This window comes from Miniopterus schreibersii, assembly GCF_964146895.1.
Source record: "Miniopterus schreibersii genome assembly, chromosome: 3".
NCBI classification, from domain to species: Eukaryota; Metazoa; Chordata; class Mammalia; order Chiroptera; family Miniopteridae; genus Miniopterus; species Miniopterus schreibersii.
In genome coordinates, this window is record NC_138103.1 from 5,802,841 (window position 1) to 6,349,609 (window position 546,769).

Consider the following 546,769-nt stretch of genomic DNA (forward strand, 5'->3'; position numbering starts at 1 on the left):
TCACACAACCTTGATGTTGGTAGGTCCTCTTTCCAATAATTTTCTAGCACATTCCCAAAAACATATTATGGATTGTTACAAGCTTGTTTTCTAACTATAACGGTTAGAAATTTCTTTTGTTAATGCTCAGCATTTCCAATGACCAGGCTGTCAACTTAAACATGTTTAGAGATAAAATGGAGAAGGTCAAGAGGGTGGGCACTCACTTTACAACCACATGTCCTAGGTACTCCTGTGGTCATTCATTTATTTGACTAATATGAATTGAAATTACTCTGTGTCAGGATCTATTATAGGAACAGTGATTTAGTGAAAAAGACAAGGCCTCTGCCCTTGGGACACTTACATTGTAGCGGCAGAGGCAACACACGAAGAAGTAAATAAGATAATTTCAGGAAGTGATAAGTGCTAGTAAATAAATAATAGTTAATGACTGGGGTCAGGAAGAAACAACAGGAGATAAGTCGGGCAGGGATGGTCTTTTTGAGAAGGTGGCAACAGAACTTGATCCCAAATTAAAAGGAGACAGTCATATAAAGAGCATTCCAGGCTAAGGGACCAGGAAGGACAAAGGCCTTGCTTGAGTGCTCCTGGAACAAACAGACGACTAGCATTGCTGAAGCACCGTGACCCAGGGGAGAATGCTGTAGAACAAGGCAGAGGGGGGCAGGCAGGAGCAAAAGTCATGTAGAGATGTGTGGGGCCTGGTGAGAAATAGTGGGAAGCCATGTGAGAACATTAAGTCAGAAACTGATGTTGTCCTCTTATCTCACAACTATCACAACAACCCCTGAAGGGAATGCTATTATCTTCATTTTTCAGATGAGAAATCTGAGTCTCAGGAGGATTAAGTTAAGCTTCCTCAAGGTAACAGTGAGTAACTTATGAGTTGGTATTTAAGCCCAGTCCCATCTGGTTCCATGAGCCACTTCATGAGGACACTCTGACATCTTTTCATTGACATCCCATACTCTCTCTCCTGAATTAGCAACTTGTTCCTATTAGCCTTTTCATCAAGCAAGGTTGATATTTAGGCTAAAGACATACTGTAGTTTCATTAATGAGGAGTCAGAAATTATCAGGTCATAATATCATATGGTTCTATTTCATGACCCAATTCATGTGTCTGATAAAATCTGGCAGAGTCGAGTATCAGCCCCACAAGATAGTAGATGAAATAATATAGGCTCTACTGGTGGTTGAGGCACTAAAAAGATACATACTTTTAAAAACTTTCCTTCAAAACCCTCACTAATATTTTCTATGTGATTGTTTTGCAAATACTTTTACACACAGATTTCAACTCTTGGTCCTTCTCAAGCTTAGGCGCTGGCACTTTAAAACAGTTGCCTTGCTTCTGTCCATGGTTCTGAAATCATTTGGGAACAACTTTGATTTGAGCAAGGAAAGCAATATATATTAAGAAAATTCTATGGAAGGAAACCCAAAATGGCAACTGAGTAGGTGGAAGTAACTCTCACCTCCTCCCAGGACCAAGTCAAAATTACGACTAAATTATACCAATCAACCTGAATAACCAACTAAAGACTAGCTGGACAGAAGTCTTATAGCCAAGGATTTATAGAAGAAGCCACCTCATGACTGGTAAAAAGGGTGGTGATGCAAAACAGGGTGGCCACACACCCACGTGTGGCAGGAGGGATATCTCAGCTGCATAGGTCCCACCTGACGAACATGTGGACTCAGCCTCATTCCGAGCTCCCCAGCCAAAAGCACCAAAGCCAGAAAAGGAGACCACATAACATCTGGCTGTGAAACTCAGCAGGGATTCTGTTTGCGAGGGAGAGACAGGAGTCTTCTAGAGATCCAGGCACCCTCTTAAAGGGCCAATGCACAAAATCTCATTCAGGGACACTCACCCGGGGCTCCAGCCAGATGGTGGCTCAAAGGGGACTGGAGTTATACAGGGAGAGACTGAGTGGTGTGGCTTCGGAAAGAGACCTGAAGGGACAGCTCCCAATATCCCTTGCCGAGTTTCTCTCCCACACTGCCCCCAGACACCATCTTTCCCGGGTCAAGCACTCCCCTCTATAAGGCATCAACCTGGAACAATACATTAACCCACCTTCCCAAATCCCAGTGGCTGCACCTGCTGAACATGCAACCTGTGGAAAAATCAGCTAGCTGTGTCCAGCCTGGGCCTGTAGTGTAGTGGAAGGCTCTCAGTATGTCCAGGCAGACTCAGTGGGTGTCAGAGACACACAAGGTAAGACTGAGTTGTGTGGTTTTGGGGCAAAGGCCATTGTCCCCATGTATCCTGACCAGTGCCACCATTCCTGTGCAGAGCACTCCCTTTTCACACACCCAAACCTTAACCTGTTTTAACCCGATAAATACTATTGGCCTCACCCTGATGACTCCCTGGGACCCTGCCTGTAAAGGTCCTCAGGTCCCAGGTGGGTGGTGGCTGGTCTTGGAGTACCCTGACACTTCCGTTAAGTGGCCTCATACCCAGCACTAGCACAAAGTTTGAATCTTTATCAACTTGGTGAACACAACTCGCCCTTACCTAATGACTTACTGAGAACCTACCTCATGCAACTCATGTACCACCAGAGCTCTTTTGGTAAAGGAGCCTAACAGACAGACAGCAGGTGGAGGTGGCTCTCTGGCTGTCTTGGTCCCTTGGATGACCTACCCCCAGATGGTGGAATCTGGCCTTGATATGCAGCTTGGTCCCTGCCAAATACACCTAGATCCAACAGGGTCAGCTACCAACCAAGGATCACATTGTAGCTACTAACAGGTAGCTCAGTGTTGGTCACAGGCAGCGTTTGACATTGCCCTAAACTGGAGTCCCTCCCAAGAGGCTCCAGAAGCAACACACCTGGTGACATGCTTCAGACCATATCAGATCATGAACCAATTAGATCCACAAGCTGAACATTCAAAGGGAGATCTTGGCAGGCACCAGACCCTGCTGAGGTGAATTCCACTTCATGGAGTCAGCTCCCATACAACAGCTCATACACTGTGGTTGGTTAATCTTCACAATAAGCTAGCCTGAGGGTCAATCCCATCCACAAATGGGTCAACAGCAATCAAGACTCAACAATATGAGAGCTCATATAACCCACAAAAGGGACATTCCTGGAGCCCATAGCTCAGGTGATCAGTAAGAATGAGCCACACTGAGCCCCAAAGGACACCTGCAACATAAGGCCACCATATCAAACCGGGAGATATTGCAGGTTTACTTAATACACAAAAACAAGTAAAGAGAGGTAATCAAAATGGGGAGATAAACATGCCCTTAATTAAAGAATAGGAAAAATCCCCAGAAAAAGAACTAAATGAAATGGAGGCGAGCAATCTACCAGATAAAAATTTAAAAACAATGGTTATAAGGATGCTCAAGAAACTTAGGGAAAGAATGAATTAACTCAGTGAGAACTTAAACAAAGAGATAATAAGCATAAAATGATATAGAAACCATTAAGAAAAATCAGTTAGAAATGAAGAATACATGATAAGGAATCAACAAGTTAGATGAAGCAGAGGACTGAATCAGCAATTTGGAAGACAAGGTAGCAGAAAACATCCAACTAGAGCAAAAACAACAACAAAAAAATAGGGTTTTTTTAAAAAAATTAGGATAGTTTACGAGATCTCTGGGACAACATCAAGTGTAACAACATCCATGTCATAGGAGTACAAAAAAGAGAAGAGAGAGAGCAAGGCATTGGAAACTGATTTGAAGAAATAACGACTGAAAACTTCCCTAACCTAGTGAAAGAAAAAACACAAAAGCCCTGGAAACAGAGTCCTAGACAAGGAACCCAAAGAGCCCCACACCAGGACACATCATAATTAAAATGGCAAAGGTTAAAAACAAAGATAGAATCATAAAACATTTCAAGAGAAATACAGTTATCCACAAGGGAGCTCCCAAAAGACTGTCAATGATTTCGCAACAGAAATATTTCAGGCGAGAAGGGATTGGCATAAAATATTCAAAGTGATGAAAAGTGAGACCTACAATCAGGACTATTCTACCAATCAAGGCTATCATTTTAAATTAAAGGAGAAATAAAGAGCTTCCCAGACAAGAAAAAGCTAAAGGAGTCTGTTACTACCAAACCAGTATTACAAGAAATGTTAAAGGGCCTTCTTTAAAAATAAAGGAGAAAAAAACCCACAGAGGAACATACTTCAAAGAATAAAATGGCAATAAATACAGGCCTATCAATAATCACTTCAAATGTAAGCAGATTAAATACTCCAATCAAAAAACAAAGGGTAGCCAAATGGATAAGAAAACATTACCTATATATATGCTGTCTACATGAGACCTACCTCGGACTGAAAGATACACACAGACTAAAAGAAAAGAGATAGATAAAGATATTTCATGCAAAGGGAAAGAAAAAAAGCTGGGGTAACAATACTTACATCTGACAAAATAGACTAAAACAAAAGTTATACCAAGTGACAAAGAAGGACACTACATAATGATAAAGGAAGCAATCAAACAAGAGGATATAACACTTGTAAAACTTTGGCACCAAACATAGGAGCACCTAAACATGTAAACCAAATCTTGATGGACATAGAGGGAGAGATCAACAGCAATACAGTCATAGGAGGGGATTTTAACACCCTATTGACATCAATGAATAGACCTTCCAGACAAAAACTGAAAAGGCAATAGCAACCTTAAAAGACATACTGGACCAGATGGATTTAATTGATATCTTAAGAGCATTTCATGCCAAAGTAGCAAAATAAACTTTTTTTCAAGTGCACATGGAACATTTTCTGGGATAGACCACATGTTATAACACAAAACAAGTCTAATTAAATTTTTTTAAATTTAAATCACATCAAGCATCTTCTATGACCATAATGGTATTAAACTAGAAATCAATCACAAGAAAAAAAACTAAAAAACACACAAAGGTATGAAGGTTCAATAACATGTTACTAAATAATCAATAAGTTAACAATGAGATCAAGGAAGAAATCAAAGGATACCTTGAGACAAATGAAAATGAGAACACAACTCAAAATGTATGTGACACAGGGAAAGCAGTCCTAAGAGGGGAATTCATAGCATTACAGGCCTATCTCAAGAAACAAGAAAAATCTCACATAAACAATCTAATTTTACACTTAAAGGAACTTGAAAAAGAACAACAACAAAAAATCCCAAAGTGAGCGAAAAAAGGAAATAATAAAGATCGGAGCTGAAATATACAAAATAGAGTCTGAAAAAGAATACCAAGGATCAATGAAACCAAGAGCTGGTTCTTTGAAAAGATGAACAAGATTGACAAACCTTTAATCAGATTCATCAAGAAACTAGAGAGAGAGGATCCAAATCAATAAAATCAGAAATGAAAGAGAAGTAACAGCTGACTCACAGAAATGCAAGGGATGGTAAGAAAAGATTACAAACAACTATATGCCAACAAACTGGACAATCTCGATGAAATGGATAAATGCCTAGAAACATAAAATCTTCCAAACCTGAATAGACAGATTACAACTAGTGCAACTGAATCAGTAATCACAAACTCCCCACAAACAAAATTCCTGTATTAGATATCTTCACGGTACCATTGGACCAAATATTCAGAGAAGAACTAACACCTATCCTTCTCAAACTATTTCAAAGAATTTAAGAGGAGGGGAGCCTTCCAAGCTCTTTATTACAAAGCCAGCATTATACTGATTCCAAAACCAGATAAAGACACTACAAAGAAAATTTAGGGTAATGTCCTCAATGAACATAGATGCTAAAATTTTCAACAAAATATTAGAAAACCAATCCAGCAATACATTAAAAAGATCATACACCATGGTCAAGTGGGATCTATTCTGGGGGTGCAAGATTGGTACAATATCCACAAGTCAATAAACATGATACACCACATAAAGAAAATGAAAGGTAGAAACCACATAATTATATCAATAGATGCAGAGAAAGCATTTGAAAAAATTCAGCACCCATTTATGATAGAAATTCTCAACAAAGTAGAAATAGAGGGAACATACCTCAAAGTATAAAGGCCATATATGACAAATCTACAGCCAGCATCATACTCAATGGGCAAAAGCTATAAGTGTTTCCCTTAACATTGGGAACAATACAGGGATGGCACTTTCACCACTCGTATTCAACATAGTACTAGAAGTTCTAGCCACAGCAATAAGATAAGAAGAAGAAATAAAAGGCATCCAAATTAGAAAGGAAGAAGTAAAACTGTTATTATTTGCAGATGGCATGATACTGTATATAGAATATAGAACCCTAAAGATTCCACCAAAAAACTACTAGAACTGATAGATGAATTCAGTAAAATAGCAGGATAGAAAATAAATATCCAGAAATCAGTTGGATTTTCATTCACTAATAATGAACTATGAGAAAAGGAAACTAAGGAAACAATCCCATTTACAATTGTGTCAAAAAATAATAATAAAACCCCTAGGAATAAATTTAACCAAGGATATAAAAGACCTGTACTTGAAAAATTACATGACATTGAAGAAAGAAATTGAAGAAAATACAAATAAATGGAAGAATATACCATACTCATGGAGAGAAAGAATTAAGATAATTAAAATGTCTATAGTACCCAAGCAATCTATAGATCAATGCAATTCTTATCAAAATACCAATGGTGTATTTCACAGAACTAAAACAAAAAATTCAAAAAATTTATATGGAACCACAAAAGACCCCAAATAGCCACGGCAATCTTGAGAGGGGAAAAACACAGTTGGGGGTATCATGCTACCTCATGTCAAACTATACTACAAGGCTATAGTAAGGATTTAGGAAAAACAAAAACAAAAAATAGACACATAGATCAATGGAAAAAAATAAGGAGCCCAGAAATAAATCCACACCTATATTATCAATTAAAATTTGACAAAGGAGGCAGGAATATACAATGGGGTAAAAGCAATCTGTTTGATAAATGGTGCTGAGAAAATTGGACAGATACATGCTAAGAAATGAAACTTGACCACCTTCTTCACCATATACAAGAATAAATGTAGAGAAAAAAGAATAAAATCAAAATGGATTAAAGACTTAAATATAAGACTCAAAACTATAATGCTCCTAGAAAAAACATAGTAAAATCTCTGACATTTCTCTTACCAATATTTTTCTTCTGTATCTCCTTGGGCTAGTGAAACAAAAGAAAATATAAACAAATGGGACTACATCAAACTAAAAAGATTTTGCACAGCAAAGTAAACTGTCAACAAAATGAAAAGACAACCTATTGAATGGGAGACCATATGCACCAATGATACACCCAATAAGGAGTTACTATCCAAAATTTATAAAGAACTCAAAAACTCAACAAACAATCCAATGAAAAAAGTGGGCAGAGGACCTGAATAGACACTTCTCCAAAAAGGACATACAGATGGCCAATAGGCATATGAAAAGATGCTCAATGTCACTAATCATCAAAGAAATTCTAATTAAAACCACAGTGAGGGTTTTTGGACCCTGTTTGCAAAAGAAACTATCAAATAAAGACTGAAAGCTCTGAGCACTAAAGCTGCAAAGCACAGAGCTCAGGTCCAAGAACAAAGAAGGACTGAGCCACAAGCTCCAGAAGCAGCAAGAAATCCAAACCCATGGTTCAGTAGGGTTCCACTGCTAGAATGCACAGAAAGAAATGAAGCAAAGAGCCAGAACATAACCAGAAAAATAAGAGCCCTGAGTACCCATCCAGCTTTCTGAGCCAGTGCTTCCAAAAGTAGTAGCCTTGTTACTACTAAAAGAACTTCTCCAAGGGCAGAAGATTCTATCTCATAAAAAGCTGGACACCCCTAAAGGAGGAAGACTGGCTCCATCTTGCTAAGCTCATTTCCACAGAGTGAAAGTCAATCCCACCCACAAGCATGCCAACAGCAATCAGCTCCCAATTACATCAAAAGGGTTCACATAACCCACACAAGGGGCATTACTAGAGCATTCAGCTCAAGAGTTCAAGGAGACTTTACCACTGTGTCCCACAAGAAGTACAACATCTGCATCATAGGGGTAGCAGAAGGAGAAGAAAGAAAGCAAAGGATAGAGAGCCTGTTTGAAGAAATAATTACAGAAAACTTTCCTAACGTGGTGAAAGAAAAAGCTACACAAGTTCAGGAAGCACAGAGAGACCAAATCAAGATGAACCTCAAGAGACCCACACCAAGATGCATCATAATTACAATGGCAAATGTTACGGACAAAGAGAGAATATTAAGGGCTGCAAAAGAGAGAGAGAATCAATGAACAACAATGGAGAACCCCACAAAGCTGTCAGCAGGTTTCTCAACAGAAACACTTCAGACCAGACGAGACTGATATGAAGCTTTCAAACTAATGAAAAGCAAGAACCTACGAACAAGACTGCTCTATCCAGCAAGGCTAGCATTTAAAATTTAAGGCAAAATAAAGAGCTTCCCAGACAAAAGAAGGCTAAAGGGGTTCAGTACCACCAAACCAGCATTGCAAGAAATGCTAAAAGGATTGTTTTCAGAATAAGAAGAACTATAAACAAAAAGGTACATTGGCATAAAGGGAAAAAATGGTATTAAATAAGTATATATCAGTAATAACCTTAAATGTAAATGCTTTAAATGCTCCAATCAAAGGACATAAGGCAGCTGAATGGATAAGAAAGCATGACCCATATATATGCTGTCTTCAAGAGACCCACCTCAGAACATGAGATTCACACAGGCCAAAAGTGAAGGGATGGAAAAATTCCATGCAAATGGAAACAAAAAAAAGAAGCTGGAGTAGCAATACTTATTTCTGACAAAATAGACCTCAAAATAAAGATCATAACAAGAGACAAAGATGGTCACTACATAATACTAAAGGGATCAATCCAACAGGAGGAAATAACCCTTATCAACATATATGCACCTAATATAGGAGCACCTAAATATATTTTAAAATTCTTGGTGGACTTTAAGGGTGAAATCAACAGCAATACAATCATAGTAGGGAATTTTAACACCACACTGTTATCATTGGATAGATCAACCAGACAAAAAAAATCATTAAGGAAACAGAGACCTTAAATGACACACTAGATCTAATGGATTTAATTGACATTTACAGAACATTTCACGCCAATGTTGAAGAGTATACATTCTTCTCAAATGCACATGGAACATTCTCAATGATGGACCACATGTTAGAACACAAAACAAGTCTCTACAACTTCAAAAAGATTAAAATCATATCAAGCATCTTCTTGTATCACAATGGCATGAAACTAGAAATCACCACCATTTAAAAAACTCAAAAACATTCAAGCACATGGAGGCTAAATAGCATGTTATTAAACAATGAACGGGTTACCAATGAAATCAAAGAAAAAATAAAAAACTTCCTGGAAACAAATGAAAATAAACACACAACAACCTAAAATCTATGGGACACAGCAAAAGCAGTCCTGAGAGGAAAGTTCATAGCACTACAGGCCTACCTCAAAAAACAAGAAAGAGCTCTAATAAACTATCTAATGCTACAACTAAAAAAATTAGAAAGAGAACAGTAAGAAAAGCCCAGAGGAAGTAGGAGGAAAGAAATAATAAAGATCAGAGCAGAAATTAATAACATAGAGACTAAAAAAAAATACAAAAGATCAATGAAACCAAGATCTGGTTCTTTGAAAAGACAAATAAAGTTGATGAACCTTTAGCCAGACTCACCAAGAAACAAAGAGGGAGGGCCTAAATAAATAAAATCAGAAATGAAAGAGGCCATACAACAACTGACAGCACAGAAATACAAAGAATCATAAGAAAATACTATGATGCCTGGCCGGCATGGCTCAGCCTTTGAGCATCGATCTAGGATCCAGGAGATCGTGGTTCGATTCCTGGTCAGGGCACGTGCACAAATTACAGGCCTGATCCCCAGTGAGGGGTGTGCAGGAGGCAGCCGATCAATGACTGTCTCATCATTGATATTTCTATCTCTCTCTCCCTCTCCCTTCCTCTCTCAAAAATCAATAAAGACATATTTAAAAAAAAAAGAAAGAAAAAGAAAGAAAGAAAGAAAGAAAGAAAGAAAGAAAGAAAGAAAGAAAGAAAGAAAGAAAGAAAGAGAGAAAGGAAAAGGGAAGGGAAGGGAAGGGAAGGGAAGGGAAGGGAAGGGAAGGGAAGGGAAGGGAAGGGAAGGGAAGGGAAGGGAAGGGAAGGGAAGGGAAGGGAAGGGAAGGGAAGGGAAGGGAAGGGAAGAGAAGAGAAGAGAAGAGAAGAGAAGAGAAGAGAAGAGAAGAGAAGAGAAGAGAAGAGAAGAAGAAAAGGAAAGGAAAAGGAAAAGGAAAAGGAAAAGGAAAAGGAAAAGGAAAGGGAAGGGAAGGGAAGGGAAGGGAAGGGAAGGGAAGGGAAGGGAAGGGAAGGGAAGGGAAGAGAAGAGAAGAGAAGAGAAGAGAAGAGAAGAGAAGAGAAGAGAAGAGAAGAGAAGAGAAGAGAAGAGAAGAGAAGAGAAGAGAAGAGAAGAGAAGAGAAGAGAGAAGAGAGAGAGAAGAGAAGAGAAGAGAAGAGAAGAGAAGAGAAGAGAAGAGAAGAGAAGAGAAGAGAAGAGAAGAGAAGAGAAGAGAAGAGAAGAGAAGAGAAGAGAAAAGAAAAGAAAAGAAAAGAAAAGAAAAGAAAAGAAAAGAAAAGAAAAGAAAAGAAAAGACTTCGAGCAACTGTATGCCAACAAACTGGACTACCTGGGTAAAATTCCTAGAAACACAATCTTCCAAAACTCAATCAGGAAGAATCAGAAAACCTGAATAGGCCGATAACAAGTAATGAAATTGAAGCAGTCATCAAAAAACTCCGAGTAAATAAATGTCCAGGACCAGATGGATTTACAGGCGAGTTTTACCAAACATTCAAGAAGAATTAACACCTATTCTCCTCAAACTATTCCAGAAAATTCGAGAGGAGGGAAGACTCCCAAGCTCTTTTTATGAAGCCAGCATTATCCTAATCCCCAAACCAGATAAAAACACTACAAAGAAAGAAAATTACAGGCCAATATCCCTGGTGAACATAGACACTAAAATTCTCAACAAAATATTAGCAAATTGGATCCAGCAATACATTAATTAATAATGAAATCATTAAAAAATAATGAAATCTTATCATTTGTGACAGCATGGATGGACCTAGAGGTATTATGCTAAGTAAAATAAGTCAGACGAAAAAAGACAAATATATAATTTCGCTTATATGTGGAATCTAAATAATAAAACAAACAAAACAGAAACAGACTCATAGAGAATGAACAGACTGATAGTTGCCAGAGGGGAGGGAGTTTGGGGGGGTTGGGTGAAAAAGGTGAAGCGATTAAGAAGTACAAACTGGTAGTTACAAAATAGTCATGGGGATGTAAAGTACAGCATAGGGAATATAGTCAATATTGTAATAACTACTTACGGTGCCAGAGGGGTACTTGAAATATTGAGGGGATCACTTAGTAAATTATATGATTTTCTAACCACTATGCTGTACAGCTGAAACTAATACAAAATAATATTAAATGTAAACTCTAATTGAAAATAAAATTTAAATTAAAAAAGAAAGGAAAGTTTATATATAAAGATACAAATTTGCCCCTCCACACCCCTCCCCCCATAAAAAAGGAGTTGGAAGAGCTTTATTTACACAATGAAACTATTTGACCCATCAGAAGTACACACATGTTTTCATGTCTGAAAGTCGCTGACTGGTCAGGAGGTAATTCGTATCTGCACTTACATTAATATGAGTAATTTTAAAGACCTTGCTGACTGGTCACGATGGAAAAGTAGTCGGGCACACCAGTGAGTTCTGGTTCGAAATAGCCAGTCAGCAAGGTTTTAAGATAGGATTTCTTAGAGGAACAAGTTCCACTAGCACCTTGCTCCTCGATCCATGGCCCACCAATCAGAGCAGCATCCCCTGGGCATCCCCCGGGGCCCTGTGAGGAATGCAGAGTCCCAGGCTCCACCCAGCCAGAATCTGGATGGTTAGCAGGTGCCCAGGAGGCCACGCACACAGCTCGGTGAGAGGAGCACTGCTGCTCTTCACACAGTGGCCTCTACACCCCTGGGACACTTTGCAGAACCCCTGCCCCTGACATGAACTCCAGACTGCTGCGTTTCCTAAAGCTCCTCAGATGATTCCAGTGGCAGCCAAGGTGGAAAACCATGGTTTTTGTTTTGGGGGTTTTTTTTTGAAGAAAACTTTATATCACTACCATAAATGGTAAACCAGCACCACCTGCCATAAATAGGTAGAAACCATTTAAAAAGACCAAAGGTTGTCAGTAATTCTTACCACATGTGGTTGTCTGAAACGGAGATCTAGTTGTCCCCCCTTGTCCAGGCTGTTTCCCGCAGTCTCAGTTACAGTCAACAGCACTCCAAAGACACTAACTGGAAAATTCCAGAAATAAACAATTCATAAGTTTGAAACTACGTGCCATTCTAGAAGTGTGAAATCTCACACCGCCCTGTTCCTTCCCACCAGGACTTGAATCATCCCTTCCTCCAGGGTCCCCAGGTTGTAGACTCCCTCCCCCCCTTAGTCCGCATTAGCTGTCTTGGTTATCAGGCCAAAGTTCAGGTCACCTTATTTTACTTGGCCCCAAAGCACAAGAGTGGTGATGCTGGCAATTCAGACAAGCCACGGAGAAGCCGTCAAGTGAAAGGGTGTGGGTGCATAGGAAAAACATGCACATGCAGAGCTCAATCCAGTCCACAGTTTCAGGCATCCACTGGGGGTCTCGGAGCAGATCCCCAGTGGATCCAGAGGGACCACTGTGTTCTCACTCTCTCTGTTTAAAGACAACAAACAACAAAAGCTAGGTGTCAAGGGCCTACTGCCAGCATACTGAGATCTTCTCCTTAACCTAGTCAGACAGACTGACAGCAAATTAGAAAGGGAATGCTTTTTCTTCATGACGAGCTCCACTGCCACCCCTTTGTGTTACAAACACTATACTTTGGGAAACTGATTTATTCAACAAGGACGTGTCTTCATTTCAGTTATTCCCCACCTTTGCTGCTCTTGAGTCTCACCTACAGTATTTTTATTTTTATTTTTTTAAATATGTCTTAATTGATTTCAGAGAGAGGAAGGGAAAGAGAGAGAAACATGAGTGATGAAAGAGTCATTGATCGGCTGCCTCCTGCACGCCCCTGACTGGGGGTCAAGCCGGCAACCTGGGCATGTGCCCTGACCAGGAATCGAATCTCGATCTCCTGGATCCTAAGTCAATGCTCAAAGGCTGAGCTATGCTGGCCGGGCTCACCTGCAGTATTTTTAAAACCCATGTTCAGACTCCGCCCCCAGATGAATTAAATCAGAAGCTCTGGGAATGGTCTTAGGCATCAGAATATTCTAAACACATTTCCAGGTGACTCTGACACACAGCCAGGACTGAGAACCATTTGTCTACTTGGTAATGCGTGGTTGGCTGTAAGACCTAGGTAATTATAATACTGCTTACCCAAAGAATCTGTCTTTGGGCCATTTCACTAATTCGAACTTGATGTCATCGGTTGGGTTTCACAGTGTGTGTTCTTCTCGCTGTTGAGGATTAAGGGGGTGGCAAAGCATTCCCAGATATCTCCTCCTGAGTTTGGAACCAGTTGAAAATAGACCGAAGAAACAGATGAGTGGAGATCAGTGTTCAGCTCTATCACTGGAGGGGCGGGTTGGAGAACCATGGTTGAACGCAGGGCCAATGGTCTTGCCACCCAAACAGTTTAGATCTTAACTCAAGAACCCATGAGACAGTCTGAGGCTGCATAAAACAATTACCTAGACTGCTGCAAGAGGAATTTCTGCCCCTCAAGTACAGCCCTGAGTGAGGAAAATCGGAGAGGAGCCTCCTGCCACAGCTGTTAGGCTTCCTGTACGAAAGATGGGGCACAGGAAACATTCCTCCCTCCTCGGTGCAGACTAGCTTGAGAAGTTGAGAGGGAAAGAGGCTTAGCTCCATATATTGTGTTTCTTCTCCCAATTCCACAGATCAGTGAGTGCCTCCCTTCTCCGTCGAGGATGAAGTGAAAGAAGCTGAAGAAGTTTCCTTCCCAAACTACTGAAAGTTCCAGAGTCCCTAAACGATGGGCTAAGGTAGAGCTTTCAGAAAAAGGAAAGGGTTCCTCTTACACTCGCCTCCTCGTGACTTGGGGAATTTTACAAATGTGTCTCAGGGGATTCCACAGCCCATAAGAAGATAGTCAGGTGGGCTGTACTGTTAAATACTCAGAGAAAGTCAAGGAAAGATCCCTCCGATCTTCCCGGGGCCTTGTCCGCACGTTAAGGCTACTGGGTGCCTCCAAAAGCATATTTCTGTCTTCAAGGTCAGAGATTCTCAGCCAGCACACAGTTCTCTAAAACTCTGAAATAAAACATAATTTTAATTCACTTTGATTAAAATAAGGATGCCAAACAGCACTTGTAGGAGTGAGCAAAAGTGGTGCCAAAATCAGATACCTTTGCAGCAGTACAACTCCCAGAGGCAGGCTTCTGGTGTACAAGGATGTGGGTCATGCTGATCTGGGTTCGAATCCTGACTTCACCACATTGGACACATTACTGCTGGTCTCTGAGCTACTGTTACATCATCTATAAAACAGAAATAACAATAGTACTGACTTAAAAAAGGGGTTGTGGGAATTATTTATAATATCGTAAAGTGCCTTGAACACAATTATATTATTAATAAATTATATTATTAGTTCCCTGTGATAGGGACAGGAATTCTCTGAGAAACTGAGTCATCTCTGACATGGCGAGGACCTTCCCAGGAAGAAAGGGTTTAACTATGTCATGTTCCAGCTCTCTCTCTTTTCCAAAGTAGAGAAAGCATATCATTCATTGCAGTCATCCTGCGACCGTCCCTGAAGAAGACAGCACATCAAGGACTTGGAAGACTGGAGGCAGTCCATCAGTCACTCCAGACTCCATTTCAATACCATGAAATGTGGCCTCCAGTCTTACCCTAAGTTTTTCTCTCAAACAGTTTGCACCCGCTGCTACTCTCTGAAGCTAAACTTCAGCCTTCAGGGCGGTGTGATGGCAGCTACACAAAGGTCCCTGGCCCACCTCATTAGGGTGCTACCACTGGCTCCAGTGATGAGAAGAGTGGAAACAGTTCCGCTGGAAGGTCAATACAGGTGACCTGTCCCCACAATGTCAAGCATGCCCCTAGGGCTCTGAGAGAGGATACAAATATTCCTCAGCTGGACAAGGGCTGCTTGGTGTTGTAAATTAATCTTGTAAATATATGATTTCTAAGAGGGTTTAAAGAAATGACTCCCTGTTGCTAGATGTGTGTGCCTCTTAGTGTATCTGAGTGCAGGGCCATGGAGATGTGCTCTGACATCACTGTCCCAGTGAGGTCTGCAAGGAAAAGGCCACAATCCCGAGGGGAAAGGACAGGCTCTTCCCCAAGAGTAAGACCATCGTAGCATCTGTCAGCTGCGGGGGGAGCAGGTCGTCACACAGGGAAAATGCAATGGGCATGGAAACGTAGGAGACACAGCTCAGCTTCTCTTTGTCTTGACTTGGAGAGTCTGTATGTCTACAGTAGTTTTCCTGGGGAGAAGATGCTAAAGGTGGGGCTTGAGCCCAGAAGAGAAAGGACTGGGATGGGCCATTTTTCCTGAGACCCCATTAATGAGACAGGTCTACCGGGAGAGGCAGCTCAGCTTCAAGTTTGACCATTTCCTTGAGGTTGTCTTTGCTGGTGGCCTGCTATAGTCCCAGACCTTTAGCAAAGTCCTGTTTAAATATTTCCTCTTGTCTCAGCTGAACTGAAATGTTAAGCAGGCGTGCATCCCCAACTAAGGCCAGCACAGCCACAGAAATGCGAACCCCCTCCCAAAGAGGAAATAAGGTCAGACCAAGTGATGAGAGGGACCCTACCTGGGGAAGCAGGAGTATCTTTGGGGGACTAACGTCTCCCTTTGGTTATGCTGCCAGGGTTATAACAGGATCTAACCGATGCCACATTATCGTACAGTCCAGAAAAAGCTAAAAAGTGTAATAATCCAAATATGCCCCTGCCTCAGCATCCTGTGGACACACACAGAGCTGCATTAAAAATGTCCTGTTAGCCTGGCCGGCATGGCTCAGTGGTTGAGTGTCAGCCTAGGATCCAGGAGATCACGGTTCGATTCCCGGTCAGGGCACATGCCTGAGTTGCGGGCTCAGTCCCCAGGGAAGGGCATGCAGGAGGCAGCCGATCAATGACTCTCTCATCACTGATGTTTCTCTCTCTCCCTCTCCCTTCCTCTCTCTGAAATCAATAATATATTTAAAAAAAAAAAAAAAAAAAAGCTGTCCTGTTAACCATAATGTCCCCAGATGTTTATATTTTGCCTCTGTGTGTTCAGCAGTTCCCCACTTCCACGTCTCTGGGAGTCCCTGCAGTCACCACACATGTTCTCGGTCTCCACAGGGTGCCCTCCCCTTTCTTCCTCTTGGGTCCCAGGTCCTCCTTGTTGATGTCTCCCAATCATGGAGAACTTCAGAGGATCTCACTGTTGTCACTATTGATAGAGGCCACCATAAAAGGCCAAGAAGAGCGGAACAACAAGATGGCGCGTAGGTCACAGCTGCACCCTCTCCTCCCGCAACATCAAAATTACAACTAAAATACAGAACCACCATCACTCAGAGCCTCCTGAGATCTGGCTGCACAGAAGCCTCACAACCAGGGCGCTGAAGAAGCCCCAAGACCGGTAGGAGGGGCGGAGATGCGAGTGGATCGGGGCTGACTCACAAAGACGTGCTGGGGGCCACACCTGGTGCCCTGGTTGAAACCAGGGAGGGAATCTCAGCGGCGGAGGTTTCCCGGAGGAGCGAGGGGTCCCAGCCCCACAGCAGGCCCCCAGCCCAGGGCTCCAGGCCGGGAAGAGACGTCCCCACAACTCCGGGCTGTGAAACCAGCGGGGACTGTCCCTGAGGGTCGCGGAGGCTGCGGGAGCCCCAGCAGCTCCTCTAAAGGGCCCGGCACGGACTCACTCGGACGCTCCCTCTGAGCCCAGCGCCGGGAGCAGCCTGAAAGGACCCGGGACACTCGGGGAGGAACTGACCTGCCTGAGATCCGGGCGAGAGCTGGAGGGCGGCTTCCTCCAGGGCAGAAGGGCTGGCGGAGGCCATGGCTCCTGTGGCGAGTCCTCCCCACACAGCCGGCAGGCAGGCGCCATGTTTGAATCGCCAGCACCTGACTCTCACCTTTGGCCCCGCCCCCTGATTCCCGGAGGCCCCGCCCCTCCCCACCTGCAGCTCATCCAGGCCATTTCCAGGGGCTTTTCTGTGCAAGTGGCCTCTCGAGCCTCATGCTTAGGACTTTCCTAAAATCTCTCAAACAAGCAGCAGCAGGCCCCATACGGCTTGATAAGTGGTCCCAGGCCTGGCACTAGCGGCAGCTGCATTGGCTCAGAGCTTGGCCTCTCCTGGGCACCTCCAAGCCCAGCACAAGGAGCAGCCAACTGCGGTTTGCTGTGTAGCTCATGCTGGGTGGCCCTGGGCAAGGCACTGGCAGAGGCTGACTTTGCACCTCCCAGGAGGCTCCAGAGACAGTGCACCTGGTGATCAGACTCGACCACGCTGGATTACAACCCTACCACATCCACGAGGGACACACTTAAGGGGCGCACTTGGTGAACACCAAAGCTCCACTGAAGTAAATTCTGCTCCATAGGGGTGTCTCCAACACAGCAGCTCTCTGGCTGTAGTTGCAGCTGGTCCTCACAGCTGATTGATCTGGGGGTCAGTTCCTCCAAGGGACGCCAACAGCAACCAAGGCTCAACTACAGCAGGACAGTGCACAAAGCCCACACAGGGGAGCACCTGGAAGGCCCAGCTCAGGTGACTGGGAGGCTGAGCCACTGGACCCTACAGGACACCTACTACACAAAGCCACTCTACAAATTCCAGGAGACACAGCAGCTCTACCTAATACATAGAAACAAACACCGGGAAGCAGCCAAAATGTGGAGGCAAAGAAACATGTCACAAAGGAAAGAACAGAAGAAATCTCTAGAAGAGGAACTAAATGAAATAGATCCAAGAAGCTAACAGATAGAGAGTTCAGAATTTTGGTTATAAGAATGTTTAAGCAGATGGTTAGGGAAATAACTGAGAAAATCGATGACATAATAAAGTACCAATTTGAAATGAAGGCTACAGGAACTGAAATGAAGAATAATTTACAGGGGATCAACAGCAGAGTAGAGGACGCTGAGAATCAAATCGGCAATTTGGAACATGAGGAAACAAAAAACACCCAACCAGAAGAGCAAAAAGAAAAAAGAATCCAGAAATATGAAGACAGTATAAGGAGCCTCTGGGACAACTTCAAGAGGCCCAACATTTGTATTATTGGGGTGCCAGAAGGGGAAGAAAGAGACCGAGGAATTGAAAACCTATTCGAAAAAATAATTACAGAAAACTTCCCCTACCTGGGGAAAGAAATTGACTTACCAGTCCAGGAAGCACAGAGGGTCCCAAACAAGAGGAACACAAAGAGGCCCACAGCAAGACACATTATAATTAAAATGCCAAAGGTTAAAGACAAAGAGAGAATCTTAAAAGAAGCAAGAGAAAAGCAGTTGGTTACCTACAAGAGAGCACCCATACGACTGTCAGCTGATTTCTCAACAGAAACTTTGCAGGCCAGAAGGGAGTGGCAAGAAATATTCAAAGTGATGAAAAACATGGAACTACAACCAAGATTTCTCTACCCAGCAAAGCTCTCATTTAGAAATGAAGGTCAAATAAAGAGCTTCTCAGACAAGGAAAAGCTAAAGGAGTTCATCACCACCAGACCAGCACTACAGGAAATGTTGAATGGTCTTCTTTAACAAGAAGCTAATGAACAAAAGAATCTGATGAACTAAATAGATCCAGAGACATTGACACATGTAACAGACGATCATATTTCAGGGGAAAGAGGGAAGGAGGGTGGAGGGTGGGAAGAAATTAACCAAAGAAGTTATATGTATAACCCATGGACACAGTTAATAACGGGGTGAAGGCCTGTGAAGGGGGGGTAGGGAAGTGGAGGGGATCAATTGGGGGTGGAATGGCATACCTGTAATACTCTCGACAATAAAGATAAATTTAAAAAAAAAAAAAAAAGGCCAAGAAGCAGCTAGAGCAGAGCCACATTCCAAGGAGGGGCAGGAAGTGGCCCCTCTTCTAGGTCCAGTCCCTTTAGCACACATTTTGGGGGGGGGGGGGGATGGAAGAAGTTTCTGACTATGAGCCGGCAGTTCTCAGAAGAGGAGACCTAGATGGCTAATAAAAATGAAAGCGTGCCCTTGGTCACTAAAAATTAGGAATGTGAACATTAAAACATCAGCAATGTTTACACCTATCAGGTTGATAATAGCTAAAAGAATTTAAGTGTTTGGAAGATATGGAAAATACAAGGGCCTTGGTGAGAGTGAAAATGGATATAGACACTTTGAAGATACACTGGGCAACATATAGAAATATTGGGGGTGCATTACCTTACAACCAAACAAGTCTACTTCCAGGAGAACCCTTTAGGAAGAAAATCTCACACCTGTGCTCAAAGAATGAGCAACCTTTCACTGTCCGGTTCCCTCCCCCTCTACTCTCCCCAGCTTCTAAGTGATCTTTAGCTTTCTCCCCTAGTTGGGGGACTGGGGATGGGATAAAGCTAGAGAATCCAATTTGGGGGCCCACCAAGGCCCTCTCAAAAGAATCTAACTTTAGAATATAAGCCGTTTTTTGTGAGTCCCCGAAGCAGAGGGAAATTGGTTATGCCGCTAGGATTATAAAAGGATCTAACTGATCCCTTTTCCCTCTGCTTTGGGGACTCACAAAAAAACGTGAGACATAAAGACTGTAGCTTTGACCGTCTATGCCATCTCACGTTGGCTAATCACAGCATCCAGAATGTGTTATTTGGGTGTATGTGTTTCCTCCAGGTAAAAAGCATGACTAAATGAATGCTGTGGAGGGAAAGGTGTGCTCGAGGTGTGGACAGGTAGTGTAAGGCACCGTGTTTTCACTTGGACATTGTGCCGCATGGCTGTGCGGTGACAATCATGCTGAGTAGAGATGTGCTGTTACGAAATGTCATCATCGTCACCCAGCTTTGCTCATTGGAACCCACGCTGCTCTGATAAGACAATGCCTCAGTTCATCAAGATCCTTTAACACAGGCAAAAATCTAAGAGTTGCATGGGTCAAATTTCCCACTGTACTGTAAATATAGTACAGACCTTGAAGCATCAAGCTAAGGTTAGTTCTGGCCCATGGCCACCATTTCTATTTAGGTGATAGTTCTAAACAGGACAAATCTGAAGCAGCCATTGTCAATTCTTCACCTGGAAATGTGCATTGGTTTTCCTCCAGCATGGGGGTCAGAAGACTTTTTCTGCAAAGGGCCAGATGATAAATAATTTTGATTTTAGGACTATACCATCTCTGTCATAATTAATCAGCTCTGTCATTGTAGTGTAAGAGCAGCCAGAGACAATTCATAAGTGGATGGGCATGGCTGTGTTCCAATAAAACTTTATTTGCAAAAACAAGCAGAGGCCACATTTGGGTCATGGGCTGTAGTTTGCCAAACCCTTCCTCTAGAAGATTGAACTGTTAGTCAAAGATAAATCATCACCCTCAAAATACATAGGGGATGTTTTGCCAGAGAATCTTGTTTCCTGGGAGTCTTGTTTATTGCCCAACAAATTGTACATTTATGGGAAACAGCTTTTGAGATATTGTGGTAAATGCTGGTGGGAGGGATCCAATACAGTACAGATGGTGAAATGCTGGAAAGATGAGAGATAAACGATAGAGCAAAGGCCCTGAGGTCACAGAGAACTGGTAAGATGCCTCTTGGACCATGAGAAAGGGCGGGAGGAGAGGCTGGGCAGGGAAAGGGGCCTCCCCTTCGACTGATGGCTTCCACGACCACCTGGTAAGAGGACGGTAGGCGCTGGGCAGCGTGAGGATGGAGAAGGTCTGAAATTGCCATTACGTGCAACGGACGCGAAAGCTAAGCAAGAGCACGCAAGGCCTGGAGTCCGGCCACGTAAAGGCCCTAATTAACTCATTTTAAAAATGAAACAACGCCACCGGCCTCACCAGGCAGTGGTGAGGGTTTAAACAGCTAGTCCATCTAGGTATTCGAGAATCCTGAAATGTCCGAGCAAGAAGGGACCTTAGGGATCCTGGGGCTTCCCAAAATGAGGGTGATCATCACTGATGAGAGTGGAGACTGGTTTCACGTGGTGCTCAGACATGACACTAAGCAATTTTAACTCATATAGTGGGACAGCACTTTTCTTCCCTGTTCTCTGTCTACCTTTCTAATCCCCTCACCTAGAAAGCCTTCACTGGGTGCTGGCATGTCTACACCACCTCTCTAAAATGTGCCATTTTCCTCTTTAACAAACAACGCTGGGTCCCGGACTCAGAGCTTCAACAGTATCTGAGTAGAACTTAACTTTGTGGGTTTGTTTTTGTCTTATTTCCATGAGTGTCTCCTATTTATAGCAATTGATTGTTTCCATGTCTTGATCACTGTGAGTAATGCTGCAATGAACTTAGGGGTGCATATATCTTTGCAAATTAGTTTCCAAATTTTTCGGGTAGATCCTAGAAGAGCAGTTGCTGGGTCATATGGTAACTCTTTTCTTTTTTTCCCTGTGTTTTTGGTTTTGGTGGGGGTTTTTTATTTATCTTTATTGTTGAAAGTATTACAGATGCCCTCTTTTCCCCCCCTCATTGACCCCTCCTCCCACTCCCGTCCCCTCCCCAGGCCTTCCCCACTCTGCTGACTGTGTCCATGGGTTTTGCATATATGCATATAAGTTCTTTGGTTAATCTCTTCTCACCCCCACCCCCTTCCCTCTGAGAATCGTCAGTCTGTTGTATGCTTCCATGTTTTTGGATTTTGTCAGTTTATTTTGAGTAACTCTGTTCTTAATTTTTGAGGAACATTTATACTGTTTTCCATAGTGTCTGGACCAGTTCACATTCCCACCAGCAGTGATTGAGGGTTTCTTTTCTCCACAACCTCTTCAACACTTGTTATTACCTGTCTTGTTGATAAGAGCCACTCTGACAGGTGTGATTGTGGTATTTCGTTGTAGTTTTGATTTGCATTTCCCTAATAGTGAAGTTGAGCATCTCTTCATATATCTGTGGGCCATCTGTATTTCTTGGGAGAGGTGTCTGTCCAAGTCGTCTGTCCATTTTTTAATTGGATTGTTTGTTTGTTTGGTATTGAGTTGTCTGGGTTCTTTCTGTAGTTTATATATTAGCCCCCCTGTTGCAGTTGTTTGAAAATGTAAGATGAATCATTTAAAGAAAAAAATTAAGTAAGTTTTCAGGTAATACACAGATATGGCAAACTAATGCAGGCGTTGTGAGCGTCAGACATCACTGAGGGGGAGTGACGCCAGAGAAGGAAGGAATTTCTCCCAGATTGCACAGCACGCTGCCAGCTGAGCTGGAACTGGACACCGGGCCTCCCCATTCCCAGTGTTTAATCTCACGAAAAGGTCCCACCATTCACATTGTGTAGCCCAAAGTTGAAACCCCATCACTGACCCTGTTTCTTCCTTTGCGAAGGTGCACCTTGCTAGGACGTGGTCAGCGGTCAGCACGGTGAGGGTAGGAGCCTGTCCACCAGCTCTGGCCTTTCATGCAGGCAAGTGGAGGGGGCCCTGGTGTGCCTGAGAAAGGAGCCAGTCACGGTCCAGGGCTGAGGGAACTATGTGCCTCCTCTATCCCCAAAGCTCTTGAAGAATCAGGACGCTCTGGCAGCCACTGGTGCTGATGAGAAAATGTAAGGGAGTCTGGGGGGAATGCTAAAGGTAGGCAGGGGCAATGGAACTTGCTTAGGTGATAGGGGTTTCTGGAGGCCAAGGAGCTGAGCCCACACAGGACTCAAGGGTAGAGCCTGCACTAGGCTAGTGTCCCAAATAGAAATTGCTGTCACTGGGCAATTACTCTGTCCCCACGTCCTGGCACATGGTAGACACTCAGTGAAAATCTGTTAACTGTCTAATGAAGGTGAACTCCCTTGAGCAGGAGAGAGAGAAAAGGTGGGGGGAGGGAGGAAGGGAGGGAAACACAGAGGGGAGAAGGGGGAAGGAAGACAGAAGCTCATCTCCATGAGGGGAGGACTGTGTTAACGTCTTTTCCAAAATTTCTCCAACTGGTAAGACAGTACATGACACAGGGATGGCTCTCAATGGATACCTTTTCAATAAATGAATGAATAGAAAGATGAGAGGCATTTATAAATAACCACAATATAATTTAGAAGTGGGAATACTCAAAATCATTCTAATAGATAGCATTTGTTGAGAATCTCCTATAAGGACTCAATAGATACTAATAATGTTAGCTTTTGCTATGATCACTAGTCTTGCTGAGCATCAGGCATCAGAGCTTTATGTAGATTAATGAATGTAACCCTCAATCTCCCTCCAAGCAGGACCTCTCAGCAACCTCATTTACAAGTAAGATAACTGAAATTCAGAGAGGCCAAGAATCTTGCTCAAAATCACACAGCTAATAAAGAGAACAGTGGAGCCAAGACCCTAGTCCAGGTCTATGTGTCCCCAAAGCCTGGGGTCTGTCCCTTGTATGACTATGATTAACAATATGACACCCAAGCAGCTGGGTTGACTTGGCAGGTATTTGGGGAGATTCAATCAGACACAGAAAGTGGAAAGGGGAGGAGACCACCGTCAGAGACATTACTAGGATTCCCCAAGATTTGGGCTCTCCTCTCTTTCTGGGCAGATACCCTCTTAAGATGAGGCGCAGACATATAACTTTCTTCGGCCAATGGGATGTGAGCTCCAGTGACATAAATCTGTTTTTGGCATTTAAGGTTCACTGCGTGATTGTCTTGAAGACTCACCAAGTGCTCTCTTTCCCTGCCAAGCCATTGTTGAAAGATTCAGGGCCAAGCCTATGCAGGGAGGTCAGTCACCCAAACCCACAGTGAATTTTAAATGAGTGACAATAAAGTATCTTTGCCTACCGTGAGTAATAGTCGCAAGGGCACCAATAAAAAGTGAAATGCAGGGAACAGTGCTGGCATAGAAGAATCTATTGGATGTCAAGTCAGAGAGGTTTTCAGTCTGCTTAAAAATCGACCAGCAATATCAACCCCATTGAAAAGGTAAAGTGGTGGGTAAGTGGGGTCTGGTCAACCTGGGTGTCACTCCTGTCTCGGGCGAGCACCAGCTGGTAGACTCTGCTTCTCTGAGTCTGTTTTCTCATCTGTAACACGGGATTGAGTAACCTCATAGCACGGTTAGGAGTTTTAAATGACACATAAAATACAAGGTAAGTCCTCCAGAAAAGTAACCATTGTTACTAAAAGAAGAGGCAGAAATCACTGGCAGGAATGCAAAGCACTAGTTTCCCTCTCCCCAACGTGAATCCCGCAGGAGTGAACCGCAGACACGCATGCACACACACGCACTCACACGCACGCACAGACATCGCGGTCCCTGCGCTCGGCCTTTGATTCCTCTCCGAGGCAGGAATGGAAAGGAAGCCTGCCAGCCACGGGCCTAATTGCATTACCTCCCTGCGCGGGGCTCTGGCGCAGAGCACCTGCCGCCCCGCGCTACGTGCCGGCCAGGCTGTCTGCAGGCGCCAGTGGCACAGGAAGCTGCAAACGCGGGGCTCTGGGGCCTGAGACACGGCCAGGCTTGGCAGGCCCCTGGGTGACCCTCGCAACGCTGCCCCTCCCAGGGAAGGAGCTTCCTGCACAAGGCTGGAGGCAGTCTGGAATTTTGTAATTAATCCCCTTTTCAAGGGTCCCCAGGGACTGTAGGTGGGGAAAGAAGGGTCCAGACATTTTCCTGATGCCCTGGGAGGCAGAATACATAGATAGCCCAGTGTTGAGAGCAGAGGATTCTGAAAAGCAGAAACCAGGCTCAAAGTCACAGCTCACTAGCTGTGAGAACCGGTTTCCTAAGTTGTAAAACTCAAGGTGGTAGCATTTGGGGAACTGGACAGTTTGATGTGTCTAGAGCGCTCAGCCACTACCTGGCACACAGTAGATACCTGGTAAGCTGTAGCCCCCATAATTAAAAATATTTGTTTATTCACTAGGCAAACATTTACTGAGCTCTTAACATGTGTCATGATAGCTCCAGCTTAGAAGACATGGGTAAACCACTTAGACTAAGTCTCTGCCCTCACAGAGCCTATATTCTAGTGGGGAGAAAGTAAGCATGCAAACCAGTTAGATAAATGTAGCACAGGACAAGTACTCTGAAGGAAATGACACAGGATCACATGATAGAAAAGGAGCTGGGAGTGGAGAGCCCCACATTAGCCAAGCTGGTCAGGGAAATATTCTCTAAGGGACTTAAAGGAAAACATGTGGCAACTATGAGAAGACGAAAGTTAGTGTGTTCCACGCAGAGGGAACAGCAAGTGCAAAGGCCCTGAGGTAGCCTCTCAGTCATTGTGTATAGAGGTGACAAGGAATGTCTCATAAACCACAGCAACCACCGTTCATCAAGGTTCAAAAGAACTGTGTTCAATATAGAAAGTTTTCAGATGTCCAAGGTTCTGAAGCCCAGAGCAGAGGGGGAAGATCAGCACTAAATGTTCCATAGAAGATGTTTTGAGACTGCTCCTGTGGACCCTGAGAAAGAGGGCACCTACTACTTCTGTGGACCCCAAGAAAGAAGACACCTACTATGAAGGGCTCCTGGTGGCTGAGCTCAATTTTTAAAAACAGAACCTAGCAGCCCTAGCCAATTTTGTTCAGTGGTTAGTGTCAGCCCGCGTCCTGGGTTCAATTCTAGCTGAGCGCACATACCTTGGTTTCAGGCTGGATTCCCAGCCCTGGTGGGGGTGTATGCAGTAGGCAACCGATCAATGTGTCTCTCTCACACTGATCTCTCTCTCCCTCTCCCCCTCTCCTCTTTCTGAAAATCAGTGGAAAAAATATCCTCAGGTGAGGATTTAAAAAAATAATAATAAAATAAAAGCAGAACCGAGCAGCCATTACTACACAGAGGATCTCACACAATTGCATTTCTCTTCATTAGGAACAAGCCTGCACAGAACCACTTGCATCTGCACTGAACTGCCAGCCTCCAGGGTGTTCCTGCCTCTGAGCCGGTCCTTCCAGAGGAGCTCCTGGAGTCCTATTCCAACCAATAGGACTGAGGCTTTCCCCATCCAATCAGAGCTGCACAGCTATATCCCCCCCCCCATCAACTTCACCAACCAATCAAAGCAGCTCCATTCTGACCAATCAGAACAGTATGTTTTGGACCAATCAAACTGCAAGGATTTTGAATCCTCATTTGCATGAGGACTGACTCATCAGGGACCAAGGGGGACTTCTGTCTACATAAGCCAGCTCCCCTCCGGCTCTGGGAGAGCTCTTGCCCTTTCCACTGAAGACAGAAGGTTGCATTTCCCTGGCTGAGCTAAAGCACTGAGCTGAAGCACTGAAGATGTCTCACTGGAGAGGAGCAGAGCAGATGGATGTCTCACCAGAGCAGAGCAGAGAGACCTGTGGTCTCGCTGCAGAGGGGCCAGGCCCGAGGGCTGCCTCACAGTCATGCTGTTTTCCCAGCCCTGCTGTATGACAGTTGAGCTGTCCCACAGCTGTGCTATATCACAGTTGAGCTGTTTGCACTGAATAAAGTTTCCTTCTTTGCCACACCCCAAACTGGAGATTGCCGATGGCCTTGAATTGAGGCCAATGACCATCAGTTGACACTTCACTCACTCTACAAATATTTACTGAGTGTCCTCCATGAACCAGGCAGTAGGCTGAATACTAGGAGATACCAATATCAGTTGAAATGGCTGTTGCCTTCTATGCCTGTGACATCCCTGTGCCTCAAGCTCCACACCCAGGGTCTGGAAGACATAAAGTGCTCAGCAAACATTTGTTGACAGAGACAACAAGAAGAATGATATTTGTTAAGGTCCCATCCTGCCCTTCTACACCATTAACATATTAACTCATTTAATCCTCACAACTCTTGCCTTAAGTATTAAAAGAAAAAGTGAAGATCAGAGTGATCAAGTAACTTGCCCAGGATCACACAGCTAAGAAGTGGCAGAGCCTGGATTCAAACATTGACAGCCTGGCTCTACAGTTCATACTCTTCACCACCAGCAGGGTGACCAACCTTCCTGGTTTGCAGGGAGCTGTCCCGCTTTTAGTGCTGAAAGTCCCGTGTCCTTGGAAACCCCTTAGATCTGAGCAAACCAGGACAGTTGGCCATTCTATCCAGGACTGTCTTTTTAACCAGGTACATTTTCATGAAATAAAGTAAATTTCTATATGATGAAGTAAGTACGACAATAAATGTGGGCAGACCTACAGACTAGCAAAGAGAAGGAGCCAGTAACTCTATCTGGACAGAAAAGAGGGCACCCAAGATGGGTTTGAAGGGTGAACAGAAGTTTCCTGTTGGATAAGATATGGGGTGGCTTTATGGGAAGAGAAGGAAAGTCAGCGAAATAGTGTCAGCAGAAATCTTAAACTAGTAGAGATTATTGAAGCAAATTTTAAGAAGGAAAAGAGTCAGAAAATAACCATCAAAGAGATCTGAGGCTTAGATTCCTCTATAGTCAGTAAGGGGCCCTAAAGGACTTGAAGTCGGAGAAGGGTGCAGTGAGGTTTGCATTTTACAAGGGCCGCCTGGGCAGCTCTGTGGAGGAGGGCCTGGAGGACTACGGGGTTACTTTGCGTAGAGGCCACTGGTGATGGCCGGGACTTTAGCCGTGGCTCTGAGCTAGGGGAGAATTTCAGTGCTGCCTCCATCACTGCTTGGACAGGAATCAAAACCCCTAGTAGTGGCCCAAAGGTAAAGGAAATATTTAGAAACAAGGACCCTGGAGTCATGGGAGTGGATATTCTGGCTGATGTCCAGCTTGCTCCAGTCAGTTGCACCTTCTCTAGATTTGAAGGGCAGCCACCATTCACTCAAACCAGCTTACTTTATTCACTCAGTCCCTCATTCATTCATTCATTTAATGAATAGCACCTCCTCTTCACTGGGCATGGTACTAGCAGATGCTCATTAAATTTAACACCTGAGCCTGGCTGGGCATGGCTCAGCAGTTGAGCGTCAACATAGGATCCAGAAGATCAGGGTTTGATTCCTGGTCAGGGCATATGCCCGAGTTGTGGGCTCGATCAATGACTCTGTCATCATTGATGTTTCTGTCTCTCTCCCTCTCCTGTCCTCTCTCTGAAATCAATAAAGATATATTTAAAAAGAAAAAATCTTTAAAAAAATTTATCACCTGAGCACTTGACCACAGTGTGAGATCTCAGAGGTCAGGGACCATGGTCTACTCATCGCTGGACCCCAGCACCTAGCACAGTGCCTGGCTTGTATCAGGTGTTAAATTAGCTTTTGTGCTTTATCCAGCAAGGCTATCATATAAATTTGAAGGTGAAATAAAAAGCTTCCGAGACAAAAAAAAGGCTAAAGAAGTTCAGTACCACTAAACCAGCATTGCAAGAAATGCTAAAAGGACTGCTCTAAGAAAAAGAAGGAGTAGTGAGAGAAAGGTACATCAGCATAGAGGGGGGAAATGGCATTAAATAAGTTTATATCAATAGTAACCTTAAATGTAAACAGAATAAATGGTCCAATGAAAAGACATAGGGTAGCTGAATGGATAAGAAAACAGGACCCAAATATATGCTGTCTACAAGAGACCCTTGAGAGCAAAAGACTCACACAGGCTAAAAGTGAAGGGATGGAGTAAAATATTCCATGCAAATGGAAAGGAAAAGAAAGCTGGAGTAGCAATTCTTATTTCTGACAAAACAGACTTCAAAATAAAGACCATAACGAGAGACAAAAATGGTCACTACATAATACTACAGGGATCAATCCAACACGAGGAAATAACCCTTATAAACATTTATGCACCCAATACAGGAACACCTAAATATATAAAAAATTTCTTGGAGGACTTTAAAGGGGAGATTAACAGCAACACAATCATAGTGGGGGACTTTAACACCCCACTGTCAGCATTGGACAGATCATCAAGACAAAAAATCAACAGGGAGATGCAGACCTTAAATGAATCACTAGACCTAATGGATTTAATTGACATTTATAGAACATTTCACCCCAAAGCAGCAGAATACACATTCTTCTCAACTGCACATGGAACATTCTCAAAAATAGACCACATGTTAGGGCACAAGGCAAGTCTCTACAAATATAAGAAGATTGAAATCATATCAAGCATCTTCTCGGATCACAATGCCATGAAACTAGAAATCAACCACTATAAAAAAACTCAAAAATATTCAAACACATGGAGGCTAAATAGCATGTTATTAAACAATGAATGGGTTACCAAGGAGATCAAGGAAGAAATCAAACACGTCATGGAAAGTAATGAAAATGAACAGAAAACAACCCAAAACCTATGGGACACAGCGAAAGCAGTCCTGAGAGGAAAATTCATAGCATTACAGACCTATTTCAAGAAACAAGAAAAAGATCTAATGAACCATCTAACACAACAACTAAAAGAACTAGAATGAGAACAGCAAGAAAAGCCCCAAGGAAGTAGAAGGAAGGAAATAATAAAAGTCAGAGCAGAGATTAATGACATAGAGACTAAAAAAAAATACAAAAAATCAATGAAACCAAGAGATGGTTCTTTGAAAAGGTAAATAAGATTGATGCACCTTTAGCCAGACTCACTAAGAAACAAAGAGAGAGGACCCAAATAAATAAAATCAGAAATGAAAGAGGCGATATAACAACTGACCCAACAGAAATAAAAAGGATTGTAAGAAAATATTATGAGCAACTACATGCCAACAAATTGAACAACATGGGGGAAATGGACAAATTCCTAGAAGCATACAACCTTCCAAAGCTTAATCAAGAAGAGGCAGAAAACCTGAATAGGCCGATAACATCTAATGAAATTGAAGCAGTAATCAAAAAACTCCCAGCAAACAAAAGTCCTGGACCAGATGGATTTACAGGCGAGTTTTACCAAGCATTCAAAGAAGAATTAACACTTATTCTATTCAAACTATTCCAGAAAATTCAAGAGGAGGGAAAACTCCCAAACTCTTTTTATGAGGCCAGCACCACCCTAATCCCAAAACCAGATAAAGATACTACCAAGAAAGAAAATTATAGGCTAATATCCCTGCGGAACATAGACACTAAAATCCTCACTAAAATACTAGCAAACCGGATCCAGCAATACATTAAAAAGATCATACATCATGACCAAGTGGGATTTATTCTGGGGATGCAAGGCTAGTACAACGTCCGCAAATCAATAAATGTGATACATCACATAAACAAAACAAAGGACAAAAATCATATGATCATATCAATAGACGCAGAAAAAGCATCCAACAAAGTCCAGCACCTATTTCCAATAAAAACTCTCAGCAAAGTGGGAATAGAGGGATCATACCTCAACATAATAAAGGCCATATATGACAGACCTACAGCCAACATCATACTCAATGGGAAAAAACTAAAACCATTTCCATTAAAAGCAGGAACAAGACAGGGGTGTCCACTTTCACCCTCTTATTCAACATAGTACTGGAAGTCCTAGCCACAGCCATCAGACAGGAAGAAAACATAAAAGGTATCCAAATTGGAAAGGAGGAAGTAAAACTGTCATTATTTGCAGATGACATGATATTTATTATACATAGAAAACCCTAAAGACTCCATCAAAGAACTACTAGATTTGATAAACGAATTTGGCAAGGTAGCTGGATACAAAATCAACATCCGGAAATCAATGGCATTCTTATACACCAACGATGAACTTTCAGAGAGAGAAACTAAAAAAGCAATACCATTTACCATCACAACTAAAACAATAAGATACCTAGGAATAAACTTATCCAAGGACGTAAAAGACCTGTACTCGGAAAACTACGTGATACTGAAAAAAGAAATAGAGGAAGATTTAAATAAGTGGAAGAATATACCATGCTCATGGACTGGAAGAATTAATATCATTAAAATGTCCATACTACCCAAAGCAATTTATAAATTTAATGCAATTCCTATTAAAATACCAACATCATATTTCACAGACCTAGAACAAACATTTCGAAAATTTATATGGAACCAAAAAAGACCCCGAATAGCTGCAGCCATCTTGAGAAAAAAGAACAAAGTGGGAGGGATCACATTACCGGACTTCAAACTGTATTACAAAGCCATTGTAATCAAAACGGCCTGGTACTGGTACAACAACAGGCATATAGATCAATGGAACAGAACAGAGACCCCAGAAATAGACCCACACCATTATGGTCAGTTAATATTTGACAAAGGAGGCAAGAACGTCCAATGGAATAAAGACAGTCTCTTCAATAAGTGGTGCTGGGAAAATTGGACAGATACATGCAAAAGAATGAAACTCGACCACCAACTTTCACCATACACAAAAATAAACTCAAAATGGATAAAAGACTTAAATGTAAGTCACGAAACCATAAAAATCCTGGAAGAAAACATAGGCAGTAAAGTCACAGACATCCCACATAGTGGACTTTTCACTGATACAACTCCTAGGGCAAGAGAAACAAAAGAAAAAATAAACATCTGGGAGTACATCAAACTAAAAAGCTTCTGCACAGCAAAAGAAAACAGCCTCAAAATACAAAGGAACCCCACGGTCTGCGAAAACATATTTGCCAAGGATGAATCTGATAAGGGGCTAATTTCCAAAGTGTACAAAGAACTCATAGTACTCAGCAAGAGGAAGACAAACCACCCAATTAAGAAATGGGCAAAGGACCTGAATGGACATTTCTCCAAAGAGGACATACGGATGGCCAAGAGACACATGAGAAAGTGCTCAACGTGGCTAATCATCAGAGAGATGCAAATTAAACCCACAATGAAGTATCACCTCACCCCTGTCAGAATGGCTCCATCAACAAATCAACAAACAACATGTGCTGGCGAGGGTGTGGAGAAAGGAGAACCCTAGTACACTGCTGGGGGGAATGCAGACTGGGGCAGCCACTATGGAAAACAGTATGGAGTTTCCTCAAAAAATTAGAAATGGAGTTGTCTTTTGACCCAGTGATTCCACTCCTAGGAATGTATCCTAAGAATCCTGAAACATTCATCAGAAAGGATATATGCTCCCTGATGTTCATAGCAGCGCAGTTTACAATAGTCAAGATCTGGAAACAGCCCAAGTGCCCATCAGTAGCTGAGTGGATAAAAAGCTGTGGGACATTTACACCATGGAATACTACGCAGCTGTAAAGAAGAATCTCGTACCCTTTGGGACAGTGTGGATGGACCTGGAGAATATTATGCTGAGTGAAATAAGCCAGGCAGAGAAAGAAAAATATCACATGATCTCGCTTATATGTGGAATCTAAAGAACTTAATAAATTGATGAACAGAACAGATTCAATGACATGGAGGCATAGATGAGACTGACGAATATCAGAGGAATGGAGGAGGGTGGGTGGGTGGAGGGGGAGAGAGTCACCAAAGAATTTATATGCATCTATGCACAACCCAAGGACATGGACAATGGTGGGGAGAGGGGCTGGGGAGGGGGAAGGGATGGGGTGGAACGGGTCATTGGGGAGAAAAAGGGACATCTGTAATATTTTAAACAAAAATAAAATTTTAAAAATAAAAATAAATTAGCTTTTGTTTGAATGCTGGTGAGTGAACGCCATGAGGAAAATCATTCCATTTGATGTTTCAAGATTTATCTATGTAAGGATGTTCATTGCAGGTTTTATTTGGAAAGTAAAACACTAAAAACCACTGAAAGCCTAGCAATAAATTCTGGTACCTCTTTACTATAGAATACTTTGCAGTGATTAAAAACAATGAGGTCACCCCATCTGTGATGATGTAGAAAAATATCCAGGACATATTCTGTGAAAAAAAAGCAAGCTTATGTCAGCAGGTATAGTAGGATGCCATTCGCACGTGTGCGCTTATGTGTGTATGTGCATTTAAAAGACATTTATGAGCAGAAAGTGATTTGAAGGCCATATGATAAACTGTGAACAGTGCTTATCTATGGAAGAAGAGAGGAAAAATTAAGTACTTTTTTGTTTATTTATATATTTTTTCACATATTTATTAAGATATAATTGGCATGTAACGTGGTATAAGCTTAGCTGATTTGATACATTTATCTATTGCAATATGACCACCACCAGAGCATTAGCTAACCTCTGTCGTGTCAGATAATTATCATTTCTTTTGTGATGAGAAGGGTTAAGATCTGGTCTCTCGGCCACTCTGAAGTCTATAGTACAGTGTCGTTGACTCTGGTCACCATGCTGGGCATTGGTATTCGATCGCCAGGACTTATCTTCTAATTCCAAGTTTGTGCCCTTAAACGCCATCTCCCCCGGTACCCCTGTCCTCGCCAAGGAGTGGCCTTCGGAGCTAACCCCCAGCGTTTGTCCTGCGAGTCGAGGGGTTTGGAGGTTGCAGGGTGGAAAGGCAGAGGACTGGAGAGAAGGCAGGGAGGGAGCAAAGGAGGCAGGTGGGAGACAAGCCCCCTGCTGGGAAGCAGGCGCGGTGGGCAAAGCCACAGAGCAGCGAATGGTTTCCTGGGGGCTGCTCACAGTGTGAGCTGCCTCCCCTCACCCGTGAAATCTTCAGAAAGAATGACACGGCTATTCAGGCGGTGAGGGGTTGAGTCTGTGCGGGGGCGCGAAGCGCAGAGGCCCTGGGCCGCCCAGCAGGCCTGCGCCGCTGCTTCCCAAGCCGGGCCAAGGTGTTCACTGGCTGGCCCAGAGCAAGCATCAAGTAAGGGGAGGAAAGGCGGAGAGAGAAGGACAGGAGCAGGCAGACAGACAGAAAGACAGGCAGGGGATGGAGGCCAAGGGGGAGCATCTGCGGCGTGACTTGTATGGGGGTGCAGAGCAAGGGAAACCTCAAAAGTGACCTGGGCATGAAGACTCCTTCAAAGCGGAACAGCCTGTCTTGTGCCCCCTGAATTTCATCCCAGGGCCCAGCACAAGGCCTAACCCAGAGCGGATAGTCGGTGTTCACTTGAATTGTTTTTAAAAGGCTTGGCTACCCATTTACAAGAACATATATAAACAAAGGGGTGTAAATTAGACGTTGGAAATGCTGCCTCTCGAGCTGGAGAAGATGGAATAAAGGAGAATTAATTAGCAATAAAACAAAGGGTGCCTTTGTCCAGGTAGATGACAGTGATCTGCAAGGAGAGAGGGAGGACAAGTAACGACCCTTGGCCCCTGGGATCCAGAAAGAACCAAGGGAGGGAGGGAGGAAAGAGAAACAAAAGGGAAACAGAAGGAAGGCTGGCTGCTGGTGGGTGAGTGATAAATCCCACCAAAAAGGCCCACTGGCCGCAGGCGGGTGGGGGCTGAGAAAGTTCCTCAGATTCTTAATGAAGGATGAAGAGCTGCTGAGGGCAGGGGCAGTGGGCACCGGCTGCCTCGGTGAAGACAGCTGGCATCCAGGGGACAAGGCAGAGAGAGCCTTGTCCTCGAAAACCTTTCATGCCTTTTGAAGTTTGAACCTCATGGAAATGTTGACTATTCAGACATAAAAATACACATTTTTTAAACGGTTGGTCAGGTTAACAATCGGTAGGGAAGAGGGCGTCCGAGCATATAACCCCCCTTGCAGACACTCGGGTCCTATGTCACTCCCCAGTGCAGACAGGACAGCCTGTGTTCGCCTCCTCCCAGGCCCAGCGGGGATCCGCTGAGGGTCCGGCCCACTGCCGGCACCTGCCTAAGGGCCGCTGCGAGCCATCCCGGCTGAACGCTGCCCAGCCGTCAGCTGTGATGAGAAAGGTTGTGCGTGCCCACCGCACAGCCCTGTGTGGTGCCACTCTCCCCACCCACAACCCAGCCTTCTCCAGGGTATAAGCGTTTTATCATATTCAAAATTCAAAACAGCCTTCAGCAAGAGCCATTTTTCCTTTCATCCAAGACGGAGTTTAAGAACATTGTTTGCTCATCGGTTTTCAAAAGTGCGGAGGAAGCAAGCAAGGCCTCCTCCCCGTGAGCTCCCCTTCCCTCTGCCCGGCACTTAAGTCCCCCACCCGGCTAATGATCCCTCGAACCCTCGCCACAAGTGAATTGACTATGCCCACAACAGCCAGCAATCACCCGATGCTTTGGTTGCCTCCTTCGGGAGCTCGATTTGTGGAGTGTGTTCAGGCGAAGGGAGCTGGCAGCCTCCTGACGGCTCAGGATGTAAGGTTATTATTGGGGTGGGGGGGTCAGGCAACAGCTGCTTCTCCGAAGGCAAACAGGCAGACAGCACACTGTCCTCCTGCCCTGCATCTGCCTCCAGCGTAAAAGCCTCCCGGACCAGGTCCAGCCTGATCCCTAATATGTCCCCAAGAAGACTCCTCTTCCTTATAAATCTGTCCTGGACCCTGGTGTCACATTAGAGAACCACTGTTCACTGGTAGCCATCAACCACAGGGCCAGGCCCAAACCTTGGCCAAAGGCTCACAAGGGGCTAATTCTGCTCTCCCTGCCCATTTACCCCCGCACCGAATCAGTTTCAGGTCCACACCTTCTCTTGCCTCCTGGCCTTTGCACATGCTGGTCCCTCTCCCAAGAATATCCTTCCACGAGAGAAGGTTGGTTAAAGAAACTCTAGTCCACTCTTACGACAGAATATCATGAAGCCATTAAATATGACGAGAGAGAAATATAGGTGCCATGGAAAATGTTACCATATATTGAAAAACCCCCGTTATGAAATCCTAACAGCAGCTCCTATTTATTGAGGATTTACTCTGCACTCCTGTTCTAAGCACTTCACATGTACTAACTGGCTGAATCCTCAAAACAACCTTAGAAAGAGGAAATTCTGATCACCTACCACTTTCCAGGTGGGGAAACTGAGGCTCAGAGAAGTTACATAGTGTGTCTAAGCTTCCAAGCCCAGGCAGTGGCAGAGCTCACGTTTGAACTCAGGCCACTTGTCTCTAGTGTCTATCCTCTTAACCCCGACACAGTACTGTATCAAACAGAAAGAGTTTGTGACCCTGATTTTGTAAAAGCAAAAGCAAAGAGTATCACATGCAGACAGAGGGAGAGAGGTCTAAAGCCTCTCCTTGATCGGCGCCAAAATGTTCGCTGCGGCTGTCTACTGCTCCATCCGTCACTGGATGCGGGCCACCATGTAAAGGGTGTGCCATCAGATGAGGTGGCTCTCTGCAGACAAGGCAATCATTGAAAGCACCCGACAGCTGAAGGTTTGCTACCGGCAGCACACCCGACATCTGGGCAGCTAGTGCTTCCTCCCGGGGCATCTGAGGGTGCAGCACACCCCCCCACAGGTGATTTTCTCTCTTCCGTTTATCTGCAGGTTCTATGATTGGTGCCTATCACTTGTGCAGCAAGGGGAAAACTACTAAACTGTGCTCAGTTGTAGTAACAGAAAGTCATAAAAGAGTGGCTTAATCCTTTAGGGGAATATATCTTTCCCATATAAACGAAGTTCATGCAATCAGCGTCCTGCTTTCATTCACTCTTTCCATGCCTATTATCGCCTCCTGCCTGCATGCTGACTGCGGCAGTGCCAGCCATCACGCCACAGAGAGGAGGGAGGGAAGAGCAAAAGGAGGCCTCCCATCCGAGTCAGCCCATTGACAGATTTTTTTGCAGAAATTCCTCCTAATGATGTCTGGTTACATGCCACTGGCTACCTTTATCTGCAGAGGAGACTGGAAAACGTGGTCCTGTAGTTGCCCTCAGAGTTGGTTCTGATAATGGACATTGGATAAGCGGCTAGAGCCTCTGCCATGACTGACTTAGTGTGGGTTCCCCTGCAAGCAGGTCCTGACTCAAGGATGTATTCAACCCCAGGAAATACCGGGGGGGGGGGGGGGGGGGGCGTGAAAGGGGAGGTAAGATGTCCAATAAAGGGTGAATTATTAATTAAGTTACCACTGTGGACACCAGGAGCTTAATCCCATCGGGAAAATTCTAAGAAGCCATGGAAAACACTTTCCTGAATTACCCCCCAAGGCACAGGGGCACTGGCACATTTATACCCAGATCCAGTAAGTTCAGTGGAAGATACCAGGGTCGGGCATTAACTCCCTAGCACTTCAAGGTGGCACGACAGTGATAAACTGGGCCCCAACTTTTTTAAAAAGTGTGGGCAGTTGGTAGCCTGGCCGCTGTACCCTGGAGTGGCAAAGTCAGATGAAATGCACCGCAGACGACTCACTGTTCAGTAACTGTCCTTGCTGTTATGTACAGAGTTTTGCAAACTGCCTGTTTCTTTTATGAGAAGAGATTCAATGCCGGTATGTAGCAACCCTCCAGGCTCCTGCGCATTCCACCGGCGGGGCCACAGTCTTTGAGATGTGTGTGCAACACTCACACACCCACACCCACACCCACACACGCTCACACATGCCGTTCCCGCTCCCTGCCTCCTCTCCTCGCCCTTTGTAAAAGCAAAACCTTCATACCTCTTTGTCAGCATCACTAACCCAGTGGAGTCCTCGCAGACCCGCAGCCACTTGCTCCCACGCCCCCTCGTCTTCTGCTATCGTAGGTGGCGCTGGCTGCCCCTCCAGAGTCCAAACCCCTCATTTGCACCTTCCTAACAACCTGACCCATCAAGCATTCCCGCCCCCCCAAATGTGGGAGGGCAACGGGAATCCATCCCCAGGTTCAGGTGGTAAATCCTGTAGCCTTAACCCACTGGAGTAAGGCACAGCGCTGGAAATCCTCACTTTAAAAACATGTCCCTGGTTATTCTGAGTCAGGAAGGCCATGGATCACCTTTGCAGAAAAGTGGCTTTAAAAGCACAGGTTTTGAGAGCCGACAGATCTAGATTTAAACCTCAGCTTGACCTTTACTTACTGTGGGGCCTTGGATTGTCAACAAGGCGTCAGAGTCCCAGTGCCCTTGTTTGTACAATAGAACTAATTGCATCTTCCCTCTCAAAGGAGTGTTTTGGGGAATAGTCAAGATAATTGATTTAAAGGGCTTGGCACAAAGCCTGACATACAGTAGAACTCGGTAAATATTTGATAGAATTATGACAATCGTGTTCCCTGATGAAAGGCGAAGCCAGAGTCTCTGTTGCCCAGTGTCCAGGCTGGCTCAAAAAGTAGGGGCTTCCCCATTGTTCAGCGAGCAAGCCCTCCCTTCCCCGCCTTTCACTCAGGCCGGGAGGCAGAGCAATGGTAAGGTGATAAGAGCCCGCCTCCCGCTGGCCCAGTGTTCCTTCTAGACATCTCCCCGCCCTCCCCATGGCTCCCTTCCCCTCCCCTCCCCTCTTCCTCCCTCTCCTTCTCTGTTCCCTTCCTCCTGGCTCCTAGCTCTCCCCATAAAGGGGCCTCAAGTCCTAGACCAAAGGAGGGGTACAGAGAAGGCCGATTAGGTCCTCACGTCCAAGCTATGCTCTTCACTGCCTTAGCCGGCAGCAGGCTTACTCAAAACGTCTGTCCCACAGACACCCCGACTGGGGCCAGGGATGGAGCCGGCAACCAAGGTACGTGCCCTTGGCCAGAATCGAACCCAGGACCCTTCAGTTCATGGGGTGACTCTCTAACCACTGAGCCAAACTGGGTAGGGCTATAAAAATAAATTTTTAAAACAGATTTCCTTTCATAAAACATCCTATGTGTGCTTGAATTACTTTTCTCTGTCAATTCTTAATCAAGTGGGTTTATGCGCAAACTTAACAGAGAACAACCATCAGACACCCTGAAGGAGAGTCTCAGCTCAGCCCTTAACTATTAATAACGATTTTCAAGAAGCCTTCAAAGGCACGTAATACATGTTTATAAACAGCACCGCTGCTCGACCAGCTCCTGTGAAGACAGCAGTTGCATCCATGGAGTGCAGGCTATGTGCGAAAAAAGCTGAGTGACACTTTCCATACATTCATGATCGCGTTTAGTCGTCACAGCAACCCCATTTTCAGACGAGAAGACTGAGGGTTCCGGGAGGTAACCAAAGGCAGTGCCCAAAGTTCTCTCCTCACCACACCAGGATGCCTCTTGGTAACCTGCCCATGTATCTGAGAATATGTTAAGCCAAACCTCAGGACTGAGTGGCCTGTTTTAATGCTTAAACTCGGAGACTGACTCCCAGGTTCAAATCTCGGCACTTCTCTCGCAGGCTGTGAGATCCTAGGCACTCTGAATGACACCCTGGTATTTACACCCTTGTGTCAACGCCTGCCTCTGAGTGTGCATGGGACCTATGACCTGCTTCTAATTAATGTAAAAGGGATGGGATGCCACTTCTATGAGCAGGTTACAAAAGACTGTGACTCCTATTTTGCTAGTAGACTCTCTATTCCTTCCCCAGCTCGCATATTTGGATAAGGCAAGCTGCCACGTTGGAGAGGCCCGTGTGGAAACAGACGAAAGGACCTGAGACCCTCACTCCATCAGTCATGAGGAATTAACACCTGCCAACAGCCATGTGAGTTTGAAAGCAGTCCTTCCCCAGTTGAGCCTTGAGAAGGCCAAAGCCCCCAATGACACCTTGATTGCAGCCTAGGAGAGACCCTGAGCCCCAGGACCCAGCTGAGCTCCACCTGAATTCCTGACCCAGTGAAACTATGAGATAATAAATGTGTGTTCTTCTAAGTCGCTAAGTTTTGTGTAGTTTATTAAGCAGCAATAGATAACCTAAGGCGCCATTCAACCATTGATTCATTCAAATATGCACTGAGCCACTGCGACACGCCAGACACAGTGCGGGGACTGGGGGTACAGTAGGAACCAAGGCATGCTCTGTACCCGCAGGTGGCTCAGGCTAGGGCAGGGTCAGACATGCATGTAAATGAGAGCAAGGTGCAGAGCCCACAGAAGCATGCCCAACCCATGCTAACAGATGCAGGGCCAGTAAGCATGGCAACATCCTTCCTCAAAATGTAAATCCTGTTTGAGAATATTCATTTTTAATTAACATTTAAAGATAAATTTTAGTTTGTAATAAAGAAGAAGGGAAAACCCTAAATGTGTCCATCAACAGGGGAATGGCAAAAAAAGACAACCAAAGGCAACTAGATTTGCTATCCATGAAGCCAATGAAGTGCTCAGCAGCCATTAAAAATAATAATATAGCCCAGCCGGCATGGTTCAGTGGCTGACTGCCGACCTAGGATCCAGGAGATCAAGGTTTGATTCCCAGTCACGGCACATGCTTGGGTTGCAGGCTCGATCCCCAGTGGGGGTGTGCAGGAGGTAGCTGATCAATGACTCTCTCATCTATCTCTCTCTCCCTCTCCTTTCCTCTCTGAAATCAATAAAGATATATTGGGGGGAAAAATAATAATAATATAAGTCTATATCTATTGACATGTCAAAAATTCCAAGACCCATTGCCTGTTGATATTTTATTAAAAGTAGAATCAGTTATAACTATTTGAGATATCATTTATGTTTAAAAAATAATCTACTCTGCACACACATACACATGGCACACACACATGGTATTTATCTTCAAAGGATATATAAACATATATGTAGTTAACAATACAACATAATGGTAAAGGGCTAAACTCTGTAATCTGACTTCTGGGATTCACCTTTCAGTAATGTCCTCTGCTGGTTGTCCGACCTTGAGAACATTTCTGAAACCCTTTGAACCTAAGTTTCCTCACCTGTAAAATGGGAATTGTAAAGTAAGGATGGAAATGATATTAACATCGTAGGGTTGTTGTGAGGATGAAACCAGCTAATGAGGCTGGTACATAGCCAATGCTCAACAGGTATTCACTATTACCAATGCTAATACAGTGGTTATTACTGCTATTACTATTATTGGTCTGGAAATATACACACAAAACTAAAACAAATGATTACCGGGAGAAGGGTACTAGGTTAGGAATGGACAAAGGGGTTTTTAGATCTATCTGAAACGGCCGATCAGTGACTCTCACATCATGATGTTTCTATCTCTCTCTCCCTCTCCTTTCCTCCCTCTGAAATCAATAAAGATATATTTAAAAAAATAATATTAAATAAATAAATAAATAAAACTATCTGTAGTTTTCTTTTTAATTTATTTATTGTTGACAGTATTACAGATGTCACCCATTTCCCCCCTTGCCCCCCTTCCACCCAACCTCCACCCCACCCCAGGCATTCTCCACACTATTGTCAGTGTCCATGGGCTATGCATATATGCATACACATTCCTTGGGTAATCTCTCCCTGCCCCCTCCACCCCTCTGAGATTTGTCAGTCTGTTCCAAGTATCCATGCCGATGGACCTATTTTGTACATCAGTTTATTTTGTTCATTTATTCCACATATAAGTTAGATAATGTGATATTTGTCTTTCTCTGACTGGCTTATTTCGCTTAGCATTATACTCTCCAGGTCCCTCCATGCTGTCCCAAAGGGTAAGAGATCCTTTTTTACAGCTACATAGTGTTCCGTTGTGGGAATGTCCCACAGCTTTTTATCCACTCATCTGATGGGCACTTGGGCTGTTTCCAGATCCTCGCTATTGTAAACTGCGCTGCTATGAACATAGGGGCGCATATATTCTTTCTGATTGGTGTTTGGGTTTCTTAGGATATATTCCCAGAAGTGGGATCACTGGGTCAAAAGGCAGTTCCATTTTCAATTTTTTGAGGAAACTCCATAGTTTTTTCCACAGTGGCTGCCCCAGTCTACATTCCCACCAGCAGTGCACTAGGGCTCCCCTTTCTCCACACCCTCGCCAGCACTTGTTATTTCTTGATTTGTTGATGGTAGTCATTCTGGCGTGTGTGAAGGGGTACCTCATTGTAGTTTTAATTTGTATCTCCCTGATGATGAATGACCTTAACCATTTTTTCATATGTGTTTTGGCCATCTGTATGTCCTTTTTGGAGAAGTGTCTATTTAGGTCCTTTGCCCACTTTTTAATTGAATTGTTTGTCTTCCTGGTGTTGAGTTGTATGACCTCTTTATATATTTTAGAAATTAACTCCTTATCAGATATGTCATTGGTGAATATGTTCTCTCTTACAGTGGGTCCCCTTCTCATTTTGATGCTGGTTTCTTTTGCTGTGCAGAAGCTTTATAGTTTGATGTAGGCCCATTTGTTTATTTTCTTCCTTTGTTTTTCTTGCCCTAGGAAATGTATTGGTGAAAATCTTGCTACATAATATGTCTGAGATTTTACTACCTATGTTTTCTTCTAGGCTTTTACGGTATTGTGACTTGTATTTAAGTCTTTTGTCTATTTTGAGTTTATTCTTGTGTATGGTATAAGCTGGTGGTCTAGTTCATTTTTTTGCATGTACCTGTCCAATTTTCCCAGCACCATTTATTGAAGAGACTGTCTTTACTCCATTGTATGCTCTTGCCTCCTTTGTCAAATATTAATTGACCATAATAACATGGGTCAATTTCTGGGGTCTCTGTTCTGTTCCATTGGTCTATATGCCTGTTCCTGTGCCAGTACCAGGCTGTTTTGATTACAATAGCTTTGAAGTATAGTTTTGATATCTGGTATTGTGATCCCTCAACTTTGTTCTTCTTTCTCAAGATTGCTGCTGCTATTTGGGGTCTTTTTTGGTTCATTATAAATGTTTGGAACATTTGTTCTAGATCTGTGAAATATGCCATTGTTATTTTAATAGGGATTATGTTGTATCTATAGATGCTTTGGGTAGTATGGACATTTTAATCATGTTAATTCTTCCAATCAGTGACCATGGTATATGCATCCACTTGTTTATATCTTCCTCTATTTCTTTTTTCAATGTCCTATAGTTTTCCAAGTACAGGTATTTTACCTCTTTGGTTAAGTTTATTGCCAGGTATCTTATTTTTTGTTGCAATGGTAAATGGGATTTTTTTTAGTTTCTCTGTTGAGAGTTCATTATTGGTGTATAAAAATGCCATTGATTTCTGGATGTTAATTTTGTATCCTGCTACTTTGCCAAATTTATTTATTAAATCTAGTAGTTTTTTGGTAGAGCATTTAGGGTTTTCTTTGTACAATATCCTGTCATTTGCATATAATGACAATTTTACTTCCTTCTTTCCAACTTGGATGGCTTTCATGTCTTCTTCTTTTCTGATCACTGTGGCTAACAGTGGTGAAAGCAGACATCCCTGCCTTATTCCTGATTTTAAGGGAAACACTTTCAATTTTTGCCCCTTGAGGATTATGTTGGCTATAGATTTGTCATATGTGGCCTTTATTATGTTGAGGTATGATGCCTCTATTCTCACTTTGCTGAGAGTTTTTATCATAAATGAGTGCTGGATTTTGTCAATTGCTTTTTCTGCATCTGTTGATATGATCATGTGATTTTTAGCCTTCATTTTGTTTATGTGACGTATCAGGTTTATTGATTAGCAATTGAACCAACCTTGCATGCCTGGAATAAATCCCACTTGGTCATGGTGTCTGATCCTTTTAATATATTGCTGGATCTGATTTGCTAATACTTTGTTGAAGATTTTAGCATCTCTGTTCATCAGGGATACTGGCCTGTAATTCTCTTTCTGTGTAGTGTCTTTATCTGGTTTCAGAATTAGGATAATGCTGGCCTCATTAAAAGAGATTGGAAGTCTTCCTTTCTCTTGAATTTTTTGGAATAGTCTGAGAAGGATAGGTGTTATTTTTTCTTTGAATGTTTGGTAAAATTTGCCTGTGATGTCATCTGGTCCAGGACTTTTGTTTGCTGGGAGTTTTTTTTATTACTGCTTCAATTTTATTAGTTGTTATTGGCCTACTCAGGTTTTCTGATTCTTCCTGGTTGAGTTTTGGAAGGTTGTATTTTTCTAGGAATTTGCCCATTTTGCCCAGGTTGTTCAGTTTGTTGGCATACAGTTGTTCATGGTATTTTCTTACAATCCTCTGTATTTCTGTAATGTCAGATGTTACTTTACCTCTTTCATTTCTGATTTTTTTATTTGGGTCCTCTCTCTTTGCTTCTTGATGAGCCTGGCTAAAGGTTTATCTGTCTTGTTTATCTTTTCAAAGAACCAGCTCTTGGTTTCATTGATCTTTTGTATTGTGGTGTGTTTTTTAAGACTATGTGACTTATTTCCATTGTGATCTTTATTATTTCCTTTCTTCTACTTACTCTGAGCTTTTCTTGTTGTTCTCTTTCTTATTCTTTTACTTGTAGAGTTATATTGTTTGTCTGAGCTTCTTCTTGTTTCTTGAGGTTGGTCTGTAATGCTATGAACTCTCCTACCAGGACTGTCTCACTGTGTCACATAGATTTTGAGTTATTGTGTGTTCATTTTCGTTTGTTTCCAGATAGTTTTTATTTCTTCCTTGATCTCATTGGTAATCCATTTATTGTTTAATCATATAAATTAATGTGTTTGAATGTTTTTGAGTTTTTATTGTAGTTGATTTCTAGTTTTAAGCCATTGTAATCTGAAAAGAGGTTTGATATCATTTTAATCTTGTTGAATTTGTTAATACTTATTTTGTGTCTTAACATGTGGTTTGTCTTTGACAGTGTTCCATGTGCAGTTGAGAAGAATGCTTTGGGAAAAAATGTTCTATAAATATCAATTAAATCCATCTGATATAGTATATCCTTTAAGGTCATTGTTTCCACGTTGATTTTTCATCTGGAAGATCTATCGAGTAAAGTCAGTGGAGTGTTAAGTGTCCCTACTATGAGTGTATTGCTGTTGACCTCTCCCTTTAAGTCTTCCAAGAGGTTTTTTTATATATTTAGGTGCTCCTATGTTGGGTGCCTGTATGTTTATAAAGGTTATATTTTCTTGTTGGATTGATCTCTTTAGTATTATGTAGTGACCTTCTATGTCTCCTGTTAAGGCCTTTGTTTTGAAGTCTATTTTGTCAGAAATAAGTATTCTACTCCAGCTTATTTTTTATTTCCATTTGCATGGAATATTTTTTCTCATCTCTTCACTTTCAGCCTCTGTGAATCTTTTATTCTGAGGTGGGTCACTTGCAGACAGCATATATATGGGCCATGTCTTCTTATCCATTCAGCTACCCTATGTCTTTTGATTGGAGCATTTAATCCATTTATGTTTAAGGTTATTATTGATAGGTACTTAGTTATTGCCAATTTTTTCTTTTTACTGATGTTCCCCTCTCTCTTAATTTCTTCTTCTTCTCGAAGAGGTCCCTTTAACATTTCTTGCAATGCTGGTTTGGTGATAATGTATTCCTTTAGACTTTTTTTTTTTTCCTGGGAAGCTCTTTATTTCACCTTCAATTTTTAAATGATAGCCTTGCTGGATAGAGTAGTCTTGGATTCATGCCCTTGCTTTTCATTACTTCGAATACTTCATTCCAATCCCTTCTGATGCTGTTTGTCTGCCATTTCTGGGCCTCCCTGGAGGTACTTTGGTGCTAGCCACTGTCAGAAGCTGTCCACGTTTGGCTCTCAGCAACCTTTTTGAAACTTCAAGTGATCCACCGTTTGTGGCTGCCTCCACAGGGCTTTACTGTGTGTGGGAGGGGTCAAGCTGTGCTCTAAGGCCAGCTGGTTAGCAGCAAGGGGTCCAGGGACAGGTCAGCAAATGTTCCAAGGCTCCTTGGGCTTTGCCTCCACCTGCCTTCACCTGCCCACCAGCTGTCAGACTTAGTCACCGAAAAAGCTGTCTCTGAATGGGATTTTGGTAGAGTTGGGCGTATGAGACTTCTGGGTATCTTGTGAAGGGGAGGTGCTGTTTAGATTTCAGGGAAGATTGTGGATGTGTTCCCCCATCCCAGGGCCACTCTTCTGAGACTGTTCCAGAATATTTCACTGACCTCTGCAGGGCGGAGCCCCTTGTATGCAGTCCCCTGGGGTCTGCTGGAAGCCAGGAGTTTCTATCGGCTCTCCTGTGAGGGGGAAGCACCAGTCAAGTTCCCAGAACAGTGAGGGAGATGGCCACACCCCAAAGCCAGTCACTGAGGTCCCTTAGTCTGTTCAAACTCATAGGCTTGGCTTCTGCTGCTGTCTCCTCAGCAGGGTTGAAGATGCAGAGTGGGGCAAGTGTGATTCCTAAGGGTGGGGCAAGCTGTATCCCTGAGGGTGAATTATTTGCCTTTTTCCAAGCTATTGCTGCTGGGAACAGCCTGTGACTCTCAGGAAAAATTGCCACTGTGGTATCTACGTCGGGCAGGGGGTAGAGATGACCGATCACAGGTCTCCCGGCCGCCAGTTTTCCACATTTCCCCCCAGTGCTTCCTACTCCAGCCTTTCCCCAGGCAACTCCAGTCTGCACTACCCTCCCTCCATCAAAGCCTCAGGTGAGTGGGTACAAACAAAAATCCTGTGCCCCTCTCATGACTCTGCCCTTCCTACCTGTCTCCAGGTGGTTTCTGCCTTCCCTGTAAAAGTCTCCTCTTCAGCTAGTCCTCAGTTGGTAATCTTGTGTGAATGTTCCCCAATTTAGTTTTATTTCCTGTCTGGCCCTGGGAGGGGGTGCAAGAAAGATCAACTTACTCCACCATTATCTTGAAAACTTCTATCAGCCTATCTGTAATTTTTTACAAGAACAACGTTTTAAGCATTGCATAACTAACAATCACCATTAATAAATAGTCCAATAGGTATGGTGAAGGAGTGCAGATGCCCAGGTATTGTGCAGCACAAATCAGAAAGTAGTCTGCTCTCTCCAAATGCTGGGATGGTGTCAAGGTAGGCTGTATGGAAAATCCTACTTACTCAAGTCACCCGCCCGACACACACTAATATTTACTCCACATACAAGATTTCTCCTCTGTCAGCTTTGTCTGAAGAAGCAGGCAAGGAAGCCCCCTAAGTCCCCTACGAATTGATGAAGTTCCTCCCTAGAGTCTGGAGAAGGGACTCAGGGGCTGTTTCCAAAGTTCCCCAGGAACCCACTAGGATGGTGGGGCCAGTTGCCAGCCTGGCATGGCTGGGTCTTTCAGGACACCTAGTGAGCTCTTCCAGCCTCACTGAGCCATCCATTAATGAACTCATAATGAGCTGTCTTCTGATTCAAGCCTGCTGCTGCTGATTGCTGCTGAGGTGAAGGGGTTTGACTGGTAATGGTGATAGATGACTGCCTCCCTCCGCTTACCCTCCCTTGCCTGCCTTGATCTGCCAGCTTGCTGGGCTGGCAGCGGCTGCCAACCCACTGGAGGCCTTCTGAATAGAAACTAAATACCCCAACACCTTGGGATCAAACCACAATTGGGATCTCATTAATTCCACATCTTAACCAACTGGGCTAAATGCCTACTGTGAACAAGCATCTCCTTCCAAAGCAATAAATTCACCCAGAGGAAGCAATTAACTGGACCAATAAAGGTAGGAGAAGGCAGAGAGGAAACACTTATCAACAGTCTCCTTATCACTTGCCTATTTCTCTTCCCATTTATTTTCCCTAATTGTCTTTTTAAAAATCTTTTTTAAATTTTTATGACCCAAGTCTTATAATGTCTTCAGTATTGTTATTGACCATTTTCCTGATGAGAAAACTAAGGCTCAGAGAGGTTTGGGGACTTTCTCAATACGGCACAGCTAAGAAGCTAATGAATTTAGTCCCTGTCACATTATGTCCATTTTACAGATGAGAAAACTGAGGTTTGGGAGATTAGGTGGCTTTCCCAGGGAGGGGCATGTGACAAAACATGGTGTGGTCATTATTTCTGAAGTGAAATGCTGAGGTCTTTTCTCTGATGTGATGCCCAGAGACAGGAGTAGCATCTCAGCCTCTTCATCACTCACGTGGAGGCTGGATCAGACCTTTCCTGATCCCCTATATTGCACTACTTCTTGAAAGCTGGTCCTGGGTTCATCCATAATAAAATCAAACTGGGACTTGATTAAATATGTTAAAATGCATATTCCTGAGCCCTGCCCTGGTCTTTGAATCAAATGCTCTCATCAAAAGATGAGAAGTGTGCATGTTTAAAGAAATACCCAGAAGAGTCTTATGCACACTGGAGCTTGAGATCCACATTACAGCGTCCCTCTCTGATGCCACATCTTGATCTGTGAAGGACAAGGCAGCTTTTGAAAGAGGCCTAATTTATATTAGTGAACCAACTGTTAAATCCATCATCATTTTACATTTATGAAGTTCATTTTTGTCCCCTTAATCACAGCTCCAAAGCTGGCAGCCGCAAGTCGTTGGCTGGTCGCTTAGCCTTCCTACCCCCACTCCTCACTCAAGGTTTTGAAAAGAATCTGGTCAGGGCCCTAAGGCAGCAGTTTTCAACCTGTGTCCTACAAGAATTTTTAAAAGATGCAATACCCAACTATTTAGTCAAGGGCACTGACCTCTTTTCCCTTAGATTGTCAAATCAATGACAGCAGCCAACACAACAGCAGCCATCTAGTGTGACTCAATAAAAATTATGCCTATTTTTTGTCAGGTTAGCAAAAAGTAAAATATATTTTTTTGTGTCCTAGAATTTTAGTAATTAGTACATGTGTGCCATAGATGAAAAAAGTTGAAAATCACTGCCATAAAGACAGAGTTCTCTGGGTTCAGATCCCACCCCCCAGTCTCCAGCCATGCCGCTGACACATTCAAGATCTCAGTTTCTTCATCTGCCAAATGGATAACAATAGTTCATGCCTCACAGGTACTGAGAGTATTAAACATGCTCATTGAAGAGAAGCTCATGGAAGAGAGTCTGGCGTAGAGTAATTTGTAACTCCGTAAAGGTTAGCCATCAGTATTAAAATGTAGATTTCTTGTTTTTCCCATGGCAACACTTAGCTGGATCCACGTGGTGTCTGCACACTTAGGACTGGGGGTGCTATCCCTCGACATACAGCGCTTAATCGTCAGCCATCCCTCACGGGGCTCCTCCTGCTGGCCTGCAGGCCTCTGCACTGGGGACACTGAGGGCGTCACTAAAAGCACATGTCCATCACGCTCCTCTCCAGGAACCAGGGTTCCCAGCACCCTCCTCCCATAGCACCAGCCCAAGCCACACCCAGCAGGGGCTGCCCCAGGACTCAGCACCCACGATCCTGGGGATGGACCTGGAACAAGATGCTCTTTCAAGCCCTTCAAGCTGAGCCTGTGCTTTCCTGCCCCCATGGTCCCCCCTCTCCTTCTGTAGCTCAGTTCTAGCAGGACTATTGCAGGTACTCAGTGACAACACACCACCCTGGATTCAGGTAACTATAATCTGAGCGACAGGTCCAGAGTGATCCTAACAAGATCTCCTCCCCTGGCTAACTCACCCTCTCCCCTAGTTTCAGCTTAAAGGTCACTTCCTCTGGGATGTCTTTTTGGCCTGAGGAGACTGACTTAGCTGCTCTCCTCCACCCCCATGTGCTCCCGGTCGCCTGGACTTCCTGCTCTCCCAACACTTATCACATTTGGGTTTGTCTCTTCCCTTATAAACTAGGAGACCCACGAGGCTGGAGTCTGCACGTTCACCCTTGAATCCTCAGTACCTAACAAAATATTTAGCACATATTTGGTGCTCAATAAATGTTTGTTGAACGTGTGACTGAAAACAGGGATTTTGTTGCAATTCAGAAGAGGGCCAAGAATTTTGCCAATAAAAGGAGACAGACAGAATAAGCATTTATTGAGATCCTACTATATATGAAACTTCACAGTCACCTTGTGAAGCAGACATTACAAGCCCTTTTACAATTAAGAAATCTGAGGTTCAGGAAGGTTAAATGATTGGTTCAAGGCTATTGAACCAGAGCAAGGGTCAGCAAAGTTTTTCCATAAAGGGCAAGTTCATGGATATTTTAGGGTCATGGCCATAGAGTCTCTGTTGCAACCACTCAACTCTGCAGTTATAGCACAAAAAACTACAATATGTAAATAAATGGGCTTGACCATGTCCCAATACAATTTTATCTACAAAATAGGCAATGGGCAGGGTTTCACCCATGGGCTGTAGCTTGTGAACCCCTGAGCTATGTAGGCATTTATCTAAGGAAGATTTGAACTCATGTTTGTCCAGTATATACTCAAACCTGCCACATAAAAAGTTGGACAAAGACAGGAGTAGCAGACATGGTAAAGCCTCAAGAAGAGATGTCTGTTTTGGGGAAAATCAGAAAAAATTTAGTCAATCTAATCATTGTAGTTTATGTCATTTACTCCTCAAGTAAACATTTATTGAGCATCTACTGTGTCCGGGGCCTCTGCTAAGTATTCAGGGGATCCAGGCATGAATAAGGCCAGTCCCTGGCCTCTCTTAACCTAAAGAGCAGTAAGTGAAATGGTACGTGTGCACTTCATTTCAGTCATTAAATATTTATTGAGCACCTACTATGTCCTGGGGGTGAGACAACAGCAGTGAACAAATCAGGGCTTAGTCTCCTGCTTTTAGGCAACTTGCAGCCCAGCTGCAGCAGGAACATGAAATAATAATCACAGATAAATATTTAATTACAAATTGAGATAAATGCCACAGAGGAAAAGAACATGATGCTGTAAGAGAGAAAAACAAGAGGAAACACATTTAGGTTGGGGGACAGTGAAGAACTCTCTGGAAGATGGTAAGTGCCCCAAAACTGAGACAGCAAATGGCAGAGGCAGTTTGGAGGAGGGGTTGGGAGAGGCTTCTGGAAGCCGTGACATTTGAACTCTGCCTGGAAGGATGAGTGAACTTGGCAGTGCAGGAACCAGGCTGCCCTGCACAAGCTCAGGGTATAACTTCATGCAGACGCAGGGGGAGTGGCACCCGTGGCTGCGCAGGTGCACAACTGCACGTCGCAAACCTGGGCTGGAATGGGGAGGAAAAGCATCCCTGACAGCAGGAGCAGGGAGCAAGGAGATGGCCAGGGGCCCCTTAATTTCACCAGGACCCCTGGCAAATTGTCCTGGCTTAAATGCTTCATGTTCATGTTCGGTCTCCTCCCCCTCCCCTGGGCTGCGCTTGTGCAGGGTGGGGATTTCTCGGGTCCCCTCAGCAGCTGTGATGAATGTCCTCTCATTGCCTGCATTGATTCCCCCTGGTGAGGCCCTTGCCTGATACCTCACCAACCCTCCTTCTGGCTCTAGTGTGTTAAGTGAGTCCTCAGCCCCATACTTATTATTCCAGCTTAATGAGCTGGCAGCCAAAGCTTGCTGATATAAAATTCATATTTATTGAATTTGATTGTCCCTGCGCTTGCTCCTGCATGTCTAACCTGCTTGTCCTAGTGGCTGGGACCACTCTGGATTACTGTGTTACAGTTTTATTGATGGGCAGCCCAGCTGATCATTTCTTTAGACAAGAAGTAGCCACCAATCTTTGTTATTTAGGTACAGGGCAGTTTTCAGCCTGACAATTCTCGAAGCTGCATAGGGGAAGGTTAAGCAGGGGTCCGTATTAACATGCTTGCCACAACCAGGGGGTACGGCAAATGAGGAAATTTGGGAACAAGAGAGAATGGTGGATTCAAAAATGCAGTCACCACCTAAAGGAGATGGCCCTACTAAGTTCCCATTCATTGTTGTCATGTGCAAATGGGAGCCCAGTGTTACCAGAGCTTCAATTTTCCAGAAACTTGGAAAAGGGGGATATGTGTGTGTGTGAAATCTCTCAATTTTAATACCTGCAATTAATCTTTAAGAATGTTTTTAACACCATGCAAGGCAAACAAATTACGTCTAGAGGTCTAATCTAACTCTTGGGCTACCAGTTTGCAATTTCTGAGCTAAAGGAAGCTGAAAGTCTGAAAATAAGACAGCTTCCCCTTGTAGAAACCACAGGTCCTTTGACCTGAAAGAAACCAGCTTTTCCTATGCAGTAGGACTTAGCAGTCAAGAGAACAGGCCTTGAAGTCAAACATACCCGAATTCAATGCAAGGTCCACTCCTGCATGACCTTGAGCATGTCCTTCACTTTGCTGAGCCTCAGACCCCTTACCTATAACTGAGAGAAGCCCACCTGCTTTGCAGGGTTGCCTCATGGAATTAAGATAGCCATCACCATGAAGTTAGGCATCACTGTGTGACTTGCTTTGACCAATGAAACATGAGCACAACGACGTGTCCTGTTTCAAGACAGAAACTTTTAAGAGCCAATGCACAATTAGCTGTGTGCCTTTTCCTATATTGTGAGCATACGCCAAGTCTGGAGCCTCCATCATCTTGTGTCCTTCATTAACAATAAGGGGCAGACTCCCCACTGACCCTCAGTAGGCACATAGCATGAGTCAAAAATAAGTTTTTTGTAGAGCTATTGAGTACTTGAGGGGTTTCGTTACTGCAGCAAAACCTACCTTATCCTGATTAGTATAGATTTCATTAAGTTGTTATAAGAGTTAAATTAAGTAATAGATACACGTAAAACAGTGCCTAGAACATGGTAAGCCCTTGTATTAATCAGTTTTGTTATACATCAAATAACCCCAAAATTTCAGTGGCTTACAACCACAAGAGTTTACTTCCTGGACTCATAATAAAGAATAGCCTCCATCTGGGATAAGCCCTGAGATGTGCCATTCTTGTGGCATAGGGAAAAGAACAAGAGAGTGGGCAGAAACAGGCAAGAGCTTTAAACTTTTGTCCCCCATCCATCACATCCATCCCATCCTACCACATGCCATTGGCCAAAGCAAGTCACATGCCAGGCTCAATGTCAACAATGGAGGAATCATGTGCCAATGGGCAGGAATCCTGCTACTGGGAAGCAAATGATTGAGAAAAATTAGAAAATCTCACACAGCTTTCAGTAAAAGCTAACTCTAAGCTTTTCATACATGGCAAAAGGAGCCAGCATGAAGAGATTTTAGGGGCAAAGATATATGGAAGGATGGAAAGGATGACTTGGGGTCTGTCTCCTACTCAGCTCCTTGGAGATCAGAGCTTTGGAGGGAGCAGCCAAAGGAACCAGTGTCCAATTGGGTCTCAGGTGCAGATACTCAAGCACAGTTGTAGGTCCAGAGGACTAAATATGACCCACAAAGGGAGGAAACAAGGTGGCGGCATAAGTAACTGCTGCATTCTCCACCTCCCACAACCACGTCAAAATTACAACTAAAATACAGAACCACCATCATAAGAGCCTCCTGAGATCTGGCTGAACAGAAGCCCTACGACCAGGGAGCTGAAGGAGCACTGAGACCGGGAGGAGGGGCGGAGATGCGGGCGGATGGGGCTGAATCCGGGAGACGCGGCCGCGGGCCCACACCCGGTGCTGCGGGGTAAACCCGGGAGGGAATCTCAGCGGCGGAGGTTTCCCGGAGGAGAGAGGGGTCCCAGCCCCACAGCAGGCCCCCAACCCAGGGCTCCAGGGCCGGGAAGAGACGTCCCCACACCTTCGGGCTGTGAAACCAGCGGGGACTGTCCCTGAGGGTCGCAGAGGCTGCGGGAGCCCCAGCAGCTCCTCTAAAGGGCCCGGCACGGACTCACTCGGACGCTCCCTCTGAGCCCAGCGCCGGGAGCAGCCTGAAAGGACCCGGGACACTCGGGGAGGAACTAACCTGCCTGAGATCCGGGCGACAGGTGGAGGGCGGCTTCCTCCCGGGCAGAAGGGCTGGCGGAGGCCGTGGCTCCTGTGGCGAGTCCTCCCCGCACACAGCCCGCAGGCAGGCGCCATGTTTGAGTCGCCAGCACCTGACTCACGCCTCTGGCCCCGCCCCGTGACTCCCGGAGGCCCCGCCCCTCCCCGCCTGCAGCTCATCCAGGCCATTTCCAGGGGCTTTTCTGTGCAAGTGGCCTCTCCAGCCTCATGCTTAGGACTTTCCTAAAATCTCTCAAACAAGCAGCAGCTGCCCCATACGGCTTGATAAGTGGTCCCAGGCCTGGCACTAGTGGCAGCCTGCATTGGCTCATAGCTTGGCCTCTCCTGGGCACCTCCAAGCCCAGCACAAGTAGCAGCCAACTACGGTTTGCTGGGTAGCTCATGCTGGGTGGCCCTGGGCAAGGCACAGGCACAGGCTGACTTTGCACCTCCTGGGAGGCCCCAGCGACAGTGCACTTGTGATCAGCCTCGACCACGCTGGATTACAATCTCCAGCACAGCAGCTCTTTGGCTGTAGTTGCAGCTGGTCCTCACAGCCGATTGGCCTGGGGGTAAATTCCTCCCAGTGACTCCAACAGCATCCAAGGCTCAACTACAAGAGGTCAGAGCACTCAGCCCACACAGGGGAGCACCTAGAAGGCTCAGCTCAGGTGACTGGGAGGCTGAGCCACTAGACCCTACAGGACACCTACTACACAAAGCCACTCTACAAATTCCAGGAGACACAGCAGCTCTACCTAATACATAGAAACAAACACCTGGAAGCAGCCAAAATGCAGAGGCAAAGAAACATGTCAGAAAGGAAAGAACAGAAGAAATCTCTGGAAGAGGAACTAAATGAAATAAAACCAAGCAAGCTAACAGATAGAGAGTTCAGAATAATGGTTATAAGGATACTCAAGGATATTAGTAACAGTATTAGGAAAACAAGTAAGACCATTGATCACATAATAAAGTACCAATCAGAAATGAAGGCTACACAAACTGAAATGAAGAATAAGTTACAGGGAATCAAGAGCAGAGTACAGGACACTGAGAACCAAATCAGCAATTTGGAACATGAGGAAACAAAATACAGCCAACCAGAAGAGCAAAAAGAAAAAAGAATCCAGAAATATGAAGATAGTATAAGGAGCCTCTGGGACAACTTCAAGAGGCCCAACATTTGTATTATTGGGATGCCAGGAGGAGAGGAAAGAGAGCAAGAAATTGAAAACCTATTTGAAAAAATAATTACAGAAAACTTCCCCTACCTGGGGAAAGAAATAGACTTACAAGTCCAGGAAGCACAGAGCGTCTCAAACAAGAGGAACCCAAAGAGGCCCACAGCGTCTCAAACAAGAGGAACCCAAAGAGGCCCACAGCAAGACACATCATAATTAAAATGCCAAAGGTTAAAGACAAAGAGAGGATCTTAAAAGCAGCAAGAGAAAAGCAGTTAGTTACCTACAAGGGGGCTCCCATACAACTGTCAGCTGATTTCTCAATAGAAACCTTGCAGGCCAGCCCAGCTGGGCGTGGCTCAGTGGTTGAGGGTCAACCTAGGATCCAGGTGATCAGGGTTCGATTCCTGGTCAGGGCACATGCCTGAGTTGTGGGCTGCAGCCGATCAATGGTTCTCTCATCATTGATGTTTCTATCTCTCTCTCTCCCTCTCCCTTCCTCTTTCTGAAATCAATAAAGATATATTTTAAAAAAAGAAAGAAAGAAACCTTGCAGGCCAGAAGGGAGTCGCAAGAAATATTCAAAGTGATGAAAAACATGGAACTACAACCAAGATTGCTCTACCCAGCAAAGCTATCATTTAGAGCTGAAGGTCAGATAAAGAGCTTCTCAGACAAGGAAAAGCTAAAGGAGTTCATCACCACCAGACCAGCACTACAGGAAAAGTTGAAGGGTCTTCTTTAAGAAGAAGCTAATGAACAAAAGAATCTGACAAACTAAATAGATCCAGAGACATTGATGCATGCAACAGACGATCATATTTTAGAGAGAAGAGGGAAGGGGGGTGGAGGGCGGGAAAATATTAACCAAAGAAGTTATATGCATATATGCATAACCCATGGACCCAGACAATAACAGGGTAAAGGCCTGGAGAGGGGGTGGGAGGAAGGGGAGGGGGTCAATTGGGGGGGGGGGAAATGGGACACCTGTAATACTTTCAACAATAAAGATAAGTTAAAGGAAAAAAAAAATTGAAAAAGATAGAAGTAAGTGGAAGCATATACCGTGTTCATGGATAGGAAGAATTGACATCATTAAAAATGTCCATACTACCCAAAGCAATGTAGAGATTCAACACAATTCCTATCAAGATACCATTGGCATATTTCACAGATCTAGTACAAATATTCCAAAAATTTATATGGAACCACATATAAATAGCCAAAGCAATCTTGAGAAAGAACAAAGTTGGAGGAATCATGCTCCCTGACATTTACCTATACTACAAAGCCATAGTAATCAAAACAGCATGGTACTGGCATAAAAACAGACATATAGATCAATGAAACAGAATGCAATGCGCATAAATAAACCCATGCCTATATGGTCAGTTAATATATGACAAAGGAGGCAAGAACAAGCAATGAGGTAAAGAAAATTGAACAAATACATGCAAAACATAAATAAATAAAATCTTCTTCTGCCAAACATAAGAATAAACTCAAAACTGATTAAAGATTTAAATGCTAAGCATAAAAATCATAAAAGAAAACATAGGCCCTGCCTTTTTAACAAGATCACGGGATACACGGATGCTCAGTAAAGTTTGATAAGCTCTGCCACAGGTACAAAGAAGCACTTGCAGGGATGCCTGAGAAAGGGGACAGTCCAAGCTCAGCCAGAAATGCAGAGAGCAAGAGGGGTGAGGAGGAGCTCCATCCCCTCCACAGGCCTCCTTCCCCTCAGGACCTGACTTCTGTCAGCCTCCTCCTGTTCCTGCCCAGCACTAGGAAAGGTGCTTGTGACTAATAGAGTCTTGGCAGGCCGGCCATCAGCGCTGCTTGGCAACAGAGCTCACCTCCCCACAATGTTTAGCTTGGCTGTTTGGAGCTCATTGGCCTCCAACAGAAATCTAGTGGTGCCGCTGAGCGCTGCTGGGAGTGAAGGGCATCCCTCCAGAGCAGAGGGAGCCAGAGGAGGGAGCCGGCGCACGGGCGGGGAGCCACAGCACCTTAGAGCAAACTGTTCTGGCAGCAGCTGTTTCATTTGGGAGCTAATGAGACTCCGGGAAAACCTGCCGAGGCATGCCAGATACTTGTTTGCATGTGCAGCTGATACAGCCTTGGCCAAATTGGACAGCAATGCAAAAATGTCCGTCATTTTCTGTCCAATTTTGCAGCTCCGCCTTGTGTTTCAGGAGGATTAAAACCATGTCCATCCTCAGTTCCACAAAGACTCAGGGGAGACAGGCACCTTACATCAATTTTGGGTATTCCTAAAGATCATTTGTCCAGACGCCTTACTGACTCACCACCAAGCCCTGACCTTCCCTCTTCCAAATTATTTGGCTCCATGCTTTGTTTTGTAGCAATACATATCTCTTGGCAGCTTGTATAACATTTAAAAGCCACAAACCCAGGTGAAAAAAATATAATATTTCTTCTTTCCTTAAAACTGAATTTTACTTTTTCTGGATCCCCTACTCTGGCTGCTGTAAACCTAGTCCTGTTCATTTGAGTATAAACTTGGACAATTCAGGAAATGCTCAGCAAATTCAAAGTTTCAGTGGTTTTTTTATGATCTATTCCTTCCTGTGTTCTCCAGGTTTCATCTACTTTCTGGGAGGCTTCCATAGCATAGCGCCATGGCATTGGTGGAGGAACTCTCTGACTCTTGGTTATCCCTTTGGTATCTAGTGAGGAACATGTTGTTTTGTCTTTTTTTTTTTTTTTAATCCTCACCTGAGGACATGTTTATTGATTTTGGGGTGGGGGGGAGAAGCATTGGTGTGAGAGAGAAACATTGATTGGTTGCCTCCTGCACATGTGCCAACTGGGAGTAGGGACCAAACCTGCAACCTAGGCAGGTGCCCTGACTGGGAATTGAACCAGGACTTTTCCCTCTGTGATGCTCCTATGGACTGAGCCACATCCACCAGGGCTTTTGTCTTGTCTTTAATCAACATTATACTTTTTGTTGACATCAATGGCCACCCCCTCATCCACATTGTAAGACTCAGTGCTCTAACCATGGTGCCCTTGGATGACCTTAGGTGCAGAGTTGTGCATTCTCTTCTCCCTCAGAGATGCTGGGGATGTTGAGAACTAGTGAGCCTGCCCCTGAACAATCTGCTCAAACAGCACTCACAGCCACATCTTATTCATAATTCCAAGTCTGGTGGTGTAGGAGCTTCTGTGAAGCTGAAGGTCCTCTCTGCTCTTGGGCCCCTAAAACTATGGAGAGTTTATTCAATTCCTTGCCCCTTGAGACCCAGCTTGAGACAACGCACCCTCTAAAAAATACTTGTAACAGATTGGCTTTGTCAAAGATGGTGGCAACAGCCCGGCCGGGCATGGCTCAGTGGTTGAGTGTTGACCTAGGATCCAGGCGATCGGGGTTCGATTCCCGGTCAGGGCACATGCCCGGGTTGCAGGCTCAGTCAATGACTCTCTCATCATTGATGTTTCTATCTCTCTCTCTCCCTCTCCTTTCCTCTCTCTGAAATCAATAAAGATATATTAAAAAAAAAAAAAAGATGGTGGCAACAGTGTCTCTCATCCCACATCCCTTCTTACAGTGTGTCCATGACAACTTATCCATTGGGTAGTGGGGTCCATGTCCCCTTCCCTTGAACCTGAGCAGAACTTTATGATTGCCCCAACCAATCAAGTAATTCAGAAGAGATATTATGTAACTTTCAAGGTTAGATCATTTAAGGGCCATGCATTTCCACCTTCCCACCTTGGGACACATGCTCTTGGAACCCAGACTCCATGCTACAAAAAAGTCCAAGTATCCCATGGATGGAGGGACTCATGGAGGGACTCAACAGCCAGCACCAACTTGTTTTGCAGCAAGCTATTGGTGGAAACACACACACAAGCAATAAGAGTAGCGCTGCTTTTGTTATATGTTTATTTTAGGTCTTATGTGTTATTTGGTATGATTTGATAGATTAATTTTTGAGTCTTGGAATGCTCAAAACTTTTTTTATATTAATTAATGGTGATTGCAGCTTCACTTTATGCCATTTTAGCTTCCAAAAGTTTTCACAGGGACACTCTATATACTTGGTAGTTTTTGGCCCACACTGTTGCTGTTGAGATGTCCATTGTCCAAGCCAGTTAGCAAAGATATTTTTGAAGGTCTACATGGTAAATATTTTTGACTTTGCATACCACATTATTTCTGTCCCAACTATTCATTTCTGCCTTTGTATTGGAAAAGTAATGTGGACCCCAAGAGAGAAATTCATTTGATGTGAACCCTGAGAAAGAATCTAACTGCTGAGGTGGACTCTCCATGGTCAATGAAGGACTCAAATTTTATAAATAATGATAGTGTAGCAGTTATCTGCTGGCAGTGGTTTTTTGCATAAAGAATCTCTGACTGAACTCTCAGCCTCCATACTATGCCCTGATCCTTTATGCCAGCTGAGTCAACTATTATAAAGGAACTTCTGGTTTTGTCTTCAACCAATAGACTGAGATCCTCCCTATTCAATTGGAACTGATTCATAACAACCAAACATCATGTGCAATACCCACCAGTCAGAACTGTGCAATTCAGTTCAATCAGAACCCCATGAATTTGGGTACCTCCTTTATATAAAACGAACTTCATTAAGAACCTAGTGGGAAACTTCTGTATAAAAAAATGGTCTCCCTGCCCACATAATAATTAAAATGCCAAAGGCTAAAAACAAAGAGAGAATCTTAAAAGCAGTAAGAGAAAAGCAGTTAGTCACTTACCAGGGAGCTCCTATAAGACTGTTAGCTGGTTCCTCAATAGAAATATTTCAGATCAGAAGGGATTGGCACCAAATATTCAAAGTGATAAAAAGCAAGGACTTACAGCCAAGATTACCCTGCAAAGCTGTCATTTAGAATCAAAGGACAGATAAACAGCTTCCCAGACAAGAAAACGCTAAAGGAGTTTGCCGGTATTACAAGAAATATTAAAGGGACTTCATTAGGAAGAAGAAGAAGAAAGACCAAAAATATAAACAATAAAAGGGCAATGACTACATACCTAGCGACAATTACTTTAAATGTATATGAGTTAAATGCTCCAATCAAAAGACAGGATGGCTGAATGGATAAGAAAATAAGACCCATACATATGCTGCCTGCAAAAGACTCACTTCAGATCCAAAAATACACAGACTTAAGTAAACGGATGGAAAAGATATTTCATGTAAATAGAAACAAAATAAAACCTGGGGTAACAATATTATATCAGACAAAATAGACTTTAAAACAAGAACTGTAAAAGAGACAAAGAAGGACATTTCATAATGATAAAGGGATCAATCAACAAGAGGATATAACCCTTGCAAACACTTATGCACTCAACATAGGAGCACCTAAAGACATATAGAAAGCAAATATTGATGAGCATAAAGGGAGAGGTTGACAGTAGTACAGTCATAGTAGGGGACTTTACCACCTCATTGATATCATTGGATAGATCATCCAGATAGAAAAAGAAAAGAAAAAAAAAGAAAACAATGAAAGAGAAGCCTTAAATGATACATTAGATCAGATGAATTTAATTAATATTTTTAGAACATTTCACCCTAAAGCAATAGAATATACATTCCTTTCAAGCACACATGAAAGATTTTCCAGAATAGGCCACATGTTAGGGCACAGAACGAGTCTGAATAAATTAAAGAAGATTAAAGTCATATCAAGCATCTTCTCTGACCACAATGGTATAAAACAAGAAATCAATTATAAGAAGGAAACTGAAACACACACAAACACATGGAGGCTAAATAGCATGTTACTAAACAATGACTGTATTAACAATGAGATAAAAAAAGAAAATCAAATATATCTTGAGACAAATGAAAATAAAAACACAACCACCCTAAAAAATCTGTGGAACACAGACAAAGCCGTTCTAAAAGGGAAATTCATAGCAATACAAGTGTACCTCAAGAAACAAGAAAAATCTCAAATAAATTATCTATAAATTACACCTAAAGAAACTAGAAAGAAAAGAACAAACAAAACCCAAAGTGAGTAGAAGGGAGGAAATAATAAAAACGAGAGCAAAAATAAACAAAATAGTCTCTTTTCCATATCCAAGTTACATTGAAGTTATTCCCTGGTTGATGGTCTGTCTCATCTTGCAACATTGGTTTGAGCCCTAGGTCCAGCTCTTAGCTTCACCACACACTTTGCCAAGCAAGGTATTTTCCTCTCTAGACAAGCTGCTGTCGTCTCTTACTTGGGCTACTGTAGCAGCCTCTTTATCAGAAGTCTCTCTGCCTTCACTCTTGCCCTCCCTTCTCCAAATAACAACCAGGGTAGTCCTTTGGAAAGCAAAATTACATGGTTAAAAACTTCCAGGGACTTTCTACTGCAATTAGTATAAAATTAAACATTTACCATGGTCCATGGGTCCCTAGATTATCTGTATCCTGACCACATCTCTTGCCACACTCATTGTTTTTGTTCTTTATTATGCCAAGTTAGTCCCCACTTTAAGGCCTTTTTATGAGTCAGGCTTGGTCCCAAAACTTACTTGACTCCCATGGGACACCTTTGCCACAGTAAATTCTCCTATGTTTCTGTTGGCTAATGGTCTCTGTATTAACTTATTTTGCCCTGAGGACCCTGGAGTTCCCACTGGAAGACAGTGTCCTTGGGAATGGACATAAATCCATGGCCCAAATCCACTACTTTCTCTGACTCTTCTGAATATATCCATCAAAATATGTGTGATGTGTGTCAAAACTTTGGGCACCACTCAGGAGGAGAGAAGGCACGAAATTGGACGATGGGGACAAGGGGCAGCACTAAATCAAAGATGAAATTACAGGTGCTGTCCACAGAGTTCCTTCTCCTGTGCTCCAGGAGAGGTCTATTAGCTCATCCTGCCAAGCTTTGTATTTGTACCACCTGGGCACAAATATTTTCTAGGCAGAGGACTGAGTGGAGAGAGGGAAAGAGAGAGGGACAGAGAGAGAGTCCCCTGCAATAAAAATTTAGGGAATGCACTACTATTTGACCTTCTGCCCTTTGGATAACCTCTACTGCTCCAATCTGTAAGCTGGATGGAAATGGCATTGATTGCTGTCTGCCCAGTCCCTTCTCTTCTTTCAGAAACAACAAACTAATCTTTTGAGAAAACTCTCCTCCCTGCTGTTAAAAGCTAGACAACAGGCCCCAAATGGAGTCACTGATGCTAAGCCCCACATTACCAAAACTAGACTTAACTACAGTTTGGCTCTCCCAGAAATGGAATCTTGATCAGCGCTAGTTAGGTCATCTGCCTGATAGACCCCTGCCATCCCCTAAAGGAAAGTGACCTTGTAGTTCCAACCTGCTTTTTTGCTGGGTATAATAACTTCCTTGTTCCCACTTCCTTCTGTTTATAACAGTCTTTCATTATGTACAGCTCCTTGGAGCTCCTTTCTTTCATTTTTTTTAATCTTCACCTGAAGACACCCTCTCCATTGCTTTTCAGATAGAGTGGAAGGGGGTGGGGAAGAAACACTGATGTAAGAGAGGCACATCAATTGGCCACCTCCCGCACCCACCCTGACCGGGGCCGGGGATCCAGCTTGCACCTGAGGTATGCCCGGAATCGAACCTGGGACCCCCAGTCCGCGGGCCAACGCTCCAACCACTGAGCCAAACTGGCCAAGGCTGGAGCTTCTTTCTATCTGCTACACTGGATGCTGACTGATTCATGAATTGTTGAGCAACTCCAATAAGAGCTTTAAAATGTACTCAGTTAAATTTTTTTAACACCATAAAACTCATTCCTTTCATGAGAATGTAAAATAGTGGTCTCCAACCATTTTTATTGCATTTCTCATTAATAAACTGTTTTTGAGCACGCACCCCCATACATACACACATGTACATATAGATTACATCCATGTCCTATTATGTAGATATATAAGATGATATATGGGGCGGGGGGAAGGTAAAGATGAAATGAAGACTAAAGAGAAAGAGAAGTCTAGTTTTCCTTCCCATACTCCAAGGGATGTCTCTACTTAGAAGTCCATTGCTCTAAACAATAAAAGTCTCCCCCAAAATTTTGAATATAAGTCATTTATGCAAAACAATATTTCTCAAGGTAATTTGTAATCACCTGGCCCCAAAATAAACAACCTATACAAATCAGTGTCCCCTTAAATCTCTAACCCCTAATAAACTACTTATGCAAACCAGTGGGTTCTTAAAGATCCCACAGTTTAGCAGCTACAGTTCCCTAAGTGTGGTCCAGGGACCAGCAACATGGCATCAGCCAGGAGCACATTGGAAATGCAGACTCTCAGGCCTCACCTCAGACCTACTGGATCAGCGTCTGCATGTGGACTAGATCCCAGGTGAGTCCTCCCAAGCACTGACCTGAAGCACTGTTTGCCCCAATTCTCCACGTTTTGAATCACCTGTGGTATATGAACAAATTGACATCTTCCACTCCCACTCCACACGTCCTGAAACAGAACCTCTGTGGCAGGGCCTGGGGATCTGTATTTTTATAAGGGGAAGCTAATGCTCACATCAGGCAAGTTGGGAACTGTTGCCTAAGGGGTTCTAGACAAAGTCTCTTCTTTTTTTAGAATGAAGATTCTGAATCGGAAGGTGCACAGGAGAAAGTATCGAGCCAGGCAGGCAATAACCACCGTCCTACCTGTGCGCTCACCTGGCGAAGTTCACGGCCAGCAGGTGGGAGAGGATGGCATGGCCCGGGGCCCCTCTACCCTGGGCATCCACTGCAGGCAGGGCGAGCGAGGCTTCCTTCCACTGCCTTTCCTCCCAAAGGCAGAAACAAGGGTTGCTTTTCCTGCCATCACTGATTAATAGAACTTAAAATAGATATGACATGGGTTTTATGTAAAGCATCTATCTTATCTTAAATGTAATAAAATCACAAATAGGGGCTTGAAAGGAAAATTGAATACATTATTCACAAGGGAAGTTCCAGCTTTAGAAGTGTGAGCTGGGGTCTACCATTTAATGGGCTGGATTGGTGAGCCTGTTCTATCTGCTCTAATTGGATACATCTTATCTCCCTTGGACACACTGTTATTTAGACCAAAACATTTTAAGTGAATAAAGTAAAATTCAAGCAAGCTACTGTATGAAATACTGCCCAACTGCTGCTGCACCAAAGAACTTCAAGATTCCAACTGGGGAGCTTTGGGGGACAGGGGCTGTTTCCTCTGAGTAATTTCCTTGCCTAGTTCATTGTCTCAATTTTACCATTCAGCAGCACCCCCATTTTGCAGAAAAGACAAAGTGAGGGTAGGTTAACCATCTGGCAATTCTTATAGCCACCATTTACTGAGGGCCTACTATGTGCAAAAAAGGCATTGTGGTAAGTATTGCATGAAGAAGGCACTGTTATTACCACCACTATCGCCATGTTAACCTCTGAGGCTCAGAGAGGTTAAGCAACTTGCCCAAGGTCATGCAGCTGTAAGTGGTAGAGCCAGAACGGAAACCCATATTTGCCGATCCCAAAGCTTGGGTATTTAACCTCTGTTATGCTGCTTCCTTGGTCCCAAACTCGCACACCTGGAAATGCCAAGGGCTGTGCTCATGTGAAGACAGATATCTGGAAGCCCTCCCTTCAGTCAGTAAAGATGTACTGAGTGTTTACTATGTTCTGTGCACAAGGCCAACTTCTGGGTACCACAGCCTCCACCCTCAGTGCTCATGGGGTCAGAGGGGAGATATGTAAGCACGTAAGTAAGTGATAGGCGTAGGCACCTTATGAATAAATTAGACGTTGAGGCACATACAAAAATAAAAGAAAGCAAGCAGACAGCTCTCTCTGGGCTGAAGGGATGAGACAGCTTCATGAGGAGATGATGCCCTTAAAGGACTCAGAACAGTCCCCCAAGATGTGCCACTTTGGCATGTGGTTTATTTTGAGCTGAAGCAATCTCTCCCTGAAAGGATTCAAATTAAGGGCTTTGCCCACAATCAGAGTTATCACCAGAAATAACTTTTTATGACCCAACTACAGGGCAGGGCAAACATAATTACTGAACATCTGCTCTTCTATTATCCTGAGAATGACCCTCCTCCCCTCTGAAGCCGCAGGCGCCTCATTCCCAGCTCAGAATGTCGTGTATACCTCAGTTCCCCTTCTGTCTCTGAGCCTCTCCTGTATGTGGAGTTTGACTCTCATTTATGGAGGGTTTCCATATATATGTATATGTATATATGTATATGTGTGTATATATATATATATAATATTAAATTTGGTTATTTTCTCTTGTTAATCTGTCTCATATAGATTTAATTATCAGGCCAGCCAGAAGAATCTTGAGGGTTGAGGAAAGTTTCATCCTTCCCCACACCTGAAAGGTGAGGAAGTGAGTGCTGGGTACAGCACAGATTCCATTTGTGACCACCTTGGCCAAAATCTGGGCCTCACAAGGGTTCAAGAATCTCTTTGTGCTTCAGTGTCTGGGTGGGAGAAGCAGCACTGAGCATGGCAGATAACACACGGCAGAGGGTATGTATTGTTTGGTCTCCCCCAGAACTCTGTCTTCTCCTGATAATTGGTTCTTCTCCAGCTCTGTGTGGAGAAGAGCTGTCAAGGTTTTCTTTGACCTCGAGCCACATTGATTGGTTCTAGGATGGGAACTTAACCCAGGCTGGATCAATCAGAGGCCAAGATTTTTTTATATGCACCCAAAGAGGGCAGCAGATGGCCTCTAGCTGGCCGGTGCAACCATGATTTTTAAAAGTCAATACATGCGGCCACCGTGTTTCCTACCGCACGCAGTAACCTCATCTATCAGGAGAGAACAAACTGAACAACTGAAGAGGGACAGAAACAGTAGACTAGTGACCTGCTCGCAGTGGTTCCTGAGGCCCAGCGCCCTCACACCCTCCCTGTGGCTGTTCAACTCTTACTTGAATGATGTGTGCCAGGAAACCCCCCATTGGCCTAGGCAACTTTGAGTTGGATTTCTGTCACTTCCAACCAAGCCAGTATATCTGTGCTTATAAGTGTCCAAAAGAAAAACAATTAGAACCAATTCTGGTTTCTTCTATTCCCTCTAGATTCGACTCTGCTCTAAACTGTCTGTGGAGCACCTAGCGTGTGTCAGACCCGTCTGTAACTAGGGAGGGGACTGAGATTTGCTCCAGGGCACTGAAATTTAGATTTGAATATGATTGGATTAAGGCCTTGCAAAAAATGGGTGAAGCTCTCAAATTTTGAAAAAAAGAGAATGCTTTATGATGGTACTGTCAGTCAAATGTGAAGTAAAGGATGTCATGTTTTGCTGTCACTTAATTTTGGTGGAAAAATATGTGCCAAAAAAGAGACTCATTTTTGTTCATCTTAAGATTTAGTGCAGAGTTGCTAGTATAACTGAAATTACATTAAATGCATCCAACGTAATATAAAATTTAGCTTTTCCAATTTTTAACTCCCTCTTTCCCTTTTTCCCTTTGTTTTCCCCCCCACTGTCTACAATGAAATCTGGGTTCCCTTCTTAAAGAGTTTCACTTTTCATGGGCTGACCCTAGCATAAATTCTCTTTGGATAACAAGGACCTCCTGCAGTTAAAATAAGCAGCTACCAGATGCTGCGTGATGGGGACATTTTGCACTGTTTCCTCAGGATAACAGATGTCAAGCCTCAGCCAGTACTAATGGGTCCTGGGATCCAGAGTCTCCGCCTTCATGGGACTCTCAGTCTGGCTGGAAGACCCAACCCCTCCCAGTCACACCACTCCTTCTGTGCCCAAAGCTAGTGAAAGAGAGATTCTCCCGGACTCCCGCTGTGCCATTCATTCTTTTCTGCCCTCCCCTGTCAGTCCCCACACCTAGCAGATGCCCTAGCAGATGCCCTCCATGGGGAGGCATTTGCAACACGGATACCTTCCTCTAGAGCAGGAATCTGCAAACGTTTTCTGTAAAGGGCCAGGCAGTAAATATTTTAGGTTTTGCAGGCCATAGAGTTTGCTGCTACTGCTCAACTCTGCTGTTCCAGCAGAAGGCAGCCATACACAGACAAGACATAAATAAGTCGGTGTGGCTATATGCCAATAAAACTTTACTTACAAAAACAGATGTCAGGCCAGATTTGGCCCTTGGGCCATAGGTTGCTGGCCTTTGTTCTAGGGTATTTTAGGGAGCAGGGATGTGCTGGTCCTAGGCCTGTTGGTGGCAGACACTCTCCTCCCCCCCCCCCCCCTTCTCCCAGCCCAGCTGTCTCCTCACAGCCTCCACTTGGCTCTCCAGCTCTTCCTCCTCAGGTGTTACCAACCCCCTGTGTATAGACATTCCCTCAATTTTAAAAACTTCCTTTTTTATTCTTTTTTTTCCTGATTGGACCCTGGCTGACCCAGGAGGCAATGAGTATGCTTTTGCTTTTCAAAAGCAAACGGCTCTGAGAAACAGCTGGCTGGGCCTGTGCGGGTTTTGAAGACAATCTTTTCTCCTGGCTCTGCTGGAAATAATGAGTTTAGCGGAGAAAGCGCTTTGTGTGGAGAGTGAACCTGTCAGCAATGCTTGTCCTGAGCTGATGGATGGAGTGTGCGTGGAAAGCTGCACCATTCGCCTGCGTAGAAGTGAAACCGGACACAGTGGGTCCAGGCCACCTGTTGCTATTTCAGGCAATTAAGCAGAGACAAGTTTGAATCAAATATGAGCATTTATTCCATTATTGCTGGCAAAATAAGAGAGCAGTGGGATTTGTCCACATAAAATCTGCTCTGCCCTTCTCTTATTACCTGGCTGGTTATATATGGCTGCATGCAAGGGGAAAGGGTTGGAGGTGGGAGGCTAGCTGCACGGTCTGTGGTCCCTGTGTCTTCTTCCAGGATCTTGAAGTCCAATAACAAGATAGTTAATTTTAAATGGTGTTAAAACCCAGTTCTGCCAGTTTCTAGGACCTGAGGATGGTCAGCATTCCTGAGGCAAACTCCTGTGGGGGGGTCAGGCTCCAGGCACAGCAACCAAATCAAAGCTCATCCTGTCCTTTGTTGTTCTCAAAATGCATTTTCTTTTCTGAGCAATGGACCCATCCAGGCCCCAAGGGGTCTCATCTTTTTACAGCTCTGTTTCTCTTCTTGCGGCACATCCTCCAGTTTCCCAGGGTCTGTAGGAAAACCTCTTATCTATAGTTAGTAAGGTGAATAGTCATTAGACAACTATGGTCCTAGTCCTAATATGTGCCCTCTCCCCTTTCACAGTCACAGTCAGAGCATGTTCAACTTCTCTGCCCCTAATAGAAGGGACGCAGATAGGGGGCTGGGGAAGGAAGAGGACTGCACAGGTGAGGGCATTCTGCCACAGGAGACTGAGCAGATGTCCCACTGCAGCCAGCACTGTGGAGCAGCTGGCCAGCCAGACAGGTGGACATCCAAGGGCCCAGGGCTGGAAGGGTAGTTCTCTCATGCAAGCTCAAGTAGAATATAGACTGAGAAAATCCACTGGATTTCCAGGACTGAAGTCAAATTTACCAAGAGTGTGGCATTTCCATTGTAGGAGGGAAGTGTATTAGTTATCTATTGCCATAAAAATCACCATAAAACTTAGCAACTTAAAACATCATATACTTCTTATCTCAGTTTCTGAGGGTCACGAATCTGGGCATAGCTTAAGGGCTCCTCTGCCCAGCATCTCTCACAAGCTGTAATTGAGGTGTCAGTCAGGCTGGGGTCACATCTGAAGACTCAACTGGGGAATGATCCGCTTCCAACCTCACTTGGTGTTGGCAGGACCAGTTATTTGAAAGGTTATTGGACTGAGGGCCTCAGTCCCTTGCTGGGGGTGGCAGGAGGCCTCTTTCAATCCCTTGCCACAGGGCCCTCCATGAGGCTTCTTCTTCATCAAAGCCAAGCCAGCTGAGGAGGCAACAGAGAGTCAGCTACCCACACAGAAGTCACAGTGTAATCACAGAGCTGCCCTCCCCTCAATGTGGCCATGTTCTATTGGCCAGTAGCAAGGTGCTCAGTGGGAGGCGCTTACACAGGGCATGCACCCCAGGAGGTGGGGCTCAGTGGGGCTCTCACAGAGGCTGCCTGCTCCAGAGAACAAGACTAAAGCAAAAAAATTAAGTAAACTAGACTGTATACTAGGTATAGTTGATATATTGGAAAATATAGCAAGGAATAGAGATGGGCAATATGGGGACATAATAGTCAGCACAGACCCTGCTGAGAAGGCAGCGTTTCAGTACGGAGTGGAAGGAGGCGAAGGCATGAACCTGCAGAAATCTGGGGACAGAGCCTTCCAAGAAGAGGGAACGGCAAATGCAAAGGCCTAGGGGTGGGGTCAGATTGGAGTGTTGAGGACCAGCAAGGACGGTAGACTGGAGGGAGGAAAGGGTGACCAGGAATGGATGATTCCAGAGAGGCAAAAGGAGATCGAATCATGCAGGTCCTGCGGGTGACGTGGGAGCTGATCAGGTTTTGAGTAGAGGAGTGAGCAGGCACTCGATGAGGCACCAGGCACGGGGAACCTGGATTCTCCCGCTCCACCATGCCCCTACTCCTGCCGGGAAGGACGGCAGGAATGCTGGCCAAGGCCCAGCCAGCCAGCTAGGACAGGGCCAACAGGAGTGCGTGCAGGACCAGGCATGTCCAGGGGTGGCCTGTGTTGCCTCGGCAACAGGGCTTCCAAAAACCTCCCACGGACTTCCTGAGGGGGCAGCAGGCCTGGCTCATTTCCTGTAGCCCAGCAGAGTGAGGACATAAGGAAATCAATTTATTGGCAGAAACAGTTCTTGCGGCTCCAGCTCTTATCCCCCCTAGAGTTCCACTCTATGTAGAGCTCCCAGGTCTCAGGCGGAGTGGGCTGGTGAGCATTCCTCTTGGCGAGAATGGGCCTCTTTCTGACACTTTGTGGAGCAAAGAGCCAAAGCCATGTGGTGACGGCTCTGAGTTCCAATCCATCTCTGCCACCTGCTAGCTATGTGCCCCAGGCCAGTCACTTAACCTCTCTGAGCTCCATGCTCCTCTCAGTCCAGCATTTGCCAGGGTTAAAGGAGCCAATGTATGTTTCTTGCCCACCACCCTGTGTGCCCAGATCCTGGCCCCTCCACCTTCCCTTTCCTTTTTCCTGAATCATCTCCCTGCTATCCTTCAAATCTTTGCTCCAATGCCATCTCCACAGTGAGGCTCTCCCTGCTCACCTTACTGTAAACTACAACATCTGGAATATCCAAAGAACCTATCGAATGTGGAAACGGGGCTCCACTTCATTAGTGATTAGGGAAATGCAATCACAACCACAGGGCGCACTGCCCCTTTGCAACCAAGCTTTTCAAATACAGGAATCTACCATATTTCCATTTTCTCCCTCTCGCTCGCTCCTCAGCCCCCTGCAATCTGCTGCATCACTAAGGCAGACCTTCATGAAGGTCGCCAATGACCTCAAGGTTGTCCAGAGAGGCAGACTGGAACCCAGTTTAAACCCTGCCTTTTCCGTATCCTGTGCAGTAGAGTGAGATATAAACACTACAAATGCTTCTCAAAGAACCTCTCCCCATGGCTAAAGTGAAGGCCATAAGCAAGTTCATTTGGGACCCTCCAAACTACCCCCTGGTTGTACTCACACACACACACACACACACACACACACACACGCATGCATGCACACATGCACAGCTCTGCATGAAGCCAGACATTTCCCGGCAGGTGAGATGCCCCAGACGTCCTCAGGTGGGCTCACCTCAGGCTGAGCTTAATAAGTCGCCACTGCGGCTGTCTGGCTGGATTTCTGTCAGGCAGCTCCCGGTGATCGCTTTCAGACCACAAGACAGCTACTGCAATGTTCCCAGCCAGCCCCTCCCGGATCTCACCCCCAGGCCCCACTTCCCCACTGTGTATCCATCTCAAATCCCCACTCAGCTCTTACCCCAGTTTCTCATGGTGGACTAAACACACCCTCACATTGATCCCAGAGCTGAGGGCAAACTTTTATTCAAGTTACACCCAGCAGGCCCAGGATGGGTGCTGGGCCTCCAGAAATGGGTCAGACACTGTCTCGGCACCTCAGTCTCTCTACAGGGAACTGGGCTAAAGGTAACATCTCCCTCATGGGGTCACAGTGAAGATTAAATTAGATAATGCATTTAGCAAAGGCCCTGCATGTAGTAGGTGCTCAATAAATTGAAGCTCTCTGGTGCATACCCTGGGAACAGACGGGTTTGCATCATTTATACTTTTCATAAGGTACCGACTGAGGTTAAACACACACATGGGCGGCATGGCTGGTGCTGCAGCTGTGGGACTTTGGCAAACCCCAGTGCCTCTGGAGGAAGAGCTCTTGCCAGGTTAAATGCAATAATACATACCAGATGCATCATCATTGTTTTATTGCTATTGCCACGACTTTCAACTAATTTTTATTAAGCACTGTTCCCAGCACTGCTCCAAGCACTTTATATATATTAAACCACTTAATCTTCAAACAACCCTGAGATGAGTATTATTATTATTTCATTTTTTATTATAATCTTCCTCATTTACAAATACTATAATGAGAGCACACAGGTAACTTGTCTGTGGTATCTCAGAGAACGGGACAGCACTGGAATTTGAACCCAGGCAGTCTGGCTCCCAAACTGTTTTTTAATTGCCATGCTCAGCTCTTATTATTTGTATACACCCTGCCTACCTCATTAGGTTGGGCAACAATCAAATAGGACATAGTAAAGACCGAGATCACATGGATATTCCATTGAAAAACTGAAAAGTCAGTATTTCAGGCAAACCTCGTATACAATCCAAAATTCACCCTTGTGTCACCCACGCCTTGTGAGCGTGGTTCTGAGTGCCACTGTGTCCCAGCCAGTTTCACTCCAGCATCCAAACAGAATGCCCACCCTCCCGTCAAACACCCTAAGGAGCGCCTGCTTGGGGCATGTTTTGCTGGGTGATGCTGGGGCCAAGCTGGTGTGGTTTCATTCCCATCAAGAGAGATGGGTGTGTGACGGGCTCCAGCGTCCTGTGCTGGTCACGGCAGTACCAGCTGACCCTCCCGCAGTCCCCCATGAGTCAAGCACCGCTGTGTGTTCTGCAACAGCCCAGGAGGTAGACACTGGTGTAATCACTCTCATCTTACAGATGTGGAGACTGAGGCACAGAGTGTCAAGCACTTGCCTGACATCACCCAGCTGGGCGCCCTGGCTCCAGGGGCCACGTGCCACCTCTTCAAGGAGCCCGGGCTAAAGAGTGATCACGACTCCCGGCCCTCCCCCACGGCCCCAGCCAGCTTTCTCAGGACCCAGCTGCCTCTGGAGAGCCTGTTGTTCTCTGGGAAGAACAGTCTCGTTGAATCCTCTCTGAAAGCTAATTCGGCCATTTACTCTCAATTTGTAACGGATGCTGTCGTCTCTCAGACTTCAAAGAAGATGAATGCATGGGTCAAATTGAATTAAAAAATTTAATTGAATAAGACAGAACCAGACAGCTTGATGGAAGACTTTGACCTGAAAAAGGGAGAGGAGGAAACGAGTGCTCCTAAGGCTGGGGTGTGATGGGGAGCTGTCTGGACCTCGTCTGGTCTCTTCCCTTCTGCAGAAAAACCAGTTATGCCAATTAAGGGTGAGACTGCTCTGGGCTGGTGTGGGGAAGGCTGTTCCCAGGCATTTACCAGATGACCATGTCCCAAAACAGCCTGGCAGCCTGCCCACCTTCCTACTCATCTCTGCCTCCCAACTCTGAGCCCCTGCAAGTCAGGGACTTTGTCTCAAACCTCACATGACCCCTGTGTCCTGGCCCCAAGAGGGGCCCTACAAAAGAGATATTGAGAGAGTCAGAGAGAGAAACATTAAGCCAGTGGCTCACAGGGAGATCTGGCCCACAGATTTGTTTAATGTGCACAATGGTTTGTTTGTTTTCTAATTAGGAGATTTCCCATTTTAAAATCCATATTTGCAGCTCCTCTTTAAACATTGCTACTCAGAATGAGGCCCCAGAGCAGCGGCATGGGCGCCCACCGGGAGCTAGTCAGCAATGCGCAGTCTCAGGTCCCATTCCGAACGCTCCAGATCAGAAGTCACACTCCGTCCTTCAAGCTGGAGAAGGACCTGCTCTAACACAGTGGTTCTCACCCCTCGCTGTGCATCAGGATAACCTGACGAGCTTTGAAAATATCCAGGTAGGTGGACCACGCCCCATCCCTTCCCTTCGGAATCTCTGAGGGTGGGACCCAGGCATCAGCCTCTTTTCAGGCTCCCAGGGGATTCCAGTGGGGGCTCAAAGTCCAGAAGCAGTGGGTTAAAATCAGCAGATCTGGCAACACTGGGTTTCCAGTCTCCACGTGGCATAAAGAGACTGGGTTTCAGGAGCTACTCTGTTCTTCAGCCCCCCCTGGCCCCGTCCTGCATTTCCATAACCTGCCAGGAGCCACATGCCTGTGGTCTCTGACTCATTTATATGCTTGAGGTCCCTGAATCTCTTCTGCTCCCTCTCCCTTCTTTCCCCATCTCCCCCTCTTTTAAAAAAGGTCCTGCCTGGCCGGGCGTGGCTCAGTGGTTAAGCATCGACCTAGGATCCAGGCAATCAGGGTTCGATTCCCGGTCAGGGCACATGCCAGGGTTGCGGGCTGCAGCCGATCAATGACTCTCTCATCATTGATGTTTCTATCTCTCCCTCTCCCTCTCCTTTCCTCTCTCTGAAATCAATAAAGATATATTTTTTAAAAATAAAATAAAATAAAATAAATAAAATAAAAAAGGTCCTTATCAAGGAGCAGCCAAGCAGTTTCTAATAAAGAAAATGACCCAAAATCTGCCCCAGCTCTTCCACTCCTCGGTTTACATCCAGCAGACACAGACTCACATGCCCATGGGAAGACTTGTACGAGACACAGCTGCTTTATCCCTAACGGCCCAAACCGGAGACAACCCAGCCGACCACCAGCAGGGGAAAGAACAGGCGAAGGTAAAGCCGTTCGATGGGGTGCATCTCAGGAATAAAGGGAACAAACTACTGATCCACCCAAAACGTGGACGAATCTCAAAGACCGTGGCGGGGGGGCAGACACAGAAGTATAACTGGTATAAGATCTCATTTACATGAAATTCTTTTAAAACTTGAAATAAAAATACAGTGTTAGACATCAAGATAGTGGTTGCCTCTGCCGTGGGAGGGGAAGCGGCTGGAAAGAATCGTGAGGGAACTTTGTGGAGTGATGTGAACGTTCTATGTCTTGTTCTGGGTGACGGCTACATGGGTGTGTACGTTTGTCAGGACTCAGCACACTGCGCTCATAAGATCTGTGCATTTTACTGTGTAAATTTTACCTCAATAAAATTTTACCCACTAATATAAAAAAAAAGAGGCAGTAAAGCCCTGGCCGGTGTGGCTCGGTGTTAGAGCGTCGGCCTGCACGCCGAAGGGTCTCAGGTTTGATTCCCGGGCAAAGGCATGTACCTGGGTTGCAGGTTCCAACCCTGGCCCAGGTCGGGACGTGTGCGGGAGGCAACCAATCGATGTGTCTCTCTCGCATCGATGTTTCTCTCTCTCCCTCTCCCCCTCCCTCCCACTCTAAAAATCAATGGAAAAAATATCGTCAGCTGAGGATGGGCAAAAGTAAATAAACAATAAATAAAAATTGGTCAGGAGGCATGTGGGGGGTGGAACGTGTGTGGCCTTAGGAATCTGAGTCCTGACTTCCAGTGTGAGGCACGGCGAGAAGCGGGGCAAGGAGCCAGGACTGTCACATGGGCGCTGTCTCAGTGGTAAACGACTGCTCCTCTGCCCGGCTTCTTCCCCCTCGGCTGACTCTGGCTGAAGAGAAATGGAAGCCAAATGTCCGCTCTCCCAGCCCCCTTTCAGCTAGGTGTGGCCACGTGGCCAACCACCGTGGTGTGTAGGTGGACATCGGGGAAGATTTTGCGTTTCTGATTAAGAATAAATACATAAAAGGGACAGCTGTAGCTGGTCCCACCCTTCTCCCCTCTTTCCTCCTTTTCGAATTGAAAACGGGGCTGATGCCTGCAGGAGGGGCAGCCCTATTTTGACTGCAGGGCAACAGCAGTTAGGAAAAAAAACAAGGGAACTCCGAGGTCCTGACCCTGAGGCAACTCTGCCCTCCTCGCAGCAGAAAGCATCTCTAACTACCCACGACCAAGGACTCCAGGACAGGGACCTGGGGAAACCTTTGTGAACCCACAAAACTCCAGGTCAGACACATATTAGGTGCTTAGTACACATAAGTTCCCTCCTCCCAACTCCCCTTTCAGAAACCTGCACTGTTTGTCAGTAAAAGCAGCACAATGACTTGAGGTGAAATGTTCCCCCCAATTACTAACCAGGTAATACTGGCCTGTGTGGCAGCCAGACAATGCCCCCCCAAAGATGTCCACATCCTAGTCCCCAGAATCTGTAAATATGTCATGTGGATTGCAGATGGAATCAAGGTTGCGGAACAGCTGCCGGAGGTGAGATGATCCTGGATTACATGGCTGTGCCCGCTGTAACCACAATGGTCCTTAAATGTGAAAGAGAAAGCAGGAGGCAGAAAGTAAGTGTCAGAGGAATTCAGTGCAAGAGAGTCAGCCGGGCATTGCTGGTTTGAAGATGGGAGGACTCACCAGCCAGGAAATGCGGGAAGCCCAGAGGCTGGAAAAGACCAGAGAACAGACTCTCCAGAGCCTCTGCACCCCTGGATCTCAGCTCAGCGAGGCCCACTTGGGACTCCTGACCTCCAGAAGTGTAAGAGAATAAATTTGTGTTGTTTTATGCCCTTCCGTTTGTGGACATTTGTTACAGCAGCCACAGCGTGACTGGGAAGAGAAGTGAACCAGCGACCTCTGCTCCCACCAGGATGAAAGAGCTTCAAAGCTTCCAGCCAGAAAAATATTCTACGCTTTTATCTTGCTGGGGGCGTCTGCATAGGTCAACGTGTGTAATTTTCTTTACTATACATGTATAATACATCAATTAAAAAGTCAAAAAGCCAGGCAATTCCCCCTAAATCCAGCCAATGTACCATCAGCCGCCTGGAGGGGGCGGCACTGCTTAGAGCAGAGGATGGCCAAGCTTCACCATTAGCAGGCAGGTACCGGGACAGAAGCCAGCTCAGTTACGAAGCCTCCGCCCTTTGACTCTCCTCCCCATATGCCAGTCACTCTTGCTTTCATACCACTCCCTCTAACGCCTTTCCCCAAGCATGTTGCCACTACTACCTAGGATGATCACTCAGCTCCATCTGCCCAATAAAATCTTCATTTGCACTTGTCCCAGCATAATTATTAACATCAAATCCCAGTTTGGAAGAGAATCATATAGCCACCTACCTTGCACAAATTGCTGAAAAGGTGGCATTTGGGGAGAACGCACCGAGGGGAAGAAATCACTGCCCCTATTATACCCCGTCCCAGTGCTTCTGAGTTACGGCAGAAAGAGTGGGCCTAGAAATCTCACTCATAGCTTGGGGCTGGCCAAGGTCACGCCCTGTGTCCCGGTGACAGCTCTGGCCTCCTCAGTACAAGGCTGAGCTCAGAGAGGCCCGGACTGTGGATCTGTAAAGCCTCACCCAAGTCCTGCCCCTGGCCCAAGCCAAACTACCCACTCCACCATCCCTGGGCAAAATCACGTACTTAAAAGCAACGTGTGGGACCCAGTCCAGGTAATTAACAACATGTTCTATGTCATAAACCAGCCCCACTCCCCAGATCTTTCCCCAACCTTGGGACTTAGATAAAAGGCAGACAGGTTTGGTTTCCACTTCTCTTGGGTCTGAACTTTTTTTCTCAAGCTGGCTAAATGACATCTGCCTTTTTAGGAGAACACACGAAACAGTAGCATCTCTGCGAAAGTCATTTTGCTGGAGGGGTCTGGCGAACGGGGCCCAAGGCTGCCCAATGAGGGCAGTGGTGTGAGGCTGCTTAGACTCTGGTCTGTGGCTCAGCCACCTCCTGAAGACACAGACACACGATAGAGCCCCATTGGGCTCAGCTGACAGCCAGCATCAACAACCAAACACATGGGTAGATGAGTCTTCAGATGATTTTAGTCCCCAGCCTAAAAATATTCCAGCTGAGGACACAGACATTAGAGAGCAAGGACAATCCATCTTACTGTGGCCTGTCTGAAGTCCTGGCCTACAGAAACTGTGAGAGATGGACTGGATGGAAGGAGGTGAAGGGATTAGCCAAAGAACAGATATGCATAACCCAGAGACACAGACAACTGTGGTGAGGGCCAGAGGGGGAGGGAGGAGAGGGGGGAAGGGAGATGGGCAAAGGGGGGGGTAGGAAATGGGGACATCTGTGATAGTGTAAACAATAAAAATAAAGTTAAAAAAAGAAATTTTAAAAATATATATTATTGTTATTTAAGCCAATGTTTTCCAAGGTAATTCGTTACACAGCAGTTGATAACTAATAAAGAAAGAACCTAAAAGATGATTTCAATTCTGTAAAATCTTATGGAAGGACTGGGATTGGTACTGTTTGAGGGGCAATCATTGAATCCAAGAGAAAGTTACCCTCTGACTGGCCCAGCCCATGGCCAAAATGAGACAGCATGGTGGACAACTCCACTATCAAGGGAAGGAGGGGCAGGGGAGTCCTCCCAAGAAAATGGGGGCAATCCCGGCTGGGCGTGGCTCAGCGGTTGAGCCTCGACCTAGGATCCAGGAGATAGCGGTTCCATTCCCAGTCAGGGCACACTCCCGGGTTGCAGGCTCGATCCCTGGTGGGGTTGTGCAGCCGATCAATGACGACTCTCTCATCATTGATGTTTCTATCTCTCTCTCCCTCTCCTTTCCACTCTCTGAAATCAATAAAGACATATTTAAAAAAAAAAAAGGCAATAATGGGGGTAGACAAGAGCAATGCCAAATACAGTGACCTCATTGCTAAGCTGTCTCCCACTCCGGTGTTTCCTGCTCCTGTTATCTGTAGAGCTGTCTTCTGCTGATCGTCAGAACTGTTAACTCCTTACTATTAAATATATCTCCACTGTTGATGCCAATGTCACTGCCAAGGTCAGCTTCATTGCCATTGAAGCTGGAGCTCTTGACCCACTTGATGCCTTGAACTATGTTTTTACCTTTTTATGGCCATTTTATTTTACTCCTGGCCTTAGGAATCAAGTATTATTCTGAGTGGAATGCATGACTGACCCCGGGCTGTACCACAGAACCACTCAAAGGTAGAGATTCAAAGCACAGGATTTGATGTGCCATTGCTGGCTTGAAGATAGAGGGGACCAAGGAATGCAGGTAGTGGCTAGAAGCTGAAAGTGGCCCCCAGACGACAGCCACTGGAAATGGAGACGTTGGTGCTACAACTGCAAGGAACTAAACACTGCCAACAACAAGATGAGCTCAGAAGTGGATTTTTCCCCAGAGCCTCGCTATGAGACCTCAGCCATACCCTGAGCAAAAGGCGGCTAATCTCCAGGACTGTGAGCTGGCAAATAGGTGGAATCTTTGTCATCATGTTGTTCTTCATTGTGGTAAAACATGCAGAACACAAAAGTTACCATTTCAAACATTTTTAAGTGCCCAGTTTAGTGGCATTACGTAATTCACAGTTACACAACCATCACACCCATCCATCTCCAGAATCTTCTCATCGCCCCAAACTGCAACTCTGCCCATTAAATAATCAATCCTCCCGGCAACCAATATTCTACGGTCTGTCTCTATGAATGTGACCATTCTAGGTACCTCGTACAAGTGGGGTCATACAGCATTTGTCCTTCTGTGACTGGCTTATTTCACTTGGCATGTTTTTGAGCTTGATCCATGTGGTATTATGAGTCAGAATTTTCTTCATTTTTAAGGCTGATGAATATTCCATTGCATAGATATACAACATATTTTTTATTCATTCATCAATTGAGTCAGCAACTTGGGTTGCTTCTACCTTTTGGCTATTATGAATAATGCTGCTATAAAAATGTGTGTGTGTGTGTGTGCACGTGTTATATGCCACTGAGCTGGCTTCAACTCCTGGTGACCCTGTGAATGAGCGATGGACACAATATCCTGTCTTATGGAGTCAATCAATATCATATTTGGTCTTCCTCTTTTCTTGTAGCCTTCTATTTTTTCCAGCACTATTGTCTTTTCCGAAGAGCCCTGCCTTCTGATGATGTGCCCGAAGTAGGACAGCTTCAGGTTTGTCTTTTTTGCTTCCGGCACTATTTCAGGTTTAATTTGCTCTGGGGCCCACCCGTTCATCTTTCTGGTGTCCAGGGTATCCCTAGAGGTCTCCTCAACACCCCATTTCAAATGAACCCATTTTTTTCTATCACCCTTCTTCACTGGCCCACTTTTATATCCGTACATAGTAATTGGGGTTATGAGCATGTGGATGACCTTGGCCTTGGTCTCTAATGACACATCTTTGCTCTCAGTGGTCTTTCCTAATTCTCCCGTTGCTGCCCTTCTGAGTCTCTGTGTTCTCTTGATTTCTTGTCTTCAGCATCCACTTTAATTGATGACTAAACCAAGGTAAGCAAAATCTTTAATTTCACTGTCTTCATCACCCATGCTAAAGTTGTGTATTTCTTCTCTTATCATGATTTTTTTGTTCTGATACTCAAGTTGTCACTTTCTTCTTTAACTTTAATCAGAAGTTGTTTCAAATCTTTGCTACTTTCTTCCAGTAGGATGGGGTTGTCTGTATATCTTCTTGTTGATATTTCTTCACCAATTTCACTCTTCCTTCCTCTGAGTCTAGCCCAGTTTTTCATATAATATGTTCTACTACAAATTAAACAAATAGGTGTACAAATATCTTTTCAAGTCCTTATTTTCAATCATTTGGGGTCTATACCCAGAAGTAGAATTGCTTGGTCATATGGTAATTCTATGTTTAATTTTTTGATGAACCAATATACTGTTTTATATAATAGCTAAGTAGATATTGTTTTAAACTGCTAAGTTTATGCTAATTTGTTACTCAGCAATAGAAAATTAATGCACTTGAGTACTCTCAGTCCTAGAGACAGTAACTGCTCCTTATATCTGTTATTCCCACATTGTTCAGAGTTTCCTTTACCTCTCTTAGTAGGTAATCCCCTCTACTAGTTAATAATTCTTGATAGGGTTTTACCTTTTCAAATTCCTGGTGTAGTTTGGGTCCCCTGAACGGTCCCTAATGGATAGAATCTTTAATAAACATTATGTCCTACATGAAAGTTAACCTGGAAAAATAGTTACACAGTCAGCCCCTGACAAATAGCAGACTCAGTGACATCTACTCATTTTCAGTTGTAAGCTCATAACAGTTTGAATTTCTTTGGGTTTGTTTTGGATGCAATTTGTATCTCTAAGTTTTGTGATATTACATATTCCTGCATTTAAATGGTATATTGGAAATAAATGATGATAGCACAGTAATCTCAAGAAAAGGAAAGGAAACTTGAGTTTTGTCATTTCTGTCATTCTTTTTGACTACTTGGAGTTTTTATTTGTGTTTAAAATTAAAAAGAGTGAAAAGGTATGAATTACATGGTAAATTTTGGGGTAGATCCAAATTTTGATTCACATATTAAATATCTTACTTAATTTAAATAATATGTTTAAAATAGAACTTCATATTTCTTTTTAAATTGTTTATTTTAAATCTAAGTATTAATTTAAAAAATAATGATTATTACTAATTATTCAATGATCCATCCTGAAAATATTTTTGTTGTACAAAGGAGGGAGATATTAAAAAATAACCTACCCTGGGTGTAAAATATTGGGTGCACTACTGGGAAGTATACTCAGTAATAGTAACATTAGATTTATACTCATAGTATTGCTATAAATATTACTTTGTCTTTATTTATTTTATTAAAGCAATTTGAGAGTCCTCTGGTCACGACGGTGAGTGGGTAAATGCTGTGCTCGCCTCCTTCCATGATCACATCAAAATTACAACTAAATTACAGAGCAACCACCATTCCGAACTGCCTGACGTCTAGCTGAATAGAAATCCTGCAACCAAGGATACAGAGAAGAAGCCAGGTGTTGAGACTGGTAGGAGGGGCAGAGACCCAAAAAAACCTGGCCTCACACTCACATGTGGAGGTTAAATATCAGGAGGGACACCTCGGTTACGGAGGTCTTCCCTGAGAATCGAGGGTCCCCTCCCCACACCAGGCCCCTCAGTCCAGGATTCCAGTGCCAGGAAGAGGAGTCCTCATAACCTCTAGATGTGAAAACCAGCGGGGACTGAGGCTGAGGGAGAGGAAAGGTTGCTGGAGCCCCAGGAGTTCCTCTAAAAGGGCCAGCACAGACTTATTTAAACTCACTGGCTCTGAGTGCAAGTGCTGAGGCAGCAGCTCAAAAGGCACCCGGGACATTTATGGAGGAGCTGAACCATGCAGCTCCAGGGCAAGGGCTAGAGAGGCAGCTTTCTCCCAGAGAGACGCGCTGGCTGAGGCCATTTTTTCTTTGCTGAGCCCTTCTCCACTGAGGGCCATACCTGAGTCTCCATTCGCCTGGCTAACACCATTTGCCCAGCCTGGTGATTCCCTGAGACCCCACCCCACTCAACTTGTGGGCCCACCCAACCTGCTTCCAGTGCCTTTTCCCTACTAATGGTCTGTCTTGGTGCATGCTATGGACTTTCTTAAATTCTTTCGAAGGTTTACAAAACCAAACAAGCAGCATCTGGCCTTGACATGCTCTGCACCTCTTGCTAAGTGGCCTCAGGTACAGCACTAGTAGCAGCTGATCTTGGTTCACAACTTGGCCTCTCCTGATTACCTCCAAGCTGAGCATATGTAGCAGCCATCTGCGTATCACTTTGTATCTCATGCTGGGTGACCCTGGGCAGGGCACAGGTGGTAGCTGACCTTGGCCTGCACCTCCTGGGAGTCCCCAGGGCCAGAGCAACTAGTGGCAGCCTCAGGCCATGCTGAAACACCACCCAACTCCCTCCATGAGGAGCAGATTCGTTAGGCAGCAGAGCCCCACTGAAGCAAGTCCTGCTCCATGGGGTCAGCCCCTGCATAGCAGCCCATCTGCCATAATCATAGCCAGTCCTTTTAGCCAATCATCTTGGAGGTCAACCCCTCCCACTGAAGTGCCAGCAGTAATCAAGGCTAAAATAAAACAGGAGGGTACACACAGCCCACATAGATGATGCACCTGAAGCACTCAGCTCAGGTGACTGGGGAGGATGTGCCACTGGGACCTACAGGACACTACTACATAAGGTCACTCTGCCAAGCTGGGATATAGCTCTACCTAATACATAGAAACAAACATAGGGAGGCAGCCAAAATAAGGAGGCAAAGAAATACGTCCCAAATAAAAGAAGAGAAATATCCAGAAAAAAAACTAAATAAAACAGAGGCAAGCAAACCACCAGATACAGAGTTCAAAACAAAGGTTATAAGGATGCTCAGGGAACTTAGTGAGAACTTCAACAGCATGAAAAAGGACATAGAAATCATTTTAAAAAGAGTCAGAAAGGGATGCAATAACTGAAATGAAGAATGCACCAGTAGGAATCAACAGAAAATTAGGTGAAACAGAGGACTGAACCAGCAACTTGGAAGACAAGGTAGCTGCAAAAAAAAAAAAATTTTAAATGAGGAGAGTTTAAAGGCCCTCTGGGACAACATCAATCTTAACAATATCCATATCATAGGGGTACCAGATGGAGAAGAGAGAGAGCAAGGAATTAAGAACATATTTGAAGAAATAATTACTGAAAACTTCTCTACCCTGGTGACGGAAAAAGACATACAAGTCTGAAAAGCACAGTGAGTCTCAAACAAGGTGAACCCAAAGAGGCCCACACTAAGACACATCATAATTAAAATAGCAAAAGTTAAAGGCAAAAGGGAGAATCTCAAAGTAGCAAAAGAGAGACAGTTAGTTACCTACAAGGGAGCTCCCATAAGATTGTCAGATGATTTCTTAACAGAAAACTTGCAGGCCAGAAGGGAGTGGCAAGAAATATTCAAAGTAATGAAATGCAAGGACCTACAACCAAGATTGCTCTACCCAGCAAAGCTATCATTTAAAATTGAAGGCCAGATAAAGAGCTTCCCAGACAAGAAAAAGCTAAAGGAGTTCATCACACCAAACCAGTTTTACAAGAAATGTTAAAGGGTCTTCTTGAAGAAGATGAAGAGAGGAAGGAGGAAGAGGAGGAGGCCAGTTCCGGTGTGGCTCAGTGGTTGAACTTCAACCTATGAACCAGGAGGTCATGGCTCGATTCCTGGTCAGGGCACATGCCCAGGTTGTGGGCTCAATCCCCAGTAAGGGGCGTGCAGAAGGCAGCCGAACAATGACTCTCTAATAATTGATATTTCTATCTCTCTCTCTCTCCCTCTCCCTTCCTCTCTCTGAAATTAAAAAAAAAAAAAGCATATTTTTTTTAAAAAGAACAAGAACAAGAAGAATATGAATAATAAAATGGTAATAACTACATATCTATTAACAATTATTTTAAATGAAAATGGCTTAAGTGCTCCAATCAAAACACATAAGGTAACTGAAAGGGTAAGAAAACAAGATCCTTACACATGCTGTCTACAAGAGACTCCCTTCAGATAGGATGACACACACAGACTAAAAGTAAAGGGATGGAAAAAATATTTCATGAAAACAAAACAAAAAAGCTGGAGTGGCAATACTTACACTATCCAAAATAGACTTTAAAAACAAAGTCTATAACAAGAGACAAAGCAATTCCACTTCTGTGTATGTTTCTGGGGGGGGAAAACCCCACTAAATTGAAAAATAATGCACCCACATGTTCATCGCAACATTACTTAAAATAACCAATACATGGAAGCAACCTAAGTGTTCATCAATAGACGAATGGATAAAGAAGTGGTGCATATATATGATGGAATATGACTCAGCCATAAAGGGGAATGAAATCTTGCCATCTGCAATAACATAGGTGGACTTGGAGGGTACTGTGCTGAGTGAAATAAGTCAGACAGAGAATAGCAAATGTCATATGATTTCACTTATATGTGGAATCTAAAAAACAAAATATATGAACAAGTAGAACAGAAACAGACTCATAGATACAGAGGACATTTTGATGGTTGCCAGATGGGAAGGTGGTTAGAGGATGGGTGAAAAAGATGAAGGGATTAAAAAGTACAAATTACTAGTTACAGAAGAGTCACAGGGATGTGAAGTACAGCACAGGGAATACAGTCAATAATATTGTAATAACTATGTTTGGTGTCAGATGGGTACTAAACTTATTGGGGGATCACATCGTAAGTTATATAAATGTCTAATCACTGGGTTGTACACCTAGAACTAATATAATATTGTACATCAAGTGTAATTGAAAAACTTAAAAATAATTTAAAAAATAAAAATAAGGCAATTTTGAATCAAGTAGCACAAAGAAATACAGAATAGGTCAAATTCTGCCTTCTAAATTTCTTTATCTAATCTTCTCCCAACCTTAATTTTCTCCCACCTTTCTTTACAGATACTTTGTTTCAAGCTTTGCTCTTAAGACAAAACAGCAATACTGGAATTTTAAGTTTCCTAAACCTTCCTCTTCTTGGCTACTTCTTCTAAAATAAAATTGTGGAAATGCTGAATTCCCCCAAAGAGAAAGAGATGGGGAAAATAGAGGGTCACTTTCCTTCATGCAGTTTCTGGCCATGGTCCCTTTGACCTGTGGGCTTGCCCCTCCGGGTCCCATCCTCCAAGATCTTCATGCCTCTCTGAAGACCCAGCTGTTTGTCAGCCTCATGTCCTATGGAGCCATGAACCCCAGAGCATGGGCACAGGGGCACTGAATCCCAAACCAAGTGCCCATGTATTGACTGACTACCATGGCAACAAGAACTGAGCCACGTTAGACTTTGAGCTGCTTCATGTACAAGCCCCACTGGGCTTCACAAGGGAGAGAGTTATCGATTCCCTGCATAACTCTCCTCCTCCATGCCACTCCTGCATATTTACACCACAGCAACACTGAGCAGAAAAGGCCTCTCGATCATCGATGCCCCTGATTGATAATGGTGGAAACCAGTCAGCATCAGGGTGCCCTCTACAAGTGCCCTGACCCACTACGCTAGAGTCCCCAGGGCTGGGGGCTGCACTCATGTATTTCAAAGATGTCCCACCAGGTGATCTTCACACACAGCCCCAGTTAAGAGCCACTGCTGTATAGAACATGATCAGAGTTTACAGAGAAAATACCAGTGGACTTCAGACACAATATGCTAACCTCATCCAAATACAGGGACCACCACAACTGATAATATTTTCACCTGTCAGATTGCCAAAGATAAAAATGTTTGATTACTATAGACAAACAGTTCACCCCCCTTGTTTATAAAATGTTTCTACAAAAGACCAATAATCAGATCCAGTAGAAAAAGGGCAGAGAAGATGAAGAGAGAGTTGACCAAAAAGACAATACAAGTGATTTTTAAACACATGAAAAGATGATCACTTAACTCATAATAATAAAATCTAATGAAATAATGTATGTAAAAGTTTGGTAAATACATGATAAGGTCATGGGTGAACAGGCTGGTGAGAGGCAGACTGGTACTGCCCCATGCAGGCAGTATCAATGAAAATTACAAGCATTTTTCATCATTGAGCCATCAATTCCACTCCTAGGAATTTAACCAACTGATATAATTGCACATGTGTGAGAATATTACGAACAGTGATATTCATTTGCAGCACTGTCTGTAGCAACAAAAGATCTGAAATCACCCATGTCCCAACAGGAGACTACTTAAATCAATTATAGTACAGCCACTCAATGAAATACTCTACTAGACAACCATTACATATAATAAGGGGTCAGATCAAGTAACAATCCCAAGACATTTTGTTAAATGAAAAAATTTTTACAAGGTGTAAATCAGTGTGTGTTAATCACACTGATTTTCAGTAATGATCATTTAATTACCAGTAATAATCATTATTTTCTCAACTCATACTTTGGGTTTAACATAAATAATTAACTATTTAAAAAGAATAAATTTCTATTTTATTTTTTTAATCTATGTTATTGAAAGTATTACAAATGTCCCTCTCTTTTTCCCCCCTTTGTTCCCTTCCACCCAGATCTCACCTCATACCAGGCCTTCACCACCCTAGTGTCTGTGGGTAATGCATTTATGCGTATCAGTTCTTTGGTTAATTTCTTCCCCCCCACACACACACCCCAAATCCCTCTTCCCTCTGAGATTCGTCAGTCTGTTCCATGCTTCTATGCCTCTGGTTCTATTTTATTCATCAGTTTATTTTGTTCATTAGACTAATTGTTCATTTATTTTGACTTTTAGATTCAATTGTTGATAGATATGTATTTGTTGGCATTTTATTGTTCATCTTTTTTATCTCTCTTCCTCTTCCTCTTCTTCTTCTTCTTCTTCTTCCTCCTCCTCCTCCTCCTTAGTCTTCTTCTTCTTCAGAAGACCCTTCAACATTTCATGTAGTACTGGTCTGGGGATGATGACCTCCTTTAGCTTTTTCTTTTCTGTGAAGTTCTTTATCTGACCTTCGATTCTAAATGACAGCTTTGCTGGGTAGAGCAATCTTGGTTTTAGGTTCTTGCTTTTTATCACTTTGACTATTTCTTGCCACTCCCTTTTGGCCTGCAAGGTTTCTGTTGAGAAATCAGCTGACAGTCTTATGAGAGCCCCCTTGTAGGTAACTAATTGCTTTTCTCTTTCTGTTTTTAAGATTCTCTCTTTGTCTTTAACCTTTGGCATTTTAGTTATGATGTGTCTTGCTGTGGGCCTCTTTGGGTTCCTCTTGTTTGGGACTCTGTGTTTACTGGACTTATATGTCTATTTCTTTCATCAGGTTAGAGAAGTTTTCTGTCATTATTTTTTCAAATAGGTTTTCAATTTCTTCCTCCCTCTCTTCTCCTTCTGGCATCACCATGATCCAAATGTTGGTACACTTAAATTGTCCCAGAGGCTCCTCACACTATCTTCATATTTTGGGGCTCTTTTTTCTTTTTGCCGTTCTGACTGGGTGTTTCTTACTTCCTTATATTCCAAATCCCTGATTTAACTCTCAGCATCCTTTGCTCTATTGTTGATTCCCTGTAAATTATTCTTCATTTAAGTTAGTGTAGCCTTCATTTCTGACTGGTCCTTTTTTTATGTCATTGATGTTCTCACTAAGTTTCTTGAAGTTCTCACTAAGTTTCTTAAAGTTCTCATTAAGTTCCTTGAGCATCCTTATAACCATTGTTTTGAACTCTGTATCTGGTAGTTTGCTTGCTTCCGTTGCATTTAATTCTTTTGCTGGAGATTTCTTCTGTTCTTTCATTTGCAACATGTGTCTTTGTCTCCATATTTTGGTTACTTTCCTATGTTTGTTTCTGTGTATTAGGTAGAGCTGCTATGTCTCCTGGAATTGGTAGCATGGCCTTGTGTAGTAGGTGTCCTATACGGCCCAGTGGCTCAGCCTCCCCAGTCACCTCAGCTGGGCACTCTAGGTGCTCCCCTGTGTGGGTTGTGTGCACTGTCATGTTGCAGTTGAGATTTGATTGCTGTTGGTGTCCCTGGGAGAGATTGACACCCCCCCCAGGCCAATCAGCTGTGTGAATCAGCTGTGACTACACTGAAAGAGCTGCTGTGCAGGAGACACCCCTATGGAGCAGAACTTGCTTCACTAGGGCTTTGGTGTTCTTCGAGTCTTCCCCTTGAGTGTGTCACTCATGGATGTGGTAGTATTATAACTTGATGTGGTCTGAAGCTGACCACCAGGTGCACTGGTTCTGGGACCTCTTGGGAGGTACAAAGTCAACTACTGCCTGAGCCCTGCCTGGGCCACCAGGCATGAGCTACAGAGCAATCTGCAGATGGCTGCTACTTGTGTTGAGCTTGGAGGTACCCAGAAGAGGCCAAGCTATAAACCAAGGCAGGCTGCTGCCAGTGCCAGGCCTGGGGCCACTTATTGAGAGGTATGGGGCAAACTGAGGTCAGGTACTGCTTGTTTGAGAGATTTTAGGAAAGTCTGAAGCCTGGGCTAGTACAGGTCATTCATATGGAAAAGCCACTGCAAATTGCTTGGGTGGGGCTACAAACTGGGTGGGGAAGTGCCTCAGGGAATCACCAGGGCCAGGCAAACTGTGTGGGTCAGGTTGATGGAGAATCAGATATGGTGACTGCCTGTTGGCACCGTGGCAGGGAAGTCTCAGCAAAGGAACAATGACCTCTGCCATCACTTTTGTCTGGGCGGAAGCTGCTCCCCAGTTCTTGCCAAGATGCCAGACAATTTAGTTCCTCCCCATATGTCCCCGAATTCTTTCAAGCTGCTGCCCCAGGGCCGGAACTCAGAGGGAATAAGTCTAAGTAAGTCCATGTGCCAGCCCTTTAAGAGGAATTCCTGGGATGCCAGCAACCCTCAGTGTCACTCAACCACAATCCCTCTGGTTTTTACAGCCCAAAGTTAAGGAAACTTCTCTTCCAGGCACCAGAACCCTGGACTGAGGCTCTGGTGTGGGGCTGGCACTCCTTGCTCCTCATGGGATACCTCTTCAGCCACGATGTATCTCCCAATTTAAAAAAAATGCCACACATGGGTGTCAGACCAGCCCGTTTCATGTCTCTACCCTCCCTACCAGCCTCAGTGTGGCTTCTTCAGTTCTCTAGTTGTAGGGTTTTCATTCAGCCAGATTTCAGGTGGTTCTGAATGATGGTTGTTCTGTGGTTTAGTTGTAATTTCTATGTGGTTGTGGGAGGAGGCAAGTACAGCATTTACCGAGGCCACCATCTTGACTGGACTGCCAATAAATTTCTACTTTAAAAATATTTTTTTGTATACATATATATGTATACTTTATTATACAACTAACTCTGGAAAGATACACACACACACACACAAACTAGTTACAAGGCAGAATATCTGAATAGACAGGTTTCCAAAGAGGACACACAGGTGGTCAACAGGTACATGAAAATGTCCTCAACATCACTGACCATCAGGGGAGATACAAATCAAAACCACAATGAGATACCACCTTGTAGTTGACAGAATGGCTATTAAAAAATATAAGAGATTACAAGTGTTGGCAAGAATGTGGAGAAAGGGGAACCTCATGCACTGTCAACAAGATTGTAAATTGGAGCAGCCACTATGGAGAATAGTATGAGGTTCTTCAAAAAATAAGAACAGAACTACCATATGATCCAGCAATTCCACTTCTGGGAATATATACAAAGAAAATGAAAACACTAACAAAAAAATATGCACCTCTATGTTCATTGCAGCCTTATTTATAAGAGCCAAGATATGGAAACAACCTAAGTGTCCACTGATAGATGAATGTATAAAAGAGATGTGGCATATCTATACAGCAGAATATTATTCAGTCATAAAAAGAAGGAAATCTTGACATTTGCTACAACATGGGTGGAACTTGAAGACATTATGCTAAGTGAAATATGTCAGACAGAGAAAGACAAATACCATATGATCTCACTTAAATGTTCCAAAGATGCAAAAATAAATAAGTGAGGGGGATATAATGTACAAGATGGTGACTATAGTTAATAACACTGTATTGTATACTTGAAAGGTGCTAAGGGAATATATCTTAAAAGTTCTCATCACAAGAAAAAATTTGTAACTGCGTATGGTGACCAACATTAATTAGACTTATTGTGGTGATTATTTTGCAGTGATAATCATGTGTCAAATTATTATGTTGTATACCTGAAACTAATATAATGTTATATGTTAATTATACATGAATAAAACAGAAGGATTATAAGCATAACTGGAGCAACATATTAGTATTGGAAGCAAGATGATTAATTTTCAGATTGTACAGGAATGGGGTGTGGCCACCACGTAAAAGAAAATGCTTCCCCAGCAAGCCACAGTGAAGGAGATGCTAAGATCAAACACAGGACCTCACACACGCTAAGCATGGGCCCAACCACTGAACTACATCCCCACTTTGTATAATGCTAGCTTTCTAAACTACCTTCATGAAATAAGAGAGAAATGTACTTCTTAAAAAAGCAGGTTAAATGGCAGTCATTTTTTAAAATTGCTGGTGGGGGAAGGGGGTAGTAGGTGTTTAGAGGGAGGTCCTGGGAGTTAGGAATGAAAGGCAATTTGCTTTTCTCCCTATGCTTTTGTATTATGTGAGTCTTTTATCATGCAGGCATTGCTTATTAAAACAAATATGTAAAATAAAATGAACTTGAAAATAAAGGTTAAACAAAACCCCTTTTCTGCAACAATGGCCCCACTTTGCAGATGAAAAACTGAGACCAAGTAAAAGAAGGGTTTCTTCTGTCAGCAAAGCCTTCACTACCCCAAGCAGTGAGACCACATCCTTCTGACTCCCAGAATTCTTAGTTCTTCCCCGGGCTAGGGCACTGAACATGCCCCGTCGTCAGCATTTCCATGTCTTATCTCTATCCTCTCAGTACCCAGCTCAGGGTATCCATTATTTTTGTTCATCCATTCATCCTGAAACCAATATTTCTTGAGGACTGACCATGGTCCCTGCACTATACACTAATAAACCTCATGATCAAGGTCCCTCCTGACCTTGTAAACAGGGCTGCCATGTGCACTACACAATTTCAGGAATTGCCATTCACATACACTTTTATTTCGCGGACACCCTCTGCATTTGCACAGGACACAGCCTATCTAACTATACCCAGCGGTCCCGCTCATGTCCAATAGTCCAGTGGATAAGATAAATTGAATAAAGCTGCATATACTTCTCTTCTTCAAATCAGGACAATGAAGGGAAAAGCAGGTGTTATGAAAGAAAACAAAAGGAGGGAACTAGTTTGAGTTTCACATAAGTCATTCCGAGAAAGTGATTTTTAAATTAAGAAATTATATTAGTTAAAAATTTTATTTAGTTGCTAGTAACAGAGCTTTAACAGAACAGCTTCTTTTTTCTTTCATCCCACAAGAAGTCAGAGGTAGGCAACCCAGGATTGATTCGGGGGTCCATCCGTAATCAGGAGCCCAGCTCCATTCTGTCTTTCTACTCCACATTCCTTAGCAGGTGAATTCTGTTTTCAAGGTCACCTCCTGGTCCAGAATGATTGCTAGAGCTCCAGCCACTACGTCTGCATCCTAGACAACAGGGCAGGGCAAGGACAGAGAAAGAAGGGGACATGTCCTCACCCGTTCAGGAGCTCGCTGTCTTACAAAATATTCTACTTCCATCTCATTGGCCAGAAATTGGTCACGTAAACAAACCATGCTGCAAGAGAGGCTGGGAAATGTAGTGTCTACGGTGGCACCCAGAGTTGTTACCAAAAGGGGGGAAGCAGAGACCAGCCTCTGCTATGGGTGGGAGACTAACAGGAGTTAACTAAGTGAAAGAGTTGGCAGCCGGAGCAGGTTCCAGGCAGAGGGAACAGCAAGTACAAAGGCCCCGAGAAGAGAGGGAGGTTGGTGTGTTCTCAGACGTAAAAGGAGGCCCGGGTGGCTGCAGCACAGAGAAAGGAGCCGTGGAGCCAGGAGGAGGAGCGGGGCCCATGCCCCTTACGCACACCCGCAAACCCAGCTGCCTGCCTTCCGCTCTGGTCAAAGCCTTGGAGTCAAGCAGACCCACGTGCATATTCCACCTTTCCTGACAGCCCTCGGGTAAGTCTTTTTAACTTGTCTGAGCCTCCATTTCCTTACCTGTAAAGTGGGAATTAAATGGGAATGACCTATAGATTTATTATGCGGATTAAACGAGATAGTGCATGTAAGACAGTCAGTAGGACACTTACCACATATTAGGATGCATTATTATTTATTAATTATGCCCTTGACCAAAAAGACTCACACGATTGTGACACAGTCAACAATCGGGGTTTTATCCCCAGCTTTGAACAAATCACCTGGTACATAGCAGTGCTCAAAAAATGGCAGCAGTCCCTATTGTGACCGTGGCCACAGGCAGCAGACAGCTAGCAGCCGCTTTCTTGAGTCTTTCTCCCACGCCGCCAACCACAGGTCTACCCAGTCTTTGAATTACTGCAACCTAGAGATGAGGGCCCTTCCCGGGGTGGGAAGAGCCACGGCAGGGAGCAGAAAGCCCCCCGGGGCTTGGCGGGAGCCCCAGTCTATTTTGCTCAGGCTCTAAGAGCGAATCTGCTCAGCCCCAGTGCAGAAATGCTTGCGGCATTGAACTTGAATGAAACCCGCACTTAAACCCCAGGAACCACCGCGGCTTATATGCCCATTGATTTTCTAAGCCGACTTTCACTGTTCCTCTTCCCAGCGAGGGTTGTATATGTTTTGGGGCTGTGTTCCTTTCATAAATAAGTAAATATGTAGGTAAATAATAATAAGAGCTGATATTTGTTAAGTGCTTGGCACGATAGCAGGGATGTAGCTGGAGGGCTTTGCCTCCATGATTTTATTCCACCAGCAGCACAACCCCAGGAGGCCGGCACTGTAATGTTTCCCACTCAGCAGAAGAGGAGACCAAGGCTCGGAGAGGTGAGGTCACTTGCCCAAAAAGGAGCAGAGTAGATGCCATGATCAACAGCCTGACAGCTCCCCAAAAAGCTAAACACGGAATTGCCATCGGATCCAGCAACTCCACTCCTAGGTGTAAACCCAACAGGAATGAAGACATTTGTTTACGCAAAAGCATGGACATAAGTGTTCACAGCAGTACTAGTCCCAACAGTCAAAAAGTGGGAAAAACCCAAATGTCCATCAACAGACGAACGGACAAACAAAATGTGGCACATCCACACAAAGAATGCCGTACTGATACTCTTGGCAACGGAAATGGTCTTTCACGAGTGAAAGGAGGCACTCCAGGGACCCACGCACGGGAGGGGAGGCTTGGTAAGGGTTTACTGTGGTGCCAGATGCAAAATCAGCGGAGTGCTCCTGGGTTCCCAGTGTCCTGTCTCCACTTGTGCTACCTTGGGAGAAGTTCAGCCTTGTGTTCATCAGGCCCAGGAACGGGGCCAGTGTCCAAACACTTTGTGCCACTGGTTCCGTCCCTGTCTCGGCATCGGCCAGCCTCGCCTGTGCCACGCTGGCACTGCGTTGCACTTGGAGCCCACGCAGCTCCCTGGCCGCACGCTGTTAGACAGGCATGCTGGCTACGAAGGGAGGAAATGCGCAGGGGTGTTGCCGGGCAAGAGAGCTCCTTTGTTAGGCTGGGGTTATACTCTCAGGCTTGGGAAGGACCAGGCACCCTTTCAAACTAACCGACCAACTTCCCAAGCTTGCAGGGCTGGCGCTGGATCTCATCCCTAACCGGTCCATGTCCTAAATCTTCGGGGGTTCTGTGTCCCTTACCCAACCCGATCCTTTCCCCAGCGAGGCTCTGCCCCTGATGGTCGTCGCCACCCTGGCTCCCACTGCACAAGCCTCACAGTGGAAGCACCTCCCCCCCACCCCCAGCCACCTTGGCCTCTACTGCCCCTGTGCCCAGCAGGGAATGTCTCCCGCTGTTTTCACTCCCCTCCCAACATGCCCTCTTTGAGCCATTAGACATCAAGGGCAGAAAACGCCCTGGGGAGTGTGCGAAACTGTAATCTCCTAGTGAAGCTCGTCTGTGCTCCCTAGTTTATGATACTTAATAATGTCTGATTCCTTTATTAATATCTTGCTACCTATGCTAGCAGTACCTGCTACAGTATGGACACACCTTAAAGATGTGCTCAGTGAAAGAAGCAAAGCACAAAAGGCCTCATATTGTCTGGTCCCATTGGCATGAAATACCCGGATCAGGCAAATCCTTCAAGACAGAGAGCAGACTGGTGGTGGCCAAGGGCTGGGGGATAGAAGGGAATGGAGGGTGACTGCAAATGGAGACAGGGTTTCTTTGGGGGGATGGTAAAAATATTCTGAAATTAGATAGTGATGACGGTTGCCCAGCTCTATAAATATACACTGAATGGTTTAAAATCATGAATTATATGCTAAATGGATTATATCTAAATTTTTTTTTAAAGAGAGGCAGAGTGGGGATTTGACATCAAGCCTCTCTGATCCAAAGCCTTGATGACCACATTCTGAGCAGCTCACGTGGACACAGGCCCAAACTCTACTTGGCTTCCTACATGCCTTCCTTCCTTCAGTCCCCATGAATTCAGCTCTGCAGTCAAGGCCAAGCAGATGGTTTAAAATTGCCAGTAGTCCTTCATTTCTGCTGACTGCCCTGAGCCTGGTCTGGCTCCCTTAAAGGCCTGGGACCCAGAGCACCATTACACAGATGCTGCCTTAAGCAATACTTTATCGCATTCGGGAGCAACTGGGGCTGAGAAAATCTTAACTGCCAGAATGAGGCCACCTCACCCATTAATACCAATCAGCCAATTCCAGAAAAAACAGGCGAGATGGGTGGTGGTCATGAATCTTGTTTAATCATACATTCAACAAATACTTGGCCTGATCACCCAGGCTGTATCTTCACTAATATAAAATAATTTGCATTTCTCCTGTGAATCTCCCCAATTGCCATCCCATCCCTGCCCAAAGAAGACTCTGAGCAAAAGGCAACATGGTCAGGCTTTAAGGCTTAAGATTCTGAGGGTCAGAGCCTGGCCCTGGCACTTACCAATAACGTGGCCTCAGGTGGGTTCCTGCATTTCTCCAAGGCTCAGTTTCCCCACCTGTCAAATGGGCTAATAACTTTCACCTCTTTCATAGTTACGCTGGAATTAGGAGATGCTGTATCCAAACATTCCAGCTTGGAGTGGGGGCTCAGTGCATGGTAGCTATTACTATTAACTGCATTGTTAGATGACCTGGATCATTTCTTCATTATTTCCCCCAGCCACTGAAGTGTGGGGGATGGCAGCAGCCACATAGCCAGAGAATGCTTCTCAATCCTGTGCAGGGATCAGGTGGCGAAGCACTCAGGGAAAGTGGCCCATCTCCAGGAGATCCTCCCAGGCTAAGAGGTCACAACCTTTCTGACCCGATAGCTCCTTTTTTATAACAAAAATGTTTGTAATGCCCCATTACTCCCCTGAAGGGAAACTCAGGGATACTACACACATAATTTTTTTAAATCAATATAGGGGCAGCTATAACAAAAATATATAAGTGCTCAGACACACTACCCAGAAGACATCAGGAAGATGCAGACAGACGCTTATAGCCAGACTTTAAAGCGCCATAAAACCACAAACACCGACTGCCTGATGGTCCCTAAATGCCACTGAGCAGGCTGCCACCAGTGATGTGAGTTTCTAAAAGAGAGAGAGAGAAACTCTTGCTAACTTTCTCAATAAAGCAAAATACAGTCTTCTTTGACTGTAGCTAACAATTGCATATTTGAAAGTTGCTAAGAGAGGCTTCGAACATTCTCACCACACACACACACACACACACACACACACAACTATGTGAGCTGATGGATGTCTTAACTAATCTTATCGTAACCATCTTGCAATATACACACATCAAATCATCACATTGCACGCCTTAAATTTACACAATGTTATATGTCAATTATATCTCAACAAAGGCAAGGGGAAATTGTGTAGAGGGAGAATTGGGGTGGGTTTGACAAGATTTTTAAGTTAAAATGTGAGAAATCTCTGTTGAGAAATAGATGAAACGAGACGCCATATGTCGATAACCATTAAAACTGGGCAATGGGCCCAGCCAGGCGTGGCTCAGCAGTTGAGCATCGGCCTAGGATCCAGGCAATCAGGGTTCGATTCCCTGTCAGGGCACATGCCCCAGTTGTGGGCTGCAGCAGATCAATGACTCTCTCATCATTGATGTTTCTATCTTTCTCTCTCCTTCTCCCTTCCTCTTTCTGAAATCAATAAAGATATATTTTTTAAAAAAACACCAAAAAAAAAACTGGGCAATGGGTGTACTACACATACACAGACCGCATCTGATTGTGGGAGTTATCATAATAAAAAGGTAAAAAATAAATGAAATTATTCAAAATTGTTGTTGTTTAAATAAAGGGGGGGGGGGGTTGGTTCACATTTCTCCTGGAGCCAGCGCACAATTCTTGTTATGTTTCTTTGGAAGAATTAAAGACTATCTGTGAGGGGTGGTAGTCAGACTCTGCACTACACAGTGAGTCCCTGCAGATTTTATCATCCTGAGAGCACAGATTAGGGTACTGGAATATTAGTGGAGTTGGGAGACATCACAGCACAGTGGCTTTGACATCCAAAAGTCCAGGCTCTGATATTTATTGGGTGTGCAACTTCAGGCAAGTTACTAATCTCTCTGAGCCTCAGTCAGCACTGCTGTAAAATGGGTTTAACAATAGGGTACCCCTCTTGGATGACTGTAAGAAACAAATGAAATAATGTATGTACTCAAGAAATAGCAGCTACTATGGTTATTTTATCGTTACTTCCAGTCTAAAGCCTGGATTCTCAGCCTTCCCTCGCTCACCCAGGGAAATGACTAGGTGTTCTCAAGCTTTTAATCTAACTATGTTTGAACCTTCCCACCTCCATTCTGACTTTAGCTACCTTCCTCTCCCCACTGCATCCCAGTTTTGAAATGCAGTGAGCATTTATAACATCCTAAAGACTGGGCTGGACTCTCCGCCTGGATTATCTCATTTAATCCATGATATTATTGGATCCATTTTACACAGGAGGGAACTGAGGCTCAGAGAGGTTAAGATCATACACCTAGGAAGTGGGCTCTGATATCAGGTGTACCTGATTCCTGAAAGTTGGAGTTCATTTTAAAAGTTCTCCAAACATAGGTATTGAGGGGGTCAGAATAAATATTTCACCCTACACTTGGTCTCTAGACAGAAGTACCATGCAATTGTTTATTCCCATTTTACAGATGAGAAAGCTGAGTCCCAAGGTCTACCCCAGCAGCAGAGATAGACCTCCATTCTGATTCCACTTCTCAGGCGCTGGATGTGAAGTCACATTTCTGGACTCTCAACCCCAGTGCTCATTCCACTCCTCTCCCGACTCCACCCTCCCACCCCACCACCACAGACTCTATCTGGGTCCCAGGCCTGGGGAAGCAGGTGGAGGGGCATCCTGGGAGAGGAATCAGTAGGTGCAGTTCTGGCACCCTTCATCTGTGTCACCTTGACCAGTCACTTCCCATCTCTGAGCCCCAAGTTCCTCATCTCATCCCAAACTACATCTGTGGTCATCTCAACAGCCCCCAGGGAGAGTCCCCTCCCTTCTCACACCCTGAACCACCCCATTCCTCATCCTCAGGAGGCAGAAGTGGAGAAGCAAAGAGCCATACAATACAAAACCTGCCCTTTGAAGCCAAAGTTGCTGTCCTTTCAAGGACAGAGAAACAGACCCGCATTAGCTTACAGCCGGAGCACTCCAGGGCTGCGGAGAAAAAGCTGTGGGAAGCACTGCCTTCCTGTGGCCAGCTGGCTCCACTGCAGGCCACCTCCATGGGGCACAGAGGCCATGGATTCAAAAGGCAGAGCGGAAGGACAGTTGGCCTTTGGGGATGGAAAATCCAACCAGGCCTTGGAGGACAACATGGCTACTGGGAAGTGCAGAGACTGTTCTGCCTGGAACACTTTTCCCCAGATAGCTCCTTGGCTCCCTTTCTTTTTATAAGCTCTTTCTACCCTCCCAAGTCTGGGCTCACCTGTGTCCTTTCTCATGGCCCTATTTAAAGCGCAAGACCAGCACTCCCCGCCCCTGTGCTCTCTGTTGCAGCCCGGGGTGCCCGTCTCCTCTAAGGAAACCTTAGACCACAGGTCTTTGCCCATCACCTCTACCCTGACTAGAATGTTCGTTCTAAAAGGACTGGAATTATTTTAAATAATTTTTATTTTTCAATTACAGTTGACATATAGTATTATATTAGTTTAAGGTGTACAACATAGTGATTAGACATTTATATAACTTATGAAATGATCCCCCCAATAATTCTAGTACCCGCCTAGCACCATACATAGTTAGCACAATGTTATTGACTCTGTTCCCTGTGCTGTACTTTACATTCCCACGACTGTTCCCGTAATTGCCAATTTGTGCTCCTCAGTCCCTTCACGTTTTCCCTCAAGCCCCAACCCCCCTCCCATCTGCAACCATTAGTTTGTTCTCTGTGCCTATGAATCTGTTTCTGTTTTGATTGTTTATTTTGGTTTTTAGATTCCGCATATAAGTGAAATCATGTAGTATTCGTCTTTCTCTGCCTGACTTATTTCACTCAGCATAATAGCCTCCAGGTCCATCCGTGCTGTTGCAGATGGCAAGGTTTCATTCTTTTTTATGGCTCAGTCATATTCCACTGTATACATGCACCACTCCTTTATCCACTCATCCATTGATGGACACAGGTGGCTTCCATGTTTCGGCTGTTGTAAATAATGCCGCAATGCATATACCTTTTTGATTTTGTGTTTCGGGTTCCTTTGAATAAATACCCAGCAGTAGAATTGCTATGTCCTTTCTCTCTTGTTATACCTTTGTTTTGAAGCCTATTTTGTCTGATATAAGAATTTTATAAGCACTTTTGTTTTGTTTTGGATCCATTTTCATGAAATCTCTTTTTCCATTTCTTTACTTTCACTCTGTGTGTGTCTTTTGATCTGAAGTCTCTTGTACACAGCATATGTACAGATCTTGTTTTGTTATACATTCAGCCACCGTATGTCTTTTGATTAGGGCACTTAACCATTTGCATTTAAAGGAATTGCTTTTTTTTTGTTTTTCTTTTTAGTTTTGTTTTTTAATGTATCTTTATTGATTTCAGAGAGAGGAAAGGAGAGGGAGAGAGAGAGATAGAAACATCAATGATGAGAGAGTCACTGATCGAGCCCACAACCCGGGTATGTGCCCTGACCGGGAATCAAACCCTGATCGCCTGGATCCTAGGTCGACGCTCAACCGCTGAGCCATGCCCCGCCGGGCTAAAGGAATTGCTGATATGTATTTATTGACATTTTATTGTTCGTATTTTAAATTTTTTTTCTTCTTCAAGAAGACCCTTTAACATTTCATATAATACTGGTTTGGTGGTAATTAACTCCTTTCACTTTTTCTTGTCTGGGAAGCTCTTTATCTGCCCTTCAACTCTAAACGATAGCTTTGCTGGGTAGAGTAATCTTGGATCTGGTCCTTGCTTTTTATCACTTTGAATATTTCATGCCAATCCCTTCTGGTCTAAAATATTTCTGTTGAAGAATCAGATTTCAGTCTTATGGGAATTCCCTTGTAGAGAACTAATTGTTTTTTCTTGTACTGCTTTTAAGATTCTCTAGTTGTCTTTAGCCTTTGGCATTTTAATTATGATGTATCTTGGTGTGGGCCTCTTTGGGTTCATCTTGTTTGGGACTTTCTGTGCTTCCTGGACTTGTGTGTCTATGTCCTTCACCAGGTTAGGGAAGTTTTCAGTCATTATTTCTTCAAATAGGTTTTCAATCTGTTGCTCTCTCGCTTCTCCTTTCAGCACTCCTATGATGCAAATGTTGGTATACTTGATGTTGTCCATGAGGCCCCTTAAATTATCCTCACTTTTTTGTATTTTTTTCTTTTTGCTGTCCTAATTGGGTGTTTTCTGCTTCCTTATCTTCCAAATTGCTGATTTGGTCCTCTGTTCCAACTACTCTACTCTTCCATCTACTCTACTCTTCCATCTACTCATCTATTCCCTGTAGTGTAGCCTTCATTTTAGTTAGTGTGTTCTTCATTTCAGACTGGTTCTTTTTTGTTTTCAGTCTCCATTTTCATGTTCCTGTCTCTTTGTTAAAGTTCTCACTGAGATCATTGAGCATCCTTATAGTCAGTATTTTGAATTTTGCATCTGGTATATTGTTTGTCTCCATTTTATTTTATGCTTTTTCTGGAGTTTTATTGTGTTCTCTCATTTGGGACATATTTCTTTGTCTCCTCATTTTAGTTGCTTCCCTGTGTTTGTTTCTGTGTATTAGGTAGAGCTGCCATGTCTCCTGGTCTTGGTAGAGTGGCCTGATCTAGTACGTGTTCTGTAGGGCTCAGTGGCACAGCCTCCCTGGTGACCAGAGCTGGACACTCCAACTGGGATCTCTGTGTGGGCTGTGTGCACCCTTCTGTTGTCGTTGACCCTTGATTTCTGTTGACATGTGGATGGGAAGGATTGACCTCCAGGCCAATTGGCTACAAGAGCCAGCCATGATTACAGCAAAGGAGCTGCTGTTCAGGGACCGACCCCATGGAGCAGGACTTGCTTCAGTGGGGCTCTGGTGCCTGATGAGTCTACCGCTTGAGTGTGTTGCTCTTGAAGGTTGTTGGGTGGTGTTTCAGCGTGCTCTGAAACTTTCCACCAAGTACACTGGCTCTGGGCCTCCCAGGAGGTACAGGCCAAGGTCAGCCACTGCCTGTGCCCTGCTCAGGGCCACTGGGCATGAGCTACAGAGTAATCTGCAGGTGGCAGCTAAATGTGCTTGGCTTGGAGGTGCCTGGGAGAGGCCAAGCTGTGAACCAAGGACAGTTGTTTCTAGTGCTGACCTGAGGCCACTTAATAAGAGGTACAGAACATGCCAAGGCCAGATGCTGCTTATTTGGGGTTTGTGAACATTTGCGAGATATTAAGAAAGTCTAAAGCATGAGCCAAAGCAGGCCATTTGTATGGAAAAGCCAGTGGAAATGGCTTCAGTGTACCCACAAGTTAGGTGGGTTGGTGTCTCAGGGTATCACCAGAGTGGGATAAACAGTGTTAGCCAGGTTGATGGAGACTCAGATATGGTTCCCGCCTGCTGGCTCTGTGGGGGAAGGGCTCATAAAAGGGACAATTTCCTCTGTCGGCACTTCTATTTGGGAGAAAGCTGCCCCTCCAGCTCTCACCCTGATGCCAAACAATTCAGTTCCTCCCTGTATGTCTCTGGTGCCTTTCAAGCTGCTGTCCCAGTGCTAGAGCTCAGAAGGAGTCTGGGTAAGTCCATGCATGGGCTCTTTAAAAGGAATTCCTGGGACTCTAGCAGCCTCTGTCTCCCTCAGCCTCAATCCCCACTGTTTTTCACAGCCAGAAGTTATGAAGACTTCTCTTCCTAGCACTGGGACCCTGAACTGGGGAGCCTGACATGAGGTTGGGACCCCCTTGCTGCTCAGAGGGGACCTCCACAGCTGAGATATCTCTTCCAGTTTTGAACAACCACATGTGTGGGGAGCCAGCCTGTTCTGCATCTCCACCCCTCCTGCCCGTTTTGGCGTGGCTTCTTCTTTATGTCCTTAGTTATAGGACTTCTGTTCAGCTAGTCTTCAGGCAGTTCTCAATGATGGTTGCTCTCTAGTTTGTTATTTTGAAACGGTTATGGGAGAAGGCAAGTATAGCACTTACCTAGGCTACGACCTTTACCAGAAGCCTAACAGAACAGGGATTTTTGTGTTTTGCTCACTGCTGTGTCCCCAGCATCTGGGACAGTGACTGGCCCATATCACATTTATTTATTGAATAAATGAATGAATTAACTGGATCAGTGGCTTAAACAAGCTGCTAAGTGTCCCTGGTGCTCAATTTTTCAGTGTCCCTTCCTAGGCTGCCTCATATGATTTCGATGAAGGTCAAAGGGCCTCATAATCAATGGGCTCTGTAATGGGTTGAATATGTGTCCCCCTAAAATGTGTACCCTGTTGGAACCTTAGAATGGGATCTTATTTGTAGATGTAATTTGATAAAATGAGGTCCTACCGGATTAGGGTGGGCCCTAAGTTCAATGACTGGTATCTTTCTAAGACAAGGAAAGGACAGAGAGACACACAGGCACACAGGGAGAAGGTTCTGTGAAGGAGGCAGAGAGTGGAGTTATGCTGCCACAAATCAAGGAACGCCTATGACCACCAGCAGCTGGAAAAGGCAAGAAAAAGCTTAGAGGGCGTAAGGCCCTGATGACACTGTGATTTTGAATTTCTAACCTCCAGGACTGTGTGAGAATACACTTCTGCAGCTTTAAGCCATCTTCTCCGTGGCACTGTGACCACAGTCATATGGATTCCTGGTTAACATATTGGAACATGTGAAGCAGATGTCTGTGGTTAAATTACTTCAGCTGAAGTCCAACTTCCCTACTAGAAAAACATCCACATAGAGAGAAGCCACCTTGGACTTGCCAGCCTGGCTGATGCCACTTGGAGCAGACAAGCCCTGTCCAGCCCTATACAAGCCAGTGGCTGTTACTTTAAATCACTGCTTTGGAGTAATTACGCTGCATGAACTGCTCAGACCCCAAACAAACTTAGCCACAAGCCTGCTCTGGTTTGTTTACAATGTTGTTCACACAACACTGTTTAATAATAAATAGGTTTATCTTGGTTCTTTGTGGAATACGACCAAGAGTGAATGAATAACTGAATGAATTAATACACAATCAAATATATGAGCACACATTGTAAATAATATTACTCATCCTCAGATGATAGATGTTCTCACACACCTTTAGTGCTGTCCCATGTCTGGTCTCACATACCAAGGATCCTGCAGCCTCAGAGGCACCCTGGGCAGTGCTGAGACTGTCAACTCCAAAAGCTGTCAAGGGGGTAACCAAGATGTAACTAGAAGGTACACTCACCTCCTCCCAGGACCAAACTGGAATTACAACTAAATTATAGATCACCCTGAATAACCAACTGAAGACAAGCTGAAGAGAAGTCTTATAACAAAGGATTTATAGAAGAAGCCACATTGAGATTGGTAGGAAGGGTGGAGATGCAAAAAAGGCTGACCCCACACCCACAGGTGGTAACCAAAATTCCAGAAATATGTCTCAGCTGAAGGGGTTTTCCCAGAGAAGTCTCAACCCCCAGACAAGCTTTCCAGTCAGAGCAGCGGAGGCAGGAAGAGGCACCCACATAACATCTGGCTGTGAAAATCAGCAAGGTTTTTGTCCACCAGAGAGAGACAGGAGTCTGAGAGAGACACAGGCACCCTCTTAAAGGGCCAATGCACAAAAATCTCATTTTCAGCCACTCACCTTGCACTCTGGAGGAGGGAGGACAGAGCAAACTAAAGTCACATAAGGAGACACTGGGGTTTGTGGCTCTGGGGAGAGAGCTGAAGGATGGCCACCAGGATCCTTGAGCTGAGTTCTTCTCCCACACTGCAGATGCCCTCTTTCTTGGGTGTAGAGGTCTGGGAGGACTCAAAAGGTATCAGTGCCTAAGTTATGTGGATTGGGGCAGGAGCCATTTCCCTCACTTTCCTGTGAACCTGACTGGTGCCTCCCTTTCATGGGAGATCCAATAGCCTTACCCTCCTGACTTCTGGTAGCTCCACCCTGCCAAGGGCTGGGCAGAATCCAAGACAGGCTGAGTTGTGTGGCTCTGGAGCAAGAGTCACTCCCCTCACCTTCCCCCCTCAGGGGAGATCCATTAACCCTACCCTCCTGACTCCCAGTGGCCCTGTCCTGCTGAGATCGGGCTCTGGGAAGAATCTGAGACAGGCTGAGGTGTGTGGCCCTATGACAAGAGATATTTTTCCCTCGTAAGCCCAACCAGTACAGAGCCATCCCTTCAAATGGCCAAGTCTTAGTCTGTTTGGACCTGATACATTCTACTGGCTTTACCCTGACCACTCCCTGAAACTGTGTCCCACCATAAAGGTGTGTTAACACCTAGTAGGTGGCAGCTAGACTTGTTATACCCTGGGACATTTGCTGAAGGGCCTCAGACCCAGCACTGGCACCAAGATTGAAACTGTATCAATCTGGTGAACACCACTCACCACTACCTGGTGACTCACTGAGAACCTACCTCATGCAATTCAAGTGCTGCCAGAAGCTCTTTCAGTGACTGAGCCTAGAAGATAGCAGGCAATCAGAAGCAGGTGAAAGGAGATCTTAGGGTGCCTTGAAACTTTTGCTGCCCTGCCCTGGGGCCCAATGCTGGTTAAAGCCAGTTTTGGTGCATAGCTTGGTCCTTCCCATACAAACTCAAGCCCAGCAGGGCCAGCCACAAGCTGTGGATTGCTTTGTAGCTCCAAACAGGTTGCCCAAGGCCACTCACAGGCAGCATCTGACAATGGCGTGCACCAGAGTCCCTTTCAAGAGGCCCCAAAATCAATACACCCAAAGGCCAGCCTCAGGCAACATTAGAGCAGGTTTCATTTCGCTCCCTTTGGCACATCCAAAGGGAGATCTCAGTAGGTACCAAACCATGCTGAGGGAAATTCTGCTGCATGTGGCCAGCCCCTGCATAGCAGCTTGTACACTGTGGTCAAGGTTGATCCTCACAGTCAGCTAGCTTGAGGGATGACTCCACTCACAAATGGGTCATTAGCAATCAAGACTCAATTACGCCCAGCTGGTGTGGTTCAGTGGTTGAACATCTACCCATGAACCAGGAGGTCATGGTTTGATTCCTGGTCAGGGCACATGCTTGCCTGTGCATACAGACTTGATCCTCAGTAGGGTGAGTACAGGAGGCAGCCAACTGATGATTCTCTCATCATTGATGTTTCTATCTCTCTCTCTCCCTTCCTCTCTCTGAAATCAATTAAAAAAACTTTTTTTTAAAGTGTTTCTCATTTAAAAAAAAAAAAAAAGGCTCAATTACAATAGGAGGGCCCACATAATGCACCCAAGGAACATTTTTGGAACACCCAGCTCAGGTGATCAAGGAGACTGTGCCACTGGGTCCCACAGGACACCTACTGCATAAGACCACACTACTAAGACTGGGAGTCATAGCAGATCTACCTAATACATAGAAACAAACACAAAGAAGTATCCAAAATGAGGAGAGAAAGAAACTTGCCCCAAATAAAAAGCAGGAGAAATCTCCAGAGAAACAGTTATCAATTTATCAGATATAGAATTCAAAAAAGTGGTTATAAGGATGATCAAGTAACAGTGTTCAGAACTACAACAGCATGAAAAAGGACATAGAAACCATAAAAAAGAACCAGTCAGAAATGAAGAATACAATATCTGAAATGAAGAATATACTGGAAGGAATTAAGAGTAGGCTGGATGAAGCAGAAGATCATATCAGTGATTTGGATAAAAAGGTAGAAAAAAAAACCCAATCAGAGTAGCAAAACAAAAATTAAAAAAAAACTTTTTTTAGGGAGGATAGTTTAAGGAACCTTTGAGAAAACATAAAAAATAGCATCCACATCATAGGGATATCAGAATGAGAAAAGATGGAGCAAGGGATTGGAACATATTTAAATAAATAACGACCAAAAATGTCCCTAACCAGGAGAAGGAAAAAGACACAAAAATACAGGAAACATAGAGCATTCCAAACAAGATGAACCCAAAGAAGCCCACACCAAGACGCACTGTATTTAAAATGGCAAAGGTTAAAGAAAAAGGGAGAATCATAGAAGCAGCAAGAGAAAGACAGTTAGTTACCTGCAAGGGAGCTCCCAAAAGACTGACAGCTCATGTCTCAACACAAACATTTCAGGCCAGAAGGGATTGGCATGAAATATTCAAAGTGAAGAAAAGTGAGACTATTCAACCCACAAGGTTATCATTTAAAACCAGGTTATTGCCCGGCCGGGCGTGGCTCAGCAGTTGAGCGTCGACCTAGGATCCAGGCGATCGGGGTTCGATTCCTGGTCAGGGCACATGCCTGGGTTGTGGGCTTGATCAATGACTCTCTCACTATTGATGTTTCTATCTCTCTCTCTCCCTCGCCTTTCCTCTCTCTGAAATCAATAAAGATATATTTAAAAAAAAAAAAAAAGTTAAAAAAAAATAAAATCAGGTTATCATTTAAATAAGAAATAAAGAGCTTCCCAGACAAGAAAAAGCTAAAGGAGTCTGTTACCACCAAACCAGTATTACACTAAATGTAAAAGGGAATTCTTTAAAAAGAAGGAGGTGAAAAAAACAGAGAAACATAGTTAAAAAAAAATAAAATGCCAATAAAAACTTACCTATCTATAATCACTTAAAATGTAAACAGATTAAAAGCTCCAATCAAAAAAATATAGGGTAGTCAAATGGATAAGAGAACATTACCCATATATATGCTGTCTACATGAGACTTACCTATCGATAATCACTTAAAATGTAAACAAGTTAAAAGCTCCAATCAAAAAAACATAGGGTAGTCAAATGGATAAGAGAACATTACCCATATATATGCTGTCTACATGAGACCCACCTTGGACTGAAAGATACACACAGACTAAAAGTAAAGGGATGGAAAAAGATATTTCATGCAAAGGGAAAGAAAAAAAGCTGGGGTAACAATACTTACATCTGACAAAATAGACTTTAAGACAAAAATTAAACCAAGTGACAGAGAAGGACACTACATAATGATAAAGGGAGCAATCAAACAAGAGGGTATAACACTTGTAAACACTTACGCACCAAACATAGGAGCATGTAAATATGTAAACCAAATCTTGATGGAAATAGAGGGAGAGATCAACAGCAATACAGTCATAGGAGGGGATTTTAACACTCTACTGACATCAATGGATAGACCTTCCAGACAAAAACTCAACAACACAACAGCAACCTTAAAAGACATACTGGACCAGATTGATTTAATTGATATCTTAAGAGCATTTCATGCCAAAGTAGCAAAATAAACTTTTTTTCAAGTGCACATGGAACATTTTCTGGGATAGACCACATGTTATGACACAAAACAAGTCTAATTAAATTTTTTAAAATTTAAATCACATCAAGCACCTTCTATGACCGTAATGGTATTAAACTAGAAATCAATCACAAGAAAAAAACTAAAAAACACACAAAGGTATAGAGGCTCAATAACATGTTACTAAATAATCAATAAGTTAACAATAAGATCAAGGAAGAAATCAAAGGATACCTTGAAACAAATGAAAATGAGAACACAACTCAAAATGTATGTGACATAGGGAAAGCAGTCCTAAGAGGGGAATTCATAGCATTACAGGCCTATCTCAAGAAACAAGAAAAATCTCACATAAACAATCTAATTTTACACTTAAAGGAACTTGAAAAAGAACAACAACAAAAAAATCCCAAAGTAAGCAGAAGAAAGGAAATAATAAAAATCAGAGCTGAAATATACAAAATAGAGTCTAAAAAAAAATACCAAGGATCAATGAAACCAAGAGCTGGTTCTTTGAAAAGATGAACAAGTTTGACGAACCTTTAACCAGACTCATCAAGAAACTAGAGAGAGAGAGGATCCAAATCAATAAAATCAGAAATGAAAGAGAAGTAACAACTGACTCACAGAAATGCAAGGGATGGTAAGGAAATATTACAAACAACTATGTGCCAACAAACTGGACAGTCTGGATGAAATGGATAAATCCCTAGAAACATACTATCTTCCAAAACTGAATCAGAGAACCTGAATAAACAGATTACAACTAGTGCAACTGAAGCAGTAATCACAAACTCTCCACAAACAAAAGCCCTATACCTGATGGCTTCACAGGTGAATTGGACCAAACATTCAGAGAACTAACACTTATCCTTCTCAAACTATTTCAAAGAATTTAAGGGGAAGGAAGACTTCCAGGCTCTTTTTACAAGGCCAGCATTCTACTGATTCCAACACCAGATAAAGACACTACAAAGAAAGAAAATTATAGGCCAATATCACTGATGAACAAAGATCCTAAAATTCTCAACAAAATATTAGCAAATCACATCCAGCAATACATTAAAAAGATCATACACCATAGTCAAGTGAGATTTATTTTGGGGATGCAAGATTGGTACAATGTCCACAAATCAATAAATGTGATGCACCGCCCAAACAAAATAAAAAATAAAAACCACATAATTATATCAGTAGATACACAAAAGGCATTTGAAAAAAATCCAGCACCCATTTATGATAAAAACTCTCAGCAAACTGAGAATAGAAGGAACATATCTCAAAATAATAAACACCATATATGACAAACCCACAGCCAACATCATACTCAATGGGCAAAAAATATAAGTATTTCCCTTAAGGTCGGGAAAAGAACAGAGATGTATGCTTTCACCACTTATATTCAACATAGTACTGGAAGTTCCAGCCACAGCAATCAGACAAGAAGAAGAAACAAAAGGCATCCAAATTAGGAAGGAAGTAAAACTGTTATTATTTGCAGATGACATGATACTGTATATAGAGAACCCTAAAGATTCCACCAAAAAATTACTAGAACTGATCAATGAATTTAATAAAGCAGCAAGATAGAAAATAAATATCCAGAAATTAGTTGTATTTTTATTCACTAATAATGAACTATGAGAAAGGAAAACTAAGAAAACAATACCTTTTACAATTGCATGAAGGAGGGGACGTCAGAGGAATGGCACGGTGAGAGATCCCTTTGTAGTTTCAATAAGTTGAACAGCTATAACTCAACAAAGGATCCCCTGCTCAATATACAGGCATGACTGAGAATCCATGCATTGAAACATCTAAAGTGGGCAAGTGACAACAAATGGGGGAGGCAGATAGGGAGAAGGGCTGAGACGAGCCACACAGCCCTGCAGTGGGAGCTCTCAGCGGGACTGTGCCTGGAGATGGCAGGAATCTGGTTGTGACCAATGCTAGCTTCAGCCGAGAGGAGCAGAGAGATCTTGTGGACATTCCCATAGAAGTGAACAGCTTGAGCTGCAGCAGAGCCCAGAGACAGGGGCAAGTGCACAGCATGGGGGTGCAGCAAAGGCTGTCAGGCAGCTGGCATTCTTGACTGAGAAACAAAGTCATGGAGTCCTGTCACACATAGCCTTTCATAGCTTGTCTCCCTTTGCCCTTGGTATCAGGTTGCAGAGCACATCATCTGCAAACTGAGAATTATTACTAGAGAATCACTATTTTCCCTGAGCAAAGGGTGTACTCTATGATTGGTCTTGGGTTGGGGTGCAGGGAGGAACCCAGCGATGTCCAAGTTTTTGCCATTACCAGGAGGGCAAAACAAAGAAGGCAGCAAAGTCTCCCCAGCCCAAACAACCCCTAACATTAAAGCTACATTGACAGCAGCCAGAGACACTGCAGAGGTCAGCACTGGGATTTTACACAGCTAAAAAACTTGTGATTCAGCCCCACCAACTGGAAAATAATAGACAGATGTCTTTGTATTAATCTGCTAGAGAACTGTCACTCATATATAGATGCCTACACAAAGAAGGAATCCATCAAATACCATGAATAACCAAGGTAGCAAGGCAGCTCAGAAAGAAAATAAAAAGTCTCCAGAAAACAAACTTAAAGGCATGGAAATATGTGACACAAATGACAAGAGAATTCAAGATTGCAGTTCTGTAAATACTCAACATAAGCGAGAAAATGCAGATAGGAAATTTATTGTGTTAAGAAAACAAATTAACAAGTCCTGGTCTGTTTTGCTAGGTGGTTAGAGCGTTGGCCTGTGGACCAGAGGGTTAAGGGTGCAATTCCGGGTCAGGGGCACAGGCCTTGGTTGCATGTTTGATTCCCAGCCCCTGTTGGGGCCTGTGCTGAAGGCAACCAATCAATGTGTCTTTTTCATGTTGATGTTTCTCTCTCTCCTTCCCTTCCACTCTCTCTATAAAAATCAATGGAAAAAATATCCTTGGGTGAGGAGAAAAAGAGAGAGAGAAGGAAGGGAGGGAGGGAGGGAGGGAGGGAGGGAGGGAGGAAGGAGGAAGGAAGGAAGGAAGGAAGGAAGGAAGGAAGGAAGGAAGGAAGGAAGGAAGGAAGGAAGGAAGGAAGGAAGGAGAGAGGGGGGAGAGAGAGGGAGAGAGAAAGAAAGGAAAGAAAGAAAGAAAGAAAGAAAGAAAGAAAGAAAGAAAGAAAGAAAGAAAGAAAGAAAGAAAGAAAGGGAAAGAAGGAAGAGAAGGAAGGAAGGGGAGGGAGGGAGGGAAGGAGGGACCAAATTAACAAACAAAATGAATATTTTATCAAGGAGACTGAAACACTAAAAAAGAACCAAACAGAAATTCTGGAGATGAACTCAATAAAAGAGATCGGGAATGAACTAGCAAGCATAGAAAATAGAGCAGAGCATATGGAGGGAAGAAATTAGTTATATCCAAGATAGAAATCTAGAAATGATGCAGAGAGAAAAAGAGAGATACTTGAGCATAAAAAATGAAAGAACTCTACAAAAACTATCTGACTCCATCAGAATGAGCACTATCAGAATAATAGTCACACCAGAAGAAGAAGAGAGAAAGGAACAGAGAGCCTATTCAAACAAATACTTCATGAGAACTTCCAAACCTATGAAACGATCTAGTCCTTGAATCCAAGAAGCAAGAAGAACACCTAGTTACCTCAATCCAAAGAGGCTTTCTCCAAGGCACATTGTATTAAAAGGGTCAAAAATTAATGACAAAGAAAGAATTCACAAGGCAGCCAGGAAAAGAAGAAAGTAACCTGTATAGAAAAGCCCAGTAGGTTATCATCAGACTTCTCCCCTAGAAACTCTACAAGCCAGAAAAGGGTGGAACCAAATATTCAAACTACTGAAAAAGATAAAAATACCAGCCAAGAATAGTATATCCAGCAAAGTTATCCTTTAACTATGAATGAGAAATTAAGACGTTTCTGGACATACAGAAGCTAAGAGAATTCATCACCAGAAGACCTCCATGGCAGGAAATACTCAAAGGGGTTATTTTACCTGAAACAAAGAACAAAGGCCACATCACTATAAGTAAGAACACCAAAAACTTAGGACATAAACAGGGATAATTTGTGACAACACAAACATAAAAGGGGAAGGGGAAAGGATCTAAACTGGCAAATGAGGATGGAAATAAGATGCATTCAAAAGAAAAAGGACTACTGTATATATGAAACTTTCTTTGTCATAAACTTAATAGTAACCATACCGGGGGAGGGGGGGGAGACTAACACTGAGACACACAGGTTTAAAAAAGAGGAAACAAGAGGAAAGAAGTATGGAACACCACCAAACAAAAACAACAGGCAGAAACACAAGCGAAAAGAACCAATGGAAGCACAGAGCTACCAGAACACAAAAGATAAAATGGCTATTAAAAAATTCCTCATACATCAATAAATGCCCTAAATGTAAATAAACTCAATTCACCAATAAAGAGGCACAGAGTAGAAGATTGGATCAAAAAACAAAACCCAACCATATCTGCCGTCAGGAGACACGTCTAAGCTGCAAAGACAAAGTTAGACTCAAGTGAAAGGGTGGAAAATGATTCTCCAAGCAAATAACATCCACAGAAAAGCAGGTGTAGCCATACTTATATCTGACAAAATAGGTTTCATGATAACAAAGGTAACAAGAGACAAAGATGGACATTCTATAATGATAAAGGGGACACTACATCAAGAAAACATAACACTCCTTAATATAATATTCCAATCAGGGAGCACCAAGATATATAAAGCAACTACTCACAGAACTGACAAAACCACAATCAACTTTGAGAACTTAATACTCGATTGACAGCTCTAGGCAGATCATCCAAACAGAAAATCAACAAAGAAATGTTGGCCTTAAATGACACATTAGACCAAATGGACATAATTGACATTTACCAAGCCTTTCATCCCAGAACATCAGACTACACATTCTTCCACGGTGCTCATGGAACATTCCTAAGGATAGCCTATATGTTAGGTCACAGAACTAGCCTCAACAAATTCAAAATTGGAATCATACCAAGCATATTCTCTGACCATTATGCTTATAATTAGTAATCAACTGCAAAAAGACCCAAAAATATGTGGAGATTAAACAAAATACTACTAAAAATTGACTGGGTCAAAGAAAAAATAAAAGATGAGATCAAAAGATATATAAAGAGAAATGAGAATGACAATACAGCATATCAAAACTTCTCAGATGCAGTGGAAGCAGTAATAAGAGAGAAGTTTATATCATTACAAGTCTATCTCAAGAAACAAGAGAAACCCCAAGTAAACAACCTAACATTACATCTTAAAGAACTAGAAAAAAAAAAAAGAACAGAAGCAACAAAAAGTCATCAGAAGAAAGAAAATAATAAAAATTAGAGCAGAATAAAATGAAATAGAAAACAAAGACTATACAAAAAATTAATACAACAAACAGCTGTTTCTTTGAAAAGATTAATAAAATTGGCAAACTCCTCACTAGACTCACTAAGGAAAAAAGAGAAAAGACAAAATCAGAAATGAAAGAGAAGCCACCACACACTTCACAGATATACAAAGGATTATACTAGAATACCATGAAAGACTCTATGCCACCAACTTCAATAACCTAGAAGAAATGGGTAAGTTCCTAGAAATATACAGCCCTCCTAGGCTGAATCATGAACAATTCAAAAATCTAAAAAGACCAATCAGAAATTGAGGAAATTAAAACCACTATCAAAAAAACTCCCCAAAAGATAAAAGTCCAGGACCAGATTGAATTCAACCAAACATTCAAAGATTTAAAACCTATCCTTCTCAAACTCTTCCAAAATATTGAAGAAAAGACAGTACTTCCTAACACATTTTATGAGGCCAACATAACCCTGATACCAAAACCTGACAAGGACAACACACACAAAAAAAACTACAGACCAATATCTTTGATGAATACAGATGCAAAAATTCTAAATAAAATACTAGCAAATCAAATACAACAATACATTAAAAAAATAATACATCACAATCAAGTGGGGTTCGTTCCAGGGGCACAAAAAAATGGTTCAATATAAGCAAATCGATCAATTCAATACACCACATTAACAAAATAAAAGATAAAATTCATATGATCTTATCAATAGATGCAAAAAAAACCAAAAAACCTTCAATAAGATACAACATCCATTTATAATTAAAACACTCAATAAAAAGGTATAGAAGGAAAGTGCCCCAACATAATAAAGGCCATGTATGATAAACCCTCAGCCAGTATCATACTCAATGCTGAAAAAATTAAAACTTTTTTGTGGAGACGAGGGTGCCCACTCTCATCACTCTTATTCAACATAGTTCTGGAAGTCCTAGCGAGAGCAATCAGGCAAGAGAAAGAAATAAAAGGCATCCAAGTTAGGAATAAAGAAGTAAAAGTGTTATGTTTTGCAGATGAGATGATTCTGTATATAGAAATCCCTAAAGACTCCACCAAAAAAACTATTAGAAACAATAAACAAATATAGTAAAGTTGCAGGATACAAAATCAATGTACAAAAATTCACTGCTTCCCTATATACTAACAATGAAACTTCAGAGAAAGAAATGAAAAAAAAAAATTCTTTAGGAATGAGCTTAACAGAGGTGAAGGACCTATACACAGAAAACTACAAAGCATTGAAAAAGACACAACGGAAATGGAAAGATATTCTATGTTCATGGATTGGAAGAATCAAGGTAGTTAAAATGGTCATATTACCCAAAGCAATATGCAGATTTAATGCAATCCCCATAAAACCCCAATAGCATTTCTTAAAGAAATAGAAAAAAGTCATCAGATTTATATGGAACTACAAAATACCCTGATTAGCCAAAGCAATCCTGAGGGGGGAAAAAGAGTGAAGCAGAGGTATCACACTCCCTGACTTCAAATTATACTACAGAGCTATGACAATCAAAACAGCATGGTATTAGCAGAAAAACAGACACACAGACCAATGAAACAGAATTGAGAGCCCAGAGATAAAACCACATATATATGGGCAAATAATTTTTGACAAAGGAGCCAAAAACTTACAATGGAAAAAAGAAAGCTTCTCCAATAAGTGGTGCTGGGAAAATTGGAAAGCCACATGCAAAAGAATGAAACTAGATTACAGTTGGTCCCCATGTACAAAATTAATTCAAAATGGATCAAAGACCGAAATATAAGATCTGAAACAATAAAGTACATAGGTACTAAACTTATGGACATTGAGAACATGTTGTAGAGAACATTTTATTAATTTGACTCTAAAGGCAAAGGAAGTAAAGACAAAAATAAATAAATGGTACTATATCAAACTAAAAAGCTTCTGCACAGCAAAAATAAATAAATATCCAACAACAACACAAAAAGGCAACCGAGCAACTGGGAGATGATATTTGCAAACAACAGCTCTGACAAGGGGTTAATATCCAAAATATATAAAGAACTCATACAACTCAACACCAAACAAACAATCCAATTAAAAAATGGGCAGAGGACCTGAAGAGGCACCTATCCCAAGAAGACATACAAATGGCCCAGCCGGGAGTGGCTCAGCTGTTGAGTGTCAACCTAGGATCCAGGCGATCGGGGTTCGATTCCCAGTCAGGGCACATGCCCGGGTTGCGGGCTCCATCCCCAGTCGGGGGCATGCAGGAGGCAGCCGATCAATGACTCTCTCATCATTGATGTTTCTATCTCTCTCTCTCCCTCTAGTTTCCTCTCTCTGAAATCAATAAAGATATATTTTTTAAAAAAACAACGAAGAAGACATACAAATGGCCATCAGATATATAAAAAGATGTTCAACTTCAATAGCTATTAGGGAAATGCAAATCAAAACTATAATGAGATACCACCTCACACAGGTTAGACTGGCTATTATCAACAATTGCTGGAGAGGTTGTAGAGAAAAAGGAACCCTCATTCACTGCTGGTGGGAATGCAAACTGGTACAGCTGCTATGAAAAACAGTATGGAAGTTCCTCAAAAAATTAAGAATAGAGTTACCGTATGATCCAGCAATCCCTCTCCTGGGTATCTACCCGAAAAATTCAAAAACATTTATTTGCAAAGATATACGTACCCTTACATTGCAGCATTGCAACATTATTCACAGTGGCCAAAACATGGAAACCACCAAAGTATTCTGTGATAGGGGACTGGATAAAGAAGATGTGGTACATGTACACAATTAAATACTACTCAGCCATAAGAAGAGATGAAATGCTGCCATTTTCAACAACATGGATGGACTTTGAGAATATTATGCTAAACAAAACAAGTTAGAAAAAAACCAAGCAACATATTATTTCACTCATGTGTAATATAAAATTGAAACTCATGGACACAAACAGCAGTGTGGTGGTTGCCAGGGGGAAAGGGATGGGGGGAAAGGGGGTCCTAATATATGGTGATGAGAGAAGATTTGACTTTGGATGGTGGGCACACAATGCAATATACAGATCAAGTATCATAGAAACCTACATGATCCTATTAACTGATGTCACCACAATAAATTTAATTTGTAAAAAATTGCATCATTTTTTTTAAAAAAATACCTAGGAATAAATTTAACCAAGAATGTAAAAAAACTTGCACTCAGAAAATTGTAAGACACTGAAGAAAGAAACGGAAGGAGGTACGAATAAGTGGAAGCATATACCGTGTTCATGGATAGGAAGAATTAACATCATCAAAAAGTCCATACCACCCAAAGCAATGTAGAGATTCAGTGCAATTCCTATCAAGATAGTAATGGCATACTTCACAGAACTGGAACAAATAATCCAAAAGTGTGTATAGAACCACAGAAGACTGAACAACCAAAGCAATCTTTTTCTTTTTTCTTTCTTTCTTTCTTTATTGATCTTAGAGAAAGGAAGGGAAGGAGAGAGAGAGGAAGAGAGAGAGTGGAGAGAGAGAGAGAAAGAGAGAAAGAGAGAGAGAAAGAAAGAGAGAAAGAGAGAGAGAGAGAGAAAGAGAGAGAGGAAGGAAGGAAGGAAGGAAGGAAGGAAGGAAGGAAGGAAGGAAGGAAGGAAGGAAGGAAGGAAGGAAGGAAGGAAGGAAGGAAGGAAGGAAGGAAGGAAGAAAGGGAAACATCAATTGGTTGTCTCCCACACATGCTTCTACTAGGTATTGAATCCATAATCTGGGTAGGTTCCCTGACTGGGAATCGAACCTGCCACCTCCTGGTGTAGGGAATGATGCTCCAACCAACTGAGCCACACTGGCCAGGGCAGCCACGGCAATCTTGAAGAAGAAGAACAAAGTTGGAGGAATCATGCTACCTGATATCAAGCTATACTACAAGGCCATAGTCATCAAAACTGCATGGTATGGGCATAAAAACAGACATATAGATCAATGGAACAGACTAGAGAGCCCAGAAATAAATCCAAGCCTTTATAGTCAATTAATATTTGACAAAGGAGGAAAGAACACACAACGAGGTAAACATAGTCTATTCAATAAATGATGTTGGGAAAATTGGACAGATACATGCAAAAAAAATGAAACTAGACTGCCTTCTTATGCCATACACAAGAATAAACTCAAAATGGATTAAAGACTTAAATGTTAGGCTCGAAACCATAAAAATCATAGAAGAAAACACAGGCAGTAAAACCTCGGACATTTCTCATACCAATATTTTTTCTCATACATCTCCTAGAGCAAGGGAAACTAAAGAAAAAAATAAATAAACAAATGGGACTACATCAAACTGAAAAGTTTTTGCACAGCAAAGGAAACCATCAACAAAATTAAAAGATAACTCACTGAATGGGAGAATATATTCATCAATGATACATCTGATAAGGATTTAATATCTAAAATTTATAAATAACTCATACAATTCAACACCAAAAAAGCAAACAATCCAATTTAAAAATGGGCAAAGAACCTGAATAGACATTTTTCCAAAGAGGACACATAGATGGCCAACAGACATATGAAAAGATGCTCAAAGTCACTAATCAGAGATATGCAAATTGAAGCCACAATGAGATATCACCTCACACCTGTCAGAATGGCTGCCATCAATAAGTAAATAAATAAGCAAGCAAGTGTGGGCAAGGATGCGGAGAACAGGGAACCCTCGCACACTGTTGGTGCAGCCACTGTGGAAAACAGTATGGAGTTTCCTCAAAAAATTAAAAATGGAACTGCCTTATCACCCAGCAATTCCTCATCCGGGAATATATCCGAAGAAACCCAAAACACTAATTCGAAAGAATATATGCGCCCCTATGTTCGTTGCAGGGTCATTTACAGTAGCCAAGATTTGGAAGCAGGCCAAGTGCCCATCAGTAGGTGAGTGGGTAAAAAGCTGTGGGACATTTACACCGTGGAGTACTATTCGGCCATAAAAAAGAAAGAAATCTTACCCTTTGGGACAGTACAGATGAGTATTATGCTCAGTGAAATATGCCAGGCAGAGAAAGACAAGTACCATATGATTTCACTTGTATGTGGAATCTAATGAACAAAATAAACTAACAAACAAAATAGATTAACAAATATAGAGAACAGACTGACTGCTATCAGAGGGGAGGGGGGTTGGGGGCTGGGTGAAAAAGACAAAGGGATTAAGCACAAAAAATCCACTCACAAACACAGACACAGTATGGTGATTACTAGAGGGAAAGGGGTCGGGGAGGTAGAAGAGGGGATAGGGGGATAAATGCTGGTGGAAGGAGACTCGACTTGGGGTGGTGAACACACAATACAGTGTACAGATGAGGTGTTAGAGAATGGTACACATGAAACCTATATAATTTTATTAAGCAATGTCACCCCCAACACATACATACATACATACATACATACAATGTCTGAAAAAAATAAAAAGAAAACGTGGAACAAAACCTAAAAAATAAAATAAATTTAACAAAAAGCTGTCGGGGTACCATGATTTCTCCCACTAGATCCCATCTCATCTACCAACTTATGGCAACAACCAAAGCATGGGACAAGCCAAAAACACCATCAGAATAAAAATTTAAAAAAAACAAAAAACGAGATGTCTGGCAGATACAAATGTAATAAGACAAAGAGAGATGTCTCTGCCAAGTGGGAGTCGTAGGAAAAGGCGTTGAAGAGAAAGGAGAAAGAGCCTCATTCAAGCTCACCTCTGAAGGAGAACCTGACAGTGGAGCAGAACCACCGTCTGATCTAGACAGGAGTTGCAAACTCAAGTGCCTCCAAGGCCATAGGGGGTGGCCATGGGGACACAGGCTGGTTGGGGACTTTGGGGCTGGAGTGGGCACCAGCTCTATGCGACAGGGTAGCCATCACTACTCAGCTGCAGCTCTGGGCTCTGAGGGTGCTCGGGTCTTGACTCTCAGAGAAGAAATTTCTCCACCAGGGAACACAGCAAATATCCCATCGCAAGCTACAGGGGACACAGCAAATATCCCATCACAAGCTACAGGGGACACAGCAAATATCCCATCGCAAGCTACAGGGGACACAGCAAATATCCCATCGCAAGCTACAGGGGACACAGCAAATATCCCATCGCAAGCTACAGGGGACACAGCAAATATCCCATCGCAAGCTGCAGCTGCCTCTGGTCTGTTTGGACTCCTTGTAGTGAGAGATGAGCAAGCAGAGAAAAAAGCCCCAGTGCTAGCAAGAAAAACTGCCTCCGGCCAGCAGGGGGAGACAGGGCTGCTTTCCCTCAGAGGAGTGGGGTGAAGATGCCAGGCACTCATGATCACGCAGGGCACCTCTTACCTGTTGTTAATGGAGTCTTAGTTCAGTTACTATAACGGCGTACCATAGACTGGGTGGCTGACAAGCAACAAAAATTTATTTCTCACAGTTCTGGAGCCTGGAAGTTCAAGATCAGGGCACCAGCAGGCAGAGGGAAGGTCTGGTGAGAGCCCTCTTCCAGGCTGCAGACTGCAGACTTCCCTCTGTGCTCTCCCGTGGAGGAAAGAGGGAGCTCTGTGGGGTCTCTTTTATTAGGGTGATTATCTCATTTACAAGGGCTCCACCCTCCTGAACGCATCACCTTCCAAAGGCCCCACCCCCATCACATGGGGGTTAGGATTTCCACATAGGAATTTGGGAGGAGGCAAACATTCAGCCCTTTGCACATGGGAATGGTCAAGTGCAGCAGCCACAGCATGAGTAGGGGATGGTGACCAGGGGCTCAGACCCTTGAGGATGAAGGTCTTGGGCAGCCCCAGGTAAACACTGAAAATATTACAGTAAAAACTATTACCAAAAAAATGCATAAGTCCCCGGTGCCTTCTTACTGAGTCGGCATGCACATCCGGAACACGGACCAGGTGCCTGGAAATTTCCAGACCTGTGCACTCTAGTCCTGGAGCAGGAGAGGGCTCTGCATCACTCACAGTTCTTGTTTGCAAGACACAGAAATGGTTCTAGTTAATTAAGCAGTAAAGGCAAAAAGTAAAGAGATATTGGGGAGTTCTGGAATCGTCTGTACCCAGTGGGGCCAGGAGAGGAGAAGCTGGAGTCCACCAGGGCAGGGGCACGGGGATGGTGACAGACCAGAGAAAGCCCCACCCTTGGCTTGCTCTGGTTTTCTCCTGTGAGGCAGCCGCCTGGGCTGACAATGACACATTTCCTCTGTTCTGTTTCTCTTTCTCCTCCCTAAATTCCTGGTTTCTTCCTTTGCCCTGACTCACATCACCATCCTTGTCTGCTTCCCCATTACATAACTGTCCCTTATCCCAGGGGCCCTTATGTAACTCAGGTCACCTCAGGTTCCCGTCCCCACCTCGCAGCTCCCACCTCAGCCTTGAGTGTCTGATACAACCTTTCACAGTTGACTAGGCCAACCCCTCAGCAAGGACCATGAAAAAAGGGAGAAGTTGGGTAGGGGGGAGAAGGGGGGAGCGGGAGAGGGAGGAGGGGGGAGGAAGGGGGAGAGGAGGCCATTTCCAACCCCAGTCACTGGGCTAGACAAGGCTCCCCTGGCAGGAAGGACCTCTGGCGGAGCCTCTTCTGAGCAGGAAGCCCTGACCATGGTCTGCTGGTCTTCTGATAATTTCCCTGTCTGTGCCTCCACTTCCACTTCTGTAAAATAGGGGTGAATACATCTGCACCCCCATGTTCTCTGCAGTTTCCACACAACAGCCGAGACATGGAAACAACCTAGGTGTCCACTGACAGGTGAGTGGGTAACAAAAGCGTGGCGCATTTGCACAGTGGAATATTACTCAGCCATGAAAAAGAAGGAAAGCCTGTCACTTCCAACAACATGGACTGACCCGGAGGACATTGTGCCAAGTGAAGTAAGTTAGACAAGGAAAATCAAATACTGTATAATCTCCCTTATAGGTGGAATCTAAAAAAGTCAAACTCATAGAAACAGGGAGTACAACAGTGGTTGCCAGGGGCTGGGGGCGTGGGGGAGTGGGAAGATGTTGGTCAAAGGATGGGAACTTCCACTTAAAAGATGAATAAGTCCTGGGTATCTAATGGTGACTAGAGTTAATGATATTGTTTGTATGCTTGAAATTTGCTGAGAATAGATCCTAAGTGGTTTGACCACAAGAAATAATAATAATATGCAAAGTGATAGATGTTTTAATCAGCTTGATTGTGGTAATCACTTCACAGTGTATTCCTATATCAAATCATCACTTTGTACACCTTAAATATATACAATTTTCATTTGCCATTTATACTTCAAAAAAGATGAAAAATTTTTTTAAATAAAACAAAATGGGGATATAGTACACCTCATAGGATTGTCACAGAGATTAGAAAAGTAAATTTATATATATATTCACTCATATGTACATAGTGTTTAGAATAGTGCCTGGCACGAGGAATACTACAGAACTATTTGCTCTTCTTTTTGGAGAGATGGTTCCAGATAAATGTGCCTTGATCAGTGGTTCTCAAACTTTATAGTCTTGGAACCCCTTTTAAAATTGCTAGAAGACCTCAGAGAACTTTTGTTTAAGTGGGTTATACCTACCAACAGTTATCATATTTTAAATTAAAGCCAAGGAATTTTTTTAAATATTCATTCATCTAAACATAACAATAATAGTCAACTCATTACCTATTAACATAAAGTCTTTTTATGAAAAATAACTGTATTTTCCGGAACAAAAAGCACTTGGTGGGAAGCACAGTGACCGGGTGCCTTTCTGGAAATCTCTGTACTGTCTGATTTAGCGGACGGCAGCCGCTCCCAGCCTGTGTTGCTGCCACATCTCAGATCTGCTAGAAGACTCTACCACACACTCTCGAGAGAATGACAGTGAAGGGGCAGCTAAGATCTTAGAACTATCGTGAAAGGAGTTTTGATCTTGCAGACCCCACATTCCAACCTGTTGTTGAAAAATATAACTTTCCTCCCACCTTCTGGGGAGGCTGGTCATCAAATTAACGTGAGACAGATTAACAGGAGAAAATATCCAAAGTTTATTCCAGGGGCACATGAGGGGTGCGCAGTGAGGCCCGAGGAGGCACTGCACTGCTGAGGCTCACAGGCCATCCTGAAGCTAAGGAGAAGGGGGGAGGGGGGTTGTGGTTTGGGACTTCAAAGGGCAGGAAGGCAATTCATGTGGAGATGGAAAAGCAGATGTTTGGTGAATGAATGCTTGCTGGCCTTCTTTCACTATGGACAGAGAGGACTGAACACACGGGCCTTGCTAGGTTCCTCCCTGTCCCACTAGTTCCTATGAACATGCAGTTACTGTGATGATGGCCCCCTTCCTGGAGCAGGTCCTCTATCTAAATTCCTTTAGTCAGGTAAAGGGCCAAAGTTTCTTCCTGAGTCTTTTTTTCCTTAGTCACCAGCTTAAAACCAATATCCCAAAAGGCATATTTTAGGGGTGGGAAAACTTTCATCCCCCTCATGTGCTAACACAGTTCCCTATTGTTTAGACCATTTTTTGCCGTGTTACTTGAATGTTTCCTAACTGACAGCTCTGGGGCACTGGAAGAGAGTCCCTACGGTGGCTTCACAAGAGACCACAGGGGCCATGATGAGGCTACTGCAAGCAGTTTTGTGAACCACAGACAAGGACCTACAGGAGCCAGCAGAAGAAAGGAAGAGCAGGTGGCTGCCACATGGTAATCGCAGCTGACACTGCAGTGTTTGTGGAAAGCAATGAGGCACCCTGTTGGGGACTCTGGAATTAACTGAGCGCACTTTGCAGGAGTCGTTGAATCTTCTAACACATAATGGGCAGCACAAGTTACAGACTAAGGGCATTAAATGAAGGAAAGAGTGTGGCGATCGATCAGTGATGTCTGCCACAGGCACAAAATAATAGTGGTAGCAATAGTGTATCCTATATTTTCTGACTCCTGGCATTCACCCCAAGGATGTGTCCAGAGATGCCACTGTCCTGAAGTGTCCCCCATTCTCTCTGCAGAGGGAAAGTCAAGGGCTGGCATCTCTGGGGAACCCAAGCCCCCTTTCAACCTTGCCAAGCAAGGGCTGCAAGGGCTCCATTAAGTAGGAGGCCCTCCCACAAGGCCCTGTGCTATCCACATCTTACTCTCTAGTGAAACAGTCTGCCTCTGACCTGGAGCTCACTGAGAGAAGGGTCTACCTCCTGTCCGTCTATGAACCGCAATGGGATCAAGTGCACACCCAAGGAAAGTGTTAGTGACACCATCAGGGTCGGGTTGATATTCAGGTAGTTGCCTGCCTCAGGCAATTGGAAGGGTACTGAAAATATCATCCTATCAGGTGCCTGAATCCCCCCACCATTCGAATTCACTCCTCTGTGAAATTAAGTTGATGTTTCCAGAAATGTTACCTGTGAGGCAGTGGGATGAAGTAGGAAGAGCCCAGGGGGCTAGGTTTACATCCTGCCCTGCTGTTTACCAGCTGTGAGGCTCTGGAGAAGTCATTCAGCCTTACCAAGCCTCAGTCTGTCATAGCAAGATATGGACACCTACTGGGAAGGTTTGTAGTTAAAGCAAGATGATCCATGAAAATGGGCTTTGGAGACTCTGGAATCCTGAGTGACACATTCATTTGGGAGACGATCTACTTAGCAAAGAAAATAGGATCCTTTTTATGGATTTGGATACTAAATAGATATACTTTAAAGGGGAAAGCAAGGCTGTAATTTAATTATTCATTTAGTCAACAAATATCTGATGAGCCACGCCCCATGCTGGCCTTGGGATACAAGGATGAACAACAGACATGGTTTCTGTTCTCGTTGAGCTTAGAGCTTCGTTCTCCATACAGTAGCCACTAGCCACATGAGGCTATTTAAATTTAAATTAATTAAAAGTAAATAAAACTGAAAGTTCAGTTCCGCAGTCAGACTAGTCACATATACAGTGCTCAATAGCGACATGCAGCTAGTGGCTACGGGACAGGAGAGCGCAGATACGGGACATTTCCTGCACTGTAGAAAGTTCTCATGGGGCAGCGCTGAGACAGTCTAGCTGGGGAGCCGGAGCTGAACAGAGTCGGACAAGCACGTAATTACACTCGTCGGAGGGAAGCCATGGGCAGTGCCCTCTCCATCTCCCAGTGAGGAACAGAACCAGGGAAACCTCTGTTTTTCATTCCCCCAAAGTGGATGGAGCATTTGAGAGCCTGACATGGCTCCCGGCACCAACTAGGGCTCTTCTTTCCAAGGCTAGAGACTGAAAGATCCCTCTAGGGACACGAGGCTCATCTGTGACAACGTCTGACCTTGCAGCAAGTGACACTAGTTTAGCCAGTGGTTGAGAGAAATAGTCTCGGTTGGATCTTAGCTCTGCCAACTGTATGATCGTGAGCCAGTAATTAATCCCTCTTGGCCTCAGTGTCTCCATCTGTAACATGAGGTGAATAACAGTATGTGGCCTCGGGCATTGCTGGGCGTAGTAGATACTTTAAAGAAGAGAAAACAGAGCTGTGCCTGACACACAGCAAACAGTGCGTAAGTGATGATGATGATGATGACAATGAAGATCCATGGGCCCTTGAACATTTGGGGGGATGCACCTGTCACTCAATGTCCTCCTCTGTTTTCACTCTTTGCTTCCCACAGTATCATCCCTCAAAGCTAAACCGGAGGGGAAACAAGATGGCGCGTAGGTCACAGCTGCACCCGCCGCCTCCCGCAACCGCATCGAAATCACAACTAAAACACAGAACCACCATTACTCAGAGCCTCCTGAAATCCCGCTGAACAAAAGCCCCACAACCAGGGAACTGAAGAATCACTGAGACCGGTAGGAGGGGCAGAGACGCGGGCGGATGGGGCTGGATCCCGGAGACGCAGCTGCGGGCCCACACCCGGTGCTGCGGGTTAAACCCGGGAGGGAATCTCGGGGTGGAGGTTTCGCAGAGGAGTGATGGGTCCCAGCCCCACATCAAGCCCCCAGCCCAGGGCTCCAGGGCCCGGAAGAGACGTCCCCACAGCTTCAGGCTGTGAAACCCGCGGGGACTGTCACCGAGGGTCATGGAGGCTGCGGGACCCCAGCAGCTCCTCTAAAGGGCCCGGCACGGACTCACTCGGACGCTCCCTCTGAGCCCAGCGCCGGGAGCAGCCTGAAAGGACCCGGGACACTCGGGAGGAACCAACCTGCCTGAGATCCGGGCGAGAGGCGGGGGGGCGGCTTCCTCCCGGGCAGAAGGGCTGGCGGAAGCCATGGCTCCTTGGCGAGTCCTCCCTGCACACAGCCGGCAGGCAGGCGCCATGTTTGAGTCGCCAGCACCTGACTCCCACCGTTGGCCCCGCCCCGTGGTTCCCGGAGGCCCCGCCCCGCCCGGCCTGCAGCTCCTCCAGGCCATTTCCAGGGGCTTTTCAGTGCAAGTAGCCTCTTGAGCCTCATGCTTAGGAATTTCCTAAAATCTCTCAAACAAGCAGCAGCGGGCCCCATATGGCTTGATAAGTGGCCCCGGGCCTGGCACTAGCGGCAGCTACATTGGCTTATAGCTTGGCCTCTCCTGGGCACCGCCAAGCCCAGCACAAGTAGCAGCCAACTACGGTTTGCTGAATAGCTCATGCTGGGGGGCCCTGGGCAAGGCACTGGCAGAGGCCGACTTTGCACCTCCCAGGAGGCCCCAGAGACAGTGCACCTGGTGGTCGGACTCAACCACGCTGGATTACAACCCTACCACATCCACGAGTGACACACTCAAGGGGCGCACCTGGTGAACATCAAAGCCCCACTAAAATAAATCCTGCTCCATAGGGGTGTCTCCAGCACAGCAGCTCTTTGGCTGTAGTTGCAGCTGGTCCTCACAGCCAATTGGCAAAGGGGGTCAATTCCTCCCAGTGACACCAACAACATCCAAGGCTCAACTACAACAGGACAGTGCACACAACCCACACAGGGGAGCACCTAGAAGGCCCAGCTCAGGTGACTGGGGAGGCTGAGCCACTGGACCCTGCAGGACACCTACTACACAAAGCCACTCTACAAATTCCAGGAGACACAGCAGTTCTACCTACTACATAGAAACAAACACCTGGAAGCTGCCAAAATGTGGAGGCAAAGAAACATGTCACAAAGGAAAGAACAGAAGAAATCTCTAGAAGAGGAACTAAATGAAATAGATCCAAGCAAGCTAACAGATACAGAGCTCAGAATTTTGGCTATAAGGATGTTCAAGGATATTAGTAAGAGTATGACGAAAATAATTGAGAAAGTCGATGACATAATAAAGTACCAATTTGAAATGAAGGCTACAGGAACTGAAATGAAGAATAATTTACAGGGAATCAACAGTAGAGTAGAGGACGCTGAGAATCAAATCAGTAATTTGGATCATGAGGAAACAAAAAACACCCAACCAGAAGAGCAAAAAGAAAAAAGAATCCAGAAATATGAAGATAGTATAAGGAGCCTCTGGGACAACTTCAAGAGGCCCAACTTTCATATTATTGGGGTGCCAGAAGGGGAAGAGAGAGACCAAGAAATTGAAAACCTATTTGAAAAAATAATGACAGAAAACTTCCCCTACTGGGGAAAGAAATCAACTTACAAGTCAAGGCAGCACTTGTCCCAAACAAGAGGAACACAAAGAGGCCCACAGCAAGACACATCATAATTAAAATGCCAAAGGTTAAAGACAAAGAGAGGATCTTAAAAGCAGCAAGAGAAAAGCAGTTAGTTACTTATAAGGGAGCACCCATACGACTGTCAGCTGATTTCTCAACAGAAACTTTGCAGGCCAGAAGGGAGTGGCAAGAAATATTCAAAGTGATGAAAAACATGGAACTACAACCAAGATTGCTCTACCCAGCAAAGCTATCATTTAGAGCTGAAGGTCAGATAAAGAGCTTCTCAGACAAGGAAAAGCTAATGGAGGGTGGGAAGAGATTAACCAAAGAAGTTATATGCATATATGCATAACCCATGGACCCAGTCAATAACGGGGTGAAGGCCTGGGGAGGGGGTGGGAGCTAAGTGGAGGGTGTCAATTAGGGGGGGAAATGGGACACCTGTAATAGTCTCAACAATAAAGATAAATTTAAAAAAAAAAAAAAAAGGAAGGAAAAGCTAAACTGGGCATCAGAATTCCTCTGTATAATTAGCCAGGAAAGGGAATATAAGTATAACCATAATGTTAATCAACTCACAGGAAGGGCTTCCACCCGCCAGGCTCTACTTGAAGCACTTTGTACTGCGCGCTTCGCCTTCACAACAGCCCCACAGGCATGAGCTACTAAAATGCTCTCCCTTTTGCATGTGAAGAAATTGAAGCTTAGACGGCAAACTTGCCCAGGTTTACCCTGAAGGCAAAGAAAAGAGTCTTGGGCCCTGGCTGCATGGGTCAGTTGGTTGGCGTGTCTTCCGGAGAGGGTTCCATCGGGCCGGGGAACATGCAAGAGGCAACCAGTGAATATAAATGAGTGGAACAGAAAATGATGCCTTTCTCTCAAATCAATTTTTAAAATTAAACAAAAGAACAAAAAAAAGCCCTGGTAGGGTAGCTCAGTTGGTTAGAGCATCATCTTGATACACCAAGGTTGCAGTTCGATCCCCAGTCGGGGCACAGACAAGAAGCAACCAATGAATGCATGGATAAGTGGAAGACAAACCTGTCTCTCTCTGAAATCAGTAAATAAAAAGAAAAGGGCCTCCGTGTCAGTTCCACTAGGTACCACCAGGTGGAAGTGCCCGTCCACTCTCCAGTTCCGCAGCCCAGCGGGAACCCTGAGGAGCGTCTGCCCCCAGATATTTAACGGTAGGCACTGTTCTAGGCGCAGAGGATACGTCGGCAAATAAAACAGGATAATTTTTCTGCCCTTTCCTTTCATTAGTCCTTAAAAATAATAAAAGATATTCGTGGGGATGCGTCCGTGGCCTGAGCAGCAGAAAACCAGCTTGGCTGGGGGTAGTCTCCGGAACAAGTTGAGGAAATGTCCGTCGTCCCCAAAAGTCAGGGCAGGCAACTGTCCCCGGAATGCAGTGTTACTCTGCCACCTTCCTGTCCCCCATCCCTGGCCCCAGCCGCAGGGAGGTGGGGAGCAGGGGTCATCTCCCTGTCCTGTCTTGTAAGGCCTGGATGGGAGGGGGTGAGGGGGTCTCACCCTGAGAAGTTGGAGTCGTGGGGTCCTCGGGCCCTGGGTTTTTAAGGGGAGACCTGAGGAGTCAGCTCCGCAGGTCACCGGGGGAGCCAGCCCCGTGGGGGCAGCACGTGGAGCGCAGCCTCCCAGGCGCAGTGGAGCAGTGCCCACCTCGGACGGCGCGGTGGACCGACGGCGCGGTGGACCGACGGCGCGGTGGACGGACGGCGCGGTGGACCGACGGCGCGGTGGACCGACGGCGCGGTGGACGGACGGCGCGGTGGACTGTGCCGAGGCCGCCCCGACCCCTCCTTCTCGCTGCCCCTCCGCCGCTTCTAGGCGAGTTTCCCGGCTGTGCCCGGGGCGCCTGCGGACCCTGAAGCGGGGGCCCAGGGCCGCGGAGCGTGGGCCCACCCCCGGAGAGCGTGGACGTGTGGACGTGGGGGACGTGTGCGGCGTCCTTGGTGGCATCCTGTGTATGGGCCCACGCGAGAGGCGCACCGCGAGGACGTGCGCGTGTGTTTGGTGGCGGGGCCTCGGGCGCTGAGCCCGCGCACGCGGAGACGGGGACACGTGGCGGGGGCGGGGGGGGGGGCAGGGTGCTCGCCGAGGCGGAAAAGGGCTGTGTTCCGACCTGCGTAGAGCCAAGCCGCGCGGGTGCGCCTGGCGGTGGACAGGGCGACGGCGCGTCCCGGACCCGGTGCCGGGGCGTGGTAGGAAAGTGACTGTTTGGGGACCCACGTTGGAGAGAGCCCTGGGCGGCAAAGGCCCTGCCCTGGGACCCCGGTTGGACTGTCCCTCCGTGCGTGTTCCTGGGACAGGATCGACTGGGAACTTGTCTGGCGCGTACGGACTGCTTACGGCGCACTGTGGAAGCGGGGGTAGGTCCCCGAATTTGGGACAAAGAAGGGGGTCACCTCCGTGCTGCGCCAGGGACCCAGGAGCTCGCGCCGGCGGGTGTGCGTTGCGGGCGCGGGGTCCGGGGCGCGGCGGTTAGCGGGGAGGGGCGGGGCCGGGTGGCCGCGCTCGGGGCGGGGCCTGGGGGCGGGGCCTGCGGGGGGCCTGCGGGGGCGGGGCCTGGGCGCGGGGCTGGCGGGGGCGGGGCCGGCGGCCGCTGCAGCGCGCGCGGGCCAGGGGGCGCCCCGCGCGGCCGAGGTCCGCGAGGGAGATGCAGTCGGGCCGGGCCGGGCGCGCGCGGGGCGGGCGCGGGGGCCGCGCTGCGGGGATGTGACTCGGGCCGAGGGCCAGCGGGAGCGTCGGCGCTGCGGGGCCGCGGGGGTCGGTGAGTGCGAGCCGCGCCGATGGGGTGCAAGGCGCTGCGGGGACTCCGGAAACTTTTCCCGCGTGGGATGGCGAGGATTAGGGGGTTTGCTGCTTGTGTTTTCTCACCCCCGCGAGGGGTTAGTCTGAGGCGGAGGACGGGCGACCCGGGCGCGGGGAATCACGGCGAGGCGGGAGCGGAGCCGCGGGGGCGGGAGGGGGAGGGGGAGGGGGGCCCGGGGCCGGGGCGCTGTGTCCCCGGGCCAGGCGGGGACCCAAGCCTCCGAGGAGAGTCCGGGGGCGACCGCCGCTAAAGGGCGGCGGGGGGCAGGTAAGGAGCCCGCCGTGCCCGAGTGACTCGTCGCGTGAGGGGAGCGCGGGCAGGCGTGGGGGCTGCGCAGCCACCCCGGGGGGCTGACCCCCGGCCCGGCCGACGGAGCGGGGCGCGAGGGCCGGGCTTTGGGGGTGAGCTGTCGCACCTGCCGCAGGGCCGGGGGCCGGGCTCGCCGCCGGCCGCGCTGCGCACCAGGGACCAGGAGCGGTCACTGCGGACGGAGAGGGGAGCTGCGACCTGGGGCTGGGGGACCGGTGGGGGCGGCCGCGTACAATGGCGGGGCTGGCGTCTCTGTGCCGGCCAGGCCGGGAGTGAGGACTCGTCTGCTGCCGCGTCCCCTCTCCTTGGGGGACACGGCTCCCATCCCTGCGCCCCTGCGCCCCTGGGCCCCTGCCTCCCGCACGCGCCTCGGCCGGGGGGAGCTGGTTAACCAGCGGGGGGGGGCACCGACCTTGCCGCAGAGGACCGGCCCGCGCCCTCACAGCACACTCCCGGCCCTGGCCTGTCACACTCAGCCCCCCCCCGACACTGCCCCCCTTCGCTGAGGGGCGGCTCCTGGAGGCTCGGACAAAGGCCCCTGAAGTGGCGGGCAGCGGCGTCCCCTCGGGGGCCCGGGCCCACGCGCCGCAGCCGCGCCAGGTTGGGGGGGCACCTGAGCAGAGTCCGAGAGGAACTGGGGGGTCCTCGCCAAGACTAGAGAAGTTGGGAGCGGGGGAACTTGGCACAAAGGCCTCGGAAGTTCAGCCAAGGAGCCTCGATGTAGAAATTTACTGGGGGCGGGGGCTTTGGTAGGATCCAGGCTCTGAGCAGGCAAATGAATGTGAAGTGGACGTTCCCCGCTTTCAGCCTGAAAGGGGTCAGCTCAGTTGGGGAGGGAAGAAGATGGAAGGGGGACGGAGCTGCCGTTTGGGGCACAGTCCGCGAGACAAGCGGCCTTGTTGGAAAGAGAAGCTCAAAATCCTCATTGATTAGGTCGTTATCTCAATAAGCCTGCCGGCTGCAGAGCTGGTCCGGGACACTGCGGGACACAACACCAACAAGCCCCTGCTCGGGGTGCGGGGAGGTGGGCGAACAACACGAAGCAAGTAAACATATAGTAGATACAACTTCAGCTGGGGTAAGGGCTACGGGGAAATAAAGCAGGGTGCTGTAAAAAAAAAAAAAGTGGCAAAGGCTGTGTTTGTAAGGAAGACTGCTCTGGGGAGTGACATTTTAGTCCAACCCTGCAAGATGGGGGGGGGGGGGGGAGCGCACCACGGTGAGATCCTGGGGAGAGAGCACTGCCAATGCAAAGGCTTGGAGATGGGATTGAAGTTAGAGAAACTGAACAAAGGCCATTGTGGCTGGAGCTCACAGGCAGATGTGTGTGTGTGTGTGTGTGTGTGTGTGGCAGGGGTGGCAGGACTGGATTGGGGGGACCAGCCAGACCGCGATCTGTTGGACGGTGAAAAGAGTTTGGGTTTTATTCTCCTTGGGCCAGTGACCCCTCAGAGAGTTTTGAGTGGGGAGCCAGGGGATCTGATTTTTAAAAGCTCCTGTAACCTCAACAAGGACACAGAAAGCGGCTTCTCTTTCATCCTGCCTCTGGATCCTAGGATCCTTGTCCAGCCCGCCAGCCTGTGGGAGCCGCTTTGATCCTGGCCAGCTCTACGAGTGCACTCAAGGAGTGGCTTGGGTTTTTAAATCCACTCCCCACCTTTAAGCAGTTCTTGACCACCCTAAGGAGCTCCTACCCAGAGCCCACGGCCCCATAAACACTTCCACGCAGAGCTTCCTAAGGGTTCTGAGTTGGTCACATTTTCTTCTCAGAATTACTGCCCATGAGGAACCATCCAGCCCTGCTGAGCAGCCGAGGATGCAATTTGCATTTAAATGATTGCTTTTATTTACAGGATCAGAGCTGCTTTGCATATTCATGTGCAAAGAGCTTGTGTTCTGGCAACCCTATTTACTGACCTTTGAGGATTATTAAATTTGAGTGCCCCCAAACTGTCTGGTGGTCTGGGCAGCATTGGGAAATGAAGATTATAAAATAGTTTAACTTGGAAAAGATAACAGAGGGCGAGATTGTGGCTCTAGGGAAGAGTGAGTGTAGTGCTGGGGTGCTTGGGAGACTGGCTCCACAGCCTCCTCTTGGGCCCCTGCCAGACATGGGGGTGGTCAAACCAGGGGTGCAGTAGAAAGGCCTTGAGGTCAGGATTCCAGCTTGACTTGTAAATTCCACTAAGTTTCTGGCCAGGCTGCCTCGTCTACCTTCATTTTACCAGTGGAACTATGGGAACCATGATTGTCTTTTTAATATGCAGGAACCCCCTACTCCCTGTGTGCCAGGCACCTTACTGGGTACTTTTCATGTACTTGTCACACCAGCCTTGTGAAGGCAGTGCTATGGTTATCTTCATTTTACAGACAGAGGTTAAGTGGTGCCCCGTGTCACACAGCTCTGTCTGGCTTCCCTCCCATTCCCGAGGAGATGGATGGGAGTGTTAACTCTCTGCCAGCTATTCTCCGGGTATAGAGCCCCTTCTCACCTGCTATTTTTTTCTTTCCTTCGCATGTTCCAATGTCTCCCCTCATCTTTAAAGAAGGTGGGTTTAAGATGCCTCTGATCTGCTGGGCACTGGGGACACTAGGGTAGAGTATGAGTCGCCCCCTGGAGCCCTACTGGGAGCCCCCAAGATGAGGCTGGTCGGAATGATGTGTTCCAGAGCAGTTTTGTAGACCTTGTATCTCCTTTCACATGAGTGGGTAGGAACATGGGAAGCTGGTCACAGAGAATGGCTCATGCCTTGTCTGGGTGTCCTTGCTCTGACTCATCAGAGACACCCAGTTTTAGGGACACCCTTGGGTCCTCCAACCTGGGTTCCTGTCAGGAAAATCACCCTCACAGTGAGGTTCCCACTCAGGAGAGTTTGGGGATTCCCAGAGCAGATCACCCCCAAAGTTATCTCCCTTCACACCACCTCAGGGATCTCTCTGCTTGGTGTGTGATGGGGGAGGCTGGAAACCAGTGGCAGACAAACCCCTGGGCGAGCTGCACTTCTAACTCTATCCCCATGGCAGCCACCCCTCCTGAAGAAATAGCCAGAAAAGTTCACAGCCCCACACCAGGGAGCATTTGCCAGTCGTTTCTATTTATTTAACAGACACTTTATATAAATGCTTACCCTACGTTAGCTACTGTTCTAGACCCTAATTATTATTTTTAATCCTCATAACGGCCCTAGTCGATGGGCATTATTATCACCTCCATTTTGCAGATGAAGAAACAAAGGCAAGAAAGGTTAAATCAGCTGCTCAGGGTCACGGGGCTGCTGGCGAGCGGCAGGAGTGGGACTTGAAACCAGAAGGTCTCACTCAGAAGTTCTTGGTGCCCATGCATGTGGCCTTCAGCAGGAAGCAGTGTCCTTGCACAAGGACTCCCGCCGGCAGTCTTTCCAGCGCCGGCGGCCGCTCTCAGGGATATGGAGCTTGCTGCTCCGTCACCTGCTGGCAGCTCCGGCCCCTCTTCAGTGGGGGGGGAGTAATGCAGTGTATTTAAAAGCATCTGAGTGCTGAATGAGTCATTTCTGGGAGCCTGGCTGGCAGCGTAGGTAATTAGTATTGTGAACAGTCTCGCACATCCTTCCCATGAACTCAGTCTTGTCTTTGAGGAGCTGCAGGCTTCCATCCCACAAGTTTGTTGCTATTTATTCATCCCATCCCAGTGAGCCTTCCCTGGTGGCTGACTCGAGACCTCTACTCGGTGTTGTTCAGCTTGGGGTTCTTGGAGAGCTGCTCAACCTGCGGTGGGGGGAGCACCAGGTGGCCAGTGCAGCAAGATGGCTTTCCTGGCAGCGGGCGCCACCTGCCTGGTGTCAGGTGGGTGTCCTGGCACCCCTGCTCATGCGTCCGTGCCCCAGCATCTGTACACCCTTGGGGATTGTCGATAGGGGGTGCTGGGCCCCGTCCCTGGGAGTCTGCATTCTCACAAGTTCCTGGGTGGTGTTGCTGCTGTTGCCCATCCGAGGGTGAAACTGACTTAAACCCCTCAGACCCTCAGTACCCTCATCTGTGAGATGGCAGCGAGAACATCTGCCCGCTGGTGAGTGAGGGTTGGAGACCATATTCAGCAATTCATTCAGCAGCAGGTTGCAAGCCTCGCCGGGGTGCCAGGCACTGGGGAATCTGTGCAGAACACGACCGACAAGGGCCTGGAGATGATGGTAGGAGAACAGACCCAAAGAGTAATAAAATAAAGTAACTGAAAATTGTGGTACATGAGACAAAGATCAGAAAGTACGGACACGGAGCCTAGTGGGGGTGGGGAGAAACTAATTCAGAGAGGCTGGCCAGGAAAGGGCTCGCCAGGTGACATTTTTGCAGCCCCGGTCTGTAGTAAGAGCCCAGCGACAATAGTACAATTGTTTATCTCTTGGCTCCGCTGCTTTCTAGCTGTGTGAACTTGGACAAGCCAGCTGACCTCCCTGTTTTATTTCCTGCAGTATGGAGATGGAACAGTACTTGCTGTTCACAGTGTCCTTGTACAGATTATAAAGGTGTTAACATGTGACTTGCATAGAAAAGTGCCAGGAGCATAGTAGGGGTGATGAGTTAACAGTTACTGTCACTGTCCCTGCAGCAGGAATAGAAAACTCTGCGGGGCAATTCTGAATCCCCCAGAAATCCTAAGCAAGCTGAATTCAGCTTCACCCTGTGAGGCTGTCTGTAGCCTTCCTTCTGACTGTCCTTTAGTGTGGAGTTGCTGTCACCTCATGGGCCTCCTTGGCAGTGATAAAGACCCACTTGAGACAGGTGGACCCTACTAAAGCCCCTGGCTAGCTAGAAGTTGGGTATGGAGGACTTCCTGAAGGAAGGGGGCCACATGATGTTGGAGGAATAAAAGAGCTTCTCTGTTGGCAAGTAACACAAATCCAGTCCAAACTGGCTTAATCCATAAAAGGGAAGTTAATTGGCTGCTAGAACTGCAAATACCAGGGTACCTGGCTTCACTCACAGTTGAATCCAGCCATTCAATGTATTAGGGCTCCATTCTATCATTTGGCCATTTCCTTTGGGTCAGCCTTACTCTGCTGGGACAGGTTCTCTTCCTATGGTGATAAATAGTAAATTAAGTCCTCTCCAGCTCCGGGCCTATATCCTTTTAGCTTAGAAAACCTCTTTCCAGTTATTCCCAGCAAATGTCCTAAGGCTGATTATCATGGACCTGGTGGGGCTATGTGCCTGTCCAGGAATCAATCGGTGTGACCAAAGGGTGGGATAAATGTTCTGATTGGCCAGGCCTGGGTCAGGTGCTCAGAGCTGGGTCAGGTGGCCCTCTGAAGGAAAATCCTGAGCTCTTCAGAAATGAGAGAAATGGACGCTGGGAAACAGCTGTCCTGAAAAGAGAGGGTTCCACCCTCAGGAATGAAAGCAGAAGTCAAGGGTGTGTCCATTTACTATGCTAAAAAGGAGCGGGAGCTAGAGACCAGGACCGCGCCAGAGCGCTGCTCGAGTGTAGAAGCTTGGTCACCGTCTTGGTTTTGACACCATCCCTATTGGTTTCTTCTTGTGGTCGGAAGGCCAATCAGGGGCTGGGGAAACCAAGTTCTAATTTGTAGCCAGGCCTAGAGAGAGGAGATGTCCCCAAGAGAGTAAGTGAGGCAGCTAAGGAAGGCCAAGCTCTTGAAAGGAAGGGACACGAGATGCAGGGCTGAGGCTGACAGGCATTTTCCCCATCAACTCTGACCTCAAGTGGCCTCAGACTTTCTCAACCTTGGAACTTTTTACATTTGGGGCTGGATAATTATTTGTTTAGGGGGCGGGGTGGGGGCATCTTGTGCATTGTAGGATGTTCAGCAGCATCCCTGGCACTAGATGCCAGTTGCACCACCTTCCCCAGTTGTGACAACCAAAAATGTCCCTAGACATGGCCAAATGTTCCCTGGCTTAGGAGGTAAGTGGGGAGGGTTGGGGGTCAAGTCTCCAGAAGTACATTCCTACCCCTCATCTTCCAGCCATGCTGATGATGAATCTGGCTGCCCTGAGACCTAGAGAGGTTCTGTGGGACGTGTCCTGTTGTTACTTACTGAGAAGTCTCTTAATTGCCTTTGCCATTGATGCGATGTCTGGGGGAACTCCACTGTAGGGCCCCTCCATCCTGTTGGGAGGCAGATGGCATTTAGTTCCGACATATCCAGTTCTTAAATTTTCATTCCCAGCATGCTTACAGGACCTTGTGATAATCAGCTCTGTCCAGGACAATATTTTTCCAAAGGGGTACTGGGGATGTGCCATTGGGTATCCAACATGCATTACGTCAATAACCGATTCAGCATGTCAAGAGTTACGTATTTCAGTGGGTTGTTTTCTTTTAGATGAGTTGATTTCAAGGACTCAGTAAGTCAGTTAAGTAAATAACTACACAGGCAGTGGGTAGACAAGGCCTAAGTAGCTGAGGTGGCACTCCAGTGACTGACGTGGCAGGGCCACAAATAGTGGCTGGACGATGGGCCAGACTGCCAATGTCTGGGGTGCATCCTCACCACTAATTTGCTTGAGTGGGATGCTGTGTAAGGACACCTCTTCCCAGACGCCCTCCCTTGCTAGCCGGCTTCCTCTCATCTACAGGCCCAGGTGACCGTCCCTGCAGCACCAGGCTCCTCAGTCGGCAGCATCAATAATTTATCTGTCAGTGGTCTCACGGCCAAGGCAGGATCGGAGCTGTTCACAGGATCCTGTAAAGGATCAGAGAGAGGTGGTCAATACCACATTTACTTAGGGAAGCCCCAGGGACCCGCTGGAGGTGGCTGGTTACAACCCCCACATGCGGATGGAGCTACAGCTGTGAGCTGCTGGAGATGCTTGGAAAAGGGGATAGGAGCAGAAGGTGGGGCTTCCTTCAAACTCTCGGAGCTGTGGCGGTGGCTAGAGGAAGGGGTCCTGGTGACTGCGGTTTTTACTAAGCATCCACTTTGTGCCAGCTCTGTGCTAGTGCTTGAGTCTTCACCAGTGGCACTTACCCTGGGATTTCGCCCCCTAGGGGTCACTGGGCAGTGTCTAAAGATCTTTCGGGTTCTCACACTTTGGGGAGGTGGGTTGCTTTGAGCATCTAGTGGATGAAGGCCAGTGATGGTGCTACACATCCTGCAGTGCCCAGGACAGCCCCACAGCAATGACTGATCAGGCACTAAATGTCAGTGGTTTCAAGGTTGAGAAACCCTGACTATATTGATGAACAAGACAGACAGCTCGCCAAGGAGAAAGACACGAAGGGCAGACAGGAGAGAGGGAGAGTAGAAACAAAGTAAACAGGCACAAAGATGACTAAGAAATAGAGAGAGGCTCTGATGAAGAGGAATGGGGTGTGACCTTGCCCAGGGCTGAGTGGGTGATGTCAGAGCTGAGACCAACGGGGAAGATCCGTTTTCCTCGCTAGGGCTCAGAGGAGCATCCCTAGCAGAAGGAGCAGAAAGGTGGGGAGAGGCGGGTAAAGGCCTTCGTCAAGGCTGCTGTGTGGACTCCAGCTTGCATGGGGACTAGAGAGCGCGCCAGGGAGCATCCCACAGGCACCCCTGGGAGAGGGAGGCTGGCGTGGAGTAAGGATGGACGCTTGGGAAATCTTTGGAGGGGGATGAGATGTGTGAGAACCCAGGGTGGAAGCCAGTGCATTGGGTGCGTGGTACTGCACTGGGAATGCTGGCAGGCTTCTAGGAGCTGGGTTGAGTGACCTTGGGCTGGTGCCCTCACTTCCTGGAGGCTGTTTGGTCACCAGCCTAAGGACTGGATGTGTTGAGTGCCTGGCAGAGGCAGAGTCTGCGCTAAGTGTCAGCTGCGACCACGAGAGGCTGAATGGCGAGGCAGGCCGTTCTCCCGGCGCCGCCCGGGCATGGCCATGGCCCGTGACTCTCTCTTTAAAGTTTCATTTTACTCCCTTCTTTTTGGAGGTCAGACAGGGCCTCAAAGTCAGAGAATGCGAAGGGTACTCAGAGAAAGTGAGTCTTCTCTCAGCCTCTCCTCCAGCCACCAGTGACGATGAGTCATGGCTGTTCCCTGGGCCGGGCCAAAGGTGCAGATGGAGCCAGACTCCATCCACCCCCCACCGCCAGGGCCCCGCCGGCTGCGTGCCTATAAGGGGGGCCTTCTCCTGAGTGTCCAGAGGCACGCTGTGGGCGAGCAGGTTTGGAAGGAGGTGGAGGCAGGAGAGTGGGAGGCTTATGATGAATTGATCTTTTTTCCCCACCCCACCCCCAACTTCTCCGGGCCTGCTCCGCGCCAGAGAGGAAGATGGGGACCCAGCGAGCGCTCGCCTTCCTCCTGCTCTTCCTGGTCGCCTCGGGGGCCTCCGAGAACTCCAGCACGTCCCGGGGCTGCGGGCTGGACCTCCTCCCGCAGTACGTGTCCCTGTGCGACCTGGACACCATCTGGGGCATCGTGGTGGAGGCGGTGGCCGGCGCGGGCGCCCTGATCACGCTGCTCCTGATGCTCATCCTGCTGGTGCGGCTGCCGTTCATCAAGGACAAGGAGAAGAAGGACCCGGTGGGCCTGCACTTCCTCTTCCTGCTGGGGACGCTGGGCCTGTTCGGGCTGACCTTCGCCTTCATCATCCGCGAGGACGAGGCGCTGTGCGCGGTGCGCCGCTTCCTGTGGGGCGTGCTCTTCGCGCTCTGCTTCGCCTGCCTGCTGAGCCAGGCGTGGCGCGTGCGGCGGCTGGTGCGGCGCGGCAAGGGCCCGTCGGGCCGGCAGCTGGTGGGCCTGGCGCTGTGCCTGATGCTCGTGCAGGTCATCATCGCGGCGGAGTGGCTGGTGCTCACGGTGCTGCGGGACGCCAGGCCGGCCTGCGCCTACGAGCCCATGGACTTCGCCATGGCGCTCATCTACGACATGGTGCTGCTGGCGGCCGCGCTGGGGCTGGCGCTCTTCACGCTGTGCGGCAAGTTCCAGAAGTGGAAGCAGAACGGCGCCTGCCTGCTGGTCACCGCCTTCCTGTCCGTGCTCATCTGGGTGGCCTGGATGACCATGTACCTCTTCGGCAACGCCGAGCTGCGGCGGGGGGACGCCTGGGGCGACCCCACCTTGGCCATCGCGCTCGTGGCCAGCGGCTGGGTCTTCGTCATCTTCCACGCCATCCCCGAGATCCACTGCACCATCCTGCCGGCCCCGCAGGACAGCGCGCCCAACTACTTCGACACGCCGCAGCCGAGGATGCGGGAGACGGCCTTCGAGGAGGACCTGCAGCTGCCGCGCACCTACATGGAAAACAAAGCCTTCTCCATGGACGAGCACAACGCAGGTAGGCGGGCGGGGCGCTTGTCCCCCGAGGACTCTCTTCCAGCGGCGGGGAGAGGTGGTCCCGGGCAACCCTGGCAGAGCAGGGCCCACAGATGTCGACCCTGTGTGGAAAGTGGCCCAGAGATGGGTTACTTATTTTTATTTTTTTAAACCTCACCGGAGGATATTTTTTCCATTGCTTTTCAGACAGAGTGGAAGGGAGGGAGAGAGAGAGAAAGAGAGAGAAACGTTGATGTGAGAGACACACATGGATTGGTTGCCTTCCTCAGGGGCTCTGACCAGGGCCAGGGACTGAGCCTGCAACCTCCTGCGTGTCCCTGGCTGGAATCGAACCCAGGACCCTTTAATCCAAGGGCCGACCCTCTAACCACTGAGCCAAACCGACTAGGGCGAGATGGATTTCTATTTAGAATTTTTTCCTATAAATTGCCAAGTAATTTAATGTAAAAATTCAGGTTTCTGTCTTTGAAAAGTTGGATCTGGCAGTGCCCGGCCACCCTCCCAGCTAGTAGCAGTAGCGACTGTCTGGAGCTGGCTGGAAGGCCCTACCTCTTACCCCTTAGTTGGGGATCCACTTTCTGTGTAACCGCACTCCCCGCTCCCTGTTTTCCCTGACCCAGCCACTCTGGCGTGGTAACATGAGTTAAACTGTCTGGCTCCCCGGAAGGATTTGCAACTGCAGCCTTTGTGCAGGATCATGAGGGGCCATGCTTGTGTCCCCTCCCCGACCTCTGGCACCAAGAGTATATGAATTTGAGCTCTCAAGTCAGATGTCTGGGTTCACTGCCGCTGCCAAAAGTTGGATCTGGCAATGCCCAACTTCTAGATATGTGGCTTTCAGTAGTTTCTTTCATCTGTTAAAAAAAAAAAGAAAAGAAAAAAAAAAGAATGTACCTCATGGAGCTGTAGTGAGAAATTACATGCTGAGTGTAACATCCTGAGTGCGTCCCACGGTACTTGGCATGTTGGATGTGCGTCTTGGTTGGGTTCTCCTAAAAGCAGAACCTGAGACCAGGTGCAGGTGCTGCCTTGGGAGGTCAGGATGGGGATTATCTCTGAGAGCCCAGAGGGCCCTTCAGGCGATAGGATGAACAGAAAGGCTAGTAGTCTGGCCAGTTCCCAGTGTCCTGGGGGAGCCACCTGTTCCTTGGCTCCTCCTGGAACAGGTTCTTCCTCATGGACTCCCCTGGGACCTCAGTGGTAATGGCATTGCCTGAAATGGGTGTAAATTTTTTTCATTTATTGGGGATTGGTCTGTCACTCTGTCAGGTTCTCAAAGCTCTGTTACCCCCAGAAAGTTAGAACTTGAGGGTCCAGTTTCCTTGCAGTGAAATGGGGGTGCTAGAACTATCCAAGTATTAGGGTCTTCAAAAGTAAGGATGGCTAGCCTTTACTGCATGCCTCTCATGGACCAGGTACCATTCTGTGCATTTTAACAGCTAATCTCATATAATGCCTACAGTAACCCAATGAGGTCCGTTTTGCAGATAGGAAACTGAGGCAGAGCCTGGGTGTGAACCCAGGCAGGCTGGCTCCAGAGCCCACACACTTGAACACTCTGCCACAGAATTATTCTTCTCAAAGCACATTGGTGTCCCTCACGTCACTGATGTGTCAGGACAGCTCTGTGTATTGAGAAGACAGGGGTTATCAATCCCATATTACAGAGCAGGAAACTGAGGCATCTGGTTCAACTCAAGGCTGTAAGTGCACAGCAGAGCCGGGAGAGGGAAAGTTGGTTTTCTGGCTCGCATTACATGCATCCTTTCCTGTGAAAATGCAACCAATATGTCATATCCGCAGAAGATCCAGAGGTCAAGGGGAACTGGGACCCAGGTCCGTACCAGCAGTGTTCAGGGGGTAATGGGGTTCCAGAGGTGACTCCACCCACATCTGTTTCACACCCTGACATGTATCAAAGCCAAGTAACTTGTCTTTTAGTCCCCTCCCTTTTCCAAAACAGAAATAGCTTTATTATTCCTTTCTGATGACAAAAGATCAAGAATAATCCTGTGGGAGATTCAGTAAATAGAAATAATAAAAATTGCTCAAAATACCCTTGCCCAAAGGCAGCTACTGCAGGTTGCTCCCATCTTGCCAGACGTCTCTAGATGAGTGCATACACACAGTCTCTCTCCCTCCCTCTCCCCTCTCCCTCTCTCACAACCACACCACACACACACACACACACACACACACACACACACACACACGACAATCCCATAGCGCCCTTCTTAACTTAGCTGCACATCAGAATCACTTGAGCAGCTTAAAAAATTGCCAGTGCCTGCCCCTTATTCTGCGTAATGTCTGGTTTTGGGTAGTAAGCTCTCCGAGTGACTCTAAGGCGTGAGCAGGTTGAAACACTGGGTGCTGAGCAGTGTGCTTGCTTCGGTGAGTGTCCTGGCTGGGCCGGGGCCTTTGCAGGTCAGTGGCCGCAGAGCCACATGTTCTCGAGATGCAGAGCTTTCCATTAGGCACCATAATTCAGTTTTCTGACCTTCGGCGGGCAAATATTCCACTTGTTTCTAGCTTTCTTTAGAAAGTTATGTTGCAGTGAACATTTCTGCATTTTTTCCACATTTTTAAAAGTTTTCATTTGCAGTTGACATAGTTTCAGGTGTATAACCCAGTGATTAGACATTTATGTAACTAATGAAGTGATCCCCCGATAAGTCCAGACCCACCTGGCACATACATAGTTATCACAATATTATTGACTACATTCCCTGTGCTGCACTTTACATCCCCGTGACTGTTACGTAACTGCCAATTTGTACTTTTTAATCCCATCCCCTTTTTCATCCAGCCCCCCGACCCCCTCCCATCTGGCAGCCCTCAGTTTGTTGCAGTCAACATTGTTATCCATTCACCTGTGTACCCTTGATCAACTAACTCTCTGCAAATAAATAAATAAATTCCTAGGCTGCATGCATCTAAAAGTGCACCGAAGAATCTGCACCTTTAAAGCTTGCTATATTCTGCCAACAGCCCCCCAGAATGGTGGGCTTTAATCATCGTATGAGAGCCTCGCATCTTCACCAGCCTTGGCTGTTGTCAGACTTTCTTTTAATAGCTCCATTTTGCAGCATCCCAAATGTGATCCCACCAAAATCTGCATAGGACCAGGCAGGGCGGGCTCCAGGCAAAGCCATTTCCCTCAGGACGCTCTCAGAGGCTAAGGTGGCATCCTGAATGGGGACTGCCTTGTTCCAGAATCCCCAGCTTCACCAGCTGGGAACGCCTGGGCACACTCCCTTGCCACAGCGAGAAGAGCTGTTGTCATCTGGTGCCGACCTCAGCCAGCTTATATTTTAGGGAACCAGACCCCACAAAGGGCCCTGACCAGGAGCTACGGTGGCCCTGTTTTTCTTGCATTTTAACCAGCCAGCCTTTTAGGCTTCTCCCTTGAAAGTGAGCCTGGGCTCCTTCAGAGGTGGGAAGGGCATCTCCAGGTGGCCGGTGGCTCAGCCATACCCCAGCAGCCTCTGCTTCTTTATTTCCTTCCCCAGAGTGAGGGCCCTGATATACACTTCACCAGCCTGCTGCTTATTAATAAGCATCAATAAGGCATGAGGTATGTGAGTAAAAAGATTAAAATACACTGAAGGATGTAGCACCTCATATCACATCTCAGAAAGTGTTAACAAGGCGCCCTAAATGTTCACCTTTACAAGCAGCAGGAAAGAAAAAGAGTTCTTTCTTCTGTTAGGGGATTTGGACTCTCAAATCTCTTTAAGGCCAAGAGCTATTTAAACTCTGACCCATAACTTCCCAGTGGCAGGCCCTGAGTTGGCTCTGGGGCCAGGGCCAAATCTAGCCTCACTCCCACAGGGGAAGGCTGGCATTCAACTTATGATCTTTGATTCCTGTGGGGACCCTCTTATGGGTGAGCCTGCTTGGCCTTTCAGAGTTGACCCAGGTCAGAGTGGGTGTTAACTGGGATTCTTGAGGTTGGAAGTAATGAAAATCTGATTTGAATCAGCTTAAGCAAAGCAAAACAGCAGCAGCAGCAACAAAACTAATGGACTGGGGATGAAGCTTCAGGAATGGTTCGATCTGGGCAGCTCAAGTTGACAAGATTTGGTCTCTCTCCATCTCTTAACTCTTTGAGCATCTTGGCAGCCCACAGCTCTAGGCTTGCACTGAGTCCCAGTAGAGAAGAGGAACATTTCCCAGGAGGCTTGAGCAGAAATCCCAGAATTAGCTCTGATTGGACCTGATGGCCCTTCCCTGAACCCATCAGCCGTGGCTGGGGAGATGTGATGCCCTGATTGGCCAGGCCTCAATCACATGCCCATGCGAGGGGGGAGAAGGCAGCTGTAGCCAACGCTCGGGGACCTAGCATGTGGGGGGGATGGTTACCAGAGGAGAGCACAAATAGCCCTACAGAGAGGGACCCTTGGGTAAAGCACCCCAGCCCCCGCAGTGCAGCGAAGGAGAATGTGCTGGAGCCAGATCCCGCCTGGCTGGCTGTGTGCGCTGTAGGGGAAGCTGTGCTGTTTGGTCTTACCTCCCTCCAAGCAGGCCAGGCTCGGAACTGAGACTGGTAGGAGTCCGCGGCGGTGCCCTCTGCCCGCTGCTGTGCGCTGGCTTCCCCTTCACCTCCCAGGGAGGGCATCTCCTTGCTCAGCACACGCCTAAGAGGCTGCTGAAGGCTTGGAGATGCTAAAGTAAAAGAGGTTTTCGTAAGAACGTCTTGGAACATGCGTTCCCTACCCTGCCTCAGTTTCTTTGATCCAATCTGGGCTGAGCTGCCCCTAATGTCACTTGAATTCAAGTTGCTTCTAATTAACTAAGTGTGGTGGTTAAAAACAGTATCTGGCCCAGCCGGGCGTGGCTCAGCGGTTGAGCATCGACCTAGGATCCTGGAGATCAGGGTTCGATTCCCGGTCAGGGCACATGCCCGGGCTGCAGGCTCGATCCCCAATGACTCTCTCGTCATTGGTGGTTCTCTGTCTCTCCCTCCCTCTCCTTTCCTCTCTCTGAAATCAATAAAGATATATTTTTTTTAAAAAGTACAGTATTTGGAGCCACTATAGTGTGATAGTTATGAACACACATTCTCTACTTGAGTTTGAATGCTGGTTCTATCACTTACCAGCTGTGTGACCTTGGGCAAGTTACTTAATCTCCCTGTGTCCCACGCAAAGTGGAAATAATAAAAGTACCTATTGTGCTATGAAAATTAAATGAGTTAATATATATAAAGTATTTTTCTCAGTGCTGGTTCCTGGTTGGCATTCTGTTAAGGTTAACTATATACCAAGGTGATTTTGGTACCTGCCCCAAGGAATTTGTAAAGATCTCAAGCTCTCTTGCTACTTTTTAGTCAGAAAGATGACTCCCTTCAGGGAGAAGACAGGAGAGGCCTCTCTTAGCAAAGCAATCTTAGTGCCTTCAATGAAAATGAAGATGCCATCACACCATTGAGATGGACTTTTGTTTTGATTTTTAAATACTACTACTCTCTCCACCACTTTTTAATAGACAGTTTTTTTAGAGCAGTTTTAGGTTTACAGAAAAATTAAGCAGGAAATACAGAAAGTTCCCACAAGCCCCTCCCCTGGTTTCCCTGTTATGAACATCTTGCATTTGTTACATTAGTGTTGCAATATTGATACATTATTATTAACCAATGTCCATTATTTACTTTTTAGACATCACTCTTTGCACAGTTCTATGGCTTTGGGCAAATGTATAATGTCTTCTGTCCACCATTATAGTAATCGTGTAGAATAGTTTCAGTGCCTAAAAATGCCCTGCGCTCCACCAAGTTCATCACCAGCTTCCAACCCCTAGCAAACACAAATTCTTTTACTGTCTCTCTAGTTTTGCCTTTTCCAGAATATTATAGTTGGAATCATACAGTATGTAGCTTTTACAGACTGGCTTCTTTCACTTAGCAATATGCATTTAAGTTTCTTCCATGTCTTTTAGTGTAATTAGGTTTTTCTTTATTAAAAAGGGTGGGGGGGTCTCTAAAAGTGCACAGCAAATAAGAAACACGGTTTGTTTACCCACCTTTCAGAGGTAAAACATGCCTGCATATTTTCCTCTCTCTGCTTCAGATTTCCGTTTCTTTCCTATTTAGAAATAACCCTCCCTTTCTGGTTGGAGTCTGTGCTCTTCCAGTCACTTTCCCATGAAGACGACCTCTGTCATGTACCTTGATTTGACGTCCATGCTCTTTCCTACCTGTGTGTGTAAAGCAACAGTGAGCAGTGTTGACAGTGCAGTGTTGGACTTGACATGAATGGCATTCTGCAGCGAGGAGGTCTTTTGTCAGAGGAGACCTTCCGGGGAATGCAGAGGTGCTTCCTTGTCACCTGTGGACTGCAGGGGCTGGGGAGGGAGGGGTGGAGGCCCAGCCTTGTCCCCCTCCAGCAGCCTGGATTCTGCAGACTTCCCAACCCCACTGAGATGGGTTAGGCTCCAAGAGAGCCAGAGAACAAAGCCCCTTTGTGACTTTTGTTTGGAATCAGGCTTGTGACAAAGGGAAGGAGGGAGGGGGAATGTGTGCCCAGAGCGTGGTGTTGATGCAGGAGAAGAAAACAAAGTTGTCTCTCTCTCTTTTTTTTTTTTTTTGGTGTTTCTGTGTTGCTCTTCCCTCCCGCCCTCAGCTCTCCGGACAGCAGGGTTCCGCAATGGCAGTTTGGGAAACAGGCCCAGCGCTCCTTTCAGAAGCAACGTGTATCAGCCAACTGAGATGGCCGTTGTGCTGAACGGCGGGACTGTAAGTATCAAGAGGTGATGTTTGGGCCAGAAACCTAAGAGCAGTCAGTGTGTGTGTGTCATGGGGGGGGGGGGGGGGGGGCGGGAGGGGGGGCGGGAGGGGGGGGTCAGCTTCAACGGGGGCACACTGCTCTGCAGAGGCTGCTGACGGGCCTGCAAGGACAGTGGCTCAAGTAGACGCCCGCAGTAGAGTGCATGCCAGGCTTCCATTTTTCTTCTGCCCCCTTTTCCACACGCACATCCACCCACACCTAGTGCACCACCTGTAGGTTCTTTTGCAAGGCTCCCTGTTTCTTGGGGCTCTTGTACCCAGTGAATTCTCGGGTTTCATTATGCAGAAGGTACCCCACTCTCCCTGGGAAGTCACTGAAGAAAAGCCCAGAATTATGAAACCCTGGTGGATTTTGCTGACATCCAACCTAGTTAGGTCCTTTTTAATACTCCCTCTGTCTCTGTGCCCCGGCCGGGTACCCGGTTGCCCCACTCACACTCCCTAAGAATTGTCTTGAGAAACTAAAGTAATTATATTTCTCTCCCATGGACACAAAAGCAGGGTTACTAGCTGATGCCAAACAGACCTTCAGCAGAATCGTCACTGTGTATGTTTTGCCTGCGTGAATGACATCATTCTGCTTCTCCAGCGATCCAAAGCTGCACTCATTCCCACATTTAATTTCCCAACACAGCTCCGCGCTTCTCTCCGAGCAGCGCGTGGGCCAGTTTACACGTGTAAACTGGGTTTCCATTCTTTCTGTCATGTGCCAAGTCCATTGCTCGGCCTGAGCTGCTTTTGTTTCTGATGTGAGTCAGGGATGGTCTTTGATCTCTAGCGGGAACTGGGGTTTTCCTGGCCTTGTGAATGCTCTGTCAGGCATTGGTCTGCGTGGGCTTGGAACAGGCTCAAAGACAAAGAGACGCACAGATTTGCATTCTGCGGCCCCTGCCGTCCGTCGGACTGTCTCATCGTTGGGTCCAAGAGAAGCCTAACTCAGGCATTTGCCTGCATTATAATTAATGTGGTTAGAAAGTGGCCCCTGTGGTCACTCTTTTAAGCCCTCCTGGTCCCTTCAAGACAAAAACATCCTGGACTTAGAAAGTGAAGTGGGTTTCTGGGTAAGGAAGCATTTGGGGTGCATGGTCCCTGAAAAAGGGAGGTGGGCTTCCCGAGAATGGAGTGGCAGCTTCTCCCAGGAGCCCCGGCCCTACGAAAAGGCCAGGCACTGATCTTTGGCAGGTCGTTAGCACGTCGGTTCTGATGTTGACTTTGCACAGCAGAGTTCTTAGTGTGTTATCCTTGTTTCCAGATCCCAACTGCTCCACCAAGTTACACTGGAAGACACCTCTGGTGAAAGACTAAAAGATCCAGAGAACTCTTACCGATTTTATTTCCTGGCTGTCTTTCTTGAGGGAGAAATCAGTAACAGTAGCCGAACAAGGCCACCTCACAGCCAGGAGATTTGGAAATCCTAGACGAGGGGATTTTGTATAAATGTGAACACTGCTGACCTGAAAAGCTAACACCGACTGCCCTCCCTGCTCCACGCACGCACGCACACGCGGGCGCGCACACACGCACAGTACCAAACCAACCTCAGTCCCCCAAAACTAGAGCAAAGCTAATTGCAAATAGTGTTAGGCTCACTCGGAACACGGCCAGGAAGACTGTTGCACCCTCGGAGGGTAGAGCAGAACCACGTTCCCAGCCGGTGTGCCGGGCTGCTGTGGTTGAACGTGGAGGTGCCCACGCCCCATAGCATCGCCCTCCTCAGGCCCCAGGCCTCTTGGAGATGACTGTTGCCTTGAGGGGGACCCCGGGGGGCTCTTCCTCCTGCCTGCACATTTCACAGGGGTCAGGAGGTTGTGGGTGTGATTCCAAGGAGAGGCCCAATTGAATCATGGGGTGAGCTTTCCAACCAGTAGCGGCGGAGGGATGCCCTCCTGTGCCAAAGAGGAGGTGCTGTCTGGGAGTTGAAGTGACCATCACATTTAGAAAGTGGTGACCAACCACTGTTCCTTCTACGGGCCTGTGAACTAGTGTCTATGGCAGGAAGTCAGGCCGGTTCCTGCCCTGGTGTTGCCATAGCAACACTCCGGCTTGGGGTAGCAGTGTCTTCCCTTGGTCATCTCCCTCCGAGCCCTCTCCCAGTTTCATCCCCACTCATTTCAAAGGCTCACATGGGGCCCCCAGCCCAAAGGCCCCGGGTTGGCAGGCGCCTGCGCAGGTCCCAGATGGGGCACACACAGGGCAGGCCTGGTGCCCCCAGGATGGAGGGCGCTGCTGCCCAGCGTGCAGTGAGTTCTTGGGCTTTAACGCTGATGTCGTGACGTTCTGGGGCTTTCTTGCTGCGTTTAGAGGGAGTGGGATACATTTTTGACCTGGTGTTTTTCCTGCAAGTTCCATGAGAATGGTTTGACCCTTCCAAGCCCATTGTGCCGCCATGGTTTCCATCTGTGCTCAGCCAGTCATTCCTCGGTTCTTTGGCATCTCCGCCGGCTCGCCCGCGCCTTTTCTGCACTGCTTGGCCAGCGTAGTCCCTGCCGAGTGGAAGCGGGGCCCCCCCGGCAGCGTGGCCTGCACAGGGAGGGCGGGGCCGTCTGCATACACTCGAATCACTATACGCTTTTTTCTATGAAACCCACAAGCCTTTAACCTTTTACAGAAAACGAGAAGGGTTAGTGTTTGGTGAGGGGGAGCTGACCTCTTCATAAGCCAATGTGTCCGAGCTGAGTATGTTTAATAAACCTTCTGACTTTTCTCGAGGCCTAGTCTCTGCTGTGTCCTGTCCTCGCCCGCCCACCCCACCCTTGCAGAGCACTGGGGTAACCAGGCCACCGGCCAGCCCCGTGTGGCCCTCCTTCTGGTTTTCCGTCCTGCTAGCTCATTTCTCGTCACCACGCATGGGGAAGGGGAGCATGGCAGCGGGGTGCCGCCTGCCCTGCCCAGAGCACGCGCCTGCTTCTAGAAGACCTAGGCCCAGGCCTCTGTGACAGGAGCGTCAGCGGGTGCACTGAAACTTGGGGTGGGAGGGAAAGAAGTCAGCGCCTGGGTGGGGGTGGAGGCAGTTGCATGCAGACCCAGAATTCTCAAAACATAAAAATCTTCGAACACCCGTGTCCAGGCCGGTGAGAACGGACTGCATTACACATTCTTGTGCCAGGAAATGGTCGCTCACCCCCGATCCCTGGAGTCCTTCGGAGCTCCCTGATCCCATCTGTGACTTGGTCTGCAAGAGCTCCTTGCAGAAGAGAGTAATTCACACCACCATTGTCTAGGTTCCTGGTGGCCCGGGCATGTGGGGTGCGCTCACATCCACGGCTGCGGGGGAACGTAGCCTTTCGCCACCACAAACGTGGAACCAGCTTCGTGTCACGGGGAGCCTCGCGTAATGAGACCTTTTTTCTTCCTTTTCTTCTTAAACATCTGATATTTATTGTGCTCTGGGTTTTGTTTTATTTTGGCTCTAAGATCGAGAGTGGGCTGAATGCCCTCCCGCTGGGAGCGGAGCTGGGGAGTGAAGGGAGAGCGCAGAGAACTGTTATTTTTCTAACGATTCACCAGAAGGGTACAAAGAGACATCTTTGCCAACAGACTGGCAGCCAACTGCCCCCACAGAAGAAAGTTTAAATACAAAATTAAATGGCACCTCTGTTTAAGATCTGTTTATGTCAAGGAGCCTTGCTGGGGAAGATGATCTGGAAGGGGAGCGTCTGTGATAAAAATACCTAATTGTAAGCACAAACCTTGCCATGTCCGCTTATTAAAACCACCCTGGGACTATAACAGCCACTCTTGCCTCCCCCTTCATGGAAAATGGTGATTATATGCTCGGTTTCTCCACTGGAGATGGGGGGGCGGGCAGACTGGAGAACTGGCAGGCAAGTTGGGAAGCTGCGTGTGTCCCCAGGGTCTCAGGTTCTATGGTTGAAAGCTGGGTGCCAGTGCTTCCAGCACCGACTCCCTCGGGGACACTGGACAGCATCCACGTAGGATGGTCTCCCAGGCTGGCCAACGCTGAGTTGAACCCCAAGCTGAAAGGGAGCATTGTGGCTTTTATAGTGCAATGATGCAGTGATTATACCAGCTCACAGGCGTTCTCAGTGGGTGCTTTTTATTAACTGAAAAGAACTATGGCTCATTTTTGACAGGTAATATGTATTTGTTAAATGTATTGATGTGTGTTTTATAATGTGCCTTCATCCTGCCCTGGCTGTCGCACACTTATAAGAAAAAACCATTAAAGAAATTTCAAGACAACCAATGCATACTAAACATGACTGTATGTAAATACTACAAATTGAAAAGGTTGTAAAGCATCGGCAGATGGATTTTATTTTCAAAATGCTGTTCTTAACACAAAAATAAAGGCTTTACTATTTACTTAAGATGTGTGGTAGCTTGTCCAACAACCCAGTACAACCCACAAGGCTACGTCTGTGGCTCTTTGAATGGGAAAATCTTGGTTAACGGTAAACCACAGACCAAATGAGGGTAATAGGTCAGCTTGCCCGTGAAAAGAGGACCTTGCTATATTTGGGGGCCTGACAACGTTTGTCGTTGTTGTCTGGGTTTAAGTGTCTCATCTTGTTGGGTGAGCTGTAAAAGTTAAGGGCCGGCCTCCTTTGGGAATGATCGCAGGCCATGTCTTTTTTATGACGAGTGTTCACCAGACCAACTTAAAACCCACTGCAGGGGCTGGGCTTAAATTTAAATATGGCTCTTTGCAGGGGTGGCCAAAAGTGGGAAACTGGCAACCGGGACGAACGGTATCTCTTGTAACTAGTTCGTTGCGCATTTTGGTGGCGGTCGGTGGTGAACTCCCGAAGCACGAAGCAAGGTGCGGATGAGAAGGTAAAACGGGCAGGGCAGAGTTAGGGCTAGTGGAGTAGGAACTATGTGCACTAGAGATTTTGCAACAAACGTGGAAAAGATTCTGTATTCTAGTCGTTAAACCAAACCTAGTCTTGGAAGAAGTGACGATCAGGAAGCAGAGCTTGGGCATGTTGCTTGAACTGGGTCGCTGGGCTCAGGAGAGACGAGTCCAACAGCGGTCACGGTGCCGGAGCCACGGCGGCCTCCTGCCCCTGCTCCTGCTCCTCCATTTTGCTTTTCACTGCGAAGGAACGAGAGGGGGTCAGGACTGGCTGCACGCTGCAGACGTGTCACTGGAAACAAGGACTGCGACGTATGGGAGAGGCCGGAGTACCAAACCCACAGGCTGCCGCGTTCTGTCCCCGCGGGCAGCCCCGGGAGCTGCGGACCCTCGCCTCGTGTTCAAGGCCCTGCTTAGTTCAGTTCAGAAGGTCCCAGTGTCCTCCGCAGATGGGGGAACTGAAGGAAGGAAGCTTTCCTGAAGACGGCAGATTCCAGGCCTCAACCCTGACGTCACCACTCACTGTTGCTCCCACCCACCCAAAATTAAAAACTCAGGGTAGCACTGGGGTGGATACAAGGTCAGAAGAGAATCTCTTCTAGTCTTCCATGGCCTGGACGAGAATGTGATCCTGGTGATTTCCTGAGTCAGCCAAACAGGAAAGTGAGCTGAACTCAGCGTGGCACTAGATTGTCCCTCCCCCCAAACCATGGCAACCCTGTCTCCTGGGTGGGGGGAGGGGCCTTTCGGAAAGACCTTCGTTTTTAAGGTCTCTGCTTCCAGCGTCCTGGTGCCTGCCCAGATGTTGGTGCCTGGAGGGTTATTCTAAGCCAGGTCCTGGCTCCGGCTTTTTGTGGAGAGCAACGTGGAGCAGAGAGGGTGTTGGGGTTTCTACCATGCAGGGCAGAGGGTTCCGTCGAGCTGCTCTCTTAGTCCTGGTCCTGGCCTCCCAGTGACTAAGGGCACACACTGGCCAGACCCAAGCCCAAGGTGAGGTGGACACATCCCATGCAGTGTGGCCAATTCCCGGTGGAGGTGGGCTGAGGGCTTTCAGCACAGCCTAGCCCAGCAGCTTCCAACTCAGGCTACACAACGACCGCCCAAGGGTTCTCAGACTCGGTTTACCCAAAGAAAGTCGATCTTCAGCGTCTAAGTGTGGACTTGCAATCGCAGGGTTTATGTCGGTCCCCTCCCCTACTCCCCATCCTGGCACTGCCCAGTGTGTAAAAAATCCCCAGGTGCCAAACAAGGAATTTGAAATGGCATCTGCCAGTCTCCTCTGTTTAATAATTATCAAAATGCCCGGCCAGGTGTGGCTCAGCGGTTGAGCGTTGACCTGGGATCCAGGCGATCGGGGTTCGATTCCCGGTCAGGGCACATGCCCAGGTTGCGGGCTCTATCAATGACTCATCATTGATGTTTCTATCTCTCTCTCTCCCTCTCCTTTCCTCTCTCTGAAATCAATAAAGATATATTTTAAAAATAATAATAATTATCAAAATGTATAATGTATTTACTTAGCTACTAATAATTGTATTAATAACTCAAACCAGAAACATATTTTTAATGCTTGGAGCCTGTGGTCACAGGAACGTTTAACCATTTTTTCAATGTGCACACGTTTTTTGTGCCACATATATGGAAGCCATATGGGCAATCACAATGGAGACCCTATTGATTATGACAGTTAATGGTGCTTCACAGGCCAGATGCACCACACACAGCTGGCGCTCTCTCAGCACCTCGCTGATCATGATGTCATTTGGGATGTGAATGTTTAGCAACTGACTGAGGTGGCCCAGTTCTGGTCTGCAGCATTTGCCAGTGACCAGCCTGATGGCATGACACAGAGCTAGGGAGAGGCACGCACAGCTGCTCTGGGCCCCACAGGACAGTGTGCAGGGAACCGCAGGTGCGAGCTGGCTTTCCAGGTGTGGCTGGGGGACCAGTAATGTTTGCATCACTGGGAACCTGTTAGAAATGCAAATCTGGGGCCTCATTCCAGACCCGCAAAATCAAGCTGCCAGGGAGCCCAGCAGAGCACAGCTATGTGTTTAGCACACCCTCCAGGTGATTCTGATGGGTGCTAGTTAAAGTTTGAGACCCCTGACTACTGGTTCTCTACCCTGGCTGCATTTAAGAATCACCTGGGCAGCTTCTGAAGCCTAGTGGTGCCTGGGTCTCGCCCCAGACATTCTGATGTAATGGGTCTGGGGCCGGGGCATCAGTATTTATTCAAAGCTCTCCTGTTGCTAACCTCAGCCAGGGTTGAGAAACCCAAACTGTGGTTGGAGTCCCTTTAAAGAAATATGACCCTAAAGACCCTCAGCAGTTCAGAGCGGCATCAGTGTTCAGAACTTAAGACACCTGAATGACATTCTCTCTGGCCTACAACTGACGGACAGACACACAGTACTACTGTGGAGGGAAGGACTGGGCTCCGGGAGGAACTCCCAGCCCTTGGGTTTTCTAGTCCCTCAACCCTGCCTGAAGGAAGAATTCACCCAAATGTCTTTGTCCCAGAATTTTCACCAATTCCTATCCATACCCTGTAACCTCCTACCCAACCCCTACACTCTGACCCTGCCCAAGAAAAGCCCTTACCTCCTTCAGATCACAAAAGTTTGGAGGGAGGAGAATGGAAAGGGATGCTGGGGCCTCCTTCCAACTAGAGTCGACATACTGTCTAGAGCTGGTGGGCTCCAATGTGGAGCGTGCGGAACCTCTGTGTGCAGCCTCACCCGGGGGCCTGCACGCTCCCAGTGCCTGGCCCACCTTGGCCAACCACATCAGGACCTCAGGCTGGGGACTGTCCCTTGCCGCAGCCATGCTGGAAAGCTGGCATCCAGTGAAACGGAGCATGCCCGCTCTTACGATGCGGATCCCACGCCCGTGCCCGTGCCCTGGAAAAACCCTGCGCGCGTGCCGGGAGGGGGGGTTAGGGCGTCCGTGACAGCGGAAAACGGAAACCACCCAGACGGCCATCGACAGCTGGCTGATAGCCCCGCGGGGGCCGCAGCTACACGGCAGCTTGAATCTGTTCGCCGAGGTAGAAGGAAAGGGGCGAGTGGGGACGGTGCCTGCTGGGTGGCTCTGTTCATGGCAAATCTAGCCGCTGAGGGACGCATCTAAAGACGAAAAGGACCATTCTCACAAAAGTTAGGGTACGTGGCTCCATGGGGACGGGGAGCTTTAAAAGTGAGGACGGCACTCTCCTTCCGTCACTGGGACGGTGGTCACGCAAGTGCGTTATAATGATTGTGCTTTATAGTCACTACTGTACGTATAGTTAACAGCCTCCCCCCGAAAAAAGATAAAGAAAGAAATATGGTCGTAGACTGGAAATGACGAAGTCCGTAAGACAGGAGTGGCGAGAGCACTTTAACTGCTTAGGGAGGGTGGGGACGGTGGGGAATGAGTTCCTCAGCAGTAGCCCTACGAGCTGACCCCGCCCTTACCCACAGGAGGAGCCTCCCGGACACGCAGCTCAGTTCCGGGTGACTGTCCTCGGAGATGATGCTCACTCCTCTTTCATCCTATATATCTTTTTTTTAAATCCTCACCTGAGGATGTTTTTTCCCACTGCTTTTTCAGAGAGAGGGAGAGAGAGAAACATCCATGTGAGAGAGACACACTGATTGGCCGCCTCCCGCACGCACCATGACAGGGGCCCAGGGATCGAGCCTGCAACCCAGGTACTTGCCCTTGACTGGAATCGAACCCAGGACCCTTCAGTCTGCGGGCCAACGCTCTAACCACTGGCCACACTGGCCAGGGCCTATGTATCTTTTTAACCATGGGAACCACGGTGCAGGGATTACTTGGCTAAAAATTTAAAGAACGATGAAGTCTCTCCTTAGCGGTTTTCCTCCTGGTCTTGGCAGAGCACAGCCCTGCCCAGGTAGGTACTCAGGACAGGAGGGGGGCAGGAGGCGCAGCAGGCAGGAGGACTGAGCTTCCACCTCACTCAGAGCCACCACTGTGGTTGGCTCCCAGCACCTCCAGGCAGCAGCGGCCTGCCCTGCGCTGTCCTTGTCCCCTTGGCAGGCTGGTGCACAGCCAGTTCCAGAAGGGCTGGGAGAGTGGAAAAATCTGCGGAGATGGACCACCCCTTCAGGTCAATAAAGGCAGTGTGACAAGAAAGGCCCTGCATACATGTCTGGCGTGGCTCAGCGGTTGAGCGTCGGCCCAGGACCCAGGAGATCGCAGTTCAATTCCCGGTCAGGGCACATGCCCGGGGTTGCGGGCTTGATTCCCAGTCGGGGGCGTGCAGGAGGCAGCCGATCCATGACTCTCTCATCATTGATGTTTCTATCTATCTCTATCTCTCTCTGCCTCTCTCTGAAACCAATAAAGACAAGAAAGAAAGAAGAGAGAGAGAGAGAGAGAGAGAGAGAGAGAGAGAGAGAGAGAGAGAGAGAGAGAAGAGAGAGAAAGAAAAAGAAAGAAAAGAAAGAAAAAAGAAAGAAAGAAAGGAAAGAAAGAGAAAGAAGAAGGAAGGAAGGAAGGAAGGAAGGAAGGAAGGAAGGAAGGAAGGAAGGAAGGAAGGAAGGAAGGAAGAAAGAAAGAAAGAAAGAAAGAAAGAAAGAAAGAAAGAAAGAAAGAAAGAAAAGAAAAGAAAGAGAGGGCCCTGTGTACTAATGATTCTCCTTCGACCTGGTCACCCTCACCCTCTCCTATTCCAGGCAGTGATGCAGCAAGAACTCCGGGCAGTTAGAGGGGCTGCCTGAGGCTGGAGATGTGGGGGGAAAATCCATTCATTTGGTGTTGCCCCGACATGGCCTTAGCATAAAGGATCAGGCACAGATAACAATTCCTGGGCTCCCACCCAGACCTTCAGAACCAGAATCTGCAGGAGAGAGGCTGAGGATCAGCATCCCCTGCCCCCTCACCTCTCTGCTTTGAGTGATCCTTTAGATGTGACAGGTTTGGGAAGGAGCTCTGGGTCATTCCGCCTTCACTCAGCGCCTGTTCCCTGCGGGCCCAGGTCTGAGAATGGCCCCGCATCCTGAGGGTGCTGGGAGCAGCAAAGAAGACCAGGCATGCAAAGTGCTCGCTCTGGGCCTGATCCAGCGCTCAGCACTCAGCACACATCAGCTGTCATTGTTTTTAGGGCACAGTCTGACCTCAGGGAACACTCAGTCTAGGGGGAGGCAGGGAAATAAACGGAGTTATAAGAACCACAAGATGCTCACACCAGAGAGAAGTTGCTTCAGTAAATGTTCATCCATCACATGGCTATGGAAGCAAAACAGTGCTGGGTCCTGAGTTACAAAGAGGGGACAACTTCACACTCTCAACACAGCAACTTTATATAAGAAGCCTTAAAATATTAATTCTTTAATCCAATTAGCACCCAGTTTCTGGGATTGTGGGTACATAATAAGACCAAACACTTCTATGGTATTTACTGAGCCCTCTACACCTATGAAGTGATAGTGAGGCAGGTGCTGTCACTTGCCCCAGTCTTCCAGGTGAGGAGACTGGGGCACACACAGGCCATGAAACTTGTCTGAGATCACACTGTGGGCTGTCTAGCTCCTGCACTCGTGCTCTCAACCTTTACAGGGTCACAATCTCACAATTAGCTCTTCCCTTGGAGCTGAAGAATTCTGTAATCAAAGATACGACAGCAATGCCTGCAGACAAAGATGCATCATTTACCGCACCACATACACAGTCTGGGAATGACCTACATGTCCAATAAGAGGGGAATGGTTAGGTATCTGATCATCTGGTGCAGCCATTAAAAATGAGATGCTTTTGCAAAGTTTGAAGGAAAAGGGAGAAATGTCAAGGGGAAAATACAGTGGGGCACATTTCCTGCACATCTTAATGATGTATGTTTGAAAATTGAAATTTGCATCTAAAAGTTAATGTCTCCAGGGGATGCGCAGACAGTGCAGGGGGTCGAGGCTTCTGTCTGTTGGTATTGGAAGCCAATCATGATGATGTCTCTGAAGGCAAGGTAGAAACCAGATCTGTCACTAGGTCATATCTGCCCCTTTCTTTCCCTCTTGCCTTTCTGGAAAAAAAAAAAGATTTTTTTCGAGTACAAGTGACTCCTATATTACATTAATTCCTGGGTGAGATCTTCCTGCATCTCAACTGTGTTTACAAAAACAAGCAAACAAAAGCTAAACAGATAACATGACTGACAGGAAATGGGTGAATTGTTTTTTCCCAAATGTCTACAATATGCATGTATTTCTATACAATTGAGAAAAACTTTCTTTCTGAAAGAATTATCAGAAAATACATCAGACAGAAGAAAAAAAGCCTGTCAGGGAATCAACACCTGCACATCATTACTGCAATTGTTAGGGGTAGGAATATTGATCATGCTCTGCTAAAAATGATTTTAGCTATAGTTATAAGAAATATTAATCATGCTCTGTTAACAGTGATTGTTCTGTTCTGATTAGAGAAAGCACATTCTAACCTGGCTGAGAGATCTACCCAAAAGTGAAATAGCTTTAGTAGGGGTGCTCATTCCAAAAACATTAATGAAATGTTTGCAGGGAAAAGTTTCTAGAGAATTGCTAGAAGAATGTTTCCCCCTCGGCTTGCTAATAGAAGGGTAGTCTGTGAAATCAAGCACGCCCAGTATTCAAATCCTGACTCTACAACTTAGTACAGTAGCTAGCTGACCCCTACCTCCAGCCTCAATTTCCTCATTTGAACTGTAAGTATAATAACTGGACCTCACAGAGTCCTTATGAAGATCAAAGGAGAGAATGTATTTAAAATGCCTGGTGCAGGGAGTAACATGCTACAGGTGCTCAACAACTGTGACTTCTTCCCCCAAGAGGACAGTAGAAATATAAGCTGAAATGCTGCTAAAGAGGTCTCTCAGCATCTCCTAAAATGTGTAACATCACTCTTCTGAAAGTCATCTATCTTGCAAGCTTAGCTATATAAAATGCAGCCAAGAACTTGAAAGCAAGCAGAAGCAGCCAATGTACATTTTCCAGAATGTGTGCCCAAAACATGATGTTTTAGTCCTGGAAGAGCCTCTGAGACCTCTCTCAGAGCATGTGTGCTCATTCCCTTGTGGACAAAAAGGTACCACGTGCTAACCTGACAAGCTCAGGGAAGGCGTGCATGGGGGCCTTGCAAACTCAGGGACCTAAAATAACCACCAAAGAAGGTCTGAAATTAAAACCTATTAACAAAAGCAGTTTACGGTGGGTAGTCATGTCCTAGGCTAGATTCTTCCCTAACAAAGGTTAATCTTGACCTCAACTAAGCCTGTTTATTGTCCTTTGCATCTATGATAACACTCCTTTGGAATGTCAGGGTAACTCCCCTTTTTCCAGATCCCACAGGCCACAACCAGTGAGCCAGGCGAGACCATAAATCCTCTCACTGTTATTGTCATCCTGTTAATTGCTGACTTAACTATCCTGCACCCACCTATGTAAAAAAGTGTGTCTATCATTTTACTTTTTATTCAATCACAGAGGTTTCCCTGCTTTGCTTTCTTCTGTCTCCCTAATCTATCATCAGTGAATTTCATGGAACCCACTTACATCTTCTCTTCTGATTGTAATGGATAAAATAAGGCGCAAAACTGCCATTCTCCAGAGCATTTTCTCAGTCCGCTGAGATTCTGCTTCCCGGCAGTTGTGGACAGTTTGGCTCAAATAAACTCACAAAAATTCTTCACAGGTTTGAATGTTTTTTACATTGACACTTTAAACATCATTCTGGCAAGCTGATATCCCAAGAACATAACTGAGTTTAGGAATGAAACGGTGTCCTGACGGCTAATAAGCACATAGAAACCGGTGCAACATTAGTCACCAAGGAATTTAAAGCCACCAGGAGAGCTGCTACCCACCCGCAAGCATGGTTCAAATGAAAAAGGCTCTCGTACCAAGCGACCAAGCGACAGCGAGGATGCAGAGAAACTGGGCGCTCATGCTTCGCTAGTGGGGATTTGAAATAATGCAGCCACTTCAGAAAATGATTTGGCAGTATCCTCTAGAATTAAACATACGCATATTCTCAGGCCCGTCAGTTCCACTCCTGGGTCATCTGCAACTGAAGTATTTACATCCACCAAAGAAATGCACAAGAATATTCATAATGGCACCATTTTTCAGAACGGCCCAACCTGGATAACACCCCTGAGCCCACCAGGAAATGAGTGGATATACAAATCGTGACAACAGTCATACAGCAGCCGTGAAGCAGCAGCTGCTGCCCCCGATGGTGCGCCGGCCGCCCAGGCATAAACCACCTTCGCAACAGCCGCCCGAAGGGGCCCACACTGCGTTTCCACCGCACGAGCTTGAGCATCAGCAAAACTATTCTATGGTGACAGAAGTCAGAACAGTTTGCCTTGGGGTCAGGGCTGCCGATGGGCTGCGGCAGGAGGGCCTGCTGGGTGCTGGATGCTTTCTTACCTGGACCCAGGTGGAGGTGACGTGGGAGGAACAGAGAGTTCACTGAGCTGTACACTATGACCAGCGCACGCGACTGTATGCGGGTTTCACCTCGACAACAAAAACACAATAATGAAATGAAATGAAATGAAATGAAATGAAATGAAATGAAATGAAATGAAATGAAATGATGAAATGAAATAGGAGAGTGGGGAGAAAGAGAGCAAGTACCAGACTCTGAGGACCTTTACTTCAGATCCAGGGCAGTCTTAGGCACCTCGGCCGTCCCCGAGGGCACCACGCACGCTGGTCAGAGAATCAGAATTTACTAAATGCTGGATATTACGCTCACTTATCTCATTTCATTCCCCCAGCCACTCTGGAGGTACATGCTATTATTTCCATTTTATTAGCAAGGAAATTAAGGCTCAGGGATGCTAAGCAACTTGCCAAAGGTCACAGAGCTAAGTACATGCCATGCCAGGCTTCTAGGCCTGGTCTGTCAAAGTCCAAATCCATGGTCTTAACCTCACCTCATACTAACGCAGAGGCTAAGAGCCAGCCCCTGGGTAAAACCCACAGTGGTCCGATGGAGCTGGTCATGGTCCACACTCTCCAATTAGGAAGACAGGGAGTGTACAATATATAGCACCAAGATTTTCTTTTCTGTTCTACTAGACTTTTAAAATAAGATTATTTTTCCATTATAAAAGCAATTTTAATCATCATAGAACATTTGGAGAATACAAAAAGAAATTTTTTTTTTAAATCTCCATGTTCTCCCACTGGAAGGAGAAATCATGGAGATTTCCTTTCTTAAAATAAATAAATGTATGTTCACATCTGAGGGTAAATGTCAGTGATCTGGTAAGTTAACCTCCCTTTCTGGAGAGAGCCAGATGTTGGGTTGCTGTGCTATTTTGAGCAGAGTTGAGCCTACTTAGAAGCCATAGTCATTGGGACAAATTTGAGTCTTGAATGTGCAGTAATTATAGCTTTCTGTTGACTTCTAAACAATGTTACTAAAGTCAACTGGCGAAGTCTCCTTGAAGGCAGTGTTTTAAATGAGACCATTTGGTGCGGGAAGTGACATCTGTTACATTGAGACAGAATCACAGGACTTACCAAGTTTTGAAGCTGAAAAGAATCATGATTCCTAGAAAGAAAGACAGTTAAAAAAGGCTTGTTTTTTTTTATAGATAAGGAAAACTGAAGGGGAAGGAAGGCACCTAAGTAAAGCCAGCAGCAGGGCCACTGAGCAGAGTTTACCTGCTGAGAGCAATCTGGCTTTGAATCCCACCATTATTTGCCATCTGGGGGACTTGAGCAAGTCTCTCGACCTTCTGAAGCCTCAGTCTCCTCATCCATAAAATGGGGATAGCAAGACCTTCCTCTCAGCAAAGTGCAAGGATGAAATGAGATGGCACCAGTTGCCTGGAACATACAATAATTTCTTAATTATACAAGTAGCATGGTGACCAGAAAAACTGGGAAGAGGCTATTTTTAAACAAATATTTTAACAAATTTTCTACAAATCATGCAGGCAAGCTTTAAGTGCTATGCATATGTGTTTACACTAGTTTGTTCTTTCTACACCTCAGTTTATGGGGTGGCTCCAAATGGCAGCTGGCCGAATTGCACCAAGACTGGAGTTTCGGCACAGCAGCTCAAACGGCCACCATCCACTAGGCTGTCCTTCCAAATTCTGTGTCTTCAAAGCCTGGCGAGCCAGGGCTGTGAATGGAGGCAGACGAGCGGCGGCAGCCGTGCCTCAGGACTCTCTGTCTCTCTCCGCATTCCCAGCTGCTGCTGCCAGGACGCAGTCTCTACAGACATCCCAGGCATTTCCAATGAGCTGGGGCATAAACAGCTCTCAGCCAGTTCAGACCGGCAGAAGCTCTGTACATCAAATGTTGCCCGTAAGGGAAATGGAAACACATCCTCCAGTTTATTTTTAAACAGCTCCTGTAACAAGGTAATAACTGAGAAATTATTTCAGTCTGCTGAGGAATGGGGCAGTAGTCACTCTTATCTTGCTGGTTGGCCCGGAATCCAGACAGGGCTCAAGTCAAGAAACCCCAAGGACTGAGGAACCAAACTTATCAAATATTAAAAGAAGGAAACGGGAAGTAACATCACAAGTTTAAACCACAGACTATTTCTAACAGGAAGTTCTCTGGAGTACTGGAAGGATAGCATGGATATTTTCAACCACTAACTTTGGTGAGAAACATGTCTCCAAACAAAACCACTTTAAAAAAAAAATGTTTTTGATTTCAGAGAGAAGAAAGGCGAGGAAGATAGAAACATCATGATGAGAGCCATTGATGGGCTGCCTCCTGCACGCCCCCTACTGGGGATGGAGCCCACAACCCGGGCAGGTGCCCTGACCGGGAGTCGAGCCGTGACCTCCTGGTGCGTGGCTGGACGTTCAACCGCTGAGCCACGCCGGCCGGGCAGAAAACCACTTTTTTAGAAAGGATCACTCATCTCACCTATTTCATTCTTAACCCATATGTGTCTTCCAGTTCTGTTCATTCCCACTGCCACAAGCTCATCTGGCCTACCCCACCTGCAGGCACCCTCGTCTTTCTACAAAGCCCATCTGATGCTGCTGCTGCCCAGCTACCACCATCTAAAGCAGGGGTGGGGAACCTTTTTTCTGCCAAGGACCATCTGGATATTTATAACATCATTCGAGGGCCATACAAAATTATCAACTTAAAAATTAGCCTGCTATATTTGGTCCAACATTTAATTAACTCATCCCTAATGTGATGGCTGAACTGCTGCTTCTCTTTGGTGAGGCCTTGGGAGGACCAGACCAAGTGATTTTGTGGGCCGTATACAGCCCCTCGGGCCGGACATTCCCCACCTCTGATCTAAAGGATCTCTGCAGCCCTCAGGATCATGTCAAAAATCCTCAAGGCCCCGAGGCCACTGCTCTGCTCTGGCTCCTCTCTCCTGGCATCCAGCTTTCGTCTTTCCAGCCTTCTTTCAGTCCCCCTTCCAGGCTCAGGGCCTTTGCCCTCTCTGTCACTCACATCTATTCAGCTCCTAGCTCACTTCCAGTCTCAGACTAGGGGAACCTATTTCGGTACAGTCTCTGTGGCACCTAAACTTCTCTGAAGAAGTCATCACAGTTTGTGACCACGTGCTCTTGTGATTACTGGAATAGCATCTAGCTTCCCAATAGACTTCGAGTTTCCAACAGAGCAAGGTGTTGGCTTATGTCTCCATTGTGTCCCCAGCACCTGGCAGGTCCCACACCCCCAGCAGCTGCTCAGTCCATCTTTGTTGAACCGATAAATGAAGGTTTACTCTAGCTTCCTTTGTAAGCCCCAAGCCCCCCCCCCCCCCCCCCCGCCTTCAGGCTGTTCCAAGGACCTACATCTTTCCCAGCAATAGAAAGCCCACTGCAGTTTCATGGGAACGCCCAGATTTTTGTATCAGGAGGCAAGTGTTCGCATCTGACTACCAGCATGCCCTTAGCCTACTTGCTAACCCTCTCGAAACTTGTTTCCTCACCTATAAAATTGGGTTTCTCATGGATCTTAATGCACAGGATAATCTTGATACTTAAATATCAAGTGAGATATACAGAAATTAAGTAAGATATACAGAAATCCGCCAGAAAAGTGCCTGGCACACAACAGGTGCAGAGTCTGAATAGATGTTTCTCCAAAGAAGATATACAAGTGATCATAAGTACATAAAGCTGTTCAGCATCACTAGGCATCAGGGAAACCTGGATCAAACCCCAGTGAGATCCCATTCCATACCCACTAGGATGGCTATAATCCAACAGGCAGAGAATGACAAGTGTTAGCAAGGATGTGCAGAAATTGGAACCCTCAACTCCACTGGTGGTTCTGAATATAGTCTGCAAAACGGTTCTGAATATAGTCTGAAAATAGTCTGGCAGTTACTCAAACAGTTGAACCTAAAGTTAGTCACCCTATGGCCCAGCAATTATGCTCCTAGGTATATACCCAAGTGAAATGAAAACATGTCCACACAAAACCAGTACTCGAATGTTCACAGCAGCACTATTCATAGTAGCCAAAAAGTAGAAACAATCCAATGTCCACTATGATGAATGGACAGGACGAGATGTGACACATCCATGCAATGGAACATTATTCAGCCATGCTATGGAAGAAATGTGGCCCCCTCAAATTCATATGTTGAAGCCCTAGCCCCTCATATGACTACATGGAACACAGGGCCTTTCAGGAGGCAAGGTTAATGAGGTCATAGGGTGGAGCCCTAATCCAATAGGACTGGTACCCAAATAAGAAGAGGAAGAGACACCAGAGCTTTCCCCTCCACTCAGGACACAGCTAGAAGGCAGCTTCTGCAAGCCAGGAGGAAGGCTCTCCCCAAAACCCAACCCCGCCCCTGACCTCGGACTTCCAGCCTCCAGAACTATGGGAAATACATGTCTGTTGTTAAGCCTCCCAGTCTGTGGTATTTTGTTACAGCAGCCGAGCTGACTAATACGAGCCATAAGAATAATTAAGTATTGATACGTGCTACAACACGGATGAACCTCGAAAACACTGAGCTAAGTGAAGGAAGCCAGTCACAAAGGCAAATCTGTAGAAACTGAAGGCAAGCTGGGGTGACCCAGCACTAGGGGGGTCTTGGGGAGTTACAGCCAAGGGGGGGTGAGGTTTCATTGCGGGGGATGAAAATGGGATAAAACCGTTTGCAGTGATGGTTGCAAATCCCGCAGCTACACTGCAAGCCACCTTGCATTTTATGATATATGAATTAAATCTCCAAAAGCTGCTTTTAGAAAAAGAAAGGTGACATTTCAACAGTGGTCATTTCTGGTTGGTGAGACTTACAATTACTTAACTTTTTTGCTCAATTTTCCACAAAGAGCAAATATTACTTTTGTAATCAGTTCAGAAGAAAGTTATTTTTGAAAATTCTGTTAAAGCAAACGCCAACAGTATTCTTTTCTATAAAACTGATAGAGCTCACGCCTCTGCTGGGTGGGACGCAGCCACTCCCTGTGACCGCCCCCGTCAGGCTCCCCAGCGCGTCACACGCTTCCACACCCATCATCTCATGCGAGAGTCACGGCCTCTGTGTCGCAAACAAGACAAATACTGTTTTATTCCTTAATGCATTGGTAGCCTGCTTCCTCCCTAAAAGGATTTGAGATCAGTATGCCACAAAATATAGTTAATAAAAATAGAAAAAAGAAAACCAATTCTGAAGAGAAATGGAGAGTGTAGCTATGCTAACCAGAAGAATCAATAAGTTGCTATAAATGAGCTTTAAGTTGAACGCTGAGGTTCTTGGCAGACAGGACAAAAAGGGAAAGTTGGGGAAAGAGCAAACCATTTCCTCAAGGGAAGTGACGTTTCCCCTGGAACCAACTGCTAAGTAACATTTCTTATATGGGGATTTATTTGATAAAATGATATAATGGAGTCTGATGCAAACAATATTTTTACAGAAAATTCTGAAGTGCATTTGATATGGCTCTTTCCTAGAACACTCTTGGTTTTGTAAGCCAAAGATAGACCACCTTGGCAAGTTCAGGTAAAATCTAAGATCATAGGGTTCAAGTTTATAACCTGATCTAATCCAGTGGTTTTCATATTTTTAAACTGTCACCTACGATAAGAAATGCAGTTTACATTGCTCTTATAGTACACAAACACACACACCAGAAACAAAAATTTCACTGTTAACATAGTCCTCACTATAAGAAATACATCCTGATATTTCCTATCTCTAGTCTATTTCATTTTTAAAATGCTTGTGGCAACCCACGAACTGACTTCAGCATCCACAGAAAGAGGAACATGATGTGAAAACTATGTGGCTTATAGCGGTCACTGACCATCACTGAGAGCCTAGTGTGTGTGAGGCATCGGCCCAAGCACGCTCCACGCATTCCTCACATGGTCTCTCTGGGATCTAGTGAGGGGAGTGCTTTCGCTGTTTCCATTACGCAGATGACAGAACTGAAGCACAGAGAGGTTAATTAACTTGCTCAAGGTCACACAGCCAGTAAGGACTTTAGGTGAGCACTTTTTGCTCGTCTTTTTTTTTTACTCCTTCCCCAAACATCAATGTGAGAGGGACACATCGACTGGCTGCCTCCCACACACGGCCGGATAGCAAGCCTGCAACGGGTACGTGCTCTTGGCGGGAATCGAACCTGGGACCCTTCTGTCCGTGGGCCGGTGCTCTAACCACTGAACAAAACCAGCTAGGGCTAGCTCAAGTCTTTTTCATTCAAATAACCTGGTCTCTCAGTTGGTCTTTTAGAACAGTGTTCATTTCATTTTACGTATTATTTTACAAATAATGGATGATCAGGAACATTAGGGCCTTGTTCAAAGATACATAGCTAGGAAGCTTCCAAGCAGGCTTTGAATGTAGATCTCAGGGCTCCAAGACCAGGACTCTTTCTGCCATTATTAGCTGCTCACTCTGGACAGCTTCAAGTGTCACTCTGAAGCCTCCTAAATGACAAATCTCTAGATGCCACGAAAAGCAAATGAGGGCAGCCTCAAAGCACACAGCAGCAGCGGACCCCGTGCAAAAGGCTCGTCTCCATGCCTCCCTCCTACTCAGGTGAGACAAAGGAAGCCACTTTTTAACTTTTCCTACACACCAAAGTATTATCAGTGACAACATGGTGGGTGACTTTTTTGGTCCCCTGATACTTTTCTGTATTTTCATAATGAGAACTTATTACTTGGATGAGAGAGGACAAGGAATCAGTATACCCTTAACATCAAGCTCCATCTCTCTATACCTTTAAATTTTTCCATGTCCTAGACTAATGAGAGTTGAATCTGAAAGTTGGCAGGACACTTTAGTTGCTCAGGTCCTATATTTAGATCCTAAGAGTAAATGCCATGCGTCAACAGGGTTGGACTGGCGCTCACAGGGAGAAGGCAGGACAATTAGGTGGGACCACTTCCGTTTAAACCAGGCTAACAGGTTTGAAAGGACATGTGCTTCATGCCCCCAGCAACTTCATCAGAGGTTGAATCCTGATGGATTTCTTATGAAACCCAACACCAACAGATTTCTCCCCAGCATCTTAACGCCATAAACAACATCTGTGTATTGCAGCAGAATGCGGTGGGGAGAGGTAGGACTTTGGAGATGAGCCGCCTGGTTCTGCTACTTCCTTGCTGTGTGGTCCTGTGTACATTCCTCAACCTCTCTGTGCCTCACTTTCTTCATTTACAAAATGGGGGCCTACTTCAAGGGCTGCTATGAAGAATGAATTACTGCTAGGGAAGGGCTTGGAACTGTGCTTAGTGCTTGCCTCACAGTCAGCACACAGGGAATGTGAACAACCTCTGTTATTATTTTAGAAAATAGAAATAATCAAAAAAGAAAAGTAATCGCCTGCATTTCTCTTTTAGAAAAAAAACAGGCAGAAATAAATCAACCCCTCAATTGCCGATACTACCACCACTCAGAGATGATCACTATTAGCGTTGGTAACACTGCGGTGGCCTCTTTGTGTGGCCCTTTTCTGTGTCCCGTGTAAGCACAGATTTCCCTCTGCTTGCTTGTTTGCTTGCTTGGAAACAGCTGTTTGCTTTAGCCTGGCCGTGTCCGCAGTGTTTACTGAGCTGGATGACGCGGGGAGGGGACTATGGAGCGCGGCCGCACTCATTCAGGCAGCAGTTCTGTCCCAAAGAGCTACCACACGCGGCCGGGCCCCGCTCTGGGTGCTGAGGGCACAGCGGCAAAGGACAACGGGGGGAGGAAGGCCCTGCTGCCACAGAACTTACACTCGAGTACAGTCACACAAAACAAATCATTAAAACCCTGGGCGATTCAAAAGAATGAAACACTTAAAAGTTATTAATTGATGACTAAGTATAATTACACAATCACACGGTCAAAGCCAATCTGTAAAGGAACAAACACTGATTACAACACAACTGATGCGCTGCACGCGGACCCGTCGCACACAGGCCCCCGCACCAGCCACCCGCAGCCGGCCCCCCAGAGCCTTGACTGCTCCAGGGCCCGGCCCCAGGCTCCCATGTGACCGCCTGCGCCGCAGCAGACGGGGGAGCGCCCGGTCTGTCTGAATGTCCCTGTGGAGAACGTATCCAGTGGGGACAAGCAGGCACGGGGTGGGGGGGCGGGTAGGGGGGGGAGGGCTCACTGGGAAGGCGACACTCACAGCGACCGATGAAGGGGAGGGAACAAGCCATGGGGTAATTTGGGGTCTGTGCCTTCATTTTTTTCTCCCCATTTTTTTATTGTGGTTAAGTTCATATAACATAAAATTTACCATCTTCACCACTTTAAAGTGCACGGGGCAGTGGTATTAAGTACATTCACACTGTTGTGCGACCATCACCACCTCCATCTCCAGGAGCTTTTCGTCTTGCAAAACTGAAACTGTCCCCATAAAACACTAACTCGCCATTGTCCCTGCCCCCAGCCCCTGGCAACATTATTCTTTCTGTCTCTGAATCTGACTGCTCCGGGTGCCTCGTATCAGTGGAATCACACAGTATTTGTGTCTGGCTTATCTCACTCAGCACAGTGTCCTCAAGGTTCACCATGTTGTAGTGTGTGTCAGAATTTCCTTTTTAAGGCTGAATAATATTCCGTTGCATGGACAAACCACAGTTTTCTTATCTAGTCATCCACTGGCAGGCACTTGGGCTAATTCCACCTTTTGGCTGTCATAAATACGACTATGAACATGTGTGCACAAATATCTCATTGAGGCTTGCTTTCTTTTACATATATACCCCAAAGTGGAATTGCTGGATCATATGGTAATTCCATTTTTAATTTTTAAAGAAACCACTTTATCTGCACCATTTTACATTCCCACCACCAACAGGGCACAGGGTTCCAATTTCTCCACATCTCTGCCAATACTTATTTCCTATTTTTTGATCTTATCCATCCTAATGGGTATGAGATGATCTGTGCCTTCATTTTTATTATTTTTGTAACAGCTTTGTCAAGATATAACTCACATACATATAATGCACCTATATAAAGGATGCATTTCAATGGTTTTCAGTATAATCATGGACAGGTGCAACCATCACTCTAACAAATTGTACATTTTCATCGCCCCCCCATCTCCCTAGCCCTAGGCAACCACTAACCCACTTCTATCCCTATAGATTTCCTTGTTCTGCACAGTTCATAGATGTGGAATCACACACTATGTGGTCTTTCGTGTCTGGCTTCTTTCGAGGCTCACCCAGGTGGAAGCAGTGTCAGCCCCTGGTTCCCCCTCAGGGTGTAGCCTTCATTTTGGACTGAACTTCTGCTGCACTTTTAGAGAAGGTGAGCCCCAGGCCTCTCCCTCAGCCCACTGTTCACAGACTGACTGCAAGGCTGTGGGCGCAGCAAGGCAGTGAGATGCTGCAGAAAGTCTGAGCTCTCCTCAGCTCTGCCCCTTAGCAGCTGTGAGGCCAAAGGCAAGTGGCTTAACCCCTGAGACACAGTCTCCTCCCCTGAAAGATAGGAGTAAAATCATTTATACTTTTATTATATTTGTTGTGAAGATTAGAAATAATAGATGTAAGGTGCCCAGCACATAGTAGGCACTCAGTAAATTGGAGCTTCTATGGGGATGCTGGACCTCTGCAGACACGCAGGATTTACTCAGCAGCTAGGGGTGCAGGCAATACTGTCTGCAGGCTGGGACACCACATGGCAGGAGCTCTCCCTCTCTTAGCTCCAACTCTCATTCAGAAGAAGGCACCCCTGGGTGTGACAGACCCAAATGTGGCGAAAGGAGAGGCCCTCAGTCTAGAACATATGCTTCCTACTCCTCAAATATATGATCAAGGGAAAATCTACTCTCAACACCCCTACTCTTTCTTTCAAACACTCCTAAGTTGCCAAATACCGAGCCCCCCCTTCACTCATCGCCCCTCAACATCCAACCCTTCCCACCCACTCTCCCCAACAAACGCCCAGAGCATCCCTGTTCTTGAGATCAAGCTCCCAAACCCAAAATCTACCATCAAGACACCAGCAACAGTTTTCTAAGCTTTGGATCTGCCCAACAATAGGTTTCTAGTCCAGGCGGCAGGAGATGCTGCAACACACTATATAAAACAGGAACCCTGGATTTCTGTTTTATAGAAATTTCTTGGTTCATCCCTTCCATTTCTCAAAGGAGAAAGCAAGGCCCATCCAGCTGGTAAATTGCAGATTTGGACCACAAATCAAACCCCCTGATTCTAATCCAAATTGCATTCTAACCCAAATGAAACTGCGTTAGTGAGAAGAGCCTTGCAAAGGAAGGTTTTGAATCCAAAGCCATTACTGGGGTCCTGCAGCTAACCCACAGCATTAGGGTTTTGCTGATGTGGTTACAGCACATCCTCTGCCCAGAATAAACCCCCAGAATCACTTTCTCTGCCTCTCCCTCTGATATCCTCCTAAATGCCCCCATTTACAACCACTGCTGCAGAAAACCACCTGGAATAAACATTTTGTTTCGTTTTTCTTTACAGCACTTTGTGCCAGGGATCTATTTAATACCACACGTGTAATTTGGTTGTATTTAATCCCCACAGGAGCCTTCTGCGACACATCGGTGTGGCAGGAGAAACAGGGCCTTGAGAGGCTGAGCAGGTCACCCACAGCCACACAGATGATAAGAGGCAGGGCCCCGCTTCTGTCAGACCCCGAAGCCAATGTTCTTTTTTATTTTCTTTAATCCTCACCTGAGGATATGTTTATTGACTTTCAGAGAGAGAGAGAGAGAGAAACATCGATATGAGAAAGAAACATCAGTTAGTTTCCTCCTGGGGGATCAACCTGCACCCTAGGTAAGCTCCCTGACCAGGAATCAAACCTGCAACCTTCCCTTGGTGTGCAGGACGATGCTCCAGCCAACCGAGCCACCCGCCGGGGCCAAAGCCAATGTCCTTAATACTAACATGTATTAACCACACAGTTAACCTTTACATTACTAATAGTAGTTATCACTTATTGATAATGAGTTAGGCACTGTTCCAGGTCATTCAACCCTCACAAAACTCCATGATTGGTGACTAATATTAGCGTTTCCATTTCACTGGAAAGAGAGTCACAGAGAGGGGTGAGGCAACCCATACAGGTTTCACAGCTGGTAAATGCGAAACTTAATCCAGCCTGGCTCCATGACCCTTCCGGAAGTTTGCAGATTTATCTAGACCCTACGAAAGCATTCTGCATCTATCCACCTGCAAAGAAGAATGCTGAGCAATCGGATAAAGCAATAAAGCTAATGAGGTTGGAAGCAGCTATCTACATAAACTTAAATGCAAACCTTTGGGGCAGACCATTTAAAAAAGGAAATCATCTTTTCTTTTCCTTTTTAACTTCAGCAGACGAGGAGGGGACCTCTGAGCACTGCAGTAGAAGGCATGTCTTAGCTGGACAAGTTTTAGTCCATTTTAAATGAAAAGCTATGTATGAAAGTTGGTGTCATATAACATCCCCACCCACTGCTGAGTCTTAAAAATGGAACTGATGAAAGTAATAGCAAGGCATGAATTCAGTATATTTATTTTAGTCAAATTTTAATTTCTTTTGCAGGTTATAATAGAGAAGATATGGGAGAAAATTTTTAAATAAAAGTGACACCTTAGATTTACAGATATATTTCTTCTTAAAGAGCCATGGTATTATCAAAGCAATGACTTCATTAGAATTATTCCTGAGACATAATCATTCTCATCTCACAAGTAGGGAAAATGAAGCACAAAGCTTACATCACCCATCAAAAGTTCCAAAGCTGGTTGGTGGCATTAACTGAATGCCAGAAACAGAAACGTTTTGAATGACAATATGATGATCACTGTCTAAACTTAATATGTTCATGTCCTTTGACCCAGCATTTCCATTTAGGAATTTATCCTATAGAAGTACTTCTATAAGTAACCAAGTACATATCTACAAAAAATAATTAGATCTCTATATATCGACATGAAAAGATGTGGCTGACATACTGCCGAGTGAAGAAAAAGGGAAGTTACAGCACACTCTATATAATATGGTTGTACATTTATAAATATACACATGGTGGGACAAATTAAGTTTACAGTTGTTCATATGGAAAATAATAATAAATAATGATACAATAAACTGTTTCGCATACTCACAACTGTCAACCTACATTCGCCCCACACTGTATGTGTGTGTAAATATAATTAGATATTGTAGATGGATGACGAAGCTCTACGAGCTGACACACTCAACAGTGGTTGTATCTGGAAAATAGGACACTGAACATCTGGCCTTTGCTGCCATATGATAGACTGTGTTTGTTAGTCACAATGGGTGAGCCACAGGCTGGAGCGCTCTCTGAGCCCGGGTACCTGCTTTGGTGGCGAAGCGCTTGCCTGTTCGCCTATCCGTGGGCAGGAAACTTGGGAGGGAGAGAACATCCTTAAGTGTGTCCACTTGCCCCTGGCTTCCTATTCTAACAGAAATGTCTCCCAGGGCATGGTGATAGGTCCTGCAGCCATTGGACTGGGGACTCAGCCTCCCCTGTCCCCAAACCTCCTCTATTCCAATGGCCTGTGGTCACTGCCCACTGCCTGGCCTGGGGACTGGTACCCTGCTGGGAAGCTCTGCGTGGGCCAACATGCCCCACTGGCACCAGGATTACGGTAACTGGACGACATGGCATGAGATGGCCTCAGGTTCCCTGGCAGTAGGCAGATCTGGGTTCAAATCTCTGCTTTCTGGCCCTACTGGCTGTGTGACCCCGCAGGAGCCCTGTACTGTCTCAGCCCTGGTTTCCTTATCTGTACAGTGGAGATAACGCCCTCTTAGAGAGAGCAGGTGCCACCGTCACATGGAAATATAAGGTGCTAGGTACAGTGCCTGGAACATGGTTTATGCTCCATAAATTATGCTACTCCTTCGTTCCAGACACCCTTCCCTGCTCTAAGAACCAAGTGTTCCAGGGCATCCCAAGGTCGCAAGCATGTGGTGAGGCCAAGGTGAGGCATATTTTAAAACTATCCTTAACACACAATCCTAATAGTTAGGATTTATCATTATGAGCTAAACCTAAAATTCTAGATTTAAAATCAGGGAAAGAAATGTCTCTGGTTCCAACCCCTCCCTGCCACTGCAGGCTTCCATGTTTTCCCTCCAGGAGCAAGTGCTGCTATAAGAAAGTCGCTATTATATTTAAGGAAAGGATGGTCTTCACTGCGCCAGTGTCCTCTTTATGAGGGAAAAACCAGCTCTAGGAATAAGTGTGCTTCCTTCATTGTGGCTTCTAGGGAGCTCAGAGCCACATTTCTTCTTATTGTGGGAACATTTCTGAGATGATTAATCAAATCCCATAATGGATTAGGGAAGGGCCCAGTGTTTCCCCAACAACCAACCAGCTTATCTGTCCTTCTTATGGACGCTGAATTATGTAACAGACCCCATTTCCCTCTCTGTGTCTAAGAATCTACAAGTGTAGGCCTCGGAGTATGTATTTTGCTTACTACGTTTAGTCGCTTTATTTTTCCCCTACTCTTAATTTTTTCCTTTACCTAATGAACCACATTTACTAAGAAGTGTTCCGTGAGTTTCTATAAGCTCCTGCAAACCACTTTGGAAAAGAGTTGACAATAAGCCGGCAAACAGATAAAAGCAAAGCATCTGTTTCCTTTCACAGGTCAACCTCCTTCGCCTTCTTCCTTTAAAATATCAAGACTATGTGACATGATAAAGTCATTTAAGGAGCATTTGCACATGTATAAACAATACACACACAGGCAAAATCTGATGTTATGGGAACAATTTTGATGGTTCCTTTCTTCCTGCTCTTACTCGATTTCCAAATAAAATGTGGATAGTCAGTTACAAAGCTGACTATGTGAAGCTAAAGACACGCTACTAATCCAGAAGGGACTTTTGATCACATCTTAAAAATCTCTTAGGTATCTTCTCTGGGATTAAATTAGTGGCAATTCTTGTCACAAACATTTTAAAATAATTCCTGCAGCTGTCCTGATGGATAGAGACTCAAGAATAACTTCATGCAGTTTCTGTCCTAGAAGCAACTCCTGCTTGGGCTGGCCTCTGACTCAGAGTAAGGCGAGACGGGTCATAAAGGACCGCGGTGCTGCCCTGGCAGCTGGCGCCGCTCCCCCTCAGACCTCCTGTCTGCACCCAGGTTGCTCCAAGAAATGAACTCGGCCCAGTTTATTCACACTGTAAATACCAGAGCACCATGTGAAGAAATGGTGTCCCCTCAAGAAGTGCGTTAGGTTTGCCTGCTGGGCTCCTGGGTTTCTTAGATGAAGTCAAACGCCATTCTCATTTGCAGTCACTCTGCGGCTTTTAATTGCAAATCTAAAGAAGGCCCAGCACGTGTTCGCTATTTATTTTCCAATTGCTTCATCTGAGGCCTGCGGGGTCATTATGGTGTCGCCTTGCCTGGGGGTTATTTTCTAAATCTCCGCTACCCAGATTTGGAAGGTTCAAAACAGGAAGTAACTCGGTAGTACTTCATGTGTGCCTGAGCTTAACACATGAATCGGCTCGGGGACACTTGATGGGACACTTGGTGGCAGCAGGTTGTCCCCTGCTTCTCCCTAAGGGCTTCGGTCAACACAGACACAAGTAGCAAGAACCTGGAGCCCAGGTCATGAGAAACTGGACAAGAACGTGCCGTGTTCAGGCGATTCCTGGGGTTTGGGTCTGATGGAGGATCCAAGAGAACATCTTGTCTCTGCGTCTCCCCTCAGGAATGTGTTACACACTGAACAGAAAGAGGGCCCTCCACTGGCTGTGTGACCTTGGGCAAGCCCCTCGGCCTTCCTGGGCCTCTATTTCTTCATCTGCAAAATGAAGCCCAGGGACCCATCCACCAAACATGCATAGACTGCCTGCTCGGTGCCTGCTCGGTGCCAGGCCTGGGGTGCCAGATGAAAAAGACAAGCCCGGCCAGACATGGAGGCCCAGGAGCTTAGTGTGGTGCAGGAAAGCAGCCCGACATTATGCGAAAGCTACAGACATTTTAATAACGCTAATCATGATGGTGACATTTATGGGAAATATGTGCCAGGACTTGTTCTGAAGATCTCTTTTCACCCTTTAACAACCATGTGAGACAGGTACTCGTATTAGCCCCATTTGTACATAGGAAAACTGAGGCTTGAGGAAGCTACTGGATCGGGGGCACAGATAAAAGTGAAGGAATTCCATGACCATCAGGCCAATTCCAGAGCCCAGTCCTTTCCTCCCCGCACTGTACAGGCTTCCTTGCTCACCAATCACAGATCTGGAGACAGTGCTTAGAACTGGCTCTTCTGCCCGAGGGCCATCTCACAGTCTCATTAAAAACAAGAGCGTGCCAGTGGGGTCACTGAAGAGCCCACCTTGTTCGCAAGCACAAGCCCCGCTCCCTCAGGAGCCCTGGAAGGGTGGAAGGGATGTGAGCGCGCCGGCCAAGGTGGGAACGCTTTCTCTGCCCCTGGCTGCTATCTGGAAGGCTCACGTTCAACCCAGTCGGCTCCCCCTGCCACACAACAAGCCGCATCAGTCAACCAAAATCAAATCAACTCAGAATTAGAAAGAACAGACCGGGGCAGGCACGCTGCACTCCCACCTTCAGGCTAATTACGGCCCGAAGCGCAGTTGCGGAGGAACAGAGGCTGAGCCAAGCCCGCCAAGCAGCTGCAGCTCAAGTTGCTTCTTGACGAGGGACATGAACAAGCATTGCGATGAGCACCAGGCCTGCGCCAGGCCGCCTGCAGGCTGGCTCAGGTAAGCCTCAAAGCCCTGTTCATTCATTCATTCATTCATTCATTCATTCATTCATTCACTTACTCAGTCAACCAACAGTTATTTCGCGCTCACTCTGAGCTAGAAAAAGGTCTCTGTCCTCATGGAGCTTACACACTAGCGATGAAGACAAATAGCCAAATAAACAGTCACAAATGTACAATCATGCACGAACGGACTTCTCTTGCTGCCCAGAGCTCAGGACACGCAGGCCTGAGGCCCCCACATTTTAAAGAGCACAAAACCTCTGGGGCTCCGGCACCTCCTCAGTCTCCGCTCTGGCTGCCCACTGCATCCGGGGAGCCTCAGCATTAGCACAGATGCCAGGGGCCCATCCCTGAAACACCGAGTCAGAATCTCTGGAAATGAGGCTCTGAATCAAATTAAGCAACCAACCTTTCTGTTCTTGTTTGGCCCAGAAAATTTTGACCCGCTCGCGAATGTGCTTGCTCTCACGCAGTTTCTTCTGCCACTGGCGCAATTCTTGAATCTCAGGATCACAGCGAACCTGAAAAATCCCCCCACAAAGCTTTAGTTCCCCTTCCACGTTTATATACCTTAGCTTGTTAGCCCTGCATAGAAAACCCCTCACAAATCGACCTAATAGGCTTCTGATTCTAAGTGAACTCTCTCTATTCCTAAAACTTATGTAAAATTTGAGCATAAATGAGGTTGTGTGAAGATCTGCAATTCTAATGGGAGGTGGGAAACATTCTAAACCCATGCTGTCCAACAGAAACATAATGTAGCCGCATGTGTCATTTTAAATTTCCTTGCTGTCTCATTTTATTTATTTATTTTTATTTACTTATTTTTAATCCTTACCTGAGGATATTTTTTCCATTGCTTTTCAGAGAGACAGAAACATCAGTGTGAAAGAGAAACATTGATTGGTTTTCTCCCGCTCGCACCCCACCCAACCCTACAACTGAGGTACGCACCCTTGGCAGGAATTGAACCCAGGACCCCTCAGTCTGCGGGCCAACGCTCTGTCCACTGAGCCAAACCGGCTAGGGCACAGTCTCATTTTAAAAAGTAAAATCAAGCTGCTGACATTATTTTTAAGAATGTATTTTATTTAACCTAAAATATCCAAAATATCATTTCAACATGTACTCATTATAAAAACATTACTTGGTTCCACTTTCAGTTTTCTACACTAAGTCTTCAACATTTGGTGTGTATTTGTACTTACAGCACATTTCAACTTGGACTAGACACATTTTAAGTGCTCAATAGCCACTTGTAGTGCTGGATAGCAGAGTTCGAGGTTGATCAAGTTCATGTGTCAACCACAGTTCTGTTTAACACCAATGCACTGAGCGCCTATTGCCTAGTGGGGTCTGTGCTAGACATTGGGAATAGAGAGATAATTAATGGTAATTGTAATTATTATTTTTATTATTACTATAGCTCATATTTATTGAGCACCTATATCCCAGGCATTAAGTGTTTTAGAAAGTTTAATCATCAAAACAACCCAATAAGGCAGGAATGATTAACCCCATTCTACAGATGAGGAAACTGAGTTTAAACAGCTTGCTGAGTCACAGAGCTAGGACATGATGGAGCTGGGATTCAAAAGCAGGCAGGCTGTTTCAGCTGCCCTTGGGGGAGTCTAGTAAGAGACACATGGTCTACGGGAGTGCGATCAGTAAGGTGTGGTAAGAACAAGGCTATCGCTGGGGAGAAGTGAACACAAGTGGGCACTGAACTCAGCCCAGTGGTCAGGAAACATTTCATTAAGGAGGCGGCCTCTGGGCTGAGTTTTGAAGGATGGACTAGACTCAGCCGTGGGGAGAAGGGGGTGGGGTGCAATGGTTTCCAGGGGGAGACACCAGCCTGTGCAAAGGCGCAGAGGGGTGGCCAGCCCTGGGCCATCCAGAACTCCAAGGTGAGAAAGCAGTAGACGGACAAACCACCACAGCCACTCACGCCCGGCCCTTCCTGCTTCATCCTTCCACTGCGCCGGCTCCTCATGAGGCGGGTTCCAGACTAAAAGCGAGTGATTTCTACATGTGGATGTGTGTCAACTGTATTTTGAAAGATAAGTTAAAGTTCCAAAGAATGCTTGTGAAATACATCCCCATGATGATGGTTTCCTGACTCAGCTCTTTACATTAACTATAAACATAGCCCCTTTGGGGCGTTCCCTGTTTTATGGCCGCTTTCATTTTAAACGAGGTGGTAGCTTCCCCAGTAGCTCTTCTGGGGGAGAGTTGCGCATACTGGAATCAGTATGTGGAACTGAGGCGATCGTGCGCTGCACAGTCCAGGTCGCTGTTTCCCTTTCTGGGGCAGTGGCCCTCTCCCGTCTGTCTGGGACCCTAGTGCCCAACTAGGGGCCTTCTCTCCTCAGGAAGCCACAGCTCGGGCCTGCTGATCTGAGGTCCAGGAGCTGCTGTCTCAGCTGCTGGAGGGATGGACAATGTGCTGGAGCAGAAATGGAGATCTCACATATCCGGGGACCCAGCATTTTATGGGAATGGGTGAAGCAGCGCCCACAGAGGGCACACAGGAGAGCAATGCTTGTCCAGAGGGGCAGCTCCTCCCCGGCTCTGCTGCACATGGTGCGGTTACAAAGTCAGGGCCCAACCTCCTGCTTTTCTGGAACGCCACTGGGTCCTGTGACTTCCTACTCTGGTCACTGGATCCAGGCTTCCTACTGTGATCACTGCAATTCTTTGAGTTTTAACTTTTTAGAGTCACCCACACATCCGAACTCTAGGACGCAAACACATTCCTAAAAGGGCTGGATTGAGTCTGGTTTCACTGTCAACCATCTCACAGCCCAGAACCCCACCAATAGAGAGTCTACCTATCCCTTTTCTCAGTAATTTGACTTTGGGAGCCTGTTCCCCTCTCCCACTAGATTTTCATTAGTCACCAGTAACCCCAATTTTTTTAAATTTTGAAAAAATACAGAGAAAAAAATTTACCATTTTAACTATTATAAAGTGCACAGTTCAGTGGCATTAGTACATTCACAGTGCTGTGCAACTGTCACCACTATCTGGTTCCAGAAGACTTTCATCTCCCCAAGGAAACCCCACACGCATTAGGCAGTCACCGGTCACTCCCCCTCTCAGTCCCTGGCCTCCTCTAATCTGCTTTAGTCTCCATAGGCCAGTCTTAGTCCTCAGAGCCACAGTCTATGGACCTGCCTGTCCAGGACCTTTCCTATAAATGGAATCATCTAATGTGTGGCCTTTTGTGTCTGCATTCGTGCATTGAGCATGAAATACTTGCAAGTTTCATCCACATGGGAGCACGCATCAGCCCTTCTTTCCTGAGGAATATTCCATCATATGGCCACGCACACTTTGTTTACCCATTCTCCCCCTGATGGACACTGGAGTTGTTTCTACCTTTGCACTATTGTGAATAGACCTGCTATCAATATTTATGTACAAGTTTTTGTTTGAACACCTAATTTCAATTTTTTTGAGTATATATCTAGGAGTGAATTACTAGGTCATATGTTAATTTTAGAATTAACTTACTGAGAAACGACTAATTGCTTTTCACGGTGGCTGCATCATTTTATATTTCTAACAGCAATGTATGAGGGTTCTAATTTCTTCACATCCATGCCAATATTAGTATTTTCCATTTTTAAAATTATTATTATAGCCATCCTAATGGATGTAAAGTGGTATCTCATTGTGGTTTTTATTTCCATTTCCTTAATGGTTATGATATTGAGCATCTTTTCAAGTACTTGTTGGCCACTGGTGTGTTTTTTTGTTTTTGTTTTTGGAGAAGCATCCTTCAACCTTTTACCTTCCTGGATTAGTTTCCAAAGAGTCCTGTTGTCTTCCAGAAGGGGCTGCCCATGGAATCTTGGGATGAAATCTTGAGGTTGGGGTTTTCTCAATCCCTTCTCTTCCAGAAAGTTTCTATGTTCTTTATGTACCCAGATCTCTACTCCCCAAGAGGAATTTAGAGAGATGGCTTTATCAAACTCAAGAAAATAAAGTCCTACCTATTATGCCCTCTCCCAGGCCATGAGGTACCCTCCTTACTCATGATTATTTTTTCCAAAACAAAGAAGACTGTCTCCAACTGACCTATAAATGGAAGTCACTCTTGCTTTAAAACATATATATATATAAAATTTATCTATAGATATATATTCAAAAATTACATATATAAAGTATATAGTTATGCAAATTTCAGACAGTAAAAGCAGCCCTATATTAATGCCATAGAACATAATGTAGTCCCCCAAATCTTTTCAATTACAAATCTACGTTTTTACTGTAGTTCCTAAAGTCTTGTGTTCGTAAGATTAGGTACCTCTGACATCTCTGTTCCGGGAGGAGGGTTATCAGCTGTGGTCTGAGCAACACAAACCCTCCTGGGGGCTAAGAGATTATACGCAAGCTTCCCACATGCCTCTCTCTATGAGGCACCCAAGTACACAGAAATCTCCACATTCTGCACTGTGACAACTGAAACCCTTAACAGAATAAACCTGAAGGATCTTCTGAATCACTAAAGAAAGCTTCACACTAATTACAATCAGCAAGTTGGCTGTGTTTCATTATAGTCAAATTCTTTCTTGCCGTTGGTTTATTCTGAAAGTTTGGAGGGGCACGCAAAGAGGGTGGTTTTCTCCAGGGAAGAAGTGACTTGGTGCCAGGGCTTTCATTCTTCGCTCCGTATTTTTCTGGGTTGGATGGTTTGGGAGCTAGAAACCCTTTATCTTTTCCCTGATTGCCTTCATTCCGAACCGAGGACTGCTGTTTAGCACTGTGGAATACAGCAGCCTTGCTAGCTAAGCTCTCATTGCCAGGAAAGCCTGGATCGCTGGAGAAGGCTTTTGTGAGCCCTGGGGAAGGCATGCACCCATTGAACCGGGCTAATCCCACTCATTATTGTCATGAGTAGGAAATCACTTTAAATGGTGGTGGTTGTGCCAATCAGCAAATACGGCAGAGTGCAGCGTAATGTTAACACATAAACAATTTCATTGCAAAACGCAGGGTCCCTTATGAGGGCTTTTCTATTTTCACTTCTTTAAATCACCACACAGGATCCATCTGCTCTTCCAAGATAGGCACACGGAGTATTATACGTTATCGCGTACTTGACTGTGGAGTAAGACCAGGAAGAAAACTCTATAATGTGGTTGCAAATTTTATGAAAAATGCCCATGGGCCAATCAAATTCTCCCAGTTATATAATACTCCAATGAAAGCCAATACAGGCTAGTAAAGAAAGCCAACTCTGGATCAGAAAGCCTGAAGTTGAATCTCAGTTTTGCAGATTATAAGCTAAGAAACCTTGAGCAAGTTACTTAAACTCTCTGAGCCTCGATATCTTCATCTGTAAAATGGGGATAATACAAATATTTCCTTCACTGGTGCAGAAACAAGGTGAGATACTGCGTGGCATGTAGTTAGCTCTCACTGTGTGAGCAATTAATTAAATCAGTAATAAAGTGATGAGAATAGTCTGGATTCAGCTCTGAGGCTGGGCCCTATAATTGCTGTTAGGAGATGGGAGCCAAGTAGCTGAGGGGTGAATGATTCATAAAATTGAAAGTGAGGCCTCCTCCTAAGGGTTTACAATTTACTGAATACATAAACGATTTTATAATTGTGTAGCTTCAGGCATTAGTCAGCTGGTGGAGGGGACCTGGGGCTATGAGGTGGTGCTCACAGGCAGGGGAGAGGAGAGGCTGTTGCTGGGGCCTCTGAAATGAACTTTTCATAGGCCTACACTTCTGAATTCCTCTTGGCTCAGTTGTTTTCCCTGCTTCTTAGCAAAACAGACAAAACCTAGCAACAACTACCCTCTCTGGGTGAGTCCCTGAGGTTTCCTAATTGCTTTGGAGGAGGCACTTACTCTATTACAGTTGCTGAAAGATGCTGGAGAAGTGACACAGTGACAGCCTTTCAGTGGTGTTCATGAGTGAGCCTCCCACCTGGTGTGAGACGCCCCCCAGACGGTTCTTGCTTACTATGTCTTTGCTGTGACCTGAAATACTAGTGATTATACTGAAGGCTTTTATACTCAAGAAAAGTAGATTTCAACATAAAGCAAATATGTTTGCAAATCTCTTTCAATTACCTAATGAGATCCTCAGTTTCTAACTCCCTCGTGAATTCCACGGCTCTCTGTAAGCATTATGATTTCTCTGAGAGCTCCGGCAAAACAAAACAAAAGTTGGCTTCACATTTTGGTGGTTATGAGTGTGTTCCTTCCTGTCTTTAGGAACTAATTACAGAAACCTGGGCACCACGCGCTTCCCGGGGTGCAGGGGTGCTGCAGGCTTCTGCAGTGCCACTGGCCGCTCCTCAGACTTACCCGGGCTGCGGGGGAGGGTCAGAGGAGTGCCCTAGAGCAGCATTTAAACAGTGGGTTGCAGCACAGTAGTGACTAGTAAATTCCATTTAGTGGGTTGTGAATAGCATTTTAAAAAGTCTAATCCAAAAGAAAATAAGTTATTCCTGTTTCATTAAAGACCCGCTTTATCTCCAATAAAGTTTTTTTGTCTCAAAAGTCTATTTTGTGTGATACTGATGCAAGCTCACTTTCCTTCGGGCTGGTATTTGTGTTGTCTGCCTGTTTCATCTCTTTACTTTCTACTGTTCTGCCCAGTTTTGTGCAGCCTGTACCTCTAGCACAGAGGCTCGTAGCCACTGAGGCTTTAGCTCTAATTCCAAGCTTGCCCAGGTCTGAGGTCATGTCTTGTATCCGGGGCATCAGTAAACTTATCTATGGTAGAAAGTCAGATAGCAAATGTTTTTTGCTTTATGAGCCATACAATCACTGTCCCCATGACCCATCTCTGCCATTATAGTACAAAAGCAGCCATGGGCAATATGATTTTTAAAAATGGGCATGGCTGTGTTCCAATAAAAGTTTATTTATAAAAACAAGCAGCAGACCAGATTCGGTCCACTTGCTACAGTTTGCCAGCTGCTCCTGTCCTTGAGAGGTCATTAGAACTGTAGCAACGCAGCCCCTTATTGCTCTCCCATCTCTCTATGTGTACTACACAAATATTACTATTTTTACACAGTTTCCTAAACTCACTGATGATATTGAGATCACTCAGAGCACTGGTTATAAACAGGATCCCAGGTTCTTAGCCCAGATTCTGATTCAGTCCACGTGAGATGGAACCAAGGTGTCAGTATGTTACGCAAGAGCCCCAGGGGACTCGGGGACCTGCAGAGTTTGGGAAAACCCTGCTCTAATGGAAGAGGGTCTGAAGAAGTCACATGATGTTACAAGACCCACTGCTCTAACATCTGGGTGATTCTGTCTCGGTTCCAGCTGATGATTGGATGCCAGCTGATTACTGCAAACCCTTCCTATCGGAATCAAGGATCTGTGCGTGCCCAGTGTGCATGAGGCAGCCTGGGCTCAGTGGGTCTCAGTGGGTGGCCTCTTCAGTGCAGTGCCAAAAAGGCCTTCTCCCAGGAAGCCACGCCTATTTTTTTTCATTTTATTTTTTTTACTTAAGTCCCTTTAATAATAAATCTATATCGCAGTACGATACGTACTTAGAAAAATGGAATGTCCCCCAAAAGCTCAGTTGGTGAAACTGAGATAAAGTTCATCCAACTTTCTCAGTGCCTGCTCACCCAAATAATCAGGGAACGATTAAGTTGCAAAAGCATTTAAGGCATTCAGTGAACTTTACAATGATTTATAGGGTTAAATTACAGCAGAGTTTGCTACGCCACAGACATAGTGCTGCACAATGCCTTGTTCTCGCCCTTACCATTAATAACCAGAACTGACATTTGTGTGGTTACAGATGCCCAGATGTTTCTAATGTAGAGTCAAGGTTGAGAGCCATTGCTCTGCGGTGCTCTGGACTCAACCCCTCCAACAGCGGCTCATAGTACAGCCCCCAAACTAGCAGCAGCAGCATCACCTGAGAACTCATTTGAAATGCAAGCCCTCAGGCCCCGGCCCCATCCCACTGACTCAGATTCTCTGGGGGTGAAGCCCAGCAATCTGTGTACCAACAGGCTCTCCAGAGAGCTGATGCCAGCTAAGGTGAGAAGTTTTATGCTGTGCCCCCACTAAGTCACAGCTCCCTGGGTCCCTGCCCCTTCGACAACTTTGCTACTCTTCTCGTTAAGTGGGGAGTCTATGCCCCCTCCCTTGAATCCAGGTGAGCCTCGGAGCAAGTTCCAGAAGCTAGGCCCCAAGAAGGCTTAAAGCTTCCATTTTTGACCCCCTGGAATGCTTCTTCCATAATTCTAGGCAGCGGCCTGGCCTAATGCAGGATGAGAGCATGTGGAGAACGGAGGTGCCTCAGCCAAGAGCCCAGGCCTGGGAGTGAGGCCAGTGTAAACCTTCCAGCCCAGCCGGTCACCTGCCAGATGCGGCCACAAGAGTCGAGGAGAAACCAGCAGTCAACCCACAGAATCGTGAAAATAGTCCATCCTCATGGTTTTAAGTCACCAAGATTTAGCAATTTACACATAAACTTTGCCCTGAAGGGAAACTGGTCTTTACAGAAAAAGACTGTAGGAAAGTTGGGAACTTGGCTGGCCCCAGCGGCCAGGCTGGCTACTAGCACCTAGGGCAGGCTTAGGCTGAACACTTGTTTCTATGCTCTGACGTCGCCATCTAGAAATTCTTTATGCCTCTGAACAAGGGGCTCTGCAGATTGTGCAGCCAGTCCTGCTGATAGGCAGCTTTCTCATTTATTCCTAGGAGTCAGGTGTATCGGCTTTTGTCACATATTTGGGATATGTTGTGACTGAGCAAATAAAAAGGGGGTTTTACAGACAGTCTGGCCAAGTTGCCAAAACATTTTCTGGGCACATTAAAGAAAATACACTTACAGCTATAACCCTGAGTATATTTAAACGACTACAGGGCCAGGTGGGGGAGGGAAAGGGCCTGGCCTGGGAAGCTAGGTCCCAAGCAGCCCAAACTCACTATTTATAGTGCATGGCCTACTTTGGCCTGCCAGTGGCCCTGAAAATTTCCCTGAGAACTGGGCCTGAAAACTGATGATAGAAAACAGGCACCTTCATTTTGGGGTATGGCTGGAATTATGCTGGGCACAGACAAAGGTCTTTCTGATTAGCTCTAGGACGTTTTGAAAACAGCATTTTCTTTGACAGGGAATAAAAGTATTAAGGAAAGCCCTAGCCTGTTAGGCTCAGTGGTTAGAGCATGAGCCCTCGTACTGAAGGGTCCCAGGTTTGATTCTGGCCAAGGGCACATACCTTGGTTGCAGGTTGGATCCTGGTCCTGGTCAGGGCAAGTGTGGGAGGCAATCAATCGATGTGTCTCTCTCACATCGATGCTTCTCTCTCTTTCTCTCTCTTTCCCTTCCACTCTCTCTGAAAAGCAATGGAGAAAAAATATTAAGGAAACCTATCAGGAAATGATCACAAATATATTCGTAGGGAAGAAAATGCATGGATCAGACCAAGTCAGCAAAGAGCCAACAGTTCCAAGGCCTTCACCACATGCCAGGCACTGCGTGAGTCCTTGATGTGCAGTTTCATTTATACTGCCACACTTACCCGAGGAGGGCAGCACCATCTTTATCCCCATTTTACAGGAAAGAAAACTGAGGCTTGGGAAAATTCAATTATTTATGGAAGATCCCAGGGTTGGTAAGCTGGATTCAAAACCGCAGCATGGCACTCAGCCTGCCCGGGCTGTCACCTACGGCACTGCTCCTCAAACTTGAGCAAAGACTCACCCGGGTCTTGTGAGATGCAGATTCTGACTCAGGAGGTCTGGGGTGGGGCCTAGATTGTGCATTTCCAACCAGTTGCCACACGAAGATGATACCACTGGTCCACAACCACAGTGTGAGAAGCAAGGATGTAGGTATTACAATAGTTTCTTCCTGCTTCTACTTTCATTCTAACAATCTACTCTCTCTACAGCAGCCAGAGTTACTGTGTGAGTCTCCACTGCTGCATAACTGCGCCCCCCAACTTGGCAGCATAAAACAATAAACACTTACCTTGTACATTTTCTGAGGTCAGCAATCCAGGTGCAGCTGAGCCAGGTGGTTCTGGCTCAGGGTCTCTCATGAGGTTACAATTAGGATGTCAACTGGGCCTGTGGTCATCTCAAATTTGACTGTACTGGAGGCTGTTTCTAAGATGGCTCACTCACATGGCTACTGGCTGGAGGCCTCCATTTTTTGTCACATAGGTGTCTGTGTAGGGATGTTCATGACATGGCAGCTGGCTTCCCCCAGAGTGAAAGATCAAAGACAGAGGGAAAGGGAGAGAGAGATGAAAGCTGCAGAGCCTTTTCTAACCTGTTCTTGGAAGTGGCATGCCATTATTTCTCCCATATTATGTTGGTCACACATATCAACCCTGGTACAGTGTGGGGAGGGACTCCCCAGGAATGTGAACACCAGGAGGTAGGGATCCCTGGGGATTCACTGTAGATGCTGACTACCACAGTTTCCCAATAAAATGTAAGTCAGACCATGTCATTTTTCTGGTTAAAGCCCTATTATCACTTCCCATCAGTCAGAATAAAATCCAAGGTTCTCATCCTGATGAGAGCTCACATTTGGCTCCACAGGATCTGGTCCGGACCACTTTTCCACATGTTCAGCTCAGTTTAATCAACCCCACTGACTCTCTTAGTGGTTCTCACATACATCTAGCTTCCTCTGCACAAGCTTTTCCTTCTGCCCAGAATGAACCTCATTCAGATCTCTGCTCAAACAGCACTTTCTCCAAGAGGTCATCCTTGACCAATTGCCCTGACCAAAACCACTTCTGTTATTCTCTAGCCTTTTAGTTTGCTGTATTTTGTTTTTGCTATTTGTAGCAGATAATGTTTTACAAGGAGTGTACTTCTCAGCTGCACGGATGCTGGGCTTGGCCGTGTGACTTGCTTTGGCCAATGGAATGTGTGGGGAAGTGTCATGTGCTATTTCCCAGCCTATGCCTTAAGACTCATTGTATTATTGCTCATCCCTTTTGAGAGCTTTTGATCTCTGCTGTAAAAAGAACAGGCCCCTGGGAGCCAACTGATCTCAGAAGACTGGCAGAGCCTAGAACAAAATTAAATAGAATCCCACCGCTGGGAGCCAAGTGTAGCCAGACCCAGCCTAAAGCAGATGAATGTGGCTGGCCTGCAGGCGTGTAAGTTGTAAATGTATGCTGTAAGCCACTGAGTGTTGGGGTGGTTTGTTCAGTATCACTACTACAACAATAGTTCATTGATATGCTTCTTGACGTTATGTATTTATTAATATCTGTTTATAGTCCATTGCAATAGTGCAAGTTCCATGAGGGTAGGCACTGGGTCTCATTCCCTGCAGTATGCCCAGCGTACAGGGGTGAGAAATGTCCAGCCCACAGGCCATATACGGCCCGTGAAATCATGTGGTCTGGCCCCGTCAAGGCCTCACCAAAGAGAAGCAGTTTCAGCCATCGCATTAGGGGTGAGTTAATGAAATGTTGGACCAAATATAGCAGGCTGATAATTTTTAAGTTGATAATTCTGTTTGGCCTGCAAATAGTGTTATAAATATCCAAATTGCCCTTAGCAGAAAAAAGGTCCCCTACCCCTGATCTAGAACAATCCCTGCCTGTCGTGTATTAGGTATTCAATAAATACTAGTGAATTCATATCAGTGACTGAATTGTGGAGCCTGCTTGCTTAACCTTTATGCTATATTGCCTTCAAATTAGCCCAAAAAATTGCAAAGTATTAAAAAATAATTGCCCTGAGCAGGAGTTCTAGGCAGCATGTCTTTCACAAGGAAAATGTGACTCACGCCAAGTTGTCCACCACTGTCTCTGGCCAGACACCATCCCTCTTCACCTGTGCTAGATCAGAAGTCACCCAGAAACTATGACAAACCCTGCCTGAGAACGGAAGTGCTGCTTTAAATGACACTGGCTCACCTAGTTGGGCTGCTGTCCCCAGAGGACAGCCAGAGAGGTGGCTAATGACACACACAAAGGGAGGAAATGGGCCCCACACCCTGCCTGGAACAGCTGCACCAGGAGACAGCCCTTTCTGGAAGGGAGGGAGAGGAAGCCAGGAAAGCTGTGAGCTCACCAACAATCTGGGGAGGCAAGCTCACCATAGAGCAAAATGAAGAAAGAAGTGGCCCTTAAGTCACTCACTGTTTCAACCTGCTGAGGAAATAAAGAGGGACACGAACTCCGAAAGGCTTCTTCAGTCTGCCGTCTCTGAGCTCACTCTGGGTTGGCAGTATTTTGAATGAGAAAATGTTTGGCCATTTTCCTACCTGCAACTACGTTAGTGGTGTGCTTTCCTTAAATACAGATACTCAGAATAGCCCTACACGTGCTGATGTGGAAAGCTACTCCAATGCTCAGTGAAAAGGCACGATGCAGTGTGAGCCTGTATTTATAAAAACATATCCAATATTTACAAAAAGCACAATATAATAAACAAAGGAAAACTACCGGACAGACACACATCAAACTGTTAACAGTGTTTTAACCTGAGAAACAGGTTTAGAGTAGGACAGGAATGCAGACTTTAAACGACTTGTTATGGACTCAATGTCTGTGCCCCCACCCCCCATATTCATATGCAGAAGCCCTAACCACCAGTGTGCCGGTATCAGAGGTGGGGCCTTTGGGAGGGGATTAGGGTTAGAGGAGGCAACGATGGAGAGGTCCTCAAGATAGGATTAGTGCCCTTTTAAGAAGAAACCAGAGAGCTCGTTCTTTCACAGCGAGAGGGCAGCTATCTGAAAGCCAGAAAAAGAACTCTCACCAGACACCAAATCTGCCAGCACCTTGGCCTTGGACTGCCAGTCTCCAGAACTGTGAGCAAAGAATAGCTGTTGTTTAAGCCACCCAGTCTCTAGCACTCTGTTGTAGCAGCCCAAACTAAGGCATTATTTCCACATGGCCTGAGGTTCGTTCACAATGAGTACCTGCTCTAACAAGTGAATATCCAGTATAAGGATAAGTGACAGGCAGAAAACGAAGCGCGGGTGAGGACAGAGGGAGGAGGTGCTGCCGTGGAAAGACCCGGAGGGACCCCCGAGGACTCTGAAAGAAGCAAGGGAAGGCGCCAGGGCTGCAGGTGCGGATGCAGAGCACGAACAGCAAGTGCAAAGGCCCTGAGGCAGGGGCATGCTTAGGGGTCCTGAGGAGCTACAAGGAGGCTACCAGCTGGCTTTAAAAAAGACTCCCTACTAAGGAAAATAACACAACACAACCGATAACCAATAACATAACGACAGTGACAGCCCTGGCCAGTCTGGCTCAATGGTTAGAGAGTCGGCCCTTGGACTGAAGGGTCCGGGGTTCGATTCTGGCCATAGGCACGTACCTCGGTTGCAGGCTCGATCCCCAGCCCTGGCAGGGGCACGTGTGGGAGGCAACAAATCGGTGTCTCTCTCACATCATTGTTTTTTCCTCTCTCTCTCCCTCTTCCCCCCCCCCGCCCCCACGAAAAGCAATGTAAAAAATATCCTCATGTAAGGATTTAAAAAACACACACACACAAAAACAAAACAATGACAGTGACAACAGTTAATACTGATTGTATTAACTATTTACTATTCCCTTATGTGGGATAGTATCCCCTGATTCCAACTTCATAGGCAGGAACTGTTATTATTCCATTTTACAGACGGAACTGTGGTTCAGAAGCTACATAACCTACCCAACGTTACCGAGACCCTGACTCAATGTATAGGATCCGAATAGATCTGTTGGCTGTTAGTGCCTCATTCCTAACAAGCTGCCACAAGGCCTGTGCACACTGAAAGAATCAGTCATGTCTTTCCATTCACACACAACATTCGAGAACAAGAAAGTTAAGGCTCATGATGAGGATGTTGAGCGATCTTTCACACACACACACACCCCCGTGCCCCCACCTGGTGGCCCAGCCAGCTGCCGAAAGGGGAGAGGACTCTCCCTGTGAGTACAGAGCCCCGAGCTGGAGTGTCTGCTTTCTGCCAAAAAATATGCAAGGAACAAGCCTCTCCTTTGCATTCTTTGAAGAGCCTTTTCGTAGCTGCTTCGTTTTTATCCTGGGCTGTCTTCACTATCCATTTTCTACCTAACTATATAAGTCCTCTCTACACAGAAAAAAGGGGCTTTTCAGGGGGGAAACATCGAGCTAAATAAAATCAAACCATACATGAACCCATCTCTCCCCCCTTCTTTTCTTGTGGTAAAACAGACATAACATAAAAGTACCGTTTCAATCATTTTATGTGTACAGTTCAGTGTATCCAAGACATTCCCACTGCTGAGCAACCGTCACCGCCATCCGTGCCCATGACCTCTGCCTCTTGTTAAACAATAACTCTCCATTCCCCCTCCCCCCAGCCCGCAGCCGCAACTGTGTCTTCTGTCTTTATGATTCGGAATGCTCCAGGGACCTCATATAAGGGGAGCCACACAGCATTTGTCCTTTAGTGACTAGTCTATCTCACTGAGCATAATGTCCTCAATGTTCACCCATCTTGGGCCATGTCCTTTTGAAGGCTGAATAGTATTCCATTTTATGTATATACTACATTTCGCTTGTCCACTCATCTGTCAATGGGATCTCGGGTGGCTTCCACATTTTAGCTATTGGGAGTAATGCTGCTCTGAACCTGTGTATACAAATGTCTCTTTGAGACCTGCTTTCAACTCCTTTGTGTGCACACCCAGAAGTGCAGTCACTGGGTCCTGTGGTAGTTCTATTTTAAGTTTTTTGAGGACCCTCCATACTGTTCTCCACAGTAGCTTTGTCAATTTACATTCCCACCGATAGTGCACAAGCTTTCCAATTTCCCTGAATCCTAGTCAATACTTGCTGTTTTCTGTTTTTTCTTTTTATAACAGTCATCCTAATGGGTGTGAGGTGATTTTCCATTGTGGTTTGGTTTATGTTTTCCTAATGCTTAGTGATGTTGAAAATCTTTTCATGTACCTGTCAGCCATTCATACATTTTCTTGGGAGAAATGTCCTTTCAAGTTCTTTGCTCATTTTATAATCAGGTTTTCTTTGTTGTTGCATTTTGAGAGTCTTCTATATATTCTAGACATCAATCCCTTATCAATATATGATTTGCAAATATTTTCTTCTATTCTGTGGATTCTTTTTACTCTATAGATAGTGTCTTTTGATGTACAAAACATATATTTTTCATGAAGTACAATTTGCCTATTTTTTTGGTTACCTGTGCCTTTGGTGTCATATCCAAGAAATCATTGCCAAATCCAACGTCATAAAACTTTGTCCCACGTTTTCTTCCAAGCCTTTTACTGTTTTAGGTCTTAAATTTAGGTTCTTGATCCATTTTTAGATCATTTCTGTATATAGTTTTATTTTATTTTTTAAATATATCTTTATTGATTTCAGAGAGAGGAAAGAAGAGGGAGAGAGAGAAACATCAATGATGAGAGAGTCATTGATCGAGCCCGCAACCCGGGCATGTGCCCTGACCGGGAATCGAACCCCAATCACCTGGATCCTAAGTCGATGCTCAACAGCCAAGCCACGCCGGCCGGGCTCTGTATATAGCTTTAAATAAGGGTACAACTCATTCTTGTAGATACCCAGTTTTCCCAACCACTTGTTGAAAAGACTATTCTTCTTCCATTGAGTGATTTTGGCACCATTTGACCACATATACAAGAGTTTATTTCTAGGCTTTCAGTTCTATTCTGTTGACCCGTATGTCTGTCTTTATGCCACTACCACACTGTTTTGGTTACTGTAGCTTTGTAATAAGTTTTGAAATCAGGAAGAGTGAGTCCTCTAGTTTTGTTCCATTTCCAAGATTGTTTTGGCCATCTAGGATCCCTTGAGATTCCAAATAAATTTTAGGATGGGTTTTTCTATTTCCACAAAAAGCCTAATTATATATTTTATAATTACTATATTATTAAATATTAATTGTTTATACATTTTATTTCATCTAAAAGATGCTGCACGATTTCAGGAAGAAAACTCTCAGATTCTGAATCAAAACCACACTGCTTCTAGACGGTATCATAGATACAATCTTCTCATCCACCTTCCAACCAGCAGGAGAGTTGTATACCTATTGGCCAGCAGCTGCCTAGCCAGTGGGATTAAAAAAAGAAATGTGCTGCTTCCAGATCTTGGCTATTGTAAATAACGCTGCTATGAACACAGGTATACACATATTCTTTCTGACTGGTGTTTCAGGATTCTTAGGATATATTCCTAGAAGTGGGATCACTGGGTCAAACGGCAGTTCCATTTTTAATCTTTTGAGGAACCTCCACACTGTTTTCCACAGTGGCTGCCCCAGTCTGCATTCCCACCAGCAGTGCACTGGGGTTCCCCTTTCTCCACACCCTCGCCAGCACTTGTGGTTTATTGATTTATTGATGGTGCCATTCTGACAGGTGTGAGGTGATACCTCATAGTGACTTTAATTTGCATCTCTCTGATGATTAGTGACATTGAGCATCTTTTCATATATCTATTGGCCGTTTGTATGTCCTCTTTGGAGAAGTGTCTATTCAGGTCCTTTGTCCATTTTTTAATTGGATTGTTTGTTTTCTGGGTGTTCAGTTGTACAAGTTCTTATACATTTTGGACATTAACCCCTTATCAGATGTATCACTGGCAAATATGTTCTCCCATTCATGGGTTGTCTTTTCATTTTGTTAATGGTTTCCTTTGCTCTGCAAAAACTTTTTAGTTTGATGCAGTCCCATTTGTTTATTTTTCTTTTGTTTCCTTTGCCTGAGGACATGTAGCTGAAAAAAAATATTGCTACAAGAAATGTCCCAAGTGGCCATCAGTAGATGAGTGGATAAAAAGGGTGTGGTGCATTTACATAATGGAATACTACTCGGCCATAAAAAAGAAGAAAACCTTACCTTTTGCAACAGCATGGCTGGACATGGAGAGTATTATGCTAAGGGAAATAAGCCAGTCAGAGAAAGACAAGTACCATATGATCTCACTTATATGTGGACTCTAATGAACAAAATAAACTAACAAAAAAAATAGCAACAAACTCATAGATGCAGAAAACAGACCGACAGCTGTCAGAGGGGAGGGGATTGAGGGCTGGGTGAAAAATGTGAAGGGATTAAGTAAAAAATAAACAACAACAAAAACCCAGACACAGACAACAATATCGTGAATACCAAAGGGAAAGAGGGTTGGGGGAGGTAGAAGAGGGACAAAGTCGAGTAACGGTGACAGAAGGGAACTTTACTTCGGGTGATGAATGCATGATGTAATACACAGATGATGTGTCATAGAACTGTACAGCTGAAACCTATATAATTTTATTAACCAATGGCACCCCAATAAATTTGGTAAGAAAAAGAAGTGTGTATCAAGTGGCTATTCAATCCAGTTCCTGGGCTTCTCAGAGCCTCCGAGGTCTGCTGTGTATGATTGTAAATGGTGCCCCCTAACACAAGAGTTGTACAGCACACAATCAACACAACTGGACACCATAGTATTACCTGCTCATACGCTCAAGCCCAGTGTCCACACACCCCACCTTCCCAGGCATGCTTCATGCTCACAAGCTCTTCTTCCACTCTCCACTCTGTCATCAAAACCTATGCCTAGGGCACACCTGCATACATTGTTGGTGCATGCAAACAGGTCTAGAAGCTAGAGTCTAGGCCTATTTATTAGAGAATAAATTATTAGAGAATAATTTAGCAGTAATTATCAAACTCTGAAAAAAGGTGCTTTTTTGAGCCATCAATTCCACTTCTAGCAATTAATCTTATACAGAAAGTCAGATAAGTATGCAAAGATATATGAACAAGGATATTTTTCATAATATACTTTATATAGGAGAGTAAACTATGTTAAAAATTTAGTTATGGTTAACTAAATCATGGTTCCATACAGTCACAGAAAGGATTATCATAGAGCCATTAAAATTTGCGAGATAAATCTTTGTGTATTGACAAAGAAAGATATTTCCAATATATCATCAAGCACAGAGAGCAGGCACAAAACAGTGTATAGCATCAATCATTATTGTGTAAAAAAAAAAAAAAATCTTATATGAATAGGAAAAATTCTTTTATGTATTATCTGTTTATTTCCACAATGGTAATGTATTAAATAATTTTAAAAATGTATTTTAGAAAACTTTGCTCCTTGGGGTAAGTTTTCCGTCTCCAGTCAAGTCTCCAGCTAACACAGCCCAGTCTTTCCTTGGGACAAATTGCTATGGTAGCACTGCATGAGTGGACCGAAATTTTTATTTTGTGCCAACAACCTCCTTTGTGTGCAAGTAACCAAGAGTCTAGGAATTCTTATGCTGAAATTGTAACTGCTGCTGATCCCGGTGCTCCAAGCACATCCTCAGGCTCAGCCCTCTCTCCTGTCTCTCAGCTCTGCTGCCTCTCCGGTCAGCTCTCGGCAGGTTTTCCACCCAGAGGCAAGGTGGCCGCTGACTGCCTGGCTTCTCAGAAACCCCAGTGCAAACTGAGCTGCTCTGTTCCAACAACTCCTGTGAGGTCCCAGAGGGAGCTTCTCTGGGTGTGACTGGCCTCACTCAGGTCCCCTGCCCATCATGAACAAATCCCTGTGGCCAGAGGGATGCCATATTTGAGCATCCAAGTTGGCACAGGCACTCCCTCCCACTGGTGGAGGGATGAGGGTTGTCCAACTCTTCCTTCACCATAAGCTATGTCCTTGGGGAGCCCCGTTTGCCCCTCATCGGTTCAATACAGACAAAAGTACAAAGGCACAGAAAAAAGTACAAAGGCAGATTCACAATCTTCTCGCACATGGAGGGCAGGATACCTGATGATTTTTAAATTTTGCAAAGGCCAAAGGGGCTGCTGGGGCATCATACACTGTATTGCTCATCAGATAAAGGCCTTTGTGATTCTTAGTTGTCACAATGCCTGGAGGGGGTGCTGACGTTGGGAGAGGGGGAGACTGAGTGCCAGGCTGGTGTCTAGGCTGAGTCAGACAAAATCAAACAAATGGGCGGAAGGCATAAAACACCAGGAGTTTATTTAGACAGAATAAATATTCAGTGGATTTATCTGGTCTCTGCCTCCTAACTCACTAGAGAAATTTCAACCACTATGGCCCATGAGAACCTCATTTGAACTTCACGAGGGAACAGTCTTTCTGCCAATGGCTGCCTGTCGCACCCCGTATTCGGTAAGCAGAAAGGCACCAGCAGTGGCGCTGTGGCCTATCACTAGCACACTTCAGACAGGGGCATGTCCAGAAGACCGGATTTCATTCGCAATATCCAATGGATTAAAAAAACACATATACTCAGTTTTGCATGTTGAAACAATCTGGCTTCCTAACCATTGAGTATTTTGAAAAGAAGAAAGAAAAGCCTGTCTACGTCTCCAGAAGCACTTAATGTCTAGTAGTAACTATCAGGATCCTTTTACAATGCCAGTTATTAAGAAGCCACAGCACCAAGAAGGCTCACTACAAAGAGCTTTTCACATTATGAGACATCTCTGTTAATGCAATCATTTAAAATACATTTTTATGAGATGTCCAGATAGTTTTATGATAACGACGAAGATTGTCAGATTTCTGGATTTTAAGACTTCCTGGCAAGGATATTATTCAGTCTTAAAAAGGAAGGAAGTTCTGGCACGTTACAATATAGATGAATCTAAAGAACATTATGCTAAGTGAAATAAGCCAGCCACGGAAGGACAAATACCGTAAGATTCCACTTATATGAGGTATTTAGAGTAGTCAAAGTCATAGAGACAGAAAGAATAGTGGTTGCCAGAGGACAGGGGAGGAGGAACTAGGGAGTTGTTGTCAATGGGCTCAAGAGTTGCAGGTGTTTTTTGTGTTTTTTTTTTTATTTTTTAAATATGTCTTTATTGATTTCAGAGAGAGGAAGGGAGAGAAAGAGAGAGACAGAAACATCAATGATGAGATCGGCTGCCTCCTGCACGCCCCCAACTGGGGATCAAGCCCACAACCCAGGCATGTGCCCTGACCGGGAATCGAACCACGATCTCCTGGATCCTAGGTTGATGCTCAACTGCTGAGCCACGCCGGCCGGGCAAGCGCTGCAGTTTAGAAAGATGAAAAAGTTCTGGAGATGGAAGATGGTGATGGTTGCACAACAATGTAAGTTATACTTAATGTTACTGAACTGTACACTTAAAAATGGTTAAAATAGTAAATTTTATGTTATGTATATTTTACCACACACACACATATACATTTTTTAAGACTTATTTTCCCTTCATAGTGTTTAAAAGAGCACAAGTAAACGTTAAACGTTTTTGTTAATTTTTTTAAACAACTTCATGGTAAAGCACAGTAAAAACTACATGGGACCACATGAAGAAGAAGGTTATATGAGTGTTGGCTGTAAAGGTACATGTTATGAATTCCTGAAAATCCCTTTTTCTAGTCACAGTTGTTACTGACAAAAGCAGGCCAAAAGTAAGAACCTGAAGAATACATGGTCAAGAATAAAATGATGGCTTGGTTCATACTATTTTTTCCATAATATTTATTTCTTTATCTTATTTACACAGAATTCACATATCATCAAATTCACCTTATTAAAAGGTGGAATTTTCTTAATTCTATTTTCAGATTTTTCATTGCTAAGTATGTGGAAATACAATTAATTTTTGTGTATTTATCTAGTATCCCTGAAACCTTGCTCAACTTATTTATTCTACTTTTTTTTTTTTTTTAGTAAATTAGTTAGGTTTTTCTACATAGACAATCATGATAATTCTACTTCTTCCTTTCTGATCTGAATGCATTTTATTTCTTTTTCTTGCATAAATTTCCCTGGCTAGAACCTTCAGTTCTATGTTGAATTAAACTGGCAAGATAGGACATCCTTGTCTCATTCTTGATGTTAGGGAGAAAATGTGGCAGAAAAATAAGTGAGGAAAATCCCTGGGCAAGTGGAAAGGGAAACTGAGAAAGAAAATTGAACAAGGCCAAACAATCTGAGCAGCTTGCAGCCAGCTTGTGAACTACAAGGTCTTATCTTCCCCAACCAAGGACACCTGAGAGCAAGCAAAGGGTTCATACCTTCCTCCCTAACCAGAGAATGCACAGCTTAAATCACCCTGGCCTGGGAAATAGAGAACAGAGACCCAATTAATGCCATTTGTGCCATCTAAACCCAAGGACTGATGAAGTCTGGGGGACAATTAACAAAAACCCCCAAAAGCATTTGAATGGTATCACTTGGGGGATATTATGAAGGAAAGATAACTGCTAGGATAGGAAAGGGGGTTGGGGAAAGTAGAGGGAGTTTATCTCACCCACTAAACAAAGAAGTCAGCCATCTTAGGACTTGCCAAACAAGATGATCAAATGTATGTACAAACATTCCGAGATGAGCCACAACAATGCGGAAGGGGACTCTGAAACATAGTATTCAACTCACAATATCTGGCAGTAGAGCTTTGAAACCTATAGGGGGGGAAGCATAAAACACTTGAACCCCCACCAGGCCGGGTGCTCAGATTAGCTGAGTTGCCTGCTTGTGCTTTATGCCAAGTGTATTCTTAATAAATTCACTTGCTTTGCTTCAATACTGCTGTCACTCGTCTGAATTCCTTCTCACAAGATTGACAAGAGCTGAGGAGAGGACAGCTTCCCCTTCCAACTCAGGGGACTGGCCAATAACAAAAACATCTAGTCTTTCCCCATTAATTATGATGTAGCTGTGAGGCTTTCCTAGACATTCTTTATCATGTTGGACATGTTCCTTTTATTCATAGTTTGTTGAGAGTTTTTATCATAAAAGCCTGTTGGATTTTTTCAGGTGCTTTTTCTGTAACCATTGATATGGTAACATGGTTTAATTTTTTTAATTAATGAAAATCATACTATATTTTTTTATAAAAAATATATTCAGTACATATAAGGCTAATCTTCCCAATTCTTCCCCAGCCACCCCAAGGTACCCACTGTTGTCAGAACACAGCGTCTCCTTTCAGATATTTTCCTATATATGTTGTGTGTGTGTGTGTGTGCGTGCATGCTTGTGTGTGTAGCTATCAAAAATATGTTTTACCAAGGCCACTGTAATCAAAACAGCTTGGTCCTGGCATAAGAACAGACATATAAACCAGTGGAACAGAACTGAGACCCCAGAAATAAACCCACTCTTTTATGGTGAATTAATATTTGACAAAGGAGGCAAAAGCATACAATGGAGTAAAAACAGTCTCTTCAATAAATGGTGCTGGGAAAATTGGACAGATACATGCAAATAATGAAACTAGACCACCAATTTACACCATACACAAGAATAAACTCAAAGGAAAAAATAAACAAATGGGACTACATCAAACTAAAAAGCTTCTGCACAGCAAAAGAAACCATCCACAAAATGCAAAGGGAACCCATGGTATGGGAGAACATATTTGCCAATGACACATCTGATAAGGGGTTAATTTCCAAAATATATAAGGAGCTTATACAACTCAAAACCAGGAAGACAATCCAATTAAAAAATGGGTATAGGACTTAACAGACATTTCTCCAAAGAGGACATACGGATGACCAATAGACATACGAAAAAATGCTCAATGTCACTAATCTCTAGAGGAATGAAAATTAAAGTCACAATGAGATTTCACCTCACACCTACCAGAATGGCTCCATCAATAAATCAGGAAACAATAAGTGCTGGTGAGGGTGTGGAGAAAAGGGAACCCTGTGCACTGTTGGCGGGAATGCAGACTGGTGGAGCCACTGGAAAACAGTATGGAGTTACCTCAAAAATTAAAAATGGAACTGCCTTTTGACCCAGCAATTCTACTTCTGGGAACATATCCTAAGAATCCTGAAACACCAATTAGGAAGAATATGTGCACACCTTTGTTCATAGCAGTGTTATTTACAATAGCCAAGATCTGGAGACAGCCTAAGTGTCCATCAGTAGAGGAGTGGATAAAATGATGTGGTAGGAGTGACATCAGAGGAATGGCAACAGGAAAGATCCCCTTGGCCTCTTCCCCTGAAATTTCAACAAATTAACCAACTGTAATTCAACAAAGAATTCCATACTCAATACAGAGGCATGCCTGAGAGACCCACACAATGAGACATCTAAAAGTGGGCAACCAGGGATAAACAGGGAGATGAAAAGGGAGGAAAGCTCAGATGGGTGGCAGCAATTGCAGCCTTTCAGCCCAGAGCTCACAGCACAGCCTGCAGAGAGGAGAAAGTGAGTGGTAGCAGGTGCTTCCTTCAGCAGGGAGGAACAGAGAGCTGGGAGTAGAGGGTCAGCCCAACAGGGCAAGCAGAGGGAACAGTGACTGAGCCAGCACACGCCTGACAAAGCACACGGTTGTTCCACATGGCTGTACACTGTTGGGCAGTGGTGTTTCAGAAAAGAATCGAAACCATAGAGTCCTTGGACTCCCAAAACTCACCTCTCATTGCCCTTGGTGTCAGGTCCAGGCGTACATCATCGGTAAACCAAAAGCTATTGCAGTAGAACTTCTGTACCCCCCCTGTGGCTGATCCCCAGCTGGGGTGCTTGGGGTGGGACCCATAGAGGTTGGGGTCTCCGTTGTGGTGAGGGCAAAACAAACCCCGCCCCAAAGCAGTGTGGTTGTTCTATCTTAGAGATGCCTTGGAGGTCAAGTTTGGGAGATCACAGAGGTAAAAAAATCTTCTGATTCAGTGTCATCTACTGGAAAATAGTAGAAAGACCAATCCAGAGAAAGCTGCTATAGAAGGACCATTATATAGACATATATACATGCCCAGACAAAGCAGAGCAGCAAATACCATGAATAACCGCGGTAATGAGGCTGATCAGAAAGAAAATGAAAAATTCCCAGAAAGCAAGCTGGTACACATGGAAATATGTGATATAAATGAGATTTCAAGGCTGCAATTCTGAAAATACTCAAAGAGATGCAAGAAAATCCAGACAGGCAATTCAGTGCACTCAGAAAACAAATCAATGAACAAAATGAGTACTTCACCAAAGAGATTGAAACTTTAAAAAAGAACCAATCAGAAATCCTGGAAATGAAGCATGCAATTAAGGAGATTAGGAATGAGATACTGTGCACAGAAAACAGAACCAACCAGATGGAGGAAAGAACTAGTAATACTGAAGATAGGAATCTAGAAATTCCACAGAGGGAAGAAGAGAGAGACCTCAGCATAAAGAAAAATGAAAGCTCTATGGGAACTATCTGACTCCATTATAAAAAGCAATATTAGAATAAAAGGTACACCAGAAGAAGAAGAGGGAGAAAAGAACAGAGAGCCTATTCAAAGAAATAAATGAGAACTTCCCAAACTTATGGAAAGAACTAGACCCTCAAATCCAAGAAGCAAACAGAATACCTAGTTACCTCAATCCAAAGAGGCCCTCTCCAAGGCACACTGTATTAAATATGCCAAAAATTAATGACAAAGAAAAATTCTCAAAGTAGCCAGGGAAAAGAAGGAAGTGACCTACAAAAAAGAAAACCCACCAGAATATCATCTGACTTCTCAGCAGAAACTCTACAAGCCAGAAGAGAGTAGAACCAAAAATCAAACATCTGAAAAGAGAAATTACCAGCCATGAATCATATATCCAGCAAAATTATTCTTTAACTATGAAGGAGAAATGAAGACATTCCCAGACATACAGAAGCTGAAGGATTTTATCACCAGAAAACTTCCATTGCAGGAAATACTCAAGGGAGTTATTCTACCTGACACAAAGAATGTAAAGTCACATCACTATGAGTAAGATCACCAAAAAACTTACAGCACAATCAGAGATCATTTGTGACAACAAAAACATAAAAGGGTAAGGTGTATAGGTCTGAAATGGCAAAAGTGGATGAAGATCAGATGCACTCAAAAGGGAAAATAAACACTGTATATATGGAACTTTATTTTTTATAAATCTAATAGTAACCACACACAAAGATCCCCAAACCAGAACACATAGCTTAAAAAAAGAGGAAACAAAGGAAAGAAGTATGGAACACCACCAAACAAAAACAACAGACAGAAACACAAAGGAAAAGAACCAGTGGAGGCACAGAGCTACCAGAAAACAAAAGATAAAATGACATAGGAAATTCTCATACATCAATAATTACCCTAAATGTAAATGGTGTGAATTCATAGCAGAGTAGATAAAAAAACAAAACCCAACCATGTGCTACCTACAAGAGACACATCTAAGCCGCAAAGACAAAGGTAGATTCAAAGTGAAAGAGTGGAAAATGATTCTCCAAGCAAATAACATCCACAGAAAAGCAGGTATAGCCATACTTATATCTGACTATATAGATTTCAAGATAACAAAGAAGAGACAAAGAAGAGCATTTTATAATGATAAAGGAGACACTACATCAAGAAAACATAACACCTCTTAATATATATGTACCCAACCAAGGAGCACCGAAATATATAAAGCAACTACTCGCAGAACTAAAGGGAGAAAAAGGTCAAAACACAATCAGAATTGGGGAACTTAATACTCTATTAACAGCTCTACACAGATCAACCAAAAAGAAATGTCAGTCTTAAATGACACACTAGACCAAATGGACATACTTGATATTTATAGAGCCTTTCATCCCAGAACATCAGGTTATACATTCTTCCCCAGTGCACATGGAACATTCTCAAGGATAGACCATATATTGGGTGACAGAACTAGCCTCAACAAATTCAAGATCGAAATCATACCAAACATATTCTCTGACCACGATGCCTTGAAATTAGAAATCAATTGCAAAAAGGAAGTAAAGAAACCCACAAATACATGGAGATTAAACAACATACTACTAAAAAAATGAGTGGATCAAAGAAGAAATAAAAGATGAGATCAAAAGATATTTAGAGATAAATGAGAATGACAATACAACATATCAAAACTTCTCAGATGCAGCAAAAGCAGTAAGAAGAGGGAAGTTTATATCATAACAGGCCTATCTCAAGAACAAGAGAAATCCCAACTAAACAACCTAACATCACATCTTGAAGAACTAGAAAAGGAAGAACAAAAGCAACCCAAAGTCAGCAGAAGAAAGGAAATCATAAAAATTAGAGCAGAATTGAATGAAATAGAGAACAAAAAGACTATACAAAAATTAATACAACAAAGAGCTGGTTCTTTGAAAATATTAATAAAATTGACAAACACCTGGCTCACAAAGGAAAAAGGGAAAAGACCCATATAAACAAAATCAGAAAGGAGAGAGAAGAAGTCACCACAGACATCACAGATATACAAGAATCAAACTAGAATATTATGAAAGACTACATGCCACCAACTTCAATAACCTAGAAGGAATAGATAAATTCCTGAAAATTTATAACCTTCTTAGACTGAATCATAAGGAAATGGAAAATCTAAGAAGAATAATAAACAGAGGAATTTGAAACAACCATCAAAAACCTCCCCAAAAATAAAAGTCCAGGACCTGATGGCTTCACCAGTGAATTCTATCAAACATTCAAGGAAGATTTAAAACCTATCCTTCTCAAAATCTTCCAAAAAATTAAAGAAGAGGCAACACTTCCTAACACATTTTATGTGGCCAGTATAACCCTGGTACCAAAACCTGGCAAGGACAGCACGCATACACAAAAAAACCCTACAGGCCAATATCTCTGAAGAATACAGATGCAAAAATCCTAAAGAAAACACTAGCAAATCGAATACAATACATCAAAAAAATAATCCATAACGATCAAGTGGGGCTTATCCCAGGGGCACAAGGATGGTTCCACATACACAAGTCAATCAATGTGATACACCACATTAGCAAAAGAAAAGATAAAAATAATATGATCTTATCAATAGATGCAGAAAAAGCATTTGATGAGATATAACATCCATTTATGATTAATACACTCAATAAAATATGAATTTAAGGAAAGTACCTCAACATAATAAAGGCCATACATGATAAACCCTCAGCTAATATACTCATTGGTGAAAAACTGAAAGCTTTTCCTCTAAGATCAGGAGCAGGCAAGGATATCCATTCTCATCACTTTTATTCAACATAGCTCTGGAAGTCCTAGCCAGAGCAATAAGGCAAGAGAAAGAAATAAAAGGCATCCAAATAGGGAAGGAAGTAGTTAAACTCACTTTTTGCAGAAGACATGATTCTGTATATAGAAAACCCTAAAGACTCCACCAAAAAAACTATTAGAAATAATAAACAAATACAGTAAAGTTAAAGGATACAAAAATCAATGTACAAAAATCCACTGCCTTCCTGTATACTAACAATAAAACTTCAGAAGAAGAAATGGAAAAAACAATTCCTTTTGCAATTACAACCAAAAAAGTAAAATACCTAGGAATAAACTTAACAAAGAACCTAAAGGCCTATATACTGAAAATTACCAAGCATTATTAAAAGAGATTGAAAGACACAAGAAAATGGAATAATATCCCACGCTCATGGATTAGAAGAATTAACATAGTTAAAATGGCCATAGTATCCAAAGCAATATGCAGATTTAATGCAATCCCCATCAAAATCCCAACAGCATTTTTTAAAGAAATAGAACAAGAAATCATCAGATTTGTATAGAACCACAAAAGACCCGAATAGCCACAGCAATCCTGAGAAAAAAGAACGAAGCTGGAGGTATCAGCTACCTAAACTCTAATTATATTACAAAGCTACAATAATCAAAACAGTATGGTATTGTCAGAGAAATAGACACACATCAGTGGAATAGAATACAGAGCCCAGATATAAAACCACATGTATATGGGCAGATAATTTTCAACAAATGAGCCAGAAACACACAATGGAATAAAGACAGTCTCTTCAATAAATGGTGCTGGGACAACTGGAAAGGCACATGCAAAAGAATGAAACTGGATTACAGTTTGTTCCCATGTACAAAAATTAATTCAAAATGGATCAAAGACCTAAATATAAGATCCAAAACAATAAGTTACATAGAAGAAAACATAGGTACCAAACTTATGGATCTTGATTTTAGAGAACGTTTTATGAATTTGACCCTAAAGGCAAGGAAAGTAAAGGCAAAAATAAATGAATGGGACTATATCAAACTAGAAAGCTTCTGCACAGCAAAAGAAACCAACAACAAAACAAAGAGGCAGCCAACCAGATGGAAGATGATATTTGCAAACAGTAGCTCCGACAAAGGTTTAATTTATAGAACTCATAAAATTCAACACCAAACAAACAACCCAATCAATAAAGTGGGCAGAGGACCTGAACAGACACCTCTCCCAAGAAGGCATACGAACAGCCAATAGATATATGAAAAGATGTTCCGTCTCACTAGCAATTAGGGAAATGCAGATCAAAACTACAATGAGATACCACCTCCCACCTGTCAGAGTGTCTTCTATCAACAAGACAAGCAATAACAAGTGTTGGAGAGGCTGTGGAAAAAGGGAACCCTCATTCAGTTCTGGTAGAAATGTAGACTGCTACAGCCACTATGGAAAACAGTCTGGTGATTCCTCAAAAAATTAAGAATAGAGTTACCATACAACCCAGCAACCCCTCTCCTGAATATATACCGGAAAAACTCGAATACATGTATTCACAAAGATATATGCACCCCTATGTTCATTGCAGCATTAGTCATGTGGCCAAGACAGGAAACAATCAAACTGTCCTGCGATAGAGGACTGGATAAAGATGTGGGACATCCTTTTATGTGGCAGTGTTGGTGTAATGAGTTGAATGCGTCTGCCTTACAGACTTTTTCATTTTGTGCCCATAACACAGGCCCCGGCATGTGGAGGGTGGAGCAGGGATGCTTTATTGCCTGGAAGAATCAGGGAGAGAACAGTCCTTTTGTTGTTATATACTGGTTACATACCAGTTACATACCAGGCTGCTGGGTATGATTTGGTTTGAAGAAAGGGCTTTGCTGTATTAAAGAAACAAAACCTAAAAATTACTATTTTATTGCATTTCTTATTATTTCATAAAAAGGAACACAAAGTAGAAAAGTGAAATTGCTGATTTTAGTATAAAAAGTATAAGTCTCATAAATGAAATACACTGATAATAAAGATGGAACTCAAGAAGCACTTGGAAGCAGGAATCTTTGGCCTGGGCTGGATATAACTGAACTTAAGCTAACTCACTAGTGGTCGATTATGAAGGAAAAAGACCACATTTATACAATTTGAAAAGCTGAAAAGAAAACATCATCAAAGATCACATCTAAATTGTAGGGAATTACAGGATTTTGTAACTAGGTTTTATTTTTTTAGTTTTTATTTCATAATCATAAACGTAACTCTGCAATCCAGCTAGACTTGGAAGGGGTAAGGAAAATATGAAACCCAATGAACTGTAGTCAGAGCACGAAGGTTATAGAACATTCCAGGCAGATAAGGTGAAGGGGGGCTCTCCTGAGCTACAGAAGGAATGGTCTGGTAGTTAATTAAACTAAAACCAAATTTATTAGCGTTGTCCACAGTCAGCAATGGTGATCTTCTTTCTGGCCTTGCCATTCTTGGACCCACAGCACTCCATGGCTGCCACAATATCCATGTCGTCTCTCACCTGGCCGAAGAGCACACACCTGCCATCCAACCACTCAGGCTTGCAGTGCAGAAGAAAAACTGGAAGCCATCGTGCTGGGTCCAGCATTTGCCATGGACAAGATGCCAGGACGAAGTGCTTCAGGATGAAATTCTCATCATCAAATTTCTCCCCATAGATGGACTTGCCACCTGTGCCATTGTGGCTATGAGGTCACCACCTGGCACACAAATCCCGGAGTAATTCTGTGAAAGCAGAAACCTTTATAACCAAATCCCTTCTTCCCAGGGCTCAGAGCAGGAAAGTTTTCTGCTGTCTTTGGAACTTTGTCTGCAAACAGCTCAAAGGAAACACGGCCCAAGGGCTGGTCGTCCATGGAGATGTCAAAGAACATGGTGGGGTTCATCAAGGCTGGGCACGGATGGCTCCGGGGCAGCGGCGTCTGCAAAGCCTGTAACTGGTTTTTAATTTGGGAAAAGACTGCTGCTTATAATGTGCAGGTCTATCGTGCAACTTTCACACTTGACTCTGACCCATGTTTTTAGGAATGTGCCACATTCAAAAGTAGTGGAATGACTGGACAATATCACTTTAGACAGTAATCAAGGCCAGTCCCATTGAATGGTCATGTAACAGGCATTCTGTCGATTAGCTGATTGTAGCTCATTAGAGTCCATCTAACTTCTTGATGGATAACTGTTTGCTGGTGCGTTCACCTCAGTCTTCCTCCCACACCAGCTCTGAGTGCATCTTTGGTCTCCATGTAAGTCCACTGGGACCTTCTCCTGTGGCAACGTTTGCCATTGCTGATATCAAGTCTAAACTCGTTCCACTGATGTCTGACACTCAGACGTGGGTGAAGTCATGCTACTACCTAGAAATGGGAGCTTCATGTTTGTCTAGAAGCTTCTTAACATTGATAGTCTAATTGCCAACTAATCAGAGAGGTTGTATGCTTTTTAGCACGAGATACACCATCATATGTATTTGGTAAGAATTTTAAAAAGTGCTTCCTTCCTGAAGGGCCACATGACAGTACAGATCAGGAGCTTTAGAAAGAAACTCACCTTCTGAGCTAGAAATTTCACTTCTAGAATTCCTTCTACATAAACACCCTGACAAATGTGCAAGGATGCTGCACAAAGAAATGTATTGCAGCATTTATTATAATAACGACACATTGGAAATAACCAACAGGAAAGTGGTTAGAAAAGACAAGTTTTTAAAGAAAAGGTTACTTTCTATACGTTAGAAAGTATTATGTATTAAGAAAGTATTTATGTATTAAGATTTTTAAGATTTGGAAATGTTTACATGAAAATGTCAACAACGATAATCTTTGGGTGACAGTTATAAGTGACTCAAATATTTTTATTTTTTATTTGCTATATGTGAATTATCTGGATTGTCCAATTTTTTTCTAAAATGAACATGTATTGTTCTCTGTATATATGTAATATTATTTTATAATCCTCACCTGAGGATATGCTTTTATTGATTTTTTTAAATTGATTTTAGAGGCAGAGGATGGGAAAGAGAGAAACACTGATGTAAGAGAAACATCAATCAGTTCCACCCAGCCTGGGAATGAACCTGTGCCCTGGCCAGGAACTGAGCCCAAAACCTTCTGGCATAAGGGACAATGCTCCGAACAACTGAGCCACCCAGCCAGGGCTGTAATATTATTTTTTAGGTAATACAGGCCACTCAACCCAACTTTAAAAGGTTGGAGGGTACTTTTAATGATAATTGCAAAATAAGTTTTGGTAAAAATTCTAAATCCCTCTTGAGAACTCTTTACAGAGAATCCTGTTTCTGAGGTCTGGACGTTAGCTATAATATCCTGTTTCAAATTCATCTATTTTCCCATGGGCCCTCCGCATCCGCAAGTCCCCATCAGGCTGAACGCCGCAATCGCACGTGACTCACCAGGTAGGCTCTCCAGAAGGACTGGATGCACAGCGCTGCTTCCTCTTCGGTCAGCAGGAGGGACAGTGGGATTGGCGGCCGGGGGCTGGAACGCAATAATGGTCAGATGCCCATGAGAATCCATCCCTCAGCCTCAGCAAGGTCTTTAACAATATAATGGCCTCTCTGATTAAGTGCCTCATCCATTCCCATTCTTAGAAAGCAACAATGTCACTTTTGATAGAAAAGTTTAGACTTGAGATGGCATTTTTTATTTTAAAACCTGGGATGGATTTTTGGTTTTTAACCAGCATAATCTTAAATCACTGTTAGCCTGCTCTGCTTTGAAGGACTGAGGTTGGTGAAGGTGTGTGTTGGTCCTGAAGGCACAACATACGCGTTACTGACATAAGGCTATGTAGACACAGAGCAGGAGAAAGAGCAGAAGGGACCCTGACACCTGCATATGACTGGCACATAACAAAGGGCTCTTTTCCCAACTTTCTATTGAAGGGGAATTAAGTAATCCGTCTCTTTTCTGAAAGCAAAATACTGGAATTTATCTCTGATTGGTGTGCATTCCAATTTAATGTGGCATAAATTCAAGAATATTTTTAAGTTAAGTTCTACTATATCTTAACAAGCAATAAAAGGTCTCAAGTGCTGGGTCAGTTGACAGTGTCTGCTATCGAGGGATTTCTCAGATTGGGATGTGATTCTAGGGCACGGATACCATATTTAAAAACCATGGCTAAATTCTCTTTTCTTTTTTTCTCCTAAAAGTTTTATAGAGATACTAATTGCTGAAAAGAACTTACAAGTCTGACTTAATTTTGGTTCCTTATGTTTCCCCAAAGCACAGCTACCTCTGCAAAGCAGAAGTCAAGACATTTCAGATGCAGTACAAAAAGAATAACCTCTGGAAGGACATGGATCATAGCGAGGCTGTTCCCAGCGCAGGATCCCAGATGTGGCTTTGCAAGTGAGGGACTCCCAAGTGCCCTGGCCTCGGAGCTCTCCCTAGCGACTGCCATCACTTGAATTTACTCTAAGTCCCATGTATAGAGAGGCTGACTAACCTGTCCAAGGTCACACGGCTTCTAGTGGCCTAGTCAGAGCCCACACCAATCCAATCCCAAACCCCAGGCTTCCCTCACAATGCCGTGCTCACACCAGACCTCAACTGGGCACAGACTGCCAAGCTAACTGCCAACAGTGCAGGATCCTCAAGGGTCTGGGCTTTTACTTCCCTCTCAACTGGGACTTAAAAACCACCACCACCACCACCACCAAAAACATCACCCTTCAAACAGTGTATTTGTGTGAATGAATGAATGCTCTTTAGAATTATTCCAGAATCAAAGAAATCACAGCCAGGGAGAACCCTGGAGGTTAGCAAGGGCATTTCTGGTGAGCAGCACTGTTGCCAGGTGCTGGGTCTCCAACCACACAGACCCTCCCTTTCTACGATACCCACAAAGGAGGCACTTCTACTTCTTTGGAGAGATCATTACACCCTCAAAATGATAGCAGTGTCAGAAATCTTTCCCTAGTGTTGTCTCCATTTTTGAATGATGTGGTGGCTTCTTTTTCTGGTTCCATTTTTGTTTTCATTTCCTTTTGTCTAACAGCCGTGTCTTTGGGCTGTGGCAGACGGAGCATTCTTGTTTAGCTGGAGGCTGGCCACTGGAGAGGCATCAGCTCCCAGCTTTCCACATTAAATGTCTCTTCGTCCACTGTCCTTATACTCTGACACCAACAAATCACATCCCTTTAGTAAATCTCCTTCGCTAAAAACCAATGGCTTCTAGGAAGCCCTCAGTGTTTCTCTGACCTTGGTCTGCCAGCAGTGAATTCAGAATAATGCCATCCTGAGTTAACGCCAGCTGGTATGTGCTGAGCGCCTCCCGGGCCCTCCAGTCAGCCTTGCTCCTTGTGCTCCATCCATGCCAGCCTCTTCATCCCCTCAGACATGCCCTCCCACCTCAGGGCTTTGCTGAGGGCTTCCTCTGCCTCCAGTGACCTCTTACCCAAGCCAGGACACGACACAGCTGTGCAGGTTGCTCTCTGCTCACGGGCACCCAGCTGGGCATAGGGAGCTGAAAGCCCCGCCGGGCTCTGCTCCACGAGCCATGAGCCACGCTGCATCTGCCCTGAGGCAAGGGATGCATCTGCCCTCCGCTAGGAGTGTCTTTCCTAATTTGCTCAAAGGCACCTCAGGGTTGGGGGCCTGACACCTTTTTCTCTAATTCACCCTTATTCTTTCTTCCTATCTCTCTTGAATGCTATTGAAAGATGTCTTTTGATTAGGTCGGGGCCCAGTGGAGTCCTGTGCAATTTTCCTTTCTAGTCCTTGGCCCAATTTGGAGATAGAACTCCATGATTATCTAATTAATGCCCAAATCCTCAACTGAACTGAAAGCACTGCGAGGGCAGAGATGGAGCCTGTGTTTGCTCCTCTGGGTCGTTCAGCACTTAGGACAAGCCAGGCACAGAGTAGACACTCAATAAATACTGTGGAATAAGCCCCTGTGCCTGGCACAGTGTGCCTTGCACTTTCCACACACAGTTTTATTCAGTCCTCACAACACTAATGAGTTACTGTGATTCTTCTTGTAGACTGAAGAAACTGAGGCACAGAGGAACGGAGGGACTCGTTCAAGGTCACTGACCATTTTCTGCCGAGAATGCAAACTGGCCAAGAAACACAGAGAACGTCCCAAAGAGAAGAGAAGGGCAGCTCACCAGGTCACAAATAGGGAATAAAGGGTCTCACAGCTCAAGTGTCAAGCAGAGCAAAACCCAGTCACTTGCCTAGAAGAAAATGATGAGGGGAAAAAGCTGTAATAGGGAATATGCCCTCTTGGTTAGCCCTTATAGCAACAACTGGGCAGGTACCCACTTGTCTGATGCTGCACAGGGAAACCCAGTGTCAGGACAGCAGAACACAGTGGCATTTGTCACTTGTATCTGGGGGACATTCGATGGCACCTTTCCATTCAGCTGCAGCTTTCCTGCTTTAAATATGTTTTCTCCACTGATGTCATGAAATCCTCAAAGTAACAGTATTCCTGTTTTGGAATCGCAGTAGAAAAGGAGAGCTGCAAATCTGGGACCCACAGGCTGGGCCAGCCCAACAAAGGGCTTTCACCAGTAAGGAAACCCTCAACCGCTCTGCATCACAATGTTTCCAAAGGCGAGCGGGTTTCTAATAGGCCTGAAGGCAGTAATATGAGGCCACCTTTAGTGACATCCCTGCTTTCATGGCTAAATAAGGGGTGCTGTCCAGTTCTCAAACCAAGAGTAAGTATGAGAGAGCCAGTGCAAGTCAGGCCAAATGAAAAGAACTTAATCTTCAGAGAACAGTCCCTGGGAATTATCAATCATTTCAGCAAGCCAGCTTGCAATCAAAGAAAACAAGACAGGCCCTTTTCTCTCTTTTGGAATCAGTGCAACTGGCTCCAGGTCAAATAAAAATAAGAGATTGAGTAGAGGCAGCCACTCATCACGGGGGAGCGGGGAGGGGGAGAAGATGAGCGCGCCAGTCACAGGGGAAGGCAGCTGAGGCTCCTCGCGGGTTTCAGCCAGCCCCAGAGCAGGCAGCTTTGCACGTCCCAAAGAGCAAAACAGCACTGCCAGTACTCTTCCAGTAAGAACTGTTTTATTGGTAATGCTCATGTCACGTTCTTTTTTCCCCAAATTATTTCATGTGAATTAAATGTATCTGAATCTCAAGAATCAATGCTTTAATTCTGAGAAAGAACAAGAATTAATTTTTCTGATTGTGTGTGTGTGTAATACACACACCTTGCCCCCTTTTTGGATGCTAAGCGAGAGATCTGCAGGGCCTAAAGAAGATAGAGCATAGTACAAGACACATAAGAGAAGCTGAGAATTTAGTCTTTATTAATTTCTCCATCCAGTTCTAAGACAAGAGGTAGCATCCAAAATGGCATTCAAGCAAAATAAAGCAGAAAGGAGAAAAGCTTGCTTTATATTGAAATTTAAATCTCATGATCCAAATTCTATCCACTTACCATTAGGTAAGAGACTAAGTTGTTTTCTTGGAACATGAGCGTACAACCCAGATGCAAAGCCATTGACAAACGACACAGACCCTAAACCAACATTGTCATAAAGCCTTCCGCAAGCCCAGTATTGGATACTGCCGGCCCTCTAGTCAGTAAAAGAGATCACCCATCCCTGCCCTCAGCCTTCACTGGTTTCCCAAGCATTCTCGTTGAAGACATCACAGTCTTTAGGAATGAACTTCAAATATTTGGAAGAAGTACAATAGAGGTTGGTTAACTGGAATGGTCCATCCAGACAGCGAGTGACTGGCCATGAGGCTGGCCTCTCAAGAGATTCTTTCCGTCCCAGCCTCCTATGATGAGAGGGATAACTCCCAAAGCCGGCGGGGAGAGCTGGCTGCCTGACCCTCCAGCAGCCTTAAAGCACGCTGAGAAATCACGGTTACTAGGATGTGACTTTGCTTTCACCATCTCAGCAGCTCCACCCTGGAACCAACAAGCAGTTATCACCCAGCATCAGGCTGACTCACTCTCCTAGGTAAACAGAGTCGCAGGTTACCACCCTTTCATTGGAAGCTGCATATGGGTCCAGTTACCAGCTCTCACTAACAACCTGCTACAAGACCTCATGCTCAACCTTGGGCCGCATGCATAGCCATGTTAAAAATCAGGGTGATTTTTATGCTTTTTCATAAATATGCCCAGATTGCTGTGTTATTGAGTCTCCCTCCTCTTGCTGTAATTGGTGAGCCAGGCAAGGTGGCGGTGGGAGGGGAGGTGGGTTTATGGGAAGAGCAGACCACCTTCCTCCCATCAGTGGGAAAGGAGCCTTCCCACCCTGCCAACCCCTGAAGGGGACCAAAACCTGTTTTCTGCCACAGATGCCTTTCCACTTTGGCAGGTGGGAGTCCTTCTCAGAATAATGTTTTTTAAATACATAAGATTGAAAAGCAAACCAATTACATCAAAATAAAGTTATCACAATGCTTAAAAAGTTAGTGATATAGTAATATATGTGCTTCCAAGTTATGCAGTAAATAAGAAGAGCTAATGCAGCTCAATTAACTAGTGTAATTTGAAAGGAGTGACAAGTGTAATATTTTACAATCGCTGCACCAACTGTAATGTGACGTAAAATATCTGATTGCTATTAGTGACAAAGTCGCAGGCACTATGGAGGCTATGAGGCTTGTTGCCCACAGACAGAGACTAGTGGAAATAAAGAGGTCACTTCCCCTCCTGCAGGGATCCCTGGATCATAGACAGTTGTGGCTGGAACTAGGCAAAGAGGAAAAGATGAGTTTTACTCCCAGAATGGCACTGAAGATTAAGGATTTAAAAATAAACAAGATGAATCCAAACAGTGAAAGGAGACTATCTAAAAACAGAGTGCCCCAGAAGATATGGAATTAACATCCCCCCCCAAAGTTATTCACGGTGGCTTCCCAAACGGAAGAGAGTCAGTGTACTATAGTGAAGCAGTTACTGGGGACAGAAATAAAAGTTTCAGATTTTATTCCCAATAAGCTGTGATTCTTCACTAAACGCATTAAATTTTCCACATGGAACTTTCCGCCACTTCATTTCAGTAAATGGCTCCTCGTTCAGACAGCTGCTCGGGCAGAAGTTTTCAAGCCATCCTTGCCTTCTCTCTCTCACCCCACATCCAACCCAGCAATAAGTCTTGGTTCCAACACCAAAATATATCCCACATCCAAGCTCTTCTTACCTCCTCCTCTCCAGGCTGCCATCACCTCCTCACTGGCCTCCCTGCTTGCACTAACAGAGCTGATAGTCAACTATCCATCCAGCCACCAGAGTGATCGCTTTTCAAGATAAATTGGATCATTCTACTCTGCTCAAAACCCTCCAATAGTTTCCTATCACATTCAAAAGAAAGAAGAAAATTCAAGCTCTTTATCACGGCGTCCAAGCCCCACCCCAGCCAGCCTCTCTGGCCTACTTCCTCCGGGCTCTCAGCCTCCCTCGCTGCCTCCTGCCGCACCGGCCAAGTCTGTTCCCCTTGCCCGGCCTTCATGCACTGCCCGCCGCCTGGAACACTTCCCTCCACCTTTGCCAGGCTGGCCCCACTCTGTCACTCGTGCCCTGTGCATGTGTCACCTCGTCAGAGAGAGGAGCCTTTCCTAGCATCTGTCTAAACCACTACACCTCTGGCCCAGCCCTGTCACTCTCTGCCCACCGACTCTGCTTTATTTCCCTTCAAGGCGCTGGATCTTCTTTACATCGAACAGTAAGTTTATTTGTTAGTTTGGTTATTGCCTGTCTTCCCACTACCATGGAAACTCCATGAGGCCCACATTCTTCACGCTATTCATGGTACCTAGAAAAATGTCTAGAACAAAGTATTTAATAAATATTTTCAAATGATAAATAGCGAACTTCCTCTAATGTCAAGTTTATGAGAGAAAGATCTGAGGGTAAATGCAGATATTCTGACTTTCACTTGCTTAGTCATTCTACTACCCATGCTTCATCTTGCTAAAGCAGTGGCTACCACTCTTTTAAGATTAAGTACAAAATAATATTTATCATTCTTTGAACACCTACTCTGAGCCCTCCACAGTGGCTATCTTTCATTTTCAGCCGGTCATCATTCCTTCCCCTCTTCCTTGCTCTCAGCTCTTAGGTTCTGCTTTGATAGGTTCCCCCTCTCTGAATTGGGCAGAATATGGGTCACAGTGCCTTGCCCTGATGTGACCAAGGAGTGCACCTGAGCCCCAAGCTCAGCCAAGCAGATGCTGTTTCCCTGGATCAAGACTCCTGAGTGGACTGTCAGAGATAGGAGGATTCTCCCTGGCAGGGTGCCTTAAAGACGGGTCACTAGCCTGTGCTCCCTAGACCCCTGCACCTGCTTTCTAAGGCCTGGTCCTTACCTTTTCCTCCAGGTTTGTGAGTTATCTTTTTGCTTCTAATACATACTCTTTTTCCTTAAGTAGCCCTTCAATTTCTGTGGCTTGCAACAGAGAACACTGAAACCATCCTGAATCCTCCCAGCAACCCTCAATGCAGGTATTATCCCATCCCATGGTACAGGAGAGAAGAGCATGGCTCAGGGATGTGAAGGGCTTAGTTCCAGGGGACCAGACTGTGGCAGGCCGCATAACAGACTCCCGAGATGTCCACGTCCAATCTCCACTCTCTGTGAACACATATGTTCCCTTGCATGGCAAAATGGACTTTGTAGATGTGATTAGATCTTGTGGTTATCCAGGCAGGCCTAATAACATAATCACAAGGGTCCTTATGCAGAAGGAGATGTGACAATAGGAACCAGAGGTCAGAGTGATGCAAGGAAGGGTCACGATCCCTCTAGAACACAGGTGGCCTCCAGAAACTACAAAAGGCAAGAAAACAAATTTTCCCCTACAGCCTTCAGAAGGAACTGATTTTTGGACTGCCAGCCTCCAGAACTGCATGAGAGTAAATTTGTGTTGTTTTAAGCCACTAATTTGGGGGTGACTTCTTAAATTGAGATCCAGATGTGTCTGCCATGCTGCCTCCTACAGGTTCCCTGAGCTCCTTCCTAGAAACAACAGGAGGAAGGAAAGGAAGCCAACTGTCGCAGAGAAGGGGCCACCAACACGCCAAACCTCATGCCGGGCAGAGGCCCTTAGCAGATTTACCTATCCCAGTATGTCCCAAACTCAGGAAACAGCTCTCCTGCCTTCCTGTTTGAAGACCAATGCTAATATAAAGACCAAACATGATTTGTTGTCCTCACGAGTCTCTCTGGCCTATGAAATCACTGACAGATGTCTACCTTGCCATAAGACAAAATAAATTAAAAGGGTTCTTTCTTTCAACAGGGAATGACAGCAAAGTTTCTGCCATGCCACCATTTAATTATGATCTTTAGTGCAAGATGCATACTGTTTACTGTGCCATTTTGAAGGCATGAGCATTTCCATCCCACTGTTATCCTCAGCGCCAACAGACTATCACACAGCTGGTGCTTGTCCTCAAACGACATGGTGACACTTTTGTTTTCACCTCAGGTTTTGGTTATAAGATACCTTTCAGCGCCATGAAAGTATTGTGGATTTTTCCCTTTTGTTTATCAAAGGGTAGATAGAACTTAGCTGAAAAGACATTTCACCCAAAGCAACCTTTTCTTTTCTCTTCTAAAACACAAACTTTGTTTCATTGAAGCTCTCTGCTTTAAAGATGTCTTTCTAAACCTTCCCCCCGGGGACCTGGACCAGAGAGGCAGCAGTGCAGTTTTGTCCCTGTGCTTAGTGATTTATTCTTGCAAATGAATCTGACCAATTCTTTTCAGTTAAAATAAAAAGTGAAATTCTTCCGGCCCTTAATATGATAGCACATAGTTCCACTGCTTCTGACTGAATGGTTGAATCATGACTGTGTATCACAAGGGAGGATGGTGTTGGATTCATAAACAGGAAGGAGGCCAACGGGAGATACGCTGGACCCACCGCTGCTGAAAGGCGGGGAGGAAAACAGCTCATCAACTCTGGTCGCGCATGCGGTGCACGGTACTGTTGTTCCCATTATTACTCCTTTCCCTGTAAGCTCTGCATCCCTACTCTTTGCCATATGCCTTTCGATTTCTCCCTTTTGGTGGGGTCAGCTTCCCTATAGCACTGCTATGGAACTTGCGCTGGCCACTGAAATGTGAGCAGAAATAATGTTTGCCATTGCATGGGTTGGCCACTGCTCTTCTCCCAGAATGAAGAGACATGGAGCAAAGCCAAAGGTAACATGCAGCCAGCATATCACAGTGTGAAGAATAAACCTTTGTTGTTATAAGGCACTGAGATTTGAGGGTTGTTTGTTACTGCAGCAGAACCCAGAGACAGCTAATACGTAATATTGGAGGGTAGCTGGGTAAATATCATGTAGGAATACATGTCAGTCAGAACTCTTGTTTGAAAGCATTAGAAACCTAACTCAAACTGGTTTAAGTAAAAAAGAAAAAAAAAGGCATTTATTGGCTCACTTAACAGGGGTAGGGCTGGCTTTAAGCATGGCCTGATAGACAGGTTTAAACAATGCCACAGGGACTGAGGCCCTGGCCACCTCTCAGCTCTGCTGTATGTCAGGCATAATCTCTTTAGCTTCTTGCCCTCAGCAGCTCAAGGCTTGTCACCTCAAAGCTTCAAATCTAGAGGAAAAGAGCGAAAATCTTTCTTGGTTGCTTCTTGAAAAATCTCTCGATTATCTCTGATTGAACCAATTGGGGTTAACCACGGTGGTGAGGTGGATTCACTGCTGGGATTGGCCAGGCCAGCTCAAATGCCCAGCGCAGAGCCAAGGTGGGGTCAGCTGGCTCACTGTCTACACGAACTGAGAGTGAGGACGTTCGGTAGCCAAGAGAAGGGGGAAATCTATGCAGGGCTGGAACAAAACATAAATGTCTCCCGCAGACAGCAAGAAACGGAATGAACAGAACTAGAGCAAACACCCTTTAGCTCTGTAATCATTAATTCCTAAAGCAACTCTGTGGACAGCAGGAAACCTACAGCATTATAGAGAAGAGAAACTAAATGTTCCTGCTATTTGGGGTGAAGCATCCTTTTGGAAGGTTTTTTAGCTCTAATTAATTTTATGATTAGCCTTGATTTTAAACATTTCCTTTTCATAATATAGTTTATTTAACAAATAGGTGTATTTTATATATGATAAATATTGTTATTTTTGTAAACCTAAGAGAATTTTTAAAGGGTTGTCAACATCCCTGGCTACATAAAAATGCAGTTTTTTGGTTCGTTTTTTTAAGTCATGGGAAAGAAATGGGTAACTGAGAAGGGATGGAATGGACAGAGTGAAGAGCATGTTAAATTATGGGGAAACTTTGTGAGAAGGGCCCATCATGTCTGTGACAAGCAAGAGGCAGCCACCCCGTGACAAATAATCCTAGCCTCCCGGCTGTGATCAGACGGTACAGTGATGTCGAGCACTGAAGACAGCTGGGTAGAGTTTGTCCTACCAAGAACATTAAGACCCAAACTCACAGTTTAGAGGGCTCCCCAGGTTGGTAGACAGGAGTATCTGAGTACCAGCACACACATAATATACAGAGGATTTGCACTTACATGGGTTACACTCTAAAGTCAGGACATAGATGAAAATCACATCAGTCAAAATTTTCCCTTCACACCCCTTAAATAACCCACATAAAGACATAACAGCTTTCAGTCAGCCTCGCACAGGCAGTTTTCTCCCAGTCTTAGTACAAATCACTCTAAGGACCAGGTGGTAAGACGCCGTAGTAGTGTAATCAGCCATGTCCTTAGCAGCATGGACTCGCAGCCAGGCTTCCTAAATCCCTCCTCTGCTATTTACCAGCTTGTGACCTTGGGCAAGTAACTTCCATAATTCCTTTGTGCCTCAGTTCTTTCCCTGAAATGTGGCTGTCATCATGACAACTAGTACAAGTAGAAAATCCATGCATTCCCTTACATATCCCAGTCTTCCCTTGCAGTTGGTTCAGGGCCATGTGAGGAGGTAAAGTAAGGAGAGGCGAGAAGGTTAAGAACTAGGGTGCCTCCTCCAGCCTTTCCTTCCTTTACTTCAGTTACCTCAAAGATCCTATGTTCCAAATAGTTATAATTCATACGAGGGCTGTCCAACCTGGGCCAGCCATTGTATGAACAAAACAAGCTGTTACTGGGTTAAGCCACTGGTGTTCTGGTAGGGTTCTAACAGCAACATAGCCTAGCCTAGCCTAATACAATGGGGAGAGTGATATTTCCTGCTTCCTAGGGTTGTTATACAGGTTAAGTTAGGTGATATTTATAAATTGTTCAGCACTGTACCTGACTAAACATGATATAAATGCTTACCAGGTACATAGGTAGGTACACAGAGACAGACAGAAGGAAGTAGCTGCTTTATGAGCTGCTCATGTTATGAGTGGCACATAAAACTGAGAACAGGTAAGGAAAAAGCTGAGTCTTGTGTCCTATTTTATGCTTCACCTCCAGAGTGGAATTGTTTGCACTTAAAAAATTCTTCTCTATTTCCCAAGAGCATAGCACTGAATTAGCATAAAGTAAGTACACATATACTATAATCCGACTATATATAAAATCTGTCTGCAATGGAGAAGGGACTAAGCCATCACTCCTTTGACAGCTTCAGAATGTGACTTGCTGTCATCTGCTTCACCCCTACCCACCTTCTCTGATACTTCATCATTCATGCATACTGCTGACCCCTCCAACACATGGCTTCAGGTCCACACGATTCCATTTCCCTCATCTTCCCTCGTGTCAGCCACTCAATAGAACAGTTACAACTTAGAATGGGTTGTCCTCAAGACTAACACATCTCGGCTTCCCAAATTCCTGATCTGATCATAACTTTCTCCAGCCCTCCAGCTTTCCCACCTACTCACTTCTGTTTGTATTATCTGCCCTTACATGAAACTATGGTTTGGGAAGGGTCCTGGTATCCCCACTAGGACAGGAAGCACCAAACTATAGCCCATGGGCCAAATCTGCTTTTGTGAATAAAGATGGATTGGTGTGGCTGGGGTGGCTCAGTGGATTTAGCATCATCCCATGCACCAAGAGGTCACAGTTCGATTCCCAGTCGGCACATGCCCGGGTTGTGGGATTGATCCAAGTAGGGGGCGTGCAGGGAGCAGCCAGTCGATGTTTCTCTCTCATCGATGTTTCTGTCTCTCTTTCCCTCTCCCTTTCTCTCTCTCAAATCAATTATATACATACACACACACACACACACACATATATATACACACATACATATATGTATATAAATATGTAAAAGGATGGATTGGAACAAAGCCACGCCCATCTGCTCACGTATTGTCTTTGGTGGTTTCATGCTACAATGATAAAGTTGAGGAACTGTAACAAAGACCGTACGTGGCTGCAAATCCTATCTTCTACAGAAAAAGTTTGCTGACCTGACCTAAAAAGCCATTTCCCCTCTCCCCAGGAACTCTGAGATTGGAGCCCCGTTTTTAGGGCAAGCCAAGGTGCCAACCACACTAATCCTCCTCCCCACTGTTGCTGGAAGAAGCGGGTTTGGTGAAGGGGAGGGGGAGGGAGAATGAGACCGACATAAGGGAAGGGCTGGTGGATTGCGCACCTTCAGAGGAGCTCTCGGGAAGGGAGACCGAGGCCTCCCAGCACCACAGGCTTCTCAGTTGGGCCCATACCTGCCACTCTCCCCTTGCCCTGAGGGCCATTTTCCTGCATGATAGTTGAGCTTCTCAGCATGACCACATGAAAACTCAGTCTCCCCCACTGTCTGTCACCGCAGCCATCTCCAATGGAGAAGCACAGCGCTCAGCTGGGCCTCTGTCAATAGTGCCAGGCTGGAAAAACCCGGATTAGATCGTGTTTCCTGGCTGCTGCCCTCTTTCTCCTTAAGAAAATTGGTTCCCACTTGCCTCTCTGACTCTTCCTGCCAAAGGCACCCTCAAGGATACAGCACCTGAGTTCTTGCCTCTCGAAACCAAATCTGGGCAACCACCAGCTTGGCCACTGCCCCAAGGGGTTGGCTCCGGGCCTGCCAGGAGGGCCCGGGTGTCTTGGGCTGCCCATTTCCCCGCAGCGCTTTGCTACCATCTGAACTGGAACACTCACTACAGAAACTCCCGCCAGCTGCAAACGCGGCCCTCACCCCAAGGCCTGGAGCAGTACTTTATTCTTCTGTTTTCTCCACGGCACCAAGCTCTATGCATCGCACTTGGTAGGTAGTCAATAAATATTTATGGAATTGAATTAGATTAGTACCACTTAAATTTTTATGATGCCAAGCATGCCAATACAGGTACTCAATAAATGTCAGTTGCCATCATCATTACCATTGCTATATCACTGATAAAAAATAGCCCACATAAAATAATACTACTAATTTCATGTGATATAACTTAATTTTATATGGTTAAATAACTAATTTTAAGAGCTCTGGAAGAACGTACTATAGATCAAACTGATTGTTTCTGTGAGAAGACTTGGATTAGAAGGATGGTGAAAGAGAGTTCTAATTTTATCTGTCATGTTTTAAATGTAGAACTGATGCATATAACTAAAAATTAATAGTTAGAAAACTTTAGTCAATATTTCCTGAGAAATAATGACCTTTAAGGAGTGAGGAGGGAGGCAGAATGGAGAAAGGGAGAGGGAGAGAGAATGGAGAGATAACTTACTTAGGATAAGAATTATTTAAAGTTTTTACCCTAGCCTCTTTGGCTTACTGGTTAGAGTGCTGGCCCATGGACTGAAGGGTCCTGGGTTTGATTCTGCCAAGGGCATGAGTGCCTGCGGGAAGCAACCAGCCCATGTGTCTCTCTCTCTCCCCACTTCCACTCTCTCTGAAAAGCAATGGGGGGGGGGGGGGATCCTCAGATGAGGATTTAAAAAAAAGAATTGTTTAAAGTTTTCTATTTTATTTCTGAAGTGCTTCTTGAATAATCACTGCATGGGTAGATGCCCTTAGCCTAGACTGAAAGCAAAGAGAGACAGGAGGCACAAATGTAACTGGCCTGGGGACCTGGGTGGATTACATGAGTTAGTTCTCTTAGATTTAAGAAAACTATCATTAACATGATTTTAAAATCAGGAATAAATTCTTCAAAGCCTTATGTGGGCACTTACTGTTGTGTCAGCCACTGCTCCACGAACGGGATGGAGCAGAATTCCGTAGATGGCTCCCCTGCCCTCTTGGGGTTCTGACTGGTCACGATGATGCCACATGTTTGATTGACAAGAACACAATAAGGAAGAATGTAAGTCAATTGCTGCTACCCTGCTTGCAAATCAACACTACTGAATCTTTAGGGCCACTGAATATTCATGAAAAACTTACTTGTATAACCACTCGGTCAGAAAATCACAGGCAATGAATTTGGTTCTTTTCCTCTAAAGAGAGAAGAAAGAATTAAATTATATTCTTTGCTCACATACTGAGCAGGACAAAGGAAGAGAGGTTAATTGGCTGCTGTGCGGGATGAAATATGTATGAAGCCTCTATGAGGGTTGTGAGCACATCAGCAAATAGTGACACAGGTGATATAAAGAATTCTTTTTAAATATATTTTTATTGGTTTCAGAGAGAGAGGGAGGGAAAGAGAGAGAGAAACACCAATGATGAGAGAGTCATTGATCGGCTGCCTCCTGCATGGCCCCTGCTGGGGATCAATCCTGCAACCCGGGCATGTGCCCTGACCAAGAATCGAGCCAGGATCTCCTGGATCATAGGTTGGTGCTCAACCGCTGAGCCACACTGGCTGGGCAAGAATTCTTTTGTTTTTAAGATTTCAAATATGCCTCAAATTTTAATATGATGCCTATACACACATTTGCTATTGAGAAATTGAAATAGCACATCAAAAATTTGTTACAACTCAAATGTTCCTTATAAGTTACCTACGCTGCTTCATAATGACCTTAAAATTACTAGCAAGAAAAAAAAGTACAAGGTTTATAGCTAAATCAACTCTTCGTCATAATTATTTTCTATGCTAATGTTATCAGAAGGATTTCCACAACATAGGCAATAATGACAACTATATCCAAATCTTCTGAATCTTGATTCAATCTCAAGTTTCCCTCCTCTGGGTCTTTTTTAAGCAGAGATACTAAGGTGTAGTATCTAATAGTTTGTAGGGTCCTTCGCAGCCTTTCTTTCCAGACAGATGCCAATGTCCTCACTCCACATAGCCTCCTGTAGAGCAGGCCTTCACCCAGCCCCAGTCCAAGCCCCTGTACATTTTTTTCTCAGTCCTGCTATTGGGGCGACGTTTTGGTGGAAGGGAACAGAATTTGGGACTAGGGTCCAGAGTCAAGTTGCTAAGGTTCTTTGCTAGTACTTCTGAGACAGCTTGAGTGTCAGCTGAGAAGACTCCAGGGTCAAGGGTGGCCTAAGCTTCTTTGGTGAATCCATTGGAAGTGTAAAGAATTCTGAAGACGTTTCTCCAGTCATCTTCAGATGCGCCTATTTTCTGACAGCAGGGACTAATGAAAGATAGTGCTCATAGTAGGGAGCTTATTATATGCTTTTAGAATTTTCTCAGAAGAATTTTATTTAAATCTGAGTAAACTGTATTTGTTGCTTTCCCCCAGTCCACTCAAATCCTCAGAACAGCATTACTTCAGGTTTGGTGCCACTTTCAAATCTGGTAGCCAAGCACACAGGTGCTACTGGACAGTGCAGTTGACCCTGCCAGCTGTCTACCCAAGAGCCACTCTCTACTTCATGTTTATTAATAGGAACCTGACTGACAATCCGCCCAGGGGAAAAACTACATTTCCCTGCCTCCCATGTAGGAAGAGACAGCCATATGACACAGTTCTGCTGACGAGACAGAAATGGACATGTCCTATGGATTTCTGAGAAAGTTCTGCTCTCTTCATTTTTGTCCCCCTTCTGCCTTGAGGGTCCCTTCTCCTTCTTTCAGTCTGGAACACCAATGTAGGGCCGGATGTGGAGCAGCACCTCAGCCATGAGGCCAAAAGCCACATGCTGAAGATGTGAAGCAGTAAGTTAGAAAGAGCCTGGGCCTTAAATGACTTCCTTAAGCCACAGCACCAGCTCGGGCCTGACCTACTCTGGACATCTTGATGTGTAAGGAAAATTAAACTTCATTTGGACTATTACCACTGCTCTTGAGTTATCATAACATGCAACTGAATGCAGTACCCAGGTGTCAGACAAGGCTAGTAAACCACAGGGGGAAACATCCTGCAGTAATGGGGGAGCAGGCATGCTGAGAAGGGCACTGGGGTGGAGGACCAGGTATCCTGCCTCCCAGGCCATTTAAAGTCCTTGTAACCCAAACAGAGCCCTTAACTCCTTTTAGAGAACTGTTATTTAAACTGGGAGGCAGAGGGTGGCTCTCCTTTTAAGATGGCAGGGGCTTAAACAAAGTAAACCTAGAGGTGTTGCTTGCCCTGTGTAGAGATCCTTCCCAGGAATGAAGGCCATATAGAGCCTGCTGGAAAATCTCTTTGCCCCTCCAGGTCTACCCTTCTCCGCCCTGCTACGTGCCTCAGGAGGCTCATTCTATGGGTCACATCACCCAGGCTCCTTTACTCTCTCGTTGGGTCCCACCAATGGGAGGTGCCAGTAGGAGATCTGAGAGAAGGGAAAGAAAAGGCAGGGCATTATCGGTTGAATTATGCTCCCACCCCTCCAATTCATATACTTAAGTCCTAACCTCTGGTCCTTCAGAATGTGGTGAATTTGGAAACAGGGCATAGCAATTCCAAGGAGAGTGAACAAATTTGGGGTTATATTAGCAAGAAAGAGGGGAGATACTATTGGGTAGACCCCCAGTGGCAGATTCCTAATGACACTGTACTAGACCCTGGATCCAGCTATATCTGAAGTCGAAATCTCCTGGACCTTTCAGATACATGAGCCAATAAATTCACTTTTTTTATTAAGTCAGTTTGCCCTGAGCTGTATATTGCTTGCAATAAAAGAGTTTTAACAACTATTCCTTTCTTCTCCAATTGGCTAACTCCCATTTGTCCTCAGGAAGGCTTTCTGAACATTCTTACCCTCTTCAGTTTAGGGTAGGCTCCCCTCAACCCCAGTTCTCTGTGTGAGCACCATGGCACCTCGGATGTAACTGCCTAACTGTGTGCCTATCTCCCTACTGAACTGTGACCTCTCTGAGGAAGAGCTATGTCTTCTTCATCTTTACGTTCGCAGCACTTGATCAGTGCCTTGCAGAGTGGTGATCAGTGAGTGGTGAGCAAAGGAACGAATGAAGTCACTACTCAATCCTCAAGCATCAAAGCAAGAACTCGTATACAGGAATTCTGACATTTATAAGTAGGAATTGCTAATATAAATCTGGACAATTTCTCTTCACTTTCTTCCCATATTTTATTATGAATATTTCCCCCCTTTTTCCTTTTTATCCCTTCACTTTGAAATAGCCAACTCAGCCTTAAAATCATAGATAAGGTTGAAAAGATTGTTGTGGAACTGATTCTCACCAAAAGGAAACTGCTACTTAAGATTTTTTACTAAAAGCTTTATTCTACTTTTTAGTAAATAAAATACAGTGGTGTCTGAGTTGCTGGAGATTGTTCACAGTCGTCATTGATCGGCTGCCTCCTGCACGCCCCCGACTGGGGATCAAGCCCGCAACCCGGGCGTGTGCCCTGACCGGGAATTGAACCCTGATCTCTTGGATCCTAGGTCGATGCTCAACCACTGGGCCATGCTGGCCAAGCTGTTCAAAGTCTTTTACCTCCTGCTGAAAGACTGCTGACCAGGGGAATAAAATTAAATGTACTAGGCCATGGAATGGGGCTTCTAAGTCTGCCCTGAAAGAGTAGGATTCCCTTCAAAAAGCCATTTTTAACCAAAATACAAAAATACTTGTACAACAATGCAGATATGTATCTAGCATGAATTGCCGTATAATAACTTAAACACTCAGCACCTATAGGGTGGCAGCGTCTCTCTCGCCGTACAAAAGATGCATTATTCCCATGGCATTTACCGCGCTGTTTAGTGGTAAAGATCCCTCCTGCAAACGGAAGGCAGCTTTACTTACTCTATTAAACAGACTAAAAAATAGCCAAATGATCAGATCTATGAAGGTCATGAAGACAGACTTAATCACTTCATTGCAAAGAAATAAAATGGAAGAAATTGTGTTCCTTCTGTTCTGAGCAAACATGGACGTGCTGTGAATACGCAGACGCGCGGGACACTGGGGATACTGTTCAGCTGCTGTTTAAAAATTATCTGCTGGGAACTGAGAGACGAGAAAGCAAAAGGAAATTTGTGGTGACTGAGAAGATAAGAGAGGAAGTAACCGAGAGAAAAATTAAAGCGTGAGATTAAGAGAGTGGGCACCCAGGGTTTATGTAATGCGGACAGATACACTGAGTTCATGACTGTGAAGGGGGAAATGTGCAGGTTTGGGTGAGCAGAGGAAACAGGTAAGGCGACCTCAAGCAAGGTTAAAAAGCAATTTTTAAGAATCCAGAATTGAAAGGAAAAAGACTAAATGTCAAGAGAGAAGTCATCATTACATCAGCATGAGTCTGCAACTTATTTTGTAAGCATCCAAAAGAACAAGATAGCTGGACAGCCCTGGCTGTTTCTCTCAGTGGTTAGAGCGCCGGCTCGCGGACTGAAGGGTCCCGGGTTCAATTCCAGCCAAGGGCACGTGCCTCGGTTGCAGGCTAGATCCTCGGGGCGTGTGCGGGAAGCAAACAATCCATGTCTCTCTCTCACATCGATGCTTCTCTCTCTCTCCCCCCTCCCCACTCTCCCTAAAAAGCAGTGGGAAATACCCTCGGGGGAGGGTAAAAAACGAAAAATGATCGTGGACAGAGGGACGGACAGACGGATTGGTGTATGGGTAGGCAGAGAAGCAAATAAAGAAAAATGGCACCTGAAGAATCCAGGTGGTAAATACATCGGTGTTCACTCCAAACTGTTATCAGCTTTTCTACACGCTGGGGAAAATGTTTTAATAAAATAGGGGGAGGGAACAGGGGAAGAGAACACTATCATAAAAGACTCAAACCTCAGAGAGAAAAGGCAGATATCGGGGTTCCACCCAGACAGTGTTCTGTACTGATTTTTTATGTTGGACACACATATGATAGGGGACAAGCATGTATAATCGTATGAGCATGTACTTACACACATATAATAGGGCACAGACGTGCATAATCATATGGGCATGTACTGTATTACACACATATGACAGGGAACAGACATGTATAATCATATGAGCATGTACTGTATTACACACATATATGATAGGGGACAGAGATGTATAATCGTATGGGCATGTACTTTATCACACACATATATTAGGGGGCTGAAGACTGGAAGGCGACAGAGCTCGCCCTGGAAAGCCCCTGACTCATCAGGGAACTAACGTGATCACACTCCAGAAAGGGCACCCGCACATGCTGCGAGCTTCATGAAGTGGAGTGTGGCTGGCCACGGCTGCCATGCGGGTTGAGACTCTTTGGGTTTGGGAGGGACAGAAATATGCTCGGGTTACCCTGGTTACTGTAGGAGTACTTAAAGTCATTTTAGGCTAGATTTAGCTGCGACAAACCACCCCCAACTCTGAGAAGCTTATACCATCAGCAATCTGTCCTCAGCTGTGCTCCGAGCAGCCCAGGCAGCGGGGGTCTCTATTCCACAGGGTCTCTGCTCCAGGCCTCAGGCTGCCAGGTAAAGCTCTTTCTGAAATATGGCCAGTTATCACCCAGACAAAAATAATATGGTGAACCACGCTTTGGCTCTTAAAGTGTGTTTGGAAACGACATATGTCATGTCCATTCATTCCACTGACCAAAGCAGTCACATGGTCAAGCATCCCTTAGGGAGAGGCTACAAATATTTTTGAACAATATATTCTAGCACATGGGTTACTATAAGGAAAACGAGAATTTCTGACTGGGGACAAGGCCAGGGCTCAGGAAGAAGCAGACCAGTGTCAACAGCTGTTCAGGGCACAGGACAAGCTAGACATAGTTGTCTACCAGTAGTTCTGTAACCCCAAAACTCTAGTTCCAGTTCCAGTTCTAGTTCTAGCACTAGTTCTAGATGGGACTCAGCTCTTAGGCTGTGGCTTCTTTCCCAGATTGCTGCTGCTCTCTCCTAACTGATTCTCCTCTTTCTGCTTCAAGGTCTGCTACCTCATGGCTTTCTCCTGGTGTCTGGTCTCTCCTCGTCTACTCACACTACAGTCTCTGTCTTCTCTGTGGTCTGACATACCAGCTCCCCAGATGGGAAAATCTGTTGGGCTGGTTAGACCCCACCCAGGACAGACCATTCCTGTTGGGTAAAGCCAGTGTACCAGGCCATTAGCTAGCCACTTGCCATCCTAGTGTGGCTACCCACAGGGCCTGGCGCTTAATCCTGGTTCAATCACTGGTGGCCAGGGTGATGGGGACATGGACAAGGCAGGGACAAAGGGCTGCAGATAAGGCTGTGGGCATGGCATGCACTTAGGATGTCACAGCCTCCTTTCCCATGTAGATATTTTACACAGTAAACTTCCAGACACCCAATACCCCCAGATGCAATGAAACTGATCAATAACCATGATCGTAGAAATGAGCACACACTTGGACTCTAACCAGATGTCAAAATAGTTATCACAGCAAACTTCAAACAAGGATTCATTTTTCCTCCCACTGCATAAGAATTTCATTAGAGAAAAATGATACTTCTCAAAAGAAGTTAAAAATATGCACTCATAACACAAAATATTGGCCAAGACTTCCAGCATGGGCCATGTGGTCATTTCTAAAAGTGTTCTTCATTAAAGGGAGTCATGCTAAAATAATCCTGCCACACCTTTCCTGCAAGAATCTATTTTTTCCACTTCTTAAGAATTTTTTTTTAAACAAAAGCTGATGGTATTTCTAATTTTCCTCATTGCTCAAGGCTAGGAAATGGACTTTCTTCCCTTACTCACTAGAACCCTAGCAACTTTAAAAGATATTCAGGAATTTGATTTTTTTTAAAATACAATAAATGACCATTAGATGGGCAAAGGATGTTAAAAAAAAAAAGTCTTTTGTTTTACTGAATTATTCACAGAAGCAAATTTTTGTGTCATGAGATCATCAAAGAACTTATCGGCATTTGGAACTAGTTTCCTGACACCAACTATTACTTACAATACTCTTCACTGTAATAGAATTTGATGAGTAACCGAAAACCGAAAGGGAAAATTTTATGTTGCATGTGGTAGGAAAAGAGGCAGGAAGTCCATCGCCTCTATCCAGACTCTGCACTGCATCCATATTTAAAGCTGCAGTAAGATTTATTTTCAGCCATCATTTTACTCATTCACAAAACTCCTGATTTCTTTCCAAATTAAGCAAGGTGCACTGTTCCAGTTTGGCCCTGTTCAGTAAACACTTACCGAGGACCTATGTGCCAAGCCCTGTGCTAAATGCTAGAGACAAAGAAATGTAAGATGTGGCCCCACTGTGGTTAATTCAACATCCAGCAACCACTCCCCAGCTGGACAGGAGCTGTGATGCGTGTAGAGGGTTAACCCAGGCCCAGCTCCAGGGTGAACGTTGATAAGGGAGTCCAGATACCCCACCTCACTTTCCACCCACACCTAAACCAATACGGTCCACACTTATCTTGGCCCAAGGCATTCACTGGACCAGGAGTGGGCAGGTAATCACTTTCAGAGTGGTAAGATGTGGGAGGAGATGTGCTAGAGCTTCTGGGAAATGACTTCCTTTGCTTTTCTAAAAGAGTTGGACCATTCTCTCCTTCTGGTTGATGTAGTTGGTGGATGCAAAGCCCAGTGGCTATAGCTGTGTTGTCATTTCCAGGGAAGCCAGCCTAAGGACAAAGCTGACTCTGCATGAGACTAAGCACAAAGGCAGAAGCAAACCAAGTCCTCAAATATTCCACTGAGCCTCTGAATCAAACCAGTCCTGAAGCCTTCCTTTTTGTTTGTTTGTTTTTTGTTAATCCTCACCTGGGTATATTTTTTCCATTGATTTTTAGAGAGTGAAAGGGAGAGAGGGAGGGGGAGAGAGGGAGGAGAGGAAGAGAGAGAGAGAGGAATATCAATCTGAGAGAGAGACATTGATTTGTTGTCTCCTGTAGGCATCCCGACCAGACCCCAGGATTGAACCTGCAGCCCAGGTACATGCTGTTGACTGGGAATCAAACCTGTGACCCTTTGGTAAACCATACTGGCCAGAGCTGAAGCTTTCCTTCTTTATCTCAGAAACTTCTAGTTTCTGGAGTCAACAACTCCCCTTTATTATTTAAGCCAGTTTTCTGCTAGTGGCAACATAATGAGTCCTAGCCAAGATAGCTGCCCAGTGTCCCTTCTGCCTTCTTTTGGTAACAGCACCCTGAGTTCCCTTTGGGATCCACCATTCCCTAACTCTAAAGCTCTGTGCCTTGGGTAGGGCTCCTTTGCTTACGATCCCACCAAATCCCCTTAGTTTCAAGGATTAATTCCAAAACAGGTAACTGACCTGAGACAGTACAATTAGAGAGAAACTCTGAGAAAGACTTTTTCTTTCTCTGCTACACTTGAGCCTTATGGGACATTAGACTGGTGCCACGGGGAGGGGCCGTTTCAGGGTGAAGTGAAGACATAGGAAACAGAATCAAGAAATGGTGTGAGAGACATCATCTGGGCTCCCAGATCAAGCTGCCAGAAGGATCTCCCCATGGGCCTCTTGTCTACATAAACAAACAAACAAACAAAAACTCCTTTTCTATGGAAGTCGGTTTGAATGGGGTCTTCTGTCACTTGCAGGATCTGCCCTCAAACAGTTAATTGCAGCCACTATGGGAGTTAGCTCTGCACACTTGACACAGCCACCTGAAATGAACACTTGAATTCATACTACATTTTATTGTAATAATATAAACCTTTTATCAAACACTGCTTACAGTAAAAATCATTAACTTTACACAAGAATTTCCAAACGAAGCCTACGGTGCAGCCACTAAGCCAGCTCTGTTTAAATTAGCAGTCCAATTAAGTTCTAGTCTCTCATGTTCCAATTAAACTAATTCCAAGGTATGGCAGGATGGCAGGGTATCATTTAAAAGTATCAACCCAACTGTAATGTTTAATCTTTAAAATGATATTTACATGTCTCAAACTTAATTTGCGCCAGTGGGACACAACACTGCTCATGAGAAGAGGAACGGTGCCGTAGCCTTTGAATCAACCTTCCGTCTAAGGAGAAGGCTGAAGGTCTACCTTCACAATTGCATAGTTGATTTCCTACCTTAAAATCTTCCCCCCTTCCAACTCGCGCAGACTCTGACCAGCCCAGGGCACCAGGGAAGGCAGCTATAATGATAAATGGAGGCTCAGGAAGGTCAATGTCAACAAAGACTCAGTAAGGAACAGTCAGATCTTCATGAAAACTTGACTCCCACAAAAATTCCTGTTTCAGTATCAAAATTATTTGCAAAGTCAGCTTCACAGTCATGCCTCCAAGAGACCCAGGGCCTGGAGTGTTCCCTTCAAGGCCGGCCCTCTGCTCAGAGAAGACAGAGATGTGCCAGGGCTTCCGGCAGGAGCTCTGTCCTGATCCCTTTCACTGCTCCCGCCTGAAAATGGATTCAGTCTTCATTTCACTGTCAGTGGCCCTGGACCCACCTCTCCTCCCTCTGGTTTTTCACTTGCTGACATTTGCCTCTGCGTGAGTCCCACCTTCACGCACCATCCTTAATCACAATGGCTGCCCTTCCTGAGCACGCACCCTGCTCTAAGTGCTGCACAGACAGCACCTCATTCAATCCTCCCAACAGCCCCGATGAAGTGGGTACTATGATTATCACCCTCCCCATTTAACAGATTAAAAACTGAGGCCCACAGGGTATAAGGAATCTTCCCAGGGGGCCAGAGGTAGCAAAAGCTGAAGGATTCCAGCCCACCTGTCTGCCTCCAGGACCCCCGCCCTTCATCACAGTATTCTGCCAGAGCCCTCCATGTTTCTGGGTCTGATCTCCCACCATTCCACCCACCACGTGGCCAGTCCAGCTCACCTCTTCCTTACATACTGCCCTGATTTTGTCTTCCATCCCAGGTCTAAGGAACTTTTTCTGATTTAATTTTGTTCTTATTTTATTGCAACTTTTCGCTGTAGTTGTGCCAGTCACTGAGCTTAATGCTTTAAACATAACCTTATTTAATTCCCATTAAATTCCCTTATATGAAGCAATTACTATTATCATTATTTGCATTTTACAGAGCAGAAACTGAGGCTTAGGGAGGTTAAGGTTACAAGATCACAATGCTACCAAGGCCCAAGCTCACATATCTAGGAGGTAGAACTGGGCCCTGGGTTCAGGTCAGCATGGCTCCAAATTCTCTGCTTAATCATTAAACTTGCCTTTTACTGCCTCCCACATAATAGCAACCACTACTACTACAAAAATCAGGACAGGGCCAGGACTTCAGAATGGAGGTCAGCAAGCTTTTTTCTTAAAGAGCTAAACAGTCAATACCTTAGGCTTGGGTCACAACTACTCTGCTTTGTCACTGTAGTGCAAAAATGGCCCAGACAACATGTGGAGGAATGGGTGTGACTATGCTCCAATAAAACTTCATTTACAAAAACAAGCAGCTGGCCAAATGTAGACGCCTGCTTCAGAACATTATCAATAACAGATAACTTTTCATGTGGAAGCATGGAAAAAATTCATAGTACTTGATTTCTGACACAGAAGTTTGATTTCAAGAAAGCTTTGTTTCATTTCTCTTCTCTATTTCCTGGATAAACATTTATTATTCCAAAGGATTAGCCATTTAAACATCTTTTGAATCTGGAACTAGTTTATCACTTGGGTTTCCCATAAGTAGCGGGAGAAATGCCGTCCTCTGACCTAAGAGGGTCAATGACATTTTAAGATAGACTCTTTTTTAAATGAATCAATTGGACATTATTTTCATTCATTAAAAAAATGGCTGCCTGGCTGGGCATGGCTCAATGGTTGAGCGTCGACCTAGGATCCAGGCAATTGGGGTTCGATTCCCGGTCAGGGCACATGCCCGGGTTGCGGGCTTGATCAATGACTCTCTCATCATGGATGTTTCTCTCTCTCTTTCCCCCTCTCCTGTCCTCTCTCTGAAATCAATAAAGATATATTTTTTTAAAAAAAAAGGCTTCTATCCTTCTAAATTCTCAAGAGACACCTGCAATACTTGCAGTCTTTCCTTTCCTGTGCCCCTCATCTCCTCTCCCCTCCTCTCCCCTCCTTTCCTTCTTTCTTTCGTCACTAGCTGTGACTCTAGCAGCTCCATAACCCTTGGAGTTCTCTTCATATTAAATTCTCAGGTTCTAAGCTCACCATTATTTCTAAGAGAGATGTTTCGATTTTTACAAATATATATTATTTTTTAAGGCACCAGAAGTTTTGGCATGATGAGGAAAGTCCATCCTCGGGCATGTGTAATACCCAAAAAATATCCCCTGTTGAGGGGTACCACCTTCCATTCATCTAGGCAGCAGCTGGTCACTCAGAAGGGGATGCGGGGGAATGTCATTCCTGTTACAGACTTGCTATTTTCCAAGCATAATGTTAACAAAAGTTAATATATAATGAGTGCTTTCTATGTGCCAGTCTGTCAAATTTTACTTCACTCATTTATCCTCATAACAGCTACATATTATTAGGTTATTACTGTTATTATTCCCATTTTATAGATTAGAAAATAGGGTCACAGAAAGACTTGCCCAAAGTCACTTACTGATAAATGGAAGAGCAAAAGTTTGAACCCAGTTGGATTCCAGGGCTGGCTCCCTTCCCACATGACCTCATCTGATCCTCTCAAAAATCTTGCCTATAGTTTACTCATTTGGAGAGGAGAGAGTTGCAGACAAGTTACTTCCCTGAAGTCACTAGGCTAGAGCCAGAAATCAAACCTGCCACCTGCTGCCAAATCCACCTTGTTTCTAATGCAGTATATGAGGTGAAATGCAAAAGGACCACCACCTCCACCCCTCCCTCCACACCCTTTGCAGTGTGACTTTACAGCTCTTCCCATTAAGATGGAGTCTATTTCCGAACTCCCTGACTCTGAGCTGGCCTCATGACTGCTCTAGCCAGCACCATGCAGTGAAAGTGACAATGTGTCAGGAGCAAAGGCCTTGAGGATGCCCACTGGAGTCCTTGCCAGCCTGCCCAGCTACCATGTGAACAAGCCAGGATTAATCTGGAGGAAGATGAGAGACCAAGTGGAACAGGGCTTAGGCCATCCTAGCCCAGCCAGCACCCAGCCTACCTGGTACCTGGCCACCGGCCCGTGAATGAACCCAGCCAAGGCCGGAAGAACCACCCCGCTGAGCCCAGTCTAAACTGCTGCCTTATAGAACAGTGAGCTAAACAAATTATTGTTTTAAGCCACTAAATTTTGAGGTAGTTTATCATGTAGTAAAAAGTTAACTGATGCCGTGTATAACTAAAATGCAATTCACGGCCAAATGGTAGTTTTCCCTATTTAGCTGGGCCAGTCAAAACCGCTACTACAGCCCCTGGCACAAAGGTATGCCCCCAGAAGCTAGAGGGCAAAGCTTCAGAGCAGAGGAGGGAAATCCTGTCACAAAGCCACTGCCCATTACTTCGTAAAACAACCATGGGGTCACCCTCAGATCAGAGCTTGTTGACATTCTTTTCAAAGCCTTGTCTTTTGAGGATGACTTTGATTTTTAGAAACAAAAGTAACTCCTAGCCAAGTATGGAAATGAAGTGATCAATGCTGCTTTTGTTGGGGGGTGGGGTGAAGCATGAATATAAACTTATAATAAGTTCTTCCTGCATGGTTTACAAACTGGATCTGACAGCAATTCCAAGTCTCAGGGAAGTATTTTCAACACTAACGGCCTTATTGAAATAGTAGGACAGAGTACCAGGCTCTGTAGCCAGATACCTTGGTTCAAACTCTGGCCCTTCCTCTTCGGGGACATGTGAATTTGGGTAATTCTCGGGCCTCAGTTTCCTCATCCACAAAATGGGGAAAATAAAGTCACCAATTCAAAGGGTTACTGTGATAATTAAATGAGATCTTAATGTGAAATAATGCCTGGAATATTATTCTACAATGATTGTGATTAATCACCATTCATCAATCACTCAGTTGGTAACTGATAATGGTAGATTCTTACAGATCATCCGTTCACTCTGAGTCCTATTTCATATTTAGGTACTAACTTCACATCCCAGCAGGACAGCTACTTAGAACAGCACACAATTTAAAACTTACAAATTATTTCAGAATTTTCTATTTCATATTTTTGGATAGTGGTTGACCAAAGATAACTGAAACCATGAAAAGCAAAACTTCGGATAAGGGGGGACTACTGTAGCTGTGTTCCCAAGGATGTGGAATGAGGGGACTTCAGATTGTCTTGATGGGCCCAAAGCAGGTGGACAGACAGCAAATGCTATGAAATGCAGACCAGGACCTCACAGAAGTAAAGAATACAAACCTGAGATCACCAATTGGTGAGACCTAGCTCACAAAAGTGTTGACATACTGTGCTGTTTACTCTTTTTATTTTTAATTAACTGTGAACAGTCTTTAATTTTTTACTGAATTTATTGGGGTGACATAGGTTAACAAAAGTATACGGGTTTCAGATATACAACTGTACCATGCATCATCTGAACACTGTATTGTGTTTACCGCCCCAAATCAAGTCTCCTTCCATCACCATTATCTCCCCTTTCCCCTCTTCTACCTCCCCTACCCCCCCTTTCCCTTCATTTAGCACTATATTGTTGTCTGTGTCTATGAGTTTGTTGTTTTTTTTGTTTAATCCCTTCACCTTTTTCACCCAGTCCCCCAACCTTTTAAAAAATTAACTGGGACAATGCATGGTAAAAGCTGGATTGGGGGCTTGTTTCTATTGAAGACTCAGAAGACGTGGTCACACTGAGCCCATGTCTGCATGGTGACGATCAGTAGGGAACGAGAAGCACAGCAGCTGCACCTGAAGTGCACAAGCTTCTTCAGCGGCCTCGTCCCCACCACTCCTTGGTGTCCCTTTATTGTTATTCCAGGCCCATTTTATTATTTGCCTGGCCCCACAGCCCTTTGATCTTTCTTCCTTTTAGTTTTCATATTCCAGGTATAATAGGTTTAATCATTGCCCCCAAAGATGCCCAGGTCCTAATCCCCAGGGCCTGTGAATATGTCACCTTACATGGCAAAGGAACTTGGCAGATGTGATTAAATTAAGGATGCTGAGATGGGGAAATCCAGGTGGGCCCAATGCAATCACAAGGTCCTTATAAGGGAGGCAGGAGGCCCAAAGTCAGAGAAGAGATGTGACAATGGAAGCAGGTGGGAGCGATACTATTGCTGACTTTGAAGATAAAAGAGGGCCATGAGCCAAGGAATGCAGGTGGCCTCTAGCAGCTGGAAAAGGCAAAAAAAAATTCTGCCCTGGAGCCTCCAGAAGGAGCATAGCTCTGTGGATGCATTTTAGACTTCTGAACCAGTTATTCTATACCCTGCAATGGGCAGGATAGTTCTGCACAATAAAACACTGTCCTGCAGCCCAAATATTTTTAAATATCCCACTGGATATTTACTAAGTAAAAAACTTGTTCTAATGATCTGAGCCAAGAACCTAGCTCCATTTAAAACATAAACCCCAGGGCTTGTTGCATGGTTTTAATATACATCGATTTTTGCAGAAAAGCAACTACCATGTAGATCAAGAGAAAACTATACTTTGCTTTATTCAGAACCTGAGTGTCTCACCATTCCATAAAATCAGATCACCATGGACAGTATCAGTCACAGTATTTGAGTGACTGAAACAACACATGTGATTCAATCTGCCTTTTGTAGCTGTTGTGTTCATAGTCTCTGTGCATAGGTGCAAGCAAATGACCACTTAATATCTTCTAGTGTAGTTTTGTTTGAGCTTTATAAAAGGAAATACATATTACTAATACTATGATTTTTGTTGTATTTCTCCTTTATGTTATAGTCCACTGTAATATAAATGACCACTGTATATGTTTTTTAAATTACTGTATAGATATTATGACAGTGGCCCCTGATTAACTGTACCTCCTGGGCCCCTCTGCAATGTAACTTGGCTACTTCTTCTACATGGAGTCTAGACGTCACCTGCTTCTGAGATGCTTTGTGAGCTGCTGGCCTTGTGAATTGTTTTGACCAATGGAATGTTATGGAAATGATGCTGTCAGGGTTCTGGAACCCAGGCCTTACATTGCTGCCTTTGCCCTCTTGAAAGGCTGCCCTGAAATCACCAGGCTATGAAGGTGAGGGCCTGGCCTAGTGCAGGATGGGAGCATGTAGAGGAGAACTGAAGTGCCTTAGCCAAGAGCCAGCACCAAGGCCCCTGACACAGGAGTGAGGCAACCCTGAAACTTCCATTCCTGCCCCATCACCAGCCAGATGCAGTCACGTGAGTGAGTCAAGGTGAGACCAACAGAAGAGCTGCTCAATCAGCCCACAGAAATAATAAGTCATTGTTGTTTTTAAGTCACAAAGCTTTCAGGTAGTTTATTACACAACACCACAACAATTAGGTAACTGGTAAACAAGTAATGTTAGTTCAGCTTTCATTTTCGGATAGTAAGAAGAGCACTATAAAGTGTGATGACAAGGGAGCACTGGACACAGCAGGGTGGATAACCACTGCTCAGACAATTTCCCACTGTCCTTAAAATAAAACCCGCAGCTTCACTGGCCTTGTGACACAGCTGCAGCGAGACCTTGCCAGCCTCACTTCCCAACTCATTGCTCACTCTCCTCTGGCCTCCTTTCCTTTTCGTCCCTGGAACAGGCCACTGAATTTGGCTGCCCTGAGTCATTAAGGAAACTTGAAAAGAGTTGTATGTATGCTGCATAAATCAGTCTACACACAGGAAATGCCTGTACAAATACCTATAGTTGGCCCACATATACACTTCCACCAGCTATTTGTACAAAGTAATCATTTTCCGTTTTTTATCTGTCATAGAGTATATTTAGTTTAACAAAATACAAAACATTGCTAGCACCCAGCTAATTTCACAGCAAACCTAAAAGGTCCACTGACTTCATTTATAGATGGCCATTTCAATGCCACTTAAATCTTCTCTACGACTGTTTTACACAGAGTTGAAACACCCATCTGGGAAAGGGTTAAATAAATCTATTTCACTTGCTCAATTCACATCATGAAATGCGCAGGGTCTCCTTTTAATGCGAAGGCTGAAATAATTCATGGAAATCACATGTGGAAGGTTCAGTCTCCCAATTGTGATCTCCTCCAAAAATTAAGGAATAGAAGAATACCTGCTTATTAAATAAGCTGAATTTTATTGTGAGCATTTATGAGATTTAAATATCTAATGATAAGCAAACTATAGGGTGTCCCAAAAATATATATATATACACACTTTGAATAATTATAAAGGCAGTGTTTATTAAAATACATTTCATTTTCAAAATTGAGCTATCAGCTGGTAAAGTGTGTATACAGTTTTGGGGGACACCCTGTATTTGATTAGGATCTTTATGATAAACTAATTGGAATCCAATTCATAATATTAAAATGACATATATAGAAGAATCAGATTATTAATGAATCAAAATCAAGCCATCTAGCCTGCACAGCTTTTCCAGGGAAGAGCTGGGTTGGAAGTCAAGTCTGCCTGCTTCAGGTTCTGAACACCGGGCCATGCCCCACAGACACAGACACACCCACACCAGGCACGTGTGTAACTGGCCAAGTGCTCTGTGCATAGTGATTAGGCACTGCCTCCTGCTCTCTCTCTCTGCTTTATTCCCTCATCTTTTTGGAATACCATGGTCCTTACAGGACAATCTAAATGAAGGGCTCTGCCGCGCCTGGCCTGCATGAGGGCCTGGTCTGGTGACTGCCCCAGACCTGCCCAGCTCCTCACGCCTCTCCTCCACAGCTTCCAGACCAATCTTTCCAATCAGAATCTGGCCTCTGCTTTTTTAAATCCTCATCCGAAGATATTTTTTCCATTGCTTTTCACAGAGAGTGAAAGGGGGAGAGGGAGAAAGAGAGAGAAGGAGGGAGGAGGGAAGGGAAGGGGGAGGAGGGAGGGAGAGAAAGAGAGAGACAAGTATCGACGTGAGAGAGACATCAATTCGTTGCCTCCCGCACACCACCTCCCCACGGGATCAAGCCTGTAACCAAGGTATGTGCCCTTGGCTGGAATCAAACTTGGGACCTTTCTGTCAGCTGGCCGACCCTCTAACCACTGAGCCAAACTGGCCAGGTCTGGCCTCTGCTTTTGGCAAGCCCTTAGGCCAACTTGCAGCATGGTCTAGTGATCAAACTCCTAGGCTCAGGAACTTGGTTTGAATCTTGGCTCCTGCCACTTAGCTGCACACTTGAGCTCACTGCTCAACCTTGGTGCTGCACAGCCCTCATCTGAAAGATGGCAAAAAAAGCAGCCAATCGCAGGACTGCTGGGAGGATTAAATGAGTTCCTGTAGGTAAAGTGCTTCGAACAGGGCTCTAAAAGCGCTAGGAACCTACTATTCCTGAATTCCAGCCTCGATCCTAGAGGATTTGCTCCCTTCTCTGCTCTCGCTCCAACAGACCTAGGCAACCTACATATGCAGTCTGCTTCCCTGCAGAGGCGACAAATCCAGACACTGTAGGGACAATCAATAAGCTGCCTCTTACATAATCACCATGGCAAACTGCCAAGCATTCCCTTAACTGCTGTCTTGAAACCAGACCTTGATTCTTAAGGAACCATACTCATTCACTCATCCAACAGATATTCAGTGGGTCCCTCCTATGTACTACCGGGGCTACGTCACACAATGAAACAAAATAAAGAGAGCAAGAAAAAATGACTAGAAGGGCAAATGTAAATCAGCAATTGTTCTTTAGCAACCTAATATAAATGCTTTCAAGAAATAATTTAAACGGCCCCAATAAGCAATGAATTATGCTGCTGTTTAACAGCATTTGGATTATAGTCAGTTGTGGTGACAGACAAGAACGACCGGTTATTAATTCTGGCTGGAGGCCAGTTATCATTCAGTTTAAGCATCTATTCACAATGACAGGATGTGAGGAACAGCTGAATCAAGAAAATGCAAGTCTGTGTACAGATCTGGATAACAGCAGTGCCACTTGGGTCTGACAAATGTTGAGGTGGCAATGATGTGATCTTAAGCCTTCAAAAATAACCTGTAAGACTGTGTGATCAAGGTGGGGTGGGGGATGAGATGAGGTGGGAGGGTATGGAATGGAGAGAATCAGATTTAGTTAAGAAATCCTAAGTCAGGAAATAAAATAAGCTCATGGTAATTCACCCATCTTGCCTATGAACAGCATTCAAAATACTGAGCTTCTCAGCCCAGCCTGAAGGGGCATGTGGCAGGACACTGACGTCCCATCATGATGCCATGAGCATCCTTAAATATGTCCCCTCATCCTCCTGGTAGTAGGAGCACCTCTGTCATCCCTTTAATAGGTGAATAAACTGAGGCTCACAGCTTACTTAGGGCACTCTGCAAGGGAGTAGTAGATTTTGAACTCCAGTGTGCTAGGCTGTCTTTAAAGTTTATCAATTCTTGCAAGTTTAATCATTTGAATGAGCCACATTTTCTACATTCCTTGATCATTCATTATACATTTAAACTTTAATGCTTTATTCCAGTACCCTGCAGCATCTGATGGTCAGAACATCCCAGAGGCAGCACATCTGCGGAATGTCAAAAGTGAAATAAGAATTGACATGAGGATGCCTCATTAATTTCCAATACAAAAGGGAATTTCTCTGATTCTTTGAAAGCATTTTATCATTGCCTAGAGACTAAAACTATTTCTACCGCCCCTTGCTACAAAATTATTTATGGGTAAACATTAGAAATGCAACCCTCAATGTGAAATCTTAATTACTGCCCTTTTAGCTGGTTTTTGTGTCCTCGGAAGGGGTATAAATTAGAATAATCACAGCTGAATAAATCTGAATAAAGGCTGCAGAATTGAATATAGCTGCCCTATGGTCTAGATGTGAATTCCCAGCACCAGACCCACTCTAGTTGTTTTGCCACATCCACTCTTATTTCAGAGGAGCAAAAAGTTAAAAATAAACTTAGTTCACCATTATCCTTCAGCTACTGAAGGCTTCACTACCAATCTGGTTTTTTTGAGGGTAGGTCCATATCTTGTCCTTTTTATGCCCCAGGGCCTTGCCCTGTGATCAGCACACAGAGGGTTTATAACCGTTTGCTGAACAGTACGGAACTTGAGTGACTTAATCTGTTTTCAAGCATTTTTTACTTACATTCAAACAAAGGTTATTCCATTGTGCTCATTCCCATTGTTTAATTGCATTCCATCCTTTGTGCAGTCCAATAAAAGGTATGGAACACTGAACATACTCTGGCCAATAGCAAGATTAAAACAAAAGATTCCTGAAATGTGACTTGTGAGGTTTCCCTTATTTAGCAGCAGGTCCTAAAGCCAGAGACAAGGCCACTTGACAATGGCAGGCCAGGCTGAGGGCTCTGCTCCCTGGCCTCCAGCCTTACTCCCGCTCTGCCTGCCATACCTAGGCCCTGTTTACTGCCACATGGGAGACGAAGGTCAGCTTTGAGTAAGAAACAAGAGTTAAGTTGTCAGGGAAGCCCAATGAGCAAAAGAAAAATACATAAAAATTAGGAGCAGCTTAGATTTTATAACCTAAGGCAAGTCGCAATCTGTTCTCCAGAAAATAGCTATGAACAAAAAAAAACTCAGGTATTTTCTGAAGCTATTTAGAGGACAGCCTTCAACTTCCATTTCCTGGGAGGGATGAAAGCCCAGGCTCGAGTGTAATCCAGGCCTTGGATGGAGATGTGCTTAAAGGCTCGGCTCACTAGCTGGGCTACAGTAGATGACATTCAGCTTCTCTGAGTTCCAGACCTTCTCCATAAAAGGGTGTTGATGTAAAGGGGCTCTGGCTTAGGGGGCTCTTGTAAGGGGAAAACGAGATGACTTCACCAGTGCTGCCACTCAGTGGTCAGCTGATCAATGAGAGAGCTTCGCTAACCGCTCATACTATTACTATTATCATGGTCATAATCAAACCGCAGGTGAAAGGGGAGCAGTCAGTACCCAAGAAGCTGACAGCTTTTTCTGTTTACAGTCTCCTTCAGCAGAGCACCCTCTGCTGTTAGTGAAACAGGGATCTGATCGGTGTGGTCTTTCTTGGTTCAATCAGGATAACCCATCTGTGTGAGCAAGTCAGTAGAATGAGGCAGGATTGAGGTTCCCTTTGAATTCACCTGTGTCTCAAAACTAAGCATTTATTTTAGAGTAATATAAAAGTATTGTCCCCTCAGTATATAAAATACCATCAGGGCAGTATTCAGTTCTTCTCAGGCAGAAATCCTGTGCTAATGGGCAACCAAGCAGATGACACCATTAACTGTGAATGTTTTGAAGACCCTGAGGCATGTCAAACTGATAAGGATTTGCACTAAAATTACTGCCCCCCCCCCCCCCCCCCCGCTTTTCCTAGTATCATTTTGCAAAGTGCTTGGTCAATATTAAATGTTGTTGCTATTTTATTCTTTTCATGTGGGCCACCAAAAATTCTATTATTAAAAGTGTGCAGGCAACACACATACCCAAAGTATCCTGTCAAATGCAGAAAAGAGGGAGTCTCAAAGCGTATTTATGTGGGGCTGTGCAGGATCAGAACTCATCTCACACAGATGACTGGCTGCAGGGTGAAAACGACCAGTATGTACTGAGCACTAACTGTGTGCAGGCCTCTCCTGAAGCAAGTCACATGCATGGCATTTGGCACGAAGACGAACAGAGAGAGGCCAGAGGTGGGCAGATCAATCCAGAGTGGGATAAAAGGTAAGGGGCACTATAATCAGTGCATGTAACAAACAGGAGAAACAGGCCCAAGAAACGTGACAGAAAACCCTTCCAGAACCCAAGTGGCCAGACAGATGGCAGTGCATGTGTGTGCACCACTCCATGCCGTGGGTAGAGCTGAGTAAGTGAACCCGAACACAGGCTTTCACTCACAAAGGAAACATTTAAAGAACAACCACTTGATGGTACTGAGATAATGAGCCACCATATGATAAAAATGAATTCTTGAACATTTACAAATAAAATTAAAATAAAATAAAACCACTGACCTCAAAACATTTTTCTTTCTTTGCCTGGTGAAGCAGGCTAGCTATACCAGGAAGCAGAATTGGAAAGATGAACGTTTCCAAATATTCTTTGGGGGGACCTAAAAAAAACAGTAAGATTCCTGCTGAAGATTCCAAATGGCAGTCAACCAATGGTCAATGGCGCCAATTCAACACCAACAGGAAACCCCAATTTGGGGTGCAGTGAAGAAGGAAACTTTATTCAGTGCAATACAGCTCAACTGTGATAGAGCACAGCTACGAGGCAGCCCTGGATCCAGGCCCTTTCTGGCTCGACAGCTCTGCTCCGCTCCGCTCTGCTCTGTCCTGGGCCAGTGTGCTATGTGCTGCGCTGCTCTGCTCTGCTCAAGTGAGACATCTTCAGTGTTTCAACTCAGCTGGGGAAAAGCAGTCTTCAGTGTAAAGGCAAAGTGTGCTCTTAGGGCCAGGGAGGCTTCTACACACAGAAGTCCTGACCCTGGTCCCTGATTGGTCTGGCCTCATGCAAATAACTCCAAAGCCTTGCCGTTTGATTGGTCCAAAAGGCACTGCCCTGACTGGTCAGAATACAGCCGCTCTGCACAGCTCCAACTGGGTGGGGAAAGCCTCAGTGCTATTGGTTGAAATAAGGATTCCAGGAGCTCCTTTATAAGGGCTGGCTCAGAGGGCAGAAACAGTGCAGGCAGGCAGGTCAGTGCAAGCAGTGGGCAGTTTAGTGTTCTCCCTAAGGCATGGCTTGCATGAAAGGCCCCTGTTTAGCAATGGCTTCTAGACTCTTTTTTGAAATTTGAGCCCTTCTTAGTAGGTGTCTTCATTCTTAGGGTTCACATGGCCAAGTTAATGCAAGAGAAACATTTGCTCTGAACCAAAAAAAGTACTGTCCATGAAATAACATGACCTTAAATGTTACTCCAGACTGCTGAGTTGGGCTGTATTACTGAAGAAACTTAACGTCTCTTTTGCACCTCTGTAGCCCAGTGAGGATATAGGCCACATGCTACCCAGGGCTAGGGCCACAGGAACAGCAAGGCCAGTGTGGCTCAAGGGAAATGAGCAAGGGGAGTGGGGTAGGAACTGAAGTCAGGAACAGGGTGGGGGTACAATGGATAGAGCCTCACGGCCACAGTAATGATGGTGCTGGTTGCCAAGGCCCAAAGCACACTAGCAGAGAGAACAGAACAAACCAGCAGGAGAGGCCCCCAGACCAGGAGGCCAGAGGAACTGGGGCTCAGGCAAGAAAGCTTAGGAAGCCTATATCTCTGGCTTCAACCTACAAAGCAGGACAGCATGGTATTTTCTCCTACTTTTTATATTTTTGCCCCTTTGTATTTAAAGCAGAATCAGAGTATGCTAGTTATTTATCGTCATTATTATATTTCACCCTTAAAGATAAATCAATGGAATAAAGGCTATTTCTTTTAAAAATTAAAACAAGAACACATTATTTATGTGGTCTCCCTGGGTCTCTTTGTCCACTCCCACCCCCACCCTGTGGTTTTCCAGTGTTACAAGCCCCAAACTATGAAAGAGGAAATCATCTTTACTTACATGTTTTTGGATTAACTTTTTCCAATTTAACTTGAGGGCAGGGTACATATGAATCTGTGCCCAAATGAGAAACTGAATAAAGGTGCTCTGTATTGAAGCCACGGAAAACTGTTTCTTCCATTGGTGAAAGCTGGTGCTGGGTGGGGGGAAGAATCAATTCATATAAATAGCTTAAATAATTGCATTTTCTTTCATAACCTAACACAAGAATAAAATTCTGCATCACACTTTAGGTTCAAGGGGACACACTGAGTACAAATCTTTGTCTCTATTCTCTCCTGAGACACATAAATGACAAATGAAGACTAAATCTCTAATAGAAGAATACAAGGACCATCAGTGGATGAGAGATTTGCCAACATTTCCAAAAGAAACAGGGATGAAGGGTGTCATCAGGTAAGAGAGAGGGGAAGCAGCAGCCCAGAATGCAGAGTACAAAACTGCTCTGAAGAATGGGAGTCCATCTTCCCACCAGGATTCCAAAGGGCTTCAATGCTCAGGGGTTCAGTTCCTCAGTGGGTGAGAATGGAAAGGGAATGAGAATAAACAAGAGTGAAAATCTGGCTGGGGCTCCAGTGGCCTGCTGCCCCCATTTCCCCTCCCCTTGCTCCTGCCCCCTTCAATAGACATAAAGTTAGGCTCACAGAAGCATTTTTACCCAGCTCTCCTTTCCAATGAACTCTTCTATGAACAAATTAAACAAACAGCTTGGAAGGAGTAGAACAACTCAAGGTGCCATAATGGTGGTCAAAAGACAAAAAAATCCACCTAAATTAATTTGGAAGTTCCCTGCCTGTGGACCCTGAAGAAAAGCCTTCCAGTGGTCAGTCACTCCCCATGAGCTCCCAAGCAGTGTTTCTACTCATAGATCTATCTAGAAAACAAACCCATATGTACAACAGTAGAAGAAAACCATACCAGCTATGTAGAAAAATCCACTCGGGCCCTCACTTTAAATTTTGAATGAAACAGTCAAAGCTTCCTACCCAGATAAAGAACATCAACAGCATGAGTGACCAAGATCAAGATCTACAAAGAACTGATCCTGGAAGAAGCACAAATAATTTAGGGAAGGGACTGTGATTAGCATCTGCAGAGAAATTTGAGAAAACATTGCATCCAAAGAGCAAGAATGCTATGAAAAAAGGTCACAGGACAAGGCAGTTCTTAGACACAAGGTTCTCGAACAGCAGCAGCTGCAGTAACTAACATACTGGAAATCTAGTCTTAGGTTTTCGTCCCATCCCTATGACTCTGCTAAAGTCCCTTCATCTCTCAGAGTCTTGTTTTATTTTAAACTTGGTTAAGTTACTATTTTACTCCAAGTAGAGTGCCTGAGGGCCTCTCTTCCTGGATGCCCTGTTCTCCACCCTCTTTCCTTAATCCAGTCGTCTTCTTGCCTATTTGAGCATACATGGGGAAAAGTGCTCTATCTGCAACTGTCCCCAGCATGGACATGGTGTTGACTCCACTGGAACGGCCTTTTTCATCCAGGATCTCATTTGAGCCCCACAGAGGCACCGTGAGTTAGTCAAGGATTATCTGATCCATTTAACAGATGCGGAAACTGAGGCTTAAGAGATTATGATATACCCTTTAAGTCACACCGTTAGTAGCAGAGCTAAGACTGGCCCACATTTCTGGTTCTAGCTCCAGTGCCTTTCCTAACTCATGACACTGTCATGACACACTGTGTGACGTTCATCAGCTATCAGTGCTATTCTCATTTAAGAGCTTTTCATTTCAGTTGAGGTGGGGCAATACTCACCGTAATCACAGCTTCCGGCTTGATTTTATATCCCTCTGGAAAGGGAGGCAGCTCAGCTTCATACTCTAAAAGGAGTGTGGGGGGGAAACCCTCAATTCCATACGTAATTGCAGTTTATGATGTAATTTTCTTTCCTCTAAATAAAACATTCTTAAATTTTATTTTGGTTGGTGGTTTATAGAAATGAGAAACAACTGGCCATTAGAAGTTAATAATTCATGTGGACTGCCTTATTTAAAAAGAGTCCAGGCTTTATGTAAAGAGTCTGAGACTTTTCCTGAGAGAGTACAACTTTAGATTTTGCCCCCAAATTATGAGAGAATGGGAAGGGGGCCTAAGGGAAGAATGCAGCACACAGGGAGGAGAGGTGAGAGAAAAGGAGGGAACGTGAGGGCAGAGTAAGAGACAGGGAAGACTCGCCATCCTAGGCAGTCACTGGTGGGCCTGCCAGTCTGGGGTACACGACAGGAAAAGCAAGGCCATAAACCCTTGCTACTCAAAGTATGGCCCCAGAACCAGCAGCAATGGCATCTCTGGGGAGTTAGAAGTCCAACATCTCAGGCCCCGCCCCAGACCTGCTGAACCTCAATCAGCATTTGAATAAGATCACAGGTGACTTGTGTTTGTTTTCACATTAAAGTTGGAGAAGTCCTGTAAACTCCCGCAGCTTCTCATCCTGGCCGCACATTAGAATCACCTGGCAGCTATTTGAAACTAACGATGTCTTGGCCCAACCCCAGAAATTTTGATTCAATAGGTCTGGGGCAAAAGCCTGGGAATGAGTATTTTTAAAGTTCTCCAGGTGATTCTAATACGCAACGAGGGGGAGTACCATTGCCAGGTTCCAAGGCTAATCACAGTCAACCTGTTGGAGAGTTTAATGCAAAGAACATTCCACACAAGCTCTGCAAGGTAACAACTATTGCTGAGAGAGGGGAAGAAAATGCTCATGTCCATATTAGTTATACCCTTAAAGGAAGGACTGATAAAAATATTTCTGGAAAGTTCAATGTTTTAAAGGTAATTGTACAGTTGTTTTGCATTGATGAGGGAAAACAAAGTTTCTGGGCAAGAGGATATTGATGGAATACAGTTGTATTAGACACAAGTTTTATTTCATTATCTAGTTCCTTATCAGATAGTAGAGCATTTCTAAACGAAAACATTTTTTTAATTCCTAAGTATCAGGCTGGCAACAAGTATGCCAGGCTGCAGGTGATAAGCAATTTTGATTCCAAATACTAGCTATATTCATTTTCTATTCTGTGTAACAAATTACCACAAACTTACTTAAAACACAAATTTATTATCTCTGTTCCTGTGGGTCAGGAGTCTGGGTATGGGTCAGGTCTCATCAGGCTGAAATCAAGGTGTTGGCCATGGCTGTGATCTCATCTGAGGGCTGGGTCCTCTGCAAAGTTCAATGGTTGTTGGCAGGATTCAGTTTCTTGTGGTTGTAGTGGAGTCCCCATTTCTTTTTTGGATTTTGATGAGGACTGCTCTCAGCTCCTAGAAGCTGCCCTTGGGCCTTGTCACAGGGCAGTTCACACATGGTTATTTGCTCACTGAAGGCAAGCAGGAGTGTCTTCTGCTTCAATCTCTTTGACTTGTTTGAGGTGCTCACCTGATTAAGTCAGGCCCACCTATAATGATCTCTCTAATTTAAATTCAACTAATTACAGACTTAATTACTTCTGAAAAGTCTCTTGACAGCAATGTCTAGATTAGTGATTGACTGACTAATTGGGAGGTGAATGAGCTAGGGGAATGTGGGGGGCTGGGTCATCTGAGAATTCTGCCCATCATAATAGTTCTAGCTCTACCACTTTTTCCCCCTCTCAAAGAAGCATGCATATTCACCCTTCTTCCCCCTACCCTTTGAGAATCACCAACATAGTGTGAAAACTATCTGAATTTAAGATACATACATTTATAGCTTTGTCTGATTCAAAAAACTTATTGTGAGAAAATTCCAAATAATACAGAGATGTCTTATGTAGAGAGTGTAAGTCACACAATGCCATTGCAACCAACAGCCATTGTTAGATGTGGCATAGATCCAACCTAATCTTTTCCACGCATTTACTAATATACATTTGTAATGTACAAATACATTTATTTACTTTAGATCTCCTAGACTAGGTCAAATCATCCAAGTACAGAACCTTATAACACTGTGTCCTTTTTCTTCACAACTCATATTAGTTTTACCTTTTTTGGAATTTGTAAAAATTAATCTCTTTAATAGACTGTGTTTTGTGACGAAATTACCTCAGTCTGGCTGTGCTCACATCACATTCCCACAGAATTCTTGTTGAATGAAGTAATGAATGAATAAATGAATACATGAACAAAACAGTACGGCAAGTTACTTCTGACCCTTAATCTACTGATCTGTTCATCAATATTTACTGAGAGTCCACTATGTTGAATCTTGGACATCCTTTGAGGCTGCTACATATATTACATGCCACATTTATTTAGCCAGTGTATTCTTAGTGGGCATTTATTGATCCTAATACAAGTGGCTCTGAGAATACAAAGCCTTGAGTTATCACTGGAAAGATGAAAAAAAAAACACACCAAAAAAACAAATGGAGACCATTTACAAATAAGTTATCTTTAGGTGACTCCTGCCCTGCACACACACACAAAGAATACTAGTCAGGTAGGATAAAGATCTTGTTTAAGTTAGATATTGAGTTTCTGACAGGTATTTGCTGTGAGGGTTTGCTTTTTAAATGTATATTTCCCAAAAGAACGTAATACTTAACCTCAAAGATAGGATTACCACAAAGCCTATTTTTCATGTTTGTTGAGAGAAACTGAATTTACTCACTATGTTTGTTATAGAAAATTGCACTTGTTAGAATGTTTAAGAAATTGGGCTTATTCATCTAGGTTATAATAATTAATGTGCCAGTGTGTATAATTCACCATCTTGATCTCATTAACTTCATGTTGTAACTTTATTGATTCGTCGGTGGCATCGACTCCCCTGCTTTTCAGAGAGGACCAAAACCCCTCGTCTTTGCTTTCTCCCTACAGGCCTGTTTGACCAAAATAAATCCCATGATTCTAAAATGCAACGCAAACACGCTTCTTTGTCAACAATAACTAACATTTACTGAGCATGTCTAAATGCCGGGCACGTTGCTGAGCACCTTTGCATACGCCGTCTTATTCGACCCTCACAACAGCCCTGCGAGGTAGGTGCAAGGATTATCCCTCTCTTATAGATGAGGCTGAGCAGCTTCTCTAACAAAACACGACTAGCAAATCGGACCATGGAGAGCTATTTGGCTTGGGGAATTGAAAGCTCTGGGGGAAAGACAGTCACAATAACAATCTTCAAATATCTGACTGGATTCTTTATGGTAGAGTGATTAGCATGTTGGGTCACAGCACCAAGGAGGTCAGGACCAATGGGTACAAGTTATAAGGAGGACATTCAGGATGAAACTGGTTTTTCTGGATATAATGCAATGTAATGCTTGAAGGAATTTGAGCACTGGGTGGAAGCTGAATTGGATGGCCTTTGAGGCCATCTATCAACTCTGAGTCCACTGTTCTCTCCCTCCTCTGTATTTCCCACTTCTCTCAACTCATCACTCTCCTCCTACCTGGACCCATATACCGGTGCATTCATTCTATTTTCCATTCAACAAACATTTGCTGACCTGTACTGTCCAATACAGTAGCCACTAGCCACAGGTGGCTACCTAAATTTATTAAAATTAAGTAAAATAAAAAATCCAGTTCCAAAACTGTACTAACCACATTTCAATTGCTCATTAGCTGCATGTGGCTAGCGGCTACCACATTGGAAGGTTCTCCCGGACACTGCTGTTTCAGATAGCTGAGGCAGTGAGGAGAGCCACAAGAACGAAAAATCTAAGTTCTTGGCCTTGAGGAGCTCACAGCCTGGGGGAGGGGAGAAAAGACACCCCGCATTACTTCTTAAGAGCTACCATTTATTGAGCTCTTGCTATAAATCGGTCAGTTGGCTAAGTACTTTCCATGACCATTCAGGTGCATCCTCCTAATACCATAAAATAGGTGCCATCGTTATGCTCACTTTAGAGAGGGTAACAAATTAAATAACTTGTCCAACGTCCGTGGAGTATTTTTTATGGGGCCTCATGACCAAGGGTACTATGTGGAGGGCCACAAAAGATGGTGAGGACCCGTTTGGGGACCTTAAGGGGAGGTTGGAAGTGCAGAGGGATTAAAACCCAAATCTGTCCAGACCATGCTAGCTCAACATGTGGGCCATAGGTGATCAACACCAGAATTCCTGGGGTGCTCTTTAAAAGTGCGGATTGCTCGAGCCCCGTTAGGAACTCCGCGGGCGGGTCCTGGGAACCGAGGTTTTAAACAAGGTCCCATCTCCGCCCCCGCGGTTCTTTCCAGTTCACTGAATGAGGTTTGGGCACCACTGGTCCACACCGCCTGGCCCCATTGCACTCCGCTTTCCCCATTCTGCCCCATATTTGCCACCTGACTACGGACGACGATTGGAGGCCGCTCTGGAAACCTCAGGCAGGCCCCTCGAGGCCCGTCTCCCGGGCGTAAAACCCGGAACTCGCGGGTCTGAGGCGCGTCAGTTACCGGCTCCCAGGAGGCGCCCAATGGACGCAGCCCGCGGGGCGCCGAGCCCCGCCCGCCCTCCGGGCCCTGCCTACCCTCGCAGATCTGCTCCCACAGGGTCTTGTCCCGCGGTTCTGCGGCCTTTCCTGGCGAGGCGGGCCGCTCGAGGGACACGGGGCACACGGTAGGAATTGGCGTCCCGGGGGTGACAGACGACTCTACGGAGCCGGCCCGCTCCTCCGGCTGGGCGATGCGGCTGCCCACCCGCCCAAGCGCCGCCATGGTCACGGTTTCCACGGCAACCGCTTGCGCGCCTGGCCGCGACCCGGAAGAAGAAGGAACAAGCGGGCGGCGGGCCAGCGTCTCGGGATTGACTTCCGGGTCACGGCGGAGCGCGTTCTCTCGTGGAGGCTGAGCGCTTTGGCCTACAGGTGAGCGCGGGGGCGGGCGCTGGCCGGGCGGCGAGGAGTGTGGAGATGAGGGCTGGGGAGTTGGGCGGCGAACAGAGGGAAAAGCGGGCAGCTTGCTCCCCAAGTCCACGCCTTCCCAGCCTCCGAGTGCGCTCGCTCGGCCTGAGGCCGCCGCCTCCGGGAAGTTCTCCCTCCTCGGAGCCGGGCCCCTAGCTTGATTCTTCCCAGGGTGTTGGTGCGGAAGCGTTGGCGAGGCGGAGCCTTTGAGCGAGCGGCTTCGCCTCCTGGATCCCCCGCTTCCGGCTGGTGACCCCGCGGTGGGAGTGGGTGTGGTGCTCTCTGCAGAGCCCGGGCTCCTCGTCCCGCGGCCCTCGTCCCAACCGCTGTTTTGCCACTTGCCGGCTGTCGGACCAAGTGAGTTGAAGTTCCCAAGCCTCGGTTTGCAAGTCTCTGAGGTGGGGTAGTCACACCGGCCCTCGCTAGGCTACCGCGAGAATTTTAAAGCGCTTCTGCAGAAAGCGTCTGCGTTTGCGGGAGTCACGCTGTGAGCTTCAGTTCCCCTTCCCTTCTAGAAGGAGTGAATACTTTGGGGGTCACAGGGTTGGAGAGGATGTCCTTCAGTGCTAAGGAGGATGGATGTGTTCTGAACGGCCGAGATGAGAGAAGAGAATTCAGTTGACAACACTCTGCCCTTGGCTGCTTTGTTTTCGTTAGGTCCCTTGACCACCGCTCCATCTGAGGCACCCTGGGCTCCCTTGAGTCCACCCTCTCTAGGTTCGCACCTTCTCCCTCTACTTTGCCAGCCCCTCTTCCTCTGCCCACCCACTTAAATGTCATTCCCTAAGGTTCTGTCTCAGACTCTTTCTGTTCAGCGTTTAATTACCACCCATATATTCCAAAACTTACGTTGCGCATGTCAGCCTAGCCAGCTCTCAGCCTCAGCCCCGTATATCATGTCCACCCAACGTCTCCACTTGAATATCAAGGCATCTGTTCAAACCCGCATGCCTCCAGCCCTCCACTACCCACCTTTGTACGGAATAGATTACGTACAAAATCTCAACAGGGATTAGTGCCAACATCGTGCAGTTGCCCAAGCTTTAGAAAGTTTCCTTACCACTGGTAGTCAAGGTTAGAAAACCTCTGTAACCCTGACATTACAGCTCTACTTGCTTTTACCACCTTTATCATCTGTTACTACATCTCTTCCGACACCTACTTGCTTTTTAACGGCAAGTGTTTTATCTTGTTCACCTCTCTTTAGTGTTCCTCCCTCATTCAGTGAGTATGCATTTTTGAGCACCTGTTATATGCCAGGTACAGAGTTTGGCTCTAGGAGTACAGGCAGATCTCGTTTTATTGTGCACTTTATTGCACTTCACAGGTGTTGTGTTTTTACAAATTGAAGGCAAGACCCTCCACCAGCAAAAATATTACTACTTTATTTTGATTCTCGCTTTATTACGGTGGCCTGGAACAGAACCTGCAAAGCTCTGCCTGTACAGCAGAAAATAAGACAGGAGTGAATGAGTGGGTGTTCCCTTGACTCTCCAGGTGCTCCTGGAGCAGTTATAAATGCACTTGAGCTCTACCTCAGGCCTGACCTGGTCCTTTGAAGCTGGTAAGAGTAAGGCAGGTCCAGTGTGGAACCCCTGGGCTCTGATGCTGAAGAGAGCTGCAAGATGGAGAAGCTCCTGACCTTTCCCTCCCACTGTCTAAACCTCCCATGAGGGGATGTTTGTTTCTGGATTTTCTTAGTGTCTCCGTGTCATCCAGGGAATAGCAGGAGCTGGGATGGTGACTAGAGTGAGAGAAACAGCCCAGCTGGAAGCTGAAATATATTGAGGGCTCCAGCCCCTTCTCCCAGGTGCCTCCCTTACATTTTCCAAAAATTAAACTTAAAAAAGCTAGGCATTCTAGGTTGTTATGTGTCATCTTCAATCATTAAATGTTAGCAATTTATCTGAAAATTTTAAGAAAGACTTGCAGGCTGATGTCGTCGTCCTCCCTCCCCCACTCCACCTGATTTAGTTCAACCCCTCTTTTATGGGTGTGGAAACTGAGACCTGAAGAAGCCAATGGCTATGAGACAAGAGGATCAGAGTCACCACTTGAACACAGATGTTTTCAGTCTTAGCTGGAGCTCCTCTCACCATACCTGCTACTCCTATTACTGGCCACGTGGGGAAGTAATTAGGACAGTAAGTCAACCGGGGTGTAGGTTGGAGGAATTAATTTCCAAACACAAAGCAGTAGAGCTGTTTAGATGAACCAAGTTAACGGTTAACTGTGCCACAGACACTGCCTCTGGTGGGAATTGGCAAGAAGGGCTGACCTCGGGCTTTTTATACCATACCCTTCATCCAGCAAAAGGGGAGCCCCTGAGGGCAGCGCCTGGTCTTTGTGGTTTGATCTCAGTTGTACCCTCAGTGGCAGGCACAGGGCAGGCAGTTGGTAAATTTTTTACTTTTTTTAAAAATATATCTTTATTGATTTCAGAGAGAGAGAGATAGAAACATCAGTGATGAGAGAGTCATTGATCAGCTGCCTCCTGCATGCCCCCAACTGGGGATCGAGCCTGCAACCTGGGCATGTGCCCTGACCAGGAATCGAACCCTGATCGCCTGGATCCTAGGTCGATGCTCAACTGCTGAGCCACGCCTGGCCGGGCGGTAAATTTCTGTTGAATGAATGACTAGGCTTAGAGGCTTGAGGGAGGGGGCTAGGAAAAGGAGTCAGCAGTGTAGCAAGCACTTTCCATGGATTATTTCCTTTATTATTCCCAACAACTCTTTGAGAGGTGGTGTTTTCCAGATGGGGATATTAAGCTCAGGGAGAACAGGTGAATGACAAGGTAAGAGAGCGGTTTGGATTTAAACCTGGGGCTTCTGAATTTTAGCTCCATTCTCTTTCTTTGGTCATATGTGCCTTCGCTCCACAGGAGTCGCTTCCATTTTCCCATTCCCCAATGTTTCAGACCATCCACTCAGAGAAACTCGGCTTTTGGCAGTACCTAGTGGAATAGGACATTGGGGGCTTGGTGTAGGGGTAACTTGTCCCATTTCTTTTTTCAGGAATGATCACCAAGACCCACAAAGGCGAGCTGGGCCTTAGGCTTCCAGAGAAAAGCAAGAAGAAGGTGGCAAGAGAACCAGAGGCTCGGTGCTTGGTTTTGAACAGTAACAGTTATCTCACTGAGGTTTGTCCCACGACAGCTACCTCCTCCACGAAGAGTGCCGCCCGAGGGCAGGCCCCCGAGACGCCTCCGGTGAAGAAGAAGAGGAAGAAGAAGGACTGCAGCGTCCCCCATGGGGAGGACCTAGTTCCTGGGGCCCCGGTGTGTGCTAGGTGGGCAGAGACGTCTCCCAGGCCCCGGGCACAGGCTCTTGGGCCAGCCGAGTCCGTCAGCGGGGAGAAGAAAAAGAAGAAGAAGTCCTTGTGTCCTCTGGCTGTGTCCCCCAGTGTGAGGGTGAAGACCTCCCTGGACCCCAAACAGGTTGAGGAGGTGACCAGAGTTGGCAAGAAGCTCAGAAAGCACAAAAAGGAGAGAAAGGCCCGGGAGGCCGCAGCCTGCCCGGCCAGGGACCCTTGGCTCTGTGAGGCTGGGGATGTCCCGGGTGCTTGCTCAGTGGCAGGGGATGACCAGGAGCAGGCAGCCTTGGGGCGGAAAAGGAAGCAGGGGTGCCCCAGGGAACACAGCGCAAAGATAAAGAGGAAAAAGAAAACCCGCCAGGAGAGAGAGAGCCCCCTTGACCATCCCCAGCCCAGGCCCGTGGAGGGCGGTCCTGGGAAAGGAAGTAAAAAGAAGCCTGTCAAAGTTGAGGCTTCAGAGTACATCCCGATAGGAGGTGGCCTCGAGCGCCCTGCGAAGAAGAAAGTGAAGTCCAGCAAAAGGGCAGAGGCGCCAGGCACTGAGGATCCCACTCTGCCGCGGAAGAAAAAGAAGAGGAAGGAGAGCAAAGCGGCGGGACTTTGGGAGGAGGTGGGTCGTCCGGGTGGAAGCTGGGGCACGTTCTGCGCGCTCGCACACAAGGTTACAGCGTTGTAGCTGCCAGAACCTTGTTTAAACCCACTTACGCCAGAAAGGGGATTTATTGGCACATGTAACTTACTGAGAGGTGGGTCTGGCACAAGAGGAGCGGGCTCAGTTAATACTGACGGAAGGACAAACCCCCTGGAGCTGGGTTAGAAGGAAGGTGTCTGGATGGCCTGTGCTCACCTCTACAAGATGCAGTTGGGGAGGGCAGGGGGCCCACAAGGGGTAGTTTGGGTCCTGGATTTCTCCTAGCTTGTCCTGGTCCACCATTAGAATTGATTTCACCAGTCTCCTCCTCTATTCAGAAACTCGGGGTCTAGGAGGAACCCTAGAGGTTTGGAGCCCAACCCCCATCAGAATCTAGAATCCTTTCTGCCAGGAGCTCAGTGAAAGGTAGTCACTTCCCCTCTGCTTAACATCTGTGAAGGGACTCTGCCTCCCAAAGCAGCCCCTGAAATGTGTGCATGTTTCAGGGTCTGCCCAAGTGATGTGAGAGAATGGAGCCACCCAGGGATGAGTGAAACATGGCAGTTGTCATTACAGAAGGACCAGGGGAAAGTGGCTGGCCTGAGGTTCACCATCAGAGGGAGGTCGCTTAAGAGGCTGAGGCCAGTGAGAGAGCAGGCCCATGTAAGCATGGTCGGGGCAGGCCCAGTAAGGATGTCCCATGGGAGCGGAGACCTGTGAGGGGCCTTCTGTGCAGATGGAACAGCAGGTCCAGAGACCCTGGGAGGAGCGCAGAGGCTGGGGCGGCAGGAGCTGGGAGAACAGGGGCTCATTGACAACTATGGAGGCCACAGAAGTCTGGATTCTGTGTAAATGAGATGGGAGCCCGGAGAATCTTTTGGGGGGTGGGGTGACGTGATCTGATGGGTTTTTTTAAAGATAGAATTGACATAAAATTTGTACATTTAAGGTGTACAACATATCCTGATTGAACTTTTAAAGCTCACCTGAGTTGCTTGTGGGATGGACCAAGGTTGGGGGGTGGGGAAGCAGGAGTTATAGACTCATAGTTTTCTAGGCAGGAAAGAAGGCAGCCACCAGGACCTGGGGGTGGGGGGTGGGCAGTGTAGAGGAGAGGATTGAGCAGGTTTGGGTTTTCTGGCAGCCCACTCCCCATACCTGTCAGGTCCCTGAGCCCACCTCTACATTTCCCAGCCCTTGCTATCTATCCCCTCTCCCACCATCAATGTAGCCCTTGGCCTCTCCTCTTGCTGGTTTGGTGTCACCCTGGGAGATCAAGTGACTTGTAGCAGAAAATGTCATGCACCTAACCTAAGTCAGGAGACCTGGGTCAGTGTCAGCCCTCCCCCTGAGCTGCGGGGTGGCCTCATGATAGTCACTTCACCTCTCTGAACCTTAGTTTCTTGATCTGTCAAATAGGCCAGTGCCACGGTTTTGGGGGTAGAACATGGAAGAGAAAGGGTATCAGATATTCTGTAGGTGACGGTGTTTGGGGTGGTGGTAGAATCTTAAGTCTTCACTGGACACTCATGATCTTATCCCTCAGGGCTGCTGGGGCAGAGGCCAATGTATGCTTATGCTTGACTCTTACTCCCTTTGCTCTCCTGTGCAGGAGCCCGACCCAGACTTAGAGGTGGTGTTGGAAAAGAAAGGCAACATGGACGAGGCGCACATAGACCAGGTATAGCCAGGTCTCATCCCCCTCCTCTGTGTCTTGCCACTCCCAATCAGGCCATAAGATCCTGGTCTCAGAAGCACCTATGACTCCAGAGGCCGCCAGGCCAGCTTCTGTGGCACACCTCCCATTGGCAGGGAACTCTGTGGTCTTCCCCATTTCCTGATGGGAGACCCCCTGGGACAAAATGTTCTATAAACATCTATTACGTTTATCTGGTCTAATGTGGCATTTAAGGCCATTATTTCCTTATTAATTTTCAGTCTGGATGATCTATCCATTGAGGTAAGTGGGGGTATTGAAAGTCCCCAACTAGTACAATATTACTGTTAATTTCTGCCTCTGTGTCCGTTAATATTTGCTTTATATACTTAGGCACTCCTATGTTGGGTGCCTAGATATTTACAGTTGTTAGAGCCTCTTCTTGGATTGAACCTGGTATCATTATGTAATGTCCTTCTTTGTCTTTTCATTTTTTTGAATTTATTTTTTATTATTTTTTTTAATTTTTTTTATTTTTTAAAATATATCTTTTATTGATTTCAGAGAGAGGAAAGGAGAGAGAGAGAGAGTTGAAGCATCAATGATGAGAGAGTCATTGATCAGCTGCCTCCTGCACGCCCCCGACTAGGGATCGAGCCCACAACCCAGGCATGTGCCCTGACCGGGAATCGAACCCCAATCGCCTAGATCTTAGGTCAACGCTCAACCTCTGAGCCAAGCCCGGCCAGGCTATTTTTTATTTTTTTTTAATCCTCATCCAAGGATGTGTTTACCCTGATGGAACAAAGGAGGGAGAGAGAGGGGAGGGGAAGAAACATCATAGCGTGAGAGAGAAACATTGATCAACTGCCTCCCAAACGCACCCCAACTAAGGATTGGTCCCGCAACCTAGGTATGTGCCCTGACCCAGAATCGAACCCACAGCCTTTGGTGCACCGGAAGATGCCCCATCCAGTTGAGTCACCCCGCCAGCGCCTTATTTGCCTTTTTTACAGCCTTTGTTTTAAAGTCTATTTTGGCTGACGTGAATATTGCTACCCCAGCTTTCTTTTTATTTCTGTTTGCATGGAATATCTTTTTCCATGCCTTCACTTTCAGTCTGTGTGTCTTTTGATCTAAAGTGAGTTGTTTGTAGGTGGCATATAGATGGGTCTTGTTTTTTTATCTGTTCTGCCACCTTAAGTCTTTTGATTAGAGCATTTAGTCCATTTACACTTAAAGTAATTATTGACAGATATGTGCTTATTGCCATTTTGTTGTTTTTTGGTTATTTTTCTTTTTTTCTTTTCTTGATCACCTATGATTTGCTGGTTTACTGCCGTGTTTTGTTTGGGTTCCTTTCTCTTTTTTTTTTGTAACTTTTTGGTTTGTGGTTACCATGAGGTTAATATATATGTATATATGTTTTTCCATCTCTATCTACAGCAGTCATTTTAAGCTGACAGGCTTTTAAATGCAAACACATTCTAAAAGCACTACACTTTTTCTCCTCCCTCCTGTTTTTGATGTGTTTTATATATTTTTGTTTTGTGTATCCCATGATTATTGTAATTTTACTACTTTTGTCTTTTAACTTTCATATTTGCTTTTTTAAATGGTTGATTCACTGTGTTTATTATGTATTTGCCTTAACCAGTGAGCTTTTCTTTCCTTCCTGTATTTTCTTATTTTTGGTTATGGCCTTTTCTTATCTGCATAAAGACCCTTTAACATTCTTGTAAAGCTGGTTTAGTGGTGCTGAACTCCTTTAGTTTTTGCTTGTCTGGGAAACTCTCCTTCAGTTCCGAATGATAACCCTGTCGGCATAGTATTCAAGGTTTTAGATTCCTTTCTTTCAGCACTTTAAATATTTCCCACTAGTCCCTTCTAGCCTGTAAAGTTGCTGCTGGGAAGTGAGCTGATAGCCTTTTATGGTTTTCCTTTTATGTGACGACTTGTTTCCTTTTTGCTGCCTCCAAGGTTGTCTCTTTATCCTTAACTTTTGCCATTTTAATTACACTGTATCTTGGTGTGGGCCTCTTCGTGTTCATCTTGTTTGGAACTCTCTGCCTCGTTGTCCTGGATGTCCCTTTCCTTCCCTAGATTAAGAAAGTTTTCATCCATTATTTCTTCAAATATATTTCCAAACTCCTTTCTCTATCTCTCCTCCTTCTGTAACCCCTATGATGTGAATGTTAGAGTCCTTGATGTTGTCCCAGAGGGCCCTTATACTATTCTCATTTTTTAAAATTTTTTTACTTATTTACTTATTTATTTTAATCCTCACCTAAGGATATTTTTTCCATTGCTTTTCAGAGAGAGAGGGAGAGAGACACATCAATTGGTTGCCTCTCGCACGTGCCCCAACTGGGGCCAAGCCTGCAACCAAGGTACATGCTCTTTACCGGAATCGGACCTGGGACCCTTCAATCTGTAGGCCAACACTCTAACCACTGAGCAAAAATGGCCTGGGCTTTTTCCTTTTTAAAAATTTTTAAAATTTATTTTTAGAGAGAGAGAAACATTGATTTGTTTTCCATTCATTTATGCATCCTTTGGTTGTTTCTTGTATGTGCCCTGACTGGGGATCAAACCTGCAACCTAAGTTTATCGGGACAACACTAACCAACTGAGCTACTTGGCCAGGACATATTAAAATTTCTTTTTTATTTTGCTGTCCTGATGGAGTGATTTCCACTATTCTTTCTAGGTCGCAAATCCGTTCTTCTGTATTAACTAATCTGCTGTCAGTTCCCTCTAATGTATTATTCATTTTAATTATTGTATTCTTCATCTCTGATTGTTTTTTTGGGGCTTTTTTTTTTTAAATATATCTTTATTGATTTCAGAGAGAGGAAGAGAGAGAGAGAGAGATAGAAACATCAATGATGAGAGAGTTTTCATTGATTAGCTGCCTCCTGCATGCCCCCAACTGGGGCTCAAGCCTGCAGCCCGGGCATGTGCCCTGACCAGGAATTGAACCGTGATCCCCTGGGTCCTAGGTCGATGCTAAAAGTGTTGAAGTGCTGAGTTCCTCTTTCTACTCTCAAGTTTGTTGAGCATCCTTATGACCATTTCTTTAAATTCTTTTTGTTTCTTTGTTAATCCGCACCCAAGGATATTTTTTCCATTGATTTTCAGAGAGAGTGGAAGGGAGGTGGGGAGGGAGAGAGAGAGAAACATCAATGTGAGAGAGATACATTGATCAGTTGCCTCCCACGCATACCCTGACTAGATTGAACCTGCAGCCCAGGTACATCCCCTTGAACAGGAATCGAAACCCTCAACCCTTTAGTGTGTAGGCCAGCACTCTAACCACTGAGCCACACCAGTCAGGGATCTTTTAATTCTCTATCAGGCAAATTATTTATCTCTGTTTCACTATTCTTCTGTCTCCCCATTTTGCTTGAGTTTCTCCGTGTATTCCTATGAATTAGATGAAATAGCTCTCTCTCCCAATCTTGAAAAAGTAGCATCTGGCCCTGGCTAGTGTGGCTCAGTTGGTTGGGCGTCATGCCATGCCCCAAAGGGTTCCCAGTTCCATTCCTGGTCAAGGCACATAACCAGGTTGCCACCTTGATCCCCAGCAGGGGGCATGCAGGAAGCAGCTGATCAATGTTTCTCACACTGATGTTTCTCTCTCTCCCTCTCTCTCTCTCAAAATCAATAAAAACTTTTTTAAGTGGCCTCTGTGTAGAATGTGTGCAGGATTGTTTAGCAGGCCACTTGTAATCTGGTTGGATGTGCACAGTGCCTGGTGTGCTGGCTGGCTAGAAGCTGTGGGTTTCTGGTACAGCATCCTGGTATTTACCTCCTCCTTTGCTCCTCTGACCTGGGTGGGCCTGCCAAGTATGCATATGGTGCTCCCTGTTGCTTTAGTTGTCCGTTGCACTAGCTGGGGCTGAGCAGAGCTACTCTGGGTATGCACACGGCAGCACCCTACTAGTTGTGCACTTTCTCCTGGCGGGGCAGCTCTGTGAGCAGTTTTTTGCTAGCTCTGCACTCTCTCCAAGCGGGGAAGCTCTGCATGCACACACCACCCAGTGGGTACATGCAGCAGCACCCTGACCTATCCGCTCGATCAGTCTCCAGGTGGTGGGGCCCCTTGTGTGCACACTGGCGTCCTCCTGTTCCTGCTGGAGCTAGTTTCAGGTGGGGTGGCTGGGTATGCGCTATGGTTGCCCTGCAGGTGAACCAGAGACCCTGAATAGAGCTCCTGCCCGCTATCCAACTGCGGGGGAAATATAAACAGTGGTGCTCACCATTCCGCCTTGGCTCCCAGAGATCTGTCTGAGCTCCCCAGCATTCTCTATGAGGTATCTCTCTCTCTCAGTCGTTGTGCAGAAGCTGTCTAGTTGGCCCTCAGTTGTTTCTCAGGAGGAATTGCTCTAAGTATAGGTGTGTTTCTATGTGTCCTTGGGAGGGAGTGAGCTCAGTGTCTTCCTAAGCCACTTTCTTAGACCTGCCCCTTGAAAATTCACTTTTAAGGAATGGCTAAGCAAGGATAAATGAGACCTGCCCAGTTTTTAAGCTAAGGGATTGCAGTCCTCAAGATGCTTAGAGGGTGCTTTAGACAAATGCCTCTCCCAGGTTGCAGCAGAATAAAGCTGCTCTCTCCTATACCTCCAGTCCCTCTGCCCCATCTTTGTTCTGGGTTTTAAGCTCAAAAGAAAACTGTATATTGTTTCTTTTTTTTCTTTCCTCCCCCTTGCTCAGGTGAGGCGAAAGGCTTTGCAAGAAGAGATTGATCGTGAATCAGGCAAAACGGAAACCTCTGAAACCCGGAAGTGGACAGTAAGTTTGATGCCAGAGCTCTTTAAGGTAGTGCGGTCAGTATCCTGAACGCTCCCCCTCTCCTGGCAGCATGAGGAGCTGAGTGACAGGAGACTAAGTTAGCACAGGCCTAGAGAGTGCCCCAGCCCGCCAGCTGGCTCCCTCCGCCACAGAACTTGTCCTGAGTTAATTTCCTTCCTTGATCCAGGTCTGCATGACTTCAGTGTCACGGTCTTCTTCAGGAGCTGTTTCTTGCCTCTCCCACAGACTCAGGAAGGGTCTTAGGTCGCCGTTCTCTGAGGGGCTCACTTGCATTTTTTTTGAACGTGGGTGATTTGTGCATGGGTGGTGGAGTGGTCTAGACAGGAATCAGGAGCCCTAAGTTCCTGGTCTGTCTCAGCCTCTGACTTGGCTGTGTGACCCTTTACTTCTCTGAGCCTCTACTCCCTTCCTGCTATAAAATGCGGTTCTTCTGGGAAGAGAAATGCATTTCAGATTGCCACTTGCCCTCCTCCACCTTCTGACAGCAACCTTAGGCTGATGGATGTGTGGCCAGCTGGTGAGGTGTGGTGTGCCGTGGCTGGGGTGTGCCATGCTATTTGCCATGAGTTAGGGGCAAAGGAGTAAAGCAGGCAAGCAGCTCGGCATGTAAAAGATACTCTGGTGCTGGCTAGACTTGAGATGGAATCCTAGTGGGGCCACTGATTAGGCTTGTTTCCTAGTTAAGCTGCAAACCCCCATTTCCTTATCAGTAAACTGGCAGTAGTAACAGTACTCCTCATAGGACTCTTGTTAGAATGAGGAAGATTGAGCACTGTGCCTGGTACACAGCAAGCACTTGATCAGCAGGATCCTCCCTGGTGAGACGGGCCAGGGAAAGGGCTTTGGAAATGAGGAAAATAACACCGTTTTTCTCTTAACACAGGGAACCCAGTTTGGCCAGTGGGATACTGCTGGTTTTGAAAACGAGGAACAGAAGCTGAAATTTCTCAAACTTATGGGTGGCTTTAAAAATCTGTCCCCTTCATTCAGCCGCACCCCTGACACGACTGGAAGACCCAACATGGCCCTTGGCAGGAAGGCAGCTGCCACCCTGCAGCAGAGCCTGCAGCAGGACTACGATCGGGCCATGAGCTGGAAGTACAGCAGGGGCGCTGGCCTCGGCTTCTCTGCCACCCCAAACAAAGTCTTTTATATTGACAGGAATGCTTCCAAGTCAATCAAGTTTGAAGATTAAACTCTACTGGCTTGTCTCCCGAGTCAGAATTGCTTTTTTTATTCAGTTAAGCAGATGAAAGCCTCTGACAGTTGTCTCAAATTGAACTACAAAGATTAAGGATGACTCTGGATGTGCTTGGACGACTTGGGGTGGAGTCAGCACGTTTCAGGAGCCAAGAGAACATGTGAGTGGCTAAAAACCACTATTTTCTGTGTTAAGCCCTCCATCCCTGTTTGAAGACATCATGTATAAATAACATCTAATATTTGTACTTAGTACGTGCCAGACGCATATTAGTGTGTTTACTTGCATTAATGTATTTAATTTTCTTAACTATGGAATAGGTGCTCTTACTATCCCCATCTTATAGATGAGGAAACAGGTTCAGGGATGAAGTAATTACATTGTCCAGGGTCACCCAGCCAATAAGTGCCAATTGTATTTTTGTACCTCAAGCCCTATGTCACTATTCACTGCTCTGATGTCACCCTCTTGGAATTTCTCCCAGAATACTCACTGGGGATTAAAGGTCTTCTGATTGAAGGAACAGAAGTCTATTACATGTCTGAACCTCAAACAGGAAGTGGAATTAGTGATAAACAGAAATAAGCTCATTTTCCTTTCCCATCTTGGAGTAGATGCAGGCAAGTAAGCGTCTGAGTTGCCACCAAGCAGGTGTGGCTGAGCTTCCTGTTGCTGGGAAATGTGTTTCTAAACCAACCTTGTCTTTTCCAGCTGCCTGCCTTCTAACCCCAGTGCTGAGCCTGGATTTACTGTTTTGCTTTAATTGGATTCTGAACAAGGCATTTTTGAGAGCAGTTAGTCTTTCACAGGAAGCAATAGCAAATTCCCAGGGATGTGTTTGTTAGATTCTTTGTCGTCATGAGGAAGGAATCCCAGGTGACTTCTTAGTGGAGGTCTAATGCCAGGAGGCACAGACGTGGGGATGACACTGGAAGTTGCCTCATCTGCTGCGAGGACAGTGTTCCCAAGCCTGCACTCTACAGCCAGCCTCACAGCGACCCGAGTGATACCTCTCCACCTGGCATTTTGCTTCCCAAAAAACAGGTTCTGATTGGAACACTTGCACATCACTTGGCCTGAATGCCTCCTACATACACCCAATTCAGGCAGCCGAACCACCCGGGAGGTTCAGTCCCAGGTGGCAGCAAGTCCTGGCATAGGGCTTGGTCCAGCAGCTCACCAAGGAAACACTCTTCCCCTCTGCGCCATCATCCGTGGCTGCTCAGGCAGGTGGAGATGGCCACAGCAATCACAGGCAGCTTATCAAGACACTAGAACACTCCAGAGGAAGAAGAAAAACCTTGTGGCTCTGAACCAGCCCCTGACATGGAGGAAGATTCTCCTTGGGCCAGTCAGCAAGGAACGGAGGAGCGGATGCTGGTGAGACAAACATGGGCAGAGGTGAGGCAGTCTGCCTGGGCCCTGACTGAAACCACTGGCCAGGTCAAGAGGAAGGATTGTGGTCAGCCACTCTTGGGTGATTCTGGAGAGAGGGCTATGGATTGTCCACTGTCTTGTCCCCACAGTGATAGCTCTCGTTGTGTGACGGTCAGGCCTTTCACCTCCTGTTTAGTGTAAATAGGATTTGACTTTTGAACTCACTGTATCACCATTGGCTGAAGAGGTCCACTTGCTCAGGGGAGGGCTTGTTGAAGTCTGTTCCTGAAGTAGGGTCTGGCCAGAAAGGTTGGACGCCAAGGCAGGAGGATACCACAGTGTCCCCAGATTGGACTTACTGTCTGACCTGGTGTTAGCTGTGCTCTGTGCTTTGTAAATTGTGTTTTAAACCACTAAACTTGTGGTAATTTATTAAAGGAGTGATCGAAAATGAGTACCAGTCTCATGCAGTTTTCTCATTTTTACCTTATTTACCAAAATTCTTGGGAGTTTTTAGTGTTCCATCATCCACTGTAATGAGAGGAGACTTCATCCCATGTAGGCTGTGGTTTTCAGAGACTGGCTAATTGATTTAGTAATGGGCTGAGGAAAACCACACAAAATCACAGAAAATCTAAGCCTCTGCCTCGCCGAAAGCTCAGAAGAACATGACTTAGAAGCTCTTTGGAGAATGGAAGAGCGACAAGAATTTGTTGACTCAGGCTTGGGAACTAATACTGCCTGATGGGTACAGCCTCAAACTAGAAGAAATAACTTTAAGTCACATAATTTGCACATTTTTTCATTTAAATAGTATCATATAGTAAAAGTGGTATTGGAAATAATTTTGTAAAGGCACTTGGGATATTTGGACGATGTCACTGTGCTCTCCGAATCTCTGTAGGTTCTGGTCAGTGAAGGGGCATTCCTTAGTACCTGCTGTTCTTTAGTGGATGCCGTTTTCTCAACAGAAGTCCTTGGGGAATAGAGGGATGTCACTATTAGCCAGAAAATCTACAGTCTGGTGGTAAACTGGTTAGTTAAAACATTAGTTTACATAAATTTACTTTTAAAATTATCTTGGCCAGTTTTACTGAAATTAGCTGTGTGAATTGTAATCATGCATTTCACAGGGTAGAGACGAATCTATGTTCAGTGTGCACCATCCAAAAGCACAATAGTTTGGGGGGTGCCTTTAATCTACAATGCTGATGCATCCTCTTCAGCAACCGATCAGCGTTAATACTCTTACTGATTCAAAATAAAGTGTCAGTGGAAGCTCATCAGTGGTAATACAAGGTCAGATTCCATGAGACTGGTGGTAAAAAGTAGACAGAATCACATGCTCCTTAGAATTATGCCTGCAAAGCACACCAGGCAATACGTTTAGACACAGTCTCTTTCTGGATGAAGAGAATCAGGGGTAATTAAATGAACAGCCAGGAACATAAATATTCCTTCAGGAGGTTTATTCCATGACAGAATGTGTTTGAAATCCAATCAAGAGGTTCTTTTTGATAGAAAAAAATTGAGCCTGCCTTTTATAAATCCCCCAAGGTGGTTTAGGCAACATTTAATTCCAGGCTCACATTAGGGAGAGGAAACAGTGGCTCTTTTAAGGTTCTCTTTCGAATTAAAAAAGAAAGACACCCACCAGAAAGAAAGATGTTACTTATATTCTGCTGCTCAGTGAACAAGACTGGATTTTAATGCTCTTACAATTCCACTTCTTCAGTGTGAGAATCTGGGTAGAGGCCAGAGCTTAAACCAGTTGTATATGTGTAAAAAAATAAAAAGGTCTTTTCTGGATTTGGCACCAGAGCCCCTGGGTTCAGGCCTTGGAGACAGGCCCCAGGGTCAGGTCCTTGTTTGCAAAGGAAGCCTGAGGGCCAGCTCGGTCAGATGAGCCATATCTGGTTGTCTGCTTCGCTTCTTGATGTATTCCAGAGTTTTCACCTAGGAGGAAAAAGAAGGGCCAATCTCCTTTCTGGTCCATAATTCTCTACCCTTGGAGCCAAGGCTGCAGCATGTCAGCCACACTGTGGCTTTCTGCTTTTTTCTTAGGAGAGAATAGGTGAAGTCTTTGGAGAATAAGGGATGGGAAGAAACAAGCAAAATCTTTAACTAAAACATCTTAGATTACCAATTGCCCTTAAAGTCAATTTGGATGTTAACAGGAATGACTGATCTTTTAATATGTGTAGTTTTTATTCAGCGGGGATAAACTTTCACTACTGTTATATTTTGCAGAGCAAGAAAATGACCCTGTGGGAATCTTGGGCCTGGCACCTTTCGAGAAGGGGAAGTAGGGCTATTTGATCCCCAGGCCCTGATGCTGTGCTGACGCCAGCTGTGCTCTGGCCAGTGGGCTTGTGGAGCCAGCCACAACCCCTGGGCTTTACGGATGTGGCAAGGGGCCCTCTGAGAGTCTCACCATGGTCCTGGTGTCCGCATAGCCATGTCTCTGTGCCAGGTGCCACAGGTTGACAGAGAGCTGGTTGAGCCTGTTGTTGCGCAGGTCCCCATGGGCCAAGATGCTGTTAAAGAAGGAAAGACCCAACAAGCTCTGGCGCTTCAGGGCCTGAAACAGAAGAGAGAAGTTAATGTCTGGCACTGGGGCTTGGGCCAGGCCCAGTGGTGATGCTGGCCTGGGTTCAAATACCAGCTCTATCATGATCTTCTGCAGGGCAAACCGCTTAACCTCCTGAGTCCCAGCTTCTGCATCTGTGAGAAAGGAATGAAATACCAGCTTAGGGTAAGTGGGGATTGAATGAGAGGATAAACGTAAGCCCTTCAGCTTTGGAAAAGAAGTAAAACTATTATTTGCAGATGACATGATTGTACAGAGAGAACCCTAAAGATCCCACCAAGAAACTATTAGAGCTGATAAGTGAATTCAGTAAAGAAGCAGGATATAAAATTTGTACCAAAAAGAATAAAATACCTATGAATAAATTTAACCACAGAGGTGAAGGACATGTACTCAGAAAACTATAAGACACTGAAGAAAGAAACTGAGGAAGACACATAAATGGAAGGATGCACCATGTTCATGGATGGGAAGGATTAATATGCCTCCCAAAGCAACCTATAGAGTCAGTGCAGTTCCTATCATGATACCAGTGACGTTTTTCACAGACTAGAACAAATAACCCCTAAATTTATATGAGACCCCAAAAAGACTCTGAATAGCCATAGCAGTCAAAGTTGGAGGTATCACACTACCTGATAAAAACTATACTACAAGTCCATAGGAATCAAAACAGCATGGTACTGGCATAAAAACAGACCAATGGAACAGAATAGAGAGCCCAGAACTAAACACACCTATGTGGTCAATATGACAAAGGAGGCAAGAATATACAATGGGGTAAAGACTGTTTCTTCAATAAATGGTGTTGGGAAAACGAGATACATGAAACAAAAGGAGACCGTTTTCTTATACCATATACAAGAATAAGCTCAAAGTGGATTAAAGACAAATACAGGGTGTCCCCCCAAAATATATACATTTTAACAGCTGATAGCTCAATTTTTTAAAAATGTATCTTCGTTCTTGGAAGTATTACAGATGTCCCCCTTTTTCCCCATTGACTCTCTCATCCCCACTCCTGCACCCTCCCCAAACCTTCAGCACACTATTGTCTGTGTCCATGGGTTATGTATATATGGATATAAGTTCTTTGATTAATCCTCCACACCCCCCAAGAATCGTCAGTCTGTTGCAGACTTCCATGTCTCTGGATCTATTTTGTTCATTAGATTCCACATGTAAGATCATGTGATATCTTTCACTGACTGGCTAATTTTGCTTAGCATAATACTTTCCAGGTCCTTCCATGTTGTCTCAAAGGGTACGAGATCCTTTTTTACAGCTGTGGAGTATTCCATTGTGTAAATGTACCACCTTTTTTTTATCCATTCAACTACTGATGGGCACTGGGGCTGTTTCCAGATCCTAACTATTGTAAATAACCCTGCTATGAACATAAGGGCACATATATTCTTTCTGATTGGTGTTTTGGGCTTCTTAGGATATATTCTCAGAAGTGGGATCACTGGGTCAAATGGCAGTTCCATTTTTAATTCTTTGAGGAAACTACACACTGTTTTCACCAGTCTGCATTTCCACCAGCAATGTACTATGGTTCCCTTTTCTACACATCCTGGCCAACACTTGTTTGTTGATTTATTGATGGTAGCCATTCTGGCAGGTGTGATGTGGTACCTTATTGTGGTTTTAATTTGCATCTCTGATGCTTAGTGACATTGAGCATTTTTTCATATGTCTAATGGCCATTTGTGTGTGCCCATTTTTTTTTTATTTTTATTTTTTGCCCACTTTTTAATTGGATTGTCTTCCTTTTGTTAAGTTGTATGAGTACTTTATGTATTTTGGAAATTAACCCCTTATCAGATGTATCATTGGCAAATATAGTCTTCCATACAGGGGGTTCCCTTTTCATTTTGATGTAGAAACTATTTATTTTGATGTAGTGCCACCTATTTTTTTCCTTTGTTTCTCTTGCCCTAGGTGTAGTATCAGTGAAAATTCTGCTACGAGAGATGTCTGATATTTTGTTGCCTACATTTTCTTCTAGGATTTTTATGGTTTCAAGACTTACATTTAAGTCTTTTATCCATTTTGAGTTTATTTTTCTTGTGTATGGTTAAGTTGGTGGTCTAGTTTCAGTTTTTTGCATGTACCTGTCCAATTTTCCCAACACAATTTATTTTCTGTTTTTACTTCATTATATGCTCTTGCTTCCTTTGTCAAATATTAATTGAGCATAATGGCTTGGGTCGATTTCTGGGTTCTCCGTTCTGTTCCACTGATCTATAAGCCTGTTCTTGTGCCAGTAACAGGCTGTTTTGATTGCAGTGGCTTGATATCTGGTATTGTGATCCCTCCAACTTTGTTTTTCTTTCTCAAGATTGCTGCAGCTATTCGGGGTCTTTTTTGGTTGATAGCTCAATTTTGAAAATGAAATGTATTTTAATAAACACTGCCTTTACAGTTATTCAAAGTGTGTATACATTTTTGGGGGATACCCTAAATATGACCTGAAACCACAAATCTCTGATTAGAAGGACCATAGGCAGTAAACTCTTTGACATTACTCTTAGTAACATTTTTTTAATGGATATGTCTCCTTAGGCAAGGGAAACGAGAAAAAAATAAACAGCTGGGACTACATCAAACTAAAAAAGTTTTTGCACAGCAAAGGAAACCATCAACAGAACAAAAAGACAACCTACTGAATGGGAGAAAATATTCTTCAATGATACATCCAATAACAGGTTAATATCCAAAATTTATAAAGCCCTGGCTGGTTTGGTCTGGTTAGAGTGCCAGCCCGCAGACTGAAGGGTCCCAGGTTCAATTCCACCCAAGGGCACGTGCCTCAGTTGCAGGCTCAATCCCTGACCCAGGTCAGAGTGCATGCAGGAGGCAACCAATCAATGTGTCTCTCTCACATAGATGTTTCTGTTTCTGTTTCTCTCTCTCTTCCTCTCTCTATGAAAAGCAATGGGAAAAATATCCTGAGGATAAAAAAAAAAGAAAAAACAATTTATAAAGAACTCATACAACTTAACACCAAAAAACCCCACAAACAATCCATTAAAAAAATGGGCGGAGGACGTGAATACACATTTCTCTAGAGGATACTGAGATGGCCAAGAGACAAAGATGCTCAATGTTATTACTCATCAGAGAAATGAAAACTTAAACCACAATGAGGTATCTCCTCACATCTGTAACAGTGACTATCATCAATAAATCAACAATGAAGTGGTAGTAAGGATGTGGAGAAAAGGGAACCCTTGTGCACCACTGGTGGGATTGCAAATTGGTGCAGGCACTATGGAAAACAGTATGGAGGTTCCTCAGAAAATTAAGAATACAACTACTGTATGATGCAGCAATCCCACTTCTGGGTACTAATTCAAAAAGATATATTCACTCCTATGTTCACTGCAGTGTTATTTACAATAGCCAAATACAGAAGCAACCCAAGTGCCCATCAATAAACCAGTGGATAAAGAAGAGTTGGTGCATATATAAAATGGAATATTATTTGGCCACAAAAAAGAATGAAATTTTACCACTTGTGACAATACAGATGGACCTCCAGAGTGTTATGCTGAGTGAAATAAGTCAGAAAGAAATACCATATGATTTCAATTATATGTGAAATCTAAAAAACAAATGAACAAACAAAACAGAAAAAGACTCAGATACAGAGCCCGGGGCAATGTGGTTCGCTCGGTTGGAGCATTGTTCCATACGAAAGGTGACAGGTTTGATTTCCAATTCCCCGTCAGGGCGCATACCTAGATAGAGGGTTCAATTCCCGGGAGGCAATCAACTGATGTTTCTCTCTTCCCCTTCCTCTCTTTAAATACCAATTTTAAAAATATTTGTATTAAAAAAAAAAAAAAAAGACAGATATAGAGAACCAACAGATGGGAGGGGGGGCTGGGTGAAAAAGGTGAAGGGATTAAGAAGTACATTATTGGTAGTTACAAAATAGTCACAGGCTGTAAAGTACAGCATAGGGAATATAGTCAATAATAAAATAATAACCATCCATGTATGGTGTCAGATGGGAACTACACTTACCACAAGGGTCATCACTTCGTAAGTTATATAAATGTCTAACCATTACATTGTACACCTGAAACTAATATAATACCATATGCCAATTCTAATTGGAAAAATATATAATAAAGTATTTTAGTGGAGAAAACAGCACAAGCAGCAACTTCAAACAGCTGGATGAGGTGGCTGAGTGAAGAGACCCAGGCCCCTCTGGCCCCCTAAACTGAGCCTGCCTTGGCAGGGGCCTGGGCCAGGTGACAGTCACGGAACCAGCTGAGCAGCATTACTGTCATGGAGTGGGGGACGCAGTGCAGGCCCAGGCTCACAGGCACCTTACCTGGCACAGACTCAAGAACTGAGTGGCAATGGCCTGCTCTGGGCCCTGCGTTTAAACAGATAGAACCTGGGCACAGATGAGCATTCAGCAGGTTCCAGCCCACTGTGTTCACCTTTTAAACTGGCCATTGTCCGCCACCTGGAGACCAGGAAGGCCCCATTTTCTGCTTGGATCTACAGGACCAAGCTAAAAAAAATCCTATTTCAAATCCAATGAAAGCGTCTCCCTCTGAGAGAGGCCCTTCATCTACATTGCACTGAAGTGGGAGAGACTTTTAAAAACTCAAACAAGGAAGGCAATCTCTCAACTATTTCTCTATTTCGTACCTTCTCAATAAGCATTTTACCCTAGAAATCGCAATTCCCATGTCTGAAAAATGAAGTGAGAGATGGGTGTGAGGATGAGAAGGCATGCCAGCCAATGCGCAAAGACCATAGCTACAATCCCGATAAGAACCAAATTGGGTCCCTGAGCCCCTCCTCTCCACAGAGGCTTTACATAGAAAAGAGCTGCTTTTCATGCTTTTCCTATGAGAACTGCAATTCCAGGAAGCGCTAAGGATCTGGCGTGGTTCCCAGTTTCACCACACCCAAGCAAACAAGTTCACAAAGCTTGGAGTTAAAACAGGGCTGGCTCCTTTACATGGACCCAGAGGACAATCTGGGAAGCAGGGCTGGGCCAGCACTGGGATGAGAGACTCAGGACCAGCATCAGCACTGGAGTTTCCAATGGCACAAAGCTTCGCTCCCCACAGGGTGGAGAGAAACCTGACTGACTCCTGTAGGGCACCAGGCTCCAGGGTGTCTCACTCTGAGCCCCCTGCCACACTGTCGCCTGTGAATTTCACACAACTGGTCAATGGAGTATGACATGTTCCATTCAGCTCGGTTCACTGTATTTTCCTATTAAACATGTGCATATTGACAGACATTTTAAGTGCACACCCCTGGCATTTATTTTTGTGAGTTCAAATGGTCCTCGGAAACAATCCGGCTTTGCTATTCTATTAGAATCCTGTGGCAGCCTTTGCCACCATCAGTGCCCCTCCCCAAGAGAAAGAGGCTGATGCTACATGAAAATAGTTCCAAATTTTAGGGTTCTGGGCCTTATCTTGTGAGCTTGAAGGTCCTAGGCTGTGGTCATTTACGCTGTGGCTGCCACCTCCGGTTCTATCTAGCCTGCTGCTTCAGTGAAAAGTGTGTTTCCAAACCATGTGGCAAAACTCCTTGAGTGCGAAACTCACAGCCCTGTTCTACGAGGTCCCTGGCTAGAAGCTGGGGCCAGAGCCAGGATCAGGGAATAGTGCCAAGAATTTTCCATGACAGGGAGCAGAAGGGGACCTAATTAGTGTAACAAGTGCAGGCTGAAGGCCAAGGACACTCCACTTTTCCTGTAGGTAGAAAGGGCTCTTCTGAAAACCACCTGAGCAAAGACAAAGAAAAACTAGGTCTTTAACCCTCAAGGAGAGTTTGCGAGTGTCTAAAAAAGGCCTTTCGGTTGGGGAAGAGGCTGCCTCTTCTAATACTCAGGGTTTGATAAGTCAGTTCCTGAAGAAATTGGGGTTTTAATGCTGCCACTTGCACTGACAGCCAAGTGCCCTCCATGCACTGTCTCCAGGGTCGGCGGGACACACCACATACCCTTCCCCTCTGGAGAGAGGGCGCTGAGGCACTCAGGGCCCAGGACACACTGGCTCTGTACTTTTCCTCTGCCCTCGGGACTGCTAACCTCAAGGCTGGTCCTTTGGACAGTGCCCCTGACCTTGGCAGAGGCCACCAGGGAATAAAGCCCAGAAGAAAAATCCCCTGCTCCAGTACCTGTTTGAATACTGCAGGAAAATGGGAACCCAGGCCAAATATGTATGACATACCTATGTCCACCCACAGCTCTGTAATGCTTTGGTGGGGTGGGAAAGGGGTTAAGGGGCAACACTGGTATTTTATATAGTTCTGGAAATGAGAAAGAATTAAAATCCAGTTTTGATCTTATTTCATCTTCAAAGGGTTTGACTGGGGGAGGGGGGGCAGTGTAGGAATGAGAGACTCCAGGAAGGGGCGGAGGGCTCCAGAAGGAAGGGGAGGGCTGGAAGGCCACTGAGGACTGAGCTGTCTGACATCCATCTTGAGTCGGAAAGGGAACCGGGGAGGACAGTGAGGAAAAGCAGGGCCTGCCAGGGAGCACCGAGGAACGGCCTGACAGGCGCTCAGAGCTCCAGGCGGCAGCTCGCATCAGTGAGCAAGGCCAGGATGACAGGCACCGGCGGACCACAGGAGGGACACTGAGAAACGGCAGGCACTGGCTTTGACTTCTGGGCACTACCAACCTCCTTCCACCTTGACCACACAACAGGAATCTGCCTCAACACAGTGTCTGAGCGACCAAGCAGCTCAGCCAACGCTGACACAGGGCCTCTGGGATCCATCTGTCAGCCATATGTTTGCACTGAAGCTGCAAACGTGGAAGCCACGGCCGGCATAACTAGGGAAGAGACCAGGCACAGCCGTGTCTTCACAACGGGCTGCCTTCTGAGAAATGCCGCGTTAGGGGACTGTGTCCGTGTGTGACATCAGAGCACACTGACTCGCCTGGATGAGAGCCTGCCCCTCACCTCGGCTGCGAGCCGTGCAGCATGTAAGGTACTGAACGCTGCGCACTATAACACAAGGATGAGTATTTAGGGATCTAAACATATCTGAACACAGAGAAGGTGCAGTAAGAACACAGTACACAGGATTTTTACACGATGGGTGGCGCAGCAGGTTTGGTTCACCAGCATCACCACAACCACGCGAGGGATGCACTGTGCTCCGGCGTTATGGCGGCTGTCACTGGGCAATAGGGGCCCGGGGATGCAGCGGACGGCAGGGCAGCCTGGGGAGGCACACTGCCAGCACGGGGCAGGAGCGAAGGCTCCAGGGCCTGCACGTGAACACAGTACTCAAGTGAAAGCCTCCTTTCCAGAATGAGCCGACACCCAACCACCCCAGAAACTTGTGCCTTTAGAGCGAGCGAGCAGCAGGGCACCTACCTCGTCCTTGGCCAGGGCCCTCAGATGCTCCAGGATCTGGGCCATCACTGTCTCGCACAGCTTGTTGTTTTCAGCCAGAAACTTGGAATCTCCCCCATAGAGGTTGTCGTTGGAGTCGACTGAGGAAACAAACCCGAGCAGAGACCTTACTGAGGCCATCCTGGCCAGGGAGAGGCAGCCCGGGGCAACAGATGGCGGGGAACCACAGCAGGGCAAATGGGGGTGGCCAAACCTTCCCACTGGGCTTGCAGCCTTCTGAATCAGAGAAAATACCTCCCCTTCTGGACATTTGGAGCCAGAGACCAGGGTGTGGAAGGGGACATCAGGAATTACGGTGACCATCAGAGCAGTGGCCAATGCTGAGTGCTTCCCATATACCAGGCACTGAGCTAAATACTTTCAACATGTTACTGTAAGTCCTCATGACCAGCATGTGAGAGAGGTGATATTAACATCTCCCTTTGACAGATGGGGAAACAGGCTCAGAGGTGGTCCTAGAGGATGTCCCAGGATGTCCCATTCTGAAGCCTAAGCTGTTTACTACTACACCCAGCTGCCTCCCCGTCACCCCTCAAACCCCCTCAGACCAACCCTAAAGGTCTGTATGTCTACTGGTGAACTTGAATCCCTTTAAAAATGCCTCTTGCCAAAAAGTGTCCCACTCTGCTTGGGCACCTCCTGTGACAACCACTACCTGGAGAATGATCCGCCTGAGCTGGACCCCCTCCCTTCCTCCTTCCTATCGGCTGACCGCTGGGTAAGGAAGGAGGCAGGGGGCGCAGTTTCTGTGTCAGCATATGCAGATCTGCTGCTTGGTTTAACAGCTGAGCAGTGCTCTGTGGCATGGTGGACCAGAATGTGTTTAACTGGTGCCTGCTGTGGCGCTTCAGTTTTCTTTCCTTTCTTTGTCTGGAGGTGGAGGCTGGGCAGGGCTGCTGTGAAGTTAGGATCCATAAGGAAACCACAACCCTGCCTTGCAGAGCCAGTTCTTTCCCTCCACGCTATGGGAGCTTACTCCCCCACTTCTCACAACTGGGGCACGGTCGAGCACTGCCAGTTCCAACTGAAATAAACAGGCAATGCTCTCAGGAGCCCCATTCAGCGGAGGGCCCACAGGTTGCCCGTGTACAGAAACCCTGGCAGCACCTGCAGCAGGCGCCTCATGGTCAAGAAGAGGGAAGGGGTAGTGGCAGCTCTCTGCTGCTTCTGATCTGGCAGAGGCCTAAAATTTGGGCCACTGTCCCAGGTGTGGTGACCTCTGATAAACTAGTGGCCATGCTGGTGCCTCCAGAGAGGGTGGCCGTGTACATGTGGCCACGAGCACATGGCACTAATCCACTTTATGGTGCAGGGTCAGTTTTAATAAACTGAGTTCAGTTTGGCTCCTCTGCAGAAATAGACTTTGCTATGCTCTTGAAAGTCAAGGCTGTAGGAAGCTGGAAAACAGCACACTGGGGACCCCTCTCTGCCCTACAGTAACAGCTGATGCCATTTTGATTCTTCTGGGCCCACCTTCCCACTTGCTTGCCCTATAATGCACATGCACACACATACCCATCTGTAAGCAGGGTGCACACGCACAGCCAGGAAGTAGAGAGCACAGTAAGTCTCGGTGCTCCCCAGCATCTGTCTGCAGGGATCTCTAATCCAGGTCTGAAGCATTTGTCTGCGGGCCCTTCCAGGAAATGCTGTCTGGGCTATTTGCTTTGAACAACTCCTCCAACACTAGATTGGTAGGAAAAGGCCCTGGGTGCTGACAGTCTGTCCCAGGATCTCTAAGACCACTCTGGCATCTGTTGCAGCTACCCACCATGTGAGGAGAGCAGTTGTTCTCGTATAAAGTGAAAGCCTTTTACTCAGCCTCTTACTACCTCATTTTGCAGAGCAGCAAGACTGCAGCTAGTGACGGCATTTCTCATGTCCCTGCCAAGGACGAGACTAGTTCCTGGCATAAATTCCCAGTCTTGCTCCAGCTTGGAATCTACTCTCCTTCTGATTAGCCCAACAGTGGAGAAGAGAGAAGGTCTAAGAGCACCATGGTCAATTAGCCAAGGTGCAGGCTTCCTGACCAGAGGGGCCAGAGGTATGCCTGGGACAAGCTAGCCTGGTCCCTACCCTCTCAGAGCTCACAGTCTGTTTAGGAGATGCAGGCGAGCAAACAGCAATTGAAATAGCGTGTACTGAGTGTCAGGAGGGGTGGTACAGGGGTTACAGGATCCTTAAATCTAGGCTTACGGTGGAATTCTGGAATTAGCAAGATCTGCACTGAATTTACCAGAGAAAGTGAACAAAGGGGTCAGGAGCGGGGAAACAAGTGTCTGTGTTAACACTTGGTGGTGACAGGAGGGAGGGAAGAGGGGTGACTTTGAGAATTAGGAAGAAGCTGGTCAGGCTCTATAGAGTGAGCCTGCGAGTCCAGACCTGGGAGAAATTATATCCCTACCACTGAAAACAGCCCACGATCTCTGCATCTGTTTGCTTCAAGGGTCCGGCAGGTGGTGTGAAGGAGTGAGGGCTACGCTGGCTGCACAGCGGCGTCCTGGATGGCACTCTTCCCCTGGGTGTGCTCTATCTGCACAGTCAGTACACAAACCTTCCCTTCCACATCAAACACGCGCACTCTCGCACGGAAGCACTGGAGTTCTGGCTCTAGATAATTTCAAGACATTCTATTTTTATTAATCTGGAAAGGAAGCAGCCAAGCCATCCTTCATAAATGCAAAAAATACCTGACCCCAGTTTTTCAGAAGTCCTAAGTTGTGTCGATGCTGTCTAAAAGGCTTCCTAGAGTAAGAAAGGGGTGGGGAAAGGGAACTCACCACCCCTGGAAAGCCTCCACAGCCCCAGGACTGTCTCCTACTGAGACAACTGTCAAGTCACAATGTGCATCCAAAGCAAACACAGCTGGGCCAAGAGGAAGGAAAAGAAAAGCCATCCTTTCATGTCCATCTCTAAAAGCCAAAAAACTAGACTCCTGCCTCTCAAACTCCTAGCTGTGTGGTTGAGACAGAAGGTCAACTGGAGAGGAGAGAGCTTGCTCCTCTCACAGGGCCTTTGGGTCACAGACCCACCTCCCATGTGAGTGACTAGACCTCAAGTTACTGTTCAGAGTCCTCAACATGCTCATCACAAAAGAGGAAATAAAAATGCCAACAAATATAGGAAAATGTGTTCAACCTCATTACCATCAGAGAAATACAAATTATACTCGTCAGAATATCCCAAATAACAAAGACTGGCCACACCAAGGGAATGCTCATTCCTGCCCATGGGAGTGTCAATTGGTATAACCATTCTGGAAAACTGACACAGTATCTACCAAAGCTGAGCATAAGCAAATCCTATGAGCCAGCATTTCCACCGCTAGGGATGTAGCCAACACAAATGTACACCAAGAATCACATATTCAGAAACTTTCATAGCAGCACTGCTCATAAGAGCCCAGAACTGGAACTGGAAGCATAAAAATGTTCACGCATAAGGGAATGAATGAATTCTGGGATACTCACACAATGGAACAGTATACAGCAGTGTGAAAGCATGAGCTGCAGTTCCAGCTCAGAAGACTCTCAGAGACATAAAACTGAGCAAAAGAGGCCAGACACCAAATGATGTTTGCTAAATGAGTTCACTTACATAAAAGTCAAACTGGCAAACAAATCAGTAATGCTAGAGGTCAGGAGAACAGTGTACATTTGGAGAGGAAAGTGGTGGTGCTGATCAGAAGGAAATGTGGGCACTTCTGGGGAACTGGTAATACTCAATTTCTTGATATGGGGTGGTGGTTGCCTGGGTGTGTCCACTTTGTGATCATTCACTGAGCTTTATAGTTTGTGGTATGTATGTTATGTTACACTTAATTAAAACATTTTTATTTTGTAATCAAGGAGACAGCATAATATATGCCCCATAGCTCTGAGTGTGAGTTCCATTCCCATCACTGACTGGCCCCAAGTCCCTGAAACCACGTGGCTGGGAAACCATGCTCTTCCCAGTCTCACCCTGATGGCATGTAAAATGGGAACTGAGTGCCTGTCTTCATGGCAACTCTGAGGATTAAAGGAGAAAGCGGCCCCTGGAGGCTGGTGAGGTGCCTGACACGCAGGAGGAGCTCAGGTCGGGGCAGCTGTCATCACCTGTATTAACCCATCTCCCTGAGTTACGTCTTTACCATCAGCCTCCGAGTCCCAACTAGAGGAATCCTCTGAGAGATGGCAGAAGGCCACATCCCTTACCACTGCAAATTTGTTCCCTGAAACCTCCAAATGGAGAGACAGTTGCTTAAACTCTAAAGTATACAATTACTGCCCAGAGCACTTTTAACAATAGGGCCTTTTTTTTTTTTTTTGGAAACCAAGAATTAGAACTGAGGGTCTGACAAGCAGGAGGATGCTTGGGCTCAGAGAGCAGAGGTCTGGAATTGGAACTGTCCCCATGTTATGTACAGGACATGAGGCTGCTCCCAAACTTGTAGCAGCAAGTTCAGAATGGCTGGTAGTACATGGGGGCCACCCAAGGCAATCTCCTTCCTCCCGAGCATTTGATCTAGGGGCTTGCTGAGCCTCAGCATCACTTGAAATAATGGGTAAAAATACCCAGACCAGAGGCCTGCCTGAGACCGTGGCCTGGGATGAAGCTCATGCACATGTACACTTAACCACCATTCTAGGTTTTTCTGTAGAACACCAAAGACAGCACTGACCCAAAAGTGGGATTCTCTGAATTCATCTGACTATCAAATCTTGGACCTTGGATGCTTGTTAAAGATACAGATCCTCAGGTCTCTTCCTGGGGATTCTAATTTAGAATGGGCAGGTGGGGCTCAGGAATCTGTATTCTTAAGCACTGCCCCCAGGTAATTCTTACATGGGCAAATTGAGTGAGACCTTGAACTAGAAGTTCATAATAGGCAAGACATAAGGCAGATTAAATGAAAGAAAATGAAGACATTTTACTTGACTTCCATGAAATTCAAGCAGAGTGCAGAGTGGTGGGAGGGGCCCTGGCTACCTTTGTCTACGTGGTAGAGGTAGGTCTCCTGACTCATGGCCGATAGGAGGTGCAGGACATAGGTGTAGATGCGGATTTTATCATCACTGTTGTCCTCCCAGGTATAGTCCTGGATCACGTTGAGAAGTTCTCGAACAAGAAACAGGACCCCATGTTCAGGATGATCCTAGTGGAGAATCATAGAAGGATAAACATTCCTAGATATGAGCAGGAGAAAAAAAAAAAATCAAGATGGAAACCCAGGTCCCTCCCTTTAGCAGCTGTGGAGAATTTTAAGTACCAGGTATGGCTAAACCATAAAGAGGAAACGATAAAATGCCATTCATCCCACTCATCAGCACACTGCAGTCTGTGCAGACACACTCTGAGAACTTCCCTGTTTTTGTCCCAGATACGAGAAAGCAAAGTTACCTGTCAGCTTAATGGCCTGTCTCCAAAATTACAATCCGTTTCTCACATACGGAACAGGAAAAAGTCCTGTTCCTCCAGCTACAAAAACAAGATTGCAGATCTCGGAGCAGATGAGCAACAGAACCACCTACCTCGTGTAGGGCTCCCAATGATCGCTGTCACCTCGAGGCACTGACTAAAAATAGCCTCACTAGGTAGGGCGGTCAACAACATCACCAGCTAAACTGAGGACTCTCGGGAGGAGAAAAACCCAAGAGACAGTCGCAGAGCTTATAACAACCAGTGTTTCTCAGATGCTAACCTGAATCAAAAAAGTGTCGGGAAGCAAAAAAGTTGCTGCTTCAGTTCAGTTCCAAAAAGGTATATTCGATCATGTGGCTCCCCTGCTTAGCCCTCTCCAGAGACTTCTCCCACTGAGAGTACATGTCCCGCTCCTGCCACCAACGCCTCGCCAACCCACTGGTGCGCCTTCCCCTCACTCACTCTAGCCATCCCTTTAAGACTCCTGGGACCAGCTGGATCACTCAGGGTCCTGCAAGGACACAGGGCACACTCGAAGGGTTAATGAGGATTGTTTAGTGAGGATTATTTATAAAGACATGGGCAGCATGAAGGGAACTAGGGAGGCACCCAGGGCCTGGCTATTGCAGGAAGCCGTCACCACCCTTGGGCAACACTACCGGACCGTTCAGCACCTGCAGCTGGAAGAGGCAGCCTGCGAGAGCTGTGGCCGTGGGTGCAGGAACCCAGCTATCGCCTAACCATGGCCGAGAGACTGCAAATACCACAGCCTCAGTCCTGCCGTCCGATGTGCCGCTGGTGCCTCCCCCTGGCTGAATGAGTTGGAAGGTGGAAGGAAGTCCAGGTGATGCAGTACCCCGACGGGTAAGACGAAAGGATGCTATGGGGGGGGAGGGACAGCTCACGCTCTGCCCTCAGGCCCTACCGTTCCCTCTGCCGGAATCTTTAACCGCAAGATTTTATCAAGACCGGACTGACTCCATGACAGCCTTTAGATCTCACCTTACATGTTAGCTCCTCAACTAGGCCTCCCCTGATCTTCCTCCTTTCTCTTTTTTTAAGCCTCACCTGACGATATGTTCATTAATTCCTCTTTTTATTTTAGAGAGAGGCGAAGGGGAGGGAAAGAAACATCAATGGGCTGCCTCCCGTACACGCTCTGACCAGTAATCAAACCTGCAACCTCGGTGTGTGCCCTGACCGGGAATCAAACCTGCGACCTCTTGAGGCACGGGTTGGTGCTCAACCATTGAGCCACACTGGCTGGGCAAGAGTCAGCTATTTGGAACACAGGCCTGGAGTATGAGAAGTGCTATAACCGAGGTGGGTGGGCATTAACAACCAGCAAAGTCAACGTGTGTATCCAGAGCAGTAACGCTTCCAACGGGTGCGCGTGAGGGCGGAGGGTGTGCGATGCCTTGGAAGCTATGGACACCTACAGGAACTGCTCGTGTGGCACTGGCGAGAAAGAGTACGCGTGACTTCAAAAGCGCCGCCTCAGACCGCGGTCTGCCTTCTGAGCGCAGCGTCCGCCTCAGCTGGCACCTGCCGACAGCTGCTCCTACCGGCCTATATTGTTCTGCCACGTGGATGTTCAAAAATACATTTCATTTAAGGATCCGCCTTGGAAAGAGACAACAATCTGAATGTTCCAGTAACTAAATTTCAACACAATTCGCCATAATTATTGAGGGAGACCAACACACCTTCAAAAAGTGGAAGAAGGGGGATGAAAACGGGAAGGTTTGTAGTTAAGCCATTCCCTTGAGCTTTTGCTCACAATCGAGGAGAGGAGAGATTATTTCCAACCTTCTGGATAAGAACATTTTCCATGTGACATCCATGCTTCCATGGCTATAATACTTTTTAAAGAAAATAGACTTTGATGGCTCAGTGCCAGCAACTGAAGTAAGGCAAACACAGATTTTTTAATTTTTATTTTTTAATCCTCACCAGAGGATATTTTTTCCATTGCTTTTCAGCAAGGGGGGGGCAGGGAGACGTCGATGTGAGAGAGACACATCAATTGGTGCCTCCCACTCATACCCTGACCAGGGCTGGAGATTGAGTCTGCAACTGAGGTACGTAGCCTTGGTCGGAATCGAACCCAGACCCTCAGTGAGCGGGCTGACACTCAACTACTGAGCCAAACTGGCTAGGGCTGAATTTTTATTTATTTATTTATTTATTTTTAAAGTTAAAAGAGTTCCTGGATTCAGTTGGCAGTCTGAGTGGGAAAGGTCCCCCCGGTGTCCTTGCCAAGGATGCCTCTCTGGCGTAATAAACACATGCTTACAAGGAGGCTCCCAAGGGGCCGCTGGAAGGGACTCAAACCTCCCTCTCAGCTGCACAGACGGGGCTTGGCTTCCACACTGGCAATACCCCTTTGGGTTCCTACTATGTGGGAATACTTCTATTAAATGTCCTTGGGAGAAGAGAGAATACCCTGAAACTGACGACTTCCCAGGAGAGCTTGATGAGAGGTAGAGAAGATAGACGGAGCACAGACATCCTGCCTTTGAATTCTGTCTTGGCCACTTACTGGCTGGTGACTCTGGGAGAGCCGCTTCACCTCTCTGTGCCAGTGAGGTCTGCTTCTGTGAAATGGGAGCAATAATAGGCATTTGGAGTACTTGTGAACTGCTGGCTTGCCCATTGTAAGAGGTATGTAAGTGTTGGTTAAATAAATAATAAAGATCTTTAGAAAAGAAGCCAGAAAAAAGGCTGGGGGTGGGGGAGAAAGAGCTGTAAGGGCAAGAGGGGCACTGGGGGAAATGAAAGGGCACGAGGGCAGGCTGAGAGGCTGTCGGGGACCAGCTGACCCTCTACGGAGCTGCCTGCCCCTGCGCAGCCCGCCTATCAGTCCTGCAGCTCGAGCCCTCGCGGCCCTCTAGCTGCCCCATGCACTAGTTGCCGCAGCTCTCTTCTGGTCCCGCCAATGCAGTGCCCCTTCCATCTCGAGGCCTTTACCCACGCTGTTCCCTCTGCCCAGATGCCCTCTCCTTTCCCTCTGCACTTAACTACTAGGCTTCCTTTGGATCTCAGCTCAAGTGGACATTCTCAGGGCACGGCCCTGACCCACGCCCTGCAAATTGGAGGCTGACTGTCCTTGTAGTTCACAGCACTTTATACAGTTGTGGTGAAGTATTTATTTTCTTAGTGTCTGTCTGTTGAGGAGGACAGTTTCTCTGTTCACTCCTCAATATCCAGAACAAATGTTTGCAGACAGGTGGGAGGAATGAAGCATAGCACCTGGACGTTAGACTATGCTGCAGTTGGATCTTTTCACGAGCATAAGAAAAGACATTTCCCTGCTGTGCCCTGGGTGATCAGAGCAAGGAAACGCATGGTAGTAACACTTCCATTGCCTACAAATTTCAACTGAATTGAAATTAGGCCTCTGAAGCAGTAGCACTGAACTCGTTCAATCAATTCTACTTTCCCTGTCCTACTCAATGTTGTTAAAAAACTGCATTAGTTCAATTATATAGAGAAGGCTGTTCTGCAGTCCACCAAGAAGCTAACTGCTACTAACACCATGGCAGAGCTGAGGAGGGACGGCGTCCTAGGGAATGTTTACTTCTGCATTTATAAATAGGAATTAAGTAGGCCAGGTATTTCATTTGGGCTAAAATGACTTCAATTTTGACTCAAAGATGGCTGCAGAATAGCTCAAAGCTGTGCCTACTTGCTCCCGGCCCCAAACTGGATTTACAGAGAGACCAGAAATAAACCCACACCTGTATGGTCAATTAATACTTGACAAAGGAGGAAAGAGCACACAATGGAGTAAAGACAGTCTCTTCAATAAATGGTGTTGGAAAAATATGACAGGTACATGCAGAAAAATGAAACTAGATCACCAACTTAACCACACACAAGCATAAACTCAAAATGGATAAAAGACTTAAATGTAAGTTGTGAAACCATAAAAATTCTAGAAGAAAACATAGGCAATAAAATCTCAGACATCTCTTGTACCAATATTTTTACCAATATATTTTCTAGGGCAAGGGAAACAAAGGAGAAAATAAACAAATGGGACAACCCCAAACTAAAAAGCTCTGCTCAGCAAAGAAACTATCAACAAAATGAAAAAGGGACACACTGTATGGGCGAATATATTTTCCAATGATACATCTGATAAGGGGTTAATTTCCCAAATACATAAAGAAAAGTATTATGCTAAGTGAAATAAGCCAGCTATAGAAAGACAAATACCATATGATTTTAGCTGTATGTGAAATGTAATGAACAAAGTAAACTGACCAACAAAATAGAACCAGAGGCATGGATGCATAGAACAGACTGACAGCTGTCAGAGGGTATGGAGGGCGGAGGAGGGGGGACTGGATGGAAGAAGGTGAAGAGATTAACCAAAGAGCATACATGCATAACCCCTAGGCACAGAGAGCAGTGTGGTGAGGGCCAGAGGGAAGGTGGTGGGAGACGGGTGGAGGTGGCAAAGGGGGGGAAATGGGAACATCTGTAATAATGTCAACAATAAAAATGAAGTTAAAAAAAGGAAATAATCATAATAAATAAAATGATTCAATTTCTTTCCTCAACAAATAAAATTAATCACAGGTTTTCAACCCATCCTTTAAAAAGTCTTGCGCACTGTTGTTGGGAATGCAAAACGGTGCGGCCACTGAGGCGAACAGTATGGAAGTTCCTCACAAAATTAAAACTGGAACTACCTTATGACTCAGCAATCTGAGTACTCATCCAAAATAACTGAAATCAGGATCTCACAGAGACATTTCTACTCCTATGTTCATTACTGTACTATTTACAATCACTAAGATGTGGAAATAACCTAAACGCCCACTGATAAATAAATGGATAAAAAACGTGGAATACAATGGAATTCTATTCAGCCTTAAAAAGAAGGAAACTGCTGTCACATGTGACAACATAAATGAACCTTGAAGACATTAAGCTAAGTGAAATAAGCCAATCACAGAAAGACAAAAATGGCATGATTCCACTTATATAAAGCATGTAAAATAGTTCATAGAATCAAAGAGTGGAATTGTGGTTGCCAAAGGTGAGGCTGGGAGGAGGAAATGGGGAGTTACTGATCAATGAGCTTCAAGTTTCGATTAAGCAAGGTAAGTTCTGGATCTGCAGTACATTGCACCTAGATCCAATATGTACGGTGTACTTAAAAATGTATTTGTTAAGAGAGTAAATCTCATGTTAACTGTCCTTCAATAACAATTTTTTTTTTTAATTTAAAAAGCTGTTATATGAAAGGTAACAATTTGAACCAAATAAAAGATATGGGAGTTGTCTTCAAGCTAAACCTACTCATAGCAGACGTGGCTCACATGTGGTCCATCTGGGCCTCTGAGCTCATGCAGCACTCAGCCCTGACTATTCAGGCTGCACATCCCCAGAACCCGCAAAGCCTACCAGCAGTTACAGATGCTGCATCACGGGAGGGATGCTGGGTGCTAAGGCGCAAAGACGCTGAGTAAATGAGGCCCACTGCAAACATTCCTCAGATCCTGCAGGACAGGCTCTGGAGTAGCGCAGACCTGGGTTCAAATCCCAGCTCTGCTGCTTACTGGCTGTACAACCTCGCACGAGCTGCATGGCTTCTCCAGCTCTAGGTTTCCTTAAGTGGGAAAGGTTCAACAGTTCCCACCTTGTAGGGCTTGTAGGGCTTGGGGGAGGATTCCTAGAACTGAATATTGACAAAGGGCTTTAGCGAAGCACAGAGTTAAATCTGCATATAACTCTGACTTCCCAAAAGTAATCCCTCAGTATCCACGGGGTATTGGTTCCAGGACCCCCAAGGATACAAAAATCCATTGATGCTCAAGTCCCTTATATAACAACACATACAGCTGGCTCTCTGCATCCCTGCATTTCCAACAGTGGATCAAAAATAGTCTTCAATGCACACTTGGCTGAATCTGCAGATGCAAAACTTGGGCAGAGGACCAACTGTATATTTATTGAAAAAATCCGTGGAAAAGTGTAACCTGGAAGTTCAAAACCTGGGTTGTTCAAGGGTCAACTGTAGTAAGAAGTCCCAAAGTGGAGCTATTTAGCAAACCCCAGCAAGAGCACAAGAGTTGATAGCAGAACCAGAAGACCTGTTGAGACCAGGGGGCATTTCCATGAATGCCTAAGGGGCCAGGTAGATAACAAAAATGGGCTGAGTGGGTCTGGAGGTGCCCAGGGGAACCGGAGAAAGTACACAACCCCCACTCCCCCACACACACCACCACTACCCCAAGCGGGGCAGCTGCTTCCCAGCTGTGGTCAATTGGCCAGGTCAGGGAACAGGGGTCCCACATGGCAAGATATGACTTTTTAAGAGGAACCAAAAATCTGGGTTTTTCTGTGATCTATCAATTTTTAAATATGGGTCATTCAGTCATTCATTCCAAATGTTTCCTTTATTATGTGGCCAGCAAGCTTGTGTACATGCTGGATTCCACCCCCTGGTCACCAGTCTATGACTGGACAGAGCTGGCTCACAATGGGCTTTCATGTCTATGACTGCAGTCAGCACTCAAAGCAGCCCCACCAGTGATGACATTTTAGAAAGGTGACACTGAGGCTTTGAGGAGTTACAAGATCTTCCCAAGGCCATAAGGCCTTGGAGTCACTGGGTCAAGACCAAATGCAAGTTTCTGACTCTAAGCACAAGGCTTTTCATCAGAGCTCTGAGGATTTTTAACATAAAGAAAACCTCATGCCCTGGCAGGTTTGACTCAATAGTTAGCGCATCTGCCTGCGGACTGAAGGGTCCAGAGTTTGATTCCAGACAGGGGCATGTACCTCAGTTGCAGGCTCGATACCTGACTCCAGTCGGGGTGTGTGCGGGAGGCAACCAATTGATGTGTCTCTCTCACACTGACGTTTCTCTCTCTATTTCCCCCCACCCCCTTCCACTCTCTGAAAAGCAGTCGGAAAAACTCCTTTGGGTGAGGAGAAAAACGAAGGGAGGGAGGGAGGGAGGGAGGGAGGGAGGGAGGGAGGGAGGGAGGGAGGCCTCATCTGCAGAAGGAAATGCCTCCCCGAAAGTCAATGCACAGTGACACTGACCAAGTTCCCCCTTAGAAACCCTGATTTCTTTGTCCCCTCACTTGATAAATTAGTAACTAAACTATCGAAAACAGAGAGAAATTGATTATAAAGTACTAAGAAGGAGATCTGAAAACATGAAGCCCAGCCTCCCATCCTTTCTCCAGAAATCTTCGGGTCTGCACTGGAAGAGCTGTGGGAGCTGAGTCACTCTCTCCTCAGCTTCTCTGAGATGCCTCACACACCCAGTAATTCGCCCATTTAAAACACACACTCAGTGCTTGCTCGTACAGGCATCAGCTGCACAGCCATCACCACCAACTTGAGAACATTCTCATCACCAGAAAGGAACTCTGTCCCCATGGGAGCTGAGTTACTTCCATGGCCCAAGTCCAGGGGGTGTTTCTCAAAGTGATTCTAGGACGACCTGAACTGATGAGGGAGCTTTCAAAAAGGATGGTTCAGACTGCCACTCTCTGGGAGAGGGCCCCAAGAACCTACATGTTAACAAGCATCCCCGATTCCTGCGCACATCTGGCTCCACCAAGAGCCCGCCCATTCTGTGCCTGGACCCTGTCACAGCCTGGTGAGGCTAATGGGCTTCCCAGAATACCATGCAGAAAATAAAATACGTAAGACTACAAAGAAAACCAATTACACTAAAATACAGTGATCAAAACAGTTGTTATATTCAGTATAATTGTTACCTTGTAATACAACTCTTTGGTGAATACATTTAAATAACAGACTTAACGACAGGACTAACAACTTCAGTGCTTTTTAGGGAAGGAAGCACATAGTCAATCTTCTGACCTATCTTCCACACCTGGACTATGATATGAACAGACTGGTGATATTTATTTATTTATTTACTCACCCGAGGATATTTTTCATTGTTGAGAGAAAGAGCAAGCAAGAGGGAGAGACAGAGGTATCGATGTAAGAAAAGAAACATCAGCTGGTTGCCTCACACATGTGCACAGGCCAGGGATTGAACCCACAACCTGGGTATGTGTCCTGACCCAGAACTGAACCCACAACCCTTTTGTGCACGGGACAATGGTCCAATCAACTGAGCCACCAGGGCCAGGGCATACTGGCGATTTCTGTTAGTGGCAAAGTCCCAGTTACTGTGATGAACACTAGCTCGTTGCCTATAATTCATAATGGAGCGAAAGGCTATTTTTTTTTTTTTTAATGTATTATTATTGATCTGAGAGAGAGGAAGGGAAAAGGAGAGATGTAGAAACATCAAAGAGAGTCACTGATCAGCTGCCTCCTGCACACCCCCAGCTGGGGATCGAGCCCGCAACCCAGGCCTGTGCTGTGACTGGGAACTGAACTGCAATCTCCTGGATCATAGGTCAATGCTCAACTGCTAAGCCATGCTGGCCAGGCCGAAAGGCTACATTTCACTGAGGTTTGTAAAAACAAAGGTATCATTTTTTTCTCTCATCTAAATTCATGGCCACCCTGCCAGACTCCCAGGCAGCAGCTGGACCTGTGGTTAAGAGCCCCTGCTAGGATGAGCGTCCTTGTGCTTGTCCTGGGGGTGGGGGTGCCCTGATTCTTTCCAGCCCAAGCCTAACTGCTTATCTCTTACATTCCACACGAAACCCCAGCATCCTTCCGACAGCATCCTCTCTGACCTCCACCATCGTGGTTTTGTTTCTAGTACTTGCCACCAAGAGAATATTACCATCCCGCTTTTTAGTGCCTACCGTGTGCCAAGTCACTGTCTTAAGCACGTATGCATATTCACTCATCTAAGAACCTCAATGACACTTAAATGTAGATACTCTTATTACTTTTCCTATTTTACAGACAAATAAACTACAGCCCAGTATATTACATAATTACCCAAGACTGCAGAGTGCGGAGGAGGGGACCTGGGAGTCTATCCTAGGCATCTTGGTCCTGATGCCTGAGACCCCTAAATCACAAAGTGACACCCCCTTGACCATACGGAGAGCCTCAACTAATGCTTTTAGGACACAGAATGAGTGGACAATACAAATTCAAATATCCGACTACAAAACCAACAGACAGAGAACACCCCTGCACTTTTAGGGCTAAGACGGCCTAAGTGTATGCGCAGGTCAGGGAAAGACATGGCCTACAGCTCTCCCAGGGAAACGTACCGGAACTATTAGTAAAGTAGAGAAGAAATTGCAGAGGAACTCCAGAAGGAATGGTTCCGACGGCCGCATCTTCCCATCAATATTAATCATCTTTGGGACTTCTGGAATGAGGCTTATTGCGGCTTTGAAAAAGGCATCAGCTGCAAGACAGAAAAAAAGTCCGGGCATGAAAACTCTGAAGGAGTGCAGGGTCTGCCTTTTCCTTCACAGCCTGGAGGCCAGTCCTGAGAGTCACATGGAAGTTGGCCCAGTACAGCAGGCAGGTCCCAGAAAAGGATTCTGCAAACCATAACTGACTTGGTAGAATATTCCAGGTTGAGAGGGCACCACTGTTGCCTCCCAACTCTCCCTTCTTCTCTTTTTCCTTCTTTGAGAAATTTGGTCAAAGAACCTCAGTCAGACTGGCTTAAGACTATTAAGCGAAAAAAGCAAGTGGCAAATTTTTACAGAAAGCCTAGAAATCATAGTCACGTGGGCTGAGGGCTCAACCTGGATTGTTTCATTGACCCTCCCATTGACCACATGGGGAAGGTATGGGAATAGGGCCCACTTCACAGACGGGAACCAAGGTGCAAGAGAAGTGGTTGCTTCCACATCGGTGTGTGCAGGAGGCGCGAGCACTGGTGCGGGAGCGCGGCTCAAACTCTGATCCATCTGCACCTACTCTAGTGCACACATTTGTTAAAGAAACAACAATCGAAATGTCTGAAGGAATGTGCACCACACACACACACACACACACACACAGAGCTTTAGAGACTTCTGACTAGGTAATAGTTCCAGAGAAACGCCCAAGAAATGAAGATATTTTTAAAACTATGAAATAGTCTATAAAACAAAGACTTCAAAGGGTGAAAGGAAGGAAGGGAGGGGAAAGAAAGCGAGAAAGAGGGATGGAAAGCGTAGAAGATGGGAGTGAGGGAGCAGTGGGGGGATGGAGACAGGGAGAAATGCACGGGGAGAGACAGAAGGACTGGAGGTAGGGGGGTGAGACAAAGACGGAGGGCTCCTTGTACAACTGCCAAGGTATTAACTGTGAGAAAAAGTGTCAAGGTCAAAACAGACAAAACACTGACCCAACAAATGAAATTTTAAACTGCCTGACAAGACCAAACATTTGTATGGTCCAAATATACTTCCAGCCCAAAAGGGCTTCAGCGATGTCAAGAGAACACGGCGCTGGTTAGGTAGCATTTGAAATGAAAACGGGACCCCGTCCAGCAGAGCAGGGGGGCAAATGCAGCAGCGCCTGTCCTCTGCGGCAAAGGCCTGCGCACAAGAGGAGCAAGTGCGTGCAGCTGGGGAGCAGGCTCTGCCTTCTCTTCCTTCCTCCAAGGAAACAGCACAGCATGGAAAGAGCTTCCTGCACGTAGCTGCTCGCCTCTGCTTTGGAAGCTTCCTTCCCAGCCTGTCTCTGCAGCCCCACAGTCACAGCTTTACCACATTCCCCTAAGCAAATTCATGACAGGCGCTCCCCCGGACACTGCGCACAAGGGAGAAAGTGGGGCAAAGCTGGCACGAGTGTGGCGATGAGAACAAAGTACCCACGTTAATCTCCTCCTGTTATGGGCCGTGTGCGCTCTGGTCTAGGGGGACATGAAGCAGCTGCTCTCAATCTCGTTGGGACGAAAGAGTTTAAATATAGGGCATCTGGGAAAAGATTTTATATGTCTTTTCTGATAGAAAGTCTTCTGATGATAGAAAGAAAACTGCCCATGTATAAAATCTAGTCTGGGAGACTTCTCAATTTCATTTTAGTACTTAGAACTCAAATCCTACTACATATGAAAACAGCTTTTCCTCCTAGTTTAGAGTTCAGAATAATCATGTCAATATCACATAACAATTTCTTTTATGGCTATTAAAAGCCACACAAGGCAATTCAAGATAAAATAGGTTCGATATGTGTGTTTTTTTAAAAAGACCTACATATCCCAGACCAGACAAGAAAAAGCTAAAGGAGTTTATCACCACCAAACCAGTATTTCAAGAAATGTTAAAGGGACTTCCTTAAAAAGAAAAAAAGAAAAAAGATAAAAATACAAATAATAAAATGACAATAACTATGTACCTATCAATAACTACCAATCAAAACACAGAGGGTGGCTGAATGGGTAACAAAACAAAAACCCTTACTTACGCTGTCTACCAGAGACTCTGGATCGAAAGACACACCCAGACCAAAATTGAAGAGATGAAAAAAGGTATTTCAGGCAAATGAAAATGAAAAAAAGCTGGGGTAGCAATACTTATATCAAACAAAATGGACTTTGAGATAAAGGCTATAATAAGAGACAAAGAAAGACATTTCATATACAATAGCCAGGATATGGAAGCAACCTAAATGTCCATCAATATACAAGCAGATAAAAAAGCTGTGGTACAGCCCTAGCCAGTTTTGCTCTCCGAAAAAGCAATGGAAAAACTATCCTCGGCTGAGAATTAAATAATAATAATAATAATACTCAAGCTGTGGTACAGATATACAATGGAATATTACTCAGCTGTAAAAAGAATGAAATCTTAACCAGCTGCAACAACATGCATGGAACAAGAGGTTTATGCTAAATAAAGCAAGTCAGACAAAGACAAATACCATATGATTTCACTTATATGTGGAATCTAAAATCAAAATAAACAAAACAAAACAAATTCATAGATACAGAGATCAGACTGATGGTTGCCAGAGGGGACGAGGGGACTGAGGGTGGGGGGATTGAGGGGCTGGGTGAAAAAGTTAAAGGGATTAAGAAGTACAAATTTGCAGTTACAAAATAGTCAGAGGGATGTAAAGGACAGCATATAGTCAATAATATCGGTGCTAGGTGGGTACTAGACTTACCGGGGGCATCACTTTATAAGTTATATGGTGTCTAATCACTATGCTGTACACCTAAAACTAATATAATATTGAATGTCAACTGTAATTTAAAAATTAAAAAAAATTAAAAAGACCTACAGAAAGAGGAGAAATCAGGTTCCAAACCATGAAGACTCATTACCTTGTCCCACTGGGGGAAAGCATATACATCCCTATGCTACTCCTCCCTCCCCCTGAGTCTTCTGAGGTTTCACAGGACAACCAGGTTTCTTTTCCACATCCCATGTAAAAAAATGTAAACAAAAAAGCACTCAATAATTGAATGTATCTGTGGATGAAAAGGGGCCACACACTAAACCTGACACGCTCAGGGAGGCCTGCACGGTGGCCGTACAAACTCAGAGGCCTGAAGTAACCCAAAGGATGGTCTGCAATTGAAACATCTTAACTAGCCGGGCCGGCGTGGCTCAGCGGTTGAGCGTCGACCTAGGATCCAGGCGATCGGGGTTCGATTCCTGGTCAGGGCACATGCCCGGGTTGCGGGCTCGATCCCCAGTCAGGGGCGTGCAGGAGGCAGCCGATCAATGACTCTCTCATCATTGATGCTTCTCTCTCTCTCCCCCTCTCCCTTCCTCTCTCTGAAATCAATAAAGATTAAAAAATAATAATAATAAACCCCCCATCTTAACTAAAAGCAGCTCAGGGCAGGTATCCTGTCCTAGGGTCACCTTTGCTAGGGAAAAAGACTTTACCTTAACTATGCCTTTCCATTTGTCTTTCTGCATCTAGGATAACACACCTGATAACATGCCTTTGCAATAACAAAGAAATTTCCTTTTTTCTGGACCCCTCACCACACTCCACCAGAGCAGAGACCGCAGATCCCCTCATTGTTATCCTGTTAATTGTTGACTGTAAACTATCCTGCACCCACTTATGTAAAAGAAGTGTGTCTGTCATTTTACCTCTTATCCAATCCCAGAGGTTTCCTCGCTTTGCTTTCTCCCACCTCCCTAATCTGTCCCCAGTGGATTTCAGGTAATCCCCTGACATCTCCCCCTTTGATTGTAATGTAAAAAATGAGGTGCAAAACTGCCATTCTCCGGAACATTATCTCAACCCGTTGAGATTTTGCTTCCTGGCAACTGTCATCGGTTTGGCTCAAATAAACTCATAAAAATTCTTATAAGTTTAGATATTTCTTACATTGACAAAGGTTTAGCACACAGTGTTTAGAGACTCAAGGAAAAATCATCAGGTAGACGATGAACGTGGAGGGGACCTGAGGGGTCAGGCAGATGAGGAGTCAACAGCTCTGACACCAAACAGAAGAGTGCTGCCCAGCTGCTCACACACCCGGGCTGTTCTTACACTGCTTGTGTCTGGTGGACTAGGGGGCACTACAGGGCAGCACAACCGGAACAGCCAGTCACACTGTCCTTGAGGGGCTCTAGGGAGAAGCAAAGCCCAGGGCCCAGGGCTTTATTTAGCGTGAGAATTTTTGTTTTGCTTTTTCCTAAAAACAAACAAAACAAAAACATGAAGCCGCACAGGCTATCTGGTCGTAGTAAACTTGCCTGGCACCTACAACATTCACCATCAAGTCTCTGAGTTCGTAGAAGTGGAAGGAGAGACAGCAGCCTCCAGGGCCTCCACATGCTCTGGGAGTGGCAGCTCACAGGCCATTCCTAATTCGCAGGTGACACCAAACTCACGCACTCCCACGTGGGTCAGCTATTCCTGAACTTGTAAGAGGGAACTAATTTATAAGACTTAAAATTTCTAACATCCAAACTAATCTAATTAATTAACCTAATCTTCATTTTGCACAGTAGGTTTTGGGTGGCTGCTGTTCATTTTTGTTTCACTCTGTTTCATGCTAACTCACCATCCTTACCAAAGTGGGGATGACAAAAAAGTTCCATGTTTACCGACAAATAACAAGAACAGATGACTGCTCGTGTGACTTGCAGTCCTAGTTGGGACGGGGTATCTAGACAATAAGTAAACAAACACACATCAGGTCATGATGATCATCAGGAGGCTTGGCACAGATCATGGCTCCCATTTCCTGCCTGGTCATTAAAGAAAATACAAATATCTGGGGGAAGATCATTCTACAAAGAGGGAATAGCAAATGCAAAGGCTCTGAACCAGAAGGCAGCTTACTATGTTCAAAGAACAGAAAAAAAACCAGCGTGGCTGAAGAGCCGTATGGGGGGGGACAGAAGGCAGGTCACGCGGGGACTTACAGGCATGGTGTTTAGTTTAACTCCAAATGTACTGGAAAGACACTAGAGTCCCCAGGAGTCTAAACCAAAACCAAGCAGATTTTGAAAAGGTTCATGGATAGCAATCATGGTTTTGGTGTTTACATTGATTTGAGAGCGAGAGAGAGAGAGAGAGAGAGGGGAAGGAGGAGAGAGAGACAGAAACGCTGGTGTGCTGCTCCACTTAGTTATGCATCATTGGTTCCTTCCTGTACGTGCCGACTGAAGATTGAACCTGCAACCTTGGCGTGTTGGGACAACATCCTAACCAAATGGGCCACCTGGCCAGGGCCAGCAGTCATGTTTGAAGACTTGGTGCCCAGAGCTGCCCCAGATGAATCAAGATACAGGTCCAGGTACAAGAAGTGCCAGGCCAAGGGCTAAAGAATGGGAAGGACCACTCTGACCAACCCAGAGCGCCCATCCAAACCAAGGAGCAAGTGGTTGGTCACTAACTCTGGCATAAACTGTGATGCCAGGTGGGAGATGAAGGTGGTCGGGGGAGATAACCATGGAAAGCATGAGTCCATCTCATACAGTACTGGAGAAACTCCCAAAGTATTCACTGAGCCTTCTGACGGTTTGACTGCACATACCGTCTATCAGTGGTGAAAGGGCATGGCCTTGGGTCAGATCAGGGACTGAGTGCTGGCTCCTTAGCCATGCCCTCCTCAGTTTTCCCACCTGGGAGATGGGGCACCAGCCAGAGGACGGGCCTTGTGTGGCTGTCAGGAGGATGACGTGAGACAAAATGTGCCAAGAACTTGCCCTGTAACAACTGCTTCATAAGTGGTGTCAGGATTTCTTTCAGTCTTTGTGTTACAGCCTGCTGGACAGGCACCTGCTGTTGGTCTACACTGTCCGGGGCAACAAGAGCATCCTGCAGCAAACACTGTGACCCTCCGCCTGAGGGCATTCTCTTGGCTCAAGTGAGGAGCAGGCCTGAGTGCCAGGAAGTTGATGCCCCGGAAACAGCCCTCGATCAATGACAGATGGGAATAGAGGGTAAGTAACCCGTCTTCCCTGCCCCTCAGGTGGGGTAACACCGAAGGCTTTAGACACTCCCTCCCAGAGGTCCCCAGCAGGATGGACCTCAGCTGTTCCCAGCAGTAACTTGCCCATGAGTGTCCCCTTTGTTGGCTTCCTTCCCTTCCCCCCTCTCCCTTCCCCATCACCCTCCTAACACTGGCAGGGATCACCTCCCATATAAACCACTCATGCCTAGCACAGAAATGGATCTTGAGCAAAATTTTCATCGCTAACAGCAAGCTATAGTTAGTAGTCATTCTGTACTTACAAGATTCTTCCCGTGTCTTTCTGGGGTTTCAAATAAACAAGTCTCAACAACAACAAACATGAACCTGCTGTGATAAAGCAGTCCTAAGGTCTAAAATTCTCTAGGTACACGTAGCCCTGCATGTCTGAGATAGATTTAAGATGGCCTTTACAGGAAAATCGCCACACTTTGTCATCTGTCTGACTCTAAATGTGTGCATGTCTGATGTGCTTCCTACTAAAGAAATAGATTTAAAACTCGTCATTTATTGATAACTTTTTTTTCTTCCTTAAAGATCATTTCTTTCTCTACACGCACACCCACATACCACCCCCACCCCACCCAGTCAGCTTTGCTAAGCAGGCAGGGAGGACCGAGAGGAGGGCTGATGGGCTTACCTTGGGAGAGGCACTGATTGGCCAAGGCCACCTGACCCGCATGCAGGTAGAGATTGAGGCGCGTGAAGATGCCCACCAGGGAAGGGATGGTAATGAAGCAGTAGGCAACACAAGCCTGGGAGAGAGGGGAAATGCAGCAGGTTACCTGGCAAAGCCCTCACAGTAGAGTAGGACTCCTGTTCTTATCTGTTACGTATTTTCAAGCAAAAATAATGTCTTAAAATAATTTCTGCATTTTGAACCCCAGTTTCTCCTCTTGCCTCTGCAGTATCTTGTCCTTTGGGAGGAGGCGTAAGGAGAATAACGGTGCATGAAAAATAAATCCGTACCTATCACTGAAGGGAATAAAGAGATAGCACCTAATATCGTAAGTTAAAAAGCAGCTGCTTAAATCAATTAGTTTTAAAAAAGGATGTAATCAGAAAAAGTTGCCACAAAGAGCTGGAGGTAGCTGACAGAGGAGAGAGGATGAGATGAGGAAGGGCAGGGCTGGGATGCTTATGTTTCATTGTTTGCATAGGGTTTCATTTTTTTAAAACATAGATTATGTTGCTTTGATAAAATTTTGAGCAGTACACTCAAGAAACTTAAATTTTATTTCAAAGTTGGGAAGTGATGAATAGGGAAAAAAGGTATCAGACCTTCAGATACAGGTTTAACTACAGAAACAACTGAGCTGGCATTCAAAACCCAAATCCATCCCCCAACCACCTCACCATAACGCGTATCAAAACTCAGGCCCCTATGGTCACTTCTTCCAGAAACATTAAGAAAATAGATATGTAAGGAAAAAATCTGGAAAATCAAACCCACTTGGAGCGCAAAGTCTGCAAGTCTTATCTTTAGAACATACCCGGACAAACGCAGCTGTTTTTCTGGAGTGATTCCCCTTCATTACTTTTCTTGTTTCCATTGCCAACCGGTTCACACTCTAGATTTGTTAATAAGTAAAACAGAAATGGTAATGAAACAATGGCTGACTCATGTCTTCCACAGAGATTTGAACATGAACTGCATACAATTCAATGAGAACAGCTAAGTGGGACCAAGGCTGATTAGCAGTGAACCCTGAAATGCCAAAGGGGTCATAGGCCCAATTCGATCTGGGCTTGCGCAAACATCTCAAGGAGGGTACAAGGAAAGGCACTTACTGAGTTAGTCATGCCTATCCACCAGCATTATAAATGACCATTTTCTGGTTTAATGAACAGCTACGGTTCACTTACTCCATTTCTGGAAATCTCATACACTAAGCTTAAGATCTTAAAGACCTTAAGAGAAATTTCCAAGTCTTAGAGTAAACCATGCAGTTCAGCTGTGCAAAACTAACAATAACCATAAGGAAGGTAATAACAGCAGCCATACCATCACTTACAGCACACCAGGGGCTGTTCAAAGAGCTGCCCATTCATTACCTCGTTTAATCCTCTCAACCTACAAGGTGGGCACTGTCACCTCCCTTCGTCTTACAGATGAAGTCTCTACATTTAGGTCTTAAGTTTAGTGATGCTCCATAACCTGATAACCAGCAAACATATGTATAAAAAAAACACTCTCCTTGAATTTACATGAGGCAATTAAAAAGCCTTAGGGAATCTTTCCATATACATGAAAAGTTTAGACCTACGGTTCTCAAACTGTGGACTGTAAAACCTCAGAGTATGAGGCAAACTCACAGGGGAACCTTTTCTTTTTTTAAGGAAAACAGCAACGCTTGATTGTTGAGCACTGGGCAAAGCACTGGGGTGAGGCAGCTCACAGACTCAACACTGGACTGCATTACATTCCAGTGATGTCGTATCTTTGCATAATTGGGTTTTTGGCAAATGCTGTGACAAAACGCAAGTGCTGTGCAAAAATCAACGTGGAAAAAAAATCAATATGGAACAGAAAATAAAGGTAGTGGTGGCCAACCTGACTCCAAGGTTTGAGAAGCTGTGCAGCGCCCAACAGGTGCCCAACACACTTCACCAGAAAGGAGTTACGGTCATTTAAGAATGAAATAAAAATATATTATTTTTCCTTCAATTTATGTATATGTTGTTTTAAAGGGCTATCAAATTGTTAGGGCATAAATACTTAAGCTGTTTGAGCCTGACTTTTTAATAAACAGAGATGTTATTTCTTTTGACCTGGGGGCACCATGAAAAGTTACGAAAAGGGGCCACGATCCAAAGAAGCTGGGACTCTGGTCAGGCAACGAGGCACTCTAGGTTAGTGTTTCCACAACTACGTAATCATGCTCCTCACATAACTCTGCTGTTGGCACGCAGGAGTGAGAATAAACAAACTTCAGAGAAAAGGGGGTCAATAAAAACCTTCAAAGATTTCGGTGAAGTTGTAGATTTTATTGACCTTAAAGGAAAATCTTTCATACCTCAGGCACATGAACAACATGGAGCTAGAAGAATCCCAGATTAAAACTGGTGCCTGGAGTATAGATGATCAATAAATATTTACTGAGAGAACAAATGAATGAATGGAAAGCCTTACGTGAATCAATTGCACAAGGACAGGTTCCAGATTGCAAAACATCGACCTGGCCTCAACATAAAAACTTAGCTGCTGTTCAAAATCACGACCAAAGGACACCTAGAATCAAGGAGAGAGATGTTGACAATGTTATTTCTAGGCAACTGTGTGCACACAATTGAAAAGGTTTTTCTTGAGCTTGGTGGGGGAAGGGAAGGTGCTGTGCTGACAACTCACCAAAGATGCCCAGTTATGAATGGGTGGAAAGGGGATGCACGCACACACACACTTATGCTCACGAGAAATACTCTGACTAGACTTTACAACACCCAGCCCGGCACATCGCTGAAATATTACTATTGCCACCTCATCGTTATGACATGGGCACTGGAGTCGACCATGAAGAGGCTGAAGGGTATAAAACAGAATCTCAAAATGTAAATAGAATTTCCCGGGCTAGAAGGAGATCACTGGGAAGGAAATAATGGAATTTTGTCAGCTGTGGCCTTTTCACAGGACATAAGTGTGGTTACTGGGAGTCGTTTGTCAGGGGGTTTCTGCTTCCTGACGGGGTTTCCAACCTCAGCAGCTCCCAGTGGCTGTCAGAGCCACAAATGGAAGTTTCTCCACCATTAAAGATCCCATCTCCTATTTCTCCAAATTTATGAATAGCTGGTTAGCAGGACAAACTGCTACAGCAATCATCTTTGTCTAGAGGAGGTTTAACACTGCTATTTCCATTATAACTACCAGGTTTCACATCTTAGTGCCTCATATTCTTTTCCATTGTAACTCAGTGGCTTCAGACAAACCATAAGAGGATAAACAGGATAAATACCACATGATCAGCACATAAATCAAGGGCACAGGAGGGGTACCTGGTAAGAGCCATAGGTACATTTCCTAATGTCGCCTGAATTTTCATCAAAATTGGGATTTTACCAACAGAGTTTGGTGGATAGTTCAACTGACCCCTGCTGCTCAATCAGTCACATTTCCTAGGTTATTTTCAAAGTGACCTGGTTATTTTCATCTCAGCTTTTGTCTTCACATGCCCGTTAAAACAGAGGCTACTGGCAGCAGTTGGTAGTTAGCTTTGCACACCAAGAAAAAAGGCAAAGCTGTCCTGGGGTGGATGGTACGGCGGGTTGTTCTCCAAGAGGCTGCAGTAATCCCTCCCACTCTGCCTGTCCCCTCAGAGTCCCTGTGGGCTCTGCCCCCCAGACATGGAGTCGGCCCTCCCTCCGCTACAAGGGGCCAGCCTCTGACTCACTATGATTTCTGAACCAGAGCCTCAAAAGGTCCTGCAGCTTCTGTTTTTGCCCTCACCACCTAAGAGGACTGTGATAACTGAATGATGAGAGAACAGTGAAAAGAAAGAGATCACAAGGATGAGAAGTGAGACACCTCAGCCAGCAACAAGGCCCCAGGCACAGTCCCAATCCTGCCCCCACGGAGCAGCCTAGTTACCCAGCCAACCGACAGAATAAGAATTAATAAAACACTGTTATTTAAAGTCACTAATATTTGGGGCGAGTTGTTACGCAGCGATGGGTAATTCAAACGAATGGAGAGTGGGCACTGGCATTCTGCACCCAGCCTCGTTTCCACACTGTCTGATAAGCAGCCTATCGGGTGTTTGAGGGAGCCCCTCCCCAGGCCCATGTGCTCTGGGTTGCCCAGGTTGCCTATGTCTCCCTGGCCTGGCCAATCCATGTGTTTGCCTTCCCCTCGCAGCAGCAATTTGTTTAGGGATGGGCCAGTGACCCACATAAATCCAAAGGGACTGTATCCTAGGATTCTGCTGGAACCCTTCCTGCTGGGCTGCAGAGAGGGAAAGAATGGAAACCTAGAGCTCTCGTGGAGAGTGAGCCTGCCGAGGAGGACACCAAGAGAGCGGAGCCATGAGCCAAAGACACACAGACTGCAGGCCCTGATGACACCAGGGAGACCCCGAGTCCAGCTGCTCCTTTGAAGGGTTCCATCTCTGAACTTTTGTCACATGAGCCAGGAAGTCTCCCTTCCCTCCCCGCTTTTGATTTTTCCCTTAAGCCAGTTTGTCTTGGCTCTCTTTGCCCCCAGGAGAGTGTTGGCTAATGTTAGAATATTTTCTAATTTCATCTTATCTCAATAAAAATGAATAGCACCAGGGAACATAATGCTAACTGCTTTCACCCGAGTAAAGATAACAATTACATCACATTTCCAATTACACTGGCACTCCTTCCTCGACACTTACCATTTTTATAAATCCATTAATCAAATATGCCAGCATTCTTTTCTCATCCTCAAGAGTGAGTGCACTAAAATCAATAATGTACATAATTAACACTGGGTAATAAATGAGTTTCTAAAGAAAAAATGTATAAGAACTAAGCAATTTAACAGTAAGGACATTTTGCATTTTCTAGATTAAAAGTGTCTCACATCTCTCTCAAAGATGCTGTTTTCAAAATACATTTATTAATGGCAAAAAAGAAGGTAACTTTCTCTTTTGGAATTTGGGCAGAAAGGCTCCACTTCAAATGTAATTCAGAGACCTTTTTGTTCAACATGATAAAAAATTTCAAACAGGCAACAAAGTCAAAAAGAATTTTACAGTGAATACCCATATATCCAACCATCAAGATCTTACCATTACCATTTTAAAATATTTGCTTTCTCACATAACTATCTATTCCCCTTTCCATCCATCAATCAGTCTTATGTTGGTGATGGATCTTAAAGTCACAGATCTCAGTTGCTTCTATTTACTAGCAAATTTAATAAAAACATATATAAGAAAATGTCAAGGCTTTATAGTTTTGATTATACTATAAATAGTGCCCCAAATTTATTTAGAAAAAAGTTTTAAGAGCCCAGAGAAAACAGAAACCAAGATTTTTGTTTGTTGTTCTAGGAAAGATAAGTATTGGCAGAGACTGCAAAACATCCTCCAATACACTAGGTCTCCTTCGTTCTCTGAGACTACATTTCCTCATCTCCTCTGCAGCTAGGTATGGCCATATGACAGTTCTAGCCAACGGGATGTGAATGCAAGTGATTTATGAGCCTCCAAGTTTTGTCCCTAAAAGAAAGCTACTGCCCACCAGGCTGCAACATGGACGTAGTCAAGGTAAGCCAGCTTCTACCAGGAAGAAAAGGACAACACCCCAGAGGGATGGCAGAGCAACAAGGCAGAAGGAACCTGGGTTCCTGGATGATGTTCTAAAGCAGAGCTACCCTACCTCCACCTTCTCTACCTAGCCTCACACTTTTATCAAGAGAGACATCAACCTATTTTATTTAGGCCAAAAACCAATATCCTACTAATATGAGTGCCTTTCTGGATGTTTTCTGTGTCTTTATTTTCATTTTTATTCAACTAAAATCTATTGGTTCCATTTATTATGAAAAGTCTTGATATTTTGATTTTTATAACTACACATGAAGTTGAAAAGCACAGTCATGATAATAAAGATTTTAAAATTCAGAGGGGGAAAAAAGAAATACAAGTCATCTTGTTGATGGTTAAGTTCTAAAACAGCCCTAGCCAATTTGGCAAAACAATTTTCTCAATGCTTGTAACATTTTCCAGTGAATCAAGCTGCTTGTTTAAAAATTCTTTGGGGACTAAAACTTCAGTGACAAGCAGGAATTGCCTTAAGCATAGTCAAATGGAAACATGGGGGCAGGGGGACTAGAAAGCAAAGGAGTGATAAGTTGGCATTTGACCCAAAGGTAAGATCAGTGGATAGGTCTGAGCCTCAAATATACTGAATAAAGTCCTTCGTGTAAGGAATATGAGCCATTGCAGTTGGATTCTAAAGAGCTGGTTAACAATGAGAGAAGCGTAAAGGCTGCATTACTGAATGGGTGAACTCATTATACCATCTGCTGCTCTCAGGAATCTCTTGGAGATGGGGGTTTGAGTTCACTTGGATGAAACCAGCCTTTTCCTCCCAACTGAAATTCATTCATGAAAACATCTGCCACTTCATTTTCTCAGGAAGGTACCTTCAGCCTCCCTCCTCTCGTAGACTAGAAAGTCCTCATTAGCAAGAATCTTAAAACAATATCATTCACAGTGGCAGCTTAAAGCAGTAATTCCCTCATGTACTACTATGTGGCATTAAGACCCAATCCACGTCACGTTTCAGCTTACTTCACGGAGTCATGCATGGTCTTGCAAACGTGCAGAAGGGCGTTCAGAATGACCGGGTCTTTGGTGGGCTCGTGCTGATGCCTAGGAAACATTTAAAGAGAGTAGTAAAAGCTATGTCTCCTGAGGACAATGAAAGCATGGATTTAGTTCTTATACATATCATATTTGAGAAGCAACAAATGATCTGGTTGCACTGAACATGGCCCAGTTCACCACTAATGGGCAACATTCTGGTTTCCTCTTAATTCTTCTTTCAATAAAAAGTGTGCTCTTCTCCACATACTGTAACTTTTCATAGCTGCAAAATCCTGGTAAAACAGCTACATTTCCTAAGCCAAGCAAAGGGCAAATCTGTTTTTTTAATCATGTTTCTTGAACTTTCTGAAGTGGCCCACAACCTGGCTACAACTGTGCTAGGTGCCAGGAACACTTACAAATTGGATTCTTCAAATAATATAAAAGGCCAAGCTCATCAAACGAATCTTTATGCAAGTAAAGTAGGTACATTTATTCCAAGCAATGGAATTAATATTTTAGGAAAACAACACAAGGAAATCTTAAAACATATTTAAGTAACATCTATCTCAATTTTCCAAACTCGGCGTTTAAAGTGACTCTAACTTTTAACTTAACCTTGTCCTAAAAAAGAATATACATGAAATCACTGACTCTACTAGTTATATATTACCTAACGCACTTTAAAATAAATGTAAACGTACAACTTTTAAAATGAAAATGAAATTCTCTCCTCCATGGACCACCCACAATTATTTCCTATACCACCAGCAGTACGCAGTTTGGAAAACAGATTTAATAACATGAAAGGAACTGAACTTGAAAATGGATCACAAATCTGCACACTGAAGATGGAAACCTTTCTAGCTCTGGTATCTTGATAAGTATGACTTTACTTTTTAAAATGTTACTTCCTAAGTAGTTCATCAATAGATTGCTCCTTCCAAAATCACACAGGAGTAAAATGTATGCGATGGCCAAGCTCCTGCTAATCCTCAGGACTTTGTCTTCTTAAGCACTAGTTAAAAACTTTTATCATGACTGCTCCTTTTATGTGGTTATCTTCTCAATGTTATCTTAGGTATGAAATGCATACACATGACTAGACCCCAAAGGGCGTACACTGATTTTTTTCTTTCTTTTCTTTTTTTCATACATTGATTTCTTATCAACAGGTTTCAAAAAGGCATTAGGAATTGAAGCTTCCGATTACAATGTGTTACACTTACTTGATAAAAACTTCCATGATGCATTTGCAAACCTCCACCCGCACACTCTCTTTTTGGAACATGTCCAGAAATGGCAGAAATTTTTCCTAAAAATAAAAATAAAAAAGCACTCTACATTTAATTTATACAAGTTATTAAAAGGAATTTGTGGGTCATTTTTTTCTTTGAAGGTCAAAACAGTTGTTCATATATCTGAGGAAGGTCAGATGAGGACTCACCTGAAAGTAGGGAGAGGACCCTGAGGTTTTCAAAACTATTGGTATTAAAACAACCTTCATGTGCCCAAGAGATCAGGGCTGGGACCAGTTAACATTCTGGCACACCCTCTGGGCAACATTTATTTATTTATTTATTTTGGGGGGGGGGGGGGCGGTTAATCTTCACCCAAAGATATTTTTTTTCCAATTGATTTTGAGAGAGAGTGAAAGGGGGGGAGGAAGAGGAGGGGAGAGAGAGAGAAAGAAACATCAATGTGAGAGAGACATATCAGTTGGTTGCCTCCCACACACACACCCCAACTGGGCCAGGGATCAAACCTGCAACCCAGGTATGTGCCCTTGACCGAAATCAAACCCAAGACCCTTAGGTACATGGGCTGATGCTCTAACCACTGACCCACACTGGCCAGGGCTGGTCAACATTTAGATGGCCTTAAGCTTTTCGGTGTAATAAAATAAAAAGTAGGCCTCAGTCTTTTTATAATGGTATTGACAAGCAAAGAAAGAAGAGTCAGAGTTGCTCACAGAGCAACTACTGCATCGTGCCTCTATTTTTAAAGAAACAAAAGACCAAAAACTTACAGTCCTGTGAGTATACATAAGTGGAAACTAAAAGAGGGCAGGGTGCCAGGAAAGAGGGAAGCTAAGGAAAAAAATATCACTAGGTTTTTAATTGCCCAGTACACTGCAGTAAACTTGAAAGGGTGTCTCAGAGTTTTTTACCTTTTTGAGGGAAATGTAATAAATCTTAACTGTCACACACTGAGACAATTATTATTTCACAGTTTCAACATTAGATTGTGTGATAAAAAGCAAGTATCATGTAAAAATCAATGAGGAAGAGGACTCCAGTTTGACTCCAAGGTTTGAGAAGCTGTGTGGTGCCCACTGGGGCACACACCCTATTAGTTAGGTAACGAATGAACAAAAGATAATATTTTTCTGCCCCGCCCATGTCACTCAGTGGTTGAGCATTGAGCCACAAACCAGGAGATCACAGTTCAATTCCGGTCAGGGCACAAGCCCAGGTGGCAGGTTGCAGGCTCGATTCCCAGTGGGGAAGTGCAGGAGGCAGCCGATCAATGACTCTCTCTCATCACTGATGTCTCTCTCTCTCTCTCTCTCCCTCTGCTTTCTTCTCTGAAATCAAAAAAAACATATTTTTTAAAAAGATAATATTTTTCTTTCAGTCTGTGTGTATTATTTTTTTCAAATGCTGGTTAAGTTGTGATGACATAAATACTTAAGTTGTTTAGACGTAACTACTTTATGAAAGGACTGGTAAGTAATCCTTTTGGCCTGGGGCACTCTGAAAAATTACTGAGACACTAAGAGAACTTCTGACTCAGATAGAAATTTCCAAAAATAATGAAGGAACGTTACTTACCACTGAGAAAAGAACTGAGAAATCATGAAAGTGGGCAATCACTTTCTTCATTATTGACTGAAGCTGCAAACAAAACAAAAAACACACCTTATTTCATAAAACTTGGAGATTTTTTTAAAGGCAACGCTTTTGTAATTTGTAATCACAATTACAAGAGGGGAACCTCGGTTGCTCAAGGCCTGGGGAATGACTGGGTCAGTCAGGCCACCTCTCAGTCCAAGTCTGCCCCTCTTATTCTGTACCTTGGGAAAACAGCCTCTCAGTCTCGAATCCCTCTTCTGTAATGTGCAGAGCAAGGCAGTATTTTGCTCATTGTGAGGATTAAATGGGATAGTTCAGGTACACTGTGCCTGCCCTTCAAAGCCCTCCATTAAAGTCAGCTATGAATATTCAAGAAGTGAGCAAACATCTTCTATAGGCATACAATCATCACAACTACATAACCATGCTATTATAGCTAGGAAGCAGCCATGGACAACAGGTAAACAAAAGGGTGTGGCTAGGTTCCCATAAAACTTTATTCACAAAAATAGCTGCTGGGCTACATAAGCCAATAGGCCCTAATTTGCAGACCTCTGTTCTAGCCCATCATAACTGTGTTCCTCTACTGCTTCAGGGGAGAGGCACCTGACCAGTTTGCCAGTCAAGTCAAAGGCCACATCATTACCGGAGGGTGGTGGTATGGTCTGAAGTCAGCCTCAGATGCCCAGGTAATAATGTCCACCACTCGTGGCCCTGAGATGTACACAGTCCTGTTGACAGGGCCTTGTCAGGAGAGAACCAAGGAGCCACTTTTTCTAAATAAAATATAAACCTCTGCCTACCCCTGGTTACTGTTATGAAGAGAAAACTCACTGACAAATACTTTGTTTATACTAAGAATATTGCCGCTTACAAATCCTTTGCAAAGGAAATTGCTCATTCTAAAAACAGAATATTAAGAGGTATGATACCATTTCATAATTAAGTAGCTTTTTAGGTCAGTCAAGCAAAAAATTAAGATACTGCAATATTGTGTGGTTAAAATAGCGTCGGAAACCTTATCCATAGCAACTAATTCCTTTAGAACAGGAATGCTTTATAATTCTTAAATACAATTACACATAATGCATTGCATTATACAAATGTCATATCCCTGACATTTCCACTTTGCTGTTAGCAAATTCAGGAAGGTTAACACTGATGTAGTTACAATACTTCAATCTATCATCCATGTCCCTTACTTGTCACTGTGTAGGCTGTAAATGGTGATTTTTTTAACTCTACCATTTCTTCCACATTTCTCAACCAGCACCTCCACTTGCTTTTCCCTTCATCTATTTGTTTCTATTCATCATTAGAAAAGTCTCCTGGATTCCTATTTTACTCAGTAGGTTATAATCGACCATTGTCCTTATTTTCTGATGTTCAAATTGGGAGCTTGTGAGAGTCGCTTCAGTTTTCTGAGTACTTCCCTACTTTCTGGCACAAGAAAATGCTCCAGGCTTACCATGTGCCTTCCCTGTCCCTGACCTGGAGTAAGCTAATTTACCACAGCGATGCAACCCCGCTTAAGACCATGGGCTCACAACCAACATGGGCGGGTATCACGCATGCAGGCTGACCCCAGGGTACCTATTATGAGGTGCTTTGAGATATGACAGAATTATAGTACAGTATAATTCCCGTCTCTCTCTCAGGAATAGGCTGCACGAAAATCATTATGTTTTCAATTAATTGGGTCCCTAGCATTCGAGGTCTTACTGAAACTTCCTCAACAAAAATTCTAATGCACACCACTCTTCACATGGGCGCGAGACCTTGACAGCCCTCAAGGTATGACCCAGTTTCTTGACACTGCATACTTTACACACTTTATCCACTCAACACCATTTACCCAAGAGCCTGCTGAGCACGACCAGGTATAAAAAAATTAAATCTTAATTAAATTAAAAGTTACTCTACAGTAAGAGACACTGAGCTGGATTCTGTACTGGAAAGGGAGGAAAAAACCTACTCTCAAGGACACTGTTGAGTCCAGTGACAAAACAGGGACAGGGATTATGCAGTAGGTAATGGTGATATATTAATGTTAAATTTCTGAAGTTGATAACTAAACTGGGGTTAAATAGAAGAATGTACTTGTTCTTAGGAAATGCTCACTGACCTCTTCAGAGGCAAAGCGGTATGATGTGTGTAACTGATCTTCAAATGATTCCGAAAGCATTTGCATCTGTGTGTGCCTGTGTGTGAGCTCACATAGGGTAATGATAAGGCAAGTAAGGGGCACGTTCACAGCTGGTGAACGTGGTAAAGAATAAGGCGGCTTCTCCAAGCTATTCTTTCAACTTTTCAATATACCTGAATTTATTTCCAAATAAAAAGTCAGTGTAACTGATAAACCCAGGCACCTTATTGAGCCCAGAAAGTGTGCCAGGGTTTCCCATCCACACCTCACTTAATCTTCACAACCACTCTGAGAGTAGGACTATTACTACCCCCATTTTGCAGGGGAGAAAACTGAGGCACGAGGTTAAGTAACTGAGTAAAGGGTACACGGTCAGGATATGATAGCTGATTCAAACCCAGGATTATGTGACTTTATGGTGTGACCCATGCAACATGGCAATTTAATTCAACAGGATAAAAATCCCAACAGTGTGGGAATGGAAAATGGGAATCTGTTACCTGAGGGTAGGAGTCTTCAAATGCTCGATCTGGAGTCATGTGCTTGATGACATCAGCCAAAACCGTATTCACCTCTCTTTTCTAGTGGGGAAAATGAACGAAACCGCCATTGGACACTGAATGGTAGTCACTGACCGTATTTCTGGAGAAAAGGCCGAACGTTTTCAGAATACAGTGCACATCCCCAGAAAGCAATCTCACAGATCCCGCTGAAAATACGATGAGGGGGAAAACCCCACCCACATCACAGCCTTAAAGGTGGCTATGTCCACACCAACAGGACTGAAACACCATTCTGAAAGGTGCAGGGCGTTACATGCCCCTGCTTTCCCTAGGTGCTGGGAAAATGGGCCATGCCACTTTCTGCCTGCCTGTCTCAGGCCCCTCTCCAAATGCTGCAGAGAGCAGCAACACTGTGGTATGAGCACAGACTTGCCCCCTACAAGCCAGGTAACCCAATACCCACTTCACCTTTGTGGTCTGTATCACAGCCCAAATCCAGCCCAATGCCTGTTTTTATATTGCCCGTGAGCTAGGAATGGTTCTTACACTCAAACCAAAAACAGAGTATCACTTCATGACAGTGAAAATTACAAGAAATTCCAATTTCAGTGCATAGATAAAGTTTTCCGGCACACAACTGCACTTACATATTGCCCGTGGCTGCTTTCATGCCTCAATGGCAGAGTTGGAGATTGTATGGTCCATAAAGCCTCAAATATTTACTATCTGGCCCTCTGTGGAAAAAAGGCTATATAATGGGAGCACTGAAGTCTCTTGGCAAGGTGGCTCTGAGGCTGTGGGGCTTACAAGTAAATTACTGGGCACACAGCACGTTATCTAAATAGTTGCAATTATGTTTACTCTCTTGTCTGGTGCTCATTAAATTCACCAGCATGGACACCATTACTCTCATTCCACAGATGAGGAAGTGGAGGCTCAGAGAAGTTAAGTGACTTAGCCAGGATCACACAGCAAAAAAATTTGAAAATAGCACTAAAAAGACCCAAAGTTCCTTGGAGAAAGTAGTGATTCTTAATCTGGGATAAGAAATATTCAAAAGAGGTGGAACATCTTAGAAAGCAAGGACGGCATCCAAGACAACCGAAAGCATGTCTGAGGGCCCTGGAACCAACCTGAAAATGTACCCACTAGACAGAAGGGGGACAACTGAGCATCAGTAAGAATAATATAATTCAAGCATGTTTAAATCCACAAGTTCCTAAAGACGTCACAGCAACGACAACTCACGGGTCCGTCTGGGGATGTTGGGGAATTGAATTCTTATTCTAAAGACTAGTAAATAATGGACAACACTGCGCAATACTACCTTTCTGTACAAACTGTTTCTTAGGGCAACCAAATACCTGATGAAAGGAGTCTCTCCTTATACAAGTATCCTAGACAACAAATAAAGAAGAAACGATAGTAGCTCCGAATATCACCATTTGTAACCTCTGGTAAACTGTGGCTACTCACACCACAGAGAGACGAGCAGACCCCACAAATACCCCAGGAGAAGCACCACCACCCCTGTTGCCAGAAAAGCAAACCTGAAGCTAATAAAGGCTCCAGACCTAACTGTCATTTATAGGAGATACTAAAGACAGAAGAGCATGCTGAAGTCCACAACAGGGGTGCAACTGACCAATCCAGAATGGGAAACTGCAGGACAAACGATCCAGTTCCTTCAACAAATAAATCACAGAAGGGGAAAAAAAAAAGGAAAAAAAAAGGAAAGGGAGGGAAGAGGAAGGAGGAGAGAGACAAAGAGAGAACTTACAGATTTTAAAAAATCCTAAGAAGAGAAATCTGAACATGGACTGATTTTTAATGACATTAAAGCATTATTAATTTTTTTTTTTTAGTTAGGATGATGTACTGGGATTTTGCGCTAAAAAAGGGAATTCTTATATTTTACAAATAAAATATGTAATAGAATATTGACAGATGAAATGCGATATCTGAGATTTGCTTCAAATTAATCCAGGAGAAGGAGTAAGGACATGAAATAAGACTTGTCCTAAGTTGATCATTTCTGGGTGATGAATATAAAAGAGAAATCCTATGTTGAAATTTCCATGACAATACATAAAACAAAAATTGGAGAAAAGAAACAAAATCAACAGAACATTTATACAAAACTCAAAATGAGGCAAAACTGAGTACTGGAGTTAGAGGCCAGGGTGGTAGTTTCCTTCCACTTCCAAAGGCGAGGCTGTAACTGGAAGGGGAGGGCAAGGGACTTTGAGGAGGGGGCAAGTTACTTCCTATTTCTTAATCTGGACCATGATTACATGGGGGAATTTTGTGAAGATTAATTAGGCAGCAAACTTACGATATATGTGCTTTTCTGCATGCTTGCTACACTTGAATTTTTAAAAGTTGATTAAAATAAACAACTCTGGCAATAGGATTTGAACCCAGTTCTACTTGTTTCTAAAGTCTCTGCTCTCTGACATGCACGGTATTTCCCATACTGAGGTTCTAATCTGGGCCTCGGGAAAGAAGTGTCTTTGTGTGTTTAGGAAATAATTACATGGAAGTCAAATATGTTTGGGAAATGCTGCCTACTAGACCCATGTGGAAAGTCACAGTGCAATTTAGCATATAAGGACCTAACATACCTTATAGTGAAAAAACTCCTTAACTGCACAATGTAGCATTTCCCAAATTTACATGGAACACATCTGTTATAGCACACACATTAATGCTGTCACACTGTACAACAAAGGAAGAACTTTCTATAAATTATGAATAATTACCACTGTAAAATGCCCAAGCTTGACCTACTCACTATTATAACCATGAAAAAGATATAATTCTTTCAAAACCACCACCACAGCCACACATACCGTGAAATGCTTGCAGGTGTACTCTGCCCACACTTCGGCACAATTAATGTAGTCCTACAAAGAAAAGGTAAAAATGTCTTCAGTAAGAACACCACAGGTGACTTATGGCAGAAGAGCATCATGTACAAATCCTTTCAAGGGCTGTGACAATTAAGAGTTGACAACTGATAGAAATGTCAAGAGTGATTTACCTACAGAAAACTCTGGCCCACTGATATCCTTTACCCTGAGATGTGAGTTATAGAAAAACGTAAGTCGCTTGAAACTGTGAACCCTGGGAAAAAAGACACCTACTAAGAAGGGCTCCCGGTGGCTAACTAGGCTTAAATTTTAAAAACAGAGCCTAGCAGCCATTTCTATGCAGGGCCTCTCATGCAAATTGCACTTCAGGGAGCAGCCTGCACTAAGCTGCCTCCCTATACACTGAACTGCCTCCTGCGCCGTGTTCCCCCATCCGAGCCAGCCCTTTATAAAGGTGTTGCCTATTTCAACCAACAGGACTGAGGCTCTCCGCATCTAATTAGAGCTGTGCAACTATATCCGCATCAGCTTCTGCACCAACCAATCAGAGCAACTCAATTCTGATCAATCGAGACGGTGCCTTTTGGAACAAGCAAACTGTGAGGATTTGGAGTCCTCGCACCAATCAGGCACCAGGGGCGAGGAGTTCTGTCTATATAAGTCAGCTGCTCCCCTCTGGCTCTGGAATGCAGTTTCCCTTTCCACCAGGCTGAAGACTGCATTTCCCAGTTGGAGTTAGCACACCCAAGATGAGACACAGATGATGTCTCGCAGGAACAGAGTGGAACAGACCAGTGCAGGGGAGGCTATAGACTGGAGGGGAGCACAGCAGAGGTGTCTAGCCTGAGAGGGGCCTGGATCCAGGGCCATCAAACAGGTGAGGTGCTGTATTCACAGCTATGCTGTATCACAGTTGAACTGTTTGCACTGAAAAAAGCTTCCTGCTTTACCGCGTCACAAGCTGGGGATTCCTGTTGGTGTTGAATTGAAGCCAACAACATTTGGTTGACAAACTAATTAGATTTTCATTCCAGAACTGCTACCTGGGCCAAGATAGAAAACTGGGAAGCTCTACCAGGATTAAAGAATGGGAAGAACCAAAGGGCAGTGGAGGTAACAGGGAGGCCCTCACCACACCTCCTTGAAGCAACTGATGGCAGATCTGGTGTAAGACTTCAGACTCGCCTAAAATGTGATTTTTCAAAATCAGGCTTCCTGCCTTATATGCCATACAGAGGGGTGACGTGTATATGGTGTAAAAAAGTTAAGAAAGCACAAAAGGCGGTTTTCAAGATGGCAGCAGAGCAGGTGGATCCTTCCTGCACCTCCTCTGAGAATCAAATTGGAAATATAACTAAATTGGGGAACATTCTTCTGGAATTAACAAATGAAGACTAGGTGAACAGGCAACTTTTTGTTGTTTTTGTTCATCCTCACCTGAGGATATTTTTTCCATTGATTTTTTTAGAGAGAGTGTAAGGGAGAGGGAGAGACAGAGAGAGAAACATCGATGTGAGACAGACACATCAATTGGTTGCCTCCTGCACACATCCCAACCAGGGCCGGGGATCAAGCCTGCAACCAAGGTATGTGCCCTTGACCAGAAATAGAACCCATGACCCTTCAGTCCGTGGGCTGATGCTCTAGCCACTGAGCCAAATCAGCCAGGGCTGAATAGGAGATTTTTTAACAAGGAAGGGCAAAAACCACCTCAAGACTGGTAGAAAAGACGGGGTCATGAGAGGGGCTGCCCCACTCACACAGGTTGCAGGAGAAGGGGAAGGAGGGATAGCTCGGCTGTGGGGGGGTTTCCCTGAGAGAAACCAGACCCCAAGCTGGGCTCCCCAGCCCAGAGCACCAGAGCCAAGAACAGCAGCCCATGTAACATCCAGCTGTGAAAGGCTTCTATCAGCCAGGGAGAGAGGCAGACTGTTGGAGATAAAGCCACTTTCAAAACAAAACAAAAACCCAGAGCACAGGATTTTCATTGCAGCCACTCACCTGAGGCTTTGGTGAAGGGAGGATAGTATGAACTGGAGTCACCTGAGGAGAATCTGGGGTTGGGGGAGTTGGGGAGACAGGGAGGAATGGCAGCCAGGAGACCTGAGCTTGATCATCTCCCCCACCCATACCGCAGCAGCCATTTTTCCTGAGAGGCACAAGCCCTTCAAAGCCCCAACAGCTTGAGAAAGCAGAAGGGTAGTCTAAGGGAATTTTGGGAAAACATGAAACGTGACAGCATCCACATCATAGGGGTACCAGAAGGAGAAGAAAGAGAGCAAGGAACAGAGAATCTGTTTAAAGAAATAATGACAGAAAACTTCCCTAACCTGGTGAAGGAAAAAATCACACAAGTTCAGGAAGCACAGAGAGCCCTAATAAAGATGAACCCAAAGAGACCCAATCCAAGACAAAATTAAAATGACAAACATTAAAGACAAAGAAAGGATCTTAAAGGCAGCAAGAGAGAAAGTTACCTACAAGGGAGTTCCCATTAGACTATCAGCTGATTTTTCAACAGAAACACTTCAGGCCAGAGGGGATGAAGTATTCAAAGCAATGAAAAATAAGTGACTGAACCTAAGACTACTCTATCCAGCAAGGCTATCATTCAAAATTGAAGGGGAAATAAAGGGCTTCACAGACAGAAAAAGACTAAAGGAGTACACTACCACCAAACTAGCATTGCAAGAAATGTTACAGGGACTGCTGTAAGAAGTAACGGGGGTGGGGGGTGGGGGGGGGATAGGTATACAGAAAAAAATTTCAGTACATAAATACCTATCAATAATAACCTTAAAAGTAAATGGCTTAAATGCTCCAATCAAAAGACATAGGGTAGCTGCATGGATAAGAAAACATGACCCATATATATGCTGTCTGCAAGAGACCCACTTCAGAACAAAAGATTCACACAGACTGAAAGTGAAGAAATGGAAAAAAATATTCCATGCAAATGGAAACAAAACAAAAGGTTGGGGTAGCAATACTCATATCTGACCAACTAGACTTCAAAACAAAGGCTATAGCCCTGGCAGGTGTGGCTCAGTTGGTTGGGTGTCATCCCATGCACCAGGACATTGCCAGTTCAATTCCCAGTTAAGGGCATATGCCCGAGTTGTGAGCCAGTCCCCAAAAAGGGGTGTGCAGCAGGCAGCCGATTGATGTTGTGCTCTCACATCAATGTTTCTCTCTCTCTCTCTCCCTAAAAATGGAACTGCTGTTTGAACCAGCAATCTCACTTCTGGGGATATACCCTAAGAAACCTGAAACACGAATCAGAAAGAATATATGCACCCCTATGTTCATAGCAGCATTATTTACAATAGCTAAGATCTGGAAACAGCCAATGTGCCCATCACTAGACGAGTGGACAAAAAACTGTGGTACATTTACATAATGGAATACTATGCAGCTATAAAAAACAAGCTCTTAGCCTTTGAGATAGTATGGATGGACCTGGAGATTATTATACTAAGCGAAATAAGCCAGTTAGAGAAAGACAAATATCACATGATCTCACTTATATGTGGAATCTAATGAACATAATAAACTGATGAACAAAACAGGTCCAGAGACTGGAACAGAATGACAGATCTCAGAGGGGAGGGTGGATGGGACAGAAAGAGATTAACCAAAAAACGCATATGCATAACCGGTGGACACAGACAACAGTTTGAGGAAGGCCTAGGGTGGGGCAGGGGCTGGGTGGAGCAAGGCAAAGGAGGGGAAAATGGGGGACATCTGTAGTACTGTCAACAATAAATTTTTTAAAAAATAAAGCAAGCATAAAGGTGTCAGGCAAGAAATTATGTGTTAGATTCAAGTAGGAGGGGTACCCACAGAGAAACAATGAAATGGCTATGGAAATACCAATAACCAACTTAGTAATGCTGCCTCCTTGTGAAACACTCAAATGAGAAAAAAATGGCCAAGGAGAAAAGACAGTCTACACATATAACTCTTCTGTTCTGACACTAAGGAAAAGAAAGATGAAAGGGGAGAAAAGAAAACAGTTATCTCATTCACACAGGAAAGCCAGTAACATCCTAAGGTCTAATTGGAATGCTAAGAAAGCAAACTTAATGAGGTGAGTGTGAAGTTAAAGACTGGAGAATATTGTTAATTTTGATGCAAGGTTGCTTTGAAGCACTGAAATACAGGCACCATAAATCCAAAAGTTTTTTATTTAAATAGCTTAAATAAACTGTTTTAGTTAGTCCATCGGAGTTAGGGTAAATAACTCTAAACTCCAACAGCTGGAGTTTAGTGAGGATTTTGCTAAACCTAATCTAGATATATGATTTTGTAATTGTTTCTAATTTTTCTAAATTATACCACTATTCTCAATATACTATTATAAATGTGGTGATTAGCAAGAGATTTATAACTGAGCTTATTTTAATATTTCCCTTGTGATAAGTAATTGTATCAAATACTACGTATCTATATTCAGTTATCTGCTGTGTTATGGACTGAATGTTTGTGGCCCCAAAAAATGTATATGCTGAAATCCTAACCCCTGTCATAGTATTAGGAGGCAGAGCCTTTGGGAGGTGATTAGGTCATGAGGGTGGAGTCCTCAAGAATATGGTTAGTGCCCTGAGGACCCCAGAGAGCTCCCTGACTCCCTTTCCGCCATATGATGGGGAGGAGGTGGCAGTCTGCAATCCAGAAGAGGGCCCTCACCAGAATCCAACCATGCTGGCACCCTTATCTCAGAACTCCACGCTCCATTACTTGACAAATAAGTTTCTGTTGCTTATAAGCCACCCAGGTATATCATGTTCTGTTATAGCAGCCTGAATAGACTAAGATACTCTATTAGCAGGAGAGTTACAGGGGAGGATATGATGAAGTTCTGTCCAGCTGGTCCTGCAGCCACAAAGACAGCCAATACCATCTTTCCCTACTGGAAACCACATAAATTGCTGGCATGTTGCCTACAACAGTGAGGCAAGAAACCCAAGCCTACAACACGACGGCCATCTAGTGATTATAGCACTAATCAATTGGTCTGCCTTCTCAAGACTTCCAGTGCCTGACGCATGGGGATAAAGAGGCTTCAGCTGTCTCCAAGGGAGAGAAATCAGAATTTCCTTTTGCTAATTACTGGCTTGACCACTGATCTTCAATTTAACAATATCCCACTAAGTTGGTATATTCAAATCCAAACTACAGACTGCTGCATTTTGGATGCTGTTTGCAAAGTCACAGAGCTTTAAAAGTTTCAAGTATTTATAATTTTGCACTTTTAGTGCATCCTGAGGCCTCAAAAACGACACATAATTGGGGTACAAAAATCAGAGAAATACATCTTTAAAGCTATAAGTCCTCCACTACAGGTTAACAATATAATTAAAAGAAGTCACTTTCTTAAACAAATGAAGTATGATTACCTAAAAGATAATTTTTTTAAAAGAAAGAGTTTACTGCATAACTTGGACAAAAAGCAGTCAATCTAAGGTCAGAATGATTGATCACCCACCTGTGGATTCTTCAATTTAGTAATAACTTTCCAAGCTTCATTGAGAATTTGAAGTCGATCTCCCTCAGGAGGATCAGCCAAGGCCAAGTTTAACCCCAGTGAGCGAAAAAGAAGATGCTAAGAAAAATACAAAATCGTTAAGATACTGGAGATTTTAAATCAGAACAATTGCAGGCTTAAGGCTGTCACACTGAGCTCGCCTCAGGGCTAATCTTCCAATGACCTCTTTCTGAAATTCCACTACAGACTTCCACAAGGTAGATGAAGAAGGGAAAATAAAGAGCTGGCTCTTGTATTGGTCTTATCGTGGGCCATAATGTCCTGCTGGACGGAGTGGTTCATAAATAATGAGTAAAGACATATTTTTAGAGATGTAAAACCAAAGTATTTTCTAAATACTTCACAGTGAGCTGATTCTACCGATTTAGGACCCACGGAGGAAACCTGCCGCTCAGCAATTACATGTGTCTAACGATCCCAATCTGAGGCTCATCTTCCATCATGTTCTTCAGACACAGAGCCTACTCTTGCTTCCCTGTTGGCCTAAGCTGCCCTGACACCAACTTTCTCCCTCAAGAGGTATTGAGTCAGTACTACCCACCTGTCCTTGCACTGAGCATGAAGTGAAAAGCCTACCTTGGGGAAGCCAGCCTCGTTGCACTCTTTAATCATGCCAATGAAATCTATGGACCTGGTGGCGATGAACTCGGCCCGGAAAGCGGACATCACAGAATTCAACAGCAAGGCACTGCAAGACACATATGCTGCACATCAGCAGAGCTCCCCTTTAGGAAAGTCGCTTTAATTTTAGGACATAAGTTGCCTGGAAGGATGACTGACAGCCCTTTTTTTAAGGTTCGGAAAAAAAAAAAAAAACTTGAGTAAAAAGGCAACCTCTAGAGGTTAATACAGTGTCATATGCATATTGGGAAGTTGAATGTTAAATTGACTGGATGGATGGATGGGTGGGTGGATGAGTGGATAGGTGGGTGGCTGGAGGGACAGGTAAATAAGTGATAAAATCCATTTACACAGAAGTAAACTGAGCATTCAATAGGCTGGTGCACTAGTAAAGCTAAACATTAAGTAACAATATTGATCCAAGCTGAAAATATATATCCATTCACATCTCTTATGAAATCACTGTTCTGGGACGTAGGGACACAGTGACTTAGACATATACCACCAAGAGGAGAGATAAGAAGATGAGTTCATCCTAATCCTACCACTTATCACAGCCCCATGAGGAAAGGACTATTATTAAACCCATTTTATAGATAAAGAGACTGGGTCACAGAGAGGTCAATTAAGTAACCCAAGGTCACAAAGCTGAGAGAGAGTACAGTCAGGCATCTGAAGCCAGACAACTAGATTCTAGCTTCCTGACCTCCATGCTGTCCTGCCCCTCTGCTGGTCCTCTTGCCCACATAAGCATGCCAAGCTGAAAAAAGCAACCAACTCCATTTCCAACTCATGCCTTATTAATTTTAAAATACTTACTTGTTTCCTAGTTTCTTGCATCGCTCCATCATCTCAGTTAGCAGAATCTAATAAGTTTAAAAAAAAAAAATCATCAGGTTGGAGAACCTAAAGCAACACTTCTCACCAAATAATTTCCAAAGTAATACTCTAAAATAAATGTAGCCTCATGATCATTTCCATAATCCTCACTGCCTGGCAGGGATGGGGAGGGTGGGGGAGAAAACAGTGCACTCTTGTGGCATTTCATATAATGGCTAAGAACTGGGGCCCTGGCATCCTGCACACCTGGGTTCAAATACAGTCTCACCAAGTACCAACAGTGAGACCTTGGGTCAGTTGCGTGACTTCACTAAGCCTGAGCTTCTGTAGGCAGGTGATACAGGTGGTACCATCCTACCTGCAGGGTTACTGCAGGATGATGACAGAGGTACTGATAAGAATGGAAATTACTCCCCATCTCTCCTATAACTCCCCACTTTCCTCCCCATTGCATGAGGTGCCAGTGGAATTCTCAGTAAAACAAGTAACACAGGGCCAGTGCTTGGTGCCCACTTGTCACAGTGAGGAGCACTCTGCACTTGTGCTCTCACCACTCATGACCACCCATGAGGCAAGCTCTCTCTCCTCCCACTTTGCAGATGAGAAACTGAGTGACAGAAGAGTGACGTGCTTTGACCAAGATGACACAGCTAGCTATGCAGGCTGGATGTGACCTTGGCCATCTATCATCAAAGGCCATGCTCTTCACCACATTTCCTCTCCACAAATTCTGAAGCATACTTTTTGCCCCAAAAGAAAGATAATGTTTTACTCATTGGAGTACTGTTAATGGCTTTAGAGCTATCTTAAAACAATTACATATCTTTGAAAGAGCTCTCGTTTTTAAAAAATCAATGGAAGAAGTATTCTTTAGGGTAGTGGTTTGGGAAGGTTTTGACTGGCACAGACAAGTCACCCCAAGGACAAAAATGCAGTATTGACAAGGGGCACTCACAATGCACAGGAGCTGGGCTCAGCACTTCACATACCTTTCTCATTTACTCTTCCTAATAGCCTTGTGAGGCCCATGTAAACCATCCCCAACTTTACAGCAAAGGAAGCCAAAGCTCAAATAGGTTGAGCCACTTCCTAGTAGGTGATGGAAATCAGACTTGCATTTAAGTCCGGTGCCAAAGTCCAAAAAATACAACAAGTCTTCTTCAGCGCAGTACCACCCTTTCCAGCGGTGCCACTCTATGTTGCCTGAATAATTAAGCTGATAGCTGACTTTGGGGGTACTGTTGGTACCACTCCCCCAAAACCCTGATTTTATTCATATTTCTGTCCCTGCCCAACAAAAACCAGCTGTGACCTATTATGGACTAAGTTATGCCACACCCCCTCCCATTTATATGTTAGAGCCCTAACCCCAAATGTGACTGTTTAGAGATTGGGCTTTTAAGGAAGGAATTAATATTAGAAGGCTGTAAGAGTGGGGCCCTAATCCAATGGGACTGGTATCCTTATAAAAAGAGGAAGAGGCCAGGAAGGCACTCATACACAGAAAAGACGATGTGAGGACACCATGAGAAGACAGGAGGTCTGCAGGCCAAGGAGAAAAGCCTCACCAGAAACCAACCCTGCTGGCACCTTGATGTTGGACTTTTAGCCTCCAGACCTGTGAGAAAATAAGTTTATGTTGTTTAAGCTGCCCAATTGGTTATGGCAGCCTGCTGTGGTCTAAATGACCACCTAAACCCCAAGGTGATGGTATTAGGAGGTGGAGACTTTGAGAGGTGATTAGGTCATGAAGGTGGAGCCCTCATGAGTAGAATTAGTACCCTTAGAGAAGTGGCCCAAGAAAGCTTCTTTGTCCCTTCTGCCACGTGGGGCACAGCAAAAAGAAAGTCATCTATGAACCAGGATGTGGACCCTCATCAGACACTGATAGCATCTTGATCTTGGATTTCCCAGCCTCCAGAACTGTGAAAAATGAATGTGTGTTGTTTAAAATACCACTCAGCTTGTAGTATTTTGTTACTACAGTCTGAACAGACTAGGTAAACAAATACAGATCAAACCAATCACGGTGGTCTCATTCCCCCACCAGTGGTAGGTTCAGACAGGGTCACATGACCCATTTTTAGCTGCTGAGACAGGGCTTTGAGGAGAGATTTCCTTGTTCTCAAACCGAAATCCAAGGAATTGGAGACTCCCATTTTTCTGCCTCTGGATGCAGCCGTGTCTGGACATGATGCCTGGAATGGTTGCAGCCACTTTGCTATCTGGAGGCAGCAGAGCAAAGAGATGGACAGAACCTGGCTGGTCCAGAGCTTGCACTTGTTATTCTAGAGAACACATTGAATTATTTTTGTAGGGCAAGTTAGGTGTTTGTTCCTTGCAGCCTGAAGCCATTCAGCTGATAATAAAACTGCTAATGTCACAAATGGCTTCCCTAGCCCACTTATAAAGCATTTATATTTGAAAAGTCATTCTTGAAGATTAATATCAAGTGGTTTCTGTGAAAGGCTGAGAAAGAGATAGTGTGCATAATAATTATCACATTGATACTCCCCGACACACACAAATAATCAATAACTCATTGAGCAACTTCAAGGTATCAGCCACTACTCTAGGCACTGGGGACGGTGCAGTGAGGAGGAAATCAGACATAAGTCCATGACCTCATGTGGCTTATTCTCTCATACACATGCGTGCATATGTGCATGTGCACACACAAACACACAAGACATGCATAAATAAATTAATCATCTTGGCCTACTACTTCTGCAAAGGTGAACTAGGGCAAATGCCAACATATAGACAAAATATTCTGGCCATTAAGACGAAACAAATGCTTACAAAGTTCTCTTTTTACAAGAGATGAACACATTAAAAATACATCCAATATGTGACTTTAAAAAAACAATGGCTCTGTTGTCATTTAGGAAAATTTACAAGTGTCCAGAGGGCCAATTGTTATGGCTCGCAGGCAGGTCTGTTAAAGGTTATTAATTTTTTTTTCTGAGAAGTAACAGGATTGATTATCTTTGGCAAGAACAAGAGGAACAACAGTTCAAACCAGACTGAGATCAAAACAAGCCTGTTGGCTGAGTGAAACCACTGAAAAACTTGCAAATCAGCACACTAGTCTGCACAAGCAGAGCAGAGCCAGGAGCTTCATTAGGCCCCAACGGTTCCTTTATTTATGTATTTCATTTATAAAAATTATAAAAATAAGATATGTTTATGGTCAAAAGTTCAAACAATATTATCATGCATCAAGTACAAAGTGAATACCCTCCCTCCCAACTCCCATTTCCTAATAGTCCCCAGTATCAACACTGTGTTTATCTTTTTAAACCTTTGTCTGCGCCCCGTAAATATACAGCTTTTGTTGAAAAAGTGTGAGGTTTTACATTGCTGTTGCATTACCAATATGGGTAGTCTTATACATACTGGGCTACAACTTGCCTTTTTAAAAAATATATCTTTATTGATTTCAGAGAGAGGAAGGAAGAGGGAGAGAGAGAGATAGAAACATCAAGGATGAGAGAGTCATTGATCGGCTGCCTCCTGCACGCCCCTGACTGGGGATCGAGCCCACAACCCAGCATGTGCCTTGGCCGGGAATTGAATCGCAATCTCCTGGATCCTAGGCCAACGCTCAACCGCTGAGCCATGCCCAGCCGGGCTGCAAATTGCCTTTTTACTCAAGAATCTAGCAAGAGCCTTGCTCCCCCCACATTAGTTCACACAAATCTACCTCATTATATTAATGGCTGAGGAATCCATACCACAAATATAACACTGCTGTTCAAGTTGGCCCTAATGGATGGATTTTTTTTAATTGTTGTTGTTTTATTTTGGACCTTTTATAGATTCATAAAAAACTGCAAAAATAGCAGAGAGATCCAGGGTACTCATGACCCAGCTTTCCCCAAAGTTTACATCTTTCATGAATATAGTGCATTATTAAAGGCTGGAAACTGACATTATTATAATAAATTAACTAGACTACTTCACCAGGGTTTACATGCGCTCATTATCGTGGGAGGCTTTGTGACATTGCATTCACGGGGATTTGTAGAACCATCATCATATTAAAGACTTTAAAATATTTTTAAAGGTTATCTACAGGTGAGGGTCATATACCCACTTCAAAAGCAGAGGTAAAGAAAAAATAAGTTGGGGCAGCACTGCACTTCGATTTTCTAAACCAAAATTAATTCCTATGCAGCCCAGACTTCTCACGAATTTGTACTTCTGCTTTTACTAACTTTCCAACCAGTGTTTATAAATACTGCTTCACGGAAAGGAGAATTAAACAATACGCACATCATCTTTTTGTTTTTATTTTTCTAACTGAAGTAGAAATTTAACGGGGGAAATCATGAACAAATCTTAACAGCTAATACTCCTTCCCCCGATTCAGAGTTAATATAGTTCAGGTCTCAAAAAAATAAAATACTTCAAAGGGAATAAAATGAAATTATATGCCCCAGGCATTAAAACGAGATAATTTTAATTTTTCATATTATTCTCTTTCTCTGGGGAACTTTTTCCTAATTTGAAAGAATGAAAATAACACACTTGTGGGACATCCAGTCAGAATGGCTAAGTAGGAAACCCTATGCTCAGTTCCTCCCATGATCACACCAAAATTACAACTAAATTATACAACAACCATCACTGAAAAGCACCTGAAGACCAGCTGAACAGATTTCCTATAACTAAGGATGTTAAGAAGAAGCCACATGGAGATTGGTAGGAGGGGTAAAGCATGGAAAGGGCAGGTCCCACACCCAGGGTGAGATGATTAAGAGTAGGGAGGGATAGCTCAGCTGCAGAAGTCTCCCCTGAGAGCAAGGGTCCCATTCCCACACCAAAGTCCCCAGCCCAAAGCACCAGTGCCAGGAAGAAGAGTCCTCACAACATTTGGCTGTGAAAACTGATCAAGATTGTACACGAGAAAGACAAAGGGTTGTGGGAGACTGAGACGTGCACTTTTAATGGACCAACACACAAACTCACTTGCTCTAAGCTCCAGGGCATGCATACCAGCTCAAAAAGCACATGGGACATACAGAAAAGAACTAAACTGACTAACTCAGAGTGAGGACAGGAGGGGCACAAGTGGGGCAACACTATGGGGATACAAAAATTGGCAGGCACCACTATTCCTTTATTCAGCTCCTCTTTAACCTAGCCAGCCCAGCACGAGCTCCATTAACCTGGCTAACACCCTTTGCCCCACACTGGTGATTCCCTAACACTCATCCCCATCCAACTAGCTCATCTGGCCAGGTATGTGGGACTGGCCTCCACACAACAGCTCATCTGCTGTAGTCTCAGCCATCCCTCACAGCCAGTCAACCTGAGGGTCAACAGCACTCGCAGATATGCCAACAGCAACTGACGCCCGAGTACAACAGGAGGGTGCACACAACTCACAAAAGGGACACCCCCGGAGCACCCAGCTCAGGTGACTAGGGAGACTGTGCCACTAGGCCCTACAGGACACCTACTACATTAGACCATGCCGCCAAGACCAGGAGACATAAAAGCCCTATCTAACACATACAAACAAACCCAGGGAGGCAGCCAAAATGAGGAAACAAAGAAATACATCCCAAATGAAAGAACAGGACAAAACTACAGAAAAAGAACTAAACAAAATGGAGACAAGTAACCTACCACAGAGTTCAAAACACTGGTTACAAGGAGGCTAATGAACTTAAGGGAAGAATAGATGGACTCAGTGAGAATTTCACAAAGAGATAGAAACCATAAAAAAGGAAATAGAAAGCATAGAAAGCATAAAAAAAAATCAGTCAAAAATAAAGACTACAATAACTTAAATGAAAAATACACTAGAGGGAATCAACAACAAATTAGATGAAGCAGAGGATCAAAGCAGTGACCTGAAAGACAAGACAGTGGAAAACATCCAATTGGAACAGCAAACAAACAAACAAACAAATAAATCTTTAAAAACCAAGGACCGTTTAAGGGACCTCTTAGGCAACATCAAGCATACCAACATTCATATCGTATGGGTACCCAAAGAAGAGAGAGTGAGCAAAGGATTGAAAACCTATTTGAAGAAATAATGACAGAAAACTTCCCTAAACCTGGGAAAGGAAACAGACATACATATGTAGAAAGTGGAGAGAGTCCCAAAGCTGAACCCAAAGAGGCCCAGACCATCATAATTAAAATGCCAAAGGTAAAAGACAAAAAGAATCTTAAAAGCAGCAAGAGAAAAGCAATTAGTTGCCTACAAGGGAGCTGCCATAAGACTGTCAGCTGACTTCTCAACAGAAACTTTATAGGCCAGAAGGAAATGGCAAGAAATATTCAAAGTGATGAAAAGCAAAGATCTACAACCAAGATTTCTTTACTCAGCAAGGCTATTATTTAGAATCAAAGGAGAGATAAAAGAGTTTTCCAGCTAAAAGCTCCAATTTTAGGGGAGAGAAGATGGCAGACAAACAGGCAGACCTTTCTTGCACCTTCTCCAGGGGCCAGACTGGAAATACAACTAAATTGGGAACATTCACCCAGAATTACCAAGGTCCAGCTGAGGAGGAGACTTATATTCAGAAAGGACAGAAAACACCTAGAGACTGATAGGAAGCATGAGGTTGCAAGAAGGGCTGACTCAGCTTCCAGGGATGGCAGGCTGAGAGTGAGGAGTAATCTCCTGGCTATGGGAGGGTCTTTACCCTGAGAAGATCGAGGCCTAGAACCCAGGCTGGGCTCCACAGCTGGGAACACCAGAGCTGAGACCAGTGGCCCATGTAACATCCAGCTGATAGAAACTCCAGGTTTCCAGGTGATCCTACTGGACTGCATACAAGAATCTCCACCCAGCTGAGGGAAGAGTAATATTCTGGGACACTCTAGGACAGGGAAACACACCCAACACTTCCCCTGAAATCTGAACAGCACCTCCCTCTTACCCCAAACCCAGAGGGCTATACTACCGATTCTGCCTAAAGCCCCTTCAGCAACAGACTTTTGAGTGATTAAGATTGATGGCTGGCCAGCAGGCGAAGGCAGGTGGAGGCACCCAGGAACCTGGGGAAGGTTGCTGACCCAGCCCTGTGCCCCGTGCTGCTAACAAACTAGGCTTAGAGTGCAGCTTGACCCTGCCCGCATACAGCCAGGTCCTGTGGTGACAGAAATAAACTGTGGATCCCTTGGAGCTTTAAACAGGTTGCTGAGAGCCAAAGAAGGGCAGTTTCTGACAGTGGTTACCACCTAAGTACATCACGGGAAGTCCAGAATTGGCAGGCAGAACAGTCAGCCACAGTCATTAGAAGAGCTAGATCCAAAGAGGGCTCCCAGGAGGCATTAAACTCTGCTGAGACGAACACCACTTCACTTTTTTTTTCCTGTTTCTCTTGCTTTTTTCCTTCCTTTTCTTTTTTTCCCTTTGTTCTTATCTTCATCTGTGTTATTGTCTGCTATTAGTCTATTGTTTCTTTCATATATATAATTTTTCTCTTCCCTTTCCCTACTCTACTTTTTTCTTCATTTTCTTCTGCTTGCTCATTTTCTGTCCTTCTCTTATTTTGGGAATATCTATTTTCCCCTTCAAATTTTTTTCTACCTCTTTTCTTTTATACCGATTTCCTTTCCCTATTCTTTATTCTTATTTTCTTTATTTCATCTCTGCCCTTTCATATTCCTTTTTCTTTCCCTATTTTTTCTTCTTCTTTCTTTTCTATAATTCCTGCTCTCTTTTCTCTTTCCTAATTATCTCATCTTTTGTGGTTGCTATGTTGTTGTAATTGGGGTCTTGTGTATGTTTTTGTTTTGTTTCTTTTGTTTCCTGTTTTGTTTTATTGTATTTTGTTCTGTTCTATCAGCACCTCCACAACAGCAAACACGACATGGTCGAGGGTGAGCCTCACAGCCAGCCAGCCTTAGTGGAGACTCCATCAACAAATGAGACAACAACATTCAAGATCCAGTTACAACAGGAGAACCAAAATAACTCAAACAAGCGGCAATCCTAGAGCACTCAGCTCAGGTGATCTAAGAGACTGCACCACTGGGTCCCACAAAGCACCTACAACATAAGATGAAACATCAAGACTGGGAGGCACAGCAGTTTGATCTAATACACAGAAACAAATATAAAGGGACAGCAAAAATGAGGAGACCAAAAAAACAACCCCCAAATGAAAGGAGGAATCATCAAGAAAAGGAACTAAATGAAATGGAGATATGCAATTTGTCAGATAAAGAATTCAAAGTAATGGTTATAAGGCTGAGAACTACACCAGCATAAAAAAAGAGACAGAAATCATGACTATGAATCAAGAAGAAATGAAGAACGACATAGCTAAAATAAAAAATATCTTGGAAGGAATTAACAGTAGACTACAAGAAGCTGAGGACCGAATCAGCAAATTAGAAATCAAGGTAGAAAAAAAACACCAATTCAGAGCAGCAGTTGAAAAACAAATTAAAAAGCAGGAGGAGAGTTTAAGAGAGCTTTGGGACAACATGAAACATAACAACATTCACATCACAGGCATACCAGAAGGAGAAGAATCTGAGGAAGGAATAGAGAGACTGTTTGAAGAAATAATGACAGAAAATTTCCCTGACCTGGTGAAGGAAAAAGTCACTCAAGTTCAGGAAATACAGAGTCCCGATCAAGATCAACCCCAAAAGAACCACACATAGACACATCATAATTAAAATGGCAAACCTTAAAGACAAAGAAAGAATCTTAAAGACTTCAAGAAAGAGAAAGTTACCTACAAGGGAGCTCCCATTAGACTGTCAGCTGATTTCTCAATATAAATACTTCAGGCCAGAGGGAGTGGCATGAAGTATACAAACTAATGAAAAACAAGGGACTGAATCCAAGATTACTCTATCCAACAAGGCTATCATTCAAAATTGAAGGTGAAATAAAGAGCTTCCCAAATCAAAAAAAGGCTAGGAGAGTTTACTACCACCAAACCAGCACTGCAAGAAATGCTAAAGGGATTGTTGTGAGAAGAAGAGAAACAGAGAGAGACATCAGGAAATACAAAGGAATATCAGAAAATACTACAAACATATGCCAACCAATTAGACAACCCGGAAGAAACAGATAAATTACTAGAAACATATAATCTTCTAAGGCTGAATCAGGAAGAAACAGAATATCTGAAGAGACTAATAACTACTAACAAAATTGAAGCAGTAATCAAAAAGCTCCCAGCAAAGAAAAGTCCTGGACCTGATGGCTTCACAGGTGAATTTAACCAAACATTCAAAAAATTAATACCTATTATTCTCTAACTATTCCAAAAATTTAAAGAAAAGGGAAGATTCATTTTACGAGGCCAGCATTATCCTGATACCAAACCAGCTAAAGACATTTCAAAAAAGAAAATTATAGACCAATATCCCTGATGAACATAGATGCAAAAATCCTCAACAAAATATTGGCAAATCAGATCCAGCAATACATTCAAGGGATCATACGCCATGACCAAGTGGGATTTATTCCAGGGATGCAAGGCTGGTAGAATATTTGCAAATCAATGAATGTGATACAGCATATAAACAAAATGAAGGACGATAGATGAAAAAAAAGCATTTGAAAAATCCAGCACCCATTTATAATACAAACTCTCAGCAAAGTGGGAACAGAGGGAACATACCACAATGTAATAAAGGCCACATATCACAAACCCACAGCCAACATCACACGCAAGGGTCAAAAGCTAAAAACATTTTTCTTAAGATCAGGAGCAAGACAAGGATGTCCACTTTCACCACTTTTAGTCAACATGTGTAGAATGTGCCTGAAATGGGGAGCATAATCTGTTTTTTACTTACTATAATTTTATTTTAATTGTATAAGGGGAAGGAAGCTTGTCATCAAACAACAACAAAAAAGCTGTTTTGAATCACTCCCCGATTTTCAGGGGAGGGGTGTATTCTGTATTTCAATTTTGTTTTGAAATTTTGTGTGTCAGATATTTGTAGCTCAAGGCATTTCTCCTTCCTCTCATCTAGATGGTGCTCCTTTCCGCTATATTTCTCTTGTCTGTCTTGCATATTGCCAAATACTGTGGCCAAACTTGACAATCCCACTTTGGAGGTGTGACCTGTTAAAGACATACGCACAGCTCTAACTCCCCAGCTGACATAACCCAGCCACTGTCAAAGAGCTTTTAGGCATCATACTATCATACATATTTTCAACACCATCCTCCACACTGACATCCATTCTTCTACATTTTAAAAATGATTACTTCTTTTTACAAGACACCTTACGTTCCTTATTTAAGTGCCCCAAGAATCAAAGATTATTACTATTCAGGTGACCTAATTTTTTAAAATCACTTCTTGTAGTGCAGTAATGATTTCCTAAGTTTTACTCCTAAGGGAAGCTCTTCCCAGCTTCTGCCATCCTTTGAGATTATTGGTGCTTAAAATAAAAGGAAGAATGCCTTAGGACATGAGCCTTTTATTTTAAATCTGATTTTGCCTTTCATTAAAATAAACGGGGGGAAAATAAGTGTTCTCACTTTCAATTATGCCAGTTTGCTCACGTGTTTCACTCTTTAGCTGAAAGGTAAGGTGGTCCTTGTCTGCAAGATCATGGTACCTCTTCCCAGGAGCCTGCGCCAGCATTTGGTTACTGAGATTATGCTTAAGATCATAGAGAATGGCCAGCAAATTTCAAACAATCTTCTATGTGTGATGGCTTGATTAAAAGTCAATTTATTTAATGTTAAAAAATTCACCTGACATACAAGATGTGCTATTTTCTCCTCATACTTTAGAATTTGGGAAAATAAAAATACCCAAAAAATGCATTATGCTTGCTGAAAAGTTAGGAAACATAAGCCAAGAAAAGTGAGTTAAGATGATCTAAAATCACTCTCCAGCCATATTCTGACATATCTTTCTTATTCCCACATGGGAATATACAAATGATGTTTGTAATCCTGATGGCACAGCAAACATTCAGACACTCTGTGTGGGGCATTCCCTGAAGCACTGCAAATGGACTGTCTTGTTTGATCCGTGCAACAGGCTAGAAAACAGGAATTATTTCGCTCCCATGTTACAGATGGAGAAAAAAGGTTCAGGGTGTAGAGACAAGTGACTTGACCTCTGCTTTACCCTGATGGCTGTAAACAGAGCTGAAATTCAGACCCAGGCATCCCCACTCGAGAGCACACACTTGAACACTAGGCCACACTACAACTTAGGACACACAGAGCAATATGTATAGCCTCCTTTACTCACTCAGCACTATACTGTGAACACCCTTAGTCAGTAAATACAGATCTTCAGCACAAGTCGGCATCATTTTAAATGGTCCCATAAAATTCCACTGAATACACTGTCACTGCACTTTCATTCCAACAGGAGCCTTGCATCTGAAAGTCTTCTCAACTGGTTTATAATTTGCTATGTACATTAACCTTTGTATTTCATTTCCTTCTGTTTTCATAGAATGTATTTCGTTTCCTTCTGTTTTCATAGAATGTATGTCTATGTCCTTGGTTACCTAATTACTTGCTCACACAATATAGGCCTCACTTTAGAAGCCATCTGCATCATCATCTCCTGAAATACAAGACTCAACGGTTTGGACTTATGGTTGAGTCAATGAACCATGGATGGTCTATTGGCTTCACTTGAAACTGCTTTCCTTTTTCTGCCCAAACGGTTCAAACAGAACAGGCCCACAGTTTCTCACGGGGGAAATCTTAGAATATTTCCCTTAGCTTAATTTAAGTATGGTGGGCAAAAGAGCCTCAGACAGATGTGACACACCTGCCTCCAGGGAAGCCACTCCTCTAACCTAACCTGGGACACTGTAAATTAATGTTTCTCTGTACCACATAGGTTTTCACCTCTCACAAGACCTTTAGTTGCTTTAAATCTCACTTTTGAATTTTGCCTTTTAACCTTCTTGTCAAGTTTGTCATTTCTAGAGTACAACAAGGATGCCAGCTTGTCCAACAGGTCATCCTCCTGGACATCACTCATGTCCCCTCCCAGGGAGAGCAGACTGACCTGGACTTGGCAAAACCCCTCTTCCCTGCATGAAGACGCCCCTTCCCTCTTTGTTCCTTTCTTCCTTTAGCAGATAGGGGAGAACCTCTGAGACTTGGGGTAGGCAGACCTACGCCCTTAACAACAGGAAGCAGCTACAAAAAGACGAAGACCTTCATCCATCTATCCTTTGTAAGATTACAAAAAGGCTCACTCTCTCTAAGGGGGAAATGGTATACCATTGTAATTGACTAATTATTAATAACAGAAAAGAAGCAAAGGAAAGGCCAGACATTACAGACATGCTCCATACAAAGCACCGGGGAAGGGATCCACCAAAGAGAAGACAGACACACGTCCAAAAAAGTAGGGATGACATAGGGAAGATACCTGCCTCTCAGTCACAGCTGGGAACAGAAGTCACTGGCCAGAATGGGCATGGCCACTGCAAGCTCGAGATTTAGGATACTTAATCCCCTGAACAAAGTTCACTCTCTTGGTTCCTCTTGGCATGCTTGGCTCATGGCTCACACTTGGATTCCTGGCATTTTCCCACGTGGCCCACAGCTATGCAGACCCCCACACACAGTGGACTAAGGGACTGCAACTAGCCTAATGCTGTATCTGACCCGGCTCCAACATGGAAACTCTGGACACTGGCTCTGATCTTAGCTTTACTAAAACCCCAGCTACACTTCTATGACTGGACTAAGGGAAATGGGACTTAGAATACCCAGGGGTGTAATTCCACGGAAATAAAACTCTCTACTATATCGCATCCTCCTATGCAAGTCTCAGAAAATTCCTTTTTTTGGGATATCGCAAGGACTGCACCCCCAGCAACAACCAGGGGAGATGAGACACGTTTTTCTCTGAAAACACATATACCGTGATTTAACCAATCCCCTTGTGGTGCCTGTCTGCAATGTTGCACTAACATGACTAAACTTACACATATGTATGTACGTGTGTGGTTTATGCACTTGTCCAGTTTTTTCCATGCGATATTCTTAAAGGTGGGATTGCTTAGTCAAAGTCATGACCTTTTTTCTTTTGCTTTAGGGCTGCCAATATGTGTTTGCAGTTTCTGGGAAAAGGCAGGATACTTGAATTTTTATTTGCACTATGTATCCTTGTTTTGTAGAAAGGCTCCTTTTCCTCTTTCCCACCGAATAAATTCTCAACCACCAATAAGAAGACAAAAAAGCTTCATCATTCATAATTATTATGACAATCTGAACTGGTATTCTATTGAAAATGCTTCTGAGATTTGGGGAAGAAAAGATTTCTGCTATGATTCTGACTTCACTCTAATTCCTGATAATGCTTCAATTAGACACCGCCCGCCCCGAAAAAAAAAAGAAAAATCTTATAAAAGCAATTACATATCTGAGTTTCACTTTCCTTCTATAAAATGGGGAAAATGTTACCTGCTCTACAGACTTTGTGCATGAAGGTTAGTGAAGAGGCAATGAAGCCTGTTGGCCCTGAAGTCTGATTCCATGGGTTTATGTCCAGTCATACCACTTTTTAGCTGTGTGACCATATGTAAGTATTTGGCCTCTGTGAGCTTCCACACCCCCCTTCCAGAGTTGTCAAACAAGATGATTAGGAAAAGTGCTGCGTACTAAACAGCCACATGGCGAGCCCTCTATTAGCTGCCGGCTAGCACTGTATTGCTATAGCTGTTATGGAAGCGCCCTATTTACCTTCCAGAGCACACTGGTGTAGAGGTCATCATAACACAATACAGAGGAGAGAAGAGCCTCAGCACTTCTCCTCCATGGTGAACTTCACACTGAGGCCGCATGGCAATTACCTCGGGGGCACGGTAGGAAATGCACTGGAAGATCCAGTCCATGGCAGGCGAGTACAAGGGCAGGTAGGATGAAAGCTCCACTCCTTGGACCACCAGATGGTTCTGTACTGTATCCCCATGAATCTGCAGGGGATCAAATAAACAGACAGGAGGAAAAGTAACATTAGAAACAAAGAGCATGTAACTCACAGAATGTGTGCACTTGTAAGCATTCGCATGACCCTGACAGAAATAACCTGGTTTCCCAGGTTTTTTTAAAACTAGAAAAAACAAGCAAAGTTTTCCATGTCACCAAGCTGAGCTGTTCTGGGAATGTGCACTAGGCAAAGAAGTAACCTGATAAATATGAAGCCAGCGGGTGTTAAAAAGAAAGTCTGATCAACTTGAGATGTTTCCTGTCAAGAAATGCATATTAATTCTCTCTGCTTGTTCAGTACAATCAACACTTTTCAATTGTCTATAACAGACACTAGTAATTTCCTAGGGTTTACACATTTAAACAGCTTTAAGGCAATCTCAACTTGGAAAAGCAACTGAGTTTTGTGAATTTTTGATCATGTAACTCGTTATATCAATTAGCTGTTCGGACAGTGTTCTCCTACCTGTTTGAATGTAAGGAGGAAGTCAAAAAAGTTCTTATTTAGGCTTTCTTTGAGATGTGGAGCCACTTCCATTCCTACCTGCAGGCGAACAAAATGAAATTACCTTAACTATGAAAAAACAGGCTGCAAATAATACATACCAGTATGGAGTCATTTTTGTAAATCAAAAATATACACAGATATATGCAGGCATAGAGAAGTCCAGAAAGTTCATTTTTATTATTTTTGCTTACCTATTTTCTTATTCAATAAGCATGTATTACTTTCATTTAAAAAAAATACAGAGGCAGCCCAGCCGGTGTTGCTCAGTGGTTGAATATCGACCTAGGAACCAAGTGGTCACGGTTCAATTCTCAAATCCCAGTCAGGGCACATGCCCAGATTGTGGACTCAACTCCCCAGTAAGGAGTGTGCAGAAGGCAGCCAATTGATGCATTTTCTCTCTCATCAATATTTCTATCTCTCTATACCTCTCCCTTCCTCTCTCTCTAAAAATCGATTTAAAGAAAAAAACAACAACAGCCCAGCCAGAATAGCTCAGCGGTTGAGCACTGACTATGATCCAGGAGATCTGGGTTCAATTCCTGGTCAGGGCACATGCCGGGGTTGCGGGCAATCCCCAGTATGGGGCGTGCAGGAGGCAGCCGATCAATGACTCTCTCAACAATGATGTTTCTATCTCTCTCTCCTTCTCCCTTCCTCTTTCTGAAATCAATAAAGACATATTTAAAAATATATATATTTTTTAAAAAACCACAGTAGCTATTTTTAATAAATAAGGAACAATATTTGCAGTAATCATATTTGCAATTTCCCAAATGTAATGAATGTATTTCTGAACAGATGACCATGAGAACAAATCAATACAGCACTAAGGAGGAATGTACTCTCACGGTGCGTGTACAATTTTCTCTTCCTCTCTGAAAAGTGATAAACACACATGGATTATGGTATGTAAGAGAGTCAACAGGGACTTCACTGTTGCATTGTTAAAAGATATGGATTCATTCTTTGCTGGGCAGTCATGGAAGCAGAGAAATTTTAATATATTTTAAGAAGTTTTATATAAGATAAGCATGAAGTGTAGCAATGCTAATAATCCATTGGTTCCTAAATTCATTGTTTTAAAAAAAGACTAACATTCCCAGCTGAAAGAATTTGCTAATCAGAGAGAAGGTTGCCAGAGGCCTGGCGTTGGATGGAAATGTGAAGGTGAGAGCTATGGAGGGGAGCTCATGTGTTTAAAACAAAACAAAGCATCTCAATGTTCCTTAAACTAAGCTCCTCAGCTATACCTCAGATGCTTGCTGGCTTTAGCGCAAAAACAACTTTGTAAGGAAAGTTGCTTTTCTAGGACCTAGTTTTTCCAACAGGGACAAATTTTTGCCACTCACCTCCTCCCTACCCAGAGGCATGAAGATTAACAATAGTGATGATTTTAAGATGGCTGTGAAGAATTTCTTTGAGAAGGATTATGCAAGATTCACGGGGTGTTAAATTCCAAGAGCAGCTCTATGGCTGTTGGGGAAATGTCAGATCCAGTTCTCCTATGTTTTTATTCTATTGTGTTTCCTTCCACTTAATTGTATCTTAGAAAGGAAATAATTACCTGTTAGGTGATAGCAAAGAAAGGCCCAGTGGACAAGCAGTAGAGATGAGCTGGAAGGGCCTTGACTCAGAAGAGGAGTTACTCAAACTTTCCTTAAATAAACAGTGTTGAGCTCCCCTCCTGCCCTGCCCACTCACTGCTTTTCTGTTTTGTTTACCTCTTCCCATCAAGCCAAATGAGCAGCTTGGAAATCTGTGGGTCTGAAAGATTTCTACCCAGAGGAACAAGGGTAGTTGCTCATGATTTCCATCTGCTGTTCCTGTCTGCCTGGCATTTGTTCTCACTGTTTTTGTCTGTGGGGAATCAAATGTTCCTCTAGGATCAGGAGGTTGTGGCAGAGCTGGACCTGGCCCACCCTGAGTTTCAGGGATGGGCACATGACCAGGCTGAGTCTGTAAGCATATTCCATCCCATGGCCACAGTGACTGGTCCACAAATGGGCAAGTGGCCCAAGATAGTACACTGCAAATCAGCCAGGAGACTGACTAGAACAACTACCAGGGAAAAGGGACTCTCTTTCTACTGGGTTCCTAAGTTGAAATGATGAAAGCCTGGAGCTGCTGGGGGTCACCATATGGAAAGAACAAGTCTCAGAAAAAAGTCAATCCAGAGGAAAGCAGAGTATGACGAAGACGGTGATTCTTGACAATGCTCTAAGGCACAGGAATCTAGCCATGCCTACACTATCCAGAGACTTCAGAGCCAATCTCCCTTTTTGCTTAAAGTAGTATGAATTGGATTTCTGTCACTTGCAAACTGTAAGAATTCTTACTAATGCACACTCATTCTTTTTGTTAAAAATTTTTAGTAATTACCCAATCAGGGGAATTAATGCCCTGCCTGCATAAAATGATTTCAACAGATGCAGTGCATTTCATCACCTGTCTTCCTGGGATGGGGCTGCAATCCCACCTCACTGTCACTGAGTGAGTTTTCAAGTCGCAGCTGTCATTCAAAGGCACTTTATATGCAACAATCATTATCTTTTCTCTTACTCGCATACCTTACTTCAAACCTTAAAAATGAACAGGTCTTCAAGGAATGGGTATTTCTCCCCTTTTTCTGATTTCTCTTCAAAAACCAGGAACATCTTCATAAGACACATGGTAATTCTAAATCTTTGTTGCTCTATTATAATTCAACTGATGTCAAGATAAGTTTAAGGCCTTTGCTCCATTCTGCAGGAGGAAAGGCAGCACTTGTGAATATGCAAAAGGTAGGGATATCCTGGTATCAACCCCAATCCAGCTGTGTTCTGTGCACAGTAGGCGCAGTGAACAAAGCTTCCAAAGGAGTACTTAAGCTTCAATATATTCCAAAGTTGTAGCTGTAGGAAACATACCCAATACTTCTCTATGAAAAGTCCACCTCAAGTTTCAAGCAGATGGCAATGCATACTTTCCTATTAGAAAGGGGCACAGGTGGCCCTGCAATGGAAGGCTTTTTCTGTCATTCTCAGTATCAGATGCTGACCTAAGAAAGTGTCCTTCATAAAGATATCTGTTGCTTACTCTGAGGACAATGCCTGATTTCTTCATGACACTTGAGACTACAGAGCTTCAGTCATCAGGCAGATGTCACATAAAAGAAGTCAATCAGAGGCTACTGTTTCTTACCTCCTGATTTAAAACTATAAGTAATCACTAGCGGGGGGTAGGAGGATCTGTGGTGGGCAGTTAGATAAACATGAGCAGAGCAAGGATGGTGGGCCAGGTACAGAAGGTCACACAGGGCAGAAAGCCCCAGGTGCCTATAAATGGACAACTGTGGGGTGGGACCTCATCCCCAGGGTTACCTTTCCTCCCCTAGCATATAGCTGGTCATGCGGTGTGGACCCTGACCTTTCATATCTCTGGTAATGTGGTTCAGACCCTCCCCTGATCTTTCCTCCCTAGAGATAACATCTAGGCCTCAGTTGTATTTCAGCTCCAGGCCCAGAACAGCAGCAAAACCAGACAAGTAACCCCAAGGCTGACCTCAGGACCAGCTGCACTGGATAATGAGCCCAGCCCTGTAGCCAACCAATCAACCTGTAGAGACCTAGACCCTGAAAGAACACACCTGGAAAGCTGATGAATATTATAATGAGATCTTCCCCTAGGACCTCCCCTAAAATCTCAACCCATAAAACCCTTAGGAGGGAGGATCCAGTGCACTCTCCCTCCTGGGAGCATACCTGGACCTTTTCCCTTCCCCTTCCCTTTCCACCCCACCCCTCGGCACATTACCATTATTAGCTTCCTCATTCCCAAGATCCTAGGGCCCTTCCTTTGCCCCTATAACATATTCCTAAGCCCATTTCTTCTATGAATTGCTTCTTCTACAAGTGTTCTCTTATAGTTTTCAGTCTTGGCTCTGAATTCTTTCCTAGCCACAACTCAAGTACCAAGGTTGCTGAAACCAGGTCCGGTCCGACCCCACAGGTCAAATGTCCAGTGCCATTCCTGCCTCCTACAACAGATCTATGTGGCTTTGCCTTCAAGGAAGACTGGGGTTCATCAGGAACCTACGGAAGGGGCAGTAAGTCCTCTTTAGAGTTGAGTGATGCCGATGGGACAGGCAAGGAGGAATCCCACTGAAAGCTGACAGAGGCAAAGCCCCCATATGAGTGGAAGAAAAATAACTTTAAACTCTCCTGGGTTGCACTTTTCATAACTTAAGAAAACAGTCTCAAGTAGAAGCTTTATGGTGCATTAAAGGACAAAAAGGCTAAGTGATTTACCACCTGGACCACCTTGTCCACCAGAGCAGCTCCGAAGATGGGCCTGCAGCCCTCCTCAACCAGGCTCTACAGATCCTAACGCCTGTCATCACAGGGAGCACCTCTCCCTGCCAAAGAGCCCACACAAACTTGCACACTGAGTCAGCTCTTGAAGATGAGGACAGAAAAACTAATATAACGGTCAAATTCAAGGCAGAGAGAAAGCATGTTTCAAGTCAATGAAAAGCAACCCATATGCTGAGAGGCCTTGGGAGCCTCCTTCCTAGCAAGAACTAAGACACAATTAATTCTAAAAACCAGTTCATTTGTAAGATGACCTTAAAAGCCCCCTAATTAGAGTGGCAGTAAGTGGGTCTAGCTTAAAATTTATTTTTAAGAGAAAATCCTACAGCTCTGCTCTCTGTGGAAGAACCATGCTCTAAAGTTAGCATCTAATAAAGTCCTTCTTTCAGTGACTTAGGCAGTGGTGGAGAAGCCCATGTCCAAGAATCTAAGATGGCAGTGGATTCAGTGGAAGCTACACTCCCCTCTCAGGACCAAATTGAAATTACAACTAAGAAACAGAAAAACCATCCTGAATAACCAACTGAAGACTAGGTGGGGAGAAGCCTTATAACCAAGTACTTACAGAAGAGACCACACGAGGCTGGTAGGTGTGGAGGTGCGAGAGGGCTGGCCAGGCACTCATGGGCAGCAGCTTAAGTTCCGGAGAGATATATCTGCTGTGGGAGGTTAATCCTGAGAAATGTGCAGCATAAACCCCAAGCCGGGCTCCCCAGCTCAGAGAGCACCAGAACCAGGAAAGATGCTTACATAACATCTGGCTGTGAAAAGCAGTGCGGTTTCTTGTCCAGGGAGAGGTGGCTAAAAATGCAGATACCCTCTTAAAGGGCCAACAGGAGGGTCCACATAAGGTGCACAAAGGGCATTCTTAGAGCACCCAGCTTAGGTGATAAGGGAGACTGTGCCACTTGGTCCCACAGGACACCTACTACATAAGGCCACCCCACCAAAACTGGGAGTCACAGCAGATCTACCTAATACATAGAAACAAACACAAAGAGGCAGCCAAAAAGGGGAGACAAAGAAACAGGCCCCAAATGAAAGAGCAAGTGAATTCTCCAGGAGAAGAGCTAAATGAAATGGAGGAAAGCAGTTTACCAGATATAGAGTTCAAAGTAGTGGTCATAAGGATGTTCAAGAAACTCAGAACTACAACAGCATGAATAAGAACATAAAAACATAAAAAAGGATCAGTCAGAAATAAAGAATGCCGTATCTGAAATGAAGAATACACTGGAAGGAATCAACAGTAGGCTTGATGAAGGCAGAGGTTCAAATCAGTGGTTTGGAAGACAAGGTAGAAAAACACACCCAATCAAAGCAGCAAAAAGAAAACACATTTTTAAATAAGGATAGTTTAAGAGACCTTTGGGACAACATGAAGAATAACAACATACATGTTATATGGGTGCCAGAAGAAGAAGAGAGTGAGCAATGGATTAAAAACCTATATGAAGAAATAATGACTGAAATCTTCCCTATCTTGGTGAAGGAAAAAGACACACAAGTCCAGGAAGCACAGAGTCCCAAACAAGATGGACCCAAAGAGGCCCGCACCAGGACACATCATAATTAAAATTGCAAAAGTTAAAGGATATCTTCAGAGCATTTTACCCCAAAGCAGCAGATTATACATTTTTTTTAGTGCCCGTAGTCTGTTTTCTAGGATAGACCACATGTTAGGATACAAAACAGTCTCAATAAATTTAAGAAGACTGAAACATTATTACGCATCTTCTCTGACCATAATGCTATAAAACCGGAAATCAATCACAAGAAGAAAACTGAAAAACACACAAAGACATGGAGGCTAAATAACATGTTACTAAATAATAAATGGGTTAACTATAAGATCAAGGAAGAAATCAAAAGATACCCTGAAACAAATGAAAATAGAACACAACAATCCAAAATCTGTGGGACACAGAGAAAGCAGTTGTAAGAGAGAACTTCATAGTATTACAGGCCTACCTCAAGAAAGAAAAATCTCAAAAAAACAATCAAACATTACACTTAAAGGAACTTTAAAAAGAATAACAAACAATGACCAAAGTGAGAAGAAGGAAGCAAATAACAGAGATCAAAAGAGAAATAAACAAAATAGAGTCTAAAAAAAAAAAATACAAAAAAGATCAATGAAACTAAGAGCTGGTTCTTTGAAAAGATAAACAAGATTGACAAACCTTTAACCTGACTGATAAGAAAAAAAGAGAGGACCCAAATAAAATCAGAAATGAAAGAGGAGAAGTAACAACTGACACCAAAGAAATAAAAAGGAATGTAAGAAAATATTATGAACAACTATATGCCAACATATTAGATAGACAATCTGGACAAAATGGATAAATTCAAAGAAACATACAGTCTTCCAAAACTAAATCAGGAAGAATCAGAGAATCTGAATAGACAAATTACAACTAGTGAAATTGAAACAGTAATAAAAAAAACTCTCAACAAATAAAAGCCCTGGACCAGATGGCTTTCCAGGTGAATTTTACCAAACACTCAAAGAAGAACTAATACCTATCCTTCTCAAACTATTCAAAAAAATTCAAGAGGAAGTAAGACTCCCGAGCTCATTTTATGAGGCCAGCATTACCCTAATTTCAAAACCAAATAAGGACATGACGAAGAAAGAAAATTATAGGCCAATATCCCTGATAAACCTACGTGCTAAAATACTCAACAAAATATTAGCAAACCAAATCCACCAATACATTAAAAAGATCATGTACCATGATCAAGTGAAATTTATTCCAGGGATGCAAGGTTGGTACAATATCCACAAAACAATCGTGATACACCACATAAAAAATTGAAGGAAAAAAACCCACATGATCATATCAAAAGAGGCAGAAAAAGCATTTGATAAAATCCAGCACCCATATATGATAAAAACTCTCAGCAAAGTGGGAACAGAGGGAATATACCTTAATGTAATAAAGGCCATATATGATAAACCCACAGCCAACATCATACTCAATGGGCAGAAACTACAAGCATTCCCCTTAAGATTGGGAACAAGACAGAGATGTCCACTTTCATGACTCTTATTCAACATAGTACTGGAAGTCCTAGCCACAGCAATAAGACAAGAAGAAGAAATAAAAGGCATCCAAATTGGAAAGGAAGAAGTAAAACTGTCATTATTTGCATGGGACATGATGCTGTATATAGAGAACCCCAAAGATTCCACCAAAAAACTACTAGAACTGATAAATGAATTCAGTAAAGTAGCAGGATATAAAATAAATATCCAGAAATAAGTTGCATTTTCATACACCAATAATGAACTATCAGAAAGGGAAACTAAAAATATAATCCCATTCACAATCACTTCAAAAAGAATAAAATACCTAGGAATAAATTTTACCAAGGATGTAAAAGATCTGTTCTCAGAAAATTATAATACATTGAAGAAAGAAACTAAAGAAGATACAAATAAGTGGAAGCATATACTGCCTTCACAGATAGGAAGAGTTAACATCATTAAAATGTCCATACTACCTAAAGCAATCTACAAATTTTTTTTTTTAATTTTTTTATATATCTTTATTGATTTCAGAGAGAGGGCAGCACAGGGAGAGAGAGACAGAAACACCAATGATGAGAGAGTCATTGGGGATGGAGCCCGCAACCCAGGCATGTGCCCCGACCGGGAATCGAACCCTGATCTCCTGGATCCTAGGTCGATGCTCAACCGCTGAGCCATGCCCAGCGGGGCCGTAATCTACAAATTCAGTGCAATTCCTATCAAGATACCACTGGCATATTTCACAGAACTAGAACAAATATTCCAAAATTTTATATGGAACCACAAAAGATCCCGAATAGCGACAGCAATCTTGAGAAAGAAGAACAAAGTTGGAGGAATCACGCTACCTAATATCAAATACTACAAGGCCATAGTAATCAAAACAGCATGGTACTGGCCTAAAAACAGACATATAGATCAATGGAACCAGAATAGAGAGCCCAGAAATAAACCCACACCTTTATAGTCAATTAATATTTGACAAAGGAGGCAAAAACCTACAATGTGCTAAAGATAGTCTATTAAATAAATGGTGTTGGGAAAATTGTACAGATACCTGAACAAAAATGAAACTAGACCACCTTCTTATACCATACACAGAATAAACTCAAAATGGATTAAAGACTTAAATATTAGATTCAAAACCATAAAAACCCTAGAAGAAAACATAAGCAGTAAAATCTCAGACATTTGTCATAGTAGTAGTATTTTCTGATACATTTCCTTGGGCAAAGAAAACAAAAGAAAAAATAAACGGGACTACATCAAACTAAAGTTTTTGCACAGCAAGGGAAACCATAAACAAAATGAAAGACAGCCCACTGAATGGGAGAACATGTTCGCTGATAAATCTGATAAGGGGTTAATAGACAAAATTTATAAAGAACTTATAAAAGTCAACACCAAAAAAAGCAATCCAATTAAAAATGGGCAAAAGACCTGAATAGACACTTCTCCAAAGAGGACACAGGGATGGCTAAGAGGCATATGAAAAGATGCTCAACGTCACTAATCATCAGAGAAATGCAAATTAAAACCACAGTGAGATATTGCCTCACACCTGTCAGAAGGGCTACCATCAATAAATCAACAAACAACAATGGTGGAGAAAAGGGAACCCTTGTGTGCTGTTGGTAGGAATGCAGATTGGGGCAGCCACTGTGAAAAGCAGTATGGAGTTACCTCATAAAATTAAAATGGAACTGCCTTATGACCCAGCAATCCCACTTCTGGGACTATATCCTAAGAATCCTGAAACACCAATCAGAAAGAATATACGCACCTCAATGTTCATTGCAATGCTATTTACAATAAGCCAAGATTTGGAAGCAACCCAATTGTCGATCAGTAGATTAGAGGAGAGTAGTACACAATGGAGTACTACTCTGCCATAAAAAGGAATGGAGAATATTATGCTAAGTGAAATAAGCCAGTCCGAGAAAAACAAATACCATATGATTTCACTCGTGTGGAAATTAATGAACTGAATTAACATGCAAAATAGAGACAGACTCATAGAGAAGAGGCAGACAGCTCTGGTGGGGGTGTCTTCGCAGGGGTTGGGGGACAGGGATTGAGCAAATAAAGAGAAAAAAGAGAAAGAACTCCGGGACATGGGCAACTGTGGTGACTGTGGGTAAGGAGGGTGGGTGGAGGTGGAAGAGGGTATAGGGGGCATAAATGGTGATGGATAAAAAATACAATAAAAAAAAAGCCTATGTGGACATTGAAGGAGAAGAGACTGCCACATTTGTGAGCGCAATTAATGCAACCTACCCGGCACAGATAGGCCCTGGCGTACACGGACACCAGAGGGTCTCCGATCCCTCGAATCATGCACGTCAGGCGGGGCAGACATTCTGAGATACCCCTGTTAGAAACAAAAGAGGCAGCATTACACGCCACATGAGAGCTCCCTGCACTTCCATTTTTAAAACAAAGACAAAGTCAAATTTCCTAAATTTAGGAGGGGAGGGGGTCGAATCAGGTTTTAGGAACAAACCAAGGTCGAAGTTTCAGTTTTCTAAGGCTCTGTAACAACAGTCTTTCTCTCATTCACAATTCACTCATTGAATGGTTTCTCTCATCTTCACCATTTGCAAGTGCTGGAGTCTAACCTTCACTTTTTCCTGCTAAGGTCACATTTATGTTATTAATTTAGCAGTTTTTGTCCCTCAATTATTATCTGTGGATGGATACTCCTTGATCTCGATATCCTCACCATTATCTACAGGGATGGAGAAAAGGAAGTCTACTGTTGTAATACAAATAATACAATAATTACTATCAATAATAATATAAAAATAAACTCTGTTTTGCATACTTACAACTGTAAACCTACCCTTGCCCACTCCTGTCTATTCCTTTGGCATTGACTTACTGTCTGGTGCCCTGCTCCCTCCCAGCCCCTGACACCTGCACCCCATCATCAGTGGGAACTGTGCCTTATTTATTTCTCCTGCAACATGGGACTGACTCCCTCTGCCTGGGGCATTATCTTGCCCCAACTGATGAGGCAAAAATAACTGTTTCTTCCACACCAGTGTTGTTCCCTCCAGACGACCCCAGGCATCCCTAGATCCCAGTCGAACACATTTGGTACACTAGATTCTAAACTCAAACAAACTACTCTATGGAGTACCCTGAGTCAGCGATGGCATTGAGGAGTTTATTAACTACATGCTACCCAAAAGGACTCAGGGTTTCCCACGGCTATACAGAAAGAAGATCTGGTTTCCCCAGGTTCTGTAAACTTCTCTCAGAGTAGGCTGGAGCACAAGAGCAAAGGCTTTGGCTTCTGACAATGCTATCGTCATCACCCACCTTAGACAGCAGCAGCAAACAGAGTGTGAGCCACTGCCTGCCAGGTGTGTGCAGCTCACGAACCCTCAGAGATCTCTTCCTAGGATCTTTTTCACAGAGGAGGAAGCTGAGGGCCAGAGACACTAAACAACTTGCTCCAGGCCACATCGGTAGTAATAGCAGATCCAGGATTTATATCCAGCTGAGCTGATCTCCTATGAGCTACCCAACCAACCTTTCCTAGCTTTAGTTTATTGAACAGTAAAATGAGGATTAAAATGGTACGTCTACTTCATTAAGTTTTCATTTGGATTAAATAAGAAAATGCATGGAAGATCTGCCACTAAGGACCCAAATAATAACAGCTACTATTACAATGCCATTACTGTGTGGGTGGGGGGAGTGGGGAAGAAACTGATTTTTTGGAAATGTTAGGGTTCTGGACATTTAAGAGGAGCCTTACGTTTTGGAGAGGAACTTGTTACACTTCAGGATGGACGCTTCCACGTAACTACAAAAACATTCTGTTAAGAAAGACATTTTCCAGATGGCGCGTTCTCCATGGGGAGACTGTGAACAGAACTAGGTGTGTCTTCAGAAGAGGGAACCACAGTGGCTCTCAACAACCCAAAGAACTAAATTACCTAGTGGCTTGTGGTTTCTCTATTTGTCTCTCAAGGTTTTATACCTATTTAAAATAAAATTTGGAAACTGTTACATGCTGATTCATGGTTGCATGCTGAAATTCAAACTGGGTTTTGAGCATTTCCAATCAAGACTTTACAGGGAAAACTTGAACTTTAGATAACTAAAATTCAATTTCTGTATAAGGTGAATTCTCTGTTCTTCAATATTGGCATCTGTGCAGAGATGCTTGACCCTTTCAAATTCTTGGAACCACAGAAAACACATGAAGACAAACCATTTAAATGGAAAGAATTAATGTGGGGATGTTCCTCACTGGAAACAAAAGCCTGGTACATGGCACCATAGTCAAAGTGAAAAACCAGAAAACGGTTAGAAGAAAGCGAGAGGCCAAGGGATTTTCTGGAATGTGGCTGGCCCCGAATTTTCAGGCTGGCACCATCATGGGACCAACTTCTCAACAGGAGTTTCGGGGCATCCCATCACAGGCCTTCTGTTAACAGTGTAACTCTTTTTGCCTCTTTAAAATCATCAGACAAAAAAAGGATACAATCTTGGAATGAGCTCCCTGATGGAAGCAATCTTGAAAAACCAATTTAAGCATGTTTCTTTGGCTGTGTCATTTACATTCTCTGGAGAGAAGTGATCTGTAATACAAAAATAATACCCATTAGCCGTCCTAATTCTCAGGATCTGTGACAGCTGCTATGAGTCCTAGGATAGGACATGGAACAGAAAAAGGGGTGGGGTGCCTAGTTCTTCTATTCCTTTCCTTCCAAATATTACTTATTAGGAAACAACTGGTGACAATGAGAGCTTTTCAGAGTGTTTGTCAGCTCACTTAATCCCCACAATAGCCCTCCAAAGTATATACCTTTATGATCATCTTTTCCAGGGCACAGAGAAATTTAGCAACTTGCCCAAGGCACAGAGCAAGCAAATTTAAGAGCTGGAATTCAACTCAGGCAGCCTGGCTCCACAGCCTACACTCTTAGCCACTGCTCTAATATAATTCCTGGTGTACCCACCAGTAACTATGATGATATTGTGGAGAATTCCAGATGCTTTAGGAACCTGCAACTGTAACATGCAATGTGATTGAAGCCTGTGCTCTGAACAGCACCTGGACCAGACCTGAAGGTAAATCAAGGCACTCAGGTGAGAAAACAGCCAAAGTTAGGCTGCTAGCTCTCAGACTTGAGTCACCTTGTGGCAAAACTGCCAGTTTCTCCCATTATCCGTTCTCTTCCTCTTTAATGATAAAACTCTCACTTTTTTGCAGGTGTGGCCATGTGACCAAGTTCTGGTCCCAGGACATCAACAGAAGTGCAACTTCTAGGAAATAGCTTTATAAAATAGCTTCACTCCTTCCCTCCTGCTGGGTGGAATGCAGGTGCAATGGCTGGAACTCCAGAACCACCTCGAACCATGAGAGCAACATGAGAGAAGTGAGGATTCCTGGCACCATGGGCTAGCTGCCCCACCAGCCCTGACCTCTGTTGTTATTTTGAGCTTTCTGGCACAGACACCCAAGCCCAATGCTGACGCAAACATCTTAATAAGAAATGGAAGAAAGTACAGAAAAATGAAAAGAAAAGAAAAAACACCTCATCAACAGCAAGGCCATTTTGTTGCCCTCTGGCATGGAAATGACTTCTCCAAAACGATTTCTGTACAGATGGAGCCTGATCGCCCACTGGATGTGCTCTACACTTTCAAGATTCTATCAAAAAGGGGAAGTTAATTACTTTGGAATACTGCAAAATGTTGGCTTCTTGGTTCTCATCTTGTGCAGTTGAGTCAGTTTTTGCCCCTGATTCTGCTTTCTGCTTTCTGCTATAATTCAAGGTGATCAAAATTCCCATGAAATCAGCAAAAACATAAACCTCTAGGTACTTCACTAGCAGAGAGCAGTCACTAACACAACTGCTGATATTCTGAATTATAATCTCAAGTATTAACCTATTTTTGTATATTCTAGCATGCTTCATTCATTCCCAAATTATTTTGCCATTTTCGAAGGGAAGGGAAATTACCATTTTCCCTTTCATGGCTTGAATCTGTGCACTTAATGCTTTTTCAAGTTCCAAGAGATCCAGACAAGAAAATATAAGAATTATTCTGAAATTTCTTTGTCAGTATTGCCTTGTGGAAAATGGAGAGGTGGGGTTATTTTCCTTCATATGACTGAATCATGTGACTTGAAACCCCAAAGCAAAAATAAGTCTCCAAGGTCTTCTAATAAAACCCTGTACTTTCCAGTTGTGGGTTCAGCAAAGGGTATACATACTGACTACAGCTATATAATAATCTGCATTACCAGCTCAAGAAAACATTTAGGAAAAGTTTTATGTCATGCAAGACTTTAAAATATTCCAGCAAATTAAATATTCTATTCCTTTATTACTCAAAGCAAATGTTTTAAGAACCAACTAAAGGCAGTGCTCTAGGCTCTGAAAGGGCAAGAGTACATAAGACAGACCCTGTCCTCATGAAACTTACATTCCAGTGGGGGGACGAAACATAACAAACAGGGAAAAGAATAGGAAGCAAACAAGTAGGATAATATCCAATAGCAGTCCACACAGTGAAAGACATAAAACTAGGCACTGGACTAGAGAGTGACTTGAACTGGGGGGAGGAGGGGGTCATTAGATCGGGTGGTCAGAGAAGGATCTTGCAGAGGTGTCGTTTGAGCTGAGCCCTGAAAGAAACAAGGAGTCAGCCATGCTTAGATGTGGAGAAAATATATTTGCAGGAAGAAGAAACAGCAAGTGCAAAGGCCCTGAGGTGGCAATGACCTCTGACATGGTGAAAGAGCAGGAAATCAAGCCAAGGTGGCAAGGAGGAGAGAAGCAGGCAACATAAGCCAGGTTACACAGGTTGTATCCTTGGTGAGGAGTTTGAGTTTCTCTAAGTGCTACGAAAGCTCCCTGAAGAGTTCTGAACAGCGGGATGACATGACATGATTTATACTTTAGCACTTGGGCTGCTACATGGGGAATGAATTCAGAATTTGGAATTTCATTAAGAGACTTCAATGTGGCAAACAGCAGAGGGTTTTCCTTTGGGTTCCAAGTTATTTTTCCTATGGTGCTTCTTTTTCTAACTTTAACCTTCTTTGGCTATTTTAGGAGGAGGGAGGAAACCAGTAAGTCTAGTTCTCTGTCACTTGCCAAGTCTCTACAGTAGCAGTGAGAGGTCTCTTTATGTGACAGTGCTTATAAGGATGCAATGTGATCTTAGCAGGTGCCTGGAAGGCCAGGTCAGTTAAGGGCCCCACATATCCAGATGTGGCCCACGTCAGTCATGGGGGAAAAATCAAGATGGGAATGAATGCTCAAGGCTGTGGACAAGAACCACAATAAACCTAAATTATTTCTCCCAAGATGAAAACAAAATTTTATCACAGAGCTGATGGTCTCCTCACACAAATGCTGGATTAAGAGATACTGGGGGGGAAATAAATACATCTAGTAGCATATCCTTTCCATGAACCCAAAGGATGCTGGTGTCTTTCTAAAATCAAAAGAGCTATGTCTTAGTTAAACCTGAAGATAAAGGCTCAGAAATAAACTCACGAGTCAGAACTTGATTCAAATGGAAAAAATGAGTACATCTGCCACCAGATTTCTCTCAACACTTCACTTCTTTAGGCAGAATTCTGCACCAGGAGATTTCAAAAGTCTTCTTCATAATTATTGTTAAGAGTCATATCCCAGAGATTACTAACATTTCTGAGAAAGGATTATCCCTTTCCCTTTCAAGTTCTTGGAACCAAAAAATACATGCAGATGAAGATTTTAGCTAAGCGAGAAAAAAAATGAAGAAATTATTTTCAAGAAAACAAAAGCCTGAGTTGCACTGCTCAAGGTTAAAAAAAAAAAAAAAGTCATTTCAGGGAAGGAAGAGTTTTCGTGATAAAAGTGCTAATTAATGATTTAGATAAGGACTGGAAGTGAATATGAAAATCCCCTCTTATCTTGAACTTTTACTGTTTAGGTACGGAGTAGGTTATTAGTAATTTTTTCTTACTTGGCTCTAAAATGTTGTTTGTATAGTTAGAAAAAATTGGGAGGAAAGATAATTATAGCAGATGCAAACTCAAATGCCTCTGGGAGACAGGCAGATAATATAAATATTTTTAAGCAGCTAGGTACACAACAATAGGTAGTAGCAGAACCTGTATCAAAAAGACATTTTTTAAAATACTGCTATAGCCAAGGAAAACACCTACTGGGTTTACTTCTGCCTACAGGCTGAGAGTGTACCGCTGCTGGTATAGCTCATGGAGGACAAGCTGGCAAGTGTAAAATAAAAGCGCCTGGATTTCCCAAATAGCTGACAGAGGCCTTTCCATCAGGTAGGCCCTGCCTACCTTGCCAGACTCACGGCCTCCCAATTTTGGCACCTAGAACATGGGAGGGACTGTTAAAAATATCACAGATGTGAGGTGGTGGCAGGGAGGACCTAGAACACCGCTGTCCAATAGAAATACCATGTGAGCCACATTCAAAAAGGTAAATCAAGAAAGGTAAATTTATACTTGATTAACCCAATTCACCCAAAATACCATTCCAACATATAATCCAAGTTTTAAAAGTTATTAGTGAGATACTTTATGGTCTTTTATTTGTATTAAGTCTCTGAAATGCACTGTATTTTTTAATATTCGTAGCGCATCTCAGTTTGGCCTGGCCAGGTCTCAAATGCTCAAGAGCCCCACAGACCAGTGGCTGCCACAAAGGACAGTGCGGGTCCAGCACCTCAGCAATGTGGCAGCAAGGCTGTGGGCAAGTCCCTGACTATTTTGCACTGGGTCTGCCCATCTACAATAAGACAAGATGGTTCCTAAGAGCTCTTCTAGCCCTAAAGGTCTGTAGGGTTCTGTCTCTTTCTGAGAAATAAGTATACTGAGTAGTTTTAAAAATATAGATAGCCTGGCCAGGCGTGGCTCAGCGGTTGAGCATCGACCTAGGATCCAGGCGATCAGGGTTCGATTCCCGGTCAGGGCACATGCCCGGGTTGTGGGCTCGATCCCCACTAGGGGGCGTGCAGGAGGCAGCCGATCAATGACTCTCTCATAGTTGATGTTTCTATCTCTCTCTCTCTCCCTCTCCTTTCCTCTCTCTGAAATCAATAAAGATATATTTTTTTAAAAAAAATAAAATTAAAATTAAAATATAGATACATAGATGAATGAAAGAAATAAAGAATGAATAAATGAATGAAGAAGTCAAATTATGGGCTACTGTTGCTAATGCCATCGCCTGGTTAAGAGCAGAAGGAGGTAAAGTGGAGGGAAGGCAAACCTCTTCCAGTTTGTGTGGAAAAGAACGTTTACTTACAGCAGAGCTAGAAATTTGAAAACAGGGAAAGGGAAAGGAAGCTGCCACTGTGAGTTCCGTGTTACCAGACACATCATCACCATTTATATGACAAAAGAAATTCATACTCTACTCCCATGATAACCTCCTGAGAATTTAAAATTGACTGGCAATCAATTTAATGCAAACATCACTTGGGCAAAGACTGTAGAGGCAAAGCATCTGTTACTGATTTATCTGACACTGTTCTTTAATATATACAAAGTTGGTTTTTTAAAGCAACTTGCTTCTTAGGAAAGATACATAGGAAAAAATATTAAAATGTAAAGCAGCAGAGGAATTTAAGTTGATGTGAAAGTTCAGATAAATCTAAATGCAACACTTTTTCATTCTTGCACAAAGTACTTGCCCAAACTCCTAGCCAAGCTGTCTGAAACCCTTCTGATGTTATTAGAAGACAGATGATCAATAATCCGTAAAGATGTTTCTTATACTTTTAATACACCAAAAATAAAACATTTTATATCAGATCTCAATAAATCCTGACTTCACATAAACCTAATCCTGACTCCAGGGCAGAATAAAACCCATGGAACAGCGACATTACCTGGTAAGACACTGCGGTCACCCACACACATGGAAAAGATGCGCTCATACACGAGATTTCCTGGGGAGAAAAAGACAGCATCACGCTCTGCAGAAGTAAACACTAAATAAACCTTTGTTAATTGGGGCCACAGACATCTCGCAGACAAACTTTAACTTATGATAATATGCTGCCACCTATGGGACAAATTTTAAGCCACATTTCTTTGTTTTTGTTGTTAATATAAGAAGGGACTTTTACTTTCTGTGAGAGGCAGGTAAGCATCAGTCTGCACTTGGAGTCTTAACTGGAACATAGGAGCAAAGCAGCCTCATATAGCTCCATTCACTCAACAGAGAATGGTCTATATCACATTCTAGACAAGAGGCTGCAAATGGGCAGTCCGTAGGCCGAATCCCACACGATGGCTCACAAAATGTTTTAACATTTTTTAAATTAGTTGCCAACATGTAATAATTAAAATTCGCCCTGGGCAGTGTTGCTCAGTGGTTAGAGCATCGGCCTACTTACTGGAGGGTCCCAGGTTCGATTCCCAGTCAAGGGCACGTACCTGCGTTGCAGGTCTGATCCCTGCCCCGTCAGGGTGTGTGCGGGAGACAACCAATCGATGTGTCTCTATCACACTGATGTTTTCTCTCCTCTCTCTCTCCCCTCCACCCCCCCCCTTCCACTCTCCCTAGAAAATTAATGGGAAAAAATTTCCTAGCTCCTTGGGTAAGGATTAAAGAAACAGAAAACCCAGATTTCATGCTTCTTCACATACAATGTGGCCCCTTTAAGATAAAAATCAGCTAGAACAGATTAGTAGCTGCCCTAAAATAGCATATAGACTACCCAGTTTGCCAGTCTCCGCCACTCCCTACTGTCTCTCATCACCAGCCTGCTTCACTCATTTATGTGATCTGCCTGGTGCCCACAAGCATCAGAATTTGAGATTCAACTAGAAGTTCTACAAGGGTAGTGATTTGTGTCTGTTTTGGACACTAACATATCCCTAGTACCCAGATTGGTGCCTGGCATACAATTGCAAATGCTCAACTCTGCTGTTGTACCTCAAAAGCAGCCATGGACAGTATGCAAACAAATGGATGTGCTTGTGTTGCAATAAAACTTTATTTACAAAAATAAGTGGTAGTCTGGACTTGGTCTACAGGCTAACCCCTAACCTAGCAAAAAAGTTTTGTTCATTCCATGCATGGTTTTTAGAAAATGCTATCAATATTAAGGGATAAAAATAACAGTTCTATTTACTTTCTGGACCCTCCCAAATCATCTTTAATGTAAAAAATATTCCCCTGTGCTTCTTTTTCCCTCTATAACTCCATCATTCAGGGCAATAAAAGTTAATAGGACCATTTCTGGTCAAACAATGTGAGATCAAATTACATCATCAAACAACGGCACAACACTAGGATTAAGGGCAAGAAGCCTGCCAAGCTAAGAGGGGCCACCTAAGTGGCTCTGCCAATGTAGACTACTTACACCACAACCACCTAAAGACACTTGCTGAGAATGCACGTTCCTGGGGCCCAGCTCAAAGCATGTGAAAAAGAACATTTTGTCAGGTGACGACTAGGAATTTGAATTTTGAATAACCTTGCTAGGGAATTTTTATACACATTCAAGTACAAGAACCACTGATTCAGGCAGGAACCATTTTAATTTTAAAAATTGCCTTGGGTATGGCAAAGTCTAAAAACAGCAAAAGCCTTCCTCTTCTCTCTAAACCAGCAGTCCTCAACCTTGGCTGAACATTCAGAGTACCCAGGGCACTTGAAAATATGCTGATGCCTCTGTCCATCCTCAGAGGTTCTGATCTAAATGGTCTGGGGTGCAGCCTGACCACTGGGAATGTTTCTAAGACTCCCCAGGTGTGCAGCCAAGGATGAGAACCACTGCTCCAAACCCTTGTTTCAATTTAGAAACAAGGAAGCCTCAGAGAACACATCCCATTTCTCAAAACCACCTGCCTCTGTCCTCCTGCAGGAAGTGTTTCGTTACCTGCGGCCACTGGGCTCCCCACAGCAGCCTCACCTGGTGCAGTAAGAGGCTGCCTCTGTGACAACCGCAGAACCAGGCACTGGGACTGTGTACAATTTTACCTTGGGACCTCACAGTGAGCCACGCTGGGCAGCTGCCTAACTTCTCACCTCCTGTGGCACATAGACCAGCCTGAAGAGCATGAAATGCCTGTACTTTCTCCACAAAAAGCTTGCCACCTCTATCAACCCCAAATAATTTTTATATTTCACCTTCATATTCTGAGGGGCCTTTAACAGCAAAATCATTTTGGCCAAACAAGTTTGGTGAATTTTTTTTTCCCTTTATTAAGCCAGTGGACAATTACTTTTGAGAAATAATACCCAAGCCCAGATTTATTTCCTTTCTTGATCTACTTTCTAATAAATCAAAGGCACACTAAAATACCTAAACGACGACAGTGATAACCGCTAACATTTTCTGAGCACTTACTTTGTGCCCAGCACTATTCAAAGTTGACACTGATTCTGCCAGAAAGCAATTATAAGATGAAAAACATTATATGCTTCCTACCCATACTCTCATCTAATTCTCTCCAGAAACCCCCAGAGGCAGGATCTATCATGCCCATTTTACAGGTGAAGAAACAAAGGCTCAAGTTCACACAACTGTGGAGGCAAGATAAGGAATGCGGGCAGATTCTTGAGCCCAGCTCTGTGCTCGGGGCCTCTGTGAAATCTGTGAGAGCCTAGCTCGTGCCTTCATGCTGCAGATGCCTGGGCTGTGGCCCATGTCCCTGCCCAGCATGATGCCCCAGCCCTAAATCAGTCCTGTCAACCACCACAGAACACCTGCCCCGAGGCTGGTCAAGTGTCTCCCTGTAGAGCAGATGCACGAGATGGACCTCAGCACTACGAGTTTCCATGCAAACAAGGCAGAGTCCTTTTTAAAGGTGAAAAATAGCTTAGTAGTTTCCAAAACATAACAGTCTTCTTCACCACCTGCAGGCACAGGCTGCCCCACTGTCCTCAGAAATACTATTCACAACAGATCCAGATGATAAAACGCCATCGGAAATAGAGGGGAAGGAGAGAAGTGCTGAAGGCAGGTACTTGCTTGAATGTTGAATTTTGAATAGGAGAAACATTCCCACAGTTCAAAGTCCCCAAAGGCAGCAGAAGGTGTTGACCAAGTTTCTCTCTCGGCCTGTCCCAATCACCTCACTGCTCCCACCACCCTCTGAGGAGTCCCACCTTTATTCACTTCTAGGGTGTCCTTCTGATATTTCTTTAAGCAAATACTAGCAAATATGCACATAAACAGAACATGTTCTATAGCTGTTCTGCATCTTGACCTTTTCACATGACAATACAACCTGGAGATCTTTCCACCTCACAATGCAGAGCATTCTCTCCTGCTTAAAGGCCTCCTGCTTCTCCAATGTACAGACATCCCCTATTGATGGCCACCTGGGTTGTTTCCAATCTGCTGCTGCTACACACAGGATGAACTCCCAGAGGTGAAATTGCTGGGTCAAAGATATACACATTTGCAGTTTTCACAGAGAGCAAAACTGCCTCATGAGCCAAGTATAAGAAAAATAAAACAGGTGCTTTGACTTGGGCTACTTGACTTCTCTGTGCCTCAGGTTCCTCATCTGTGAGATGGGGAAAATTCCAGACCCTACCTCACAGAGCTATTATGAACACAATGTGACTTAGTATTTCTAAAGCACCTGAAAAAGAGGCAGGCCCAAGGACATTATTTGTTGAGGGTTTATCACCATCATTATTGTCAACTCCCAGCCCACCTAGGACAGGAGGCAACTGCTCTGTATCCGGCCTGCTGAGGTCAAGGACTGGAGCACTGCCAGCAGAGGCTGGCAGGACGGCAGCCCAAAGTTTTCACAAGGTTAATGCCTGGATCTGGACAGGCTTGCAGATTAGAACCTGGATCTCACTGGCATCCCCAAGTTTATCTCACCAGGGATGCTGACTCATTCAAAACAAACTGCAGGAGGCCAGTGAAGGGAACCACAAGGCCAATGTATTCATTTACCATGAGAAACAGAACTGTCAGGAGGACCAGACAGAGCCACTCACCTGTCTCCCACACTAATGTCCTCACCCTCCGAAGACAAGCTGTGTATAGGACAAGTGGAGGCCCAAGGAGTGTATGAGTTGATGTCTATTGTGAGAGCCTAATGCAACCATCCATTCTGGATCATTTCCCCCATCTCCACCACCTTCCTGGGTCCATACCACCCTCACTTTTCACCTGAAGTGCTACCATGGCTTCCTAACTGGGTTCCCTACCCACCCTTACTCCATAGTCTAGTCTCAACACAGAAGCCACAGGGAGCTCATCCTGCTCTACTTAACACTCTTGTGGCTCCTCATGTCCTCAGGTTCAAAGCCCAAGACATGTCAATGGTCTCCAAGGCCCATCAGGATCTCCAGCAAGTTAGCTCCTGCCCTGTCACTCACCGCATTCCAGCCACCCTGGCCTCTCAGCTCTCCAAACCTGCCAGCCATGCTGCCACCCCAGGGTCTTTGTACCAGCGGTTCCTTGGCGTAACCTGGGCCTGTACTCCCAGCCCCACAGAAGATGTGGTTCATCTTTCCCCTCCAACTGCTTACCCACATATCAATTTCTTAGCAAGGCCTCCTCTGACCACCCTATTTAAAAGTGTAGCCTCCCCACCCCTTGCCCATTCCCTCAATTCCCCTCACCCTGCTCCCATTAGCAGACTGTCATCTGCCATATAATCAGCTCTGTAAATCCTTTTACTGGCACATAAGCCCATAAGGCAGGGATTCTTTTCTTATTTGCTGATACATCCTCAGTGTCCAGCAGTGCCTGACACCATCTCTCTGGGTCATCTGAATCTGACAGATTCTATCTTTTAGCTGGGGCATAACTTCTTTTTTTTCTTTTTTCTTTTCTCACCTGAGGATATGTTTATCGATCTTTAGAGAGAGGGGGAAAGGAGAGACAGAGAGAGGGAAATATCAATGTGAGAGAGTAACATTGAGAGGTTGCCTCCCATATGTACCCCGACTGAGTATCGAACCTGCAACCTAGGTATGTGCCCTGACTGGGAATTGAACCCATGACCTTATGGTACACAAGACAAGGCTCCAACCAACTGAGCCACACTGGCCAGGACAGGATATCGCTTCTTTTAGACAGTATCCATTCCCCTTTATAACAGCCTCACCCAGGCCTGGATAATCTGCACATTTTATTCCCTAGATACCACAATGGCTCAGGGATTGACGTGTGGTCCAAGCCAGGCGAAGGAGATAGAATTCTGGGACTTTTGTTGGGATGCTTGGAAAAATGTTCTTTCCTTGTCCTGGGACTGTTAGCAGTTAACAGATGCTGAGGATGCCTTGTAGAGTTAGAGAATGAAGCCAACCCAAGGGAAAGCCATGGTCCTGAAGACAATGTTTGAGTTCCTGAATCCAGCTGTACCTGAAGTCAGAAACTATCCCTGGATTTTTCAAACTAAACCAATAAGTACCCCCTTTTGCCAAAACCAGTATGAGTCAGGTTTCCTATCACCTGTTCTGGCTAATACATTCTAGTCCCTGGTCACCTGTGCAGGGGAGTCTGGTTGAGGTTTGTTTTCTGGCACATTAGATCTTTTGATGGGTTATAAACAAGATGCAGGGCTGGGAGCAGCCCACTGGTCCTTCCTTGGTAAGACAGTGAACATCTCTGTTGTGACTGCCTATGTGTTCAGCTCTCGGAAGGCAACTCTGTTTGCTAGCTCTTGTGGGGCACTTCGCTGCTCAACATCACAAAAGCCTAAAGGGCTGCATGGTTTGGGCAAAGTGCTAACAGCACGATGCTCTGGCCACTAACCACTGCCCAGCAGCACAGGGGCCTCCTGTTTCTCCAGAGGCGATTCAGGTCATTCTCTTTAGTCCAGACCTAGCTGCTAGGCTCCCACAGATCATTCTGCATGAAGGGTGGCACATGGGACAAGGAACAGCCACAATGATGCAGCAAAACCTCATAAGAGCTGCAGCCATCACCCAAGTGGGAGAGGGCTGTGGCCTGGACTAAGGTTTTCTCTGAAGACAGAGGAAAATAGACATACTGGGGAGATTTAGGGAGCTGAACTGAAGAATTTAGGATTGGATGTGGGGCGTAAGGGAGAAGACTCTCAGATTTTCAGCTTGGGCAACGAGGTACATGGTACTGCCACTCCCGAGACAGAAACCCACTGAGGATACGGAAAGGGCTGGGAAGGGTTCCTGAGCTTAGTTCTGACAGAGTGAGTTCCAGATGCCACGTGATGGTGCGGGACTGGGGCTGGTTTAGACAGGACGCGTGCCTGCCCTGCTTCCCTCCCTTTATTAGCCAATCAGGTTAGAAAACACATAATTTAAGATTCTTTCAACAATAACACCCTTGTTAATGAGCAGGAGTCGGAGGGGGGCTCCCTCATGATTTGCCTAATTACTTAAACCACAACAGAACCTAATTTGAGGCAACTCCAGTATCAAACTTTTGGCAAAACAAACAAACCAAAAACATGTATGTCCTAGTTAGTCTAAGATGAGCATGACCAGTACTCACCAAATGTATCCAGTATGTCGGTGATCAGGACAAATTTGCTTGGGTAGAACTGAATAACACTTGTGTCCGAAAGAAGCTTTGAACACTGGAAAGAGAGGAGAGAAGAGAAAATTCACTCTGCTGTGTCTCACTCAGCTGGAACACTCCAGGCCTCCAAAATTAACCATTTCCACAAACAAGTGCAGGTGCTTACCATGTGCCACGTCCTTGCTAGACACTGGAAACACAATATGCAAAACCACTGTGCTCTGACAAGGGGAGCGAGACTCTGCTCACAGTGGCGCCCCTTAAGGAAAGATGCTACAACCTTCCTCTAGAAAACCACAGGACTAAGGAATCTCACCCAGAAGGGTCTCTGCTCACACATTAAACTAGCTCAGCACTCAAGATCACCAAGGGAAGTCAACAGCACATCTCCCATTAGTGTCTTTGCAAATGATCCCCATCTTTGTAGCAACTGCTTTTCAGCATGGCTACCTCTGGTTTATTTCAGGATGGTCCCAATTCTTAAACATTCTTTTCTGTGAAATGACCCCATAAGTAAATCTCCAGGGTTTCTTAAAACTAGCATCTACCATTTACACTCACTCCCAAATTTCACTAAAGGAAACATGAGAAGCTTCAAAGGGTACGTGTTTCTCTGGAACTATGACCTTCAACGCTGGAAGCACATGGCTCTGCAGGGATTTGCTCAATGCAGCACTATCATTTGAGCCAGGGAGCCACCAACATGTTCAGGACTCTTAGAAAACTGCAGCCATACAATTAGGCCTTAAATACCCCAGATTAAGTCATCGTTTATAATCAGAAACAAAAAATATCAACTTCTATTTTGAAGAACTAAATTTAATACCCCGTACGGAACTAGAAAACTTTGCCCTATTTTATTATTCCAATGGATAATAAATGTCACTTAAAAATATTTAGACGTTTAATATGCATTTCCAACCTTCAGAGAACAGTTATAAGTTCATCCTATCAAGTCGATTGTCATCTGTTCTCACTTTGTTACCCAAATATCTGAATTGTGAGATTCAGGACGTTTCTCCATAGTATTACATGCCTAAAAGTAAACAATGTGCCTAATTTGTAAAACATCCTCTTACAGCCCAAATATTATTCGGGGGAGGGGAGCGGAGGAGTGAGGGAGATGTGAGCTGTTAAAACAATGGTGTTCACACCAAACGTGGCATTTGGTTGTACACAGAACTCTTCACTGACGCCTATGTTTTGCGTTTTTCGTATGCCTTGATGAACACTCCAACTTAAACGGTTACGCCAAGAGATTTCGGGGCTTGGAAAAAGCAAACAACTCTGAATCTTAGAAACTGTTTACAATACACAGCTCTTGGTTCCTAGGGATGTCACGTCTCCCAAGCTCCTACCCAGAGCCCCTCACAGATGAATCGCTGCCCAGTGGGAATGTGAGAGAGAGAGAATTCAAGCAAAGGAGTTTAAATTAAACACAGCTGGCGCTTCCCAACATCTGTGCATTGATTTTTTTCTCCTATGCTGTTGTCAGAGAACATATATTTTATAAAGGATAACAGGAAGCAGAGTTTTTTTAATCCAAAGTTAAAGTCATAATGATGTTATGAATTGAAGTTACCTTTTAAATCACAATTTTGAAGACCCCACAGGTTTTTAAAGCTTTGGTGCAGTTTCAGAATCAGGCACCCTAGGGTATGTAAAAACTCCAGACTCTGCTCGGCCAACTTTTCACATCCTCCAGGGAGACAGCAGGAAAGTGTTTTAACAAGGGCCCTAGGTGACTGCTTCCCTCAAACAAGCTGGGTCAGGACACCCACAGCATGCACAGACTCGAGTGGACTAGCATTCTACCAGCCAGCGTTCTAAATCACCTGGGGAGCTTTTTATTTTTATTTATTTATTTATTTTGCTGACATCAGACAGTTAATTGTGAAAAGCTGTAGTGTGGAGGGGGATGCTGGGGTTGACAGGACCAGGGCCCATTTGGGGGGATTTTCCTGGACATCAGGCATTCTTCCATGCAGGCTTACAGAAAACATTGGCATAGATGTGAAATCCCCAGAGGGCAGCGCCCTGACTGCCAAGAAGCAGCGCTAGGAGGGGCGCCTAGGCACTGCTGGGCCCATCGGTCAGTGGGGCTTTGATGTCAGCTCGATGTCACTAGTCAGAACATACAGCAGCTGTACCTGCGCACAGGCAAGCCATCGGGCCCACCAGGAACTTCTTGAAGTTCCGGGCAGTGTCACTGCTGTATACTGGAGACCAGGTGATGAATTTGGGGTCGGCCATGAGCACAGTGGCATCACCACTGGGAATGGGCAGAGAAGGGGCAGAGCGGTGCAGTTCACCCCCCCACACTTCTCCAAGAGCGTGAGATTGGGCTCGAACCCAACACCTGGTCTGCCATAGAAGAGGGACTTCAGGATCTTCATTCTTGGCGGTCTCCTGATGCCCGAACTGGTTGCATGGGAAGCCGAGCAAGGCCAGCCACCCCCAACCCCCACCACCACTCCCACCACCCTCCACCCCCAGCCAGGCCCAAGCCGCTTCTGTAGCTGTTCACCTGGGTGTAGTCCTGGACCTTTGTGCCTCTGAGTGCAGCCACATATTCAATGCACGCACTCGGAGCTCCACAGATGGAGTGCCGGCCACAGCCGCCAGCTGAGTGGCCTGGGCTGGGTATCAGAAGAGAGAAGGGAGCACTGGGGACAGGAACACTGCAGAGCCGTTAAAAATAATGGTGCCTGGGTCCCACTCCCAGAGATCCTGGTAAAGCTGGTCTGGGTGCAGCCTGGACTCAGGATTTTTCAAGCTCCACATGACTCTAACAACCAGCTGAGGTTGAGAACTAGTCATAAACATTTTTCTGAAGGACTAACTGATAAATTACTCTGCCTGAAATACTTGCTATCAAATTTATTAACATTGCTGAAAAATATTAAAACAATACTTTTCATGAGTTTCCAATTAGCAATATCCTAGAGGAACAGAAGCTGTTTCTAATTAAGTCAGGATTTTTAAAAAATTCAATAACCAAAGCAAATGGATAAACTAAACGATAACCTAGGGCTGAGTACTAATGAAGGATGAATGCATGGATGGATGGAAGGAAGCAAACTAACTGATCAGAGGACAATTATTACCCAGAATATGTAGGAAAAATCCTAAAAATCAATAACATAAGGAAAAAATGAGCAAAAGAAATCAACACACAGCATTTTACAGAAAAGGAAACCCCAATGGCCAGTAAACATGTGAAAAGGTGATCAGTCTTATTATAATTGGGGAATCACAAATTAAAACCACAATAAAATAGGCTTTTATTGCCCCCTAAATTGAAAAAATGAAGATAGAAAGTCTGCTCATATCAAATGTTGGGAAGATGCTGAACAGCAGACTCTCACACTCCCGCCACTATTGCGAGCATATCCATCCACTGGCACAGCTACTCTGGAAAATTACTGGGTATTGCACACACTCTGCACCAAGCAACTCCACTCTGAGGTTTGGGCTTCATCTAGAGAAAGGCCAGCAGACATGTCCAAGAGTGTTCACATCCAAGACCTAACACTGTTTGTAATAATGAATTAAAAAAGAAGGAAGAACCAGATGCCCATTAACAAAATGAATGATACATAATTGTTAGGATGGCAAATCTCTCCAACTGACCTATAGGAACAACACAATCCCTATCAAATCCCAGGTTTGTTTGTTTGTTTGTTTGTTTCGAGTGGGGGGGAAGAAACTGAAAAGGGATCTCAAAAATCATATGGAAATGCACAGGACCCAGAATAGCCAAAACAACTTTGAAAAAGAAGAACAAAGTTAGAAGACTTACACCACCCAGTTTCAAAACTTACTGTAAAATCATAGTAATCAAAACAGTATGGTACTGCCATAAGGACAGACTTACAGATCTGTGGAATACTCAGGAGTCCAGCGATAAACCCTTACATTTATGGTCAGTTGACTTTTGACAAAAGTGTCAAGATAATTCAGTGGGGAAAAGACATCTTTCTAACAAATGCTGCTGAAACAATTGGATATCCATACGCAAGAAAAATAAACTTAGATTCTTATATCATACACAAAAATAAATTCAAAATGGAACACAGATCTAGATGTAAGAGCTAAAACTATAAAACTTCTAGAGGAAAACATAGGGGAAAAATCTCATTATCTGGGGTTAAGCAAAGAGTTCTTAGATATAAATCCAAAAGCATGAGCCAAAAAAGAGACAATTGGTTAACTGAACTTCATTAAAATTAAAAATGTCCACACTTTAAAAGACACCATTATGAAAATCAAAAGATAAGCCACATACTAGAGAAAATACTTTTGATCACATGTTTGATGAAGAACTTGTATCGAGGATATATAAAGATTTATTACTACTCAACAAGATAAACAACCTGATTTTTAAAACAGGCAAGACTTGAATAGACATTTCACTAAAGAAGATATAAAAATGGCCAATAAGCACATGAAAAGATATTCAATATCAATAGTCAGCACAGAAACGCAAATTAAAACCACAATGAGATGCCACTTCAAACCTACTAGGATCACCCGGCCGGGCGTGGCTCAGCGGTTGAGCGTCGACCTGGGATCCAGGTGATCGGGGTTCAGTTCCCGGTCGGGGCACATGCCCGGTTGTGGGCTTGATCAATGACTGTCTCATCATTGGTGTTTCTGCCTCTCTCTCTCCCCCTCCTTTCCTCTCTCTGAAATCAATAAAGATATATTTTTAAAAAAACAAAACAAACAAACAAACAAAAAACCTACTAGGATGGCTATAATCAAAAAGACAGACTACTGTTGGAAAAGATGCACAAGAACTGGATGGTCCATACACTGCTGGTGGGAATGCAAGTGGTGCAGCCATTCTGCAAAGCAGGTTGGCCATTCCTCAAAGAGCTAAACATACACTTAGCGTATGACTCAGCAATTCTACTCCTAGGAATCTTCCCAAGAGAAATGAAAACATATGTCCACACAAAGACTTGTATGCCAGTGTTCATAGGAGCATTACTCATAAGAGCCAAAGTGGAAACAGTCTAAATGTCTATCAATTATTACTGAATAATAAAATGTGGTTACTCATACAATAGCATACCAGTCAGCAGTACAAAGGTACTGGCACTACGACACAGAGGGACTTCAAAAACATTATGCTAAGAAGCAGATGCAAATGATTACATATCGAATGATCCCACATACATGAAATGTCCAGGAAATGCAAGTTTAGAGTCAAAAGCAGATCAGTGGTTTCCTGGGGCTGGAAGTGGCAGCAGGATTTAATTGCAAACATGTTTGAGGGAATCTGAAGGGGAGGGTGATGAAAACGTTCTAACACTGGATTGTGTAATAGCTGCACAACTCTGTAAACTCACTAAAAATCACAAAATTGCACACTTACAGTGGTAGATCTTAGGACATGTAAAATATATCTCAATAAAGCTAGAAAAACAAAAACCTTATTGCAGAGCAAATAAGGTGAACTGGTCTCATTTCTCCACACTCCGCAGCTTCACTACCTTTATTAAATAAAGAAGGCAGTCTTTAAAGTATTGAAAGTAAAACAGTTATGATTAACCAGACGTGGAGGTAATTAAACACGTTCACAGTTGTTTTCTTTGAGAAAACATGAATCGAATCTCCTTCACATGTAAAACTTAGAAGTCGCCGTTCTATACCACAATACTCTATGTAGAGATGCTGCCAATAAAAATACTTTGAAGAAGCACTTGTTAGTTTAGATATTTTCTCACTTGAGCCCCTCAGCAAGCAACTCCCGTCACACGCATCCAGATGAGAAGACCCTTCTTCACAGGTATTTACTCTGGAAACCAACACCAGTTATTGAAGGGAAGTGGGCTCGGGTTTGCCCTGGTCATGAAACACCCAAAAAAAAACACCTACCATATAAAGTGCCTTCTTAACAGACTTCAAGCACCCAGTGCAAAGACTCCCAGGCTCTCCTACCCCTCTCTCCAGAGCAAGAGGTGAGAAAACAAATGTCATTTTGAACAAAATAGGATCTGCCCTTTTGAACTAAAATGGCTGTTCAGAAATTTGTTAACTTTGCTCTGAAAATCATAATCCATAGATTATTTTTTTTACGGTTTATTTCTGAGCATGGTTTGCCAAGACAGGATGATCTTAAGGGTCAAGAAACAGAATAAGTTGTTTTCCTTATAGAACTTACTCCTGTGATCCAAGAGTTGTCATGATCAACAAATTCATCAACAAAACAGATTCAACAAATGTAACTCTCCTAACATCATAATCATGTTTTCTTTGTCACATAATTATGCAGAATATGACCCCCAAAATGTACATATCAGGGACACACAACCATTAGTCCCAAAGACACAAAGAAAACCTGGTCAATGAAACCCAAAATACAGTTGGTGAACCTTTAGTTTGTACAAATCATAAATGTGTCAGGGGCTATGAAGAGCCAATGAACTGCGCAACCCAGAGGGCATCATTAATACTGTATCTAGGGTTAATTTCTTGGAATTGTGTAGGTACAACCTGTGTAGCTGCACTTGGTGGCTCTGGTATTAGCCATCTCATAAAAACAGATTCACAGTAAATATGTGGAAATAGAAGGGATGAAAAAAGTAGACCATGAAGGCAGGTCTCTGAAAACCCTAACTATTCACAAAGGAGTTTTACACAGGAAATTCTGAAGAAAAAGAAAAAAATCACTAGACCTGACCTGAATGACTATTTTTAGAGCCTTCACTTTCTGGTCCGAGGCCCAGGCGTCCTTCAGCGACTGGTTAAGCTCCTCTATGCGATTCACATAATCCTGTTGAGTTAAATTCAACAGTTCCTTTTGGGATCCCTGTGGGAAGAAAACAGGAAAGTGTTAAGCACAAAAGGAAAACCCTGTTTGACTTCCAACCCCATAACCAGTATTGACCAAGCCTTGCTGTCTAAGTTTTCCTCATAAGCCCACCAGGACTGATAGTTCTGTCTTGTGAACAAAGAAGTTCTTTGAGTTTTCTGCAAAGATGGGCAGAGTGCTGTGACTGAGAGACTAGGTCTGGAGGCCAGTCTGACTTAGGCTAACTCCCAGCTCAGCCACTTCCTACCACAGGACTCTGGGTGAGCTGCTTTCCTCCCAGAGCCTCAACTGTGGTCAGAGATAACAGGGATAACAAAAAGTTATCAGCGCCCACCGCGTGCCAGCACGGTATGCCAGGTGCTCAAGATACAAAAGTAAGCAAAGAAACAATTTCTGCACTAAGGCACAGAGGACAAGATGGACATTAATACGAGATGAAATAAATGCTTGGGAGGAAACAACAGTTCACTAAACCTGAGGTGCCCGCTGTAAGAAGTACAACTGTTTCATGTACCACTAAAAAAAAACTTCTGATCACTGACATGGACCAACTGAAAGACATGGCCCAATTTCAGGGACATTCAAAGAAAAGATGCATCTTAGAATGGAAGAAATATGGTAACAGGAATGTACTTTAGACTGGTGGTCAAGAATGGTTTCCTGGAGGAAGTGATGCGTGAGACGAACTCTCAGTGGTATACAAGTATTAAGTAGGCACTGGTGGGGAGAGGTGTTAACTAGACCAGAGAGAGGGCATTCAGGACAGAACAGACCACAGCAAACACCTGTGGCAGAAGAGAGCAAGATCACTACATGGATGAAATAATGTAGGAGGACTTAGCACAGCCCCTGGCGCACAGTTTGTGCTCAGTCATTCTTGTCTATAGTTGAGAAGCTGTAAGCTCAAAGGAGTCAGGGTCATTCGATCCCACATAAGGAGATCAGAGGCCACATATTTTTTATGTGAACGTCCCCTGAAAACCAAAGTGAAGAACTCTGTTAAAAAAATACAAGTAGAAGGTTCAGGAAATCTGGACTGATCCCAAATGGTCATGTGAACTGTGAGATAGGGTCCTCCCTGCCCCTTTGCAGTAGGAGGAGCCATGTGACTAGTTTGGGCAAATGGGCTGCGAGCAGAAGGGCTGTGAGCTTTTGGGCTGAGGCAGTAAAAAGTGACCCTTCATTTAGCTTGGCTGTGACGACCCTGGAAGCTAGATGGCAGCACCATGAGATGGTGTGTCTGTCAGCAGCACTGGGCGAGTAACGTGAGGAAGAAACAAACCTTATAAAAGCCACTTAGGTGTGGGGGTTCATTTGTTACCACAGCGTAACCTAGCCTTACCCTGACTAACATGCTGTTAACTTGGAAGCCATGGGGCAGCCATCTCTGCTGTGAACAAAGAAACCAGTCTGCAAAAATAAAAAATTTTTAAAAAATGGAGAACTAGAATCAGTGGGGGAGGCCACAAAGAACCAAGAGAGCTAGAGGCCAGCTGCTGGGTTCCTGGGTGGTTCCTCGAGTCTGTGGATCCAGGCCACTGTGTCCTTGAGTTCAGGACAGTGCCCTTGTCTCCTTCAATCTAGTCTCCATTTTCAACTTAAGCCAGCCTGAGTGACTTTCAGAGACTCAGAGACTACAGAGTTTGGATTAAAACCCTCAGCAATTCCCTTCCTACCTGCGAAGGTTGGCTAATGATATGCAGGCTGAGGCTCACCAGCATCTTAATTCAAAATGTGTCCTGTCTGAATTGGGAAGTAAGAGAATGGAATATTAGACTCTGCTGAGGAACCAACAACTCTGGTCTCAGAGCTGAAAGGACCCTGGACCCAGGGGCAAGATGCAGGGCAGAGCAATGCAATTGCCATGACATGGCAGGCCCTTTGTGGATTCCAAAGCATCCTCATTCAGTCCACACAACTTTATTCCCATTTTATAGATGAGAAAATTGGTATAGAAAAGGTCAATGGGCACCCTGTTAATAAGCAGTCGTGCTAAGGCATCCAGACTCAGAATAATGTTGGTGACAGCAGCTAACATGTGTTAGTCTAAGCACTTCTGATACACTAACTCATTTAATCCTTGTAACAACCCTAAGAGGTAGGTACTATGTAGCATCCCCATTTTACAGGTAAGTAAACTGAGGCAAAGAGCTGTTAAGTACCTTGCCCAAAATCACAGACTTACCAAACAGTAAAGCAAAGATTCAAACCCAGGCAGTCTGGTTCCAGGGTTTGTCCTCTTACCCACCACACTATGCTGCCTCCCTAAATGATATTTCAGAGTATGCAAACTCACCTGTCACTAGGGGCCAAGCTAGTAATGCTCATAAGTGAATTGAGACAGAAGGACTTCAACCTGGATGGTGCATGCCCTGGTTAAATGCAAGAATGTGGGCCCAGCCTGGCCAGCAGGGCTCAGTCATTAGACATTGACCTATGAACCAGGAGGTCACAGTTCGATTCCCAGTCAGGGCACATGCCTGGGATTCAGGCTCAATCCCCAGCAGGGGGAGTGCAGGAGGCAGCTGATCAATGACTCTCTCATCATTGATGTTTCTATCTCTCTCTCCCTCTCCCTTCCTCTTGAGGAAATCAATAAAAATACTTTTTTTAAAAAAGGATGTGGGCCCACAATTATCAGGTAGAATTCAAGAGAAGCAGAAATCTAGAGTTATGTTAAATTTACCAATTTTTAAGAGTTAGTAAATGTGTCATGTTTTTTGAGAGCACATGCAAACCAATTAGGAGTCCTATGGGCCATACCAAACCAGCAGAGCAGCCGTGTAGTCTCTACAACAGCAAGGCAGGACCTTTATCCTACGCTTCCCAGGGAGATGGCTCCAGTGGTGTATACAGTGAGACCCTGTTCCTAGACAACCTGGGTTTGCTCAGGCATCACAGTGAAAAAAGATGCCTTCAGAAAACCAGCCTGAACCTGAGGTAGGCTCCTGTGAGCTTGGCCAATGCACCACTGGCATCTTTCCTGGATCAGCTGGTGCCTCAGGAGGACTGGGCACAATGCACAGCTCAAGAATTAATCAAAGAGCAGCCACCAAGATGGAGCGCACTTGGCAGAGGAAATGAGAGCACCACCTGGCCCTGTGCTCAGTCAATGACCTGCTCACCTCCTCAAAGTCATCCAGCTCTTCCAGCCTGGTCCGAACCTTCTCCGACACTGCAAATGCGGCAGGCCCAGTTTTGCCTAAACAAAATGAATTCATGTCACACAAGTGGCTTTCCTCTGTCACCAATACCCCCACAGGAAGGCATCTTTGACTTTACACTTCATCATAAATAAAAAGGCCAGAGAACAATCTCAATCCAAGATTTGGGAAGCAACATCCTTCGGTAACCACAGTTCCATGAGAAACATTTCTGCTTAGGAGCTACCCCTGGGAGCTCGGAGGACCAGCCTAAAAAGGTTCTACTATATTTGATACTTATAAACTTTCACTGCATCATTTATTTATTCCTGAAGAAAGGCGGTCCAGATAAAGATGCCAAAAATCCGTCATTTAACTGTTCTGCAGGAACAAGAGGCCTCTGAGGCTTGTACTCAGTGTAGAACTGTTATATCCTTACACTAACAAAACAGCAGTCTCTCTGTCTGCCTGGAAAAGGGCACACTAGGGCTTCAAAACCCTCTCTCAGAGCAAACAGGACTAGCTACGCCTCCGTCCACCATCTGTCAGCACAGTTCTTTCCATCAGCAGGGACAGGTGGACAGAGATTAGCAGGGGTGGGGAACGTCCGGACCGCGGGCCTTATAAAGCCCTTGAAAGCATTTGGTCTGGCCCTGCCAAGGCAACCGCAGGCGGGACTCTAAATTCAATAAATCTAGGACTTTTCATAGCAACGATAATTTTGTATGGCCCGCGAATGATATTATAAATATCCAAATGGCCCTTGGCAGAAAAAAAGGTTCCCACTCCTGGATTAAGGAAAGACCTCCAAGCCATGAGCCAGCTGCAGGGCAAAGCTACATATGCAGCTGGCCGTTGCTCTCCAGTGTCTCCGATTTCAGAACACTTTCCCATTCTTAAGGGGGCAACTGTTCTAGATCTGAGGTCCCCTTGCTCCTGCCTAACAAAATCACTTCAGGAACTAAAGTTTATTCTCTTAAGGCACTGGTTTCTTAGCTTTGGTGTTAACTCAGATTTGTCTGGGATCAGCTGAGAACAGTACTATTAGTTAATTACTAACAATTACTAAAGTTAAGAAGTTTCCAAATAATTTGTTTGTACTTTTACCTTTTTCTACTTTTTCTTTCATTCTGAAATATACTATATACAGAACTGTGCATGCATGTACATTTTAATACATATTAAACCTCTGCAACAACCACTGAGTTCACTCATTTTCACTGCTGTGTAGGCCATTGTGTGAATGCAACACAATTCTTTCTTACTCTACTGTCGATGGGTGTTGTTTCCTGTGTGGGGCCACTCTGAACAATGCTGCTGTGATCATTTCTGTGCATGTCTCCTGGTTCACATACGCATGCATTTCTTCCAGGCAATGCTTTTCGAACTTCTACAGGAATCACTAAGGATGTGTTAACACGCAGATTCTGATTTTCAGATCTGGGAGAGCCTGAGACTCTGCATTTCTAATGAGTTCCCAGTCACCTGCTGGTCCTCAGAGCGCACTTTAAAAAACACAGATGTGGGCAGAGTTAGAAAAACTCTTTCTATAGAGAGCCAGATATAAAATTTTAGGTTTTGTGAGTCATATAGTCTCTGTAAAACTACTCAACTCTGCCATTATAAAAGCAGCCATAGACACCATGTAAACAAACTGGTATAGCTGTGTTTCCATAAAACTTTATTTACAAAGTCAAATAGTGGGCCAGATTTGATTTGATTTCTGATCTAGGGTATATGCTAGCAATAGAACTTCTGGGTGAAGGAGTTAGCCCATTTTCAATTTTAATAGATAATAGAAAAGTATTTTACACAGCGAGTAATGTATGAGAATTTCTTTGCTCTACATTCTCACCACAAGAGATATCATCAATTGTTTTTATTTTTTCCAAACTGGTGGATATGCAATGCTACGATTTACTTCTTTATCGTTTGAGGTCAAAGTTATTCCCATAACAAAGGTGCTCCCACTCTCTTGATTTCCAATGTGCTGTTTCAACCTGCAGAGAATGGCAGAGAGTCGCAGCTACCACACCAGAAATTTACACAAAAACCAAGGCCAAGCTCATCTGCACTCCAGTGGTACATGATATGTCGGTTGCTTCTGAATTACCTGAGCTTCAAAAAGGAAATTCCCGGGCCCATTCCTCAGGATTAATTCACCAATGCAGTGGGGCCAGTGGTCTGTACTTATACAGAAGGTCCTCAGATGACCCTGCTGCACAGCCAGTTTGAGAACGCGTGGTCCAGAGCTTCTGACCGTGTGTCTTGGCAGAGGGAACTGAGAAGTGCTGTGTTCAGAGACCAGTGGCCAGTAAGTCTGAATGTTGGACTCCCTCACAGCACATCTGCATTTTTACAAGGGAGAGACTACTGCTCTGTAACCCTAAAACCAAGCAGCAGGCTTAAGTTTTACTCCATGTAACTCTTTGGTCTTTTTTTCCATTCATCATCTAAATATGTATTTCAATTCTACTAAGTCTATATATAAGCTAGGAAATAATAGCTTCAATTGAATTAATCCTCAGAATTGGATAACAAACACTTTTTTTCCTTTGTGAAATTATATTAAAGATAATGAGAGAATTCCCCAGCAAAATATAACAACAAAAACTCACCTTTTTCAGAACCCATAAAGAGATTCTGCAGAGGCAAAAAAAAAATTGTTAATAATTTTTAATTTTTAAAACTTACTGGATTTGATGGAAAAAAAACAACTTATAAGCTACTTAAATTAGTATTCAAGAAGCACTAAGACAATAAGACGCATCATTTTCCAACAAACAATTTACTTCTCCATATGAAAAGTAGAAATATTTATTAAAAGGATGAAAATACACCTATATAAAAACTACTGGAGATTCTAATTTCTTTTCAGTTTAGGTCTCTCGAAATGAGCCAACAAATAGCAAAATTTTGAGGGCAATGGAATCACATGACAGCATTTAGCTTACTCTAAATCAGGTTTCACAACCTCAGCACTACTGACATTATGGGCTGGAAAATTCTGTTGTGGGACATCCTGTGCCTTGTAGGATGTTCAGCAGCATCCCTGGTCTCTACCTACCAGATGCCAGTTGTACCCTCACAGTTTGAAAACAAAAATCCAGACATTGCAGCATGTCCCTGGGGGGTAAAATTACTCCCAGTTGCGAATTGATGTTCTAAATTAAATGAATGCATATAAAAAATAAGAAAAATAATTTAATTGTCCAACAGTTCTACCTGTCATTCTGCTCAACAAGAATACACCCTGAGAGAAAGAGGAAAGGACAGACGCTGTGACAGAGCATTCCTACTGCCTACCAAGGTCTCCCTTTCCTCCCTACTCACAGCTGGATTTTTGATGGGGACACTGTCACATTTCCCAGCTTCCCTTGCATCTACATACAACTCATGGCTACCTTCCAGACAAATTAACTGGATGCATTGAGCGGGGCTCCAGGAAGTCTCTAAATGAGAGAGGGTACATCCTACTTTCCCCATTCCTCCTTCTAACAACTTGACAGGAGGTGACACTGGGCCCTTAACCTGTAGGATCTGATGCTATCTCTGGGTAGACAGTGTCACACTCAGTTGAATTGCAGGACCCCCAGCTGGTGTCATAGAATTGCTTGGTGTGGGGGAAAAACTCACACGTTGAAATTTGGTGCAGAATCATAATAACAAAAAAGAAATTACTACTAACTCTGAGATAGACTTTGGGGAAGTCTACTGGCACTCACAATGGAGAGCTTTTCTGTGGTAGTGTACCGGGCAAGGATTTCTCCTCGTTTGCTGGTCCAAGACTCAAAATCTGGTCCTACAACGGAGTTCTCATCTCTGTCACGTTTCTTTCTGGAACTGTCCTAAGGAAAGGAAAGACAATGTCTTCAGTACCAATATCATTTTTATCTTAAAAAAAAAAAGTATAAGCAAACACAGGGACTAAACATGGTATTCTATAACTGAAATTTGCTAACAGGGTAGAACTAAATATTCTCACAAAAAAAGTAAATATGTGAGGTGATGGATATGTTAAATAACATGATGGGGGAACCCGTTCACAATGTATATATACATCAAATCATCACACTATATACTTTAAATAACTTACAGTTTTGTCAACTATACCTCAATAAAGTTTTTTAAGAAGTATAAGAAGAGGGCAACCCTGGCCAGAGTGGTTCAGCGGTTAGAGTGTTGGCCCACGCACCAAAGGGTCCCAGGTTCAATTCCTAGACAAGGGCACCTGGGCGGCAGGTTGAATCCCGGGCCCCAGTCAGGGTGAGGGCAGCAGGCAACCAATCAATATGTCCCTCTCACACTGATGTTTCTCTCTCTCTCTCCCCCCCTTGACTCCTCCTCCCTCCTTTCCACTCTCTCTAAAGATCAATGGGGGGGGGGGGAGATTGGCAGCTAGTACCTTACTGTAGAATAAAATACATCTACCAAAAAATTTGCTATGATAAAAAAAATGTTAGGCCAATTCACCATAAATGGCCAATAAACATATCAAAAGATGCTAAAACTCATTAAAAATCAAGAAAAGGTCCTGGCTGGTGTGCCCGGTGGTTAGAGCATCAGCCTCCGTACTGCAGGGTCACAGGTTCCATTCCCAGTCAAGGGCACGTAACTGGGTTGTGGGTCTGCTCCCTGCTCCCGGTCAGGGTGCGTGAGGAAGGCAACCGGTGGATGTGTCTCTCACATCAATATTCCTCACCACCACCACCCCCCGCCTTCCTCTCTCTCTGAAAAGCAATGGAAAAAATATCCTAGGGCAAGGATTAATAAAAACAAAAAAAAGAATCAAGAAAACTGAACAAGGTCATTTTTCAATAATCAGAATGGCAAAGGTAAAGAGTTAACATGACTAATAATATCCAGGTTGGCAAGGATGCAGAGACAGACACTCTGAAATACTGGGGAACAATTTGGCAATAGCCATCAAACCTTAACTACACACTGCCTTAATTCGGTAATGAAAGAAGCTGTCCTGCAGAACCCCCTGCATGTATACACCAAGATGTACATATGTTCAAGGACCAAGGTACCACCGTCTATGCTAGCGAACACCAGAAACAGTCTGTGTACATGAGAAGAGGAATGAAGAATTAATATAATGCAGCCATTCAAAATAAGAAGGTTGTTCTAGAAGTACTAACACGGTAAGTTCTCAAGACAAACTGTCAAGTTAAAAAAAAAAAAGTTCTCCAAGACATATTATCATGTTAATAGTAAAGTATAAATGTAGTTCAAATTACATTTTTTTAAAAAGTAAGTAAATATATGCAATGCCAACACTGAATGCTGGTTGAGAGTGTGGACTCCGGTCAGACTGGCCGGGTTGGAACTCCAGCTTAGCTGTGACTCAGCATCTCTATCCCTCCGAGTGAGCCTCTTTCAGGATTATACTACTTCCGGCACAAGGTGATATGAGAACTACTCAGAATGCACTAGGAAACGCCTGCCACACAGTAAGGAGATACTATTACTGTTGTTATTTACATATGAGTATGATGTATGTAAATGCTCAGAAATTACTGTCATAAATACCTGTGAGAACCAAAGAAAAAGTTATAGAAGAATACACATTACACAGATAACACTATGCCTCCAGGGTGATGAACAGAACCGGGATGGTCAACAGGACTTCATTTGTAGTGTTTGACTTTTTACATAAAAAATTAATTGAATTACCTATATAATTACATAAGAATAAATTTTTAAAACACAATTATAAAAACAGTAAAATGAAAAGAAAGAATGCATTTTAGAATGCTTTAAAAAGGAAAGGAAACATCTTTCAGGATCTGTGCCAGCCCCTCACCAGGGTCACCTGCTAAAGCCGCACCCTGTGGACGTCTGCATTATGGGAACTGTTACAACCAGAAAGCCCCCGTGTGATTTAAAAAGAAAAAGATGAAACCCCATCCCTGAGCCACAGGACCAACCCCCAGCGGTGCCCGCCAGCAAGAGGGGGGTTACCGTGACAGCCGCCGGGGCGGGGTCAGCGGCGGCTGCGAACGCGGAGAGGGGGTCGGTTCCGTCCAGCACAGTGCTCAGCGGGTCCCCGAGGGAGCTGGAGGAGGACGTGGAGGAGGTGCTGCCTTTCCGGCTCACTCTCTTAGTCTTCGACTCCGTGACCTGTGGGGAGCATGCATGGGGGTTAAGTGGAAGCCTCCTCCAGCTTTTCCCTTAGAAACACTTGAAGGGGTGTCCCCTCCTTCCAAGCATTGGCTGTTTCCTTGCCATAGGGTCTCTTACTCTGTGACAAATTGGCATGACTCAGAATCCCAGAGGTGGAGGAAGGAAAGGGGGAAGCTAGGGTCCGGAAAGAGAGACGGGCGTGTGGTCAGGAGGCGGGGATGTAGGACATTCTTGAAGGGCCCTCTGAGTCAGAGTAGTCACTGGACAAGCATCAGCCACATCTCCTGGAGGCTTATAAAAGGTGCAGAATCTCAAGCCCCACTAGACCTACTGCATCAGAATCTGCATCTTATAGCAATGGTCTAGGTAGGGTGAGGAACCAGGACACGTAAGCTCCCAGGGTCATCGCACTCTGAGGACAGTGTCAATGGCTCAGCACTGCCATCTCTTCACTGCAGAGTAGTGAATGCCAACTCCTTCCTTTCTGCAAATTTCTCCCAATGTGATGGCCTGGTTTTAAGTGAGGGCGGATGAGGGTGTTGGGGTATGAAGCCATATTTTTGTTCCACTGGCCCCCATCCCTCCCCAGCTTCAGATGACTAGACCAGGGGTAAACCTCTGAGCCAAGAGGATCCAACCAGAGTCTCTGCTGAGAACAGAGAGCAATATCCAAAAGGGTTAGTTAGGTTCCACTCGTGTTTAAATGAGGAAGTTATGAAAACCCAGAGGCCAGAGGCTGAGAGGCAGTGATGAGCATTTTGGACATGTATCCAAAGGAAAGTAGAAGAAACCAGTCTTCAAGAGAGCAAGAAGGATGGGAGATAACAGAGTAAGAGGGGAGTGTTGGATAAAAGAGAATTTGACTAGCCTTTGTCCTTGGCTCCTGGAAAGGAGACTCTAAGTCCTTGAAGGGTTTGTCATTCATGAGCGCTGCCCCCCATCACACCTGAGTTTATGCTAATGAAATGACACAGAATGGGGGCTGGTCACAAGAAAAACCAACCACTGTAATTAAAGAGTTGGGGCCTTGAGCCAGGTGACATCAGCTTGACCTCAAGGTGGGGGTGGGAAGGGCTGGAGATCAAGTTCAATCAAGTGGCCCAAAGAATCAACCAATCAGGCCTACATAATAAAACACCAATAAAAAGTTTGGCCCGGCTGGGCATGGCTCAGCAGTTGAGCATCAAACTAGGATCCAGGCGATCAGGGTTCGATTCCCGGTCAGGGCACATGCCTGGGTTGCAGGCTCAATCCCCAGTCGGGGGCGTGCAAGAGGCAACCGATCAATGACTCTCTCACCACTGATGTTTCTCTCTCTCTTTCCTTCTCCTTTCCTCTCTCTGAAATCAATATATATTTAAAAAAAAAAAAAAAAGTTTGGACACCAAAACTCAGTGGAGCTTCCTAGTTGAACACATGATGGGCTGAAAGGTGATGTACCGATTCCACAGGCAGAGGACAGAGCAGCTCTGCGTTTAGGAACCCCAAACCTCACCGTGTATGTCTCTTAACTTGGCTCGTCCTCATTTGTATCTTTATAATAAAACTGAGTATGGAAGTGCAGTGCTTTCCTGAGTTCTAGTTGTTGTTCTAGGAAATTATCAAACCTGAGCGAGGGGTCTCTGGAAACCCTTGGGTTTGTATTCAGTCCAAAGTGCAGGTGATCTGGGGGTCCCCAAGTTTGTGGCTAGTGTATGAAGCAAGACTAGTCTTATTGAAGACCTTCCCCTTAACCTGCGGGGTCTGACACTGACCCAGGGTGACTGGAACAAGTGCTTGTCATTGGTGCACATTTGTTATTTGGTTTGCCCGGCATCTAGTCCTCCATCTCCCAGGCTCAATAGTCCAAATTTTCATTGGGAAAACAAATCCTCCCACTCCCCAGCCCATCTCAGCTCCTACAGGCTTGGTGGGGTGGACTCTGCTCCCAGTTCCCAGGGTGGGTACTAGCCCCAATCCAATCAATGAGCACATTCTATACCCTGGTCACCAGGGTTGGTTCAGGGAAGGACAGGTAATCCAACTAGGTAAATAAGAACTGCTGGAGAAGTGATCCCCCTGCTGCTATGTTGCTAAGGCAGCCGGACATAAGCTTGGAGCTGACACAACTACTCTATCACCACATGGAGAGAGAGTTCCTGAGAATGGAACCAACTCATTGGTGGGTCAGCTGATCGAGCCCATGGGGATTTGAGGGGCCCTAGAACACTAAAGGTCAGGCTTGTGACCTCCTGATTAATGTATTTGTCTCTGTGTGTTCTCAGGTCCTCCACTATAAGAAACTTTATGTTCTTGGTGTCCACTGGCATTTGTCAACCTCATCTCCACCCGTGATGACAATCACATAGCTTCAATCACTTGCCAATAAAAGAGTGCTAATCTAGATGAGAAGGGCCATCTATGTATCTTGCCTGCCTTTTGTTTTGTTTTTTTAAATAAACTCACAGACAGACTATGATGCTACTCAGGATAGCACCCTATACTGGAAATTAGAGTGATTCTCAATATTCCAAATAGGCAAATTAAAAAGCAAGATATATTCTGCTTACACCTCCAAATCAGGAACAAAGCATCCCATACTCATGGCAACCTCATTGACATGAGAAAGGAGAGAATAAAAATGATGGTGGGTGAGGCCAACACCACAAAAAATGGACAGGGAACAAACCGACGGATTTAAACATGCAAAAGAAGCTACTGCCGGCAAAACAGAAAAGACCCAGGAATACTGCCTATAATTTTATGGAACAGGGATATCATTTGGGGAGGCCTTTGACAAAACTTACAGTTATGGGTTTCAGTGGGTGATAGTCCCCAAACTCCAATGGCACAGCCTCCAGCCGGCATGTTGCAAATTCAGCCTTGTAGTTCCTATTCCTGGAGTGCCTGGTAAACAGCAAAACCCAGAAACCAATTAGGTGATGGAGAAACCTAACATTACAAAAACTTGTTGTTGAGCCTTTCTCAATGATGAGATAGTTTATAGAGGAACAGGTACTAGAAGGTGGGGCCCTTGGGAGGTGATGAGGTCATGAGGAGCCCCCGTGAATGAGATTAGTGCCCTTACATTAAAAAATCCCAGAGAGCTCCCTGGTCCCTTACACGCTGTGAGGACACAGTGAGAAGGCACCAGCTTTGAACTAGGAAGTGGGCTCTACAGGAAATACCAAAGGGAGTTATTCTGTCCCCCCCCCCCCCAAAAAAGAACATAAAACTATGAGTAAGATGACTAACAGAAGCAGGAAATTACAACCTTTTTTCAGAATAGGGTGTTATACAGTTAAATATAACAGAAAGGCTAAAGAAGGTAACCACATTTTAAGAGAAGACAATAGCTATTGCAATTTGGAAATGAACTCAACACAAATAGGGATAATTTGTGACAGCAAAAACATAAAAGGGAGAGGGTAAAGGTCTGAATTTGCAAAGGGGAATGGAAATAAAGATGTATTCAGAAGAAAAAGAACTATTGTATATATGAAACTTCCTTTTGCATAAACCTAATGGTAACCACCAAAAAAAAAATTCCAGAACTGAGACACAACATAAAAAAAAAAAGAGAAAACAGAGGGGAAAAAATCAGAGAATACCATCAAATTAAAACAACAGACAGAAACACAGGAGGAAAGAAACAATGAAGACACAGGGCTACAGATAAAATGGCTGCAAAAATCCTCCTATGTCAGTAATTACCCTAAATGTAAATGGACTGATTCACCAATAAAAAGGCACAGATAGCAGACTGGATTAAAAAAACAACCAGCCCGGCCGGGCGTGGCTCAGCAGTTGAGCATCAACCTAGGATCCAGGCGATCGGGGTTCGATTCCCGGTCAGGGCACATGCCCAGGTTGCGGGCTGCAGCCGATCAATGACTCTCTCATCATTGATGTTTCTATTTCTCTCTCCCTCTCCTTTCCTCTCTCTGAAATCAATAAAGGTATATTTAAAAATATAAATAAATAAATAAATAAATAAACAAACAAACTAACTAACTTCTGGGATGAAGTCTAAAAGCAGTAGTAAGGGGGAGAAGCCTATCTCGAAACAAGAAAACTCTCAAACAAACAACCTAACATTACATCTTAAAGAACTAAAAAACACACAAATGCAGCCCAAAATCAGCAGAAGGAAGAAAATAATAAAAATTAGAGCAGAATTAAGTAGAGAACAAAAAGACAATACAAAAAAATTAATGCAAAAAAGAGCTGGTTCTTTGAAAAGATTAATAAAATTGACAAACTTCTGGCTAGACTCACTAAGGAAAAAAGAGAAAAGACTCAAATACACAAAACCAGAAATGAAAGAAAAGTTCCGATGTACACCATAGAAATACAGAGGAAAAATATAAGAATACTCTGAGCCCTGGCTGGTATGACTCAGCTGACTGGGCGTCACCCTGTGCACCAAAAGGCTGCGGGCTCCACCCCCAACAGGGAGCATGCAGGAGGCAGCTGATCGATGTTTCAGTCTCAAACAGATGTTTCTCTCTTTCTCTCCCTCTCCCTTCTTCTCTCTCTAAAAATGAATTTTTTAAAAAGTTTAAAAAAAAAAGAATACTATGAAAGACTATATGCCACCAAGTTCAATAACCTAGAAGAAACGAACAAGTTCTTTAAAATATGTCACCTTTCTAGACTGATTCAGAAAGAACTAGAAAATCTAAACAGACCTATCAATGGTGAAGAAATGGAAACAACCATCAAAAACCTCTCCAGCTCAGTTAGTTGGAGTGTTATCCCATACACCAAAAGGTTGCGGGTTCAATCCCCACTCAGGGAATGTACCCAGGTGGTGGGTTTGACCCCAAATCAGGGCACGTATAGGAGGCAACCAATCAATGTTTTTCTCTCTCTCCAAAAACGTATCTTTCCTCTGTCTGAAATCAATAAAAACATTTAAAAAAAAAAGCCTCCCCAAAAGTAAAAGATCAGGACCAGATGGCTTCACTAGTGAATTCTACCAAACATTCAGAAAAGATCTAATACCTACCCTTCTCAAACTTTTCCAAAAAACTGAAAAAGAGGCAAATGTTACCAGGCTACAAACCCTGGGAAAGACAATAAAAATAAAGAAAACAGCATGGTATTAGCAGGAAAACAGACACAGAGACCAATGGAACAGAACTGAGCGCCTAGAAATATACCCACATGTACACTGGCAAATAATTTTTTACGAAGGAGCCAAAAACATGCAATGGAGAAAAGAAAGTCTCTTCAATAAATATGCTGGGGAAATTGGAAAGTCACATGCAAAAGAATGAAACTAGACTATTTGTCACCATACACAAAAATGAAACTCAAAATGGATAAAGACCTAAATATAAGACCCAAAACAATAAATTATATAGAAGAAAATATAGGCACTAAACCTATAAACTTGGTTTTAGAGAGGATTTTGTGAATTTGACTTCAAAGGCAAAGGCAGTAAAAGCAAAAAATAAATGAATGGAAGTGTATCAAACTAAAAAGCTTCTGCACAGCAAAAGAAATGTCAACAAAACAAAACAGCAAACAACCAAATGGGAGAAGATACAATGGTACCCCGGTTTCCGAACATCTCCGCTGACAAACATTTCAGTTTAACGAACGCCGTAAACCCAGAAGGAAATGCGTCGGTTTTCGAACACATCTCAGAAGTTGAACATGCCACGCGGCTTCCACTGAGCGCAAGATCCTGAGGCCTAGCTGTCAGCTGTGGATCCCTCGGTTTTCGAACGTCTCAGAACTCGGTCTTCTGGAACGGATTACATTCGAAAACCGAGGTACCACTGTATTTGCAAACAACACCTCCAATAAGGAGTTAAGATCCAAAATATATAAAGAACTCCCACAATTCAACAACAAAACAATCCAATTTTTAAAATGGGCAGAGAATCTGAATAGACAATTCTCCCAAGAAGACAAATGACCAACAAATACATGAAAAAATGCTCAACTTCACAGATATCAGTGAAATGCAAATCAAAACTGCAATGAGATACCACCTCACACCTGTGGAGAAAAAGGGACCCTCATACACTGCTGGTGGGAATATAAACTGGTACAGCCATTATTGAAAACAGTATGGAGGTTCCTCAAAAAAATAAGAACAGAGTTACCATATGACCCAGCAACACCTCCTGGGTATTTACCCCCAAATTTGAAATCATTTATTCATAAAAATATACGCAGCACTATGTTCATTCCAGCATTATTCATGGTGGCCAAGACATGGAAACAACCTAGGTGTCCTTCGATGATTAGATAAAGAATATGTGGTATATATACAGAATGGAATATTACTCAGCCATAGAAAAGATGAAATACTGCCATTTGTGGATGGACCTTGAGAATATCATGCTAAGCGAAATGTCAGATGGGAAAAGTCAAGAATCATATGATTTCACTCATATGTGGGATATAAAACTGAAAGCAACAAATAAACAAACAGGACAAACAAACAAAAATTCATAGACACAGACAACAGTGTGAGTGATGGTTACCAGACCCTTCTGATGGGGGGTGATAAAGGGTAAAGGGGGTCAAATATGTGGGGATGGTAAATATACAGATGATGTATTATAGGATTATACACTTAAAGTCTATATAATTTTATTAACCAATGTCACCCCAATAAATTGAATAAAAAATAAGAAAACCCCAAGAATAAATAAGTTGGGATAATAGCCATCAATAGCCATAATGAAGTTTTAAAAACTGAATTACATTTGTTCTTTCAGATCACCTTGAACCTTATCAACAGAATGAGCAGAAATGTCCTCTGACCTGAAATTCAGCCGCAAATGTGTTTCATCCCTATAATAATTAGCAAATCAATCAACAGCTGAGAAAAGCACTACCTCAAAAGCACAATGTGACTTGATATGCACCAGTATAATAATAGTTCTCATTTATTAGGGTCATCTAATACCAGGAACCAGGGCAAGCTCTTTATCTCCATTTCCTCATTTAATCAACCCTAGGAGGTAGGTGCTATGGAAGAAAAATGTGCCACATACTGAACTTGAAAGCTCAGGGGAGGCCTACATGGTGGCCTTACAAACTCAGAGACAGAGTTAACACCATAGGATGGTCTGAACAAAAAAATTTCTAACTAAAAGCCAGGCATGACAGTATTCACATCCTAGGCCTGCAGCTTCATCGACAAAGGTCAATCTTTACCTGTTGTTTTGCATCGAAGACAACAGGCCTTTGGAATGTCACAGTAATCCTCCTTTCCGAACCCCTCAGGGCACAACCTCCCCACCAGAGCAGGAGAGCACAGGACCCCTCGCTGTCATCTTGTTCCTGCATACCGTCTCTAAGTGCTGTAAATGTTCATCACTAACTATCCTGCACCCACCAAGTAAAAGTGCGCCTCTCCCTTTCATTCTTTATCCAATCTCAGAGACTTCCTTGGTTTGCTTTCCCCTGCCCCACTAATCTACCGCCAATGAACTTCACGTGACCCTCCTTAATCTCCTCCTTTGGTTCTAATGTACAAAATCAGCTGCGCCATTCTCTGGAACATTTTCTCCATCTGTTGAGATTTTGCTTCCCAGCAATTGTTGTAAGTGGTTCAGATAAACTCATAAAAATTCTCCACAGGTTTGGGTGTTTCTTATGTCGACAGTGCTATGATTATGCCCATTTTTCGGAGGTGCTAAGACTTGTTAGTGTTGGTAATTTACCAGGCGACGACAGCAGCAACAGAGGGGGATGCAAACCAAGGCAGCCCGACTCCGGAATTCAAAAATTCTATAGATCACCTATTAGTTGTCTTGAGAACCTGAAAAATTAAGCAACTGTCTACCTTTTTTTAAGGACTGAGCTTATATATATATTTTAAGTTTAAGGGGAGGGAATTCTTTGGAAAATAATGGCTTCTGGGGAAATCTTTTAAAAAAAGAAAGGCTTACGCTTCCTGAAGTCATGTCAAACTGCCGTATTTTGATTTTTCCTATCACTTCTCTCACTATTTCCTCAAATTTACTTTCTGCCCCTTGGTGTTTCCTGCAGTATGAGACATTACAGCATTTTCTTCAATGCCTGGGTCTTTGGTAAGGCAAACAGCGCCCTCTAGTGGGCATTTTCACACCAAAAAATCCTTTTCTTCTTCCCGTTAACAGAGCTGGTCAACAGACACCCACCCATAATCCCAGGCCCCAGAGATGCAAAAGGTTCCTCTGGTTCCTTGTCAGTTGCCACAGAAAAAAGACCAACATCTCCACTCATGGCTGGGTCTAGCCCTGGGTTACTCCAAGTGTGGTCCCTAGATCCGTAGCAAGGGCATCACCTGGGGAGTCTTGAAATACCCCTAACCTACCAGAATCAGAAACTGCATTTTAACAAAATCCCCAGGTGATTTATATGCATTAAAGGTTGACAACTGCCCATTTTAAAATTATTTGTATCTGAGAATATGATATATAGAAATACCACTACCAGTTACCAAATTTGTTTCCTTATACTAGAAATGCCAAAATCCACTAAATACTTTTTGTTAGCTATTTTAACTCTTGAATAACTTTTCAAGTTACTAATGATAATCTGGCCACATCATTTTGTTCTCCCACAATCGAAACCTCCCTCCACCACCAGTAAAATTTTAAAATGATGTGGAAATTCTGATTCCAAAGGGTGGCATTTTTGAGGGTGCTGGTTCATGGGAGTCAACAGGAAATGTGATGCAGTGTAAATGGACATTTCACACATTAGGCTAGGCCAAAATATATCAAAGATAACAAAAAGTTTGTGAAAAGAGGGACTCTGGGGAGACCCATGACAATGCAGCGGGACTTGGGGAGCCCACAACCCAAAAACCTCAACAGTGAGTAAGGTCCCAAGCTCTGGGCTAAAAACCTCAGCACTCCTGCAGGCTCTATGCCTACGAACTGCCTCATCCTTCTGCTTTAATGTCCCCATCTGAAAAGTGGGGTTGTTATGAGAGTTAAATGAGACGCTTCAAGTTAAGCACTTAGCACAGTGTCTGGCACAAAATAAAGGCTTAATATACATCAAAAACAATGGCAGAAACACATTTCTCCTCGGTGGGCCTCAGCTCCCTCATTCATTCCATAAATATTACTGAGCACCTACTGTCTGCTAAACTCTATGCCAGGCACGGGGAATCCAGTGATGGTGAAAACTCAGTCCCTTTTACCTAAGGAGCAACAAAGTCAGGCGGGGAAATCAAATGATGGCCATGTGCTACCACACAGAAAAATGTCTACAGCATGGCCAGACTGAGAATTTTGGAGACTGCAGCGAAAAGGCTAATGGCACCTCTCTTTGTAATTTTAAAGTGTAAACAGCAAAGGTGAAAACATACTGGGAGGCAGAGATGAAAACAGCATCTTCCTGAATTTTCTGACAACACTCCAGATCACTGAGGCCAGGTGTTTCTCCTGTTTTGGGGCATAAGCCTTTTTTGGGCTGAAAGCAGCTTCACATAACGAGGTCAAAGAAAACTCAGGCCTAGAAGAGCTCAGCGGCATCCAATCCTGCTTTAGTGTCCAAGCTTTGGAAGGAAGACGCAGTTAGCCAGGTGAAGGAGGCAGAAAACCGGATGTACAGGCAGGCCTATTTCATTGCGCTTGGCTTTATTGTGCTTCACAGATGTTGCTTTTTTTTTTTTTTTTTTTTAACAAACTGAAGGCAAGACACTCCGCTAGCAAATTTTGATTACAACTGACTTCACTCCAGTGGTCTGGAACCCAACTGACAAAATCTCCAAGGTCTGCCTGTAACTGATTATTTCTAAAGTCTAGGATTGTATATTCTTTCATTTGCTCACTCATTCAATGTAAAGAAACATCAGAAAATTCGTTCCCTTTTTGAGCCATAAGGGAGAGAGCTCAGTCCCCAAACAACCCGCTATCACCGTCAAGCCGGCTCGCGCTCTCCCGGCTCTCGGAGCACCCGGGGGCCTGAGTGGCTCCGTTACTCCAGCCTCAGAAGCCCCGCGAGGCCTGGCAGCCTTCGCAGGTGCCGTTCCCTCCTGCTTGATGAACTCCTACACATGCTGCAAAACCCAGTTTTAGACTCTGCCTCTCTGAAACCTTCCCTGATCCCCTAGGTGGGGCATCCACATATTTTCTTTGGATAGCCTTCTATTCTGTGAGTCTTTCCCATGAAACTGTCAGCTCCCTGCGGGCAAAGCGTAGTCTGAGAGCTCTGCATCCCAGGGGCCGGCGCAGGGCCCTGCCCCGAGCAGGACGAACGGCGGCCTTTTTACAGATGAGGAAACCGAGACTCCTCTAGGGGAACTGAGCAGCTCAAGAACAAATCAGGCTCCCGAGCTGCCCGGCCTTAGAGCTGAGTCCACCGTTCCGGGCATCCAGCGCCCCTAGAACCCGCGCCAACCCCACTGGGAAAGAGGAAGCCGGGACCTTGAGTTCTCGCGAGGGGTCGAGGTCGCCGTGGAGACAACCAAGACCCCGCCGGCCCGGTGCAGGAGCTCCTCTGGGTCAAGACTACCCGGAGGCGGGGTGGGCGACTGCGACTGCACCCAACAGAGGAGCAATTCACACACGCACACAGCACGCACTCACACACACACACACAGAGCACACACTCACAGAGACAAACACGAGACAGACGAGAGACAGCCAATGACAACCCCTCCCCAAAGCCCAACTGCTGCACAGCCCTTACCAGGGAAAGACCGCCATCTTTCCAGTCACATGACCGCTCCTTCCGGGACCGCAGGCCCGGTTCTCCTTTCTAGGCCCCGCCCCTCCCCGCGCCCGCCGCCATGATTGTGAGGGGCAGAGGCGCGCCCCTCAAAGCGGGAACGACTGTCCCGGCGCCATGATTGTGAGGGGCAGACTCCATCCCTACAGAGGGACTCCAACCAGCCTCTCCCTAAGCAGTGACTCCCCCCCAACGGAGGGGCTGGAGACCCTCCCGAGACGGGTGCTCTCTTCCCAGAAAGGGGCTCCCTCACCAGAGAGGGCACCCTTCTTGGAGCGGTGAAGGGAGCCTCCCTCCCCAGCGAGGAGAACCCCCCACACACAGGAAAACGTGTGGGGCTCCCTCCACCGGAAGGCTAGGGGGCCTCCCTTCCTAGCCATGAGGTGACCCTCCCCAGCAGGGAGAGGGGGCCTCCCTTTGCTAGGGGGGCTCGCTTCCTGGTGAGGTCAGGGAGCCCCCACTGCGCCCCGGAGCGCGGGCCTGGAGGAGCGCGGCTGCGGAGACGGACGGGCGCTGCTGTGCCGTGGCCTCCCCGGCTCCCGAGCAGCGCTTGGCATAGGCCCCAGGGCTGCTGGCTCCTGATTCAAACGGTCCCTCCGTTCAAACTGCGGACAAGGTCAGCTGCTCTCAGGGCTGCATTCTCGGGTCCCGCCTCCCCGCTGCTTCCACGCGGGGGTCGCTCGCCCCAAGGAGCCTCAGGTTAGGAGGACGGTCCCTCCCCGCCCTTCAAACAGCCTCTTCTCAACGCCTCCCAACTTCTGCCCCGAGGATGCTTTGCAGGCTGGGGACGCACTGATGCGACGCCTCCCTGGGAACCTCCAGGACTGTCCCGGGAAAGCAAACGAAGCAACTTCCCAGGAAACCTCCCTGCAGCCGCTCGGCTTCAAGACGACCCAGACCCCCCCTTTCTTGTGGCCTCGCAGGCAGAGGAGCAGGCTGGCCCCTTGTTTCTTCCCCTTGTGCTGATTAGCAGTGCATTGGCCCTTTCCCCATCATGGGGAGGTAAAATCAACTCTCTCATCCCTTATCTGTGAAATCTTTCGCAGCCAGGGACACAGGCCCCAAACCCTAGCACTCAGCACTGCCTCCTGGCACTGGGGGATGCTGGAGTCCTGCCCTTCACTCTCAATTCCCTGGAGCACTTGGGGGAGCCAAGGCAGGGAGCCCCTTGCCCTGGGCTGGCCCTGAAACCTCTGCAGGAAAGACCTCCCCAGCCATTTCCTCTCGCACTCCTGCTGGGATGGAGTGGCGGTTGCTAGGGCCCTTGTGTTGTGCCCGCTGCTCTGACCACTTTGTTCCCTTCTTGGGAAGGCCAGCATATAGGTGGCTGCTTGCTTTTGGGAAGTGACCAGCAAGCCCGGAAGGCTGGGCATGTAGCACCCCCTGGCTGAGGCTGGGTGGGGATGCCAGGGACCCTCCACATCCCAGTCAGGGTGGGGTGGGAAGGGAGACCCCCACATACATGGTTTCACCCACACCCAGGCCCCTTTTGGAGAACAGTATTTCCCAGAGGAGTGTGGAGGCTGCTCACCAGGGGCCTCAGCGGCCTCCATTTCCAGCTCTGCATCTCTGAGACCCTGGGTTCCCCTGGGGGTGATACTTCTTGGGGTTGGGGCCTCTGAAACACCACCCATGGCCCTTCCGGAGATTGGGGGTGTGCCCCCAGGGTCAAAGCCAGCCAACAACAGCAGCCTGGACACACGTCTCTGCCCAGCCCCTTTGCCCCTTTGGTGGTGCACCCTCCATACCCCCCAACCCAACCCCCAGCACATTGGTATCATCAAAGGTGGAAGGACAAGCATGTTCTCTGCCCCTTTCAGCTTTCCACTGAGAAGGGAATCTATGTGCTTCAGCTTCTGCAAATTCATCAGTGTCAACCTAATGGTCATTGGTGCCAATTCAAAGTGAACAGGAATCTCCAATTTGGGGTGCGGTGAAGAAGGAAACTTTATTCAGTGCAAACAGCTCAGTTGTGATGCAGCACCCTTGTGAGAGCAGCACAGCTGTGAGACAGCTCCATGTTCAGCACAGCAGTCAAAGCAAGTGAGCTGGCCCTGGAGCGAGGCAGCCCTGCTCTGCTCCACTCTGCCCTGCAGAGAGGTCCACGTGCTCCCACCCGAAAAAACCTGGATTATCGCAGAGGACTCTTAATCGGCCTCCCCTTCTTCCAGTCTCTGCTTTCTGGTTCTTCTTCCATATAATCCTCTAGTTAGATTCCTTCCTTAAACCCAAGACTCCAATACTAAATCTGATATCACTCCCCTGCTTAAAAACAGCCATGCCTGCCACCCACCCCACTCCCCAACTTGGCCTGCAGAACAGGGTTCAAGTGCTTCAGCACAACCCACCCAGCTTCTCCCTTTAGCTTTGCCCTACCACTCGCTGCAGCTTTACTGGTCATGGCTTTCACACCTCTGTGCCTTTGCACTTGTTTTATTTCTCTCAACTGCCCAGAGTGCCCTTCCCCCTTTTCTGTCATCTAATTGTGTCCTAATTATCAAGTGAGCCCCAGTCTATTGAAAGCTTTCCCAAACTCTATCTCATTTGAAGTGGTAACTGCTGCAGAGGTCCTGTGAACACTGTGAATGTCTCATCAATGTCTGCCTCCCCCAGTAGACTGAGCTCCAGGACAGCCCAGACTTTGGTACAGTGCCTGACTCACAGGAGGCGCTTAGTATTTAGTTAAATCAAGGAATCACTTGGGGGTTTTTCATGCTGACTCAGGTTTCTTTTATCCTTGTTGTCCTCCCAAGATACAGTGTGAACACACTTGGAAAGTTAACCAAAGCAATCACAAAAGTGACTGCACCTGATCTGTTTCCTGGTCACTTTGCCTGCCAGTCAATGATTTGGTAGTTATTTCTATAGTGATAACAGAGAAAAGTGACTGAACACAGTGCTGTTTACTTGGGTCCAGGGCATTTCATCCCCACATTTGTTTGTAGTAATGAAATTACCCCAAATTGCCAGGATGGTCTCATCAGATTTTCAGCAGCATCAGTGAGAGTGAGAATACCTTCAGGGTATTTTCAATAATCAGCATTTGTGGTGGCAAAATATGGTTTAGAAAATATCTGAGATTAATAAGCCACCATTTTAGGACTTCTTTACGTACAAGCTGGCCTCGTGAGTACAGCACATGGGCTGTGAGATGAAGGTCTCACATGGGAGAAGCAACTTCAGACTCTGGCCTGCAGTACAACTATAGCCTGGGCTGGAGTTACAGCAGGTGAGGCCAACGAGCACAGGTGTGCCTGGCTCAGCTAAAGTGTTCAATGTCCCCAGCATTAGATACGCATTTCAGAGAAATCAGGTCTCAGCATATAGATTTATTTTGATGCATAACACTATCTTATTATGAAATGGAAGAAGAAAATAAAAGTACAAAGACTCAACCATTTAACCTTTAGCAAATTGGCTTATATCTCCATGTGGAATTTATTTGACTGACTTCATTTTAATAAATACTAGTCCCCTTCACTTCAAGTGCCCATTAAGTTTAATTCATGAAAACCATATATACTCCAGAACATTTACTAAAGACATTTATAGCCATCATATCCACCAAAGAAGACCAAAAAAAGTTTCAACATGGATCCTAGTACAGGGGAACAGAAATTGGAAATTTGCTGGTGAAAGTTTAGAGATACACTATAGTTTCACAGAAAATATTTAGCAATTAATGAAGACTTAAGATTTAAAACCCCATCTCAAACTGGCTTTTTGTTATCTTATGTAATTGGAAAGTCTAAGATCTTTCTCAATACTGTTCTGGTACTTTTTTTTTTTTAAATCGTCACCCAAGGATATTTTTTCCATTGCTTTTCAGAGAGAGTGGGAGAGAGACAGAGAGAGACACAGAGAGATGTTCGAAAGACACATCAACTGGTTGCCTCCCACACTCACCCTAACCAGGGCTAGGAATCGAGCCTGCAACCGAGGTACATGCCCTTAACCAGAATCGAACCCAGGACGACTCGGTCCACTGGCTGATACTCTAACCACTGAGCCAAGGTACCTAGGGTAATTCCAGCATACCTTGACCCAGGGGTTCAAATTATATTAACAAGTCTAGATCTCGCTCCACCTTTCTGGTATGCTCTGAAAAATGGTTTCAGAATTGACTTCAACTGAAGCTCCTGCAACTCCAAGTGCAACTGAAGTACTGTGTCTCAACAGTCCAAGAAAAAAGTCCCAAAATTGAGACCCATGGTCCTGTGCCCCTCCCAAACCATTCACTACGGCCAGGAGAACAGAATGTTCTGATTGGCTAGGCCTGGATCACGCAGCCCCTCTTGGAACCGGAGGAAGGAGTCAACCCCAGGGGAACTGTGAACTGAAAACTGAGAGGGGCTGGGGTGATTTCACAAAGAAAACCCAGGGTGTTGTTATGAGAAAAGCATGGGTATGCTGGGCAGATGACACAAAACGATAGGTGTCCACTTTATCAAGCTTCTGTCTCCTTCCAAAGGCCGAGGGAGCTAACAGCCTCTTTTTAGACCCCACAATCCTATTATCATTAGCCCACTGGTGGGCTCTGCCTTGATTCTGTTATCTCCAACTCCCTTTTCCATTCATTGTAGTTAACTATGTCCTGTATCATCAATCAGTTGTCTTTTTGGGACAATTCCAAGGTCAAATACACTGCCCTAGAGCCCCCATAAATAAAATTTATATTTAGTAGATCACATGTTGGATTTCTCTCTGCTTTGGAAAATGTGCTCAGGATATGCAGCATCCCAGGGAAGAGGCACAGAGAAACTGACACAGAGGCATCCCTCCACACCCTTCACCACCACCGAGGAAGGCTTGAAAGGGGCTGGCATGCTGCCCACCGGGTAACAACTAGTAAGTTTGTTCTTCCCTCTGCCTAAAGCAAAGCAAAACCTAACTGGAAGCATTCGCAGCAGTCTAATTAAGTAATAGTGTGGGAGAGAACTGGCAAAACAATGGTGACTATGGAGACTGCAGAAGTCAGCTCTGCACCCTCTCTACGCAAAGGCAGTTAAGACAAGACCAGGATCAGCCTAGGAAAGCGCAGACGTCCTAAATAGAAGTCTCTGGGAACTGAGGCAGGGGCAACGCAAGAAGGTGACAGCAGCAGCAGATGCTAGCAGCCCTCAGGACATTCACCAAGTACCATCAAGCAAAGTTCTTAGTGGGAACTTCCAAGCTGAGACAAAGGAATGGGAACCTCCAGGGAGTTGTTTGGCAATGACCAACAAAACTCTGATCGAAGCCCAGCCAACAAGGCACAGAGGTTGAAGGTCGACCCATGATCCGGGAGATTGCCATTCTATTCTGGTCAGGGCACATGCCCCGGTTGGAGGTTGCAGGCTCAATCCCCAGCAGGGGACCTGCAGGAGGCAGCAGATCATTGACTCTCTCTCAACATTGATGTTTCTATCTCTCTCTGAAATCAATAAAAATATATTTTTTAAAAAACAAACAAACAGCTCTGAGTGGAGAGAGGGGAACCTAGTACCTTTTCAGGTAAAACACCCCTCTTTATTTCTCAAAGAGCCTTATCGTAAGTAGAGAGGGGATTTGAGGGGGCTGTGTGTGGAGGAAGATGCCAAGTAACTTTAACTGAAATTGGGCCCCATCTTCTCAGCAGTAAAGTCCAACCGGAGAAAATGTAACTTTTCCCTCCAAGTTAGATTTTTCACATTGAAATGACATACTTAGCAGTAGACACTTGTCATATTTGTGGCTGCCCAGAATCTTTTGAATACTCTTCCAGGATACAATTCCTGCCTCCCTAAGGCAGAAACTAGAACTCAATTACCCAGACTTTCTGGAAAGTAGAGCACATGCAATGGCCTAGGCGTTGCCAGTGGGGGCCCACATGATTCTCAGATTCAAGGATGCAGGCTTCATCAAGAACCCGCTTTCAAGATGGGGGAGAGCGGAAGAATGGTTTTCCAGGGCAGCACCAGTGAAGTTTCTGGCAGCCGGTGTCCAGCTGTGTGAACTGTGGTGTCTCACTGCAGCGGGCCCAGACCGGTTTGTGTCCGGCAGTGCAGATCGTAGGCCTCCCTGGAGATCCTGTGAGCTACCTAAGATTCTCAACTGCTTACCTTTTAAAACCTACTTGGAATGAGTTCTATTCTTTGCAAAGAACTGGGATTAATATATATATTGAGCTATTGTTATGTGCCAGACTCTAAGCTGGTATATCCTATGTTACTTTATTTAAACTTCATAAACATAATTTAAAGTAGAAATTTTTATACATTTTACGGATTTAAGAAACTGAGACTCAAAAGGACACTTAATTCATTCTACAAACATTTTTTAAAAGCCTACTGTGTGCCAGACACTGGGAACAGAGCATTATACAAAATAGTTCCCTGCACCTATAGAAAGAATGGCATATTGTATTTTAATTTAAAACGCTCCCTTACCAAAATAAGAGGCACAGGACAGCAGCTGTCTGGGGAGAAGGACCTCATGCCAGTCAGGCTTCATTTTAAATATAGAAAACCCCTAAAAATAGCCGCCCGGTTACAGACTCAGCAGGTGATTGGCCCCCAGAGAGGGGAGGGGAGCCGAGGCCACAGTGAAGGGGAGCGAAAGGACAGCGCCGCTGCTCCCAGCTGCTGTCGCCGCGATGGCTCTGCCTCTGAGGACCCTGCGCCGGGGCTTGGCGAGCGCGGCCCAGGGAGGCCACGGAGGGGCAGGAGGTGAGTGGCCCGCGCCCGGCCCCGCGGCTCCCCCGCCCTGCGCACCTGCACCCCCTCCCGCCTCCAGGGCCTCCCAGGGCCTCCCAGGGCGCTGGGGGCACCGTCACCCGCCGGGTCCCCAGCCCCAGCCCCTCCGAGGCCCTCGCGGCCCGGCCCTCACCCCCGCCTGTCCCCGCCGCAGCCGGCACCTGGCGCCTCCTGACCTACGTGCTGGCGCTCCCCGGGGTGGCCCTCTGCTCGCTCAACTGCTGGCTGCACGCGGGCCACAGCGACCGCCCCCAGTTCGTCCCCTACCACCACCTGCGGATCCGCACCAAGGTGAGCGGCGGGGGCGCGGGGGGCGCGGGGGACGCGGGGAGCAAGGAGGGCGCGGGGGGCGCGGGGCCTGGGCTCCGCGCGGGGCGGGGTACGCGGGGAGCGGGGTACGAGGGGAGCGGGGGCGCGGGGGGCGCGGGGGGCGCGGGGCCTGGGCTCCGCACGGGGCGGGGGACGCGGGGAGCGGGGGCGCGGGGGGCGCGGGGAGAGGGGGGCGCGGGGAGAGGGGGGCGCGGGGAGAGGGGGGCGCGGGGAGAGGGGGGCGCGGGGCCTGGGCTCCGCGCGGGGCGGGGGGCGCGGGGAGCGGGGGACGCGGGGGCGCGGGGGGCGCGGGGAGAGGGGGGCGCGGGGCCTGGGCTCCGCGCGGGGCGGGGGGCGCGGGGAGCGGGGGCGCGGGCCCGGGGCTGACCCCTCCCCCCTCTGTCCGCAGCCCTTCTCCTGGGGGGACGGCAACCACACTCTCTTCCACAATCCCCACGTCAACCCTCTGCCCACCGGCTACGAGCGACACTGAGGCCCGAGCTGCGGCGCGCGCTCAATAAAGATGTGGAAGCTGTGCCTCGGCGGCTCTGTGCGGCCCGCGGGCGGGGGGGGGGGGACCCCGCGGAGCGTCCGGGGGCCGCCTGGCGCACGCGCATGCGCACAGTGCGTGCCCTCCCCAGCCTGATTTGGGGGGTCGAGGACTCTCTTTCCCACCGGCTCGCCTATTAGTAATTACGGCTCTAGGCTGTAGAGGCTTCCACAGTGGATCTGTGAATTCTAACTGGAAACAGTCCTGATTTCAACAGTCCTGAGGCTCAGGACCTAATTTTTTTTTTTTTTAACAATCTAATTGCTTGAATGTAGACTCAATGTAGCACTTTTTTTAAATATGTTTTTATTGATTTCAGAGAGAGGAAGGGAGAGGGAGAGACAGAAACATGATGAGAGTCACTGACCGGCTGCCCCCTGCACGCCCCCTGCTGGGGAGGGAGACACCAGCCCCGGCTTGCGCCCTGACCGGGAATCTAGAACCCTGACCTCCTGGTTCTTGGGTGGGTGCGCAACCACTGAGCCACATGAGCCCGGCTCATGACCTGATTCTGAGTGTAGACTATTTCAGTCATTCTCCGTGAGCACCTTTGATGGGTCTTCTGTGTTAGTCTAGGAAATCAGGAAGCCTGGCTCTCCTAGCTTCTAGAGACCCCATTCAAGGGGGTCATTGGTTCAAACCAGCTCTGGACCTCTCATTCACCTTCTAAGACAGTCTGCTCACTGTCCATTGCCAAGGAGCGTGAAGCCTGGGCTGAAACCCAGTACCAACACACATAAAAAATGTCTTTTGGCCTCCTTCCCTGACACTACTCACTGCACCACTAAGACCATCACAGGCCTCAGTCACCTGAGAAAAACAGAGGACGTTCTCTATACCCACAAACAGGTTCACCCAACCCTTCCTAGAACAGCACTCAGGCCCTGGACTAGAGCTCTTTCACACAAGGAAAATATATTATGAACATCCTCGCTTAATGTGGCAATTCTCATACATAAGAAAATTCATGCTGGCATCATGCCTGCCTCAGTAAGAAGTGGGTTATCACTGAAGAAGTTTAGCAAGGCCTTGGGAAGGGAGTATAGCACCTGGTATGTTGCTCAGGCCGGTCCAGATCTATGCAGAAGGTATTCCCATGGAAGTAGATATATAGGCTGAGGCAAGGCCAGCCCATGGGGGTAGAGATAAACAGAGAAGTAGATTATTAGGACAAAGGCAAATTTGGGGACTCCCCACTGAATGTGGTAGTGTCTTCGGGCTTCCCATCCAGCATTTCTTTGTACCGACGTTTGAAGAAGCCAAGCTACGAAGGGAAGTAAATCAGAAAATCTGGGTAAGAGGGCAGGGAAGAAAGTTGGGCGTGAGGAAGAAGCTGAGAGAGAAGGGAACTAAGCTGACTTGTATTTGTGCCAAAACACTGATGCGAAAAACAGCTATCATGTTTTGAGTATCTACTGTGTTCCAAAAACAGTGGTTATGCACATAATCTAGAGCAGAAAAGCATAGATGCTGTGGCCAGGCAGGCCTATGAACATACCCTGCCCTCATTTCTGTCTTGCTTCAGCTACTCTGTGATGTAGGCATTATTATTACTTCCAAATGGGAAACAAACCCAGAGAGGCTGAGCAACTTGCCTGACATTAAACAGTAAGAGAGAGCTGAAATGTGCACCCGGGCCGGCCTGATTTCATTGTCTGAGTTCTTCCTGCTCTGCCACCCTGTCTGTGGGAGCTCTGGCTAGATGGTGGTGGTGTCAAGTGTGGGATGAAAACACTCACCTTGTAGAGTGTGGCTGTGATGAGAGCCAGCAGCAGCAGTCCTCCCACAGAGCTGCCCACAATGAGGGGGACAGGATCATAAACCTCATACTCTTCCAGCACCATCTCCATCTGATTTGGGGGTCAGAGAGTATCAGGCCTCTTGTCCCAGACTCTTCCCAGGTTCTCCAACCTTTAACTTCCTCCCCTGCTTCCCAGGCCAAACTCCAAGGGGTGAGATAGAGAAGCGCCCATGGATTTAGGAACAACTGTCCTGCCCAGGGACCTTCATCCTTCCCCCCTCCAGGCTTGTGAGCCCCACACCCAGCATCACGGATTTAGCACCAGAGGCTTCAACTTGGAGACTGCCTGCCACACAGTCACTACCTGGGCTCTCAAAAACGCCTCTTGGCCTGGAAGCTGGGAATACACAGATGTGTCGAACGTGATTTCAGCCACACTCACGACCGATACCTTCTTCTGCAGCGTCTGCAAAGGGAGCAGGAGAGCTGGGAACTAGCCCTGGGAAAGCTCAGAGTCAGAGAAATGTCCTAGCTTGATTGAGGCCAGGCACAGACATATCAGGTACCGCCTGATATGGGCGAGGGGCTGTGCTGTTGGGCCTACACACCTGGCTGACCCAGCCAAAGCTGAGGTTGCCCTTCAGGATGAAGTCAAGTTCCTCCTGGATGCCGAAGGAGGGGATGTCACAGTGGAACCTCAGGCAGTCAGCAATGGAGCAGTTCTAGGGACAGGAGAGGAATGAAGTTAAGAAGGGTCTTATCTTAGGAACCACAAGAGAAAGTGTCAGATAGGGGTGAGGAATAGGTTAACTAACAATTATACGGCATACATATAACTCTGCAACCTAGCACTGCATTTCCCTGTGTTCCCCAGTGAGCAACTGGTCCTGCAATGGGAGCCCAGGGCCTTTCTCACCAGCACAAGACTCCATGGAATCTGAGTCTGGAAGTGAGAATGCTGGGGAGCTTCCATCTCTGACACACAAGAGAGACTCTAGTGAGAGAAAGAAATAGCCACAGAATGATGAAAATGTCACTGGTAAGAGGGTATGAGGCACTGGGATCAGACCCTGCACAGTGAGGAGAGTCAGGCAGGCACCTGCGAGGGAGCCACCATGGACACATCCCACACAGTCACACCATTAAGCAGGACGGGAACCCAGAAGTCAAGGCTGATGGCCAGATCTCGCTGACTCAGGTTACTGACCTGCAGAAAATTGACACAACATTACTGTGGTCCCTGGAGCATCCCAAATCCCACTTCTTTCTTTTCTGGCTCTAGCCCTCAATTCGTCTCCATCTTTTCCCACCAACTTTCAATGTTAGTGGCACCATGGGAGGGCAGACATGAATGTTCCCTGGACTCTCACACGATATCGATGCTCAGCTTCTTTCCTGCTCTTCTCATCAGAAGTTGAAAAGCTGAAGTACTTGGTGGATTCTTCCTTCCTGGAGAAAGAAGCCTTGTTGGTGAAAAACAGCCCAGGACCATCCTTAGCCATGCCCCAGCCTGCTGCCCAGGGCTCTTTTGGGCCCAGCAGATGGCCCAGGGAAATGACAGGGGTTCTCACAGCCTCTGCAGCCTCAGAGTCAGCTCCCCTCCCCGCCCCCGTGTCCTTTGCCTTCTTCACCAGAACTGTCAGCTTGTTCCCTGGTACTCGGCGCTCTCAGATTCCCACGACTTTGCTCAGGCTCTTTCTTCTGCTCAGAATGTCCTCACTCACTCCCCTTCTGGAAAATTTCACTTAAAGGCCCAACTTAAACATCACCTCCCATAACATTTAAACATTTCCCATGGGAAAAAAGGTGTTTGTGTGCTTTTTGTAGATTTGCTTTCTCTAGCAGCAATTTTCAACTGCTGTGCTGCACGGATTTTTAAAACATGCAGGGGCACTGACCTCTTTTCCCTTAGACTGTCAAATAAAAAAAAAGACAACAGCCCGGCTGGCGTGGCTCAGCGGTTGAGCAATGACCTATGATCCAGGAGATCGAAGTTCGATTCCCAGATCGGGTTGTGCACTCGATCCCCAGTGGGGGGCCTGCAGGAGGCAGCCGATCAATGACTCTCTCATCATTGATGTTTGTATCTCTCTCTCCCCCTCTCTCCTCCTCTCTCTGAAATCAATAGGGACATATTTGAAAAATAAAATAATGACTACAGCCAACACAACAATAGCCATCCAGTGTGAATGAATCAAAATTATATCTATTTTTTTTGTCAGGTCAGCAAAAAACATATCTTTTGGGGTGCTGCAGAATTTTAGTAATTAGTTTATGTGCGTCATGAGATGAAAAAGACTGAAAATCGCTGCTCTAGCAGATACATGGTTGGCTTCAGGTGAGGCTTACAAAGGCTATTGTCAGAACAAATAAGACTAAGGACACACAAAAGGATGGTGACTGGGTCACTCAAGAGAAATTGGAGCATGAGCCCCTCCATGATGGGAATAAAGAAAATAGATGTGACTATCTTGGGACAGTTAAATGAATGTGATGGAAGATGGCACATGAACACAAGCCCATGGAGTGGACACAAATGTTCCTGGCTGCAGGTGGCTTTCCATCCATCCATGCTTCTATCCTTCCATCCATCCATCCATCCATCCATCCATCCATCCTTCTATCCTTCCATCCACCTATCGATCCATCCATCTATCCTTCCATTCACTTATCCATCCATCCACATATCCATCTATCCATCCATCCATCCATCCATCCATCCATCCTTCTATCCTTCCATCCACCTATCCATCCTTCCTTCCCTCCATCCATCCTTCACCCATCCACCTATCCATCCTTCCATCTATCCATCCTTCCTTCCGTCCATCCATCCATCCTTCTATCCTTCCATCCACCTATCCATCCATCCATCCATCCCTCCATCCATCCATCCATCCATCCATCCATCCATCCATCCTTCCATCCTTTCATCCACCTATCCATCCTTCCATCCATCCTTCCATCCACCTATCCTTCCATTCACTTATCCATCCATCCACCTATCTATCCATCCATCCTTCTGTCAATCCATCCACCTATCCATCCTTCCATCCATCCATCCATCCATGGCCTCCTTCAGTAAACATTTACCCTGTGTCAGGCTGTGTGCTTGGCTCTGGAGATTCAACAGTTAACCCATCATAAATCTTGCCTTTATAGACCCCACAGTTCCCCAACAGACGTGGCTGTCAGCTTGATCATTAAGAACATAGGAGCCAGACCACCTGGGTTCACATCTCAGATTCACCACTTTCTACCTGAGTAATTTAAAGGAAGCTACTTAACGTTTCTGAAGCCCTGTAGTTTTTTACTCTTTGAAATGGGGATGCTAATAAAAATAGTGCCAACCTAAAATGCAGTTGTGATGAGGTTTGTAAAGTGCCATAAATGTTAGAATTTATTTTTTTCCTTTAGTATTGTTAGTCTTCTTCTCTGCTCCCCATCCAACCCTTTCTCTCTCTGCATCAGTTTTCTCACCTTAAAATCTTCTAGTTCTAAATCTCTTTTCATATTTCAGTAACTCACTCAGCTTTCCCAATTCTTAGAGAGGTATGTAGTATGGCCATTGGCACAAGCTCTAAGCTGTCTAGGTTTGATTCCTGGTTCAGCCACTTACCAGCTGAATGACAGGGCAAGTTTTTTAACCTTTTGATTTCTTTGTTGGTTAACAGAGAGTAACAATAACTATACCATAGAGTTGTTAGAAGCATTAATTAACACAAACACATGTAAAATACTTAAAATAATGCCTGGCACATCATAAGTATATGTAACTGTAAGCACTTATGAAAGGCTGCATCTCAGAGAGAGAGGAGGTAGCACACAGTAGCAGCAAGGTGTGTTTAGTGTTTTCCCATGGACAGAAGGGGAAATGCACACATGGAGCTGGGAAGGGCAACGACACTGTTTGATCCCTCAACCCTTAAAATTCATACCTGGGCAGCAAACTCTGTCCCGTGGCAACATTGTAAGTTTCTGAGCAACTCTCTAAGCCTCCGGAATTTAGCCAGGTATGTGGAGTGCCTTGCCCTGCTTCCAGCCTGGCCTGCCCTCCTCCTCCAGCTTCAGGACCCTGAGCGGCCCTACATTGCCTTTCTTGTGGCCTGCCTTGGCCTTCCCAACAGTTTATCACATCTCTGCTCTCCTCTCCGTTTTGTGAAAGCTTGACCTTTTCTTTCCTCTGTGTGGTGAAAAACCATATCCTGTTGGGCACAGGTTCCCACTTCTGAGTGCTTAGAAAAGTCTCAGTCTCAGTCTAGTAGCTTAGCTTCAGCACATTTGTGTTTAGCACAAAGGGTAGGGTTGGCTTCATGTTAAAGAAAGGCTGCATCTCAGAGAGAGAGGGGGTAGCACACAGTAGCAGCAAGGTGTGTGTGTCCCGCCAGCAGGCCAATTTGTCAGAGAAGCAGCAAGAATTATGGTGCAGGCACACCTCAGAGATATTTGTGGGTTCAGATCCAGGCCACCTCTATAAAGCAAATATTGCAATTAAGTGAGCCAATGAATTTTTTGGTTTCCCAGTGCATATCAAAGTTATGTTTACATTAACACTGTAGTCTATTAAGTGTGCAATAGCATTATGTCTAAAAAATAAACATACCTTAATTAAAAAATACTTTCTTGCTAAAAAAAATGCTAACCATCATCTGAACCTGTTAGAAAAATTGGTACAGATAGATTTGCTTGACATGAGGTTGCCACAAACCTCGTGTCATTCCATTTGTAAAAAACACAGTATCTATGAAGTGCAATAAAGCAAAGTGCAACAAAAATATATGTCTGTGTGTGGAATTGTGGTATAAACATATGGCTGGTCACAAGTATTTACATGTGAGGAATCAGAGGGACTAGTTTAGATGCCCATCCTCAAAAGAGCAGGCTGGGCTGCAGGGGGAGGGACTAGGTTTGGAGGAAGGTCAGAGGTCCAAGGGAAGGGCCAAGGATTACTCACCTGCTGATCACTGTGTAGACGGCATATTTCACTGGGAGCTCCAACTGGAAGGTAGTCTTGTTGGTTGTAGGTTTATTATTCTCACTAGAGGGAGAGAGGAGCCCAGTTGGGAAGGAAACCAAGAGAGGAGTCTCTGGCTGGTACAGGAGACTGAAGGGTGAAGGACACACCATCTCTGGCCTGGGCTCACCTGCTTACATTGACCTTCAGAAGCAACTTGTCTCCCAAGGCGGCCTTGTAGAAAACATCAAATGTGACTATGAAGGTGCCCTGAGGGAAGAAGAAAGAAAGAATGAGGGGACGGAAGGTTATGGGGCACTGAGGAAGGAAGTGGGTCAGGACAAGGGAGAAGGGTGATGAGGATCTGGGGGTGAGCACTGACCTTACTGCCCTCTCGGAAGATGGGGTGGTTGATTCTACAGCTACTGCTCCTCAGGCCCTCATTCCCAGTGGGCACTGCCTCACATGCCAGGTGCAGTGGGCGCTGATGGGGTTGCTTCCAGAGGAGGAGAATGAATTCAGTTACCCATGTGCATGTATGGGCTTGGTATATAACAGTGGTGGCATTACAGACAGTAGGGGAGAGGACAGACTTTTCAATAAATGATCCTGGGAAAATTGGCCCATACAAAAAACAAACAAACTACAACAAAACTGGATCCTTGCCTCACTCCAGCCATTAAAATAAATTCCAAATAAAAGACTTAAATGTCAAAAGGTGAAATTATAAAGCTTTTAGAAGATAATATAAGGGAATATTTTTTCATTACCTTGGAGGAGGGAAATATTTCTTAAACAAGATCTACACACAAAGGCACTAAAGGAAGACTCCCACTCAGGATGGCAGAGCAGGTAAACTCTGTGCTCACCTCCTCTCACAACCACATCTCAATTACAACTAAACTACTGAGAAACCATCACTGAGAACCACCTAAATACTAGCTGAATAGAAGTTCTATAACTAAGGCTATACAGAAGAAATCATGTAGAAACTGGTAGGAGGGGCAGAGACATGGAACGGGTTGGTCCCATACCCACGTGTGGTAGTCAAAAATCAGGAGGGATATCCTGGCTACAGAGGTCCCCCCCTGAGGAGCAAGGTGCCCCAGCCCCATACCAGGCTCCCCAGCTTAGCATTCCAGTGCCAGGAAGAGAAGTCTCCTTAACTTCTGGCTGTGGAAACCAGAAGGGATTGTAGCTGAGTTAGATGGAGGGATACTGGAGTCCCAGGCATTCCTCTTAAATGGCCAATGTACAGACTTACTTGCTGACAGATTCACTTGCTCTGACCTCCAGCACTAGGTCAGTAGCTCAAAAAGTGCCAGGGACATACAGAGAGGAACTGAATTGTTTGGTTTCAGGGTGTGGACTGAAGGGGCAGCTTTCTCCCAAATAGAAGCTATTGTTCCTTAGTTGAGCCCTCCCCCACACCCAGCCTGCATGAGCAGGTAGGGACCAAGTCTGAGTCTCCATCAATCTGGCTAACACTGTTTGCCCCACCCTGGTGATTCCCTGAAACTCCCATCCCACCAATTTGTGGGCCCACCCAAGCCAGTTCCAGTGGTTTTTCCATACAAATGGCCTGTCTTAGCACATGCTTCTGACTTTCCTAAAATCTCTCAAGCAGCATCTGTCCTCGGCATGCCCTATACCTTTTGCTAAGCAGCCCCAAGCCTGGCACTAGTGACAGCCAGCTTCCATTTGCAACTTAACCTCTACTAGGCACCTCCAAGCCTAGCACAAGTGGCAACCATCTGTACGTCACTTTGTAATTTATACCAAGTGGTCCTGGGCAGGGCACAGGCAACACTGATCTTATCTTGCACCTGAGCCACTCCCAAGAGGCCCCAGAACAACAACACAGCCAGTGGCCAGCTTCAGACCACACCAGATACCACCCAACCACCCAAACACAGACAACACACCCAAAGGGCAGACTGGGAAGGCACCAGAGCCCCACTAAAGGTATCCTGCTCTGTGGAGTCAGTCCCTGCACAACAGCTCCTCTACTGTAGTCAGGGTCAGTCTTCACAGCCAATCAACCTGAGGGTCAACCCCTCCCATTGACATGCCAACAGCAATCAAGGCTCAACTACAACAAGAAGGCACACACAAGGGTCACACCTAGAGCACCCGGCTCAGGTGGCCAAGGATACTGCACCACTGGGCACCACAGGATACCTACTACATAAGCCCACTCTATCAAGACCAGGAGACATAGAAGCTCTAGCTAATATGTAGAAACAAACACAGGAGGCAGCCAAAATGAGGAGACAAAGAAATATGTCCCAAATGAAAGAACAGAACAAAACTCCAGAAAAGGAATTAAACAAAATGGAGATAAGCAACCTACCAGATGCAGAGTTCAAAATACTGGTTATAAAGGATGCTGAATGAACTTAGGGGACAAACTTAGTGTGACTCCATGAACTTAGGGCATAAACTTAGTGCATAAACTGAGGACTTTTAAAAAGATATAGGAAACACAAAAATGAAGATAGAAAACATAGAAAAGAATCAGTCAGAAATAAAGAATACAATAATTAAAATGAAAGATACATTACAGGGAATCAGCAATAGATTAGATGAAACAGATGATCAAGTCAGCAATCTGGAAGACAAGGCAGCAGAAAACACCTAACTGGAAAGCAAAAAGAAAAGAGAATTTTTAAAATGAGGATAGTTTAAGGAGCCTCTGGACAACATCAAGTGTACTAATATTTGCATTATAGAGGTGCCAGAAGGAGAGAGCAAAAAATTGGAAGCCTATTTGAAAAAATGATGGAAAACTTCCATAACCTGGCAAAAAAATAAAAAAGACAAAAGTTCAGGAAGTGCAGAGAGTCCTAAGCTAGATGAACCCAAAGAAGTCCACACCAACACACATCATAATTATAATGCCAAAGGTTAAAGACAAAAAGAGAAAAGCAGTTAGTTACCTAGAAAAGCAGTTAGTTACCTAGAAGGAAGCTCACATAAGACTGTCAGCTGATATTGCAACAGAAACTTTTCAGGCCAGAAAGGATTGGCATGAAATATTCAGTGATTACAAGCAAGGAACTACAACCAAGATTACTCTACTTAGTACAGCTATCATTTAGAATAAAAAGATAGATAAAGAGCTTCCCAGACTAAAATAAAAATTTTTAAAAAGCTAAAGGGGTTCATCAACACCAAACCATTTACTTAATATTATTCATTAAACTATATTTATTCTTTATGTACTTTTCTCTGTATGTGTGTTTTATATTTTACCATAGGAGAAATAAAAGGAACCTACTATAACCCAGGGCAAGGGAGAGGTCGCAGCCAGCCAAAGCCCAAGGGAGCTATTTACCTTAGTTCCTAACACTCGTCGATAGGACAGTCCTGCTGGGTAGTAGAAGTTGATCACAGTTCCATAGGAATCCTCACCCTCATTCCACACAGTCACTGTCACATTGAGCTCCAGTGAGCTTCCCACCACCAGGGTCTGTAGGCTGAAGGAAGAGATACAGCACTGGGAGAGAGACTCCCTTGGAAAGATTGGAATTGGATCAGAGGTAGGGGCAGAACTGTAGGAATTCACGAGTTAGGGGCTGATAACATTCCAATCATTTCTCTGTTTGAACGACAGCCTAAGGGGATCACAAGCACTTCTCATCTTGAGGGTGGGAGACCCAAAAATTTGAGTGCCTGGATATAAAAGGAGATAGAGCTCACCCTGAGAAGCTGAAGTTGACATTCAAGTCCCCTTCACAGAGGTGATCTTGCCCACAGTTCTTCTTAAAGGGGAGCTGCAGCAAAACAGTATGTTCTCTTCCCATCCATGTCTTAATCTTTCTCCAATTCCCTCATTAGGAGCACTCATCAACACTGAGTATTACTGAGCCCATACCCTGCACCAAGAACTGTGCTGGACACTAGCAAGGAGTGGGGTGCTGGGAGGGGGGCAGTTAGAATATGAAAGAAAGCTAAGACAAGATCCTTGGCTTCAAGGAACATAAAGTTTAGTTGAGAAATCCAATCCAACTCACACTAGAACAACTATTTGACAGATACTGTTAAGTATCAATAATGGGATAGGTTCTTGGTTGGGTGGGGTTGGAGAGGTAGGAAAGGTAGAATCTACAGATGAATTAGACATGGTTCTTGCCAAGGGAGCAATTCCAAGAGAGCCACAGAGGTACATGCAGATTGCTATGACTCCAGTTATGCGATACGTGGCATGTCACCATGATGTACTAGGAGGCCAGAGAAGAGACAGATGCTGAGTGTGGATTTCAAAAGAAAGGGAGATAAGACTGGGGCTTTGGGGACTAAGATCTTTGAGGTGCAGAGAATAAAATGTTTTCCAAATAAGAGATACAACATGGACAAAGGCACAGGGGTAGGAATGAGAAAAGTTAGGAAGGATCTGCAGAATGAAAACTACAGAGTTTATGTTGGGATAAAGTGGATAACCAGCTGGGATCTGTGTAGGGTTCATGCTAGGCAGGGTCTCAGTAACTGGGTGGTGGCATTTTGGACTTGATGTGGTTGGTGAGGAGTTGGGAGCTACTACAGTTTCTTACGCACATGGGGATACATGAAAGTCAACACATCCCTGGGACTTTGTTGGAAGACTCACAGAAGCAGTGAAGAGGTCCTGCGAGCCCACAGCCAGCACAGGGCAGAGGTTCCGGGATGAGGGGATGGGCTCCCCAACCAAGGAGAAGTTGAGGCGCAGGATGATGGGGCTCACCACATCCTCCACACAGTCCTGAGGGAGAACCCACTCTCTGTATCCTTAATTTCCACCCCAGGGGCTTCTCCTCTATTGTCACACAGTGCCCTAACCAGGCTGTGGAGCCAGGTTCTCTGGCCGCGACTGCCCTCTGTCCAGCCCCAGTCTCCCCACCCTTCCCACCTCACTCTGCAGGGAACAGGGTGCCAGAGGCTAGCCTTGAGCTCCTCCTCCTTCTCCTCCTCCCTCTCCCAGACTCCAAAGTCCTCACTGGTAAAAACAACTTCACGGTTTCACAGTGATCTCCCAGCCCCAGGATTTTCCTTCGAGTTAAAGTCCAGTTCTTGGTCTCTTCAAAAACAGCACGTGGAATCAGACGGCCTGGGTCCAATGCCAGATCATACCTGACAGAGCTTTGGACGTCACCTGAAGCGGGGAAGGATGGAAGACAACGTGAGAGAACCTCAGACATTCTGTTTTCATTTATTCGTGTGACAAATATTTGATGAGCAGTCTCTATGGTCCGTAAACTGTGCCAGGTGCTGGGGATACATGTGCAGAAGAAGACAGATAGATACGGTGCCTGCCCTTATGAAGGTCAGTCTAGGAAAGGAGACAAGCACATAGGACATATGTCACAGCATGATCAGCACAAGAGACCCTCAGTGGTACCATGGAGGGCTCTCTAACTCAGATCTGAGGGTCAGAGACACCTTCCCCAACGGGCCCTGTCTGGGCTCTGAGGATGGGCAGCAATGGGGTGAAGACTGGGGCGGGGGACATCCCACACTGTGGGAACAGCGGCTAAAACCAGAAGGGAGAGGGAGGCTGGCACCTTACAGAGAGCATATGGATTAAGGGGGACTGGGAGGAATCAGGCTGAAGCGGCAGGAGGGGCCAAATCTCTGAAGGCATGTGAAGAAGGGCTTTGGTCTGTATAAACACCAGGAGAGAGCTGAGGGTGAAGAGCAGGGAAGCGAGGCCAGATTTGCACTTTAGGGCTAATCACTGTACTTGCTCTTTGGAGGATGGTTGGGAAGGTGCGAAAACACATGTGGGAACAGCTCCAAGTATAGATAGGAAAAAGAAGGGTGGCCTCAAGGAAGGCAGTGACTAGGTGGGGGAGAGAAGTGGCAGACTCCAGATTGATCCTGGAGACAGACCTATAGGCCTGGGGGGAGAAAGGGGGAGAGAGGGGACCCAGGTTCCCAACACCAGCAGCAAAGGAGATGCAAGTGAGATTTGGATTCCTGGGCCCATTCTGTCCTGAGTATAGGACTGGGGGCCTCTGGGGAGTGAGGGACTGAGTCCACTGGAGGAAACTCACCTAGATGGTCAAGTGAGCTTTTGTGGATAGTGAAACAGACTGTGGCGCTCCCAGCTTCCAGGGGGGTGGGCACCTCTTCCTGGCACTGGTACACAGCCTGATCCACCTCGGAGGGGCTGAAGCTGATGGCCACCCCCACGTTCAGCACTGGCAGGCTCCTGGGAGTATACACAGGGGCTGAGGAGAGGCCTCTGGCCTCTGGGAAGACAGCAAGGGAGGGGCAGCTGGGTGAATTAGACACACAGCAAGTGGGGTGGGATGTGGGGAGTTGTCACCTGAGCAGCAGCACGTGACCCCGGGACCCCACAGCCAGGTCTGCCAGTCCATCCTGGGTGAGGTCCTGACCCCCGCTCAGCGACTGCCCAAAATTCTGGAGCCTGGGGGAGAGCTGGGAGGCTGTGACCCGCTGGCCAGGGAGGGAAAAAGAAGAAGTGAAGGGGAGGTGATGGAGAGGTTTGACAAGAAAGACCTGAGAAGGAGAGACTGAACAGAAGAGATGAGGGGTAGTGATGGCAGGCAAGCAGAGTGAGGACCTCAGGGGCCGCAGATAAAGAGAGCGGAGCTCTCCTGGACCAACTCATCATGAGGGTGCAGGTTGATGAAAAAATAAAAGCATAACAATAGGAACATAATAGATGTGTTCATTCGTCATTTGTATGTTTGTTCACAAATATTTGACGAGTGGTCATCCCATTGACTTATATTTACCAGAAGCCTATGGAGTTGATTTATTATTTAATGTTTCATAGAAGGAAACTAAGGCTAACTAAGGAAACTTAGCCTAAAGCCACGCAGCCGACCTGGCTGCCCAGGCTGCCCAGGCATTTGACATGGGCCTGCGACCTCTTAACCACTAAGCTGCCACAACAGATTGAAGTCTGTTTGGAACCAAAGGAGAGAAGAGAAATAATCTGTGCTTAGCTGGGCCTGGCGAAATTCAGGGAAATTAACTAAAAGAAGGAGGAACATGGCTCCTGCTAAGGCCAGTGACAGGAGGCGGCAGCAGGTGAATCTAAGAAATGAAAAGGAGGGTGAACACAGGGACCTCACCTGGCTGTGGGAGGGGCTGATGCCCAGCCCTGAGGTCCCGTGAAATAGGTAGACAGCACCCTGGTTCTCCTGTTCTCCTGGGGCCCCGATGGCCACATCTGTCAGCTTGTCCCCATTCATGTCCCCCAGCACGGTCAAGGCTGCCCCAAAGCGGCCCCAGGGGTGGCCCTGCTCCCCACGGAGAATGACCTCACACTGCCACCTAGCCCTCTGCAGAATAAAAACAGTGCCAGTCCCCAACCCGGACAACCCGTCCACCCCACACCCAGGCCCCCCCAGCCCAGGTCTCATCAGCCACTCACCCCCCGGGGCAAGGGGCACACAGACACCTGGCCCCCCCGAGTCGTTTCGTAGTAATGGGGAGCCCCGATGAGGACCAGGTCAGAGCTGCCATCTCTGTCCACGTCCACGGAGCAGAGCGAGGCCCCGAAGTAGGAGCCAACCTGGAGGGTAGAGCCTGAAGTCACCCTGTCTGCCTTGCTACAGGGGCACCCCCTCTGGGCCAGGTCCTGCCTCTACCTGGGCACCAGCACCTCTCCCCACAAGTCCCAAACCCCTTCATCTCCTCCCTGTCCACCCCTGGAGACCCTGCCACCCTCATGGTCCTCCACACCCAACCTGGGTCCCTGTGACTTCAGCCTTTGGCTTCCACTGCCCAGACACCTGGGTGAAGATGACAACCTTCCCGGTGTGCTGATGGCGGGGGGCCCCCAGGACCAGGCTCTGCACCCCCTTCCAAAGGGCCAGCTCGGTGGAGTAACCTGAGGGGACTCGGCCTCAGCACAAAGGCTCCCCCTCCTGCCTCCCTCCCAGGCAGCTCACTCCCGCCTGCCTCACAGCCAAAGCCTTGTCTCACCCAGGTAAGAGTCCCTCATGTCCACATTCTCCTGAGACATGTTGATGAAGGTGGGGCTCATATTCGGGGGGTACATGAAGGCACCTCCAGACCAGCTGAAGCTCCCCACAGCACCCAGAACTGGCCCATCCTGGGAAGAAAGGATTCTGGGGCTGAGCAGGGGGAGCGAGGAGAGCGGGCAATTCCAAGGCGACCCCAGCCTCCACTCATTATTCGGAATTCTTCTTCCCCAGCCTCCCCAGCAGCCTGCGTCCCTGCCTCCTAGCGTCTCAGTCCACCCCTCTGCCCCTGCCCCGGCAGCTCCATCACCTCTCACCCACTGCCCCGAGTTAGGTTCCCTCAGGCCCAAATGTGCAGCCACCACCCACCTAGGAAACCAAGATGACGCCCTGTCACCTAGCCCCTTAGTGAGGCATGTGGGATCCATCCCAATCAGACCTGTGGAGTTCCCCTCTGATCCAAACCCGTCAAGCCTTAGCCCGACACCTCTCTCCTCTCTTGCTGGGACTCAGCTCCTCTCTCTGGAGGACTCAGCCTCAATCCTTCCCCTTTGGGGCTCCCCCGGTTCCCTTGGGAAGAGATAGGCATTTCCTGCTCTGCATAGACCGTTTACTTTTAAAACTTTTGATCGTGGATAACTTAGAATTATACAAAAGTAGAAAGAAATGTATAATGAACCCATGAGTACCCGTGGCACAGGTCCAGGGATCAATTTATGACCAACCTTGTTTCATTTCTACATGCCCCTCACTCACTCCCCAGATTGTTTTGAAGCAAGTCCCTCTGGATACTCTGAACACATCTACTTTTGGACAAGGCATGTTACGTGGGCATGTCTTTGGTCTGCATGGTCCAGCCCTTCCCACCTCTATGCCACCTCCTTCCCTGCTGCCCTTCGCTCACTCTGCTCCAGCTACACTGGCCCTGCCATCCCTCTATTGCAGTGAGCTCGTTCCTGCCTCAGGACCTTTGTGCCTGCTTTTCCCTCTACCTGCAACAACCTCTCCCCAGATTTTTCCAGGGCTGGCCCTTTACCATCATTCAGTATCAGTTATCACTCCTTGGGCCTCCTGATCACCTCTCTTTCTCTCTCCCACTCTTAACACAACCTGAAAGTCTTTGTTTCTTGTTTGTCACCTCCACCCACCAGATAAGTGCTCCACTAGGGAAGGAACCTTGGCTGTCCTGTTCTCTGCTGTGTTCCCAGCGCCTACGCTCACTCCCTGAATGTCTCACCCTGAACAGCGAGCTTGAGGACAGGGACTGCTTTTGTTTACTCCTGGGTCCCAGCTGCCAATCAAGCGCTGGCCCAGGGCAGTGCCTGAGACCCGGTTGTCATGCGTGTGCTCCACCCACCGTTGTGAGTACTGAACTGAAGCCTTCTTGTGACATCTCATACTGGAAAGAGCTACTTGTCCTCAACTGGGTTCCTGTGGGGAAACAGGTCACTTAGGCTCCCAGAGGCCACGAGACCACAGGGACCCAGCAGAGGAAGGAGACCATGGCCTGGGGCTTGGGTTCTAGGAAACAATTTCGGGTGAGCTGCAAATAGGGAAGAACCTTCAGGACCGCAGGGGACAACTGGATTGGGGCTTCTTCAGTTCTAAGGCCTCAGCTCTTTCCGCACTTACCCTCAACGGCAAAGATCTTCTCCTGCAGCTGCTTCTGGATGCTGCCAAGCGCTGCAAAGTTGTCCACCTTGAACACGTGGTCCTGCGAGGGCGCTGAGCCGATGATGTCCAGCTCCTGCCGGGCAGCGGGGTGCAGGAAAGCATCTCCCACCTGCGGCAGAGGGGCAGCTGAGGGGGAGGGGAGCAGCCTCCCGCCCCGCGAGGCGCAGGACCAGCCGGGGGCCGCCGCGAGGAAGGCCACGCACCCCAATGGCGTAGCGGACGATGCCGGCTTTCTCAGCCTGGGGGATGGCATCGCTGTATTCCAGGGGGTCCTTGTTTTTCTGTCCATCTGTGATAACAATGAGGATCTTCTTGGCACTTCTGCGAGCCCCGTTCTTGCTATGAAATAGTTCGCTCCTGTCAGGGGAGAAAGGGAGCTGACTCTGCTGAGGGGGGGGATGATCTGGAAAGAAAGCGTCTGCAGCTCCAGGGGCTCATCTGGAGAGACTGGGGAGTCCTGGCGCCCCCAGACTGTCAGGCATATGAAGAAATCAATTCAGCCCTTTTTGAAAAGCATACTGACGATAATTAGTAGGACCAATAATAAAGATACTCCTGCTCCTTGCTCCTAGAACTGCACCCACTGTGGCACCACACTCCCAGGAGGAGGTATGGCTCTGAGTAGGAGCTCTGGAGTCAGACACTTTGGGCAAGTTACTCTGTCTCTCTGAGCCTCTGCTTCTCTCCAGCAAGATGAGAATGACAATTGTGCCATAGCTGGTCTCCCAAGATGGCCCCCAATGAGCCACACCGGTGCCCTTCCCATACTGAAGCTGGCCTGGGACTTGCATGCAGTGGAAGAGACACCACTCCAGTTATGGGCCCAAGAAGCCTTGGTAGCTTTTGCATCCTGGGGAGCCCTTGGACCACCAGGAGAGAAGTCTAGCTATCCTGTTGGAGATCCCCTGGAGTGGCCACATGGAGGGAGAGGCCCAGCCATCCGGCTGAGCCCAGCCTTCCAGCTAATCCAGCCAAGGCAGCAGCCATGAGAATGACGCGCTCATGTTCCAGGCTCAGAGGCCGCCTGACCACAGCCGCACGAGAGATCGAGAGGCCCTGTGTGAGACGGCTGAGCCCCAGGATCCTGAAAATAATAAAAGGGTTGTTTAAACTAGTAAATTTAGGAGTTGTTTGTTAGGCAACAATAGATAACAAATAGTAACAGGTAATTCTGAGGATCAAATAAGGTGGAGCTTTTACAACAGTGAACGGCCTGTAGGTAAAGCATTATTTTTATGGGAGCTGCTATCAACTATTAAAAATGTAGCTGTATGCTCACCTAGCTCTACAGACTTGGGACTTACACGCACACATGCCGAATGGAACAGCCTAAATGTCTAACATTAGGGAAGGTGTTTAGCAGATCGTGACCCAGGCCCCCGGTGGAAAAGTACACAGCCGTTGCAAAGGAAAAAATGAAAGCTGTAGAGACACGTGGAAAAGATTTAGATAACAGATGGAAACGAGGCCGGATGAAAATAGTTCCTACGCAACTGTGACTAAATGAAATGTGTCTGTATAAAGACAATGATGGAAGTAACGCTGCCTGGCAGGTGGGGTTAACTTATTCCTTGGTACTCATTTCCTCTTGTGGCTGATACGCTGTGAGGGGCTCCAGCAGGCTGGCTCAGGTGGTTGGAGTGTCGGCCCATACACCAAAAAGGTTGTGGGTTCGATTCCTGGTCAGGGTGTAGCAGGATAGTAAGAAGCTAGGAATAATCCCCGGGCAAGTGGAAGGGGAAACTGAGACAAGAAAATTAGACAAGGCCAAACAGTCTGGGCAGCTTGCAGCCAGCTTGTGAGCTGCAAGGTCTTATCTTCCCCACCCAAGGACACTTGAGAGCAAAGGGTTCGTACCCTCCTCCCTAAGCAGAGAATGCACAGCTTAAATCACCCTGGCTGGGGAATAGAGAACGGAGACCCGATTAATGCCCTGATCCTGTCTCCAAGACCCCTTTTTCTCTGCTTCCCAGTGAGCTGAAGCAGCCCCGCCCAGGCTCCCTGCTTTCCTATAGCATTTCTAGGGAGCCAAAGCAGAGCCCCTGGGCTCTCCATGTTGTTTCTTCTACCCTAATTTCTTCCTTTGTTTCACTGTCCCCAGCATTAATAAACATACTCTCAAACCCATCTGGACTCGTATTGTGAAATCTTTCCTACAGGAAGTCAAAGACCCACACTCAACAGGCCAGCCTGAGGCAGACCTGCTCCAGGCCAGACCCTGTCCTGTAGCAAGGGCACAGACCCAGGCTGTGGATTCGATTCTGGTTGGGATCGTACATACTGGGGCAAACAATTGATGTTTCTCACATCGGTGTCTCCCTCTCTCTCTCCCTTCCTCTCTCTCTAAAAAAAAAAACACCAATAAACATATCCTCGGGCAAGGATTAAAAAATAAATTAAAATAAAATACAGTGAAGTGTTTGGCTAGAGGGACTGTAGGTCCCCCAATATTTCCTTAATGTTATTGCTATTTTGTCTTTTCTATAATAAAACTTCTTTAAAAAAAACCCACCCCCCCTCACCCCAAGTCCCAGTCGATGGCAGGGAGGAGCTGAGCCTGCCCTGAGTGCAGAAGCAGCTGTTCTGGGCCATGGCCAGCAGGATGGCACTATGAGAACCATACTATCAGCCACCACTGGACAGAGCTCCAGAGTAGGAAGGGATACCACCACGACAGAGGTCTAACTCAAGGGACAGAGGCTATTCTCATGGTTGTCCAGTCCCCAGGGGCTAATGTCCAAGGCAGAAGAGCCACCCAGGAGTAAAGAGGGGGCATTTGGCAGAAGCATCCCTTGTTCCACATTTCTCCAGCACCAACCCCAGAGCAGTGCCCAGCTCTTTCTCACGAGAACCACATCTGCTTCTGTTCTGGCCTCACCACCTAAGCCATTTTCTTCAGGGGCTCCTAGCACCCAGTGCAGAGCAGGCGCATAATAAGCACCCAGTTATATTGATATGGCCATTTGTTATCACTGTAGGAACATTTTTAGTTATGTTTGGGATTTGAACTGCATTACATATTCTGGTTTTAAATATAAATCAAATAACACCAAAAGACAAAAAATAAGCACCCAGTGCCCTGAGTGGTGTGGCTCAGTTGTTTGGGCGTGGTCCCATGCACCAAAAGGTTGCTGATTTGATTTCTGGTCAGGGCACAAGTCAAGGTTGCAAGCTCAGTCCCAAGTAGGGGGTGTGCAGGAGGCAGCCAGTCCATGTGTTGCTCTCACATCAATATTTCTCTCTCTCTCCCTCTCCCTTCCTCTCTCTCAAAATCAATAAAAATATTTTTTTTAAAGCACCCAGTTAATGAAGAGGGCACACATGGATGAGGAAGGTGGGGGTGGAGGGTGGTGAGCAGGGAGAAAGGCACAAAGACACTTGGCAGCAATTTCTGAGTCCCTGCCAGGGAGGTGAATAGGGGCTGCACCATTCTCTGAACAAACCCCCAACCATTTATCCAGCACTTGCTATGCAGAAGCACCTCGCACATGTTATCTCATTTAATCCTTCAACCCAGTCGTGAGTTTATCCTCACTTAACAATTTACTGATTCAGAAAGAGTCACTAACTCCGGGGTTGCCCAGCTAACAGGTGGGGAGCAAGCCCGGGAACCCAGATGTGTCTGAACCAAAGGCATGAGCTGGCTGCCCCAGGTGGGCTCCGGGTCCAGCCAGTTTAAGGCCAGGCAAAGGGGGAAAGCAAAGCAGAGGAGTCCTGTCCTGTATCCAGGGTCGGGGGTGGAACACAATGAGCAAGGAGGCCAGAAACACTCCAGGGAGGACTCTTCCTGCAGCCCCTCATTTCCCTTTTGGGCTCCTTTCCCCAGAGCCTCCCTCAGCCTGGAAGAAGGGCCAAGCGACCCAGCACTAGGAAGAGGAAGCTGCGAGGCAGGGATCCCACAGGCAGGGGGAGAGGAGGGGGGAGGAGGGGAAGGGGAGGGGGAGGGGAGAGGGAGAGAGGGAGGGGAGGGGAGGGGAGCAGAGAGAGAAGGGAGAGGGAGAGAGGGGAGAGGGAAGGGAGAAAAGGGGAGGGGAGGGGAGGGAAGGGGAGGGGCAGGGAAGGGGAAGGGGAGGGGAGGGGGAGGGGGAGGGGAGGGGGGAGGGGGGAGGGAGAGGGGGAGGCGAGGAGCTGCAGGCAGCAGAAGGGGAGCTTACACCGCTGTCCGGATGCCCGTGGCTGTAAATGTCAGTCCGCTCAGTTGGACGATGGAGTCCACCAGGCTCTGAGGGCTCGGGCTGGTCTGGAACTTGGTGAAGGTGAAGTGGATCTCCAGGAGGTTCGAGTACTGCATCAGTGAGAACTGCGGAGGCCAAGAGGAGGGCCCTGGGCTCAGGAGTTGTTTTTGTGTTTAATAAGCTTTTCATTTGGGAATAATTTTGGATTTACAAACCATGGTCTACGTGTTTTTGAGGCCCAGCAAATATGTACTGAAACCCAGAAGAAAAGAAAATGGCCCAAAAAGAAAACTGGAAAATCAAAATCAAATCATGCTCCTTTCATAGTTTATAAAGACTAAACTTGCCAACCACAATATTTGTTAAACTTAAATTTTAAAAAATTAAACACGTGAAATCACTTTGTAGGCTATATTTTCTCACTTCTCAAGAATTTGTACATACATACACACTAATTACTGGGAAATAAAATAATAAGATGAAGAAGTCATGAGTTACACAGAAAACATTATAAAGGATCATCAATTAGGCCTGGCCAGGTGTGGCTCAGTGGTTGAGCATCGACCTGGGATCTAGGAGATCGGGGTTCGATTCCCAGTCGGGGCACATGCCCGGGTTGCGGGCTCGATCCCCAGTGGGGGCGTGCAAGAGACAGCCGGTCAATGACTCTCTCATCATTGATGTTTCTCTCTCCCCCTCTCCCTTTTTCTCTCTGAAATCAATAAAGGTATATTTTTTTAAAAAAGGATCATCAATTATTTGACCAAGTTATCTTCAGTCAAATTTCACAGCAAAATTATTTTACAATTTTTTCAATGCTTTTAAACAGCAAAAACATATTTTCTGTGGCATGTGGGAACCTATTAAATGCAATGGGGAGAGGCCTCCTAGGGTCAGGGCTCAGACTGGTGCTGCACTGGGACCATACCTTGACCCTGGACCCTAGCCTCATGGTGGCGCAGGTCCGCTGAGCCAGCCACCCCAGCAATGCCATGCCTCCTCCCAGGCTGTCTTCCCCAGGAGCAGACCCCTCTCCACCCCACTCCCCAGGCCTAGGGGACCCCGTCCTCACCAGGGTATTGGTGCCCTCAAACCGGCCAATCACGGCTCTGACAAAGTCCTTCATCTGCCTAAAGTTTCTTTTGTTAATGCTGCCAGAGCCGTCGATCAGGAAGACAATGTCCATCTCTTGACTTGGACACTCTGCAGAGAGGGAGGGAGGAATCAGAGATGCACGTGTAGGTCCCAACCATCACCTAGGACCCAGCAAGCCTCCCCCCTCCACAGAGGCAGGGGCTTGTTCTGGGCATAGGAATCAGTTCCCACCCAGCTTCCCACACCCTCCACAGAGGGGACCTAAATCTGTCGCCCCTGCCCCTCCTCCCGTCAGCGGAGTTCCTGTTGCTCTCCTCTTCCCACAAGGCCTGAAAAGGGGAAGGAAGAAGTAGAGGACAGGAGCCTAGTGGGTTCCTCAATCATTTAATCAACAAATGTTTATTGACTACACATTCTAAAAATGTCATAGAGGATAGGAGAAGGTAACTTAGCAAAGTGTGCACTGGAGCCAGGGTGGCTGGACGCAAGTCAGCTCCACCACCTACCAGTGGCCGATTCAGGCAAGTTACATAACTTCACTGGGCCTCAGTTTTTCCCATCTGTAAAATGGGGGTAGTAATAGTGCCTCCCACTTGGGGTTATTGCAAGAATAAAAAAGAATTAATATGTACACAAAGTGCTTAAATCAAGACGTGCCCTCCAATAAGGGGTAGCTGTTACCACCATGACCCAGGATTGCTCTGAGCCCAAGGAAGGACACACTTGCAGTGGGTGCTGGGGCATGTCACCACGACTTGATCCCTATCAGGACAAAGAGCTCATTCCAACTACAGGGAATTGGCTCCCTATGGCTCCCAGCTGAGTCCCTCCCCAGGAGTCACCCCAGGCAAAAGGGGGCTGCCTTGCCCACAGTTACATCCCTGCTCCTGGGGGCGACCCACATCCAGCAACGCCTCAACCTCTAAGCTCCAAGCTGCAGGCTGAGGCCGCTGTTCCGATGGCTTCGAGTCCACCGTCTCCCTCAGCCCAGCCCTGCTTTCCTCACACTCTCACAGGTATTGCTCCTGAGAATGCTCCCAAGGGAGCCTCAGAGTCTGTTCCTGGGAAATGTCATGTAAGACCATAGCTTTGAAAAAAGGTACCATCCCTGCCCTGTGGAGTCCACACTGCCATGGAAGGCGATGCCATAAGCACATAAACAAGACATTTCAGATCACACTCAGGTGGGGGTGTGGCCTGCCTGCAAGTCCCAGTTGCTGCCTCCACTGTGCCCCACACCCTGCGCTGTTCCCAGGGCGGGGGGGGGGGGGGGGGGGGGGGGGGCCGCGGACACCAGGCACCTGCAGCTCTGAGGAGTGATGCTGAGCTGTGGCAGCTCCTCCCCAGTCCGCCTACTCAACCAGTGGGTGCTGAGGAAATCCAGCCCCCCGCAGGGCAGGCTCAGAACCCCAGGTGCCCCCGTCTCAGCGTTATCCCCCCACAGCTGGGGAGCTGTGTTCCCTGTCACCGTATCTTGCACTTGTGTCCACTTTTCCAGCTGCGCCGCGACACCACCCCTCCCGCCCTCTCCAGCCACGCAGGCCCCTCACAATGCCACTCCTGTTCCCTGCTCCTTTCATCGTATCCACGGGCCTCCCAACAGCAGGCACCTGGCCGTAGCCGAGTGTCCTCTGAAACAGGACCAAGCCCGTCAGGCTTGGGCGGCCGAGCTTGGAACTCCCCGCCTCCTGACAGTGGGGACTCACCTCTCTGACCCGTTTCTCTTCTGTGAATGGGGATCACCCTGCCCACCACCCAGGATCTTGTGAGGATCAACAAGGTCAGCGCCCAGCACTGCCTGGCACACCGCCCTTCCCTTCTCGGCAAGCCTGCGTCGCCTGCACAGGTTTACATGCTTGTGACCCATTTTCATCAGGTGTTGCACCTCGTGAGCCCCGGAGACATGTAGAAGACACCTCCGAGTGTTCAGATGCATGTCCCCTACCCTGGCTGCACAGGCACCCCAGGCAGGGCACGGGACCCCGAGAGCCCCGGCACCCTCCTCCACGCTCCCCCTTCCCTTTGCAGACTCTGTGCTCGCAACTTGGTCTGGGGGGGGCTCTCCTGCTGCTGCACCTTTGGCTAAAAACCCACCGCCTGGCATCACGGCTTCTCTGGTCCACCGCATCAGTCCAGTCACATCCTCAGTCAGCACCTGAGAGGCCCTGGCCCTCGCCTGGGACCCATTCCCCCTCTGATGCCACCAAGGAGGTGGTTTACATCTTCCTCCCAGTCCACATGGTCCTCAGCCAGGTCATTCCGTACAACTGGGGCATATTCTGTGCAAGGCAGTGGCCTCAGCACTTTATGTATATTAAATCTTTTCATCCTCATGAGTGCCTTGATTATTTAGTGCCATTTTACCAATGAGAAAACCAAGGCCAAGGGAACGAAGCTATGTGCCCAAGGACACAGGAGGTGAATGTGGGTGGAGACGCTTTTGCAGTGCCCAAGCCCCAAGCTCTGTGGCCCATGCCAGTGCTGGCACACTGCAGCACCCTCCCCAGGGCCTGTCATTTGTTGCCCTTAGAAGGGAAAGAGTTCGTCTGGGGACTCCTGGCAGCTCAGCAGGCTGAGGCCATGGGGAAGGCCACCTCGGCAGAGGAGGCAGAGATGGGCCTCACGCTCTGCCCACTTCTCAGTGCCAGCACATGCGCCACACAAAGCTGCTGTCTACGAGACCTACCTGGCTGGGCAGCAGGCACTCTCCGGATAACCTGCAGCTGGGAGTCCAACAGGAGGCAGGAACCCTCCAAGTACATGTTCTCCCCACAGGCTCTGTGCATGGTGGGGCCGCAGGCCTGGGTGCAGAGGCCTGCGTAGGCAAGGGGGCCCCAGGACACTCCCCTCTCCTCCCCCAGCCCAGCCTCCTCTGGTCCCTGCCCCTCTTGACCCTCCTGTGACCCAGGGAAACTCACCAACAGCCAGGAGTCATTGACCGAGGCCGCTAGAGACAGGCCCAGGGACATGTTCACGGCCTCTAGGGAGGCTGAGAGGGCAGACACACATGGTCACACTCACAGGCATACCCTCATTTTGGGGAGAGTCTGGGCTGAAGGCTGAGGCAGGGGACTCGGGTGTAGGAGAACTGAGGGCCCAATTCCCGGGTAGGATCACTCACTGTGCAGTGAAATGGGCTGACACAGGCTGGTGGCAGCATCGCAGTTGTACAGCTGTCCTGTTTGGTTGACTGCCACCACCTCCAGGGGGGCTCCCACCATGAGTCTGGAGGCACAACCATGACATACAGTCGCAGGAAGGGTGTGAAGGAGAAGTGAAACTTTGCTCTTGGCATTTGGCACTTGTGAGGTGATTCAACTATCAGGGCCAGAGTTTAACCCACAAATGCCAAGGACCACGCTGGTCTTCGTGTTTGTGTGTGTATGTGTGTGTGTGTGTGTGTATACGTATTTATGGACACAAATAGTTTGGGTTGGCTTTTTCTTTAACATTCACCAAAAATAAAACTATTCAAAACAAAACAGCATTTCCCAATTGTGAGTAAGTGCATTTGGTTTCTGGGGGACCATCATTCTTAGCCACTCAAGACACAGGTCACCTCAAGTTAAATGGAAAATATTCCTGAAGTTGTAAGCTTTCAAAACAAACATGATTCTGTAATGGATTAGACTAAAATATATAATATAAACAATTTAAGTTGGTCAATTTAAAACAGCTATACCAGAATCCATATCTCTATCTATAATCATATAAATGCAATGGTTTATTTGCAAAAATCCTTGAGAGAAGAGAATTTTTTAGTTTTGGAAAAATTTTTATCACTGCCAATAACTTCCTGACTTGGATGAGAAAAATCAGAGAAATACTGGTGTGTTTTAATTAATTAGTTAAGCAAGGGTTAGTTAAATTGGTATTTAGAATTCCTTCTATAGATCCATTCCTTAGGGAAAGCTGAAATCCCTGTGTGTCTAAGATTGCTCCTGGAAACCTGACCAGATGGTTAGACATCTAGCAGTTTGGACCTGCTCGTATAAATGCATGAACCAACTTTTAGGCTTAAACTATTATTCTGCATGTTTTTTTATCCCAATGTATTCCTTACACGTAGGTTCAATCTTTTTAGTATTGGGGCTACAACTCAGCAGAAACCAGGAAAAACAATAACCTGTAACTAACAATCGGAATATCATCCAATATATACAATTTACTTTATTGTAAATACTGGTGAACAGAGGTTAATCAGTAGTTTTATATTCATGTTTTAAGACAAGGGACCTGAACACAAATCGATGGTGATGGGAGTGGGACAGTGGCTATATTGGATTTGTTGGGTGTTGAGCTATCAGGAGGGACTTAGGGGGACTCGGGGCTGGGGAGCTAGAGCGGTTCTCCCTGTTGAGCTAGGCAGTGGTTACCTGGGTACACACATATGCAAAAGTCATTGAGTTGGACCTTTGGCATTTCTGCTTTTCAGTCTGTGCATTATATTTCAAAGTAAATGAACAAAGAAAAAAACAAAGCTCTGGTGCCTGGCTCTTTCTTTTACGTCCCCAACCTGCCAGCTGGGTGAGGAAGGGGGTGGGATGGGCTTTTGGAGCTCAGTGACTTCTGTGTGTTCCTTCCTGCCCAACCCAACCTTCCTGTGCTCTCAGGCTCATTGCTGAGCCCCCAGAGCCTTCCTGGAATTCCCTCCTGGGCTTGATCTCTCCCTTCATCTTCCCACTGGACAGATTCCCTAAGTCCAGAATGGGGAACACACTCGGGTAAATAACCAATATCCCAGGCTTTGGTTATGTTTGCATTAACATTATGACTTCAACAACTTGGGTCTCTGTCCAGGTGCAAAATTTCCCTGTCCCAATGCAAAATTTACTCGTGAGGCCTCTTGCTCTTGAAAAAAAATGTTTTTCTTTTCTGTGTTGTCTCTCCTCTCCTCTTGAAAAAAAATGTTTTTCTTTTCTGTGTTGTCTCTCCTCTCTACCTGTCCTGGTATTTTCTGTTTGCTATTTAGTTTCACACTCCCTCAGGCACAGGGATACTCACGGGCCAGCGCAGATCCTCATAGGACTGGGCAAGCCGGGCACAGCCCATCATGACCTTGCCCAGCTCATGCCGGGGTCTGAGGTCAGCAGCGGTCACTAGGTAGGGGTGGGGAAGCAGGCAGCTGAGAACCTTCCCCCACAGGCTCCAAAGCGACCAGTGCATCTCCACTGTCCCATCAATCTTTACTTACAAAGCACGGATGCAAAGATGAAATTATTAACAATTTCAAGAGGGAGACCGCAAAACAGTACTTCAAGTGCAAGGGCCCAAGTGCAGAGGCAAATGCACCGGTCACATGCCGTGAAGCCAGCCCTGGAGGGCAGATTCAAGGCCATGTCTGCTCAGAGTTTGTGGCCCTTCCTGGGATTGTGACTAGTTAGTAGTGATGTCAGAGGCCTCGAAAGAGTCATGGACAGGCGCCTCGCCTGTGCTGCTCTTCCTCCAGGACACCACCTGCCTGCAGGGCGAGGAGGAGGCAAGGGGAGTGGTTGGGGCCTACCCAGATCTGCCAAACTGGGCCACACTCTGCCCGAAGCCAGCTGCGTCCTCTTGGAAGACCATGGGCTCTTCCACATCCAAGTTGAATCCATGACAAGAAGCCAGAACTGAGGAATACAGGAGGAGGTGGGTGGGAAGGACAGTCAGAGAAGCGCCACTGCTCTGGCCCTGACTTCTTGGGATCTTGACACCCACCCTACTGCAGCTTGGGTTTCCCGTCTGCCCGTCTCTGTTTCCTCATTTGCTAGCTGTGTGGTTCCTGTCTCTCTCCCTCCCTTAAAAATAACCAAAGCACGCTGCAAAGGGCAATAATCCTGAGAAATATCCCTTCAAGGACCCTTGAAGACATCCATAATCTGAAATCAGGCTGCTCACCTCCTGGTATGTTAGTTAGACCAGCCTGTCTTTTACAGATAAAGTGGCCACACAGTTTACTGTCTAAATGGGGACCTTCTGAGAGTGAAAGGGGCACCATTAATAATCACACCAGGGGTACTGGGGCTGCCCCAGGCAAACCAGGAGACAGGGTCAGCCTATTTAAAGACTGTCCCGCTTCATCTTCTCAGGGTGCAGAAACCCTAAGGTCCGGATTGGAGATCACACTTAGAATTCTGTGGTTAATTATTTAAAATTATATGTTTCCCTTGCTCCTCTCCCTTGGTGCAGGCTCTAAGGGAACAAGGACTGTGTCTGTCTTGTCTCGGTGCCTGATGCAGTGCCTGGCCCTTAGCAGGGGACTAATTACGGTTTGTTGGCTGGCCGAGAACTGCCTGGTCACTGGCACAGCCAGGACTCCAGCCCTCTCTCCAGGTCCTTCACTGATCACAGGCTCTTCCCTGGTGGCTACGCTCGAAAGCCTCATGGAAACCCCAACATTTTAAGGGATTTTTCTTACTCCCCCACTCCCAAGCAACCACCTTCCTCCCCATTCCTCCTAGAACCCCAAGTTCTCCTGTACTGAGGACTCAACTCCAACCTCGAGACAAGGGAAGCTCTATGGGGGCCAAGCATCAATCCAGCAGTCACAGGGGGGGTCCAGACACCTCAACCCAGGTCCTGGGAAGCGGTCAGGTGTTTAGGGTTCTGGGACCCTACTATGGCCCCATGCATGGGAGCCTCACGTCCTACATCTTCCTGTCAAAGAATGATCCTGCTTGTGAGTCTGAAAGCAGCCCCTCTGATCTGACAAGTAGAAGGAGACCAAGGGTCTCAGTCTCAAGTGCCTCAGGGGCCAGGCAGGTGACATCAGTGAGTCAGTGGGTGGTTGGGAGCACCAAGGAGTGATGGACACTTAGAGACGTGGCCCTTTTCAGGGGGCAGCCATCACCAGGCTCTGGTCCCAGAGCTGCCAAACCTTCCCATTTCTCAAGAGAAGCTGCAAATCTGGATTTCTGTGTGAAATTTGATTTTAAGTGACACATGAATGTGGTCCTGATACAGTTTTCAACTTCCAAAGTATTCTCTTGGCAGCAGTGGGACAGCCTTAAATCAAGACTTAGGGAAAATGTAGGACCAAGGAGGTGATATCCAACCTTTCCCCCTCTCTGGTGGCTTCTGAGGCTTTCCCCTCCCAGCGTTACTGAGGCTGACTCCTCTCACCCCCACAGCACCCACACCAGGCCCCCACAGGAGGGAGACAGGGATGCCTTGGGGGATGTGGAGAGGTAGCTCACCTCCTCCCAAGCATCATCCAGCAGCCCATCTTCCCTCACCTTTGCTCAGGTCATGCCCCTCCCCAGATTCCAAGCCATTCCTCCTTCCACACCAGACCGTGGACACTAGCCCTTCCCCTGCCTTCAGCTCCTTTTGAGAGCTGTATGAGCTGCCCACCAGCCCCCAGCCTGCCTTACCAGATAAAGACCCCCCCAAAGCTTCAGCCAGCACAGAGGCCCCCACTCACCACCCAGGAAGAGCATAACTGCAAAGGCCATCACTGAGCAGTGCACCCAAGGGGAACTGTGGGGCTGAGCAGCAGCACACTGAAGGGTGCTCGGTGTCTTGGACAAGAGTTAAAATAATTACTCAGGGCCCTGAAGTGGGAAGAGAAAGGCATATTGAGGAAGTCCGTGGTTAATCACAGAACAGGCAGGGGCAGGAAGCCAAAGCCAGCCTTGGAGAAAATCTCCCACCACCACCACCTCCAGGGCCTGGCTGTCCCAGTAAACCACCCTCCCCCAGCTCTTGGGACCCAGGTGGTACCCAGGGGGTAGCTCTCTGGTAGGTCCCTGGTAGCCTCAGAAACCAGGTAATGTATGAGTAGGAGTAGTGGAACTGATGGCTGTAGAAGCCTTCTACACGGGTGTGAGCCTGGAGAGGGGCAGACCACCCCTCAGGTAGCAGGGGGCTGGAGGGAGGGGAGGAGGGACATAGGTGAAGGTGTTGCTTAAAAAAGCAGACCCCATTAAGAGAAGAATGGATAACCTAACTGGTAAATTCATACTAGTGAGCAATAAGCAATTAACCCTACTACTGAGCAATAAGCAACAGACAGATATAACAACATGGATGAATCTCAACATTATCACAAATGAAAGAAGCCAGATACCAGAATGCATAATATATGAGTCCCTTCGTATGAACAGATGCAACTAACCTATGAAGATAGAAATCAGAAGAGTGATTCCCTCTGGTGGAGTGGGGAGGAAACTTCTAGCATTTTTAAAATTTAACATTCAGCACTGAATATTTTAACATGTTAAATCAGGGAGAGATAGATAAATGGGTGGTTGCCGTTTTTTCTCTATAATTTTCTGTGTGCTTTAAGTATTACACACTTAAGCATAAATAAATGTTTTGTAACAACATGAAAAAAGTTCTGACATATAAAAGCCTAGGAGTAGACTTAGTAGGGTTAAAATATATGACAAAATCCCTAACTATGGCATATTACTTTAAATATATATATACATATATATATGACAGTTATTTCTAACACTTAAAAGGTAGGTTAAATGTCAGTGTAGATAATATAAAATAGTTTTTAAACAAAAATTTTAACTCAATTTACTTGAGCTGATCTTTAATGGGCAGAAGAAATCAATTAGATTCTGGGAAGGGCATTGATGGCGCCTTTGCAAGGTTGGGCCGAAGACTAGGATTGCAGGCTTTGAGACTGACTTTCCTAGTGCCTGCAAAGACTATTGTTAAAGAGAAAACCACAGTCCCCAAACCGCGTCACTATTACTACAAACCAGTGATACCAAACCTAGAGTTAATACCTGATTTAATTGCAGTTTCAGCCTCTCCCAGAAACAGTCTTGATTAAGCACTTTGGAATTTTCTGGTTAAGCACCAGTAAGGTCATCTGTCACATGGGCTTCTCCACCCACCCAAAAGGAAGACAAGGCAATCTTCTCCTTTGCTTTCCCTTCCACTCAAAACTAGTCCTGGTCTAAAAATAATCCTTCCTTTTCTTTTGCTAATAACTCCCCTGCGACATCTTTCTAGTGTCTGGGTAGGATGCTGCTTGATTCAGGAATCACTTAATAAAGCCAATTAGATCTTCCAGTGTGCTTGGTTGAATTTTGTTCTTCAACACTCTCACGGCCAAGTTGAACAATAGCTTTTTCCGTCTTGTGCTAAGGGGTCTGTCTCAAACAGCACTGTGTCATCAGTTCTCTGGATCTGTGAACCCCTCTCTATGTCTAGAAACTCAAAACTTAAAGTTCTCTCTCTCTCTCTTTTTTTAAATATGTCTTTATTGATTTCAGAGAGAAGAAGGGAGAGGGAGAGAGATAGAAACATCAATGATGAGAGTCATTGATCGACTGCCTCCTGCACGCCCCCTACTGAAGATCGAGCCCACAACCTGGGCATGTGCCTGACCGGGAATCCAACTGGGATCTCCTGGATCCTAGGTTGATGCTCAACCGCTGAGCCACGCTGGCCAGGCAAACGTAAAGCTCTCTTCACTTTTTCCATCTTCACCATACCTCATGGAACAGGCACAATCTGGAATGATATCGCATTTCATCCATGATCTCTAGTTTGGGACTTCCCTTCACAAGCAAGACTTAAGGCTAAGTAACATTTTGCTGATTTCGCAACTGTAAAGATTTCCACCTTTGCTTCAATTGTATTATCACTTGTCTCAGCAAAAGATTTTTGTTTCCCAGTCATTTTTAAAGAGCAATAAATGCAAATTGCAAAAAGATATGCAAATGCTTGCAAAAAGCATGCACTGCGCGGAAGTGTCTTTCTCCCAGGCTGGGTGCTGAAGGTGCCACGGCCCAGCTCCTCCAGCAGTTGCTGTAGGTGATGAGCCTCAACCCTGGGCATCCTCAGGGCACTTAGTGGCAGTTCTACACTTAGGAGAACCATTGACTCGCTAAATATTTGTAAAGCTTGTGATATTGTTATCTATAATAAGAAATATATATTTTTGTCTTTGTCCTGTTTCTGGCACAGAGCTCCTAAAACTCTTGGAATTTCCTAAGTTATAAGAGTATAACTGTAGAACCAGCTCAAATTGGCCCTATCCTGTTCCTAACAAGGTACTGAGTTGCTTTTCAGAGACAACAGACCAAAACTGCAAGTCATGCGGCCCAAGCCTGCAAAATGGAGAGAGATTTGGCCTCTAGTTGCACCCAGAACAAAAGCATCCCCCCACCACCACTATGGAACCAAAGGACCAGGACGTGACCGAAACCTGAACTCTGGAGCCCTTTCAGAAGCGAAGGGCCCCTTGTCCAGAAAGATTCACTGCTGCAGCCCCTTTACCATGAATGGCCAAGTTCCAAAGCTCTTCAATCAAAACTTGCCCTGCCAGCACTTCTCCACACTAGCCTGTTCCCCCTAACCCCTAAAAGTCTGGACCTGGGAGACAGAGTTGAGCCTTGCCCCCTCTATCCTTCCTGGTCAACTTAGTAATAAAAGCTTCTTTTTTTTTCTTTTTTTTTTTCTCAAAAGCTGATGCCATAGTCCTGGCTCCTTTGCATCCCAGGCAACAGGCTCTTGCTCCATAACAAGAGCAATGAGTATATTTCTTGTTACCTTAATGAAGGGACTTTTAGAAATCACCTAAGGATGAAGGCTGGTTACTAGTAGAGCCAACTATGTGATTAGAGGGTTGGGACTTTCAATCCCGCCCCCAACCTCCAAAGGGGTGTTAAGATTGAGTTTAAGCGCCAGTGGTTAATGATTTAATCAATCGTGCCTGTGTAATGAAGCCTCCATAAAACCCAATAGGATGGGGCCCAGAGAGCTTCCAGGTTGGCGAACACAGGCAGTTTGTGGGGAGTGGAGCGCTCAGAGAGGGCATGGGCGCTCCAGGCCTTTGCTTCCTGCCTGGCCCTGTGCATCTCCCCCATGAGGCTGTTGCTGAGTTATACTAACCTGGTTAGCTACAGTAATATGTTTCCCTGCGCTCTGTCAGCTGTTCTAGTAAATTAACCAAACCCAAGGAGGGAGGGTCATTGGAACCTTCATTCTATAGCCAGTAAGTCACAGGCACAGATGATATAACCTGGGCTTGCAATCAGCATCTAACGTGGGGGCAGGGGCAGTTCTTGTACGACTGAGCCCTTAACCTGCAGAATCTGGGGCTGTGTCCAGGTAGATAGGGTCAGAATTGAGCTGAACCATACAACACCCGGCTGGTGCTGAAAAATTGCTTGGTGGTGGGAAAAGGCCACCCTCCACACACACACACACACACACACACACACACACACACACACACATTGGAATTTGGGTGCTTAGAACCATTAAAGTTACATGTTAAAAAATAATTAAACAATGCATTTAATAATCTTTTCAAATCAGTATGAAGGAAGATATTTTTGCAAACTTTCACCAGAATGATCCGTGTCTGCCTCAGTAATGAAAAGCAAGAATATAGCTCCTCACAGCTTAATTTCCACATCCAGGAGTTTTTTGTTTTTGTTTTTGTCTATTCTTTATCTTGATTAAACAAGAAAATTCCAACTCAAAATTAGAGGTCAACGGGATGGTAACCCGTGTTGACAGCTATGCCTGAAAGTTCTAGATTTTCAGATAAAACAGGAAACTCTAAGTTAGGGAGAAGTGCCTCAGATTATTACAGAGCTTGTCAGATGCTAGGTCAGTGAGAATTCCAAAGAGGGGAGCTTGAGTGCTGAGACCCGGGGAGAGTAGCTGATGGGTGCCTAGTCCTGTCTTTAGTTGCATTTGATCAGAGGCTCTATACTCTGTGCAGCTTTAAGATGTGGTTTTAAATTATGTTATTTGTTTTTCTCTGATGAGTAAAGAACATCTTAAAGTCAGGGGAAAGCTTGTAACACAATGTGGTCTTAAGAAATCCCAATAGCTTTTCCTTAATATTTAAAATTGTGATATTTGGGCCCTATAGAGACAGGTTTAAGCTACTTAAGATGCTGAAAAAGAGGTGTGAAGCTTGAACAGACCATTTAAGATTTTAAAACTAGATTTATGGTCATCATCAGAGTCTGATAAAATGCTTTAAATCTTATTAATCATTTTTAAATTCCATGTGATTTGAGTGGAATACTACTCAGCAATGAAAAGGAGTATTGGTACCCTCAACAATATGAATGAATCTCAAAATAATTATCCTGAATGAAACAAGCCTAACAAAAGATAGCAAATGCTGTATGATTCCGTTTGTAGAAAATCTTTTTAAAAATGCAAACTAACATATAGTGACAGAAAGAAGATCAGTGATTACCTCAGAATAAGGGAAAGAGGGGTTAAAAAGATGAGATTACTGCAGTAACCAAATCACTGTATTTCAAGGGCAATCCAGCATCTTTGGCAATATGCCACCCCACATGGGTGCTATGGTGGCCACTCTTCCTATGCACCCAACCTGCTGTATCTACTAAAGAGTCCCACGCTCGGGCTTGTACCTGAGCTGAGGCAACAAATTCCTGATGCCCAGGGGTGTCAGCTCCTTATGAGCTGGGATGTGAAAGGCAGAGAGGACTGCCTCAGGCTCTTGCAGGTGAACCCAAATATCTTTCCACAAACCTTGACCCTACATGGGTTTATTCATGACAGTCCACCCCTCAGCTTCCCATAGTCCAAGCCATAGGGTCAATCCCTTTAGAACAGACCAATTGTCAGGGCAAAGGGTTAACGGCCACGGCTCATGAGTGATCACCAGCCAAACACCAGCCCATTGCTGCTGTGGTTCATTTCTGTTTCCATCCAGATGGTGTCAGTGTTGGGCTGAATAGCTACTGCTGTCCATGTGGCCCGGTGCCCGGCCTAGACCCACCTGTGTACCAGCATCAGTGGGAATTGCCCTCCTACCCTCCCTACAGGCTGCGGGGGCTGCCACAACAGCTAACTCAGATGGTAGCCCTGCTTGGGAGATGCCCAGAGCTTCAATCTGCTTCTCTAGTATTTTGCCTTCTCAAAGGGACTTGCTGCTCTGAGTTGAGTTGTATAAGTTCTTTATAAGTTCTTTATAAATTTTGGATATAAACCCCTTATCAGATGTGATCACTGGCAAATATGTTCTCCCATTCAGTGGGCTGTCTTTTCGTGTTGTTGATGGTTTCCTTTGCTGTGCAAAAACCTTTTAGTTTGATGTAGTCCCATTTGTTTACTTTTTCTTTTGTTTCCCCTGCCTGATGCAATATATCAGAAAAAATGTTGTTATAAGAAATGTCTGAGATTTACTGCCTGTGACTTCTTCTAGGATTTTTATGGTTTTGAGTCTTACATTTAAGTCTTCAACTCATTTTGAGTTTATTCTTGTGCATGGTGTAAGTTGGTGGTCTAGTTTCATTTTTTGTATGTATCTGTCCAATTTTCCTAACACTATTTATTGAATAGACTATCTTTATACCATTGTATGGTTTTGCCTCCTTTGACAAATATTAATTGACTATAAAGGCATGGGTTGATTTCTGGGCTCTGTACTCTTTTCCATTGATCTACATGTCTGTTTTTATGCCAGTACCATGCTGTTTTGATTACTATGGCCTTGTGTATGGTTTGATATCAGGTAGCATGATTCTTCCAACTTTGTTTTTCTTTCTCAAGATTGCTATGGCTATTCGAGGTCTTTTGTGATTCCATATAAATTTTTGGAATATTTGTTCTAGTTCTGTGAATACTCCATTGGTATCTTAGTAGGAATTGCATTGAATCTATAGATTGCTTTAGGTAGTATGGGCATTTTAATGATGTTAATTCTTCCTATCCATGAGCATGGTATGTGCTTCCACTTATTTGTATATTCAACTTCTTTCTTCAGTGTCTTATAATTTTTCAAATACAGGTTTTTTGCATTCTTGGTTAAATTTATTCGTAGGGGGTTTTTGTGTGTTTTTTTTAATACAATTGTAAATGGGATTGTTTTCTTAGTTTTTCTTTCTGTAGTTCATTATTGGTGTACTGGACATCTTGTGTGAAGGTAGTTGTTTTTCTTTTGTTTTTAAGGTCTTTTATATGCCCTATGCACTTTGGTTGTCTCCTGTTAATTGCAGACAAAAGAAATCTTCCAGTACAGATATTAACACCACTGCTGTTTTTTAAGCTTTTTGTAAATGATGAGACATGTACATGCTCTTGCTATAAGAACAATTTTGATTTATGCCACTGTAGTTCTTCTGTTTCTTGTGTATTTATGGATAAAATTAATTGATTCTGGATCGGAAAGCAATATGTTGCAGTTCTAAGAAATCTCTGTTGCTTTATCTAAGGCAGGGATGGGGAACATCCGACCCATAGTATAAGGCCAGCGAAATCATTTGGTTTGGCCCTGCCAAGGCAACCACAGGTGGGGCTCAAAATTCAATGAATCTAGGAGCATTTTTCATAGCAACATATATTTATATTAAGTGAATCATAATAATAAAGTAAATTTTGAGAGACAAGCAAGGAATGTCCATTACAGGATAGACAGGACACATATGAGTACATGACCGGACCGACACGTATGCTTCTCTTTGGCTGCCCGCAGCCCATCTGCCTGTATTGCCGTGATTCAGAGGACAGTCAGTGACAGGCAGGCTGGGAGTGTACATGCTGCAAAAGTGTTAATCCATTGTATCGAAACTATGGTGATCTGTGATGATGAGACGAGATGCCATGAGATGATTCCTTGTGACCTTGATGACCTTGCCTCCAATGATTGACAATGGTGTTGTCAACTTCTTTCAATCCAGCCTTTATCCACACGTCCATGATCAATAATCCTCCCCAAAACTGAATCTCAGAGGAAAAGTAAGGAAGTTACAGTACACAGAAAAGACCTCAAGAGTCGATGATAAAAACATTGGATATGTTCCAAGTCCAAGATGTAGAATTAGAACAGTGATCAAAGCAAAATAATCATGTCACTGGCGACACACACACTGGAGAGTTATTAAAACTTAAGTGGTGTGACTTCCTACAAATGGAGACTACAAAGAAAAGTTGATGCAGAGTGCCAATCTTTTCAAGAGAAATGGGCAAATGATTATTTTTATTTTATTACATTTTTTTTAAATCCTCACTTGAGGATATTTTTTCCATTGCTTTTCAGAGGGGGGAAAGAAGAGAGAGAAACATCAATGTGAGAGAGACACATCCATTGGTTGCCTCCCACATGCTCCCGGACCAGGGCCAGAGATCAGGGCTCAAGCCAAGATACAGCACTTGGCCGAAATCGAACCCAGGATCCTTCAGTCTGCAGGCTGACGCTCTAGGCACTAAGCCAAACCAGCTATGGCACAAATGGTTATTTTTTTGTTGAAGTCAAAGGCAAACTTGTGTGCCTAGTTTGTGGCAATGCGTTAGCAGTAATTAAAAAAGTGGATCTGGAGCATCATTACAGCTCAAAACATGCTAAACTCAACGAATTGGGAGGCCAAATGCATCTGGATAAAATCAGTGCTCTTCAGCAGAGTTTGGAATCACAACAAGCCGCTTTCATTGGGCCTCGTTGTGACAGAGACAACATTATTCAGAGGAGTTATGTAGTGAGCAAGCTAATCGCAAAGAAGCTGAGGCCTCATAGAGAGAGAGTTTGTGGGAGTGCACGGGGGCTGCTGTGGCCTGTTAGCACCAAAGTAAAATTGTCTCAGAGTGTTAGTTTGTCTCAGAGAACAGTCTCAGATCGGATTACTGACTTAGCACAAGATGTTGAAAAAACACTGAAGGATTCTGCAGAAGATTTCCAATGTTTCTCTCTGGCTTGTGATGAGACAACGGACATAGCAACTACTTCCCAACTGGCCGTTTTCACTCCTGGGATAACTGCAGAGTTTGACAGGCGAAAGGAACCGATGTCACTGGAAGCCATGCATGGCCCTACAAGAGGTGAGGACTGGTTGAGAGACTTGTTTTATCAATGAAAAAACGAGCTAACATTTGAAAAGTTAAGTGGCCTTACTGCAGATGGAGCTCTGGCCATGGTTGGCTTGCAGAAAGGGTTAATTGCATTTGTCAAGAAAGAACTGAATCATCTCAGTCTTGATCCAACTGATTTAATTATCTGCCACTGCATCATACACCACGAAAGACTTTGTACACAGTTGTTGTGGCTCAACAATGTGATATCAACAGTAGTGTCATGCATAAATTTTGTCAAAAGCGGAGGGTTTAACAGCCCCTGGTTTAAGGAATTACTGAATGATCTTGGCTCTGAGTCAAGTGTTTATCACTATGAAGTGCGGTGGCTGAGTTGCAGGAACAAGTTCACGAGGTTTCATGAACTGCGGAATGAAGTCCAGCAGCTCATGGAGATGAGGGAAAGCTGTCGGGGAACTCAATGACAGCAAGTGGCTGTGGGATCTAGCGTCGTGGTGGACATCACCAAGTCCCTCTCAGAGCTGACCGTCAAGCTGCAGAGCCCCAACCAGCCTCTCAGCTCCCTGCTTTCAAATGTGAAAACATTTGAAGCTAAATTAAGGCTGTGGAAAGTGCAACTCGAAAGGAGTAACACGGGGCAGTTCCCCGCTCTGGAAGGACAAAAGCCTTCCATGACGCTTGAACACACTGGTGAACGTGCGAAACTAATTGAGGCATTGAATGGAAGATGCAAGGAAGTGAAAAGGAAACAAAAGGAACTGAACGTCTTTGCTACACCGTCCAATGTGGGCCCAGCTGATGGGCCTGATGACCTGCAACACGAAATCAATCTGCTGCAAAGCGACGATGAGCTGAAAGCTGGGTACAGCCTCCCACTGCGCGAGTGCCACAAGTGTTGCATAAGCAGTGATGGATTTCCCACTTCGAGGAGACATGCATTAAATATGCATCTGTGTGTGGAACAACTTGCTGCTGTGAGCAGTTCTTTTCAAAACTTATCATCGCAAAGAATCAACTGTGCTCCAAACTGACGGACAAAAACCTGGAAAACCAGTTGCGAGTAGTAGCAGCAGCATCAAAACCAGCTAACATCACACCTCACCAGAGAGAAGCAGTTCCAGCCATCACATTAGGGCTAAATTAATTAAATGTTTGACCAAATATAGGAGGCTAATTTTTAAGTAGATAATTTTGTATGGCCTGCAAATGATGTTGTAAATATCCAAATGACCCTCAGCAGAAAAAAGGTTCCCCACCCCCGATCTAAGGGGTCATTATACTTTGTTAGAAAATGACACAAGAACTTTTTTAGCATCATGCTACTATTTAACAAAGTTTTCTAATGGACCACAGCGTAGGAACAAACAGATATCTGATTCAATATCCACTTTTCAGAAGACATGATATTTTCCTGATCTATTTTAATTTTCTGGCTCACAAACACTCCTCCCAGCATTCCTACATCCCTGTACTACATGTGTGCTGGAATCTCACTCAGCTGGAATCTCACTTGATGACATATGGAAAATTGCAGGAATGGTTTATTTTTATCACAACTTTTATGCTTCAGTGAATAATTCTAGAGCCATTGATTCATTTTGTGTTTTGGAACTACAATACAATAGCAGCCCTGAAAATGCAAATATCATGAAAGTAAGCAATTACCCACAAAGGAAAACTATGTGAAAATAGCACCTGCCATCTGAATGTTAGATAAGAGCCCACCGCAGTCCTTGGAATCTGTGGACAACTTTTAAGAATACAATTATTAAAAATATAGCAGGATTTCTGTGAAAGTCACCAGTTTCAAATGGGTGAGATGTGTGGGTTTAAACTGTTTCTTGCTCTTTTTTATTGAGATATAATGACATGCAAGATTATATTGGTTTCAGGTGTATAACAATGATTCCACATTTGTATACCTTGCAAAATGATTGCCACAATCAGTCTAGTTACCATCTGTCACCCTACAAAGTTAAAACACTGTTATTGACCATACTCCCCATGCTGTACGTCATGTCCCCATGACTTATTTATTTCATATCTGGAAGTTCGTACCTCTTGATCCCCAGCACCCAGTTTGCTTCCCCCAACCTCCTCCTCTGTCAGCCATCAATCTGCTCTCTTTATGATTTGGTTTTTTGTTTGTTTTGTTTTGTTTTTTAGATTTCAGTGTAAGTAAAATCATACAGTATTTATCTTTCTCTGACTGACTTATTTCACTTAGCATAATGCCCTCCAGATCCATCCACGCTCTCACAAATGGCAAGATTTCATTCTTTTTTATGGCTGAGTAATATTTGATTGTGTGTGTGTGTGTGTGTGTGTATAACATTTTCTTTATCCATTTTTCCATTGATGGACACTTAGGCTATTTCCATATCTTGGCTACTGTAAATAATGCTGCAATGAACATATGGATGCATATAGCATATCAAATCAGTGTTTTCGTTTTCTTCAGATAGATACCCAGAAATGGAATTGTTGGGCCCTGTGGTAGCTTTCTTTTCATTTTCATCTGCATAGAATACAATATTCCATTCCTTAACTGTCAGTCTATGTGTGTCCTTACTTCTGAAGTGAATCTCTTATAGGCAGCATATAGATGGGTCTTATTTTTTTTTAATTCATTCAGCCACTTTGTGTCTTCTGATTGGAGAATTTAGTCCATTTACATTTAGAGTAAATATTAGTAGGTATGTACTTATTGGCATTTTGTTGATTGTTTTCTGGGTGTTTTTGCAGTTCCTCTCTGTTCATTTCTCTCTTCTTCTCCTTCTTCCTTTGTGATTTAATTAATTTCTTTACTGTTATATTTAGATTTCTTTCCTTTTTTATCTACTATGCTTTTGCTTTATGGTTACTGTGAGGTTTACATATAATATCCTATGTATATAACAGCATATTTTAAGTTTATGGCAACTTAAATTTGAAGACATTTCAAAGCTCTAGACTTCTTTTTAATCTCTTTTTTTTAAAAAAAATAAAAAATGTTTTTATTGATTTTAGAGAGAGAGGAAGGGAGAAGGAGATAGACAGAGAGAAATATCAATGTGAGAGAGAAACACCAATCAGCTGCTTCCCAAACATCCCCTACTGGGGATTGAGCCCAAAACCCAGACATGTGCCCTCACCAGGAATCTAACTGGTGAACTTCTGGTGCATGGGCTGAAGCTCAATCAACTGAGCCACATTGGCCAGGACTCAAAGCTCTAGATTTTTACGCTCCCTCCCCATGTGTTATGCTTTTGATGTAACTAACTTGTATTCTTTAACTAACTATTGTAGTTTTAGTTAATTTTAGTACTTTTGTCTTTTAGACTTTATACTAGTTTTATCAGTGGTTACTCTACTACTTTTACTACATATTACCATTACTAGAGAGGATTTACTTTTGCGTGTTTCCTTCGTTATTAAGTAGTGCCTTTATTTTTAGCTTAAAGAAGTCCCTTTAACATTTATTGTAAGGCTGGTTTAGTGGTGATTAACTGCTTTAGTTTTTGCTTGTCTGGAAAACTCTCTCCTTCAATTCTGAATGGTACCTTTTCTGGGTAGAGTATTCTTGGTGGAAGTTTTCTCTTTTCAGCACTTTGAATATGCAATGCCACTCCTTTCTGGCCTTCAAAATTTTTGCTGAGCCCTGGTAGCTCAGTTAGTTGGAGTGTCATCCCATACACCAAAAGGGTTGCAGGTTTGATTCCTGGTCAGGGCACATACCTGGTAGGGCATGTGCAGGAAGCATCTGATCAATGTTTCTCTCTCTCTCTCTCTCTCTCTCTCTCTCTCTCGCCCTTCCTCTCTCTCTAAAATCAATAAAAACATACCCTCAGGTGAAGATTAGAAAAAAAAGTTTTTGCTGAAAAATTTGCTGGTAGCATTATGGGGTTTCCCTTGCATATAACAAGTTGTTTTTCTCTTACTGCTCTCACAATTCTCTATCTTTAACTTTTGACATTTTAATTACATTGTGTCCTGGTGTGGATATCCAAGATTCTTCTACATGTTAGGTGAAATAGCTACTTCTCTATCTTGAAGAAGTGGCTTTGTCTAGGTGATGAAATTTATCATTCAACCCTGCCCTAGCTCTTGGTTATCTCTCAAACCTTTGTGATTGTCTAAACAGCTTGATTGATTCTTTTTTTTTTTTTTTGTAATCAAAACTTTAATCCCAAGGATTCTCACAAAACATATTACATATGACAGCATGAAAAAAATGTTTGCACAGTAACTCAAAAGTTCAGCTCTACAATGTACCCTTAAACTGGCAGGACACTGGTATCTTGAATAGTCTCAAATTTCCAAGTGAAGAACGTTACAAAGAGCTATGTATTCATATACAGCAATCACATAAGAAATTTATGACCTAAAGCAAAGAAAGGTGAACTAACTTTCTTTAAATTTCTTGGATTCTACACTAACTGGACAACCTCTGCCCAGTAATAAAGACTAGTTGAATTTTTTTTTTTTTTTAAAAACCCTCTAATCTAGTTTAAGGGTGCAGCTTTAATTTTTACCTGCTGGCTTTTGTTCACAGCAGCTTCAGAAAACTGCTTTTTCAACTACAGCTGCATATTATGTCCCAGCTAAAGTCTCAAGTTCAATTTTTGCCAGTTGTTTCCATGATAGTCAACATCACACTTTAGCTGGGCAGAAGTTAAGAGGTTTATTATCAGTCTATGCAAGACTGAAGCTCAAAGCAAATTCAATTTTGCTTAAGGGAACATTGTAAAGTAACAATTCTTGGTATTACAGGATTCATATGATCCATTTCAAACCATAGAGAATCACATCTTTATGTGTCACTGTGCCAAGTCAAATGTGAACTGCTAAAACATCTTAAAAATGCACCAAGCTTATGAAGTCTCAAACAAAACTTGAATTTTCTGTACGTACTCCTGTCAAATGAAGTTATTTCCTGTACACCACGCCTCTTGCAAACTGGTCTTCTATTTCCCTTCATCTGACCTAGATCGGCTAGGAGATCTAGAGAAGGATCAGGACTGCTTAGGATTTCTCTCCCGGGACACTGATCTCTCTCTTCTCCTATCTCTAGAAAGGGACCTGCTCCGGCTGCGGGAGAAGCTTCTCCGTCTTGGAGATCTGCGACGAGGTGGAGGACTCCTTCTCCGATAATCATCTCGAAGGCGACGACCCCAAGAGGGAGGTGGGCCACGATCTCTGCTTCTCTTGTCACCATTCGGCAGTTCCACTCTTCCTCGGCAGCCACACAGTGTGGCTCTCGGACAGCATCGGCTGCATCTCGGGGACCTTCAAGCTCAACGAAAGCAAAGCCGGGAGGGCTTCTAGCAACCCACACACTTCGGAGTGGCCCATAAAAGCCAAAAGCGCCTTCCAGTTCAGCCTTGTCACCGCTGTTTCCAAGATTACCGACATAAACCTTACAGCCCAATGGACAGGAATCACGATGCATTTCGAGATCTTGAGTTGGAACCGCAGCGGCTGAAGCCCACACACCCTCGGGGGGCGCTTCAGTTCCCCTCGACCGGCTCCCACAGGCCCTCTCACCTACCCGGCGCCCACGGAATGGCATTGATTGATTCTTAATAGTTCCCACTTTTGAGGATGCTCCAAGACTTGTCAGTATCCCAAGGGGCGGAATCTCATTTAGCGCTTAGTTTCAAGCTGATTGAAAACTAGGCCCGCAGGCAGCAGCTTTTAAAGTATGAAAATAAACACACTTCTGTGGGGCTTCAGTACAAAAAAACCCTGCTAGTTTCCAGACCAGATCTGGAGATGTCCCCTGGGTGACAGGGCAAAAATTGGGGCCCCAGATGAGTTTATAAGCTCCTGTCTAGGAAGTATCACCAAGCTGTAGCAAGGCCAAGGGGGCGTGCAATATGGTGTCTCCTGCTTGTGTCCCCTGGGAGCACCTCTGTCACCTCTAGATGTATGGGAGCAAAGCTTTCCCTTAGGCTGAAGCTCCGGAATAAGCAAATAGGGAGGCTGGGGGAGGTTCAGTCTGCTGTTTGGCAGGCTGCCATGAACTGTCTTCCTGAACGTCACAGTCCCCTGGAGCCCAGGAGCACCACCCCTTTGGCCACCGGGGGCAGGTGATGGAGGGGCCCCTCCCGAGGGGATTGCACATGCATGCCGCTGGTTTTAGCAGAGCAGCGAGAGCGTGTAGGGCGTGGGGTAAGCTTGCAATCTTCAGAAAGGCTGCAGGAACGCGCCTTGAGTGCACACACCACAGGCTTCGGTGATGCGGCTGGGAAGTGTCTTGGCTCATGCGTGCCAACTTCAGGGAGGGAGCCATAGGATGCTGTCACCAATCCTGCTCACGACTGCCAGCCAGGAAGTGGCGGAAATGCTGCAATTGCCCGTGCCCACTAACTTTGGCAAGGGAGTGAGAGAATGGGTCACCCTTTGCACTCACACACCCACCACAGCCAGAGAGTGGGGGTGCCACGTCCCAGCTCACCTGCCTGTGTTAGCAGGGCGGGCGGCGAGTACAAAAATGGCACCCACAGCACCTCTGTCTCTGCAGAGCCCAGCAGATGCTTTAAGATTAGCAAATGCGCCTCCTTCCCATACAGCCTGAGTGCTTTTCAAATTCCTGCTTCTGCTCTGGGTGCTGGGGAGAGTAGACCACAGGCAGCCTTCCAAAGGAGGACCTCAGTTCCCTCTAACTCCAGGCCTCTTGGATGTCAGCCTCATTGGTTTTCTAAGCCAGACGTCTTGGGGCTCGTCTCCTCAGTGCAGATCCCAAGGTTGGAGCCCGATGTGGGCCACAAACCATCGCTCCTCTGATGGAGGCACCACACTGGGGAGATCCCTCCCTATTGTGTCCATGCCAGGGCGAGGGTTTGGGGTAACAGCAAGTCTCAGCCTCTCCAACCGGTCTCTGTGTGGTCCTCTTGTCTGCTGTCATGGAGGAGCAGTTCATCTGCTTCTCAGATCTTTTTCAAAGGGAAGTGATCCCCACACAGCTGTAGAGTAGGTGTTTTGGGGAGGATGTGAGTTCAGGGTCTTCCTATGCCACTATTTGTACCTCTACGTTTCTTGCTTTTTTAATTTTCCTCTCTAAAACTTAGCACTCAGGCCCTGACCGGTGGCTCGGTTGGTTGGAGCATCGTCCTGTACACCAAAAGGTTGTGGGTTCGATTGCCAGTCAGGGCACATGCCCAGGTTGCAGGTTTGCTCCCCAGTCAGGGTGCATGTAGGAAGCAACTGATCAATGTTTCTCTTTCATATCAGTGTTTATCACTCTCTTTTTCTCTCTTCCTGTCTCTCTAAAATCAATAAACACATCCACGGTTGAAGATATTAATTATTTAATCAATTAATTAAATTAAAAATAAAACTTAGCACTTAGGAGACCAGTGGTTTGTGGGACACATTTTGAGAAATAACACTCTAAAGCCAGATTCTCATAAAATTAGTCTAGAGTCCAACATGAGGCTATTGTATAATTGGCCCTTCTGGAGACTACAAAGCTTCAAAATAAAAAAGGAGTTTGGATCCTAAGATGGGGGATGGGGGTATTGTTGGGTGGAGGTAAAGGGCCACTTTCCGGCATTCCCTCAAATCACAAGATCAACTGCTTCTCCCTTTTTTTTTTCTAATTAAAGCATCCACACAGCCTGAGCACCTTGTGGGGTCTCTCCAGGGCAGGGATATGTTGACTCCTAGCTCAGTGCCAGGCACCACTTTGAGCTTTATGCCCAGAGAAGTGGCATAAGAATGACTTTATCAGAGCCAGCAGGTCCCTGATATAGGACTTCAAAGTGTTCTCCAATCACTAATCACATGCAAACAGTGCCAATGCATCTCAGGATTTGTAAGAAACATCTCTGTGTTGGTTCACTCCAATGACCTTCCCAGATGGAAGAGTAGCCACTGAGGGCTGCCCATCTCCTTGCCACCCCTCCTCCACAGCCTTATCAGTTTCCCATCAGAGACATCCTTGAGGATAGACTGAGGAGATTAAGAAGTCAGGTTACCCTCAATAAGGGATGTTTATAACCCCTAATCTGTTTGACTGTCTTGCCCTGGCCCCAGGCCTCAGGGCTGGCCAATGGCTACCATGATTAGGGGACCCCTGGGCGTCATTTCCAGAACTCATATCCATAAAAGGCATTAATTTTAGACCTTTGACATGTTTCCCAATAAAGGTACATACATCTTTTTGTACAAAATGTTAATTTGTTAGTGCAAATATTTTAAATGAGCAATTTTTACAATTCTCTTCTGGCATTTATTCGTTTGCTACCTTAAGAGCCTCAAAACGTAGAAGTGGCCTGAGCCTCTTTTGATCTGTCAGAGACCTTGAAGCTGGGTGAGCCAAAGTGGCATTGGGGACAATGCATCTCCTGGGGGCTGGGGCCACTCTTCCCTCGTGGCCAGCAATGCTGACCAATGCTGGAAGCCAAGTTTACAAATTCTAATGTGAAGGCATCATTCCCAACTTCATTTGGGAAATCTGGACTGAGATTCCCAAGACAAAGGTATGAGCTGATACTGACAGTACTTTACTCAAAATGACAGTGACAGAGAGGCACAGAGCATCTCCTACTGTATGCTCCAAAACCCATCTTCTGGAAATGGAACTGGATTCCTAACACCCAGCTGAAGAGATCAGCTGTAATCCTGTGATTGATTAATGGGGAGCCACTGAAGGTGGATGAGAGTGAGTGGCTCGTTCAATACTGTATTTTAGGTTGTTCCCAGAGGGAAAGGGGTGGGTGTGGGGGATGAAGGGGGCCTAATATACAGTGACGGAAGATGATTTGACTTTTGGGTGGTGAGCACACGATGCAATATACAGATCTTATATCATAAAAATGCATACTTGAAACCTATATGATTCTATTAACCAATGTCACCCCAATAAATTTAATTTTTTTAAATCGCAAAAAAATACTGTACTTTAGAAAGATCATTGGTGGCTAGAGGAGGAAGAGAGAATGGGGCTTGAGACTACAGTCCATGTATATCTAGGTAGAAATTTTAAGTCAAGTGCTCTGGGCGGCATGGCAGGGATCCTGTCCTGGTGTTCCCAGTTGGAGCCTTGACAAGACAAATGTCCCTTCCCAGGCAAGAAAGACACTTTGTGCAAATCAACTGCGTGCTCCCAAAGAGAGAAATCGGCTTGATCCCAGCCTCCCTCATGTGGAACTTTCGTTCCCCCTCAGGCCTGACGGGTGAGAGTAAAAGGGCCAGGAAACCACTCAGGGCAAAGCAGGTCCAAAAGAGAATAGGAGGTAGTTTCTTATTGGCCCACTTGGGGGTCTGATGTTCCATTTTCTGGGGCACTTGGTCCATTTGCATCCGCCATCATTTCTTTGTACTGACGTTTGAAGAAGCCAGCCTGTAGGGAAGGAAGGAGAGGAAAATTAGGATGTCCAGTGTGAGGGGAAGCGGTGCTGGAAAGGGGAGGGACCACCATGTGGAACCCCTACAATGTTCAAGCAGAGCAGTAACAACATCATACACACTGTGACATTCAGACCTGACCACGGCTCTGTGAGCTGGGTGCAACTACCTTCAGAATGAGGAAGCAAGACCCAACGTAGACCAGGCGCTTGCCTACAGCCAGAAAGAGTTCGTAGCGGTGTCCACCTCAAAACCAGGGCGGTGCTTTTTTATGTTATAATTTGCTATCAAGGGAAACATGTACAAAGGCAGAGAAGAGTGGAAAAGAAAGGGAGAGAGACTAGAGGAGGCCTGAGAGTCAGATAGGAAGGCGCAAACATGGGGGACAGTTGGGGACTGCTGATGTCATAGAAGATCTCTCACATGCAACAATGTGTGCCCGACTCCTAGGTGAGCTTTCTTATACTGTAAATAGTAAGATCAAATGCTGGTGTTGTCTAAAATGAAGTGAAAGCACTCACCTTGTACAGTGCGGCTGTGATGAGAGCCAGCAGCAGCAGTCCTCCCACAGAGCTGCCCACAATGAGGGGGACAGGGTTGTGGGCCTCATGTTTCTCCAGCACCATCTTCATCTGCAGTGGAGGTGACCCCATCAGAAAGGACTGGGCCTCTTGTCCCAGACTCTTCCCAGGTTCTCCAACCTTTAACTTCCTCCCCTGCTTCCCAGGCCAAACTCCAAGGCGTGAGATACAGAAGCGCCCATGGATTTAGGAACAACTGTCCTGCCCAGGGACCTTCATCCTTCCCCCCTCCAGGCTTGTGAGCCCCACACCCAGCATCACGGGTTTAGCACCAGAGGCTTCAACTTGGAGACTGCCTGCCACACAGTCACTACCTGGGCTCTCAAAAATGCCTCTTGGCCTGGAAGCTGGGAATACACAGATGTGTCGAACGTGATTTCAGCCACACTCACGACCGATACCTTCTTCTGCAACGTCTGCAAAGGGAGCAGGAGAGCTGGGAACTAGCCCTGGGAAAGCTCAGAGTCAGAGAAATGTCCTAGCTTGATTGAGGCCAGGCACAGACATATCAGGTACCGCCTGATATGGGCGAGGGGCTCTGCTGTTGGGCCTACACACCTGGCTGACCCAGCCGAAGCTGAGGTTGCCCTTCAGGATGAAGTCAAGTTCCTCCTGGATGCCGAAGGAGGGGATGTCACAGCGGAACCTCAGACAGTGAGCAATGGAGCAGTCCTAGGGACAGAGAAGTAGCATCAGCCAAGAGAGAGATGGATTTGAAGGCAGAAGAGAGCATTGAACTGCCTGATTTAAGGGGAGCAGCCACATCTGAATTCAGGAGAGCTGCTCAGAAGACTCCCATCTGAATGTCACGTGGATTCCTGAATTAAATTCCTCTGATGTGGAGCTTAAAGTGGCGGACAGCCAGAGTCCTCCTCACCAGCACAGGATTCTTCTGAATGTGGGCCTGGAAGTTGGACTCTGAGGGCGCAATTCTCTCTGAAGAGCACTGAAGAGATGTGTTCTAGGAAGACACAGAAATCGAGCATCTCAGTGGGGACATCAGAGATTCATGAGGAACACAGGAAATCCAGGTCAAGGGCATTAGTAGAAGAGCCATACACAGTCCTTGAGTACCTGGGGGTGGAAGATCTTCAACTCTGACCACACAGTCACCTGGTTCAGCTCCACAGGCACTGAGAAGTGGATGCTGACTGGCAGGTCCCTCTGTCCCAAGTTGTTCACCTGCACAGAGGGCAGCGAGGGCAAAGGCCATGCCAAACCCACATCCCTCCTAATCTCTGGCTCCTGGGCCACCAGCCCACACTCCAGAGTCACCATCACTCACCTGGTATCTATGCTGGGCCACGCTGCTTCCCTCTTCCTCTGAGGCCGAGAAGTTGAGGTACTTGGTGGATTCTTCATGGCTAGGGAGAGATGAGGCATGGGTGGATCTGAAGACCCAAGGGCCTCCTGAGGAGGCTCAGTGGAGCCTTGGGGTATCCTGGAATGAGATCTGTGGCTGACTTGAGGTAACGGGAACATTTAGGGGGCAGGGCTGGGCTTCAAGCTGGGTGCTTGCAGAAGCTGCCCACAGAGGAAACTGTCAAGGAGGGGCTGGGTGCTGGGTGCTCGGGCTGTGAAAGAGACTGAGTTGTGCAACTGACTTCTGGGGAAGTAGAGGGCAGGGCCTTCCCCTCTCTGTGTCTCAGTTGTCCTTTCAGGCCTTCATGAGCATGGAGGGTGCTGGAAGGACATGTGGGACACAACAAAAATTTGGGGAGACTCAGGCTGAAACTGCTGACAAATGTTTACTGGTCATCTGTCAGTAGACCAATAGACCTTGCTCCTGTCTGGTCTCCCACAGGCCTCCCATGGAGCCCTTCGCTCCTGTTTCCCTGGCTTTTCTGAGCCTGGGGCTTAGAGGTGGGGGAGAGCCCACAACAGACTCTTTACTGTGTAGCACTGTAACAAGGCCTCCTCAGGCCTGCCTATGCCCATGCCTGGAGACCCAATGGCCAGCCTGGCCCCTCACATGGGTGGCTGATCCCTGCTCCTTAGGTACCTGTCCTTTGACTGCATAGTCCAAATTTTAGACTATCACTCTTACTCTGAAGTTGCATCCCTGCTCTGCTGAGGGGCTCCCCCAAAATGCCCTAGTCTCATCCTGGGGGCCCCTTCCCATAGAGTCACATCCGCAGAGGACAGCTGAAATGTAGGGCCACACATACCTAGACACGGTGTGCCCTGCCTATGGGTGCGCTGCAAGGTATGCTAACCCCAGTGCATGCTCCAGCAGACAAGCTCAGAGCATGCAACTGGCTGGGCTGTGGAGAGCCCCAGCGTGAGGAATGAACGGGAGCGTGAAGCTCTGGGCAGGAGGACATCCAATGAGGCACATGGGCAGAAGTAGCAGGGGAATATACCCAGGCTAAGCCCCATGGGCCTGTTACATTTCACAAGTGCATACATCCCACAAGGGCAGGGGTTATGTCTGGTTTTGATTACATATCATAGAGGCTCAATAAATCTTTGTTGAAGTCAAATGAATTTATGGCAAGCGACCACATCTTGTGCCGGAAACATAGCAAAAGCTAGGATAGTATCTGCTCAAACGCTTGACTCCTAGTTCCAAAACCTCATTTACCCCTCCTTGGGCAGCATCTAAAGCTTTTCCCTGACACCCTGCCTCTGGAGCAGGCAGGGTATTTCTCTGTATCCTTCCCAAAGTGGCCTGGGAAAGGGAGGAGTGGCTCTAAAAGCCCCCTTAGTTGTAAATCTGTTCCTTGCAATGATGAATTGTCCCACCCAGAGGCCAGGGCCACCGCCAGTGCTGCAAGACCATTCGATGTTTAGCTGAGGCCTCCGCTGACAGGAAGCCCTTACCCCCACTTAAGAAACTCACAAAGCCTCGGGCTACAGAACCACAGGGAGGCCCTTGATAAGCTTCTGCTTTAGATCAGGGTAACCTTGCTCCCAGGAAGGCTGCGAGAACCTGGAAGACAGAGGCATCTCTCACTTCCCTACAGAATCCAGGACAACCCTGTGGCTTTGGAGGAAGCCTTCTGAGAACTGTAACCTCATTAAATGCGAGCGTAATGATAACATCACACTTATTATTTTCGTAGCTAGCCCACAATAAACGCTGAACTATTGATTAGTAAGCTCTACTAGCGTTATCTAACGCCTGGAAGGGTAGTGACAAAACCTAAATATCCCAGGTGTCCAGTGGCCGCAGGGACTGCGAATCTCCCAGCCCCGTCAGGGTGATGGCGAAGAGCCCTTTTCGGGCCTCGGTGTGGCACCTGCTGATCACGGTGTAGACAGCGTACTTCACGGGGAGCTCCAGCTGGAAGGTGGTCTTGCTGGTTCTGGGGGTGTTATTCTCACTGGAGGAAGAGGAGGAGCTATTGGCAGGTGCTCCCCAAGAGGAGGCTGGGCGCGGGGCGCTGCCCGAGCCTGGCCCTGCTCACCTGCTCACGTTGGCCGTCAGGAGCAGCCGGTCTCCCAGCCTGGCGCTGGGGGAGACGTCAAAGGTGGCCCTGAAGTTGATCTGAGGAGGTAGGCCCGGGGGGGGGGGTTAGAGGGAGGGAAGTCACGGAGCAGTGGGGCCGGGTGGGGCCGGGAAGCAGGGGGTAAAGCTGACCCGAGCGCCCTCCCCGAAGATCACGTATTTGATGCTGCAGCTGGTGCTCCAGGTGTCCTGGCTGCCGTCTGTGGCACTGTCACAGGCCAGGTGCAGGGAGCGTGACAGCAGATGGCTCTAAGCAAGGGCAGGTGAACATTTGTTAGTGTCTCAGAGACTCCGTAAAGTAGTGACAGTTTCCTGGAATCTACCCTAAGGTTCTGTTTTTTAAAAAAAAAATCCTCAGACACTATCCTGGTCAAACTTCTTCCTAATGTAGACTTCCCAGATTTATTAAAGCTTTCCTCTTTTTTGTTTATGGTTATTTTTTAAAGGCTTTCTGTTATAGAAAATTTCAAACATACTCAAAAGTAGAGAGACTAGCTAAATCAAGCCCCATGTACCCATCACTCGGCTTAAATTACCAACATTTTTCCACTTTTGTTTGATTCAGCTGCTCTCCACTTCTTTTTTCTGGATAATTTAAAGCACATTCCAAATATCATATTGTTTCATCCAGAAATACTTCACTGTGTACCACCAACAGATAAGGGCATATTTTAACATAACAGTGAGACTCAACAAATCATGCCCAGCAAAATTAGCAATAACTCCTTAATATCAGCTAATATCCAGGTCATGTTCAGTCTTCCTACATTGTCTCCGAAAGTATTATTTTACAGCTCATTTTTAAAAATAGATATATAACAAAGGTCCACATATTGCGTTTGGTTGATGTGTCTAGAAGTACTTTCAATGACCAGGCGCTCACCCCTAGTGCAGCTGGATCTTGCCATTTCTAGTGCGTTCCTTCAAATAGTAATCAAATATGATCCCATTGGGAATATTAACGTGAGACATGAGAGTCCAACCAACCAAATGTAATGTGTAGACCTAGTTTAGATGATGGTTCATCTAAATCAGGTGTAAAAAGATATTTTTGAGACAGTTAAGAAAATTTCATTATGGTCTAAATACCAAGGAATCATTCATTTCCTTGGGTATGATAATAGCATTGGGTCATGTAGGATGTGGGGACTATCCAGAATTGTAGGGTGAAATAGGGAGGAGTGACATGATGTCTGAGATTTATCTCAAAATACTTCAGCAAAGAGTGGGGGTTGGAGGGCGGGAAGCCAGATGAAATAAAGTAGCAAAATGTGGATAATTGTTGAATCTGGGTGATGAGTTTTTGAGAGGTTTGTTGATCTACTCTCTACTTTTGTGAACGTTTAACATTTTTCATAAAATTTTTGTTGGAAATCTGTTTCACTTTAACTCCCATGGTCTTAGTTCTGTCTTCTAGAACAGGTATTGCCCAAACTATAGCCTACCACCAATTTTTATAGATAAAGTTTTATTGGCACACAACCATGCTCATTCACTTACATATTGTCAATGGCTGCTTTCACTCTATACCAGCAGAGCTGAGTAGATGTGACAGACACTGTACGGCTCACAAGGCTGAAATATTTGTTTTCTAGCCTTTCTTAGAAAAAGCATGCCAAGACTTGATCTACAGTAACCAATAAATTCAACTCCTTCTTTTACAGGACAGTGTTTTTAAATATTTGAAGACCAAGATATGTTTTCCTTTAAAAGAAGAATATTGATATGATGTGGAATACAAAGAAATTTAAGGCAGAGTCCCCTCTCTCTCCACATTAGCAACCTCCTGAGAACTCATTCCTAATAGTCAATGTACTTAAAATGTGATGCCCAGAGTTGAACACAACATGAGCAGGCTCCAGATAGCCCAGCCATAGCTATCCAACCATGATCAGCCCAGACCTCCTGCTAAGCAATGGCGGCCCCAACCTGAGCTTTGAACCCAGCACAGGAGCCTCTGCTGATCCCCAGCCATTAGTCACTTCCTTCCCCAGAGGGAATAGTACCTGGGTCACTGTCACACGTCGATAAGACAACCCTGGTGGGTAGGAGAAGGTGACTGTGGTCCCATAGGAGTCCTCACCATCATTCCACACTTTCACTTCCATGCTCAGCTCCAGGTTACTACCCACCAGCAGGGTCTTCAAGCTAGGTGTTGGGGAAGAGGGCAGGAGATGATTCTGTGATTGGGGTCATGTCGGGGGATGAAACACAGAGTGGAGAGGTGGGGAGACATGGGGAATAGGGTGTCTAGCTTCTGAGCACAGGATGGAAGTGTTAGGGAGAGCCGGGAAGGAGCTCTAGGTTCCAGGAGAGAGGCTGGGAGACCAAGGCAGGTCTAAGGAGGTGGAAGCTCACCCTGAGAAGCCAAAGGAGATGCCAAGGTCATCCTGGCAGACATGGTCAGCTCCACAGTTCTTCTCAAAGGGGAGCTGAGAGGGAAGTCAAAGTTGGGTTTTCTCCAAGGTCTGGAGTCCACACCTCCACTCCCTCCTGAGGAACCCAACACCAAGACTCACAGAGGCCATGAAGTATCTGGGAGCGTCAGGAGCCAGCATAGGCTGCAGGTTTCCAAAGGAAGGGATGGGGTTGCCCACCAGGGAGAAATTGAGACGCAAGTTGATGGGGGTCGCTGAGTCCTCCACACAAGTCTAGGAGGCGGACATTGAAGAGAGCGGGTGGCTAAGGAAGGCCCCCTCGCTAGCTGTGTCCCGTCTCCTCGTCTGTGAAATGGGTTAACAGTGGTGCCTACCTGCACTCGTTAAACACTCATTGCTAAGATGCTGCCTTGAGAATCCTCCGCTGTGCTTGCCCTCCGCCTTGATCTCCCTTCCCCCAGCCTCTCACAGGCCCGCTTGTCTCAAACTTCACCCGCTCGGAGAGGCCTCAGGACCCCCTCCGGCCCCTCCCTGGCTTTACCCTTCTTCGTAGCACTCATCACTTCCTGACCTGTTATCTAGGAACCTGACTGTTTTTGCTCTTTCCCCAGCTCTCCCTTTGGGCATGGACTGTTTTGTCCGCTGCTGTGTCCCTGGCACCTAGGGCAGGGTCTGTCTCAGAGAACCGGCTCGATGCAAGAATCCCAGCCCAGGGCTCTGTAGTTCTCTGAGGCAGCCACACTCTTTTCTGAAATCCAGCTGTGTAATTTCTGGCCCTTGCAGCCAACCCATCTGTTCATTCATTCACGCACCCGCTAATCCACTCGCTCATCTGGCTAACAAACGGTAAGCCCCTCCCGCACAAGGTGCGAGGACAGAGCACACCTGGCTCTTCCCTGCAGGCCGGCTGCCAGCCTCAGAGCCTCCCCCACCCCAGGACTCCAAGACCCCTCACCGGGAGCAGCAGCTTCACAGCCTCGCAGTGCTGTCTCAGCTCAAGATCTCTGACCCGAGTCAGATGCCGAGTGTTCGTCTCCTTGAAGATGGCTCTGGGATTCAGGCGGCCAGGGTCAAGGGTCAAGTCAAAGGTCACAGTGCTTTGGAGGTTACCTATAGGGGAGAGTAGGGGATGGAGACAGGAGTCTTGAGCTGGAAGACTCCAGGGATCAGGTTGACCTGGGTCAGAGAGGACTCACTCAGCCGGTTCTTGGGACTCTCATGAACATGAAGGCAGACATTGGCATCACCCAGCTCCTGGACGGAGGCCGTGTGCTCCTGGCACTGGAACAGAGACCTAGGAATCTCTGTAAATGTTGTGCGGATGCTCACCCACACCCTGAGCACAGGTCTGGTCCTGCGGGCAGAAGGCTGAGCTGAGGACAAGCCCTTGGTCCCAGGAGGGCAACACGGGATGAGGGTGGGGAGACTGGTGTCCTAGGTAGACCTAGGGACCTTCTGGGGAGTGTCTGGGGGAGGCTGTTCTCACCTGAGCAGCAGCGCGTGCCCCTGGGCCCCTACGGCCAGGTCCACAAGTCCGTCCATGGTGAGATCCTGACCCCCGCTCAGCGACTGCCCGAAATGCTGGAGCCTGGGGGAGAACTGGGATCCTGCGACCCGCTGGCCACAGAGGGCAAGGCAAGCCAGCGGGGGGTGAGAGAAACAAGTCGGAAATGAGCAACAGCAGAAACGGGGAGGTAGGAATGTGGGGGACAGGCGGGGTGCAGGGTGAAAAGATGCCATCAAGAAGGGCCTAAAAAGAGGAGGTGGGTGGGGCAATGGTGACTAGAGAGAGAGAAAGGGAGTTTTGTGGCAACGGGTGGACAGACTCATGATTCTCAGCAGAGCCCTTCACCCTCTTCTTAAAGCTCCAAGATGTTTGAAACCCCTTCAGTTGTTAAACTGCAACAGGACGTGATTACAATGTAACACCTAGGATGCTCCAGGCACGCAGGTATATGTGTGCTATGTATGTTCTATCCGCACATGTGTGTACTAACTCATCTAACCCTCGCAGCAGCACCTGGGACAGCTGGTTTATTATCACGGCCTCGTACAGGCGAGGAAACAGCGAGACAGGTAAGGAATGACCAAGATCATGCCGCTGGGAACTGACAGGACTTTGGAGATCTCCTTTGACTTTTGTTTCCTGACAACTTTTTGAGACATAATTCACATACCGTACTTTTAAAGTATACAACTCAAAGTTTTTTAGGATGTTCACAGTTCTGCAACTATCAACCAATCAATTTTAGAACATTTTCACCACCCCAAAAAGAAACCCTGTTCTCCTTCACAGTCACCCCTATGTCCCTCGTTTCTCTCCGCCAGCCCCAGACAGCCACTCCTCTATGTCTATCTCTGGATTTTCCTATTCTGAAGAGCTAATATAAATGAATCACACAATCTGTGGCCTCGGTGTCTGCTTCTTTCACTCAGCATAATGTTTTCAAGGTTTATTCATATTGTAGCATGTGTCAGCCCCTCATTTCCTTTTATGGCCGAATAAATATTCCATTATATGGCTACACCACATTTTGTTTATCTCACCTGGCTGTGGGAGGGGCTGATGCCCAGCCCTGAGATTCCGTGAAATAGGTAGACAGCACCCTGGTTCTCCTGTTCTCCCGGGGCCCCGATGGCCACATCTGTCAGCTTGTCCCCATTCACGTCCCCCAGCACGGTCAAGGCTGCCCCAAAGCGGCCCCAGGGGTGGCCCTGCTCCCCACGGAGAATGACCTCACACTGCCACCTAGCCCTCTGCAGAATAAAAACAGTGCCAGTCCCCAACCCGGACAACCCGTCCACCCCACACCCAGGCCCCCCCAGCCCAGGTCTCATCAGCCACTCACCCCCCGGGGCAAGGGGCACACAGACACCTGGCCTCCCCGAGTCGTTTCGTAGTAATGGGGAGCCCCGATGAGGACCAGGTCAGAGCTGCCATCTCTGTCCACGTCCACGGAGCAGAGCGAGGCCCCGAAGTAGGAGCCAACCTGGAGGGTAGAGCCTGAAGTCACCCTGTCTGCCTTGCCACAGGGGCACCCCCTCTGGGCCAGGTCCTGCCTCTACCTGGGCACCAGCACCTCTCCCCACGAGTCCCAAACCCCTTCATCTCCTCCCTGTCCACCCCTGGAGACCCTGCCACCCTCATGGTCCTCCACACCCAACCTGGGTCCCTGTGACTTCAGCCTTTGGCTTCCACTGCCCAGACACCTGGGTGAAGATGACAACCTTCCCGGTGTGCTGATGGCGGGGGGCCCCCAGGACCAGGCTCTGCACCCCCTTCCAAAGGGCCAGCTCGGTGGAGTAGCCTGAGGGAACTCGGCCTCAGCACAAAGGCTCCCCCTCCTGCCTCCCTCCCAGGCAGCTCACTCCCGCCTGCCTCACAGCCAAAGCCTTGTCTCACCCAGGTAAGAGTCCCTCATGTCCACATTCTCCTGAGACATGTTGATGAAGGTGGGGCTCATATTCGGGGGGTACATGAAGGCACCTCCAGACCAGCTGAAGCTCCCCACAGCACCCAGAACTGGCCCATCCTGGGAAGAAAGGATTCTGGGGCTGAGCAGGGGGAGCGAGGAGAGCGGGCAATTCCAAGGCAACCCCAGCCCACCTCCACTCATGACGCTCACCCTCGCCTTCCCTCCTCCCTGCCTTCCCTCGTCCTACATCAGTGGCCCGAAAGGACCCCCACTCACAGGTGTGAGCACAGCGCTGAAGCCCTCCTGGGACATCTCAAATTCGAAGAAACTGTTGCTTACGGTCTGCGTACCTAGGGAAGCAGGGAAAGAGAGGCTTTGCCAGGTCCGAGGACACCTCAGCCCCAACAGGATCTGATGGTGGAGACTATACCCAAAGGGAGGGGTCAGGGCCCGTGATCTGGAGGTCCAGGTTCCAGGGGGAAAGGCTCATGAGTGAGGGTCTCTGAAGTGAGGAGTTCCACCTCTGACTTACCCTCAATAGCAAAGATCTTCTCTTTCAGTTGCTTCTGAATGTCTCTCAAAGCATCAAAGTTCTCCACTCTAAATATATATTCATGGGAGGGCGTCGATGCGATGTTGTTCAATTCTATCCAGGAGTGTCGGTTTTGAAAAGCCTCTCCCACCTGTCCCCAATGAAAGCCCACTCAGTGAAACAATCACAGGTGTAAGGTGCCCGCCACGTCCCGGGCGCCGAGGTCCTCCAGGAGCACTGCAAGGTGAGTGTCATTACGCCCAGTGTGAGGGAGAGAAACGAGGCTCAGGACACATCAGGGAGTTTAGGGAGAAGGACCTGGCTCCCAGGGGGGAAATCAGGTTTCATCCTGAACGTGGTAGAGACCCAGAGAGCTGGGGCTTCTGTCCTCGAAAGGGAAGTCGCCTTAGGAGGGAGCAGAGGGCGGGCACCCACATCCTACCCCGACCGCGTAGCGGAGGATGCCCGCTGCCTCAGCCCGGGGGATGACATCCTTGTAGTCCAGGCGGTCGCCCATTTTCTGCCCGTCGGTGATGACAATGAGGATCTTGGAGGCACCCTTTCGGGCCCCATTTTGGGCACTGAACAGCTGGTTTCTGTCAGGGAAGAAGAGGGTCCAGGGGCCCCTGAACAGAGCTGCTTCCAGCCCCTGATGCCTTTGTGACAATGAGGTGACCCTTCCTCTGGGAGGCCCTGGTCCTGCCCAGAGCCCCCCAGCTTGGCGAGGAGACCATGGTGGGATTTCAGTCCCCTCTGTCCCTTTGTCATGGAGATGGATGAGGACCTGGGGGAGTGAGGACTCACATGACCATCAGGATGGCTGTGGCCGTGCGCGTGGACCCTCCCAGCTTGTACACAGAGTTCAGCAGGCGCAGCGGGTCTGAGCTGCGCGCGAAGTCTCTGAACGTGAAGTGAATCTTGAACTTGCTGGAGAACTGCATCAGGGAGAACTGGGAGAAGGCGCGGGGCTGGCGCCGGCCGCCCCACCAGCACCCCAGCGCCCACTGCAAGCCTCCCCAGGGGCCGCGCACTCGCCTTCCCTGCCCCGCGGGCACACCTGGGCGCTGGGTCTCTGGAACTGGCTCATCACAGCCTTCACGAAGGTCAGCATCTTGACAAAATCGGTGTCGGAGATGCTACCTGAGCCATCAATCAGGAAGACAATGTCCTGCTCCAGCCTTGGGCACTCTGGGGAAAGAGGTGGCACCGGTCCTCTAAGGGACACTCCCAGAGCCCAGGACCTCCTGGTGACAAGAGCTCACTCCCTCCACCAGGCGCTTCTCTAACCCCTGCCCAGAACAGGGCCCTCGGTCTCCTAAAGCCTCTAAAGAGTCTGCCTCTATGACTCCGCTGCTCACACCTGCACAGCCAGCCTGGTTGGTAAAAAAGTGAAGGTTTCTCCAATCCAGGAGGCCAGAAGCTGCTCCCCGTTTCCACCTCGGGGGTCCATACCCCTCCCTGGGGCCCCACTACACCTCTCCCCACAACATCTCCCCTCTGCTCCGATCCCTGGCCAGGGTCTCCCCTCGCTGCTCAGTGCTGAACTGTGTTTCTGTTAAAGTTTTTTCCCTTTTTTCTGTTGTTGCTATTCCTCACCCAAGAATATTTTTCCATTGATTTTTAGAGACAGAGGGAGGGAGGGAGGGAGGGAGGGAGGGAGGGAGGGAGGGAGGGAGGGAGGGAGGGAGGGAGGGAGGGAGGGAGGGAGAGAGAAAAACATTAGTGTAATAGGGACACATCGATTGGTTGCCTCCCACATGCACCCAGACCAAGGCCAGGGATCGGACCTGCAACCCAGGTGTGTGCCCTTGACAGGGAATCCAACCCGAGATCCTTTGGTGCATCGGCCAACACTCTGAGCCACACTGCCCAGGGATGTTAAATATTTTTAATGTCACACCTGGTGCAGCCACACACTGGCTCTATTCTGTTCTCAGCTTGAATACAGGACCCCACTCCCCTCCTGGGTGAATACAGGGTCTGTCCTCAGAAGAGGCGGCGCTCCCAGGTCCCAGCTACCCCTTTCTGCCCCAATGGCCTCCCACCAGGGAGAGTGGCTTCCTGGATGTTCTCAGGGGAGTCCAAGTGCATGTGGGTCAAGTTTAGAGCCTAGGAGGTGCCGAAAGGGTGGGCACCTCATTCAGTGACCCATGTCAATCTCCCCAGGCGGCTGAGTGTGAATGTGAAACCAGGGCGGGGCCTTGGTCTACTGAGGGCTGGGTCTGAAGAACTCTCTGTTCCACCTCCTTATTGCCCATTCCCATCAGCACCGGGGAAGCCAGGCTTTGTGCCTCAACCCGCATGTGCACACACATGTGCACACATGTGGCACATATCACACACATACTTATCACATACATCATACATTCACTGCACACACATTGTATGCATATACATATGCCGTACACACATGCACATGCATCATACACATACACACAATGCACATACACACATATCATGCACGTGCATACATAAACACAAATAGTGCACATACATCATACACATATACATACCCACAAAACTCACATCATACACATGCATCATACACACACATGCCATGTGCACACATCATACACGTATCACACACAAATATATACACATCATACACATACACACACATATACACATACCATACACACATATACACACACATACACATATAATACCCACACATTATACACATACACACACACCATACATGCACATCATACACACACAAACATACACACACACTTACATACAGACACACATACACACATCATGCACATACACTTTCAGATTGTCTACCCTCATCACCCTTTCCTGGCTTGCTGCACAAAGCAATTGGTCACATATACCCCGGGGTACACTGGGTGAAAATAAATCCCCTTCTCTCTAAGAATAATAGCAGCATTGATTGAGCCCTCAGCACCCGCCAGGTGCTGTGCTAAACCCTGGCCGTGGAACATCTAATGTTACTCTCAGTGTTGGGTATGTTACTATACCCATCTGACAGATCACGAAACTGAGGCCCAGAGAGGGTACAGTCACAGGAAACGCCCTGCAGTGAGACAGTTACAGGGCAGAGTGTGAAAGCAGGCAGTGACTCCCCTGCCCATGTTTGCTCCACTACACAGTCCAGGTCCCTCTTTTTTTATCTACTCTGGTAAGAGTATCTCTGGCCCCACTGTGCCTCCAGTCAGACGTGTATGGGATCCTCGAAAGACCCAGTGGCTCAGCGGTTGAGCATCGACCTAGGATCCAGGAGATTGCGGTTCGATTCCCGGTCAGGGCACATGCCTGGGTTGCTGGCTCAATCCACAGTCAGGGGCGTGCAGGAGGCAACCGATCAATGACTCTCTCATCATTGATGTTTCTCTCTCTCTCTCTCCCTTTCCCATCTTCTCTCTCTGAAATCAATAAAGATATATTTAAAAAAAAAAAAAAGACCCATTGGCCAGAACACTCACCCTGCAGAGCAGCTGGGAGCCTCTGGGCCTGCCAGGAAGGGGAAGCCAGCAGGAAGCAGAACCCGGTCAAGTACATGTTCTCCTTGCATGCATGGCGCACAGTGGGGCCACAGACCTGGGGACAGAGGGCGTTGGTGGGAGAGGCTGCCCCTGCTTCTGTCCCACCCTCCCATCCCAGCTCCTCCACCCTCCACAAGAGCCTCAGCTCCAGCAGCCTCAGGTCCCCACTCCTTCCTCAGGATGCTCCTGTGACCCAGGGCAACTCACCAGCAGCTGAGAGGGGTTGGTGGCAGCTGTCAGGGATAGGCCCAAGGACATGTTCACAGCCTCTGGGGGGACTGAGGGGACAGATATGTGCATGGTCATCCTCAGGACAGAGGAGCTGTGTACAATCTGGGCAGGGGTCACCCCATCCCTGGGAAACAACGAGGTCTGACACATGAAGGGGGTTCCTAGCTCTTGATGGAACTAGGAGGGTGCAGGGAGCAATGGGTGGGGGCGCCTTTGGGGATCAGGAAGCCTGTCTGATGGTGAGGGTTTGCAGACAGAGCGAAGGCTTGAAAGTGGGTCCCCTGTGCTCGCCACAGACTCGGCAGAGCATGGACGCCTGGACCTGGATCCCAGGGAGGGGCAGGGACTCACCCTGCAGCTGGATGGGCTCACAGGTGCCCATGCTATAGTCACACCGGTAGAGGCTGCCCGTTTGGTTGGCAGCCTTTATCTCCTGGGGGTCCCCAACCACCACCCTGGGGGGAGGTAAAGAACACTGCAGTTAAGAGTGTGGACATTACAGACAGAGAAAGACAAATACCGTGTGATTGCACTTATACGTGGAATCTAAACAAAATACACAAACAAGCAAAAATAAACAGACAGTGAAGAAACTGAGGGTTGCCAGACTGGAGGGGGCGAAGGGGCTGGGTGAAAGAGGTGAAGGAAGTGAGAAGTTACAAAACAGTCACAAGGAGGTGAAGTTCAGCACAAGGAATGTAGTCAGTAACACTGTGATCACCATGTATGTGCCAGGTGGGGGGTCACTTCATAAATTACATAAATATCTAACCACTGTGATGTACACTCAAAGCTAACATAAAATTTAGAAAAAGAAGTGTGGACTCTAAAGCCAGAATGCCACTCCAGCAAGTTCGCTTCAGCTCTCTGTGCCCGTTTCCGCATCTGTCCAGTGGAGGTTAATAACAATTTAAGTTCTGCACGGGAGGGATTTTCGTCTGTTTCATTCTCTGGTGTATGCCTGGCTCCCGAGACATGCAGTAGGTGCTCAATAACTGCTGAATTGAGAACTAAATCAATACCCCCATAAAGGGTGCTTGGCAGTGTCTGGTGCCTAGTAAGTGCTCAATAAATGTTAGCTGTGATCATGGAGATGGCAAGACAGCATCTATTTTCAGTTCAACTCTTCATAACCTTGGGGGAACTGCCTTAACAGAGAGCAAGGAGAGCTCGTGAACTAAGGGAGGGGTGGAGAGGAATAGAACCCTGTGCGGGGAGCGGAGCTGATGAGAGCCAACGGCCAGTCACCACCCGACCCTCACCAGGAGTTGGCGTACTGGACCACACTGTGTCCAAACCCAGCACTGTTCCTGGAGAAGATTGTCGGCTTGTCCGAGTCCAAGTTGAAGCCGTGAGAAGAAGCCAAGGCTGGGGAAGAGGGTGAGGAGAGAAGCTTTAGAGAAGGGCCTTCCACCTGCTCCATCTCCCCAGGCGTGACCCCCATTCCCCCCGCCGAGCCTCGAGCCCCAGTGTCTCCTGGTCTCCTGGACTCCCAAGCCTGGGCCTCCCTCAGCCTTGCTGCTCTCTTTCAGTAGGTCCAGAGACAGCGCTTCACCCAATGCCCACTGACAAGTTTCAGTTCTCCATTTCTGCCAGGCAACACCCAGCTCTAAAGATGCCCCTTACCCACCCCCAACCCCACACCCACCCCACACCCACCCTGGGAGCTCCTAAAAGGGAGAGTCCAAGAAAAGCTGGAGCCAAAGGGGCACTGCGGACAGAGCACAGAGTTAAGTAGTTCTGCCTACTTAGGAAATCTCTGGGTTGTCCAGGCAACCGGCCTCTTCCAGCATCTCTTAAACTCCCTCCAGATTGGTTCTTCAATCTCTTCTCTCTCCACAAACTCCAGATCTCAAACCCTAGATCCCTCTCTTAATGTCTGAGTCCAGAACATGTGCATTCTCAGCTCTCTGGACCCCACCTACCTGGACCTCAACCCTCTCACGCCCCTTCACTGGGACCCCCAGCTTACCCATCAACAGGAGAAGGGATGCCCTGGTCCTGATCATGACTGGAAAGTCAGATGTGGGCTTCCAAGCTCCTGAGCCACTGGTAAACTGCTGGATGTTACAAGGTGCCAAAGGAGCAAGTGAGCAGAGAGGTGGTCAAGAGGCTGGAGATAGAGAAGGAAGTTGTCAGAATGACTCAGAAGTGGAGGGCGGAGAGTGTGACTAAAACACGCAGAGAAGGGGGCCGAGGCAGCCCACACACTCCCGTCCAGCAGATTGCTTTCCAGCTCCTCTGGCCTCACCAATCTAGACTTGTGTTGGATGGGAAGCCCCTGCCCTGCCCCACCTCTCCCAGCTTCCCTTGTTGTTCTGGCCGAAGGTTCCCCTTGACCTTGAAGCTTCAGTTGGCCTGGGGAGAGGGAAAGGGTGGGGTTAAGGCCTTAGTGGAGACAGGTGGGAATCCTCCACTTCTGGCCAAAAAGTCAAGGCCCTAGGCCCCAGGAGGAGTACAGAGTGGGTGTTCACGCATTATTCAACAAGCCTGAGTTTAGGCTGATTACACAAGCCCTCTGTTAGCAGAGAGAGAAAACTCAAGCCCAGCTGCAAGGCCCTGGCCCTGGGGTCAAGGAAGGCAAATGTGCAAACAGCAAGACTTCACCCCCGGGGGAAACCCATTGACCACAGAGTACCTTCCCCAGGCTGGGAGGGGCAGGTCAGAGAAGGCATCCTGGAGGAGGCTGCACTTGAGGTAAGTCTTGAAGGTACCTGACTACAGAGGAGCGTGTTTCAGAAGGGGTGGCCAGATGTGCCAGAGGCATGAAACAGGAGGGACTTTGGGGAAATTGGTGATGGCAACCAGAGCGTGAGTGGTGGGAAGGAGCAAGAGATGAGGTCAGTGCCTTGGGGGAGAAGAGGAAGGGGAAACAGGCCTGCGCCACAAAGCCCACCTAAGGCATGTGACTATCCTGAGGGCAGAGGGAAGCGTTGACCTTCACATTTATATTTTCGGAAGCTAGAAAGAGGGGCTGTTGAGGCACGGTTTCATTGGGAAATAGCCAGAGACAGATCAGTCAGGAGAGAGGTGATGGGGACCTGTGGAGTGAGCTCGTGGCCACGGGGATGGACTGGAAGGTGCCTGGTCACTGAATGGAGGATGGTGGTGATGGTCCCTGAGCAAGAGGGTACTGGAGGAGGGCAGGGGGGGGTGGGCTAGACCAACTTTGGTTTTGAGAAAACCAAAGCATAGTGGTTAAGAGCTTGGTCTAAGCGTCAGTTTCCTCATCTCCAAAATTGGGGTGATAATAAAAGGATGCCCCGTCTGTTGTTGCTGGGAGGTTGAGTCAGTAAGTGTGAGAGCCTCACTCACTGGCTGTTATCATCACGGAGCGCTGATGATGTTGCATGAGGTAAGAGGGACCTGAAGGGCTCCGGGGGGCAGTTGCATGTGTGGGGCTGGACCTCAGGAGAAAAGTCTGGGTTGGAGATGAGTTCTGGAACCATCAGCAGAAGTGCTGGAGGAGATCCCGGTGGGAGTGTGAAGAGGGTGGAGGAGATGTGCCTGGGGTGAGTCTCAGGGCACCTGCGGAGGCTGGGAAGGAACGAGGGCGTCGTGGAAGGGCACCTAGAGGGGGTGGGGCGGCGTCACCGGCCGCGGACATCGAGTGAGATAAGAAAGGAGGGCGTCCTGAGATCTGGCAGCAGAGGCTGCTGGTGGCCCTGCCGTGCCAGCTGCCAGATGCCAGATGCCAACTGCCAGCTGCCAGCCTGGAGGGGAGGTGCTGGGGATCACGAATGTGGGCAGCGTCATTTCCTGGAGGCAAGCAGCTCCGAAGGCCTCAGATGGCATGGATAGGGGAAGGTCCTGAAATTCTTAGACATGAAGAAAATTAGAGAGAGAGAGAAAGGTGGCCCTGGGGGTGGCCAATTCTAACAAGGAAGTGGTGGCAGGGCAAAACAGTAAGAGAAGGAAGTACTCAGATCCTGGAGGGTACTGGCTCTGAAACAGAAATTACCCAACCGCAAGCCTGAGGCAAGAGCTGGTGTAACGGACAGGTAGGACCAGGGAGGCCTCCCGCCTTGAAGGAGCCTTGAGTCCCAGGCTTTCCGTCGCTCCCTTTCCTCAGATGGGGGTTCCACACTTGGTGGGTGAACACGGACAAGACAAGAATACTGGACGAATGACAGTTCATCTCCTCTCTCAAGCTGCCCAACATACTTCCATGATACTTTAGAGAAAAATCAAGGTAAGACACTGCACCTTTGGCAAGAGTAGCTTAGAGCATAAGAGTGTAAAGCAGGATGTATCCTTAATTCAACCCACCCATTTTACACACGAGGGCACTGAGGCTCCAGCCAGGACCTTGGGTGTCTAAAACTCATTGCCCCGTTTCAGTGAATCACGACTGACATTTCCAGAAGGATGGCAGCTGAGGGGGGTGACATAAGCAAGGAAGGGCAGACACCCACGTTATGCATCACCTCAGCCCAGCGGACTCATGAGTCAGTGTCACGTCCAGATCTGTCCATCTGGTACCCCTAGGGTGTTCAGAGCCAGGCAGGGCCTGTGGCAAGAGGTCAAAGGCCAAGGTCTGCAGAAGTTTGGAAAGCAGTCAGCCTTTCCCACTGCTGGCATTTCTGACTTACTAAGTTTCTGCCCAGAGATCCTGACTGAATACGGTCGTGGGGGAGGGACTGCATCTGATCTGCCACTTACTGGAGGTAGGGGTGGGAGGTGAAGAAACGAGGACGGAAGCTGATTTGATTCAGGTCTGACTTGCCAGAGTAAAGTGGAACTGAAGAATTTGGGGTCTGTCTCCTGGGGCGTTTCTTTTCTTTTCCAGGATCTGGTGTGTAGTAACCCCGGGATTTCTACCCATTTCCACCCAACACCCTCCCTCAGGGCCTGAACAATCTTCCCAAACGTTTCTGGCCCTCCTCTTACTACATGTCTCACTTCTCTGTTTGTAAAGGACAGTTCCCCACCTCACCCCCAAAATTTCTCAGAACAGAATTTATTGTAATTCTATGGTGTAGAAACACACACATGCATAGGTGCTCAGGAAGAGGCCCTTCCCAAAGCATCTGGCCCTCCCTGCACTCCAGGGCCCCCGCACGGAGTCTGCTGTGGTGGGTGATCTGGGAGCGCTGTAGGATTCTCATTGGTCGTTGGGGAGCTTGGGACATAGAAGGGAGAAGCAGGCAGAGGGCAATGGCGATGGCAGATCAAGGGAGCTGGGGTAACACCAACATTTATATCACTGTGCATTTTGCGTCTATTAGCTTCTTGAATCCTCACAATAGTCCTTTGGGGTGGGAGGGGTCTGCTATTATCCCCATTTTACAGATGCAGAATTAAGGCACAGAGAAGTTGAGTCATTTGCCTCAGGTTGCCCAGCTGGTACAGGTTTCAAGGCAGAGGCAGTGAAATGTTATCCACACTGCTGATGATCTTACCCCCTCCTCTCTACACCACTGCTGCAATTGTTATAAGCTGAGAGTCAACAGTCTTCTTTAGTGAAGAGTAAAAGGGGACATCCTTTCACGAGAGCTCATGGAGAGCAGATGTTTATTCATCCCTGTCTCTCCAAGGATGGGAATTAGACCTGGAGCAGACACAACTAGGGTCATACATGTCTGCTGGGCACATGGATGGATGGGCAACGGGAAGGTAAGTGAGTTGGTGTTTGGACAAGTGGATAGATGGGTGGGTTGATGGAAGGATGCATGGATGGGTGGGTAAGTAGGGGGTGGATGGGTGAGTAAAAAGGTAGCTGGGTTGTTCTTGCCCCAACTCCCACAGCTGGCAAGTGACGTGGCCAGAAGGAGAACACAGTGCTTAATTTGTATGTCAATTCTATGAACTAGAGACAGAGGAGAAAAGGGGAAGTAAAGGTAAATCACTGGGAACAGGGAGAGAGAGAAGAGAAGAGAGAATTGAAACAAGGTGGCTTGAAGTGTTGGTGACAGGCTTTACCTCCTCTGGGTGTCCCTTGGAGAGGACACTCAGACCTTCCATCTGAAGGCCCCATGGTGCAGCCCACAGACCAGAGCGAGCAGACCTAGGCTGGAGCCCGAGCCATGGGGTCCGCCTGACCTTGCACAAAGTAACTAATCATCGGTATTCTCTTCTGCAAAATGGAAACAATAGCATCCACCTCACTGGGCAGGCGTGAAGGGTTTCATGAGAACCAGATGAAGAACTGAAAGGTAGGACGTCTGCAGCCCTGTCTGAGTTACGGTCTGGAGAGGACACGCCTCAAAATAACACGCACGGAGCCATGAGCAATGGGACGAAGCCACCTGAACTGCAACGTGTAGGGCACAACGCCCTTGAACCTGCCCGAGGCTTCCTGCCTGCTCCACTCTGTAATTCAAAAGACAGACAATCCCGGATTATAATGTAAGTGCAAGAAAGGACCTCAGAGATCTAGCTGTCCTTCCAATGACTATTCTCATATTTCTCTGGAGATGCTAAATATTATATCGTTTTCAAAAAAAATTTCCCCTTGACTTTGACGGTGCCTTAAACACAGGGGAACTGCGGTTCTGGTTTACAAACATTGTCCCAGCATAAGGATTACCGGGACACCCCCCCCCCTTCTCCAGAGTTGCCCTGCCTGGGAGTAGTGAGCTGAGGTAGGCAGACTGTGTCTGAGCCATGTGGGGAGAATCTGAAAGCTGCCACAGGCTTCTTGACCAGGAGCTGCTACTCTCCCTGGAAGAGCACCCCTCTCCTGCCACACACGTATACCACTTCCCCTTTCCAGGTCTGTACAAGATATAGCATTTGTAAAATGCTGCCAGCTCCCTTAAAAAAAAAAATCTGTAAATGCAGAAGAGGTTCCCTTCCTCCTACTGCAAGATGAACCTGGCCCCCTTGGTTCATTAGCAAGTGTCCATGGAGCACCTACTTACTCAGTGCCAAACATCACAGCCAGGACAACGAAACACATAAACTCGAGCATGTGATCAGATTGCATTAAGGGGTGTAAGAAAACAAAATGACACAATGGGCCACAGTTCATTAGAACGGCAGCCACCTCAGGTTTGGTTTCCTAGAGGCAGGGTCTGAGACAGAAATGGGTGCTAGCAATTTATTGCAGGAGGCTGTTAGGAGAAGGGGGTGGAGAAGCGGAGTGGAGCAGGGAAAGGAGGGAAGTGATCCTGAGACTGGAATCTAGCGAGCGCCAGCCCGAGCCCGGGGACAGCTCTGGAGCAGGAGCTGCACCACCGAATGGGTCCCACCTTGAGGCCCGGGTCCCGTCCGGAGCACTTGCTGTGTTGGTCAGTCACTGACCACTGGCCACCCTTCCACCTCCTCCCACACCCAGGGACAGATGCTGCTCCTGTTCAGCCAAGGATGATGCTCCAGAAAGGGCGCAGGTGTGAGCCTTCAGCAGCCAGCACAACTGAGCACTTGGTGTTAAGCCAGTAGAGGAACCTGGGAAGGCACAGTCAGCATCTAGTGACTGTACAATGGTTTCACCTTAATCGCTTCTTAAGGGGGGGAAATGAGCAAGGGGTCCCAGGAAGGCGGAGTGGGAGCTCAGAACAGCAGACATTCAGTGTCTCAGGAAGAACGTGGGCCGGGAGGGGCTGGGCTGGAGATGCCAGTGGGAACAAAGCCAGGGAGGGTTCCGGGGGGCAAGGCTGGGTCCGCCCACCCAGCTTCTCTGTCTCGGCCCTGGCTTGGTAGCAGGATTCTTCTCAACAGGCAAACCTATGTCTGGCAGGACCTGGCAGCCAACACATTCAGCCCAGTGTCCATTCAGCCCAGCCTGCTGAGGGGCCTGGAACATTAATTAATGGGCAGCAGGGGAAGGAGGCAGAAAAGGCGACGGATTTCAGCAAAATTGTCCTTCAAGGCCTGTGCCAAAATGAAAAAGCCCACAGAGAAAATGGAAAGAATATAGCCATATATATATATAATTTTATCACAGTAGCTGAACCGGAGAATTGTGAAAATACGCGAAGACCACCCAAATGAGAACAGGCAAAGGCTGTTTAAGCAGAGCTTGCTCCAGCAGGGAGTCAGCCACCTTCGCCTGTGCTTCGGCAGAGACTGGGGAAGCTTTCGAGTGGAAGACACGGGGGGCTTCCCGGGCGCCCTGGCTGGAGCTGGGCATGGGGAAGCTGCAGGTGGGCAGCTAGAAGCAGGGCATCTGTGATTGCTTAAGGAGCATATTTGACTGTCTCTGGCTGGTCCTAAGGTGGAAGCAGGGGCAATATTTAGGGAAGCTCTCAGTTATTAACCAAGTCTTGGCCATTTTGAGGTGATTATTACAGGAGTTATTGTTTAGTTTTCAGGATAGTGCTATTCACAGAGGTCTGACGTCCTCCAAGGCTGACTTACAGGTGGCAGGCTGGCTCCCTGGGCCAGTTACTGTCGAGCATGGGTTGGTTTCTTGGGCTGGTTGATGCAGACTGTGGGCCAGAGTCCCATTTTTATACGTGGTCTGCCCATCGCACATCTGTATGTTCAGGCTCTCAAGACTGAGAGAATGTGGTGGAGGCACCTATAGTCAGATCTATATGGTCTGGAAGAAATGTACTGGGATGTAAGGAACCCTGTCTTCTAGAAGAGGACACGGAGAACAGGAAGCTCCCCATTCAGTCATTCATTTACTCAACACACACATCCAGCGATTGTTTTTTCTGTGCTGTAGATGTTGTCTTAGGGGTTCCTGCCCTCCAGGACTGCACGGTAGTCTCCGGGGGCAGAAATACAGGTTCCTGTGGCGGCATATGAGGGACGGAGCTTCTCTCATTCTCTCAGCCAGAGTCGGGAGGTCTGGAGGGAGCCACACTCCAGCTGAGACAAGATTCAGGGGGAGGAGGAAAGGAAGGAGTTCTGGGCAGAGGGAACAGCATGGGCAAAGGCTGGGAAGGGAGGGCAAATGTAGGGACCACAGATACATTCTGATCTGTTCCCAACAAGTCATGTGTAGCCCGACAATCCACTGTGATTACTAATCATTCTCCGTTTCACTTTCAAAAGGGTCCTGGTTGGTTCCCCTAAACGAGGTGCCTTTGAGAAATACAAGGGTAAGAGGGAGGGCAGGGACAGGAGTTGAGTGCAAAGGTAGGCAGGGGCCAGGTCACGCAGGGCCCCAAAGGTCACCTTAAATAGGACGGGCCCTGGCTCAGAGCAAGGAGTGCCATGTGGAGTGAACTGGAGAGCCAAGTCCTGCCCAGGGTGGCTCTGCAGAGCTGTAGGCTCACATTGCCAAACACTCCCATTTTTCAAGAGAAGCCATAAATCTGGATTTCTTTCCGAAACCTCTCAGTTTTAAAATGTCAGCAACTAATCAAAATCAAATAAACAAATAAAACCTGCAGGCTGCATTTGGCTCAAAGGTTGCCAGTTTGAAATCTCTTTTCTAAACTGTAAATGATTAAGAACTAAAGGTTCCAAAAAATAACCAAAAGCCTGTGAGCTTTCCCTGGGCAAGGGAAATCCACACCATGAGGACTCGCATCTCTGGACGATCTCTGAAGAGAGAGGGAGGAGTGCCTTCCTTCTGCCTCTACAGGAGAAACAGGTCGGCCTGGCCGTTTTGCCACCAGGAGGGAAGGGATAAAACCCTCCCCATGTGTCCTTGAAAACGGAACCAAGTGGATCGTCAGGAAGGTCCTAGAGGTGAAGAACGCATAACTGAAGCCTGTGACCATCCCCAGGATGGATGCAGGCGACACTCCTGGCCCCTCCATTTTGGGTGCCAGCCACATCATGAGTTGTGATAAGAAGGGGGAGACTGAAATGCCAGGAACTGGGGTAGCAACACCATCGGGAAGGCTTCAGGCTTTAGCACACACTTAGTTTCTTGAACAAAGTAGGCAAAGAGAGCCTTTGGGAGGTAGTGGTATTAGTTACAATACAGGGCCAGCTGCTGCTTCGGAGGCTTGGGACACCAATGTCTTAACGAGATCAGTGCTCATTTCCGTCCCCGACTTGGGTGTGAATGTGGAACAGCTCCACGGAGGTAGAAGCCGGGCTCCTGTCTCCTCGGGCATCCTCGGGCGTGGCCCTGTCTGTCTGCGAGGCCTGAGTGGTGCCCAGGACATTGACGCTCCAGCTGCTTCGAAGAGGTTAGAAGAGGCGGACACTCCCTCAAAGGACCGATTAACAACAGCAACAAAAGTCAATGGAAAAAATATCCTGGGGTGAACATCAACAGAATGAAAAGAGAAAAAGAAAAACATTTTTAACAGGTTTGACAGTCAGGAGGGGAAATTGTGTAGAACTATCGTAAGGTGCCGTGTGTGGCACGGCCAAGTAAGCGAAGCGCCATGGTCTCAGCAGCCACCCTCTGGTGACATTTCTAGTACTTTGCATAAAGCTGAAACTGCTCACTCTGGCTTGAGAGCCTGAACGCCCAAGCTCCTGAAGCTCTCCTGGCTTTGCCTGTGCTGCCCTCTGACTTGAGCCAGGGGTCCCTCCCCTCCCTGGGCAGAATTAAGCCATCCCTCCTTCCTATCACAACTGGAACTGACGCTCATTTAAGCCATGGCTTTCTTGTATTTCAGTGAACCACAGGAAATTGCCATTTTTGTCAATGTCAGCAGTTTCATACGTCTCACCTATTATTATGACACTTAAATGACAGCCACTCTCTCCCCATGCCTCCCTCGTGTCTGCTGCTGGCCATTCCTCTCAGGTCATCAGAACAGTGAAAGGGAAAAGCTCCGGAGCCAGGCAGAGCTGGGTTCGAATCCCAGCTCCATTTCCTTTTCACCTGTATGACCTCAGGCAATTGGTATGACCTCTAAGTCTCGGTCTCCTCGTAAGTGAAATTCAGATGCTTTAAATAGCAAGTGGAGGCCACTTAGCAAGACTAGTGTGAGAATTAGACAGGATGTGTGCTCAGGCTTGAGTCATGGTTACTGCACTGGCAAAAATATGGGCTATGGGCACTGGGGTGCTCCCGGAGGATGGAGGGTCGCCTAGAAACTCTCCAAACTTTACCTGCAAGCACCCTTGGAAGCAGATGCTGTTGGTGCCCTGCCTGGATCCCTGTGGGCCTTGCCAGGGCCTGTACTCACCTGTCAGACTTCCCTCTGGAAGCACCTGTATTCCTCTCTTTGGCCACCAGAACCCACTCTGCCCACATTCAAGGCAGGCCTGAAGCACCAGGGGAGGAATGCCCACCCTCTCTCACCTAGAGCAGCTCTCAGCCAGTGACGACGTGGAGTTGGTGTATACATACTCCGGTCCCCTGTCTCCTCGGGCAGGACATAGCACAGGGGCCTGTTCTACTCCCCCGGGACTTCCCAGTGGGGCTATACTCCAGGGGCTCACAGTGGTGCTTCTTTTGATAACACACCCTTACTAGCTGCCTTCTCCCCAGTTCATGTCCCTCCCTTATTAGTGTTTACTTTTATTTTTATTTAATTTATTGGGATGACATTGGTTAATAAAATTATATAGGTTTCAAGTGTACAGTTCTATAATACATCACCTGTATATTGTACTGTGTGTTCACCACCCAAAGTCGAGTCTCCTTCCGTCACCATTTATCCCCCCCCATACCCTCTTCTACCCCCTCCCAACCCTTTCCCTCTGGGATCACCACACTATTGTCTGTGTCTATGGGTTGTGATTTTGGGGGGATTTTTTATTTAATCCCTTCACCTTTTACCCAGCCACCCAGACCCCTCCCCTCTGACAGCTGTCAGTCTGTTTTCCGTATCTATGAATCTGTTTCTATTTTGTTTGTTGGTTTATTTTGTTCGTTAGATTTCATGTATGAGTGAAATCATAAGGTATTTATCTTTCTCTGACTGGTTTATTTCACGTAGCATAATATCCTCCAGGTCCATCCATGCTGTTACAAAGGATGAGATTTCCTTCTCTTTTATGGCCGAGTAGTATCCCATCATGCAAATGTCCCACGGCTTTTTACCCACTCATCTACTGATGGGCACTTGGGCTGCTTCCAGATCTTGGCTACTGTAAATAACCCTGCAATGAACATAGGGGTGAATATATTCTTTTGAATTAGTGTTTCAGTTTTCTTCTAATATATTCCCAGAAGTGGGATCACTGAGTCAAAAGGCAGTTCCATTTTTAATTTTTTGAGGTAACTTCATACTGTTTCCACAGTGGCTGCAACAGTCTGCGTTCCTACCAACACTGCACAAGGGCTCCCCTTTCTCCACACCCTCGCCAGCACTTGTTGTTTGTTGATTTATTGATGGAGCCATTCTGACAGGTGTGAGGTGATATCTCATTGTGGTTTTAATTTGAATTTCTCTGATGACTAGTGAGACATTGAGCATCTTTTCATGGGTCTGTTGGCCATCTGTGTGTCCTCTTTGGAGAAGTGTCTATTCAAGTCCTTTGCCCATGTTTTAATTGGATTGTTTGTCTTTTTGGTGTTGAGTTGTATGAGTTCTTTATAAATTTTGGCAAATATGTTTTCCCATTCAGTGGTTGTCTTTTCATTTGTCGATGGTTTTCTTTGCTGTGCAAAAACTTATTAGCTTGATGTAGTCCCATTTGTTTATTTTGGTTTTTTGTTTCCCTTGCCTGAGGAAACATATCAGAAAAAATATTATATGAGAAATGTCTGAGATTTTACTGCCTATGATTTCTTCTAGGATTTTTATGGTTTTGAGTTTTACATTACGTCTTTAATCCATTTTGAGTTTATTCTTGTGTATGGTGTAAGAAGGTGGGCTAGTTTCGTTTTTTTGCATATATCTGCCCAGTTTCCCCAACATCACTTATTGAACATACTATCTTTACCCCATTGTGTGATATTGACTCCTTTGTCAAATATTAATTGACCATAAAGGTGTGGGTTTATTTCTGGGCTCTCTATTCTGTTCCATTGATCTACATGTCAGTTTTTATACCAGTACCATGATGTTTTGCTTACTATGCCTTGTAGTACAGTTTGATACTAGGTAGCATGATTTCTCCAACTTTGCTCTTCTTTGTCAAGATTGCTGTTGCTACTCAGGGTCTTTTGTGGTTTCATATAAATTTTTGGAATATTTGTCCTAGTTCTGTGAAATACTTCATTAGTATCTTGATAGGAATTGCATTGAATCTGTAAATTGCTTTGGGTAGTATGGACATTTTAATGATGTTAATTCTTCTTATCCATGAACATGGTATATGCTTCCACTTATTTGTATCTCCTTCAATTTCTTTCTTCAGTGTCTTAAAATTTTCTGAGTACAGGTCTTTTACATCCTTAGTTAAATTTATTCTAAGGTTTTGTGTATATATATATATATATATATATATATATATATATATATATACACATATTGATTTCAGAGCGAGGAAGGCAGAGGGAGAGAGAGAGATAGAAACATCAATGATGAGAGAGTCATTGATCGGCTGCCTCCTGCATTTCCCTGACTGGCGATAGAGCCCACAACCCAGGCATGTGCCCTGACCAGGAATCAAACCAAGATCTCCTGGATCCTAGATTGATGCTCAACCGCTGAGCCATGCCCAGCCAGGCGATATTTTATATTTTTGATGCAATTGTAAGTGGCATTATTTTCTTAGTTCCCCTTTCTGACTGTTCATTATTGGTGTATTAAAATGTAACTGATTTCTGGATATTTATTTTGTATCCTGCTATTTTACTGAATTTATTTATCAGTTCTAATAGTTTCTTGGTGGAATCTTTAGGGTTCTCTATATATCGAATTTTCTGGAATAGTTTGAGGAGGATAGGTGTTAATTCTTCTTTGAATGTTTGGTAAAACTCTCCTGTAAATCCATCTGATCCAGGATTTTGTTTGCTGGGAGGTTTTTTTATTACTGCTTCAATTTCATTAGTTGTTATCAGCCTATTCAGATTTCCTGATTCTTCCTGATTCAGCTTTGGAAGATTGTATGCTTCTAGGAATTTGTCCATTTCTCCCATGTTGTCCAGTTTGGCATATAGTTGCTCATAGTATTTTCTTACAATCCTTTATATTTCTGTTGGGTCAGTCATATCACCTGTTTCATTTCTGATTTTATTTATTTGGGTCCTCTATTTTTGTTCCTTTGTGAATCTGGCTAAAGGTTTGTCAATCTTATTTATCTTTTCAAAGAACCAGCTCTTGGTTTTGTTAACTTTTTTGTATTTTTTTTTTAGTCTCTATGTCATTAATTTCTGCTCTGATCTTTATTATTTCCTTCCTTCTATTTCCTCAGGGCTTTTCTTACTGTTCTCTTTCTAATACTTTTAGTTGTTGTGTTAGATGGTTTATTAGAGCTTTTTCTTGTTTCTTAAGATAGGCCTGTAATGCTATGAACTTACCTTTCAAGACTGCTTTTGCTGTGTCCCACAGATTTGGGGTTATTGTCTGTTCATTTTCATTTTTTTCCAGGAGGTTTATGATTTCTTTCTTGATCTCATTGGTAACCCATTCATTGTTTAATAAAATGTTATTTAGCCTCCATGTTTGAATATTTTTGAGTTTTTTTATAGTTGTTTATTTCTAGTTTCATGCCATTGTGATCTGAGAAGATCCTTGATATGATTTCAATCTTCTTAAACTTGTAGAGACTTGTTTTGGGCCCTAACATGTGGTCTCTTTTTGAGAATGTTCCATGTACACTTGAGAAAAATGTGTATTCTGCTGCTTTGGGATGAAATGTTCTATAAATGTCAATTCAATCCATTAGCTCTGGTGTGTCATTTAAGGTCTATGTTTCCCTGTTGATTTTCTGTCTTGATGATCTGTCCAACGATGACAGTGGGGAGTTAAAGTCCCCCACTATAATTGTGTTGCTGTCGATCTCTCCCTTAAAGTCCACCAAGAAGTTTTTTATATATTTAGGTGCTCCTATATTGGGTGCATATATATTTATAAGAGTTATTTCCTCCTGTTGGATTGATCCCTTTAGTATTATGTAGCCACCATCTTTGTCTCTTGTTATGGTCTTTATTTTGAAGTCTATTTTGTCAGAAATAAGTATTCTACTCCAGCTTTGTTTGTTTGTTTGTTTCCATTTGCATAGAATATTTTTTTCCATCTCTTCACTTTCAGCCTGTGTGAATCTTTTGCTCTCAGGTGGGTCTCTTGTAGACAGCATATATTTGGGTCCTGTTTTCTTATCCATTCAGATACCCTATGTCTTTTTCTTTCTTTTTAAAAAATATATCTCTATTGATTTCAGAGAGAGAAAAGGAGGGAGAGAGAGAGATAGAAACATCAATGATGAGTCATTGATTGGCTGCCTCCTGCATGCCCCAACTGGGGATCGAACCCACAACCCAGGCATGTGCCCTAACCAGGAATCAAACCCTGATCGCCTGGATCCTAGGTCGACGCTCAACCGCTGAGCCACGCCCAGCCAGGCTACCCTATTTCTTTTGATTGGAGCATTTATTTTGTTTACATTTAAGGGTACTATTGATATATACTTATTTAATGCCACTTTTTCCCCTTTATGCCAATGTACCTTTCTCTCAATCTTCCTTCTTCTTCTTAAAGCAGTCCTTTTAACATTTTTTGCAGTGTTGGTTTGGTGGTACTGAACTCCTCTGGCCTTCTTTTGTCTGGGAAGCTCTTTATTTCATCATCAATATTAAATGATAGCCTTGCTGGATAAAGCAATCTTGGTTGCATGTTCTTGCTTTTCGTTACTTTGAGAACTTCACGCCACTCCCTTCTGGCCTGAAGTGTTTCTGTTGAGAAATCTGCTGTCAGCCTTTTGGGGGCTTCCTTGTAGGTCACTGCTTGTCTCTCTTTTGCAGCCCTTAATATTCTCTTTGTCCTTAACATTTGTCATTTTAATTATGATGTGTCTTGGAGTGGGTCTCTTTGGGTTCCTCTTGTTTGGAACCCTCTGTGCTTCCTGAACTTGTGTGGCTGTCTCCTTCACCAGCTTAGGGAAGTTTTCTGTCATTATTTCTTCCTCCAGGTTCTCTATCCGTGACTTTCCTCCCCTTCTGGTACCCCTACAATGTGAATGTTGTTTTGCTTCATGTTGTCCGAAAGTTCCCTAAAACTATCCTCATGCTTTTTAAGTGTTTTTTCTTTTTGCTGCTCTTATTGAGTGGTTTTTTTCTACCTTATCTTCTAAGTCACTTATTCTATCCTCTGCTTCATTGAGCCTGCTTTTAATTCCTCCCAGCATATTCTTGATATCAGATATAGTATTCTTCACTTCTGCCTGGTTCTTATTTATTACATCTATATCTTTTTTCATGTTGATGAAGCTTTCACTAAGTTCCTGGACCTTCCCATTAAGTGTCTTGTGGGTCTCATTAATTTCCTTGAGCATTTTTATGACCATTACTCTGAACTCTATTTCTGATAACTTGCTTAACTCCATCTCATCAAGGTCTTTTTCTGGTGATTTTTCCTTTTCTTTAGTTTGGGGATTGTTTCTTTCCCTCCCCATTTTAGTGACTCTTAGTGTTTGTATCTGTATTTTAGATATATTTGCTGTCTCCCTGTCTTGTGGGGTGGGATTTTGTACTGTATGTCCAGTGGAACCCAGGTGAGTTTTCCTTATACTTCTGAGCTGTATGCTCTAGGCATGTCCCTTTTGTGGGTATCCCTTTTGTGAGTTCTTTGGGCTCTCATGTTGTGATTGGATCTAGATTGTTGTTGGCCCGTTCATGGAAGGACCCTCCTCTCAGGTTGGGTAACTATGAGGCTCAACCACAACCATGTTGTGTGAGTTGTTGTACCAGTGCTGACAGGTCAAAACAAAACACAACCAAACTGCCAGGAAACAAACAAGAACTTACAAAATATCTTTACAATCATAATGGAAAGAACCCAAGAGAAAGTCGAATTGGGAGAGCAAAGCAAGAACACAAATACTAAAGCAGCCCGACCAGGCGTGGCTCAGTGGTTGAGCGTCGACCTAGGATCCAGGCTATCGGGGTTCGATTCCCGGTCAGGGCACATGCCCCGATTGTGGGCTCGATCAATGACTCTCTCATCATTGATGTTTCTAGCTCTCTCTCTCATTCTCTTTTCCTCTCTCTGAAATCAATAAAGATATATTTTTTTAAAAAATACTAAAGCAAAAAATAAAGAGAGAAAAGGATATTATTGCTACTAGTAAAAATAAAATAAAATAAAATAAAATAATAAAATAAAAGTTTTAAAAATAAAGAAGTTACTGGGAGATTAAAGGGGTAGAGAAAAGATTCTGAAAGGAAAGAAGGGCGAGCATAAAAGGATAGAGAGTAGAAATAGGAAAATGATTGAAAAAGGAAAAAAAGAAAAACACAAACACAAACAAAAAGACAGGAAGACAGACTAAAAGGGGGAGGGGGGAAAAAGGTTATGCCAGTGGAACAAGAAGATAGGGAGAAGTAAAGCAAGGGCAGGGAAGGAGGCCAATACAAGATATGGAGGAACAATAGAGAAAAGCAATAAATGTACTGATTATGATGATAATATCCCAGTAATAAAGCAGACAATATCAAGAAAATCTTGATAATAGAACAAAAACAAAGAAAAACAAAAGAAAGGAAAAAAAAGCAAGCAAAGCAAAGCAAAACAAATCCTTAAAAAAGTTAATTAAAAAATTAAAATCAATTTTAAAAATTTTAAAAGTCAACCAGGTGAGTTTTGTCTGGGCAGCTTATGTTGTCTGAGGCTCACTGTTTTGTATGCTGATTTGGGGTCTCCTGGGAGGTACTTGTGTATCAGCCAATGTGAGGAGCTGTCTAGGTTTGGCTCTGGTGTCCTTATGTAGCTGGTAGGTCTGAGGCTCCCCCTGTCAGCTATTTTGCCTCCTCTTTGTGGTTGCCTGGTCTTTCTCCAGAGTCTTCTGAAGAGAGCCTAGGATGCCGGTCAGCTAGTGTAGCTCAGCCTATTGCTCCCCTTACTTAGAGGTTTCGCTGTCAGGTACTCATTGTGGGGAAGTTAGTCGCTGCTTCAAAGCCAACTCCTCTGTTTCTACCAAATCTTCCAATTCTATTTCCCCATACACTGGCCTGCTGCAGGTTCAGATTGAGTTCAGACTGTTGCCTTTTCTGTGTGGACAGTTTCATTGGTCTGGGCTCAGTGGGTGCGATCAAAAGAGACTCCAGTGAGGATGTTGCCTGCCCAGCCCCAAAAAGTGGGTTTAAGCTTTTCCTTCAATTCCCAAACAATAGTCCCTTAGTGTCTTATTCTTGTAATGTCCTCCTGTGAACTGTTCTCCCTTCCGCCTTAGGACTGTGCCCTGCAGGGGGATATCTGGGGCTTCAGTGAGCTGAACCAGCCCCTTTCCTATTGGGGGTGGTGCTCCCAGGCTGCGGAAGAGGCAGGCGGGCTCTGCCCCTCCTTTCCCAGATCTGGTTGGCTGATTGCACGGAGTACATTAATTTCAAACTCTCCACAATGCAGACACAAATCCCAGCTTTGGCTGGTCTGTCTCCCCAGTGCAAGGCAGGAAGGTGGATGCCCTTTCAGCAATCAAAAATGCACAAAGCAACAAATAGGCAGAGAACCTGCTTTGCAAGGATCTGGCACCCTTGCACCTCAGATCCAAGCAGGAGGGGTCACAAAGTCAGTCCCACACAGGTCTCCTGCACAGCTGGTCTCAGAAAAGCTGGGGCAGCTCCATGCATGCTAGTCAGGCTCCTTTCAGAGCAGGTCAAAAATCCCTGATTCGCAACACCCGCAGCCCTGGTCCCTCTCTCTGGTGGGGGGAGGGCTCTCTTCCCCTTCCCTGCGCCACACAGTTCAGATGCTTTCTGGGGCTCTACACAATGCTTTATAGGAAAGCAGAGGGTCCCTTTAGGTCACTGCTGAGTGCAGTCCCCTGGCCCCATTCTATCTGGAAGCCATACACTTCAGGACAGACTTTCCTGCGGTCAGCACCTGGGGTGAATTTCTCCTGTCCCAGCTGCCGCCTTTAGGAGCATTGTTTCACTGGGAAGGTGCGGCCCCCTCCTCGCAGGCACACTGTTCCCCCAGCTCCCTCTGCCCACCCTGCACAGGCTCTCCTTCCGCTCTCCTCTGCTCGGGGTTTGAGATCCCAGCTTTTGGATGACAGTCCACACTCCCAAGAGGAGGGAGCTTTGCAGCCTCTAACCCTTGGGCCTCTCGACCCAGCACTGGCTTCAGGGGGACTCCCCCTTTCTACATCCCCCCCTTTCTTACCAGACTCTATGTTTCTTCAGTGCTCCTTACTTGAAATATTTCCAATCAAGTATATTTCCCTTGTTTTCCCACGCTGGCTACTGTAAATCCAGCCTATGGCTGGAAGCAAGTGTGCTCTGCTTCTTGTCAGAGTGCTGCCATCTTCTCTTCCCTGGAAGTGGACGATAATTGAGTGTTGATTGCTATTGGCCCATTTGTTTGTGGGGTCAACCCACAGGCTAGCTTACTATGAGAATCAACCCCAATCACAGTGTGTAAGCTGCTGTGCAGATGCTGACCACACAAAGTGGAATTTGCCTTTGCAGAGTCTGGTGCCTGCTGAGATCTCCCTTTGGATATGCCACTTGTGAAGCTAATTGGAACCTTCTCTGATGTTGTCTGAAGCTGGCCTCTGGGTATGCTGGTTCTGGGGCCTCTTGGGAGGGACTCTGATGCAGGCCAATGTCAGATGCTGACTGTGATTGACCCTGGGCAACCTGTCTGGAGCTACAAAGCAATCCACAGTTTGCTGGCTGCCTCTGCTGTCCCTTTTACCAGCACCAGGCCCAGGGACAGCTCAGTAAAAGTCCCAAGGCACCCTTATATCCACCTCCACCTGCTGGGTGCCTGTTCGACCCAGTCACTGAAAGAGCCCCTGGCAGTACTCAAGTTGCATGAGGTAGGTTCTCAGTGAGTCACCACATAGGGGTCAGTGGTCTTCACCAGAATGACACCAGGTTCAGCTCTGTGCCAGTGCTGGGTCTGAGGCCACTCAGCAAATGTCCCAGGGTATACCAAGTCTAGCTGCCCCTGCCAGGTGCCTGCAGACCTTTACAGTGGGCCAGGGTCTCCGGGAGTTGTCAGAGTGCACTAGCAGAGTTTATCAGGCCCAAACAGACCAAGATTTGTCCACGTGAAGGAAGGGCTCTGAACTGGTTGGGCTTGCAAGGGAAAAATGGCCCCTGTCCTAGAGCCACGCAACTCAATCTGTCCAAGATTCTGCCCAGACCTTGGCAGGGTGGGGCCACCAGGAGTTGAGAAGGTGGGGCTAGAGGATCTCCGGTGAGGAGGAGGTGCCAGTGAAGTTCACAGGCAAGTTGAGGGGAATGGTCCCTGCCCCAAAGCCACATCACTGAGTCCCTGACACCCCCTGAGTCTACCCAGACCTCTACACCCCAGCCCAGGCAGCTTAGTACTCAACAGGGCATAAGCTCTGCAGGGTGGACCAAAAGGGAGTGCAGAGGGTGGGGCTATTGCTTTCCCCCAGGCTGATCCCCTATGGAGGGGAGTGTTCCACCCAAGAAAGATGGCATCTGCAGTGTGGGAGAGTGACTCAGCACAGGGGTCCTTGTGGCTGTCCCCTCAGCTCTCCCCACAGCCACAAATTTCAGTCTCTCCTCATGTGACTCCAGCCCAGGACAAGTGGCTCCAAAAGAGATTCTGTGTGTTGGCCCTTTAAGAGGGCACCTGTGTCTCTAGCAGACTCCCATCTCTCCCTAGAAGACAGAAGCCCTGCTGATTTTTCACAGCCAGATATTTTGTGGGTGCCTCTTCCTGGCTCTGCTGCTCTGGGCTGGGGAGCCCAGCGTGAGGTTGAGACCCCGTGCTCCTCAGGGGGAACCTTTGCAGATGAGAGATCACTCTGGAATCTCAGCCGCCCCTCATGGGAGCGGGGCCAGTCTGCTCATGGGAAGGGGATCGGCCCTTTTTGTGTCTCTGCCCTTCCTACTAGTCTCAACATGACTTCTTTTGCAAATCCTTAGTTATAAGACTTCTATTCCCTATTGGTATTTCCTGATGCCACTCTTAAATAAAATTCTTTCACTCAAATTCTTATCTCAGGTTTGCTTCTGGGAAAATGCAAACTTCTGGGAATATATCCCATAAATTATCTTTACACTTATGCAAAATTGACACATATTCAATTTATTAATTCATTATTGTTTTAATCATCAGAGACTGGAAATAATATATCAAAAGGAGACTGGTTAAATACATTATGATTCACTGACACAATACTATTAAGCTGTATAAAATGGAAGAGTATGTCTTATACGAAACAATGTCTAAGCTGTATTAATGAAAAAAGCATGATGCAGAGGAGTGTAAATGACATGTGCTATCATTTGTGTGTGTGAGCTTGCATATGCCTGGAGTCTTTGTGAAGACCTAAAAACACATCGACTTGACCGCCCTTCAGAAGTGACTTAGATGGCAGGGCAATCAGGATGGAAGGGCGATTTTTGACTTTTGACTTGTACTATGAACAGGTTTAGCAATTCAAAAAATAAAAGTAACATTAAAGTAATAAATAAACGAGTAGATAAAAGGAGGTGTATCGCTGCTTATTGGACGTTTTTAGCTCTGGTGTGGGATGGGTTTGGACAGGCTCCTGTTGGCTGGCCAGGTCCTGGCTCTTGCATGGCTTCTGCACGTGGTCTTGGTCATAGCCGTCCAAGCCTCTGCAGGTCCGCGTGCTCGCCCACGAAGGGAGTTGTCACTTCCTTCAACAGGGAGGGGATCTGTTGCCTTCCCTTTGAGTTCTCCCACCAGAGCTGCCATCACCTCTATGCTGGAGGAAGGCTGAATGGCACCTTCACCCACACGCAAGTCCAAGCAGTTCCCTGGGCCTGAGGGGGTTTGCTGAAGCCACTTGGCCCCCCTGCAAGAGGCGTCTGAGTCACACACCACCCACACACTGGTGCTCACACTCGCACACACACAAATGGAAACGGAAACCTAAGCAGGTCTTTCCTTAGTGAGACCTCACCACCCCAGTCTCTGAACGGACAGACGTGTCTGTGTAGCAGCTGCGCGCTGGTCTAACCCAAGTCCTGCTTGCTCAGGAGACGCCACTCCACTCGGCAGGGCAGGAGCAGTTACTGGGGTGGGGCAGCTTCAGAGGCAGCTTCATTCATCGTGTCCTTGTACTTCCTCTTGAAGAAGCCGAGCTGTGGGACAGGGACAGAGGAGTAAAGGCCACCAAAGCCAGGGCAGCAGGTGAGGGCCATGCAGACCAGGAGGGGAGACAGAGGGACAAGAGGGACAAAGAATAACGTGGCAGAGTGTAAAGGGACCTGGGGAAAGCTGGCAGAGGGAGATGGCATCGCTCTCGGGGCCAGGAAAGAAGGAAGGTGAACCGTAAGGAGAACTGCCGCTGATGTCATGGTCCCTCTGGACCAGGGGGCGCGCTAAGGGCTCTGCACGTATTAACTCCATTACCTTCGCCAAATGGCTGTTTCCTCTCATTTTACAGCTGAAGAAGCTGAGGCTCTGCGATTTGCCAAAGGTCACACAGCTGGCAGCTCTGCTGGGCCTCAAGCCCCACAGCAAAGCTGCGAGTGAGAGGCAGCGAGGGGGTGGGAGCAGCAGGAAGAGGGCGCCCGGGGCATACCTTGTAGAGGGCGGCCGTGATGAGGGCCAGGAGGGCCAGCCCGCCCGCAGAGCTGCCCGCGATCAGCGGCACAGGGTCATGCACTTCATACGGCTCCACTCCCGTCTCGGTCTGGGGCAGGGAAGGGGAAGAGAGGGATGCGTCAGGGGACAGACTCTGCACTTCTGGGGGTTCCCTAGCCAGACCTTGTACACACCCTGGACCTAGTAGCTAACCCCTCCCCATGCCCCCAGCGCCAGCCTTCCCTCTCCCTCCTCCCCCAACCTCTCTCAATCTCTCTCCCCCCGAGACGTCTCCCCAATCCCAGCCTCCCCTCCTCCTTCCAGTAGTCCCTCTGTGCCCAAGACAGATACCTGGGCCCTCACAAACGTCTCCTGTCCTGGGAGCAGGGCAAACATCAGGTCATCAAACAAGATCTCCGCTGTGCTCACAACCTGAAGGTGGTTGTGCGAAGTCTGTGGGAGAGAGAGGTGGGAGCTGGACTCGTGGCCCCTGCAGCACCACGTCTGGACCAGCTGAGCCTCGGCCCCCACTTACCTTGATATACCAATCAAAGGAGAGGTTGCCTTTGAGGGTGACACTGAATTCTTCCTGGCTGTCGAAGGACTGGATGTCACACTGGATTCTCTGGCACACAGCGATGGAGCAGTTCTGGGGAAAGGGGGAGAGAGGGGAGATGACTGAGAAAGCTGGGTGCAGAACACGCTCCCAGCACTCTGCCCACTCAGTTGAGAGACGGTATCGGGCACCAACGAGGAGACGGTGCTGAGTCTGCATGAAGCTGGGGTTACACGTATTCTTACCAGCACTGGGGTCTTCTTAAGCTTAGCCAGGAAGTCGGAGTGAGGGGGGATTCGCTCCTCGGTGCGGCAAGTAGTGGACAGGTTCTGAGGAAAGAGACACGGTGAAGGAGAAATGAGGGCTCCTGGGTCCACCCTGAAGGAGTGTGAGATGTCCTAGGTCCAAGAGAGGGTCAGAAATGGCTCCAAAACCCAACAGAGGAAACAGATGTTAGGAAAGACTAGGGCTGCGGAGGGGAGAGTGAGGTGCGCTCCTCAGGCCCGGCTGGGCTTACCGGGGAGAAGACGAACTGGGGGGAGCGCCACACGGCCACCTGGTTCAGCTGGGTGGGGATCCAGAAGACCACACTGATGGGGAGGCCCCTCCGTCCCAGGTTGTTGAACTGCAAGGGGTTAGGGGGGAGAATCAGGGCTCCGGCCTCTGCAGCTGCAGCCTCCACGCCTGCCAGCCCAGGACACCTGAGAAGGCCTGAGACCCAAGCGCCCCGCCACCTGACGCTTTCTGGGAGGCAGTCGAGTGTAGCAGCTAAACGTGCGTTCCAGAGCCAGGCAGGCTGGTCCCAAGCAGCGGCTCCTCCGTGGTGAGACCACGGGCACGTCTTGCTAACCTCTCTGAGCCTGTTTCTTTATCTGTAAGCGGGATAATGGCAGGGCCTCTGTCACAGAGTCATTGTGAAGATAAAGTAAGTGAATGGTGTCCGTGTGTGTACACTCGGCCCTCTGTATCCACGCTTCTGCATCGTCGGGTTAAACCAAGTGTGGATGGACAATAATATTCGGGAGAAAATGCTACGTGGCTGCTGGCGTGTGCTATGCCTGTGATGCTTGCCCAACATGCTCAGACTTGCTTTTCTTGTCATTAATCCTTAAACAATGCAGCCTAACAACTGTTTACATAGCACTTACACAGCATTCGGGGTTCTGAGAAATCCAGAGGCGCTGTAAAGGATCCAGGAGGATGTGTGCAGGTTATATGCAAATACTACACCATTTACCTAAGAGACTCCAGCATCGCTGACTTGGGTAATGGGGGAATGCTGGAACTAATCCCCCGCGGATACCGAGGGATGCCTGTATGCACACACATGAGTGAGAGCGAGCTTGGACAGAGCCTGGCACACAGCAGGCACCGACACACGCTTCCCATCACTATTCTACACCCCGGCATATGGGTCTCCCTCCCCCGCCTCTCAGCTCCCCACCTGATACTGATGGTTTATAACGTGGCTGGTCTTCTCTGAGGCTGTGAAGTTGAGATATTTGGTGGAGGCCTCAAGGCTGGTGGTAGAAAGAAGAAGGGGCAGGAGGTGACAGAACATCAGGAGTGTTCTGGAAGGGGTCTCTCAGGCTAAGTGTGTAAGGGGTAAACAGGCACATGGGTAATGCAGCCCTGAGAGCAGGGTGGTGGGCAGGGAGCAATGCACAGACCCATGCGCACATGCACAGACACAAATGCACACACACACGCACGCACGTGCACCCTCAGACACACACAGGCACACGTGCACAGATCACACACACAGATGCACAGCGGGCCACGTCCAGCCTGCAGTGAAGCAGAGGGAGCGCTCTGGAAGCCAGCACCTGGTGACCACCATGTAGACGGCGTATTTCACAGGCAGCTCCAGCTGGAATTCCGTTTTGTTGGTCCTCGGCATGTTGTTGTCACTGAAGGGAGACAGAGAGCTCTTTCCTCCTCCCTCTCCCTCTTCCTCCACCTCAAACCAACCACCAGCTTCTGTTCTTTCTGCACCCTAAACACCACTGTTCCTACCCCCTGCCTCCCCCTAGCCCAGGCCCATCCCTACTCCCTGGACGTCTGCGATGCCTTCTTCTCACTGGGCCTTGAATTCAAAACTGCTCCTGCCCCAAACCCCAGCCCTCCTGGAGGGTGATCTTCCTACCATGCAAATGTGAGCTTGTCATTCCCAGGTTAAACTGCAGATTTTCTAACAGCACCCATCAGCCAGTTTATAACACTGCCAATCTCTCACCCTCTCCTTAAATGTGCGTAGGCAATGCTCACGAGGTCCAGTCCCTCCGGTCTCCAGGCTTTGCTTGCCACACTTGTCCTTCATTCTGTCGCCAACCTACCCTCAGTTTATGCTTTTATTTGGCTAACTCACAGCCTAAACACATCTTCTTCGGGAATCTTCTCTGAACACCAAACTCCCAAGAGCACAGGACATAGCTCATTTCATACTGTATTGTAATCACCAGCTTTCCTGTCTGTCTCTGCCTCTAAGTTATAACCTCTGTGAGGACAGAAACCACAGCTGTCTTGCCCATCCCTGTCCCACCAGCACTGGGCTCAAGGCCTGGCACATGGCGGGTGTTCATTCAGTGTTTGTTGAATGAATGAGCTGAAGCAAGACCCAGCGGGGAGAGGGCAGTGTTCCGCCCTGGGCAGAGGCTGTGACCTAAAGCAGAGGATGCCTGTGGGAGGCCGGGCACAGCGTACCTGGTCACGTTGGCTTTGAGAAGTAGGCCTTTTCCAAGGGAAGCATCAGAGTCCACATCCAATGTGATATTAAAGGTGACCTAGAGTTGGAGAAAGGAGAGACTTAACAAGAATAGGAGAGAAGAAAAAACCCAAATGTGCATTAACTGAAAACTGTGTAAAATGTAGGGACTCCATATAACAGAATATTACTCAGCAGCGAAAAGGAATGAAGTTCTGCAACATGGATGATCCTTGAAAACATGCTGCTGAGTGAAAGAAGCCAGTCACAAAGGACCACACACTACATGATTCCGTTGATGTGAAATGTCCAGAATAGGTGAATCCAGAGTCAGAAAGAGGGGGAGAGGTTGCCTGGGCCTGGGAGAAATAGGAGGACTGGGGCTGATGGCGAAGGGGAGTACAGTCATTTCTTGGGGGTAAGAAAATACTCTAAAATTGATCATGGTGATGGATGCACAACTCTGTGAACAAACTAGGAACCACTGAATGTGAATACTTCAAATGGGTAAATTGTGTGGTATATTAATTACATCTCAGTAAAGCTGTTTCTCAGTAAAGGAACCTTTACATTAGGAAGGAGGAGAAGAAGGAGGGAAGGTGAGGCAGAATCCGCAGCCTCACCTCCGAGTCGCCTGGGAAGATTGGGTAGTTTATGCTGCAGCTGCCACTGTGCAAGCCCCCGGGCCCTTGGGTGGAGGGGTCAGACCCACAGGTCACACGCCAGGATCGCCACGAGTGCTGGCTCTGGAAGGCAAGGGAGGCAGAAGTGATGATGTCAACCATAGGCCATGGGGACCCGGAAAGCAAAGTCAGGTGGAGCCCGAGAAGAAGTTGGCTACCTGGACTCCTGACACTGTCCGATAGGACAAGCCAGGCGGGTAGAAGAAGGCAACCTGAGTCTTGTAGGAGTCTTCACCCTGGTTTCTCACAGTCACCGTCATGTTGAAGTTCCGGGGGCCACCCACCACCAGGGTGTGCAGGCTGTGGGGGGGACAAGCCAGGCATGAAATGCTGAGGGCTTCCCTGCAGGAAGCCTGCTCTAGTGGGCAGGAGAGGTGGACACTTGGAGAGAGAAGACAGTGGATGGGACAGACACGCAAACACCTCCGTGGCAGCTGCTCTGTGCCCAGCTCCTCGGGGGCCAGGGGAAGACCAGGACACCAGGTCTCAGTGTGGGCTTGGAGGTGGCAATGAGGAAAAGAAACTCACTTCATGAAACTAAAGGTGATGCTGAGGTCATCCTCGCAGATGCTATCATTGCCACAATTCTTCTCAAAGGGAAACTGCAAAAATCAGAGTAAGATAAAACATAATGAAAGGAAATAATGAAATGATGTGAAATGAAACAATAAAATGAGTTTCAACAATCTTGGCCTCTGGTCCCTTCCATGCCCTGCAGGACCCCGACTCCAGGACTCACCGAGGCTGTGAAGAGCGTCTGAGCATCCACAGCCAGCACTGGCCGCAGGTTCCCAAAGGAGGACAAGGGCTGCCCCATCAGAGAGAAGTTGAGGCGCAGGACAACGGGGGTCACTGAGTCCTCTACACAGACCTGAGAGATAGTGGCGGTTTGGGGGTCTGCCTTCTCAGCCTCCCAAGGCCACCCCCTGCTTGGAGGACCCAGGAGTGTGGTTACTTCCTGCTCACCGGTAACTGTAGCTTTAGTATCTCACATTTCTGACTCAGACTCAAGACCTGTGTCTGTCTGCGTGTGCTGTTCTTCGTCTCATCAAAAATGATCCGAGGATGTTGGCGAGTGGAGTCCAGAGCCAGGTCATATGTGACAGTGCTCTGGATCTCTCCTGAAGAGACAGGGCATCACAGTGGTGAGGAGCCTAGCTTTGCAGTCAGACAGGCAAGTTTTAGGCCCAGCTCCTCTGCTCCCCAGCTGTATAACTTTGGGCATTATCTGACCTCTCTGAGTCTCAATTCCTTTTTTTTAAGTATTTCTCTATGGTTGCTTGGCACTTCCTCCCTTTGCCCTGTGAGAGAGGTTGCTGCCAGGTATATTTTAACATGGGGGGGGGGCGAGGTTTGTTTTTGTTTGTCTTTATTGATTTCAGAGAGAAGGGAGAAGGAGAGAGAAACATCAATGATGAGAGAGTCATCAACTGGCTGCCTCCTTCACACCCCCTAATGGGGATCGAGCCCGAAACCCGAGCACATGCCCTGACCGGGAATCGAACCATGACCACCTGGTTCATAAGCTGACACAACCACTGAACCACTCTTGCCAGGCTCAATTTCTCACTTTTAAATTGAGGACAATAATTGTACCTTCCCAGTGGCGAAAATGAAATGGTATCTACAAAACACTTAGCACAGTGCCTGCCACACAGTAAGTGCTCAATAAATGGTAGCTACTCTGTTACATAGTAGAAAACTATATTTTTTCTTTGTCTTTGGCCTTCAGCAATTTGTGCCTTGGTCTAGTACAATGTATAATGTGTAATGTACCATGGTACAGTATCCTGTATATTTACCCTGCTTTGATTGTTAGAGAATCTTGATCTTCCATCAGTTTTAGAAAATTCTTCATCACTGTTTCTTTAACTGTTGTTTCTTCTTTATTCTCTCTCTCTCTCTCCCTTTGGAATTCCAATTACGTGTTTATTAGACCAAGCCCCATACATTTCTAATGTTTTCTTTTTCCTCCTTTTCTCTCTCTCTGTTAATCTGGATATTTTCAATTGCTTTACCTTCCAGTTCACTAATTCTCTGTTCTGCTTCTCATCTGCTCTTAAATCTACATATTGAATCCTTAATTTCAGTCAGTGTGTTTTTCACTGCTAGAGTTTCCATTTGGCTCTATTTTATGAATTTCAAGTCTTTTCTGAAGTTCTCCATCATTTTGAATTCCTGTCCAATAACTCTAATTTATGAATCGCCTGTGGGTCTATTTCTACTGTCCACTGTTTCTCTTGGTTGCTGGATTCAATAAACATTGTCCCAATAGAAAGAACAAGTTGTTTACAAAGGCCCCTCCTGAATCTCTGTTTCCCCAGCAGTGGGCAGCTGCTGAATTTCTGCTCAATTCTTTAGCTCTCCAGTTGCCGTCGTCAACTGAGTTCCATAGAGTTCTGACCTGCACATGCATGGCTTAAGAGTCAGCCAATGACTTGAGAGGAATTTCTATGTAGATTTGGGGGTACTTTCTCGCGATCCGCTACTCTCCAAGACTGCTGTCAATTTCTAGCCATGCTGGCTGCCCCAAGCTCTGATTGCTGTCTCCTCAGGCCAGTAAGATTACTGCTAGGAACGTAATTTTATACCTCCCCCTATATCTCTCTAGTATCACCACTACTATTCCCCACCCCAAGCACAATGTCATTCTTTAAAAGTAGAAACAAAGGAAGAAGTCAAGTTTGTTGTGATAAAATGTGTGTCTGAATGCTTTGTAATTTGTATTTAACTTTATCAATACAAACTCCCTTTAAATGAGTTATCAGTTACAAAAAAAAAAAAAAAAATTCAAGTTAATCCACAGGTGCGGGGCCCTTGGTTATCTGGAGAACTGAGAGAGTAAAGGAGTAACACTTGCTCACTTCTTTGATGGGGTTTGCTGAGCCTCCCGACCCAGCAGGGGAATCATCTGCTTGCTCCAGCCATGCTTGGAAAAGGCTGTTGGAGCCTGTGAGCACTTTGCTCTGAACTGCCAAGCAGGCTGAGAAGGCTGGGCCACCTGTTAATGTCCCCACTCACTTAACCTGTTGAGACTTCCCCCGCAGCCTCACCTTCTCTCAGCCGGTCCCGTGTGATCTTATGCACACGGAGGCAGATTCTGACCTCCCCAGCAGTCTGGCCTGTCACCACATTTTCCTGACACTCAAACACATTTTTCGCCACTTCCCGGGGTGTGAAGTCCATGGTCACCTCAACTCTCAGCACAGGCTGGGACCTGTAGGGACACCAGAGGGCCATCAGGGGCCTTCAGAGAGCAAAGCTGTTCCTTAAAGGGAAGATAACTTGGTATGCTCTGAGGTTCTCACCTGAGAAGCAGCACATGCCCCTGGGCCCCTACAGCCAAGTCCATCAATCCATCCATTGTGAGGTCCTGGCCCCCACTCAGTGACTGACCGAAATACTGGAGCCCGGGGGAGAGCTTAGAGCCTGCAATCCGCTGAGCATAGAAAAGAAGAGGGGAGAAAGGGAGTGGGAAAGAATAGGGAAGTGTGTAACTCAGTTGCCCAGGATCACCCAAGGAGTGTATGGGCTCCATTCAAGTCTCATCCCTAGTTGCTCAAGGAATTAGGGCAACCATTCCACTTTAGATCACAGTCTTGAGATAACAACCAAAGTTTCCATTAATTACCTGGGGTTTTTAGGGAAAACAAATAGTTTTACAGGAAAGAAGTGGCATAACATACTATTTGACTCAGCAGAATCTCATTTACATTGTCAGGATAGTGCAAACACCAAATACTTATTAATTATTTATTTATTTATTTATTTATTATTTATTTCTTTTAATCTTCACCAGAGGATATTCTTTCCATTGCTTTTCAGAGAGAGTGGGAGGGATGGAAGGAAGAAGAGACAGAGAGAGAGAGAGAGAAACATCAATGTGAGAGAAAAACATTGATTGGTTGCCTGTCGCACACAGGGATCAAGCCTACAACAGAGGCACATGCCCTTGACCAGACTCAAACCCTTGGACCCTTCAGTCTGCAGGCCAATGCTCTAACCACTGAGCCAAAGTGACTAGGGCACAAACACTGAATACTGATCTAACCAAAATTATCATATAAATATAAGGAGTGGGGCAGAGGGGCGGAAGGCATGTGAATACATGGCAAAAGGGGTCTGAAAAAGCTCAGTCCTCACCTCTCACAGTGGGAAGTCCATGCTAAAACAAAAATTAAGAAGCAGCAAAAGAATCACGTCATTGAGAATCATGGGGAATCATTGCAAGAGCTAAGAGTGGCTTCTTCGAGACCAGGGGAAATAGAAGAAATCACAGTGTAGGTGTGGGCATTGCTGTTTTCCATAATCAGCCTTTAAGAACAATTTTGACTCTCTAGTCTATGTGCAAGAGTAACACTGAAAGAGTAACAGCCAAATAAAGAGAAATTTTAACTATACACTTTTAAATGGTTAAAATGGTGAATTTTATGTCATGTATATTTTACCACAAATTTTTAAGTGATTTTGTCAATTGAAAGGAAGCATGGGTGCTGGAAATTTGCTATATCTTAATCTAAGTGGCGCTTACTCAGGTTCACAGACATGTAAAAATTCATCATTTAAGGTCTGTGTGTTTACTGTGTGTACATTATACCTCTTCTCTTTTTTTGAGAAAATTTATTGTATTCTGTTGAGATGAAGTTTTGTTTTGAAATTATGTGTAATGTGGTAATTGGGAAATCCACAGCCTATTTGCTTGTCTAAACACTGAGCATCCTCTGCCCCAATCATAGGAAAAGGCAAGTGAAAAATGCAAAGCCCTAGCCAGCATTGCTCAGTGGTTAGAGTGTTGGCCCACAGACTGAAGGATCTGGGGTTTGATTCCAGCCAAAGGCACGTACTTCGGTCATAGGCTCGATTCTGGCCCTGGTCCAGGCGCCTGCAGGAGGCAACCAATCGATGTGTCTCTCTCACATTGATGTTTCTCTCCCTTTCTCCCTCTCTCTCTCTCCCCCTTCCACTCTCTCTGAAAAGCAACGGAAAAAATATCCTCAGGTGAGGATTTTTTAAAAAAAAAGCAAAGAATAGAATAATAGGATAGCATGGTCCTTTTTGCATTTGTTCTTAATTCCAAAGTCTGTGGGGTATTCAGGCACGTGTGAAGACACACTGAGGACCCTCCCCTTACCCTTGCTTTCCTCTGTGGGGTGTTACAGTGCAGATAAGAGGAGGGAAGTAGTGCTCTCACTGTTTACTTTAGATTTACAAATTGGTACAAGCATGTAAAGTTTCTGTAATAAAAAAGGTAAAACCAGAGCCTTCAAACTCCATTTACACAGAGAAGCAAAGACACCAATGAAAAGAGGCATAATTATACTGTTCACACGATTGTGGAGAGAGGCTCCACTACACAGAGAGAAGTGGGCAAGCAGCGGTTCCTAGCCTTGGCTGCAGGAAGGAGCCTGTAAAGAAACTGGGCCACACAGTTCTAGGGTGGGCAACTCAGCTGGGGTAGAAAAGAGTCAGAACTGTAGTTTCCTCCGGAACGGAGTGTGGTCAGAAATTGACCGAGAAGGGGCAGGAGGGAACTTTTTGGAGTGATCAGGAGGTTCTGTATCTTGACAGGATATAACAGGTACATGCATTTGTCAATGGCTAAAGATTTGTGCATTTCCTGTTCATAGATTTTATCGAGAACAACAGTAAGCAAATATTGAAATCTAGTTAATGATCCATGTGCTGAAATGTTTACAGGTAAAGTGAACTGATGTTGCAACTTACTTTGAAATGCACTAAAAATAAGATGGACTGCAGAGAAAGATTGGATATGTGATCAAGTAAATCTAGTAAAATGTTCATTGTAGATTCTAGGTTGTAAATATATGGGTTTTCACTGTACAATTCTTTCAACTTTGCTTGCAAATTTGTAATTTTTCTAAATTTCCTGAGAGAGGGGCCCTGGGTGACTGCACAAGTGACAGCCCCTTGAAGCATGAAATCCTGGGAGGGCGACCAACTGGAAGACTTCCTGAGATGGGAGACTTTCATCTAAAACCAAGATGACCTGCTGAGACTGGGTCTAGGAGGACAGGAGTGGCTCTGTCCCGCACTTCCAGCCTCCATCTATCACCTCGAAGCCTTAATCCTTCACCTGTACAGTGCAGGTGTTGGGCCCCCATGCACCTCCCGGAGTTGTGGAAGGAATTAATCTAGAGTTGAGGAGTCTCTCACATGTCTGGGAAGTGTGTTATTATTTTTAAAGGTTCTGAAAGGAGTAATGGGAGAACCAATCTGCAGCTGTGGGAACGTTGATTAGAAAGAGGCATATCAGCAAAGAGGCTACGGTCATGACAGGGACAGTGATGGGGCCTCACCTGGCTGTGGGAGGGGTTGATGCGCAGTCCTGAGGTTCCATGAAATAGGTAGACAGCACCCTGGTTCTCCTGTTCTCCTGGGGCCCCGATGGCCACATCTGTCAACTTGTCCCCATTCACGTCCCCCAGCACGGTCAGGGCTGCCCCAAAGCGGCCCCAGGGGTGGCCCTGCTCCCCACGGAGAATGACCTCACACTGCCACCTAGCCCTCTGCAGAATAAAAACAGTGCCAGTCCCCAACCCGGACAACCCCTCCACCCCACACCCAGGCCCCCCCCAGCCCAGGTCTCATCAGCCACTCACCCCCCGGGGCAAGGGGCACACAGACACCTGGCCCCCCCGAGTCGTTTCGTAGTAATGGGGAGCCCCGATGAGGACCAGGTCAGAGCTGCCATCTCTGTCCACGTCCACGGAGCAGAGCGAGGCCCCGAAGTAGGAGCCAATCTGAAAGAGATGAGGCGAGGATCACATACCTCTTCCCACCTGAAGCAGAGCGTGGGCATTTTCTCCCTGTGAAGAAAACCGCGCCTGCTGGGGAAAGGCCTTTGGAGTGCATGTGATCCTTTATATAATTCACGGTAAATTCTCACTCAAATGTGCTGACAGAGGAGCACAGTAGAGTCGACGGCCAGTGGGTAAGGATTTTACCCCAAATGGTGTTGCGGGGAGATGATTACAACAACAGAGAAAAAGGTGGACTGGAAAATGCAGACAGAAAAAGCCTGGAAGAGCAGACAGGACATTTTTTCAATACATTGGAAGTTTTTAGGGGGGTAAAAAATCAAACTTGGTAGTTTGGCTAATAAGGAATCAACTGGTGTGGCTTAAAAATAATTATTACTACCGGGATAGCTTTGTGTGATATTGAGAAATAATGTCTACCTTTTAAAACAATTTCAAAGTATGTTAAAAAAAAAAGTATGTTTAATGTCAATATGCAGAATTCACCCACAGGATTCACCCATTTAGTCATTCGCTCATTCATTTACTCATTCATCCAACAACAAGGTTTGGAGACGCGGAGCCTGCCGGGGCCGGGTGCAGCAGGGCGGCGCGGAGGCCACAGCACAGACCCACAGGCACAGCGGCCTGAAGGGGGGCAAGTCCTCGGGAGGAAAAGGGCAGGGGCCAAGACGCGGCTCACTGCAACCCACCCTCTGCCCACACGGCCAGCAGGCTTGTTTTGGTGTTAGGTCAGGTTTATCGGGGTCCAATTTACTTACAATAAAATTCAGCCTTCTTGGTTTTATGAGTTTTGACAAAGCACATATGTAACCACGGCCATGGTCAAGATACAGAACAGTTTCAGCACCTCAGAAACACCCCCTCGTGCCCGCTGTAATCATCCTCTCCCTCGGTCGCCAGCCCCGGAAACCACTGGTCTTTTTTCTGTCCCTATAGTTTTGCCTTTCCAAATGTTACATACATGGAATTATATAGTATGCAGCCTTTCAGGTGGCTTCTTTCACTAGATAATGCATTTAAGATTCACCCACGGTGTTGCACGTATCAGTAGCCCATTGCTTCTGCCTTCCGCTTACCACTCCATCGGATGCCCCGGTTTCTTTAGCCGTTCCCCAATGAGTGACGCTGGGGTTGTTTCTAGTTTGGGATGATTATGAACGGAGCCACTAGAATCATTCACATACAGGTTGTCATGTAAGCATCTGTCCTTATTTCTCCTAGGTAAATAGCAAGTACCTGAGAGAGAGATTGCTGGTACGGTCACTGCGTGTTGAACTTTTATAAGATGTTGACTGTTTTCCAAAACAGGCATGCCGTTCTCCATTCCGACAGCAATGTATGAGGGGTTTAGTTGCTACACATCCTTGCCAGTCCTTGATATTGCCAGTTGATTTCCTTCTCATGCCAACCATTCTAACATTTGTACAGTAAGTAGTACCTTATTGCAGTTTTAATTACATTTCCCTAATGATTAACAGCACGGAGCAGGTATGTGTTTGTGTGCTTATTTGCCATCCATATATCTTCTTTGGTGAGGTGTCTCTTCTAATATTTTGCTTATTTTTTTATTGGATTGCTTCTTATTGTTCTTGAATTTTAAGAGTCCTTTATATATTCTGGATATATCCTTTATCAGATATGTAATTAAAAAAAGGAAAATTTACTAATATTTTCTCCCAGTCTGTAACTTATCTGTTCATTCTCTTAACAGTGTCTCTCACAGAACAAAAACTTTTCATTTTAATGAAGTCTTTCTTATCAATGTTTCCTTTATGGGCCGTGCTTATAGTGTTCTATCTAAGAACTCTTTGCCTGACACAAGGTCATGAAGATTTCCTCCTATGTTTTCTTCCACAGGTACTGTAGTTTTAGATTTTACATTTAGCTCTATGATCAGTTTTAAATTAATCTTAATATGGTATGAGATGTGGGTAAAGGTTATTTTCTTTCGTTTTTTATTATGCATGTCCAATTGTTCCAGAACCACTGAACTCTCCATTGAACGGTCTTTGTGCCTTTATTGAAAATCAGTTGACTAACCCTGGTCGGTGTGGCTCAGTTGGTTGGGCATCATCCCATGCACCAAAAGGCTGCCGGTTTGATTCCCAGTCAGGGCACATACCCAGGTTACAGCCTCGATCCCCAGTAGGGGGCATGTAGCAAGCAGTGGATCAATGTTTCACTCTCACATACATGTTTTTTTCTCTCTCTCTCTCCCTCCCTCTCTCTCTAAAAAAGCAATAAAAAATATTTTTTAAATAAATTGACTAAAGGCTTTTAGTCAAGATAGTGGAGTAGATAAACTGTGCTCACCTCCTCCTGTGATCACATCAGAATTACAACTAAACTATAGAACAACCATCACTGAGGACCTCCTGAAACTTAGCTGAACAGAAGTCCTATAACTAAGGATATAAAAAAGAAACCATGTCAAGGCTGGTATGGGAGGTGCAGATGAGGAATTGGCAGGTCCCACACCCACAGTGTGGCAATTAAGAATTGGGAGGTGTATCTTGTCTGTGTGGGTTCCCTTTGAGGAGTGAGGGGTCCCATTCCCACCTAGGCTCCCCAGCCTGGGAGTACCAGGAAGAGAAGCCCCCACAATATCTGGCTGTGAAAACCAGAGAAGATTGTGTTAGAGAAAGACAAAGGGCTGTTAGATACTGAGGCACTGCTCTTAAACAACCCACACACAAACACACTTGCTCAAAACCCACTCACTCTAAGCTTCAGCATAGGGGCAGCAGCTCAAAAGTGCCAAGGACACATAAGAAGGAACTAAATTAACTAACTCGGGATGAGGGCTGGAGGGGCAGGAGTCAGGGCAACTCTATCCAGGGACAAAAGTGCTGGCAGGCACCCTTGTCCCTTTGTTGAGAGCTCCCCAGCACAGGCGGGTGCCAAATCTGAGCTCTCCAATCACCTGCCTAACACCATTCCCCAACCCTGGTGACTCTCTGAGAACCTGCCCCACCCAACTCCTCTGCCTGGCCCTAGCTTCCTCCAGCAGCTCCTCCACACAAGCAGCCTGCCTCCACTCATGCTTTGGACTTTCCTAAACTCTCTCAAAGGTCCACACACCCCAAATAAACAGTGGCAGCCTCATCATACCTTGCACCTCTTGCTAAAGGCCCAAGCCCGGCATAAAAGGTAACCAGTCTTGGCTTGAAACATAGTTTCAATTAATCAGCCACAAGCCCAGCACAAGTGGCACTCCTCTCAGCTCGCGACATGGTGCCCACCAAAGGGTCCCAAGCCTGACACAAGTTCAACCAGCCTCGGTTCACAGCATAGCCTCTCCCAAGCACTTCCAAGCCCAGCACAAGTGGCATCCAACCACAGATTATTTTGTATCTCCTACCAGGTGGCCCCGAGCCCAGCACAAGTACTAGCTGACTTTGGCCTACACTGGAGCCCATCCCAAGAGGCTCCAAAACCAACACTCCAAGTGGCTGACTTACCACCACACCAGAGCACCACACAATCAATTCCATAAATGACACATCCAAAGGGCAGAGTCAGCTGGCACCAGAGCACTGCTAAAATGACACTCGCTCTGTGGGGTAAGCCCCTACAATAGTTCACCCATTATAGTCACAGCCAAAACTCACAGCCATTCAACCTGAGGGTCAACCCCATCTACTGACATGCCAACTGCAATCAAGGCTCAACTACAGCAGGAGGGCGCACACAACCCACACAAGAGACACACCTGGAGCACCTGGCCCAGGTAACCATGGAGACTGCACCACTGGACCCCATAGGACACCTTCTGTGTAAGGCCATTCTCTCTCAAGACTGGGAGCACAGTAGATCTACCTAATACATAGTGACAAACACAGGAAGTCAGCCAAAATGGGGAGATAACGAAACATGTTCCAAATGAAAAAAACAGAACACAACTCCAGAACAAGAACTAAACAAAACAGAGACAAGCAATCTACCAGACGCAGAGTTCAAAACACTGGTTATGCCCTGGCCTGTGTGGCTCAGTTGGTTGGAACATAGTCCCATACACCAGAAGGCTGCAGGTTTGATTCTCAATCAGGGATCATACCGAGGTTGCGGGTTTGATCCCCAGTTGGGACGCATATAGGAGGTAACTGATCAATGTTTCTCTCTCACATTAATATTTCTTTCTCTCTCTCTCTCTTTCTCTCTCTCGCCATCCCTCCCTTCTAAAAATCAATGAACATGTCCTCAGGTAAGGATTAAAAAAAAAAAAACAACCACAGGTTAAAAGTATGCTCAATGAACTTAGGAAAATAGATTAATTCAGTGAGGACTTCAACAGAAAAAAAAAACAAAAAAAAACAAAACAGAAATGGAGAACACAATAACTAAAATGAAGAATACATTAGAGGGAATTGAGAGCAGATTAGATGAAGCTGAGGATCAGCAATCTGGAAATAAGGTAACAGAAAATATCCAATCAAAACAGCAGAAAGAAAAAAAGAATTTTAAAAATAAGGATAGTTTACAGGACCTCTGGGACAACATCAAGCATACCAACATTCACAAAATAGGGGTACTAAAAGGAGAAGAGAAAGAGCAAGGGACTGAAAATCTCTTTGAAAAAATAATGATTTAAAACTTCCTTAACTTGGCAAAGGAAATAGACATACAAGTCCAAGAAGCACAGAGAGTCCCAAACTAGAAGCCTACACTAAAACACATCATAATTAAAATGCCAAAGGTTAAAGACAAAAAGAGAATCTTAAAAGCAGCAAGAGAAAAGCAGTTTATTATCTACAAGGAAGCTCCCATAAGACTATCAACTGATTTCTCAACAGAAACTTTACAGGCCAGAAGGGAATGGCAAGAAACATTCAAAGTGATGAAAGGCAAAGACCTATAGCCAAGATTATTCTACCCAGAAAGGCTATCATTTAGAATCATAAGAGAAATAAAGAGTTTCTCAGACAAGAAAAAAACTAAAGTTCACCATCACTAACCCAGTATTACAGAAATGTTAAAGTACTTCTTTAAGAAAAAAAAAGAAAACATCAAAAATATGAATAAGAAAATATAGGAAAGAAAAAGTTAACATGGACAAAGGCAAATATTTAGTAAAAGCAGTGATCATCAATCAACCAACTATAAAGCTAGCACAAAGGTTAAAAGACAAAAGTAGGAAGATCATGTGTAATTACAACAATAAATTAAGGGATAAACACACACAAGAAATAAAAAAATAATGACAAAGACATAAACATGAAGGTTGAGTAAAAGCTGTAGTGATTTTAGAATGTGTTTGAACTTAAGTGACCATCAACTTAAAATAAACTGCAATAAATATAGCTGGATATATACAAAACACATGGTAACCACAAACCAAAAATGTACAAGAGATATACAAGAAATAAAGAGAAAGGAATCCAAATATAACACTATAGAAATTCATAAACATACAAAAGAAGAAAGCAAGTGAATAGGAAAAGTACACAGAACTACAAAAACAATCAGAAAATAATTAATGAAACAGCAATAACTACATACCTATCAATAATTACTTTAAATGTAAATGAACTAAATGCTCCAATCAAAATACATAGCATGGCTGAATAGAACAAAAAAAAAAGGCTCAAGACTGCCTACAAGAGACCCACTTCAGATCGAAAGACACACAGACTGAAAGTAAAAGGATGAAAAAATAAGCTTCGTGAAAATGAAAATTTTTTTTAAAAAGCTAGGGTAGCTATACTTATATCAGACAAAATATACATTAAAACAAAAGCCTGTAGCAAGAGACAAAGTAGGGTATTTCAAAATAATAAGTGAATCAATCCAACAAGAGGATATAACTCTCATAAACATCTAAGTACACAACATGTGAGTACCTAAATATATAAAACAAATATTGATGGACATAAAAGAAAAGATCAAAAGTAATACAGTAATTGTAGGGGAATTTAACACGCCACTGACAATCCGGGCAGAAAGCTGACAAGAAAACAGTGGCCTTAAATAACATTAAACTAGATGGACTTAATTGATATTTTAGGACATTTAACCCAGAAGCAGCAGAATATGAATTTTTTTCAAGTGAACAAAAATGATCTTTCAGGACAGACCACCTTTACACCACAAAACAAGTCCCAATAAATTTAAGAAGATTAAAATCATATCAAGCATCTTCTCTGATCACAATGGTATGAGTCCAGAAATCAATTACACACATAAAAACATACTAAAAAACACACAAACATGTGGAGTCTAAGTAACATGCTACTAAAAAATGAATGGGTTAACAATGATGTCAAGGAAGAAATCAAAAGATACCTTAAGACACCTGAAAATGAAGACATGACAATAGAAAAAAAAACCTGTGGGACACAGACAAAACAGTTCTAAGAGGGAAATTCATAGCAGTACAAGGCCTATCTCAAGAAACAAGAAAATTTTCAAATAAACAATCTAACCTTACACCTGAAGAAATTAGAACAAGAACAACAAACAAAACCCAAAGGGAACGGAAGAAAGGAAATAATAAAGAGCAAGTGGAAATAAATGAAATAGAGTCTTTTTTAAAAAATTTAAAAGATCAGTAAAACCAAGAGCTGATTCTTTGAAAAGATAAGCAAAACTGAGAAACCTTTAGGCAGACTCATCAAGAAAAAATAGAGAAAACCCAAATTTTAAAAAATCAAAAATGAAAAAGGAGAAGTGACAATTGACACCACAGAAATATAGAAAAACACTACAATTTTACCAAACATCCAAAAAAACAGTAATAGGTATTATTTTCAAACTGTTCCAATAAATTAAAGAGGAGGAAAGGCTCCCAAACTCATTTTACAAGGCCAGCATTACCCTGATACCAAAACCATACAAAGACATACAAAAAAACGAGATTATAGGCCAATATCCCTGATGAACATAGGTGCAAAAATATTCAACAAAATATTAGCAAGTAAATCCAGCAATACATTAAAAATGTCATGCTCCATGACCAAGTGGGATTTATTCCTGGAACACAAGGTTGTTTCAATATCTGCAAATCAAGTAGCATAATACATACATAAAAATAAAGGATAAAGACCCGAGAGCTGGAAATGTAAAGGGCGGGAAGAGAAAAGTACTAGCAGCCGAAATAAATGGTGGAAATCAACCCAGGTCTCTGCAAAGAAGGAGCCCCAGTGGGGGAGGCGGTGGGGCTCCTACCCCTGCTGAGCTGTACGCTGTGTGCTCCAGGCCCCAGCCTAGACCTGGATGCCTGGCACTCGGAGCTTAAGGAAAATCACAAAAGGGAAAGTGACGCCCAGGCTCACCCTGCGATTCCCCCCGCCCCCCACACCCCGGCGTTTGTGGCGATGCTGGTGTAAACAAGCCCACGGTGCCGCCAGTGGTGTAACACCACCCTGTTTGCGTAAGCGCGCACCCTGGTGCTTGCACGGGGGCAGTTTTCGCAGAACCTATCACCGTCATTGAGTGGTGCATGACTGTAATTAATGTCTTTAAAAAATAAATCCCTGCCCTGGCAAAAATAAATAAATTAAATAATTAAATTAAATTAAATTAAATTAATAAATAAATAAACAAATAAATAAATAAAGGATAAAAATCACACAGTTATATCAATAGATGCAGAAAAAGCATTTGACAAAATCCAACACCCATTTATGATAAAAATTCTCAGCAAAGTGGGTACAGAGGGAAAATACTTCAACATAATAAAGGCCATAATGACAAACCCACAGCTATCATCATATTCAACAGAGAAAAGCTGAAAGCTTGTTCCTTAAAATCAGGAATAAGACAAGGATGTCCATTTTTACCACTTTTATTCACCATAGTATTGGAAGTCCTACTCATAGCAATCAGACAAGAAAAAGAAATAAAGGACATCCAAACTGGAAAGGAAGAAGTCATTATTTGCAGATGTCATGACACTATATATAAAGAACTCTAAAGATTCCACCAAAAAACTATTAGAACTGATCAATGAATTTGGTAAAATAGCAGGATACAAAATTAATATTCAGAAATTGGTTGCATTTTTATACACCAATAACAAACTATCAGAAAGAGAAACTAAGAAAACAATCCCATTTACAATTATATCAAAAAAATAAAATACCTCAGAATAAATTTAACTAAGGAGATGAAGAACCTGTACTCAAAAAACCATAAGACATTGAAAAGAGAAATTGAAGAACACAGACTCATAAAAAAATGGAAGGCAATACTGTGTTCATGGATAGTAAGAATTAGCATTGTTAAAATGTCCAAACTGCGCAAAGCAATCTACAGATTCAATGCAATACCTGTCAAAATACCAATGGCATTTTTCACAGAACTAGAACAAATAATCTTAACATTTATATGGAACCACAAAAGACCCTTAATAGCCAAAGCAATATTGAGAAAGAAGAACAAAGCTGGAGGTGTCATGTTACATAATATCAAACTATACTGCAAGGCTATAGTAACCAAAACAGGATGGTACTGGCATAAAAACAGATAGATCAATGAAATAAAATAGAGAGCCAAGAAATAAACCCACACCTATATGGTCAATTAATCTATGACAAGGGAGGCAAGGATATAAAATGGTGTAAATACAGGCTCTTCAATAAATGGTGTTGGAAAAACTGGACAGATACATGCAAAAAAATACAACTAGTCCACTCTTTTGCACCATGTACAAAAATAAACTCAAGATGGACTAAAGACTTAAATGGAAGATCTGAAACCATAAAAATCCTTGAAATCACTCTTAGCAATATTTTTTTGCCTATATTGCCCAAGGCAAGGGAAACAAAAGAAAAATATAAACAAAAGGGACTACAACAAACTAAAATTTTTTGTATAGCTGAGGAAACAATCAGCAAAATGAAAAGACAACCTACTGAATGGGAAAACATATTCACCAATGATACATCTGATTGGGGTTAATATTCAAAAATATATATGGAACTCATACAACTTAACACCAAAAAAATGAACAATCTGATTTAAAAATGGGCAGAGGGCCTGAATAGATATTTCTCCAAAGAGGACATGCAGATAGTCAACAGACATATGAAATGATGATCAACATCACTAATCATCACAGAAATGCAAATTAAAACTGCAATGAGATAGCACCTCACACCTGTCAGAATGGCTGTCATCACTATATCCACAAACCAATGTTGGCAAGATGTGGAGAAAAGGGAACTCTTGTGCACTATTGGTGGGAGTACAAATTGATGCAGCAACTATAGAAAACAGTATGGAGAGTCCTCAAAAACTTAAAAATAGAACTACCTTAGTGACCCAGCAATTCCACTTCTGAGTATCAGAGAAATCCAAAACACTAATTTCAAAACATATATGCAGTGGCAAATGTCAAGGACAAAGAGAGAATATTAAGGGCTGCAAGAGAGAGACAAGCAGTGACCTACAAGGGAATCCCCATAAGGCTGACCCCCATCAGGTCTCTCAACAGAAACTCTTCAGGCAAGAAGGGAGTGGCATGAAGTTCTCAAAGTACTGAGAAGCAAAAACATGCAGCCAAGATTGCTTTATCCAGCAAGGCTACTTTTAAAATGGAAGGTGAAACAAAGAGCTTCCCAGACAAAAAAAGGTTAAAGGAGTTCAGTACCACCAAACCAGCATTACGAGAAATGCTAAAAGAACTGCTTTAAGAAAAAGAAGGAATAGTGAGAGAAAGGTACATCAGCATAAAGAGGAAAAATGGCACTAAATAAGTTTATATCAATAGTAACCTTAAATGTAAACCAAATAAATGCTCCAATCAAAAGACATAGGGTAGCTGAATGGATAAGAAAACAGGACCCAAATAAATGCAGTCTACAAAAGACCCACCTGAGAGCAAAAAATTCACACAGGCTGAAAGTGAAGAGATGGAATAAAATATTCCATGCAAATGGAACAGGAAAAAAACCTGGAGTAGCAATACTTATTTCTGACAAAATAGACTTCAAAATAAAGACCATAACAAGAGACAAAGATGGTCACTACATAATACTAAAGGGATCAATCCAACAGGAAGAAATAACCCTTATAAACATTTGTGCACCCAATATAGGAGCACCTAAATATATAAAAAATTTCTTGGTAGACTTTAAGGGGGAGATTGACAGTAACACAATTATAGTGGGGGACTTTAACACCCCACTGTCAGCACTGGGCAGATCATCAAGACAAAAAGATCAACAGGGAAACATAGACCTTAAATGACTCACTAGATCTAATGGATTTCTTTGACATTTATAGAACATTTCATCCCAAAGCAGCAGAATACACATTTTTCTCAAGTGTACATGGAACATTCTCAAAAATAGACCACATGTTAGGGCACAGGGCAAGTCTCTACAAATTCAAGAAAACTGAAATCATATCAAGCATCTTCTCAGATCACAATGCCATGAAACTAGAAATCAACCACTATAAAAAACTCAAAAATATTCAAACACATGGAAGCTAAATAGCATGCTATTAAACAATGAATGGGTTACCAAGGAGATCAAGGAAGAAATCAAACACTTCATGGAAAAAAACGAAAATGAACAGACAACAACCCAAAATCTATGGGACACAGCAAAAGCAGTCCTGAGAGGAAAATTCATAGCATTACAGACCTATGTCAAGAGACAAGAAAAAGTTCTAATGAACCATCTAACACAACAACTAAAAGAACTAGAACGAGAACAGCAAGAAAAGCCTCAAGGAAGTAGAAGGAAGGAAATAATAAAGATCAGAGCAGAAATTAATGACATGGAAACTAAAAAAATATACAAAAAATCAACCAAGAGCTGGTTCTTTGAAAAGATAAATAAGATTGATAAACCTTTAGCCAGACTCACTAAGAAACAAAGAGAGAGGACCCAAATTAATAAAATCAGAAATGAAAGAGGCTATATAACAACCGACCCAACAGAAATACAAAGGATTGTAAGAAAATACTACGAACAACTATATGCCAACAAACTGGACAACCTGGGTGAAATGGACAAATTCCTAGAAGCATACAACCTTCCAAAGCTTAATCAAGAAGAGGCAGAAAACCTGAATAGGCCGATAACAACTAATGAAATTGAAGCAGTAATCAAAAAACTCCCAGCAAACAAAAGTCCTGGACCAGATAGATTTACAGGCAACTTTTACCAAACATTCACAGAAGAATTAACACCTATTCTATTCAAACTATTCCAGAAAATCCAACAGGAGGGAAAACTCCCAAACTCTTTTTATGAGGCCAGCGTCATCCTAATCCCAAAACCAGATAAAGACACTACAAAGAAAGAAAATTACAGGCCAATATCCCTGATGGACATAGATGCTAAAATCCTCACTAAAATTCTAGGAAACCAGATCCAGCAATCTATTAAAAAGATCATACACCACGACCAAGTGGGATTTATTCCAGGAATGCAAGGCTGGTATAACATTGCAAATCAATAAATATGATACATCACACAAATAAAATGAAGGACAAAAATCATATGATCATATCAATAGATGCAGAAAAAGCATGTGACAAAATCCAGCACCCATTTCTGATAAAGACTCTCAGCAAAGTGGGAATAGAGGGATCATACCTCAACATAATAAAGGCCATATATGACAGACCTACAGCCACCATCATACTCAATGATGAAAAACTAAAACCATTTCCCTTAAAAACAGGAACAAGACAGGGATGTCCACTTTCACCCTCTTATTCAACATAGTACTGGAAGTCCTCGCCATAGCCATCAGACAGGAAGAAAACATAAAAGGTTTACAAATTGGAAAGGAGGAAGTAAAACTGTCATTATTTGCAGATGACATGATATTGTACATAGAAAAACCTAAAGACTCCATCAAAGTAGTACTAGATTTGATAAACGAATTTGGCAAGGTAGCTGGACACAAAATCAACATCCGGAAATCAATGGCATTCTTATACACCAACAATGAACTTTCAGAGAGAGAAACTAAAAAAAAATACCGTTTACCATTGCAACTAAAAACTAAGAAATCTAGGATTAAACTTAACCAAGGATGTAAAAGACCTGTACTTGGAAAACTACGGGACACTGAAAAAAGAAATAGAGGAAGATATAAACAAGTGGAAGAATATATTATGCTCATGGATTGGAAGAATTATTATCATTAAGATGTCCATACTACCCAAAGCAATTTATAAATTCAATGTAATTCCAATTAAAATAGCAACAGCATATTTCACAGATCTAGAACAAACACTTCAAAAATTTATATGGAATCAAAAAAGGCCACGAATAGCTGCAACCATCTTGAAAACAAAGAACGGAGTAGGAGGGATCACTTTACTGGACATCAAACTGTACTACAAAGCCACTGTAATCAAAACAGCCTGGTGTTGGTACAACAACAGGCTTATAGATCAATGGAACAGAACAGAGACCCCAGAAATAGACCCACGCCACTATGGTCAGTTAATATTTGACAAAGGAGGCAAGAGCATCCAATGGAGTAAAGACAGTCTCTTCAATAAGTGGTGCTGGGAAAATTGGGCAGATACATGCAAAAGAATGAAACTAGACCACCAACTTTTACCATACACAAAAATAAACCCAAAATGGATAAAAGACTTAAATGTAAGTCACAAAACCATAAAAATCCTGGAAGAAAACATAGGCAGTAAAGTCACAGACATCCCACATAGTGGACTTTTCACTGATACATCTCCTAGGGCAAGAGAAACAAAGGAAAAAATAAACATATGGGACTACATCAAACTAAAAAGCTTCTGCACAGCAAAAGAAAACAGCCTCAAAATACAAAGGAACCCCACGGTCTGGGAAAACATATTTGCCAAGGATGAATCTGATAAGGGGCTAATTTCCAAAGTGTACAAAGAACTCATAGCACTCAGCAAGAGGAAGACAAATAACCCAATTAAGAAATGGGCAAAGGACTTGAAGAGACACTTCTCCAAAGAGGACATACTGGACACAGCCCAGAGACACATGAGAAAATGCTCTACGTCAATAATCATCAAAGAGATGCAAATCAATACCACAATGAAGTATCACTTCACACCTGTCAGAATGGCTCCATCAACAAATCAACAAACGACATGTGCTGGCGAGGGTGTGGAGAAAGGGGAACCTGGTACACTGCTGGGGGGAATGCAGACTGGGGCGGCCACTGTGGAAAACAGTGTGGAGGTTCCGTGAAAAATTAAAAATGGAGCTGCCTTTTGACCCAGTGATCCCACTTCTAGGAATATATCCTAAGAATCCTGAAACATTCATCAGAAAGGATATATGCTCCCCGATGTTCATAGCAGCACAGTTTACAATAGCTAAGATCTGGAAACAGCCCAAGTGCCCATCAGTAGCTGAGTGGATAAAAAGCTGTGGGACATTCACACCATGGAATACTACGCAGCTGTAAAGAAGAAGAATCTCCTACCCTTTGGGACAGTGTGGATGGTCCTGGAGAATATTATGCTGAGTGAAATAAGCCAGGCAGAGAAAGACAAACATCACATGATCTCGCTTATACATAGAATCTAAAGAACTTAATAAACTGATGAACAGAATAGATCCAATGCCATGGAAGCATAGACGAGACTGAGGAATGTCAGAGGGAGAGAGGAGGGCGGGTGGGTGGAGGGGGAGAGAGTAACCAAAGAATTTATATGCACATATGCACAACACAAGGACAGGGACAATGGGGGAGAGGGACTGGGGAGGGGGAAGGGACGGGGTGGAGCGGGTCATTGGGGAGAAAAAGGGACATCTGTAATATTTTAAACAAAAATAAACACACACAAAAAAAGAAAAAGATATATTCACTCCCACATTTATTGTAGCATTATTTATAATAACCAAGATATGGAAGCAACCTAAGTGTCCCCTATAGACAAATGGATAAAGAAGTGGTGCCCATATACAATGGAATATTACTCAGCCATAGAAAAAGAATCTAATCTTACTATTTGCAGCAACAAGGAGGGTCCTGGAGCATATTACTCTAAGTGAAATAAGTCAGACAGAGAAAGACAAACAACATGATTTCGATCTAAGAAACAAAATAAATGAACAAACAAAACAAAAACAAACACATAGATACAGAGAACAAATTGGTGATTGCCGAGTGGGAGGGAGGTGCGGGGGTGGAAACGGTCAAAGGGATTAAGAAGTACAAATGGTCAGCTATAAAAATAGTCACGGACATACAATCAATAATACTGTAATAACTATGTACGTTGTCAGATGGGTACTAGCCTTATCGGCGTGATCACATTGTTAGGTATACGTCTGATCACTATGTCCTACACCTAAAACTAATATAACATTGTATGTCGATTGTTATTGAAAAATAAATTTTTAAAAAGAAAATCAATTGACTATATATGTGTCAGTCTATTTCAGGCTTATTCTGTTCCACTGCTCTTCGTGATCTCTCCTTTTGCCAATGTCACACGCTCCTGATCATTGTAATTTTATATTGTCTGGAAATCAGATGGCATATGAACCCTCCACAAAGTTCTTTTACAAAACTGTTTTAGAAATTCCGTTTTCTATGATTTTTCATATAAATCTTAGAATTAGTTTGGTAATTATACAAAATAAAGCCCTGGGATTTTGTTTGGGACCGTGTTGAATCTATAGATCAACTTGGAGAGAATTGATATCTTAACAGTATTGAGTCTCCTCGCCCGTGAACACAGTGTATTTCTCTATTTACTTAGGTCTTGATTTCTCTCGTTAGTGTTGGTAGCTTACAGCATACAGATAGTGCACACATTTTGTTAGAGTTACACCTAAATATTTCATAGTCTTTGGTGCTATTGTAAATGGCACTTTTTAAAACTTCCAATTTCCAAATGTTTATTGCTAGTATAGAAATACAACTGCTTTTTATATATTGATCATGTAGCTTGAGAACTTACTGAAATAACTTATTAGTTATCATTGGGTTTTTGTCGATTCTTTGGGATTTTCCATGCAAACAATCCTGTCTCTGCAAATAGAGACAATCTTATTTTTTTCTTTCCACTCTGTATGCTTTCTGCCCCACCCCCCGCCTTTTTCTTGCCTTACTGCACCTGCTACATCTTACAGTATGAAGTTGAATAAAACTAGTGAAAGTGGATATTCTTGCCTTTTTTCCAATTTTAAGAGATAAATGTTCTCTTTTACTTTTAAATATACTAGCTATATTTTTTTAAAAATAAATGCTCTTTCACAGGTTGAAGATGTTCCCTTTAGTTCCTAGTTTGCTGAGAATTAAACACAATGAAAGAATGTTGTATTTTGTCAAAAAATTTCCTGTATCTATTAATATTATGGTTTTTTCTCTTTTAGTCTGTTGTTATGATGAATTACATTGATGGCTTTTTTTGTCAGGATAGCTTTTTCAGTTGAGATAAAATTTACATAATGTAAAATCTACCATTTTAAAGTATAAAATTTAGTCTGTTTTAGTATATTCACAGTGTTGTGAGTCATTACCACTAATTCCAGAACATTTCCATCACCCTGAAAAGAAACCCTATATCTGCTAGCAGTCACTCCCAATTCCCTCACTCCTTCTATCCCCTGGCGACCACTAGTGTACTTTCTGGCTCTATGGATTTGTCTAATCTGGATTTTTCAGATGAAAGGAATCATATCATATGTGGCTTTTGTAACTGGCTATTTTCACTTAGCATAAAGTTTTCGGGTATATCCATGTCATAGCATGTGTCACTACTACGTTTTTATAACTAAATAGTAGTCCATTGTATATATATGTCACATTTTGTTTATCTATTCATGAACTGATTTATATCTAAGTTCTCTCCACTTTTTGACTACTGCAAATAATGCTGCTATAAAAAGTCATGTGTAAGTTTTTATTTGAACACCTATTTTCATTTTGGGGACATGATATACCTAGGAGCGGAATGTCTGCATCATATGGTAAATCTATAGTTAACTTTCTGAGGAACTGCCCAACTGTGTTCCCAAAGGGCTGTCTTATTTCACATTCCCACCAGCAATGTATGAGGGTTCCAATTCCTCCACATCCTCACCAGCATTTGTTATTTAATAGCCATTCTAAAGAAAACAAAGACCAAAAATATGAACAATAAAATGGCAATAAATACATATCGACATTTGAAACTAAAAAACAAAATAAATGAACAAGCAGAACAGAAACAGACTCACGGATACAGAGAACATTTTGATGGTTGCCAGGGGGGGAGGGGGGTTGGGGGGGGAAAGGTGAAGGGATTAAGCAGCAGTTTGGTTGTTACAGAACAGTCATGGGATGTAAAGTGCAGCACAGGGAATGTAGCCAATAATATTCTACTAACCACGTATAGTGTCAGATGGATACGAGGTTTATCGGGATGATCACTTAGTAAGTTATATAAAGTCCGATCACTGGGGTGTACACTGAAACTAATATAATATTGTATGTCAACTGTAATTGAAAATTTTTAAATGATAATAAATAAATAGCCATTCTAGTGATATCTCTATTGTGTTTTTAATTTGCATTTCCCTAGTGACTCTTTATGTTGAACCTCTTTCCATGTACCTGTTGGCATTTGTAGATCTTCTCTGGAGAAATGTTTATTCAAACCATTGCCCATGTTAAAATTAGATTGTTTGCCCTTTAAGTTGTAAGGGTTCTTTATACAGAGCGAGGCAAAAATAGGTCTACAGTTGTTCATATGAAAAATCATACATTAATTAATAATAATAATACAAGAATAAACTCTGTTTCATGTACACACAACTGTAAACCTACTTTAGCCCCACCCTGTATTTTCTAAATACCAGACCTTTATCGGATATATTATTTGTAAACAGTTTCTCTCATTCTTTTCACTTTCTTTATAGTGTCCTTTGATGCTCAAAAGTTTTTAATTTGATGAAATCCAATTTGTCTATTTTTTCTTTGGTTTCTTGTGCTTGTGGTGTTATATCTAAGAAATTGTTGCCAAACCTTTGATTAGAAAAATTCACCTATGGCTCCTGCTAAGAGGTTTATAGCTTTAGCTTTTACATTTAGGTCTCTGATCCATTTTGAGTTAATTTTTGAATTTTGTATATTGAGAAATTTATTCTTTTTCATGTAGATATCCAGTTACCCCAGCATCACTGTTGAAAAAATTATCTTCTCCATTGAATGAACTTGGTATCTTTGTCAGAAATCAACTGACCATAGACATATGGGTTTATGGACTCTCAGTTCTATTCCATTTTCCCTCACCTTCTCCTTCTAGGTGCCAGGCACTGATGCCATCAATAGTCAATAAGTCTTGGTAAAACCTTTAAAGAGCATATGAAGAATTTCACTATTGACAAAGAATCATGACAAGATTGTTCCCATATAGAGCAAACTGATTTCATCCACACATGATGCATTAATTGCAGGCCAAAGAGAACCACAGATGGAAATTAAAGGGACACACACAGAACTACAGGCGCAATATCCTGGGTACAGTCCTATTTCAGGAATCTGCAAGAGTGATTCTGACGAAATATTTTTGCCTCCCACACCACATAAGATGCAACCACACTGCTTTTGCAGGGGTGATGTTTAAAATATTGAACTGCTAGGGCTGTTCAGGCACTGACCTACTCCTACTTAGCTGGAGGTGCCCTGAGGTGCCCTGCCTGACCTCATAGCTGCTGGGGAAGTGCAAAGAATACCAGGGAAGGGCCAGTGTGCAAAGTCGGGGCCACCACAGGGAAATAGCTATTTACTGACAAATATGGAATGATTTCAATACTTTAATAACTAATGTTCTATATTGATTAGGTACTTCAAATACCAGCTCGGTGTACAGGTACACTCAGAGACAGCTCTGTGCAGGTCATGTTATGATTTATTACTGTTGGAGTATCCCCAAATGCAGAGCTGGTCCTGTGAGGCTCCAGCTCAAGGCCCTCTGAGGCTCCTTTATAAAACTCTGCCATTCATGGCTCCTGGCGAGGCCCACCCTGGAATCTCTCAGCCCCCGGGCGCCTCTGTGTGCACATTCATGATCCACATGCTCTGCACTCACCTGGGTGCCCTTGATCACAGCGTTGTTCTCCCAGACACCGCTGTTCTGTCTAAACATTGCCACCAGGCCAGTGTGCTGATATCGAGGCGCCCCCAGAACCAGGGTTTGCACCCGGCCTCGCGAGATGACTTCGGCAGCATAACCTAAAGAGAAGGGTTTTTTCTTGCAGACCCTGCCCCCTCCAGCAGGCGCTTGATAGGTTGGGTAACTGGACCCCACACTATATTCCTCTTTGTTAACATAAATAGAATGAAACTTTGAAATTTTTGTCTTTAAACCTATCCTAAGGGCCTATGAGAGATCCAATGACATCTATACTGGTTGAGTTATACCATATCCTGACCTTTCTTAGAGTAACCCTGTCCTCCCCACTTACCCAAGTAAGCATCGTTCATGTCCGAATCCACCCTGGTTGTGTTGATGAAGGTGACTTTATCCCCAGGCATATGCAGAAAGGCTCCACCAGCCCAGTCAAAGCTCCCCACAGCGCCCAGCAAGGGACCGTTCTGGGAAAGAGAGTAGAATGGGATTGAGCAATCGACAGCTTCAGTGCAATCCCTATCAAAACTGCAATGGCATTTTTCATAGAAGTAGAACAAACGATCGTAAAATTTGTATGGAACCACAAAAAACACCCAAACGACTAAAGCAATTTTGAGAAAGAAGAACATAGCTGAAGACATTACACTTCCTGATTTCAAACTATATTGCAAAGCTTTAGTATTTAAAACAGTATGGTTTTGCCATAAAAACAGACACATGGACCAATGAAACAGAATACAGAACCCACAGATAAACCCATGCATATGTGGTCAGCTAATCTGCAACAAGGAGGCCAAGAATAGACAATGGGGAAAGGAGAGTCTCTTCAACAAAGGAGGCTGGGGAAACTGGGCAGCCACATTCAAAAGAATGAAACTGGCCCGGCCAGGCGTGGCTCAGTGGTTAAGCGTCGACCTAGGATCCAGGCGATCGGGGTTCAATTCCCGGTCAGGGCACATGCCCCGGTTGCGGGCTCGATCCCCAGTCGGGGGAGTACAGGAGGCAGCCGATCAGTGACTCTCTCATCATTGATGTTTCTATCATACTCTCTCTCCCTCTCCTTTCCTCTCTCTGAAACCAATAAAGATATATTTCAAAAAAGAAAAAAAGAAACAAAGAAACAAAAGAATGAAACTGGATCAATATCTTACACCATACACACAAAAAACAACTCAGGATGAATTAAATATTTGAACATAAGCCCTGAAGTCATATAACTCCAAGAAGAAAACATAGGCAGGAAGCTCCTTGTCATCAGTCTTGACAACGATTTTTTTGGATTTGACACCAAAGGTAAAGGCAACAAAGGCAAAAATAAACAAGTGGGACTACATCAAAAGCTGTGCACAGCAAAGGAAACCATCAACAAAGTGAAAAAGGCAACCAGTGGGATGGCAGAAGATATATTTCAATCACATGTCTAACAAGGGGTTAACACATCCAAAATATATAAAGAACTCATACAATTCAATAGCAAGGAAACAAGCAACCTCATTTAAAAAATGGACAGAGGATCTAAATAGACATTTTCCAAAGAAGACACACAGATGGCCAAGAGGTACATGAAAATGTGCTCAACGTCACTCAACAAAATCAAAACCACAGTGAGGTATCACATCTCACCTGTGAGAATATCTATCATCAAAAAGACAAAAAATGACAAGTGTTGGCAGGATGTGCACTGCTGTGGGAATGTAACTGGTGCAACCACCATGAAAAACAAAATGGAATTTCCTCAAAAAATTTAAAAAAGAATTACCATATGATCCAGGAATTCCACTTCTAGGTTATTTATCTGAAGGAAATGAAAACACCCATTCAAAAAGATAGCTGCACCCCATGTTTAGCGCAGCATTATTTACAGCAGCCAAGACACAGAAGCAACCTAGGTGTCCATGAGTGGCTGAGTGGGTAACAAAGCCGTGGTGTATACAATGGAATACTGTTCAGCGATAAAAGAGAAGGAAATCCTGTCATTTGTGACAACATGGATGGACCTGGAGGGCATTAGGCTATGTGAAATAAGCCAGACAGAGAAAGACAGATACTATATTATCTCAGTTATATACAGAATCTGAAAAGAAGGGGGTTACTACTCATGGAGAACAAATTAATGGTTGCCAAAGGCAAGGGATGGGGGTAGGCCAAAGGGGTAAAAGAGGTCAAAAGCTACAAAGTTCCAGTTATAAAATAAATCCTGGGCATGTAATATTCAGCATGGTGACCACAGTTGATAATACTGTATATTTGAAAGTTGCTAAGAGAATAAATCTTAAAAGTCCTCACCCCAAGAAAAGAAACTGTAACTGCGCGTGGTGCTAGATGCTGGCTAGACTTACTGTGGCGATCACTTCATTTCCCAGCAAACACACACAGAGAATCATTATGCCATACGCCCGAGGCTAATACCTTGTCATACATCCATTATATCTCAATTTAAAACAAAAACAAAAAACAGGATTGACAAAGAAGCGAGAAAGGACCACTGGTGCCCATCAAAGAGGTGCCTCCCAAAAAGCACCCACCACAGAGGAGAGCCCCCAGCCCCTGCGCCTCTTCTCCCCCTTCTGGGTACCACCCCACAGCCCAAGGAAGGACCACTTACGGAGGTTATGGAAGTACTGAAGCCCTCCTGACACATCTCATACTCGAAGGAGCTGGTACTTCCTGTCTGAGTACCTGTGAGGAGGGGAACTTTCTGCATTAAAGGCAGGAGAGCCTTGCCCGGCTGGGCATGACTCAGCCATGGAGCATCAACCTGGGATCCGGGAGACCCCGGTCAGGGCACATGGCCGGGTTGGGGGCTGGATCCCCAGTCGGGGGCGTGCAGGAGACAGCCGACCAATGACTCTCATCATTGATGTTTCTATCTCTCCTTCTCCCTCTCCCTTCCTCTCTCTGAAATCAATAAAGATATATTTTAAAAAAAAAAAAAAGAAGAAGGCAGGCAGAAGAGCCTAGAACAGGGGCTGGAAATTCAAATGTTCTGGTGGCCAGTCCCCAGCCCCCTCCCCCTCGGCTGAAGCTGGAGCTGAAGGCAGGCAGGGCCAGCAGCAGCTCGGAGGCAGCGAGTGAATAATAGCTCTCCAAGTCTGCAATAAAGAATGGCCTCTACATTGCAGAAAATGGGGCGGAAACAGAATGGAAGAGTAAAAAGTTGCAGAGGCAGAGCCTGAAGGATTTGTAGTGGAAAAAGTATTGTATCGGACTAATGCTTAGTGAACAGGCTGGTGGAGCAGCATCTGCGGAGAGACCCACAGATGCTGGCAATACTTAGGACCCTGGGGAAAATTTAGATGGTCCAGAGTCATTGAAGCAATTCTATTTTTTTTTATTTTTTTTTAATATATCTTTATTGATTTCAGAGAGAGGAAAGGAGAGGGAGAGAGAGGGATAGAAACATCGATGAGAGAGTCATTGATCGGCTGCAGCCCACAACCTGGGCATGTGCCCTGACCGGGAATCAAACCCCGATCGCCTGGATCCTAGGTAGACGTTCAACCACTGAGCCACGCCCGGCCGGGCTGAAGCAATTCTTAATGCTGCAAAATGATGACAGTAAATGAGAGAAGAAAAGAGATGCTGCTGATAAGCCAGTCAAACTGCGATCTCCTGGATCCTGGGTTGATGGTTCAACCGCTGAGCCACCCCAGCTGGGCTAATGTAATCCGTTTAAATTGGACCATTTAAAAGCAGCCATATCAGAACCCACATCCATATCTACAATCATAAATGCAAGTTTACTTGAAAAATCCCTGAAAGGAAAGTTTTGTTGCTACCAACAACCTCTCACCCAAATGAGAAAAGTAGGCAAAGCCTGGCGGGTTTAATTAGACGAGCCAGACCTATTGAAAGGTTCTTCCTGGTGGACCTGAAGGTGAAATCCCTGTGCTACAGTGACTAAAAAGTCATGATTGGTGGAATGTGTAAGACTTGGTTCATGGAAACCTAATCAGATGGTTAAAGCCCTTGGCAATTTAGGACCTACTGGAATAAATGGGTGAACAAACTTTTACAATCTAAACTCTTGACCTGCATGCTTCCTCTTTACCCCAACTCATTCCTTACATGTGGGCTCAGGCTCAGTATTTGGGTAACTGGTTCAGCAGAAGCCAGGAAAAACAATAACTTTGTAGTAAACAGAATGCAACACAACTGTATATTGTTTACTTTATTGTAAATACTGGTAAACTGTGATCAATAAATAGTTTTCTATTTCTGTAAAACACACATACACACACACACACACACACACACACACACACACACACAAATGCTTTGGTGGCCAGACAAACGGAGGCTCAGGTGAGAGCCATGTTAAACCAGAAAGCATATGCCCCTTTTAAAGGGATGGTGACTCTTTGGCACCAGCCACTTTTTGCCTTGCTTTTGTCAAGGTATATAATCTTCCAACTTAGCAAAAGAAGCCATAAATCCAGATTGTATGTGAACCTTCCCCCAATTTTTAAATTATTTTATTCAAAAAAAACTTTTATCAAGTAACTTCTATGTGCCAGACACTATTCTATGCACTGGGAAAACAGCAGTGAGCCAAACAGATAGATGCTGACCACATACCCAAATTTTTAGAAAAATACTGTGGGGGGTTTGGCTCCCCTACCCTCCAATTTTTCAGCCAAGAGTTGCAAAATTAGAGATAAAAGTCTAGATCCCTCTATTCCAAAGTAGCTGACCGAGTGCAGCCAGAGTTGCTGGGAACTGGAAGGAGTGGAGAGAGCTGATGCTGAGGGTCAGGATACCAAGGAGTAGGAGGTTCTAGTTTCCAGAGAGGAATACATGTTTGGGGGTGAGGGGCTGCCTCTGGGGCTGTTCCAGAAATACGGAGCCTTAGCTCACCCTCAATTGCAAAGATCTTCTCCTGAAGCTGGTTCTGAATGGTCTTCAGAGCTTCAAAGTTGTTCACCCGGAACACGTGGTCGCGAGACGGCTTGGACGCAATGGTATTAAGCTCTTGGCGGGACCTCTCACTGTTGAAGGCAGCTCCCACCTGTCGTCCGGGAACAGAGTCCAAATCAGACGCTGTCTGGGGGTAGCTATCATACCCAGCAAAGAAAATTCTGCAGGAAAAGTATCTGAAACAGCATTTGTCACAAGAGGGGATATACCAGAAGGCCCCTGAAAGGGGCTGCCAAGGACAGCAGAGCAGGCTGTGCACCGTGCAAGGCGTTCCGTGCAGGGGGCAGTTGGGGACTGAAACCCAGCCTCTGGTCCGTGTGCTGCGTGCTGCCTCCTGGGGAAGGGGAGCCTTTTCTTTATACGAAGATGCTTACTTCTTGCCAAGTCATGCACCTTTTTCTACGTCACACAAGGTATGGTGGTAGTTTGACTGCAACGATGATCCCAACCCTTTGCCCATTCCTGTATCCAAGACATTTCCCCAAAACTTTGCTGGGACCCCCCTATTCTTGGCAGAGGAAACTGCCCTGCTCACTGTCTCTGCGTTAAGCCACACGTCTTGCATGTTATTAAATGTGATGCACACAGAGGCTTGAGAGAGTGCTTGCAATGTTTCCACTTGCTCTTTTGCTCCTCTGCCTTCACCCTGAGGACGTGCCCAAGCTAGCCCCCTGGAGGGTGACAGGGCACAAGAGCTGTTCCCACCACACCTGTCCAGCAGGAGGCAGCATCAGCAGGGCTGCCAACCAACCTGCCACTGGCTGCAGATGCATGAGTGAGACCAGAAAAGCTGCCCAGCTGACCCACAGACTCATTTATTGTTTTAAACCGCTGAATTCGGGGTTAGTTTGTTACACAGCATCATTGTGACAATCGTTAACTGCTACACGCACCTATGGGCTAGCAGTAACTGTCACTGCTTTGATTTTATTGATATTTGCTAATCGAAGGGAGGGTGTATTTAAGCAGAAACCCTTCACAGAAGCATCATTTCCTACCCCAATGACATAGCGAATGACACGCTCTCTGTCAGCCTCAGGGATGACATCGCTGTAGTCCAAGGGGTCACCAAACTTTTCTCCATCTGTGATGACAACTAGGATCTTCAGGGCATTCTCCCGGGCTCCGTTTTTGCTGGTAAACAGTTCTCTTCTGCTCAGGGAAGAGGAGGGAAAAGTCAAACGCGACCAGATGGAGATACTCTTAATGCTGGGGGGGGGGAGCGTCAGCAGGCACGATGCTGACGCAGCAGGGCTCTGCCTAGGACGGCACAGGCTTGGCTCCCCTGAGATGAGCACTGGCATGTGGCTTCCCCAGACCTGGAAAGGCAGCAGGAGACGGGAAAAGAGTGGAGGGGAAAGACACCTTCGCTGCCTTTATATGCTTTTGCATAGGTTGAGTTTTTTAACTATTATTCCTTTTAATTAAAAAGTGTATATATATGTGTGAGCTTAATTGGGCCTTCATCAGACCTCTCCTGGTTTGACACAATAGGTCTCTAGCTCATCTCCTGCACTTGTGTCATAACCCCCACCCTTGCCTCTTCTCTGTCTCTCAGAAATCAGAGTGAACTTTCCAAAACAAGGGATGGTTACATCTCCCCACTACTTCAAACCTTCAGTGGATCCCCTCTGGCTTTTCAGTTGCTTACAGTGACCTGGCCTCAGCTGATCTTCCTAGCCTCCCCCTCAGCCTTCCTCTCCCTCCCTCCCGTCACTCCCACCTTTACTCACAACTTGTTTTGTCATGAACAGTCCCTCCTCTGCACCTTCAGCCATGCTGTTCCCTCAACCAGAAATATCCTTTACTCCACCCCTGTCTGAACAACTCCCCCCGTCACCTCCTTCTCACATCCCGAGCAAAAAGGGAAGAGCTTACACGACTTTGCGGATTCCCGTGGCAGTGTGTGTCTTCCCGAACAGCTGTCTTATGGGCCTCACCAGTTGTCTCGGGTCAGGGTTATCCCTGAAATCCTTGAAGGTGAAATGAGTCTGGAAGTCTTCGGAGTACTGCATCAAGGAGAACTGGAAACGGGTGCGGCATTGCACTGAACAAGATGCCTCTCCTCCCCCATATCCATCTCCCAGAAAGCCCTGCAGAAAGCTTAAAACACTCCAGCCTCCAAATTCCTCCAAATTCCACTGCCCCCCTCCTCCTGGCCCACCAGGAAAGAGATCTGCCATCAGCTCTCACTGCTCAGCACTAGAACTCAGTCAGAGATGACACGAGGATTTCATGTCCCATGTCAACCCCTATCCAACAGTCAGAGCCGCCCAATTTACAGCCAGTCGAAGTCTGCAGCTGAGATGTGACCCGGTCGCCATGTCCTCGCCAGCCTTGTCTGGGCTGTTCGCTAACCTACCCATGGGCCCTCACCAAGGTTTTGGACTTTGTGAATTGATTCATCACAGTTGAGACGAAATCCTTCATCTGCAGAAAGTCATTTGGGATGATGCTGCCAGAGCCGTCGATCAAGAAGGCGATGTCGCTGTCCTGCTGAGGGCACTCTGGGAAGAGCAAAGGGGCAGGAATCGATTAAGTGCTTCAGGTTCAAGTTCTGCAGGTCTGTTATCTGCTGAACAATGAGATTAAATGGCAAACAAGATTCAACCCATGCTCCAAGTTAAATAAAAATGTGGATAAATTGGTACGAAAAAAATTGGTTGATTCTGCCAGAGAGAGCCAGGGAAAGTGGTGATGTCAGAGCCACCTCATGACAAATCAGAAATAACTTGCCAAGAATACAGAGGGAGAAGTCAGTTTCGGGGCAGAGCAGGAAAAGCACAGATAAAGGTGTGCTGGGTGCCCCACCCCACCGCCTCAGCCCCAAACCCACTTCTACCCTCCCCCTCTGCTCTGCACCCCGGGAGCTGGGTCCCATGGTCCACAGCAACCGAACTTTTATACCCTCGGGAGGAAAGTGAGGTTAGAGTTTTCTCCTCTTGGCTCCCTCCCTGCAAGGTGGCTCTAGGCCAGCTGTGCCCCTCAGCAGATCTCCATTCCCAAGGAGGCCACGCCACATACTTTTTCTTCTCTGGATTCTGGTGACTTTCCCCTCTCCTTGTCTTATCAGCTTAGGGGCAGTGACAGCTCTGCTGTCCCTGGGTTCCTGGACTGTCCCTTGTAGTTTAGACCCTACCATAAGTTTATAATTAGTCCCTTTGTAAATGAACCCTCTTCGAATTATCTTAACCAGAGTGTGCCACCTGTTCCTGTAGAGACCCGACTGGCACAAGAGGGATGGGCCTAAAAGAGTTCTGGCAGAATCCAGGAATGGAAATGGAACTACCAGGGTAAATCTACATGTGGTGATGGAGGCAAGGCTCTGACGTTAAGCAGGGAACAGCTGCTTAAAAGAGCCTCTCTACCCCCAAAAGAAGCTTAACTTTACCCCGTAGGCAGTAAGGAGACACTGAAGATTCTTAGGAAAGGAAGTGAGGTCATCTGTTTGTTGTTTTAGAAAGGTTGCCATAGCAGTGAAGCGTTTTAGCAGTTTTATTCATGATGTGAAACATTGGAAAAACCCCAACACCCTTCCGTGGGTGAATGGATGAAACAGTGAGTGGAGCTGTGGTAAATCCATGCAATGGAAAAGGGGGTAAAAGGAAAGAACTACGGACACGCCCAGCAATATGGGTGACTCCCAAATGCAAACTCAAAAGGTTACGATTCCATTTACGTATCATTCTTGAAAAGACAAACTATACAGTGATGGAGAACAGGTCAGTGAGTGCCAGGGGCAGAGGCAACTGGCCACGAAAGCACACAGTCTTTAGGGTGGCAGTGGAACTCTTTTGTATCCTGTTCGTGTTGTTGTTTACACAAATCAATACATATCTTAAAATTCATGAAACTGTACACTAAAAAGAGTCCTGGGGGTGTAAGGTACAGCACACAGAGTACAGGCAGTAATATTGTAATAACTATGCATGGTGTCAGGGGGTAATAGATTCATCGGGGTGATCACTTCGTAAGGCATATAAGTGCCTAATCACTATGTTGTACACCTCAAACTAATATAATATTGTATGCCAATAGTAATTAAAAAATAAATTGATTTTTTAAAAGAAGAAAAAAGGTCAATTTTACTGTACGACATTGAAAAATTAAATTAAATTACCCCAAAAGTATTGGCTTTTTGAAAATAACCAAGCAGCCCAGCCAGGTAGCTCATTTGGTTGAAGTGTCGCCCTGTGCACCAGAAAGGCTGTGGGTTTGATTCCCAGTCGGGGACATACCCAGGTTTCGGGTTCGATCCCTGAGAGGCAACCGAACAATGTTTCTCTCACATCTTGTCTCCTTTCTGTCTCTCTTTCTCTCTCTCTCTTCCAAATCAGTAAGCATATCCTCGGGTGAGGATTTAAGAAAAACTTAAAAAATAAACAAGCAAATTCTAAGGTTTATATGGAACATATACAAAGGTTAGCCAGGAAAAAAAAAATTTTTTAATCTCAAAGATATGTTAAAATAATCAAGATACAGTACAGTGAGTATAGCACGCCACCACTGTGATACAAGGTGAAGAATTCAGGTTTGTATGTGTTTGTAATACATGGAGTATCTCCGGGGGAAGACACGAGACACGAAACAGTGGCTGCCCCCCCAGAAAGCAAACAGAAGGCTGGGCGACCCAAGAGGAGAGAATTTTACAGTTTATCCCTAGTGTCTATTGAATTTTGAACCAAGTGCATCTTAAAAGAAATAAAAAATTTTCTTTTTTTTAACGTATCTTTATTGTTGAAAGTATTACAGATGTCTCCTTTTTCCTCCCATTGATCCCCTCCACCCTGCATCACCCCCAGGCCTTCCCCATACCAATGTGTGCGTCCATGGGTTATGCTTATAAACATGTAAGTTCTTTGATTAATCTCTCCCCACCTACTCCCCCACCCCCACCTTCCCTCCGAGATCCCTCAGTCTGTTCCATGCTTCTATATCTCTAGATCTATTCTGTTCATCAGTTTATTTTGTTTATTATATTCCACAAATGAGTGAGATTATGTGATGTTTGTCTTTCTCTGTCTGGCTTATTTCACTTAGCATAATACTCTCCAGGTCTCACCATGCTGGCTTGCTCAAGGGGTATGAAATCCTTTTTTACAACTGCATAGTATTCCATGGTGTAAATGCCCCACAACTTTTTTATCCACTCATCTACTGATGGGTACTTGGGCTGTTTCCAGCAAAAATGTTTTTTAAAAGAAGAGTCTTGAGCTCCTGAGAGTGAGGACTAGAGAGAGAGATGTGAGAGTGGGAGCTGAAGCCACAGAATTGGATGCAGTCAGGCAGAAAGAACACATGGGAAAGAAGAGAAACTGTAACCTGGGCAGGCAGGGAAGGCAGGGGAGGATGGCCTGGCAATGATGCTTGGCAGAAACCCTCTGCAGGGGAGAAGCAAGAAAAAAGGGAGGGGAGAGGGGGGAGGGGAGGGGAGGGGAGGGGAGGGGAGGCAGGAAGCAGCTTGAAAAAAAGATCCAGTTGCTCACTCACTCTCCTTCAATCAACAAATGTTTGGGGAGGGGGAGCCAGGGTGTGGTGGGCAACCACCAAGTTAACCTTATTGTGTAGACAGTTGCCTACTCTTGAGTTTTAGCTGGACTTTTTGACTCACTTCAAAGAAATTGCAGAAGTAATGAGCTGTTACTCTTAAGATTAGTTTATGAAAGGCTGTGACGTCTGTCTTGGGTGTCTGCTCTCTCTTCTCTCCCACTCTTTACTCACCCACCCTGAGGGAAGCCAGCTGCGATGGTGTGAGCTGCTCTTTGGGGAGGCCCATGTGACAAACAATGAAGGGAAGCCTCTAGCCAACAGCCAGTGAGATCTGAGGCCCTCAGTGCAACAACCTTGAAGTGAGCTTGGAGGTGGCTTTTTTCCCAGTCAAGCCTTCAGATAAGACAACAGCTCTAGTTTGACAACTTAACTTCTATCTCATGAGAGACCCTGAGGCAGAGGCACCTAGCTAAGATATGCCCAGACTCCTGATTCATAGAAACTGCAAGACAGTTAATTTTGTTTTCAGCTGCTAAGTACAGGGACAATTTGTTATGCAGCAGTAGATACAAGACCATAGAGCAGTAAACAAGCTAGGCAATCTCCCTGCTATCATGGAGCCTACATTCCAGAAGAAAACACAGATGAGAAACACGTAAATATGGATACTGCAGATATGAGAGTGGTAAAGTAGGGCAATGTGGCAGGGAGAGATGGTGGGAGTGATCAGAAGGGCCGCCCAGGGAAGGCCTCTTTGAGGAGGTGGCATTTGAGCTGAGGTCTTGGGGAAGAGCATATCAGGCTGAGGGAATGGGAAGTGCAAAAGGTGCCGAGGCAGGGACGGTCTGGTGTAGTTCTTGGAGGAGAAAGTGCGCGGGGCGGGGGGGGGGGGGGGGGGGGGGAGGGGGGGCGGGGGGGGGGAGGGGGGGCGGGGGGGGGGGCTAGAGCACAGCCACTGAGGTAGAAGGGATGGGAGAGAAGTTGGAGAGGGGAACAGGGGCCTCACCATCTAAAGCTTCAAAGGCTGTGCTCAGGAGACTAAGGCACTTACTCTAAGGACAATGACCGGAACATCATCTCACAAAGATGAGTGGCTACATCAGGACTTTTCTTAAAGTGCAAGACCTTAGCACTTCCCCCAAGGCTCTCTCTCTCTTCCACACCTAGACCTCTAAGTCACACCCCAGCCCGTGAGCAGTGCCCAGCCCAGGCCGCCCTGCCCTCCAGCCTCCTGCCGCCCACCTGCACTCTGCCCAGCACAGCCTACCTCTGAGGGCCTTTGGGAACCTCTGGGGCGGCTGCCGGAGGTTGGATCCAAACAGGAAGCAGAAGCCGGCCATGTAGATGTTCTCCTTGCAAGTCTGGTGCAGGGTGGGGCCGCAGGCCTGCAGGGCAGGGTGTAGGTAGGAGGGAGGGCGCCCTGTTTCCTGTCCTTTTACCCCAGGTCTCCACACCTCCCCTCACGACACTCCCTTGACCCAGGGGCAACTCACCAGCAGCCGGAAAGGGTTGCTGGCAAATGCCAGAGACAGACCCAAGGACATGTTCACAGCCTCTGGGGGTACTGAGAGGACAGATAAGTGCATGGTTACACTCAGGGAGATAAAAGGGCCTGTGTGAGATCGGGGTTCGGTTCCCGGTCAGGGCACATGCCCAGGTTGCGGGATCGATCCCCAGTAGGGGGCGTGCAGGAGGCAGCTCATCAATGACTCTCATCATTGATGTTTCTATTTCTCTCTCCCTCTCCCTTCCTCTCTCTGAAATCAATAGGACATATTAAAAATATATAAAATATAAAATTAAAATAAAAGAGCCTGTATAAGAGCTGGACAGGGGTCACCTCAACCCGGGAGACACAGACGTCTGACAGGGCAAAGGGGCACCCAGGTCATAGGAAAAGAACATGAAAGGAGTGGCTGAGGGTGTTTGAGGTACAGTCGACCTACAACACAGAGACTGGGGAGCTACACCCCTGGGGCCCGGACCACAGACCTCCCGGAACAAAGGCAATGCCTGCCAAGTCCAGGTATATGCACAAGTGGAACCCTCGCCCTGGCGTAGGGAGGGGCAGGGGCTCACCCTGCAGCTGGACGGGCTCACAGGTGCCCGTGCTGTAGTCACACTGGTAGAGGCCTCCTGTTTGGTTGGCAGCCTTTATCTCCTGGGGGGCTCCAACCACCAACCTGGGGGGAGAAGTGGGAACAGATCACCACAGGAATAAGAGAAAATTGACACGTGGCGAGAGAAGGAGATCATGGAAGAAGTTCTGCCCTCAAAGGAAAGTTGGAGAGCCAGTCCTCACACAGATCCCCCAGTTCCTAGGAACAGGAGGAAGACTCAGCAAGGAAAAAATGGGAACTTTTTAAATCTTAGCATGGCAAGGGCCTCTCTAAGAGGGACACAAAACAAAGAGGTGATTTAAAAATGATTAAATTCCCTCTCTTTCGGGGAGCCTCGAAGGCGGTCGGCTGCTTCAGGACCAAGCTGAGCATCTCTCCCAGGCACTGGCAGCCAGAAACTCACCGACATGGACGATGAACACGAACCTGGTGCCTTTTATGAGAAGCGTGTGGCCACAGAAGCTGCTGCTGACACTCTGGGTGAAGAGTGGGAGGGGCATGTGGTTCGAATCAGTGGTGGGAACGACAAACTGGGTTTCCCATGAAACAGGGTGTCTAACCCATGCTGTGTAAGGGACATTCCTGTTATAGACGAAGGGGGCTGGAGAGACAGTGCAGACCTGGTCGGGGTGCACTGGGGATCCAATCGGCAAGTTCTCGACTTGGTCATTAAAAACAGGGGAGAAAGACACTCCTGGTCTCAATGACACTATTGTGTGTCATCACCTGGGGCCCCAAAGATCTAGCAGGATCCACAATCTCTCTAAAGAAGATGATGGCCGCCAATACCTTGCAAGAAAGCCCCTCATCAAAGAAGGTAAGAAACCTCGGGCCAAAGCACCCAGGCCTCAGCGTCTTGTTACTCCGCACGTCCTGCTCTGAAGACAGTGTACAGTACTAAGAAAACTGGGAGGAGGCCGCAGAACACGCTAAACTTTCAGCCAAGAGAGTGAGGGAGGCCACAGAACAATGTAAGAAAAAAGATTGCCAAGAGACGTAGGCTGTCCTCTCTGAGGGCTTCTACCTCTGAGTCTGAGTCCAGTCCAAAATTAGATTTTTTTGCCCTGGCCAATGTGGCTCAGTTGGTTGGAGAGTTGTCCCCTGCACCAAAAGGCTGTGGTTTTGATTCCAGGTCAGGGCACATACCTAGGTTATGGGTTCAGTTCCTGATCAGAGCACGTACAAAAGGCAACCAATTGATTTTTCTCTCTCACATCAATGTTTCTCTCTCTCTCTCTCCCTCCTCCCCTCTCTAAAATCAATAAGCATATCCTTGGGTGAGGATTCTTTTTTTTTTTAATGAGAATTTTTAAGAATAACAAATAAGATCAAACATCAATAAATATTTTAATTAATAAGTAAATGTGATTAGATTAAACCACACCGTCATTTTAAGTAAATTTCTGTCTGCAATAAGCTACCGAAGCAAAGTTAAAAGATAAATGATAAACTGGTGGGAGAGAGATTAGCAACTCATACCTCAGCCTAGTTTCCTCAATATAGTCATAGTTCCTACAATCCAATAAGGAAAAATAATAATAATAATAATAATCCAATAGAAAAATGGGCAACAGATAAGAAAAAAGTATTCACAGAAAAGGAACTAATCTCTCATTTATAAAGAAATGCAATTTAAAACTAAATTGAGCTACCATTTGTCACCTGTCCAATTTGCAAAGATCAGTAAGTTTGCTGACACACTGGATTGGTCAATGGGTGGCGAAATAGGTGTTTCCATCAATTTCTGGTGTGAGTATAAATTGTTGCCACCTCTACAGAGGGCAATCTGAAAGATCTATTAGAATTACACACATATATGTACCCTGTGATCCAACAATCCTAGTTCTAGAATTTACTTCCAAATATATTTGCACATGTGCAAAATGAGCATTGTTCACATAGAAGAGGTGTGGAAACAATCGAATGTCCATTCAGAAGAGATTTAAATGTAACACAAATGTGAATGACAGCACCTCCAAATAACAGAGCATGATGGGAGCATAAAACACAAGTAAGCTCTTTATGCACTTATCTGGTAAAGTTGCCAAGCTCTATCAAGGAAAAAATGCAAAGGATGGTATAGAGCAGAGGCCAACAAACTTTATCTTAAAAGGTAATACTATTTCCATAAATATTAGTTTTTAAAGATAAATAATTTAGGCTTTGCAGGCCATATAGTCTCTGTCATAGCCTCTTTACTTTTTTTTTAGTTGATTTTAGAGAGAGAGAGAAACATCGATGTGAGATAAAACCATTGATCAGTTATCCCCTGTATGTGCTCTGACCGGGAATCAAACCCCCAACTATTTGGTGTACGGGACAATGCTCCAGCCAACTGAGCCACCCCACTAGGGCTGTCATAGCCTCTTGATTCTGCCATTGTAGCTCCACAATAAATGATGATTTGGGGTGAGGCAGTCAATAAAATGTATTTTCAAAAACTGGCAGCAGGCTGTAGTTTGAGTATAACATGTGCTACAAATTGTATGCAGGAGGGGGGTTAGAAAAATGTAGAGGTATAACCACATAGAATCTCTCTGCAAGAACACACAAGAAGCCCTATCAAAATACCAATGGCATATTTCACAGAACAAAAACAATCCAAAAATTTATATGGAACCACAAAAGACCACAAATATTCACAGCAATCTTGAAAAAGAAGAACAAAGTTGGAAGAATCACACTACCTGTTATCAAACTACACTACAAGGCTATAGTAATCAAAACAGCATGGTACTACTTTAGGCTTAGAGGATGTTTAGGTGCAACTTTCTTTGGTCTTTCCAAATCTGGGTTCATCTGACACCAGCTGCCTCCATCATGCCACCAAAGTTGACCCCAACGAGATTAAAGTCATATACCTGAGATGAACCAGTGGGGAAGTCGGTGCCACTTCTGCCCTGGCCCCCAAGATCGGCCCCCTGGGTCTGTCTCCTAAAAAGGTTGGTGATGACATCACCAAAGCAACTGGTGGGGAGAATCTGAGGATTAAAGTGAAACCATTCAGAGCAGACAGGCCCAGACTGAGGTAGTACCTTCTGCCTCTGCTCAGATCATCAAAGCCCTCAAAGAACCACCAGAGACAGAAAGGAGGAAAAAAAAAAACATTAAGCACAGTAGAAATACCACTTTTGATGAGATTGCCAACACTGCCCAACAGAGATGGCAACCATCTTTAGCTAGAGAACTCTCTGGAACCATAAAGAGATCCAGGGGACAGCCCAGCCTGTGGGCTGCAGTGCTGATGGCTATGGCCCTCATGACATCTGCAGTAGTGCAGTGGAATGCCCAGCTCATTAAGAACTACAAAAAAAGTATTTCATTTACAGATGATTTGACAACAATAACAATAACAAAAATAGCATATTACTGGCATAAAAATAGACATATAGATCAACGGAACAGAATAGAGAGCCCAGAAATAAACACATGCCTATATGATCAATTACTACTTGAGAAAGGAGGCAAGAACATACAATGGGGTAAAGATAGTCTACTCAATAAATGGTGTTGAGAAAATTGGACAGATACATGCAAAAAATAAAACTAAACCACCTTCTTACACCATACACAAGAATAAACTCAAAATGGACCAAAGACTTAAATGTTAGACTCGAAACCATAAAAATCCTAGAAGAAAACATAGGCAATAAGATCTCAGACACTTCTTTTTACCGATATTATCTCCTTGGGGAAGGGAAACAAAAGAAAAAATAAAAGGGACTACATCAAACTAAAAAGTTTTTGCACAACAAAGGAAACCATCAACTAAATAAAAAGACAACCCACTGAATGGGAAAACATATTTGCCAATGATACATCTGATAAGGGGTTAATATCCAAAATTTATAAAGAACTCATACAATTCAACATCAATAAAACAAACAATCCTATTTAAAAATGGACAGAGAACCTGAATAGACACTTCTCCAAAGAGGACATACAGATGGCCAAGAGACATATGAAAAGATTCTCAACGTCACTAATCATGAGAGAGATGCAAATTAAAACCACAATGAGGTATTGCCTCACACCAGTCAGAATGGCTGCCATCAACAAATCATCAAATGTCAAGCGTTAGCAAAGATGTGGAGAAAAGGGAACCTCGTGCACTATTAATGGGAATGTAAATTGGTGCAGACGCTACGGAAAACAACAGAGAGGTTCCTCAAAAATTAAAAATGTAATTGCCTTATGACTCAGTGATTCCACTTCTGTGTATATATCAGAAGAAACCCAAAATGCTAATTCAATAGACCAGTGGATAAAAAAATTGTGGTACAGCCTGGCCCAATGGGCTCAGCTGTTGAGCATCGACCTAGGATCCAGGAGGTCTTGGTTCGATTCCTGGTCAGGGCACATGCCCGGGCTGCCGGCTTGGTCCCCAGTTGGGGGCATGCAGGAGGCAGCCGATCAATGACTCTCTCATCATTGATGTTTCTATCTCTCTCTCTCCCTCTCCCTTCCTTTCTCGGAAATCGATGAAGATATATTTGGAGAAAAAAAAAAAGGAACTAAATCTTACCCTTAGTGACAGCACAGATGGACCTAGAGAGTATTGTGCTAAGTGAAATAAGTCAGAGAAAGACAAATACCATATGATTTTACTTACATGTGGAATCTACGGAACAAAATAAACAAAACTGAAACAGACTCATAGATACAGAGAACAGACTGATGGTTGCCAGAGGGGAAGGGAGTTGGGGGGCTGGGTAAAAACAGTGAAGGGATTAAATACAAATTGGTAATTACAGAACAGTCACAGGGATGTAAAGTACAGCAGAAGGAATATAGTCAATAATATTGTAATAACTACGTATGGTGCCAGGTGGGCACTGGAAATATCAGGGGGAACACTTTGTAAAGTACATGATTATCTAACCACTATGCTGTACACCAGAAACTAATACAAAATAATAATGAATGTAAAGTGTAATTAAAAAATAATTTTTAAAAAAACCCTCCTGGAACCCAGCCAGCGTGGCTCAGCAGTTCATCATCGACCTATGATCCAGGAGATCGCTGTTCAATTCTCAATCAGGGCACATGCCCGGGTTGCGGGCTCAGTCCCCAGTATGGGGCGTGGGAGAGGCAGCTGATCAATGACTCTCTTATCAATGATGTTTCTATCTCTCCCTCTCCCTCTCCTCCCTTCCTCGCTCTGAAATCAGTAAAAACATATTTTTTTAAAATAAATAAATAAATAAATAAATAAATAAATAATAAAAAAATAAAAACCCTCCTGGGACAGGAACTGGGGGAGAGGAGTGTGGAGGATTTTTCACTATTACACTCTTTGGTATCTTCTGAATTTAGAACCCTGTAATTGTATTAACTATTCAAAAATAAATCAAGAAAAACAAAACAAATTTTTTAAAAAGGAAATTGCAAATCTTCAGGTATGTAGTCTTAGAGGGAAAGCGTGTGAGACAAGGAGCTCCACCGGTGGCCCTTACCGGGATCCCTCAAGCTGGACCACGCTCTGCCCGAAGCTCCTTGCATTATCTTGAAAGATCACTGGGTTTTCTGTGTCCAGGTTGAACCCATGACATAAGGCCAAGGCTGGAGGGAAAACAGAGGGGTGAGGGTCAGGAAGAGATAAAGGACATAGTTAAGAAAGCAGTTTGTCCTCCTGCTCCGTGCACCTTCCTGCCAGGATTCACCCTAGCCCAGCATGGAGACATCAGCCTTCCAGATCTAGCTCTGAGAGCCTGAGGCACAGGTCGGCACACTTTTTGTATAAAGGGCCAGACAGTAAAAGTTTTAGGCTCTGTGGGCCAACAGGCAAATAGAGTATATTATGTAAGTACTTATACAAGAGAGCAAATGCATTTCCACAAATTTTTCATTAAGGAAATTCAAAATACAATAATTGAGTACACTTTTTTGTAATACAAATTTGCTAATGACACAAATGGAATTCTTTGAGGGAGACAACATTTCACTTCACTGGGATTACATTAGGGTTGCCGATCATGAATCAATTACAAATGTCCATCTGCAGCCTAAGGCTCACAGGCTATAACACGTCAGTGGTGGAACCCTGGCCTTATGCCCATAGGCCACAGTTGGCTGACCCCCTGGCCTAAGACCACCAAGTTGGGTGCTTCCAGCCCCTCTCTGAGCCCCACCCTATGTGCCCACCCTGCTGATTTGCCCAATAACAAGTTCCTAAAGCCTCTCAGTTAGGCCATTTCCTTCCCATGCAATTCTCAAGCATTTCTTTCCCTTCTTCGACTCATTTGCCACAAAATACAGGCATAAAAGGTAACAAACTTAAATCATTTGATCCATACGTCATTCAACAAACATTTACAACTGGGTCCTTGAAAAACAGAACTGGAGGCGAAGTGGGGGGGGGGGGGTTAGAATCCAAGAGGAACACTCTGAGAAGAGGATCCAATACTTGCTGTGCACTTTTAGCACGTCATTTCACCTCTCTAGGTCTCAGTTTCCTCATATGTGAAGTGAGGGGGCCAATCAAACCCCCTTGCATAGTCTATGAATTTAGTCATTCATCCAATCGTCTTTACTCCTCCCATCTTGGGATAGCCCTACTCTCCGCTTCTCCATGAATCTCTTCTTCTTCCCCAAATCCTCTTTGTCTCTCCCCAATCTAACTCCTAGATATTCCGCACCCCTTCTCTCTACTTGCAGGCTCATAAGTTCCCCTCTCCTCACCCTCACCCTAAGCACCTCTCCCACCCCCAAGCCCCTGGCACACCTGTCAACAGAAGGACTCTGTGCGTCATGGCTGGAAGCAGCAGGAACCCTGTGCACGCACCACCAAAGCCAGGAAGGGCATGAAAAGAGAAGTAGTAGGAGCTGAAATCTATTAGAGACTCAAAGGAAGAGGGCGGGGGCTCAGTGAGCACATAGCCTTCTGACCTTCCTCCTGTGACTGCACACAGCCTGTGCCCCCTCCCTACCAGCTTCCTAGCCCAAACCAGAAAGGTCACTCTTTCAAAGGTGTTGCCTGTTTGCCCACCCGCTTCTCGGGTTGGCGGAAACACTGTGAAAAGCAGGCCAAGTGTGCTTAGGGCCGGTCTCCGGGAACAACGTGTGTGCTACACAGTAATACAGACGATGCCCATGTGGGAGGTCACCCTCTGTGTCTCCCTGAAAGCACGCTTTGCAAAATGTCCTTCCCTCCTGCCCAAGGACACAGGAGTGCCCTTCAGCCAGAACTGTCCTCTTTTGTAGCCATCAATAAGGACGACTCAGATACAGAGAGACCTGGTGCTTTTTAAATATTACTTTGTGTGTTTTTTTAAAAAAAAAACCTCAAACCCACCTGACTGGTGTGGCTCAGCGGTTGAGCGTCGACCTACAAACCAGAAGGTCACAGTTCAGTTCCCAGTTTCACACCCCAGTTTTGGGCTTGATCCCCTGTCGGGGGGGATGCAGGAGGCAGCGGGTCGATGATTCTCTCTCATCATTGGTGTTTCTCTCTCTCCCTCTCCCTTCCTCTCTCTGAAATGAATAAAAACATATGTTTTTTTAAAAAAAGCATTTTAATATAACTAAATAAATAAATAACATCTGTCCTTTTAGGAAAAGAAAGAAAAAAACTCAAATCCTTTGCCCAGGAATTTCCACTTCCAAAAATTTATCCTAAGAAGTAGCTGACAAGTACAGTCAAAGAGGGGTGTATAAACTTTTGCATTGCGGCACTGTTTTTAATAGTGAAACACTAGAACAGCCTAACTACCCAACGACAGAGGACTGGCTGAATGATGTCTCTGTGCTATATCCTTACGTTCCACCTAGTCTTTCCTACATCTGTTTCAAAGATGCAAGAGCATGCTTTCATGAAATATATAAAAAGCCACACAGTACTTTGTGACTGCTAATGTAAGCCCCAAGCCGGTGATTTTTTTCATTCTATCTCTAACACATTTTTCTCTTGACCCAATTCTCCTTTCTTAATAAACAAAGCAAATAAATGTTTGCTTTCTGAAAAACAAAATCATTAAAATTCTGTATGTTTTGTTTTAAAAATTACCTGTTTAAAAATATGCATGCGTGGGAAAACCAAAATGTTAATAGTGGTTACCTCTGGATGGTTAGGGTTCTGGGTGTGTACCAGTCATCTATTGCTGTAGAGCGAACCGCTCCAAATCGTAGTGACTTAAAAGAGCGACTTATTATTGTCTCAGGGTCCTGTGGACTGACTATCTGGCCTCGGCAGTTCCCACTAAAGGATCTCACGTTGCAGTAAGATAGTGAGGAGCTGGAGCCATCCAAGGTTCAGGTGGGCTGGACAGGCCCAACTCACACTGCCAGTAGTTGATGCTGGCTGCAGACGGGGAGCTCAGTTGGGGCTATCAACTGGAGCACCTACATGTGACCTCTCTGCCTTGGGCTTCTCACAGCACAGTGGTTAGATTTTAAGAGAAAGTGTTCCAAGAGACAAGAACTGAAAGTTTTCAGTCTCTTAAGGTTCTGATCTGGAAACTGTCACAGAGTCACTTCCACCATATTCTATTGGTCAAGAAGCCACAGAGCTCATCCACATTCAAAGAGAGGGGACAAGGATCCCACATCTCAGTGGGAGGTGTGTCAAAGAATTGTGGTCAATTTGAATCTGCTACAAGATGATTTTAGTTTTCTTCTTTGTATTTAAAACTTTTACACAAAAAATATGAATGACTTTTATAATCAAGAAGAAAAGAAAAACACCAGTAAATAGTTTAAAACAAAGTACCTGTACTTGTTAGCAGGAAAAGGGCTGAGGAAAGAGGAAAAAAGCTGTGGACCCAGGATGAGAGGATACCATCCAGGATGTGGGAGAGTAGTTTAGTAGATAAACTGGGGGGGTTTTGGTAAAAGTGTTTACACTCTGATCACCACAGACATTGTGGCCCCTCCTTGACCTGAACAGTGTCCAATGGCCCACTATTTGTAAAGGCACCGGCAAAAATCTCAGAATGGCTATCCAACCTGCAGAGCCTTTCTCAATGACCAATCAATGGGTGTGCACCTGACCAGGTGATGGCAGGTAGGCACCTATCTATAGGCTTCCAGCCATTCTCTCCCACCCATCTTCTACCCATACTCTTTTAAATACATATATATCTTTATTGATTTCAGAGAGAGGAAGGGAGAGGGAGAGAGAAACATCAATGATAAGAGAGTCGTTGATCAGCTGCCTCCTGCACACACCCTTCTGGAGATCAAGCCCGCAACCAGACATGTGCCCTGACTGGGAATTGAACCATGATCTCCTGGATCATAGGTCGATGCTCAACTGCTGAGCGATGCCAGCGGGGTCCCTACCCCTACTCTTGATAAAAATCTTAGCTTGGATTCCTCTATAAATGGACCCTGAGGCAAGGATTAAAATGCAAGTAATTTCTTTGGAAGGTGATCCAGGAAACATTGGTGGAGAAGTGAAGACAGGAAGGAGCCCATAAAAGGATGCGTGATGAAACAAGTTACCACATGGACAATGCAAACTCAATACACTAAGGAACTCTGGAAGCCAATGTAGAACATGCCTCAGCATTATCCTCCTCAGTGACAGGTAAGGGGGCTAGATTCTCATCCACAACTCACATCAGCTATTCGTTAAGGGGTGCTCTCTGGGGAAGTCTTCATTCTCTGGTGCTACCAGCCTGCCCTGCACCCAGAGAGAGGAGGTTCGAGGAGCCAAAAAGAGTCCTCAGACAATCAGTTGCAAGTACTGAAAGCTAGAAATCAGGCCAGCTTTCATAAGGATGTTGAACCCTGATGGGAAATAAATGGGGCAAACACAGTGTCTACTACAGATACTCAAATATTTTTTCATAGTACTTATCACTATGTGAAATTATATTATGTATTTATTTGGTTTTTCTATTGTCTGGCTCTCCTACAAGAGTATATAAGCTCCATGAGAGCAGAGATTTTTGTCTGTTTTGCTCATCACTCTATTTCTAGTGCACAGGATAGTGCCTGGTTCATAATAGAATCCCCCCAAAAAAAGTGAATAATTGATTTAGAGAGAATTCTGAGAAAATTGGGAATCATCAGGAATCATTCTTCCACCTAGACAGCAATTGTACTGGCAGAATCTGTCTGATTCTGGAATCTATTCAAAATTATTTTCAGTCTATTTCAGCTTTTAGCACTGTAGCAGCTACCAATCCCCCACTCCCCCCGCCCATCCCATGTCAGGAAGCTGTGCATGCATTCCAAGAGCAGTTTACATGCACCTTGCAGGAGCCAGAGTGGGCAGTAAGACCCCATCCCCAAAATTTGGGGGATCAGTGCTCTGTTGATTGCAACTTTTGATTTCAGAGGTCCAAACACAGAGGCAGGAAGCCATTGTTGCCATCACCCTCCATTGTGAAAGACCCCTTATCTCCAGCTGAAGCAACTTCCAGCAGATTTAAAGAGCTGTTGCCTTTTTTTCTCTCTTTGACTTTTCTCTTTTTTCCCTTTTGGGATCCAGACATTTAAGACCTAGCACACTCAGGCCTGGCTGGTTTGGCTCTGTGGTTAGAGTGCGAGCCCACAGACTGAAAGATATCAAGTTTGATTCCAGTCAACGGCATGTGCCTTGGTTGCAGGCTACATCCCCAGCCCTGGTCAGTGTCATACAGGAGGCAGCCAATCGATGTGTTTCTCTCACAAAGATGTATGTTTCTCTCTCTCTCTCTCTCTCTCTCTCTCCCCCCCCCCTCCACTCTCTCTGAAAAGCAATGGAAAAAATATCTTTGGGTGAAGATTTAAAAAAAAAAAAAAATCTAGCACATTCAAAAGCAACAGCATACACAAGAATTTAGGACATCACCACACATGCCCTAAGATCTTAAGACCTTAAGATCTCAGGCTGATCGCTAACATAGAGACAGCCTATAACAAATTTTATAAAAGTAAAGCAAAACAAAACAAATAACAGCAAACTTTGGGGAAGGGGAAGAATCTGACTTCCAGAATTACTATATTATTAGATTTAAATGTCTAATTTTCAAAAAAAAATCACAAGGCATAAAAGAAAAATTAAATTATGGCCCATTCGAAGGAAAAAAATAAAAAGAAAACATTCCTGAGAAAGACCAGATAGCAGACCTACTAGACAAAGACTTTAAAGCAACTCTCTTAAAGATATTCAAAAGAGGAAGATATTGAGAAAGTCAAGAAAATGATGTGTGAACAAAATATGAATATCAATAAAAAGAATACCAAAAGGAAATTCTAGAACTGAAAGTTACATTAACTGAAATAAAACATTCACTAGAGGCTTTCTGGTGGCAGAGTCTGGAGAAGACTCACAGAAATGGCACCTTGCAAGGTAAAAGAAAAGAATAACAGGTCATCACCCTCAAACCTCAGGTAGCTGAAGGGGAAAATATTTTTGGTGTTCTCCACATCTTTGCATCCTTCAACGACACTTTTTCCCATCACTGGCCTTTCTGGCAAGGCAGCCATCTGCCATGTGACTGGTGGAATGAAGGTGAAGCCTGACTGAGATGAGTCCTCTCCACATGCTGCCATACTGGATGCTTAAGAATGTGACCCAGAGGTGCAAGGAGCTGGGCATCACTGCTCTTCACATCAAACTCCAGGCCACAGGAGAAAATAGGACCAAGACCCCTGGACCCAGGGGCCCAATCAGCTCTCAGAGCCCTTGCCTGCTTAGGAACCCACAAGAAGGGGAGTCAGCGTGATCACTGTGAGCAGGACTCCTCAAATTATTCATTTCTGTTAATAAATTGCCTGTGTGTGAGCAAAAAAGAAGAGAAATCAAAGAAAATTTTACTAGAGGGGTTCAAAGGCACAGATTTGAGCACAAAGAAAAGGGAATCAGAAAACTTGAAGATAAGACAATTAAGGTCACTGAGTGTGAAAAACAGAAACAAAAGAAAAGAAGATTGACAGTGAAAGAGCCTAAGGGACCTGTGGGACACCATCAAACAGACTAACATATACATTGTGAGAGTGCCAGAAGGGAGACAAAGGGTCAGAGAAAGTAATTGAAGAAATAATGGCTGAAAATTTCCCAAATGTTATGAAAAACATAAGTATAAATATTGCAGAACCTCAACAAACTCCAACTAAGATGATTTCAAAGAGACCCATACCAAGACAAATTATAATTCAACCATCGAAAGACAAAAACAGAGAGAGTCTTGAAAGCAGCAAGAAAAAAATGAATCTTCCCATACAGGGGTCCTCAATCAGATTTCTCATCAGAAACTTTGAAGGCTAGAGGACAGTGGGCTGATATATTCAAAGTGCTAAAAGAAAAAAAATGTCAACCAAGAATGTATACCTGGCAAAACTGTCCTTCAAAAGTGAGGGAGAAATCAAGATATTCTCAGATAAATAAAAGCTGAAGGGGTTCATTATCATTAAATCTACCCTGAAAGAAATGCTAAAGAGAGTCCTCCAAGTTGAAAGGAAAGGACACTAGAGAGTAACCTGAAGTCATTTGAAGAAATAAAGATCTCAGTAAAGGTAAATATGTGCAATTATAAAAGCTAGTATTATTGTAACAATGGTGTGTAGCTCTTCTACATGATTTAATAGATTAATGCACTTTATTTTTTCTGTTAATCCTCACCCAAGGATATTTTTTCATTGATTTTTAAAGAGGGTGGAAGGGAGGGGGAGGGGGATGGGGAGAGAGAGAAAAACATTGTTGTAAAAGAAACACATCAGTTGGTTGCCTCCCACACCCACCCCAGCAGGGGCGAGATTGCACCTGCAACCCAGGTGTGTGCCCTTGACCAGAAATCAAACCCATGACCCCCAAATGCACAGGACGACACTCTAACCATAGAGCCACACTCACCAGGACAATTAATGCACTTCTTAAACTATTAGTCTAGAAGCTAGTATTATTGTAGCTTTGGTTTGTAATTCCGCATTTTGTTTCCAATATAATTTAAGAGACTAATGCTTTTTTTTTTAATATATCTTTATTGACTTCAGAGAGAGGAAGGGAGAGGGAGATAGAGAGATAGAAACATCAATGATGAGAGAGTCGTCATTGATCAGCTGCCTCCTGCACGCCCTCAACTGGGGATCAAGCCCACAACCTGGGCATGTGCCCTGACCTGGAACTGAACCATGATCTCCTGGATCCTAGGTCGATGCTCAACTGCTGAGCCATGCCCGGCCAGGCACTAATGCATTTTTTAAAACAATTATTTATGTATAGTTTTGGTCACACAATGTATAAAGATGTAATTCTGTGGCATAAGTAACTGAAATTGAATGGGTATGGAGCTGTATAGGAGCGGAGTTTTGTGTGTTATTAAAGTTAAAATGGTATAAATTCAAGTTAGAATGTTATAACTTCAAGATGTTAGATGTAATCTCCATGATAACTATTAAGAAAATAACTAAACAATATGCACAAATAGAAATGAAAAGGGAATTTAAATGTTTCACTGCAAGAAAACATTAACTAAACACAAAAGAAGACAGTAATGCAGGAAATGAGGAAAATAAAAAGTTATAAGGTATATAAGAAAAAATAAATAGTAAAATGACAAAACGAAGTCTTTCTTTATCAGTAACTACTTTAAATGTAAACGGATTAAACTCTCTAATCAAAAGACAGAGTTTGGCAGAATGAATTAAAAATGTAATCCAACTATAGACAGCCAGATATGCTATCTATGAGAGACTCACTTTAGATACAAACAAATTGAAAGTGAAAAGATGGAAAAGATAGTCCATATAAATAGTAATCAGAAAAGAGCAGGGTGGTTATACTATCATCAGACAAAATAAACTTTAAATATAAATTTTTAAAAAGGTTACAAGAGAAAAAGAAAGACATTATATATTAATAAAAGGTTCAATACAACAAGAAGATATAATAATTATAAACATTTAGACACCTAATAACAGACCATTAAAATATATGAAACAAAACCTGACCGAATTTCAAGAAAAAATAGACAGTTCTATAACAATAGTTGGAGATTTCAATACACAACTTTCATTAACAGATAGAACAACCAGACAGAAGTTCAATAAGGAAACAGAGAACTTGAACAACACAGTAAATCAACTAGATCTAAAAGACATATACAGAGCACTCTACCCTACAACAACAGAATATACATTTTTCTCAAGTGCACATGGAACATTCTCTAGAATAGAACATATATTAAGCCAAAAATTAATTCTCAATAGATTTTTAAAAGATTATAAAAAGTATCTTTTCTGACCACATGCGATGAAGTTAGAATCAATAATAAGAGGAAAACTGAAAAATTTACAAATTTGTGGAAATTAAACAACACACTCTTAATGGGTCAAAGAAGAAATCACAAGGGAAATTAGAAGGACTTAGAAATTAATAAAAACAGCCCAGCTGGAGTGACTCAGTTGGTTGAGTGTCATCCTGTGCACCAAAAGCTTGCAGGTTTGATTCCCTGTCAGGGCACGTACCTGGGTTGCAGGTTTGATCCCCAACTACAGGCAACTGACCACTGTTTCTCTCTCACATAGATGTTTCTCTCTCTCTCTCCCTTCCTCTCTCTAAGAATGTCCTTGGGTGAAGTTTTTTTTTTTAAAAGAAATTAACAAAAACAAAAACACAACATACCAAAATTTTTGACATGCAGTGAAAGCAGTGGTAAGGGGAAATTTTATAGCTACAAACACATTAAAATAAAAGAAAGACTTCAAATCAACATTATAACTTTACAATTTAAGGAACTAGAAATTCAGATGGATTTTTCCATCCAGACTATGAATTTCTGTATCAGTAAGGATAGGCTAGGTTATGCTGCAGTAACAATCAATACCAAAATCTCAGTGCCTAATATTTTAAAAGTTTATTTCTTGTTTGTCCAAAATTCACTGCAGGTCTGAGAAACTCTCCCAACTCTCCCCGTGTTAGCTCAGAAATCCAGTCTGCTTTGAAGGCATCAATGTTCCCCTTCAACATGTGCCTCCATGATCACCGAGGCAGAAGAAAAAGCATGAAAAACTGTGCAAAGGTTCTTAAATACTTCTACCTGAAAGTGACACTTACCACTTCTGTTCACATTTCATTGGCCAGAGAAGTCAGATGTTCACTCCCAACTTCAGGGAGCAGGGAAGTGGAACTGTCATCTGTGCTTGGAGAGGGGAAAAAATGTTAGTGCTCACTGGTGATGCTTATCATGGAATCCTAACTATAAAATCTTTAAAACTTGAAATAATTTGAGTGAACCAGTCTTCCTAGCATCAAATCAACCTAGATAGAACATAAGGCACCTCACTGGGGGATTCAAGGATAAAAACAACTACCTTTTGCCTTGCACTTTACAAGTCACTTTCACAGACATAACCTTCTCTGATACTCATGCTCAAACTATGAGTTATATGCTATTATTAATTATAATTATTAGTTATCTTGGGCAGAAGCTCTTGTGTTTAGCATGGCCAAATTCATTATTAGCCTTTTCTGCAACTTGTTTAAGAAATCTCAAAAGTTAGAAAAACTGGTGCTCTTAGCCGCTGTCATTCTCTACCGCCAGTGCCGTCTCCAGCTCCCCGAGTTCCAGCCCAAGGAGAAGGGGGGTAAGTAAAGAGGTTTCTCTATACACTATGGCTGTACAAATCCTACGGCCAGCGAATCCACTGGTGGTAAAGCACCTCGGAAGCAACTGGCAACCAAAGCTGCTCTCAAGAGTGCGCCCTCTACTGGAGGGGTGAAGAAACCTCCTCATTACAGGCCGGGTACCCTGGCACTTGGTGAAATTAGAGTTATCGGAAGTCCACTGAACTTCTGATTCACAAACTTCCCTTCCAGCGCTTGGTGGGAGAAATTGCTCAGGGCTTCGAAACAGATCTGCCTTCCGGAGTGCAGCTATTGGTGCTCTGCAGGAGCAAGTGAGGCCTATTTGTTTGTTAATCCTCACCTGAGGATATGTTTTCCGTTGATGTTTTTCTCATTGTTCATCCTAACCTGTGGATACTTTTTCCATTGCTTTTCAGAGAGAGAAGGGAAGGAGGCAAAGGGGGAGGCATGATGTGAGAGAGACACAGCAGTTGGCTGCCTCCCGCATTCGCCCTGATGGTGAGAACGAACCCACAACCCAGATACGTGCCCTTAACCGGGAATGGAACCATGAGCGACCCTTTGGTGCACAGGCCAACACTATAACCACTGAACCACACCAGTCAGAGCTGGCTGGCTTTTCTGAAGACACCAACCTGTGTGCTATATATGTAACAATTATTCCAAAACACATCCAGCTGGCACACCACGTACATGGAGAACGTGCTTAAGAATCCACTATGATGGGAAACATTGCATTCTTTTTTAAAAAATGTTCTCTTCTTCCTGTTATTGGTAGTTCTGAATGTTAGATTTTTTTTTCCCCATGGGGTCAAAAGGCGCCTAAGCATATACTTGATTGCAAGTTGAAAATAAGGAACAGAAATCAGGTATTGACAATTTTTCCACTTTCATTTGTGTGTGAATTTTTTTAATATAAGTTCAGGGACATATGCCCGGCAGGGCATGGCTCAGCGGTTGAGCATCGACCTAGGATCCAGGAGATCACAGTTCAATTCCCGGTCAGGGCACATGCCTGGGCTGAGGGCTCAATCCCCAATGACTCTCTCTTCATTGATGTTTCTGTCTGTCTCTCTCTCCCTCTCCTTTCCTCTCTCTGAAATCAATAAAGATATAAAAAAAAAAAAAAATTCAGGGACATAAAGCATGAATGCAAATCAAATGTTTCATTGAACAAGTTTCAGCAGTTCAGCTGTGTAACGATATAAATAAACCTGTTACATTTTTCTGGGCAATGCCAGCACTTGGGTTTTTTAAAACATGTAAATTTCTTATAGATGGCAACTAAAAAGTGTTTGTAGCATTTTTATCATACAGTAGACTCCATCCATTCACTATACTTTCTGAGCTGTCCTACATGCAAGTACATGTTTTTAATGTCTGTCTTCTGTATTGTTCCTGTAAGTTTGCTATTAAAATACATTAAACTAAAAAAGAAGTTAGGAAAAAAATTTTTACTGATATATTATTTTCGAATACTTGTTTTACTTCAATTATTTCATTCCTGACTTGGTGTAGAGTTGTGTGTATGTGTGTGTGCATGCACACGCGAGCATGTGTTTGTGTGGTATAAAACAGGGCATCCAATTTACTGAAAAGATGCTAAATTGAGCTTTTAAAAGGAAATTTTACTTCTCTATATTTGCCCATTTTTTTACTGCTCATCTACTCTCTACCCAAGTCCATATAAAGCAAGACTCCAGGATTACATGTCACTATTGGTGCGATTATTTTCTCTTTGAGTCTGAGTAAGTCTGGATGCCCACAACCTGTAGCCCAACTCTGAAGGCACAGTGAGGAAATGATTTCAAAGGGAACAATTGTTGTGATCCTTTTGTTGCCTCCCCAAAAGCAAAAATGATTGGCAGCAGTAGCATCCAATCATACCTCCATTTCCTACTTAAGGCAGGTTCAATGGGCAAAAACATCATCATCCGCAGAAAGTATGAAAATCCAAGATTAACTGACAACTTGTCAGAACTAATCCTTGTTAGCAAGATAAAGCTACAAAAATCTAATCCATTTCCTATTCATCTAAGACTAATTTTCTAATTTAGAAAATATAATAGAAAAAACACCATTTATAACACCAAAGCTTATAATACACCTAGACATAAATCTAACACGAAATATGTAAGAACTGTATTTTTTAAACAGGCCTTCCCGAAGGACATCAAAGAATAGCGAGGTATGCCACATTCATAGATGACAACATTTAACATTATAAAGATATTAGTTCTCCATCAGATTACTCAGTAATTCAGGGTAATCTCACCCAACAAAATTATCATAAAATTTGACAAGATGATTCTAAAATTCACCTGGAAGGGGAAAAAACAAACACAGAAATAACCTAGAAAACTGTGAAGCTGCCAACCCCTAAGAAAGACTCCTTGTGGTTCATTGAACCCAAATCCATAGCAAGAGTCTAGCAGCCACTGTTTACAGAAGCTTGTCACACACACTGCTCGTCAGCGAAGAGCCGCAGGTTGCGCGGTCAGCCCGCGCCCCGAGCTCCTGCCGCCGGCGCCAACCTTATAAAGAAGCCCCGGGGCTGCTTTTTGACCAAAGCGACTGAGACCGTTCCCATCCCATCCGACCCGGGCGGCTTTCCCCTCGTTTCCATCTTTACCGACCAATCAGAGCAGCTCCATAACAACCAATCAGAATACATGATTTCCACCAATCAGAACAGTGCTACTTGGACCAATCAAACTGAGACTTTAGAGCCCTTATTTGCATAGGGATGGACCAATGAGGAACCAGGGACCAACCGCTCTCTCTAGCGGAGCCCGCTTCCCTGGCCTGAGCCGCGTCACTTAGGCCTTTCTCCCTTTACCGCACCTCAGACCCGCGACTCGAATTGGTGGCAACGGTTTTTAGTCCACATTAAGTGAGGGAAGCAGCGAACCCGCAGTGACAGGCCGACCTCTCTCCTGACACCACCCTGAAGCCAGCGCGTGAGCCCCTGCACAGGCCGCTTGAGCTCGGCGCTTCTCCCCCGAGGTGCTAGACGGTCTCAGCTAGCCCCTCTCGGACCCAGGATCGCCCGCACCGCTGGCCGAGGTCTCAGAGACTTCATCAAGCTCAGGCAGGGGACGTGTATCCAGCATCGGCCTCGGCCCGTGTGTTTGGACCGAGAGGGACCCTCCATGTGATTCGTGTTCGGCCCCCGCCACTCCAGGGAGAGGCTTCGCAGGCACTTCTAAGGAAGACCTTCAGAGAAAGGGTACGACGGAGAGCCACGGTCTGGAGATTCTCGTGCTGGGCAGGCGCCTTCCCCCTGCGAACGGCTTCCGAGGCCTCACTTCCTGCCCCAGCTCCCCTCTGGGCTGGGAGAGGTCCCGGCCTCCGGCCCGGCCCTGCAGCAGCATCGACCTTCCTCTCCCTACCTCCCGGGAAGGCCTGACCCCTCCAGGCCGCGCCTGCTGCGGCCGCTCCGGTCGCCTCCCAAACTCGCCAACTTCACCGTCTGCACTTTCTTTCCATTTTCTTTTGTTTGTATTTGTCCACAAGTCCACCTGAAGGATCTCAGATTTTTCAGAGACAATGGAAGGTATTTTTTTATTATAAACTGATTTTTTTTAACAGCTTTAAAGAAATTCTTACAGCATGAAAAAGTGTGGGCCATATGAGTAAAGTATTAACTTAGTCCATCTGCTGAAAACGTAATTTGGATCATTTTTCTTTTGAGTTTCGTATTATTTTACCTGGAACACAAAAGCTAGCGTTTTTTCAGGAAAAGCTAAGAGATTTGCGTCTATGTTTATTTGTATATTTGTGTCTATGTATGTATGTTACAGATACGGTATATTTCTAGTGCTGGATGGTATTGCCAAAATTGATTTGAAATTTCAAAATTAGGTTATAAAAGAACCATATTCAATTGGTTTAAAACAAATGCTTATATGAATTGGAGAAATAACAGAAACTAGCCCAATTGCTTTTTAAATGCACATGATCTAGGATCAATCTTCAGTGCATGAAAGCTAGCGTAAGGTTGCTGGCTTACATAAAACAGGCATATCTTGTCCGGTAGGTATGGCTCAGTGGTTGAGCATTGACCCATGATCCAGAAGATCGAGGTTCGATTCCCCACCAGGGCACATGCCTAGGTTTCGGACTCAACCCCAATAAGGGGGAGCAGGAGGCAGCCAATCAATAACTTTCTCATCATTAATGTTTCTATCTCTCTCCCTCTCCCTTCCTCTCTGAGGTCAATAAAGATATTTTTTTTTAAAACAACAACAACAACAAAAAACAGGCATATCTTTAGAGGTAATGGCTAATGGCTTTGCAGTGTTGTGAAACCTTCAGGGAGTTATCTAAAATTGATTATTAGAAGTTATCTAAAATTCATTGAAGCGATAAATGGAATAAGAGTTTCTTAGTGAAACTTTGGCAGTTTCCAGAATCCTTTGGTTACCTAAAACCCTAAAATCTGCTATTAAGATCCAGATACTTGTGATAAAGCCTGATTCTGATGTTAGAGTGACTGAAAATGAATGTGTATAAAGAATGAGATATGTGTGCTTGGTAAAAGCAGGCATGAGAAAAGGAAGTACGTCCTGTTGAAGGAAAAGAGTGATTTTGTGCTAGAGTAAAATAATTGTTCTAGAGAAAGAAAGGAAAAAAGGACACAAGCTGCAAGTCTTATGAAAACGACAGAAGGTTTGCATATGTTGCGAAGAAAGAAATTTGAAAACAAAATCTTATGTATGGTCAAACTAACCAAGAATGGAACAGATTTATTTAAGTTACTTTTAACAGTACGCTGACACAGAATTGGAATTTGGGTTTCTCTGTGTGTTTTTCCTGTACTTTGATGTGTTCTTGATAAGAAATTATAAAGGCAAAAACAAAGATTTATGTTTATTTCAAGTTCTTTCTTGTGCTCTATACCATCACATCTTTGATTGCTTAGGTAAACCAAGCCTTCGAAATACTGAAAAAGCTAAGTTTTGCTTCTAAACATTTCAGTTTCTGTAATTGCTCTCGAAGGCTTTGTCGCTATGACTAAGCGGATAATTAAAGCAAGGGAATCTCTCTTTACAAAAGGGGACATGAAATCAGGCCTATTCAAGGTTTCGAAAGTAAACTTGATCCAATTGGCCTCCTTTTCAAAGATAAATATGTCCTAGTAATGACTTATATGTGTTCTCATTGGGTAGGAGCATTCCCATGTTGGAAGGCTGCAGCCTCAGCAGTTACAAAAATACCCTGAGGAAGGATTTTCCCTTCTCGGCAATTGGGGGACCCTCTTTACAAGACAAGTTCTACACCAGGTATGCAAAATTACCCAATATTGCAGCACCCCATTGCACTTAACCATCCCCAGTCCCCTGGTTTTATGCACAAACCAAAAAAGTAGTTTAAATTAGAAAAAATTGTTGAATCTTTTTATCTGCCTTGGCCTAAATGATACTGCTTAACCTAAGATCCACTCCTTTGGTCAACATTGATTGTCCCTCTTAAAATCATTATCAGGGACCATATTAGGGATTGATAACTAATCCTGTGCCAAAAACTTAAAAGGATTTATGCTTCTCACTTTAAAAATGCTCTCACACTTGCACCTCTTGCACCAGACTGGACATCCCAGCCTATAAGAGACCTCAACTTAAAGTTATCCAGAGCCGACAGCTGGTCAGACAAAAAGCAGATGGCCCATGAAGCCACAGGCTTTTCCCAGGATCAGGGACCAGTCCAGAAAAGTTAACTCCTGCTATTTTATTTTATAATGCTGGCATAATGATTATATTCCTGGGCATATTAGTGAACTTAATTTTCTTGCTGCAAGCCAGTCACCTTCCCTGTGTTTTAGACTGTATGTCCTAGTTACTCCATATCATTAGCTTCTGACTCTGTGATACTTCTTGATGTTTGCTGTTTTAACCCTCATAAGTGGGAAGCCTTGGCACAGAATATTGTAATACAATGCTTTTAAACATTAGCCTCCTCAGGGAACCTGTCTAAATGCTGGTTGGCCATCAGATGCCTGCCTATACCTCTGGCAAAACTGATGATCCTATTGTTATTCCTGTCAGCTAATTCTCAGACATCTCTGACTTTACCATTAGTTTTACAAATCCCCCTCTATAAAGCCACTGAGACAGGTAACATTCCCTACTCAGCCAACAAACTTGACATTCCAATCATTTTACACACCACCTAACTGAGAAATAATTAAGAAAAATTTGTAGCTTAAGGAAAAAATTGTAGCCTCAGATTTCCCTTGTATAAGGAGCTGTTTGGGACCTATATGTATTTTCCTTGATTCTGACCCATCAATGAAGTCAAGTTTGTATGTCCTGGTAGAATGAAGTGCTGGCTAGTTTTTATGAAAAGCACATCATTTCAAATGTGAATCATTTCCTGCAAAAGCAGTCCTGAGAGGAAAATTCATAGCATAGGCCTATCTCAAGAAACAAGAAAAAGATCTAATGAACCATCTAACACAACAACTAAAAGAACTAGAATGAGAACAGCAAGAAAAGCCCCGAGGAAGTAGAAGGAAGGAAATAATAAAAATCAAAGCAGAAATTAATGACATAGAGACTAAAAAAAAATACAAAAAAATCAATGAAACCAAGAGCTGGTTCTTTGAAAAGGTAAGTAAGATTGATGCACCTTTAGCCAGACTCACTAAGAAACAAAGAGAGAGGACCCAAATTAATAAAATCAGAAATGAAAGAGGCTATGTAACAACTGACCTAACAGAAATACAAAGGATTGTAAAAAAATATTATGAGCAACTATATGCAAACAAATTGGACAACATGGGGGAAATGGACAAATTCCTAGAAGCATACAACCTTCCAAAGCTGAATCAAGAAGACGCAGAAAACCTGAATAGGCCAATAACAACTAATGAAATTGAAGCAGTAATCAAAAAACTCCCAGCAAACAAAAGTCCTGGACCAGATGGATTTACAGGCAACTTTTACCAAACGTTCACAGAAGAATTAACACCTATTCTATTCAAACTATTCCAGAAAATCCAACAGAAGGGAAATCTCCCAAACTCTTTTTATGAGGCCAGCATCATCCTAATCCCAAAACCAGATAAAGACAGTACAAAGAAAGAAAATTACAGGCCAATATCCCTGATGAACATAGATGCTAAAATCCTCACTAAAATTCTAGGAAACTGGATCCAGCAATACATTAAAAAGATCATACATCATGACCAAGTGGGATTTATTCCGGGGATGCAAGGCTGGTACAGCACCCACAAATCAATAAATGTGATACATCACATAAACAAAATGAAGGACAAAAATCATATGATCATATCAATAGATGCAGAAAAAGCATTTGACAAAATCCAGCACCCATTTCTGATAAAGACTCTCAGCAAAGTGGGAATAGAGGGATCATATACCTCAACATAATAAAGGCCATATATGACAGACCTACAGCCACCATCATACTCTGGGCAAAAACTAAAACCATTTCCCTTAAAAACAGGAACAAGACAGAGATGTCCACTTTCACCCTCTTATTCAACATAGTACTGGAAGTCCTCGCCATAGCCATCAGACAGGAAGAAAACATAAAAGGTATCCAAATTGGAAAGGAGGAAGTAAAACTGTCATTATTTGCAGAAGACATGATATTGTACATAGAAAACCCTAAAGATTCCATCAAAGTACTACTAGATTTGATAAACAAATTTGGCAAGGGAGCTGGATACAAAATCAACATCGGGAAATCAATGGCATTCTTATACACCAACAATGAACTTTCAGAGAAAGAAACTAAAAAAGCAATACCATTTACCATCGCAACTAAAAATATAAGATACGTAGGAATAAACTTAACCAAAGATGTAAAAGACCTGTACTCGGAAAACTACGTGACACTGAAAAAAGAAACAGAGGAAGCTTTAAACAAGTGGAAGAATATACCATGCTCATGGATTGGAAGAATTAATATCATTAAAATGTCCATACTACCCAAAGCAATTTATAAATTTAATGCAATTCCTATTAAAATACCAACAGCATATTTCACAGACCTAGAACAAACACTTCAAAAATTTATATGGAACCAAAAAAGACCCTGAATAGCTGCAGCCATCTTGAGAAAAAACAACAAGAGTGGGAGGGATCACATTACCAGACTTCAAACTGTATTACAAAGCCACTGTAATCAAAACAGCCTGGTACTGGTAAAACAGCAGGCATATAGATCAATGGAACAGAACAGAGACCCCAGAAATAGACCCACGCCACTATGGTCAGTTAATATTTGACAAAGGAGGCAAGAGTATCCAATGGAGTAAAGACAGTCTCTTCAATAAGTGGTGCTGGGCAAACTGGGCAGATACCTGCAAAAGAATGAAACTAGACCACCAACTTTCACCATACACAAAAATAAACTCAAAATGGATAAAAGACTTAATTATAAGTCACGAACCCATAAAAATCCTAGAAGAAAACATAGGCAGTAAAGTCACAGACATCCCACGTAGTGGACTTTTCACTGATACATCTCCTAGGGCAAGAGAAAAATAAACATATGGGACTACATCAAACTAAAAAACTTCTGCACAGCAAAAGAAAACAGCCTCAAAATACAAAGGAACCCCATGGTCTGGGAAAACATATTTGCCAAGGATGTATCTGATAAGGGGCTAATTTCCAAAGTGTACAAAGAACTCCTAGTACTCAGCAAGAGGAAGACAAACAACCCAATTAAGAAATGGGCAAAGGACTTGAATAGACACTTCTCCAAAGAGGACATGCAGACGGCCAAGAGACACATGAGAAAATGCTCAACATCGCTAATCATCAGAGAGATGCAAATTAAAACCACAATGAGGTATCACTTCACACCTGTCAGAATGGCTCCATCAACAAATCAACAAACAACAGGGGCTGGCGAGGGTGTGGAGAAAGGAGAACCCTAGTACACTGCTGGGGGGAATGCAGACTGGGGCAGCCACTATGGAAAACAGTATGGAGGTTCCTCAAAAAATTAGAAATGGAGCTGCCTTTTGACCCAGTGATTCCACTCCTAGGAATGTATCCTAAGAATTCTGAAACATTCATCAGAAAGAATATATGTACCCCGATGTTCATAGCAGCACAGCTTACAATAGCCAAGATCTGGAAACAGCCCAAGTGCCCATCAGTAGATGAGTGGATAAAAAAGCTGTAGGACATTTACGCCATGGAGTACTATGCAGCTGTAAAGAAGAAGGATCTCATACCCTTTGGGACAGTATGGATGGACCTGGAGAATATTATGCTAAGTGAAATAAGCCAGGCAGCAAAGACAAATATCACATGATCTTGCTTATACGTGGAATCTAATGAACTTAATAAACTGATGAACTATTAGAATAGATTCAATGACATGGAAGCATAGATGAGACTGACGAATGTCAGAGGGATGGAGGAGGGCGGGTGGGTGGAGGGGGAGAGAGTAACCAAAGAATTTATATGCATATCTGCACAACCCAAGGACACGGACAATGGTGGGGAAAGAGACTGGGGAGGGGGAAGGGATGGGGTGGAACGGGTCATTGGGGAGAAAAAGGGACATCTGTAATATTTTAAACAAAAATAAAATAAAATAAAAAATGTGAATCATTTCTTTTATCTAGAATCATCCTTTTTATGCTAGACCTAGAATGACCCCTGTATTGATATTTGATTAGTTGTTCAAGTGGGAAGACCTGTTCTCAATTAAGATGATTTAGAGCACCACAGAAGGCAAAAATTAATGGCTAGAAAAACCTGTTGTATACAACCTTGATAGATATTTTATAATGTGTATTCTCTTTTTCCCAATACCTGAAAACAAAGGGGGCAATTTTAAACATAAGGAAATTTTCTTCAGACCGGAGTAATATTTTAACAGCAGTCAGTCTACCAACTTAAGGTTGTAACTTTTCTTTCTTCTCTCTTGGAACTGATTATATTGAATAGAGTTCAGTATTTTGAAAACAACCTTCCAACAACCTTCCTTTGTGAGTTCCTTATCTTTCACCTCATGCCAGTGCTTAAACACTGAAATGCATTTTAAGTGATGTCAGAGAGAACAAGCCTAACACTTAAATGTCTATTAGTATGGATAATACTTAACATAATTTTAAAAGTTATTGATTCTACCCGGCCGGGCGTGGCTCAGCAGTTGAGCGTCGACCTAGGATCCAGGAGATCCCGGTTCGATTCCCGGTCAGGGCACATGCCCGGGTTGCGGGCTCAATCCCCAGTCGGGGGCATGCAGGAGGCAGCCGATCAATGACTCTCTCATCGTTGATGTTTCTATTTCTCTCTCTCCCTCTCCCTTCCTCTCTCTGAAATCAATAAAGATACTTTTTTAATTTTTTTAAAAAAGTTAATTATTCTATAAATTTTGTTTTTTTATTTGAAGTGTGCCATATGAGGAGTTGGTGTTTTCTCTGAGACAGGAAGAATCTTTTTTCAGGTATCACCCACCAAATGGTTACTCACGCCCACAACACTTTAGCAGATGCTCTAGAGGATGTGGAGAGAAAAAGACTTGGTCCTAGTCACTAAAAAACTTTAATTTGATAGAAAAGATCAAATTGTTATCTAACAATTAGAGAGCTTCTTTGGCAATTGGTCTTAACTTCTCAATCATTGATCCAGGAAATGTTTCAACCAGAGATATGGCTTTCTGGATGTCATGAGCAAGGGAGCAGCCCCAAAAGGAGTCACTCGCACACGTTTGTGTCTTTCCACAATGCCAGGTTTATTAGGGGAGACCCCTCCAATAAGTCAGTAGGGTTACATGCAGGTTACACACAGAGAAGGGGAGCTTACACAATAGAAGCGAGCAGAGGGAACTCAGTCACTGGCAGCATCTGCAGGTGTCTGTCTCCAGTCAGGTGGCTGCAATGGTGGAGTGGAAATCTGAGCATGACCCGTGGTACAGCCAAGCTCTAGTGTTGAGTGGTCAGAGCTCTCAGTTCTTATAGCCCATAATGGGCCGAGGTCCCCCACATCTTGGTGTGCACATGGAGTCCAGACTTGTGGTTTTGAGCGTTCTGGGCCCTCCTAAAGGCATTCCCATTACACCCCCTTGCCTCAGTCTTTTTTTTTTTAACTTTTTTAAAAATATATCTTTATTGATTTCAGGGAGAGGAAGGGAAAGGGAGAGAAAGAGAGATAGAAACATCAATGATGAGAGAGTCGTCATTGATTGGCTGCCTCCTGCACGCCCCCGACTGGGGATCAAGCCCACAACCCGGGCCTGTGCCCTGACCGGGAATGAAAGTGCGATCTCCTGGGTCCTAGGTCAATGCTCAACCGCTGAGCCACGCCGGCCGGGCCATTGCCTCAGTCTTGACATTGCACTTGATGTAACTATCACGGCTGACAGTGGCTCCATGTTGGACATCAAAGGTGTTCAAAAGTCCGCTCAGTTCTTGCTCTATACACTGGTAGACTGGCTTGTTGTACAATATCAGCAATATTTTGAAACATTAAATTCAATTCATTGGATCCTTTAGAGCACACACCTTTGCCTAAACACTGTAACAATATTATATCAGATTCATGAGAATGGGGGGAAATGGTGAAGAAATGAAGTTGTTCCCCTTCCACCTCTGAAAGTATGATGATGTATTGGAAGGGGAGGAATCTTTAAAATCTCTCCCAATGGGGTAATATTTAGGTGAAACCAAGTTAACACTGAAATAAGTGCTAAGAAATGGGGATATTCAGTCTTTACCCTTATAAATTTGAGTTACTTGCTTCATTGGCATAATTTGCTACACATTAGTACACTGTTCATAAAGATTTTGTCCTGTTAACCATTACATTTCACAACCAGCTAATCAAGTAGTAAACAAATTATTAAGCCTCTTTGTAAATCTGAGTATGATTCTGATACTTCCGTGGATGAAAGTGGTACTTTTTCTAAATTCCAATACTAGTTTATGTACATAGCAAATAAACTCTCTCATGTGATTTTAATTGCCATCAATAGAAAACATGTAAAGCATGTGAAACTATGGTTTTAGTTATAGCTCTTGATTTCCATCAGTCCCATTCTTTTTAACTCTTCTCAGAAGTAGCTGAATCTCCATCATTCGAAGATGAGGGTGGATAGAATTTTAAGATTAATGTGGGAGCAACCACTTCCTTAGAATTGTGTGTTCAGCTACACATGATGATGCACAATCTAACCGGAACCATGAACAGAATATCCTGCTCAGTCACTGGAGCCATCCAAGCTCCGCAAACACCTTTAGATTCTTTAGCATGGGTGGTCCTTGACAACAGAATTGCCCTTGATTATTTGCTCACAGTTCGAGGGGGAATTTGTGCCATAGCCAATACCTGCTATTGTACCTGGATAAATACCTTTTCCCAGGCAGAATTAAAAACAGCCAAACTCCTTAGGCTTGCAAAGTCTCTTAAGTGATATGGCCATTTTGATCTTAGCAACATTCTGATATTTTCAGCTGACTCCCAACTGAGCTCAGGGCTATTTAAAGGTCTGGGTTGCAAATTGTTTTACTCATTGCTAATTTGTTCAATAGAATTTATTATCAAGCTACAGTACTGATGTTCTGCATAGCCAAATATTTAAAGCCCCTACTTGAGCAGCTGTTAAGCCAAGGATGGAAATGCTTCATCATGCCACTGCATCCCCTTCATGTTTGTATTTCATAATGCTTCAAACTTTTACTCCTGATGCCAAGTACCCTTTTTGCCAATATCCCCTGATTTCTCTTAATGTCGTGAAATAACTGCCTTTGTTGTTCTTTAGCCTTTCCCAGGTTGTTTTGGCTGCTTTTATAAGAGACTGGGAATTTCTTGAACCCAGCAGGTGCTGAGAGACCTCTGTGAGCAAATGGCCTAGTTGTTCCATTGGTTAATGCCCAACCATAGGAGTTTTTCCGAGGGACTAGATGGAACGGGGTTAGGTAGCCAAGCGACTCCAGCACCAACATGGGACACACTGACCTGATTGATCATCAGTGCTGTCTGTCAATAGGTTTTGATTAAAAGAGGGAAATATCAACCTCGAGAAACAATGTATCTTCTAAGAAGTACTCCTTGTGGTTAAGCAGGCTCAAATTCAGAGTCTAGCAGCCATCGTTTACAGAGGCTTCTCATGCCTGCTGCATATCAGGGAAAGGCCACAGAATTCTGACCAGCCAGGGCAGTGTTATTTGGACCAATCAAGCTGTGAGAATTTGGAATCCTCATCCGCATAGGAAAAGACTAATCTGGTACCAAGTATGGGAACTTCTCCCCTTTGTCTTGGTGGTGTGCACTACCAAATACTGCACTTCCCCAACTCACACTTTCACTGGAACTGCCTCGCTGGTGCTATAACACTGGAGCGACACCACTAGCTGTTTTGCTTGAGCCATTTCACTTGCATGAAGTTTCTCCCATCACTGCACCCCATATTGGGCGCTCCTATTGGCATTGAATTGGTGGCAGCAACCTTTTATCAACAAAAGAAATATCTTATTACCTCATCTCATTCTGCAGCCAGATGTGCCATATCAAAGCGATACCCTAAAGCTATGGTAAGTAGAAATATTTGTTCTTGAATAAATACAGAAGGCCAATGGAAAGAATGCTCGGTGTATATACAGAAATCTGGTATTGAGATAGTATAGGGACTTGGGCCTGAGCACTGGGTGGTCAGGAAGCTACGTTAAGATCAGGTGTCCAGAAGGTGTCGAAACCACTGTTCCACAATTGCAGTTGATCAAGCCTTGATCTTCCTGGGGTAGTGGTCATAAGCAACACCACTCTATTGCCCCAACAGCACAGACACAGAGATAGTTGCCAAGCAACCCTACAGGAGGAAGTAACCCCACCCTGACATGGAAAATGCCCTTCCCAAAAGCCCACTTTTCAAAAAAGCCCACCTTTTCATGCAAGCCCACTTTGTCCCCAGCTTATAAAGGCAGCCAAGAGCCAGCCCTCAAGCCAGTTCAGAGGACCTTCCTTTCCTCTGTGCTGCCTCCCTTGTGCTCAAGCATAAGCTTAATAAAACCTGTCTGGAAATTTATCTGGGGCTTCCTCTCGATTTTTATCTCTTAATGAAAAACAAACTTTTTTTTTCAATCCTTTCCCAACAATATTTTTTCTATTGCTTTTTTTGCTTTTCAGAGAGAGTGGAAGGGAGAGAGAGAGAGACAGAGAGAGAGATCAATGTGAGAAAGACACATCAATTGGTCGCCTCTGCACGTACCCCGACTGGGGCTGGAGATCAAGCCTGCAACGAAGGTACGTGCCCTTGACCGGAATTAAACCCAAGACCCATCTGCAAGCCGACACTCTAACCACTGAGCCAAACCAGCGAGGGCGCAAACAAACTTTTTTTGATCCTACTTCCCACATCAACCACTACCCCAGTTTTTGCTTCCAGTTTGCAAAACAGTTTCCAAAACAGTTGTCTATATCTTTTGTGCCCAATTCTGTTCCTCCCACTCTCCCTTAAAGCCATTCCAATCAAGGGTTTGCCCCACTCCAGTCCCCATTCCACTGTCATCGTCAAGGTCACCAAGAATACTTGGTTAACTCTCAATCTTTTCTTAAGTGAATCAGCAGCAGCTTTTGACCACTTTTGACCACTTCTTCCTGTGAGACAGGCCAGTGAGCCAGGACAAGTGAAATAGGGAAACTGAGACAGATACTTAAATAGCAGTTTGCAGCCATCTAATAAGTCCTGTCTTCCCTAAACCAAGCACACTTGTAAATGGTTTGTACTTCTCCTCCCCAACCATAGTTTAAATCGCCCTACTCAGTGAGATAGATAGCAGAAATCCAATTACAGTAAACCCTCAATTTTTCGGACCTTGATTTAATGGACTTTGGATTTAACAGATAAAATTTCTGGTCCATGTGTCATATGTGAAAATTAACACCCTGTCAATTTTAAAATGCTTTTAACCAAGATTGTCTTATAATTAAATTAACAGGTTATTTTTTTGTTATTTTTAACAAATTTTAGCGAATAGGCCATATGTTGGAAAAAATACTGTAGTAATTTCGCCGACATAAATAAATATTACATATCTACAACTATAGTCTACATATTTAAACCCAAGAGTCACCGCTCATTAATGTTCAGTGAATAATTAGCACATGGTCACACCACACCACTCAGTAATTGGTTCTGTTGTCTCATGGCGTGAGTTTCTGCAGCAGTTTTACCATGTGCCAGCTGCCCGCTGGACGTGCACTAAGCCAAGCCCCAGCCGTGTGCATTTGTTTACTCTCAGTGACAGGCGAATGCAGGCACTGACTAGACCTAGTCAGTATAAATTTAAAATTACAGTAATACATATAGAAAACTTTTCTGTGAAATTAAACTTTTCATACATACTTAATTTTAATTACATAAGTAAAAACAGGTAAACTAACTAATTTGTCAAACCTATTTTATTATATAATAGACTTTCAGCTTTAATGGACACGCCCTCACTTGAATTAGTTATATCCAGGTTTTCCTGTCGTGCTATTTGCCAGCCACACTCAAGGATGGATGAAGCTAAGAGAATAAGTCTCATTTTGGTGCATCAGCATAAAGCTGATGAATATTCTATTGAAATTCCCCCTAAGACCTCCCCTAAACCCCCAGCCTTTAAAACCTCTCAAAACGAAGGTGCCAGCTCATGCTCTTCCTTCCAGCAGCATGCCCACACCTCTTCCCTCTTCCCCTGCCCCTCCACCCCCACCTTCTTCCCGGGCAAACCCCCTGAACCTGTGCCCTAGGCCCCCCTGTCTCTGACTTCTTAGTGAGCCAAAGCAGCCCAGCCTCAGCTCATTTCCCCACCTAGTCCCTCTCCAGTTGCTTCCTCTATCCTAGGCCCTTCCTTGTTTCACTGTCCCCAGCTTTAATAAACTTCCTCTAAAAATCGCCTGCATGAAGGCAGGAAATCTTTCCTGCATGAAGGCAAGAACCCACACACTACAGGCCAATCCTAGGCAGACCTGCCAAGGGCCAGGTCCCCTTTCCAGTAACAACTGGAATCAGTTTGTACATTGGCCTCTGGGAGCCCCCAACCCTCCATTCTCCTGGTTCCCCTTCACCCTGTTCCCTCTTCCCAGTTTCTTTTGCCAATCCCTCCTTTTATCTCCAGCCTCAAAAGGAGAATCCTAGAGCTCAGTTCTTGAACTTCTTTTTTGATCTACGCTCTGTCCTTAGGTGGCCTCAGGACTATAAATATCATCTATATGCTGATAACACCTAGGTTTATGTCTCCCAAGTATGTTCAGAATGGAACTCTGGATCACTCCCAATCCTGATACCCTCCAGGTTGACCCATCTCAGGCTCAAGCACACAAGACAAGGCTAGGCCAGGCCAAAGCCCGACTGATTCACCAGTAAAGAAACAATGAGCCACATTTACGTTCAAAAACTGTGTTTTGTTTTGCTATAAACATTGGTTTGTAACATTGAGTCCTCACTTAATATCGTCAATAGGTTAAGCAAAATGACATATAAAGAAACAAATTTTACCATATACTAATTGATATAAACATTACATTCCTTCAGCATCTTGTCAATGTTATATGAAGTGATACTGAACAAAAACAATGTTATCTGAGGTCTCGCTATACATAAGTTTCAGGCGTATAACATTATAATTCAACAACCGTACACACTACAGTGTGCTCACCACCAAAGGTCTAGTTTCCATCTGTCACCATACGATTGACCCCCCTTTGCCCATTTTACTATCCCCCCCTTCCCCTCTGGAAACCACCAATCAAACTCACAGATTCAAACACTTTATTACTTACATAGACAGCAAAGCCAAATTTCCCCGTGGTTCTTGTCCTGCACAACAACAAAAAATGGCACCAAAAAAGAGGGAGACTATATTCTAGACTCACAGAGCAGTTTCAGTCTGTAGCTCTATTGGGGGGCAGGGCAGAAAGCCTCATACCTCATCACAACCTGGAGACCACAGAAACTGGCTCATGGCAGCCTCCTAAGGGAGCTAGAAAGGAAAGTGGGAGGTGACCCCAGAGCAGCTCCTCATAGGCCTCCCTTTCTCTCTGTCCAGGAAGATCACAGCATTCTGCTAAAACCCAGATGAGCTGTGGCTCAGGCTTTTGCCTGTGTGGCCAATGTGGTAGTGCCAGGTGGCCAGGGCACCATGGTGGAGCTTATTCCCCCACATTCAGTCTATGGCAACAGTGTCCTCCCAATTACTCAGACCAAAAGTCATCAGGAAATCCTATGTTCAAATATGTCCTTCAAATCCTTCAAATATGTCCAAAATATGACCACTTCTCACCAACCCCACTGTTATCAAGATTGTGGAAGCCACCACCTCCCCACCTGGACTATGGCAATAGCCTTTCCTGTGCCCCACTGCTTCTCTACTCCCCCCTCACCAAAGTCAGTTTTCAACACAGTAGCCAGAAGGATCCTTTTAAAACACAAGACATATATTGCTCCTCTGCTCAAAACCTTACAAAGGCCCCTCATCTCACCAGGGCAAGCCAGTCTTTTCCATAACCTAAAAGGCCCTGCATGATCTGTCACCCCCTGCCCCACCCCTGCCTCCCTAAGCTACTCTCCTACTCTTCGACCCCTTATTCCTTCCACCCCAGCATTGCCGGCCTCCTGCCTGTTCTTCACACATGCCAGGAACACTTCCATCTTAAGGACATTACATTGGCTGTTTCCTCTGACTCAACAGTTCTTTCCCCAGGTATCATCTGCACGGCTCGCTCCATTTCCCCCTTCACATAAGTGGGTTTTGTAGAACATGACTCTTTTTTTTTTAATTTATCTTTATTGTTGAAAGTATTACAGGTGTCCCATTCTTTCCCCCCAATTGGCCCCCTCCACCTTGCTCTCACCCCCTCCCCAGGCCTTCACCTCGTCCATGGGTTACACATATATGCATAATTTCTTTGGTTAATCTCTTCCCACCCTCCACCCCCCTTCTCTCTTCTCTCTGAAATATGATCGTCTGTTGCCTGCATCAATGTCTCTGGATCTATTTAGTTCATCAGATTCTTTTGTTCATTAGCTTCTTGTTAAAGAAGACCCTTCAACATTTCCTGTAGTGCTGGTTTGGTGGTGATGAACTCCTTTAGCTTTTCCTTGTCTGAGAAGCTCTTTATCTGACCTTCAGTTCTAAATGAGAGCTTTGCTGGGTAGAGAAATCTTGGTTGTAGTTCCATGTTTTTCATCACTTTGAATATTTCTTGCCACTCTCTTCTGGCCTGCGAGGTTTCTGTTGAGAAATCAGCTGACAGTCGTATGGGTGCTCCCTTGTAGATAGCTAACTGCTTTTCTCTTGCTGCTTTTAAGATTCTCTCTTTGTCTTTAACCTTTGGCATTTTAATTATGATGTGTCTTGCTGTGAGCCTCTTTGGGTTCCTCTTGTTTGGGACTCTCTGTGCTTCCTGGACTTGTAAGTCTATTTCTTTCCCCAGGTAGGGGAAGTTTTCTGTCATTATTTCTTCAAATAGGTTTTCAATTCCTTGCTCTCTTTCCTCTCCTTCTGGCATCCCAATAATATGAATGTTGGGCGTCTTAAAGTTATCCCAGAGGCTCCTTATACTATCTTCATATTTCTGGATTTTTTTTTTTAAGTATACCTTTATTGATTTCAGAGAGAGGAAAGGAGATAGAGAGAGAGATATAGAAACATCAATGATGAGAGTCATTGATCGGCTGCAGCCCCCAACCTGGGCATGTGCCCTGACCAGGAATCGAACCGCTGAGCCACGCCCGGCAGGGCTCTTTTTTCTTTTTGCTCTTCTGGTTGGGTGTGTTTTGTTTCTTCATGTTCCAAATTGCTGATTTGATTCTCAGTGTCCTCTACTCTACTGTTGATTCCCTGTAAATTATTCATTTCAGTTCGTGTAGCCTTCATTTCAAATTGGTACTTTATTATGTTATCGATTTTCTCAATTATTTTCGTCATACTCTTACTAATATCCTTGAGCATCCTTACAACCATTATTCTGAGCTCTGTATCTGTTAACTTGCTTGGATCTATTTCATTTAGTTCCTTTTCTAGAGATTTCTTCTGTTCTTTCCTTTGTGACATGTTTCTTTGCCTCCACATTTTGGCTGCTTCCTGGTGTTTGTTTCTATGTATTACATAGAGCTACTGTGTCTCCTGGAATTTGTAGAGTGGCTTTGTGTAGTAGGTTTCCTGTAGGGTCCAGTGGCTCAGCCTCCCAGTCACCTGAGCTGGGCCTTCTAGGTGCTCCCCTGTGTGGGCTGTGTGCACTGTCCTGTTGTAGTTGAGCCTTGGTTGCTGTAGGCGTCACTGGGAGGAACTGACCCCCAGGCCAATCAGCTGTGAGGACCAGCTGCAACTACAGCCAGAGAGCTGCTGTGCTGCAGACACCCCTATGGAGCAGGATTTACTTCAGTGGAGCTTTGGTGTTCACCAAGTGCGCCCCTTGAGTGTCACTCGTGGATGTGGTAGGGTTGTCATCCAGCATGGTCGAGTCTGATCACCAGGTGCACTGTCTCTGGGGCCTCCCGGGAGGTGCAAAGTCAGCCTCTGCCAGTGCCTTGCCCAGGGCCCCCCAGCATGAGCTACTCAGCAAACCGTAGTTGGCTGCTCCTTGTGCTGGGCTTGGAGGTGCCCAGGAGAGGCCAAGCTATGAGCCAATGCAGCTGCCACTAGTGCCAGGCCTGGGGCCGCGTATCAAGCCAAAAGGGGGCCGCTGCTGCTTGTTTGAGAGATTTTAGGAAAGTCCTAAGCATGAGGCTCGAGAGGCCACTTGCACAGAAAAGCCCCTGGAAACGGCCCGGATGAGCCTGAAGGTGGGGTGGGGCGGGGCCTCCGGGAATCAGGGGGCGGGGCCAACGGTGTGAGTCAGGTGCTGGGGATTCAAACATGGCGCCTGCCTGCTGGCTCTGTACAGGGAGGACTCGTCAAAGGAGCCATGGCCTCTGCCAGCCCTTCTGCCTGGGAGGAAGCCGCCCTCCACCTCTCGCCCGACTTCAGGCAGGTTAGTTCCTCCCCGAGTGTCCCAGGTCCTTTCAAGCTGCTGCCCGGCGCTGGGCTCAGGGGGAGTACATCCGAGTGAGTCCGTGCCGGGCCCTTTAAGAGGAGCTGCCTGGGGCTCCCGCAGCCTCTGCGACCCTCAGCCACAGTCCCCGCTGGTTTCACAGCCCGGAGTTGTGGGGACATCTCTTCCCGGCCCTGGAGCCCTGGGATGGGGGCCCGATGTGGGGTTGGGACCCATCGCTCCTCCGGGAAACTCCCACCGCCGAGATTCCCTCCCAGGTTTCAACCACAGCACCGGGTCTGGGCCCGCAGCTGCGTCTCAGCAATTCAGCCCCGATCCACACGCATCTCCGCCCCTCCTACCAGTCTCGGTGCTTCTTCAGTTCCCTGGTTGTAGGGCTTCTGTTCAGCTGGATTTCAGGAGGCTCTGAGTGATGATGGTTCTGTATTTTAGTTGCAATTTTGATGTGGTTGGGGGAGGCGGCGAGTGCAGCTGCTACCTACGCCACCAGCTTGTTTTTCCCCCACATGATTCTTTAGATTTGAC

General features: G+C 45.2%; 8 protein-coding genes and 4 pseudogenes across 20 annotated transcripts; 5 read left to right on the plus strand and 7 right to left on the minus strand.

The window, feature by feature from the left end:
* The first annotated feature begins 126,940 nt into the window (after window positions 1–126,940).
* GPRC5B (G protein-coupled receptor class C group 5 member B) lies at window positions 126,941–148,315 on the plus strand. 3 transcript variants are annotated; one of them, XM_081132903.1, is made up of 4 exons: window positions 126,941–127,214; window positions 136,185–137,198; window positions 143,821–143,933; window positions 145,237–148,315. In XM_081132903.1, the coding sequence occupies exons 2-4, from the start codon at window positions 136,193–136,195 to the stop codon at window positions 145,279–145,281; spliced, it is 1,164 nt and encodes a 387-aa protein (XP_080989029.1). In that variant the 5' UTR covers window positions 126,941–127,214; window positions 136,185–136,192; the 3' UTR covers window positions 145,282–148,315. The 3 variants fall into 3 exon arrangements, with proteins under 3 accessions (XP_080989029.1, XP_080989030.1, XP_080989028.1); XM_081132904.1 differs by lacking the exon at window positions 126,941–127,214 and adding an exon at window positions 127,464–127,615; XM_081132902.1 differs by lacking the exon at window positions 126,941–127,214 and adding an exon at window positions 131,712–131,788.
* IQCK (IQ motif containing K) lies at window positions 148,232–247,161 on the minus strand. Of its 4 annotated transcripts, XR_013998473.1 has the most exons (10): window positions 246,948–247,156; window positions 242,263–242,327; window positions 240,495–240,630; window positions 238,950–239,047; window positions 218,153–218,205; window positions 217,942–218,019; window positions 204,321–204,405; window positions 173,359–173,470; window positions 157,215–158,627; window positions 148,232–149,043 (listed from the first exon to the last, which is right to left on the minus strand). XR_013998473.1 is itself a non-coding variant. In XM_081132905.1 (9 exons), the coding sequence occupies exons 1-9, from the start codon at window positions 247,132–247,134 to the stop codon at window positions 148,982–148,984; spliced, it is 876 nt and encodes a 291-aa protein (XP_080989031.1). In that variant the 5' UTR covers window positions 247,135–247,156; the 3' UTR covers window positions 148,232–148,981. The 4 variants fall into 4 exon arrangements, 3 of the variants coding, with proteins under 3 accessions (XP_080989031.1, XP_080989033.1, XP_080989032.1); XM_081132905.1 differs by lacking the exon at window positions 157,215–158,627; XM_081132907.1 differs by lacking the exons at window positions 157,215–158,627; window positions 173,359–173,470 and having other exon boundaries at window positions 246,948–247,161.
* LOC308555088 (peptidyl-prolyl cis-trans isomerase A pseudogene) lies at window positions 201,797–202,797 on the minus strand (annotated as a pseudogene). The gene has a single exon. The product of its transcript is annotated as a peptidyl-prolyl cis-trans isomerase A pseudogene (transcript).
* KNOP1 (lysine rich nucleolar protein 1) lies at window positions 247,143–260,769 on the plus strand. 3 transcript variants are annotated; one of them, XR_013998472.1, is made up of 6 exons: window positions 247,211–247,283; window positions 250,337–251,244; window positions 252,878–252,946; window positions 257,639–257,716; window positions 258,621–259,098; window positions 259,650–260,769. XR_013998472.1 is itself a non-coding variant. In XM_081132900.1 (5 exons), the coding sequence occupies exons 2-5, from the start codon at window positions 250,339–250,341 to the stop codon at window positions 258,930–258,932; spliced, it is 1,365 nt and encodes a 454-aa protein (XP_080989026.1). In that variant the 5' UTR covers window positions 247,143–247,283; window positions 250,337–250,338; the 3' UTR covers window positions 258,933–260,769. The 3 variants fall into 3 exon arrangements, 2 of the variants coding, with proteins under 2 accessions (XP_080989026.1, XP_080989027.1); XM_081132900.1 differs by having other exon boundaries at window positions 247,143–247,283; window positions 258,621–260,769; XM_081132901.1 differs by having other exon boundaries at window positions 247,275–247,676; window positions 258,621–260,769.
* A 998-nt stretch (window positions 260,770–261,767) lies between these two features.
* Window positions 261,768–378,758, minus strand: VPS35L (VPS35 endosomal protein sorting factor like). Of its 2 annotated transcripts, XM_081131615.1 has the most exons (32): window positions 378,722–378,739; window positions 374,792–374,881; window positions 370,873–370,972; window positions 367,925–368,083; window positions 365,683–365,805; window positions 364,576–364,600; window positions 361,940–362,016; window positions 358,683–358,811; window positions 351,965–352,049; window positions 345,395–345,454; window positions 340,011–340,107; window positions 339,279–339,326; window positions 337,790–337,883; window positions 328,085–328,162; window positions 327,483–327,605; window positions 313,673–313,719; window positions 312,809–312,920; window positions 312,173–312,289; window positions 306,664–306,717; window positions 303,809–303,889; window positions 301,142–301,204; window positions 299,537–299,622; window positions 298,293–298,373; window positions 296,388–296,451; window positions 294,170–294,268; window positions 292,530–292,607; window positions 291,677–291,791; window positions 284,912–285,051; window positions 275,295–275,460; window positions 270,285–270,403; window positions 262,750–262,896; window positions 261,768–262,271 (listed from the first exon to the last, which is right to left on the minus strand). In XM_081131615.1, exons 1-32 carry the CDS (start codon window positions 378,736–378,738, stop codon window positions 262,173–262,175), a joined length of 2,973 nt encoding a protein of 990 aa, XP_080987741.1. In that variant the 5' UTR covers window position 378,739; the 3' UTR covers window positions 261,768–262,172. The 2 variants fall into 2 exon arrangements, with proteins under 2 accessions (XP_080987741.1, XP_080987742.1); XM_081131616.1 differs by lacking the exon at window positions 374,792–374,881 and having other exon boundaries at window positions 378,722–378,758.
* Window positions 378,759–385,177: 6,419 nt separating this feature from the next.
* Window positions 385,178–386,319, plus strand: COX6A2 (cytochrome c oxidase subunit 6A2). Its single transcript, XM_081132481.1, has 3 exons — window positions 385,178–385,446; window positions 385,628–385,764; window positions 386,192–386,319. The coding sequence occupies exons 1-3, from the start codon at window positions 385,374–385,376 to the stop codon at window positions 386,273–386,275; spliced, it is 294 nt and encodes a 97-aa protein (XP_080988607.1). The 5' UTR covers window positions 385,178–385,373; the 3' UTR covers window positions 386,276–386,319.
* A 309-nt stretch (window positions 386,320–386,628) lies between these two features.
* LOC308554465 (integrin alpha-D-like) lies at window positions 386,629–417,384 on the minus strand (the record flags this gene model as incomplete). The annotated part of the gene is made up of 32 exons (XM_081131704.1): window positions 386,629–387,596; window positions 388,072–388,182; window positions 388,438–388,539; window positions 388,682–388,795; window positions 388,990–389,067; window positions 389,173–389,280; window positions 389,444–389,522; window positions 393,025–393,108; window positions 393,215–393,294; window positions 393,407–393,520; window positions 396,362–396,503; window positions 396,727–396,800; window positions 397,634–397,765; window positions 398,001–398,155; window positions 399,057–399,214; window positions 399,332–399,462; window positions 400,107–400,316; window positions 400,409–400,549; window positions 400,725–400,867; window positions 400,963–401,092; window positions 402,319–402,392; window positions 402,594–402,744; window positions 402,839–402,992; window positions 406,790–406,935; window positions 407,883–408,013; window positions 410,592–410,706; window positions 410,824–410,894; window positions 411,027–411,130; window positions 413,409–413,514; window positions 415,308–415,404; window positions 415,607–415,714; window positions 417,340–417,384. 32 exons carry the CDS (start codon window positions 417,382–417,384, stop codon window positions 387,498–387,500), a joined length of 3,687 nt encoding a protein of 1,228 aa, XP_080987830.1. The 3' UTR covers window positions 386,629–387,497.
* Window positions 417,385–428,482: 11,098 nt separating this feature from the next.
* Window positions 428,483–429,127, minus strand: LOC308554852 (serine/arginine-rich splicing factor 3 pseudogene; annotated as a pseudogene). Its single transcript has one exon. The product of its transcript is annotated as a serine/arginine-rich splicing factor 3 pseudogene (transcript).
* A 3,344-nt stretch (window positions 429,128–432,471) lies between these two features.
* ITGAX (integrin subunit alpha X) lies at window positions 432,472–449,137 on the minus strand. The gene is made up of 30 exons (XM_081132482.1): window positions 449,053–449,137; window positions 448,343–448,448; window positions 447,432–447,535; window positions 447,057–447,127; window positions 446,790–446,904; window positions 444,398–444,528; window positions 444,145–444,290; window positions 443,783–443,936; window positions 443,341–443,491; window positions 443,085–443,158; window positions 442,796–442,925; window positions 442,558–442,700; window positions 442,242–442,382; window positions 441,940–442,149; window positions 440,879–441,009; window positions 440,589–440,746; window positions 440,348–440,502; window positions 439,534–439,665; window positions 439,373–439,446; window positions 439,021–439,162; window positions 437,147–437,263; window positions 436,974–437,053; window positions 436,806–436,889; window positions 434,849–434,927; window positions 434,638–434,745; window positions 434,441–434,524; window positions 434,122–434,235; window positions 433,878–433,979; window positions 433,504–433,614; window positions 432,472–432,977 (listed from the first exon to the last, which is right to left on the minus strand). Exons 1-30 carry the CDS (start codon window positions 449,087–449,089, stop codon window positions 432,879–432,881), a joined length of 3,483 nt encoding a protein of 1,160 aa, XP_080988608.1. The 5' UTR covers window positions 449,090–449,137; the 3' UTR covers window positions 432,472–432,878.
* An 18,846-nt stretch (window positions 449,138–467,983) lies between these two features.
* ITGAM (integrin subunit alpha M) lies at window positions 467,984–517,599 on the minus strand. The gene is made up of 30 exons (XM_081132480.1): window positions 517,485–517,599; window positions 516,217–516,322; window positions 510,720–510,823; window positions 510,134–510,204; window positions 509,908–510,025; window positions 505,527–505,657; window positions 505,029–505,174; window positions 504,149–504,302; window positions 503,091–503,241; window positions 500,839–500,912; window positions 498,568–498,697; window positions 498,192–498,334; window positions 480,038–480,178; window positions 479,735–479,944; window positions 476,726–476,856; window positions 476,471–476,634; window positions 474,384–474,538; window positions 474,157–474,288; window positions 473,946–474,019; window positions 473,576–473,717; window positions 473,358–473,480; window positions 472,734–472,813; window positions 471,857–471,940; window positions 471,475–471,550; window positions 470,548–470,655; window positions 470,276–470,359; window positions 470,010–470,123; window positions 469,826–469,927; window positions 469,473–469,583; window positions 467,984–469,029 (listed from the first exon to the last, which is right to left on the minus strand). Exons 1-30 carry the CDS (start codon window positions 517,510–517,512, stop codon window positions 468,958–468,960), a joined length of 3,459 nt encoding a protein of 1,152 aa, XP_080988606.1. The 5' UTR covers window positions 517,513–517,599; the 3' UTR covers window positions 467,984–468,957.
* LOC308554420 (large ribosomal subunit protein uL11 pseudogene) lies at window positions 513,581–514,060 on the plus strand (annotated as a pseudogene). The gene has a single exon. The product of its transcript is annotated as a large ribosomal subunit protein uL11 pseudogene (transcript).
* Window positions 517,600–526,131: 8,532 nt separating the features above from the next.
* Window positions 526,132–526,984, plus strand: LOC308554466 (histone H3.3A pseudogene; annotated as a pseudogene). The gene is made up of 3 exons: window positions 526,132–526,277; window positions 526,326–526,585; window positions 526,877–526,984. The product of its transcript is annotated as a histone H3.3A pseudogene (transcript).
* Window positions 526,985–546,769: the final 19,785 nt, after the last annotated feature.

Coding starts and splice junctions, on each gene's coding strand:
- GPRC5B (XM_081132902.1), top strand. CDS start 131,749: ATGGCTTTCCTGGCAGCGGGCGCCACCTGCCTGGTGTCAG. Junction 131,789..136,184: donor CGCCACCTGCCTGGTGTCAG/GTGGGTGTCCTG, acceptor GCTCCGCGCCAG/AGAGGAAGATGGGGACCCAG. Junction 137,199..143,820: donor CATGGACGAGCACAACGCAG/GTAGGCGGGCGG, acceptor TCCCGCCCTCAG/CTCTCCGGACAGCAGGGTTC.
- IQCK (XM_081132905.1), bottom strand. CDS start 247,134: ATGGCGGCGCTTGGGCGGGTGGGCAGCCGCATCGCCCAGCCGGAGGAG. Junction 218,206..238,949: donor AGAAAGAAAAATGTTTTGAG/GTCAGTGGTTTT, acceptor TTCTCTCTTTAG/AGGAAAAGAACCAAATTCAT. Junction 149,044..173,358: donor GGCCAAACAAGAACAGAAAG/GTTGGTTGCTTA, acceptor GTTCCTTCGCAG/TGAAAAGCAAAATGGAGGAG.
- KNOP1 (XM_081132900.1), top strand. CDS start 250,339: ATGATCACCAAGACCCACAAAGGCGAGCTGGGCCTTAGGCTTCCAGAG. Junction 251,245..252,877: donor CGGCGGGACTTTGGGAGGAG/GTGGGTCGTCCG, acceptor TCTCCTGTGCAG/GAGCCCGACCCAGACTTAGA. Junction 257,717..258,620: donor CTGAAACCCGGAAGTGGACA/GTAAGTTTGATG, acceptor CTCTTAACACAG/GGAACCCAGTTTGGCCAGTG.
- VPS35L (XM_081131615.1), bottom strand. Junction 345,455..351,964: donor CGACATACTGGATACATTTG/GTGAGTACTGGT, acceptor TTTTCTCCCCAG/GAAATCTCGTGTATGAGCGC. Junction 294,269..296,387: donor TTAATGGATTTATAAAAATG/GTAAGTGTCGAG, acceptor CCTTGATTCTAG/GTGTCCTTTGGTCGTGATTT.
- COX6A2 (XM_081132481.1), top strand. CDS start 385,374: ATGGCTCTGCCTCTGAGGACCCTGCGCCGGGGCTTGGCGAGCGCGGCC. Junction 385,447..385,627: donor AGGCCACGGAGGGGCAGGAG/GTGAGTGGCCCG, acceptor TCCCCGCCGCAG/CCGGCACCTGGCGCCTCCTG. Junction 385,765..386,191: donor ACCTGCGGATCCGCACCAAG/GTGAGCGGCGGG, acceptor CTCTGTCCGCAG/CCCTTCTCCTGGGGGGACGG.
- ITGAX (XM_081132482.1), bottom strand. CDS start 449,089: ATGATCAGGACCAGGGCATCCCTTCTCCTGTTGATGG. Junction 437,264..439,020: donor GACGTGTGACAGTGACCCAG/GTACTATTCCCT, acceptor GCCCTTGCTTAG/AGCCATCTGCTGTCACGCTC. Junction 434,928..436,805: donor GTCTACACCGTGATCAGCAG/GTGCCACACCGA, acceptor ATCTCTCCCTAG/CCATGAAGAATCCACCAAGT.
- ITGAM (XM_081132480.1), bottom strand. CDS start 517,512: ATGACGCACAGAGTCCTTCTGTTGACAG. Junction 504,303..505,028: donor ACGGGAATCCGCAAAGTCGT/GTAAGCTCTTCC, acceptor TTCCCTGAGCAG/AAGAGAACTGTTTACCAGCA. Junction 476,635..476,725: donor GGGCATGTGCTGCTTCTCAG/GTGAGAACCTCA, acceptor GTGTCCCTACAG/GTCCCAGCCTGTGCTGAGAG.